This window comes from Heptranchias perlo, chromosome 24 (assembly GCF_035084215.1).
Source record: "Heptranchias perlo isolate sHepPer1 chromosome 24, sHepPer1.hap1, whole genome shotgun sequence".
Taxonomy (NCBI): domain Eukaryota; kingdom Metazoa; phylum Chordata; class Chondrichthyes; order Hexanchiformes; family Hexanchidae; genus Heptranchias; species Heptranchias perlo.
In genome coordinates, this window is record NC_090348.1 from 39,488,229 (window position 1) to 40,023,540 (window position 535,312).

The following is a 535,312-nucleotide window of genomic DNA, read 5'->3' on the forward strand; positions in this document are numbered from 1 at the left end:
AAAATGGATTAGTAACCTTAAAAGCGAATATCTCCACATCAGAATCCACGGGAGGAATTGGGCTTCTATTCTGAGCATCAGGCTTTTAGTGCCTTTTATCTTTTTAGAAACATTAGCAAATGCCACATAAAATTCAGACTTTCCGATCTTAAGCTGGACAGGTGCAATCTGAGAAAGAGCAGTACAGCCAAATACTGGGCATAACAAAGTGTGCTGACAGTCTAAAAGGGAAGGGGGAAGAGAGTGGAAAGGTGGGCCTTCTCAGAATAGATTTCGAGAATACTGACTGAGGTTTCTAGCTGGGAGAATGATATTTCATGAACTAAAGTACAGTAACTTGAAGATTACTAGTTGTTTAAAGAAACCTTTTATTCTTCATCAGGGAATTGCCTGAAAAAAAAATATGGAAGACATTTGAAATGTGATATGAGGCTTTTACTAGTCAGCAGATAATGGGCCTGACAGAGTTAACGCAGATAAAGGTATAATTAAATGCAGATAAAACCCATCACTACTGAAAGTGTTTGTAAAGACTGTAGTGTTTATTTTGCCAAAGGATAACGACAATCTAAATTTTAGATGACTGTGCTGCTATTTTAAAACCCTGTTCCAAGATAAGTTTGAAGTGCTCGGACTGATATATTGCCAGGCACAAGGGGAGCTCTGTGTTATCTTGCTTTGTTGTGGTATGCGATAGTTACTGTAATGTCTCCCCTACTACTTGAAGTGATTGTGTTAGAGGCCCTGAGTGTGTTGGGATTAGCCCCGTTTACATTGCAGGGCAGATTTCAACTCGTGACCACAATGCAACTGCTAACCCAAAAGGCCGCAGACCAGTGATTGGTCAGGTCTGTACAGGCCGGCAGTGGATAAACCACATTCTTGGCATATCCGGGGGAAAAAAAATAACAAGAGAGAACTTGGAAAAAGAACTTATATTTTAAAACCCATCCATCATGAAATGCCATTCTTCCATGTCCCTCAGAAATATCCCAAAGCAATTCAATGGAATGTAATGGTTTGTTCAGTTATTGTTATGTGGGTGTGTACTCAACCCATCAATGACAAGAAAGTACTGACCCATTGCAGACAACTACATTTGCTGCTGATTGCACCTTGCCTTGGAAGGATCTTTGCAAGGCATCCCCCTACGGTGGTTCTTCATTCTTCAAGTGGCAGCAGCACTGTTAGATTCGGGTAGATACAGAGAAATTATTTCCTCTGGAGGGGGAATTAAGAACAAGGGGACTTAATCTTAAAATTGGAGCTAGGCCGTTCAGGAGCGAAATCAGGAAGCCCTTTTTCACACAAGGGGGCAGTAGAAATTTGGAACTCTCTTTCTCAAAAGGCTGTGGATGCTGGGAAAATTGGAGCTTTCAAGACTGAGATCGATTGATTTTTGTTGGGTGAGGGTATCAAGGGAGATGGAACAAAGGTGGGGAAATTAGAGTTGAGGTGCAGATCAGCCATGATCTTATTGAATGGCAGAGCAAGCTCAAGGGGCTGAATGGCCTACTCCTGTTCCTAATGTTACTATGTTACATTGCTGCCGAAACTAGGACTGCTTTGTTAGAACAGCTCTGTGATATAAAAGGGACATCCATAACAGAATGCCATTACTGCCTGGAGGGGGTGGGGTTTCACTATGTGTTGCAAAATCAGAAGTGACTTAAGAAATGTGGTTACTTTCGGTGTCTCTGGGACCGGTTCCTATCTGAACCTTAGGGGTTCAAACTCTTTCACTGTCTACTCTGGTCTGCAACTGATGAGCTGTGTTTTGACATGCAGCAACAGTAAGTAACATTTACATTCATTTATAAAGATAATTTTGTTCCAATGGGAGCAGGGTGCAGTAGAACAATTCAGCTTACACTAGATATGTGGGTTTTAATCAGTCTTTAAATGTAAACGTTCTGAGACACATCTGTCACACTTCAGATATCAGACTTCGTCATGCATGCAAATTTCTGTGTTACACTTAAAAAAAATAAAAGTAGAGAAACAAAGAAAGAAAGATAGTCATTTCCTTCGCATCCCTGATTTTCATTGCTCCACCATTGGCGGCAGTGCCTTCAGCTGCCCAGGCCCTAAGCTCTGGAATTCTCTCCCTAAACCTCACTGCCTCTCTCTATTTCTCTGTCTCCTCCATTTAAGACACTCCTTAAAGCTTATCTCTTTGATCAAGCTTTTGGTTACCTGCCCTAATATTACCTTGTGTGGCTCGGTGTCAAATTTTGTTTAATAACGCTCCTGTGAAGCGCCTTAGCACGTTTTACTACATTAAAGGTTCCGTATAAATGTTGTTGCTGTTGCTATTTACAGACAAATTTCCCCACTATAACCTCAACGGAAGATTAGCAGAAACGTCAAAGAGACAGCGTAAACGGCTATTTACAACATTTCTCTGGGGTTTCCACGGAAATTCCAGACGGTAGCCTCTATTTGACTTTAGGACATGCCTAAGAGGGGCTACCCTCCTATTGGTCTTAGGATATGCTTATATACAGCATTAAGGCCTTAAAGGGACAGGCCAGGTTCACACAGCTCCCCCCTGGAAGCAGAATTTTGCATTACAGGCACAATGCTTCTATCCTTATAAAACAATATGTCCTCTTACTTTCCAAGAGCAATACCAGTCAGTTCTTAAAAACAATGCTTTTACTGTGGTGGGTTTTTTTCATTTCCTTGCAATGGTTTTAGTTATTGCAGGAATGTGAACCAAAAGGTACAAGCACTGGTTTTGAAACCACAAAAGAGACCGGTGGGAAACAACAGATGCAATTCTAACTGAAACGCACCACAAGATCGTAAGACAGTTACAGATGAGGAAGGTTCCAATTCATCCAGACTCTACAGTACCCCCATCACGGCAGGCAACTGTTTCTTAAACTATTCCAGAGTTTTCGCCTCCACTACCCTTAGCTGGAAGTCCCCTCGATGTGTTCAGCTCTCTTTGTATGAAGAAGAATTTCCTGACACCAACTTTGTGCCTTTTACTAGTTTGGACCTGTCCCCTTGCTCCCTTGCCCCACTCTCATTAAAGTAGTGTTTCAGATCTACCTTTAACCCCATGATCTTCTAGCTACTACATTATGCACCTCTAAAATCATTGTCGGTCACCACCTTTCAAAGCAAAAAATGTTTCCAGTCTTCATCACAACTCAGTCGTCTGATGCTTGCAGTCAATATCTTGAGCCTGAATGTCTTCCTTGTGTCCAGTGACCAGAACTGGACACAATACCCATGGTACAATCCGACCAGAGGGCTTTTCAGTTGCTTGATCTGCTCTGATTAATTTGGCTTTCTGTTTGCTTCATTAATTTTGTCAACAGTTACAAAATATCACCAACCACAGAGATGAAATATTAGATACAGATGTCTTCCGGCAGATCAGTGCTGAAGATTAAATTGCTGCTCGTTTACAAATTGAAATCATATAATTCAGTCTTTCTTTTATTTTTCCTCCTCCAAATTTTTGTCCTTCTCCTCCTGAAGGCAGTTGCTGGGGAAGCACTCCCATGAATGCCTGCAGTCCACTGGTACCTCACTCCAGTGATTATTCTTCATGTTTAGAGCCTGAGCACTTGGGTGCTGGCAGATTGTCCAACCAGATATTCTCCCGGGTTCAGCGTCACCTCAGGAATCAGACCTTGCGTCCCCTGCAATCCAGAGTTCACCTTTTACTGCCCATTATCTACTGGAATGATAGTGTGACCCAGGGATTGTAAGATTGAACATTTACCGTGTCCATTGGCTGTTGTGAGATCGCCTTGTGTTCTGTCTTTATGGAAGACGGACTGTAAAAAAAATGAGGGAAGGTACGATTGCATATGAACAAACTGGTTTGAGAATGCCGATAGGGTTAGATGAAGTAGGGAGGGAGGAGGCTCGTGTGGAACATAAATGCTGACATGGACCTGTTGGGCCGAATGATTTCTGTGCTGTACATTCAATGTCATTTTACATAAAATACATGAATGAATAAAATATGGTTTTCACAATGTGTTGCGTGAACTACTTATGTTCCGCATAACAAAAATGTAACTCTACTGACATTCTAGGCGACAGCCCTCTTTCAAGCTAGGTATTCCCAAGCTAACTCCCCGCATGTAAACCTTATCTCAGGGGTCAGTGGATAGTGATCAGGAGTGGGAACGCTGCCTAATTTTTGCCTTTTCTCCTCTCCTCTCCTGAAGTCTTGTTCGGGTATAGTTCAGTGTGTGCCTTCGTTGCCCTGCCCAAGCAGCCATTCTTCTAGTGTGAGCCCAGGCAGTGAACAGCGGGAAGATACTCATCTGTAGAGGGTATTACGGGATAGCAATCGGGAGCTGGAACCCCGGCTGATTCTTTACCTTCCTGTAGCCTAAGGGCGCACATGAGACCATGTTGGGTGCACATGAGATCATGTAGGGTGCACATGAGATCATGTAGGGTGCACATGAGATCATGTAGGGTGCACATGAGATCATGTAGGGTGCACATGAGATCATGTAGGGTGCACATGAGAGCATGTAGGGTGCACATGAGATCATGTAGGGTGCATGAGATCAGCTCAGTCTGTATGACACAGTAATATACACAATGAGCCATCAGTGGCAGAGTACTGGCTTCCAATTTCCTTCCCTTTTCTCTTCCTCTCTGACTCCTGAAGGCCCTGTCTCTTGCTGGGATACAGTTCCACCAGCACTCACATCTCGCTCAAGAGTCTCAAGTCATGCATCCCTGAACCTAGACAGCGAATGTCAGCATGCTATTCGGTGATATCCGCACCACATCACATGTATTTGATCGACATCCACATGCACGTTTTCCAGTGAAAGTTACTAAGGAGCAATCAGGAGAGGCTACCCCGGCTGATTTTCCCACTTTAGCCCGAGAACGGTGAAACCAATTGTAGCTATCAAACGGCAAGATGTTTATACCCATAGCAAGAATAATTTATAATGGCTGTGGTTCCGGTTTCTCTACCGTTTTTGTTTTAAGTTCTGTTCCTCTATTCTCTGCTGACCTCACGCTCAGTACCAGTGCAGGGCTGCAAGCATTGAAATCACTTAGCTGCAACTGGTGCTTAAATTAAAAGAGCAAATAAGATTTGTTCCTAAAAAAAAGTGCAATTAAGTTAATACTCTCGCCTCTGAGTCAAAAGGTTGTCAGTTCAGGCTCCACTCCAGAGACTTGAGCACATAATCTAAGCTGACACTCTAATACAGTACTGAGGGAGTGCTGCACTGTCAGAGGTGCCGTCTTTCAGATGACCACGGTCCCATGTGCCTGCTCTAGTGCTTCAAGTGGATGTTGAAGATTTCAGAGCAATGTTGAAGTGAACATTATTCCTCCCTCAACCAAGATCACCAAAATCAGGTTAACTGATTATTCACTTGACTGGTGCTGTGTGGGATCTTGCTATGTGCATAAAATAGGTGCCACATTTGCCCACAAAACGATCAATGCAATCCAAAGTAATTCATTACTTCACTGTATGTGAAACTTTTTAAGATAATTAGGTGCTCTGTAAATACGAACAATGATGGACGGGAAAAGACCCATTGGTCCATCCAGCCTGTCCCACACAATTGTACACTCTCCACCCTACCCAAAACCATGTGATCTCCTGAGAGAGGCAAAAAGCCAGATAAAAACCCAGGCCAACTTGGAGGAAAAGAATCTGGGCAATTCCTCTCCGACCTCCCCCCCCCCCCCCCCCACCGCCCCCAGGCGATCGAAACTAGTCCAGGAGATCACTCTGGCCCTGAACATTCTGTGTAGTACCTGCCTTTCTCAAGAGGTGATTTCCGCCCCAGCCAGAAACAGGTCCAGCTCTCGCTTGAAGGAATTGAAATGCAAATCTCTGGGGGAGAAATAGGTTCAGGCCTGCTTTCGGACCTGAGATGGGTGACGCGGCAGAAACCGTAGGCCCAAGGTTCGTCCCAAGTTTGGCCTTGGGCCTCATCTGAATAATTCCGGCAAGCAGCGGCTGCCAATCGGGCCGTTTACTCATGAAACCATCGAGTGTATCTCCTCCCAGTTCTTTATGTCCGTTACCCAACCTCGAGCCCGGATTCCGTTTTCAAATCAGCCACCTGTGATTACCATCCCTTTGCCGGTCGGTTGCCGAGTAACGCTAACACCAAGTTAGGCAATCATATCCATCGGTAAAATGGAAACTCCTGGGGATGTTTGGGAGAAAAAAGAACAAACCAAAGAGAAGGCAGAGAGTTAGCTCTCGTCATCAGATGCAAAATCAGAGAAAAGAAAAACGATTTAGACACCAAGCAATTTAGAACTATTTCTCGCTCTTCGGATTTCCTCAACCTGAACATGTTCCACATCATTACTAACACTTGTCATCAGTACCTCCATGTAATACATCAATGCAGCCGAGATAATGTACTATTTATTATTCTGCACAGTGTGCTTTATATCCTATTCATTTCTTCCTTCTGTAAGATCTAATCAAACCTTAAAATATATGTAAAGAATTAACCCTCCCACAACCAAGGAGGGGTTCCTATGTTTAAATCTGCAGAAGATCGGGATCGTTTGAGGGATGCTGGCGACCTTTAGTGCTGTTTTCACCCCTCTCTCCTACAAAAGATGGTTTGCTTCCCTTCCCCTGCGCCGCCATATATTTTGTCTTTTCTTGAGTGCTCCCCAAGGCCCTTGTGCTGATTCGAATGCCATCGGAGGGGCAGACTAGCACAAGAGCACCTTATTAAGTTGTTCTCAGAACTCCAAATTCATTACTCGAGAACTTGAACCTGCCCCAGAAAGTGCTGCATGATGGAGAAACCTAATTTACGACAAAAAAAACCTATGAATATTTTTATCTTGTTGTCTGCAGTTTTGGAATGTGTCATAGTTTTCTCGGGGGTTATCTGTGTTATTCTCTCGTTTGTCTTAAGAGACACATTTTTCATTTTCTCGCTCCACCTATTTCTTTCCTCCCTCCTCCTCTCCCAACATCCAAGTCAAGATTGGTGATTGAAGGCCGTGGTACCTGATCTCAACTGGGCCAATGGGTGTGGGGTGCGACAATTGGCCTATGAACTCTGCTCTGCGGCGGGGGGTGGGGGGAGATGGGAGGGTGGAAATCAGCTGGGGTCCCTGATTCTGGTTGCTATCCAGTGATTTTTGCTGGAAGGTGTGCGTCAGGTGAGATCAGGATGCCCAGCATTCACCATTAAAGCTCATCCGTAGAACCGTATCCCAGCAGGAATTAGCACTTCAGCTTATTGCAAATGTATGCTCCCTTTACACTACAGGTATTGCAAAGAGAGAAAAAAAAGGATGAATTCCCTATCAGCAATGAATGATAGGAAACCCTCGCAGTCAACCCGAATTCCTTGGCTTGTGAAGCAGACATGCTATTTAACATTCAGCGGTATTTTCTTAATCCTAATTTTTCTCCTCACTGGTTTTAGGAGTCACTTATCCACTAAGAATATCCCTTAATCTGAGATGGGCTGAATTACGAATGTTTCCATGAGCACTGTCAATATTTGTGCTCGGGTGGAGTATAAAAACCAGCACAGACCTTTTGGGCCAAATGGCCTGTTTCTGTGCTGTAAGTTCTATGTATGTTGCTTATTGCAAATATATGCTCCCGACAGGTATTGCAAAGAGAGAGAACTTGCATTTATATAGCACCTTTTCACATCCATCTGAAGTGTCCCAAAGCACTTCAGATACAATGAATTATTTTGAAGCGCGCTCATTGTCAGTAAACGTGGCAGCCATTTTGCACGCAACCATGACCCACAAGCGGCAGTAAAGTAAATAACGAGTTACTCTTGTCTTTAAGGACCGAGCACTCTTGCCCCTGAAGGCAGTGAAACTCTCCTTGAGTGGAGGCAGAACTGATAGGAAAAAGTCACTGGCAACAGCACTTGCCATCAGATTGGCCATCTAAGATCCAGCGACGGATCCATATAAGCTATCTCTGTGGGCATCAGGGAGGTTCCCCGGCAGCATGACAAAATCAGAGGCGCGATTTGCACGAGCGACGCGTGCACAGTATAAACAGGGAAATTCTGCACCAATGGGAGTTGACTTAAATGCTTGTAGAACTACTTCTGATTCCAATGGAGCAGTTGTTTAACATGAAAGGGTCGTAAGATGTCTTCCATCAAGCTATCCCCTCCCCCCCTTCCCCTCCCGCTTCAGTGGTGGAGTTTCCTGCCATACACTAGAGGCCTGGCTGAGAACTGAGAAAACTCAGAGCAGCTGCATTTGAATGACAGGCAGTTCTGGGGCTTGAACTCGCAACCATCTGTTCAGGAAGTAAGTACTATAACAGCGTCCAGCCCTTACAGGACTACGCTGTACTGACACTTCAGAAGATCTACCCCTTTGCGGATAGCAGGCCTTGTTACCTTAGCACTCTGTGGAGTTCAGATCCTTGGAGATGACGCCAACAACCTACCTTTATGTAGCCCTGCCATTTTATACTGGAGTCTGCCGTTTGAAAGAAGAAAGACTTGCATTTATATAATGCCATTCATGATCTCAGGATGTCCGAAAGCACTTTACAGCCAATGAAGTACTTTATTTTTGAAGTGGAGTCACTCTTGTAATGTAGGAAATGCAGCAGTCAATTTGCACACAGCCAGGTCCCACAAACAGCAATGTGATAATGACACAATCATCTGTTTTAGTGATGTTGATTGAGGGATACGTATTGGCCAGGACGCCGGGGAGAACTCCCTTGCTCTTTTTCGGATAGTGCCATCGGACCTCTTGCGACGACCTGAGAGGTCAGATGGGGCCCCGGTTTAACACCTCGTCCGAGAGACGGCATCTCCGACAGTGCAGCACTGCCTCAGAACCGCACTGGGAGCATCGGCCTAGATTTTGCGCTCGAGTCTCTCGGGTGGGGACCTGAACGCACAAACGTTCTGACTGAGAAGCGACCGTGTTACCGACTGAGCCACGGCTGACACAACTTGCAATAGGCTCATTAGGGGACGATTGCATACGTGGGCACTGTGCTAGTGTGTGGGTGGGAAACTCGCATCACTTTTCACTGCATGCTGTTACATGTAACCAATGCAGCTGGTGACACAGCACAAGAAGCAGGTAATCCACGAGCCACTTGTGATGCCCATCAGAGCTCTCCAGAGACCACAGTGTTTACATTTGAATACATCATCTGGTTGGAGAACTTTGTGTCTGTGGTTGACATGTGTAGGCCTCGTTTCTATTTGCATTGTAGGAGGCTGGCATCTGTGACCCTGCTTCCTTATCCTAGCCGTCTGCCGTCGTGATAAGGGAGCTGGATTTAAAAGAAAGAGCTTGCATTTATAGAGCACTTTTCACCACCTCAGCATATCCCAAAGCGCTTTACAGCCAATGAAGTATTCTTTTGAAGTGTCGTCATGGTTGTAATGTAGGAATTGTAATTTTGGTGCTTAAATGGTGAGGGCGGGGGGGTTCGTGAGGTGTAGTGGTTATGGCACTGGACTAGTAATCCAAAGGCCTGGACAAGTGATACAGAGATTGTGAGTTCAAATCCCACCATGGCATTTGAGAATTTTGAATTCAGTTTCAAAAAATCTGGAAATATAAAGTTGCATTCGGTAAAAGTGAAGCTGTCGGATTGTTGTAAAAATCCAACTAGTTCACTAATGTTCTTTAGGGAAGGAAACCTGCCGTCCTTACCCTGTCTGGCCTATAAGTGACTCTAGTCCCAAACCAACAGTGGTTAACTCTGATACCACTCAGTTGTATCAAACCGTTACAAGTGGTTCAAGAAGGCGGCCCACCACCACCTTCTCAGGGCAACTAGGAATGGGCAATAAATGCCGGCCTTGCCAGCGACGCCCTCAACCCCGAGAATGAAGAAGAAGAAGTGCTGGGGAGCCACTTCTCAAATGGCAGCCACTCAGAATCCGAATTAAAGTAAACTCAATACGAAAGCAGCTACAGTTTGTGCAGGGCATTGCACACGTATAGAAACAGTGTGCACCAGTTTAGCTCAGTTTCTGGCTGGTTCCTTTGGGCAATGGCTCCATTTTCTTCTGGTTGGCTTGCGAGCTCTGTTATCTTACAAATCATAGCTTCCACGTTCCCCAATGTTAGGGAAAAGAGCTCGTTCATTTCGCTCCAATTTCCTCTTCTCCTGTTCCAAAGATGCTGAGGTTTGGTTTCATGACCATTGTTTGGACCTCCATCCCTTTGCCCGAATGGTTGCTCTTCAATCTTGAATCTATACAGTGAGCGTTGACAGGCTATTTGACTACGGAAGGAATCACAAGCAAATGAGATCCAATTCTCACCCGATGTCTGTCTGCACTATCGGGCACATTCTAACAACTCTTGTCGCGTTCACTGGGTGTCTCAAGAGATTACGAGAGCAGGGGAAAACACTCACAAATCTCACAGCCCGATGGGCAGAGAAAAGACAGAGAAAGAGAGAGAGGGACAGAGGCAGAGAAAAGTGAGAGGAAGGAAGAATACATTAGTGTCACTCGGGCCTCCCTTACGTCCTGTGTGCCAGCTGCAGCTTGCTCTTTTACTAGCCATCTATATGCAAGTGGACGCCTCGGATATGCAGCTCACGGCTGAAAATCCCACACCTGGGGATTGTGCACGGTTGACATCTTTGACAACCAACCTTGGCTCAGACATTGTCAGGTCAGACTGGAAACTCTGCGATGTGATCTGTCATCCATTTCTGTCTGACTACTCCCTCTGTGAAGTGCTACAGGATTGTTTCTTCGATGTTAAAGACCCTATATTAATGTACGCTGTTGTCGCTCAGCATCACACGCACAATTTATTCCAAAATGTAGAATCCTTTCATCTAATTACCGCCCTGTTGGAAATTATTGAGTGTGTCCATATTGCAATAATGCTGCTTCTCCTCAAAGAATGGGGTTATGGATTTCTTTAGTTATTTTCTTGCTGTTTGATAGGCTTTACCAACTCCTGATCACAACCTGACTCCAAGGAACAGCTCATCTACGAGCACAGAATTTTAAGTTTAGTGCTGTTCTGATGGCCTCGGCCGAGTTTGGAGCCAGGCCCGCCCGTGGTTGAGTAATTGAAGAAATCATTCAGTGAATGAAACTAGGTGATCTCGTCTGCCTGACCTCTGGCCCACAGACATTGAATTTGGGCCGTCTCATAACTTATTCAGCAATCTCCTCGTACTAACCTGGGCTTTTTTTTCCTACAAATGAATTCAGTGCAGATTGATTCCACTGGTTACAGTTTTCCACTTTATATAGAACGAGTTGTTTGGCCAGCTGCCTGCTTTTCCAGGTTTAACTAGCCTTTGCCAGTAATAAAGTTTTCTGGCTTGGAGTTTCGTCCCAGCAGCAAACGAGAAAGCTATTATTAACGGCTGGAATACTTTTTTCAATTACTCCCTTCTTAAAAGACTGGTGGGGGGGGGGCGGGGGGCGGTGGTACGTGGGATGAGGTGCTAGGAGTCAGTGTGATAGGATAAGAGGAGGAGGGGGTGGGGGGCTTTATCGGCCACTAACATTGGAAGCCTAGGTTAAGGGGTCACTCAGTGAAAGATAATTGGAGAGGGGAGTGGGGAGAGGACAATGACTTGCTTGGTCTTATCTGTAATGCACTCAGGCTGCTTTTGGATGTGAGGGGGGAGTAACGAGTTCCAGTCCGTGCAAGGTTTTTGCAGATCTCCTCTGCCATGTGCACTGAGGCCTGTGCCTGACCTGGGTGGACCTGCCGAGCTACCTGTGACTGACCAGTTTGCCCAAAACCAGCTGCTTCACCCCAAGCTGGTGAGTAGGAAATCTGCAGGAAGGGACGAAACGACTTTAATTCCCGCAGGCTTGAAGCTTTCATGAAGAACCCGGGATCTGTCGCTGCCTTTGCTCCCAGCGCAAGTCAAAATACCACAGGCATGAGCTATTGTGCAGGTGTCTTGGATTCTGTCGACAGGTAAGAATTTCTAAGGAGCAAATTTACGGCCTTGCTCTCACCCGCTAGTTCCTAGGGCGGGGGGTGAGTATGTGTATGTGTGTGTGAGAGGGGAGCCGGGGGGAGCTTGCATATTTCGTTGCACACAGGTTAGTATATTTTACTGGCCTGCAGCTGTTTGTTGGCAGAGTCTGCAAGGCTTCAGACACGGATCTACATTTAAAATCACCAGAAAACAAGGAGGGCAGCATTAATAAAGAGAGAATTAAAGGCAGGCTTCAAAGTGCCAGGTGAATAGGGATAAATTTGATCTCTTGCAGCAGATTACCAGGGTTTCAAAAGAAGGGGGAACGGAAAGGCACGAGAAAAGCAATAATGTGGCAGGATTGATTTAGGGGCGGAGGGATGGATATGACAAGTGCTTATCAGCTGCCGGAGTAGGATGAGCGTTGCTGGGAAAGGCTTGGGGCTCTTGGCAGTAGCAGAAGGGAGTTACTGCTCTCTCTCTCTCTCTCTCTCACTCTGCTTTTGTTGTTTCGCCTGCCTTGTTTACAATGGTTTCCGTAATCTCTGAGCTGGATTCACTCGAGAGCTGGAAAGTTCTGAGGTAGGCTCGGAGTTTGTCTTTCACACCCGATGATTATTATTATGATGTTTCTTTAGTGTACCCCGTGTAAAAACTAGTTTCAATTCAGGCATGAACTGCGGTTGAGGTCTCTTTTTTTCTTTCTCTCTCCGTGTAGCGAGAGGTTTCTGTATTGATGTAATAAGATCCCCTACAGACCTCGTAAAACCCATGAGGTTGGCTGACATTCAGACAAGCTCGAGGGAATGCTTTTCACATTTAAAAAAAAATGCTCCGGGTTATTTTGAGAGCCTGATTTTAAAACCAACAAAAAAAAAAGTTTGATTGGGATAAGAAGGGGATTGCAAGTGGACAGGGTAGGTTTTCTGTAACTTTGACTCCGTTTGTTTTGGATCTGGATGCATTTTCTGTTTGCGAGGCGGGAGGGAGACAGGGCCGTTCTTTCTCCATGATAAATGAGGATATTCAGTAGGTTGTTTCTTTCCCCTTGCTCTGAGGCTTTCTCTGTAGGCTCTGCAGCTGTACCAAGTGCAGGCCAGAATTAACGGGGGAGGCAGATGTAAGGGGAGGGGGGTTGTACTTTGCAACAAAGAGCAGGCTTCTGCCTGAATTAAATTTATGGCCTTTTTTTTTGTTGTATGTTGAGTGCTTGTGTTTCTTTACCACAGTAGGCTTTTTCTGGTGCTGTAAGTAGGTAATTCATGAATGCGCTGGTACGGTTTTAAGAGTCTTTATATTGAAAAAAAGCAACAGTAATTCTGTACAGGCTCCCACCGTGGGAATATGCACTTTTGGCACAGCTGTCAACTGCAGACAAATCCTAGGTGTGAGCTTTTAAGGCACAAGAGGCAGGAGGAGATCGAGGCTCCCAGCAGATATAGGAGAGAGGCTTTTGCCCGATTAATTTATTTCCCCCCCCCCTCCACGCCCGATTTCCTCTCCTCCCCTCCTCGCTCACTGGGGTACGGCTCCACGTTTGCCCTTTGATACCTTGCCCAAGCAGCCATTAATTTTGGGGGACCCTGGCCAATTTTTGCCTTGCCAACGCAACAGCCAGTCACCACCCGATGAGGAGCCATAAACAGCCGGTGAGATAAACGATCAGATAAACTGTTTTTAATGGTGCTGGTTGAGGGAGAACACTACTATTCTTCGAACGGTGCCACAGGAAACTTTTTTCACCCAGCTGAGCATGCAGTTTAGTTTAACATCTTATCCAAAAGATAGCGCCTCCGACAATGCAGCACTCCCTCAGTGCTGCACTGGTGAATCAACCCAGATTATGAACTCGAGACCTGAAGTGGGATTGAACTATCTGAGGTGAGAGTGTTGCCACAATTCTAATGAACCTTTCCCTAAGGAATTCTAATAGTTTACCAGCACGGCCCATTGCGATGTAATTCACATTACAAATGTATGTTTTTGCCTTGCATAAAGAAAGTAGAAATAATATAGTGCTCTACAGGACGTCCCTAAGCACTTTTCAGCCAATTAAATACTTTTGAAGAGTAGTCACTGTTGTGATGTAGGAAACGCGGCAGCCAATTTATGCACATCAAGGTCCCACAAACAGCAACATAATAACTACCGGATAATCTGTTATTTAGTGATGTTGATTGAGGGATAAATATTGGCCAGAACACCGGGAAGAACTTCTCTGCTCTTTGAATCGTGTCATGGGATTTTTTACATCCACCTGAGAGGGCAGATGGGGCCTTAGTTTAACGTCTTATCCGAAAGATGACACCTCCGACAGTGCAGCACTCCCTCAGCACTGCACTGAAGTGTCCGCCTATTGTTTCAATGACAACATTGGGAAAATTCCAATGACAAAAATCACACTGGGGCCCTCTAGTCTTGTCGCTTCCCAAAGTTCAGACAATGCTACTTTAATTGTTGTGGGAATTTGAATCTAAAACAATTAATGCTGGCTGTTTCTTTATCCCCCTTGGATTTTCTCCTCTCCTGAAGTCATTGCCCTAGGTTTTCCAATTGTAACACCGACAGTAGCCAATTTGCCTTAATGGGTTACTGTTGGCGTTACCATCAGTTAAACCTAGGCTATTGATTCTTATCGGGGTGAATTCACCAATCCAGTGCTCCCTGCAGCGAGCCAAGCTCGAAGAGAGCAAGGGTCGGAGAATCTGCTGCCACTCCAGAGGGCAGCATTGGTTAATTTGCCCAGTGGTTTCACAGCTGCCCTCTGGAACCTTACCCATTTTCCACGTACGAGGTTAGACAGCGAGGGTTGGCAAGCTGTTCAACCGGGGCCGCAGTGCGTCGGGGCCCAGCGTCCGTACTCATTCCTTTTTTCCAGCGGGGCGTCACTGGAGAGTGATCAATAAGCAGGTACTTTGGCCCATTTTTGTCCCTCCCCTTGCCCAGAAGTGATGAGGTCAGTTGCAGCATCCAACTGCTGCCGCCTGACTCAGATCAGCTAACTCAGCACGGTTCTGCATCACACCAGTTGCTGCATTTGCCTCCTGAGCCTATAGTGGAGTATCAGAGTCGCTTTCAACACGGGAGACATAAAAAAACGTCAGGATGCTCTAAGGGTCTTGACTGAGCGACTTCCAATATTAAACAGCCATTTTGTTTCATGCTCGAATATATTTCTCCATTCTGATTAAGATGGCTCCTTTACATTGAACCGCAGAGGAACGGAGAGAACCACTTCACGATCAGCAACATTTACATTTTGCCTGCCACTCATTCTTTTTAGCCCACCTTACAGCCCTCAGAGAAGGTCCAGTCCCCAGAAATGGAGTCGCAAATTGCAAATTTCAAGCGAATGTGCAAAAGTAGTTGTTTGTGAGGAGTTTAACTCCGTTCCTTAGCCGCTGACTCCACCCCTCTGACATGAGCTTCCGACCGCATATCCGCTCCATCACCAAGATTGCCTACTTCCACCTCTGTAACATCGTCCATCTCCACCCCTGCCTCAGCTCATCTGTTGAAACCCTCATCCATGCCTGTGTTACCTCTAGACTTGACTATTCCAATGTTCTCCTGGCCAGCCTCCCACTTTCCACCCTCCATAAACATGAGCTGATCCAAAACTCTGCTGCCCATATCCTAACTCGCAACAAGTCCCGTCCACCCATCACCTTTGTGCTCGCTGACCTACATTGGCTCCCGGTTCAGGAACGCCTTGATTTTAAAATTCTCATCCTTGTTTTCCAATCCCTCCATGGCCTCGCCCCTCCTTATCTCTGTAACTTCCTCCAGCTCTATAACCCTCTGAGATCTCTGCATTCCTCCAATTCTTGCCTCTTGCCCATCCCCGATTTTAATCGCTCCACCATTGGTGGCCACACCTTCAGCTGCCTAGGCCCTAAGCTCTGAAATTCCCTCCCTAAACCTTTCTGCCTCTCTAACTCTCCTTTTTTAAGACGTTCCTTAAAACCTACCTCTTTGACCAAGCTTTTGGTCACCTGACCTAATATCACCTTATGGGGCTCGGTGCCAAATTTTGTTTGCAAATCACTCCTGTGAAGCGCCTTGGGACATCTTACTACTTTAAAGGCGCTATATAAATGCAATCTGTTGTTGTTGTCGTCGTCCCTGGTACCGCTGGTACCATGGAATGTGTCCTACAATGTAAACAGGGCAAGTTCCACAACACAGGTATCGCCATCACTTAATAGAAACATTTCCCTTTCCCCTCTCCACTTTTCTCCGTCAATATCCTTCCCTCTTCCCCTGGAATTATTGGCTCTATAGTGGGGTATAGTTCCACAGGTCACCCCCCTCTCCCTGGTATCTCATTCACATACCCTTTATTTACCTGTGAGTGTCAGCAGCAGATCATCGGACACCCACATTTTCTGGTGGAAGTCACCGAATAGCAATCATGAGCAGGAAGGAACCCTGGCTGATTTTCCCCCTCCCGAGCCCAGTGGCACAGAGGCAAATTGTCGCTCCCCTACCAGAGAATCAGACCTGGGACGTCCTTCTTCGTATGGCTCACTGGATGTACTGACTGAATCATTCGGGCAGCCCTCAGGAACTATTGTACTTAAAAGGGGCACAAAGCTCCCGACTAGCCCAGAGTTCTGCTGAGAATCGTCCACATTTTCACAGAATTCTCCAAAGACTGCGAAAAATTGTGCCGATGCCTCCTCTCCCACCTCCCCCTCATTTTAAAAAAAAACACATTGCGGCCTGCAGTATTTTTGTGGCGCCCTCGTCCCACAAATATTCTCCCCAAGATTATCTCTGGGCCATTTCCCAAGCATCCTCCAGTGGTTCCTTTTAAGGAGCAGTGGTCAGGCACGCTCCACCCATTTTGACCTGAAAATTGCAATCTGGGTAGACCCCGGTTTGCGTATTTAAGCAACCGTATGTCCAAAACAGGCAGGCATATCGTTCGCCCATTTACAGACCCGCCTGAAAATTGCTTCAGGTGGGCCTTGGGTGTCACTGGGGGAGCCAAGGTGCTGCCCCTCCCCCCCGCACCCCACCCCCACCCTTCCGATTTCCAATTGTGAACCACCCGTTTTTTTTTCAGGTGAGGCACAAATAAAAAGGGGAACCGGGTGACACAGTGGGTTAGACAGCAACCTTTCACCTTTGGGTTCATAACCTGGGTCCTGAGAGTGGGGGTCAGAGGTATGGAAAGTCCATGCTTCTTTCTATTGACCCCCCCCCCCCAAATCTCGCCGCCAATGGAGATTGCTTCACTGAAATCACTTCCATTAATCTAAATGCAGATTCACAAACCCGCATTTTGGTGGGTTTTAAGACGACAGTGGGTCCCCGGGCAATGGGCCGTATATAGCATGGAGTGCAACCAATGGAAGTTGACCTGTGTGTCTCCTGTCTGCTGCACTCCTGTAACTTAAGAAGCACCTTCGAAGTGCCTTTTGTGCCATGCATGCATCAACGGAAACGTCTTGTTCCCAACAACTAAAACCTCAGTCTTCTGTACGGGCCTTTGTAATGTTTATTATTAAAATGAAAATTAATTATATTAGCATAACAAATGTTAAGTGTGAATGGCAGCAAGGTTTCAGCCCTCGGAGGCTTTTTTAAAAAACCACAATATTAAACCTTTCTCACCCGATTTCTTAGTCACTGATTGAAATCCCTTGGAGGGAATCACATTACAGGCAGCCGCTGATTTGAATGGAAGTTGAAATTTAAATTATGTAAATCAAACATATTAACAACCCGAATGTATTCAAAAAAAAAACTGTAATGTGATATCTTAGTTTATGCAGAAGAATATTTTATTCTTCATGGCAATATCATGAATTTCAATTAACGTGCACATGGGTTTGGGAGATTTCTTTTTTAATTAATATAATTTATTTATGATGATGGCCATTTTGTTTGTGGACCCAAGTCTGCCAGTTAGAAGCCCCTTCATCAGCTGTTGTTACTCCACTTGCTAGGTGTTAGTGTTGAAGCTGTGTTCCCCTTTCAGTTGTTTCCCCTTGTTATTCTTCCTCTTTCTAGTCACAGGCTTCCTGCAGCCAACAGGCCCAGTGGAGCTGCCCTTGAATGCCCAATGACATTGTGGGTAAATGCACTGTGTGGTGTCTACTGAGCCACACAGGCTAGGAAGATCACACACTCGAGCTCTGGTGTTTGCTGATCCCAGCAGTGGGACACAACAATTAGACTCAGTGCCATTGGATGACACCTGCTGGAAAGTCCATGGGCTAGATTTTGACTGTCCGGCGGCCCACTAGTGCCGATGGAAGGCCCAGACCGTTTTGAGGGCTAGGCCTGATCGCCATACACCCAGCGGGCTACAGGCAGAAAACGAGTGCCCCAAAGCAGCCCGTCACCTTGAGGCTGGCACTATATCGGACAGCCCAGAGGTCCTCTAAATTCAAGGGACCACAAGTCAAATTTATGCAACCTGTCTTCATAATTTAACCCTTTAAGCCCTGCTATCATTCTGGTGAATCTATATACTGGAACCTTTCCAAGGCCAATATAGCTTTCCTGAGGTTCGGTGTCCAAAGCTGAATACAGGTCTCGAGCTGAGGTCTGACCAAGGCTCTGTACGACTGAAGCATCACCTCCTCACTTTTGAATTCCAATCCCCTTGAGATAAAGGCCAACTTTCCATTATCCTTTTTGATTACTTTTTGTACCTGTGCACTAGCTTTTATTGACTTGTGGACATGGACACCCAAATTTCTTTGCTCCTCCACAGCTCCTAGCCTCTCACCATTTTTTGTTAAAAAATTCCAATTTGTCTTTCTCAAATACAAAGTTTGATGACCTCACACTTCCCCCACATTGAGCTCCATCTAAGAACATAAGAACATAAGAAAAAGGAATAGGAGTAGGCCATTCGGCCCCTCGAGCCTGCTCCGCCATTCAATATGATCATGGCTGATCATCTACCTCAACTCTACTTTTCCGCCCTATCCTCATATCCCTTGATTCCTTTAGTGTCCAAAAAAAACCTGCCATAGTTTTGCCCAATAGTTTTACAACAAACATTCCTCGTGACCAGTATAGCGACTGTAAACCTTTATTGTTCGAAGCAGGATGTTCCTGGAATTGAGCCTGTCTCAGAGGTCCCAAAACAGTGATGATGCTCTTTAAGTTAACTTTAGCTCGCAGCTTCCTTATTTCATAAACATGTCCCCTTCTGTATTGTGTTTTGTTTTCAACTGAGTCTTGGCTCAGTGGTAGTACTCTCACCTCTGACGTAGAAGGTTGTGGCTTCAACAGAATTCAGCACAAAATCTTGGCTGACACTCCAGTGCAGTACTGAGGGAGTGCTGCATTGCGGAGGTACCGTCTTTTGAATGGGACATTAAACTGAGGCCCTGTCTGCCCCCTCAGGTGGACGTAAAAGATACCTTGACTTATTTGAAGAGCAGGAGAGTTCTCCCAGTGTACTGGCCATCATTTATCCCTCAAAGAACATCATTACAAAAACAAATTATCTGGGCATTTATCTCATTACTGTTTGTGGGACCTTGCTGTGCGCAAATTGGCTGCTGCATTTCCCTACATTACAACAGTTACTACACTTCAAGAGTACTTGATTGGCTGTAAAGTGCTTTGGGACATCCTAAGGTCATGAATGCTGCTAGATAAATGCAAGTTTCCTTTCCTTTATTAGCCGAGGCATAGAATATAAGAGCAGGGAGGTTATGCTGGAACTGTGTAAAACACTAGTTAGGCCACAGCTTGAGTACTGTGTATAGTTCTGGTCACTACATTACAGGAAGGATGTAATTGCACTAGAGAGGGTTCAGAGGAGATTTGCGAGGATGTTGCCAGGACTGGAGAATTTTAGCTATGAGAAAAGATTGGATAGGCTGGGGTTGTTCGCTTTGGAACAGAGGAGGCTGAGGGGTGATTTAATTGTGGTGTACAAAATTATGAGGGGCCTAGATAGGGTGGATAGGAAGGACCTATTTCCCTTAGCAGAGAGGTCAATAACCAGGGGGCATAGATTTAAAGTGATTGATAGCAGGATTAGAGGGTAACTGAGGAAAAATTTTTTCACCCGGAGTGTGGTGGGGGTCTGGAACTCACTGCCTGAAAGGGTGGTAGAGGCAGAAACCCTCAACTCATTTAAAAAGTACCTGGATGTGCACCTGAAGTGCTGTAACCTAAAGGGCTACAGACCAAGTGCTGGAAAGTGGGATTAGGTTGGGTGGCTCATTTTCGCCCGGCGCGGACATGATGGGCCGAATGGCCTGCTTCTTTTAAATTTTCTATGATTCTAATTCTTTCTTTAAACTGGGAATAGAGCACTTAACGGAAAGCAATTTTAGTTTAAACCTCCAAGCCTCAATTTTCACTCGGGGCGCATTTGGGTGGGAGGGCAACCCCCCCACGGACTCCTCGGCATGAGGCCAGGGCCATTTTAACTACCGGGCCTGATTTAACTATTTCAGCGCCTGTCTCTCACCCGGAACCGACGGGAATGACGCCATGGTCGGTGGACGGGAGTGGGAAATGGGGCAGGGTCCAGAGACTGCCGGGGGCCGTAGGAAATGATCCCCGGCAAGGTTAGTAACGCTGGAGCGGGTCCCAGGCCCTGTAATAGGTCAATTACCCTTCATAATTACTTCTTTGGCTGGAATATCAAACAGCTCTTTAGTTTTGAAAGACAAAGTTCATTTGGTTCCATCTTAAAATTATAAATGTTCTAGTAACAGCTTATCATAATCATGCTGTAACTTTCAAGTAGGGAATTCAAAATGATTACACATCTAAATCAATCACCAGAAACTTGGCCAAACTACTGTAAGGTTTGAAACTCTAGCTTTTAACTCTCAATTCTTTCAAATCCGTTGTCAGAAGAACTTAACAATATTACATTCAGACATACAACTGAGCATGCTACATACAAATATATGGACAACTATATGATGCAAGTCCAAAACTCAAACAAACCAACGTGAGCATTGCACTAACTTGTCTACAGCGTTGCAAATATAATTTACAAGTCATTATCAATCAATAGGACGGGCCACTTTGGCCTTTTGATCAACAGACACTGTCTGTTCTTTAAATAAAGCTAAAACAAGCAACGGAAAAAATTTGTGCCGGTAATTTACATTGTCATTTCAAGTCAAAATGAAAGGCTTATCCTTAAATTATTGCCATCCTGTAAGGGCGGTGAATGATTTTGGGAGCTGCGCAGAACAGCCTCAGCTGTTACCAGTAGCAACCACATTATGGCGCCAGGCCACGGTACTGCAGTGTTTGCGATGGTACTTGTCCTTGGAGCATATCTGTCTTAATGAAACAATGCAAGGCAACAATAAAAAGAGATTTGTTTCATTAAGAAGAATTGCTTTAGCAGCCGCAAAGTACAAGGAGCATCACAAGCAATCAGTGCAAGAAAGAGGCACGGATGAAGGAGATATCTGGAACAGGTCTGAGAAGCGGATAGCCATCAACATCTCAGCATGTAGACACCATTCCATTATGGAAAGGAATGATCTCATCTGTAGCACAGTTTAAGTGTTTTATAATGACATTTCAAATCGTCCTACTCATACTCTTGGACTGTAGGCCAAGAGCACTGGAACCACGGTCGGTTTCTGCAAATGTAAATTTATTTTGTGTTTGCTTCTCATTGAAGTAAAACATCCTGAGAATTTCAGCAGCAACTCCTGTTGCCAACAGAAAACCTCCTCCATTCTGCTGCTCCCCTGCCTCCTCCCCACACACCCCTCTTCCCATCTGTGCTGCTATTGTCATGCCTTCGTAGCTCCAGATTCTTGAGCTCAAACAACACTTAAGAAGCTCGACACCATCCAGGACAAAGCAGCCCGCTTGATTGGCACCCCATCCACCACCCTAAACATTCACTCCCTTCACCACCGACGCATTGTGGCTGCAGTGTGTACCATCCACAGGATGCACTGCAGCAACTTGCCAAGGCTTCTTCGACAGCACCTCGCAATCCCACGACCTCTACCACCTAGAAGGACAAGAGCAGCAGGCACATGGGAACAACACCACCTGCACATTCCCCTCCAAGTCACACACCATCCCGACTTGGAAATATATCGCCGTTCCTTCATCGTCGCTGGGTCAAAATCCTGGAACTCCCTTCCTAACAGCACTGTGGGAGAACCTTCACCACACGGACTGCAGCGGTTCAAGAAGGCGGCTCACCAACACCTTCTCAAGGGCAATTAGGGATGGGCAATAAATGCCGGCCTCGCCAGCGACGCCCACATCCCATGAACGAATATAAAAAAAAGCTCTTGTTCTCATTATTCGCTTTATTCTCGCCGTATATGCTCCACGGATGAGATGTCAATGATCAGGACCCTGGACTGGCTCAATGGCTCAATGGGTGAATGCACCGACCAGTGTGGTGGTGAGCCACGTAGAACAGAAAAAGTCCTCTGTTGGGTGCTTGGGCTAGGCTGAGTTAGCTCATCTGAGCTGGGGTGGTGAGGAGGGCACTGTGGGGTAGAAATCCGTCTTGGCCGACCGTGCTAAACGGGCAGTTTTACGTCGGCCGCCTGATATTCAGTCCGACCGAAGGCAACGGAACTGAATGTTGAGCAGGGAGTGCAACGGGCGGCCGATACCATACCACCCATTTTGCGTTACTGCCCCAGACAAATTTCTACCCCTTTAACCAGCTTGAGTGTCCCTAGGCTCGGTGTTGGAGGGAGTTGGGGGGGTGGGGGGGTGGCTGGAGAATCATCCAGTAAACCCTGCTGGAAAATGCATTAGAGCCACAGAGCAGAATATTCTTACCATGCAACTCTGATTGCAACGTATAGTTGTCCGTATATTTGTATGTAGCGTGCTTGCCATAGATGACATTTCCATGGTACCAACAGCATGAGACCTATCTTGTTCCATGGAGTATTTGATCATCTTTGTCCACATTTATCCACATAACCTTGTTAAAAAATACATATTTTTGAACCATAGCTTCAGAAAGTAGATTTTCACCCCCCTCCCCCCCCCCTCAACTCTCTGTATTTCCTCTCACCCCACCCCTGTTAGGGTGAAGGAGTCCACCAAAAAGTCATCGTCAATTCCACTGATTGGTTGACCTGAGAGGAAGCATCCTTGAAAGGTTCAACAATGGACCCCCAAACCCTTCTCCCACTACAGTTGCCACCTGCCCAGTTTTGTAAATGTAATCAGAGCGCCAGGAATACTATAAACAAATGTCCAATTTTATTCTATCTATTTCCTAATGATATGAAGACACTATTAATTATTACAGTCACTAAGGTTTTTCATCATCAGCAAGCCACCATGAGAACTTAGGTCATGATCCCATCTCCAACCTGGGGAAGAGATGGCAACTCCTCCGCCACTGCTCACGAAACCTGGGGTTGCTTTAAGACAGTACATTGTAGTTACATAAGATCCAGCAGAGGGAGCTAGCTGGGGAGGTGATGCTATCATTCATTCATTGAGCAGGAAGTTAGAACATGTGCTGCTGAATGGAATGAAGATGGCGATCTTGTAAGAGGAGTGGTTTCTCTTCAGTTCTGCTCTGATCCCAGTTCCGCACATGCAGCAACTGCCCAGGTGAGACCAAAGGGACTTGGGCTGAGAACGTGTGCAAATCAGGAGTGTGGTTGAACTCTGGGCCTGCAGTCATCATTCTGTTTGTTTTAATTACCAGGCTACTGGCGAGTTCACCTCCGATAAGGTTCTCTGCAGTGCCATTAGGAAGCACCAGGGAGATGATACGGATTTGTGCAAGTGGTTGGCTTTAGGGGACAAATCAACATTAAGAAGTTAATGGAAAAGTTGATGCCATTGACAAAATAGGAAGGACACAATCATCCAGCTGCTAGACAATAATTGATTCTTACTCCTTTACCTCACTCTTTTATTAAGCACTTGAACATGTACTTTGCCCTTATGCAGCATTTCCCTTTTTTCACCAGGCTGTCAGTCATCTCCCCCTAATTCATCTCCTGCTACTGCCTTGGTGCCCGTTTCTCCTCCTGAGAAGCTCCTTGGGATGTTTATTATGTTAATGACAGCGTACAAATGCAAGTTGTTACCGACGGAGCAGGTGCAAGGCCGGACGATTGTCAATACTCTGTACAGCTTTCAGAGCATCTGCAGGAATTATCTGCAAATGTTTTAATTGAGGATGTAATCAGTGCAGCTCTGATTTTTAAAAAAAAAGAATTGTAAACAAACCGATTCCCGGTAGAGCCACATGAAAGGTACTACATTAAATACTTGTAATTACAGTAAAAACCACAGGAATGTGAAGTAGAAAATGGGACTGGAAAATTAGGTGTTTAAAAATTGGAAACCACAGAACCATAGAAGTTTACAACACTGAAGGAGGCCATTCGTCCTATTGCGTCTGTGTTGGAGCAATCGAAAACTAATCCCACTGCCCTGCTGTCCAACTGTAACCCTTATCTTCCTCTGCTTCAAATCTTTCTCCACTCATCCCTTAAATGGTCGCTGCCTTAACTATTCTCTGTGGCAAAGCATTTTGTGTTCGAACAATTCTCTGCAGCAAGAAATTTCTCCTAACCAATCTCATTCTCTAACAAAAACTTTAAATAGATGATCTCCTTATCATTGACTTTCCAACCAAAGGAAATAGATTTTCCCTATTCATCTCATCTAAATCCTTCATAATTTTAATCCTTCTATTAAATTTCCACCTCTCTGCCTCAGTGGAAATAGTCACAATATCTCAAGTCTCACCTGTAGGAAATTTTGGGTCTTTCCCAGAGATTCGTGGACCTGGACAATAGTTGAGACAAAGAAAGCCAACCTGATGCGGTAGTTTTGTTAATCAAAGTGATTATTTATTTAATGATTTATAAAGAGTACATAAGCAAGCATGAAGCAAAGTGAGCAAGTAGCACATACAACCTTTATAAAGCATCAAGGCAGCCGTCTAGGTCTAGACAAAGAGTGTCGATCGCTACGGTAACAGGTGCATCGTGGAGGGTTGATATGTCTGGGTTCCTTGTCTCATCAAAATTTTCCTCTTTGTTCCAGTTCAGTCGTAAAGTATTGAAGTTTTGTATCTTCTTGTCAAGGTTTGTCTTCTCATCAAAGTTTAGAAACAAAGTTCTTTTGTCAAAGTTCGGAAGCAAAGGTTTTTTGTCATGGTTTAAAAGTACAGTCTGTTTGTCGCAGTTCAGAAGTAAAGTTTTATTTTGTCAAAGTTTAGAAGCAAACTATTGTTGGAGGAGCTAATTGCAGAAGTTGTGCAACTGTTGCTCCAGTAATATTGACTGTTTGAGCTTCCACGCTGTCCTATTTTGACATGGTTTTTTTAGCTGACAGGGTGTGCTTCGAGTTACAGGAAGGCCCAGTTTGGCCACTCACCCATCGTAGCATTAATGATGGATGGTTGGTTCTACCAGTCAAGAACCGTGTGAACCCCCTGTATCTGCTTCTTTTGTTTGAGAACAAGGTTGTTGTTGAGCACCAAAGAACCAACGTCGTTAGAACCTTCTCGAAGCTTCTGCCTTTCCTGCTTATCAGTTGTTATTGAAAACCGCAGCTTGTTGATGATTTTGTACTCTGCTGCTTTTGCAGCTTTAAACTGATGTTCAAGTGTCCAGTTTAAACCGTCTGCACTTTGCTGTCTTTGCAGTTGTGAACTTATACTGTCCAAATGTAATGTCAAGGGATGAGTTAACCCTTGCTTTCAAATGTACTGTCCAAGTGAATGTCCAAACCCTTAAAGGGACTAGTTAACCCTTTACGTTGAATCGTCCAGCAGTTCAAAAGAGTAAAATGGGGTCTGACCCAATGTCCAAAAACTGTACACATCACACCACACAACTATAGTTGTTCATCCCTGGTATCATTCTAGTGAATCTACACTGTATGATCGCGATGGCGTTAATGTTCTTTCTACAGCAGAATACCCAAAATCTCACAGTGCTCTGACTGTGGCCCAACCATTGCCTTCTACAGATTTAACATAACCTGTTCCTATGCTTAGAGCCAGATTAAGAATTCTTTGGGACCTGGGCACCAACAACATTCGGGACCCCTCTCACAGTTCCCCACTCCAATCCGTTAATACACAAGTGTAGTAAAATGCATGAAGAAATAGGCCCATAGAACATTTACACACTGCATTAATAATAAAGCAAATCAGATCACATTGTACTAAGTTTGTACCTCTGCATTTCGCCTCTTTTTGTCCAATATATACTTGCATGGGTGGTCCCGCAGGCACCTGGACGCAAGGGAGGGGGGGGCCCCCAGGCACCTGGACGCGAGGGTTGGGAGGGAACCCGCAGGTACCTGGACAAGGGGCCCCTGCGCATACCTGGACACGGGGACCCGCAAGTCCATGCGTTTATCCGCCGCTGCTCACGATCTGTGCCCCTGTTTATCAAATCCAAAATGCTATTGCCTTTCTGCTTTATCTACCGCCACTTGAAGTCAATGGAAATAAAAATGAGGCGAGATGTAAAACGGGCTGCCAACTCGCAATCCCCCGTTTTACACAATCCCACAATGTCAAGACCCACCCCAGTGTCTTTCCAATGAAATGTATGCTCCCATTCCTTATTTTTCCCCCAATTTGCATTACCTCACACTTTCCATTCAGTTACATCTGCTGTCTACCAGCATTTTGCCAGCACATCGACAGCCTCCTCCAGTTGTTTACATTCCTCCTCTCTGTTCATCGAACCCCCTACTTTTGTATCATCAGAAAATCCGACATCGTGCTTCTTACACCCTTTGCTGCCTAAATCATATCTTATAAAAGTCCTTACAGTTTTTGTTTTATATTATCTACAAGTCTTTTTTTTCATCTTTTGTACCTCCTTTTTCTACATTCCTCATCGTTTTCTTAAATGTTTTTAGCCTTAAAACAGATAGCACTCATGAGAGGTGCAATGCCAGACTGGAAGGGGAGATGTTGAATGAAGTCCACCCCTGTGTTCTCCAATTTACATAAAATATCTGGATAGCGAAACCAGTTGTATACTGGTAAAATTTGTTGAAGACCATAAAATAAAGAGAGATGCATAGACAGAGGGTGAAGCAAGAGGATTTGCAGAAGGATTTTGGTCAATTATGCAACTGGGTAGACAAATGAGACATGAAATTTTAACATCGATGAATTTAAAGTAATGAACATAGGTTGAAAAAAATGTGGGACGTGGACAATAAATGGAATAAAATTAACATAGAGGACCCGAGAGTAATAATAGACTCATGACTTTCAATGTCTAGATAATGTGCCAAAGCAATTAACAAACTATTACAGTGCAAGGAATTTATAGCCAGAACAGTAGAATATAAGTTTACAGAAGCTATTGCTTAGGCTTTACGATGTATCGGGCAGATCACACTAAGATACTGTGTTCGGTTTTAGTAGCCATTCCACAGAAAAAGATTGCCATGCTTGGGAGATGATTAAAGGATTTGATAGAGTCGGGAGAAACAATTTCATCTGATGGGGGAGTCCAGAACAAGGGGGCATAACCTTAAAATTAGAGCTAGATCATTCAGGAGTGATGTCAGGAAGCACTTCTTCACACAAATGGTGGTGGAAATCTGGAACTCTCTCCCCTTAAAAGCTGTTGAGGCTGGGGGTCAATTGAAAATGTCATAGCTGAGATTGATAGATTTTTGTTAGGCAAGGGTATTAAAGGTTGCAGAATCAAGATAGGTGGATACAGATCAGCCAATATCTAATTGAATGGCGGAACAGGTTCGAGGGGCTGAATGGCCTACTCCTGTTCCTGTATTCCTATGAAAGCCCATAGACTGATCCCAAGTGCAAAGATGATGACCTAAGAGGAAAGATTAAAGAAGCTTTGCAGTCCAGAAAGAAAGTGACTAAATGGGACCTGATTGTATATACTTCAATCTATTAAATGGTATAGGTAAGGTAAACCCAGACTATTAATTCAAAGTAAGGCAGGAAAGTTGGTCCAGGAACAACAAAAGAAATAAGTGAAAAATTAATTTAGAACAGATACCAGATTTTAAAAAAAATTTAAATTGTATTGGAATGAGTCAAAACAGCTGCAAATTCTTTGGACTGTCATGCTTGTCAATTTTAGATCCATTCCATAACCTTCCAAAACTAATTAACCAGCAATGAGCTCATTAAGAAATGATTACTGTACTTCAATAAAAGGTAATGGGGTAAAATAATATGAGAAGAGATAGCTGTGCAGAGTAATGAAGGGTTTAACTGCAGGATCACAGAAAGCGCAGCAAAGGGGACATTAACTTAACTGAGAAATGGGTATGATAGCGGAGGAGTTATGGTCCTCGACTAACCATCCAGAGGTTGTGAGTTTCAATCCCAAGATGTTAAACTGTGAAATTTAATTTAATAAAGTGGGTAATTTGCGGGCTAGCACCAGGAAAAATGGCCATGAAAGCCCAGTATAATAGTGAAAATCCAATTGGTTCACTAAAGTGCTTCAGGGAAGGAAGAAAGAAAGAACGTGCATTTATATAGCGCCTTTCACAACCTCAGCACTTCACAGCCAATGAAGTACTTTTGAAGTGTTGTCATTGTTGTAATGTAGGAAACACTGCAGCCAATCTGTGCACAGCAAGGTCCCTCAAACAGCAGTGTGATAATGACCAGATAATCTGTTTTAGTGACATTGTTTGAGGGATAAATATTGGCCAGGACACTCAGGAGAACTCCCCTGCTCTTCTTTGAGTCATGCCATGGAATCTCTTACGTCCCACCTGAGAGGGCAGACAGGGCCTCTGTTTAACATCTCATCCGAATGACAGCAGCTCCCACCCCCTCAATACTGCACTGAATTGTCAGCCTGGATTATGTGCTCAAGTCCTTGGAGTGGGACTTGAACCCACAACCTTCTGATTCAGAGGTAAGAGTGGTACCAACTGAGCCATGGCTGACACCAGGCGGAAGGGACCCTGCTATCATTGCTGGTCTGGCCTAAAGTGATCCTAGTCCATTCTACACTGTTGATTCTTCACACCCTCTGTGGGCAAGACACTAAGTTGTATCAACAGTTGCTCAGGGCAACTAGAGATGGGCAATAAATGCATCCCTGCCTGTGTCACTCACATTGCAAGGACAAAAATATATTTATTTAAACTTACCGGGGGTGAAATTGGTATACAGCTGTAGCATGAAACAAGCTCACGGCAAATGGGCCAACCATTTTAGTGCTCCTGGGTCTCAAATGTTACAGTAATAAGGAGAAGGCAGGTTCCTACTCACCAAGAACCTGCTTACTGATGCTCAGTTTGGGTTCTGCCAGGTCCACTCGGCTCCAGACCTCATTACAGCCTAGGCCTAAATATGGTCAAAAGAGCTGAATTCCAGAGGTGGGGTGAGAGTAATTGCCCTTGACATCAAGGCAGCATTTGACCAAGTGTGGCATCAAGGAGCCCTAGTAAAATTGAAATCAATGGGAATCAGGGGGAAAACTCTCCAGTGGCTGGAGTCATACCTAGCACAAAGGAAGATGGTAGTGGTTGTTGGAGGCCAATCCTTCCAGCTCCAGGACATCGCTGCAGGGCAGTGTCCTAGGCCCAACCATCTTCAGCTGCTTCATCAATGACTTTCCCTCCATCATATGGTCAGAAGTGGGGATGTTCGCTGATGATTGCACAATGTACAGTTCAATTCACAACCCCTCAGATAACAAAGCAGTCCGTGCCCACATGCAGCAAGACCTGGACAATATCCAGGCTTGGGCTGATAAGTGGCAAGTAACATTAGTGCCAGATAAGTGCCAGGCAATGACCATCTCCAACAAGAGAGTCTAACCACCTCCTCTTGACATTCAACGGCATTACCATCGCCAAATTCCCCACCATCAACAACCTGAGCGTTACCATTGACGAGAAACTGAACTGGACCAGCCACATAAATAATGTGACGACAAGAGCAGGTCAGAGGCTGGGTATTCTGCGGCAAATGACTCACCTCCTGACTCCCCAAAGCCTTCCCACCATCAACAAGGCACAAATCAAGAGTGTGATGGAATACTCTCCACTTGCCTGGATGAGTGCAGCTCCAACAACACTCAAGAAGCTCGACACCATCCAGGACAAAGCAGCCTGCTTGATTGGCACTTCATCCACCACCTTAAACATTCACTCCCTTCACCACCGGCGCACCGTGGCTGCAGTGTGTACCATCTACAAGATGCACTGCGGCAACTCACCAAGGCTTCTTCGAAAGTGCTCCCAAACCCGTGTCCTCTACCACCCAGAAGGACAAGGGCAACAGGCGCATGGGAACAACACCACCTGCACATTCCCCTCCAAGTCACACACCATCCTGACTTGGAAATATATCGCCGTTCCTTCATCGTCGCTGGGTCAAAATCCTGGAACTCCCTACGTAACAGCACTGTGGGAGAACCTTCACCACACGAACTGCAGCAGTTCAAGAAGGCGGCTCACCACCACCTTCTCAAGGGCAATTAGGGATGTGCAATAAATGCTGGCCTCGCCAGTGATGCCCACATCCCATGAATGAATTAAAAAAATATATATTCATTTGACTTGAAGCTGTGCTCCAGATCCAGTGTGATTGCATAGTCTTGTGGATGAAGGTTTAATCAAGTTACAATGTACAGAGTGTCAGCTTGGCTCCGTTGGTCAAACTTTCACCATGAATCCAAAGGCTGTGGGCTCAAGCCCTACTCCAGTGCTGGACTGGAAGACTGCTGCCTCGTCACAGGTGACTTGCTTCAGATGAGATGTTCAACCAAAGTCCTGTCCGAATGGCCTGACCAGTGCCATCAAAAACATGGTCAAACTGGTTGCTCATCTCATTGCTGTTGGGATTCTGCTGGTTGCAAAACCTCTGTTGTGTTTGCCTACATAACAAGTCTTTCGAGGTAAAAGAAACAGTTGGGACTGTGAATGAAACTAGCTTCTAAAGTTGTTAGATTAATGTATAAAAGAAAATGATGATTGATCAGCGTAAATAATTTACCATTGTATCTGCTGGGACATACAGTAGGTCAAGCATTATGCTCATAAATCATTGATTTGACTTCATTGTGTTACAAGAACTGATAGAATTAGGAATTGATATGCAGAGGTTACATACTCTTTGTGGAGGCAAATGTTTCCAGGTGATGTGATACATAGCTGTCTCATCTTAAAGGTTCCATTCCCCTACTGCAGCATCAGTGTGGCTTTTTCAACGTCCATTAATTTAGTCTTGCCTAAAGGATGTCCAGCAACTGTTCCTTCATTTCCCAATTGTAAATAGGAGTGCTGCAACATTATCTACTTTGGCCCAAGGCACCCCATGAATTTTTTTTTTTAACTCGGCCACATTTTTCAGCCCTGTCCTCCTCTTGACGTTCTTGACTCCTTACTGGGAATATAGCTTTCTAGGTACTGGGTAGCCTCTGGTACCTCATGCGAGTGGCCATTATTCACTTATGAACCTAGATAGTGAGTTTTAATATCGACTGAAGCGTAGGGGAGCATGAAATCCAGCCCAATTCAATCCTCAGCCGACATCCATGTGGGCACATTATCAGCTGGAGTCACTGGTGAGAGGGGGGGGAAGACGCTCGCTCGGAGGGTTTAAATCTTGGTGCCTGTGAAGCTTATTTTCAAGATACTGACGACACCATTTCTGAAGTACACTTGTCGTTAAGATTCCAGTAAAATGGCATGTGAAAATTTTCATACTTTGTCCACTTGAACAATGAGAAACACCCAGCATTACATGTATAGGATTTGTCCCTCCAAACCCGGGCTATGTCTGGAAAGAGCACGTTGAGGTGTGCAGCACGGGAGTGGTGGTGGGAGCAATTTCAGCGAATTAAGAGTATCACAGAGTAAACATGTTGGGTTAGACCAACAAGAGTTAGGAGCATCATTATAGGTTGGAATTCCAGTGATTGGCATGGCCTTGCCCATTCCTGGGACTAAATTTTGTATTTTCACTCACCCTTGGCACAATCTACTCATGTTACGTGAATAATGAGCTGATTGCTACGTAAGCATGCCACTCCCCCTGCCACCAGGGGTCCGGGATGGAAAGCACAGACTGCTAGTAACACAGTTTGAAATAAATAAAATGCGTTCTCCCTTTGTGACCCGTGGCCCCAGGACAGAGGCAGCTGAATGCCGGAAACCTCTTGGAGCTTGTTTGAAATGTAAATTTTTTTTTTTTGTTGTGTTAATGCAGGTACAAAGAAAACAGTACATATTGACAGGCTGGGTATCTTTCAAATGAATTAGTGCGATGAAAATTTAATGCCAAGTCAGCCCCTCAGGTACAAGCCAGTGCTGATGCCACGTAGGAAAGATGGAACAAAGTGTAGAAATCCATCTTGGCAAAGAAAGAAAACCATGCAGATCATTCTTGTGCTCTGTAACCTCAGTGTTTCTGAACTGTGTGTGCAGGGTATTGGTTGATTTCCCCATCTGCTATGTTCTCCTAAACCATGTTTTCAGGTGAACAGGAAAACAGACAATTCACAAGGTAGATTTGGAAGAAGAAGGACTTTCAGACATTGTTTGATGCTGACTGCTGTTCGCTGTTTCTTCAGTCAGACCAATGTCTTGGCCTCAACCACTCTTCGTGGTGACCCATTCCAGCCGTCGGGTCGCGCCAGCGCGCCCCGTTCCAGCCGATGATCGTCCACTTGCGCACAAAGTGGGAAGCGAGTGTCCATCAGCAGGAAAATCACTTCCTCCAGAGTCATGCCCTTGCCTGTGGTGAAGGAAGATGTTAATTGCTTCCCTTCTTGTCCAGGGATAGCTGACACTTCAATACAATAACTGAAGGAGTGTTGCATTATTGGAGGTGCCATCCTTTGAGTAAGATGTTAAACCAAACCTCTGTCTGCTGTTCAGTCTGATGTAAAAGAGCCCATTCCACTATTTGAAGAAGACCAGCGAGTTCACCTGGTATCCTGGCCAACGTTCACCCCTCAACCAACAAAACCGGAACAGTTTACCTGGTCACTTACTTCATATGCTGTTTGCGGGAGCTTGCTGCACGCAAGTTGGTTGCTGCATTTGCCTACAAGACAACAGCGACTACAAATCAAAATTCATTGGCTGGAATGCGCTTTGGGATGTCCTGAGGACGTGAATGGTGCTATATAAATGCAAATGTTTTCTTTCTTATTGGTGGGGCTTGGGTGGGATGGAAGGGACCAGAAAGAAGCTGAAAACATTGAGCTTCTGTTTCCCCCCCCCACCTCCTCCCCAACCCAATGGGGTAAATTTTGACTTTGTGCGATATTGTAAAACGGATGATAACAACTCCACAGCTCGATATACATCGCTCTCATTTTTGACTTCATTGGAAATAAAAATCGGGAGAGGTGTTAAAAAAGGCTGCCGATTCGCTATCGTCCATTTTACACTATCGCACAAAGTCAAGACCTACCCCAATGACTTGTTGTGAGTTTTTTCAACTAATTGGGGAATCGTACAGAACAGAGGTCCTAGGTTCGGTGTTAGTTCTAGTCGATCTTACCTAAGGCCGCAGTTGGGAGTGCTGCAATTGTCCTCGAGTGACCTTTGGTTAGATGGAGGAAAATCATACAAGATTTCCACTTCTGATATCTGTCTAGGGACCTTTACTGGAAATACATACATCTGGATGTCAGCTGAGGAGGAGATCAGGCTCAGTTGTAAGAACACTCCTCATCAAGTTTCCAATTCAGCCAAATCCCAGCAAGTGGTCAATGGTTTCAGGAGAGAAAATTAGTGGAGAAAATTGGCAGGGAAAAAAGATTTTCTTTTTGAAAGCTTACTCTATCCCGTGGGTTTATTGCAGTATATAATTGAAAAATGAGGAAGGAGTGAGTCATACAGAACTTCTTTACACACAAAGGGTGATGGATTGGTGAAGTAAATTACCAGGAAAATCCACTGAAGTAAACAAGAGCCACTTGCATTTTTAAAGCACCTTTATCTCAAGGAAAACAGAGCCAGAAGGGAGAGATTAGGAGGGGTGAACAAAAGCTTAATCAAAGAGATGGGAGTCTTAGGTTTTAATGGTGAAGAGACTGCAGAGAGGCTTAAGTCAGGCGTTCCAAACAGTGGGCCTGAGGTGGCTGAAAACTCTGCCATCAGCAGGGTTGCCAACCCTCCAGGATTGCCCTAGAGTCTCCAGAAATTGAAGATTAATCTCCTGGACACTCCTGTGAGAAAATCTAGGAGAAAAATCGTAGATGCATTCAAAAATTATGTGTTTTATTTCATCTATTAGTTATAAAAATATTGGAGATGGTGGTGGGGGGGGGGGGTGGGAAATGGCTGTTTGGGCAGGGCAGTTGGAGGTGAGAGGTCATGTGTTGAAACCTCCAGGTATGCATCCAACCAAAATTGGCAACCACTGGTGGGCTGGAAGGATAAGGAACGCACAGAAGGCTGGTGCCACAGGAACAGAGCGTTCGGGAGGGGATATTAGGTCGGAGGGCAGTATAAGTGGATTATAAGTATGTTTCTAGGGAGCGAGGGATTGAGGGATATGGTGGGAAGGCTGGTTGGTGGGGTTGAGATCTATCAGAAAGGAATGGTTTGTTGGGCCTAAAGGTCTTTTTCAGTTCCTAAAAATTCTTATGTTCTAATGTTACCTTTATTTATTGAGTTATTAATGAATAAAGAAGATGGTGAATGAGAGGTAGACTTGAATGATTAATTCATGTGAGGGATATCTTTGAAGTATTTATTTTTGTTTCTTTTCTATATCGAGCTGAATATAATTACAATAATTTCCAGTTCTCGCTTAACTGCAGCTGATTTAACATTTACAGGACACATGTGGCAATGTATTGATTATACAGCAAACGGTAAAATAACATTGCGAAACATAAATATAGGCTAGTGCCTGTCCTAATGCATCTCGTCCAAGCATTCATTAGTGGGTGAGAGAATTTTAGAAAGGACTGTTGGAATGGGATCAGCCAGTTTTCCAGCTGTGCAGTGATTTAATGAGTAAATGCAGCCCTATAGTTAATCATTGAGCCATACAGGCAAGGAACCTCCTGCATTTGATTTCAAGTTGCCTACAGAATAACCGTGACTACAACAACAACAACTTGCATTTATATAGCGCCTTTAACGTAGTAAAACACCCCACAGGAGCGTTATCAGACAAAATTTGACACCAAGCCACATAAGATATTAGCACAGGTGACCCAAAAGCTTGGTAAAGAGAGAGGTTTTAAGGAGCGTCTTAAAGGAGGAGAGAGGTTGAGAGGCGGAGAAGGTTAGGGAGGGAATTCCAGAGCCTGGGGCCTAGGCAGCTGAAAGCATAGCCGCCAATGGTGCAGTGATGAAAAATAGAGTAATTAATGCTCGTGGATCACTTTGGGATGGCCTGGGAAAGTGAAAGGTGCTCTATAAATGCAAGTTCTTTATTTCTTCCTTCCTCTGACCTCACTTTCATCAACCGCCCCGACAGCTATCTCAAGTTGAGTGAGGTTTGCAACCTTGGCATCCTGCTCAAACCTGAGCACAGATTCCTCCCTTGCGTCCTTTCTGTTCCCCAAACCGCTTTATTCCACCTCTCTAACATTGCCCACCTATGCCCCATCACTCCCTTTCTCTATTGAAATCCTCATCCATGCCTTTATCATCTCAGAGCTTGACTTCTCTAATGTCCTTCCAGCTGGCCTCCCCGGTTCAACCCTGCGCAAGCTTCAGCTCATCTCCACACCCAAAACAACATCCATTTCACCAGCCCCCCACCCCTCTTCCATCACCCCAACCTTCTACCAATCCCTCCTCCCTCTCGAGTTCCACTAACTTCCTGTGCCCTAGCATGTCAATTTCAAAGTTCTCATCCTTGTTTTCAAATCCCTCTATGGCCTCACCCGCCCTACCTTAATGTTTTCCTCCCTCTCCTCTAACACCCAATCCCCTAATTCTCCTCACCCCTTGCTTCCTCAGCTCTATCATTGGTAGCTGCTCATTCATTTACCACATACCTGCCCTCTGGAGCATTTTACCCAGTTCCCTTTGCCTGCTCACCTTCCATTCCCGCTTTCAAAACCTTCCGCTTTGACTGTGCCTTCAGTTGCCCATGGTAGTCTCTTTATTCATTCCCCTTTGTCTATGTTCAGTGTCCACTGTATCCTTTTCCTTGTAACTGCTAAAGGCTCTGAGACGTGTTTCTGTCCGTGAGGATCACTCTCTGCGTCTCTCTCTTTCCCCATCTCTCTCTCTCCCCTTGTGTCTGTCTCTTCCACTGTCTGCTTCTAGCTGTTTGTCTGTCTCTCTCATATATATCTACATCTTCTTGTTAGTTCATGCATAGTTCTTTGTTCTCAGCCAACACAGTAGTTGGGGGTAAAAAATTCAGGCAAGAATTGTGCACCTGATCGTTAGCCAGTGACCCCAGGACAGGAGCAGGCTGAAGTGCAGTGCACTCTGTGGTTGACAGCCTGCTGACAGTCAATGTCTGGGCTTATACCTGAAGAACAGCCACAGGGGTTGAGTACTGATTTTATATGATGTGACAGCACAGAAACAGGTCATATGGCCTATCAAATTTATGCTGGTGTTTTTCTCCATATAAGGCACCTTATCTAATCTACTCTCCTGCTCACTCCCCATGCTCGTTAATATTCCTCTTTTTTTGAAGCAGCTGATTCCCTGTTAAATAAATTTACCACTCTGCCTCAACAACAGTTCATAACACTGAATACCACATTCTAACCATCCTCTGTGTAAAGGAATTTTTTTCTAACCTCCCCTTTAATTCCTTTTGCCATTGCCTTAAATGTGTGTCTTCTTATTACCATTTCACTAACCAGAGAAAACAATCCATCACTATGTACCTTATCACAGCACATCATAATCTTAAAGACCTCTATGAGAGCCTTTAACAGTAATGAGGGGAGAAATATGGCGATGGAGTAGAGAAACCATGGGGAGTAGAAGAGCACGTTCAAAAGGAGTCCGTTTTACAAGCATGTCCTGCAGAAACTGATCAGTTCCATTATCTTAATAGGTCTCAATTGTCAACTCTTTCATTGGTTTAAAAAAAAAGATTATTTTCATTCTCTACCCAATTATGAATCGCATTAAAAGCCACTGCCACGTACGCTATAAAATATCATCATTGCTGACTATGACAAGAAACTCTACGAAATGGCCGCTGCCTCACTCTCGAGGTGGGAAGCTGGGCAAATGAACAGTGCCACTGCAATCCCTTGTTGGGTGTTCATGATCTTTGGTGCTCCTTCCAGTAATGTAGCCTTCACTGACATCACGTCACAAATTTGGGCCTATCTGTCTTTTAGCTCCATTGATGAGCATTCCCACTGACATACAACCGGGTAAGTGGCACTGTAGAATTAATCTGCTTTTATACTCTTTTAATCTGGATTCTGGGAGCCTAGCATTCATGGGTCTTTCAGTTGCTGGATTCAGAACAATCAGAAAGCAACAGACTAGTTGTATCTAACAGCCTTTACCTGTTCTTAACAATCCTTACGTTCTAGGATTGAACCCGAAAAAAGTGGGTCAATATTTCTTCACTAGGTAACATGCATTTTAAGCTGGAATGATTCTGATAGCGTAGAGGGTAAAGAGCCCCTGGTGTTGTTCTAAGCCATATAGACCAGTGGGTTCCATTCCCAGTTGGTGCTGGGCTGAATGTTCAGTTACGGCAGCAGTTGGCACATCACAGTTAGCCTCACTGCCTTTCAGAGGGAAAGGAACCAGCCTGAATTCTCGTTTCTGATCGCTATCCAATGACCTTGCAGAAAAGTGTGCATGTCAAAGTCCAGTGAGATCAAGCACGGTTGTGGGATGCTCGCCACGGTTAAATAGCTTACACGCACTTACTGTCATTGTTGGATAATCCTTATCCTTTTAATAACAGATTAAGAATATAGATATGTTTTTACAGTCATCACAAAGGAAGAATGAATGAGATAACTGAGAGCTATTGCAAGCGTGTGGAGCCCTACCCTAGTAAGGCCCAAAAGAGATGGGGAATAAATTGGGGATAAGGGACTTATAAACACAATACAATCCACTTTCATTATAAATCGGGTTGAGCAGCTTGCATCTCAAAATAGAAACTGTAATAAATTGCTTAATCAATGCAGTAAGGAATTATAATTACCTGATCAATGAGGTAGGCAGCAGATAAATAATGTGTTAACACTGGTTTAGGAAACAAGGCAAATTAGTTGGCCACCAGTTTGGAAATTATCTATTTAATGATTAGGTGCAGATTAAAGGTTTGTGGTGGCACTACTTGGCAAAGCTACAGGCTTCCATGTGCTTTGAGGTTAAGGATAATAAGGTATTGTGAGACAGGGAAGATGAATTGCAGCGAAGCTTCTGTCTTGTAGTGCAGTGGGGGAGAGATTTATTGCCTGTCCCATTGTTCCTGTTGGCACATTTCAGGAAGGTTCAGTGTAACATCCTGATTCCTGTGGTGATGGGAAGCATTAATTTTTTTATGAAACTACAATATGGAATATATTTTATCGTATTAAATGTGTATTACAATATATCCGTTGTCAATACTCATTCACAATACCTGAACTTTACTAATAATTGTGGCTGGTGGTAATAGTCCTTTCTAGTATCAGAGGCAGTAGTAGAGGCGGGTACAATTTTGTCTTTTAAAAAGCATTTGGACAGTTACATGGGTAAGATGGGTATAGAGGGATATGGGCCAAGTGCAGGCAATTGGGACTAGCTTAGTGGTATAAACTGGGCGACATGGACATGTTGGGCCGAAGGGCCTGTTTCCATGTTGTAACTTCTATGATTCTATGATTCTATAATAATAAAACTTGTTTATAGTACATAGCTGTTAATATTAATTTATGGTATGTGATGGGTAGTGACATACCTTTACAGTGCTTGTTGACTTTCATTTGTGGTGTATGAATAGTACGAATATTTATTTGCAGTAATCGGCCAGTATCCATGTTTACATACAAGGGCCGATTTTAATTCCTGGCAGGAATGGACGGGAGTCTTCGTTGGAGGCCAGCCCTCATTTGAATGCTGCCGGTCAGCTGCTCGATGAGATGTTGCCGGCAGCAAGGCAAGTGCAGGAGCGGAGGTGTTGCGAGGGTCTCGTGACTGGGGGACGGGGGGCTGGGTGAGGAAAACCTAGGGCAGCGGAGACCCGGACTTTCCTTGTGGGGTCCTGCTCCTCCTGGCCCCTCACAGGAAAGTTTCTTTCAACTTACCTTAGAGGGTCTCACTGTTTTCCCGACAGCTTCACCTGGAGGGTGAGGAGAGGTGGGGGGGGCCGCCGCTCAGGAGCGTGTTAAACTATCACCGAGGTCTCATGTACGTCATGGAACCGCGATTTCCATTTATTAATGAAGCACCTGTCAGAGTCTGTGGGGGGGGGTGCCTCATCTGCTGCTAAAACCAGCTGCATTAAAATTATGCATCATCAGGAATGGAGCCGTTCCATTTTAACTGCTTCCCCGTTGTAGAATGCATGTACAAGCACAGGAATAATACTTGTTCACATGATGTCGCTCGTGCCCTCAACTACAGCACATGGATAGTGTAATTCTCATTTCTAGGATATAAGTACTGCCAGTGTTTACTCCATGTGGCTAATGTTGTTTATATTATAGGGTTAGTTGCAAATTCTTGTTTACATTATTTATAGATAGTAACGATATTTATCATATCTGTTTCTAAGTACTCCACATTGTGTATTTCTTTACTAGAGTGCAGTGACTTGTTACGTAGACAGACTGATGGAGCTGAATAACCAGTTAATCTGTTTCTGGTGATGCTGATTGAGGAAGGAACGTTGGCCAAGACACTGGGAAAGCTCCTAAACTGCTTTGAATGGGGTGATGGGATTTTCGGTGACTTCTGTTCAATGTCTAATCTGAAGTTGTCAAACTAGTTCATGAACTTAAGCCCTGCTTGGGATTTGAACCCATAATCTTCTGACCTGGAGGTAGAGTGCTACCAACTGAGCCAAGCTGACGTTGTGTGTATTAATGGCCACTTACAATGTATGGGGAGGATTAAGGGAGCCTGTATTGAAAAACTATATGAACAGCCAGTGTGAATTCTAGTCAAAGAATGGAATCAAAGGAGGAAGTAACACTATTGCTGGTACCATCAGTAACTAATACTAACCCATAGAATATCCTTCCCATGTTTTTTTTAAGTTTGAGTTTAAAACGTGAGTCCTGCTTGCTCTCAGGAGCATTGAAGGTGGTGTACATGGTCTCTGATTATGGTTTGTTTTTTTCCATCCAGTGTCTGCCAAGTATGAGCAGAAATTAAAACTACCTCTGTTGATAGATACTTTTGTTTGGTAATTAGCTGCACATTTTGCTTTCCCTTCAACTTCTGTCTTAAATTTTTTGAGGCGATAACAAAGAGGGTTGATGAGGGTAGCATGTTTGATGTAGTCTACATGGATTTTAGCGAGGCTTTTGGCAAGGTCCCACATGGTAGACTGGTCAGAAACATAAAAGCCCATGGGATCCAAGGGAGAGTGGCAAGTTGGATCCAAAATTGGCTCAGTGACACAAAGGTTGTTTCCAGTGGGGTTCCGCAGGGCTCAGTACTTGGTCCCTTGCTTTTTGTGCTATATATCAATGATTTCGACTTAATCATGTCTCCTACATTTAAGAGATTTGCAGATGATACAAAAATTGGCTGTGTGGTTGTTAGTGAGGAAGAAAGCTGTAGACTGCAGGAAGATATCAATGGACTGGTCAGGTGGGCAGAAAAGTGGCAAATGGAATTCAATCCAGAGAAGTGTGAGGTAATGCATTTGGGGAGGGCAAACAAGGCAAGGGAGTACACAATAAATGGGAGGATACTGAGAAGTGTAGAGGAACAGAGGGACCTTGGAGTGCATGTCAACAGATCCCTGAAGGTAGCAGGACAGGTAGATAAAGTGGTTGAGAAGGCATACGGGATACTTTCCTTTATTAGCCGAGGCATAGAATACAAGAGCAGGGAAGTTATGCTAGAACTGTATAAAACACTAGTTAGGCCACAGCTGGAGTACTGCGTACAGTTCTGGTCACCGCATTACAGGAAAGATGTGATTGCACTTGAGAGGGTGCAGAGGAGATTTACGAGGATGTTGCCAGGACTGGAGAATTTTAGCTATGAAAAAAAACTAGATAGGCTGGGGTTGTTTACTTTGGAACAGAGGAGGCTGAAGGAAGATTTAATTAAGGTGTATAAAATTATGAGGGGCCTAGATAGAGTGGGTAGGAAGGACCTATTTCCCTTAGCAGAGAGGTCAATAACCAGGGAGCATAGATTTAAAGTAATTGGTAGAAGGATTAGAGGGGAGCTGAGAATTTTTTTTCACCCAGAGTGTAGTGGTGGGGGCCTGGAACTCACTGCCTGAAAGGATGGTAGAGGCATTTATAAAGTACTTGGATATGCACTTAAAGTGCTACGGGCCAAGAGCTGGGAAAGTGGGGTTCGGCTGCTTAGCTCTTTTTCGGCCGGCACAGACACAATGGGCCGAATGGCCTCCTTTTGTGCCATAAATTTCTATGATTCTATAATTAAACTTGGCCAAGAGTATTTGAGTCAAATGTCCACAGCTTTCCTTCCCAATAGTGGTTTTTTTTATTATTAAAATAGAAAATTTCTGCCACATACCTCAATAACAGTTCCAATACCTCAAAGTAATTCATTGTCTGTGAAACACTTTAAGATGTAACAGGGCGCTATGTGAATACAAGTCTTTTCATTCAAATCAGTCCCAATAAGAGCGCCACAGGAAGTTTTAAAGGGACAGTGTCTCCATGAAAAATTGTCTGACAAACTGCTTTATTTTTTTTGTTTGCGGAGAGAGAGAAGAGCCAAGTGCCCTTTTACGTCGTAGCAACGTTACTACAACAACAACTTGCATTTTCATAGCACCTTTAGCGTAGTAAAGCATCCCAAGGTGCTTTATTATGCCTCATTACGTGCAAGTTACGAGGTGATATGTTATGCGCTTTCCATTATGGTATCGGAGGGCGATGCCCTTTTAAATCCCTGCTGCAGATCTTCTCTCTGGGCCTAGACGTGACATCTTGCAAATTGTTTCCTCAGCCCCGTCTGATAAAACAACCAGGGAAGAGAGTTCATGCAAGAACGCAGAACCGCCTCCCTCGCGCTAAAATTTGACCCCCTTTCTCTTCAGAAGAACCCTGTGAGATAAAGTCAACAAAACGAATTGGAGCCATTTTCTGTGCTGTTTTTTCTTTTAAACTCGAGACTAAAAAGAGGTTTAGTCCCTTGAAAGTAACAGTGCTGTGGCATCGCGACGTGACAAAATGTAGTTTTTAAGACAAGTTTATAGAATGTTGTGGCCTCCAGAATTACATAGCAGGGTTTCAGAAATGTAAAATAAATCAGGACCAGCTGTTGGAAAATAACATTACATTACACCCGCTGGGCCAGGAACCGTACCACTTGAACTGTTCAGTTTAACCCGAAATCTCTTGCCAAAATCCACAGGGACTGTTTCAGGCCCATCGCACATCAGAGTAAATCATGAGAAAAGCCCAGAGAAGGTACTTGATTCTTGGCCACTTGACACAGTTGGAAGGAAGCTAGATAGATATCTGTCGATAGATATCTGTCGAGAAGGGAGATCCGAGAGTTCGCTGGAACTTTCCAGTTGTGTGTTTGCCAGTCTGCAATTCCACCTCCCCACCACCCCCCCCTTTCTTGTTAATGAACAGGAAAATCACGATTTGATGACCTCCGAAGTGAGAAACCCCCCCATCTATTAATAGCACTGCGTGATTTTTTTCAGAGAAGTTGGGAATGGAACTTAGTGTTTCTTAAGTTATACAGCGCAGTACTGAGGGAGTGCCCAACTGTCGGAGGTGCAGTCCTTCGGATGAGATATTAAATCGAGGCCCCCCCCCACATCTGCCCCCTCAGGTGGACGTAAAAGTTCCCATAACACTATTTTGAAAAAGAGCAGGGGAGTTCTCCCCGATGTCCTGGCAAATATTTATCCCTTAACCACCAGCACTAAAAAAACAGAATATCTGATCGTTATCACATTGCTGTCAGTGGAACCTTGCTGTGCGCAAATTGGCTGCCGCGTTTCCTACTTTACAAAAGCGACTACACTTCAAAAGTACTTCATTGGCTGTAAAGCGCTTTGGGACATCCTGAGGTTGTGAAAGTTGCTATATAAATACAAGTAGTTTTTTAAATAGAAATTTACGTTAGCAATCATAGCATGTAAATGCTTAACTTGTTTGCGTGACATTTCTCTCTCCCCCTTTTAGAATAAAGGACAAAGGAATGTCATAGGATAGCATTAAACTGTCACACGATAACATCGCAAATGGTTATTTCTACACTTGGGAATAGGTGATCAACAGGTGTATGTGGGTATGGTTTGGGAGTCCATGAGCTTCCTCATACATGGACCTCTGATGGAGTGGGCTGGGTGGGCCAAGTTCCGTTTGCTTGCTCTGGACTTTTTATTTTATGTTTTTAACTACATACTGCCTTGTATTTGTGGTGTTGCGGGGTGGGGGTGGGGGGTGTTGGGGAGTTGGGGAGGCAAAGTGGCTTTGCTGCCAGATAGCTAGCTGGGTTGATCTTAGTCCTGGTCATAAAAGATATTGGCGGGGAAACCCAATTGATTCACTCGGTAAATATACCACACTGCGTGATACCAAACGGCACAGACCGGGGAAATCCCAGGTTTAGTTCATGGTGAGTGCTGAGTTTGGTAATCTCTGCTGGGACAGCATTTTGGAGGCACTATAGTTTGCCTCACGGTCCATGAGCTTGCGCTGGGAAAAATCTGCTCCTGATCACTATCCATTAAACCCTGCAGGAAAGTGTGTTTTTTGTGGCCAAAACTGACCTTGCTTCTGATGCCCCCTCCCCCTCATTATTGAATAGCTTGCTGTCACCCACTTAAGCTTGGAGAATAGTCACTTGAGTGAGGTTCCAGAGGGCTGATGATGCCTATGTACGAGTACCACAGTATGAGTCAATGCCTCTTGACGGGAGAAAATTGGAGACAGTTGCAGAACTATTGGGGGGGGGGGAAAAAAAAGCTTAAAATGTCCATGTGATCCAGCACAGGGATGTTGGCAACCGAGCAGCACCAAAATACCAGCCCTTAGTGCTAAGCGGGGGGAAAGTGCTGACAGTTGAGCCAATGTATGGAGTTGCTGGTGCTGTTTAACTGCTGTACTTCAAGGTCGAAGGATTCGAATGACTGGTGGCCCAGATGGCATTGAGCTTCTATACTGACGTGATTACCCACAGCTTGATAGGACTTGGATTGTCCCCACAAGTAGCCAGTTCCTGCCTGAAGCTAGGACCTTGAGGAAGTGAGGCGTGGCAGGAGAGGTCCACAGACGGCAAAAAAGGACATCCTTGACTGCAAGACATTGATCTCGGAGAACTGTAATTACCCAACTTGTAAACCGCGTTGTGATTGAGAAGTATTGACCCCGTATTTGGGGCAGAGGCAGAATTAAAATACTCCCAACCAAACATGAGATTTAATGTGTATCCCATTTCAACAGAGAATTTAGCTGACAAAAACATTGCTGTGTGGAGGCTTTATAGCAGTGGCACTTACTAACATTTTTCAAAGCCCATCGCCCCAAGTAATGCCTTCCTTCACAGTCATTCACAATAATAATTCAGTAGCTTGCACCACAGAGTGGTAGAACATGGGTTTGGACAGAAGAGAGGCAACTATAGTGTGGCATTTGTTACTCTGTTCAGTTAGGAACAAACTAGAAAAGACCTAAGAGTGTCAAAATGTGATGTGCATTAATCAACCATTTTAGTAAACTGCATGCAGCTGTCAATCAGACAACGTTTCCAGGACAGAGGAAAACTCTTGAACTTTGCTACGGTTACAAAGTTACAAAACATGTACAGGACTATTAGTATTAGCACGGTGGGTGCTATAGTTTTAATAGAGCCCTTTCACTTACTGTCGGATGCTGGGATCGTCCTGCCTCCTATTAACATCCTTCTGATCGAGGATGTTGCCAGGACTGGAGAATTTTAGCTATGAGAAAAGATTGGATAGGTTGGGGTTGTTTTCTTTGGAACAAAGGAGGCTGAGGTGAGATTTAATTGAGGTATATAAAATTATGACGGGGCTAGATAGAGTGGATAGGGAGGACCTATTTCCATTAGCAGAGGGGTCAGTGAGCAGGGGACATAGATTTTAAGTAATTGGTAGAAGGATTAGAGGGGAGCTGAGGAGAATTCTTTTCACCCAGAGGATGGTGGGGGTCTGGAACTCACTGCCTGATAGGGTGGGAGAGGCAGAAACCCTCAACTCATTTAAAAAGTACTTGGATGTGCACTTGAAGTGCTGTAACCTACAGGGCTACGGACCAAGTGCTGGAAAGTGGGATTAAGCTGAATAGCTCTTTTTTGGCCAGCACGGACATGATGGGCCAAATGGCCTCCTTCTGTGCCGTAACTTTCTATGATTCTATGGTCTTTTCTTGTGGGACAGCACTTAAATCTCAGCTCCGTCAGCATCCCACAGCTAGGCAGACCATAAACTGAGGGCCTGGGGCACGTGGATCAGCAGGTCTGTCCAGGGCCACTTGTTATCCTGCTTTCTGCTGTGTTATGAGTTCCACTGCATTACAGGAATAATCATCAAGACCAAGTTTGAGTTAATGCTTCAAGGACCATGGGAAACACACAGAGACGACATCAGAATTTTCCATCTTCAGCAGTTTGATTATAAGTAGAAACTTGTTCTGCGGGCCATATGCTTTGTACTGATCGAGCTTTTGAAATATTTAGCTCTGCCTTTTTGGATTGCAGTAAATCTAAACAATTATTCCTCGTCTTCATTTATCAGAGTAGGTCTCCTCACTTTCCAACAGATGCTGGCATATTTTGTACATCCATCTGGTTGCCATTTCTTCTCCTGCCTTTGATATTTCTCAGGCGATTCAATCACCTTTCTTCAAACCCTTGTTGTGAATGAGAAAGAAAGAAATTGCATTTATAGAGCACCTTTCACATCTTAAGGACATCTCAAAGCTCTCTTCACAGCCAATAAATGAAGTGTCGTCACTGTGGTCTTGTAGGTGAACACTGCAGCCAATTTGTACATATCATGGCCCTACAAACAGCAATGAGATACATGGTCAGGTAATGGTAGTGCTGGTTGAGGGATAAATGTTATCCAGGACACCTCCCTGTGCTTCTTCAAAAAATGCCATAGAAGTTTTTATATCAAGTTGAACAGGTTAAGCAGGACCTCAGTTTAATATCTCAGCTTAAAGATAGCTTCTCTGGCAATGCGGTGCAGCACTGAAATGTCAACCTGGATCTGTATGTTTAAGGACTGCAGTGGGCCTCACCACCTGACCTTTTAACTCAGAGGCAAGTGCGCTACCACTGAGCCACAGCTGACACGCTTTTCACTCAATTATCTATTACGTAAAAGTGGACAATTTCATCATAATTGGTCTTTACAAGTTTTCCACAGTCCTTAAGAAGCCCTTTCTTTGCTCACAACTCTCCATATATCAGGATTAATCAGTGACCAGAAATCTAAGACTAGCAAAAGTAATAAAAGGCCATTACTGCTTTTCTCAACAGTTAATTCACATCTACCTTTTGTTGATCCCATCAAACCCAGAGGAAAATTTCCTCCCAAGTTCTTAGTCAGATTATACATCATAGCCGTATACATACATATCCTCACCTTTTCCAGCAGGGTGTCACTTGATAGCAGTCAGGACCGGGAACCCTGGCTGAATTTTTTTTCCTCCTGACAATTGTCGTGTCCCTAGCACTGCCTCCGCTGAGACCAGTTAGCTCAGCACTGACTGAGATCAAACCTTCAAATCTAGTCTGTATGGTTTTGCTACTCACAGGATAAACATACTGAATCATTGGGGGAGCTGGTTTTAAGTTAATACTTAAGAAAGATATTGATAGAACCAATTAACTAAGATAATTGTGGACTATTTTGAAAAAGAGCGGAGGAGTTCTCCCTGGTGGACTGGCCAACATTTATCCCTCAACCAACTTCGCTAAAACAGATTATCTGGTCGTTATCACAGCGCTAATTGTGGCACCTTGTACAATTTGGCTGCCACGTTTCCTATATTAGAACAGTGACTAAGGAACCGAGGCAGGTAATTGGAGTTAAGATACAGATCCGCCATGATCCAATTGAATGGCAGAACAGGCTCGAGGGACTGAATGGCCTCCTCTTGTTCCTATGTGCCAACATAAGCCAACAGCCTCTGAATTACCCTGCTCCATTCACACCACTGTGTAGTCAGGGGAAAGCAAAGTTTTCCGCATGCCTGCTTGAACCCAGAAGCAGTGCTCTGCTAAGTGGCACCTGAATGCCAGTGACATTTTTAATGTTGATAAAGAACAGCCTGCCCTGTCGGCTCCTGACTAACATCGATCCTTTTCATTTTTATCCTCGCTTAATCATTGGAATTCATAGCTTCCATTACTGCTGCTTCACTGAATTTCACCATGCATCTTTACATGGTGTTTACATGGGTGTCGTACTAACCAGGATTTAGAATGTCAGCTGACAGGAAGAGTGGGTGCTACTGGGTTAGAACATTTTATCTCTTTTTTTTTTGCTCTCTGTCTCACCCTTTGAGTCAGAAGGTCGTGGGTTCAATCCCCCCTTCGGCACTTGAGCACAAAATCTAGGCTAACATTTCACTGTAGTACTGAGGGAGTGCCGCCCTGCTGGAGGCGGCGTCCTTCAGATGAGATAACAAAACAAGGCCTCACCCACAGTGTCCAGGTGGTCTTTAAAGATTCCAGAGCACAAATTTTTTTTTTAAAAGGAGCTGCCAGTTTCCTCTGTACTCTGATGACCATTCTTCCCTCAATCATCTCATTGCTGTTTGTGCAACCTTTCTGTGCACCTAATAGCTGCCTAGTGAGCAACAGTGGTACACTTCAAAAGGAATTAATTGCATGTCAAGCACTTTGAAATGTCCTGAGAGATGTAATAAGGTCCCATATAAATGCAAGTTCATTCTTTCTTTTTTAAAGATTGAGTAAAAGCCTGCAAACTACTCTTCATATTAGAGAGTGGAACATAGGAACAGGAGTAGGCCATTCAGCCCTTGGGCCTGCTGTGCCTTAAATGAATGCTCAAACGTATATAGATGACATTTTGCTATTTTAATGGAGATGTTAACCTATTTAAAATAAATGTGTCAATGCCTGTGTTAAAATAGCACATGAAGAAAAAGTCATACAAACTTGTTGATGTACGTCCGTTAATATCGTCAGCAGGAATTTCTAGGCTAAAGGGGTTGAAATCGTGCTGTGTGGTTTGAGTAGTTGGTGTGTTAACACATTCGGACCAAATTCCTTTATCCACTGTTTTAACGTGCGTTAACCATTTAGTTTAATCATTGAACAAGCAAACACAGGAGCTTCATACAAACACATTAGTGTGTTTGTTGCCAATTTGCACATTGCGGTTTCAACCCCAAATCTCGATCCTGCAGGTCGCCTGGGAACCTGTTAAAGAAGATGAAAAGGGATGTCTCACACCCAATAGCAAACCCATTCATTCATTGCAGCAATACTGCGCATTTTGAGTTGTCACGTTGAAATCGCTTCACAGCAACGCAAATTGAACAGTACAGATGTCCCATCGGAACTGGAGGCCCTTATCGTAATCTGGCACCCGCGGTTGAACTGAAAGGATCGTTGAAACTCGAGGCTAATGAAAGTGTTTCCATTGATGTAAATTCTGCTCCCTCCCACTGTCGTGCTCGATGTATCCCCTCAGCCAGGTCTGTACTGAAACACCATCAAGCCCTCCTCATTGCAAAAACAAAATAAAGTTTTAAATAATCGACAGCAGCAGGAAAACAAAAAGAGCTTTGAGTTAATCATAACTCTTTATGGCTTTAATTTGTAAAAGGGGTGTTGATAATGAGCCTCCCTCTAAAGGACTAACAAATAGACTTTAAAATGCTGCAGTATGCAGATGTTTAAGCTGCTTTTATATTGACTCTTGTGGGATGTTAGGACTGCCAGCCCTAGCGATTCCAGTAGGTTTACTTTGTGGTTGCCTCCGCTTGTGTGAGCCCTGCACATTGAACTGCTGCAGCTGAAGAACTTCACTAAACCCAGTGCAAAAGCAGTTTTACAGCGTTGGTGTAACAGATGTGTTCCACGCAGCAAATATGGGCTCTGGAAACCTGCTTATTTACATCAAATGCCACTGTAACATTGCAAGTGTTATTGGGTGAATTTATAATAGGTCAGGCCTGATCCAAAGAAATAGCTGAATTATTGTGATTCAGCACTCGACAGACAGCTTGCACTTTTTAAATAGGTCAATGAACAGGGAATGGTGGGTTCATAACATGCTCCTGACTTCGAAAACAATAAAAGCATCCCGTCTGAAGGCTAAATGCTTTACTAATACTCTCTGAATGGCTTAAGTGTTCAAAAATTGCTCTTCGTTTGATGTATTGCGACCACAAATGGAAGGGTCATTAATAGTGGCATCTGTAGAAAAAAGACTAAATTTACAACTGCAGCCACCACTAGAGACAGAACCCACTTCAAACTACCTTTTGAACCAGTCTAGGATAAATAGACAAAGCAGTTCAATAAGATGTAATGCTGCACTTTTACTGTGAACCTGTTTATCTTTGGTCTGATTGGCTAAAATGCAGTCACATGATACGAAATGGCATCTGCTTTGCTTTTTAATGGGGGAGGCAATGGAACAAGAATAATTACCCTCAGAGAGATGTCATGTGAGATTAACCTTTGACCTTTAAACTTCGAGAAGTCTCTTGCCCTGTACTTACAGAGTTAATAATATGCTTGTGACACTACCACACTGGCTGGAACAAATAACTGGTGCCATCCCAGCCAGCGTGAGAGTAAATAACTGGTGCCATCCCAGCCAGCGTGGCACTGAGCCACACGGGTAAGGAAGGTCCCAGGCTTGATCCCCGATGCACGCAGAGTCCGTTTATCGCAAGCAGGGCGACAATTGGGCCTTTGGTGCCCCAAGAATTGAGGGGGGAAAAAAAAAGAGGGCAAGGGTTTCTGCTCACAACTGAGCTAACCGTGACCAATGATGCACGAGATCAGCTTGTACATTTTAAAATGCCGCAGAATTAAAATAATCTTAATCGGCCTGATCCTTGAATCTGAACAACATTCTGAACCAACTTTTCTGACTCCTGCCGTTTTATGTTTTATGTCCATGTTTTAGTTTTCCTAAGAGCAATTATGGTTCCTCACTAGTATGGCTGCTATTAGCACAAACACTTAAAACTTAAGTCAATAATTGGATTCAGTATCCATGAAAATGTGGGTCCATGATTCTGCTGTGGGAATAAAAGAACCAAATAAATTGAGCAGAGACCATCATTCTTCACCGATCCAAACTACACAAGCGCCAAATTTATAAACACTCTATGGGGGGGAATCTACAAAAGGCCCAGCCAAGTTAGAAAGCCTGCTAACAGTGTGACAAGTAGAAACTGAGACTGTGCTGGATCTGTCTCCTGCGACGTGAGCTGCTATCTGTGCCAGTCGTTATTGAGGCCCAATGAAAGGGTTAAAATTTCAGCAGGAAAACAGCTTCGAGTACAGCCCACTGAGCCATTCGTGTCGGCTGTGACCAGATTTCAATCACGCTTGTAAATAAAAAAAAAAATACTTTCAATGTTGCCGAGAGCATTTCTTTAGAACTGCAAAGCTTCGCAACATTCTTTTAGAAAGCAGTGTTGCCTGCCAGCTGGTTAGAGTCAAAGGAGGAGACCGTATAGTAGGGGCAACATTGTCGGTAATCCCTGGACAAGTGCCAGCTAATTTGATATTTTTAAAAAATCAATTAATTGTATTAATAATCGTGCTCATATTTTGGAAGAGCAGACACTGGGGTGACCTAAGGCATTGCGGGGGAGTGGGGTCTCTCAGGACTTTTGTTCCATAACACAGAATGGAATCAGTCAGTTCAGCGGGTACTAGGAGGACTATTAGAGCAGCTGTGATTGCTGGGTATCATCTTGCCCCATGTCACTCCACGGCACTCCCCGAGGCACCCTTTAACTAGAGATAATTGATCCAACTAATTGATTTGAAAAACAAAACAAATTAGCTGGCAATTAACTGAGGTAAGTACTTGCTCTACCTCACACTTAACCCCTGACTTTATTGGTGAGTTTGTTTTAGACCGTCGACACTCGCCGCCTGGGCTCGTGCACGAAGAAGATTGGCCACTCGCCAGTACAGGCACGATGGGCCGAATGGCCGCCCTCTGTGCTGTATGATTCTACGACTTGGGCGGGACCCCTAGAGAGCTGCTGCTCTCTATGGAACTCTACCCCAGCATGAGTCACTGCCTCTGAGAGAAGGAGGGGAGAAAAGTGGGGCTTTAATTTGGATTATTTTTACCTGGAGATAACTTGTGGGTTGATATTACCATTTATTATTATTATTATTATTATTATTATTATTCAAAACAAGTATTTGAACCACATCCCTTTGTCCAACTGTTTTAATAGTTTGGAATATGGGCGACACATATTGCTGATCCCTCGTTGCCTTGAGAAAGGATAATGGTTGTTTTTACCAACTGAGTGTCTCACTTTGTTACGTCAGAGGGCATTAAGAGCCAACCACATTGCATGGGGTTGCGTTCATGTAAAGGCCAGAAGGACATTAGTGAACCAGTTGGGTTTTTATGACAGTCTGGAAGCTTTCATGGTCATTTCTTCTCCGGCGCTCGCTCACCATTTACCAATTTATTGAATTCAATTTGCCATGGTGGGATTTGAACTCTCAACCTCTAAGATTGCTAGTCCAGAACTGTACTATAACCATTACACCTTACTACCATACCTCAAATTAGCAGACAATTGAATTTGATACAAATACGTTCAATGTTCTTGGAACGACACAGCATAGCACCATTTCCAGCCTCAGCATTCTTTAATGAGAGAAACATGGAATTTGTTAATCCGTGAGCAATTCCATTTTAACAAATGGGAGTTGGATTGAGGCCAGTTGTAGAACAGGCCCAACCTGTGTTTGTCATTAGAAACAGGCTATTTCGCACCTGCAAGTGGCATAATGTAACTGCTTTAGAAGCTCTCGTCAGCATACGAACATACGATACGAATTAAGAGCAGGAATAGGCCATTCGGCCCCTCGAGCCTGCTCTGCCATTTGATAAGGTCATGGCTGATCTGATTGTGACCTCAACCCTACTTTCCCGTCTCCCTACTATAACCTCTGACTCCCTTGTTAATCAGGAATCTATCTATCCAACTCAGTCTTAAAAAATATTCAATGACCCTGCCTCCACTGTTCTCTGGGGAAGGGAGTTCCACAGACTCATGACCCTCTGAGAGAAAAGATTTGTCCTCATCCGTCTTACATGGGAGACCCCTTATTTTTAAACTGTGGCCCCTAGTTCTAGTCTCTCCCACAAGGGGAAACTCCCTCTCAGCATCTACCCCTTCTAGTCCTCTCAGGATCTTATGTTTCAATAAGATCACCTCTCATTCTTCTAAACTCCAGTGTATACAGGCCCAACTTGTCCAACCTTTCCTCATAAGATAACCCCCTCATCCCAGGAATCAGTCGAGTGAACCTTCCCTCAATCAATAAAAGTTTAATTGTGTCTTTTAGTTTTTCACTTGTTTTTGTTGGAGACATTAGTGTAGCAGCGTATTTTGTAAATCAAGCCGTGAATTGACTGTGCCCACAGGTGGCCATTTGCCAGTCCATAAATTGGAGAAAAAAATCAGCTCCTGACTGTGCAACAATGCTCGTTTCCATAGTGAAGTATAATCAGACATTCTAGCAGTTTAAAAAAAAAGAGAGCAAGAGACTGCAAACATTTTATCTTATTAAATACTGCTTGCATGCATTGTCAAACCCGTTTGTGTGAACCCAGAGGCTATCGTCAGTAAGTAGTGTGTAATATTGGCAGATAGGCAACATCACACTGCGAGTCCTGATACATTGAATGTAGCTACATGGTACCATGATGTGGTGGCAAATTTGCTCATGACTCGTTTTATTGTTTTGCCCCTTCAGCGGAATCCTGATCCACACTTTCGGCATGAAGGGATTTCTGGCTGCTCTAATGGCTAGAGTTGAGAACTCTGGTTGGGTGTATTCCTGGAGGTTTAATCACATGACCTCCCGCTTCGAACCGCCCCGCTCCCACTCTCCCGCCATTGGTCCTTCCTCCAAGCACGCTGCCTTCCCATGGCCAATTGGAACTGGAGCAGACACTTTGTTAGCCAATTGGATTAATCGTGACTGTTAGCGAACAGCCTTTCTCTCCCCATCTCCAATATTTTTATAACTAATAAATGAAAGTGTTCAAAAGAGAAGGAAAATAGCACAATTTTATTTAGTTTTTAATGATTTTTCTCCTGGGTTTGCTCCCAGCAGTGCCCTGGAGATTAATCTTCAATTTCTGGCGACTCCAGGACAATCCTAGAGAGTTGGCAACCCCAATTTTGCAGAGTCAGGATAATTAACATATTTTAGTCAGGCTTCTGGTGGGACTCCTGGCTGCATTGGGGTACCCACTGTTTGAAGGTGTGGGGAACCGAAGGTGTCTGTGGCTGTCCCCAGGTACTTGCTATCACAAGGTAGCACGGCTGGGCTGCCCCCAAAATGTGTTATTTTTTATTCTAATTTTGATTTGATTTTATTTTACTTCAATTTTCACCAGCTCGGTGGTCGCACTTTTACCTCTGACTCAGAATGTCCTGGATTCAAGCTCCACTCCAGAGACTTGAGTACCTAATTAAATACTCAATGTGATTGATCCTTAATGCCCACAGGGCATGTAGCGATGGGCAATAAAGACTGACTTGCCAGTGTTGCCCACAAGAACATATATTTTTTTTAAAATTAGCCTTCTCTCCATCTCAGACACTGATCAGCCTGCTGCGTATTTCCAGCATCTTCTACTTTTCAGGAGTTCTTGTCATTTTTTTTAATGATTTGTTTTGATTCAACTGATTTTTAAAAAAGAATTTCATTTTTTGGGTGATTCACTCACAAAAACAGTACCACCTGTATTGGTAACAATCTGCCCCGTTACTCCCCCACAGCTGCCCAGTGGAAGTATGAGTGGACATGATTGCTGTTAGGGCTTATTACTGATTCTCCCTTGCACTTGCCAGCACTTTGATAGGGCCGCTTGATAACTGACTGTAGTCCTGAAGTGCTAGACAAAAAACAAAAACAAATGTATTAATTTTTAAAATAGCAATAAAACCCACTCTAGCATGCCCCGCCAGTGTGCTGGATGATATAAGTGTCACCAATTCAGAGTGAAAGCAGCTGACATCATCAGTCATGACCTACAGCAATAATGCTGTTTCTGCCCTTGTTTTGCTTTTCAAAAATGAATCGTAATAGGTCCTCAGATTTCATCTATGCAGCCTTTTTTTTAAATCAAATCTCTCCCCTCCTTTCCTGAAAGCCACGATTCCCTTATTGGGCTAACGTTCCATGTATCCCACGCAAGTGGCCGTTATTAATGGTTGGTACTTTGAGGCTTTCCAACTGAGGAGGATCTCACAGCCAAGGCTTGTTGCTGTTCTCGCGCATAATTCCAGCAGGGGCTACTGGATTACATTCGAGAGCAGGAAACCTGACTGAATTTTCCCTTCCCTAACCCAGGGGGTGCAGCTGCCAAATACTTTTTCTTAAAGGCGATATCCCTTTAAAGATGTTAGACGAATCATAGAATCTTACAGCACAGAAGGAGGCCATTCAGCCCTTCGTGCCTGTGGTGGCTCTTTGAAAGAGCTATCCAATTAGTCCCACTCCCCTTGGATCTTATCAACATCTCTCTCTCTCTTTTTCTAGGGAGCTGCTGAGCTAATGCACTTAGCTGGACTTGCTGCAGATGTTCACAGCTGTGTTGGTTCACTGACATAAAGTGAACTATGAATAGAGTTTTCACAGCAGTGACTCATATATCCCATAAATGGTAAAGTCTCAAGTGGGTTATGAGGGTCTTGCTGGCAAACAAATAAACAGAGCGACCATTGATAACTGGCCCCTGTTTGATATATGTGAAGTTTTGTTATTAAAGGGACACTGTCAGTACATTCAAGGGGTCTTCAGGCAGACCAGAGGACACATTTTACTCTATGTATAAAGTTAAAAGAAATGTTTTTAAACTAAACCACCCGGGTTGAAATCACACTGTGATATTAGTGCCCACGGCATGAATGTGTTTGTTTTTCCTCTATTTTACTGAAGACATTATCCTGCTTATCTTAAATAAAAGACAGAGTCATACAGTCATGTTGGCACATCCCTTCCTGATATCACACAGTGCAAATTCAGCCCCCCCCACCCCTCCCAAATATAACCTCAGGCACAGGTACGACCATTGTAGGGGTAAGATAATGGGACATATCTTACCCCCCACCCAAGCTTTTAGGTTGATGTCCTCATTCCTTCCCCCTCCCACACCCTGGCCCCATCTCCCTCCTCTTTATAGGCTTGAAGTGAAAGTGAATGCCTTACAATTAATGTTTTTTTAACCTCTCCCAGGAGATTGAGGGGGTGGGGTTGGGAGGGAGGGCTGGCGGGCTGTAGTGTCTGGTCATGATGGTCCATCATGGTGTGGGGCAGGGTTGATGGACCAGCTGGTCTTTTCCTGCCCATCTACTTTATATGTCCCTATGTCAGTCCTGTGTAAGCGCAGGCATTAATCACTTATTTTAAATGGGTTCGTACCTCCATTAGAATAGTGCAGAGAGGAATGCCTTATGAACACATTAACCTGAATTCCTTCTTATTGCCAGCAGTCGTTTGTAACTTTATAAGTGGTTATGCTTCTGCCCCCAGGTTCCTGGGAAACCCTTCTCCTTAAAAACTGCCCTCTGAGTCTGACATGTTGGATACGTTTGAATCACAACAGCTGCTACAGCTGAGAATTTCTGAATTTTCTAAGTTAAATTTTAAATTGAAATATATAATAAACGTAGCTTCAGGGATTGGGTGGTGAGGTCGATTAGCTCACTGCCATTTCACAGCTGGGGTTTTGTCCCTGACTGATGGAAGGAAATTGTATGCTCTCTGTCAGCTGAAAGGATTCTATCAGGTAAGATAGAGCAGGCTGGGGCTCTTTTCTCTAGAAAAGAGAAGGCTGAGGAGTGACCTGATAGAGGTCTTTAAGTTTATGAAAGGGCTTGAAAGGGTAGACATAATGTTTCCCCTTATAGGGGGGACTAGAACTAAGAGCCATAAATATAAGATAGTCACTAATAAATCCAGTAGGGAATTCAGGAGAAACTTCTTTACCCAGAGAGTGGTTAGAATGTGGAACTTGCTACCACATGGAGTAGTTGAGGCGACGACCATAGGTGCATTTAAGGGGAAGCTAGATAAACATGTGAGGGAGAAAGGAATGGAAGGATATGCTGATAGGGTTGGATGAAGAAGGGTGGGAGGAGGCTCATGTGGCGCGTAAATACCGGCATAGACCAGTTGGGCCGAATGGCCTGTTTCTGTGCTGTACATTCTATGTAAATAAGATTGACTCCTGAAAATTAACCCTCTGTTGAGGTTGTCTCCTCCCCTCCCTCGCCACAGTGGTCATTATTTATGTATGAGCCTTGACAGAAAGTCTCGGTCGGTTATCTGGCTATGCAGGGCATTCACAGCCTGAATATGATCCTTCCTACAAATGGTGTCCATGCGCAGGGGTCCCTGGGTAGCAATCAGGATTGGGAAACTGGCTGCTTTCCCCCCTTTCTAGCCCGGGTTACTGAGGCTATTTGTACCCTTGCTACTACCCAGGTCGGGATCAGTACAGATCAGGAGTCAAAACTAGGGCCTTCACTGTCTGTACGTGAACACCTACAGACGCTGAAAGACGCCCTAGTAAGAACGGGATATGACGCTCGACTCATCGGTCGACAGTTCCGACGGGCCACAGCAAAAAATCGCATAGACCTCCTCAGGAGACTAACACGGGACGCAACCAACAGAGTACCCTTTGTCGTCCAGTACTTCCCCGGAGCGGAGAAACTACGCCATGTTCTCCGCAGCCTTCAACATGTCATCAATGAGGACAAACACCTCGCTATGGCCATCCCCACACCTCCACTACTCGCCTTTAAACAGCCACCCAACCTCAAACAGACCATCGTTCGCAGCAAACTACCTAGCTTTCAAGAGAACAGCGTCCACGACGCCACACAACCCTGCCACGGTAACCTCTGCAAGACATGCCAGATCATCGACACAGATACCACCATCACACGAGATGACACCACCCACCAGGTGCATGGTTCATACTCCTGTGACTCAGCCAACGTTGTCTACCTCATACGTTGCAGGAAAGGATGCCCCAGAGCATGGTACATTGGCGAGACCATGCAGACGCTGCGACAACGGATGAACGGACACCGCGCAACAATCGCCAAACAGGAGGGTTCCCTCCCAGTCGGGGAACACTTCAGCAGTCATGGACATTCATCCACCGACCTTCGGGTAAGCGTACTCCAAGGCGGCCTTCGAGACACACGACAACGCAAAATCGTCGAGCAGAAATTGATAGCCAAGTTCCGCACCCATGAGGACGGCCTCAACCGGGATCTTGGGTTCATGTCACGCTACACGTTACCCCACCAGCGAACAAATGTTATCTGTTTTTAATATAATGGGTCATTTGCTGGCTCTCTCTGCCTTCCGGATGTTTCTGCCTCTCTCTGTGTTTTTTTTTCTCTGTTTTTTTTCCCTGTTTGTTTTTTTATTGAATGTGTATTCGGAGGTTCTGCAGGTAACACCTCTCTGTCTGAACACGGTGATTGCCTTGGCAACGGGCAGTTGCAGGGGCAGTCTGTAAACACCATTTATTATTGTTCAATATGTATAAATGCGTAGGCTTCAAGGAGATCTTGAAACATTTGCCTGAGGAAGGAGAAAATCTCCGAAAGCTTGTGAATTTAAAATAAAATTGCTGGACTATAACTTGGTGTTGTAAAATTGTTTACAAATCTCTCCACAGATGCTGCCTGAGCTGCTGAGTGTTCCCAGCATTTTCTGTTCCTAGTTCAGATTTCCAGTATTTTGCTTTTATTATATGATGCAAAACTCACCCAGGCGATGGAGATTATTAATATATGTCAATTGCCTATACTTACAATCTGAAATACAAATCCAAGAAAGCCAGATCTTTTTTGATTCGACATTGTTGAAGTTGTTTGCATTTGTGGATTCCCTTTGTCTCTCGGCTGTCACTGAAAGATGAAATTCAAAGTGAAACAGCTTTGACTGTCTGGGAAATTGTTGCATTCTTCCCAATGTCTGATGACTGTCAAGAAAGAATAGGTTTTTTAAAAAGGGGAATAGAATGTAGATTAATGGACGTATATAGATGGAATATTGAGCGTCGTTCAGGAACCTTTATTACAGGAAGGATGTAGCTGAGCTGGAAAAGGTGCAGAGAAGAGTTACTAGAATGATGAGGAGACTAGAGGGAAATAAGGTGCTCAGAAGGTTTCACCTCACCTGAAACTTTTCATCATGGACTCAGGATCCAAAGTTACTGAAGGGAACTGATAAGATTTACAGCTTTTAATGTTTTGGAATAGAAAGTTAAGTGAAGTAATCTAATCTATTCAATCTGCTGCCTTACTCTTGTCAAATTTTTCTTCTTAATAAACATGAATTATTTGCTGTTAGTCTGTTTAAAGTCTGTTCGTGTGGTGTTTTCAGTCAGTCGGAGGGATCAGGAGTGTACGGTGGTATCCCACAGTATTTCCAGTACATATCCCCATGGTAAAAGGGCTCATTGTTCATCTGGAGGCTACCCTGAATGCTTTTACATACGAGGTCAGGTTTTCATTCATCAGAAGCGCATACTTGCCTATGGAAGTTGACCTTTGCATTGAGCATGTGTACAAAGTATCTGGAGATAATCTGACTCATGACGACCCATATTATACCTGAGCTGAAACTGCTTGATGCTCCCCCGGATGTGAAATTCAGGACAATGTTCCATTCTTGAAGTAAAGGGAATGTGAGCTCAGCGTCGAGCAATCTCACGTCATTTGAAGAGTCATCGACCTCCAGAAGTTAATGTTGCAATGGGTTCATGGCTGTAAATGCACAAGAGCACAGAAGAGACATTTGAGACCTTCAAATATAGAATAAAATAGCCAGGTACGGCTATATTGGTTGGAATGTGGAACTCGCTACCACAAGGAGTAGTTGAGGCGGCTGGCATAGTTGCATTTAAGCGGAAGCTAGATAAACTCATGAGGGAGAAAGGAATAGAAGGATGTGCTGATGGGGTTAGATAAAGTAGGGAGGGAGGAGGCTCGTGTGGAGCATAAACACTGACATGGACCAGTTGGGCTGAATGGCCTGTTTTTGTGCTGTACATTTTATGTAATTCTATGTAATATATTCTTGTTTTTTTGTTAGTGGACGGCAAGATATTGGAGCATTGCTCAGAAAAAATTCTTATAGTCAACCCTCTCTCATTTGAAATAATACTTCAATGTATCATCACACTCTTGATGTATATGGGGAACTGATTGATACGAAGAGGCACACGATAAGTTTCAAAGAGCCAACAGCATGTTGACTGTTTTGCAATTCCATTCACTGTCGGTCACATGTTACTGCAGACGAGTAATCCGTGTTGAAGTCATTTAGATTGGAATCCCCACTTTAAGAGGTAAATCCTTTCATGTTTCCCCCCTTTTGATCTGTCGGATTCTTTCTTCTTTGATATCGCAAGTGGCTGCTGCCACTGAAACAGCAGCATGTCTTTGTCAGATTTCTCTTTCCTTTGTATCACGGTAAAGAGTCACGTAGGTAAACTGGTAGTCATGAACCAGGCACTGAGAGTATCAAGACTATGCAGTGTCCTTTGGAAGGGCTGATATTCTTGTAGTCTGCCGGAGCTTTCAAATTCTCAGAGGTCTTCCTGTTAAGATGATAAAGCCGTTATCCTTATCATTGGGTGCTCACTTACTTTCTCAAAGGAGGGAGCTCAGAGGCTTCAAAAGCTCCATCCTGCCGCAAGCAGAAAAAGAAAGGAGGAATCTTTCCTTCAAAGCAACAAAACACAGTGTGCAGCGTTAGTTTTACATAGGAAATAGAGATTGAAGGTGGTAGTAGATATTATACAAGTTATCTGGCCAGTGATGTTGCTACTGGGTGAAATACTCTACAAATACCAGATTATCCTGAATTCCCTGCATGTCCTGTTGTGCTTCATTCATGTTGTAATCCTTTCTATGCCAACCTGGCCAAAACTAGATAATATGCCAATTCCCACAGAAAATAATAATGGATCCTGGAATTATTTTGGAGTAAACAGCAATAAATACAAGTTTTTATTTAATCAGTTCCCCACGCCCCCCCCTCACCATTGTTATAATATTAGAATTGTAAACAATTTTACAACACCAAGTTATAGTCCAGCAATTTTATTTTAAATTCACAAGCTTTCGGAGATTTTCTCCTTCCTCAGGCAAACGTTTGCCTGAGGAAGGAGAAAATCTCCGAAAGCTTGTGAATTTAAAATAAAATTGCTGGACTATAACTTGGTGTTGTAAAATTGTTTACAATTGTCAACCCCAGTCCATCACCGGCATCTCCACATCATAATATTAGAAAGCATAGAACGAGAAGTCCTTTTGGCCCATCGAGTTCATTTGTTCCACAAGTCTTGTCCGGATCCATTTGAATGTGGACTCTGTCCAACCCATCCCACTTCCGAATGAAAATTTCTGTAGAGTATTCCACTTGTATGGCAGATTTGTCACATAGGTCCATTCAGGGGGCCCCACGTGTTTGCTGATCAGCTCGCCTTCTCAGGCTTTTGCCTTCGCCGCAAAAGACCTTCTCCAATTGTCCATCGCCAATAAAGTCCAACACTGGTGAAGGCACGGAGAGCTGACACGCTTGCGGTGCACAAATTGGCTGCTGCCTTTCCCTACTTTACAACAGTGACTGCACTTTAATAAATACTTCATTGGCCGAAAAGCACTTTGGGGCATCCTGAGGGCGTGGAAGATGATATATAAATGACAATTCTTTCTTTTCAGCCGAGATTGTGAACTCAAGTCCCTCAACCCTCTGAATTTTTGATTCTCGGGTAAGAGTGCTACCACTGAGCCAAGCACAGAAAAGGTAGTTGAGTTATTTGGAATCCAATGCAACACCACCTACATAGGTGAGTGCCCCAAACTGCAAGCTGCTGTTTCCGAAAGCCTATCCGTTAGCAGTAGTTCAGTGATAGCTGTTGGCATGATGCCTTGCATTCAATTTTGGGACAATACCAGGGAAGACAATGGAAATGTTAACATATTCATCCTTTACCGCTTGCAACTGCCAAAGCTCACGAAACAAAGAGTCGAGAAAGAGAAAAAATCTGCTACCCTTGCAATCAATTTGTTTCACTCCAGCACGCAGTTGGCTAAATGGGAAAAGGGTCTGAAACATTGAAATCAGATTGCTGTGTACTGTACTCCAGCATCACCATACAAACAAAATCAGCATGTTGGCTACCAAAATAAAATATTTATGTATATACTGCAAGAGCACAGGAGCTGAACTAAAACCTGAGGGATTTGCAGTCCCAGAAAGCAGGATTTTATTTATCTGTCCTGTTGCTCTTTTGCCTTATTGTGATCTTTGGTTGTGCATTTTCTGAAAGTGTTCATTAGTGAATGGGCACCCACCCACGCACCGTTTATAATGAAATACAGCTTTTTGAGTTAGATTGTTGTTTTAAATATGATTTTGAGTTTCAGCTCAAATAGAAGAGTGGCTGCAAATCTGTGGAGATTGTGGCCACTGCAAACATTATAGGGATTTTGGTTTTGTTTAACTTGGACCAAACACATGGACCATAATGGTCTTTTCTGGTCCTATGTTCCTATGTAACTAAAGCTGCTGTACTGCACTTGTGTAGCATTGAATACTGACAGGCTCAAGCCTATGATTCCTGCCATGCGTTGGGTTCCTGATCTTGTTCCAGCTGTTTACTTTATGTGCCAAGTCAAGTGAGGTGTTTCCTGACAGGTAAAAGTTTCTCTGGTTGCTATGCAGAGCAAAGTTGTCAATGCATGACGATTTACTCTGATTGCCAGAAGTTTGCATTAGAAATAGTGAACACAGGAAATCTTGTCGTGTTCACAATGCTGCTTCACACATAGTGACCAGAGGAAATCTTCATCGAGGGAGGGAGGGAGGGAGAGAGAGTCAACCTGCACCATTCCTTGCAGCTGGTTGAGAGCAGCAATGGGCGAGGGGCCAGTGGAAATGAAACCATCTCCTCTCTTGTTAGGTGAGGGGACATAACATGAGGAGAGGGAGGGGGTAAATACAGAAGAACATTTCATTTTTACTTATCTGACCTCAAGCACCAAAGTAGAATACAAAAGTGAGCTAATACTACCAGTTTGGTTGGTTGGTTTAATTGGAAGAGCATGTCAGATTTCATGTAAAATGGCAGACTACTATATTTTAGAGCAAATTCCAAGGTCAAAAGTTTCCCTTGAACTATTGATTTCAAAGATGCAGCATTACCCTGTTTGTGTTTCAGAAGAGATTCTTGTGTAAACACATGACCAATTAAAGGAGTGTTAGGAATAGCAGTCAAAATAAGGTCACCATTCACGTCAACACAATCAAATAGAGTATGAATGGGAAAAGGCCACTCAGCTCATCTTACTCACCCTGTCACTTCAGTGCATGGTCAGGGAAAAGATAGCCTTCATTAAAAAAAAACATGGACAAAGCCATGGAGGAGCCGGGAACTGAGCGGGTGGGTAGATTATTGCGTGTGAATCCCGGAATCTGCGATCGCAACTCAATTGAAGGCAATTGATTTTACTTCCAGGATTCCCGCGCAATAGCTGGCCAAATTGACAGGCCGGCTGCCTGTCGGGAGAGAAAGCAGCCAGGGAGCGGATGCCAAGTAAATCTGAGATCGCGGGGGGAGTCTCGGGGTGAATGTTGGTTTATTGGGATTTTTTTGATATTTCTGGTCGTTACTTTTTCCAGAATTCAAGATCGCAACTTGGTATTTGAACTCATGACTAGTGGATTGCTAGTCCAGGACCGCGACCCCTATTTTACCATACTCGTAGAAAAATCGAGAGGGTGGCAGAAAGTGTAATAAAATGAGGTTCTGGACAGCTACTGAATAACTCTGCTTGTAGTGAGTTCTCAATCTGTGTTTTTGCAGCAAACTATGTAACTCATTTGGTTGATGCTAATTCATGCACAGCCTCGAACAAAAAAACCTGCTGTTTAACTGTGCATTTGATCTAGATTTGGAGGAAAAAGAGTTGCCTGATCTCTAGGTTTCAGTTGGGGAAATATTACAAGGAAATAAAATGAAAATTTAGTGCCATGCAATTTGATGTAGATTTCTGACCAAAAAAAAATGCTAGGTGTCCATGAAGTTTATATTGGATTCAGAATTCTGCTTTGCTCAGATAAGCAAACAGTGTTGAAAAAGACACTACAGTGGAACTTCTGTTATCTGCACTCCAATTAGCTGCCAGCCCAATTATTGACCAGAATTCTCATGGACAAACATGAAATGTTAGATTATTGTGCAGCCTGCTCATATTTATTTAGTTATTTGCACTCCGTGTCCGTTTTTGGTTAAATAAAAAATACATCATTTTTCCTTTGTATTGTCTGCAGCCTTCCCCATCACTGAGGTATTGCTATTCAAGATAAAAATTTGTAGTGATTCAATTATCCATGCCGGCTTGCATTGAGGCTGCACAAGGAGCTGGCTCCAGATTCAGGCCATGAATAAGGAACATGTACAAGGGTGAGCAGGAGAGAAGCGATTTGATGATCACTGCACTATAAGTATCATTCATATTTTGAACTTCCTAACAGCACCAGCATTAACATTAGCATTAAATGATGAAAAGCATAACAGATGTCCCCGGCAGTTATTTTCTGCTGCATATGGGAAATGTGGTGGATTCAATCAAAGGACCTGTCAACCACTGCTGAGGGAAGACTCAACTGAGGAAAAAAGAAGGACCTTTAGGAACTCTGATGTGGAAAGTAGATTTATTAGAGCAGATGTGACAAGAGAAGAACAAAATTAGAGAAAGTATTTACTGGAAGTCGGTTAGGGAAAAATACAATCCAAAGCTTGTAATAAATGTCTATGGAAAGCCTATTGCCAATGATGGAGAGAGAAAGAAAGAGATGGAACACACAAAGGCAAAGAATGGATGAGAATTGGGAACATTTTTGGATTGCTATAATTTATATTAGCAAAAGAGCCAAGTTGTTATAAAATTTTATGATTCCTTCCAGTAACTTGACTGCAAAATGTTCCAATATTTCAGATTTTGTCATCATTCTCAAAAAAATATATAAACTTGTGCACATACTCAAGATTGAATCAGGATGTTAACAATTTATTGTTTTCAGTTTATTTAATTTAATTGAGCGATGGCTGGAAGAGTGACTAGAAGACCCAACACAAACCACTTTCAGCCAAACGTTTGCCTGAGAGAACTGAGACCAGCTGCAGTCCCAGAGCTTTTCTTGAGATGTGTCAATCACAGGTTTAAAGGGCCAGATCAACTCCTGCATGAATCTCACCTCCGTCTCACTGGCGAGATTGAGAAGCCATGGGAAACCCGTGCAGGTACGGTAAAATTAGTTTCAGGTTCATAATCCACAACCAATTACCTACCGTAAGTATTTCAAGTGGGTAAATTGCCCCTTTAACGATCCGCCCACCAGCATGAATAGGGGACGTGACTTCTGGGTTTTGGCTGCGCACGTGCATCCAAACGCACCAGGGTTAAACCCGGAAGTGAGTGCGTTGGAGCCGGGTTGCGGTCCCGCTGATAAATTCTACAATTTTGACTACCCACCCACCCCCAGCCCACCTGTTCCTGGGGGTTAAAATGACCCCCCCCTGGACTCTAACCAACCCTGCTCCTAAACTTAAGGAAAGATCTTACAAACTTTCTTGCCGCCCCCCCCCCCCCCCCCAAGGGTAAATCAAACAAAACTCTACAGCAACTTTACATCGTACGTTATTCTTTTTTGACTTGTTGTGTTCCTTGCCGTGACGTTTGCAAGTTCCGAGCAGCTCAGGAACCATCTAGTTCCACACAACATTCAATCATCTCTGTCTGCACCCATCCTTCTGACTCTGATTCCTGATCTTTATCGGATGTCTATCCAGCTTTTTTTTTAAAAGATACTGATTATCTTCCCCTTTACAACGTCCCATCCTCTGACTTCTTTTGGCTGCCAGGTTTGTATATTTCCTTATTGATTAGCTGCAACTGACTCTGTTCTTGAACAGCTCCAAAATTCAGTCTGCACAAGAGTTACTTGGGTTGGTTTGCAGACCTTCCGATTCACCTGCATTTTGCAGAAAGCAGCCCATTTCTGAGTGATCTCACACACATATACCACCATCCGTCACTGACTTGGTTCTGAATTTTGTGGACAGATAGACACCCAAGTGGCGGCAACCACAATAACTTTAATTTATATAACGCCTTTAAAGTAGGAAAACGTCCCGAGGCATTTCACAGAAGCGTTATCAGAAAAAATTTGACACAGAGCCAAATAAGGAGATATTCGGACAGGTGACCAAAAGCTTGCTCTAAGAGGTAGGTTTTAAGGAGAGAGAGGCGGAGAGGTTTAGGGAGGGAATTCCAGAGATTAGGGCCTCGGCAGCTGAAGGCATGGCCGCCAATGGTAGAGCGATTAAAATCGGGCGCATAAGCGGCCAGAATTGGAGGAGCGCAGAGATCTCGGAGGGTTGTAGGGCTGGAGGAGGTTACAGAGATAGGGAACGTTACTGCTGCGTAAGTGCCAGGTAACGATCATATCCAACAAGAAAAGGCCCAACCACCTCCCCTTGACCTCTAACACCCAAATTTCCAATTTGCACTGCCAGTGAGTGAGGCTCCCCACCAGCAGCATTGACTCATTCCATTACAACCTTGATGCTAAGTAAGGGTCAAGGTAGCTCAAACTGATGCATCATAGAAATTACACCACTGTAGGAGGTCATTTGGCCCATCACGCCTATGGTGGTGCTGGTTCTTCAACTGGACCGATTAACTCTAATCCTATTTCCCTGCCCTTTTCTTGATATCTTTTTATATTTTTCCATTTCAAACCCTTATCAGAAATCCCTTTTAGTCATAGGAGCACCTTTTAATGATTATGTGTTCCCAATGCAGGAGCACTCATCGGGATTTTAGGAACGAAAGTCAGTCTTCAGATTCACGGCTCGCACAATTTTATTTTGATAAAAATAAAATACTGAATGGAAAATCATGTGGCTGTGGATCAGGTGCACTGACCTCCACATCCAAATCCCTGACATGTGCTCCCATCACACCAATCTCTGCACCAGAACACTTCATTGTGAAATTTACTTCAAAGTCTCTACTCCAATATCCACGTAGTACAACATTCAATGTTCTATGTGAAGGGATTTCAGTTAACTTCCCTTTGGTGGCAATCCTGAGACTATAACGCTTTATTACTGATTCACTAACCAATGGAAACCATCTTTCACTATTTTCCCTCTCAAGCCTTTTCAGAATTTTGTAAACCACGATTAGATTCAATCTTAATCTTCTCTCTCTTGTAAAAAGACCCACTTTTTCAAACGACTCTTGATTTTTTTGCTGCCCCTACAGTAACCAGAGGTCTATTTGTGGTGTTGGTTACCATTTACATGAACAAATTCTTTCTGACATCAACAATAACTTGCATTTATATAACACCTCTAGCATGGCAAAAGATCCCAAAGTGCTTCACAGGAGCGTAATCAGTCAAAAATTGACACTGAGCCACATAAGGAGACATAGGAACATAGGAACAGGAGTCGGCCATTCAGCCCCTCGTGCCTGCTCCGCTATTTGATAAGATCATGGCTGATCTGTGATCTAACTCCAGATACCTGCCTTTGGCCCATATCCCTTAATACCTTTGGTTGCCAAAAAGCTATCCATCTCAGATTTAAATTTAGCAATTGAGCTAGTATCAATTGCCGTTTGCAGAAGAGAGTTCCAAACTTCTTTGTGTGTAGAAATGTTTTCTAATCTCGCTCCTGAAAGGTCTGGCTCTAATTTTTAGACTGTGCCCCCTACTCCTAAAATCCAGGACAGGTAATCAAAAGCTTGATGAAGGAGGTGGGGGATGCACAAGAGACCAGAATTGGAGGAAGGTAGGGCTGGAGGAGGTTATAGAGATAGGGAGAGGAGGGGCCATGGAGGGATTTTAACAGGAGGATGAGAAGTTTCCCTCTTAGTAGCCTTCTTTCAAAGCTACGAGCCCCACTCCTTCCAATCTTAACTGAGGTCAATTCTCTGACATAAGGGATAACCTTGCGGCTCTTCTCTGCCATGTCTTGAATCTTTCGCTGTCATCTTGATGACGAAATCTGGACACAATATTCTCGATGCTGTCTGATCACCGCACTGTATGGATTCAGTTTGACATGCTCTGATTTGTACTCTACTTGTTTAGCCATATAATTCAGCACTCTGCTCACTTTGTTGAATGCTGCTCCACAGTGACTTGACATGTTAAGTGCCGAGTCTATAGCTGCTTATCTGTACAGTGAACCATGGAATCCATTTAGTGGGAACTGGATTGTGTAGGACCTTGCAGGACTCTGTTTTGGGATTCTGAAATGTTTGCCCCCTTCTCCAATATTTGTCACATCTGTTTGAGTGGAGTGGCCTTTCCAAGTAAAAGATTTCCTTCTGAAAGAGTTTGTATCAGTATCGAGTGTTCTGGCACTTGGAATGGGGACAATTGAAACACTGGTTCATTCGAAAGAGTTTGCTTGCTGGACAGCATTGTATTGATATTCTTCAGCCCGTTGGCCGTCTACAGTGGTTCTGAGCTGTGAGTTTAATTGCAGTTTTCCCAGACTGGTAATTGTAAAATGCCAGTATTGATTGGCTCGTTTCCATTGCAATATTGAGTTGTGGCCAGTTCTGCCCTCAGTTTTCTCGTGTCACCATCACAGCCTGGTGCTTTATCCATCCCAGCAGCCGAGTCTCACTAATGAGCTAAGTGTACTGACATGGCGTAGTGCCTTGTGTGAACATTTGTCCTGAAAAATGGGCATTGTTTGGGGGTGGTGGTCCTGATCCCATAATGCACCGAGTTTTCATTGGGTCTAAAGGTGATGCATCTGAACTAGAAGGATGAATCGAGTTTCCCCCCCCCCCGATGGCTTTCTGGGTGAATGCACTAGCTGGCGTGGGTCCAGAGCTGTTCAGAGGAGAAAGCTCCCCACAGAAAAGCCTGCCGAGTTAGCAAATCTCAGTCAGAATGGTGATGTGTGTGTGTGTGCTACAATTTGCCGCAGCACTCCTGGTCTTGGAGGTGGGGGGAGGGGTGGAAGGGGGGGAAACACCCACTCTTCCATACAGCCCTGCAAATGTCGATGACCGATAACATCAGGAATGGGTTTGGCTTTAATGCCTCTCGTGGTCGAAGAGCTTGCTGCTGCCACTTGCTGTCGAGGCTGACATATAACTTTTTTGGGGGAGGTCTTCTAATGTCCGTGCAACTGTACCCCAAACCAAAATAGTTTCATCAGGAGAAGAAGGAGGAAAAATAGAGGGGAAGAAGTGTTCAAATCCCATCTCTAATTAATATTCACTTTGTACTTTTACAACTCTGAACAGAGAACTGTGGGTTGCATTATAAAATCCACTCTTGCAGCAAAAAAACTATTATAATAGCAATAATTTATCCTAATTATGCGCAAGTATAATTACATGCAATTATAGAGCCTATCTGTAATGTTTAACAGGACAGCACAAAGTCTCACATTCTGCTTATTTGTCTGCTGAGGTGTTAGGTGACTGTTCCTTACAGACCTACGTAAACATTATTTTAATGACATTTCCAATTGACAGAACAGTTGTGTTTTCAAATGCCCTTTTTTTAAAGCTGCATTTAGTCGAGTAGAATTAAAAGCTGTACAACAGAAATCGGGGTAGGAAAATGATAATTAGAATGGCCAAAATGGGTCTGAAGGCTGTGGGTTCAAGTGCCCCACCAGGTACTAGAGTACATAATCTAGGTACTGTACTGAGGGAGTGCAGCATTGTCAGAGGAGCCATCAGTCCACTGAGACATGAAACCAAGGACCTGCCTGCCTGTTCCAGTGGTGCAAGTGGGCATTGAAGATTGCATGACACAATTCGAAGAAGAGCAAGGAGCTCTCCCAGTGTCCTGGCCGATATTTCTCCCTCAACCAACACCACTAAAAAAAAAGACTAACTGGTCACTCATCTTTTGGCTGTTTATGGGATCTTGCTGTACACACTGGCTGCAACATTTGCCTACATTACAACAATCACTGTGCTTCAGAGTAATTCACTGTATGTGAAGCATTTTTGATTTTTCTGAGAGGAGCTACTTTAATGCAAGCCTTTGTTTCATGAAGATGATCACAGATGGTGGAGAAGGCTGGATGGATTGACAGGCCTTTTCTCCACATACGCTCTTATTTTCTCTCCTTTCTCTCTCTTCCCACTTCATACACCATACTTGTCTGGGAGAATAGTAGGATTGTCAACCCTCCATGATTGTCCTAGAGTCTCCTCCTGGACCCTGCTGCGAGCAAACCCAGGAGAAAAAAGAATCATGGGGGGCATTAAAAAAGATTGTGTATTTTTGTCATTTTACTTCGAACACTTTTGTTTATTTGTTATTAAAATATTGGAGATGGAATAAAGGCTGTTTGACTGGGCAGAGCAGTCGGAAGCGGGAGGTCATGTGGTGAAACCTCCAGGAATACGTCCAACCAGAGTTGACGAGCCTAGCAAGTAGGCAGAGTGGCGTCTGGCACTGCTGCTCCACAACCACAACCTGGTGCACTAAAGCACCCACGGGTGACTTTACCTCACTCCCTATGGTGCAGGAGCTCTCGTCTGCTTGGTATCTCCACAACTGGCTGGCCTGGCTCAGACTGGAAAGTAATTGTGTGGGAAACCGAGAGCATGAACCTTTCATCCAAGCAATCAATGGTCCAGCTGCGATGCCATCTCTTCATTCATCAATCCCTTGTTACCGTGGAAATGCAAAGTTTTATTGAATTCAAATTTCAGCGATACGTTCTTTATTGTAGAGACCCCTGGGGTCACAGTGATCTGCTGTCTGTGTTGTGCTGAGGAATCCCATTAATGTGGCTGCTAATGTTCATGCATCATAAATGAAACCTTCATGGACTTGTGGTTAAAAAAAATCAATAACAGTGATTGGTAACTACAAACACTGGCTGCACGGATCTGGGGCTAATTACAGGATGTGAGCAAATGCTGTGAGCAAAAATTAGTGTGTGTGTGTGGAGATATATATATAAATATATATATATATATCCACACATACAAATATCCATACTAGCCAATCTTCTTTGGCATTATACTCGCAGAGTCAAAGCCTGATATTTAGTATTTAAGTCAAGGAGGCTTAGAAGTTGGGGATAATTAGACCCAGTCAGGGAGGAAGGGAAAGGAGGCAGGTGGGGGGAGAGCAGTGAAGGGAGGAAAGGGGGCAAGGGAGAGAGGAGAGGAGAGGAGAGGAGAGGAGGGGAGAGATAAAGGTGGGCAGAAGGAGAGGAGGTGGTTAAAGATAGGAAAGGGCTGCCTTGACATAGATTTTTCCATTCAAACATGTCCTTAAACATTTAAAGTATGAAATTAGTGGTTTGATTCAGTGCCCTGTCAGTATGGTCAGGCTTGAGGTCTGGTTGATGTACACAAACCTGACAGCCATTTGCCTTGATGAGTTTTGTCAGTTCTCAGATAGTCAGCAGCATCAGACATTTCGCCCAGGGGCAAAACTTGACATCCATCTGTTTAGCCCCACATTTGATGCATTTCCCCCAGTAGCTACTGAAGTCAAAGGAAGTAGATGACTCAATTCTTTCCAGCTTCTGGTAGGATTTCTGGATATAGGGAGATAATGTAGGAGAATATTTTTTTTTTGAAAAAAGCAAATAGCCTAGAAATAAACCAAAAACAATGCAGATTGTCAATTATTTTCCTTCAGAACTCTGTGTTTTGTTTAGTCTTCAAAAAATATAGTTTGATGAATCATAGCCAGAGTCATAAATGAAAAGCTATTTCCATTTAGACAATGGTCGGATCTCTTGGATGTTTTGAACTTCCATGCGTAATGCCATTGACTGCTGTTGCTCACTGACAATAACGCTCTCATAGTTCCCATTAGTAACATTTTGAGGTTTCGAGTGTGGGCACAATAGGAGTGATGGATGGCCATGTCTGGATGGTGTCACTGAGGATGTATTATCCCTGGGATTTGTCACCTTTCCTAATGCGCCCTGGGATCTGTACAGGTTTTGTTGCTCAGCTATGATGATTCGTCTCCCCATGAATGCAGCGGGGTAAATTAAGTTTAATATGCCATTCCCGAGCAGTAGTTCCCTCGGTGAGGGTTGCTTTGGTTTGCTTTTTTTTTTGAAGCCTGGATAACTGCGTTTTGATGAGGGGGATTTTTTTTTTGTTTTCCTAATGGAAGTTCTAGGTACTTATGAATCCATGGTATTGAGCTGTGACAGGCTCTATGTATGTGTGATCTGTGCTCCATTGCCTCCTCTAAATACTTGAGAAAAGCTTTGTACCACTGAGGGTTTTTTCACTTCTATGCAAGCGAAAGAACATTGAGGTTAGAGAGAGGAAATAATTACAGTATTGAAGTGATGAATTGAAATTTTAGCATTGAATGTCTTGTGGCTTCATTGGTCTGTACATATGTAATGTAATAACATTGAACAGGATGATTTAATGCATTTAACCTGTTATGATCTAATGTATGTAAAGCCATTATTGATATTCTTTCATCAGCAAGTGTCTCCCTTCACCCTATTGATACCCTGCCTATGCGTAGTTCTACCTATACACATGACTGTTACTGTGAATAGGTGACCATTGTGGCCAGGCAGTCAACATCAGGGAAATGTTAGGAGTGAGATTTATGATCGCGACCCAGTGCGAACACATTTAAATAAACATCATACAGTCATTTTTAAGAGTGAAATATGTTAAAATAGGTGAGGTTTTTAAAACAAAATGAGTGGCATTTAATCTGACGCTTTGCCAAGAATCAGCTGGATATGTATTACTAGCATACGATGATTAAAGTATATATATATTTATATTTATTTATTTAAACACCCGGCTGCATGTATTAAATTATCTCTGGGTAAAGATGTTCTCACAGCTGCTTACAGAGGTTGCAGATGTAAATGATAACCATGGTTCCCTGGTGTTTGCTTGAGTGCCTTAGAGTTGGGGAGGAGTTTCCTGAAATTGGCTACAGGTTTTTTCACCTCTTGTAGAAGTTAGCGAATGAGGAGATGGTCTTGTCTGTTGATTTTTTTTTTGTGATGTGGAGATGCCGGTGATGGACTGGGGTGGATAAATGTAAGGAGTCTTACAACACCAGATTATAGTCCAACATCTTTATTTGAAATCACAAGCTTTCGGAGCTTTCCTCCTTCGTCAGGTGACGAAGGAGCAAAGCTCCGAAAGCTTGTGATTTCAAATAAAGCTGTTGGACTATAACCTGGTGTTGTACGATTTTTTTTGTCACCCTCTTCCTATTTCCATATGTAGCGATGGTTAGACTCAAAAGGGGCACTGTCATCCAGTGAGCAGCAGATTAATTAATAGTGGATAGAACAGGATCAAAGTGGAATCAGTCAACCACATATCAAGTCTGCTGCCAAAAAGAACCATTGCTTACTGAAAAAATGTCTAAAAATAAGCCATGAAAAGATAAGAACCAAGCTAAAGAAAGAAAGACTTGCATGTATATAGCACCTATCACGACCGGAAGATGTCCCAAAGCATTCTCAACTGGAGTGTCCATTGGGCGGGCAGTGGGCAGAGCAAGCGGGCTGCCCACTGTTGATGGCTCCAGTGAGAGGCCCGAACCACCTTCACGGTCGAGTCGCATCTAAATATTTTGTGAGCTGCTCGTGTTCGCTGCTGAGGAGTGGTGGGAGGGCGGGGGAATCCGTCAGCTCTTCTGAGGAGCTAAGGCGACAATTTGGGGTTGAGGGTGGTGGGGGCAGGGGCGCTACTGAGTGACCATCAGCAGGCCTGAAGATATTTGTGGGGCCAGGGGAGTATTCATGCACTTCCTGACTCCACAAAAATCTTTGTTTATATAAAAAAAAAAATTGGGGTCTGAGTTACAAGCCTCCAGGGGGCCCTTTAAGGACCGCTGGTTAGACCGTTCAGTGCCTGGCACCAATGGGCGGAGCTTACGCAGCACACTCTTCACCCATTGGTGTTTGAAAATTGCAACAGGTTCCTACATCTGGCAGAGAACCCCAATTTAAATATCTTAGTAAGCCTGGCTGCCCATTTCGAAGCGCGTTTGAAAATGGAGTCGGGCGGCTAATGGGCAGGATCTTTCTCGTTTCAATTTTGAACTGCGTGAACGGGCTGAGGCGCAGTTGAAAATCGCCACCCATATCTCTTTAAAGTATTAACCAGTCCCATGACTAATTTTAAACTGGCCTTGTGCCAAATGAAAATGTAGCACTTCCAGAAGGTAGACTGTCTCATGCAGCTGGGCTCATACAACTTATTCTAACATTTGGGGGGAGACATGATCCAGGTTATTGAAGTGCCCTGTGGAATGGATAAAGTAGATCCAAGCAGGTTATTTCATTTGGACTGTGAGCATAGAGAGGACGTGAGTATAGAATTAACAAGCCTCAAGCAAGACTCCGGATTAAATTTCTTCACAGAGTCGTGGATACGTGGAACAGACAATAAATAACAAGGAATAGACTCCCAGCTAAAGCAGTAAACAAAGGAACATGGGAATTGTCAGACGTAAAAGGCCAAGGTCCATCTAGTTCGGCGTCTACCATCCTGGTAGTCACATGATACAGTGATAATGGAGTTGTTGACTAATCATAGCAATCAATCCTTATCAATTAGTCTACAACAGACCCGGACATGAAGCGAAGAAAATCCCTAGTGGTGGAGAGCTTTGGGAACCATAGGTCCAAAGTCACCTGTTCCTCCCAAGCATGCTGCACCAATCACATGTCATGCCTCAAAATACTCATATCCCAAAATGTTATTTTATGAAACAATATCTTTTTTAAAACTGAACGAGCTGAATATTTGATTAGGAACAGGACTGAGAGAAATAACGAGTATAGAGAGATGATTGAATAATGTTTGGAAAATGGTGGTTTTTCATCTGGTGACACCATGAAATTGTCATGCTGAGGAAGGAACTTGCTGAAGGCGTTTAAGACAGGATATCAGGTTGGACAGATGTTTGATTGACCGATCTTTGGGGGGGCGGGTGGGAGTTCAATGGGTAGTGGTTTCACTCTAATAGTTCAAAGATGCTTTGCGGGAGGATATTGCTTCTCCGCCAACAGCCCCTCCCCCCCCCTCGGCTGCAATTATTTTTCCTCTCCTGAGCTGCCTCCGCCAATTTGTATTTTTCAGAACCAATAGGCAATCTCTTGTTATAAATTGGAGAGCCAGGTGGTGAAGGATAGAATACAAGAGCTTGGTCTTCAGTTGCTTCCAAGCCTTTCTGCACAAAGATCAACACACCCCACACCCTAGATCAGCTCTCTTATAAATGGATACAGGAGAGTCCCCAGTTGATATGCACCACCTGAATACAATTAACACTAATTGATATAAATCACATGGATACAATTAACACCTCTGACAGTGGCCTAACTACAAATGGCAAAACACACAAAGTTGGCTGGGTGTCTTGGTCAGTCAAGGCATATCCTCGGGCTTCCTGGATTGGCTCCGAGGTTCCATCTCTAGAGCCATATAGAAGAGGAAGGTCACAGGCTTGACCTCCCTGGATTACCCGGAGTTAGGTACCGCAGCCAGAATAGTGACAGGGGTGCCACAAAAGGTGAAAGTTTCTGTTCCTGACAGTAGCCTCCACCGGAAGTGCACATGTCTGAACATCAGGCGAGGACAAGGTGGGTCTCAGTTGTGATGTCCTCCGCAGGCTACTCTGTCCAGGCTCACACACGATTAATAGCCACTCGGGTGAGGTACCAGGGAGCGATCGCCACTTATGGAACTGCGGCCCTGTGAATGAGGCAACGTCTTCAGGAGAGGACGAAGAAAATCATGAAAAAAAACAAACCAACAGAACCAACTAGGGCAGTCAGAAACTTCAATACATTTCTCTTTTTGACATACTTTATGAGAAAATAAAACATAACTAAAGGGAGACACGAAGCTTAACACTCAGCCGTCCGTACAGTGCCTTTACTACAATGTCACATTCAGTCCCATTCATCACATTCCCACTGCAGCAAAATGGGTAGGAAGAATATATTCAGACTGCTGCATCCTTGGAGGAAAGGGACGATAAGGGACATTTCCAGTGAGTACTTGGTGAATGAGAATACAGGAACTTTCATATTGAGTTCACTCATAAAAGGACTCCCAAGGTACCACTTCAGCCCTTATTTCTGAGTTCCTCCAGTATCAATATGTTTGAGAGCTGGAAATGCAGTAAAATTAGTTTTGGCTCCACAGTGAAAGCACGAAAAGGCCAGAACATTACAGTGAAGTTCTGGCGGCAACTCGCAAAATTCTGGAGCTCTGCAGTTCCAGCGTAGTTAATAAACCGAGTGCTCTGATTTCTGTTCAATTTACTGTGATTGGCGCAGGGACTGTTTTCCACTGAGCTCTTTTATTACTGTGTTGAATCAAAAAGATGGCATCTTGCCTTTCTCATGACTCGCACATTTCGGGTGCTTCTGAGATCATGACAGAGGCGTGGTTCATAATCATGATAGTTTGCTGTGGCCCTCCCTGCAGTTCAGTGGGGAAAATGTGTGCACAGCTGAGCAGGACAAAGCTTCCCCTTCGATTACTTGTTCAGCTACTTTTTTAGAAGCGAAGCTGATTTTAACCATTTGCCTGTTTTCAGACCCCTCTATGTCAAGTTGATCAACACCTTCAAAAAAAAAAGAACTAGATGAAGGGGATTGGGGTTTGTTTGTGGCAATTTTTTTTTGTCTCTCTTCTCCACTAATTTCCCCTCACCCCTTGAAGGTGTTGCCTCTTGCTGAAGCGAGAATCTACAAGCTTTGGCCGCTCTCTGGTGTCTTCTTCAAATGGCCATTGTTTGTTTGTGAACCTTGAGTGCCAGAAAGCTATTTGGCTACTTGGGCTGTTACAGCCAAACCTGATTCTCCCCTTCTCAATGTGTCCAGTATGCACACACACAACTCCGACAGCTCACTCCCATGCTAGGCCTTACGAGGTTCCACAGAATGCTGGAAAGAAACTTGCGACTCTGCGTCGTTGGGAGCGTTCCAAAAAATTCCGTGACTTTTTTTTTCTTCAGCCCATCCTGGGCCTTTGGTGTCGCTCTGATTTCTGCCAGCTCATCGGGCTGAGTCGCCCGCGTCAACTATGTAAATCACCTCATCCCAGCAATTCGGGACTGAGTCAAACCCATTCCAAGCAGCAATTGGAAATCCCGCCTCGCTGCACTTCTGTCCCCGTGTTAGGGGCCGTGGAATCTCCAATCCCGTATCTTTAAGTCTTTTCGTGTTGTGTTTTCTTGCACTATTACACAATTCATTGTCAGGAGCCGAACTCCTTTCATTTATTATCCTAACTGATGGTTTTTAATGTGTCGAGTTCAGTCAGAAGAACTGCAATTAAAAATTGAACAGAAAAGAATGCAATAGAATTTAACTGGCTGCTTCAGGTCTCAAAGGTGTTTATTTTCCCTTTTTTCTGCTGAAAATGACTTTTATGAACACCGCGTGTAAATTGTGTCCTCAGTGGTTACTGGGGTTGATATGTCTTCTCTGAATTGCCATGCTCAAAATGGTTACTAGGTGACATCCCAGTCAAAAAGAGACAAATAAACATCTGGGTGGTCTTGGCAGACTCATTTCAATTACTGATAAGTGCTGTTTATTTAATATTTAATATCCAGCCTCAGGTATATTCCTTTAAATAAAATATTAAATGGACTGTTACACAGCAGTCATCAAGGTCAGTTCAACAGAACATTTGGTGTAGATATGCCGTGTTTTTCAATAAGAGGATAAAGTGCTGTTCGTTAAAACCCAGTGAACATTGTGCTACATTAGCAACAGCGAGTCTGTAGTGAGATAGGAGGTCTGTGCTAGTGTTACTGTCTATTAGTGTTAGTGTGAGTCAGGACGACTGTTATTGTTACTGTGAGACGGTGCAAGTGTTAGTGTTACTGTGAGACAAGACAACTGTTAGTGCACGTGCGAGTGTTACTGAGGGACAGTGCGAGTGTTACTGAGGGACAGTGCGAGTGTTACTGAGGGACAGTGCGAGTGTTACTGAGGGACAGTGCGAGTGTTACTGAGGGACAGTGCGAGTGTTACTGAGGGACAGTGCGAGTGTTAGTGTTACTGTGGGACAGGGCGAGTGTTACTGAGGGACAGTGCGAGTGTTAGTGTTACTGTGGGAAAGGGCGAGTGTTAGTGTCACTGTGAGACAGGGTGAGTGTTAGTGTCTCTGTGAGGCAGGGCGAGTGTCAGTGTTACTGTGGGACAGTGCGAGTGTCAGTGCCACTGTGAGGCAGGGCGAGTGTCAGTGTTACTGTGAGGCAGGGCGAGTGTCAGTGTTACTGTGAGGCAGGGCGAGTGTCAGTGTTACTGTGAGGCAGGGCGAGTGTCAGTGTTACTGTGAGGCAGGGCGAGTGTCAGTGTTACTGTGGGACAGTGCGAGTGTCAGTGCCACTGTGAGGCAGGGCGAGTGTCAGTGCCACTGTGAGGCAGGGCGAGTGTCAGTGCCACTGTGAGGCAGGGCGAGTGTCAGTGCCACTGTGAGGCAGGGCGAGTGTCAGTGCCACTGTGAGGCAGGGCGAGTGTCAGTGCCACTGTGAGGCAGGGCGAGTGTCAGTGCCACTGTGAGGCAGGGCGAGTGTCAGTGCCACTGTGAGGCAGGGCGAGTGTCAGTGCCACTGTGAGGCAGGGCGAGTGTCAGTGCCACTGTGAGGCAGGGCGAGTGTCAGTGCCACTGTGAGGCAGGGCGAGTGTCAGTGCCACTGTGAGGCAGGGCGAGTGTCAGTGCCACTGTGAGGCAGGGCGAGTGTCAGTGCCACTGTGAGGCAGGGCGAGTGTCAGTGCCACTGTGAGGCAGGGCGAGTGTCAGTGCCACTGTGAGGCAGGGCGAGTGTCAGTGCCACTGTGAGGCAGGGCGAGTGTCAGTGCCACTGTGAGGCAGGGCGAGTGTCAGTGCCACTGTGAGGCAGGGCGAGTGTCAGTGCCACTGTGAGGCAGGGCGAGTGTCAGTGCCACTGTGAGGCAGGGCGAGTGTCAGTGCCACTGTGAGGCAGGGCGAGTGTCAGTGCCACTGTGAGGCAGGGCGAGTGTCAGTGCCACTGTGAGGCAGGGCGAGTGTCAGTGCCACTGTGAGGCAGGGCGAGCGTCAGTGCCACTGTGAGGCAGTGCGAGCGTCAGTGTCACTGTGAGGCAGTGTGAGCGTCAGTGTCACTGTGAGGCAGTGTGAGTGTTAGTGTCACTGTGAGGCAGTGTGAGTGTTAGGGTCACTCTGAGGCAGGGCGAGCGTTAGCGTCACTGTGAGACAGGGCGAGCGTTAGCGTCACTGTGAGCCAGTGCGAGCGTTAGTGTCACTGTGAGACAGTGCGAGTATTAGTGCGAGCATTAGTGTCACTGTGAGACAGGACGAGCGTTAGTGTCACTGTGAGACAGGGCGAGCGTTGGTGTCACTGTGAGACAGGGCGAATGTTTGTGTCACTGTGAGACATTGCGAGTGTTTGTGTCACTGTGAGACAGTGCGAGTATTAGTGCGAGCATTAGTGTCACTGTGAGACAGAGTGAGTGTTGGTGTCACTGTGAGACAGTGCGAGTGTTTGTGTCACTGTGAGACAGTGCGAGTATTAGTGCGAGCATTAGTGTCACTGTGAGACAGGACGAGCGTTAGTGTCACTGTGAGACAGGGCGAGCGTTGGTGTCACTGTGAGACAGTGCGAATGTTTGTGTCACTGTGAGACATTGCGAGTGTTCGTGCGAGCATTAGTGTCACTGTGAGACAGGGTGAGTGTTGGTGTCACTGTGAGACAGGACGAGTGTTGGTGTCACTGTGAGACAGGGTGAGTGTTGGTGTCACTGTGAGACAGGGTGAGTGTTGGTGTCACTGTGAGGCAATGTGAGTGTTAGTGTCACTGTGAGGCAGTGTGAGTGTTAGTGTCACTGTGAGGCAGTGTGAGTGTTAGTGTCACTGTGAGACAGGGCGAGCGTTAGCGTCACTGTGAGACAGGGCGAGCGTTAGTGTCACTGAGACAGGGCGAGTGTTAGTGTCACTGTGAGGCAGTGCGAGTGTTAGTGTCACTGTGAGGCAGTGCGAATGTTAGTGTCACTGTGAGACAGGGCGAGCGGTAGTGTCACTGTGAGGCAGTGCGAATGTTAGTGTCACTGTGAGACAGGGCGAGTGTTAGTGTCACTGTGAGGCAGTGCGAATGTTAGTGTCACCGTGAGACAGGGCGAGCGTTAGTGTCACTGTGAGACAGGGCGAGCGTTAGTGTCACTGTGAGACAGGGCGAGTGTCAGTGTCACTGAGACAGGGCGAGCGTTAGTGTCACTGTGAGACAGTGCGAGCGTTAGTGTCACTGTGAGAGGGCGAGCGTTAGTGTCACTGTGAGACAGGGCGAGCGTTAGTGTCACTGAGACAGGGCGAGCGTTAGTGTCACTGTGAGACAGTGCGAATGTTTGTGTCACTGTGAGACAGTGCGAGTGTTAGTGCGAGCATTAGTGTCACTGTGAGACAGGACGAGCGTTAGTGTCACTGTGAGACAGGGTGAGTGTTGGTGTCACTGTGAGACAGGGCGAGTGTTAGTGTCACTGTGAGACAGGACGAGTGTTAGTGTCACTGTGAGACAGGGTGAGTGTTGGTGTCACTGTGAGACAGGGCGAGTGTTAGTGTCACTGTGAGACAGGACGAGTGTTAGTGTCACTGTGAGACAGTGCGAGTGTTGGTGTCACTGTGAGACAGGGTGAGTGTTGGTGTCACTGTGAGACAGGGTGAGTGTTGGTGTCACTGTGAGACAGGGTGAGTGTTGGTGTCACTGTGAGACAGGGCGAGTGTTGGTGTCACTGTGAGACAGGGCGAGTGTTGGTGTCACTGTGAGACAGGGTGAGTGTTGGTGTCACTGTGAGACAGGGTGAGTGTTGGTGTCACTGTGAGACAGGGTGAGTGTTAGTGTCACTGTGAGACAGGGCGAGTGTTAGTGTCACTGTGAGACAGGACGAGTGTTAGTGTCACTGTGAGACAGGGCGAGTGTTGGTGTCACTGTGAGACAGGGTGAGTGTTGGTGTCACTGTGAGACAGGGTGAGTGTTGGTGTCACTGTGAGACAGGGCGAGTGTTGGTGTCACTGTGAGACAGGGTGAGTGTTGGTGTCACTGTGAGACAGGGCGAGTGTTAGTGTCACTGTGAGACAGGACGAGTGTTAGTGTCACTGTGAGACAGGGTGAGTGTTGGTGTCACTGTGAGACAGGGCGAGTGTTAGTGTCACTGTGAGACAGGACGAGTGTTAGTGTCACTGTGAGACAGTGCGAGTGTCAGTGTCACTGTGAGACAGGACGAGTGTTAGTGTCACTGTGAGACAGGACGAGTGTTAGTGTCACTGTGAGACAGGACGAGTGTTAGTGTCACTGTGAGACAGGACGAGTGTTAGTGTCACTGTGAGACAGTGCGAATGTTTGTGTCACTGTGAGACAGTGCGAATGTTTGTGTCACTGTGAGACAGTGCGAGTGTTAGTGCGAGCATTAGTGTCACTGTGAGACAGGACGAGCGTTAGTGTCACTGTGAGACAGGGCGAGTGTTGGTGTCACTGTGAGACAGGACGAGTGTTAGTGTCACTGTGAGACAGGACGAGTGTTAGTGTCACTGTGAGACAGTGCGAATGTTTGTGTCACTGTGAGACAGTGCGAGTGTTAGTGCGAGCATTAGTGTCACTGTGAGACAGGACGAGCGTTAGTGTCACTGTGAGACAGGGCGAGTGTTGGTGTCACTGTGAGACAGGGTGAGTGTTGGTGTCACTGTGAGACAGGGCGAATGTTTGTGTCACTGTGAGACAGTGCGAGTGTTAGTGCGAGCGTTAATGTCACTGTGAGACAGTGCGAGCGTGAGTGTCACTGAGACAGGGCGAGCGTCGGTGTCACTGTGAGACAGGGCGAGTGTCGGTGTCACTGTGAGGCAGTGCGAGTGTTAGTGTCACTGTGAGGCAGTGTGAGAGTTAGTGTCACTGTGAGACAGGACGAGTGTTAGTGTCACTGTGAGACAGGACGGGTGTTAGTGTCACTGTGAGACAGTGCGAATGTTTGTGTCACTGTGAGACAGTGCGAGTGTTAGTGCGAGCATTAGTGTCACTGTGAGACAGGACGAGCGTTAGTGTCACTGTGAGACAGGGCGAGTGTTGGTGTCACTGTGAGACAGGGTGAGTGTTGGTGTCACTGTGAGACAGGGCGAATGTTTGTGTCACTGTGAGACAGTGCGAGTGTTAGTGCGAGCGTTAATGTCACTGTGAGACAGTGCGAGCGTGAGTGTCACTGAGACAGGGCGAGCGTCGGTGTCACTGTGAGACAGGGCGAGTGTCGGTGTCACTGTGAGGCAGTGCGAGTGTTAGTGTCACTGTGAGGCAGTGTGAGAGTTAGTGTCACTGTGAGACAGGACGAGTGTTAGTGTCACTGTGAGACAGGGCGAGTGTTGGTGTCACTGTGAGACAGGGCGAGTGTTAGTGTCACTGTGAGGCAGGCCGAGTGTTAGTGTCACTGTGAGGCAGTGTGTGAGTTAGTGTCACTGTGAGACAGGACGAGTGTTAGTGTCACTGTGAGACAGGGTGAGTGTTAGTGTCACTGTGAGACAGGACGAGTGTTAGTGTCACTGTGAGACAGGACGAGTGTTAGTGTCACTGTGAGACAGGGCGAGTGTTGGTGTCACTGTGAGACAGGGTGAGTGTTGGTGTCACTGTGAGACAGGGCGAGTGTTAGTGTCACTGTGAGACAGGACGAGTGTTAGTGTCACTGTGAGACAGGGTGAGTGTTGGTGTCACTGTGAGACAGGGTGAGTGTTGGTGTCACTGTGAGACAGGGCGAGTGTTCGTGTCACTGTGAGACAGGACGAGTGTTAGTGTCACTGTGAGACAGTGCGAGTGTCAGTGTCACTGTGAGACAGGACGAGTGTTAGTGTCACTGTGAGACAGGACGAGTGTTAGTGTCACTGTGAGACAGTGCGAGTGTCAGTGTCACTGTGAGACAGTGCGAGTGTCAGTGTCACTGTGAGACAGGACGAGTGTTAGTGTCACTGTGAGACAGGACGAGTGTTAGTGTCACTGTGAGACAGGACGAGTGTTAGTGTCACTGTGAGACAGGACGAGTGTTAGTGTCACTGTGAGACAGTGCGAATGTTTGTGTCACTGTGAGACAGTGCGAGTGTTTGTGTCACTGTGAGGCAGTGCGAGCGTTAGTGTCACTGTGAGGCAGTGTGAGAGTTAGTGTCACTGTGAGGCAGGGCGAGTGTTAGTGTCACTGTGAGGCAGTGCGAGCGTCAGTGTCACTGTGAGACAGTGCGAGCGTCAGTGTCACTGTGAGGCAGGGCGAGTGTTAGTGTCACTGTGAGGCAGGGCGAGTGTCAGTGTCACTGTGAGGCAGTGTGAGAGTTAGTGTCACTGTGAGGCAGGGCGAGCATCAGTGTCACTGTGAGGCAGTGTGAGAGTTAGTGTCACTGTGAGGCAGTGCGAGCGTCAGTGTCACTGTGAGGCAGGGCGAGTGTTAGTGTCACTGTGAGGCAGTGTGAGAGTTAGTGTCACTGTGAGGCAGTGCGAGCGTCAGTGTCACTGTGAGGCAGTGTGAGAGTTAGTGTCACTGTGAGGCAGGGCGAGCGTCAGTGTCACTGTGAGGCAGGGCGAGGGTCAGTGTCACTGTGAGGCAGGGCGAGGGTCAGTGTCACTGTGAGGCAGGGCGAGCGTCAGTGTCACTGTGAGACAGTGCGAGCGTCAGTGTCACTGTGAGGCAGGGCGAGTGTTAGTGTCACTGTGAGGCAGGGCGAGCGTCAGTGTCACTGTGAGACAGGGCGAGCGTCAGTGTCACTGTGAGGCAGTGTGAGAGTTAGTGTCACTGTGAGACAGGGCGAGGGTCAGTGTCACTGTGAGGCAGGGCGAGCGTCAGTGTCACTGTGAGACAGGGCGAGAGTTAGTGTCACTGTGAGACAGGGCGAGGGTCAGTGTCACTGTGAGGCAGGGCGAGCGTCAGTGTCACTGTGAGACAGGGCGAGCGTCAGTGTCACTGTGAGACAGTGCGAGCGTTAGTGTCACTGTGAGGCAGGGCGAGCGTCAGTGTCACTGTGAGACAGGACGACAGTGCGAGCGTGAGTGTCACTGAGACAGGGCGAGCGTCGGTGTCACTGTGAGACAGGGCGAGTGTCGGTGTCACTGTGAGGCAGTGCGAGTGTTAGTGTCACTGTGAGGCAGTGTGAGAGTTAGTGTCACTGTGAGACAGGACGAGTGTTAGTGTCACTGTGAGACAGGGCGAGTGTTGGTGTCACTGTGAGACAGGCCGAGTGTTAGTGTCACTGTGAGGCAGTGTGAGAGTTAGTGTCACTGTGAGACAGGACGAGTGTTAGTGTCACTGTGAGACAGGGCGAGTGTTGGTGTCACTGTGAGACAGGGTGAGTGTTGGTGTCACTGTGAGACAGGGCGAGTGTTAGTGTCACTGTGAGACAGGACGAGTGTTAGTGTCACTGTGAGACAGGGTGAGTGTTGGTGTCACTGTGAGACAGGGCGAGTGTTAGTGTCACTGTGAGACAGGACGAGTGTTAGTGTCACTGTGAGACAGTGCGAGTGTCAGTGTCACTGTGAGACAGGACGAGTGTTAGTGTCACTGTGAGACAGGACGAGTGTTAGTGTCACTGTGAGACAGGACGAGTGTTAGTGTCACTGTGAGGCAGTGCGAGCGTTAGTGTCACTGTGAGGCAGTGTGAGAGTTAGTGTCACTGTGAGGCAGGGCGAGTGTTAGTGTCACTGTGAGGCAGTGCGAGCGTTAGTGTCACTGTGAGGCAGTGTGAGAGTTAGTGTCACTGTGAGGCAGGGCGAGCGTCAGTGTCACTGTGAGGCAGTGCGAGCGTTAGTGTCACTGTGAGGCAGTGTGAGAGTTCGTGTCACTGTGAGGCAGGGCGAGTGTTAGTGTCACTGTGAGGCAGTGCGAGCGTCAGTGTCACTGTGAGACAGTGCGAGCGTCAGTGTCACTGTGAGGCAGGGCGAGTGTTAGTGTCACTGTGAGGCAGGGCGAGTGTCAGTGTCACTGTGAGGCAGTGTGAGAGTTAGTGTCACTGTGAGGCAGTGCGAGCGTCAGTGTCACTGTGAGGCAGGGCGAGTGTTAGTGTCACTGTGAGGCAGTGTGAGAGTTAGTGTCACTGTGAGGCAGTGCGAGCGTCAGTGTCACTGTGAGGCAGTGTGAGAGTTAGTGTCACTGTGAGGCAGGGCGAGCGTCAGTGTCACTGTGAGGCAGTGCGAGTGTTAGTGTCACTGTGAGGCAGTGTGAGAGTTAGTGTCACTGTGAGACAGGGCGAGCGTCAGTGTCACTGTGAGGCAGGGCGAGCGTCAGTGTCACTGTGAGACAGTGCGAGCGTCAGTGTCACTGTGAGGCAGGGCGAGTGTTAGTGTCACTGTGAGGCAGGGCGAGCGTCAGTGTCACTGTGAGACAGGGCGAGCGTCAGTGTCACTGTGAGGCAGGGCGAGCGTCAGTGTCACTGTGAGGCAGTGCGAGCGTCAGTGTCACTGTGAGGCAGTGTGAGAGTTAGTGTCACTGTGAGACAGGGCGAGGGTCAGTGTCACTGTGAGGCAGGGCGAGCGTCAGTGTCACTGTGAGACAGGGCGAGCGTCAGTGTCACTGTGAGACAGGGCGAGCGTCAGTGTCACTGTGAGGCAGTGCGAGCGTTCGTGTCACTGTGAGGCAGGGCGAGCGTCAGTGTCACTGTGAGGCAGGGCGAGCGTCAGTGTCACTGTGAGACAGGGCGAGCGTCAGTGTCACTGTGAGGCAGTGCGAGCGTTCGTGTCACTGTGAGGCAGGGCGAGCGTCAGTGTCACTGTGAGACAGGACGACAGGGCGAGCGTTAGTGTCACTGTGAGGCAGGGCGAGTGTTAGTGTCACTGTGAGGCAGTGCGAGCGTCAGTGTCACTGTGAGGCAGGGCGAGCGTCAGTGTCACTGTGAGGCAGGGCGAGCGTCAGTGTCACTGTGAGACAGGGCGAGCGTCAGTGTCACTGTGAGGCAGTGCGAGCGTTCGTGTCACTGTGAGACAGGACGACAGGGCGAGCGTTAGTGTCACTGTGAGGCAGGGCGAGTGTTAGTGTCACTGTGAGACAGGACGACAGGGCGAGCGTTAGTGTCACTGTGAGGCAGGGCGAGCGTCAGTGTCATTGTGAGACAGGACGACAGGGCGAGCGTTAGTGTCACTGTGAGGCAGGGCGAGTGTTAGTGTCACTGTGAGACAGGACGACAGGGCGAGCGTTAGTGTCACTGTGAGGCAGGGCGAGCGTCAGTGTCACTGTGAGACAGGACGACAGGGCGAGCGTTAGTGTCACTGTGAGGCAGGGCGAGTGTCAGTGTCACTGTGAGGCAGGGCGAGTGTTAGTGTCACTGTGAGACAGGACGACAGGGCGAGCGTTAGTGTCACTGTGAGGCAGGGCGAGCGTCAGTGTCACTGTGAGACAGGACGACAGGGCGAGTGCTAGTGTTACTGTGAGGCAGGGCGAGCGTCAGTGTCACTGTGAGGCAGGGCGAGTGTTAGTGTCACTGTGAGGCAGGGCGAGTGTCAGTGTCACTGTGAGGCAGGGCGAGCGTCAGTGTTACTGTGAGGCAGGGCGAGCATCAGTGTCACTGTGAGGCAGGGCGAGTGTTAGTGTCACTGTGAGGCAGGGCGAGCGTCAGTGTCACTGTGAGGCAGGGCGAGTGTTAGTGTCACTGTGAGGCAGGGCGAGGGTCAGTGTCACTGTGAGGCAGGGCGAGCGTTAGTGTTACTGTGAGGCAGGGCGAGTGTTAGTGTCACTGTGAGGCAGGGCGAGGGTCAGTGTCACTGTGAGGCAGGGCGAGCGTTAGTGTTACTGTGAGGCAGGGCGAGTGTTAGTGTCACTGTGAGGCAGGGCGAGGGTCAGTGTCACTGTGAGGCAGGGCGAGCGTTAGTGTTACTGTGAGGCAGGGCGAGCGTTAGTGTCACTGTGAGGCAGGGCGAGTGTCAGTGTCACTGTGAGGCAGGGCGAGCGTCAGTGTTACTGTGAGACAGGACGACAGGGCGAGTGCTAGTGTCACTGTGAGGCAGGACGACAGGGCGAGTGCTAGTGTTACTGTGAGGCAGGACCGATTCCCGCTGGAGCACCGATTCCCGCTGGAAGTACCGCTTGCAGAACCAATTGCAGAATCATTCTCATTATTCCAGTTCAGTGAAGAAAAATAGAATTTCAACAATAAATTTCATTCACCATCTGATCTGAGGAAATAGCTTCTCGGCAGTAAGTACTCATTAAAGTCAAAAAGCAACTGTGGTATTTATAGCTGCGTGCTAGGATTATCAAGCTTGTCACCAATGTGATGACACTGGTCGGAAAGGAAGGGTCTTCCGCTCAGAATTTAGGAAAGTGACAGCTCTGCCATGTCTGTTATCCCAACAGCAGTAACATTACATTCGGCTGAAAGAATTCATCCAGGTCATCGCACTTTCTGCTGAACAGGAACTCCTGTACACTGCTGTCTAACAACTTCATAAAAAATTTAAGAACCTTGGCAAAGAGGCACAATTATTCATTTGGGTTGGCTGTTATCCCTTTCTTGCACTCACCACCTGTTCTATGCTGGGTCAGCTGATCTGCATCAGGCAGTAAGAGCACTATAGTTGGCCTCAGAGTTCCTGAGCTGAATAGAGCAAAAAAATCAATCAACCATTGCTGATTGCTATCCAATGTCTCCTGCATGGGAGCACCTGGAATTAGGCTAGGTTTACAGTACTTAACGTCTAGGCTCACACGAGAAGACTGGCTGCCTGATCAAGGTTTTGGAGGGCAACCAACTCCCGTGAAACATTACGCATCATTGGTTGTGCTGTATATTGTGCTCCGCTTTGGGCATCCTGCTTTAGGAAAGATGTCAAGGCCATGGAGAGGATGCAGAAGAGATTCAGTACGACGATACCAGGATGGAAGACTTTAGTAGTGAGGAAAGACTTGAAAAGCCAGGGCTCTTTTCATTAGAACAAAGAAGGTTAAGAACAGATCTGATGGGTGCCTGACGGGAGTAGCGCACTGAGGGAAAGGAAGTGCACTCACTTTTCCTTCCCAGGGCCATTTGCAAAGCCCACGGGGAACTAAAGTTTCAAGCCAGTCTCCTGGCTGGGCCTTGTGCCTCGGAGGCCGACAGCTAAATTTCAGGTGCCGAATACACCAAATCATCATTTGGGTGGGGGTTGGGGGGAATACTTAAAATTAAAATACAACACTCGCCCTATTGTCTTCAGTCCTATGCCCAGGATCACCACAGACTTTCTAGTCAGCGGGGATCCAGGGAACAGGCCATCACATCGGGTTTCAGTGGCCCCCTTTCACTTGGGTGCCCAGCGAACGTAGCCATAAGTGAATGAAGCAGGAGGCTGGTCAAAGGCCCTCCTGCATCATTTTCATACCAACACCAGGCCTCTACCTTCCACCGATGTGGGCCCAGTTACCTCCCGTGAGGAAGCCCCGAAATCCCAGCAGTGACCTGATGCTACGAGTGTCCGACTCTCCAGGTGCAGGGAAGAAGAAAATCTACCCTACTCGCACGCACAAAAAATGAGGTCGAAATCCACCCAGCATTCTGTTCCGTTGAAGTTTTTTTTTCGAGATGTTTCAGATGGCATAGTGCTGTGCCAGGAAGTGGTAAGGGTGCAGGTTTGTGCCTGCTGTTTCCTCAGGCCCTTCGTGTGAAGGGATGAAAGTAAAAATCAGAAGGGAGGTCAACCGTGACCCCCTTCATGTTGTTTCCTGGAGACCAGAGGTCGAGGAGCAGCTCCCGTGCCTGTCGTCTCAACGTGCACGTGGCATATGGTGCGAAGGGAGATCATACTTTATACTAATTAGTTCACAGTGCCTCGGGGTCACATTGTATAAATCATGCAGTGGTGTTCTCAACCATCCAACTTGTCCCGTTCTCTATAATCTTTATTTTCCAGTTTGCCAAAAGGTTAAATAAAATCTTTCGCCTTTTATTCAGTTTCAAGCAGTGACTCACAAGGTCCGGAAGAGTTGACCTGTAAGAAGCTAAGTAAGATATAAGAACGAATTGACTACCTGAGATCCCAGTCACCACAATATATAAGAAATGGTGACACTGCAGCCCTGTTTGATCATTATTTTACAGTAAGAGAATCCTTCAAGGCCTCTCCTTCAGGTGTTGAGCTTCTTGCTTCATAGAAAGTACGGTAGCTGGAGTCAGCGTTAGTCATAAATAAAATACAGATGGAACAAAGGATACACAAGCATTCCAACCCTCATATCACTGCTTCGGGGCGTAGCAGTCAAAACTTACCGCAGATTAATGGTCGACTCTATGACCCTAATGGATATCTGTTTTTGCACTCTGGGGAATCCCTTGCAGCTCCAAGACTTGGTAAACGCAATTCTTGAAATTAGGGTCATGCAGTGAACCACACTCGTAATCCTGAAGCGTTATGTTCATCAGTGTCTCAAGGTAAGATCCCAGTAAAAAATCTCTCATGGGGCCAGAATAGCATCAACCAAAAAAATACCACTGGGGTTGCTGATTTAGGACATTAATTGGGTGTGACGCTGGTTCAGGCACAGTTCAATTTGTTGCGTGTGTTTTTCAGATCATTATAGTTGGATACTGAATGTGAAGCATAAATAGTACGACAACTGTATCTCGAGGGGAGGAGATGTCGAGTGTCACAAGGGCACATCGATGTCTGAGGGATTAGAAACATTTCTCCATCTACAGCAGACACCAAGGGCCATATTTTCCGCTTCTTGCTAATTTTAATGGTAAAGTAAATGAGTAAACAGTAACAAGATATTAGTAGTAACAGCCAGTGGCCTCTTCCTCCCTGTTTAATGTTGCTCTGAGGGTTGTTCATATCAAAAATGGATTTATGCAAATTAACAAAGTGAGGGAAAAAAAGCAGATGTTTACTCATTAGGCCCTTGTTAAACAGGCCAATAATGAAATACTTGTGTAGAATTATGTGTGGGGGGATTGTGATAATTGAAAAGGGGTTAATAAGGCAGGATCATGCAGTTACATTGCAGTACCACTTATCCATGTTCTAGGCTTTTTTAAAATTTAGAAACTTAGATGATGGAACAAGAAAGAAAAAAGAACTTGCATTTATACAGTGCTTATCATGACCTCAGGACGTCCCAAAACGCTTTACAGCCAATTAAGTACTTTTGAAGTGTAGTCACTGCTGTAACGTGGGCAAAGCAGCAGCCAATTTGCACACAGCAAGGTCCCACAAACAGAAATGAGATAATGGCCAGATCATCTGTTTTAGTGGTGTTGGCTGAGGGATAAGTATTGGCCAGGGCCCGTGGTGCAGGACACCATCCAGGTTGAAAAGAGTTAAGGAGAAGACCAGACAAATCAGGAAGTTGTGATTAGGTAAATTTTACAAGTGTGAAGATTGCAGGAGGAGAAAAGGATTGAAGGACATAAGGAGTTCCACAGTTTTGAGGTCCTGGGAAAGATTAAGTTAGAGTAGGTGATTTTGCAATGAGTCTGCTTTTCAACATAATAGAGATGTCTGCAAGAAGAAAAGCATGTAGGATAGGTCTTCACAATTTAGAAGGAACAAGAGAGGAAAATACAGAGGCCCATTGACCAAGCAGTGTGAATAAAATTGAAACAGACAAGAATGCAACAGAGAGAGATATTGAAGGTTAGAGATGAGAGCGAGAGATCATCTGTCAGGTGACTAGCTTTGCCTAGAACCCTGTCCAGGATTGTAAGAAATGCCTCCTCAGACATAGAAGTAGTAACCAAACCTTAGACAGACTTAGGCAAGGCTCGCACACAAAACAATGTCAGGCAGACTTGGGCAAGGTTACACACACACACACACACACAAGAATGAGGAGAGGTATAAAATGAATATATAGGAGCAGAACAAAATCCAAGGATGAGAAAAGACCACTCGACCCACTGAAGCTCATCCCTACCGCATTCTAACTCTCCCAACCTAGCATCCGCCTGTGTTTAAAATACCCCTAAACTCTGCCTTTAGCAGCTTATTCTAGACGAATTCCATCCAGTCTCTGTTCTAAACTTATTTTTCACTAGTTTATACTTATCACCTCTGGTCCTATTATCCTATAGTTCACTAACAGATCTCCCATGGCACTGCTCGTAGTGAGTCAGAGGATATGCAGCTTTCTAACAAAAGAGATGTTATCAACAAAGCATGACAGGGAAATGGGAAGTAGCTCTGACACTTACAGGAAATGCACACTATACTCAAGACGTTTAATATATTACAGATGGAAATACTTCAACTGTTGCTGTGAAAGCATCCTTAATTTACATCTTTTTAATTACTTCAATATTAATATGTAAATCTTACTTCATAAGAATATAAGGTTAGAAATGACTGTGCAATATTATCTTATCTGTGCCTAAGAGGGTTAACACCATGGTTAAAATAGCAGAGGACTGTAACGTGGATGTGTTAAATGTTCAAGCAATAATATTGTGCAGGGTCATTTCCAGACGATAGTTGAATTCTAAATACCTCTCCCTCTAGTTGTTAATTGTATGATTTATATTAATTAATGTTAATTGTATTCAGGTGGTGGGTATCAATTGGGGACTCGCTTGTATCCTTTTTAAAGGAGTGCTTATCTGGGGTGTGGGGTGTGTGTAAAGGGGAATCTCTGTGAATAAAGGCTTGGAAGCAACTAAAGACCGGGCTCTAGTATTCGATCCTTCACCACCTGGCCATCCAATTTTAACACTAGACTGGCTCCGAACACGGCCATGGATGAGGCCTTCAGTGGGACTCCGACTCTAATCTCAGTCTGCAACACCATCCATGTTCCCGTCTTCCCCTCCCCCTCCGAGGAGCCCACTGTGCATAGTGGATGAACCCCCTATGAAATGGATCGGGGTTGGGGCAGATTCGGAGGAGCAGATGGAACTTTGCCCCCGAAGAGGAGCATCCCGTCCGTAACCTTTTTAGGAACATTAGGAACAGGATTAGGCCATTCAGGCCCATCAGCCTGCTTCGCCATTCAGTTAGATCATGGCTGATCTTCACCTCAACTCTGTTTTCCCACGTTTGCTTCATATCCCTTGATACCCTCACCCAACAAAAATCTATCTATCTCAGTCTTGAAAGCTCGAGGAAAATATGACTCCATAAGTATTGAATTTTGCCCATCTCCAGTGAAAGGAAAACAATTCAAAATTATTCTCTCTGCCCTATCCAAAAACTGACTCCCTTTCTATTTATTAACTTTTTTCAGCACATTCTTAGCCCTCTTCACACCACTCTCTAAGCAGAGTAACTGAGTAACTGAGGTACTGTGTTCCCAGGCCTCTCTCTTATCTCTCTTAGTTCTGAAGATGCCTTGCCTGCTGATTTTTCTCCTCTCTCCTGGTGGGCATTCAATTTACAACCACTCTATGCTTTCTCTTCCCTGTTGGTATTAGTCACCCTGTTGGGGAAATTGTTAACCTCAAACCCAGGTCCTACCATTCTGTGTGAATTTGGTCCCTTTGATGGCTCTCGCCTCAGAAGTTGTGGGTTCGAGCCCCACTCCAGGACTTGAGCAGGTGATTTAGGCTGACACTTCGGTGCTGTATTATCAAAGGTACCATCCTGTGGATGAAATGTTTAACTAGGACCCTGTGCATGTTTCGATTAGCTAATCTCACAAAGGACAACAGAGAGGTGGCCTCAGTGTCCTTGAGTAAAATTGAAGAGATCCAGCCAAGATTTCAGCTCCTACTTAATATCCAATGACTCCCTAGGAAAGTGTATATGAGTGGGCATTGGGTGAGAACAGGGTCAGGTTCATCTGTGATGTCCCTTCACAAATAGCCTCCCAATCCTGACTGTCTAGACTCTCACCAGTAGAATAACCAGTTGGGTGAGTTACCGGACAATGATTGTTGCTTGTTGAACTGAACCCCAGTGTGAGCCAACAGCTTCATGAGAGGTTTCAAAAAAATGAAAGGTTTTTTTTTACTTAAAATGTGTTTATTGTAAGCAGCTAAAGCCTGAAGATTGGATTCCGTTGCCAAGATATCAGGCTTGCTTAACAAGATTATATTAAGACATTTGTAACAAAGTGGAGAACAGGTGTGAGATGCATGCCTCAACAGGATGATCCATGTTAAAAGGTCAGAGCAAGAACAGATGATAATTACAGCACACAGGCGGTGGGAGCTGAGACTGTGTATCATGCTCCACTGCAGGTCACCCCATCACTGGTAAAAACACTGCTGTGCATTAACTTTCATTGTTCCAAAATGTATGGATAAGCACTCCAGATGGTTTCAAAGGCATCGCTCAGTGTGGTACTAAGACATTGGTGGAGCAGGCTCAATGGGCCACATAGACTATTCCTTTTCCTGTAGCACATAGCCAGGGAAGTTGACGGTTCGATTGCCACTGAGCTAGTTCATCAAGGCTGTGCCCTACAAAGGGCCACAGCATCGCTGGGTTAGGAAGGGAGAGAGCCGGGGAGGATTCCCAGTCCCGAATCAGTTTCTCCTGGCTGAAAAGTGTTTGTTTGCATTCGGACATTGGGTAAGAATGGGAATCAGGCTCAGCAGATGGTGATCAAATAGCCTGCCAACCCTCATTGACCTGGAGTCACACATTGAGAATGGCAACCTGGGCAAGGTGGTGGTGGCAGCTGGCAACAATGGAACTGTGCCAGAGTGAGAGTCTCAGCATCATCAGCAGAGAGAATTGAAAAGTATCTATGAGAAGTTCTTTTGTAAGTTCATGTCTTGTTTCTCTTTTACAGGCAGAACAGCCCAGAGATAACTGGATCATTACAAAGGTAAGGACCTTGGCTTCTCTTCAGTGAAAAAAGTTTACTGTTTCTCAAGCTGAAGTACCATTCCTCTTTAGCTTGAACTGAGCATAAGAAACAAGGTCACTTTCCCGTTTGAGGCATTGCTCCGATTCTGCATTTTATCGAACGAGTGGAATTTGGGTAGATGCTTGAGGCGGGATGGGAATGCGTTTTTTTGTAGAACCAGCGAATCAGTTGATTTTTCCAGCTTGGAAGTCTTGTACACCCCTTCTGATTTCCTCAGTGATGCTCCTGAAGTTCACAAGATAAATACGGATGAGGAAAGCTATTCACTCTATTTTAGTTCATCCATGTAGAAAACTTAGTCAAAACCTGTCACATCCAACTGGCTCTTAAATGACTTCTGATTTTTTTTTCCTCTCTGCTGCCCTAGTTTGTTGCATGTGTTAATCACATTGTTGGAACAAGAACTTACTGACATCAGTCGTAAATTTGCCTTTTCTCAGTTTGAACCTATGCTTCTTGTCCTTTTGTCTTGATTTACTTTGAAGTAACGCTCTTGTTGGAACAACAACTTGCATTTATATAGCGCCTTTTAACAAAGGAAAATGTCCAAAGACGCTTCATCAGACAAGAATTGACACTAAGCAATAGGAGGAGATATTTGGATAGGTGACTGAAAGCTTGATCAAAAAGGTAGGTTTTACAGAGAATGTTACGGGAGAACAGAGAGGTGGAGAGGTTTAGGGAGGGAATTCCAGAGCTTAGGGCCTAGGCAGCTGAAGGCACGGCCGCCAATTGTGAGGCGAAGGGAGTGGGGGACGCACAAGAGGCTAGAGTTAGAGGAACGCAGAGTTCTTGGAGGGTTGTAGAGCTGGAGGAGGTTACAAAGATAGGGAGGGGTGAGGCCATGGAGGGATTTAAACACAAGAATGAGAATTTTAAATTTTAGGCGCTGGGGACCGGGAGCCAATGTAGGTCAGCGAGCACAGGGGTGATTGGTAAGCAGGACTTGATGCGAGACAGAATGTGGGTGACAATTGAGCATTATGACATACTGCAAAGAGTTTAATATTCGCAGATTGTTCGCTGATCTGATTAAATGCAGGTTTTTCCAGTTACAAATTGTGGAGTTATTACATTTTATCAAATAATATAGAAGGCTGACCTGTGTCCTGTAATCAGCATATTATCAATGTTTACCTCATACAATGAAACACTAAAAAAAAGGCAGTGTCTGTGTGACCTTTGCACTTTGCAAGAAAACTTCATCCTCAACAGATGTTATCATTGCAATGTCACCAAATTGAATAGCACCTCCCAGAAGCCCAAACTTGACATTATTTTTATAAACCTATGATTGTGTTTATGAAAAGATTTGACAATAAGGACGTGTTTATGTGAAAAAATGTTTTTTTTCCCCCCATACTTCCCTTCCCCTTTAATTCGGGTCGCATTCAAGTATGTTTGCGTCAAATGGGAAATGTTTATGCCACTGTTTTTTATTTCACTGATTGATTACGTGTATTGCTGGCAAGACCGACATTTATTGCCCAACCCTAGTTGCTCTTGAGAAGGTGATGGTGAGCCGCCTTCTTGAACCGTTGCAGTCTGTGTGGTGAAGGTTCTCCCACAGTGTTGTTAGATGAGGAGTTCCAGGATTTTGACCCAGCGACGATGAAGGAACGGTGATATATGTTCAAGTATGATTTGGAGGGGAACTTGGAGGTGGTGATATTCCCACGCATCTGCTGCCGTTGTCCTTCCAGGTGGTGGAGGTTATGGGTTTGGGAGTGATTGTTGAAGGGCAGAACTCAGATTCCCCCCACCTCTCTGCTGCTTGAAAACAAACCCGTAAACCAGCATCTCCCACTGCTTCAAGGAGGGAGTCCTGCCCACTGTGGTTTGAGATTTCTCTGGGTGGTTGACACGAGACCGACAATAACTTGCATTTAAATGGAGTAACTTTGCTAAATTTAGCTGCTTCGAGTGCAGAGTGCAATGCAATGGAAATGGGTATCAGGTAGTTGGGCTCATCTGATTCAGGATGAAATTAAAGGATGGAAAATCCTACAGACCCTAAATTGGGTGTGCTGGTCGCACAAAGCTCAGTGCCAGGAACGCTAAATCATAAAATGAACCCCGCATGAGTATGTGAAGCATCCCAAGGAGCCTTGCATGAAGAACGGTTCTTGATCTCACACACTACTGTTGAGCTTCCAGTCGAACCTAAACCCAAGGAGCAGGATTCCTTCCCTTTAACAACGAGAGTTGTAGATCTTGGGCTTGATTTGGAGCAGCAGCAGGAAGGAAAGTGAATAGGGACGAGGAGCACAGAGGTGGCAGGATTCCTGGGGCAGGGCATTTTATATTAAAGAGGGTCATTAATGGTTGGGAGTATTGCACACTTGTCATTAACAGGACCCCATCAGTGCGAAAGCAGCTTTGGAGAGCTACAGCCCCGCAAAGGATTATCTGATCTGACTGACTGAAGTACTCTGGGTGTGAGAATAAGTGGAGCAAACAATCCTATTGTTTACATCTATTTAAAGAATGATGGGAGCATTCCTCCATGCGTCAGGTGTAGCAAAATCATTAGCAAGTTCCTCATAAATATATTTCAGAGGAAATCCCGCTCCATGGGTTGACATTTGACTGGAAGTCTTGACAGCAGCTTGTGAGACCACTGTCTTCCTTTGAAGCCCCTCGTGGCACTTTGTTACATGAAGGCATCATGAGGTACATTTTATGATTTAGGCTTCCGATTTCGCTACAACTATCAGTCAGAAAAAATCTTTCCCCCAATCGCGGGCTTGCTGCCGAGAAGGTTTGTGATGTGGAGATGCCGGTGATGGACTGGGGTGGACAAATGTAAAGAGTGTTACAACACCAGGTTATAGTCCAACAGCTTTATTTGAAGTCACAAGCTTTCAGAGGCTTCCTCCTTCGTCAGGTGAGTGACTAGGAGGTTTGTAACTAGGGAGCAGAGTCTGGTGGCATTGGCCGAGTGCTGGAAAACCCGCGCAGGCATAGGAACAGGAGGAGGCCATTCATCCCCTCGAGCCTGTTCCGCCATTCAGTTAGATCATGACTGATCTGTATCTTAACTCCATCTACCTGCCCTTGATACCCTTAACCTCATAAGAGTCTATCGTGCCACACCAACCAGTGGCTGTACAATAGGAGTGGGTGTGACCACATGGGAGACAATGCAAATCCCAGGTCTGGATCCATAGCTTCTGTTTTACTGATCAACATACATAGAATTGAGATAAAAAGAAAGACTGTGAATGCTGGAAATCTGAAATGAGAACAGGAAATGTTGGAATTGTACCATAGGTCAGTCACTATCTGTAAGCAAAAAAGATAGGTTGATATCTCAGGTGGGATCGTTTATCCTAACAGATTTATAATTACCTTCTTGTGCTCAAGCTTCTTTACGTGTTTGGTTTTTGTTTGTCCACCTCCCCATTTTTAGCTATCCCCCTTCACTGTTTTCTGAATTTTCCTCCTCCAACCCATTCTGAAGTGTTTCTGGGTTAAAAGGAAGGTGCAGAGGGGGTGGTGGGACACCATGTAGGATTTTTGGTCTGGATTGCTATTCAAAGCCCACCGCTGGAACGTGCGCTGGTGTGGACAGTTGTGCCGCCGATGACAATAACCCCGCCGACATTCCGCGCTCCCTACGTGACAACGCGCCCGATGGGATCATGGTTCTCAGGGCGGCCAAGGGACCAGAGGGCTGCCAGAACCAGGGGGACCTCTACCTCAACATCTGTCAGTACCTTCAGGTGAGAAGGAGCCAATATTGGGGATGGGGTAAAGTTGCGAGATGTAGAATTAGCATCAGCCAACGATGTTGTCACTGTGTAAAGGACTAATTCAGTAAACTCTGCTTGGGGCGGGGTGAGGGGTGGGGGGGTGCAAACATCTCTCTTCCATATGGCATTTGCTCATTCTGCCCAATTTGTCAGTCGTAAGCAAGGCTAACAGGGATCCTTATCTTTTTTGTTTAAACTTGATTAGCAGAGCTGTGAATAATTCAAGACTGATTAACAGTCGATGGATTTTAATCTGCAATTTTTGTTTGTTTTGCGCTAACATGACTTGGGCAGATGTTGCAGGGCTCGTTGCTGACGGCTATTCAAAACCCTTGTGTTGGAATGGAGCCATTTTTTGAAGCGATTGAGTGACGGTTATGTGACGATGGTTATCTTCAGGCCCTGGGCAAAGCTTTCGGGTTTAATGACATCGTCGGAAGCCCGAGTCACAGAACGTCCAAAATGTCAAACGCTCTCACGTAAAGTCAAGCAAGATTACCAAGGACTTTCAATCAGCAGTTTCCCACTGCACATCTCCCATGAGTCAGAGAATAAAGATAACAGCAAGTCGTAGCATGTTTGTTTATATAAGTGCTCCTCATCTATGGGTTTAATTAACATAAATAAATAAATGGACTCCTGTACTGTGCTGGGAAAATATACCAATCTATTTATGGACTTCTGAACTCTTCTCCTTGGCAATTTTTTTTAATTTGAAATTTAAATGGGAAGCTAGGTGAAGGGTCAACACTGGAAACCGAAGATGTTTTTACATCACGGGTGAAGCTGCCAGCAGTCCTGGTGAACGACAACAGCAACTCGCATTTATATAGCACCTTTAACTAGTAAACGCTCCTGTGAAGCGCCTTGGAACGTTTATCAGACAAAAATTTATACCGAGTCAAAGAAGGACAGGTGACCAAAAGCTTAATCAAAGAGGTAGGTTTTAAGGAGTGTCTTAAAGGAGAGAGAGGTGGAGAGATTTAGGGAGGGAATTCCAGAGCTTAGGACGTAGGCAGCTGAAGGCATGGCCGCCAGTGGTGGAGCGATTAAAATCGGGGATGCCCAAGAGGCAAGAATTGGAGGAGCCCAGAGATCTAGGAGGGTTGTAGGGCCGGAGGAGGTTACAGAGATAGGGAGGGGCGAGGCAGTGGAGGGATTTGAAAACAAGGATGAGAATTTCAAAATGACATCAGGAGATGGACCTCTCCTGCCGCCTGACTACTGTTCATTGTTGATGGGATTGGCTTTCTTTGCAAAGCAGTTGTGGCCTGTCTCAGCCGTGTTTATTCATTAAATTATGAAGCAGCAAAGTAGGGAAAGAAACAAAGAGAGATCAGCACACTGATGTGAAGTGAAAGCTGGCAAATTTACTCTGTCTAAAATGTCAGCCAAAGGGTAGCTTGCCTCAGGCTACAGGGTGAGTGATATTTTCCAGCCCTGTTTCTAACATGCATCTCATGAAAAAGAAAAGATAGGCTTGCATTTTGATAGCGCCTTTCATGACCTCAGGATGTCCCAAAACACTTTACAGCCAATGGAGCACTTTTCTTGAAGTGTAGTCACTCCCTCAGTACTGCACTTAAATGTCGGCCTGGATTATGTGCTCAAATCTCTCGAGTGAGAACATAAGAAATAGGAGCAGGAGTAGGCCATGCAGCCCCTCCAGCCTGCTCCGCCATTCAATGAGATCATGGCTGATCTTCTACCTCAACTCCGGCCCCATCCCCGTATCCCTTGATTCCCTTAGAGCTAGGCCATTTAGGAAGGAAATCAGGAAGCACTTTTTCACTTAAAGGGTTGTGGAAACCTATGGATACTGGGGGACAATTGGAGCTTTCAAGGCTCAGATCGATAGATTTTTGTTAGGTAAGGCTACCAAACAGGCCAAACTGGCACTCAGCTGGAAAGGGAGACCAACCAGAAGAGCAGTGCCCCAATTGCATCATGAAGATGACGATGATGCATTTTGATGTCGTTCACATCATTTCACAGCAAACAAATGCGGAAACATTTGTCAAATATTTTTTCCTGAAGACGAGGCCGCTTTTGTTGTCAACGTGATTGAGTTGAAGGGTAGTTGCTGTCGTGAGGCAGCCCGATATATCTCCAGAGGAAACTGTTGCGGTGAAGGATTTACAGAAGGGATTTTCTGTTGAACCCTACACCTGTCAATCTGAAGTATGTCGTCATCTCCACAGTTTACTGCTTTGCATTGAGTTGCTGGTGACAGCCCCATTTCCCAAATATGGACAAAAGCCACTAAATTTAAACATAAGCCAGGGCTAGTTTTTATTAAGGACACTAATACTGAGCAGTGACTAACTCAAGGGTCCCTCCCAGATCTAACAAAATGAAAATCCAGGTGCTTATTTTAATACTTTTTTTTTGCTTATTTTTAATCTCTCCTCCTTCATCTCCTCATTCTCACCATCTCTGACTTTCTTCCTCCCCTCTCTAGGCTCCCCCACCCCCTCCCCTGTCTACCAGCTCCAGCAATATCCCAGAGCTGCCAGGCTGTCGGTCCAGGCCCACAGATATTTGGGCTGCATTACGAGTGCCAGGGGCGCACAGCTCAGCGTCCGACTCAGTCACAGGGACCATCCACTCGGAGTTATCCAGGAGCACGCACAGAGTGAGCACGCTGCCCTCTCCTTGTGTGGTGCCCAGGCTCCGACCGTAACGAGCAGCACCCGTTCAGGCGAGATATAATCAAATCGAGGACTTGGAGCCGTGTGCTCCATTCTGTGTTGTGAATAAGTCCTAGTCGTTTTACTTATTAAAAATATTAATCACTGGTGTTTCGACCTCATGCAGAATTTATAGTAGAGCGTTCCGGAAAGCAAGTGGCTTCACTGACTGCTACACGAACACGAATCGTGGGGTTTGATTTTTATTGGCTGTGTCTTCCTCTTTGGGAATTTGAGCTCCTTTTTATCCTTTGGGCATGATTTCCTTGGTATAATCTTAGATTCAAGTCTTGCATTTCCTTCTCAATTAGGCAGCAATTAATACTTGTAGCTACCCACCCGACGGAAGGGATATTGCCACCTACCAAAGCAGCAGCTTAAAAATACAGTGGATGCCCCCCTATTGACATTCTAATTATCTGCCTTCCTTGTTATCCAGCAGAATTCAGAGAATCACGCAGGACGGTTCTTTCTAAGCTACGCTGTAAACAACCACAACGTGTAACACAACTAAGCCTAATTTCAGGATGGTTATTCCACCAACTGCCTGTATACCAAATTCTGGATCATAATCCCAATTGAGCAAAACCTGCAGTGTGGCAGGGGGTCTATCTGCTGTGCTGTGAGTAGTTCCAAATAAAATGTGATGTGATGGGGGTCTCTTTTTTTATGGCTGTAAATTTCCTCGCACTGCTCCCGCTTCACCGTCAGGCGAGTGGCGGAAATCCCATCCAGGCACACAGCCAGGGTTTCCGCCTCGCTCCTGGCGAACTTATGGAGGCAGCAGCTCTGAGGAAACCCCCACCCTATGTCTTTCTTTCACTAGTTTTCTCTTCAACTCTCCCGAAGGCGCCAACTCATCCCGTGGAACGGTTCCACTGGAATCGGCAGCCCTCCAGCGCCGCTCCCAAGGGGTCGTTCTTAACGTGCGAGGTTGGACGGTCTGAGGGTTGCCAACCCTCTAGGATTGCCCTGGAGTCTCCAGGGGTTGAAGATCAAACTCCTGCAAGCAACCCTGGGAGAAAAATCACAGAGGCGTTTTAAAAAAAAAGTAGTGTTTTTATTCATTTTCTTTGAACACTTTTGTTTGTTAGTGATAAATATATTGGAGATGGGGGGAGAAATAGGCTGTTTGATTGACAGTCAAGAATCATCCAATCAGGTCACAAAATGTCTTCTCTGTTGGCGTGGGAAGGCGGTGCTCCGCGATGACAGATGTGTCCGGGCGACCAGTGGGGGGCGGGAGGTCATGTGATGAAACCTCCAACCAGAGTTGCCGACCCCGGACGGTGGGTTGTTCGACCACCAAAGTTAATTCCGTTCCTATCCTCTCTCAATGTCCATTTGAACACGCCTTCCAGCAGGGCAGTCGCTGAGTAATGATCTGTAGTGAGAACGGCAGATCTATGGAGACAGGCTAATTGCAGCACTCCTACAGCAGACCAACTGCGATCAGCTAACTCAGCGCAAAACGGCGATCAACGTTTGGGACTATTGCGGACTGTATGACTCAGCTCTGCAGCAGACAGCAAATTTATCAACTGTCATTGAGGGAGCCCTTAAAATCTACCTTTACAATTGTCTCCACCAAATTCCACACTATATTATTTTGCAGATGGTCTTATGCTGCAAGTTATAGAGAAATAAAAAGGCCATTGAGAGTTGAGATATGTTCCAGATTCCCATTGCACTGCCATTAAAACAAGAGATCTTCAATTTTATTGAGATTTTATATCACTGAGTAAATATTTGGAAGAGTTGAACATTTTTTTCCCCCTCAAGTGAAGACCCGTTAAGCGCCGAAGATTTTTTTGGTACAGTGTGAGCGCTAATAAACGGACTAACATTTAATTAACAGACGTGGGGTGGGGGGGATAAGAATTCCTCTGGTCAGTACATGTAGCAACATCATTTCTCTTATTCAGAAAGATGTTCTCTGTTCTTTTAGAATGGGTTTACTATTTTGCTAGAACATCAAACAGAGGGAATCTTCACAATCGCAATCACCAATATCGTTACACATAGAGGCTGCAGGAGTTCTTACCCTAATATATATCGGTGCCTCTGGGAAAATTGGATAAGCCTGCCAATTATATCCGCGCGAGCGCGCACACGCACCCCTACCTGAAATTCTGCTCCTTCTTGAGGTGGACGGCTGGTATAGGGGCAGCGCAGGGACCAGAAGTGGAAGTAGAACCCCAGCCTCTGCTCAGCCGTGGCCCAGTTGGTAGCACTCTCGCCTCTGAGAAGGTTGCGGGTTCAAGTCCCACTCCAGGGACTTGAGCACCAAATCCAGGCTGACACTCCCAATGCAGCACTGAGGGAGTGCTGCACTGTCGCAGGTGCAGTCCTTCTGCCGTCCTTTGCTGGGTTTCCACCCCATGGAGGCAACGATGGAAAATTCGGATGAACAGGGATCAGCGATTGTAACCAAATTACTTTGAAAAGAAAGTTTACCTGCCCCCCCCCCCGCTTTCTGCCTCCAAAATAAATAAAATGAACACAAAGAGATTGCCTGGTCACTTCACTATTAACAGCATCAAACTCAACACCTAACAGGCCATGCTGCCGGGAGCACACCCGGGGGCTGTGATTCCACCCCCCCCATGCTGCTTGCGTGAAGTCCCAGAGGGTGGTTGGCATCCACAGAGCTGTACCTCTGAATGGTTTTAGTACCCACGGCAGATTCTGCCCCAATTTCAAAATGGCATCTCCGATTCACTGTACTGAGTTATAAAACTGTGTTTTGTTCCTGTAATTGCAGTGGCCATTATAGATTTGCAGTTAGTAATTGTTTCTCGTGGTTATTTTTAAATAAAAGCACCATTTACGTTAGACACACAGAAATGACAGGCCCGGTACTAACCATCTACTGATTGCAAATCTTGATTGTCTTCATTCAGCGAGTCAGCTAATTATGGCTATTTATGGTCATTAGATCCATGCATACAAATAACCCATAATTAGCTGACCTGCCACCATTAAACCCAACAAATAGTAGTCATTATCTTTCAAGATTCCTGATTATCTCCATTCAGAAAATTAAATATGTGACTGTGTTGAAAATATTGCCTTTGTAGGTTAAAGGGAATGCATTTCCATACTGTTTAGACCAGAAATCCAGGTGATGGTTCGAAATTCATTTCTAGAAGGTTCTAGTTCAGCAAGAAGTAACGTGCCAATATTTCAACTGTAGCGCTTTCCAACATCTTCCAATTTTCTCTCCCCTCCTTCTGAGATAGCTGACTCGTGATGAAATACGCTCCCACAGCAGCCAGCGCCCTCCAGGATCACTCACAAGTGGTCGTTCGTCATATATGAACCTAGAGAGCATCACAGCTGGGCCTGACCATGTCCCTACCCTTGCTTGGTGTCAGCCGTGGCTGAGTGGTAGCACTCTTGCCTCTGAGTCGGAAGGTTGTGGGTTCAAGTCCCACTCTGGAGACTTGAGCATTAAATCCAGGCTGACACTCCGAGGGAGTGCTGCACTGTCGGAGGTGCCGTCTTTCAGATGAGACATTAAACAGAGGTTCCGTCTGCCCCCTCAGGTGGACGTAAAGGTCCCGTAGCACGATGCAAAGAAGAACAGGGGAGTTCTCCCCGGTGTCCTGGCCAATATTTATCTCTCATCTAAAACCACTAAAACAGATTATCTGGTCATTATCTCATTGCTGTTTGTGGGACCTTGCCGTGCACAAATTGGCTGCTGCGTTTCCTACATTACAACAGTGACTACACTTCATTGGCTGTAAAGCACTTTGGGATGTCCTGAGGTCGTGAAAGGCGCTATATAAATGCAAGTTCTTTCTTTCTTTACCCAACATCTTTACACATGTCCTTTCCAGGAGCATCCCCTGGATGGTGGGCAATTTTCACCTTGACCACCGTCTCCAACCAGCCCAGATGCAATGAGACAATTTTTTTAGCGCCCCTAACAACACAGAATGAGAAACAAAGATCCCTGGCCTTTATGTCTCAGCTGCACAACTTTTGCATCATTTCAACCAGCTAAGCCATCGAGGAGCCTGATGGCTGATGTATCTAACAGAGATGGGACAACATCTGCCCTCTGTTATAGTCTTTGCCTTTCAAACCCAGCATTGGCAATCCTGGGCAAATGTTTGATTTAACTTTTTCCCCACTTCTGCAAGTTATTTTTCCTCATGGTTCCTTTTGTTATCTGTCCTCCATTCTCCCTGCTTCACCCCCCCCCCCCCCCGGCTGACAAACTACTGATGATTTCCGAACTGTGCAGAGAGGAAGGTGAACTGATGACCTGTTCCCAGGCCCTTAGCAATTTGGCACTTCATCCTACCACAAAGAAGTGCTATTGAGAAGCACGGAATGACTCGCCCTCCTCCCATCGTCTCTCTCAACCTGTGGCTTTGTTGAGGGCAGACTCTCATCACTGTGCCCAAAAGAACCATGTTACTGCTCTGACAGCCAGCATTACTATAGCAACAGCCTAGCACTCCAGTGATAACATTCCATTAATCAGCTGTGTATTATGTGTTCAAACGACGTAATGAAGACAGTAAACCCCACAAAATAAAAACTCTTCCTGGAACAATGGTCGCGCTGTTTGGAACACAATTGCCGTTAATGGAATGAATTCTACAAATTTCTTCCACAAGACAAATTGGGGCAAATTTTCACCTTCACCGCCTGAGATCGATGGGATGAGAACGGGGTGAGTTCTACGACGGGTGGAGCGAACCGCATTGCCAGATTACCGCCAGGCGGTCAAGGTGAAATTTCTCCCCTTCTTCTCTTCCCCATTCATCTTTGTGAGCCACTTAACTGCATCCCATGGATCCTTGCGGGGCATCTCGACAGTTGCATTTTGTCAGGTTGTGCTCCCGGCGTTGGGCCTTTCTCGTCAGGTGCACGTGTTGGAGAATTGGGCCTGGAGGTCAGTAGGTCCAAATCACCGAAAAAAAAATCAGGAGCACCATTATCGTCCGCTCCCGCCATCAAAGTTCGGTGCCGGGAACATGGCTTTAGAGGGATGGTTCCATTGATTGGCAGTTATCTCAATCAGATTGCGGCGTTCTGATTTAGGATTCAGCCCCCAACGAGGCAACTAATCGCTCGGAAAAACCTTTTTCAAACCTCCAGGTCCACGAAATTCGAACAGGAAGGGACCAGCGAGAGAGAAATATGAACTCAAATAAAACTGAGTTGTCTTGTCTTTCATGAGCTTGAAGGCTACCACATACAGGCCACAGGACATGGTTTGGACACCTGTATACCTTACAAAACAATAAGTACGAAGCAATCTGATCTCTTGGTTGAGATGCATTTAACGACACAATCTAATTCCAGACATTGCTTTATAAACTCGTAACTCAAGTTTCCATTTTGTCTCTGTTTCTATCGTCAAGCCTCCAGTGCCTGTTAGGAAATGAAGATGGCACCAGCTCCTCTATGTATCAAAAACCAGTAACGGTTGTAATTGGGAAGGTTTTTTAGAGCACACAGCAAAATCAATCAGTACTCTTTTAAAAAAAAAAATCATGTGCTAGTTTATGAGTGATTATCTCAAATCTACTATTAAAACATAGGGCACGCACTCTGCAGTCAGAGATAATGGGTGTTCTAACCCTCTAATTATCTTAAACTTTCATACAAATTAGACATAGGCCATTAGTTTCGACGCTGTTAAATCTGAATGCACCGGCAATCTCACAATTTTCACTGACTGAGGAGCTGGAGTTTACTGCCATCCACTCTCTGCGTTCCACCCCTCAGTCGTCAAAACCCTGTTCAAACCTTCCTCCTTCCCACCAGCACCCCCCCCATCCCCACCCCGGGCGTCTGAGGGCCTCCTTCAGTTTCTGCATGCTGTGTGTATTATCTTTGCTTTCCTATTGCCATTTAGACCTCAGTTGTTGAGAAGCACTCCTGCATTATTAATACAGCAACAGTTTTACCAACGTACGAGCCTTGCTGAAAAATTCATTTTTCAAGCACGACTTGCACTCACCATAAAAATAATTACAGTCGATGGTTTCTATTTGCTATTCCTAGTTCATAATTCCCCTGTGGTACCAAAACTGAGGGAATAAAAGTTGGTTTCGCAGGCAAGTAATATCACCTTGCTCTTATCTCCCAGTCAAACGCTGCATTAAAAAACAAGAAATGCATTTTTTGCCGCACTGTTGACCCAATGACATTGCAAACTCATGCATATCCTGTTTCCAGGAATCTGTCGGTATGGATTTTATTGTGTTTCTTTTTCCGATCTTCTCCATTTTGATTTCTCATGAAGATGCTGATTTAGGAACATCAGGAACAGGAGTAGGCCATTCAGCCCCTTGAACCTGCTCCGCCATTAAATTAGGTCATGGCTGATCTTTACGTCAACTCCATTTCCGTCGGCTTACGGCTCCACGGTCACCGACCACCTCATAACCTCACCCCAAATGGCCATTCTTCATTTGAGGAAAGTGAGGGTCGAATTTCCGCCTGTAATATTAGCGCAATCCGGGTGGAATCGGCCAAACCAGCACAAAAGATGGGAGGAATTTTAATTGTAGGTGAGTTACGCCCAACACCACTTACGTTCGTGTTCTCCGCGATCTTTTACATTGGTTCAAGATTCAGTTCACCCGGGTCAGGCCCCGCCCACAAAACTGGCCACGCCCCCCCCCAGGTCGAAATTGCGAGATTGCATTGGTTCGGGAAGGCTCTTTAAATTGCGTTCATTTTCTTAGGCGCACAGGCACTAGTAGACACATTTTAAAAGGTCATATCAAAAAATATTTAATTTACTAAGAAACTGACTCCATTATTTAAATGAAGAGAGACTGCAAAACTCTGAGGTACAGAGGGATCTGGGTGTCCTCGTACATGAATCACAAAAAATTAGTATGCAGGTACAGCAAGTGATTAGGAAGGCAAATGGAATGTCGTCATTTATTGCAAGGGGAATGGAATATAAAAGTAGAGATGTTTTGCTACAGTTGTACAGGGCATTGGTGAGACCACACCTAGAATACCGTGTGCAGTTTTGGTCTCCTTATTTCAGAAAGGAAATAATTGCTTTCGAGGCGATTCAGAGAAGGTTCACTCGACTGATTCCTGGGATGAGGGGTTATCTTATGAGGAAAGGTTGGACAAGTTGGGGCTGTATACACTGGAGTTTAGAAGAATGAGAGGTGAACTTATTGAAATATATAAGATCCTGAGGGGACTTGAAGGGGTTAATGCTGAGAGGATGTTTCCCCTTTTGGAGAGACTAGAACTAGGGGCCACAGTTTAAAAATAAGGGGTCTCCCATTTAAGACAGAGATAAGGAGAATTTTTTTTCTCTGAGGGCCGTGAGTCTGTGGAACTCCCTTCCCCAGAGAGCGGTGGAGGCAGGGTCACTGAATATTTTTAAGGCTGAGTGAGATAGATTCCTGATTAACAAGGGAGTCAGAGGTTATAGTAGGTAGATGGGAAAGTAGGGTTGAGGTCACAATCAGATCAGCCATGATCTTATCAAATGGCAGAGCAGGCTCGAGGGGCCGAATGGCCTACTCCTGCTCTTAATTTGTATGTTCATAGTGTACACCAATAAAACTATTAAATGGTTCAGTATAATTTTTTTAAGTAATTTTGGGTGATTTTAAATCAGGTTACTCACAGGTGACAGACTAGGCACTTATTAAAAATGCTTATTTTTGCTGATGGAACGATTTTCAGCTGTATTAATAAAACTGCACCAGGTTACCACTGTTATACTTTTTAATGGAAAGAAAAAAAAATAAACAATTGCGTTCTATTACACTGCCCGATTGCGTTGGTTCATGGAAGATTTTATGTTTGTGATTATGCAAATGAATTTTAACGGAAACTTGAACTGTAACCTAACCAACGCAATTTCGAATGTATTTTGGGGCACAATTTCCCGATTGTGCCCAAAGTGGGAAGTCTACCCCAGTGTGTACAGGCCAGCGGTGTCACAATTGCAGTACGATTCGGCTGGGTTCTCAGCTCGCCTACAAATGGCACAAAATGGCTGCTTCTGTGACTGCGTCCTGGGGACAGTGAAGAGCAGGGACTGGGAATTCAGCCATCTTGAAGGCAGCGCCGTGATTGAAACGGAGTGTTAAGTGGAGAAGTGTCTCAGAGCCTTGTACTAGTCCTGAAAAGAAAGATCCTTGGATGGTGTTTGAAAGAGTAGCTTGGAGGGTCCAAAGGGTTCACAAGTTGGCTAATTATCAAAGGAGCAAGCGGGCACTGGGTGTCAAGATGGAACAACTTCATACTCTGTTGAAGGTGAATGCTGTCCTGCTATTTACCCATAAAAGCTTTCTGACAGGCAGATGGCGGGGGGCGGGGGGGTTCACGAGTATGTCTGCATAACCCGAGGCACAGACGCTGAAACATAATAACAGGAATGACAAGGGAACTAAGCCGAGAGCTCAATACATCAGGTGCTGAAATGCTGTCCTGACCAGTGGATGCATGCCCAATGGGATTAGATGGTGACTGCTGGACTCGTTTCACGGGTAGAACTGACAGCTCCAGCTATGGAGTCAAGAGGGCAAGCACTGAACTTAAAAGTTGAATTTTCTGGATCCATCTGGGTCTTTTTGTGTACAACGATCGCGTTTAAAACAAACTCATCAAAATAATTCCTGTCTCCTTCCATCATTAACCCTCTGAGCCGCTTTTTCACTGCAGTCATAATTCTAACAAGATTCCAGTTCTGTTTCCCCGAAAGTTCTCCCCTTCCTCTCCTGAAGTCACTGGCCCGCTCTTGGGCTATGGTTCCACACATCCCGACTACTCCTCGGGACCCCTCCCGAGTGGCCGTTTGCAATGCCTGAGTTTAGATAACAGAGCCAGTTCTCTTGAGCTCGTGCTGTTGGAGGACGGGCCTCGCCCACTGACTACCCGTATCGAGAAATTGCAGGCGGCTGCCCACAGTTTTCCGTCCTTCGAAATCAATAGGCACAAAGCCGTGAGCATCATGCCTCTGATTTCCTGACAGTCGCAGCCGGTAGGGTGACTTCCCTGTTGGCAGTGCCTGCTCTACTCGGAAAATGGATCCCAATCAACATCAGTAAGCTCCTGAATGGACCAACGCCTGACTCTCTCCTCACCCAACGTCCGAACGCGCCTTCATTCTGGAAGGATGTCCCTAGGTAATAATCAGGAGCAGGAAGATTTACTGATTTGCTTTCTGCTCCCTACTAGTCTATGGGTTAGTTCTACGTATCGTGCCTGACCTCAGCTTTGGTGAACACCGTTAAACTGAAAAAAATTGTTTTGGTCGCTATGTGTTTGTGAAGAGTTGTTACGATCTGGAAGACACCACCTGAAAGGGCGGTGGAAGCAGATTCAATAGTAACTTTCAAAAGGGAATTGGGTATATACTTGAAAAGGAGAAATTTACAGGGGGAAAGAGCAGGAGAGTGGGACTAATTGGATAGCTCTTTCAAAGAGCCAGCACAGACAGGGTGGGCTGAATGGCCTCCTTCTGTGCTGTACGATTCTACGAATGAAAGTTTCCCTCGATCTTTCAGCGATAAGTGCACTGTGTGATGTTTGTGCTGAGCTAGACAGGCCTGCATGGCCCCATTCTGTGCTGAGCTAGACAGGCCTGCATGGCCCCATTCTGTGCTGAGTTAGACAGGCCTGCATGGCCCCATTCTGTGCTGAGCTAGACAGGCCTGCGTGGCCCCATTCTGTGCTGAGCTAGACAGGCCTGCGTGGCCCCATTCTGTGCTGAGCTAGACAGGCCTGCGTGGCCCCATTCTGTGCTGAGCTAGACAGGCCTGCGTGGCCCCATTCTGTGCTGAGCTAGACAGGCCTGCATGGCCCCATTCTGTGCTGAGCTAGACAGGCCTGCGTGGCCCCATTCTGTGCTGAGCTAGACAGGCCTGCGTGGCCCCATTCTGTGCTGAGCTAGACAGGCCTGCGTGGCCCCATTCTGTGCTGAGTTAGACAGGCCTGCGTGGCCCCATTCTGTGCTGAGCTAGACAGGCCTGCGTGGCCCCATTCTGTGCTGAGCTAGACAGGCCTGCATGGCCCCATTCTGTGCTGAGCTAGACAGGCCTGCATGGTCCCCATTCTGTGCTGAGCTAGACAGGCCTGCGTGGCCCCATTCTGTGCTGAGCTAGACAGGCCTGCGTGGCCCCATTCTGTGCTGAGCTAGACAGGCCTGCGTGGCCCCATTCTGTGCTGAGTTAGACAGGCCTGCGTGGCCCCATTCTGTGCTGAGCTAGACAGGCCTGCGTGGCCCCATTCTGTGCTGAGCTAGACAGGCCTGCATGGCCCCATTCTGTGCTGAGCTAGACAGGCCTGCGTGGCCCCATTCTGTGCTGAGCTAGACAGGCCTGCATGGCCCCATTCTGTGCTGAGCTAGACAGGCCTGCATGGTCCCCAAGGTTCAATCCCCATTCTGTGCTGAGTTAGCTGGCCTGAGCTGTGGTGGAGATGAGAGTGCTGCAGTGGCCCAGCCCTAAGGAAGGGAAAAAATTATCTAGGGTTCCCATTTCTGATTTACTATCCAGTGACTACTGCTAGAAAAGACCAATTGTGTGAATATGTAATGGTGGCGGGATCAGGGCCATGGGGAAGTGGGACTAATTGGAATAGCTCTTTCAAAGAGCCGGCACAGACATGATGGGCCGAATGGTGGCCTCCTGTGCTCTATGATTCTATGATCAATTCTCCGATTTCTTCCGGTTGGTATTTCTAGCGAGAGCATAAACGTTTTTTATACCATAGCACCCAGAGTAATTCTTCCTGCCATACTCCACAGCATTAAACATCTTTGAGCATGGATTTGACAGCACTTTATGTGACAGGAACAGACGGTGTTTTTAAATTGAGATTGAAAGGCCAGTGATGCCATAGATGCACATCGCTAATTCTGTATACGGGAGTGCATCTCACGATTAACGAGGTCAGCAAGCACCAGAGAAGGACCGTGCTGGTATCCACCATTTACGCTCTTTCTAAATTCTGCAAACAATTTCCCCCCCCAGCCACTTATCTTTAAGTAGCTGCCTTTAAAACCTAGTTGCAGTCCTTTAATGGCTCCGAGTGAAAGGTCAATAGCAACTGAGAGCTTGTCACGAATAAGTCATTATTGCAGAATTTTGGTGATCACATTTGCCGCAGTGTGGAATATTTACCTTCTGAAGCTTTGGTTAATGGCAGGTGGGGCAGAAGGGGACTGCCAAGGCATTGAGATCAGTCAAAGGATGGACGGGAGGGAAGAGCAATGCAGCAAGTATTAAATGGAAGGGACCTGTCAAAAAGAGACAGGCTCGTCAGGCCTAATGGCCCTTTGCTGTTCTTAAACATTCCTGTGTTTATGTGCGATTGCATTTGCTGAAGGACCCGCAGTGGTAACCTATTTGCCAAGAAATGTTAGATTTCAATGAGCATTTCTATAAAGTATGGATAAAAAGCTTTGCAATCTTTGCAAATCAATGCAAACCTTCGTACCATGTTCTTTTTCATCATTTATTCAGCAGTTCCTCCACATGGCAACGAGAATCAATCTGCTTCAACTAGGATTGGGCTCTTCACAGAAAAAAAAAGACTTGCATTTCTATAGCGCCTTTCACGACCTCAGGACGTCCCTGCTTTACAGACAATGAAGTACTTTCGAAGTGTAGTCACTGTTGTAATGTAGGAAATGCAACAGCCAATCTGCGCACAGCAAGCTCCCACAAACAGCAATGTGATAATGACCAGATAGTCTGTTTTTAGTGATGTTGGTTGAGGGATTAAATATTGTCCAGGACACTGGGGAGAGCTCCCTTGCTCTTCGAAATAGTGCCATGGGATCTTTTACATCCACCTGAGAGGGCAGACGGGGCCTCGGTTTAACATCTCATCCAAAGGACGGCTCCTCTCAAAGTGCAGGGCTCCCCCAGTACTGCACTGGAGCGTCAGCTTAGATTTTGTGTTCAAATTGGAGTGGGACTTTGAACTCACAACCTCCGACTCAGAGGTGAGAGTGCTGCCTCTGAGCCACGGCTGACGCACATAGTGCTGCGTGACAGTATGGAGAGTTGTTTGATTTTGGGCTGGGCCCCAGAGCGTAAGTGAATGCTCGATTAGTGATGGTGTGGAGAAACAGCGGTCGGGAAAGAAAGAAAGTGCCTTATCGTGTCAACAACATCCATTTCCATAGCACTTTTAACGTAGGAAAACCACCCAAGGTACTTCACAGAAGGGTAATCAGACAAAAAGAAGTGGTTAGAATGTGGAATTTGCTACCACATGATGTAGTTGAGGCGAATGGCGTAGATACCTTTTAAGGGGTAGCTAGATAAGTACATGAAGGCTATGTTGATAGGGTTAGATGAATTCGGGTGGGAAGAGGCTCGTGTGGAGCATAAATACCCACATAGACCAGTGAGGCTGTTTCTGTGCTGTGAATTCAATGCCAAAGCTCTTCACATGGAATGAATTGTTTTTTGAGATGTACTGTTATGTAGGAGAAATGTAGGGTGTTCCAACATTCTGTGCAGTGTAGCTGTAGAACATTGATTTGAGTCTCTGACTTCACAGCCGTTATGATGTGAGGAGACTCTTCCTCTCACAATCTCACACCCTTGCTAGTATCGTGTTACACTGCAGCATTGGCAGAGGCCTGGGAGCTGCTCATGACCAGGCCTTTTCAGTTCAATGTAGTTTTTGGCCTGAGGAGATTAAAGAGAGGAAATGGAAAGAAAAATAAATATCTTGCTCAATATTAAAAAAAAAACTTGGGTTACTGCACTAGCATCTGGTGGGTTACTGAGCCTTATAGGACAGGAAAACCATCCAGGACAAAGCAGCCCGCTTGATTGGCACCCCATCCACCACCCTAAACATTCACTCCCTTCACCACCGGCGCACAGTGGCTGCAGTGTGTACCGTCCACAGGATGCACTGCAGCAACTCGCCAAGGCTTCTTCGACAGCACCTCCCAAACCCGCGACCTCTACCACCTAGAAGGACAAGGGCAGCAAGTACATGGGAACAACACCAACCGCACGTTCCCCTCCAAGTCACACACCATCCCGACTTGGAAATATATCGCCGTTCCTTCATCGTCGCTGGGTCAAAATCCTGGAACTCCCTTCCTAACAGCACTGTGGGAGAACCTTCACCACACGGACTGCAGCGGTTCAAGAAGGCGGCTCACCACCACCTTCTCAAGGGCAATTAGGGATGGGCAATAAATGCCAGCCTCGCCAGCGACGCCCACATCCCATGAACAAATAAAAAAAAAGGTTCCATTTTTGTCCTTTACGAAGGTAGCTGATCTCAACTGGGGTTTAATTGAGGATGTTACTATTGGTTTCATCACCCTGGGCTAAGGGAGGGGAAATATCAGCCAGTGTTCCTGTTCCTGATCACTGTCCAGTGATTCTTACTGGAAAGTGGTCATGCACGAATATGTGGGCAGGATGAGATGCCAGTATGGCTACCTGCGCTATGTGCCTGCCCAGTTGTATAACCTGATCTAAATCCTTTTGCATCCTTTGTCTCTGCAGCTCTCACTATTTTACTTTCATTGGCAACTTCGACCACCTCACTGTCGCTTTCAGTCTCTGAGTCAATGATGTAGTCCAAGCACTGACCCGTGTGGGGCCCCACTCATTAGCTACGATATGGTTGTGTCTGTGTTGCAGTCTGAGGGTGTTGTAATCTGTGAGGCCGCGTGTCAAAATTCATCCTGAGGGCATGGTTTTAGATGCACCTCGAGCAACATTTCAGGAATTCAGGAATGGAGGTCAAAGTTAATGGATAGAAAATTCTGTAGTGCAGCTGAATTCCCGATATGCATTCCAGGTGTGCAAAGCTCCACGGCAGCTGCAGAAATCTGTTAAATCTGCCCTGAAGTGCTCGTCGGATAATATCAGCAATTGACATTTCTAGCTCATAATTCTTCAATTTCTAATCGTGTACACATGCCCCTCAACTATATACCAGAAGATTCTATGGCAAGGTAAAGAAAAGAAAGAGAGAGAAAGACTTGCATTTATATAGCGCCTTTAACATAGTAAAACATCTCAAGATGCTTCACAGGAACTTTATCAAATAAAATTTGACACCGAGCCACGTAAGGAGATATTAGGACAGGTGACCAAAAGCTTGGTCAAAGAAGTAGGTTTTAAGGACCGTCTTAAAGGAGGAGAGAGAGACGGAGAGGTTTAGGGAGGGAATTCCAGAGCTTATGGCCCAGGCAGCTGAAGGCACGAACGCCAACGGTGGAGCGATTAAAATCGGGCATGCGCAAGAGGCAAGAATTGGAGGAGCGCAGAGATCTCGAAGGGTTGTAGGGCTGGAGGAGGTTACAGAGATAGGGAGGGGCGAGGCCATGGAGCGATTTGAAAACAAGAAAAAGAATTTTAAAATCAAGGCATTCCCAGACCGGAGGTGGGTTGAGGGGCGGGCGACCAATCCACTCTCAGGAGGTGGGTGGGTCAGTAAAATCTTTTAAGGAGGCTGAATGCCTCCATTTTAATGGCTTTTTAATTTTTACTCCTGGGGTCCGGGATCCCTGGGCCTTCTGACTCACTCCACGTAAGAGGAGGCGAGAAGGCCCGGATCAAGAGATAAGTGCCTTGATTGCACTGCTTGTGGGCCAGGAGGAGCAGGAGACCCAACAAGCTCAAATGCTGTGATCCGACATACAGGATCGACTGACCTCCCGTCCCCCCGACTCCGACCGTGATATCCGACCCTCCCCCGATGTCTGACTCCCCCCTCCCCGGGCACCGATGGCCGACCCACCAAGTTGGATGGGTGTCACGTAAGGAAATCCTCCCCCCAGCGCTCTCCATGGCATAAAAATCCATGCCCAGGAGTCAAACTTGGGACCTACATGTCAGCCTTGTCTCAGTGGTAGCACTTCTTGCCTCTCAGTCAGAGGGTTGTGGGTTCAAGTCCCACTTGGCACGTGATCTAGGCTGACACTTCAGTGTAGTACCGAGGGAGTGCTGCACTACCGGGGGTGACAGCTTTACGATGAGAGCGAGGTTTTGTCTATCCTCCCAGGTGGATATAAGAGATCCCACGGCACTGTTCAAAGAAGAACAGGGACGCTCTCCTGGTGTCCTGGCCAACATTTAGCCCTCAACCAACACCTGAAACGGATTATCTGGCCATTTATCTCAGTGTTGTTGTGGGACCATGCTGTGTGCATATTGGCTACCGCATTTTCCAACATTATGACAGTGCCTATACTTCAAAGTACGTCATTGGCTGTGAAGTGCTTTGGGACGTCCTGAGGTCATGAAAGGCGCTATATAAATGCAAATTCTTTCCTTTTTCCTTCCTTTGGCCTGTGCAGCTCAGTACAACACAAGGCCATCTGTGAAGCTTGCAGAGAGGCAGAGACTGAGCGAGTTTGAATAGCAGTGATTTCCTCCTCTCCTCCATCTAATCATCATCAGTTGCTGCTTTTTGATGTCCTTTTGAGCATACAGAAAATCAGAGGATGGAGTACTTGCTGCAATGACCCATCTTCCCTGTCTAATACTGGGTTCCAAACTGTGGGGACAATCAATTAAATGGTGATATTGTATTTATCAGATATAGTAAATTGAAGGATCCTTTGTTGGCTGAGATGTTAAGTACTAGTGTGGAACTGAGCCATACTGACCTGGATGGTTTACACTAAGTTTAGTACTCTCAGAGGTGGCAATGTTAAACTGGCCTCAGCATCCCTGGGTTACAAGACAGAGCAAAACATCCAGGGTCTCTGCTCCTGATTGCTATCCAGTGACTTCCACTGGAAAGTGTGCATGTGTAGATTTTGGGTGAGATGGGATCAGACCCCAAGATCAAACACCCTGCAGACACTCACTGTCTAGGCATGAAAAATCTTGACTTGAGCAAAGTACCAGAGGATGGTTTGCATCGACGGGACGGTACTCTGGAAAGGAGTCAGCACCTTCAGGAGAGATGGGGAGAAAATTAGAGGGGAAAAGCAGGAAAAACAAAAAAATCTGGAATAACACTTAGGAGATTGTATCCTGCCATCAAGTGGTTGATTCTCGCTCTCATCGTGTTAAAGATAAACGTCAGAAAGGGGAGCACAATGAGTTTCTTCAATACAATGAAAACTGAATCACAGTGACATGTGTAGGAGTCTGAAGTTCAGTAAAAGCTCCATTAAAGAGGTCTATGGCAAATACAGCAGACCCTGGGAGGTTTAGCTTGTACTATTGTGTGTGAGGTCACAGTGACTTTAAGCCGTACAAAGTGATTCATTCACAGCAGTTTGCAATTAAATAGGATGTAAGAATTTCAATTTCAATTTTGGTACTTGGAACATAGATAACTTTTGAGGTATTTTAATTATTCAATTACTAAAACCCTTTGTGCCTCTGCTGAAGTGGCAAATCAAGATCTAGTATACGTATGACAGACAATCGATTATAAATCAAAATCACTTCTTCTAACCCTGTGTAACTCTTTGATGGCACCACGTTTGGAGAATTTGCACCAGTATTAGATGCCCTACCCCTGAAAGGCGATTGATGCATTGGGAAAGGGGTTTACAGATCTTTCCAGGACTTAAGACCAAGTTTGGAGGGCAGGGTCATAGAATGCATTTTGTTTTCATTGAAGAAAAAGAATGGAGAAGGGGACATTATCCAGGTCAATAAAACTTTGTAAGCAGGTTATTTAACATCAGCTGTGAACCCGTAATCCAGGAGTAAAAGATACAAAATTGTTAGGCTTAAACAAAACTAATGTTTCCAATAATTGTTTCTCCCTACCTCACAAAAATATTCTTAAGCATTTTAAAGACATGGATTATGTCCCCTCACAAATATTTGTTTCATGAATGGATTAAAAAAAAGCTCAGTTATGTGACTATTTTCATAAATCATAGTTGGAGAGCCCATGACATTGCAAACTGACCTTCTGTTAGGAGTGGCCTTATAAGAATGAAAGAACTTGCATTTATATAGCGCCATCCACAACCTCAGGACATCCCAAAGCGCGTTACAGCCCTTGAAGAACTTTTTTGAAGTGTAGTCACTGTTGTAATGTAGGAATTGGGCTATACAGCTTTCTCTTAAGGATGCCACCTGTTTCAAGTGACTATCAAGTATTTGAAGGCTGTTTCTGGAAATTTTTGAAAGGTAAAACTGAGCACCAAAATCTGATTTTTGGGATAAAGTTCATTTTTCTGCATAGTTCTGTAGCTGACGTGGAGGCGTGGTTATTAAGGTGTGCAATGAATTTTCATCGGCAACAAAGGAAACATCAGCAGTCAAGGCATAATCCCAGCCACTGCTACTCTCCCATCTCGTCCCTGTTTGGTTTTGAGCCTGTCGCACCTTTTCTTCTTTCATACTTAGCAATCAAAGTGGAAAGTTCCCTGGTCAGACCGCACCTTGAGCACTGTCTCCAGTTCTGGTCACCAAGGCACAAGGGAGACAGTCAAGCCCTGGAGGCAGTGTAGAGGAGGAGGTAGCTCCCTAGTGTTAGAGCTTTGAGTTATGGAGGAAGACTGGAGAAAGTTGAGCTTTTCAGCCAGGAAAGAAGGGATCTGAGAGGTGATTTTATAGAGGCGTGTGAGATAGGTAAAGGTGTAGAGAAAGGTTGCATAGACTAGGCTTGTATTCCCTCGAGTATAGAAGATTAAGAGGTGACATAGTTAAGGTGTTTAAGATAATTAAAGGAGTTGATAGGGTAGATAGAGAGAAACTATTTCCCCTGGTGGGGAGTCCAGAACAAGGGGATATAACCTTAAAATTAGAGCTAGGCCGTTCAGGGGTGATGTCAGGAAGCACTTCTTCACACAAAGGGTAGTGGAAATCTGGAACTCTCTTCCCCCAAAAAGCTGTTGAGGCTGGGGATCAATTGAAAATTTAAAATCTGAGATTGATGGAATTTTGTTAGGCAAGGGTATTAAGGGTTCTGGAACCAAGGTGGGTAAATGGAGTTAAGATACAGATCAGCCATGACCTAATTGGATGGTGCTACAGGCTCGAGGAGCTAAATGGCCGACTCTGAAATCCAGAATATTACTGTAATATAAATTACGAGAGTAGGACAAATGGGCACAGCTTGAAACTAGTAAAAGGTAAGTTTATTCTGACATCAGGAAGTTCTTCAAATAAAGAGTGATCAACACATGAAACAAAGCTGTGGAGGCAGAAACCATGCAATCATTTAAGAAATAATTGGATGCATAAAATGGAGGGTGGGTTGGTTGGGGTGGGTGGGGGGGGAGTTGTAGGATCTCTCTGGTTGGATGAATTAAGATAAGCCGAATCTTAATTCGGTGAACCTGTAAAAGTATAGATTGAGTTCCCCCAATGGTTTCGTGCGAAAATGCATCCTGAGTGTTTTGTTGCATCATTGGAGACCAGGAAAGTCCCAGGGTCATTTCCAGTCTCCTCGCAGACCTTGTGGTAATGGTCCTGCAGTTGGCTTCGATGCCGCAAGGCTATGGAGTGAAGAAAAGGAAAAAAACTGCAGGGCTATTGGGGAAAGAGCAGGGGAGTGGGACTAATTGGATAGCTCTTTCAAAGAGCCGGCACAGGTAGGACGGGCCGAATGGCCTCCTTCTGTCCTGTCGGATTCTATGATTCTAGGATCAGGCCTAGTTGCGATGCCCTCCTGTGTCAAATAGCCTCCTAACTTTCAATGTGGCGCCATACTCATGATGAATGGGTGAAGTATGAGCAAGCTACCTGCACCCCATACACCAGAATGAAACAGCATTTCCAGGATTGCGGGGGAATTAGGATCGTCAATTTAAGCAGAAAAGGTATTTAACATAATCTCTGCAACCAAAAAAAAAACCCAAGTTAGTTCCACCTACCATCTGTGGAAAAGGAATGTAAAACTAAACTTCAACAGCTCAGCCAAAGAATGCCATTGCAGTTCAAATTAAGGGCAGCAGCTGGAGCCTTTCTGACATTGTGAGTCTCCCAGAGACCACCTTAGAAAGGGCACATTTTGGAATATTTGCCTTAAGGGAGGGGGGGGCGGGAGAATATATTATCTTTTTCCACTCTTTAAGGGTGCGTACGTTACAGTGAAAATATTTCCTCCAACCTCACCCCCACCCCCTCAAAGTGATGATCCCTCTCTTCACTTTCTCTGTATTTACGTTGTGATTTTCTTTATTTTTAAAATTCCGTTTAAACACACTCTTCCCCTCAGGAAACTATTATTAATATTCCGCAGGAGCGCTGAGTTCTCGGGGCAAGATCCTCCTCTAGATTCTATGAGATGCAGTAAAAATTACTTAGGATTTATTAGTTTGTCTTTTGGGACTAACCTGAGATGTTTATCAAAAGCCGAAAATCTTCAGGATGTTTTTTTTTGGGGCGGGGAGAGGACAGTCTTAGAGCGAGAACGAGAAACATGTAAGTCTTTTTATGCATGGAGGCCCTAAACATTCCTTTTTTCCCATTCCCTTTCTAATTTTCATTGGAATTTGACTCTCTGACCAAACATTTAGGCATCTGACCCTGAAAGACAATTTAAAAAAAAACACCTTAGAGAAAAAAATCTCGGTGAGGTGGGGTGGGGGAGGGGGGAGAATTTCTGCGAGGTTTCTCCCACCGTAAGTGGCTGCTTACGCTGTTTTTCCAGGGTTTCTGCCAAGCTTGCACTGGCCGATCGGGAGCGTCCCCATGGAATTTCCAGGCGTGTGTTTTTAAACACAATACGCGAGCGAGAGAGAGAATCTCAGTGCTGCTGGACCAGAACTTGTGTGGTCTCAAGAGTTCGGTCATTTGGAAAAGATCCTCCTTGTTCGACAGCTTTTGGGGAGCTTCCTGGCTTTTAACCCCAGTTCTTAAAGCACTGACCGCGTCATCAGAGCTGCAGGCATCCCAGTCCAACCATGGATCCCCTTCATCGAACATCACTGAATGTCATTGGCAGCCATTATTATATTGAATGTGTTACATGTATAATCACACACACATATTTTAAAAATTTGCTATGTATGTCACACACTCCTTATTTGGATATCACCATCCTGTCATGCCTGTAGGTGGCATCTCAACAGGATTTTCCCATTATAACACTACCTGTCACAGTCACACCTGCAACTGCATATTATACCACTAGATGGAGCTTCAGGTGCTCCAGAAGCTGAAGATCCCCATAGCTATACCTGCAGCATCACTAATGCACTCTGTGCTGACTTTCCAAGACTAAAAAGGTTGATTTTTGAGCAGGTTTTTGAAGAAGATGAGAGAGGTATCAAGGCAGAGGGATATGGGAAAAACGTTCCAAAATGTGCGGAAGATGAAGTGGAGAGGGGAAGCAAAGGAGGACAGAGTTGAAAAATCAGAGGTCGCGCGCAGGAATTTAAGGCTGAAGGAGGTGGAAGAGGAGATTGATTAAGTTGGGCAAGAGGCCCGCTTGCTCCATTGGGAACAGAAGTTGCAAAGGGAAATACTTTTGTTGGGTGCTCCTGGGCCTTCTGTCTTCTATTGATTTTCTGGGTCCTTACAGATACGAGCCACCCACCCCGAGTGTGAAAATGACCCCATCCCTGCAATTTGGGCTGGGATCTGGGCCTCTCTGCTCAGACAGACTTGGCTGCTGCTCCGCCACTCTTCCACTGGCGGAATGGCCCTATCAGAATTTGAAATGACACCTTGGCTCAGCTGGTAGCACACTCACCCCTGGGTCAGGAGGTTGTAGGTTCGAGCTGCACATAATCTGGGCTGACACTCTATATAATTCAGAGGGAGTCCTACATTCCCGCAGCCACCATCTTACAGTTGAGACGTTAAACCGCGGTCCAGTCTGCCTGTTCAGGTGGACATAAAAGATCCCTTGACACGACTTGAAGCAGAGAAGAGAGTTCTCCCAATGCCCTGGCCAACATTTCTCTCTCAACCAACACCACCAAAAACTCATTTACTGTTCATTCACCTCACTTGCTATTTGCGAGGTCCTCTCTGCTGTATTTGCCACGTAGCAACAATGGCTGCAACTCAAAAGTAATTCATTGAATGTGAAGTCCTTTGGTACACCCAGAGGATGTGATAAGATGCTATGCAAATGCAAAATCTTTTATTATGTAGCGATCAGAATTGAACTCAGTATTGACAGCTGCCTCGTTGGCCATCTGAGCAGTGATGACATTTATTAGCTTTATGCTGTTGTTATTCATAGTTCTGTAAAATATTCTTCTTTGCATTTCCAGTCATCTTAACATGGGCAACCCTGAATTTCCCTCCTGCACCTTCCTACATTATCTCCTGCATTAGGCACCGCATACTTTTGTCGATGTGAATTAAAACTGCTTTGTGCATTGTTGCATCAGGGTCATCTTTAGAGTTGATGCCAGAAGCTGTTTGCATTCTCTGGGAAAATTCTTTTTAATAAAACTAGAATACCATTGTTCATAGCAGAAGGTAATTGGATTGAAGTCCCAGCTGTTCACAGCCTCTATCAATGGCCTTGGACAATGAGAGCCTGGACAGAGTATGACAGTTAGAATTGATTTCTTTAGGTAAGAGGTGTTTGTGGTTTTGCTGATGATTACTGAAGATTGACATTACAGGCCCTGACCGCTGTTAAGACGCTATTCATCAGTGACCAGAATGAATAAATATTATAGAAAGTGACATTAGGTTTTGTGCAGAACCAGATTAACTCAGAATGCTCAGAGAAGGTACATCTAATTTTGAGTGACTGGAAAATAAAAGAAATAACTTTTGCAATCATTTTTAATCAATTTCATATTAAAATATGAAAATGTGGGAAATACTCAGCAAGTCAGGCAGCATCTGTGGAGAAAGAAACAGAGTTAGCATTTCCGGTCAGTGACCTTTCGTAGGGTCATTGACCTGTAACGTTAACTCTGTTCCTTTCTTCACGGACGCTGCCCGACTTGGTGAGTATTTCCCGCATTTTCTGGTTTTATTTCAGATTTCCAGCATCCGCAGTATTTTGCTTTTCATACTAAAGTATATCTGATTGGTTCAAACTGTTGTCTGGTGGTGACTTTGAACCAAACCGCTGGAACACTATTGGACTGATATATGTGTATATATATATATATATATATATATATATAATGTATACGAAGGAGGATTCAAGCCAACAGTGTGATTAAGAGCTTTTGTTTGTCATCAACTACACCATTGTTACTAAGTTTATGTTGGGGGCTACAATGCTCCAGGATCGTTCACAAGAAATGCTTCAACATCCTGCACTGGTGGGACCTGGGTCTCTGATCGCGGTTTGCCCACCTGTTCAAATGTGCAATCCTGAGCAGATCCCGAGTAGAAGCCAGTAGATTCCCACAGGAAAGGGATTGAATTGATGCCTTTGCTGGAACTATCAGTTGTGTTGTTTTAATGAAGCTCTTTTGCCTGCACTTGCAGTAAGCAGTGGAAACCCTACTGAGTTTGTCCCTCCCTGGCCCAAAGATACTGTTAATTGTATGGGGCCCCTAGTGCTACCCTGGTTGAGATCAGCTCACTTAAGACAGACCAGGGATCAAACCTGCTCCTTAAGGGGTCATAGTCTCAAGATAAGAGGTCGGCCATTTCAGACCAAGATGAGGATAAATTTCTTGACTCAGAGGGTTGTGAATCTTTGGAATTCTCTACCTCAGAGGGCTGTGGATGCTCAGTCGTTGAGTATATTCAAGATTATGATCAATAGATTTTTAGACACTAAGGGAACAAGGGATTATGGGGACAGGGCAGGAAAGTGGAGTTAAGATAGAAGATCAGCCATGATCTTATTGAATGGCGGAGCAGGCTCAAGGGGCTGAATGGCCTACTCCTGCTCTCATTTCTTATGTTCTTAACTATCTGAATGGATTTCCCTACATTACAACAGTGACTAAAATTCAAAATACTTCTTTGGCTGTGAAGCGCTTAGGGGAGTTCTGAGGTCCTGAAAGGTGCTATATAAATGCAAGTTCTTTCAATCTTAGCTTACTAAGCAATGTATGTGCCCACTGGTCCATCTGAGCTCTAGGGCAATGTTCAAGATGCAGATAATTGGAGGAGATCTTTCTCTGTTATTGTTCATGCTTTTAGGTCCAGCTTTGTTTCCTTGGGTCTTGTATAGGATTAATGTATTAAAGGTCGATGATTAGTTTGCCAGTCATTGCCTTATTTTGATCCAAGCTCGTGTATTTCCTCATATATTGCTTTAAAATGCTACCCATATTTTGGGATTCAGGAGTTGCTTATTTTTCAAAAATGATATAGCTCTATATATATTATATATTATAGTTATTTATAGCTATGCCTTTTACAAGACTTCAAAAATGCCCTCTGTGACTGCTTTCTGTCAGAGATTGCTTTTAGTGATGGACATAATACATGTCTCCATATGAAACCATTACAATATTAAATTGCAACAGGAGTTTACCCACAGCTGTGAAAACTTTGGATTTTCCCGGTAGCCTTTTGAACTGTAGCGAATCAAATTATAGATCCTTTGAAGCACAATGGATGGGTTAATTTGTGTTTTTAAATGTATATGGTTGTTTAGGACCAAGCTATTTGTATTGCCTGCTAGAAAATGCAAAGCCCATCTGGGTGATGGAAATAGTTAATGTGGATCACTGGGCTGCCAATCGCCTCTACTTACAATCAATTGCAGTTGTAATTGTTCCAAGAGTAAATCAAGACAAACATGCCACCTCTGTTCAGTGGCTGCCATTTGTTTGGAAATAACCAGGCGGATATCTATAATGGCAGTTCCACCAGGCAGTCTTGTGACTTGCACAGTTTTTCTTTGTATTGAATGCAGGCAAATACCTTCAGTCAGGTATACTAGAGGCTGCCCTTATTACCTTTATTGACATTTGTCATGATTGACAGTTTGGTAACCAGAAACTACCTAATAACTGGATAAATATAACAAGCTTTCCCCAGTTCTTTAGCTCAGTTTGCACCTGTGCAGGTAGCTGTGGTAAGGCAGAGCTCCATGAGTGCAATGGATGCTCTTATATAAAAATCTTTTAATTTGGTTTGAGAAGAAGCAATGACAATAATTAAGGACAGCTTGTAACTTTTTTTGATCTGCTGATGTTTGCTTGCTTCTGTATAATTGTACTTTCTAATAAGCACAAATTAGTAGCTGTTAGCCTGAGGTGCACAATCTGTCAGTGAACTCTTTTCCACAGGCTCTGAGGGATATGGAATACACACTCTAGGTTATATTATTTGCATCTATACCCCAATAGTTAAGGGTTCCTTATTTGCTCTGTGGCAATACTATCCCAGATATTTTGCCTGTAAGATCAAGCTTCTGTTCATAATGCTGATCTGCCGATGAAAGCTGACTTTTAGGTTGATTACAAGTAGAAAATATTGCGTAGTAGGGAAAATTGTAAAAATAACAGCTAAAAGCTCCAGCTTCCCTATCAATAAACTTCAATATCCACCTAAATTTAATTTTATGCCATAATTTTTTTGTTCAGATTCGCAGATGGAACCCCGTTCCTATGACAGTCTAGGGGTGGAGATGATTTCTGGCTCAGTATAGTCACAGTGATTATTTGTATTGTTGTATGATTGCAAGGTCAATTCAGATAGAGAAGACCCTTTGGCCCATTTGAGTTCATCCATCTACAATACCCTTGTCTTCCCACTACAGCTTTTCAACATTCACAGGAATAGTCATAGGAACAGAAGGAGGCCATTCAGCCCCTTGAGCCTGTTCCGCCAATCAGTTAGATCATGGCTGATCTGTATCTTAATCCCATTTACCCACCTTGGTTCCATGTCCCTTAATACCCTTGCCTAACAAAAATCTATCAAATCTAGTCAGAGAGGACCTGGGTTCAACGTCTGAAGAAGGGCAGTCTCTCAGCACCACACTAGAGTGTTAGCCTATATATATGTGCTCAAATCCACAATCTTTTGATGAAGGTGAGAGTGCTAACAACCAAGATGCTCTTTTTTGTCCCACTTTCCTCCCAACGGAAGACATTTTCCACTGAAATTTTTTTTTGTGTTGTCACTTTGGACAATATGGTGGATAATGGCAGGGTGGATTTTCAAAAATAAACCTGTCTCCACCATCTTAACATCCAAAATTTCTGATGATCTTGTCAAAAAGTTGATTTGAAAAGCTGGGGACGGGCTATTGGGATGAATGTACGAATAATACAGTGTGAGGCTGAGCAACATTAAACTAATTGCAGCACTCACCAGGGAACCCAAGAGGCAACAGAAAGATAAGCCTCAGTTCAGAAGGTAGTTGTGCGGTATTCTTGTCCTTTGAATTCTCACTGTAATAAGACGTAAAATTCAAAGAATTGACTGCTGTGATTTATTGCGTACCAGATTTTAAAGGCTGCACCAGTGTTCGCAGCACAGCTATGATTATGATTAATGTGATTTAATGACTCGCATTCTTTACAGAATAAAACAAAATTGTGGTACTGAACATCTTCTGACAGCCACTTTCAGTCGGATCTATTATGCAGGACTTGTGTAAAGTACACACAGATAAAGTCGGATCTTATCTGAGTTTTTTTTGGCCTCACATTAGATTTGCTTTATGTCCCTCTCCGCACCATTTTCAACTGACAGAGCTGTTTCGTGCTCACCGTTACTGTTGTTGATTCGGTAGCCCTGTAAGAAAGCAGCTCCTCTCTGCACCCTAACTTGTCCCCTCCGACCCCACCCCCTCCCATACCCTCCGTGGCCTGGCTGAGATCAGAAACTCATCATAGGGGCAGGAATAGACCATTCAGCCCATTGAGCCTGTTCTGCCATTTTTGTGAGCCAAAGGAACTCTCTTTCAACCCAATTCCCTGCATTTTCTCCATTTGATCGGGGTTTGGTGGGGAGGAGATAAATCAAGTATAAACCCACAAGCTGCCACTCAGCACATTGCAAGTTCTGTGGCACTAGACCACGTGAGAGCTGTCTATAACGCAGAAATCTTTTGTGGCCAACTAAATGGTTGTTTTAATGCATCAAACTGTTGCTGAGAGGAATGCATCATCACTGAAGATAGAATCCTGCTACATTAACCATAATATCACTAGGCATTGACGTGATGATACAGATTCACATGCCTCTATCACTGTAACTCTTCTTGCTCCCGCCACTGCTGCCCCACTAATTTTTTTTTCAAGAGTTATTTCCACCTTCTTAGAAAAAAGGCAACATTTTCCCAAGACCTGAGTGGGAGCCTGACAATCTGAACAGTGCCCACTGCCCAAGCTTTCCATTTGTCTCATTTGCTGTCTGCGGGACCTTGCTTTGTGCAAAATGGCTGCTGCATTTGCCCACCTAGCAACACTCACTGCACTTCAAAGCAATTCACTGCAAGCTTTGAGTCGTTTCCGAGAGATGTGTCAAGGCGCTATAAACAGCATGTCTTTCTCTTTTTGTTAAAGCAGTCACTAGCAGGTAGGTCTACCTCCATTCCAAGAGCAACTAGCCTCGAATTCGAAGCATGCGTGGGTGAAGAATCATGCTGTGACCGCTGCGTTCAGCTTCTGGTAGTGGGCTAAGTGAATAATCTAAATTGGGGTGGAAACTGTACAACTCACCTTGGTTTCAAGGACAGATAGGTGTGACACACAACCTCCTGCAGCTAAGGCCTCCGTCTCGGGCGTGAGCAATGTGTGGTGAGACCCAACCGACAATTCCTTCTTCTCTGTGCCGAGGTATTTGGCCTGAGCTAAGTGCTTCCCCAGAAAGCAGGAGCCGGCAATATGGAATTTTTTTTTAAAAATTCATTCATGGGATGTGGGCATCGCTGGCAAGGCCAGCATTTATTGCCCATCACTTGAGAAAGTCATGGTGAGCCACCTTCTTGAACCGCTACAGTCTGTTTGGTGAAGGTTCTTGTTCTTCTAGGTGGTAGAGGTTGCAGGTTTGGGAGGTGCTGCCTAAGAAGCCTTGGCGAGTTGCTGCAGTGCATCCTGTGGATGGCACAAACTGCAGCCACGGTGCACCGGTGGTGAAGGGAGTGAATGTTCAGGGTGGTGGATGGGGTGCAAATCAAGCGGGCTGCTTTGTCCTGGATGGTGTCGAGCTTCTTGAGTGTTGTTGGAGCTGCACTCATGCAGGCAAGTGGAGAGTATTCCATCACACTCCTGACTTATGCCTTGTAGATGGTGGAAAGGCTTTGGGGAGTCAGGAAATGAGTCACTCGCCACAGAATACCCAGCCTCTGACCTGCTCTTCTAGCCACAGTATTTATGTGGCTGGTCCAGTTAAGTTTCTGGTCAATGGTGACTCCCAGGATGTTGATGGTGGGGGATTCGGCAAAGGTAATGCTGTTGAATGTTATGGGGAGGTGGTTAGACTCTCTCTTGTTGGAGATGGTCATTGCCTGGCACTTGTCTGGCGTGAATGTTACTTGCCACTTATCAGCTCAAACCTGGATGTTGTCCAGGTCTTGCTGCATGCGGGCACGGACTCTTTCATTATCTGAGGGGTTGCGAGTGGAACTGAACACAGGTGAAACATGGGTGAATCCAAGCCACAATGCCATAGTATATCAGCGAGCAGCAAAGCTGCAAGTGTCATTTTCCCAATTCGAACTGGTTCCCTGCCCTCCGATATGCTGCACCGTGGGAATCAAGGACTGTTACAGAATAGGAATCTTGAGTAAAATTGGATTCATTGCGGTGATTCCCAGTGCATCTCCCCCGCCCCCCCCCCCCCCGCCTTTCAGAGTGCATGTATAGAGCATAGGTTTTCAAACTGGGGTTCTTGGGTCATAGGAGAATATCCCAAGGGGTCCCCAAGAGCATCAGTTTTCTAGCCAACAGTCAAAGTTTTTCACTGTCGGGTGACTTACGATAGCCTTATGTCTGTTGCTGTACACTTCGGAAAAAATGTCTTTTGCAATAATAGCACCATTTTCCTTTCAGTAGTTGCCACAGCCTTTTGGAAATTTATACCATCAAGAATGTGACAATATTGGCAGGTGATCCCCACCAAAAACTCTGCAGGTATAGAGTACAAGGCCACCAGCTCTTCCACAAGCTTCAGCCTGAATAACTACCGACCCTTAATTTCCACCACAGCATGTATGGTGGGAACCATCTCCTCAAGAATTGTATTGGACAAAGTAAGGTTTTGTTTAAATTTGGAGACCTAGGTGAAGCCCATAGTGCAGGTTCAAAAGGGTAGGACAGAAAACTAAGTAAACCAATAAGTACAGGTTAGATGATACCCAGACAGGGCAAAGAGATTGGTGGGGAGGGGGAGAAAGGGAGACAGTTTTTTTTTAAAAAAAGGTCAAAAAACCACCTCAGGGGAGGTTCCTCATATGATTTAGCAGTTTTTATGAAAGACTTTATTAGAGCTTTCTATCATGGGAGCAGCCAACCAAATCTGGCAATGTGCTATTTTCTTTGAAAATTTTCCACACCATTCCCCTAATGGATCAGTGAGTTCAGGCAGTGAGTAGTTGAGTTCTCGGGTCTCATGTTCGATCACCAGCCTGTGCTGAGTTAGCTGATCCCATTTGGAGCCATGCTAGGTGTCACATTTTGCCTCAGCACCCTCCGAAATAGTGAGGGGAAAATCTACCAGGATTCCCACTTTGATTGTTATCGGTCACCCCACTAAAAATAGATTTGGGGTGAGAACACTCACCTTTAAAGGTCAGGAATCTTACAACACCAGGTTATAGTCCAACAGTTTTATTTGAAAATCACAAGCTTTCGGAGGCTATCTCCTTCGTCAGGTGAGTGTGGGATTCCTTGAAGGTTACCGCATATATATTCAGAGAACAATGCCTGGTGATTCCAGATAATCTTTCCAACTGCCCATTGTCAAGGCAATCAGACAGAGACACATTACATACAGGACTACTGAATATACAAACGGTCTGAACCCAAAGACAGAGAGAGAGAGAGAGAGAAACATCCGAAAGGAAGAGAAAGAGAGAGAATGACCAGTTGTATTAAAAACAGATAACTCTTTTTTCGCTGGTGGGGTTACGTGTAGCGTGACATGAACCCAAGATCCCGGTTGAGGCCAGTCCTCATGGGTGCGGAACTTGGCTATCAATTTCTGCTCGACGATTTTGCGTTGTCGTGTGTCTCGAAGGCCACCTTGGAGAACGCTTACCCGAAGATCGGTGGCTGAATGTCCTTGACTGCTAAAGTGTTCCCCGACTGGGAGGGAACCCTCCTGTCTGGCAATTGTTGCGCGGCGTCTGTTCATCTGTTGTCGCAGTGTCTGCATGGTCTCGCCAGTGTACCGTGATCCTTTCCTGCAACGTATCAGGTAGACAACGTTGGCCGAGTCACAGGAGTATGTACCTGGTGGGTGGTGTCCTCTCGTGTGATGGTGGTATCCGTGTCGATGATCTGGCATGTCTTGCAGAGGTTGCCGTGGCAGGGTTGTGTGATGTCGTGGACGCTGTTCTCCTGAAAGCTAGGTAATTTGCTGCGAACGATGGTCTGTTTGAGGTTGGGTGGCTGTTTGAAGGCGAGTAGTGGAGGCGTGGGGATGGCCTTAGCGAGGTGTTCGTCGTCATCGATGACATGTTGAAGGCTGCGGAGAACATGGCGTAGTTTCTCTGTTCCGGGGAAGTACTGGACGACGAAGGGTACTCTGTTGGTTGAGTCCCGTGTTTGTCTTCTGAGGAGGTCTATGCGATTTTTCGCTGTGGCCCGTCGGAACTGTCGATCGACGAGTCGAGCATCATATCCCGTTCTTACGAGGGCGTCTTTCAGCGTCTGTAGGTGTCCATCGCGTTCCTCCTCGTCTGAGCAGATCCTGTGTATTCGCAGGGCCTGTCCATAGGGGATGGCCTCTTTGACGTGGTTAGGGTGGAAGCTGGAAAAGTGGAGTATCGTGAGGTTGTCCGTGGGCTTGCGGTAGAGTGAGGTGCTGAGGTGCCCGTCTTTGATGGAGATTCGTGTGTCCAAGAAAGAAACCGATTCTGAGGAGTAGTCCATGATGAGTTTGATGGTGGGATGGAACTTGTTGATGTTATCGTGTAGTCTCTTCAGTGATTCTTCGCCGTGGGTCCATAGGAAGAAAATGTCATCGATGTATCTGGTGTATAGCGTTGGTTGGAGGTCCTGTGCAGTGAAGAAGTCGTGCTCGAACAACAGTGAGTTGTGGCCATTTCTGCAACGTACAAAGACTGGAACTTAACAGCTAGGTGTTAAGCGATAACTAGGTGGTAAATTGTAGGTAACCAATACCTGGCAAACAATACCTTGCATTCTGAATTAGAGGGATGTCAACTGACGCCAATCTTCTAATTCCCATTGATCTGCAGATCCATAACACCTATGCTTTTTACACTTTGCACACTTTTAACTCCAGACCAACTGTGCAAGAACAAGTGGAGTCCAGCAAGGCAGTTACTTGAAAGAAAAGTGGGGAAAATTAGCAAGGGGAAATACAAAGGTTTTCCACACATAACTACATCAATAAATCTTCATTGACCGAACAACGGTGGTAAGATGATTATAACCAGACTTCCTGTTCACCATAGGAAGTGCTTTCAACAGAGACTTCCTGTACTGTGCTTCAGATGGTACTTAAACGAGGAGAGTACAACAGCTAGTGCCTGTATTTCTGGAGTCTGGCTGAGCTGAGTGCTTGGCTCTGTCAGCTACAGCTTCCCATGGCTGGGTCAGCAACAGTGACTCACCACAACAATAACTGGCCTTTCAGATCACCCACAGTTTTAATTTACATTGAATTGTCCTTTCGAAAGGAATTTGAAATGTGCTTCACTAACGTCACAGGCCCAAAGTTTAGAGAATATTTAGAAACATTTTGCGGCTCTGTTAATTGGAGCCTCTAGTTATTCAGTTTTGACCACTGCAAATTCGCAAATCATGAATTAGTTTACACCTCATTAAGGCTTTGCATTTTAAGCTAAGGAAGGCACTTTTCCTTTTTGCTTCCTGTGGTAATTGTTCACACGTGGATTTTAATTCTCATTGCTATTTAATCCTGACCCTTGTTTTTTTAAAATTATTTTCTTGCTCCACTTTTAGAATCTGTTAGATGTACATGTGATGGAGGGACACGACCCAGAACTTTAATGCTCCATTTAAACTACTGCATTGCCGTTGGAAGTAGCCCTCATTCCAATAACACCACTGCAATGACACTGTCATTTCCTGACCTCCGTCAGAAGGTGGTGTTTAATATTCCTGAAGTACCAATAAACGTTTCGGAATAAGAGTTTCTCTGTACAGAAATTGTTAATGTGTTTATAGAGAAGAGGTTTACTGAATCACTTAACCGAGAGCAGAGCAATCCTCTCTCCCCTCCTTCTGTTTCCCACGGTATTAAACGCAGTGCCAGTGCAAATCCCACAGTTAAAATGAGGTTGTATGCGGGTTTTTTTTAGTCAGATCTGACCTATTTTACCGTCTAAAATAGTGTGTATTTTTTAAATGAGTCAATTTATAGTCCTGTTTGCCCGTGTCCGCATGCTTCTCTCTTGTGACATTTTGTGGATTAAAGGTTCTATATTTACACGTAGGGGATAATTTTCACATTCATCGGCGTAATCTGGCAGGACAGATCGCTCACCCATTGTGGAAATGGAAATCATGCAGCTTCTATAATGGGTGATGCCAATTTATTTCCCAGGGTGAAAATGACCTTCATAGACAGAGGTAATCCACGGGACATGATGTTCAGCAGGGGTCAGGTTGGAGGTGAGTTTGGAGGGGCGGTGGAGGGGCAGAGAGGGTGGTCAGCAGGCTGAATTATCAGGATGCAGGCTGGGATAAATGTTCTGGGATCTGGAAGTCTTTCTGCAGAACTTTGCCTCAGGAGATGAAATGGGTTGGGTAGAGTCTGTGATAAATTAGATTGTGCCTGGGCTGTGGAAGGAGCAGGCTTGATGGGCTGAATGACCTTTTCTTGTCCAAGGCTTTCTTGTATCTTTGTAAATATACAACTTTTGTCAACGCCTCTCTCATGAGTGATGCCTGAGGAAGGAGGAAGCCTCCGAAATCTTGTGAATTTAAAATAAAATTGCTGGACTATAACTTGGTGTTGTAAAATTGTTTACAAATCTCTCATGAGGAGGAGAGAGGATTATCGTATCCATTGTTCACATTTTGAGCATTTTAATGCTTTTTGCCCAGACAAAACTAATTGAAATCAGTTTTCATTGGAATGACATTGAACATTTATTAAAATTAATTCTTGGGATGTGGGCGTCGCTGGTAAGGCTGGCGTTTATTGCCCATCCCTAGTTGCCCTTGAGAAGGTGGTGGTGGGCCTTCTTATTGAATCACTGCATTGTAACAGTTTTGATACAACTCAGAGTGGCAGTTAAGTCAACCACGTTGGTGTGAGACTGGAGTCACATAGAGGCCAGACCGGATAAGGACAGCTGATTTCCTTCCCTAAAGGACATTGGTGAACCAGATGGGATTTCACATCAATCCGACAGCTTCACAGTCACTTTTACTGGTACCAGATTTTTAAAACTGAACTCAAATTCTCAAACTGCCACAGTGGGATTTGAACTAACATTCACTGGATTAATAGCCCAGTAACATAACCACTACGCTAATTCACCCCATATACGTTTATCTTTTTAATCATGGATTGAATTGTTCTCCTGGAACTGAGCTACACTCCCACAGAAACACTCAATCAGACAAACAGATGTCAGTGCTGATGTGTCTTAGCTAAAGCTGCCATTTCATTCTAATTGTCAAATGTTTCTGGATTTGCACTCTTTGTCTCTCTACGTATGTACATATTTCCTGTTAAAAGGTGCCAGTATTTGGCAGCAGTTTTTCTTCCACAGTTGCACATGATCCTTTGACTGCTCAGCTGGGAGATGCGTTGCCTGGGTCCTGGGTTGTAGCTGCACTTTTCTGAGGGGGACGGTCCCAGTTTACATCACCATTCCGTGTTGTGCCACTCCTAACCACCGCCCAGTGACTCCTGCTGGAAAGTCCGCGTGTGCGGCGATAATGGCTGAGTGCAGGATTGGGCTCGGCTATGATGCCATCACGGTGGAACAGCCTGCCGACCACACGCGCGAAGGATGGCCCTTTGGGTAAGTTGCTGGGAGCGTGGTCAGCACCTTCGGAACTGAGCCCAGCACAAGCTAGCACCTTGAGGAGGATAGGGGGAATGAGGGGAAATTGGAGAAGAGAAAATTACACCAAACAAAAATGGCACCTTTTATGTCAGAGGATTCGACAGCAGTTTTGCGCACACATATATTTCCGGTTCGACATCGTTCATTAGGTGTCAGCCTTGGCTCAGCTGGTAGCACCATTGCCTCTGAGTTAGAAGGTTCTGGGTTCAAGTCCAACTCTGGTGACTTGAGCCCATAATCTAGGCTGATACTTTCAGTTCAGAACTGAGGAAGTGCTGCACTGTTGGAAGTGCCATCTTTCCGATGAGATGTTAAACCAAGGCCCCGTCTGCCCTCTCAGGTGGATGTAAAAGATCCCACGACCACTATTTCGAAAAAGATCAGGGGAGTTCTCCCTGGTGTTTTGGAAATATTTATCCCTCAGCCAACATCCCTAAAAAAAAGAGATTATGTGGTTGTTATCTCATTGCTGTTTGTGAGACCTTGCTGTGCTCAATTTGGCTGCCGTGTTTCCTACATTACAACAGTGAGTACACTTCAAAAAGTACTTAATTGGTTGTGATGCGCTTTGGGACGTCCTGAGGTCTTGGAAGGCACTTTAGAAATGCAAGTTCTTTCTTACATGCAATGTACTTTTATTATTTTAAACTCGGCAAATATGAACAGTGTTGAGATATTGGCCTGTAGCGGGACCTGGAACAGATTCCTGGACCAGCTTTTGTTTGTAGTGCAGCCAATCGAATGTAATGTATTCCTGGAGGGAGACGAAAACTTCACATTGCTATTGAAGCCCGTGGTCGCCATGACGCAATTATTAAATCTTCCGATGATGCCACTGCACACTGATTAAAAGCACATGTGAGGGAATTCATGGGAGCACGTGGCTGCTGACAATAGAATCTATCAAGCGACAGGTAACTGGGCGCTCGTTCCATCTGCATTGCTTCAAACTCTTCCACAAGACAGCCTCTCAGACTCTCGAGTGGGCTGCGTGCTGTGTTTTCTGGCCCTCCTCCAGCTATAATCAATTGTATGTCATTAGGACCAACAGAAAATCTTTAGTAATTGGCCCGTGTACACATTGTGTTGTCACTTTGTATTGTTCTGTACAGTGTGACAAAAAACAAGCATCTGGTGAGACTGGGAATGAAAGGCAAGCTCGAAAGGAGGGAAAGAAAAGTCAAATCAATTTAATTAAAACCACGTTTTAAGTGAAAGATATGACTTGTGTTTTTTTTGCTTAATGTTATTCCCTTAACCCTTCCCCTGTCCAATTTGTAAGTTCTGGTCTATCGCTTGTAACTGTACATCAAACTCAGAATAAAAGAGTGCTTTTGATTAAACTTGATTTCCTAAGCATTCCCCCCACCCAAATTTTCTCCCTTTTTTCCCATTTCGAAGATTTTAGCCACCATCTGCCACCTCACACAAATGGTCATTTCTTATGCTTAAGCCTCACTGATGGGGCTATTCGACTGTGAAGGGTATCACAGTCAAGCTTGATTTTGACCTTATTCGAATTCTCCCGTGTACATTTCCACCAGTCAGCGATCATGGCATGATAGAATATTACAGTACGGGAGGCCATTCTTCCCATTAAGCCTGTGCTGGCTTTCTGAAAGAGCTATCCACTTAGTCCCAATTCCCTGCCCTTTCTCCATACCCTTTCAAATGTTTCTTTTACAGATACACATCCACTTCTCTTTTAAAAGCTAATATCGATTCTTGGGCATTCCTCATCCGAACAACCCTCTATGTTTTAAAAAAAATTCTTCTATGCCCTCTGTTTGTTTTTTTGGTGATCTTAAATTTATGCCCTCTAGTTACTGACTCACCATCCAGCAGAAAGCTTTTCTCTACATACCTTATCAAAACCTCTCTTAATTTTAAACACCTGTATCAGATTTCCTTTTAGCCTGAGGGCAATGGGTGGCTATAGAGCTATAGGTGGCTACAGATCATTTATTGTTCCTTCCAGTTAATGTACTCTGTAATGCAGGCCAAACCATGCCCCCCCCCCACCTTCATTTCTGGTTAGTGGGCCTTATATTACTTATCGCACAACAGTGTCTGTGTTTAAAATACATAAAACTGAAGTACCCCTCTTAATGGCTCAGTTAGTTTATTTACGCAACTCTCTCCAACTCAAAAGTTCACGTGTACTCCTGACAGAGGAAGAAATCCTCACAGGTTCAAGAAGGCAGGCTAGGGTGGAGGGAAAATGATGTTCTATTAACAAATAGTTTATTCTGAAAAGATTCGTGGTGGGACGCAGCAGCTGGTGGGGGGAAATGATGTTTTACTAACGAATGATTTATTCTGAAAAGATTCATGGCGGGACGCAGCAGGTTGAGGAGAGGTTGCCTGGTTTCGAAATGGGGCCTAGTCTGTCGTTGCCATGCGGTTGCCTATGCAGAGAGCCCTGGGTTTAATCGAACGTGAAGCATTCCTTTGACAGGTCGAATGGATTAATCCCCTGTAAGTACCTCAGCTCTCCTATGTCAGAAGACTGACGGTCGTTCTTTTTTTAAAAAGATAACAGTTCATCTCAAGTCAACTTGACCAAATAAATAATTGTTTTGCTGTTTGCTGGAATGTTGGTCCCTGAGATTGAGTTTGGAAGGAATTTGTCATTCACACAAATAATAAAATAGTGGAGGAGACGTGTTAATCTGACATGCTTTAAAGGCTTTTCTTCTGGCCGTTTGTAATGTTCTTACCTTGCTTCTCTCCTGAGAGTGATGACTCGGGCTGGGGTGTAGTTCCACAAGACAGGGTTGTACTGCAGTACCTCACTTAAACTGCCATTCTTCATTTGTGAGCCCGGACAGACGGTGGGTGTCAGTAGGCGATTGGATGGTCACAGCCAAGCCTTATGCTGTCTTCAGCCACATCGACACACTTCCCAAAACGGGGTCACCGGGTAGTGATCAGGAGCTGGTTCCTTAAAATTTGTTCCCCCTCCTCAGCCCAAATGCAGCTCCCAAAATGGTGCCTGAAACCCTTTTATAACTACTGTGATATTTGGTCCAAATCATGAACACCTTTCGATTTTTACGCAGCAAAAGTTATTAGTGGAAAAAGAATCAACATAGATTCCCCCCCTCCGCCCCCACCAAGTCCATGTTAGCAGAACAGTGAGCAAAACAGTGTCTAGCCTCCTTCCAAAAGAAGAGGAATAAGTCCCTGTGATCGCTGCAGACTGAATAACCATGTAAACAATGCCTATCCTAGTCTTTTTCTTTATCATATCGACTGATAATTGCCCATGTGCTCCATCTCCCATTAAAAGGCTTCCTTTTACATGCACCTTATCTGAAATATTTCAAAGTGCTTCATGTACTTAAAACCTACCTCTTGACCGAGTTATTGTCCACCTGTCCTTAAATCTCCTAATGTGGCTTGGTGTCAAATTTTGTTTGGTAACGCTCCTGTGAAGTGCCTTGGGATGTTTTAATACGTTACAGGCGCTATATAAATGCAAGTTGTTGTTGTTGAATTTCTTTAAAGGTCAGTGACCGCTGTTATGTAGGAAAACACAGCACACAGCAAGGTTCCACAAACAGCAATGAATGACCGGCCAGTTGATTTGTTTTTGCTTAAGGGAGAAATGTTGACCAGGACACCTCCCTGCCCTTCTTCAACTATTGTCGTTGGTTCATTAACATCCACCTGAACCATTGGAACAGGCAGAGAGGGCATTAGTTTAACATCTCTTTGGAAGGATTGAACCTCTGACAATGTAGCACTCCCTCAGTACTGCACTGAAGTGTCAGCCTAGATGATGTGCTCCAGTCCAAGAATGGGGCTTGAACCCACAACATTGTGACTCAGATGTGAGAGTGGCACCAACAGAGCCAAGCTGTCACTTTGCATTGCTGCAGTTATCCTGTGCATAAAGGGAAAGTACTATTGATTTTTTTTTTCTAGTTCTTTATGAAAGTTTAATAATTGAAAGACTGAATCGCATCTCAAAGTCAAACAAAAATGAAAAACTAATGCTACAAGCAGCAATTAAAGTGCAATAATGGTGTTTTTTTCTCCCAGGAGCTATTTTTCAAATGGAAAATTATGAGGTAATGTCTAAGTGTTTGAGAGTTTACTAATCCACTATCTGGTAGGGGTTGAGGCCTTGAGTTTCCAACCCCTCAGAAGCCTGTTTCCTTTCTTCTCATTTGACTTCTAAAGAAAATAAGAAAATGTCAAGGATGAGAAAAAGCCACATGATTCACTGAAGCTCGTCATTTCAGTGCTCCAGCTAGCGCCAACTACATTTTTAATTCCCCTAATGTATTTGGATCAATTACACTGCCTGGTAGATTATTCCAGACTTTTATTACGCTTTGAGTGAAGAATATAGGAATATTCAGCCCCTCAAACCTGTTCCGCCATTCAATTAGATCACGGCTGATCTGTACCTCAACTCCATTTGCCTGACTTTGCTCCATATCCCTTGATACGCTCACAAAAATGGATCGATCCCCGTCTTAAAAGCTCCAATGGCTGCTACGTTTACCTGCATAGCATCCACGGCTTTCAGGGGGAGAGAGTTCCACATCACCAGTAGCCTTTGTGTGAAAAAGTACTTCCTGATTTCGCTCCTAAATGTCCTAGCTCTAATTTTAAGATTATGCCCTCTTGATTTGGATTCCCCCACCAGAGGAAAGAGTTTCTCTGAATGTACTTTATCAAATACCTTTATCATTTTAAACACCTCGATTAGATCACCTCTCAACCTTCTAAAGTCAAGGGAATAAAAACCAAAGTAATCCAACTTGTTTTCATAATTTAACCCTTTAAGCCCAAGTATCATTCTGGTGAATCTGCGCTGTATCCCCTCCAAGGCCAATATATCTTTCATGAGGTTCGGTGCCCAAAACTGAACGCAGTACTCCAGACAGGGTTTGACCAAGGCTCAGTACAACCAAAGCATCACTTGCTCATGTTTATATTCCAACCCCCGGTTGATTGAAGTTAGTGGAAAACAAAGCAGATCGTCGATTTGCTTTCGCTTGCCTTGCCCAAGACAAATTTATGCCCCATAGTGTCCTCTTCATTTACTAGAGAAAATTAGGGGAGTGACACATATACGTGTACAATAGTGACACTAAGAGCTTCTCTTACTCAAATTTTTTTTAAACCTCCATTAACACCTTTTTCTAGATTAATTTGTCCATTATTGTGATTATGCCATCGGACAGTTTTTGGGCATGACGTTATATCCGTGGGAAAATGGGGATCTCTTTGTGTGGCTAAATACAGGAGAGTCCCATCACAAGTCGTCCATTTATAATATGTTAACAATGATTAGTGTATTCCTCTTCGCATCTCTCAGACTCTGCCACGAGCAATTGATTTGCCAGCTGTATTTGTGTTTGGTACCATTTGACCCTTGGGCCTCCCCATATAATTAATGAACTCTTCGTCGCCCATTGCCAGAAGCAGATTGAAGAAAAAGCATCGTGTTCACTGTCTATCTCCTTCAGGGATCTGCACTGACTGACAAGCACTGCATTCACGTTTCATCACATGACCCTTCCTATCAGGGCCTGGTAATCACTACTAGCAGGGCTGGGTTTTGAACATTTTCTCAGTCATTCAAAAAAAATTAAGTTCTCACTTCCCAAAGTACTGGACTTTCGTCAGTCCAGATTTCCCTGAGCAGACGGCCTCCTTTTCATTTAATCACATTGTAGCATAGATTTCTTCTGCCAGCTATTATAAAGAAAATAAACGTTTTATTGCCTTCAGTAAAATAGCAAGGGCATTTCATACTAAGAGCCACCATGTTCAGTGCTAATAGCAGAGGGCACGATTTCAACCAGCTAGTGTTTATTGTCTCGTGCGTTCACACTAAAAGAGAACCTACCTATGATGAACCTACCTAAGTAACCTTTAGTCACTCATCCTGCTGGCTCATTGGATAGATGCATTTCCCATCGTGATACTAAGCCATGCGGAGTAGCAAGGTCAAAGTACGGATACTGAGGGTACTACAATGGCTGATTTTTTCCTTCCGTGGCTACGGAGAGAAAAAAGGATCAGCCAGGACTCCCACTGAGCAGTGACCCCTGCAGGAAAGTCGGTGTGTCTGGTTGGCTTGTAGGGACAGGTGAAGAAACAGGCTTGATCATAATGTTCCCCACATTAAGTCTGCGGAGGCTGTAGAATGGGCACTTGGTGAGTACCAGAGGGATGCCTGCAGGTTTGCCATCAGTCATTGATTCAGGAGAGAGGAAAGTTGAGGGAAAGTCTTGTGACAACAATTTCTCTGTTGTGATTACACACTTTATAATGTTGCTTCGGTGAATAAATATTTTCTTCTCTCGGGCTCCCTGTTCCAGTGTGTACTGCTCGTCAGCCAGGAGAGTAGGCAGGTGACCTGCTTCCAGACCCCTACCAAGGCTGCTATACAATCAACCATTCTAGAAGGTGGACAAGAACAGCCTGGCATGACAGTCTTCCAACTATTCCCGTCACCCTGTGGGAAAACTATTCACATGGCCTTTTCCTGATAGTACAGCGTCTCTCTCTCTCTCATACACACACACACACTCTCTTTTTCTCTCTCTTGCTTTCTCTTTCTTGCTCTGTCCCTCTTGCTCGCTTTCTCTCTAATCTTCTCTCTCTCTGTCTCTCTTGCTCTCTTTCTCTCTAATCCTCTCCCTCTTGCTCTCTCTATCTCTCTTTCTCTCGTACTCTCTTTATCTTGCTTCATATACTTTCTTCACTAAACATTAGTGACCAATGCACTCCTGAGTTTATAGTCTCTGCAATAGTGGGTTGTATCAGCCTTTGATGTCACACATGCCTATTCCATCACATCATCTATCCAGGGTCATTTTTGCCTGCCTCTTGATCTATAACCATCAACGCTTCCAGACAGCAACAACCCCAAGAACTTTCCGTGTGACTCTCTCGCTGTGCTTGAGGAACTCCTCCCAATGGCACAGCTCACATAGCAAATATTAAATGTCATGTGTCAAAGCATCCCACTCGCCTGATTTAGGAGTTGCTATCCAAGAATGAGTAACCTTTACGATCTGGTAGAGTTGCAGGAATGTTTCTAATGCCAGTTAATGTTTTGTTTGTTTTATTTTTCAAATAACATTACTTTTATCTGCCTGTTTTCTTCCCTCCTCTCCATGAAAGTGTTAACTCCTCAATGGGGTCTGTCTCCATGGTGCTGGCTACTCTTCAGCACCTCACTAAATGCCCCTTCTTCACCTGTGAGGTTAGAAATTGAGTGCCAGAAGGCTTATTCACCCAAGTAAGGCACTCCAGCCAAGTCCAATCCTGTCCTCTCCCAATGCTCGTCCATGTGTAAGTTCCACAAGAATCCTAATCGGGAACGCTGGCTGATTCTCTCCTCGCAGCCCAGGGACACTGAAACCAATCATAATAATCCCACTGCCACTTTGACATATCAGTTAACTCAGCAACAGACCAAAAATCGAACCGGGGACCTTCCTGGTCTGTACAGCTCAGCTGCAACCAGAACCAGTGAAAGTTACTTTTTTAACATACAAAATGTGTAATTTAATTTTTATGCATTTGCAATGATGAAAGGATGGGACAGGGTGGATAGAAACAAACTGTTTCCAGTAGTTGAGGGGTCAAGAATGAGGAGCCATAGATACAAGATTAAATGTAAGAGATTTAGAACAGAGGGTTGTGAGGCTGTAGAATTCACTTCCAGAGTTAGTGATTGAGGCAGAAACGATGTCAACATTCAAGATTAGATTGGCTAGGTGGTTATGGGAACAGGGTAGGTAAATGTTATATTTGCTCGTGTGGAGGGTAAATGCCGACATGGACTGGTTGGGCCAAATAGTCTGTTTCCATGTTGTAATTTCTATGTATTCCAGTTATTCTTCCACGAACAAATACAGCTCCTTATGTTAAGCCTTAGTCTGAGCAACAATATCTGGCTTGACACCATCTGCAATTATCATCTTTTGTCGCAAGGGTATTCTTTTCCTTTGCTTGCCCCCACAAAAGTGTGCAGTGAAAATGATTGATCGTCATTCATGTATAAAAGTGTACGTGGGGCTAATGCAAAGCCCCTCGAGCCTGCTGCGTGGAAATGATGAGTTTAACACCCTTAACCAGGAAGGTCCCTGCAGAAGGGACATTGTAAACTCTAATGTAATGGTGGCGTGTGATCTCACTCAAATACAGACAAAAAAAACATTCAAGAGCGCACACATGATTACTTAAGTGACTAATTATAACGGCCGTGGTCACAGCAAGCTGGTGGCCATTCCCGTTTTGAATTGGGCCAGCTCTGTTCTTCCTTGTTCAACCGGCAATGCTGCTGAGGGGGGAGGGGACCATGAACCCGTCTCACGACTTACCCGGCACGCTTTGCTCAGTTGTTGAACAGTCAGTTGTTGAACGAGAATGGAATGTTGCTGTGGGGCAGGGGGAGGAGGAGGAGGAGGTAGGAGAACAGCAGTAAAGTGTTCTTTTATTAACATGGCTTCAGCAACAATTCCACAAATGTAAGATTTTATCAAAGCCACTTGTGTGCACAGAAAGGGCTTGATGCAGCCCCTCAGCGCTGGTTAAAGCTGGTGTGTGTGTGTATATACATATATAATTGTATTGAATGGCTTTTGATTTTAGCTGTTGGGAATGAATTGATGGTTAAAGTCTACAGTGTGGCAATCTAGAAACTATTAAATGTTGGTGTCCAGAGAGACTTGGGTGTCCTCGTACAAGAAACATTAAAAAGTTAGTATGCAGGTACAACGAGCAATTAGGAAGTCAAATGGCATGTTGGCCTTTATTGCAAGGGGGTTGGAGTACAAGAGTAAGGAAGTCTTACTACGGTTGTACAGGGCATTGGTGAGACCTCACCTGGAGTACCACGTACAGTTTTGGTCTCCTTATCTAAGGAAGGATATACTTGCCTTAGAGGCGGTGCAACGAAGGTTCACTAGATTAATTCCTGGGATGAGAGGGTTGTCCTATGAGGAGTGGTTGAGTAGAATGGGCCTATACTCTCTGGAGTTTAGAAGAATGAGAGGTGATCTCTTTGAAACATATAAGATTATGAGGGGGCTTGACAGGGTAGATGCTGAGAGATTGTTTCCCCTGGCTAGAAAGTCTAGAACTAGGGGGCATAGTCGCAGGATATGGTGTCGGCCATGCAAGACCGAGATGAGGAGGAATTTCTTCACGGAGAGGGTTGTGAATCTTCGGAATTCTCGATCCCAGGGGGCTGTGGGTGCTGAGTCATTGAATATATTCAAGGCTGAGATAGTAGATTTTGGACTCTAATCAAGAGATCGGGCAGGAAAATGGAGTTGAGATAGATCAGCCATGATCTGATTGAATGGCGGAGCAGGCTCGAGGGGCCTATTGCTGCTCCTAGTTCTTATGTTCTTATGATCTCTTTGTAGGCGCTTGTGGTGTTTCAGTTATGCAGAGCACAGAAGTCTCCCTTTCATTGTCCATCCTCTCATCAATGAACCTTTCACCTCTCTGAAGTTACACTGCTCAATAAAGCGCTGTATTCGTGACAGGGCAGCTTTATGTTATGGGTTGCAGCTTTATGCTCCAGGCTAAGCTTAAAGTCTTCTTCTGTAGAATATAATGCAGTACTGTAAAGCAGACAGATCAGAGAGGTGCATAGGCCCATGAAGGGTCGGAGAGACCCATACTTCAGTTTATAACTGCTTCCCGGTTTCCCTTGGCTACACTTGTCAATTTTTTGAGGCTCTGACATCTTGTATTTGTTGGAAGCTGTATAACTCCAAATCAATAGTCTCAATACTAATGACTAACAAGTGAACAATCCGCCAAACAAACTTAAATTTTTTTCTCTATTTTTCTCCTCTCCTCTCCTCCTCCTCTCTTCCCCTCTCCTCTCCTCCCTGCCCCTCCTCCCCTCCCCTCTCCTGAAAGTGTTGACTCTTACTGGGGCGGGGCGGGCTACGTTTCCCCAGGGCCGACAGCCCTTCAGTATCTTGTCCAAGTGCCAATTCTTCAAGTGTCAACCGAGACGTCGAACGCCAGCAGACTGTTCGGCACTGGAGGGCGACACAACCGTGCCTGATCCTGCAGTGTATCAATCCACTCCACGTTTTATATCTGACAATCTGACCATCACAGGTCAGAAGTGACTGCTGGGAGCCAGTTGGGGGCTAGCTGTGCTGATGAGGGTTGTTTGAGTGGTTTTCAGCCAGGCATTTTGAACTGTTCTAAACTACGTATGTTCTGAATTTTCAGTAGACTATGCCCTCCCAGGTACTGGTTAAACGAAGCTCCCGGTATATACTAAGCCATACAGCCTACAAAGATTCTAGGTTCAAACCCCAGTCCTCAATTGGAATGCTACAGTTGGCCTCAGCACCCCTAGGAGAAGGAGGGGGGAGAAACAGTCAGCGACTGCTTGGAAAAGTGCATGTGGGTGAACTTCAGGAGAGATCAGGAGCAAGCTTCATGGTTGAATTCCCTCCATGGTTGAGTATTATTGCAATGCTCATTGTCTGGCCTCAGGTTTTGTCCAGTACTAGATGAGCAAAAATTTCCTCCAACTAAATATCGGGAAAACTGAAGCCATTGTCTTCGGTCCCCACCACAAACTCCGTTCCCTAGTCACCGACTCCATCCCTCTTCCTGGGCACTGTCTGAGGCAACCTCGGCGTCCTATTTGACCGAGATGAGCTTCAGACCACATATCTGCTCAATCACCAAGACCGCCTAGTTCCACCTCCATAATATCGCCCGTCTCCGCCCCTAACTCAGCTCATCTGCTGCTGATACCCTCATCCATGCCATTGTTACCTCTAGACTGGACTATTCCAATGTTCTCCTGGCCGGCCTCCCATCTTCCACCCTCCATAAACTTGAGCTCATCCAAAACTCTGCTGCCCGTATCCTAACTCGCACCAAGTCCCCTTCTCCCGTCACCCCTGTGCTCGCTGACCTCCAATGGCTCCCGGTCCGTGAGCCTCTATTTTAAAATTCTCGTCCTTATTTTTAAATCCTTCCGCGGCCTGTTGTTGTTGTTGAATGGTCACTAGAGTGAGGTACCAGGGGGCTGGTGGCACCCGTGAAATCTTTGGGTCGGGGGTTCTCGACTTCCGCCCAAAATGGGCACAGATGTCAGTGGAACGGAAGCCTGCCCACAGCTGGCATCGAGAGGCTCACCCCATTTTCAGGTTTAGGCTTCACCTGAACGTAGCTGGTGAGCTCACTGGTTGTGGAAGCAGGTTGGAGCCCTTTCCCCTATGGAGTGGGGGGGGTGACGGGGGGAGCATGGGCTGGGAGAGGGCCGCAGAATTTTAGTGGATCCAGAGGAACGTTCCTAGCCCGACAAAAAATAAAAGAAAAAACGTTTTCCTTTTGTGGGGGCGGCCACCAGCACACCGAGCAAAGGAAAGAACCTTTCTCAAGAACCTTTCACGACCTCTGGACTTCCCAAAGCGCTTTACGGCCAATTAAATACTTTTAAAGTGTAATCGCTGTTGTAATGTTGGAAATGCGGCAGCCAATTTTGCGCACAGCACACAACAGCAATGTGACAATGACAAGATACTCTGTTTTAGGTGTTGGTTGAGGGATAAATATTGGCCAGGACACCAGGCAGAACTCCCCTACTCTTCTTCGAATAGCGCCATGGGATCTTTTACGTCCACCTGAGAGGCCAGACGGGGACCTCGATTTAACATCTCATCCGAAAATCAGCCCCTCCGACAGAGCAGCATTGGAAATGTCAGCCTGGATTATGTGCCCAAGTCAATGGGTTTACATTGGGTGGTGGTAGGACAGGCTCAGCTGTGATGTGTTCCATGATCAAATCGCCTACTAACACACACTGTCTCGAACTGTACATGAAAAGCTGCCTTTTGGATGAGGTACTGGAGAGGGCTCCTGGTGCCCACGGTAACGCACCCCAGCACGAACATAAGAAATAGGAGCAGGAGTAGGCCATACGGTCCCTCGAGCCTGCTCCGCCATTCAATAATATCATGGCTGATCTTTGACCTCAACTCCACTTTCCCCCCCGATCCCCATATCTCTTGATTTCCCCAGAGTCCAAGAATCTATCGATTTCAGTCTTGAATATACCCAACGACTGAGCATCCTCAGCCCTCTGGGGTAGAGAATTCCAAAGATTCACAACTTTCTGAGTGAAGAAATTCCTCCTCATCTCAGTCTTAAATGGCCGATCCCTTTTCCTGAGACTATGCCCCTGGTTCGAGACTCTCCAGCCAGGGGAAACAACTAGCCAAACTTTCTGGAAAAGGAGAGGGAGAATCATGGACCCAGTTTTTCATATCTGTGATTAGGGAGCTGGATCAAGTAGTGTAAACACCTGGAGCCAGTCTCCCAGAATCTGGATTAAAACCTACACCAATATAAAAAGAGCACAGAAGCAGGAAATAAAGTATTCAGGTCACAAAACCTACAGTCTCCGTACCATTTGTTAATATTTTACTACAAATTACAACTTCTGAGAGATATTACAATTGGGTCAGAATAAAGTAGAACTACCTTGCCAGACATTTGCTGCAGGTGCTTTTTCCCGATGCTTCAATAGACAGCACTCGTATATAAATAACTACACATGCTTCGAAAGTACTTCATTGGCCGTGATTCACTTTGGGACTTCCCGAGGTGGTGAAAGACGCTGTATAAATGCAAGTACTTCTTTCTTCTTTACAAGGAGGGTTGCAAAGGTTACACAGCAAAGGCCACAAATTCTGGTTAGATGCTGACTTTTGTCTTTTTTAAGTTTAAACACAATTGGCAGAATACCTCCCTTGTTTGTAATGCATGAGAGGAGAATTCCACCCAGCGTGATCTAAATTGACAGTTTATTACATTTACCTGACAAAAGTTGTCCTGTGAGGTTTGCTGGAGTTTGTTCCACTATGCAGGCTATCATTATCGATTATGCTCGCTAACACAAGATTTTAGTGTTGTTCCTGTCTCTCCTGAAGGCACGATATAGTCCTACGGGGTTCCAGCTACCCTCCGATACCTGGCCCAAATGGCTAATCTTCATGTGCGAACCTAGACGATGAGTGACAGCAGGCTATTCCACCACAGAAGCCGTCATAGCTGAGGCTGATCCTGACCTCCCTCGGTGTCAGCCATGGCTCGGTGGGTAGCACTCTCGCCTCTGAATCAGAAGGTTGTGGGTTCAAGTCCCACTCCAGAGAATTGAGCACAAAGTCTGGGCTGACACTCCAGTGCAGTTCTGAGAGAGTGCTGCACTATCAGAGGTGCCATCTTTCGGATGAGACGTTAAACTGAGGCCCCATCTGCCCTCTCAGGTGGACGTAAAAGCTCCCAGAGTGCGATTTTGAAGAAGAGCAGGGGAGTTCTCCCCGATGTCTTGGCCAATATTTATCTCTCGAATCACTAAAACAGATTGCCTGGTCCTTATCACGTTGATGTTTGTGGGATCTTGCTGTGCGCAAATTGGCTGCCGCGTTTCCCACATTACAACGCTTCATTGGCAGTGGGACATCCTGAAGGGCGTTATATAAATGCAAACCTTTCTTTCTTTCCTGTGACACACATGCACATGCGTTGACTGGCAAGAGTCACTGGATAGTGATCAGGATTGGGGGCTCCAAACTCCAGCCTCCCCCCCACTTTTCTTTATCCCAGGGGCATTGAGATCCACTGCGGTGCTCTTTTTGCCCCTGCCTCTGAGTTCAGCAAATCCAACATAGACTTTATAGCTTAGCTCTACACTAGGTAATGCCTTTCTTCGTAAGGCCTTCGGGGAGGTAACTTCATTCACAATTTTTAATATACCAGAAGTTCCCTGTTATCTCCAGTGATGTTGTAGCCGTTAGTCACAAGTAATGATGCAATCTAGTGATGTTCAGAGCACAAATTTCGAGAACTTATTGATGGGTGTTCGACTTAAACCTTTTCCCTGGCTTAAAATGTAATTATTAGAGATGACTCCGGTGATCTTCGAATGAGATTAACACAGGGCTGCTTGCTTGTGATTGAAAAAAAGGACCCCGTGTAATGACTGTTGACAATGTGCTGTGTTTGTTTGACTGCGCCAGTACAATATTGAAAAGATCATCTCTATCACAGCAGTGTGTGATTTTTCATTATCTGTTTAGATTAGAGATGAGCAGTAGGTTACCAAAGCTACTGTCCCTGCAAAGATTAACACAGCACTATCTGTCTGGCACGTGCTGTATTTAGATTGAAGAAATGCTGTACTTCAAGAAGCAGTTAGAATCATAGAATGATACGGCACACAAGGAAGCCATTCGGCCCATCGTTGCTGTGCCGGCTCTTTGAAAGAGCTATCCAATTAGTCCCCTTCCCCTGCCCTTCCCCTGCCCTTTCCCCATGGGCCTTGCAAATATTTTCCCCTTCAAATATTTATCCAATTCCATGAAAGTTATAATTGAATTTGTTCCCACCGCCCTTTCAGGTGGTGCTTTCCAGATCATAACAACTCGCTGCATAAAATTTTATTTCCTCATCTCACCTCTGGTTCTACGGTGCTTTGCGAGGCAAACAGTCTCGATAAGGTGATAGATTTGACCTGTGCTGAGTGAGCTGACCTCAGCTGAGGTGGCAGGAAGTGTGCTATAGTTGTCCCCGGGGCCCATGAGTTAGGAAGGGGAAAAACCCCACCCAGGGTTCTTGTTCCCAATCACGATCCAGCAATCCCAATCCCAGGAAAAATGTGTTTGTGTGTGTGTGTGTGTTAAAAAGAAAAAGAAAGAACTTGCATTTATATAGCACCTTTCACGACCTCAGGACATCCCAAAGCGCTTTACAGACAATTAAATACTTTTTGAAGTGTGGTCACTGTTGTTAATGTAGGAAACGTGGCAGCCAATTTGACAAACAGCCAGGTCTCTCGAACAGCAATGTGATAATGACAAGATAATCTGTTTTTTAAAAAAAATTGATGTTGGTTGAGGGATAAATATTGGCCAAGACATCGGGGAGAACTCCCCTGCTCGTCTTCAAAATATTGCCTTGGTATCTTTTACGTCCACCTGAGAGGGCAGATGGTGCCTCGGTTTAACATCTCATCTGAAAGACAACACCTCCAATAGTGCAGCACTCCCTCAGTACTGCACTGGGGTGTCAGCCCAGATTTTGTGCTCAAGTGTCTGGAATGGGGCTTGAACCCACGACCTTCTGACTCAGAGATGAGCGTGTTGGATGAATACAGGATTGGGCTCGGCCATAATTCCTCCTCATTCCTCTACCAACCGCTCGCTGCCTCCCACACGGAGAACAGCCACCTGGACCTGTGCGAGCTCGTGGGACCGTACCCTGGTAGTAGTCAGTGTCTTCAGGAGCGGAGGGAAGAAAAGGAAGAGAACCTGGAGGGAAAAAGAAGGGAAAATCATCGTCCTTTAATGCAGTCAGGCAGGCGACACTTCTGATTCCTACAGAAGGCCGCCTCAAGCAGGAGATAAATAATTTAACTTCAACAGTGTAAATAGTGGTCGTATTTTTCTACTTCACTTCTTGTTGAGTTATCTCATGCAATATGATTTTCTTTTCACTCCAAACAATGCAATGTGATTAAATGTTTCCTGGACGCAGACAAAGCCATATATGGAAAATGCTGTTGACTCTGCAATAGAAATAGTACTTATTTTACTTGGCCTACCTGTTCTTTAAGTTAAAACCGCCATCAATCAAATGTTATTGCATACAGGGGTTTGTTTTTTTTTTGCCCAAAAGGCCTATGTATTTTTCCCCCCAAACACTCCAATAGCTGTTGCAAAACTGCCCGTCAAATGCCACAGATTAGCTTACTCATCCAGGGACAGTCTGGTTTCAGGTCTGCCAACGAGTATTCATAAAAACACATTAAATGACTCTGGTTGATTGTATTCATGGAGGTATCATCACACGACCTCCCGCTGCCAACTGCCCTGCCCCCACACTCCCGCCATTGGTCGGCCAACATGTCAATCCTCTCGGCTTCCCGCGACCAATTGGAAAGCAAATAGACTCTTCGTTACCCGATTGGATGATTCTGGACTGTCAGTCAAACAGCCTCTTTTTTCATCTCCAATATCTTTATAACCAATAAACAAAAGTGGTCAAAGAAAATGAAAAAAGCACTTTTTTTGAAGCCCCTATGATTTTTCTTCTGGGTTTTGCTCGCAGCAGTGTCTTGGAGATCAATCTTTAATTCCTGGAGATTCCAGGCCAATCTTGGAGGGTTGACAACTATATGCAGCTTTAAATCCAGGAGCCACCTATGCTTCTCCCCTCTGCACCATATCGCTATCCTGTTGCAGGTGTGACAATCAAATCTTTCTTGCTGTTATCTTACACAGTTAATACCATAGTGTTGGACACAGACCCCCTTGCTTCCATCACTCTACCCCAATATCCTCCTGACCTCAGTACTCACTGTCTCAGGCTATGAAAACTTTATTAACCGTTGGTCTACAGTTAGTCCCAAATCCTCCTTCTGCTACACCTCCTTCGAGCCTCTGTCATTCTTCTTTTAATCAAATGTTATTCATACGTGTTTGTATTTGCATTTATCCACATTAAATGTTTTATTTGACAGAACTGCTGAGCCTCTCCGGGTCCCTTTGTGTAACATCCGCCTTTATTATCTGCCTCTGGATTAGGTTTTAATTAAAAATGAGTTCACTTTGGAGGGAGAATTACTTTCAATCTGAAGTACCCCTCCCTTAATGCAGCTTATTGAAGAAATGAAGAGGCCTGGGAGGGGGTGCTGGGAAGATTTACCAGAATGATCCCAGGGATGAAGGACTTCAGTTATGTGGAGAGCTTGGAGAAGCTGGGATTGTTCTCCTTCGAGCAGTGAAGGTTAAGGGGAGATTTAATAAAGGTGTTCAAAATGATGAGGGGTTTTGGTAGAGTAAATAAGGAGAAACTATTTCCACTGGCGGGTGGGTCGGTAACCAGAGGACACAGATTTAAGACAAATGGCAAAAGAACCCGAGGGGAGATGATGAGAATTTTTTTTACCCAGCGATTTGTCATGATCTGGAATGCACTGCCCGAAAGGGTGGTGGAAGCAGATCCAATAACAACTTTCCAAAGGGAATTGGATATATACTGGAAATGGAAAAAATTGCAAGGCTATGAGGAAAGAGCAGGGGAGTGGGACTAATTGGATAGCTCTTTCAAAGAACCAGCACAGGCATGATGGGACGAATGGCCTCCTTCTGTGCTGTGCGATTCTATAAATGAAAGTTTCCCTCGATCTTTCAGCGATAAGTGCACTGTGTGATGTTTGTGCTGAGCTAGACAGGCCTGCATGGCCCCATTCTGTGCTGAGCTAGACAGGCCTGCATGGCCCCATTCTGTGCTGAGCTAGACAGGCCTGCATGGCCCCATTCTGTGCTGAGCTAGACAGGCCTGCATGGCCCCATTCTGTGCTGAGCTAGACAGGCCTGCATGGCCCCATTCTGTGCTGAGCTAGACAGGCCTGCATGGCCCCATTCTGTGCTGAGCTAGACAGGCCTGCATGGCCCCATTCTGTGCTGAGCTAGACAGGCCTGCATGGCCCCATTCTGTGCTGAGTTAGACAGGCCTGCGTGGCCCCATTCTGTGCTGAGCTAGACAGGCCTGCTTGGCCCCATTCTGTGCTGAGTTAGACAGGCCTGCGTGGCCCCATTCTGTGCTGAGCTAGACAGGCCTGCGTGGCCCCATTCTGTGCTGAGCTAGACAGGCCTGCATGGTCCCCAAGGTTCAATCCCCATTCTGTGCCGAGTTAGCTGGCCTGAGTTGTGGTGGAGATGGGAGTGCTGCAGTTCATCTCAGTGGCCCAGGGCCAAGGAGGGTAAAAAAAAATATCTCTGGTCCCATTTCTGATTTATTATCCAGTGACTACTGCTAGAAAGACCAGTTATATGGATATGCGGTGGTGCAAAGATCAGGCTACTTTGTCATGCTCCCCACAGTCAAATAGCCTGTCTGACACTCACTGTCTGGAGTGACCACTTTGGTGGGATACAAGAGGTAGAGCCGGTGGATCCATACACCATCAGGAATCATTGTTTGAGGAAGAGAGAGAGGAAATTGAGAGGGATGGGGAGAAGATCTGATCTGGGTTACGACCAGTTTCTCCTTAATGACAAATCCTCCTTCTGTCTCTGCTGTCATGTTTTCCACTATTAGAAGTATTTGTTAGTGCTTTTATACCATAAGAACATAAAAAAATAAGAGCAGGAGTAGGCCATACGCCCCCTCAAGCCTGCTCTGCCATTCAATCAGATCATGGCTGATCTTCGACCTCAACTCCACTTTCCCACCCGATCCCCATATCCCTTGATTCCCCGAGAGCCCAAAACTCTATCCATCTCAGCCTTGAATATATTCAATGACTCAGCATCCACAGCCTTCTGGAGTAGAGAATTCCAAAGATTCACAACCCTCTGAGTGAAGAAATTCCTCCTTATCTCAGTCTTGAATGGCCGACCCCTTATCCTGTGACTATGCCGTACAGATATGGTTACCTTGTGATCGGATTGTCGTAAAAACCTAACTGGTTCACTAATGTCCTTCAAGGAAGGAAACCTACCGTCCTTACCCGATCTGGCCTGTACGTGACTCCAGCCCCACTCCAACGTGGTTGACTCTTGATGCCCTCTGAAGTGACGTAGCAAACCCACTCAGTTGTATCGAGCCGCGGGAAAGAACTCTACAGCAGTTCAAGAAGGCAGCCCACCACCGCCTTCTCTGGACAACCAGGGATGGGCAATAAATGGCGACTTTGCCAGCGATGCCCACATCCCGAGAATAATTTTTTTTAAAGTGAGATTCTTGCTGATATGCTGTACTTTGCTGTGTCTTTCTTGAAAAGTGAAAGGATATTCTTCCTTGTAATGGAATGATTGATGCCCTTGACATTAAGTGAAATTATATTAATTGTCATTCATGCGGTTTGAAAGCCTTGCAGTGATAGTGACTTACCATAATAGCCTGAAAGGCAAAAAGGCAGTAATTCTGTGAGGGACCAGAATCCATTGGATTTAAGCATTCAACATAACAATGTGGAACATCATTATCCACAACGATAATAACATTATAATGAAATCAGGAACATTCTTACACTGTTGAAAGTCCCCTAGTCACAGAATCAATGTATTGCTCTCTGGCTCAGTTTCTGTACAGGCAAGTGCGGACTCTGCTTACCCACTTAAGAACATGCCATTTGATCTTGGTCGTGTTCTGGTAGCCCTGTTGTGGAACATTCCCAATTGCTGCTTGAAATGGTGGCCAGCCAGAAGCAATTTTTTTCTGCAAGATTTAAGATGTGAATTTGTGACATGGTGACAGCACTTTAAATAAATTGAACTTGAGTGATGCTGGCTTGGGGGTGGGACGGTTTGTGTTCTTTCTGATTGGCTGCAGTTCATGTCACTCACGGCAAGTCCCTCTCAGCACGGCCATGTATTTTAGATTTATTTCCTCTGGTCACTGTGCCATTTCAAACCTTGCACAGTTCAGTCTGGGTACGCACTCCTGCTCAATATTCTGCTGTCGGGATCCCAGCTGATTCTCTGTCACTCCTCATGGTGTTTTAGTGACCTGGTCCACTCCACCCCATTATCCAGGCTCCTTTAGTAGCCACTCTTTCTCGGCTCTTTCTGCAAGCCAGCCAGCTCTTCGGTCCTCCCAGTCAATGGCCCCAGCCAGTTCCCATTGACTAACATGGCACTGGTCCTGCTTTCTTCCTGTCCTACAATCTCTTCGCACACTGTGGAATATGAGAGAGATAGAGTGTAAGAAAAAAAGGTGTGAACATGAAGAGAAACAGAAGGGGAGTGAGAATAAACCAGAATTGGAGGGGAGTGGAGAGAGGGAAAGAGAAACAGAAGAGGAGACAATGAAACAGAAGGGAAAAATAACAGCAAGAAAGAAGCAAGAAAAAGAGGAGAAAGTTAAACCAAGGAAGTAGGAGACGCAGACTGAAAGGAAGAAGTTAGAGACAGAGATATACCGAAGTGAAGCAGGAAAGCAAAATAGAAACAAGTGAAGAGAAAGAGACCTTTTTTTGGACTTACCACTATCCTGGGTCAGAAGTTGTGCATTCCAGCCTGAATTCAGGAATTGCATACATTTCGGTACAGTAATGAGAGAATGGTGCATTGTCAGAGATGCTATCTTTCGAATGAGCCATTTAATTGTGGTTCTGTCTTGGATTCGGAGAAGAGCAGGGAGTTCTCCTAGTGTGCTGGCCAACATTCCTCTCTCAAGCAACACCACCAAAAACGGATCAATTGTGCATTTGCTGTTAATGGGATCTTGCTGTGATCAAATTGACTGCCACATTTGCTACATAATAACAGTAACTGCACTTCAAAGCAATACATTGCTTGCGATGCCCTTTGGCATGTCCTGAGGACTTGATAAGGTGCTATACAAATGCAAGTTTTCTCGTTAATCAGAAGGGCATGAAAAGCTGAAAGTATTTTGGGGGGAGCTTGACCAGTTGTGAAATATTTTGGGATGTACCAAACTAGATTGGTTTTGGTTTATATTTATGATCTAGAATGACATGTTAATGAGCGAGCCAAAAACAAACATTAACATAAATATTTTAAAGATGACATATCATTTTACTCCAAAGCTTCAGGTTTTTGCTCCAACAAAATTACTGTGTTAGTCTGTGACAAGACTGTCTATTTGTCAGACTCAGAATGATCTGGTCCCTCTAATTCTGGAGGTGAAATTTATTTATGTCAGTAGTACAAAACAGGCTAATAGCGAATCGGCAGCCCATTTTATACCCTGTCTGATTTCCTTTTCCATTGACTTCAGTAGAAATTGGGCATCGTACAAATGGGCTGTCGATTTGCTATCAGCCATTTTGCGCTATTAGCATGGACCAAGTTCACCCCCTCTGTGTCATTAGTGCCTTTTCATGGCAAGAGATCGACATCCATGACCTCTCCTTTCTCTCCCTTTCCCTTTCTCCTTTTCTGTAAGAATGAGAGGAATAGAAAGAGTACTTTATTTGGCACCTTTTATCACATCAAAATGTTACAAAGCACCTTGCACAGTGAGTTGCTTTTGAAGTGCAGTGCGGGCAATCGCAGCGGCCATTCTGTGCCACTAACAGCCCAAAAAGAGCCATGAGACAAATGACTGGTTAATTTTTTTGTTGATGGTTTTAGTTTTGAGGGAGGAATGTTGGCCAAGAAACCAGCAGAAGTTCCTGCTCTTTCATTGTGCTACGGGACCTGAGAAAGTACAGTACAAGAAAAGGACACTTGGCCTGTTTCCTCCAATAAATGATATACAGTTTGCACTTGGCAGACTCTACCCAAACTTGCCCTGTGCAGTTTCTCCCTGACCCTTGAGGTAATCATCACTTGTTCTTTGTTCCCTTGCCCTTTCCTTTCCGCCATACCCTTCTTTTGTCTCTTAAAAGTCTTTCAGTACTGATGTGTAAAGATGCTTCTCAACTGAAAGCAAGATAGCTGCAGAGCAGAATGCGATGACTGTACCTTGAATTGAACAATTGCCGAATGCATTTACAGTGCTAAGCCTTTGTTTTCTTTCATTGTTATCCTGTGGTATTCATCCAAGTTCTAAAGACCTTGAAGTAGTCAAATTAACAGCTAGTTACTGTACACAGAAAGGATAAGGAAATGTTCTTTTTTTTGAAGCAAGTCTTACAAACATATCTATCAGGAGAAGCAGCCAATACTGCACAAAAACAAATTTAAATACTGTTTACAAGCAACAACTTCGACCAGATTACCTGTTTCATGAAATCAGTCGAAAATTACTTTTCAAAGCAATTTTTTTAAAACTCCCTCCCATTCAAAACTTTCTGCCGCTCACTTCCCATTATTGCATATTTTAGCAAAATAAAATTGTCCTCTGCCCCAAGTTGTGATTGGATGGGTTGGATATGGGAGTCATGCTCATCTGTTGTTTCTCTGAGCTGCCCGGATAGAAAGATGACAAGCTAAAGGCACGGAGTTAACTGAGGCCAAGTCTGAAGAAAAAAGTCAGGCTGACTGATCAGAAAATCTAGGTAAAGCTGAGCACAGGGATAGATGGTATTGTGGAGTTCTGCTTGATTACCTTTGGAGGGGAAGGGAGTAGGAAAGGGTTTTTTTTGTGTCCCTTGGGAGATTAAATAATTGGTGTGAGGTCTCTGATGTATATGGTCTGTAGAAGGAGTGGGCATGACCTTTTCTGGTTCCATGTTTTCTGATGTTTTTATGTCAACAACCTCTTTGTCTTCACTATCTTCAATTATTCTGACTGCTTGTCTAGTCTTTCTGGTCTTTTTTTGAATGATCTCCCTTCTCTCCCGCACCCAATCTGCTTTCCCCAAACTCCTTATCCTGATCCAATAACTGGTAATGAGTAGATTGAAGATTTCTGGTTATGGTAATGGCATTATTCTTTGAGGCAGTGCCACATTGAATATTTTTCTTTAGATCATGAATTTTAACATTTGTTTGGGTGATACAGCTCTGTTAGACTCGGTGAAGCATGGAGCCAAGAAAGGTCAGATATCTTTATACTGAGCTGCACCCTGCCAGCACTGCCCAGCTATTTCCTTCTGTGTTCATTCAATAAATTCCACTCACTCTTGCTTTTCTCGTCCTTCCCGGGATGCTGAATATGTGAAGGTTGTTTTGTTGACCTCTGTTGTCACGACAATAAAAGCAGTGTTCTGTCCTTACTAATCAGGTAGCTCACCTTTGTGATTCCAAGTCTGAGGGAGACACGTCCATCTAATAGATAATGTGTTTGGCAGCCTCCAATCTTTGGATTGTCTGATCCACTGAAGTTTTTTTTTGCTTTCCTCATCAATTTTCTTCCTCTCCCTATCTCTCCTGAAGGTGTACAGTTCCACATGGAACTAAGCACCTGGTGTTACCTTGCCCAGGTGGCTGGTGTGATCCAGTGAGTATCTGCAGGCTGTTTACCCACAAAGGGCCCAATCTCGTCCTTATCACCGTCCATGTGTACACCTCCATCAGGAATCACTGGAAAGCGATCAGGAGCAGGAACCCTAGCTAGTTTGCCCCTCTCTAACTCAGGGATGCTGTAGCAAACTGTAGCATTCCTTTAGCCCTGGCTAAAAGCTAATTCCTTACAGACTGAGGACAAAACCTGGGCCCTTCCTGATCTACATGGCCCAGTTGCTTATTGAATAAACTCACTGAGATACCAAATCTCCAATTGAGTTATGAACACTTCAGGTTTTTACATTTTAATTCCATTATTCTGGGGTTTTTTTGCGCTCTTTTCCCTTTTAAATTTCTCCTTTCCTTTCTTTGTTTATTTTCCTATGTAAAACCTTTTAGTTTATCATTTTGTCCAAATCTGTTCTACAGCACAGCAGCTGGTTAGTTAATGAATTGCAATGGTGATTTTGAAACTTTTATTCTATTGAAATTTCCAGAGTCACCACCAGTATCAGTGTAGAGCAGATTAAACCCCAAACTAGGCAACAGGCAGCATCTAACTACTTTCAAAGCGGCCGCATTGTATTGTAAACATATCTAGTGGAACATAAATTAACATCACTAGCCCAGTAACTGCCATCCTGTCATGATTTCTGTTTTGTTTGTGTTTCTGAATATTTTCAAAACTCTTTGAAAAGCTCCCACCTTGATTGAGGGTGTTGTGTGGCTATTAAGCCAAACGGAGCAGAATGTGTAAGGTTCAGTACTTGATCATCGCTGAGTTAGTTGATCTCAGGGGTGTTACAATTGCTCGCCACGCTCCCGTGAAAAGAAATCATCTGGGTTTTCTGCTCCCGGTGTCCTGGCCAATATTCAGCCCTCAACCAACATCACCAAAACAGATTATCTGGTCATTATCACATTGCTATTTGTGGGAGCTTGCTGTGCGCAAATTGACTGCCACGTTTCCTACATGCCAAAAATGACTTCACTTCAAGGGTACTTCATTGGCTGTAAAGCACTTTGAGATGGCCTGAGGTTGTGACGGGCACTATATAAATGCAAGTCTTTCTTTTTCTTCCTGATTACTATTCAGTGCCCCTTACTGCATAGGGCATGCACCTGAACGTCAGTTGAGAAAAGGATTCTTATGTTAAGAAAGAACTTGCATTCATATAGCGTCTTTTGTGTCCTCAGAACATCCCAAAGTGCTTTACACCCAATGAATAACTTTTTTTATCAAAGTGTTTTGTAGGCAAATGTGGTGGCCAATTTGCACACAGCAAGATCCCACAAACAGCAATAGGATAAATGACCAGATAATCATCTGATTTTGGTGGTTTTTCTCTTCTTTGAAGGGGTTCTCTTGCATCCTCGGTTTAATGTCGCATCTGAAAGATGGGTCTTTTAGATGACTCGCTGTGGTCCTCTGTGTTGAATAGCCTGCCAACACTTAACGGTGTAGGTTCACGCATAAGGTGTTGGTTGGCCAGGAAGAGCCTTAGGAGAAAACTGGAGTTAAAAAAAAGCTCCAAAATTGTTCAAGAACTTTAGTCATCAAAACAATTGTCATGTGGTACAGGATTTGTGATAAACATGTCCAAGTTAAGTTTCTGGCTCCCACTGGCTTAAGCCAGGAACAAAAGATCGACTGCAATGGCATCTCAACATTCTGTATGTCATTCAGAGAGTACTTACAGGTGAGGGACGTCTAGGGTTTATAGAACATAGAAGTTCAATTTGCTAGGAGCAAAAGAAACATGAAGACTTCCTCCTGGAATTCCAGAGATGAATCTTCTTCTGCCTTCGGAACTCTTTTTCAGACTCCATTGCTGCTTGAAATTCCATTCTTTGTATACGAAAGGTGACTGTTGCCTGCTGGACTAAGGTTATTACAGCACGTCTTGGGGGATGGAAAAACAGTGGGTTTACCCATTACCACCCTAATTCAAATCCACCCAGTCTGTGTGCTGCCAGAAACCACCAGAGCCATGAGTAATGGCCGTCTATCTCGCAGGTGTGGATCCCCAGTCTGCGTTTTGCAACAACTCAATTAAAAATAAAAGTGGTAAGAAACTGAGATCTTTGCCCATGAACATATACTGTTAGGTAGCTTCGGAGAATAAATAAAGCAGAAAAAAAATAAAATAATTCAACTGGCCAGTTTTTTTTTCTCTACTGAGTGTGAAACATGCAAGAACTAACTCCGAACTCTGCATGAAGCTAACTAGCACATCTCCTATCTGGCATTGCAGTATTTTCACAAATATGCCGGGGGCACTGGGAACCAACTATATATATTACTAGAACTGAAAAGGCAGATTGACTCATACAATATTAAATAAGCATCTATTATCAAGATGATAGATGGTATGATATATTGAAGGTTAACAGTCAAAAAAAGTACCCTCTTATTTGGTTGTTAATCTATGACATAATTACTGTTTATTTGATATATTGTTTATCCCTGTGTTATTTTAGTCCTTTTTCTTCAATGACAACAAAAAAAAGAACTAGAGGAAAAATATCTGAGGTAGGTATCGATCATTATATGACCTTGATGGTTGCTAGGAGCACAGAGACTCTGAGCATTCCACCTGGAGTACCAGCTTCACACTGCTTCTCACCAGATGGCAAGATAGATATCGATGGAGGAGGCAATTCGGACAGTCCTACCTCATCCATCCAGAAAGAACCTACAGTGCCCCCATCACAGTGTCCAGCTGTTCCTACTCCTGCCTCTGGAGCTCTCTCCAGACACCAGCATTGCCTGCAACATTACCCTTTATACAGAGAAGTTGTCGGTAATTATTCTTATTTTTGGGTTCCATGTTGAAATAATGGCACACCGACCTGCATTGCACATACGTGGTGGCATGTACAATTGTCTATTCCAGACCGAGTCTCAGAAAGGTGCATATAGCATAGATTTAAGTTTGAGCAGCGAGTTTCTATCTCTGGTGTTGAGGGAGCAGTGCAGCAGTTGGAGGGCAAATGTATTTGTAATGATCACGGTCTGGTGGGGGGTTGGGGGTTGGGGGTGGGGGTCCTTTCCCATGTGATACAGTGCCTCGCATGTGGTCAGTTGAGGCATTGCAGAAATCTGCTCTAGTGTTTCAGGCATCACCTGAGGGAGTTATGGCTTGGATGTGATTTCTGCAACCATGATTGTACTGGGAATGCATGTAGCTGCTGGTCTAACCAGGCCACAACAATTTTGTTACTCTTTTATCTTCTCTATTCAGCCCTATCTTAATGATATTAAGGCCTTTGAGAGGGTGCAGAGGAGATTTACTAAATTGATACTGAGGATGTGGGACTTCAGTTATGTGGAGAGACTGGGGAAGCTGGGGGAGATTTAATAGAGGTGTTCAAAATCATGAAGGGTTTTCATAGAGTAGATAGGGAGAAACTGTTTCCAGTGGCAAGAGGGTCAGTAACCAGAGGACATAGATTTAAGATAATTGGCAAAAGAACCAGGAGGGAGATGAGGAGAACATTTTTTACACAGTGAATTGTTATGATCTGGAATGTACTGCCTGAAAGGGTTGTGGAAGCAGATTTAATAGTAACTTTCAAAAAGGAATGGGGGGAAAAACTAAAAAGGAAGTGGGACTAATTGGATAGCTCTTTTAAAGAGCTGGCACAGGCGCGGTGGACTGAATGGCCTTCTTCTGCGCTGTAATATTCTACGATTCTTTGATTCTATCAGATCTACAATTACAGGCATGCACTAGTGTCTGGTTAGATTAGTAGTTTTGGTCATTGGCTCTGATCCACCGAGACTAGCAATAGCTCATTTCCTTTTATAAAGCAGGCCAAGCATTTGACAGCTGTTTTGGAGCCATGCAGGGTCAAAAGATTCTTGATTTTCACTCGAAGACAGTTCCCCTCTTGAGCATGCAGGAGCGTATCACTTCCTCAATGAACTGCTCGACAATTTCAAGTCAATTTTGCACCTTGATCTCTCAATCTTAGGGCAATTGGGAAGCTAGACTGTCAATCAGGAAAAAAGGAATTACCTGTTTTTTCATGGGTGTTTAAGTCTTATAGAATGGACAAGGCAGCACAGTGTTCTGTAACCAATTTACAGTGTTCCTGCCTGAAAGGGCCTGGGTACTGGTCCCCCCACCCCCACACCCCCAGTGGCATTAATGCTATTTGATGTACAAACATAACACAAAATAGATTGTGTTTGCACAGTTAACAAAATAAAAGTCATATTTTCCATGGGCCCCTTCATTTGTCTTGCTGTGCAAAGTGAGCTAGCCTCTGCAGAAACTACATGAGTACTCACACCTGTCATTTTACAGTTTACACAAGGAGATGATTGAATGCAGGTTCCTGCTTCAGGCAACAAAGACCCAATACTCCCGAAGATTTTCTTCTCTGTCTGTTACCAAGGCTCCTTTTCATGTTTTGGATGTTGCAGACCCTCCACGACCCTGTCGCAGCGGGAGAAATAGTGCAGGTGTAATTGGCAATCCTACTGTTGTGTCAAGAGGGAAACTGAGGCCCTTGTAGCCAGTAATGATTCTGTATAGTCAGGGATTAATGGACTGATTATATCAAGTGAGCAGAAACACAATCAACACAAAGAAAAAGGGTGGGGCTGCCAAATCTAGAGCCCCCTGGATGTCAAGGAGCATAGAGGGTAGGATAAGGCAGAAAAGGAAAGTTTATGTCAGACACCGAGAACTCAATACTACAGAAAGCCTAGAGGAGTATAAAAAGTGCAGGGGTGAAATTAAAAAGGAAATTAGGAAAGCAAAGAGAGGGCATGAAAAAATATTGGCAAGTAAAATCAAGGAAAACCCAAAGATGTTTTATAAATAATTATTCTCTTGCTCTCTCAATCTAAGGAAAGAGCAGGGCCCATTAGTGACCAAAAAGGTAACCGATGTGTGGAGGCGGAAGACATTGATATGGTTCTTAATGAATACTTTGCGTCCGTCTTCACAAAAAAGAGGGATGATGCAGACATTGTAGTTAAGGAGGAGGAGTGTGAAATATTGGATGGGATAAACATGGTGAAAGAGGAAGTATTAAGGGGATTAACATCTTTGAAAGTAGATAAATCACCAGGGCCTGATGAAATGTATCCCAGGCTGTTAAAAGAAGCGAGGAAGGAAATAACGGAGGCTCTGACCATCATTTTCCAATCCTCATTGGATATAGGCGTGGTGCTGGAGGATTGGAGGATTGCTAATGTTGTATCATTGTTTTAAAAGGGAGCGAGGGATTGACCGAGTAATTATAGGCCAGTCAGTCTAATCTCAGTGGTGGGCAAATAATTGGAATCAATTCTGAGGGACAGGATAAACCGCCACTTAGAAAGGCATGGATTAATCAAGGACAGTCAGCATTGATTTGTTAAGGGAAGGTCGTGTCTGACTAACTTGATGGAATTTTTTGAGGAGGTATCAAGGAGGGACGATGAGGGTAGTGCATTTGATGTAATCTACGTGGATTTTAGCAAGGCTTTTGACAAGGTCCCACATGACAGACTGGTCAAAAAAGTACTAGCCCATGGGATCCAAGGGAGAGTGGCAAGTTGGATCCAAATTTGGCCCAGTGGCAGGAAGCAAAGGGTAATGGTCGACGGATGTTTTTGTGACTGGAAGGCTGTTTCCAGTGGGGTTCCACAGGGCTCAGTACTGGATCCCTTGCTTTTTGTGATATATATAAATGATTTGGACTTAAAAGTAGGGGGCATGATTAATAAGTTTGCAGATGATACAAAAATTGGCCGTGTGGTTGATAGTGAGGAGGAAAGCTGTCTGCTGCAGGAAAATATCAATGGACTGGTCAGGTGGGCAGAAAAGTGGCAAATGGAATTCAATCTGGCAAAGTATGAGGTAATGCATTTGGGGAGGGCAAACAAGGCAAGCGAGTACACAATAAATGGGAGGATACTGAGAGGTGTAGAGGAAGTGAGGGGCCTTGGAGTGCATGTCAGCAGATCCCTGAAGGTAGCAGGACAGGTAGATAAGGTGGTTAAGAAAGCATTTGGAATACTTTCCTTTAATAGCCGAGGCATAGAATATAAGAGCAGGCAGGTCATGCTGGAATTGTATAAAACACTGGTTAGGCCACAGCTTGAGTACTGCGTACAGTTCTGGTCACCACATTACAGGAAGGATGTAATTGCGCTAGAGAGGATTCAGAGGAGATTTACGAGGCTGTTGCCAGGACTGGTGAATTTTAGCTATGAGGAAAGATTGGATAGGCTGGGGTTGTTCTCTTTGGAACAGAGAGGCTGGGGAGTGATTTAATTGAAGTGTACAAAATTGTGAGGGGCCTAGATAGAGTGGATAGGAAGAACCTATTTCCCTTAGCAGGGAGGTCAATAACCAGGGGGCATAGATTTAAAGTGATTGGTAGAAGGATTAGAGGGGAACTGAGGAAAATATTTTTCACCCGGAGGGTGGTGGGGGTCTGGAACTCACTGCCTGAAAGGGTGGTAGAGGCAGAAACTCTCAACTCATTTAAAAAGTACCTGGATGTGCACTTGAAGTGCCGTAACCTACAAGGCTACAGACCAAGTGCTGGAAAGTGGGATTAGGCTGGTTGGCTCATTTTCGGCCGGCACGGAAACGATGGGCCAAATGGCCTCCTTCTGTGCTGTAAATTTTCTATGATTCTATGATTCTATTCTTTGCCACAGTATTAAGGTAGATCCCAATTTTTCCCCTTGTTTTTCCTTTAATTTTCTCCTCTTTTTCTGCTGAAGACCCTGACTCTTACAAGAGTAAGGGTCTTTGGGCATTGGCTACATACAAACCACTACCTTGCCTAAGGTGCTGTTCTTCTGACTGATTCAATATACAGCTCTCCCTCCCTCCCTCCCTCCCTCCCTCCCTCCCTCCCTCCCTCCATTCCAGAATCAGAGGCTTCAGCCATTTTTCTCCTAGACTCTGAACTTTTCATCCCAAAGGGTTCCATTTTGATACCACTCCCCTCACTTTCAAAAACTTCCTTAAAACTCGGGTACAATTCGCACGTGGGGAATTTTGCTTTCTTAAAGGTGCTGTATCGATATTGTTCGCTGAGCCTAGACAATGAGCATCGGCAGGCTCTTTGACTGGGGAGGACATCAAAGATGAGCCAGACTCTGTCCTCGCCCAACATCCATAAACACATGCTTGACAGCAGGGGTCACTGGATAGTGATAAGGAGCAGGAACAACGATTGATTTTGTTCCTGTCTCTAACGCAGAGGTTCTGGGCCAATTGTGTCACCGCCAACTGCGATCATCTAACCATCAAGGATGAGGGAACCTCTTGTACTTTGAAACCTGGCATAGTACAACTCAGTACCCCACCAGGTGGTACATTTATCCACTACGTTTTCATGGGGAACACCACCTCAATATAGTGGAGATTGTTAGAACCACATGCATTTCTTCTCCCAGAGACCTCTTGATATGTCTTTGTCATTTCCAGTCATCTGACACTAAAATGTAACAGTTTAAGGGCACAACCAACTCCAAACCAGTGTAAAAGCTTTTTAGTCGCTGTTTCAGGTCTAGGACCCTTCCTCAATTGGAAGGGTCTTAAACCTGAAACGTCAGCTGACGGACATCTGTTTCTCCACAGGTGCTATCTGATCCGCTGAGTATTTCCAGCTTTTTCTATTTTTGTTTTCAAATTTCCAGTACGCCATGTGTGGGATCATCAATGCTTCATTCGAGTAGGATCAGAACTTGAGTTTGCCTTGTTGCTGATTAATTGAAATGTTTAGCAACATTCTTTCAGGCAAGTTGAAAATTGAAGTTCTGTTCTATAAACCAGAGTTTTTGTGTTTGTTTTCCCTTTTAGAAGTGTCTGGACAGCCCACTGCTAAGATGACTATCCAGTCTGAAACCCAGTCTCCAGACTTACTCACACACCTTAAAATGCCATTTTCTATCATCCAATCTCAACACTGCCTTCAACTGTTGGTCAACCACAACTTTTCCTATCCCATCTTAGTTGACAAAAACCTAAGGCCAAGTGGTACATAAACTATCTGAACTCCTGTAGCCTTGCAACAGATAACTTAAACCAACTGTTAATATTTACCGACCACACCTACAGTTGCAGTAACATCACATGACAGGAAGGGGAGGTTTCACAAGAGTATGTTGCTGGAACAAGGTTGTAATTCCATTAGGAAGACTGGATGAATGCCTTTACTAAAAAGTAATGGATATCTTTCACTGAGTTTTTTTCTGCCAATTTTCTGTCCTGAAGGTGTTGTCTCCGTGTGGGTATTCTTGACTTTGGGTGATGGTGTAAAATGAGTGATATTGGATCACCCGCCCATTACACACCTCTCCTGATTTTCATTTCCATTGAAGTCAGTGGAAATGAAAATCAAGTGAGGCATAGACTGGGTGGCTGAGTCGATATCGCCCGTTTTACACGATTGCCCAAAGTCAAATTACCTCCCTTACTAGGCTGTAGTTCCAGGGTCTCTGGTACATTGCCAACATATAGGCCCCGACGGCGAGGGTGGGATTTTCCATTATGGCAGAATCCCACCACGACACTGGCAATGTGAGACTTCCATCCGCCTCAAAGCACCAGCCCCGGCACCAGCCCATTCCCTGGGCCCCAGCCCATTCCCCAGACCCTGCTCATTCCATGGCCCATTCCCATTCCCCAACCCATTCCGATTCCCCAACCCATTCCCCAGCCGTGGCTCTGGCTCCAGCCTATTCCCTGGCCCTGACCCATTCCCATTGCTATTCCCATTCCTATTCCCGTTCCCCGGCCCCAGCCCATTCCCCGGCCGCAGGTTCAGCCCATTCCCCAGGCTCAGCCTAATGTTAACAACTTCACTGGCTTCCCACTTGCATTGGGGAACCCATCTCGAGGGAAACCACGGCTGAAATTGAGTGTCAGGAGCCTGTTCACCTGTTGGGAGGCATCATATCCTCGACTGCCCTCACCTGACAGCCACACTTCCAGCAGGGATCCCAATCAGGAACAGAAACCCAGGCTGGTTTTACACTTTCTAATTCTGGGGTACTGAAGCCAGTTGTAGTGCCCCCTACTGGTGCCCTGGTTTAGATTATATAACTCAGCACAAACCAGGATCAAAACTAGTACCTTCATTGGATTAACTTGCTAAGCCATTCAGGGAGCTGTTTTAGCTGACGTATAAAACTCCTCTATATATTACATATCTCCAAGCTCCCCTCCATAGCTCATTTGGTGTCGTGACCTGTGTAGCACTGAACTACACAGACAAAGAAGTCCTCAAGTTCAATCACTGGTCTGTCCTGAGTTATCTTAGCTGGTAGGAACAGTGCTATTGGCCTGGGTTAAGGGGGGAAACATGATCGAGCTCCTGTTCCTGACCATTATTCGTTGATCCCAGCTGGAGAGTACACACGTGTGGTCTCTGATTGAGGACAAGTCTGGGCTTGGCTGTGATGCTCTCCATGATCAAATAGCATGCTGACGCATGAAAAATGCCCACTTGGGTGAGTTTCCAGAGAACTAATCGCACCCATAGAACGGTGTCCCAGCAAGGAATCAAGGCCTTTTGAAGAGGAGGGGAAGAAACTGGAGTGAAGAGATGCAATGAGTTGTTAGTGAAGAGCAATCCATTTCTTCACTTCATGCAGTGCTGTGTTAATTTGACATATTGACCAGTCCCTTAACAGTGATCAGTGAGTGCACCCGTGTGCAATGCTTTAAGCGTCACCATGGCGATAACTGGAGAGCTGGCATGCCCTTTCTTTGTGCACCCATTGGTCGTCGACCTTTTCCTACATTAAAGGCAATCGAGGCTAGATTGAGTGTTATAAGAATGAGCAAATCCATCTAAGCTAGTTCACTGAACAGGAAAAACCTGCTAAAATACAAACCTACTGTGTGTATTAGCGAGGTCAGCTGGCCCAGGGTTGTACTTTAAGTGCAACGATGTTCAATGTAATGGTAGAAAATGACAAAATGCATTAACCTGTACTTTAAGAACACTGATTTTCATCAGCGGTTTAAAGTTTTGTTGCTTTATCTTTTCTGAACCACTGCTACAGATTTTGTGTTGAGCAAAAAGATAGGAAGTCAAAATCCCAACCTGGGATATTCCATTGTCTGCTTTTATCTATCTAACTGTCTTTTCTATCTTGCTAACTGTCTTTCGATTCATCACGTTCTTTTTCTTTCTTCCTTCCTTCCCCTTCATTTCTCTTTTTCCACTTTCTCTCTTCCCTCCCTCCCCCTTTCCACTCCCAGATATTCTCAGTTTTGTAGAGACTGGAACACAACTGTTTGGCCATCTCTGTAATTCACAAATGCTCCTTCTTGGCTATGGGTTTGCAGATTAGAAAACGACCATCCCCTACCTCATCCCAATCTGCTGCAGCCTATGCCAGCTTCCCCCAATGATGTCATTGGCAGTTTGTGTTGAAGGAACCGTAATTCCTTCTCATCCCCAAAACAACAGAATTAGCAAAAATACCCTCAGGACTCGGTGGGTAAATACAGTGTGTGACTCTCTCTCTCTCTCTTCTCCTTAAAACCTATCTCTTGGACCAAGCTTTTGGTCACCTGTTCTAATATCTCCTTCCATGGCTTAGTGCCAAATTTTGTCTGATTACATTCCTGAGAAGTACCTTGGGATGTTTTACTACGTTAAAGGCTCTGTATAAATGTAAGTTGCTGTTATTGTTGTTGATGATATGGTATTGGGCTTTACACAGCAGAGAGGTCCCAGGTTCAATCCCTGTGTGGGGCCATTGGTTGAGCTCAGAATGAGGTTCTGGTGGGATGACCTCCACACCATCGAATAGCTTAAGGATAATCGTTATCTAGATTCACAGCTGAACACAGCCAGAGATCTGTCGGTGTCTGTGGAATTGTACCCCAGCCTCTCAACCCGTCGCTGACTTGAGGAGAGGCGGGAGAAAGACATTGGAGACAAAAAAGAACTAGAACAAAGCAAATAAAGGGATAGGTGAAACCATCATTCTGTGCAACTGTTTGATACTAAAAGCGGATGCTGAGGGGAAGTGGGGGGGTGGAGACCTCCCACTCTGTCACCGAGCCCTCTTCAAATTAACAGTACAACAGAAATCAATAAGGTGTAATGTTCTGTATTTAAGAAGCGTCACCTTGTTCTAACCCAGGCGTTCTGAAGTAAGTCAGCCTATTATTTAAATACTTCATGCAGATAAAAATTATGCAAAAAAAAGAGTGAGGGGTCACTAAGGTCCCATTAACTTGATAACATCACACAAACTAATCTCTAATCGTCAAGAGTATTTTATTGTGTAACTATGGCAACCGCTCTTGCTTTCATTATTATGCCTCACTCACATTATTTTTAGACAGGGAGCACTTCTCTTTCTTCCTCTTGCTTTGATTGGACACGTTAGTTCTGAATGATAAATACTTCAAAGGAATTATTTTATAAGCCTCATCACCTTCTTTGCTTCAGTTTATTTTTTTTTTAAATGACATTAACTTTGTAAGAAAATAGAGATTAAACAAATTAGGGTGCGATGCAAGCTTTCTTCAGAACTATGACCTGTAACTATGGTATAAATAATTGGATATAGCGCAGAGAGGCCATTCTTCGAACTAATTGTTTTTCTCCCTCTCCTTTTCCTCAAAGTTTGGCTCATGCTGGGGTGCGTTACCGTGGGCACCAGGAGCCCTCTCCAGTACCTCACTCATAAGGCACAGTTCGAGACAGTGTGTGTTAGTAGGCGATTTGATCATTGAGCACATCAGCGCTGAGCCTGTCCTACCACTACCCAATGTAAACCCATTGACTTGAGCACATAATTCAGGCTGACACTTACAGTGCAGTACTGAGGGAGTTAAACCAAGGCCCCATCTCCCCTCTCAGGTGGATGCAAAAGATCGCATGGCACTATTTCGAAGAGCAGGTGAGTTCTCCCCGGTGTCCTGGCCAATGTTTATCCCTCACCCAACATTACTAAAAGACAGATAAACTGGTCATTATTGCACTGCTGTTTGTGGGACCTTGTAAATTGGCTGCCACATTTCTTACATTACAACAGTGACTGCACTTCATAGAATCATAGAAAATTTACAGCACAGAAGGAGGCCATTCGGCCCATTGTGTCCACACTGGCCGAAAGTGAACCACCCAACCTAATCCCACTTTCCAGCACTTGGTCCGTAGCCTTGTAGGTTACGGCACTTCAAATGCATATCCAAGTACTTTTTAAATGTGATGAGGGTTTCTGCCTCTACCACCCTTTCAGACAGTGAGTTCCAGACCCCCAACACTCACTGGGTGAAAAAGATTTTCCTCAGCTCCCCTCTAATCCTCCTACCAATCAATTTAAATCTATGCCCCCTGGTTATTGACCCCTCTGCTAAGGGCAATAGGTCCTTCCTATCCAATCTATCTAAGCCCCTCATAATTTTATACGACTCAATTAAATCTCCCCTCAGCCTCTGGTCCAAAGAAAACAACTCCAGCCTATCCAATCTTTCCTCATAGCTAAAATTCCTTAGTCCTGGCAACGTCCTCGTAAATCTCCTCTGTACCCTCTCTAGTGCAATCACATCTTCCCTGTAATGTGGTGACCAGAACTGAACGCAGTACTCAAGCTGTGGCCTAACTAGTGTTTTATAGTTCCAGCATAACCTCCCTGCTCTTATATTCTATGCCTTGGCTAATAACTCCCTATGCCTTCTTAACCACAAAGGATGGTAGAAGTTTGGAACTCTCTTCCGCAAACGGCAATTGATACTAGCTCAATTGCTAAATTTAAATCTGAGATAGATAGCTTTTTGGCAACCAAAGGTATTAAGGGATATGGGCCAATGGCAGGTATATGGAGCTAGATCACAGATCAGCCATGATCTTATCAAATGGCGGAGCAGGCACGAGGGTCTGAATGGCCTACTCCTGTTCCTATGTTCCTCCTTATCTACCTGTCCTGCTACCTTCAGGGATCTGTGGACATGCGCTCCAAGGTCCCTCACTTCCTCTACAACTCTCAGTATCCTCCCATTTATTTTGTATTCCCTTGCCTTGTTTGCCCTCCCCAAATGCATTACCTCACACTTCTCTGGATTGAATTCCATTTGCCATTTTTCTGCCCACCTGACCAGTCCATTGATATCTTCCTGCAGCCAACAGCTTTCCTCCTCACTATCAACCACATGACCAATTTTTGTATCATCTGCAAACTTCTTCAACATGCCCCCTACATTTAAGTCCAAGTCATAAATATATACCACAAAAAGCAAGGGACCTAGTACTGAGCCCTGCGGAACCCCACTGGAAACAGCCTTCCAGTCACAAAAACACCCGTCGACCATTACACTTTGCTTCTGCCATTGGGCCAAATTTGAATCCAACTTTCCACTTTCCCTTGGATCCCATGGGCTTGTACTTTTTTGACCAGTCTGCCATGTGAAGCCTTGTGAAAAGCCTTGCTAAAATCCACGTAGACTACATCAAATGCACTACCCTCATCAACCCTCCTTGTTACCTCCTCAAAAAATTCAATCAAGTTAGTCAGACACGACCTTCCCTTAACAAATCAATGCTGACTGTCCTTGATTAATCTATGCCTTTCTAAGTGGCGGTTTATCCTGTCCCTCAGAATTGATTCCAATTATTTGCCCACCTCCGAGGTTGGACTGACTGGCCTGTAATTACTCGGTGTATCACTTTCTCCCTTTTTAAACAATGGTACAATGTTAGCAGTCCTCCAATCCTCCAGCACCACGCCTATATCCAGGGAGGATTGGAAAATGATGGTCAGAACCTCCGCTATTTCCTTCCTTGCTTCTTTTAACAGCCTGGGATACATTTCATCCAGGCCTGGCGATTTATCCACTTTCAAAGATGCTAATCCCCTTAATACTTCCTCTCTCGTTATGTTTATCCCATCCAATATTTCGCACTCCTCCTCCTTAACTACAATGTCTGCATCATCCCTCTTTTTTGTGAAGACAGATGCAAAGTATTCATTAAGAACCATATCAATGTCTTCCGCCTCCACACATAGGTTACCTTTTTGGTCTCTAATGGGCCCTGCTCTTTCCTTAGTTATTCTCTTGCTCTTAATGTATTTATAAAACATGAAGTACTTCATTGGCTGTAAAGTGCTTTGAAAGGTCCTGAGGTTGTGAAAGGCGCTATATAAATGCAGGTCTTTCTTCCTTTCAAACACACACACACTTTCAAACAGGAGTCACTGGATAGAGATCAGAAGCAGGCACCCTGGCTGATTATTTTCCCCGCCCTCGCCCAGGGATACTGAGGCCAATTGCACCTGACTTCCACCCCATCTAAGATCAGTTAATGCCTATTGGCTCAGTACTCCAGTAGGCAGTGCTTTTGTCCACTGAGTCACCAAGGCTTTTTTTGGGTGTGGGGGGTGTTAATTTGTCATTTCTTTTTACTAATGCTGTACTTTCTTGAGTATTGGAGTGCAACGATGAGGAGCAATGGGTTATGGGTTCATACCTACAGTTACCCCAGCCCTCTAACATCCTGGTCTCAGCCTGATCGCGTTCGGAGCAAGCTCAAGAGTGAATGCTAAGCACTTTTCCTCAGGGAGGGAGGGCAAGTCAAAACGAGAGAGCCACATGAATTACTTGCCTCCAGTTTCATGGACAAAAGCCTGTGGACAACTTGCCATCCTGCTCTTTCAGTGAGGCAAGAAATGGGAGAAGAGAACTTTCAAAGAAGCAGAACAGCCTTCATGCCATTTTTTCCAGGGTTTTCCATGGCTCTTCCACAGAAGTTACGGCAAACGAGCAGGAGAATCCCTGCGGAAATTCACCCCCCGCCAGGGTTACCCACCATCCAGGATTGCCCTGGAGTCTCCAGGAATTGAAGATTAATCTCCTGGACGCTGCTGAAAGCAACCCTGGAGAAAAATCATAGAGGCATTAAAATAAAATTGCGGGTTATTTTTATTTTCTTTGAACACTTTTTTTTATTAGTTATTGGTGATCGGGAAAATAAGTTTGTTTCACTGACGGTCAAGAATCATCCAATTGGGTAATGAGGAGTGCATTAACTTTCCAGCTGGCGTGGGAAGGGCTTTTGGAGCTGGGATAGGTGTGTTGGGTGACCAATGGCGTGATTGCAGAGGCGGGGTGTTTGGAGGTGGGAGGTCAGTGGTGAAACCTCCAGGAATACATCCAACCAGAGTTGGCATCTCTATTCTTCCCCCGCAACCCCCCCCCCCCCCCACTCCCCTAGTGTTGTCTCACCAATTGTTATGGCAGCTGTGTCTTCCAAAGTGTTACTCTTCCTAAAGGTCTGGAGATCGCAATTCCTGAGACGAGCCTGTTTGCTTTCCTAGTGCTGTATGGGTGCAATGCTGCTGATTTTGAAGTGCGAGGCATTTAACCCTGGGGTTTTTTTTTTGGTACATCGTATTGGTGAGCACCAACTCTTTCCTGCCAGCACAAGATAAATAAATAATGAAGATGTTTTGTTGATGTGGGAATTGCTGGCATTTTGAGGTGGTTTCGTGATGATTCAGTCATTCGATTCCGTGAATCATCGGCTGCTGTTCTTGGTCTCTTTTTGTTTTTTATTGCCGGAGAGAACTGCGTTAATTGCTGGGAAGCATCATTTTAAACCTATCCTTTTGTCGTTTAATGTTCTGTGTGGGCACCGTTTATTATAGATCACAGCACAGCTGTTTCCGACACTTTCAGATGGTGAAATGGGCCTTCAAATATGCTTTGTCTAAAGTATGGAGTTGACATTAGGTTCAAATCTGTATCATCTGTACTGCACTTTGTTTAGACTCAAAGAATTGTTTTATTTTTAATCACCACATGCCCCTTCCCCCACCCCCACCCTGTCCCTCCTCCCCCACCCCGCCCCCCCTCCCCCACCCCGTCCCCCCTCCCCCACCCCGTCCCCCCTCCCCCACCCCGTCCCCCCTCTATCATTAATCACCAACAATTATGACTTTTCTCCAGTTTTCCCTGTGCTATAGAGAATTATACCGGAGTTTAGAGGGTTAAATTATGAGGCCAGGTTGCATAAACTTGGCTTGTATTCCTTTGAGTTTCGGACAATGAGGGGTGATCTGATTGAGGTGTTTAAAATGTTAAAAGGATTTGATAGGGTAGATACAGAGAAACTATTTCTTCCGGTGGGGGAATCAAGAACAAGGGGATATAATCTTAAAATTAGAGCGACGCCATTCAAGAGCGAAATCAGGAATTACTTTTTCATCCATAGGGTGGTAGAAATTTGGAACTCTTGCACCCTAAAGGCTGTGGATGCTGGGGGATAATTGGAGTTTTCTGAGAGCGATTGATTTTTTGTTCGGTAAAGGTATCGAGGGATATGGAGCAAAGGCGGGTAAATGGAGTTGAGGTGCAGATCAGCCAAGATATAATCGAATGCCGTAGCAGGCACGAGGGGCTGAATGGCCCACTCCTGTTCCTTACCTTCCTATGTTCACTCGCGATGAGCCACATTCCCATTGCCCTCTGGTACAGCCTCCGAGGGGCCATTTTTCACAAGTCAGCCCTGACGTTGATGTTTGTCAGCTATTCAGTGGTTGAGCATGGCCCAGTCTTTACCCAACGGTGGGCAGAATTACTGTACTGGACGAGTGACCTTCAGTGTGCTGAACAACCATTTCTCACGGGTGACTTTATGTTCTTATGTCCACAAACATGCACTTTCCAATAAAGGGTCATTGGATATTGATGGGAGCAGGAACACTGGCTGATTTCTCTCTCTCTCGCTCTCTCTCTTCCCCTCCTCTAGCCCAGGGACACTGAGGTTGTTGTAGAGCCTCTACCACTGCCATAGTTGAAACCAATTAATTATTTACGTGTTAACAAATTGAGATTTCAGTTTGTTTAAAAAAAAACTTCAAAAATGTTGTTGTATTGATGAACTGCGAGCTTATTTCCCATGGTTAGACAGTGGATATGCTGTTTTATAAGGACAAGAGTGTTATGTCATGTATTATTCTGCTGCTAAGGTGGTGTTGTGTTTAAAGTGCAGCAAGACCTGGACAACATCCAGGCTTGTGCTGATAAATGGCAAGTAACATTTGCTCCAGACAAGTGCCAGGCAATGACCATCTCCAACAAGAGAGAGTCTAACCACCTCCCCTTGACATTCAACGGCCACATAAATACTGTGGCTACAAGAGCAGGTCAGAGGCTGGGTATTCTGCAGCGAGTGACTCACCTCCTGACTCCCCAAAGCCTTTCCACCATCTACAAGGCACAAGTCAGGAGTGTGATGGAATACTCTCCACTTGCCTGGATGAGTGCAGCTCCAACAACACTCGAGAAGCTCGACACCATCCAGGACAAAGCAGCCCGCTTGATTGGCACCCCATCCACCACCCTAAACATTCGCTCCCTTCACCACCGGCGCACAGTGTGTACCATCCACAGTTCCAGTGTGTACCATCCACAGGATGCACTGCAGCAACTCGCCAAGGATTCTTCGACAGCACCTCCCAAACCCACGACCCCTACCACCTAGAAGGACAAGAGTAGCAGGCACATGGGAACAACACCACCTGCACGTTCCCCTCCAAGTCACACACCATCCCAACTTGGAAATATATCGCCGTTCCTTCATCGTCGCTGGGTCAAAATCCTGGAACTCCCTTCCTAACAGCACTGTGGGAGAACCTTCACCACACGGACTGCAGCGGTTCAAGAAGGCGTCTCACCACCACCTTCTCAAGGGCAATTAGGGATGGGCAATAAATTCTGGCCTTGCCAGCGATGCCCACAACCCATGAACAAATTTTTAAAAATTGTTTGTCAGAGCTTGTGAGGTGCTAATAGTCATTCCACATGTTCTACCTTGAATGAGATAGTCCGGCAGCTCTCTGTTCTTTCCTCTTTGAGGCTCTTAGGATACAATTTCTCATCTTAAGTATGACAGGTCATTATTGTGCAGCAGACCCATTCAACGGCTATAGCACAATTAAGCCTCTTTACTGCCAACAATGAGTAAATATTTATCTTAAAAAGAAGTAAATAAGCAAAGTCAAAACAAAATCATGCACGATTACAGGGATGAACAAGGCTCATACAGCCTACGAGGAAGGGGAATGTGGTCGATGAAAAATATTACAGTAGCAATTACTTTCTGGAGCTAGGATTAGAGGGTGCAAATCTGCTGCATTCTACATCTAAATCTGTGCGTGCTTGAAGATGTCAGTGGAGGCCAAGCAGAATTGTGTTTCATTTAACAGGTATAATCAGCTTGGCTCAGTTGGTAACGGTTTTACCTAAGTCATAAGTTTTCAGAGGCCCCACTCCAGGATTTGAACACCTAATCCAGGCCGACAGTTCAGTGCAGTACTGAAAGAGTGCTGCACTGTCGGAGGTGCCGTCTTTTAGGATGAGAAGTCAGCGACTAATGCGGGTTTTTTTTTCAAAAGCTGAAGAGGCAAAACGTGCTGGATTATGTCATCAAAGTCATGTGCCATGAAAAGATGTTAGAAAGACAAAAGGTGAGTAAAAGAGCATGAAAATAGAACAGAGCAGAGTGGAATAAAAACAGGCTGGAAAATGGGGGAGACAGCTGAGTCTTAGTTCTGACCAGGGGGAGGGCGTAGAGTGCCCAGGAGGAAAATAAGATACTGGGATTGAATTAGCAGGGAGCGGTGCTCGAAGGGATTTTCCGGCCATTAATTTTTAAGGGATGGAAAATTACAGGCCACGCGGCGGTGATTTGCTCACATGCACTCCTGGTGACTTCTTCTCTCGGAATTATCCCTACTGTCCTTCAACTTTCCTACATTACAACGGTGACTCCACTTCATAAAGTGCTCCCTTGACTGTAAAGCGCTTTGGGACATCCTGAGGTTGTGAAAGGTGCTATAGAAATGCAAGTTCTTTCTTTTGAAACCTGCATTGAGATTGGTTAGAACAGTGATGGAGGCCAACAAGGGAAAGGTCAGAGCAGGAAACCGTTCTGGTGCAGCTCCCATTGACGGTGAATGTGTGCAACACAAAGGATGCTTCTGTTGACGAGATGAAGCCCTTTACTGCTGTCACATCAATAACATATGAAATGTAAGATTAGCTTCATTAAAATTAATGGACTACCAGCTCGATGGTAATAAAGGGGATGTTAACCAACTGAGGCCATGTTTTGTGGATTATGTTCCTACTGTGTTCAGGCAGCCTGAGCAACAGCTCAGTCCAATTCAAAGCTAATGGGCCCGATGTTAGCAGGGCTGCGGGTTCTCGGCGGGTGGGCTATCACGCGCCCGGTGAAATTAGTGGGTTGCCCGCGCGATCGTAGCAGGCAAACCACTAATTGGATCCACTTACCTGCTCCTCCGGGTTCCCCGCTGCTGGTCTGCGCGTCGGGCGGGCTGCGCATGCGCAGTAAGGTCTGTCAGCTGGAGGCGCTCTATTTAAAGGGGCAGTCCTCCACTGACAGATGCTGCAACCAATAGCAAAGATGACTGCATGGAGCAGCCCAGGGGGAAGGCTGCTCCCAGTTTAATGATGCCTCACCCCAGGTATCAATACATGGGGTGAGGAGGAGGGGGAGGACAGAGATCTTCCACCCGGCGGGCAGGAGGAAGCGGCCTGCCTCTGCCACCAGGAAGGCCTGACTCGAGGTGGCAGAGGGGGTCACCTGCGCCACCAACATATCGCCCACCTGCACACAGTGCAGGAGGCACTCCAATGACCTCAGTAGGTCCGCCACAGTGAGAACACGTAGTCTTTCCCCTACACTCCGTCTGCACAGCACTGCCCCCACCCCACATCTCCTTCAGCACCGCCAACACTACTCCGTCACATCACCCCTCATACACACTCAAACCCCATCTTACCTGCACCTACTCACCTCGCCAGTACTCACCCCGCCACTACCACGCAACCCAATCCTCATACAATCTCATGGCTCTATCCCATACTCACCCTCTCGTGCATCTCTCTCACGGCCAGCCTCACTCAACCTGCCACAACCTGTGCTGCAGCCACAGGGCATGCATCACGTATGTGCAGTAGGCAGCGTAAGGCAAACGTGTCGTGAGCATGAAGGGGATGCACAAGGCTGTTTGAGGGTTTGTCATGGGTGTTACATATATTGAATTTCAGAACAACTCACATCACACATTATATTGGCACCACTACTGCCATGTCTTCGCGAATCCTGTCTGGTTTGTGCAATAATGCCCGCTCCTGGGTATCACTATGAGGACCCACCACTGATGCCACCCATTGTGTCACTGCAGAGTGGGTGTAGGTGTATTTGCAGGGCTCTTCTGCACAGACGACTGAGAGACATCGGCGATGTCCCCGGTTGTACCCTGGAAGGATGCGGAGGAGAAGTTGTTGAGGGCAGTGGTGACTTTGACAGCGACAGGTAAGAAGATTTTGCTCGGGCCAGCCAGGAGCAGCTCGGCATGAAGGAGGCTGCAGATGTCCACGACTACATGTCGAGTGACTCTGAGCCTCCGTGTGCACTGCTGCTCAGAGGTCCAGGAAGCTGAGCCTCGGTCTGTGGACCCTGTGGCAAGGGTAGTGCCCTCTGCGACGCATCTCTCTCTGCGGTAGCCCTCCCTCCTGCTGTACAGGTGGATGTGTCACAGCACTCTGTTGTGGAGCTCCACGTGTCAGAGGTGGACGGCGTGGATGGCGAGGCTGGTGATGCTGTTCGCCCTCCGAGGAGGTCATGACTGCAGCTACGGCGGCCCCCATCCGCAAGATGTACATCTGAGGGGGTCCGCAAGGTAGGTACATGTCTCCGGACCCCGGGGTAAGTGTGCAGGTTGGTGACTTTGACTGTCAGGAGGAGGGTGGTGGAGGCCAAACTTTGTCCCCAGTGACAGAGCGGCCTCCTGCAATGGGTGAGGGTCTCCCCCCACCTCACCTGTCAAATGGACCTTTGCAGCTGCCACAGGCTGACGGCTGCAACACGTCCATTCGAGCTGGGAGTGTTTCCCCCAGTGTGGGAAACAGTCCCATTTTGTTCTAAAATCCCACATAGTCCCTTAATCAGGTCAGTTAATGACCTGAAATACCTAAATAAACATTGTCAAGTGGCATCCCGCTGGCTTTAATTGCCTGCGGGATTCCCACCAGCGGGGGCTGCGCGCACACGCCGGCGCGTCAGCGGGGAACCCGGAAGTGCGCGGGTTCGGGGCGGGCTCCGGTACCGCGCCGGGATTCTCCGATTTTCGGAGCCCCCCCGCGGGAAACGCACACGATAGCGGGCGGTAAAATAGAGCCCAACGTTCCTGAGACTGCCTTGATCTGAATTCCCCCATTAGCCACCAAAGGATGTGGAGCAAAATAAAATGCCTGCTTTCTTTCCCACCCTTGCTCCAATTGTCTCCCATTCACTCCTCTGCTGAAGTTGTTGATGTACAGTGGAATGTGAATGTGGGCAATTTGACTGCGGAGAGCATCCCAGCTAAAAGTGTCGGTCATGGCTCAGTGGGTAGCACTCTCGCCTCTGGGTCAGAAGGTTGTGGGTTCAAGTCCCACTCCACAGACTTGAGCACATAATCTAGGCTGGCACTCCCAGTGCAGTGCTGAGGGAGTGCTGCACTGTCAGAAGTGCCGTCTTTCAGATGAGACGTTAATCTGAGGCCTCATCTCAGGTGGGCGTAAAAGATCCCATGGTGCTTTTCGAAGCAGAGCAGGGGAGTTCTCCCCCCATGTCCTGACTAACATTGATCCCTCAACCAACACCACCATCTGACACCTGTAATCAGATGTCCATGGATTGACTTTCCCACAAGGATCTCTGGATAGCAATTGAGAACAGGAACCGTGGCTGATTTCCCCCCCCTCCCCACCCTGCCCCCTCCTTAGCCTGTGAGGCCAACTGTAATGCACCCCATCTGAGTTCACCCACCCCATCATGGTCTTTATAACTCAGTGTCGCATATGATGTGACAACCCCAAATACCACCACCCACTGCATTAAACATATCAAAATAAAATGTTTTAAAAGAAAATATATTCACCAGAATTAGGTTAACAGATTATTTCATCTATATATCTAGATTGCAGGTTAAGCAAAATTAAATAAAATCAGAGGAAAAGTTTAAAAGAACTGTCAGTACAGTTTAGTTTAGTAACATTAATCTCCAGTCCATTCCTCCCCTCCCCCGCCCTCACCAAATTGGACCATAAATCTTGTCTAATGTTCAGTTTTAATTTAGAAAAACAGGATTCCTTTGAGCACCGAGGAACCCGATTTACAAAGGCGAGCTGGGTTTTTTTTCCTTCTCTCCGACATATTGTAGAGAATTGCTGAGAAATGTAGTTTAATGGGCCCCTGCGGAATATCCCAGTTTAAAAATAGATACTCGCAACTCGAGAAGGGCTGAAAGGTTATGCATTCCAGGAGTCGATGGCTTTGTAGTTTGTGTTATCAGAGGCAAGTATTTAATGCGATTCTACTCTGGCACAACAGTTTATGAATGAAATGCAGCTACAGCAAGCAATTAGGAAGGCAAATGATATGTTAGCCTTTATTGCAAGGGGGTTTGGAGTATAAGAGTAAGGAGGTCTTGCTGCAATTATATAAGGCTCTGGTGAGACCTCACCTGGAGTATTGTGCACAGTTTTGGTCTCCTTACCTAAGGAAGGGATATACTCGCCTTAGAGGCGGTGCAACGAAGGTTCACAAGATTGATTCCTGGGATGAGAGGGTTGTCTATGAGAGGAGAGACTGACTAGAATGGGCCTGTATTCTCTGGAGTTTAGAAGAATGAGAGGTGATCTCATTGAAACATATAGGATTCTGAGAGGACTTGGCAGGGTAGATGCTGAGAGGCTGTTTCCCCTAGCTGTAGAGTCGAGAACTAGGGGGTCATAGTCTCAAGATAAGGGATTGGCCATTTCGGACTAAGATATGTCTATAAAATAATGAGGGGCATAGATAAGGTAGATAGTCAAAATCTTTTCCCAAAGTAGGGGAGTCTATAACGAGGGGACATAGATTTAAGGTGAGAGGGGAGAGATACAAAAGGGTCCAGAGGGGCAATTTTTTCACTCAAAGGATGGTGAGTGTCTGGAACGAGCTGCCAGAGGCAGTAGTAGAGGCGGGTACAATTTTGTCTTTTAAAAAGCATTTGGACAGTTACATGGGTAAGATGGGTATAGAGGGATATGGGCCAAGTGCAGGCAATTGGGACTAGCTTAGTGGTATAAACTGGGCGACATGGACATGTTGGGCCGAAGGGCCTGTTTCCATGTTGTAACTTCTATGATTCTATGATTCTATGATAAGGAAAACTTTCTTCACTTAGCAGGTTGTGAATCTTTGGAATTCTCTACCCTAGAGGGTTGTGCATGCTCAGTCGTTGAGTATATTCAAGACTGAGATCAATGGATGTTTGGACACTAAAGGAATCAAGGGATATGGGGTTAGGGCGGGCAAGTGGAATTGAGGTCGGAGATCAGCCATGATCTGATTGAATGGCGGAGCAGGCTCGAGGGGCCGTATGGCCTACTCCTGCTCCTATTTCTTATGTTCTTATATCCCTATTTTCTCCCCGCCCTCTGCTAATGGCATTGGCTCTCGCTGAGGTAGAATTCCTCTGGTGCCACTCTCCAGTACCTTACTGAAGTGGCAATTCTGAAACAAAAACAGAAAAAGCTGGAAGTGCACAGATAATCGGCCAGCATCTGTGGAGAGAACAGATTGTCTGTATTTCAGGTGCCACGAGTACGGGCACTGAGTGTAGGTGAACGTGATGGACCATCACAGCCGAGCCTGTTTGGAACAAGGGGAAGCGGGAGGAAAAACATACACACACACACACACACACAAAAACACATACACACACAAAAACACATACATACACACACAAAAACACATACAAATACACACAAAAACACATACAAATACACACAAAAACACATACAAATACACACAAAAACACATACAAATACACACAAAAACACATACAAATACACACAAAAACACATACACACACATACAAATACACACACATACAAATACACACACACATACAAATACACACACACATACAAATACACACACACATACAAATACACACACATACAAATACACACACACATACAAATACACACACATACAAATACACACACACAAAAACACATACACACACATACAAATATACACACATACACATACAAATATACACACATACACATACAAATACACACACATACAAATACAAATACACACATACAAATACAAAAACACTCACACAAACAACTCTCAAAAACACACACTCACAAACAACACACACAATAGCACACATACACACAAACAACGCACAAAACACACAAACAACGCACAAAACACACAAACAACGCACAAAACACACAAACAACGCACAAAACACACATATAAACACGAGAACAGCGATATACACACACTCATACACATACAAAAACTCACATACTCACAAGAACACACACTCACAAACAACACACACATACATGCACGAAAACACATACTCAGACAAAAACACACATACACACACTCACACAAAAACACACACTCAGATAAATACACACGCACTCAAACACATACACACACAAAAAACACACATACTCTCATGTACACATAAATATACTCACACACATACACATTCACACACACACACCAGTAATGTGCTTAAATGGAAAACAGGAGATGATTAAATGGCTGAAGTGATATTAACAGGAGACAATAGGAGGCATAATGAGAGAATTTAAAGACATTTATGAGACACAGAGAACGTGTGAATAGTTGAGCCAGCAGTGAGTCAGGTAGCAATGGAAGCACAAAAAAAACTGGCAAAGTGGAGCAGACTTCACTGGTTCAGGAGCCTGGGAGGAATAAAAAGCAGGTGATCACCGAAGGTGCAGACTGCCCTGCCAGCGTAGAGTGCCAACGGAGGGCCCTAATAATTGAGAATTTGCTGTTGTGGGAGACCTTGCTGTGCACAAATTGGCTGCTGTGTTTGCCTACATTAACAACACTTCAAAAGAAAGTAATTAATTGGTTGTGAAGCACTTTGGGATGTCCTGAGGACATGATCAGGTGTTTTGTACATATATATATATATATATATCGATATGCAAGTTCTTTCTTTCTAACCTACAGAGTGGGAAAGTTCCCGGTTCGATCCCAGGGGTCCGTGCTGAGTTAGTTGATCTGAGCTGGCCTGATAATGAGAGGTGTTATAGTTGGCTCAGTTTGACTGAGCTAGGGAGGAGATAAAATCAGGCCAGGTTCCTGCTGCTAATTACTGGCCGCTGCTGGAAAATGCACAGTGTGCGATGAGGACAGGATCGACGGGGAGGAGCTGTAGGAATTCCATTTGAGGTCAAGAGAAGGGAAGGTCAAGAATGCCAGAAGGACTAAGGACGATGCCATCAGCAGTGAGAGGTGTTAGCTTTAGGTCAGAGTTGTAAGAATATAAATAAATGTGTCTTTGAAGAATTGAAAGCTTTGTACTTCGCACCCGTCGTCATTATTTATTTCAACTCTGTTTCCTTTCTCTTCTGACCAATGCTGGGATAAAGTTCCACAGGGTGCCCACCAGTGCCTCAACCAAGTGGTTATTCATCGTGTGTGACCCTGTGTTAACAAGCTATTCGACTATAGGCTGCATCACATTCAGCCAGATCCAATATCTACACCTGCACTTTCCAACAGCGATCATAAGAAATAGGAGCAGGAGTAGGCCATACGGCTCTTCGAGCCTACTCCGCCATTCAATAAGATCATGGCTGATCTTCTACCTCAACTCCACTTCCCCACCCTATCCCCATATCCCTTGATTCCCTTAGTGTCCAAAAATCTATCAATCTCAGTCTTGAATATACTCAACGACTGAGCATCCACAGCCCTCTCGGGTAGAGAATTCCAAAGATTCACAACCCTCTGAGTGAAGAAATTTTTCCTCATCTCAGTCCTAAATGGCCAACCCCTTATCTTGAGACTATGACCCCTAGTTCTGGACTCTCCAGTCAGGGGAAACAGCCTCTCAGCATCGACCCTGTCAAGCCCCCTAAGAATTTTATATGTTTCAATAAGATCACCTCTCATTCTTCTAAACTCCAGAGAGTATAAGCCCATTGTACTCAATCTCTCCTCAAAGGACAACCCAGGAATGAATCTAGTGAACCTTCGTTGCACCGCCTCTAAGGCAAGTATATCCTTCCTTAGATAAGGAGACCAAAACTGTATGCAGTACTCCAGGTGTGGACTAACCAAAGCCCGATATTATTGCAGCAAAACTTCCTTACTCTTATACTCCAACCCCTTTGCAATAAAGGTTAACATACTATTTGCCTTCCTAATTGCTTGCTGTCCCTGCATGTTAACTTTCTGTGATTCGCGTACAAGGACACCCAAATCCCTCTGAATACCAACATTTCTTAGTCTCTCACCTTTTAAAAAATATTCTGTTTTTCTATTCTTCCTACCAAAGTGGATAATTTCACCTTTTCCCACATTATGCTCCATCTGCCACCTTCTCACCCACTCATGTAACCTATCTATACCCCTTTGCCTCCTCCTCAGCTTACTTTTCCACCCACTTGGATACATCACACTCGGTCCCCTCATCTAAGTCATTGATATATATTGTAAACAGTTGAGGCCCTAGATTGCACCGGATTGCAATGAGATGTGGGAGCCCTGGTTGTTATTTTTCTCCCCTCCATAACCTAAGTGGCACTGTGGCCAACTGTAGCATCTCTACTAATGCTCTCAACCCTCAACCCCCCCATCCCTTCCCGGCTAAGATCAGGTAGTTCAGCACAGACTGCATTCAAAACCTGGGGCCTTTACATGGAATTAAATAGAAATTACAACAGAAAAAATGGCCATTTGACCGAACCAGTCCATATGAGCAGTAATCCTAATCCCACGTGCCTGCCCTGTTTCTGTATTCCTTTATTCCCTTTTCCTCCAATCACCTATCTATCGTATTCTTAAAACTTGATGTGGTCTCTGCTTTAATCACTAACTTTGATTCCACGGTCTCACATCCCTCTGTGTAAAAAAAAAAGTGTAAAAAAGTTTCTCCTGCTCTCTGTCCAAAATTTATTACATTTAATCTTATATCTACATTCCCTCTTTCTCGGCACTTCAAACACTGTTTCTACCTACTCTGTCCCATAATTTTTAAGCGCCTCTATCAACTCACCCCTTAATCTCCTCTGTTCTAATGAAAGCAGCACAATTTTCCAAGTCCGTCTTTGTATTTGTATTTTGTCATACAGGCAGCACCCTCATGAATCTGCACTGTACTCTCTCTATTGCCTCAATTTGCTTGGTGTAGTATGGAGCCCAAAACTGCACAGTTCGCCAACTGTGGTCTTGCTATGGTTTCTGTCCTATAAGACTCAGTGTCACACTAGTCAGCGAATAAGAACATAAGAACATAAGAAATAGGAGCAGGAGTAGGCCAATCGGCCCCTCGAGCCTGCTCCGCCATTCAATAAGATCGTGGCTGATCTGATCCTAACCTCAAATCTAAATTCATGTCCAATTTCCTGCCCGCTCCCCGTAACCCCTAATTCCCTTTACTTCTATATCCATATAGCCACCACCTAGATAACAAGAATATATGCTTATCAATGAGTGTACATACTGTCTCTGATTAGGATAAAGAAAGAAAGACTTGCATTTCTATAGTGCCTTTCATGACTTCGAGGTGCCCCAAAGTGCTTTACAAAGCAATTAAGTACTTTTGAAGTGTAGTCACTGCTATTATGTGGGAAACATGGCAACCAATTTGTGCACAAACAGCAATGTGATAATGACCAGATAATCTGTTTTTAGGTGTTAAAAATTGGTCAGGACACCAGGGTGATCTCCTCTGCTCTTCTTTGAAATAGTGCCATGGGATCTTTTGCCACTTTTGAGAGGGCAGACAGGGCCTTAGTTTAATGGCTCATCTGAGATTACAGCACCTGCGTCAGTGCAGCACTCCCTCAGTACTACATTGGGAGTGCAGCCTTGATTATGTGTTCAAGTCTCTGAAGTGGGATTTGAACCTATGACCTTCTGACTCAGAGGCAAAAATGCTACCACTGAGCCATGGCTGACTCACAATTTCATTTAGCTATTAGATTCCACTAGCAAGAGCTCTGGCTCCTTGTCTGATACAATTACTTAGCATTCAACTTGCAGGACATTGTTTACAAGGTTTTTTTTTCGCTGTTGTTTAACTCAATAACGTTTCAGTTAAAATAAAGTCTAGAAAATCTCCTCTTAACCAGGTCAGCTTTCAATTGATTTCATGGCCTTTTCATGTTCTTGCAAGGGTCAGGATGAAATGTTTAATTCATTTGAAGTATTCTAAACAGTGAGAAAAATCAAGTCGGAAGTATTGAGTGAGAGTAACAAAGTTATTTGATTTTTTTTTGTACACCTGGTAGATTCTGAATGCAACTCTTGGTTTGATGCTTACGTGTCGAAAACTGGAACAGTAACCAGTGGGGTTTTTCTTTTTGTCCTGTCACCTAATAGTACTTATAATTACCAGAAACTGGCACTGGCTGGACAACGGCTGAATGCAAACAAGGCCCTCGAGGCTGCACGCTGCATTAATGTAAGATATGCTCAGACAACATAACTTGTCAGGGAGGATTATTTCTGCTCAGTGATTCTGCGAAGGCCCCCTTTTCTCCTCTGCGGCATTGATGAGAGAGTGGCCATTAAGAGTGGGGATACTGTGCCATTGATGTTTCGCGCGCTTGTGGGCTGCCTTTTGTCGAGAATATCTGTGCACAAAGCATGCGCTGTCCCAAATCTGCTGTTACTGTGAGAAACGATGAGCTGCCTTTGAGGTACTGTAGCGTGCATGTGTGTGTACAATGTTGAGTTTTACCCGGTTTAAATGCCGTGCTACGGTGGTCTGTGTGCTTTTTGTGTCTGGCTCGTGTCTGGGAAGAGTAGGGCGAAAGAATTGTTGTGCATTTTGCAGACCTTTTTTTTTTGAAGTGGAAATTGCTGAGTATCGTGCAGACCGAGAGAGTATCTGTCGGCTAGACTGGGCTTTTTGAGTTTTTCCCCACGCAGTCACATTCTGTTGTAAACCGTCGAATCCCTGCCTGCACTGGGCTGTGAGTCAGGGGCAGTGGATAGCATCAGAAAAGTGGAGGAGATGTTGGGGAACTGGCGGAGCTGGGTTTGAAAAATGCGGCCCTTTTGTTTTACGCACCGACAGGCAGTGGAGAGCCCGAATGCATCTTTCTCTCTGCTGACGGAACAGCAGAACAATGGAGCTGTCGGAACACTTTTCAGTGCACAGCGCTGTCTTTTCTACCTCCTTTCTGACTGTTTCCCACTCCCGTTCTCCCCCATACCTCCTATTTTTTAATTACCTTTTGTAAAAAGAAATTCATTTAGTGTTGGATAAAGGGATTCCATATAATGCCAGTTTCTGTCCCAACATTGCTGCTTTTCCCTGCTTGACAACGTATTAATATTGCTGAAGTGTTTCGGAGAATGGAGTGTGCTTGTGGCATTAGGTGGGAGATTTATTTGCGGTTTCCCCATTAAGCACAGAATGTCAAGTTAAAGAATCAATTTAGGTTGACAATAATTCCCCTATCAATCTGCTCTATTGCTTGTTACCAGATGGCTGCCGTTATCATTTCAGCCAGCGCGGTGGTGTCAAGTTTGGCTGCTGTTTAGCTCTGTGGTATCTTTCTTTCTTTCTCTCTCTTTTTATTTTTGCCTGGCTTCTAACAAATATATTTTAGCAGCGATAAAACCCAAAAGACGAATCTGTTTTTACGTTGCCTATCTGAACACGGTTCGCTTTCAACAGACAGCATCAAATGTTTTGTTTTCTAGCACTTTATTTTTCGGGTACATTATTCAAAACCCCCCCGATTCTAACCTCCTCCCCCCACCCCCGCAAAACAACCTCTCCCCTCAAATGATTTTCACTGTCATGCTGCACGGCCTGGGGCTGCAAGACGTCCCTCCCGCTCCGTGCCGTTCTTTCCTCAAACAGCAGGAGGCGATGTTCGGGGAGGCGGAGGATGGGGTGGGGTGGAAAGGAATGGCAGAGGTGACTCGGACAGCTTCAGCTTTCCTGCCTCCCCGCCGAGATTAATAAATAACCTCGCTTCTGCCCAGTGCTCCATCTGCCAGCCCGGCTGAGTTCACCCAACTGAGGCGAGTCGCCGTCGTGAGTGACAGGCAGCCCTGGGATGAGGACTCATCGTCTGCTGGCTGGTAGTCGAGCGTTTTTTTTTTTTACTTTTCTCTTAAAACATTCAGTCGTGAATATTATCATCATATTCACAAAGCCTTCCTAGAGAGCAAGGATTGGATTGTTAAGATAAGTCGTATCTTTCTCGTGGCGCTTCATAAATCCCTCGCACTGACTAACGTTGCAATTTTTGTCACATAAAATTGAATACAATTGTTTTGCATTTTAATTTTAGAATAAATGTGCCATGAATCTCTAAAATAATGAAATATTAATTGATTATTGACTATTTCCTCCCCTGCCCCCCCCCACACCATTGTATCAGCAACTTGGAGTAGATTTTCAACTTGCCGCCCAGGTATAAACCTGTCCTTATAGAATCTGCCCGATTTTAATTTGCATTTTTTAAAATTCACTCTCGGTATGTGAGCATCGCTGGCAATCAAGACTGACATCTATAGCCCAGCCCTATAATAGGCCACTTCAGAGGGCATTTAAGAATCAACCACATTGGTGTGGTTCTGGAGTCACACATGGGCCAGACCGGGTAAGGACAGCAGGTTTCCTTCCCTAAAGGTTAAGAGTGAACCAGTTGGGTTTTTACTGATACCGGTTTTTTTATTTGCTTATTTTTTTTAATCAATGGACTTCAAATTTTCAAATTGCTGTGGTGGGATTTGAACTCACGTCCTCTTTGTTATTCGTCCAGTGATGTAACCACTAGGTGACCCTACCCCACGTCAAATCAATGGAAATGAAAATCAAGCGGTTGAAAGTTGAGAATCTTACCCCCTTGTCTCTTCAGCCACCATCCGCAGGTGAAGGGGTTTCAGGTAAACTCTTCCCCGGTCACCGTGCCACTAGGAGAACACAAGAGCAGCAAGGGGCTGACTGCAATAAATTACACTTTCCACATAATTCCTTTATTTCATCTTCCTCCGCACCCCCCCTCCCCCACCTTGCCTCCCTTCCTCCCCACTCTCCTGAAAGAGCTGACAATGGTGATTTCACAGTCCCTGGCAGCGCTAAGTGTGTTAACTCGCTCAAGTGCCCATTCTTCATGTGAGCCTAGACAGTGAGTGTAACCAGGCTCTTCGACCGTGGGAGGTGTCATGACCTAGTCCGATCCATTTCTTACACACGTGCGTTTTCCAGCAGAGGTCACCGGGTAGCAATAAGGAGCAGGAAGACTGATTGATTTTTCTTCCCCTTTCCCCAGCCCCCAGGGGCACTGAATCCCCTCCACCTCCCTCTCCCCCTTCCCCCATCAGCTGCTGTCCCAGCTGAGATCAGCTAACTCAGCCCAAACAGGGACCAGGTTAAACAAAATTTTAAAAGCTGAAAGGAATCACAGTCCCCACCACTTACAGTGTCCGTGCTTATCACAGGCAGCCGCCTATATCGGGCAAATGGTGCTAACCGTTTGCCATTACCATCGGCGACAATTACAAAGGCGCCTCTTATAACATATTAAATGCGCCGAATATTTCTGGTAGTGACTGTACTTCAAAGTATTCCTTTTTGGAAAGAATCGGTGCAGTCAAGAAACATCCATTTCTAAAGGAGACGGCTTGCTCCGAAGTATATTTTTAAATATATATATAAAAAAATACCCTGTAACTTTGTCACAAGGCACGAGTGAAGTAGAAGGGAAGCATTGTTATTAGACATGAAAGAATCCCTCAGTTTTAAATCACATGGTTTTCTTCAGACTCTGCTGTAAAATTAATTTTTGTGCCTGAATATCTGTTTGTGGTTTGTTCACAGTCCCTGTGTTGTGTTGTGCCGCAGCCTCATGTTCCCACTTGACCGTGTTGCCTCAGTCCCCAATAAAATTAAGAAAAGCTGCATTGTGCTACCGTAATACTTAATATACCGCATATTAAGAAAAATATGCAACGTCAGGATGGTGAGAGAATAGGGTGAGTATTCTGAGCACTTCATTAGGCCGTAATAGAGTTCGACTTGCAATCATTATCAGATTGTTGAATGTGGGAATGTGCTGCAGTCCTACAGAGGATAAGGTACAGACCCGCCTGGTGTATGACCATTAATATTTATATCTAGAACTTTAGAGGAGAGCGTGGTGCAAATTGCTGAGGAAGTCATTCGCGAGCGAGCCGGCACTAATTACTTTAATCAGGAAGGTTAATTAGGAGCTGAAGCGCCCTGGAGGTTCAGTGCTTTTGGGAGAAGGTGCCTCTTGGCCGTAGGAGTTGACAGCAACCATCTTTACTTGGTGGCCTCTTGATTGATGGATGAGGGAGAAGTGTCAGCGAGCCATGGGGTTGTAAATAAATGGAGACCACTTCCAGTACTGCAGAATTCCTAGTTCTGACACCGTTTGATACAATAGAAGCTGTGGTGTAACTGTCATTCTTTAAGTTGCCACACTTAAGAATGCAGGACCCCTTCGTTTCTTCCCGGTTTATTGTCACTAGTTATCCCCAAACCCTGAATGTTTTTTAAAAAAATGTCTGAAGTGTTTAAAGTTTATCGTGCCCCGTTGTTCGTATTTTCATTCATATGCAAATTCATCATGACATCTGCCCTCGCCCAGCAAGTCATTGCAAATCCAAGAATGATTATGGGAGCGCAAAGCATGATATCTCAGATATAGGAATCCCATCTCCACTGAAGACATTTGCTCTCCAAAATCCCTCAACTGAGGGGATATTAGGTTGTTTGAAACAAAGTGCTTTGGGTATCTCTTGGCTAACATGGTTCAGTGACTACACGCTGGAGCAATGTGAATATTGAATAAGAGGTAGCCGTGGAGAGGGAGAATCACAAACTTAATGGAACCCGTTTTTCTGCATTCAGCACATTCTTTGAGAATTAAATACAATGTACTTTCAGGAGACGGAGACTTTTACCTTTCTGAATAGAACTGTGGCAGTTTTGTATTTTCTTATTCTGTTCGTAATAAGCTGCCAGCTCAGACCAGATGACACGACTGATACACATTTGAATCAAAAACTGCAACAATAGAGCATAATATCCCCGTGAAAAAAATGTCATTGAAGAATATTTTTTTATGGTAATCTTATTTCAGAGAATGTGATAAGCGCAAAATCCCAAACTATAGCAGGATCCTGGAAGCTTTAAAAAGAAAAATTATATGAGAAACCATTCTAGACACACCACTCTAAGCACACAATAACATGTTCTGTTATTCATAAGCAAGTTTTCTATGTTGTTAACTGTTAATAGAAAGAAAGAACTTGCATTTATATAGCGCCTTTCACGATCTCAGGACATCCCAAAGCGCTTTACAGCCAATGAAGTACTTTTGAATTGTAGTCACTGTTGTAATGTGGGGAATGCAACAGCCAATGTGTGCACAGCAAGATCCCACAAACAGCAATGAGATAATGACCAGATTTTTTTTTTGATGGATCCCTTTTCCTTAGGGATAAATACTGGCCAGGACACCAGGGAGAACTCCCCTTGCTCTTCAATGAAATAGTGCCACGGAATCATTTACATCCACCTGAGAGGGCAGACGGGGCCTTGGTTCAAAGCCTCATCTGAAAGACGGCACCTCTGACAGTGCAGCACTCCCTCAGTACTGCATTGGAGTGTCAGCATAGCTTTTGGTGACGGATTTGAACTCACAACCTACTAACTCAGAGGCGGGAGTGCTACCCATTGAGCCAAGGCTAACACTGCTAATGTGGTGGAATCATTTGTATCTATGTCGTCCTGTGGCTGTGAGGAGTATTCCACTACAGCTACATTCCATTACAGCAGTATTTCTATGTTTCAATGCGAGGACTGATTCCCCGATCAGGCGTTGCGAACGAGCATCGGCAGTCACTGGTTGAGAATTGCGGGCTGTCAGAGCTTGGTTTCCTGCCCGGTGATTTAAATAGATGGAGAACCAAAATCTGCGGGCTGGTGTGATTTCCCAAGCAGCACTCCCTGTGACCGACGACCCTCGGGTGAGGAGTCGGCACTCTGGTGTCTGTATTCACGACATTCCTCTTTCACAGGTTATGGCCTGTGTTAGAAATCAGACATGGGACTGTCATACAAAGGTGTTAAACTAATATCACCAACAGTCATTTCTGGGCTTATGTATCGAGCTGGTGTATTCACAGTTAGCTGCTCATTTACTGCCTTTGCTTCTGTCTATAGCAATGAGAAACAGCTCCCCAATGGCCTATTAGGTAACTGGAACACAAAGGTCTCAGATTCGATCCCATTGTCTGTGCTGACATGGTTGGTTTCAGCTGGGCCTGGATACGTGCTCAGTACCCCTGGCCAGCAGGAGAAAATCAGGCAGGGTTCCTGCTCCTGATCACTGTTCAGTGACCTGAAGGGGTGGTTTCTGTGGATATTGGGTGAGAACAGGATTGGGCTCAGCTGTGATTCCCCCCACAGTTGAATAACCGGTTGACCCTTGCTATCTAAGCTCGCCCACTTGAGTGAGGTATGAGAAGGGTGGCCAGCACCTGTAAAACCTTGTACCACAGCAGGAGTCAGTGGCTTTGGGAAAGGGCGGGCAAGAATGGATTGTGCGTGCCCACCATTTTGTGTCCGTGCGATCGCTCGGCGCCGGTTTAGGAAGCTTGTTGGGGGAGTTTCCGCAGGGGCTTCTCCCGATCGGCCGCAGTAACTTCGGCAGAAGACCATCGGAAACCCTGGGATACGCATGGAAAAGATCGGCAACCAATCGGGAGAAACCTCTGGTGAAATTCCCAGAGCATCTCTTCCAGAACTTTTCCTGGTGTCACAGCTGAGAAAAGGCCCACTGGGGGAAATGAACTGCGGTGTCAGAGGCCTGAGGATCGATTGGCTGCAGGTGCCTGCGGTTTTCAGCCAACAAGGCTGGGAAGGGGTGGGGGTGGCGGGGGGGATGTGTGAGCTGCAGAATGTGGGGGTGGTGCTGAGGGCAGCTGCTCCCATTCATTCAGCTCATTGAAGAAATTTCACTTGCGGAGATGGGAGGCTCAGGACCAGCTGGACTCGTCGTTCGTCCAAAGATGAAGTCTCTCCGCCTTTCTGTGCCAGAAAAAAAGTGCTCTTTTCCTTTTAGCGCACGGTGTGATATTCCATGTGACCTGCTTTTATATCTGCGCTTGAGCCCTGGTAGGGGAGGGAGGAGTGCTGGTTCCCACTCATATGGAAGGCCGGCAGTCAGAGATGGACCCACTGGCCACTTGCGGCACCTGAATGCGTCTTTTCCGGTCAAGAGACACACGAGGGGCAATTTTAACCTAACCCGCCCGTCGGGAAACTGACTGGATCGGGTGGACAAATGTAAGGAATCTTACAACACCAGGTTATAGTCCAACAGTTTTATTTGAAAATCACAAGCTTTCGGAGATTATCTCCTTCGTCAGGTGAGTGAGTGAATGAGAGGTTCTCAAATCGCATATCTTATATTAGGCTGGGAATCAAAGGTGTCGTTGGTGTTCAGACAGGTTAGCCACGGAAAACAGTATGTCCCAGTATACTGAATACACAAGGGTCAAATTACACAGACAAGGAGAGAAAGAGACCCAAAAGGCAGAGAGAGAACATCTCCACATCATGGCTGGGATCGGGTGGAACACTGGTTTTACACCTCGCCCGATTTTACTCTCCATCGAAGTCAGTGAAGAGTAATATTGGGCGGGATGTAAAACCAGCATTTCAGCTGATCCCGTGGATTTCCCGCCCAACGAGTTAAATTAAAATTACCCCTCCCCACTGTGTTGGGGCTCTTGAGTTTACTTTCAGACCTGCAGAAGTTGAAATATCTCCCCTCAAGTTTCACCAGTTTTTGGGGGGGGGGGAGTATTTTACATTGAAAACATTCTTCCCACCCAGAGTAATATTTCGAGAGCCAACACGAAGCTCATTAGAAAGTTTTGGGCTCTCGAAATTCCACACTGAACGTCTCCCGTCGTAACTCTGGTGAGAGACCCCAGCAGAACCCTCTGGGAAAAGGCGTAAACGACTGAAACCAGCCGCTTCCCAGAGCCTTCCGCCAGTCTGCTGCTGGAGTTACGGCGGGAGACTGGTCGAATCCCAGCAGGATTTCAGGGCCTTGGTGTAGGAGGTGCGCATATTTATTTTATGTTTTCCATGCAACCTGCGTTACTTCTAGGGTTTTTGCACCTAGTTTTCCTCCCTTGTTCTCCTTCTCCTGAAAGCAGTGGCTCGCATTGAAGTACCACACACATGCACATCTTGTGTGAGTCCAGCCCCTGAGTGTCAGCAGGCTATTTGACCATGGGGTGCAGCGACAGCTGAGCCCATCCCTTCGCTCACCCGATATCCACACACCTAGAAATGTCCCAGCAGGAGTCACTGGAAGACAACCAGGAGGAGGATCTCTGGTCGCATTCCCATAACTGAGGTAAAACAATGACATTTATTACTTGGACCACACTCTCTCTCTTCCATCCCCTCTCCCTTTAGGGTTGCTTGAGGTTGTTATCAACCTGTGGAAAGCAGGACATTTACTGAAGTACTTCCTGGTGAGCCTGCTCCTGGGCCTGACAAAATCTGGGACGCACACGCCCAGGATGCGAACGGTCGCCAGGGAGGGTCTCTTTGACTGCTTGTCCATATTTAGATCTTCAGTTCATGCCCACGAGACCCTGGAACGAGGCCAATTGTAGTAATTCCAGCCGAGACCAGCAAACTCAGTACAGATCAAGGATGGGACATGCAAACTGCCTGCTCTTTATGACACAGCAACCCATTACATGGAGCACCGCACTTTGGACTAATCGGAGAGCAACTTACAGGGTTTTTACTGAAATGGCATCATTAAAAGAGGAAGTGCCTTCGACATTACAAAGTCTTGTTGCTCGGTTCGCCAACACTGGGCCCAATTTTCAAATGAAACTCCGGGTGCGTTGGGGGCAGGGGCAGCAAAAATCGGTAAAATCTGGAGCAGGCAGGATGATATTTAAAGAAGCAAATGTACCTTGAGGTACTTAAGGTACTTTATTTCTTACATATTAGGTAGTTGCAACGATTTTCAACTTACCTGGCAGCTTTCCCACGGCTTCCGATTCACAAATTACATTTCACAAAGTTAAAAAAATAAATAAACCTACCTTTCAAACGATCTCACCTGCACCCCCCCCGCTCCAATGTCTGAAGTCTCACCCCCCGATGTCTCTTCTCCGATGTCTCCCCCCACCCCCCGCGATGTCTGTGTCTCCCCCCCCCCCCCTCCGATCTTTGTCCCCCCCTCCGATCTTTGTCCCCCCCTCCGATCTTTGGTCCCCCCCCTCCGATCTTTGGTCCCCCCCCTCCGATCTTTGTCCCCCCCCTCCGATCTTTGTCCCCCCCCCTCCGATCTTTGTCCCCCCCCTCCGATCTTTGTCCCCACCTCCGATCTTTGTCCCCCCCCCTCCGATCTTTGTCCCCCCCCTCCGATCTTTGTCCCCCCCCTCCGATCTTTGTCCCCCCCCTCCGATCTTTGTCCCCCCCCTCCGATCTTTGTCCCCCCGTCCCGATCTTTGTTCCCCCCCCCCCCGATCTTTGTTCCCCCCCCCTCCGATCTTTGTCCCCTGCCCCCGATCTTTGTTCCCCCCCGATCTTTGTGTCTCCCCCCACTCTCTGTTCCAGCGCTGGATGACGTCTCTCTCTCCCTCTCTCCCTCTCTCTCTCTCTCTCTCTCTTTCCCCCGGCAGCCAGCCTGTCAACCAGGGCTGTAAATGCCAAATGCTTTATTTGGACCTGGTTACTACAGGTGAAAGGAATCTGGTCATAATCAGTTCTGTAGTCTATTGGTGGAGTTAACATGTGCAGCACTCACGTGATGATATCGTATGAGTAAAGCCCGATGCCACCAGAACAGCATCAAAAACCTAAAAGAAGGCACCACTAATAACGTGACAGACAACCTGTCCAAACTAAAATTCAGTAACCAGGAAGTTTCTCAAATAGCGATAGTAAAACTTGGATGGACCGAACATTCAACCATCAATCTCCAGTAGTTCCCACCAGTTGTGGGACGCTTCTAGTCAACTGGCAGACACTGCGTGGTCTCATTCCATAGTCATTCAGGCATGAACTATAGATTTAGCAATCAGAGAGACCCTCTCTGGACTTATATGGATGCCCAGATACCAGCAAGCAAACTCACCAGGCGGTGCTTTGACAAGTGTCCTTTCTTTGTGCAGGTCGATATGTGGTAAAAGAAAGAACTTCCATTTATATAGCATCTTTCACAACCTCAGCACGTCCCAAAGCGCCTTACAGCTAATGTAGTACTTTTGAAGTGTGGTCACTGTTATAATGTAGAAAACGCAGCAGCCAATTTGCTCACAGCAAGATCCCACAAACAGCAATGAAATAAATCTGTTCTGGTGATGCTAGTTGAGGGACAAATATCAGCCAGGACACCAAGGAGAGAACTCCTGTTCTTCTTCGAATAATACTGTGGGATCTTTTACATCCACCTGAGAGGGCAGATGAGGCCCTCTCTCTTTAACGTCTCATCTGAAAGACGGCACCTCTGACAGTGCAGCAGCCCCTCAGTACCGCACTGAAGTGTCAGCCTGGATTATGTGCTCTAGTCTCTGGAGTGGGACTTGAACCCACAGTCTTCTGCCCCGAGCTATGGCTAGAACAACTTTAAACATCCATTTGGGGGGCGGGGGGGGGGGGGGGTGGGGGGAGTGTAGACAACTAATAAATTAATGTCAGTGTTTTATATTGGTTTGAATACGTATAAACAGTCCCGTAACACAATATCTGACGTGTCAATTAGACAACCAATTGGAACTGGATTGGAGAAGTCAGTCATTCTGCAAGATGGAGTTTGTAAACCAGTCGGAGGTGCTAAATGCAAAACTGTTTTAAAACCTGTAATGAAGTGGTTCCTCATGCAGGTGCCCTGCACATGCTCCAGGATTTTAATTAGACGTTTGAATGGAGCGTCCTTCACTTTTCTCACAACGACACTCAGCTCCAAGTGCGTAGATGTTAATATAAAGCTAATAACTCTGGGGAGAAAAAAACAAAGTAATTCCTTTTCCATTGAATCTTGGATTACAAATAAGCTTAACACAAGAACCCAGTAACTTGGAGGCCTTGTTAGTTTCTAGATCTCGAGCTGAGTTTATTAAAAGCAAGAGGGATTCAGTCTCATTCTTATGGCCTTATCTGTGCCAGAGAACCAGCGCATAATTAGACTTTATTACCACATAATTTTGACTTTATTGCTGTACTTTGGTTGCTGTCAGAAATATGTGTGTTCTCCATTGATTTTTTTTTAATTGTTATTTTGCGATGTCTAAATTTTCTTACATAACAACAATAACTGCAGTTCAAAAGTAATTTATTGATTTAAAGCATTTTGGGACGTCCTGAGGATGTGATAAATTACTATGTGAACACTGATTATTCCTTCCCCTTCATTTTGTTTCAATTCAGAAGTTCAATTTCAAAAAATCCAACTGATGCACAAGTGAGACTGTGGTGTGTGCCTTTTACTCTCCCCTCCTTCAATACTGACATTTTAATGATATGTAAACTGTACTGTATGTGAAAGTTGTGCTGTGCAACTTATTTGTGTGAGCCCTAAAATGGTTCAGATTGTGATCTTGTCACCCATTGGGATTACATTTTTCAAGCTATGTAACAAAACCGTAACCGTGTTGCGAGAGTACTTACACGGACTTCTACGTTTCTTAAAAAAAATTGCCATGGATGTCAAATCATGTGATGATTATAGATGGAATCGAGTTTAATTTCTGTCTCTTATTTTTAGAAGGGTTTTTTGAATGGGTTGGCACTGTATTAACACAATTGGATACATTTCTGATAAGGGAATGAATTGAGGGGTTCAGTGGGAAGGCAGATGGGTGGGATTGATTGGTGAAGAAGGGTCAGGCTTGTTGGGCCCAATCGTTTTTTAAGCTAAAAAAATTCTTATGTTAAACCAGCAGCAGTTTGTGGTCATTTCCTTACCCAGTCCTGGCCATGTGCCTAAGTGGTTGAGTGGAGAGTGATATATGCTTGCCCTGGGAAGCAGGTTAATAATGAAGCCTGCGTTCATTGCAGTGATAAAGGATGTCGTTCTTTCTGATGGAATCTACAGGCTCCACCTGCTGAGGAAATCTAATGACCTTGCAGACTGTTACAGGTGCCCAGAGCGTAGGTCCCTCGAGCGTGTCAGTAACATTCTTCCCTCTTCCAGCTGGAGTGTCAAACACTGCTATCACTCAGGCCCTGTAACTGGAGCAGAGACGAGCAAGTGTTTGGACTGAAATTTGCTACCAGAGTGTAACATATATTGGTCATGTTATTTTCCATTAGTGCATAGATTATTGAACCTTAGTGGTCCTGTTGGCATCGCTAGAGCAAGCTTGCAGTAGTTGACACAATCTCTGTATGCCTTAGATGTTCAAAATTGGGTTCTCTGGGAGCTAGTGGGTGTGCGAGGGGATCATCGAATTTCTGTATTTGTTGGATTACTAATAAGTTAGTTTCATTACTGCATACTAATAAAACAAACATGTCCTGCCATGATAACACAGTTTTCTCTTGGGTAGCTGGCAATACTTCTCAGCAGTTAGGGCAGGGGGTCCCCTGGAGTGTGTGAGTATTTGCAGCAAGTCCTGGACACACGAACTTGAAAACCACATGCTCTGTAGTCAAACTGGACCTCATGTGCAACTTTGCCTGCTGGGAATGTCCATTCTAACTTGAAGAACGCACGGGTGAAACTATATGTCACTGCCCCTCCTATCACATGACACTCTGGAACTCTGTCCCTAAAGCCCTCTGCCTCTTCCCACCTTCAGAAGCCTTTGCTCACTTCTCCTTCTACTGGTGCTTGGTATTCTGTTGAGTAACTTAGGACGAGAAAAGGCCATCAGGCCTGTATGTGCTCGACCTATTTTTTTTTGCTGGCATCCATTTTTCACCTCCGTGAAGCACCTTGGGACTGTGCTCAAGGCACTATATGTTTGTCGTTTATTGTGCTGTACAGTTACGATGTAGCCCACTCTGCCTGTTTCGAGTCTTGCAGATACAGTCTAAACATATATTATTGACTAGCAATCAATCAGAACAATAGAAAGCATTCTTGCCCTTAAAAATCTTCAGCATTCAAAGTAAAGGAAATCTTTACAAAAAAAATTACCACAGTTCCATTCAGTCATTGCTCTTTCTGCTATTCAAAAAAAAAGTCTTGTGAAAATCTTTGCTATTTCCTGCTTGAGCATAAATAAAGAACTGTTTTACATCGAAGATCACATACGTCAATCAAGTCAGAATTTTTTTAAAGACGCCCCCCGCCCCCGCCTCTCTTTTAAGGTATTATCTCCCATTCCTCCCCCCACCCCTGGTTGGGTTCAGATATCGATCTCAGTCAACAGGTTGAGTAAGTGTCTCCTCCAGACACCGTCCCCAGTCGAGAGAGATTCACAAACAAAGAGGGTATTTCGGTTGTGGTTCCAAAGGGCAGCTGAGGCAAGTCGGCACCTTTTAGGAGAGGAGGGCTAGAGAACGGGGCAAAGCAATCAGCTGGCAAAGACATTTTATGAATGGTGATTGTGACAATAATGCAGATCGAAGGTGGAGAGTTCTGTTACTTGTTTTTTAAGACTAATGTTACTGTGGCCTCCCTGCTTGGATATACTTAGCAGTTTAAAGCTTCGCCGTTCTGTTTTGCAAGCCTCGGCTGAATTTAAGAGCTGTCATCAATCTGACGTACAATAAATCTTTGTGCTGTCCAACCTTGTCAGGAAGCTCCTTGTACAGCCAAATCCACCGACAGAGTTTGCAGATCTGATATAGCTCATTTCTGTGAGAGAATCCTCTGACGTCTCAGTGACCAAGTGCAGTACATGATGTGGTAGTAAGCCATTATGACCAAAAAGGCCCCAGATTTGGCTTCCTTTTTTGTTCAGAATTAGCTGATCTCAGCTGGGGCAGCATCAGGAGCACAAATATTCCCCTCAGTATCCCAGAGTTAGGGTTCCTGTACCTGGCCATTGCATTTTCCTGCTGCTAATAAATAGCACCCAGACCTTGCAGAAAGATAAAAAAGAAAGAACCTGCATTTCTATAGCGCCTTTTCACCACCTCAAGATGTCGCAAAGCGCTGTGCAGCCAATGAAGTACTTTTGAAGTGTAGTCACTGTTGTAATGTAGGAAACGTTACAGGCAATACAAGTTGTACAGAGGAGAGGAACAAGGTTGATGTGCTGTGTGAGAGGGATGAGCTGTGAGGGATAGTTGGGTTAGCTAGGACCCTTCAATCTTGAAAAGAGACATAGCAGGGAGCACCATATTGAAGTGTGTATTTAATGGGATAAAGAAAGCAAATCCTGAACAATAATTTAAAGCTACTTTTATACCATGCAAGGTTACCAATTCCCAACACACGAGTCTCGTGCAGCTGTCTGTAACCGGGAGGTATTCCTGCCGGCATCTGCTAAGGCCAGGAGGCGGGAAGACCGGTTTTCTCTTTGAACCAGTTCTTCCGGTGGCCAACCTTAGCGAATCCGGCAGGTTTACCTTCGCGTCGCAGCGGCTCCGCGAGGCCCAAGCATCGGGAGTTGGCAGCGCCAGCGCGGACCTGGAGTAGAATGAAAGCAGCTTAAGTTACACCAGGGAAGCAGGAACAAGAGGGCGCGGGTCCAGGGTCGTGAAAGACAAGCTCAGGACAAGCGGCAGAAGTATTCCTTCACACAGTCAGTGATCAACGATTGGAGTGGGTTGTCAGGAAGGATATTTGAAGCCAAAACACTCAACCGCAACAACTTGCATTTATATAGCACCTTTAACATAGTAAAACGTCCCAAGCTGCTTCACAGGGTCGAAATCAGACAAAATGTGACTCATTTAAGTTAACAGTGCTGTGACGGGCAAGTAACATTTGAAAGATATTGGCAGTAAGGGCAGGGGAGAGAGGAAGAGAGCATTGCAACTTTCCTAATAGCTGCAAGAAAGGGAAAAGGAAGTCAGCCTGAGATCCCACTTCTGATTGCTTGTTACCTCTGCTGTAAAGTGTACGATTTGACATCAGATTTGAGAGCAAGTTGAGACTCAGCTATTATGGCCCCCATGTCCACAGTCAAAAAAAATGGCCGGTAATCGGGCTGAAAATCGGACATCCCACATAACAATGGCAGAGTGGGATGTCCCCTGTGCTGGGCAATTAATTCACCTGATCCTGTCCGAATATCCAGGGCCAGGCAATTAAAATAAAGTGGGTGGGTGCTCATGTTGGTATTGGCATGGCTGAGTGCTGGTGAACGAGGGGGGGGTGGTGGGTGGGGTGGAGGAAATTGCGGCATTCAAAGCCTCTGTGCCCCAATGCAACCTGGTCTGGTCGAAGAACTCCTGCAGGGAGAAGACTTGGGCCCTTTCTTAGAGGGCCTCTTTCCTCAGGACCAACCGACTGGTTCACGACCAGCTGACATTAGAACCCCGGCCATTCCAAAGTTGGTGGGCTCCATTTCAGCCATCTGGCACAATGACGTACATCTTCATGCAGATGTTCAACACGCTGGGAGCACTAGAGGCGGGAATGGTGGGAATTCCAGCAGGTGATGTCATCCTACCAGACCTCCCTCTTTTCTTGTTGACATCAGATTTAAAGGGGGAGCCCAGCACCCCTCCCACCCCTGACTCAGCTCCCTTCTAACCCCCTGACTCCGCTTCCTCCCCCAAATAGGGTGGCGACCTGACATAACTGGGTCCTGTTCCAAAATCACCCGCATTCTCCGGTTGTGTCCCAAATCTGCCTTAAACATGGCCGGTTACCAGGGCCTCACTGTGTGGGCTCGCACATGAAGAATGACCCATTTGAAACCCAGAAACTATACTTTCAAACACAACCGTGAGGGGAGGCGGCAGTCAGTGTCGCTGCCTTCTCCGTGGTGCAGTAAGAGTTAACCCAAAATGGCTGCCACCCAGTGAACACAGTCACCTGAGCAGAATTGAGTTGCGTTTCAAGGGGCGGTAGGAGCTGTTGGTGCTGTGACCCATTTCTACTTGAGCTATAGAATCATTGACTGCCCCTGGTCGTGATGAATTGCCGAGCCTAGGAGAAGAGGGTTTTGAATTCTGATGGGAGCAAAGACTGTAATTTGTCTACAGGCTAGTCCCTTTGCTGACAGGGAGAGAGAAGTCTATTTGTGAGACTAAGCAGCGTCTACTACAGTCATATTGACCCTTTAAATCAGCGCCATACAGCAGGGCCCAGTGCTTTGTTCTTCTCATTACTGTGTTGCCTGTGGATCCTGTGGTCGCTCTCAGATTGAACGTGCATTCTCCTATACACTGTAACACTTATTTCCCTTGCTGAGCACCCAGAATTTAGAGCATGACTCTGCTTGGCTTACCCAAGTGCCAAACGAGACATGAGGACTGGAGAGCTGCTTGGGCTGGAGGGAGTTGTGGTAATCTGTGGAGAGGGGGCGACTTGGAGAGGTGAGGATGGATGAACATTTTGAAGTCTTTGTTTGATAACCTTTGGGGATCAGGGAATATTAGTAAAAAAAGAAATAAAGAACTTGCATTTCTATAGCGCCTTTCACTACTTCAGAGCGTCCCAAAGCTCTTTACAGCCAATGAAGTACTCTTGAAGTGTGTTCACTGTTGTAATGTAAGAAACGTGGCAGCCAATTTGCACACAGCACGGTCCCACAAACAGCAATGTGATAATGACCAGATAATCTGTCTTGGTGATGTTGGTTGAGGGATTAAATATTGGCCAGGACAACGGGGAGAACTCCTCTGCTCTTCGAAATAGTGCCATGGGATCTTTTTTGTCCATTTATGCAAAGCTTTCCCTAAGAAGGTTCCGTCCGTAATAGTACATTGTCTGTAGAAGTTGTGGGCTTGATGGGCTGAATGGCCGTTCCCCACTCCATGCGTTCTTATCTTCTAAACCTACCATCATTTTCTTCAGCCTTTTGTAGCTCTTGTTTAAATATCTGGCAATTAATCGTGCATTGTCCTCTAGATTTCTCTTTTGTTTGACCTTGACTGTTGATTATTTAGCGAGGGAGTCTTTAGGCAGCAGAGGGGAAGTCACAGTTTATGTTGCAATGTTCATTTTCTTTCCAGTTGACCGCATAGGATGTTTCTCAGCTATTTGTTATTACTCTATTCTTAGCACACTGTGCTCCTTTACCTAGGACACCTTCTAAACATTCTATATAAATGATGTAATCCTTTGCCCAAACATGACAACAGTTTAATATGTGAATCGTACCATTGGGGCAGCTTTTAACTGAGTATATAGGGACACCAAATACCCATCGTGGAGGGAGATTTCCTCTGTTGTAGTGAGATTGTACACATGTTCATTTTACTTGTGTTAACAATTTTGTTATAGGTACCAAACAGAGGAGATCGCGGCCCTATTATTCTCTATCAGGTGGAGCAGCATTTATTTTTATTCGGTGATCCATTTACTGATGCTCTTTTTGAAGCACAGCTGCACTAAAGCTGGTTGATCCTAAAGCACTGAAACTGACCTGAAATAGACCTGCGGTGGAAGTGGGGCACCACTGCTGGAAGCAGCAGCAGCAAAGCCAGGTGTCAGGGCTTCACTGGGAGTGTACACTTTAAAGGATTAATGGGCGCAAACTCTCATTCCCAACACACGCACTCACACAGACATTTACTCACTCACTTACACTCGTACTCCCTCTCACACTCACTCCAACCACTCTCTCTCACACACACACACACACACACAAATATAACACCAAGAGACCAGCATTTTGTCAGATTGACATGAAACCATTTATTTTGATGGTGTTATTAATCTTTCTAATTTTGTACATTCTTATAAACCGTTAAATTAATTAATAATTGTATCTTTAGCCTTAGGCAATAAAACGAGAGCTAACTAACTGCGTGGGTGAATTTCTGCGGGGGTTCTCCCACTTGTTTGCCGTAGTTTTGGCCGAGGATGCTGTTTTTAGGGTTTCTGCGGCTCCTCAGCCAAGCCCACAGTAGACCAGCGGGAGAACTCCCCGCGGAAATTCACTCCTCTTACCTTTTTGGCGGGTTACTTTTATCTCTCTCATTTCCTTGGTCAACGTACTGAGCCGTTGCCAGCCTCGTGCTCACCCAACGACCGCACACATGCAGCTTCCAGTAAGAGGTGGCTGGATAGTGATCAGGAGCTGGATCTCTGCCTCATTGTACCCTCCCTAACCCAGGCAGGATGAGGCCAATTATTATTACCACGGTCGGCCGAGATCAACGCACAACAGGGACTGAAGGTATGGACATCCGAAAACAAAGGACAGGAAAAGACAGGTGCTTCATCGAGTCTGTCCTATAGTGTCACGGTGTGACTTCTACACACCTCCATCCAGAAAGAAAGTCTTGCATTTATATAGCACCTTCCACATGCTCAGAACGTCCCAAAGCGTTTTACAGCCAATTTGAAGTGTAGTCACTGTTGTAATGTAGGAAATGCAGAAGCCAATTTGCACACAGCAAGCTCCCACAAACAGCAGTGAAGTAAATGACCAGATAATCTGTTTTTTAGTGATGTTGGTTGAGGGATAAATATTGGCCAGGACACCGGAGAGAATTCCCCTGCTCTTCTTTGAAATAGCGCCATGGGATCTTTTATGTCCACCTAAGAGGGCAGACGGGGTCTCGGTTTAATGGCCCATCCGAAAGACAGCACCTCCGACAGTGCAGCACTCCCTCAGTACTGCACTGGAGTATCAGCCTAGATTTTGTGCTCAAGTCTCTGGAGTGGGACTTGAACCCATGACCTACTGACTCAGAGGTGAGAGTGCTGATCCACAGCGCCAAAACTCATACCATGAAATACATAAACAGAGACAAAACCTTACACCAATATAGGAGATGGAACCTTCGTAATCGGTGTGGCTCAGTTCCACACTGGACAACGGATTTAGTACTGGGAGACTTAGCTTAAGCGCTGATGAAGTCATCCTGAACCCTGAGAACATATTACATTCCTGGAGCACGCACAAACATTGGCACTTCCAACACTGCTCCAGCTGAGGTCAACGAACTCAGCACAGGCCAGGGATTGAACCAAACGATTTGCGGTTTTGTGCAGCTCTGGAGAAACACACTGAGCAATCGTGTGGAATTCTTGAGGTAGTGATGGAATTACTGGCTTCTTTACGGTGGTTATAAGTTGCCAGAGCTTCACTCTGATCTGAACCTGTCAATGAAATGAGTGACTTGTAATCACTCCCAGGTGTCCCTTGTTTCCCATCTGCCACATTGGGACGCTCTGAGACGTGAGGGGTAATTTTGCGAAGCTCTGCTCACGGCACGGAGTCTCTCTAGACGGGAGCACAGATCGGAGAATCAATTGTCTGGTCCTCACTCCCGGCTAGAGAGACTCCATGCCAACAACAGAGCTTCGCAAAATAATCTGTAAAGAGTAAGCAAACAATGATTAAAAATGGCATTTTCATTTGAAGTTCAGTTAAGTGCAGAATTCACGGTGCAATTTTAATATCACTGCTATTGTGGTAACATCCTGAGTACTTGTGGCCTTCCTGCTCCATTTAATGCAGATGGACGGGTGGTTTGGACAAGACAACTTTCACATACTGCCAATATTGTGGTGCCTAATGTTTAAATCTAAACCTGTTTCATTCAGTGTTTAAGATCTTACTTGCTGAATCATTCCTTTAATTAAATTCAGGATTATTTTTACACCAGGCTGTGCAATGTCAGATTTTCTTAAGCTGTTTTTATATCGGCACTGCTTTAATTCGGATGTCGGGAGATGGGTGTCCCTTGGGCTGTACTCCCAGCATTTACATGTCCAAATCTTTTATCCTAGCGACAGGCTCGGACTGGTTTTCCTGGGTCTATTCATTGACTGTAAGGTGCTTTGGGACATCTGAGGTCGTAAAAAGTGCTCTAGAAATGCAAATTCTTTCTTTTTTTTAATGATTCTGCTACTGGGCTAAGTGAACCAGACTCAGTAAACATCAGAAACTGTCCAGAATCCAAACTAAAACAATTGAAACATAAAAGCAGCTTCAAAGTCCATTTTCAAGTTCCCAGGAAGGCCATTCAGTAAAGTGCACAGAGTGTCTATTGTCGCTACTGTGTCAACCAATGAGTTGGAGGCAGGGCGGTACTTACAGCAAACAAAGTCTATTTACTCAGCAAACAGAGTCTGTTTAAACACCGCACTGCAGCAAACAGTCTACGGAGTCTATTTAAAAAGAGTGTCTATGAACTAGAGGAAATAGGACTCACGACTGAAACCACAGCAACGTCTCCTGATAAAAGCAGGGTGATTTCTCCAGCCAAATGCAGTGAGTGGAGGATAGTTACATACAAATTATGTGCGTAAAATCAATCCCAGTCACTTACAGCAGTGATTGATGAGGGAATTACCCAACCATCTCCATTCTGGCCGGGAATAACGGTATCACTGTGTGCAGCCTGAAATACACTACCTAGTGCAGTACTGAACTGTACAGTCCAGGACGACCCCAGTCTGTAGTCTATGCTGAGATAGGTGATTTCAGCCAGGGCAATGATAGGCATCGTGAAAATGATCTCAGTGTCTCCAGGCTGTGGAAAGGAAACATCCAGCAAGGTTCCTGTTTCTGATTGCTGTTCAATGACTCCTGCTTTTGTGAGCACTGCATAACGACAGGACTGGGATGTCACCCTTCTGATAGTCCCCCAGATATATCAGGAGGACGTGTGATGAGTGGACACTTGGGTGAGCAACTTGAGGATTGGCAGTGCCAGTGGAACTTTGGCCCAGGGTCTTCAGGGGAAAAATTGGAAGGATGCAAGTAATTTTTTTTTTTGGTTACACAGGAGCATGTGTGACTGGCCTTTGACTGAAAGAGTTGGGTCATTGAGTCACTGGTTGTACTGTGGTTGGCATTGTGTTTTACATTTGCCCCTTGAATTTCTTAGGTACCAATTCAATGGTAATTCAGACGGACAAGCTTGAAGGACAAAGTGATGGGCTCAATGGCCTTTTCTTGTCTGACGTTCTGTAACAGAGGATTCCAAAGCCGGACTTTGGAAGAGTTTGTAGGTCCCTTTTTGCACCGGACAGTAGTCAGGCAGTTAGATTAAGCAAAGCAAATACAAGGTAATGTACAGAACCTCAGGATAATATATTGGACTGTCAGTAAGTGGAATGGTGAGTCTATGGGATTTTAGAGTTAATCGTTCTAGTACCAGCCTATAAGAGTGTGTTACGAGGCAGTAACACTATGAGATTAAGTGACCTTGATCAATAGCTTGAGCTTTACTTTCACAGGATGTTACTGCCTCGTTATTCTTCATATATATTTATGGAAAAAGCAATTTTTTACTCATTTTTCACAGAACAGAAATAAGAGGTCACTATTCTATAATGTGAGTAGCTGGCGTGAATGTGCCACATTATTCAAACTGAGCTGATATTTCGCCAGGAGACTTGTAGCTCTGCAATACTTGCCCAGATTTCCTACTGCTTGTGGTCCACTGGAGCTCCGTTTACTTTACTGAGCGACACATTTTTAATGGGCGGGGCTAGCGCCAGCAGAAGTGCTTCATTTACATATTAGGGATGGCGGCGTCTGACACACCATTGCCTGGGACATCCAAAATAAATTACACTAATGTGAAATCGATGTCCAGGGTTGCTCGGCAGTGGTAAATACCACACATGTCATGGGGAGGACAAAGTAATGTTTTATTTTAGCCATTTATTAACTGCTCTTCTTCAATTTTGCTCCTTACTGGTCTTAAACTTTCATGGTCCTTTGCACCAGTTCTGAATTTTTATTTGTCCCTAGCATCATTACTGGTATCAATGGGTTTTCCAATGGGAATATCCCTACATGACCTGTTTGGAAGAAGAGAAGCAACAATGGCGGGATGCCAGGTAGACCAGGCTGCGCAAGAGATGTTCTGTGCTCAGCAACCAGCACCGCCCCCCCACCCCCTCCCAGTAACTGCACACAATGGGGGACATAGCTCACTTTGGTAGGCAACTGGTACAGGTGGAGGTTCCTCTTCTCAAAGGAAGCGAGGACAGCAGACCTGGTGGCACTGCTAAGTTATGTGACTACTTAACTAACCACAATGTTGGATGCTTCATCAGGCGCACCCGCCCCCCCCATCATATATGTAAAGCTTTCAGTGCGTGAAAGGAGACCTATCAGGATGATCAGCAGCTGTCTACCATGGTTGGCTGCACCTGGCAATAACCATGGGGGACTGTCTTCTCAGGGTCTGGATTGGTCCAGACACTGATGCAGAGCTGTGCCATCTGCTGTGAGGACATCTCCAGATATCGTGCAGCGTAGGACAGTCACATCTGATGACAGGATCAGTCAAGTGTGGCCTGAGGCTAGTCTCCATCTCCTTGTCGCAGTGTGAAACAATGGGGATTGGTGCCACAGAGGGCCGTAGTCCTCCCGATTATCTCAGGCAGTATCCCCATACCTACAGCAGCCATTAAACAGGGGGTCGATTGCTGAGCTGCTCCATCACTTGTCTGCAAACTCATGTCTGCACCTTGGGTTTCCTTTCCCCTCATCTTTGCCTGTCCCTTCTTACTCTCCTGTCTTAGCAAAGGCTGACATCTTTTGAGGCTCTCCAAAGGCTTTCAGAATTTTTGTCACCCTATTGTGACACTCCCTTTTTAATTTTTCAAATCAGTATAAGTGGCATGTGCTCCCATTCCTGGTGTGCTCTCTGGACCTGTGCAAATCTACATCTGAAGTTACACCAATGAGGTGACCCTGGAAAATTCGGTGCAAACAGCACACTTCCATTTAATTGTCTAAAATACAACAATGGCCTTTCCTGTCTAAACTATGCAAACAGTACTTAATTTACTGTGAAGCACTATAGGATGTCTGAGGTTCTATATAAATGCAAGTTCTTTCTTTCTTCAGTTGCCAAGTCATACTAGTGAGACCTATTTCTCAAAATGTTACAGTGAAGTAGCATATAGCACATATATAAAGGAACAATTAAGCATTATATTTGAAATCATAAAGAGCAGTAGACATAAAAGTCCGACTAAATGATAAATCAAGTAAACTGCAAGTTGTTGGCATGACTACACAGTTAAAATCACTCTTATAGCCACAGAGAAAATGATCCAAAAAGACATTTTAATTGGACAAGCATTTAACTTTAAAATATTGCAGACTGTTATATTTATTAATTGTTTATGGAGCAGAATTATATAAAGAGACTTGGAAATAGACTGCACATATCAGAACACAGCCAGGAATCTGTTTCTATCAGGAGCGCACATTTGGCATACATGTGGATCTAAGCGTACTTGCAGTCAGTCAAGAGAGGGAGTCGCTGAGTGACAATGGTTTGGATCAGGCTTGTGTTTGTGTCTGGTTTCGCTGAGGGTTATCAGGCAGTGATGGAAGCTTTCATACCAGGGTTTTGTTTTGGTGTCTAGACCAAGGCCACACAATGTGACCATGTCCAGCAGGCTGAGCGAGAGAGGCTGTGATAAAGTCTAGCTGACTTTTCTTCATTGCAATAACGGGCCGGATCTCGGTGGAGTGGGGCATCTCTCGGTGTGCCCCGTTAGTTAGACTTTTTACTGCACCCTTCAGCTTGAAAATTTTTTGGACTGTAACTTGCTGGATGTGCGAGCTAACAGCGTGGTGAGGGCAAAGGGGCATCTGGGACCTCAATGAACGGCAGGACCAACAGGGTATCTCCTTAACCAAGGAGATTTAAGGATTGAGAAAGAAACCGAGGAACAACGGAAAAGGAAATAGGGTGGATTAGAGTCAATCAAGTACATAAAGAACAATAAAGAGAGGGAAAGAAAGATTGGATTAAGAGAGAGAGAGGAAAAAAAGAGACAGAAAGGAGAAGTAAGAAAAAAAATGTAAAAATTTAAAATGTGACATTTTTAAACACTCTAACAATAGATTACAGGTAGGAATGAGGTTGGACACTTTAAATTGTTCCCATTCTGGGTCAGAGAGGTTGATTGGCATTGAGTTAACAATGATCATGTTGTTAAAAAGGTGCTTACGCTCTTAATTACCAGATTTAACTTTCTGCGGCGAGTTTAATGGGCAATTAATGTGCAAATCCAGCAAGTTCTTAAAAATAACGGGGAGGCAAAGGCCAAGGTGCCGTTTGTGCAAATCAAACGACGGAGCGGCGTAAATGGACCAGCAAGTTCTGGAGATTCCCAACTCACGGCTTATCTCTTAATCCCCTGAATTTCCCGGCCGATTTGTACGTTAATAACGGTGTGCATCATTAACACGCCATTATTTTCCAGCAAGGCCCGGCCCAACATTTATTAACAAGCTCCTTAAACATGCTGCAATGTTCAGCCCAATAATGGAAACAAATTTTCAGGAATAGTTTTTGGGGTTGTCTAACATGTTTCATCATGTAGCCTCACCTAACCTACCTCTTGATTTATTTTACCCTCTCTTTTTTCCTCCTCCATTCTGTGCTGAGGTATGGTTCAATGGGCATCCAGCACTCTCCAGTACTTTGCCCAAGTGGCAATTCCTCATGCCTGAACCCAGACAGGGACTGTCAGCAGGCTATTTGACCATGGAGGCTATCACAGCCCATCCCAAACCGACTGCAGCCCAAACACAAACCTTCCAGCAGGAGTCACTGGATAGCTCTAAGGAGTGGCAGCCCGAGCTAAACCTTTCCTCCCCCTTCCCTATGCCAGAGAATACTGAGGCTAATTATAGCATCTGGATCATTACCCTGGCTCAGATTAGCTTACTCGGTACAGACTGGCAGTCAAACTTAGGACGTAACTCAGATACTCACTGATGCAACCTGCAGAAACAAAAGTACATGTTTATGGGCATTACTAAGGATAGGATCGGACTTGGCGATGATGCTCCTAACTATCAAATTGCCTGTTGACATCACTTTCTAGTGTCACACATCTAAGGGGTCAAATGGACCATGCCAGTAGCGCACGGTGAATCAACAAACCGCTTCGCACCGTCTCCAATTTTCTTTTCCATCAACTTCAATAGAAAAGGAAATCGGGCACAGTATAAGACAGGCTGTCGATTCGCTATGAGTCCCTTTCACACTACTGGCACGGACTCATTTCACCCCAAAGAGCAGTCACCCAGTGGACTCCCAGGGCTTGTGGAGCTCTGCACCGGTATGAGTCATCACCTTCAGTAGAGGTTAGAGGATTAGAAAAAAATCCTTTAGACTATTCTTGTCATATTAACGACACTAGCCCTACTCTCATTAATTACACTAGCCCTACTCTCATTAACTACACTAGCCCTACTCTCATGAATTACACTAGCCCTTCTCTCATTAACGACACTAGCCCTACTCTCATTAATTACACTAGCCCTACTCTCATTAACTACACTCGCCCTACTCTCATTAATTACACGAGCCCTGCTCTCATTAACTACACTAACCCTTCTCTCATTAACTGCACTAGCCCTGCTCTCATTAATTACACTTGCCTTTCTCTCATTAACTACATTAGCCCTGTTCTCATTAACTACACTTGCCTTGTTCTCATTAACTACACTTGGCCTTCTCTCATTAACTACATTAGCTCTGTTCTCATTAACTACAATTGCCCTTCTCTTGTTAACTAAACTAGCCCTTCTCTTGTTAACTATACTAGCCCTGCTCCCATTAACTGGTGATAAACTTCATTAATTATTAATTATTATTTTGATTTTCTGGATCTAATCCATCATATTTTGTTGCTGTGTTACATAGTGAAGATATAGGATATAAGAAGTTGACATCAAGGCAGAGACATTAAACCAGTCCCTGATGCTACATTGCAACAGACCTAATGAGTCCTTTCTTCTGATCAGGATCCTTGATCCCTGCTCCTTGCTGGCAGCAGTACCCTGGCTTGATGTCCTGGACCATTTGGTTTCCATCCACAGCTCACTTTGATCCTTATGATAAAAGGGAGGAACTGTCTTCAGCCTCTGTAGAGGAATACTGGATTCAATGACTACAGAGACTTTGCAACATTATTAAGTGAAGCAATGATGAATTGAGTTCCTTTTGAGAAACTTCCTTTGAAGTGGCGATGGAGCAAATGGTCTTCCCTTGAAAAGGAGCCAAGTCAGAACCAGATCCAAACCAAAGATGGCTACATATCTTCTCCTCTGATTTTCAGCAGAGTCATAGCTTGGCTTAGTGACATCTTCCCATTAAACTGCTGAAAACAAGGGTGAACCGAGCAAGACTTTGGTTCCATTCTGCTCTCCTACCTAAGTTCCAACAAATCAAACACTGATTCCAGCACTTGTGCTCCATTTGGCAAATCACGGTTCGGTTTGAATAATTTACATTTGTATACGTGCTCTTCACGTAAAAGGAACAGAGGGATAGGAAGATAGGAACGTAGGAAGATAGGAACAGGAGTAGGCCATTCAGCCCCTCGTACCTGCTCCACCATTTGATAAGATCATGGCTGATCTGTGATCTAACTCCATATACCTGCCTTTGGCCCATATCCCTTTATACCTTTGGTTGCCAAAAAGCTATCTATCTCACATTTAAATTTAGCAATTGAGCTAGTATCAATTGCCGTTTGCGGAAGAGAGTTCCAAACTTCTACCACCCTTTGTGTGTAGAAATGTTTTCTAATCTCGCTCCTGAAAGGTCTGGCTCTAATTTTTAGACTGTGCCCCCTACTCCTAGAATCCCCAACCAGCAGAAATAGTTTCTCTCTATCCACCCTATCCGTTCCCCTTAATATCTTATAAACTTCGATCAGATCACCCCTTAACCTTCGAAACTCAAGAGAATACAACCCCAATTTGTGTAATCTCTCCTCGTAACTTAACCCTTGAAGTCCGGGTATCATTCTAGTAAACAAATTAGTAGATTTTCAATTATTCTCCCATGCATAAAACTGGCGACGTGGACTGGCCGCTCATTGTAGAAACTGCCTAATTTTCATTTCCACAGTGGAATACCGCAACACTGGTTTTATAACCAGTTGAAAGTATACTCCAGAGTGTTTAATAGGTCAGAAAAAGGTGACCACTGAGCAAAAAAAAAAGGGAAGGAAAATTTAGAGGAGGTGGAAGGTTCTTAGGAGGTGCTTCAAGACACAGAGTGTGGTAGCAAGGCCAAGTGGCTTATGGAGAGAATTTTAGAAGGCCGGGGTTGTTGTGACCGAAAGAAGGGACTCCAGTGGTGCACTAGAGGGGGGCATGGAACAAGCGGTAATCTAGGCAGAGGAGCAGAGGCAGCTGGCAGTGACAAACAGCTGAAAAAAATCACTGAGATGGAACGGAGGGAGGCCGTGGCAGGATTTGAAAACAGAGTCAAGGATCTTGAAGTAAAAGTTTGAATCAAACTATCGCAGACATAATATTATTTAGCAAAATAAAGAAATTAGCTAACTGAGCACATACCAGGAATCGAACTTGAGTCCTTCCTTGCTTCTGGAACTTTTATCCACTGACTCATTGAAGGCACCCTGACTTTATTGTTTCATCGGCACTCGTGAACCGGACAGGCTATTATCAGGACTGTCCAATCAAATTTGAATCTTACCTGTCTCGCCCATCTATTTATTTATTTTCCTATATTTTTATGCTTCTTGGATTTTGCAAACTCGTGTTAGGTTCAGATGGCAGAAGGTGTTTGTCCCATTTGATCTTATCCCTCCAGAATATCAACTCTACTCTCTTCCTATCACAACATCTAGTTGATTCTTAAAGGAGTCTAATATCTTGGCCTTAACTAACCTTTCTGGCAGTCTGTTCCAACTGTTAATCACCCTCCGTGTAAAAGAAATACTGCACAATGCCTGACCTATATTTGCCCTTTACAATCTGGAGTATGTGTCCTCTTGTCCTGCTGCTCTGGCATATTTAAAAGTACTGATTCATGTTTACTTTCTCTATCCTATTGAATAGCTCTGAAAGGCTTTCTCCGTATATGGCTGAAGAGTCCTATCTAATCAGGTCATTCTTCATAGCTCTTCCCTGAGACGCTGAAGATGAGCCGTGTTGGTCTCTACTGTACTCTCTCTAGGGCTTGGGTGCTTCTCTTAACTTGCAGCGACCAGAACTGTGTGCACTGCTCCGTGTGCGGTCTGGCCAGGGCACTGTACGGCTTCAACATGACCTCTGGGAATTTGAACTCCACTTAATCCAGCATCTTATTTATTTTGACAATTGCCCTCTCACCCACCTGTGCTTGATTCTCTGGTCCTGATGTCCTGTTGTTCTTAATCTTTGTTGTCCACTTTCTGCGCCCCTCCACCACAAATTATGTGACCTCAGTAACTAGTGCTTGGAGAAGAAAAAATAAATGCTTTAATTTATATAGCACCGTACCACATCATTGAAACATCTGGAGCATACTTGATGGGCCAGCTGATCCTTTTCTGCCCATCATTTTTGTATGTTCATATGTATCTCAAAGGACTTCAGCCAATGAATTGCTTTTTAGTGCAGTGACAGTTACATCAGCAAACACAGTCTGCACCAGCAACCTCCCACAAATAGCAATAAGATAAATGGCCAATTCATCTGTTTTTGGTGATGTTGGTTGAGGGACAAATGTTGGCCTGGACAACTCCCTACTGTTCAAATGATGTCGTAGAATCTTTAGCATCTACTAAAGCAGGTAGACAGGACCTCAGTTTAATGTCTCACCTGAAGGATGAATAACAAAGGAAAAGTAATCTAACAGTTTTATATATAAAAATAAAGGACGTTTAGGAGGTAAATTATTAAGCTCCAGACGGTCACTGATTTTTGGGGGCTTCTTTAGGGACATGTGAGGCCCAAACCAGCCCAGAACCACATGTACCAGCAGCTGTCCATCATTCAGTATATAACCAGTTTGCTTCCTCTGCACTGTAACTACATCCAAGTGCTCTCAAGTTTCTTTCAAATAAATCTTGTGCAATTCCAATTTTATAATCTCACATTCTCCAGGTGTGTTTGGTTAAGCAGTGCCTTGGAGAAAATAACTGAATGTTGGGTAGGACTGTATGGAAAAGATTCATTTATAGAGAAATAGAAACTTGAGAACTTGCTTTAAAGTGTAACTCAGTTTATTCACTGGAGAGGTCTCCTGTTACATTCAATGGTATGATGTAAGCCAATCACTGAAGAGATGGGACTGTGCGATCTGAACAAATGATTCATGTGCGTCAAGAGTTTTATGTGGGTTGGACCATTAACAGGAAATTAATTTATAGTAATTTGCTTGCTCTAGGCCAGGAGTGTCCAAGCATGTGGGACTCTTACAGGCGTACAATGGAGCCTTGTTGGCCATATATAACGTTTAAATTAGCATTCCTATTAATTTGAGGATCTTGGTGTTCTAATTCAGGATTGATCCACCAATAAGGCAACAGCACTAAGAACATCCCTTTCTAAATGTTCAGGCCCATAAGACTTAAACAGGACAAGGCCTTTGAGAATTATCAGTGCAAATAGAACTGGACTTAGGAACTGAGGGGACAATATCAAAATTTGCTGATGGCATTAAAATGGGGGTATGGAAAATTATGAAAGACTGCAGGAGGACTTAGGATGAGCAGATAGTTGGCAGAAGCACTTCAGTGTAGAAAATATGAAGTAATACATTTTGGAAGTACATACAGGGAAAATAAATATTCCTTGTGGTTCAATGGAGTAAAGGAGGAGAGGGACCTTGGTGTGCACAGACACAGGTCATTGAAGTTGACGGAGCGAGTAGATGAGGCCATAAAAAAAGGCGAATGAATCCTTGCTTTTCTGTCTGGAGACATGGAATACAAAACCAATGAGGTAATGTTGAATTTGTACAAAACCTTAGTTAAGGCATAGCTGAATTACTGTCTTCATTTTTCTGCACCCTAATAGGCAGAAGGGTATAAAAGCAATGGAAAAATATACAGCACAGATTTACTAAGATGTTATCAGGGTTGACGAGTAACAGTTCTAAAGAGAGATTTGAGAAGTTAGGGCTTTTTCCCCCAGAGTTGATGTTAAAGGGTAACCTTACAGAAGTTGTCAAGGTTATGATGGGTGCTGATGAGGTCAATAGTGATAGATTGTTTGCACTGGTTGAGAAAAAATTAACAATTTGAGATAGCCACTAAAATAATTAAAGGGGAGGTTAGAAAAAAATTAAGGGTAGTGAAAATCTAGAACTCTCTCCCCCAAAAAGGTGTTGAGGCTGGGGGTCAATTGAAAATTTAAAAACTGAGATTGATAGATTTTTGTTAGGCAAGAGTATTAAGGGTTACGGAACTAAGACGGTAGATGGAGTTAAGATACAGATCAGCCATTATCTAATTGAATGGCGGAACAAGCTCGAGGGGCTGAATGGCCTACTTCTGTTCCTATGTTCCTACACAGAGAGGATCATTAAAATGTGAAATTCTCTCCACAAACCATTTCATAAATTTTAAAAGGAAATTAGAAAGTTGCTTGAAAGGATGAATAATAATGGGTATGGGGAATAATCAGAAGAGTGGGATTAGATTAGGTGATTCATGTGGAAAGAAAATATTGGTACAGACTTGATGGGCCAAATGGCCTGTTTCTGTACTGTAACATTATATGTTTCGATGATCTCAGTTACCTAGGCTTCAAGCGATAGATTGCCAGGGCCCATGAGCCATAGTTTGGACACACTTGCTCTTGACTTCAAGCTATCACATTAAAAGTCAGGTTTCATAAATTAAAAGCCCAGTGAGGAAGTGTTTTTTTTAATCACAGGAGATTGTTGTTTTTTTTTATTGCACACATGGGGGTAGATTTTCATTTTGCCATCGGGGCATAAAACTGGAGACTCAGTTGAAGTCAAAGGAAATTAAAATCAGGCGGTTTCGTTAATGGGCAACTGATCCACAATGCCAGTTCTATGCTTGGTAACAACAGGCTTAAAACTTCACCCCATCCTCTCCAAGTTTCCTTGGTAAATGTGTGTTTTATGTTGCAGTAGCCTTGAGATATCAGAAAGATATCCGATTATAACTAGTAAACAAAAGTGTTGACAGAAAATCTTTTCAAGACTCAACTATGATTTTTCTCCTGTGTTGCTCGTAGCAGTGTCCTGGAGATTGATCTACAATCCCTGGAGACTGCAGGGCAATCCTGGAAGGTTGGCAACTCCAGCTACAATTGGTATATGTACAGCCTACAAATTTATGAGTTGAAATCCCACAGTGCAATGTTAGTAATGAACACAGTAACACATTCACCTGAACTTCCTACGTTATTCTGTCTGCTTTAAATGGGTTAATGGCCTTGTTAAAAGTAGTGAACACAGGGATTTTGCTCAATTTCAATCCATTGATGCTCATTCATTGTAACTTCGGAGAAAGAGCTGGGGAAACCTGGAATGATGAAGTAAACTGCGCTTCATTTTTCCGGGGATTCTGAGGCTCTTCCATCAACAGTATGGAGGACGAGCAGGAAGACACCCGCAGGAATTCGCCCACCTGATCTCTACACCCTGCCAATCACAACACGACAACCATGTGTATCGGCGGCATCGTAAAAAGCTCTGCTGCTGGCTCACTGGGTGACTGCACTATCTGGTGTGGTACTGAACTGAATAGGTTAGGTTCTTTCTCTTATCTCTGCTCATTTAGCTGATCTCAACCATGGTGTCACAAAGGGCACTTCAGTTGACCTCAGTAGCCCAGACTACAGTAAGAATTTACCCAGTTGCTGTCCAGTGACACCTGCTGGAAAGTGCAGTCGCACAGGGTTGGCCTTGGCTGTGAGGCATTCCACCTTTGCATAACCTGACCGCACTCACTATACAGATTCATATATGAAAAGTGTCCAATTAGGCGAGGGACAGGAGTGATGGCAGCCCCTGGAGACCCTCACACCCGTGTGAATCAGTACCTGCAAGGGAGGAAGGGACAAAACTGGGGCAAAGTGCAACTGTCGTGTTTGGTTTATTGAGAGTCAGGTGACTTCCAGAATCCGTTGCCCTCTGTGGTCACCATGACAGCTTCCATTTGTTCCTCAGGACAAACTTACTAAAAGTGTGATATCCAATAAGCTGACTTTGGAAATGCAGATAGAGGTGGAGAATAAACTTTGAAACGCTAAACTGTAGGAGGTCAATTTTTTTTTGGAAAAGTTGCACGTTCATGAATCTCTCACACCCTCTGCTCCTGTCATTCATTCAGCAGACGAGATCTATTTATAATCTGTGTACACTCTCGGAATCTGAAATTTATTAATTACATATGTAACCTGTAGTGCATTACCCTTTTATAAAACTGTGCTAATGATGCATGTGGTAAGCTCATTAATATTGTGCATTAAACATCATTTAGGTTGTTAACCAACCATTTGAAAGTGTTGCTGAGCCTCACTAAATCATATGAGAATACAATTAATAAATGATCACATAGTGACCATGAATCGACCCAAAATCAAGAATGTGCCATCACATCAGTTTGTATGAACTTTCAGGATTAAATAATGGAGATGTGAAGAAGGAGGAATATTCTGAGGTTTTGTTTGATCATTTCTGGATATTAGGGACTATCTCTACACAACTTTCCCTACAAAATTTTACTGAAATATTTCCTGATTTCTAGAGGTGATCAAGTAAATCGGCTGAATAATCATCAGTCCATAATAGAATAGACTATTGGTCTATTGTGTCACTCCATGATAGGATAGACTGTACATGGCCTACCCTGCCACTCCACAATAGAATAGACTGTACATGGCCTACCCTGCCACTCCACAATAGAATAGACTGTACATGGCCTACCCTGCCACTCCACAATAGAATAGACTTTGTATGGTCTACCCTGTCACTCCATGATAGAATAGACTGTACATGGTCTACTCCACAACACAGTAGACTGTCCGTGACCTGCCCTATCATTCTACGATAGTGTCCATGATCTGCCCTCTCATTCTATGATAGTGTCCATGATCTGTCCTCTCATTCTACGATAGACTGTCCATGATCTGCCCTGTCATTCTACAATAGACTGTCCATGATCTGCCCTGTCATTCTACGATAGTGTCCATGATCTGCCCTGTCATTCTATGATAGTGTCCATGATCTGCCCTGTCATTCTACGATAGTGTCCATGATCTGCCCTGTCATTCTACGATAGTGTCCATGATCTGCCCTGTCATTGTACGATAGTGTCCATGATCTGCCCTGTCATTCTACGATAGTGTCCATGATCTGCCCTGTCATTCTACGATAGTGTCCATGATCTGCCCTGTCATTCTACGATAGTGTCCATGATCTGCCCTGTCATTGTACGATAGTGTCCATGATCTGCCCTGTCATTCTATGATAGTGTCCATGATCTGCCCTGTCATTGTACGATAGTGTCCATGATCTGCCCTGTCATTCTACAATAGTGTCCATGATCTGCCCTGTCATTGTACGATAGTGTCCATGATCTGCCCTGTCATTCTACGATAGTGTCCATGATCTGCCCTGTCATTCTACGATAGTGTCCATGATCTGCCCTCTCATTCTACGATAGTGTCCATGATCTGCCCTCTCATTCTACGATAGTGTCCATGATCTGCCCTCTCATTCCACAGTAGACTGTACATGTTCTGCCCAGACATTCTACGATAGAGGAGACTGTAAACAATCTACTGTGATACTGCATGGTAAAGCAGACTGTACGTCAGTCACATTATGATACAGTGGACCATATATGGCTTGTGGAAGGAGCAGGTTTTGAACAATATAATCTGTTGTTTTTCACAGTAAATGCTATCACTTAGCCATAATTACAAGTCACTGAAATGCCTCCATGCTTGGATGGAAATTAAACCAGGCCATTTTGTTTATAATAAACTCTGCCCTAGATGCATTGACACAGCAAGCACTTAGCACTGGGAATAACAAACTAAATCTAGATGAAATACCCACACAGGAACTGATAAATGCATCTTATTTTACCATTTATTGTCCAGCTCCTGTTGATTTCCCCTCCCAGTGGATCTTCCACTCGTGATGTCATCCACAAGAGTTCCCTCGAGTTATCTGTTCAACACGTGACATCATTAAGTGAAGCATTTAATTTCACAGTGGGGGGATACCATAACGTTGACAGTACAATGTGATATGTGGACCTTAGAACTTATTGAAGTCTCAGTTTTAAGGAGAGAGAGAGAGGCCCGGATTTTCCAAAGATTTACTGCCCGTTTTTGGGAAGTTAGGTGGGGATGGAAACTGTGCCGAGGAGCCGTTCTGCCGGCTGCCCGGCCTCTGCCGCCATTTCCACAATTTCCTGCTGAAAGTGACGGCAGACATTTAGTACATAGAATTAACTAGAAACTACAACACGGAAACAAGGCCACTCGGCCCAACCAGCTCGTGTTGGAGTTTATCCTCCACATGAGCAGTAGTCCTCATCCCATGTGCTCACCCTGTTCCCAAATCTCTTTAATTCCCCTTTCTTTCAGCCAGTGTCTAACCTATTCTTAAATGTTGACATGATCTTTGCTTCAAATAATAACTCCAATAGCATAGTCCACAGCCTCACAACCTTCTGTGTAAAAAAAAAAGGTTTCTCTTGCTCTTTGTCCGAAATCTCTTACGTTTAATCTTATATATATATGACCCCTTATTCTAGACCCCTCAACCACTGGGAACAATCTGTTTTATCTATTCTACCTATCCCATCCTTTCATAGTTTTAAACACCTCTATAAATCACTCCTTCCTCTGTTCTAACAAATGCAGCCCAATATTTCAAGTCTTTGATTTATAAAGGGTGGTAGAAGCAGATTTAATAGTAACTTTCAAAAGGGAATAGATATATACTTGAAAAGGAAAAGAAATTGCATGGCTATGGGAAAAGAGCAAGGGAGTGGGACTAATTGGATAGCCCTTTCAAAGAGCCGGTACAGGCATGATGGGCCAAATGGCCTCCTTCTGTGCTATGATATTCTATGACTCTATGATTCTATTTGTGCTTCCCCATACCAGGCAGCATCTTAGTGACTCTGCACTGGACCTTTTCTATTTCCTTAACATCCTTCCTATAGTGTGGAGCCCAAACTGTGGTCTTGTACAGATTCGCCATTGCCTTGTGGCTTTTATATCCTGTACCTCTTGCCATAAAACCTGGCATTCCTTCAGCATTTTTTATGGCCTTATCCACTTGAGGTGCTGCTTTTAATGTCGTGAACCTGAACCCCTCAAATACATCTGCCCATCGGACATATTTCCCATCATTAACGTCGTAGTAACTGTGGGCATGAGGGACACACAATGGTCGATCACACTGGGCAACGTGGGAGATTCAAAAGCAATTGAGAAAAGTAAAACCTTCTTTCTTCAGCCGACACTGCACTGCAGCACTTGACGCAGTGATGTCACACCCTCCCTTCACCCCCACCCGAGATGGGCAATCCGGTAACATTGGATAGTCCCCTGGCAGTCTGCCACAAGCATTTAAGTGAGTTTGAGTTCACAAGACCCATTGGGGGGGGTGGGGTCAGGGTGCAGGGAGGTGGGTAAATACAGAAGCCGCAGCAAGGCGGAAAATTGAGGCCAGAGTTTCACCATCAGGACCCTTTTCGAAACATGTTCAACAATAACATCAACAACTTGCTTTTATATAGGGCCTTTAATGTAGTAAAACGTCAGACAAAAATTGACACCAAGCCAAAGAAGGAGGCATTAGGACAGGTAAGTTTTAAAGGAGGAGAGAGAGGTGGACAGCCGGAGAGATTTAGGGAGGGAATTCCAGAGCTTAGGGCCTAAATGGCTGAAGGCACGGCTGCCAATGGGGCAAAGGAAAAGGGAGATGCACAAAAGGCCAGAGTTGGAGGAGCGCAGAGAACTCGGAGGGTTGCAGGGCTAGAAGAGGTTACAGAGATAGAGAGAGGCGTGGCCATGGAGAGATTTTAAACACAAGGATAAAAATTTTTAATTTGAGGCGTTGGTAGACCGGGAGCCAATGTAGGTCAGCGAGCATAGGGCTGTCCCTTACTTTTGTACTATCCTTTTCACTTACATTTTTGAGTATTTCTGTTTAAACTGCAGCCACAGATGAAATCATCAAAGAGAGGGGGAAATACAAGCTTGGTAGCGTCACTGAACCTGGCAGCACGAAGGAGCTGATTAAAAGGCATTCTTACAATTGACCAGGTTATTGTTCCTGTTTGGGGGCAGCAACCTCCGTGCCGCGATTGCTCCCTTTTACAGTCAGCGTTGAAAGCCAGTCTCTGAAGGTATGTCGGTTGCCCCTCTGTGTATTACAGAGGCCCAGTGCACAGACGTACATGGACCAGCTCCACACATTTACTCTCCCCAAACAAGTGGCCAGCAGCAGAGTCATAGGCCAGGAATTCCCTCGGAGCTGCTCCCACTCCGCCACCGTTTGGCAGGGTTACCGGCACATTTTTGGCAAAGTTACAGTGGTGGAGCGGGAGCAGCTTCAAGGAAATTCACAGCCATAGTCTAACATCTATAATGTCCTTGATCATCAGGTCTTTACGTTTTGGAATGTCACCAGCAGAGAGCGGCAGCAGCACTCCTGCCATTGATTGCACTCCTATATAGCTACGCACGGTGTAAAAATTCCTTACGCAGAACTGCGCCTGAATCATCCTTAAATTTATGACCGTATCACAACTGCTATTTCTGCCTCGGTATCTCTTTCAAGCTGACATCCCCGATGTCATTGTCACTCGTTTAAGCTATGCAACGTTCGAAGAAATGGACGGTGAACGGAAGGAAAGAAAAGGGAGTCTGCATTAAATCTTAGCAATATTGCTGCACAAAAGGAGGCCATTCTGCCCATCGTGCCTTTGCCAACTGGCTGAAAGAGTTATCTACTTAGGGGCTGTATAAAAGGGTAATCCACTTCTGATGTGACTGCTCCTGGTTTGTGCGGAGGGTGCACGTTGCAAAGTTGTGTACTGTCAACCCGTGGCTTTCTATTGATGGGCAGGAAATCATGGGCTAGGAGCAGACAGCCAAAAGAAAGAAGAAAGAAAGAACTTGCATTTATATAGCACCTTTCACAACCTCAGGGAGTTCCAAAGCACTTTACAGCCAATGAAGTACTTTTGAAATGGCATCACTGTTGTAATATAGGAAACGCGGCAGTCAATTTGCGCACAGCAAGGTCCCACAAATAGCAATGTGATATTTCAAAGAAGAGCAGGGGAGTTCTTCCTGGTGTCCTGACCAATATTTATCCCTCAAACAGCATCACACAAAAACAGGTTATCCGGTCATTTACTTCATTGCTGTTTGTGGGACCTTGCTGTGCACAAACTGACTGCCGCGTTTCCTACATTACAACAGTAACTACACTTCAAAAATACTTTGTGGGCTGTAAAGCACTTTGGGGCATCCTGAGCTTGTGAAAGGTGCTATAGAAATGCATGTTCTTTTTTTCACTCTAATTTGTTCAAATATTTATATTTTACGAAAGGGTGGGGGAAATCAGAAAGAAGTCCTCATATAGCCTTTTATTTTTCGACGTCTGGAAGTAATGAGGGCTGATTGTGGCCAAGGCAGGTTGGAATGATTGTTACTTTACTGTATATTTTTTTCCGTTGTGGTTCTTAAGATACAAGTCTACCAGTAAATGAGTTGGGATAAACGTCAATTGTGCATCGCTGCCTCTGAAATCCTGTGAGGACCTCTGGCAGGGTGCTGGTCTCTGTAGCAAGTCATTAAAAGTCACAACGGGAACACCAACTTTTAGGTCACTTGCCGTTATTCATTTTGATCCTGGATAAGAAAAGAATCTTCTGCTAATTGGAGTTGGTGCTGAATATTTTTTAAATTACTACATAGGCACTCAGTACCTTAGCCGTTCGGCAAGGCAACCTTGTGCCTTAAAACCATGAACTGAACCACAAACCAGCTGCTAAAAATTATGGGCTGTACAGCAGGGCCAGGTGCAACACTGTAAAGTCTCCCCCCGCCACCACAGAAAGCTTTGTTTTGTCTTTTAAAAAGCCATTTTTAACTTTGTAGCTAATGGGGTCAAAATCATCGGAATCCCAGGCTTTCTCTGGCTTGAAACCTGTTGTGCTCCCGTGGATAGAATTTTTGTGGGGGTTCCCTGATTTCCCAGTGTGACTTTGGCAGAAACCTCGAAAATACGAGGTAAGAACGAAAGAAAGAACTCGCATTTCTATAGCACCTTTCACAACCTCAGGAGGTCCAAAGTGCTTTACAGCCAATTCAGTACTTTTGAAGTGTAGTCACTGTTGTAATGTAGGGAAATGCAGCAATCGATTTGCACACAGCAAGATCCCACAAACAGCAATGTGATAACGACCAGATAATCTGTTTTAGTGGTGTTGGTTGAGGGATAAATATTGGCCAGAACACCGGGGAGAACTTCCCTGCTCTTCTTCGAATAGTGCCATGGAATCTTTTACGTCCACCTGAGAGGGCAGACTTGGTTTAAATGTCTCATCCGAAAGACAGGACCTCTGATAATGCAGCAGTCCCTCAGTACTGCACTGTGAGTGGCAGCCTGGATTTTGTGCTCAAGTCTCTGGAGTGGGACGAACCCACAACCTTCTGAGTCAGAGGCGAGAGTGCTACCCACTGAGCAACGGCTGACACTTTAGCGGCCATTTACCCCGGGGCATCCGCCAAACCTCCACCAAAGTAACAGTGGAAGATTGGAAGAACTCTGCACAAATTCCAGGCACAGATCTCTTATTTTTTTTTATGTGCTCTTTCAATGAGCTGTGCAATGGACACCATGTGTAAAAATGATAATGATAGAACCAAGGAGACTGGGGATTGGAGATGAAGAAAGTACAAGTATGGGATCTTGATCTGAACAGCTCTTAGCCGGGGCTTTAGGAACACAGGATCTGGAGTAGGCCTTTCAGCCCCTCAAGCCTGTTCTGCCTTTCAGTTAGATCATGGCTGATCTGTACCTCAACTCCATGTACTTACCTTTGCTCCTTATCCTTTGAAACCCTTACCTAATAAAAGTCTATCAGTCTTAGTCTTGAAAATATCAATTGTACCAGCATCCACAGCCTTTTGGGGGAAGAGAGTTTCAAATTTCTACTACCCTTTGTGTGAAAAAGTGCTTGCTCATTCACTCCTGAATGGCCTGACTCTAATTTTAAGATTATACCATCTTGATTGAGGCCTCTATAATTGGCCTCAGTGTTATTGGGCTGGGGAGAAAAAGTGGCACCAGTGTACTGGCTCCTAACTGGAATTCAGTGACCTCTGCTGACATGTGTGGACGGGATCAGGCTTGGAATCATGCATGAAGACTACCCCCTTGAACAAATTGCAGAGGGGGGGGGGACCAGTGCCCTTGGAACCGTACCCTAGTGTGAGTCACTACCTTCCAGAGAAGGAGGGAAAAGGGAGAAAATTGGGCGGTGAAAAAACACAGAAATAAGCGTTCTTCAATAAACCTGGTATTAAATGTTGTTTGGAACCGTATTAAAATAGATTAAACTGGAGGAAGTGCATAGTTGAGATTGCTTGTTTCTGCTCCATCCTTGGCCTGTGATGTTCATAATGACCTGCAGAGGCCGTTGGTGGGGGTCGAGCAAGTGTAGCATATGCTGCCCCGTTTAGATGCAACAAATTATTGTGAAACGAAGCACATGGGTACAGAGTGTAAATCTGCTGCGGGGAAGGAAATGCATTGCACATTCGGGCGAATGTTGAAATCAATGGAAGGCCCCCAGAGTAAAATCTCAAGGATCTGTGTAGGTTGAAAGGAGTTTCTTTTTTAAGTTTTGCCAAATAATCACAGAAAATTGGAACACAGCCCTTGTCCTGGCCCAACACTTCCATTTACGCCGGCATTTGTCATAAGCAGCCCTCAATGAATCAAACTATAGCGTGGTGGTTTCAACTTGAGAGCTACACATGCAAACCACAAACTCTTTGCTGGTTTTGGAACACAATTTGGTTCCAATCATCTGTTTGCTGGGATGGGATCCAAATTTCTGAGGCTCTCAGGAGCTTGGTAACCAAATAAATGTACCGCCCTTTAGCCCGTTCCACACTAATCAGGGCCGCGGTAGATGATGAACAAATGGTTTTGTGCCGAGCTGATGGCGCAGGCCCAGCAAAGAATCTCGGGTCTGTGACGTTAATTGAAGTCCCATTGACAGAACTGTTTGGTGCTGAGGTTTGCACGGATTTAGTAGATTTGGAACTGCATGGCCTGATTTAATATTGGCAATCTTTCACCCTCCTACCACAGTGGGTTGGCATTATTTGTATGTAGCAGATGCTGCGAGCATACACGCCAAGCTGTCAACGCTATCTGACGGGAGATATAAATCATTCCCACCTTAGATTGGGTCATTATGCAGGCAAGGTCCGAAATTTTGGAAGCTTCGAATGAATTCTTGGATCGCTGACTGGAAAAGTGTGTGTTTTCAGTAGGCTTCTCTTTTTAAAGGCACAGTCCGTCTCGCCTGTCCAAAATAAAAAGTTTGGTCGACCTGGACCCACCTCCCACACCACCCACCCCCCCCCCCAAATGTCCAGCTGCCATGGTGAACTGAGCCACGGCGTTGTGAAGTGGGCAATGCAGCTTCCCGTCAATTCCTTCAAGTCTAAAAGGCCTCGGTCAGACGACACTTAAAGCCGCTGCTTCTTTAAGAGTTCTGCGCCATTTAGCGAGCAAGGCTATTTTTCTCAACAGGACTAAATTGGGTTTTTTTTTCACACTCTCATAAAACTTGTTACTTGGAATTTAACAAGAGGAAGCAAATCAAAGGAATAAAGCAGGCATTTAGTGCAGATAAAGAGCTAGTCAGTAAGGTAAAGAAAAGCCACGGCAGGCCACAAAAGAATCAGCTGCAAGGAAGAAAGCAAATAAAGGCTGAAGATGGAAGGATAAACAGACCCAGTGTTGATCAGAAATTGGCACGCTGCTTTTGGTTTTCATCTGTCCAAAACTAGAAGGTAACTTGGGCCAGAGTAGCTGGTGAGTGGGATTTTCCAGCCCTGGGAAGGAGGGTCGGACAAGGGTGGACATTAAAATGGCATCAGTCGACTACAATGACAAGACATTGCTTTCCACTCATTGTAATGGAAAATGGAAGAGGATCTTTGTGAGGAGTTTTTATTTCCTCTGATGACTTTAAGGCGATGCAGTAAACATGTTGGTGACTTATAATGGGACACGCGAATTTAATTCAATTGGTAATGGTTTGGCTTTCACTTTCTTCTGACGTGGACGGGAAGTGTAACTTCTACATTGCAAGAACTGGTGGTTTGATGACGTCAGCAGCACTACTCTGCAGCTGTGTCCCGAGAGACGGAAGGCTGTGTAACAGTTTCAGAGGGCTGCGTACCTTCCCGCCGAGGCCTAGCACAAACTCGAGCATATTCCTAACCCACTTGGTAGTATCAGACGAAGAGCAAGCCAGCGGTCTAAAGTCACACGTGAGTTTCAGGTAAGTGTCTCTTGCGCTGTATCTGCCATTGTGTCGGCAATAAAGCTGCTGAAGGGCTGCCGACCACTCGTCTCTAGTGAGTGCAGATACCATTCGTTGGTGGTTTTTTAAAGATCAGCGCGGTTTTTATTCTGGGCTCTTGTTGTTTTAGAGTTTATCACCCTTTTTTCTTGCTTTTGAAATGTGCTTCCCCTGTTCTTAGTTACCTTTAGCTTCTGCACTACCTGCCCATCGTGGGCTGCGAAGCCAGGAAGGAAGCAGGCCAATTTCGAAGCCTATCCATCCTGTCTGTACCACAACTCGGGCTTGTGCAAGATTGATATGAGTTGACTTCCCTTTAGTTTAGTGCTGCCAGTTGCAACTATTTGTTGGCCATTATGTCCTGACTTCAAAAAAAATGATGGTTCTTCTCAGCGGGTAAATCGCCACGTGGTGTGGTGATGGGCTGTGCAGGCCTGGAAGGTTCCGGAGTCGGATTTCTTGGCCAATGCCGAGTCAGCTTATCTCAATTTGCCGTGGTGCTACAGTTGACCTCGAGTTCCCACGATTTAAAGTAAAAGGGGCAGGTCAGTCAGACCGCTGTCCAGTGACCCCTGTGGGAAAGTGCACGTGTGAGAATGTCGCGTGAGAGGAGGGAATTGGTCTGTGGTCGAATAGCACCACCCTCTTTCGAATCACGCATGAGAAGGAGCTGCTTGGGCGAGATTCTGAAGGTCTGCTAGCTCCGTGAGCACTTGTAAGAGTCCCCACGATCAGGAAAGGAGCTGGCGAAATCACGATTTACAGAAATCGAGGTGATGTCGATTAGTTTGCGTGAAAAGGAAAAAAAATGTGGCAAAATCTGTCCTCGTCCTTTAGCCCAAAAAAAAATAGAAAATTCAGTTGAGAAATTCTGTAAGAGCCCTGTGGGATGTTTGGGGTGTTGGTTAAACAAATGGTGTAGAATCGTAGAAGGCAAACCATAAGTGAAGAACACTTGTGTACAGCTTAAGTGACTATCTGAATTGTTGACGATACAGTACTTTGGAAGTTTGGACAGATCCTACCCTTCCCCCCTTTTTAAAAAAAAATGTGCAAAATATGCTTTGTGAAAGAAAGAAAGAAAATAGATTAGAAAGTTACCGACACTCATTACGGTAGATTACTGGTTTACATTGTTCCATCGGGTGTAATTCAAGCCACCTGAGGAATCAAACCTCTGTTGAGAGTCAAAACAAATGTTGGAGAGTTCAGTCTGAGTACTTGTTGTTCTAAGAGGCTGCAGTAGGACAGGTGTTGGAGCACTACTAATCCCCCCCCTCTCCCCTTTCCAGAAGTCACAGGACCCTCTGTCACACAGATCTACGTTTCCTTGTCTTTTGATTGTTCAGCGACTGCCTGAATCTAAGCGAGGCACCATGGTGGGGGGGTTGGGGCAGGTGAGCAATGGACTCTTGTCTTTCCCACTTCAATTGGATCTTCTGCCAGACTGGACTGGACTGGGGTGGGGGTGGGTTGGGGTTGTGGTTGTGGAGAAACCTGCAGCCGACGCCATTCAGTTCTCCTGACTGGAGGAGATGGCAAAATCACTTCAAATAAGCAAATCCCATCATGGGTGCGGCAGCATGGCATGGAGTGTTAACTGGTCCATGCCGGTGTTTATGCTCCACACGAGCCTCCTCCCACCCTGCTTCATCTAACCTTATCAGCATATCCTTCTATTCCTATCTCCCTCATGTACTTATCTAGCTGCCCCTTAAATACATCTATGTTAGGGGCTCGCGCTCAGATTCATGGAGTGCGAAGGTCACGGACATGAACCCACACTCTGGTCAGTTCCTGCTCTAAGCTGGAGAGGTGCTAGGTGGAGACTGCATCACCTCCCGACAGGAAGAGGGAAAACTCGCGAGTGCCATGTACTTCACGGTACGTAATAGCTTCCGATGGGGGTCATTGACGGAGGCCTGGAAATCAGGCTGTTGGGCTGCCCTGTCAGCAACAAGTCCAGCAAGATCTGAGGTTTAAAAAAAAAGATACGGGGATAAATTATACCTCGAAAACCAAACAAGTAAATAGATGTTTTAACTGATCTGGGAGGAGGTGGGATTGACCGTTAGAAAGACAAACAGAAGGTCCCAGTTAATTCTAGGCCTGTGCCAAGTTAGCTGATGGCAGCGGGGACTTTGCAATCAGTTTCGCTGCCCCTTTGTTATAGAGAGCGAAAATAACAGCTAGAGTTCTCGATCCGGATCACTATCCAGTGACCCTCCCTTGAAAGGGAGCATTTTTGGCCAAACGAGGGCAGGATTGGGCTTGTCTGTGATGCCCTCCATGGTCAAACAGCACTGGCTAGGATGGCCATTTGGGCAAGGTACTGGAGGGCTGGTGGCATCCATGGAGCTGTATCCCTACAAGAGTCAGGATCTTCAGCAGAGGAGGGGGAGAAACTTGGAAAATACGCAAGTTAAAAGCAGAGTATATGTGTATGGTTCTGCGAATATATTCACCATCAGAGATTTAATTACACATAGGTAGATCATCAAAGAAGTAAGGCAGTGATGGCGCACTGCAGCATCCATATATGTTGGCATCAATGCAGATGGTCTCTTAATTGAAATTTCCAGTTATTTCTTTCTGTTTATTGAACTGACCCCTTGCTCCTGACTTTAAATGATGGTGAGGGGGAAAGTATTTAAATTTGTGGTGTGGTGCAGCTGTTAACTATAACAGTATCCTGTGCGGCTTAGAGTGTAGTCTGTGACCTACTTACATGCCGCTTTACCCCTGATATCGTGATTAAAAGCTGCTTTGAAACCAGTTTTCCCTCCAGGGATTTTGGTCTGTAAGAATTTTACAAACTGCACAGGAGGCTTCTGTAAATGGTGAGAGACACACACGTGTGCACAGACACATGCACACACACACACACACACACATATGCATACACACATACATAGGCAAATAGGCAAACATACATAACACATTCACAGAGGAAAATGGACACACACACATATATGCACACAGACACACAGACACACACACACAGACACACAAGCAAATGGCCAGACACATACACATAAGCATATACACACACATGCACATATACATACATACACAGATACATGGACAGACACATACACACACACACACACACACACAGCCACATTATAGATATCTCGATGGGAATGTAAGTGTTAATGGAATCAACCTCTTAAGGTGGAAATAATTACAATTATAAACTGTATTAGAAAAACAGATTAGATTTCTAGTGGTTTTTCCATATTCCACATTAACATGGTATGGAATTTGCATAAGTTTAATAAGGTTTTCTTTTACAATTTTTTCATTGCCTTTTCCACTTGTCTTGGATTGAACTTCCTGGACAGCTTTGATAGCTTTCAATAACGTTTTAGTTATTGGCTCCAAAGAATGTTCTGGTAAAGTTGTTTAAGACTCCTTAATAAAACAGAAATGGAGAAACAGAGTTTTTATTTCAGTTTATATGAGTATTTTCAGATTAATTGGTCGTTTGGTTCATTTCTGTTTGTGGGAACTTGCTGTGCACAAAATGGCTGCCACACTTCCCTACACAGCACTGTGTTGTTTTATGTGAAGCGTATTGAGATATGATAAGTAAATGTAAATCTATCTGCCTTTTTACCTATCAGAGCCAGTAGTCTTCTACCTAAAATGGCGTAGGTTTGTGAATGTTACTCTTTCGAGCAGTCAGATGCCTTTTTTTGCTAAGCCCCGTTCACGACTATAATTTGCAACAACCAGTGTGAGTGAGATTGCTGGGTACAGACTCGGACGACGAAAGCCTTGAACTCCAGAAAACACACTCAGGAGTTTCCTTGCAGCGGCTGTTGCCGTGTCTGCTGTGATATTTCCATGCAACCTCTTCTCCGACATCTTCAGTGGAGCTCTGCCTGTAGTACTGCAGAGGGAGCTCAGTGCATTAGTGAGATTCTGTGAATATCCAGCCCCACTTATTACAAAATACAATAATGAATGATTCTCTAGAACATTCCATCATTTGCAGTATTCTTCATAGATCCGTAAAATGTTATGGCACAGACGCAGGCCTTTCGGCCCATCAAGTCTGTGCCAGAATTTTTCTCTTTAATCCTATTCTCCAGCTCATTGTTCATACCCCTTTAATATTCCTCTTGTTCAAGCGACTATCTAATTCCCTTTTAAAAGTATTCACAGACTCTGCTTCGTCGGTGGTTTGTGGCAGGGAATTCCACATTCTACCCATCCTCGGTGTAAAGGGATTTTTTTTTTCTAACCTCCCCTTTAATTCTGATTATCTTGAATCTGTGCCTCCTCGTTACCATCCTCCTGACTGCTGCAAACAATCTGTCACCGTTTACCTTGTGATAACCCTTGAAGACCTCATTCGGGCCACCCCTTAATCTTCTCGTCTCTGGTGAAAAAAGCCTTAACTTCTCATCTCTGTTCACAACGACAACCCCATATCTCTTGTAACATCTCTGTGAATTTTGTTGGATTAAAATTGAATCTGCGATCTTGTTGGAATAAGACACGCGCCGCCAGCAAAAAAAAAACGTAGGATATGAGGGGCGAAATTCGTCTCCACGCTGATGCAAAATCGGTGTTAGCGAATCGGCCGCCCATTCTTTACATGCGTCCAATTTTCTTCTTAATCGACTTCAATGGAAAAGAAAATTGGGCACTGTGTAAAAGAGGCTGCTGATTCACTACCGCAAAAGATGAATATCGCCCCTGGGTGTTTGTATATTGCGCGAGTACTGACAGGGTTGCCAAAGCTCGGGTTCGACGCAGCCAGTTGCAAGATAAAGGTAAAATTGCTGGAACTCACTGAGACTGGTTGGCCAGAAGACCCAGAGGGGGGGAAAAAAAACCCTGGTTCTTCTTGGCAACTGGTCTTACTTCGCGTGCCCTGACAGACTTACCTTTGGCGCTCAGCCTGATGTGCGAGACCTACGCTTTGGGAAACCAGTGACGTTAGCGATATAATGACGCATTTATATAGCGCCTTTAATGTAGTAAAACGTCCTAAGGCGCTTTAACTGGTCGTTCGTCTTGAGGTCGTTTGAGGGACCTGGCTGCGTGCAAAACAAAAGGTCGCTGCATTTGCCGACATAATAGCGGTCACTGCACTTCAAAATAACTCATCGTAAGTGGGACTTTCCTGAGAGACCTGATAAAGTGCTATGTAAATGCAAGGATCCTTGTCTTGTTACATTTCCATTATCTGGCCCAGTAGTTGCCACCACGGTGCTCTAAGTGTTAATAAGTGTTCTGCACTGGCTGCCTAGGAAAACATGTCAAATGTATTCATTCAAAGGTTTTTCCAGCCGCCAAGTCGGTTTCTGCATTTTAGCTTTTAATCTTGGCTCCGGTTTTGAACAGAGTTGCACCTCCCACTTTCAGCACCTGGTCCTGTGTAGACAGTTGCCTCTGTGGCAGCTCCCTGTCTCTCTCCCCTTCCGTGGAGATTGGAGGAAAGGAAAAAAAAGAGAGAGAGAGAGAGAGCGAGAAATGTGACAACTGCAGCTCACGTCGCCCCCGGGAGGCCTCCCACACCTGCTCCTGTCTGTCTGTGGGCAACAGTTGTTGAATTCAGGCGAGCGTAGAGCGATTTATTTGCCACAGCGGCCGGCGTGAGAGGAGGAAGAGGAAGAGGAGGAGGAGGAGGGGGGGAAAAAAAAGAGAAGATGACTTCGTTCCAACTGGACTTTCTGCCTGAGCGAATGGTTGACAGTTGTGGGCTGGTTTCGGACAGAATGTAAGTAAGGCACTTAATGCGGCGTGAGAGAGGGGGAAAGATCGATAATGTGTAGTAACAGCACTTGTACAGCGCCTTACAAGGGCTGAGTGTTACATAGAAAGAAAGAAAGAGAGAGAGAGGGGGGGGGGAGGAACTTGGGGAGTCTGACTGAAATTATGAAGGAGCATTGGAGAACGGAATGAACAGGCAGGGGATTTAGAGATTAAGCTGCAGGTATGGATTTTTTTTTTTACTGAGCAGTGTCTTTTGTTAAAGGACATAACTGTCTTATGTGCGCTAAAGTGGGTGCGTGTGTGTGAATGCAAGATGGAGAACATATATAATGTTTTGTGCTATTTGTTGCTAAAGAGGCAACGCAGCTTTTAAGGAGGGGAGGGGGGGGGGGGGAGAAAGAGCTGCCTTGCATTGTATTTAAGTGTTGTCCGAGGCCTTCTGACTGCCTCATTTAGAAGATGCCACTTGTCGGTATTGTTTTGCAACATGGAGTGAGGCTGCTTTAAAGCTATTCTCCCTTTTCCCGCTGTGTTAGTGAATTTTCAGCTTGCCGCTGAATATTTGGCAATGAACTGGGTGGAGATTGTGGAAAGTAGGAGGGGGTTGGGAAGGAGCTTGTTAGTAGGGAGAGAGACATTGAAGGAGGGGGGGGGGGGGGGGAAAGGAAACATAAACACAAAAGTGTCCTGGAGTTTGAGCCCCCTGTAATGGTGCGGACACTGCATTCCTCAGTAACCCACCTCACTGCCACAGGGAGCAGTGGTCATTTTAATAACAAGGGATGAGCCTCCTGTAAAGACGGTGACGGCCATTTGATTTAACCTGCTGAGCGTTTCCAGCATTTTCTCTTTTCATTTGATTAACCTATTGGGTTAAGAGATTAGGTCATTTGCTTGGAGGGCGGCGTTGTGCATTTAATACTTTACAGCTGCTCTGTGCAGATCCTTAAAGTTATCCTCCTAAAAGCAGTTCCTTTTTTCCCCCCCCCTCCTTCCTGCCCTGCAACACTCCGGAGCCATTTACATTATGGTCTGTTTTAAGCTTGGCCTGACTCTATTCTTATGACACGTACAGACACGTGGATAACCTGATCTGCCCTCCCTCCCCCTCAGTGACATCTTTGCTGATCAGATGAACGTTTCTGGGGAGGGAGGTGAGATTTACCATCGCGGGGGGCGGGGGGGGGGAAAAAACAACCGAATGCAGCATTTGCTCGTCGTGCTATTCAGCCATGTGAGGGAGGCAGAGCTGGATGTGAAGCTACTCAATGAGAGGAGGGGGGAGGGAGGGAGAGTGATGAGGAGGAAGGGCAGTGAGAGGCTTCCAGTCGGCTTGATTTTTAAAAAAAAATTGGGTTCAAAAATAATTACTGCCACTGTCCCAAACTACCAAAAAAAAAATCACGACAGCCTGTTTCTCAGAGGCAGCTTCCACACATCAGATCGTTTTTTAATTCTTTTGAAACCACAAGAGTTCTTTGCTTGCAAGCAAGAAATTTGTGAAAGGCAAATTTAAACGCCCATTTAAAGAGGTGCGTAAGGGAGCAGCTGCGCTCAAAAAAGTGTGAGGAGACGATAAGGCCAGCAATGTCTTTTTTTCTCTCTATTATATATTTTTTTGCATGCACAGTGTTGGGGATACGATCAGCCCCCTCTGTAACGGAATGTAAATGTGTTTTGAGTCGGGCAGCACACGTTACCTCGGCACTTATTTTTACCTCCGTTTCTCAGAAATAAAGCTCGCGGTCGGCACTGAGCACTCAGTTTCGAAACATGCTTTGTGTTTTTTTTTGCGGGCTGTGGGTTTTTCGTTGAACAAATTGTCTGTTAACCCTTCCCTACACTGTAGGGGACTCCACTTGGTCATTAAAACGGAAAGCCTGAGGCACAAGGTTGAGATGAAAGTTTAAGTTTGGTTGTTTGTAATATCTAGGGGAAGAAAAAAAATACATGTATAGTTTTCCAGTTAATTTACAAAGTTGGCTGCTTCAACTGTCCTCAGCTTCCCTGGACATAAAAGTTGCCAATCCTCCAGGATTGTCCTGGAGTCTCCAGGAATTAAACATTAATCTCCGGGACACTGCTGGGAGCAAACCCAGGAGAAAAATTATAGGGGCATTAAAAGCCGTTCTTTAAAAATTTTCTTGGACACTTTTTGTTTATTATAAAAATATTGGAGATGGTTTAACAAAGGCTGTTTGACTGACAGTCAAGAATTGAATAATGAAGTCTGTTCGCTTTCCAATTGGCACAAGAATATGGTGCACTGTGAGGATGGATGTGTGGGGTGACCAGTGGAGGGGGCATGAGCCAGGGTGGTTGGAGGGGGGAGGTCATGGGATGAAACCTGCAGGAGTACGTCTAACCAAAGTTGGCGACCCTACCTGGACAAAGTGGGGTGGGAGACTTGGTCATGGTTCCAGCTTCTGTTTGCCATCCAGAGACTTCCCCAGGTGAGTGCGGATGGCAGACGAGAACAGGGTGGGGCCTTGGCTGTGACGAAGTTCGGTTGCCTGCCAGCATTCACCGTCAAGGCTTGCATCAAGAATAGTCTCACGGGTGACATACTAGAAGGGTAGCTGGCTATTCTCCAGCGTGATTTAGCACCTTCAGAAGAAGAGGAGGGAGAACATGGAGCGGGGGGTGGAAATCCAGTGCTGCTTAAACTACTATAAAATAGAATTTGAAAATTATAAGTAGCCACAAAAACAGTTCTTTGTTTTCTGGTTTTGACAAATGTTTATTGAGGTTACTTTAAACAAAAGATCTAACCAAGCTCCCTGTTAAGGTAATTAGGAAAGATATTAGTAGAACAGAAAGGGAGAATTGTATCATTTGACATTTTAAATTCTGGAGGCCAAATATAATAGACAGGGATTGTGGAACATTCTGTATATAGGAGGCCATGTTCCAAACCACACCATCTAATATTGCCCCAATGGGACCTGTTGGAAACTGAAGGAATGTCATCAGATATTATCCACTTACATTTCCAATCTTTGATTTTTTTTGTTCAGTTGCTGAACCAGTGACTTCCCTCACACAATGAGTACCATTTAATCGGCCATAGGGGAAGGAGAGGAGAAGAAGGCAAACAAATCAACTGGTGTGTTATCCTGTGTGTCCTTCGTACACCCTTCCAGTGACTTAATATGGATGCTCTCTGCCTTTCCCAGTCATTGTGTGTGAGTTTCAGGGAGACAGTCAACCAGGAGAGGGTCCTTAGCATTAGGGGTGGGGGTGAAAATACATTTTTTTGTCTTTCAAAAGACGAGAGACTTCATTCCTTTTTTTTAAAGAAAAGATTGCTTTCACCCTGACATCTTAATAGCAGGTTGTGCTGGTGATGTGATTGTATATCTGTACAAGATCGTGGGGGTAAAATTCAACTTCGGAGGCGCAAAATGGGGGGTAGCGGATCGGCCCCTCTTTATACACCCTGACTGAAATTCCTTTCCATTGAAGTCATTGTATAACAGACGGTCCATCTGCTACCGCTCGTTTGGTGTAGTTGAATTTTACTGCCCAACCCCCCCCCCCCCAGCTTCTCTTACTCATTGGAAGAATTTTTTAATTAGCCTTTTGTGGAATTGCTGTAAGAAGTGCTTCATTTACAGCACAGGGGGGTCTTTTGTGTTTCCTGTTTTATTCTCTCTCACTCCTGCTGTCGCCATGCCAGCTACTTGTTGTTTAATCAAAAGCCAAATACTGCGGATGCTGCGAATCTAAAATAAAAACAGACAATGCTGGAAATACTCAGCAGGTCAGGCAGCATCTGTGGAGAGAGAGAGAAACAGAGAGAGAAACGTTTCATCAGAGCTTGGTGTTTATTTGTGTGGCTGCTAATTGGAAGTGAAAAATGCAGTAGATAAGGGGATCGTGGGGTTTATCAGAGCAAATTGCACCCCTGACCCTCAATTTTTTTTTTATTTGGAGACAAATCCAGTGATGCAGTGGGTTAGACACTGGTTTTCACCTCTACAACCTGGGTACAAATCCAACCCAGGCTGATGGGGTGAAAGTGCTCCCTATCTACTGGCCAGTGAGGATACAATGTGAAACAAGTTTGGCCAGTCACAAGCTAGTGCCAGCACAAAACAGCCTCTAATTTGCCACTATGTGACACTAAATTGCTAGCCTTATTCAGAGAGGCCACAAACAGGGTGGTAGTTAAAGGAAATGTCACACTGATGTAGGAAAGGGAGCTGTTCTGAGGTTGGGGACTGAAGAGCATTGCGGAAGAGTAGGAGGCTCTCAACTTTCATCTAATGGTGCCACAATTGACCTGGGAGCACTTGATGTCTAGAATGGACAATGTTCCATTCGCCAGTGCTAACGTTATTGACCTTAATGTTCACCAAAAGAGGTTTAAAAACTGAGTATTTACATGATGCTGTGTTTTGTTTAACAGTAAGTACATTTCAGTTGTCCTTTATCAAATGCATTTTAGATTATGGCTTTTAGCAACCTGGGCAGACTAATACAGAATGTTATAAAAGAGAGCCCTGAGAGGAATGGACACTTCCCTCCCCCGTTGCTACTTTCGAAGCCATTATTGGTCTATTTTTCGGTCTACTTTCGAATTCCTTATTGAGGTGAATTCTCGCAGGAGCTGTCACCAATCCATTTGCAAGCGCAGCTTTTCGCGTCGGCACTCAATGCGGAGAAAGGTAATAATGGATAACTTTAAGTGGAATTCATGCATGGATTGGCATAACTCGGCAGCGCTTTTTAGAATGAATATTAGCTCGCTGAAATGACTTCTTGCCTGGCAAGATGCGGGCTGAGTACCTCAAGCAAATGTGATTGTCGGGGAATTTTTTATGCCCCGTGCACACATCATGTGCTGGTCACTGGTGCAGACATTAACTCTAATTACACCTTCAAGTGGCTGCAGATTTCATTAGCTGCTGTTGAAAACAAAAGTATTTTTGAAGAGGATATTTGAACACGCAGACTAAAGATTGAAAAGTGTGATTGAGCTCTCTGCTCGCTAGAGATGATCCTTTGACCCTAAGGGTTAGTTAGTGAAGGCTGAATGTTTGAGTGTGAATTTCTCGTCGTTCCTCACTGAATATGTTGTCTAACTCTTAATAGTCTTACAATGATAATGATATTTAATACCATTATTACTCAGTCTCGATAAAAGGCATTGAATGCCAAAAGAAGACTGTGTCAAGCACACCCAGCTCCAGGCCAAGCTAGAAACTGACTACTCCTGATGCCCTCTTTGTAACACAGGGTTGCCTGTGGTCAGAAGCATCAAATAGCCTGCCAATACAATGGACACTTGGTGGGGCTACCGAAGGGGACCGATTATCCAGGGGACTCTACCCCGGCACACGTCAACACTTTCCGAAAAGGAGGCAAGAAAATTGGAAGGGGTGTGGGGATAGAAAAGAAATGAAGGAACAAAGAGAGTTACTTTGAATGAATGTTGCAGGTTAATGTTGCTGCACTGTCTTCCTAAGTACTGGGTGCTTGTAATTATATAAAGCAGTCTTCATGTAGGAGGTAATGTGCTCATGTTTTGACTTCATAGAGGCTGCTGTTACACAGCAGAATCGAGCCGGCTGTAATGAATTACATCGAGGGAAAATGGTTGTTTGGAATTAAACTCCATTAAATGTAAGCACCAGCCATTACATGCTAACAATTCGCAAAGTGGTCATGCCCATCGCCTTTTTTGAAAACATTATGTTTTGCTTAATTAGTTGATGAGAAATTTTACAGTCAGCAAGTGCCAGGCTTGCTATTTAAGTGTAGATGAATTTGATACAGTTTCCTTTAACCTTCTCACTGATGTGCCTTGCAAATGGTTTAAGCCTGTCTAAAGGAGTGGGCTTAATTACGATAATTTTTCAAGAGTACACTGAGTACATGTTTTACTCCCTCCTTAATAAAAGCTTATGGTCTGACAATTGGACCTCTGCAATTCTAATTTTAATATACAGTATGTGTGTGTATATATATATATATATATATATATATATTATGTATGTAAACCATTAACCCTCCCCCATTGCTCTTTTTGCACTCTTGTAAAAATGCTGATAATTATGAATCAGCCCAAAGGAACCATTGACTTTATATTTATACTGGCGCTGCAGATAAATGAGCAGCATGTTAATGAGAATGGGAACTCATTCACCCCCCATGCAATCTGCAGTGTTTACCTAATGGAAGTTTTAATGGGAATAATTGGATAAGGCGAATAAAGTGCTCGTCTGGGGGAATGCAGCTTCCATTAAGTGACTTCTGCGGAACGGCTTGATTGTAACGTTAGACTGCGGGCAGATTCTCTGGAATCTGCGGGTACATTGTCCCAACTACCGGGAAACGGGGAGGTGGGACTTGCAACTTGCTGCCTGGGCGTAAAACCGGTATTGCGGCCCGCCCAGCCGTTCTAGAAAGTGCCCGATTCCACTGAAATCAATAGAAATGTAGATCGGGATGGTTTCTAAAGCAGGTGGTCGATCTGCCCGGGTGGCAAGTTGAAGATCGACTCCACTTTGTTCCCATTCACCAGCTGTACTGTAGGGCTTATTGTTTGAGTCGCCTCATTTATCTGTTTGTCCTACAGAAGAGGTCCATGTTCATGACCTCATTGTCAGTGGTTACTGTTATGATCTTGTGCATAACCAGTACCAACGGCATCTACCCCCTTGACTGTAATTGCAGTCTGCAACAGGTTCTTTGTTGCACAGTCTGTCCTCCCCTTCAATCTTCATCCCCTGCCCATCTCCTAAAGGGTACGGTTTAAAGAGAGCTAGCAGGCCTCCACTACCTTGCCCAAGAGTCACCCTTCCAGTGAGGCTAGACAATGAATCTTGGCTTGCCATTTGAACGTAGGAGGTGATGTGTATCCAAGCACAATGCTGTCCTCACCTCGCATCTACATCTATAGGCACACACACTTTGCATCAGTGTTCACTGGGTCATAATCAGGAGCTGAAACACACCCTGATTTTTCCCCCCTCCCTATTCAAGTGCACTAAGGCCTATTCACTGCCTTTTATTTAACTAATGTCCCCCATTTTTTTTGCAAGTTCTTTGCTCCTGTTTTTTTTGGTATAGTGTGCCATTCTCTGAATGAGAATTCAGGGCCAATGGCATATTCTCAGGTCTTTGATAATGCCAGTGTTGAACCAACCCACTAAAAAGTGAGCAAGAGGGCTTGTTCCCCTTTCTAAAGACACTTTCTTGTAAGCTAAGCTAACTGACCCACAGTGTGGGGAATTTCTTTTGTCAGCCAAATGTATGACACACACACACAACCCTATCGCCATGCTTAAAAGTTTCCAAATCAAGCTGCTGAGAAATCTATACCCACCTGTCGGGTTTCTGTTTCCTCAATAAGGAGTTTTCTGGGTCACGTCCCATTTACGCTATTGTGGAATACTTAGGCACAGGTTGGCAGAGCCAAGGCTTAGGAACCCTGCAGGCACTTCTAGATTTAACCACCTAAAGCCACACAGCCTTATCAATACACAGAAATGGAAGCTTCCCTATCTAGGACCACCATATCCATTGAGGCATTCTGAAGCCAAGTGAAGAGAGTTTCACCCCCCCCCCCCCCCCCCCCCAAAAAAAACCCACCTAGTCACTGGTCTACCCCACCATGTTCCATTTGTGAGACAGGTTGGCTGGTCAATCATTAACAGCATGCAGGCATATTGTAAACATGTTTGGTTCAGGTACTGGATTACTAAGGTCACCGTGGAGAGTTGACTCAGTTCCAAACTTCCAACCTCAGGCTGGTCATCTTGGAACCATATTGACCCCAAAGGGAATTGAAGGGGAGACCGCACATCCCACCTACTCCATGATACATAAAGTCAGCGTGCCAATGTGCTGTGGCACTGGGTCAGATTTGCATCATTCTACAGCTTTTCCAAAAAGGTATCCTTTCCAAAAAGGAATTAGGGGTTATGGGGAGCGGGCAGGAAATTGGACATGAAGCTGAGTTCGGAACGGTCAAAGCCCTGTGGGTGGCGGAGCGGGCCCAGGGGCTGAGTGGCCGGGTCCTGCTCCTACTTGTGTTCTTTAGATTTGAGGTTAGGATCAGATCAGCCATGATCTCATTGAATGGCGGAGCAGGCTTGAGGGGCCGATTGGCCGACTCCTGCTCCTATTTCTTACGTTCTTATCCCAAAAAAGATGACTTTTTCTGCTCTGCTGGTTGGTCTGAGCCTTGTGTGAATCTTTTGTGTTAATGTGGGTTCTCGGGGCTGGGGGGTGGGGGGCTATTGATGAGCATTGGGAAAGGCCTCATTGTTTGGCTGTTCAATTATTAATGGCCAGTTTAGCAAGCATCAAATTGACAAGTCAATAGGCTTAATGTGTCTGGGTTGAACAATTCCACAAGTGCCTAGTAGCGGATGTAAAAGTAACCTGGGCTCTCTGCCTCCATTCATTATTACTGTGGCATTATCCAGTCTGTAAGTTGTTCATCGGTGGTTATAAACTCCTAAATGCTTTTATACCATGTGAGAGCCGCATTGATGGTTCCCAATGATTGCCTCTAATCTGAAAGTAAACCTGCTGGGATTGACTACGGTTGACTACCGTTGAGGCCTGGTGAAAAAACTTTGTGGCCAATCCCATCAGGTTTACCTTCAAGTCACGGCCAGCTGCAGGACACCATGCATTGGGAACTGGCAATGCTAACATGCTCTCGTACAGCATAAAGCCACCTTATAAATAACCGAATGGGGCTGGGATGCTGTATGCCAGTTCAATTTAATAATAGTTCACGCACCTTAATGATATGTTCGTCTTCACAGGGAGATATGGCTACAACATTTTAGCTGCAATTCTTCAGCAGTAGCACAAAATAAGCATCGGGTATGGTAGTGCAGTGGTTATGTTTCTGGGCTAGTAATCCACAGGCCTGAACCAATGATCATCCAGAGAACAAGAGTTCAAATCCCATCATGACAGTTTGAGAGTTTTAATTCAGTTTTTAAAAAAAGTCTAGAAATTAAAAGCTGGTACCAGTAAAAAGTGACCATGAAGCTGTTGATCATTATTAAAACATAACTGGTTCCCTAATAACCTTCAGGGAAGGAAACCTGCTGTCCTTAGCCATTGTGGCCTATATGTGACTCCAGTCCCACACCAACATGGTTGACTCTTAACTGCCCTCTGAAGTGGCCTAACAAGCCATTCAGTTCAGACAGCTAGAGATGGGCAATAAATGCCTGCCTTGCCATCAATGCCCACATCCTGAGAATTTTTTTTGAAAAAAGTTGTGGAATTACCCTTCTGTTTGACGTTTAAACAAAAACTTTAGCTGCATGCTCTGCTCAGTGGAGCCATGCAGCTTCACTTGTACAGTTGTGGTGTCACCTTTTGATGTACCACTGGCACATCTAAAAAGCGTGGATTTCAAATGGTGTCTTGCTACATGTTTTTTAAAAGGTGTCCTGCCTTCAAAGTGTATTTGGCAAAGTCTTTTTGGAGGGATGAGAAAAAGCAGCTGAGATGCTATTCTTACCTAATGCAATGATGAATTTCAACCTGATTTATTTTATCTTAGTTTGTAAATAATGGTGCCCATTATTGCCATTTTCTCCCTCCTTTCCTGAAGGTACCAACTTTTGCTGGAGTACAGTTTTGAGTGTCAGCAGCTATCCAGTACCTTGCCCAAGTAGTACTTGTTCAGGTGTGTCTATTCAACTATAAAGGGCATCACACTCAACCCAATTCTGTCCTCACCCAATTTGTGTGTGTGTCTCGCTCTCGCTCTCACACACACACCCCCCCTTCCAGCAGCAGTCCCTGCACATCTGTTAAGAGCAGGAATTCTGGCTGATTTTTCCTCTTCCTCTGCCCCAACCCAGCCCAGCTGAGATCAGCAAACTTAGCACAGATCTTGGATCGAACCTGAGACCTCCCTGGTCTGTGCGGCTCAGTGACGGTGCCTTCACCTTAACAAATCATTTGGCATTAATCTGTAAAAACATTAGCAGATTGATCTGTTCCTGACCAAGGGCAACGTGGCCAATCAAAATGGTTTCTGTGCTCATATCATTTGGGAGTATCACCAGTAAACCTAATGCTTTATCGCGTATGAGGCAGCCTGGAACAGAATGACCCTCAAGGTATGCTTATCAGAGTGTGATATACACTTTGGAGCAGATATTTGCAACAATTTGAGAGTTTGCTGAGGCCCAAAGAAATGAGGAGAATCTGAATCACACTCTTTGCAACAATTGTTTAAAATTGTGTCACAGTGAGTAGAATTCTGTTTCATAAATTGCTGAGTGTTGCCAGTCCTTGTGTTCCCTGAAATCTGTTACCTTATACAAGAGAAGATCCTGGGTTTAAAAAAAAATCGGTTTTCTGGGAACTCAGCGGATTTAAATCGGTGATGCTGCTGGCGGTGTGAGATTTATGGTGGAAACACACGGCTCTCACCAACGTGAGAGCAGCTCACGAACGGGAAATGCTTTCAAACTAAAGTCCTCTCCCCTTCGTGTACGTCCCAGAGTCCACTTTCTGAACGGGTTCCTACCTGAGTAGAATTGTCTGTGTGGCGGGGGACAGTGGGGGGGCTTCTCTGTATTGTGCAACAGGGCGGAATTACGTTTAAGGGAATGCAATCTGGGTTCCCCTCAGTCTGACCACCTGTAGTGATCACCAGTTAACGAGTCAAACCGGAAGAGAGAAGCTGGCAAGGTCAAAGTACAGCTAAAAAGTAAAACTGATTTGTAGCATCAGAGGTGATTGGTGACAGCCGTGATGTCTTATTCTGTATACAAACGTGGCAAGGCACTTGTTACCGTGCTGATAATGGCTGTTCAAGTATTGGCATCACCTTGAGCCACACATCTGGAAGGTCTGTGCTGAGTTAGCGGATGGAGGTGGGGTCGCTGATTTTGGTGTCCCAGGGTAGGGCGGAGATACTCGGCCACGATTTCCACTCTTGTTTATTTGCCTCTCGGAAAGCTCACTTGTCAGCATCAGGTAAGGACAGGTAGAGTTGTGCTTCTGATGTTCCCGCGTGGATAAATAGCTCATGCCAACATCAGATGAGAGCAGGTAGAGGTTTTCTTTTGATGTTGCCCATGGTTAAGTAGCTTGCGTGAACGTCAGGTGAGGACAGGATGCTTCAATAGCCCACTGGTATTCAGGTACGTCCATGAAGAATGGCCATTTGATTGGCTTCACGGCAGGTTACTGCCGTCACCAGGGCAACTGCACTCCAATATGAGACACCACCCTTCGGGGAGGAGGGGAGAAAATTAGAGGAGGAAAAGAAAATAAAGCATCTTGGCTTTGTTGCAAGAGTGATGGAATTTTGTTGTCATCTGGGCTCCATTTGGGTCTGTTTATGCTGGGCGACAGTGATGTAAGCTGTGAACCTGGGCCAAGTATGTGGAGTGGGTTAGTAATTTCTGCAATGTGCTGAAAGATCCTTTTATTTCTTTTTCCCCTTGTTATGTCCCCAAAAATACCCCAAGATGAAACTTCTTATGTGAAGTCTGTCAGGCTTCTAGCAGATTGCCTTCATTTAGCTGCCACAGAGAGTGTAGAGCTGATTTTAGTTTCACAGTGTCCCAGACTGCAAAGAAAATACATGTAGATATATTTTAAATACAACATGTCTCATTTTATTTTAATGGCGGACCAAATTTTTTAAACTAGATTTTGGCATTGTTGAAGGAGCCTGGGGCCAGTGTACACTGTACCGTTGATACTGGGCTATCGTGAGACGTTTACAACACCAGAAGAAAAATTGACCTTTGTTTTGGAAGGTTGTTTTGCTGTTGTGGCATAGACTAAAGGGACACTCAACTAGAAATTGGGGTGCTTTTCTGGGTCCACAACGGGCACCACGAATTTTGTAGCACGACCAATCTGGGGCCTTAGTTATGTCCGTGTGATCAGGAGCATGTGCCGAGCTTGGCACTCATTCTGCACTCTAACACAGGCTTAAACCAATTTCAACCTGAAAAATTGGCCGTGTAAAATGGGCTGCCGATGCGCTATTGCCCGTTTTGCGCTATTGCCCGTTTTGCACTACTGCCTGAGACTAATTTCATTCCCGCTGTCTCCTTAAAATAATGCAGTAATGATCAACTTCATTTCCAGTCATCTCTGGGACATGGCTGTACAGCTATATGTTAAAATACGATCCGAGTCATGAGACAGGGTTTCTAGTGTGAAAGTGGAGGCACTGGATGTTATTAGGATTCAAATACTTGGAACAATCTGGGCTGCTGTCTGTGCTATTTTAATGAGGCCTGTAAAGACTCGTAGTGCAGTGGATCTGTCTGCCTATAACAGTTGTATTACCACCGCTGTTTCAGTGACATTTATGGTGCAGAGTCGTAGTGGGAGTCATGTGGTCATCGACTGGCCCTCCAGCACTGTGAATCGATCCGCTCCAAAGCTACTGGAAAACACAGCAGATACTCACCAGCAACTTCTGTGTTGCATGTCCTAAAGTGTCTTTTTATTTGTTTTTTTTTGACTGGGTTGGGGAGAGGCTCTGAATTCTAAGATCCCGTTGAACAGAAAATGAAGCTTGTTCAATTGGTCAGCTTTGAGCTTCCTTCATTGTTCCCCAGTTTTGCCTCTGGGATAATGGTCCACATATCCCAGCAGTCCTCCCTTACCTAGCCCCAGGCTATTCGGCCACAGGAGGGAGGAAGGGTGGCAAGCGGCTGAACTAGCTCGCACGTGCATTTTGCAGCAGGGGTCAGGCGTTCAAGAGCAGGAGCATTGGCTGATTTTTCCTTCCTGCTCCGTATCCTCACCCGGGGAACTGAGGCCGATTGCCAGACCTCTACTGCTTTCATAGCGGAGACTTGCTCGTTCAACCAGGGATTGAAACTGAACCCTTCTTGGTTTGTGTGCCTCAGTTCCACACTGAGCAGCACATCACCAGCTGAGCCATCCAGGAGGTCTCCTGTTGTGTTTTCTAATGAGCTCTTTGCCTTCCCGTGTCAGCATTAAACCTGCTGGACCATTCACTTCCAGCCTTATTACCCTTGTGTGTCGTACAATCAGCACAACAATTGTTATCATAAAAGTAATAATCTGTATAGTACTCATTATGATCATAAAAGCCAATCTCTCGTCGTGTCAGCTATAGGTTCTCTGCCTTGTTCATTTGAAGCAGAACTCAGAGGGGAAAATAATAATAAGTTGAACCAATGGAGAGGTTCCTTATTGTTTAACTCAACAGCATCTGGTAATTTCTGTGAAATTGTGTTAGCCACATTTATATAGTCCCTGTATGAAGACCAAACATCTCAAAGTTCACCCACAGTGAATACATTTTAGAAAAAAATGTACCGACTGTTGTTTGGGTAAACGCAGTAGCCATTTTGTGCACAGCGACATCCCACAAACTGCAGTGAGGTGAGTTGTTTCTGGTGTTGGTTGAAGGAGGAGTGTCGGCCAGGACATTAAACAACTCCCTGCTTTTCAAATAACACCATGGGATCCTTTTATATCCACCTGAAGCACCGGGGACAGGCAGGCAGGGCTTCGGTTTAAAAGCTTACCTGAAGCGGGAAGGAACTGGGTGGGGAAGGGGAAAATGGTTGAACCTGCGGAAGGTACATTATTACCTGGAAATAAAAAGGCAACTTGCAAATACTGGGCACCTGAATGGCCCGCTGTTTTTTCAGCATTTTCTGTTCACTCAGCACCCGAGAGGTATATTATCTGATCAGTTATCTCATTGCTGTTTGTGGGACCTTGCTGTGCGCAAATTGATGCCACGTTTCCTACGTTACAACAGTGACCACATTTCAAAAGCACTTAATTGGCTGTAAAGGACTTTGTGATGTCCTGAGGTTGTGAAAGGTGCTATAGGAATGCAAGCTCGTTCGTTCTTTATTCAATAGCTTCTGATAATTCCTGTGAAATGATACTTAATATAAATGAATACCCATCAGTCCAGGTCCTGTATCCATCCTTTGTGTAGGCTGGTAGCTGCGTGTGCCAGTTACATGCCCCTTGTGACAGTCACGCTATGTCTATTAAATCTATCCCTTCCTTCCTACACGCACAATCCGCTCAGGACTGATGATCCTCTGCCACCTGAGGGTTTCTTTTTTATTGAACCAATCTCCTCCCATTCCTGTCTCGAGTACCACCCTGTGCCAATCTGTACGACAAACAGACACCGAGACATTGTAACGTAGTCACAAAAGCAGAGTCGATACCTCTTCTGACCACCTGTCCTCTTGCTGTATAATTAGGGTGTATTTATTTCAGCCACAAAGGGCAGCCAATTCTCTTTAGATCAGCGCTCATTTTAATGAACCATTTCCCTGAAGTAATTATTTGGCCTTATTTCAAAGTGCAGTAATATAAGACGCTATTTAAAAGGTGGTTTTATGATGTTATCAACAGGCAGGTTTCTCCACCTCCACTCCCGGTCCAATTTAGTTGAGTGGGAGGGGGACGGCAATGATGAGTAAAGACTTGTTTTGGGGGTGGGGGGGTGGGTTTTCAGGGAATTGGCCAACACTTTCTCACTGAGGAATTGCTGTTCTAGTTTAACCAGGACTGTTCCACTTGTTCCTAAAAGAGATGTCGTCCCTGTATCAGAAATAAAATGCCTTGAAGGTTCACCTGATGAAAAATGTCTTATCCATAACAAGGACAAGTTACGTTACTGTGTTCTCTGTTGGCAATTTTCTCCCCTCCTGCAGGAGGTGATGCATACTGGCATCCTCCATTACCTCGTCAAGTGGCCATTCTTCAACTGTAAGCTTAGATAGTGAGCACGGGAAGGCTATGGGGTGAAGCATCACATTCCAGACAGGAGTGGAATAAAGCAATGGAGTTTCCACAGAGGGAGACTGCAGAGAAAAGGGAATGGAGGAGGATGAAATAGCTTGTGTCAAATACCAGTGAGAGGGCATGGAGGTGGAAGGCGATGACAAGTTCAAGAAGCTGTGAGAGGAAAGGAAGGTTAGAGATAGGGTGTGAGTTGGAGAGGACAATGGGGTCGAATGTGGGCTTTTGGAAGAGGACGGTACTAAGGGCAGTTTTGAAACATGGGGGATGGAGTGTGAAGGAAAGGGAGCCGTTGATGATGTCATCAAGCATTGGGCCATGACGAGGTAGTTATGGAGTAAGGAGTTGGGGAGGGGGTGGGGTTTGTGGGTACAGGAAATGGATCTCATGGTAGCCATAAGCTTGATGAAGGGAGATGCAGGAGATCTTGCAGAGCGTCTAAAGGCTGGGGTGTGGCTGAAAGATCTGCAGATAATCTCAAACTTTGAAATAAAAAATTTCACAAGCTTCTAATATTTTACATTGGTGGTGAATTGGGGGGAGACTCGGAGATGGTTTGTCATTGAAAGATAGAGTCAAGGATTGTCCTTGGCAAGAAGAGTAGGGAGTTCTCCTGGTGTTCTGACCAAAATTACGCCATCTATTAATAAACAGATTAACTAGTTCATCTCGTCGTTGTTTGTAGGAATTTGCTGTGTGCAAAATGATGGGTGAGCAAATGCAGCACAAGGGTTATTCATTGTATTTGAAATGCTTTGAGACTTGATAAGGTGATACTTAAATGCCAGTTTTTCATTCTTCCTCCTTTAAGGAGAGTGAAGTTGAGGTTTATAGGGTGACACTTGTATTCACTGACAATGCAGTAGAGAAATTGTCCAATGCAGCTCTCCTTTTGAAGTACATTTTTTTCCCCCTGTTGTACATCCAATGCCAGAATGTGGTGTAGCCAGAGGCAGCTGTACCAAATACAGATATCTCTCAATTTAGACCCTGAGAGTTGTTGGAAGCATAGTAAGACTTGGAGAAATTGCACTGGTCAGGTTAAGTGGCCAAGTTATAGATTTCCCATGGCTTAACGCATGCTCTGCAAACCCTTGTTAAGTAGTCTTGGTTACTTTCTGCATACAGGTGACAACACTGACGAGTTCCACAGTAAAATGATGTGGTGAAGCTGACTTTTGTGATTGATCCAGACTGTTGAGGCACAGCTGCAGAAGGTCTTGTGGTTCTTGGCACAATCTGACTTAAGCACTAAGAACTCCCGTGGTGCTGATCTCGTCACAGCCTTGTCGAGGACTGACAGTCTGGTTGCAACCCTCTAATGCTGTGGAGAGTGGATTTTCATTGTCATCCAGTCTGAATGGCTTTGGACTGTACCGAGTCCAGGAGCAGGAAATGTATTTTCTTGCTACCTGCCAAACAAGACCACAAAATTCTACCACAGGCTTTGTAAAATGTTGATATCACTGACATTGGCAAGTAGGGTCAACTTTCTTACTACAACTTGCTGTTTATCTACATGCCCACAATAATGATGGAAGTTTCTTCACCAACTGGAATTGGCAAGTTTAAGTCCTGGCATTTCACATTCTCAACCTCAGTTGAATGTTTAAGCAAAAGACTGGGATTTATATAGCAGCTCATCACATCTCTCGGGATATCCCAGAGCACTCGCATCCAAAGCATTATATTTTGAAGTGTAGCCACTGTTACGTGGGTAACTGTGACAACTGATTTGTGCACAGCACATTCCACAAACAGCAAATGAGATGAATACCTAATTAAAGCAAAATACTATGGATGTTGGAAATCTGGAATAGAAATAAAAACTGCTGGAAACACTCAGCAGGTCAGGCAGCATCTGTGGAGGGAGAGAGAGAGAGAGAGAGAGCGTTAACATTTCAGGTCGATGAACTTTCAATAGAACCGGAAGGTATTAGAGATGAGCAGTTTTTAAACAAAAACAGAGCCAGGGAACAGGAGGCAAGCAAAGAACAAAAGTCTCTGACCGGGTGGAGGGCAGGAGTGATTAAATGATAAGAGTGCAAGGCCAACGGAGATGATAATAAGACAAGTATTGAAACAAAAAATGGGTCTAGAGGTGGTGTAAATAGTTACAGCAGAATAGCAACTGTTTGTTTAGTGGTGGTTGAGGGAGAATTGTTGGCTAGCAAGGCAACAGGAAATCTTCCTGCTTTTGTCTGAATAATGTTTCAACATCTACCTGAACTACCCAAGCAGGCAGATGGGGCCTCGGTGTAATGTTTAAACTGACAGACAGTTCTTGAGACAATGCAGCACTCCATCAGTACTGCATTGAAGTGTTAGCCTGGATCATGGGGATCATTTTGCTCACCTAACAGGGAGCCTCACCCAGCGTGGAATCTTGCCCAGCAAATTTGAGTGTGTACTGTGCATGGTGCTCTGACCATTAATACCAGCACCATTGTAGAGGGCAGAAAGGTTATTTCCTCCCAGTCTTTGCCAGGGTCACTCGATAATCTACTGCTGAAGATATGCAGGAGTGATCTTGGATGTTCAACCTCCATCCTTGGCCAAGAATAGTACCTTGCCAATTGTCCTAGTGTGCTGTGGTGTCAGCCTCTGTGCCACTATACAATTATTAGAGGTTAGTTTTATGCATTTACAGTGTTATCATTGGCAGACTGTAGAATTGGCAGTACTGTATAAACAGCTGGAATAAGTAGAGCTGAGAGACATTAATACAGCAGTAACATCACCAATACAGGGTGAGTCTGTTATTTGTTTAAGACATTCTGTACCGATTAGTTGTCAATTCAAGTCAAACACAGCAGTTCACTCTTTTTTCCAGTATTCTCACCATCCCCATCCCTTCTGAAGGTGTTGGAACTCTATTGCAGTGAGTGAATCATGGGGAGCATTTGCCCTCTACTGCCTCACCTAAGTGGCCATTATTCATGTATGCGCCTTAATAGTGAATGCTGACAAGCTATTTGGACTAACCCGATCGTACTACACCTAATGTGCGCCCACACGCCCTTCCAGCAGAGGTCACTGGATAGTGATCGGGAGCCAGAACCCAGTTTACTTTTCCCATCTGTAGCACAGATGATCAACTCCAGTGTTCCCACTGTTGCCCTAATCAACTAATCCAACATATTCAGGATTGAACCTGGAATCATACAGATCAGTAAAGTCCTGAGATGCCAATTTCCTTAAGAATCTTTCGGGTGGGGGAATAGAGAAAGGAAGATAAGACCATGCTCAAATGATTTATAAGAATAAGACAGAAGAGGTAGATTGGTGAGAGGGAGAGAGTATAGTAAAGTTCAGACAAACAGCTCTGGATACTGGGACGTCCTTTGGGTGACGATGTTTTTGCAAATTCCAAATCTCACTGTGAAATTTTGTTTTATGAACAAATAGTAATATAAACTCTGCTTAACAGGTTATGGCCCCTGTACTGCTACAGCCATTAAAACCAATATCAATTGTCTCATTCTAATGAAACAGTCATTTACAACCGCTAATGACTTCAAGAAAGTATAGTGATAATTTAAAAGAAAGTACTGTGTAGGATATGATTTGATAACACAATTGCTTAAGTGCATTCTTTTGAAATGTATCCCAGCCAAGCCGGGAGCAAAGTAATTCTTACTGTTGAGTACATGAACATTTTTAAGTTCATCAAGTTGCACTGTTAGCTCAAAATGGTCTTTTAGAGGAACACAGGAACAGGAGTAGGCCATGCCTACCAGAGGTTTCATTGAGTCTAAAAGGATAAAATTACATTGAAACAGCACACAGCGATTAACAACCTCTTCCATGAATCCCTCTCATCTTCACTACAGCCTTGCCATCATATTCTAGTGTAGCTGGATTTGACCAAGCTGGACCTGTCTGGTGCAGTTTGTAGTGAGGCCTGCTGTAAATCAGCTGGCATTGCAGACATGTTACGAAGTGACTGACCCCCACCCAAAATCCCGGGCTGTAACTATATGTGGACAAGACCGCACTTGGCCATCCACCCTCCCCTTCCCCCCCGCCCCCCCCCCCCCCCCCCCCCCTCCCAAAGGTCAAGTAACCTGTCAACACCCACTGTCAAGGTTCCTATATGAGCAGTAACCAAACCATTTTGGGCAAGTTACAGGAGGGTGACTGGGGTTCATGAAACTCTACCCAGACAAGCAGAAGTCCACAACCTTCAGTAGAGGAGTCGACTGGAAGATTTGTGGGCAGTGAGTAACTGAGCCGTTCAGACCAGGACTATTGCTCCCTGAACTGAATTCTCTGCTTGTGGGAAGTATTATAATTGGCTTTAAGGTACCTAGGCTAAGAAGGGAAAAATTTGCCAGGGCTCCTCCTCGGGATTGCTATTCAGTAATTCCTACTTGGACAGCATGTGTCTGGGAGCCAAGAGAGGACTGGATCAGACAAACACCCAGCCAACACTCACTATCTCGCTGCACACATGTAGGATAGCTCACCACCTGTGGAGCCAAAACCCAACAAGAGTCAATGGGGATCCTCTCTGTCTGTCTCACTCACACATATCCTGGCTCCATTCACTACAGAGAACTTGAAATCTGTAACCAAATTGCTGAGAAAATTCACAGTTTCCAGTGACTTGACCTTGGCAACACTGATTTACATCTGATGGTATCTTCTGAATAGTGTAATAAAAATGTCACATTGTACACCGTTCTTTAAGTCACAGTTCTTTGAAATGTAAACTCAACTTCATTATCGTGACATAACTATTTGTTCAGCATAAAGAATTATTTCTGTCTCTTGTAGCTATCGCTCACTGTTGGCATTGCTCTTGTCATTTAAAGTCCATCCCTCACATCAGTTGTAAAGCCAGGGCAGAAAAATAAATGTGATTCTTTACTCAGTGGGTATTAGAATGTGTTTTTTAATTGGCCTTCCATTAATTCAGTGAGCATTTCTGCTGTTAAATTAGGATTCCACTGACTGGCAGCAGACCTGTTGGCCCAGGCATCTCCAAGTCAGCCACTGGTCTAAGGAAACAAGATCTAACATCATAAACACCGGGAGTGGAGATTGAGCTTCTGGAATCCAACTTAAGAGACCAAAGTAAAAGGCTGTTTCGGGTACCACAAATAGGGAATTCAGGAGAAACTTCTTTACCCAAAGAGTGGTTAGAATGTGGAACGCGCTACCACAAGGAATAGTTGAGGTGAATAGCATAGACGTGTTTAAGGGGAAGCTAGATAAACGCATGAGGAAGAAAGGAATAGAAGAGTACGCTGATGGGGTTAGATGAAGAGGGGTGGGAGGTGGCTAGTGTGGAGCATAATCACCGGCAGAGACCAGTTGGATCAAATGGCCTGTTTCTGTGCTGTAGACACTATGTAATTCTATCTAAGGTAAAACAAATAAAGTAGTGTTGGACACGTTTTAGCACCAGCATTGTGGCTGAATTTTATCCCTCACTAGCCCTGGGGCACTGAGGCCAATTGTAGCAGCCAGCTATCTCATCACTGAACATGGGACCATCCGGGTTCTGTGTGGTTCAGCTGTGCACTGCATAAGCTCACCCAGCCATCGGGGGAGCTTTGCTTTTTAGTTCTATTAGGGTAGAAATCTTTTCTTTTTTTAAAAAAAAAAGTATATACATACATTTGATTTTGTAAATCAGTAAATAAGAGATGACATACAGTGATGTCATAGATGTCATTACAGGTTGCCATGGGAATATTCCTTTTGCAGCGCATTATGTTGTGTAGTGTTTGTGTATGAAGTATAGATAGCTATTACCATTGAAATCGTCAGTACGTTCTAGTATGCCCACATAAGGATGGAAAATCATGCATCACGAGTGCTCCTAAATCATCTGCTTTCTAAATATGTTTTAATGAGAAACCTGGGTGAAGGGCCACAGTCTACAGTACAGAACATCGTCGAGGTTGAAATGGATGGAGGGCAGACAAGATAAATCAGAAAGTAATGGTTAGGTGCCACCAAGCTTGGGATTTTAAAAGCTTGAGGGTTGTAGGACGAAGGGAAGTCTCATATAAGCCCCCGTTATATGCCATAATTATGGTAATGCCAATTGGCAGATAATTGAGAGTTCCTAAATAATGTTTTTTTATATATATATTGTTTCATGCAAGGCCTTGTATTGTGAAATTTCTGGCAGTGAACTGAATTGCAGATAATCAATGTTCCATTGCCTTATCATTCAATTTAACCTTTTTTATTAACCAGAGATTACAGGCAAACAGTTTTCACTTCAACTAGATACCGTACAAGAATTTAGATCCAGAAATTTTAAAACAATTAAATGGCCTGACCCTATCACATTTAGAAGGAATAGCCTTTGTGCCTATTCTATGTAAATAGAAAATGCTTTCCATCAGTATGTGGGGGGGGGGGGCAAAGGAATCTGACTTGTTGCTGCATAATTAATAAGTCGGCAAAGTGTGAGATTTCAATCAATCACACATCTAGTGACCTTTGTGTTCAGTTGGATGTGGGCTGCGCTAAGCTGTTTGTAACATTCAAAGAATTGTTTACAGTATCAAAGGCATCCTGAAGCCGATCCAGTTCGCCTTTCCTCAGGCCTTATTCTGCATGTGAATAAAATGGAACTTCTGTCGCACACAGTATTTTAAACATGATACACTTACATAGTTTGACTCTCATCTCTGAGCAATTTGCACGATTTGTCCAATGATTTTTGGAGAATGGCATGATTTTTTGGGAAGCTTGCACATTTTCACTTAAAAAAAAAACTTCATATGTTTTTCTTTTAATTTGTTATTCACATTTGTGTAATTTCTTGAATCTAAAATTCAGCATTTTTATTCCAAATATCATCCATAGTCAGACACATAAACAGGGGAGTGTGTGTGTGTTGGGGGGGGGGTCGGGGGGAGCGTGTGTGTGTGTTGGGGGGGGGGGGGGGGGTCGGGGGGAGCGTGTGTGTGTGTTGAGGGGGGGGGGTCGGGGGGGAGTGTGTGTGTGTGTTGGGGGGGGGGGGGGTTCGGGGGAGTGTGTGTGTGTGTGTGTTGGGGGGGGGGGGGTCGGGGGGGAGCGTGTGTGTGTGTTGGGGGGGGGGGGTGGGGGGGGGTGGTCGGGTGGGAGCTGTGTGTGTGTTGAGGGGGGGGGTCGGGGGAATGTGTGTGTGTGTTGGGGGGGGGTCGGGGGGAGTGTGTGTGTGTGTGTGGGGGGGGGGGGTCGGGGGGAGCGTTGTGTGTGTGTTGGGGGGGGGGGGGGTGGGTGGCGAGTGTGTGTGTTGTGTGTTGGGGGGGGGGGGGTCGGGGGGAGTGTGTGTGTGTGTGTTGGGGGGGGGGGGTCGGGGGGAGTGTGTGTGTGTGTGTGTGTGTGTGTTGGGGGGGGTGGGGTGGGGAGTGAGAGAGAGATTGCTGTTCAAGTTCTGGCCACTTTGGTCCTGATTCTCTCTCCAATTCATGGAACCCGCATTTCCTTCTCCCTGTAAAATTAAATAGAGCTTCTTCAGTTGAACCAAACAAGCCAAGTTCACCGAATGGATTGCCAAATTTTTGCGTGAATGGCAAAGGTACGATCAGAAGCACAGCCAAAATAATACTGAAGTGAAGTTTCATGCTTCTTAAGTGTGGGTAATGCACTGAATCATGTTTTAAAAGCCCAGCTGGATGAAGAAACAACTGTCTATCGCGAGTGCCCAGTCTCAGTCCCAACAACTAATTGGTTTACACTCATAACTTGTAGAAGGAGATAAAAGCCAGTGTGAGTCAGTTCTTCAGGCCGGTGATGCCGGCGGTTTTCACTGCACAAAGTTCCAGGATATTTATTGTCTGCTCCGTGGCCTCGCTAAAACTATACACAAGTACATGGAGTGTCAGTGGTCAGATGGAAGCTACCAACTAGGTTTGGTTCTGATTAAGCGGCAGTGCCCAATAGAATTTGCTAACTGTTTTCTCTCTCTTTGGGAATCGCTTGAGACCGTTCCCCTGGTGGCTCGGATGACCCAACATAGATGGGGTGTACAAGGGCTTGTTATGTTGCTGTACCAACAAGCGTATCTCCGATTCTGCCCCCTGGGATAAGGGAGCCAGATTTAGAGGTGTAAACTACAGGAGCCAGCTCACGGACACTGTCTAAACGAGCGTGAAAGCTGCCGACCAGCTAGGAACCAGGTTCAACCCCAGGGTTGTGCTCGGCTGAGATGGTGAGGCAGCAGTTGCAGCGCCAATACTGGCCTCTGTACACCATGGCCAGGAGGAGAAAAATCAGCCGCGACTCCTTTCCCTGATAACCTGTGACATTGGCTGGAAAGCGGCGAGTGTGCACATCAACTAGCGATGGCATCAGACTCCAAACGTGCTGCTCTCCCGTGACAGAAAAGCCTTTATTTCCATTCATTCTTGGGATGTGGGCGTCGCTGGCAAGGCTGGTGTTTATTGCCCATCCCTAATTGCCCTTGAGAAGGTGGTGGTGAGCCGCCGCCTTGAACCGCTGCATTCTGTGTGGTGAAGGTACTCCCACAGTGCTGTTGGGTCGGGAGTTCCAGGATTTTGACCCAGTGACGATGAACGAACGGCGATATATTTCCACGTCAGGATGTTGTGCGACTTGGAGTTGGTAGTGTTCCCATGCACCTGCTGCCCTTGTCCTTCTAGGTGAGAGGTGCTGCCCATGAAGCCTTGGGGAGTTGCTGGCACTCATTGTCTCGGCTCACGCATCAATAATGACCACTTGGGTGAGGTGCAGGAGGGCAGTAAATGCCTATGGAACTGTACCTCAGAAGAGGAGAGGAGGGGAGAAAATTGCATGGGAGAGAGTCTGAATCCTAAATCATTGCTGCAGCATGCTTCTGGAAGCAGTGACCAAAACACACTCACTATTTTGTTTACAATACAGTTGTAACCTTCCAGGGTCACAAATCATCCTCCTTATTAGGGAAAAAAAGAGAGACCATTATCCAGGATTCAGAATATCTAGAGCATGAAAGCCAAAGGGGAAAAACAATACTCATTATGAGAAGTGTCTGACCCAGATACTATGTCATTCAAGAGCTGATGTGGCCCAAAGATAGGATGAAAGTATCATTTCATTGACTGCACTGAACATTTGACGATGTTAATGGACCTATAGAAGCTGATCTTAGGTTGCTGAAATTTCAAGTCACATTTTATTTGAGAATTTCCTGAAAATCCAACTGCTTCTCTACAATTGCTGTAGGATTTTTATAGATTATATTGAATAGGGTATCGGTGTTCAGAATGAAAATTCCCATCCTAAGACACACAGTGGTCCTTTACTGTATTTTTTTTCTAATACTGGGTACAGTTAAGGAGAGGAAAAATCAGCCAGGGTTCTTGCTCCTGATCACTACCCAGAGGCCCCTGATGGAAGAGCGTGTGTTGATGACTGTCACAATTTTCAGGTTTTTCCATAGATACTCTGTCCGGTTCAGTGTCACCAGTCACATCCTCTACAAGCCAGAGTGCACCTTTTATTCCTCAATATGTAGTTAAATGATAGCATGAACCAGCGATTATAACTGAGACACCTCACTCTGAACACTGGCTACTGAAATATTGCATGTGCCACCACAAGCTTTGTCCTCTCCCTCAGGAAGGTGGACTGAAAATTACTCTATTGAGATGAGATACAACTTCAAATCAATAAAACTGGTTTATTCTACATAAAATACATGAATGAATAGAATACAGTTTTCATGTGAGAGGTCAATTTCCAAAATGCTGTTCAGGTATGGAAAATAATAAAGATGCAACTTATTAACTCTATAAAATGTAGGCTCACTCATCTAGCTCAAGCAATTCAAAGCTAACTGGTTCAGATCTTTTTATGCAGGCAACTTCCTGTAGTTTGCTATGACACATCTCACTTGCAGTAACCAGAGAAAGATACTTCTGTGTCACCTGCTTTAAGACTGAGAAGGAGGGAGTCCGTCCACCAAGCTGTCAGGCACAGTTACAGCCTTGAGGTAATGCCCTACCCTTTGTTGTATGAAAAGGTAGATATTTGGGAGCTTCCTAAACTAAGCCCCTGGCTGTGTGAATGGAATGGAACAATGCCTGGCCCCCTCAAGTATCACAGAGTGCTGCCCTCAAAATAGCCTGAAATGTTGGAGATTATACACAAGAATTACCCTTTTGAATAGCTAATTAATGCTTCAAATTGCCATACTAACCAGCCTGGTTTCAGGCTGCTGGCTTATTGTTGGGATAAAATGCTGAATTTAATGTTACAGAAATGTTTTAAGTCAGAAAATCCAGCTCAAGCAACACGGAGAAATTCCAGATCACTACAATATCCCAAATAAAAGGGCATGTGCGTGGATCTAAAAGGTCATGTGTGTGGATTTGGGGTGAGAGCAGAGTGAGGCTGGTTGTAATGCCAAGGCTCACATATGAAGAATGGTCACTGGGTGAGGCGCTCAAGGGCAGCGGAACCGAACTCCGCTTTGGGAGAAAGGACTTGAAAATTGGGGAGTGAAACAAACAGGAAAAACAAGCTCATCTCATCTTTGAAAACATATTTTTCTAATTTCCTTCATGCTTTTTTCTTTCTCTTTTTAATCTGTGGAGAATTGGTTTGACCTGTGTAAAATTACTTTAATGTAGGGCACATAATGGGCTGTAATTTGCAGTGTAATTTGGCTGTTAAAAAAAATCACCTGGACATCTTAATCAAAGGTACTTCCCAGTGTTTCTGCAGACACTGTCGCAAAGTACCCAATTTTTAAAGACTGCTTTTGAAAGGATTTTGCAAATAATAATTTTTTTTTTAATGCAACGCATTAGCCTTTGCGGCTTTTGTCCCGCTTGCACTCCTTTTAACAATTTGATTGAGGGTTCCACAAAAGAATAAATAAAGGAGCTACATCAACTTCAGAAGTTACATTTATACACTTGATTTAAGCAGCCTTTCTGCGTTAATAATTGCCGTGGGAGATGAAATTGTATTAAAAGGAGATAAATACTTATTCAGAGGTTTGAGCAAAGTGGATGTGCCAGAGCAGAAAGTGGTTACTTACAGTCCATCAGAACCAGTATCTGCGATCACTAGAACACTGCGGTGGTGAAAGTGGTCTACGCCAGTAGCACGAAACAGGTTCATAGCAAATCGACAGCCCGTTTTATACCGCGCCTGATTTTCTTTTCCAATGAACTTCCTGCTCTTTTTTGGAATAGTGAATGGGATTTTTGACGTCTGTCGGAGCAGGCCAGTAAGACCTTAGTTTAGCGTCTCATCCAAAGGATGGTACTTCCTAAAGTGTCGGGAACTGTCCCACCAACTAGGAGGCATCGCAGCCAAGCCCGAGCCTGTCCTTACCTGGTGGTATTAACATGCGCTGTCCGGTAGGAGTTACTTGATAGGGATCAGGAGCTGGAGCTGTTTTTTCCTCCCTAACCCAGGGGGCCAATTGTTGTACCCTCTCTGTTGCTCGGGCCGTGATCAACGAACGCAGCATAGATCGGGGATCAAATCTATAAGGCTCAGTATCACATTGGGTAGTGCGTTTACCTGTGGCGCTATCGGTGGAGCCAACACTTACATATTAACTACAACAGGAGCAACAGCTTGCATTTATATAGCGCCTTTAGTGTAGTAAAACGTCCCAAGGCGCTTCACAGGAGCGATTATCAAACAAAATTTGACACCGAGCCGCATGAGATATTGGGCCAGGTGATCAAAAGCTTGGTCAAAGAGGTAGGTTTTTAAGGAGGGTCTTAAAGGAGGAGAGGTGGAGGTTTGGGAGGGAGTTCCACATTCGGAGATGGAATCCGAGCCTGTTTCAAATGCCTTGACTGATGACTTCTCTGAAAGTTACTCAAATCTCTGATCACGGCCAGGGTGGGATGATATCAGTGGGTGACATTAAATGCCCCCCTCCCTCCTGTCCTTTTGAAATAGTGATTTGATTATTCATTTCTACTTCAGCCAATCAAACAGCTGCGATTCGTTGCTGCACAGTTTAAAACTTATATAAGGTGCTTTAGTAATAATACTTAACCAACGAAAGGAGACATATGTTGAAAATAGGCTTTCATCTGCTGTTTAAGTACCCGTTTCACTTGGTACGTTACTGTGTAGTTATGTAGATGTAACTCACATATTTGTTTGAATAAAATCCCTGCTGGATCAGCAGTGGCAAGGTTTAAGGTTTATCTGCCTCTGTAAAGTAAGATAATGTCAACAGTATTCTTCAGTGTGCTTCTGTAGTCGAGCCTTCGCTTGATAGCTTTGAATGAAATCCATCCTGTCTGTACATAAACCTTTCCAACGCTCTCTGACTCATTCCTGCTGCCCTGATGATGATGATGATGATGATGATCTGCTTAGGAGGAAGGGAGGGAGGGTGGTGTATCAAAGCCACATGTCCCTCAGTGGAGCAGAGCCAGAGGATAGGCCATTGTTTGAGAGGAAGGTGAAGTCTCTCATAACTGTGAACTGGTCTGATTCACATGCCGTTTACTTGCAGATGCATCTTCATCCGGGACTTCCTCGACAACTGGGAACAGCCGAGCTAAACCATGTACTGCCTCCAATTACTTCACCTCACCTGTAGGACTAGTATGCTGCCACCCTAGCATTTTTAAAAAAAATAGTCATGTTGCACCTACGTTCCCCACCCGCCTGCCCGCCCCCCCCGCCAAAACCAAACACACAATTTTCTTACTTCGCCAGCAGGCACTGGCTCATATCAGGTCGCCTGTTCATCACCCATTCTTCTTGTACGACCCTAGACTACGAAAGTTGGCAGGTTATTTGATGTCGATGTCATCTGGGCGTATAATGGGCAGCCAATCTAATATCACCTGATGGGTGATATTGGATTGGCTGCCCATTTTACACCCCATCGGCGAAAGTTAAAATAACCCCTGTGGTTCTGTGCAATGCTTTATTCTTGATGTACCACGTTGAGGGGTCTGTTTCATGTCAGCTGCTGTTCAGCCAGGGCCTTAAAGACTAATTCAGCAATTGTTCAGATTCTTCAGTGGGTGCGTTGAGTAATTTGATTACGCTGCATCATTCAGGCCTCATTTTGATAAGGAATAAAAATCAGTCTGATTCACAGTGCCTTGAATAAGTGTGACTCTGAGCCCACTGTTATCTTTCTCTCCCCTCCTTTAACTCGCTCCTTAAAATCTATCTCTTCGACCAAGCTTTTGGTCACCTGCCCTAATATCTCCTTATGTGGATCAGTGTCAAAATTTTGTTTGTTAATACTCCCGTGAAACATCTTTAGACGTCTTACTCCGTTAAAGGTGCTATATAAATGCAAGTTGTTGTTTGCTTTGGGCCCTGCAGAAAGTTAGGATCTGAATGACGTGCTGGTATTAAACAAAAAAGGCCTTATTGCATCTCGTAAAGTTTTACTCTTGTGTAAATATTTCCTGTGTTAAGAATTTAAAGGCTCATTTAAGAGCCAGTACATTTTTGAAACTGTTTTGCAATTTTAAAATAGCCCAATTGTACAGCAATATAAGGAAATAATAAAAATCCAATTAAAGCAGATTCTACTGAGTTTTAGCAGCAGGCACATGAATATTTAATTTCAGAGATGACTGATTTCCCCCTACCTCCCCTGGCCCCAAGAAAGTCAATCTAGTTAACGCTAAACAAAAGAGCTTGTGAGCCATGTGTTTTGGAATTGTTTTTAAGTACATTGGGACATTTTTTTTGTTTCACTCCCAGTTTCCCCCTGCTTCTCCCAGTGGCTCTTTCAACATGTCCCTGCCATAACTTGGAGCTCACCAGAAGAGCTGGAATCCAGCCTAGGACTCTGATGTAGTGGATCCTGGCCTTGTGCGGGGAATCCCCGCCCGGTCCAGGAACGTGGGCGCTCGGAACTTCCACCTGTCCCTTACAAAAAAAGTCAGCGGAGCGCGTTTGTGGGGAGGACCGGGGATCAAGGGACTTCCAACATTGGAGAACTCAAGTCCCCAGCCTCCGAGAGACCAGGCCAGGATCATGGCCCGGACCCTCGAAGAGGACCTGGAATCAAAATCTTTTACATGCAGCTCCCTGGCAAAGAGAGGATTGCGGATGTGTCTGGGGAGGAGTCTGGCTCCGCCCTCCCCACCAACATCCACTCTTCGGCTGCACTTTCCGGCCCCCTCGACGGGCAGGTTTCCCTGGATACTCTTTCTCCCCCGCTACTGGCACGGGTGACCTTTGACCGGGTCAGCATCGGAGGTCCCGGGCAGGCGCGGCTCAACGCTCAGGCCGGGGTGCAGCCCCTTAGGTGGTCGGAGCCCAGGGCTGTTGCCGGGATACAATTCCAAGCGCACCCGCAGCCCTCTGCTGCTTTGCCCAAGTTTCCATTCTTCATGTGTGGAGCCAGATGGGCAGCTCTCCTGTGATCAATGGGGAGCCTGATCCTCTCCTTTCAGCACTTCCCAGCAGGGGTCACTGGGTTGGGTTCAGGAGCAGAAGCCCTAGGGGGAGAGGTGTGTGTGGCTGGGGCGGGAGGCGGGATTTTAACTCTCCGCCCGACAGAAAGCGTGCAGTTGAAAATGCGATACTTTCCGGCCGGGCAGCGGGCAGGTGGGTTGACGTGGGAGGCCCAGCCGTTAAAATCGGTGGGATGGGATTGTCGGCCTCTCTCCCAGCTTTCTGACCTGAAGTTAAAGTCCCCACTCCTGTGTTTTATTTCCCCCTAACTGGTTCAGGGGTGCTGCAGCTGCCTTAACTCCGAGCTGAGCATATTGGGAAGAAGCTCTACTTCACTTTTCAAATAAAAACAGCAACGTGCATTTATAAAGCATCTTTAACATAGTAAAACGTCCCAAGGCGCTACACAGGAGCGATTTATCGGACAAAATTTGACACCGAGCCGCATAAGCCATATTAGGACAGGTGACCAAAAGCTTGGTCAAAGAGGTAGGTTTTAAGGAGCGTCTTAAAGGAGAAGAGAGAGGTTTAGGGAGGGAATTCCAGAGCTTGGGACTTAGGCAGCTGAAGGCACGGCCTCCAGTGGTGGAGCAACGAAAATCGGGAATGCACAAGAGGCAAGAATTGGAGAGACGCAGAGATCTCAGAAGGTTTTATGGCTAGAGGAGGTTACAGAGATAGTGAGGGACGAAGCCATGGAAGGATTTGAAGGCAAGGATGAGAATTTTAAATCTGAGACGTTGCTGGACCTACATGTTTTGTTTGGTGTAAGTTGCTGCTAGTTTACCTTTTTAATCGCTGAAGTTGAATTTTCTACATGGCCACTGTGCACCACTGCTGCCCTGCCTTTTGTGCCTGAGGAGCCAGAAACTAATTGAGTCTGGTGTGAGAATGTTCAGTCGTGCCCTCTGAATCGTTATTCTTACTTTGCGAACAAAAGGAGTAGAGGCCAGAGTGACCCTGATTCTATTCCCGCTCTTCAGGGCTGCTGTGAAAACACAGTAACTGGATGAGGCTTGTCACGGGCTAGAAATAAATAACACGGGCATGAAGTCATAAGCCACTGGGGGATGTTTTACTAACTGCCAAAAGAATCATTCATCTCCGTTTAATCAGGTAAGATTAGTTGTTTTCAATGCAGCCTTCTTTGAGATTTGTGTTATGCCACAAAAAGTCAGTGTTAATTGCTTAATAGTGGCTGTTGAAGCATAGAATTTCCTCTCACCGTTCCAGTGAAGTGAGGAGGGTAAAGACAGATTTATCATTTGATAGATTTCTAATACGTACAGTCTTTCCTGTAGTGCGTATCGTTTCTTGTTTCTGCAGTATTTTTTTTTGCTCATATGTGGCAAATTTGGAGACCAGCAGTACTGCCTGCCCAAAGGTTTTCATAGCCGCAGCTGCTCTGATGTGTTTCAATGCAGTGAAGCTTCTTGTGGACAGTCATGGGGAGAGCCCATGAGGCTGGCAATGTCAAAATCGCGCTCTCCGCCGGCACGCCTGGGCCGCGCGCTCCGCCGGCACGCCTGGGCCGCGCGCTCCGCCGGCACGCCTGGGCCGACCAAAATGGCTGTCATCACGTCAAACATCACATCTGCAATTGAGGGCTGGCTCTGAGCGCAGGGCTGTCATGAAATTTAGAATATAAAATCAGGGAAGTTATGAACACAGCGAGCAACGATTTCCTCTGTTCGCTATTTGTAGCGCAATCATAAACGTGAACAGGACTTCCCTTCAAATAGCAAACAGAAGAAATTCTCATCCCTCTCTCCATCCTGTGATTAAAGCTGAGCTTCACGTCTCAGTGTTGACAAATTCAAGTCCAACCAACAGTTAACTCTCCCAATTAGGTGAGAGAAGATGCAACGGATGGCGACAGAGGCAATAAAGCCCCATTTCTTTACAATGCATCTTCTAATACTTAAGTGAATTATCATGTTACAGCTGAGAAATCATCCAGCGTAACTTTAAAATGGAGTTGAATATACAAGTGTCTAAACTTGGGCTGTCACTGTGCCTAATGTAAACAGCTAAATCAATAAAACATAGTTTTAGAAGTCTTCCAGACTGGTCACAACTTTAAGTATTACATATGTGTATATACATATATGTGTGTATATATATATATAAAATATGTGTGTATGTATTATATGTATATGTTATGGCTGTCCGAGCCATGATAATAAATAACAGGCATCTTAATGCTGAGGAAGCAAGTGGACTGGATAGCCCTGTTGCCTTTGAAAGGGGCGGCTGGGCCTCGTAAGCTCAATATCTTTGCTCAGCAAATAAAACTAGATTGAGTTTAAGGATTTTAAAGCGTTGGGCCAGCAGGGCCACAAACACTAAAGTGACACCTTAAATAATGGCTTGTGAAAACTTATACCCCAGAGAGCCACCAGGAGTGATAACACCCAGGTGCCAATCGTCACGATGGGCACCAGCCCCCTGCTTGGGAAGAGGTGTCGCTGGTCATCACTGACAGCAAAGGAAAATGGCGGCAGCACTTTTATGAGCTCTGCCCTCTTGGGTCCTGACCACGGGCTGAGTTGTCAGCCTGCTGATAAAGGGCAGCCCTCTGCTTCTGCTGTTTGGTGGCACCTGTGGACCATTCCCCGACAAGAGGCCATACCTACCACCCCACCCGCATGTAGCCCTTCAGTTCTGGAGAGCCGGCAAGCTCCACCTCCCAGTGGCAGCAGCCCCAACTGTTCTTCAGGCAACACACTGTAGGTGAGCCAGCTCGATGGGCTGAATGGCCTACTCCTGTTCGTGTCAGCTGTGGCTCAGTTGGTAGCACTCTTGCCTCTGAGTCAGAAGGTTGTGGGTTCAAATCCCACTCCAGAGACTTGAACACATAGGACAGGGCAGTGTCCTAGGCCCAACCATCTTCAGCTGCTTCATCAATGACCTTCCCTCTATCATAAGGTTAGAAATGGGGATGTTCGCTGATGATTGCACAGTGTTCAGTTCCATTCGCAACTCCTCAGATAGTGAAGCAGTCCGAGCCCGCATGCAGCAAGGCCTGGACAACATCCAGGCTTGGGCTCATAAGTGGCAAGTAACGTTCGCGCCAGACAAGTGCCAGGCAATGACCATCTCCAACAAGAGAGAGTCTAACCACCTCCCCTTGACATTCATTGGCATCACCATCGCCAAATCCCCCACCATCAACATCCTGGGGGTCACCAATGACCAGAAACTTAACTGGACCAGCCATATAAATACTGTGGCTACAGGAGCAGGTCAGAGGCTGGGTATTCTGCAGCGAGTGACTCACCTCCTGACTCCCCAAAGCTTTCCACCATCTACAAGGCACAAGTCAGGAGTGTGATGGAATACTCTCCGTTTGCCTGGATGAGTGCAGCTCCAACAACTCTCAAGAAGCTTGACACTATCCAGGACAAAGCAGCCCACTTGATTGGTACCCCATCCACCACCCTAAACATTCACTCCCTTCACCACCGCATCGTGGCTGCAGTGTGTACCATCCACAAGATGCACTGCAGTAACTCGCCAAGGTTTCTTCGACAACACCTCCCAAACCCGCGACCTCTACCACCTAGAAGGACAAGGGCAGCTGGCAGATAAGAACAACACCACCTGCACGTTCCCCCACAAGTCACATGCCTTCCCGACTTGGAAATATATCGCCGTTCCTTCATTGTCACTGGGTCAAAATCCTGGAACTCCCTTCCTAACAGCACTGTGGGAGAACCTTCACCACACGGACTGCAGCGGTTCAAGAAGGCGGCTCACCTCCATCTTTTCCAGGGCAATAAATGCTGGCCTAGCCAGCAACGTCCACATCCCATGAATGAATTTTAAAAAATCCAGGATGCCACTCACAGTGAGGGAGTGCTGCACTGACTGAGGTGCTGTCTTTCAGATGAGACGTTAAACCGAGGCCCCGTATGCGCTTTCAGGTGGACGTAAAAGATCCCATGGCACTATTCGAAGAAGAGCAAGGGCATTCCCCCTGATATCCTGGCCAATATTTACCCCTCAACCAACATCAGTAAAACAGATTATCTGGTAGTTAACACATTGCTGTTTGTGAGAGCTTGCTGTGTGCAAATTGGCTGCTGCGTTTCCTACATTACAAAAGTGATTACGCTTCAAAAGTACTTCATTGGTTGTAAAGCGCTTTGGGACGTCCTGTGGTCGTGAAAAGACGCTATATAAATGCAAGCCTTTTTCTTTCTACGGCTGTCAGATGAGGTTATGAATTATACTCTGATTTGATGGCCTGGTAACTCTCGAGCTTTAACCTAACCTGCCCGGCGGGAATGGGGACGTGTTCAGGGGGGGGTCGGAGGCTTGTTTTACTCCCCGCCTGAAGTCATTGGAGAATCAAATCAGGGCGAGGTGTAAAACGGACGTCCGACTGGTTCCCGGGATAGGTGAAAATGGGGGGCTTCAGTGTCTCGATCTCACGTGAAGGATGCCGATTTAGTGTGAAGTACAGGAGAGGGGTCCTGTAGAGCTCTTCCCCAACATCGGTCAGGAACAGGAGGAGAGGAAAGGCAGATGTTAACAAAAAAAGTACCACGTGAAGGGATTCAAATATAAAATGTGCACTGCAAGTTTAAAAAAAATAAAAATTGGGAAGCAAATCATGTGCAAATGCCATACATAAAGCAGAACACAGGAATATTCTGGAAGGCTGGCCAAGAAATCAAATACAATGTCCTCCAAGAAAGAAGTGGTTCAGCTTTAGTTTCTGGAGGCTTCACACTGACCTCTGGCTGGAGGAAATGAGCTGTGCAGTGATGCTTTTACGACATGTATAGAGGGCAAATATTCAGCCAGTGTTATTCCAGCAGTAAAACAGGCTCATAACAGATGTAGCATGTGTTTCACACACTCCATCATTGGAGCACGTTAGTCGACAGAGCATGTGATTTAAAGAACATTCTACTAATGGTGCCTCGCCTCGCGAGCACGACTCCTCATTCATAACAGGGATCAGTGTAAATGGGACGGAGAGAGTGATAGATTGCCGCACTTCCCTGAGAGGCCCTCTATACTGATCTAATCCTGGGAGCTTATGCTGTTCAATCCGCTCCCTCGCTTGACCAATGCAGATTTGTAGACCTCGTTTTTATCAGGAACTTATCCCAGGCATTATCTGCAGAAACGGCGGGTTGCAGCTCTCAGAATCTGACCAGTTTAAAAGCAGCTTATAGTCCGGGCCGTGTTCCTTTCGCAGGAATAGTGACGGTTTGAGTCCACACCCCGCTCCAGCCTGACATTCAGGGAAGAAATATTTGTATGTTCCTTTTCATATTTTTCGCTTTATTTTTTGACCTCTTCACTGCCCCACCCATTGCCCTCCTGAGGTTCCGAACTCCTTCCTGGGGTACAATTCCATTGGGTTTCCATCTGACTTCTGGTACCTCACCCGAGTGAGCCTTTGCGTTGAGTGTCGGGAAGTTATTTGACCATGGGCAGCATCGTCACCGAGCCCAATCCTGCCCTCGTTCCCCATCCACACAAGTGCTGGTCCAGTGGGGTTCAATCCTTGCTGACTTTCCCCTCTCTAACTCTGGGGTGTTGAGCCCAACGATGTGGCCTTTACTCCTCCCTATCTTTTCTAATCTCCTCCAGCCCTACAACCTCCCCCCACCCCCTTCCCAGAACTCGTCGCTCCTCCCACTCTCTGGCTTCTTGTGCACCCTCCTCCGTTCACCCCAGCCGTAGCCCCAACCCTTGAATTCCTTTCCGAAACCCCTCCACCTCCCTCTCGTCCTTTGACCCTCCTTAAAACCCACCTCTTTGACCAAGCCTTGGGCGCGTGGCGGGCTCTCTTGCGTGCAGTGCTCCCCGCCTGCGTTCCTCTCTGCACTGCACCCGGGCCATCCAATCAATACACGCAGACGCTGGTGCAGGAAAGTCTGGTCCATTTGTTTCTTCTAGTGGTTACATGTCTCAGTTGTAGATACAAGTACTTTCGTTAAACAAACATCCATGTGAGGAATTGCAGCTAATTGTAGTGAGTGATGATGGCAAGAAATTAAGTGGGATTTGCTGTAAATTGAGAAGTGGAAATAAATAGTAGCGTTAGCTAATTTTCGCCTCCTGGCTGCCAGAATCTTTGATGCTGGAGGTGTCGATGCTCCAATTACACAATGTGCTAGAGGTGCTAATGGCTACCCACTTAACATATTGTGTCACCCTACAAATTCCACATGCAGCCAGCTGGGTCCAGCAGTGTGCTCTGGAGACTGAACTCCCAATACAAGGTTCGTTCTCAAGTACGGGTTGCCGTTTCTGGATCGTAAGTTGTCTGTTTTGGATTCTCATCTTGCTCTTAGAGATTGCTTTAGCCCTAATTTATATTGCAGAGCTAGCTCAACGCGCCTGGGTTCTCGTTGCGCTGAATTTGTTGAAGAAACCTGCAGGGTTTGGTTCGGCATCTGCAAAGCAACAGTGCACACTGGTGATAAGGGTACAGTGTGTCACGTTGCTGTTCGTGGGGAGATCTGACAGCATAAAAGGGCAACGCTGCCATTTTGTCTCCAGAGCTGAGGAACAAAACCGACTCTCAAGATGGTGTCCCCTCCCTCCTGAGGCATCTACCAGGCATCACTCGAAGCCCCTTCATGTGTGCCATTGATTTCAGGCATGTGGTACTCCCGTAATTATGAGGGAAGAGGAGATATTGGGACTTTTTTTTAACCAAAGGAGAGAAGGCTAAGAGGAGATTTAATAGAGGTTTAAAACTGATGAAGGGTTTTAATAGAGTGACTTGGGAAAGACCATTTCCTTTGATTGGAAGGTGAGTAACGAGGGGTCATCAATTTAAAATAGTCACAAAAAATTTGAGAGGTTAGGAGAAATATCTTTGTGCAGGGGATTGTTGGAACATGGAACGTTGGCTGTGGTTGAGGCTGAGACCGTTGAATCTTTTAAGAGAAAACTGGATATGTTTGAAGCAGAAGATGCAAGACTATGGGGAGAGAGTATGGCAATGGGATTAGTTTTGGATTGCTCTAGCAAAGAGACGATGGGCCGAACGACCACTTCCTGCGCTGTAAGCTTTATGGTCTTACAGCGCTCTTTAATATAAAGGATGCTACAGCATTGAGACCCAGATTTTCATGGATCTCGCGAGCTACCATCAGTCTCCGCTTACAGCTAAGCAGACAGAGCTGGATCCTTTTATATCGGTGGACAGCGTAAAGAGGCAGGGACGTGTACAAACAGCGTTTTAATCTCTAACTGGTTTTAGCTTTTCCCGCTGTGTTTGCCTTTAAAGAGCGCCAATAGGAAAGATGGAAGGAGTATAAGATAGATGTTTTGTTTCTCCAATTTATGAATCAAGTGTCGCCTTTATAATTTACACCCTACTTGAAGGCCTCTCATAGCTGTGGAATTGCCTTGTTTACGTTGTGAGGAAGATGGCAAGGAACATGCACGGCCGTTTGATAAGTCAGATTGTGACTTTTATTTGTAATAGCTGAATCTTCCCTGTTTGGGGAAGGCCCAAACAGGACTGCAAGTGGAAAGCTGCATCGTGGGCCTGCATTGGCAGGACGGGTCAAGCACTCGGCCAAACCTGTAACCAGAAGGAAAGCTGGCAGGTGGCGGCCAAGCATCCTCTCATTAACTTTACTGTCCTGCCGATGAAATCAGGCCCTCTGCAGGCAACTGCAGCATTAGATTTACTGGTGGGTTCAATGCTCTATCCAGGTACATGGTAAATTAACTGGATCATTGGACTGTTCTCAAACAAAGTCTGAATTCATAGTAAAGTGAGTCAGCTGGCAACTTCTCGAGTCAAACTCTCAAACTTCACATAATTGAAGCTGATTTTTTTTTCTTGAAACTGCAGGGAACTAGTTCTCTATGTAAGGGTCAAAGCCTCTTAAAGGGTGGCATCCAGCTGATGAGATTTGTGACTTGACTTGATCAAGAAAAATTACCTCACAGAAAAAGAAAATGGAAGAGTTGTCTAGTGGGATCTCTATCTCAGTAGCATTGAATGTCTGTTTGACTTTGAGTTTCCAAAAAAGTGCTGGAAGTTCAGTCTATTACTCACTTGATGGTGTCTGTTGGTCTCCACTCTGATCCTCCATTCTTACTCTTTGTGAATTGTCAGATGCATTACCTAATGTCAGAAATGCTTTTAAAAAACACTTATCTTTAGTCCATGAGGCATGGTCGTGAGACACCGATGCATTTTCTTTGTTGAAGAACAGTAAACGGCATTTTAGAAAATCCTGCTCCACCCCCCCCCCCCCCCCATGAGTAAATGCATCACCCAATGCGGTACCGAGCCTATACATCAGCAAGGTCCCAGGTTTGATCTCTGGTCTTTTGGTTAGCGGTTGGGGTGGCGGTGCAGATACTAAAATTGACCTGGATGTCCCTTGGCTTAGGATCCTGTTTGCTATCCAGTATGCGGAAGCTGAGTGAGGGTAAGAGGATCAGAATTGGCTGTAATGGCCTCCAGTCGCATTGCCCATCAACGCTCATTGTCTAGGCGCACATAGAGTGTGCAGCCATTTGGCGCAACTGGTCCATGCCGGCGTTTATCCTCCACAAGAGCCTCCCCCCACCCCTCTTCATCTAACCCTATCAGCATAACCTTCTATTCCTTTCTCCTTCATATGTTTATCTAGCTCCCCCTTAAATGCATCAGTGCTGTTCGCCTCAATTACTCCTTGCGGCAATGAGTTCCACATTCTAACCACTCTCTGGGTAAAGAATAGTCACTTGGGTGAGGTACGGAAGGACAGCGAATACCTGTGGAATTGTACTGTAACAATAGCAACAGCAACTTTCGTTTAGATAGCTCCTATAACACAGAGAAATGCTGCCCAGAGGTGCAATCAGACAAAAATGAACACTGAGGCCAAGAGGGAGATAAATAAGAAGGATGAGCATAAACCTGGTCATAAGGGGGTTTTAGGGACGGTCTTAAAGGAGGAGAGGGAGGTGGAGAAGCGGAAGGGTTTCGGGAGGGAATTCCAGAGCTTTAAGGCCTAGGGCTGCCAATGGTGGGGTGAAGGGTTGGAGGGGAGCAGAAGAGGCTAGAATCAGAGGAATCGAAAGTTCCAGCGGGGCGAGGATTGTAGGGCTGAAGGAGATTAAATTCTTCCGGAAAAGGTAGAAAATTGCAAACGTTTGTCCGCATCCTATGAATTGACAGATGCTCAGCACCAACGCCCTCAGCTTTCTACCATTGCAGCAGGCTCATCAGTACTGATGGTTTGGTTGTTTTTTTTCCCCTCCTCCTTCAATCTGAAGCACCAAGTGCATCATCAAAATTAAAATCCATGGAGAAAATGATGGGCTGGAGCATATGGTTAAATACTTCAGAAGTCATTTAACGGAAACCTAGCTGTTTCTTCAGCCTCACTGGCCGTTCATTTAAAGAGCAAACCTGCTGCAAGATGTCAAAGCTGGTGACCATCCCGCCCCCACCCCCTCCCTAAAACAAAACCATACCAGACATAGCCCTCCTTTATGTAGGAGGGACTGATGGTGTAGAGTTTCACTTCACAATCAAGCATGTGGATGAAGATTCCGACAACTGTTATTCAGGAAAAGAAAATAAATCTGTGAGCTTTGTGTCATTGAAGGGCCCCATTTAGAAATAATGAGAGAGAGAGCCGGGGTGGAGGGATGCGGGATGCACAATAGTCACGCTAAATGTAAATCTGGCTGTTAAACATACAATTGCTTTTTAGAAAAAGTGGAATAAAACACTATACAAACCTTGCATAGTGGCTATAAGGCAATGATTAGGTTAAGATAGAATATAAATGTCAGCATTTCATTGGAGTTCAGACTTAGTAAATCCTCGAACATGGGCACAGGCCTCCTTTTGTATATTACTTGGGTTTTATACTTGAACAGCACAATATCTGCTGCTGCTCCAGGCTCTGCCGCATTTTTTGTTTTGTGAGTTTTTAAAAATTTATTAAGAATGTGTTGAGTGGGCACAATATGATGACCTCATGGCCTTGGCAGGCATGTTGTTAACAAATCTGACAAGGTCACTGGAAAATAATACATCTTTAAAAGCCAAGAAACTGAGTTGAAATGGTCCATGAGGAAATTTGAAGTACAACAAGGAACTGGATCCCCTTGCCCTCGCTGTGGAATTCTAATTCAGGAAGCCTTCGCTGTTGTTCATCTGTAGTGTCAGCTTGGCTCAGTTGGTAGCACTCTCGCTTCTGAGTCAGAAGGTTGTGGGTTCAAGCCTCACTCCAGACTTGAGCATATAATCCGGGCTGACACCCCAGTGCTGCACTGTTGGAGGTACCGTCTTGCAGCTGAGATGTTAAACCAAGGCTCTGTATGCCCTCTCAGGTGGGCGTAGAAGATCCCATGGCACTATTTCAAAGTGCCATGGTCTCCTAGCCAATATGTATTTCCCAACAACATCACTTTTTTTAACATCACATTGCTGTTCATGGGACCTTGCTGTGCCCAAATTGGCTGACGCATTTCCTACATTACAACAGTGACTACGCTTCAAGATTTCTTAATTGGCTATGAAGCGCTTTGGGACATCCTGAGAGAGTGAAAGGCGCTATGTAAATGCAAGTTCTTTCCTTTCTTTACAAACGACTCTGTGATTCTTCGTTGGGCTTCTTGATGGGACAGTGCAATGGAAGAAACCTATTTCTGTTCTCCAACTGTCATCCTATCAACTAATCAGCATTGATGACAGCCCTGGAGCGATCTGCAAGTCAATCCAGTGTGTGCCCCCGACAGAAGGAGAGAATTGTGAGGCTACAGGGATGACACAGGAGATTTTCATGTTAACAGAACGTATTAAAGGAAAAGTTATGGAATTCTCCAGCAAATATAGTAAATAACTGTTGCAATAAAATCTTGTTTAGGAATTTAAAAAATGAAGATGATCAGTTAAAGCTCTCAAACCTTTCTGGGGGAGAAAAGTCACCATTCTGCCATATATAATTTCTTTTTATTATCTTTGAATCTGTAAAGAGTTGATGGTTTAATGTTGACAGGATATTTGAGGATCCTGATGTCAATTGTAACACCCCCATCACCTCTCCTCAGCTGTGAGGTAAAGCAGCACAAATTGGGGGTAAGAGTGGGGTTGTGGGGTGGGGGGGGTGGGAAGAGCCCTGCTCTGTGATGGCTCAGGACCATCCAGCCAATGCTTTTAACCATTGGACAACTGGCGTAAAGGCAGAAGGACCTTCCCAGGTTACTTTTTAACTTCTTAATAACTCTTTCAGTGTGACAGAACACTCCCTCTGATCTCCGTGTCCTTAAGCAAGTACTTAAGGATAACTGGTGATAAAACACACTGAGATCCAAGTTCATGCCAGTAAATGTGTTTACTCATGGTATGGAAAGAATGCTTCACGGGGAGATGAAGAAACAATGTTTATCTTTTCACTTTAAGGATGACCTTCTAGCTCACTGCTCACTTCTAAGCTGTTGTGTCATCAAACTTCACAGGACAAAAATAGTATTTCATATTTCTCTGCAAAGGATCCTCTTTATAGGTCACAGGTCTATAGAGAGTGACCTTTCTTTATGTGAAGAGAAAAATAATAAAATAAATTGAAAACTGGGATAGAATATATAACAGGACAGTTGGACCATTGTTACTTCTCCCTCAATTTTTGCCCCTTTTCTGGAGCGAAAGCTCAAGCTTGGGCACACTTTCTAACAGGAGTCACTGGATGACAATCGGAAAAGGGAGCTCTGGGCTGATTTTCTTTTGCCCCTTCTTAGCCCAGACCCAGAGCCAATTGTACCATATCAAGTTGTGCCTCAGCTAAGATCCAGGGAATCTGCTGGTATGTATCGCTCTGTATCCCTCCATGGCATCACCCGTCCCTATCTCTGTAACCACCTGCAACCTTCCGAGAACTCTGTGCTCCTCCAACTCATGGCTCTTGTGCATCCCCCACTTCTTTGTCCCTACCATTGGTGGCCATGCCTTCAGCCATCCAGGCCCTATGCTCTGGAATTGCCTCCCTAAACCTCTCCACCTCTCCTCCTTTAAGACACTCCTTTAAAAACTTACCTCTTTGACCAAGCTTTCGGTCATCCATCCTAATACTTCCTTATGTGGCTCGGTGTCAAATTTTGTCTGATTACCCTCCTCTGAAGTGCCTTGGGACGTTATACTATGTTAAAGGTGCTATATAAATGCAAGTCGTCATTGTATGACACCTGGCACTTGCGTTTACACATTAAGCCGTGAAAAGAGCTAGCTGGCTGTGTCATTACAAGGCGTATATAAGACTTAGGGCCTCGCTAACAATTTGCATTCATCAGGCAGTGACTATAAATTTTCTCATGTGGCATGGATGCACATAAATGGGTTTGATTTTATGGACTAAATTCCACTTCTGTAAATCTGTTCAATGAGGGGTCAAGCACCAGGTAGTAGGATTTTAAATTTAATTTCAAGTTATGTTTGTTGTGTTTTCAAATATTCAAACGCATGTCAAGATGGTCACGTCTGTGCTCGTTTTTTCAACAGGTAAAATGCCATGTTCAGCATTTTCTCAGTACTGAGCCACATTAAAGCTTTATTCCAGTAGTACACTGCATTCCCAACAGGATTCACTCCAAGCTGTACTCAGCACTACACCACCCACTGAAGGCCTTGTGCCAGAAATGAATACAAGAAGCGTCTGAGGGTCACGCCCATCGACCCTCAGGATTGTCCTGGAGTCTCCAGGAATTAAATTTCACCTCCTGGATGCTGCTGTGAGCAAAGCCCGGGAGAAAAATCATCAGAGCGTTCAAAAAAAAAAAGTGCTTTTTTTCCCCATTTTCTTTGAACACTTCTGTTTATTAGTTATAAAAATATTGTAGATGGGGAACAAAGGCTGCTTGACCATGTGGGGCGGTTAAAGGCGGGAGGTCATGTGATGAAATCTCTAGGAATACTTCCAATCAGAGTTGGCAACCCTACCATTGGATGATTTAGGATACCATGAGAAAGATGCATTTTCAGGTTCAATCCTGGGATTTTTACTTGGAAGGCCAGGCTCGTAAAATATGGTTCTAAAAGCTTGACCTGCAGTATATCGCCAAGTCACTGGACGTCCAAGTAATTCAGTGGATGCTGGAGAGGGAACAGGGGTGGGAAGACTGGCTGAATTGTCTCCCCTTACTAGCCGAGGGATATTTAGACCGATTGTAATGACCCAAACACTAACCCAGAGGCGATTTTTTTTTTTAAAAAGAGACGGTCTCTGGAAATTGTTTTTTCAGAACACGTAGAGTGCAAAGCAGGACTGTGGCTCGGACTTAACAACTATGATAAGCAGCCTCTGCTGATAAAGTTAATGTGCCCAGAGATAATTGACTCCTGTAGTAGGGAGGTAAAGCTCCCAGGAAAATGAAGCCTATCAGCACTTCATCCACCTCAAAAAAAAGAGAAAATTCAGAAGCTATCATCTCCCCAGAACGGCACTCAACCAATTCTAGTTATAAATGATAACAGCAAATGCCTGAGAGCAGGCTGTCCACCCGGGAATATCAGCTAACGTGGGGAAACCAAAGGACAAGTAAGGGGAGAAAATAAACCCTACACATAATTAACCATCTCAACTGCTGAACAACCTCACAAGAAATTAATTCAAAATTTCCGCAGCAGTCACCCAGCTTGGCCAAAAAGCTCTCGTCAATCTGCTCCATGGCAATCTTTCCAGGTCTGAACTTTGCTCCAATTGCTTTCATGTTGGCCCTTGTTTTAGTTTGGAATCCGGGGGCACCAAATGTTCACGAGGCTGCTCCTGCAGTTTTGCAGTACTATAATCTGGCTCCCTTATAACGACAACAGCAACTTGCATTTATGTAGCGCCTTTAACATAATCGAACGTCCCAAGGTGCTTCACAGGAGCATCACCAAACCAGATTTGACACCGAGCCACATGAGATATCAGGACCGCTGACCAAACGCTTGGTCATCCCGGTCGTGAACCCAAAAGCCCGTGAAAAACTATGTCTCGAGCTTGTCACCGTGGATAAGGGAGCCACGTTTTTCAGTGTAACTGCTTAAGAATGCAGGCCTCCAAATGAAAACAAGCCCAAATATAAAATCGCCATAAGTGCGTTAAGAGTGGTTATCTCAAGCTATATTCACATTCGCACCTCTTGAGTGTAGTCACATTAGTGACTGATCAGTACAGAAATAATGTGACATGTCTCTGTAGGTTTAATATCCCTGGAATCTGGTCATTCCCCTCATCTCTTTCCACCCCCCCCCCAGCAATGAATGCTGTAATTTTTAAGAACAAGTCAAGTGGATTTTTTTTGTGTTCCATTCCAGTTTACTCAGTTGAAAAAGAAATTCCTTACTTTTTTTTTTAAAAAATGCTCTCAATTGTGCTTCCATTATAAACTAAACAATATTGTGAGATTATTTCTCATCCTGACAAGATCTGCCCATATCTTCTGATCTTCTCATGATTGTTGTTTACTGCACAGTGGAACAGAAGTAATAAAGTAGTGTAATGGAAGGTCTGCTGTAGTACTACCATCTCGTTAAAATTTGTTTATAAGCTCCTTCTGGAAATCCTCAAGGTTTTGAATATTTTTGTGAAGTGTCCAATTACCCTGGTGTTTTTGGGAACTGTAATGGTTTCTGTGTGCTGGATCCTTTCAAAAGTAGCCTTTATCCTTGTCATTTTTCAAGTAATAGCCTAGAAATTACGAGAATTAAACAGATTATCTCCTCCCTAAAAATAGGAGGAATGTTTGCCAACAGTGAATCTGAGGCCCACAGGTTTGCCAAGATGTTTTATGGTTTGGAACATTGTGATCTGTCTTGGTGGCAACGGTTTGCCGATCAGTTTGCACAGCGCTGGCAGTCAACGTTCACCTCACTGACTTCAAAGGTTGATGTTTTTGGGAACGGGTGACCCAGTGGCATGCTTTCCATTTGATGGGTTAAAAGGTCTCCTCTCTCCTGCGTGAAGAGATTTTGGGCACTTAGCAATCCAGTTCCCTGTCTCCTACATACTGAGAGGCGGCATGCTACTCAACCGTGAGGGTCATCGTAGCCAAGGCCGATCTTGCCCTTGCCTGCAATCCATACATGTGCACTTTCTAGCAAAAGAGTGATTTAGGAATTAGAAGCCTGGCTGATAATTTGCCCTTCCTAGACGAAGGGTGCAGAGCCGAAGTGTCCCCACCATTGATATCAGTTAACTCAGTACAGGCCAGCGACTGAACCTGGGGCCTATCTGATCTGTATAGCTCAGCACCACAGCAAGAACCATAATAAGACCATAAGAGATAGGAGCAGGAGTAGGCCATTCGGCCCCTCGAGCCTGCTCCGCCATTTAACGAGATCATGGCTGATCTGATTTTTACCTCAACTCCACTTTCCCGCCCTTTACCCATATCCTTTGACTCCCTTGCTGATCAAAAATTTGTCTAACTCAGCCTAGAATGTATTCAATGACTCAGCCTCCACAGCTTTTTGGGGTAAAGAATTCCAAAGATTCACAGCCCTCTGGGAGAAGAAATTCCTCCTCATTTCCACCTTATCAGCTTTATCAACTGAGCTATTGTGGTGGGTGGGGGGGGCAGCTGGTAACAAACAGATAAAGAAAAAGAGCAAACATAATGAAAACACATTAAATGGGGGGGGTGGGGAGAGAGGGGGGTTTGGCAATGAGGAACCAGCCATTGAGACCTGCCGAGGTTATTCTGGTTTTAATATATTATGACTGTGCCTTGAAGTGCGATTTTATCCTGACATAAGTACTTGTGGTTTCATTCATTGTGATTCCGTGCCTCCAGAGATGGATTGTTCATGTGTTCTCTGCAATTTAATTATCTCGGCAGAATAAAAATGCCCAAGTAGAGTCCAGCAGCCAACGTGGGTGACAGCATGTCGCCCCTCCTCTCTGCGGTACACTTTTTGTGGCAATTAAATCATTTTTTTGTCAATTTTGTAAACGTCGAACTTGCACAACAGGTAAACAGGTACCCGTGGGGAAATAGCGATGGCGAGAGGGGAAGGGAAGAGAAGGCTTCCTTACGTTTTGTGACTATACCAGCGCTTGTCAGTGTGCACAGCTTTGATTCTCTGATGCTAACGTTCATTATTATCCCAATGCTGATTCCTTTGTTTACTTTTTTTTGTTCTTTGTAGCATGACGTAAAAAATTTGCAGGGCTATGGGGAAAGAGCAGGCAAGGAGGACTAATTGGATCGCTCTTTCAAAGAGCCAGCATACGCACGATGGGCAGAATGGTCCCTTTCTGTGCTGTATGATTCAATGATAACCTGCGGTGTAAGAATTGGAAAATTGAAAAAAAGTTGGTTTTTTTTTAGAAGAAAGGTGTTGAGAAAACAAATTTCTTTGCAATAGAGTCTTCAGGAAATGGCAGACTCTATGTACTGCACAGGACTAAAGAACAAACTTGTATTGGTAGAGCACCTTTCATGACCTCAGGATGTCCCAAAGCACTTTACAGCCAATTAAATACTTTTTGAAGTGTGATCACTGTTGTAATGTAGGAAACGCAGCAGCCAATTTGAGCACAGCAAGATCCCACAAACGGCAATAAAATAATGACCAGATTATTCATTTTTGGTGTTGGTTGATGAATAAATATTGGTCCAGACGATGCTAGCTCAATCGTTAATTTTAAATCTGAGAATGATAAATTTTTGTTAGCCCCATATCCCTTAATACCTTTGGTTCAGGCGGGTCCATGGAGTTAGGTCGCAGATCAACTGTGATCTCATTGAATGGCAGAACAGGCTCGAGGGGCTAAATGGCTTACTTGTGTTCCTACGCCCATATTGATGATAAATTCCTGCATAGGCAGAACTTTCAGACCGTTATCACGGCGATCTCTTTGCAAATTATGCTGTGCAGTGTAAAGTAATGCAATCAGTATCCCCAAAAAAGCAGGAGTTTAGCAGCATCTACGAGTGAGGATTGCCTCACACCAATGGCTGTCTCTAAACTCTTTTACATCTCCACTTTGTAAAGACCTTTTATAATTTCTACACTGACAATCTCTCCGGCCTCCTCCCAAAGGTGTTGAATCAGGAGTATGGTTTCACCGGGCCCAGCCACCCTCCAGTACCTCACCCAACTCTGCATTCTTCATGAGAGCTTTGGCAGCGAGAGTCTTTGTACTATTTTGTTCTCAACCAATAAAAGAAAAAAAAAGACTTGCATTTATATAGCGCCGTTCGTGACCTCAGGCGTCCCAAAGTGCTTTATAGCCAATGAAGTATTTTTGAAGTAGTCACTGTTGTAATGTAGGAAGCGCAGCAGTCAATTTGCGCACAGCAAGGTCCCACAAAAACAGCAATAACGACCAGATAATCTGTTTTTAGTGATGTTGGTTGAGGGATAAGTGTTAGCCAGGACACTGGGGAAAACTCCCCTGCTCTTCGAAATATTGCCATGGGATCTTTTTCGTCCACCTGAAAGGACAGGTGGGACCTTGGTTTAACGTTTCATCGAAAAACGGCACCTCCCAACAGTGCAGCACTCCCTCAATGAAATGTCGGCCTAGAAAATCAAGATGTGGAGATGCCGGTGATGGACTGGGGTGGACAACTGTAAGGAATCTTACAACACCAGGTTATAGCCCAACAGTTTTATTTGAAAATCACAAGCTTTCGGAGTGTGATTGTGTGTGATTCCTTGAAGGTTACCGCATATATAGTCAGAGAACAATGCCTGGTGATTACAGATAACCTTTCCAACTGCCCATTGTCAAGGCATTCAGACAGAGAGACAGTACATACAGGACGACTGAATATACAAACGGTCCGAACCCAAAGACAGACAGACACAGAGAGAGAGAGAGAGAAATATCCGAAAGGAAGAGAAAGAGAGAGAATGACCAGTTCTATTAAAAACAGATAACTCTTTTTTCGCTGGTGGGGTTACGTGTAGTGTGACATGAACCCAAGATCCCGGTTGAGGCCGTCCTCATGGGTGCGGAACTTGGCTATCAATTTCTGCTCAACGATTTTGCTTTGTCGTGTGTCTCGAAGGCTGTCTTGGAGAACGCTTACTCAAAGATCGGTGGCTGAATGTCCTTGACTGCTGAAGTGTTCCCCGACTGGGAGGGAACCCTTCTGTCTGGTGATTGTTGCGCGGTGTCCGTTCATCCGTTGTCGCAGTGTCTGCATGGTCTCGCCGATGTACCATGCTCCGGGGCATCCTTTCCTGCAACGTATGAGGTAGACAACGTTGGCCGAGTCACAGGAGTATGAACCATGTACCTGGTGGGTGGTGTCCTCTCGTGTGATGGTGGTATCTGTGTCGATGATCTGGCATGTCTTGCAGAGGTTGCCGTGGCAGGGTTGTGTGGTGTCGTGGACGCTGTTCTCCTGAAAGCTGGGTAATTTGCTGCGAACGATGGCTGTGCACACTGACTCCGAGGTGAGAGTGCTACCGCTCAGCCAAGGCTGTCATGTTGAGGCTATGAAGTAGAGTAGATGCTAGAGCAACTCGTGGCTGAGTGGGGAGTGGTGAGCAAGCATCAGACACACCGAGACAGTAGATCACAGCAATGGGACTCCAGAGAGAATGAGGGGAAACATGAGACTCATGAAGAGATTCAAAAGCAGGATGAGCTGGTGCACCAGACATCAGTGCAGACTCTTGCAACTTCCCCCTCAGTACAGCACTGGAGTGTCAGTCTAGCATTTGTGCTCAAGTCTCTGGAATGGGACTTGACCCCAGAACCTTCTGAGCATCATCAGAGTTGACCACTAAATGTTCACATACATGCACTTTCCAGCAAAATTCAATGGGTAGCGACCAGGAGAGGGAAACCCTGGCTGAAACGTTCCTCTCCCTAACCCAGGCAAGAGAGGGTCCCTGCTCGGTCTCTGACCTCTGCTGAATTAACTGAAATCGGCTGAGGCAGTGGTTAAGATCCTGCAGTTGGCCTCGGTGCCCCCGTCTAGCACCAGGTAAAATCAGCCGGAGTTTCTGCTTCCCATCACCGCCCAAAGATTCCTGCTGGAAAGTGCGTGTATTTGGACATTGGAGAGGCCAAGATGGGGTTCGGCTGTGATGCCTTCCACAGTCAGACGGCCTGCTGACACTCGGGGTTGTGGGGGGGGGTAATTTTAAGCTAACCCGCCTGTCGGGATACTGACGGGATTGGGTGCAACACTGGTTTTAAACTCTGCTCGATTTTACACTGCACTGAAGTCAGTGGGGAGTAATATTGAGCAGGGTGTAAAACTGGTGGTCCAGCCCATCCCGTGGGTCTCTTTCCCCCCGCCCCCCACCCCGACGAGTTAGGTTAAAACGACCCCCCTCACTGTCTAGGCTCATACATGAAGAATGGCCATGTGAGCAAGGCCATGTGAGCAAGGCACTGTGAGGCTGCCAGTGCCCAAGGACCCAAACCCCAGCAAGAACCAACACCTCCAAGAGAGGAGAAAAAAGGTACAGGGGAAGAAAAGTACGGTTTCTCTGCACGTGAAAGGTATTTATCATCAAAACATACCTTTTGGCTTGTTGTAGAAAAACTGCTTTGAGCTACAGAGGCTTTAAATGGTTGACAACAAGATAAATGCTTGCATTTTCAGTCAATGAAGCATGCAGGCGTTCAGATAAGGGCAGTTTGTCAGTGAAATGTTGACTGACGTTGCCCTTTCTACTCAAATTCCAGCTGGCATTTAGTGGCAGTATTGATCTAGCTTGTCAATACTGACAAAATACCGTTCACACAACTTGACACTGTGAGGATCAGACAGTGTTTGTTACTCTCTAAAATAAAGTCATTGGCTCCGATATTTACGGGGGGGGATGGTTTAGCGGCCGGCGAACCCGGAAGTGCGGGTTTCCCGGAGGTCCTGCCGAATTTAACTTCAGGACCCGATTTAAATTTTTTGAGTCCGATTGCCAGCCGCAGCCAGACAGGCTGGGTGGCAGACTGTTCAACAAGGTGAAGGGTTCAAATATCAGAGGACAGAACCGAAAGCTGGGGCTCTCAAGTGGCCTGAGGCTGGGGAGCGGCGTCTGAAGATGGGTAAGCAGGAGATTTAGGACATGGGGTAACTCTCGGCTGGAGAGCAGGACTGGTGTGACCTGAGGCTATGAAGTGGAGTAGAGCCTGGAGCGGTGAGTGGTGGGCAAGCATCAGACACATCGAGACAGTAGATCACAGCAATGGGACTCCAGAGAGAGTGAGGGAAACGTGAGACTCAAGAAGAGATTCAAAAGCAGGATGAGCTGGTGCACCAGTCACGAGTGCAGACTCTTGCACTTCCTTCTGGCTATCTTGAACCAAACCATATCTCTGAACAAATTCCGGACATGATCCTTTGAGAGAGTCCAGGGTTTAGGCTTCAGTGCTGACTCGACCTAATGGGGCTTTGGTGTTGGTGTGTGTGTGTATATATATTTTTTATATATATATATAAAAGGAAGTTATGAGAAAGAAGAGAAGTCAGATGCAACTTTCCACCGAGAGTCACTTAAGGCCCCGCTCCCAAGTACTGGGCCGCTATACTTCTGATATTGTCTTCTGGAATAATTTATCAGGGGAGAACATTGAAGCAGACAGTATACATGGGTTTAAAGCCATTCAGATGTGTTTTTGGAGAGAGAAGGCAGGTAAGTGGGACCTGACGTGACAGTTTATTGGGCTCAGTGACCTTTTCCTGTTCCTAAAATTTCTTAATTGCAGCATCAGTATTTCAAGAATGTTATTGCTTTGGTTTTAATTGCTGCTATCTGTAGCTAGTTTTTGGGACACCCTTCATGTAGAAAGCTGTGGTGAGCTATGTCCTTTTGCTGTTCTTTCCCCAGGCAACAGGCAACCTGTAGCAGCAACTGTCAAAGCTGCGTCAGACCGTGAGGTAAAGTCGGAGCAATGCCTTATCTCTTCAGCTAGTCATTATCTCTAATTGGATCCAACAGCAGCCAAGATTATTTTTAGGCACCTGAAGGATTTGGAATCTCTCTATGCACAGAATATTAGGTGATGTCATTACTCCAGTCTGCCTGGAATGTCAGTCCTGATATTTGTAGTAATGGGAGGCAGGGGAGAGAATTTCAGAAAGCAAGCACATTGTCTCAATGTCTTTAGTGAGATGTGAGATCAAGTAGATGAGCATTGACTGTGTTGTGAGCTGAGCGAGTCATCGTGGAGGGGTGATTCCAGTAACTTGCCACCAGGCTTGGCACACATACACTAGATGGCACCCGGAGCCACACTGTTTCCAGTACCAACCATGCTGGATTGTATTTTTGGGTTTACTCTCTTTAGGGTCACTGAACAAGTTGTGTAAACAAAGTACTGTGTTTCTGCATCGACCCCTTCCGAGTAGACTCCCTGATAAAGGCATCGCCTAATGTGAAACTGAGCTTCACAGGCCAGGGAGGTCTCTGCTTTGATCGCCAGCATGCATTAAATTAGTTGATCCCAGCTGGGGATCAGACACATCGAGACAGTAGATCACAGCAATGGGACTCCGGAGAGAGTGAGGGAAACATGAGACTCATGAAGAGATTCAAAAGCAGGATGAGCTGGGATGCCTCAGCTTACTGGACTAGGGAGGTGAAAAGAATCAGCCCAGGTTCCCATTCCTGCTTGCTACCTAGAATCTCCATTTGGAAAATGCACGCTTGGACAGCAGATGAGAATTGGATCAGGCTCAGCTGTGATGCACCCCATGGTAAAATAACCTGTGGACACCCACTGAGAGTGCCCATTCTCCTGCTTTATAATCGCCGGCCTTGATGAGTGCCAAAACAATCATTGAGATAAATAAACTTCTTACTGTGCAAGCAAAACATTTCCATTTCCCACACTAGATACCCTTATGGCTTCTCTGAGCAAGTTTGTTCAACCTGTGCCAAGGAATGAACAGCTTTGCGCCTGGACTATTATCTTGAGGTGCTCAATGTTTTGCTTAGGGCCCTTACCAGATGTTTGAGGAAGGAACATGCATTTAAGGGGAGGCATAGATCCATTTAAGGGAAAGCTAGATAAATACATGAGGGATAAAGGAATAGAAAGATATGCTGATAGGATTAGATGAAGTAGGGAGGGAGGAGGCTCGTGTGGAGCATAAACACCGGCATAGACCAGTTGGGGCTGAATGGCCTGTTTCTGTGCTGTAAATTCTAAGTAATCCCGTCTGTCTTGACTAAACTTGAACTGAGCTTCCAAGGGTCGGGGGTGGGGGGGGCGGGCGGGGGCAGAGATGAAAGAGAGAATTCCATTTGGCATCAAAATGGTGGCCAAAAGAAAAAAGAAGACTTGCATTTATATAGCTCCTTTCATGACCTCAAAGCGCTTTACAAGCAATGAAGTACTTTTGAAGTGTAGTCACTGTTGTGATGTAGGAAACGCTGCAGCCAATTTGCTCACAGCAAGGTCCCACAAACAGCAATGAGGTAATGGTCAGATAGTCTGTTTTAGTGATGATTGAGGGATGAATATACTAAACCACATATTTCTGATTCAAATGCAACATTTTATCACGTGACTCGTAGCTGTCCCCTAAATAAGTGAAAATATACAGTAATCCTTTTAAAAACTGAACCTCATTACACAGTGATTAATTTTAAAAACTGATAATGTCTTTGAGGCTAGTGAATTTCTGATGCGCTGGAACCAGCAGATGACCCTCCCTCCACTGTAAACTGCAGAATTCCCACCAAACATTAAAATAACTTTCAGTAAAATGCATGAAAGCACTTTTAACTTTTATCCCCATTCAGCACCTTATCCCACATCAGTCGGCCCTTGGTTGAATTATTTACTCACTGACTAAACTACCGACTCAATAAACGGTGATTCAGGAAAATCATTTTCCCACCAGTTTACCTTAACAACTGGTTCAAGCTCTCACCTTAATTTAATTACAAAAATAAGCCTCAAGTACGTTTAAGCACAATTTTTCTCCATTTGTTTCAGTGATAAGAACATTTATCTTGACATTAAGCACAGGCATGGCCACTGGTGGGGAGGAGGGGGATTATCTCCTCCCCTTAGATTTTTTTCTGGCACCAGAACTGCTCTGATGTTTTACCTCCGATGTTGAGCCATTCGCATATTAACGTGCAGAAGATTTGTTTGAAATTTCTTGATCCACTATTTTGTTGGAGGTGCTGAGCCATTTAAAATAAATGGATGAGCACTTCCATTAAAATGCCAGACAAAAGGAATTTCATATGAATAGGTTAAGCACTCAAATGCTGAACGCAATTGCAAAGCAGGGAGCCTCAGTTCCGGTCGTCGTTTGTGCTGTTCCTTGCCCTCGTCTTGACTCAACTTTTCATCCTCTCCTTAAACCGTGTCGCGGAATAGTATTCATAATGGTCTCTCCCAGCCCTGATCTTGTAAGCAACAAACTCATGCATGCATAACACGACAGGACATGTCATGCCTCAGAGCCTTTTTAGAGCCAGCGGTCTATGCATTTTTTATAAACCTGAGTGTATTCATAGAATCGACTCTCTCGCAGACATTTCCCTTGAGTGCTTGTATTTTTCGAAGGCAGTAGTCCAGCACAAAGCAGACGTTGACCAACAGTGGAAGGCAGCAAGATAGAAAACTAGAAAAATTCTCCACTGCCAAAGAGCGTTGTCTCCTTCATTATAAATATCTGCAAGTACAGTATAGTTTGTACTGTCACATGTATTTTGTAATGTATCACAATGTGAAAAAGCATGTCATCCTTTTTTGTCTTATTCAATAGAGAAAACCGGACCCCCCACTGGCTCAGTTGGTAAGTGCGCCGTCTAAAACAAATGAACTGATCATTCATCTCATTGCTGTTTGTGGGATCTTGCTTTGCGCAAAATGGCTGCCACATTTGCCTACATAGTAATAGTCATTATACTTCAAATGTTTTTCATTGTAGCTGAAGCACTTTGAGATGTTCCAGAAAGCTGTGATTGGCTGCTATATAAAGACATATCTTTCCTTCCTTTGTGATGGCGCGTATTTGCCGTCGTGTGAGAAATATTGTAGGAATTTGCAGTCTGAGAGCAAAAAAACCTTTCGTGTTATAAAATCATAGAATTGGTCTACATCCATTTCACATCAACCTTCCATGGAATTGATATTCATCAGCGAGCGTTCGCCGACCCCCGCGTGCCCCCCGGGGCGCGTCCGCCGACCCCCGCGTGCCCCCCGGGGCGCGTCCGCCGACCCCCGCGTGCCCCCCGGGGCGCGTCCGCCGACCCCCGCCTGCCCCCCCGGGGCGCGTCCGCCGACCCCCGCCTGCCCCCCCGGGGCGCGTCCGCCGACCCCCGCCTGCCCCCCCGGGGCGCGTCCGCCGACCCCCGCCTGCCCCCCCGGGGCGCGTCCGCCGACCCCCGCCTGCCCCCCCGGGGCGCGTCCGCCGACCCCCGCCTGCCCCCCCGGGGCGCGTCCGCCGACCCCCGCCTGCCCCCCCCCCCGGGGCGCGTCCGCCGACCCCCGCCTGCCCCCCCCCCCCGGGGCGCGTCCGCCGACCCCCGCCTGCCCCCCCCCCCCCGGGGCGCGTCCGCCGACCCCCGCCTGCCCCCCCCCCCCCCCGGGGCGCGTCCGCCGACCCCCGCCTGCCCCCCCCCCCCCCCCCGGGGCGCGTCCGCCGACCCCCGCCTGCCCCCCCCCCCCCCCGGGGCGCGTCCGCCGACCCCCGCCTGCCCCCCCCCCCCGGGGCGCGTCCGCCGACCCCCGCCTGCCCCCCCCCCCCGGGGCGCGTCCGCCGACCCCCGCCTGCCCCCCCCCCCGGGGCGCGTCCGCCGACCCCCGCCTGCCCCCCCCCCCGGGGCGCGTCCGCCGACCCCCGCCTGCCCCCCCCCGGGGCGCGTCCGCCGACCCCCGCCTGCCCCCCCGGGGCGCGTCCGCCGACCCCCGCCTGCCCCCCCGGGGCGCGTCCGCCGACCCCCGCCTGCCCCCCCGGGGCGCGTCCGCCGACCCCCGCCTGCCCCAAGGCTGTTGTCGCCGATCCTAAGTACATTCAGGGAGTATTTGCTCTTCACTGTATATTCTCAGGTGTATTGCTTTGTGTGGAATTCATCCACTGGAACATTATGTTGCAGTTTTAACCTTCTATCTGTGGCGGACGACTGTTATATTTGAACTTTGCTTTTTGTTTGATTGTGTAGACACGCCGAGGGTGACCATGTGTAATTGGGCTGTAAACAAGTAAAATGTGTAACCTGGGGAAACAATATTGTCATAAAACATATTCACTGAACAGGAGTTAATGGGTAAAATGATTCTGTAGCGAAGGATGAGGACATTGGGAAAATGGACTTATATTTTCAATATCTGTTCACTTAAATGGAGTTGACAGTGCACAATTTAATTATAGCTCTGTTTGTCAGTTTATCTGTGGAGTTGGCCACAAAGTACACACAATGCATTTTCTCTCTGAGTGAAGGACACCTTTAATTTCTTTGTTATCTTCCTCCCTTTGTTTATCTCCCTGTGCCCATACAATGCCAACGTCTGTAGCAGAGAGGGTCAGTGGGCAACAGCATCCCTGCCACTCTGAGCTGGTTGCCTGGGAGAAGGAGGGAGGTTCACGGATGAGCCTGGGGCCTATTTTCTCTCCCTCAAGTGTGTGGAGGTGCTCAGCTACCACGGCAACGCAGCTCAGCTTGGCGGTGTGGAGGATTGTGGGCACGAGTCCACTTCCCGTTGGTCCGTGGTGCTGTGTCAATGCCCCGGTGACCCCATTGCACGCCACTGCGCCAAGAACACACTCAATTTTTATTATGCAGTAGTGCCAGAATGTTCCAGTAAAGCACTTGAGCTCCCAAATGATTTTTGAGAGCGAAAAAGAAACATGCACACATAATAGGTTTTTAACAAACGAAGAGACAGTGGTGAATTTCAGAGACACTGGCATTTTACAAGAGCTTTTACACTGAGCATATTGAGTGCAGATGTGGGTTCAGAAAGTACATCTGAAAAGGCACCTGATAATAGTCGTAGGGGACTTGGAAATAATGATCTTGGAAAGGAGGGGAACATTTACAAAGTGATCCAGCAACTGTCATCAGGCTAATTAGACGGAAAAGGGTGAGAATAAGCTGGCTCCCTTGTTAACGGCATGTCTCGGTGACTGGAGAGAGCTCAGAGCGGCGGGTTGGGAACGTTCTCGGGGCGGAACCTGCAGCCGAGACGTGTCTGAGCCGCCGAAGTCCCCCTGTGGATCTCGTGACAATAAATGTGATACGTGACCGGAAAACGCACAGACGCAATTAGTACCTTCCTCTTACTCTTATTCCATTGCCAGGCTAATATAGTGTTACAGCAAAGAATAAAAACTGTTGGTAAGGGATGGAGTAAAAATGGGTGAGAAGAGAAGGGATGCTGATAGTTCTGGTGAATGATTTTTCTTTTGCTTAAACCATCTGCTTCTTTCCTAATTTGCATGCAGACTAGACTCACACCAATCAGTACATTAATGCAATATAAATTCTCTGTCCCATCCCTAACCAACACGTGTGGAGTATTCCTTAAGGTAGAGCTTGATGCACTTATGATTCTCGATTCCTATTTCCATGATTTTTTTTTTTCTCCCTTACCCGCCATCCCCCTCTCCACCCCAATCTCTTTGAGGCACTAACTTGTGATGAGGTCTAGCTCCATGGGCATACAAGCACTTTGGTCCCTTGTCCAAGGGACCATTCTTTATGCGTGAGCCCAGATTGTCTCCTCAGGCTATTTTATAATGGGGTGCATCAGCCGAGCCTAATTCTATGCACACGCAAAAACTTTCCAATGTGGGTCATTGAAGAAAGAAGAAAGCACTTCAATTAATGTAGCGCTCTTGACAACCTCAGGGCATCCCAAAACACTTCTCAGCCAATGAAGTGTTTTTGGAGTGTAGTCAGTGTTGTAATGTAGGAAACGTGGCAGCCAATTTGAACACAGCAAGATCCCACAAACAGCGATGAAATAAGTGACCACTGTCTGGTGGTGTTGGCCGGGGGACCAGGAGACTGCCCCTGCTCTTCTTCGAATAGTGCCATGAGTTTTTTTTTTTACCTGTACTTCAGAGTGAAGACAGGGCCTCTGTTTAACGTCTTATCCGAAAGGCGGCACTCCCTGAGCAATGCACTGAGGTGTCAGCCTCGAGTGTATGCTCAAGTTTCTAAAGTGGGGTGTGAACCCGGAACCTTTTGACTCTGAGATGGGAGAGCTACTGCTGAGCCAAGGTTGACGCTTGGAAATCAACCCTGGAACAGGCACCCTGGTTGACTCTCCGTCTACTCTTCCGCCCCCCACCCCCCCCACCCCCACCCCGGCAACCGCCACCTCCCCAAACTGCTACCCTAACGGAGATCAGCTAACTGAGAACAGAACAAGGGGCACACTTTCCTTTCACCACTGGGATCTGAGCACAAATTCAGCTCCAGTGGATGGGTTGGCAATAGCCTTTTCCTTATATGGTCATTTGGGTCCCAAGTGAAATAAGTTGGAGGTAGTTTCTCGTCTTTCCTCGTGGGTGAGAGCCCAGGTACAAAAACACCAATGTTTTGGTATTAATCATTCAGAGAGGTCAGATGGATGGCTGTCAGACTGGGGAGGCCCAAAGAGAGGGGTGCTTGTCGTATTTGGGCATGTTGGGCATCGAAAAGGAAGCTTTATTCTGCAGCGTGCCTGCGCTATAGATATTATAGTAGGCGGTAGGGTTAGTACTCTTGAGAGCTGAAATTAAATGGGCCGAAGCCCCTGCTTCATCCAAACCTGTCCTGTGATCTGGTTGCACTGGATAAGCACAAACACATCACCAGAAAATATAAATGAAAACATTTTACTGGACGGCTTAGAAAGTGTCAAAGGCCATAACCCAATTGCAGAGTTTAAATGAGCTCAATGAACTGCTTTTAAGACTCCTGTTGCTGTCAGAACCCATCATTTGCAGTGCTGCCTCTCTATAACTTCCTCCTAGCTATTCATTTTTCCTCTTTGTAATGTAGCGCTGTATTTTCCTTTATTTAACATTCAATTTGTGCACCACATTTCAACTGTATATCAATGTATTCTTCCCGTGGGAGCTGTCGCAGTTGTTGGTGGGATCTTATTTTTTGTTTTTGTTCTGTCTTTCCTTTTGAGTTCCTCCCCATCCCCCACTCTTCATAACATGTACCACCAGGGCTCTGAATATTTGCATCAAGTGAAGGTTAAACCGTTGCAGATGGGCAGCTGTTGTAGTATCTGTCGTGGATCAAGTGTAGAAATTTACATGGTAAACTAGGCAGTTGCCTGCTACCTTCCTTCACACTAGGGCAGCCGTGCATCGCGATGATTTGAAGGTATCTTTGTTTCCACTTTATTCTGCTGCCGTCTGGAATTTGATGCTTTTAACAGATTGTCACGAGCCATGCGTTGAAGGGATTTTCTTCGACCCCTTCGCCAGGCCGTTGTGTTCAGTTTTCCTTTTAAGCTGCTGCTTATTTACTCTCAGTGGGCTGCTTTAAGACCGTCCCGTGACATGCACCGTCCCTGGTCTGGAGGAGCAGACAGACAGAGCGCACTCCTAGGCCTCTGCCTGAGCAGCCCTCTGGTTGCTAGGAGATATAGGAGAGTAGCCCTGGGTGACTGTTCGTCTGATTGTCTCTCCCACTCCGTGACCGTGTGTTGCCTGGACTTTATAACAGTCGTCTTACCACAGTGCTCAAGCTTTCCTTCTTTCCAATATTTCTTGCTCCACCCCCCCCCCCCCACCCCACTTCCTGTCCTGAAGACAGCAACTCATACTGGTGAACGGTTCCATGGGAACGTCGCCCGAAGTGGTACATTTTAATGCTAGACGGTGAGTATCAGCGAGGCATTCAACCGTGGGGGTCATCGTAACCAACCCGATTCTGCCTTCTCCCTGATCTCTGCAGCCTGTGATGTACCGGTGGGTTGATTTTTATTTTCTGAAGGAAAGAGCTGTAGTTTGCCAAGCAGCGCACATGCGAGTTAATGATGAGGCCAACTTAACGTGTAAAATAAATCAGATAGTCCAGCCCTAGAGGCACAATATTCTTTATTACACAACTGTTACTATCACCATCATGCCAAAAAAAGAAGAATGATTGCCATATAACTTCAAAATGGTACATTTTCTGACGGCTGTAGTTTATGTCAGTAATAATATTTAGCTTTTTGTGGCTTGCATGGTGATGAGGCTTCAGAATCCTCCAGCGTTGGGAGGTGATGCTGTCCTTGTCACAAGATGGACACACGGCAGGAACTGTGGATCTGATTTTCACATGTATAACTGTTACATTTACTGGTGAGCATAATGAAGTGTCGCAGACTGAAAACGCCACACACTGAAGAGTAATCAGTCTCACCAAAATCAGCAAAGCACAGTGATGGTGGAATAGGTCCGTGTATCAGAGATGTTCTCATTTAGACTGAATTATTTTCTCCTCAAGTTTAAGTTACCCTAATGCCAACGAAGGAATGTCGGAGAGCAATCTGAGTTGACTCCTGAACAATCTTACACTCTCAGCTGAACTGGAGTTTGTATGCCACAATATCCTGCACTCCAACTTGAATAGGGAGGCTGCGTGCCCCAGAATATGCAATGCTCCCAGCTGAATGGGGATGCTGTGTACCCCAGAATACCCAAAGCTCCCAGCTGAATGAGGAGGCTGTGTACCCCAGAATATCCCACACCCTCCGCTGAATGGGAAAGCTGTGTACCCCAGAATATCCCACACCCTCCGCTGAATGGGGATGCTGTGTACCCCAGAATATCCCACACTCTCCGCTGAATGGGGAAGCTGTGTACCCCACAATATCCCACACTCTCCACTGAATGGGGATGCTGTGTACCCCAGAATATCCCACACTCTCCGCTGAATGGGGAAGCTGTGTACCCCACAATATCCCACACTCTCCACTGAATGGGGATGCTGTGTACCCCAGAATATCCCACACTCTCCGCTGAATGGGGAAGCTGTGTACCCCAGAATATCCCACACTCTCCACTGAATGGGGATGCTGTGTACCCCAGAATATCCCACACTCTCCGCTGAATGGGGAAGCTGTGTACCCCACAATATCCCACACTCTCCACTGAATGGGGATGCTGTGTACCCCACAATATCCCACACTCTCCGCTGAATGGGGATGCTGTGTACCCCACAATATCCCACACTCTCCACTGAATGGGGAAGCTGTGTACCCCAGAATATCCCACACTCTCCACTGAATGGGGATGCTGTGTACCCCAGAATATCCCACACTCTCCGCTGAATGGGGAAGCTGTGTACCCCAGAATATCCCACACTCTCCACTGAATGGGGATGCTGTGTACCCCAGAATATCCCACACTCTCCGCTGAATGGGGAAGCTGTGTACCCCACAATATCCCACACTCTCCACTGAATGGGGATGCTCTGTACCCCAGAATATCCCACACTCTCCGCTGAATGGGGAAGCTGTGTACCCCACAATATCCCACACCCTCCGCTGAAGAGCATTAGGACAAGTCCACCGGTGAGGAAGAAAATGGGCAGGAGTTATATAAACATTTTAGTTCAGCTGGATTCTCGCTGAGGGGATTCAAACAGGATCAAAATCAGAAGTAAGATCAGCAATCGAAACCACCTCATCAAATATACAATTAAAGAGCGTTTTCAAATCATTCCATCTAATTTACAGATACACTCCTGAGTTTCTTTTCTTTTTCTTCTTTTCCCCCCTCTGGCATTTCAGACGTGCTAATTTATCTCTGTACGTGCCATTAGCGAGCCTGCTCATGGCACAAGCTGTTCCCAGTGTGATAGCGCGTGAATGCAGAGAGACACACTGAAAAGGCCAGCAATTATCCCAGTTACGGCCCACAGTCACAGAGCAAGGCTGAAAGTGTAGGCTGTGGAAAGAAAATGGAGGCAGTTAATTACTGTAACTTTCTGAAGGCTTTTTGTAGTGAGGAGCACGCTGACATGTCTCTCCCCTGTTGCATGATAATTACAGAAATGCGTATGTGTTAGAGATCGATAGTGCTTTCAACTGGAACTTGCTTTACACAAGATCTTTTTCTTAGCCGACCTAATAATCATTTTGTACTTTTTCTAGAATTAGATTGGTAACTTTTTTTTTAAATCCTTGCCCTGCAGTTTTCTCCTTTCCTCCTGCGAAGGTGCATCTTCCTTTCCAGATAACAGTTCCACAACTAACCCCAAGCCCATGGCACCTTGTCTGAATAGCTACTCTTCAGTGTGCACCAAGTCCCGTTCATCCATCACCTCTGAGCTCGCTGACCTACATTGGCTCCCGGTACATCAGCGCCTCGCTTTTAAAATTACCGTCCTCGTGGCCTTGCCCCTCACTACCTCTGTAACCTCCTCTAGTCCTACAACCCTCTGAGAACTCAACGTTCCTCCATCTCTGGCCTCTTATCCATCCCCAATTTTCATCACCCCACCATCGGCGGCCGTGCCTTCAGCCGTCTAGGCTCTAAGCTCTGGAATCACTTCCCCAAACCTCTCCACCCCTCCTCCTTTCAGATGTTTAAAACCTACCTCTTTGACCAAGCTTTTGGTCACCTGTCCTAATGTCTCCTCCTTTAGCTTGGTGTCAATTTTTGTCTGATTATGCTCTTGTGAAGTGTCTAAGGATGTTTTATTCCTGTAAAGGTGCTATATAAATGCAAGTTGTTGTTGTGTGAGCTAAGATGGTGTCGGTAGACTATTTCACCATGGGGGCATTGGAACCCAGACTGATTCGGTCCTCATCTGACATCCATGCACGCAAACCTCCGAGCAGCGGTCAGTGAATAATGCTTAGGAGCAGGAACCCTGGCTGATTTTTCTTCTCCTCAGTACAGGAAAGCTGAGGCGAATTGTGGCACGTCTTTGCTGCCACCCCGGCTGAGATCAGTGATTTCCTGGGCTGTTTATCTCCGTATTACACCGGGCAGTGCCCTTACCAACGGCGTCATCAAGGAGCTAACTTGAACTCACCTTATGCTTTCCTTGGTCTCTACCTAATCATCATTGTTTAATTTTTCAAAAATCAGACTGGTACAAATTTTATATATTTCTTTTGGTCTTTCTCATGTTTCAAGGTATCTTGCCACACGCCATTAAATCTCTCCCACCCCACCACCGGTTTATTCCAACGGCATTTCATTACCAAAATGTCAACCTATTTCCAAACTTCCACCTATGCTGTTCTTGAATTGTCCTACAGAGCAGCACAGCTTCACTCCTCTTGAGTAGTGTACTGCCACCCCAAGATAACTCGGGTACAATTAGGAATCCACCATGTCAAAAGCTAGTTCATATTACTAGGTTGTCCTACAAGACCCCACTAGATTAGGTAAATTGCTAGGGTAAAATCCTGGTGGGGGGAAAAAAAGATATAGCACCTTTCAAAACATCTTAAATGTGGGTCACAGCCAATTAAGTACTTTTCAGGTGTAGTCACGGATGTAATGTAGAGAAACGCGTCAGCCAATTTGCAAGGTCACAAAAAATCGCAATGAGATAAATGACCAGATAATCAATTCTGGTGATGTTGGTTGAGACAGATGTTGGCCAGGACGCCTTGCTGGATCTTTTACATCAGCTGAGAGGGCAGATGGGGCCTCGGTTTAATGTCTTATCAAATAAACAGTAACTCCAACAGTGCAACACTCCCTCAGTACTACATGAAGTTTCACCATAAGTTGAGTACTTAAGTCCTGGGATGGGGCAAAGTTCTATCACTAAGGCAAGACTAACACCTTAAAAAAAAATAGTTCATCCTATTAAAATTAGAAACCATTTTTTTTCAGGCACAGAGCTAAACCCAAGCACTATTCGAGTTTTTTTTAAATTGAGCAACTTAGGTGAAGGGTTAAGTCCCAGGGTGCAGGACACTGCCAAAATCAGCAGAGAAAAATCAAACCCAATAAGTCGAATTCCATTTTGATTACATGGAATTACGGGATTTTTATCATTAAATTGAGTCTCATTCCACAATTTTGTCCATTTTAATGTGGAAACTTCAAACCAGTGGCCTTGGCGATGATGTCTTTACTTCATTTACTTTAATACAGTGAATTGGTGCCTGATATTTTTGGTTTCGGCTGGTTTATGGAACGAAAGGAGAGTTAATGTAGAAGTGCGCCTGAGCACACTTTGCCTGTTAAACACCGTGAACAATGAATGTCGTTCTGTTAAACTTAATACACTTTCATGGGCGATTAATTTTTGTTTGATGTAGAGCAGATTACAAGATAACTTATTATTAAAATTAATGGTACAGAATAAGGTGGCTCCTGTTCTATTATACTTTACGATGGTGTTCTTAAAAAAAGAGACATGCCTCCCTCGATGGTTCAATGTGGTGCAAAGCAGGAAAAGCTAAACTGTCATCCCGGGGTTTGTGCTGAGGCGGCTGATCCCGGTAGTCGGTGTGCTAGGTGTCAGGTGTGGCTCAGTTGGGAGCACTCTCACCTCCTGAATCAAAGTCGTGGGTTCAAGTCCCACTCCAGAGATTTGAGCACAAAATCTAGGCTGACAGTCCAGTGCAGTACTACGCGGTCAGAGGTGCTGTCTTTCGGACGAGATATTGGACTGAGGCCCCGTCTGCCCTCTCAGGTGGACGTAAAAGACCGCATAGCAATATTTCGAAGAGGAAAGGGGGTGTCCTGGCTAATATTTAACCCTCAATCAACAGCACTAAAAAGCAGATTATCCGCTCATTATCTCATGGCTATTTGTGGGACCTTGCTGTGCGCAAATTGGCTGCCACGTTTTATTATACATTACCACAGTGACTACATTTCAAAAGTACTGTAAAGCACTTTGGGACAACCTGAGGTCATGAGAGGCTGTAAATAAGTGCAAATTTTTCTCTTTATTTGGTTGGCCTCAGTGTACCTGGGTTGGGGGTGGTGGTGAGTCAAGCAAGGTTCCTGATCCTGATTCCCATTCAGTGTTGGAAGTGCATTAGCGTGGATATCGGAGTAGATCAGGCTCGTCTGTGATACCCTGTGTGGTCGAACGGCTTGTGCGAGGGAGCAGGGGGCTGCCAGTCGCTGGGGAATTGTACCTCAGGATGAGTCTGCACCTTCAGCAGAGAAGGGGAGATTTTCTGTTGAAGGAACTTCTAGCAACAGCCTCATATATAAAAACACACAAGTGCAGTTTCATTGTCGGCATGAGATCCCCAGGGCATCTTCCAAAGTGGCAGCAGTAATTTAATGGCATGTTTAAAGGAAAAAAAGACTTGCATTTATATAGCGCTTTTCATAACCTCAGGATGTCCCAACTAATGAAGTAGTCCGAGCCCGCATGCAGCAAGACCTGGACAACAGCCAGGCTTGGGCTGGTAAATGACAAGTAACATTCACGCCAGACAAGTGCCAGGCAATGACCATCTCCAACAAGAGAGAGTCTAACCACACCCTTCACTTTCAGTGGCATTACCATCACCCAATCCCCCACCATCAACGTCCTGGGGGTCACCATTGACCAGAAACTTTATTGGACCAGCCTCATATACTGTGGCTACAAGAGCAGGTCAGAGGCTGGGTATTCTGCAACGAGTGACTCCCCAAAGCCTTTCCATCATCCACAAGGCACAAGTCAGGAGTGTGATGGAATACTCTCCACTTGTCTGGATGCGTGCAGCCCCAGCAACACTCAAGAAGCTTGACACCATCCAGGACAAAGCAGCCCGCTTGATTGGTACCTTAAACATTCAATCCCTTCACCACTAGCGCACCGTGTCTGCAGTGTACCATCCACAGGATGCACTGCAGCAACTCGCCAAGGCTTCTTCGCCAGCACCTCCCAAACCCGTGACCTCTACCACCTAGAAGGACAAGGGCAGCAGGAACAACACCACCTGCACGTTCCCCTCCAAGTCACACACCATCCCGACTTGGAAATATATTGCCGTTCCTTCGTCGTCACTGGGTCAAAATCCCAGAACTTCCCACCTAACAGCACTGTGGGAGAACCTTCACCACATGGACTGCAGCGGTTCAAGAAGGCGGCTCACCACCACCTTCTCGAGGGCAATTAGAGATGGGCAATAAATGCTGGCCTTGCCAGCGATGCCCACATCCCATGAACAAATAAAAAAAAAACACGCAATACAGCCAATGAAGTACTTTTTGAAGAGTCGTCACCGTTGCAATGTAGGAAACGCAGCAGCCAATTTGCACACAGCTAGCTCCCACAAATAGCAATGTGACAATGACCAGATAATCTGTGAGGGATAAATATTGGCCAGGACACCGGGGAGCACTGCCCTGCTTTTCTTCGAATAGTGCCATGGGATCTTTGATGTCCACCTGAGAGAGCAGACGAGGCCTCGGTTTAACTGCTCTTCTGAAAGACGGCGCCTCCAACGGTGCAGCGCTCCCTCCGTACTGCACTGGGAGTGTCAACCTGGATTATTGGATCAAGTCTCTGGAGTGGGACTTGAACCTACAACTTTCTGACTCAGAGGCAAAAGTGCTACCAACTGAGCCATGGCTGACACTCAGACCATGATGCAAGTTACATGCATGTTCTTCATGCCAGACTTTAGTACTTGAAAGCAGTTCTTGCTGACCATTCAGTCATTGCTGTTCCTGCAGAAGTTCAGGGAAAGCTGCTGAACGGACAAAAAGCTTAGTAGTTTGGTAGCCTCAAGCTGTAGAAGTATTGGTCGGGCCGCTGCAGTTTAAACATTAGAAGTCCAGCTGGCGAGCTGTTTTTACCATACGGAGAACCTTATCATGACAGGAAGTTTCCACATGGGAACAACATCCCAAAGAGCATCATTTATCTTCTGGAGACTGGAGGGGGCTATCACTGTCCATACTGGGAACGAATACAGACAACAGTAAAATCACTCATTAGCACAAATGAACAACTTAAATAGGAAAATAATAGGCTTCATGTTCACCGTGAAGTCTAAGAATAGCTTTTCTTTTCTTTGTATATAGTTTTTAAAATCGTTTTTTAAAAAAAGTTTTCATTCAATTCAGTAAAAATTACTTGCTTTTGTGGTATATTGCAGCTTACATGATATCGACACCGAGGTTCTTACATACAATTTGATGGCACAGTGCGTTCAGGGTTAAGGGAGTTAGGGTCTTTGCTTGGTGGAAAGAAAAAGATCTTGTATTTCTATAGCACCGTTCATGACCTCAGGATGCCCCAAAGGGCTTTACAGCCAATTAAGTACTTTTGGAATGTATGTCACTGTTGTAGGAAACGCGGCAGCTAATTTGCGCACAGCAAGGTCCCACAAACAGCATTGTGGTAATGACCAGATGACCTGTTTTAGTGATGATGGTTGAGGGATAAATATTGGCCAGGGCACTGGGGAGAATTGGTAGAGTGGTCAGGGGCGTTTTTAACACTGAAGGCAGGCATGGTTAAGGCAGCAAATAGGTCCTGGGATGCTGGGGTCGCCAGTGAGGGACTGTGGCCTCCTGAGTCGTCCAATGATCCTGGGGTGCCTTTGGTGGGCAAAGGGAGCTGAGCTTGTTTTCTTTGAAAAAGAGGACACTTTACCATGACTTGATTGCAGTTTTCAAGGATATAAATCAAACAGACAGAGCTGATTAAGGTTATAAGTAGAATAGACAGAATTGTCCACTATGGAGAAGGAGTCACATAGCAAGGAGCATCAGTTACAAATTCAGAAGTAAGAATGACTTTTGGATAAGTTATCAGGGGAAAATCCCTTGAATTAGACAGTATAAATGGGCTCGAGACACAATTGGAAGCATTTCTGAAGTGAAGGGATTGAGGGACATGTCTAGAAGGTTGATGGATAGGTTTGAGATTCATCACAAAGGGATGGACTTGCCGGGCATAATGGCTGCCTTATGTTCCAAAAAAAAATAATTATAACGTGCAGGAAAGAAGCCCCATTTCACTTTGAAAGCTGTGACGGGAAATTTAGGACTGAGAAAGGCAAATGATCTGTCTCACGTCACTCTTAATATTGTAGCATCGGGCTCTCGGTGCACGCATTTCATCTTTCAGCCCTGCGTTTGGTTGTTGGGTTTAATGAATATCTCCACATTGAAAGCAGATGACATTACCAGGATTGGCGTCATCAGGAATATCAGCTCATTAGCAATACAACACCAGTAATCATAAGTCGTAGTTTGACGTTAATGATCCCTCGAGGGGGGGGAAGGGAGGTGAGGGGGGAGGAGAGCCTCCAATGTTTTGATCTAAATATAAGTGGCCCCTGTAATCAGGTAGCTAACGACACAATAAAAGAATGGGGTTTCTCTTGATGTTCTCAGTTAGGTAGAAATCAGATTGCTGCTGTTTTTAAATGAAATTAACCCCTGACCTTTTAAACCAGAGAGACGTCTTGCTTGCCAAGGCAGCTACGGCTGCCTCTCCGTAAACGCATTATGGTGCCCACTTCACTGTGAACAATAGCTGGTAGCTACCAATTATTTACACAGTGACAATTATCAAAACCATATTACTGTGAAGCAATATCCCATGAAGTCAATTTTTAAAAAAAATAATATGGTTTGTAATATAAATGTGATGAATTATACCAGGCTTTAAGGCATCAAAGTCCTTGGAACTAAACTGTAATTTCGTATAATATGTCTAGTTTGGTGAGGCAAATTTATTTTCCAATGGAATATAAATTATCATGCTGCAGCTGAAAGTTGCTTTTATGTGGAGAGAGAACATTCTAGGTGAAGTTGTACTTTTCTTCAAATGGGATTGACATTGAGATCTGCAGTGAAAGTGAATGGTAAAATGGAGGTCCCATTCTGACATTACCCTCAGCCCCCCACCCACCCATCTATCCTGCCCCAGGCATGGGCTGGGATTGGTCCTACATAACTTCATGGTCCAGGCTTCGCTCAATTGGTAGCACCCATGCCTCTGAGTCAATACATTCTAGAAGTTGAGTGTATAATCTAGGCTCGTGCCCTAGTGCAGTACTGAGGTTGAGGGTGTGCTGCATTGCAGTCCTTCAGATGAGACCTTATGCAAAAACCTGCCTGCCTTTTCTGGTGGTTTAGATGGAGGGTAAAGATCTGCGGCATGATTTGAAGAGCAAGGCGTTCACCTAGGGTCTTGTCCACCATTCCTCTCTCAACCAACACTATTACAAAGAAAAACCTGGCTTAACTGGTCATTCATTTCATTGCTGTTTGTGGGATCTTGCTGTGCAGAAAATGGCTACTGTGTTTGCCTTGTTAGCAACAATGACTACACTTCAAAGTAAAGCATTTTGAGACATTTCTGAAAGATTTGATAAAGTGGCATATACACACACGTCTTTGTCCCAATGTTTTTGGTAACGTCATTTGTGCTGTCGTGGCAGAATTTTCAGCCAATTTGCAATGAGATTTCTAACCGTAAGCCGAGCTGAGTTATTTTTCTGACCCTCGCTTTGAGCATTGATAATGAATAATAAAACTCCTCCTTCCTCTTGACACCACTACACAGCAAAAGACTCACCAGACTCATGTAACAGGCCTGATGCGGGTCCCTCTCGCTTTCTGCTGTGAAAGGAAAGGTTTTGCTGCATCTGCCTCATTGACAGTTCATGCACTTGGAGGCATTAAATTGAGTGAGAGAACCAGTGAGTTTTAATTGCCAGGGAGCTGATCCCTGTCAAATCATCCTGACCCTGAAGGATCCATTCATATTGTGTCCATAGCTCGTGCCCAGTCACTGTTTGAAGCGCAGCATTATGGGCTGTACATGGTCTTGAGATCCTTGGTGTGGACGTTGGGTGCAGCAGCTGGATAGATAGTCCATTGATCGGGACTGACATCCCTCACCTTGATAAACACAAAATTAAATAGAAAAATAAAAGTATGTGTGAACAGCCAAGTTGTGTTGGTTATGTTTGTTCTTTGTGTGTGTGTGTCTGTGTATTCGAGAGGGAGAGTCACTGTGTCCCCATGACTCTTTCTCTGCCCCCTCCATTTCTCTATCATGTGCTCTTGCTATCTCCAGAGGCAAAATACCACAATCTCCACAGGGAACATTGACCCCTTTCACTTGCAGTGGAAGCAGCACAGACACTAATAGTCCAAGATGATAAGTCTTCCCCAAATATATAAGGAAGTGAGCTCATCCATTAAAATCTTTTCTTTGTTATGTTACCATCCCCATGTCCAAAATTCCAAAATTTTTACACCCAGATTTCCTTTTTTTTTAAACCATTACTTGGCAAAGGATTCTGACTAGAATATTGCTGGTAATATTTTCACACTAAGGCAATGTTGTGTTTTTCCAAACTGCCATGGTAACCCAAAACACGATATAGATATCTTCTTTCATGTCAAGAGTACTTTCCTAAATTGTTGCCATATGATGCAAACTCTTGAGCGCGCGGGATGTTTTAAGATGTGTTTTTAATTTTAAATTAGTAGAGCCTAAACTTTCCATTTCTAATCTATTGCTGCTTTTCATTAGCAGAAATTCAAGAAAGAATTGTGGTCCAGAGCTGTTCTGAGAGATTTCTCATTTGTAGCATTAATGAACAAGATCTAAACAAGATGTCGTCTCCCCTCCTAACCAATGTTCCTCATAAAGACAAACCTTTTAATTTAGAAAGAAATAGGCAATATAGCTGTTAATTAGTGTCATTTTCGCTCACCAGGTTAGCACCCATACCTCAAGATAGTGGGTTCAATGCCATTCCAGGACCTGGGCACATAATCTAGACTGACACTTGATCGAGGGAGTGCTGCATTGTTGGCATTGCTGCCCTAGAAATTAATTTCTAGACACAAAAGGCATCAAGGGGTATGGGGAGAGAGCGGGAATATGGTATTGAGAGCGAGGATCAGCCGTGATCACATTGAATGGCGGAGCAGGCTCGAAGGGCCGAATGGCCTACTCCTGCTCCTATTTTCTATGTTTCTATTGGGGCCTCGCCCATTTTACGGGCGTCTAAGAGTCCAAGATGGCAGGGGTCGGTGCCTGCCATATTGGCAAAGGCTCCTGTATAGACGACCAGTCCCGTGCCTGAAACGGGCGTTAGGCCCTTTGCATATACAAGCTGACGGCCTAACACCTGCTTCAGGACCCCTTTACAAAATTTGTTTGTGACCGATCGCAGTATGCAGCGTGCAAGCTTCAGTCAGTATTTTCAGGGGCTGGGCAGCCAAACCAACGGTCCTTAAAGAGACTGCTGGAGACTGCCTCCCCTGACAGGTAAGTTTTTAATTTATTTACTTCCTTTGTTGAGGAGCCGGAAGGAGCAGGAATGCCTATTGAATTCGCGGCTGTTGCCGGTCACCATTCCTTCCCCCCCCCCCCTCCCCCACCCCAGTCGATCTTCGTTATTCCTGGGACCACGAGCTGCCTCCCGGGTTACGATTGGCGCCTGTAGCTCGCCAGTAATAAACGAAGGAGGCTGGCGGACCGATTTTGCGTGGCGCTGCCACCGACCGGCCTTGTAGCGCACGCTGCATGCGCCTAACATCAGGATCACGCCCCGATTTGGGCACAGTCCAATTTCTAGGCCGCAGTCTGTCAAAGATCCCATTGCACTATTCCAAGAAGAACAGGGAGTTCTGGTATTTTGGAAAACATTCATCTTTCAATCAAAAACAGATTAACTGGTGACTTATCTCCTTTGCAGTGTCCGGGATCTTGGTTGCTATGCTGCCCATATAACAACAATGATTGCACTTTCGAAGTTAACTATGAAGCACTTTGGGATGTCCTGAGGATGTAATAAGGTGCTATATAAATGCAAGTTCCTTTTTTAGCCAACCACAGCCTGGCATGCACAAGAACGAATTAGATAAGAATCCCTTTGCAGAATAGTTTGATGATAATCGGCCAACAGTGTAGTAATGTAGCATACATTGTTAGGAGCTCAGTGGTTCACTGTGAATTTCTGAGCTTGGTTGTTGAGGTGGGGAGAGAGGGTACAGGCTATGGAACCCATGGTGCATCCCTTCAGGGAAGGATGAAAATTGTCAGGCACATCCTTTCAATCTAGTTTTTCTTTTCCTCACCAATTTTCTCCCTGGTCTCCCCTTTCCTGAGGATGTTGACTTCTTGCTGGGTTACAGAGCCGCAGGCAGCAGTTGCCCATGCAGTATGTTGCCCTAGTGAGCGGCAGCACTGAGGGGGCGATTTTAACCCTACCCACCTGGCAGAATCCTAAAAAAAAAAATCTAGTTCCAATTGCCTACGTAATGGGTCTTTGACTCAGAATTAAAAAGATATTAACATACAGGGCATCACCTGGCCCTAAATTCCCCTTCTGATATAGCCCCAATCATATGTTGCTGTGCAGTTGAGTGCTAGACTAATTTAGATTTCAAACAGTAAATCTATTGATCCTACAACTAGCTTGAGCCAAACAGAGATTGATGTTGACTGATTTGGGAATTATTTGAAGGTCGTCTGAATTGAATGTTGTGGTAGATCATCGAAAAAGCTATTTTGTGGCTTAAACAAATATGTCTGGGGATAAAAAGGAACCAACAAACAAAAATAAAACCTCTACAATAGTTTGTCAAATACGTATTCTGTTTATCCCTGCCTGGCTGTGTGTGAAAATCTGATAATTATTGTTTAGTGTTTTTGTTGCAACTGCGTTTTAATTGACATGTTAGGATTTGTATTGTTTAGAAAGGCCAAATTTTGACATTCTTTGCATCACTGACACTGATGCACTTTCAGTGGGAGGGGTATGTTAATGAATAAGCTCATTATTCGGAGTGTTGAGCTGCTCGTCAATGAAGGTTCATTAACAGTGCTTCCTGACCTGACGTTTATCTTATTATTTTTTTTTCCCTTCAGAATTGACTGTCATGTTTCCTTGGAAACTGTAATCACACAAGTGGGATAATAGCAAGTGGTTTCCCGAAATCATAGGGCTTTAAACGGGTGCATTTATCCTGGTCATAGTTAATTAATTGGTTTAACTTTTGCATCATGCCATCAGCAGTGCCCACACAGTACTCCCGCCGTTTCCCAGTATCCTACAGTGTTATGGGAATCAATTCCACACCTCATCAAGCCTTTTGTAGGACCAGATATCTGTCAGTGCAATACACAGGTCGTCTTCACCTGGAGCCTCCATTGGCTCACAGTTGATGGCATATTATGAGGAGAAATAGGCATAGTGGTCCCCATGGCTGGCTGGGCACCTGTCGACGGCTGGCTGGGCACCTGTCGACGGCTGGCTGGGCACCTGTGCAGTGCTGCTCCCTCAGATCCCAAAGGAAAAGCACAAGTGAGGACAAGAATCGTGAAGGTCGGTTTGAGGCTGTCATGCTACCCACTAGCATATTACGAGAACAATTCAATGTGACCGATTTTATCACCAGGAAAGAAATTATAAGTTCCTTGATAAGTTGGATGTTTTTTAATATTGTAGTTGAAGTAGGTTGAGTAGTTTGTTTACTAAAAGGTGGACGTTAAGAAGGAAGTAACTTCAATGTGTTTAAAGTGGCCAGAACTGTTGGCATCAGCAAACTGAGCATTTGCTTAATTGGATGGAATTTCTGGTTAAGTCCTTTATATACACTGAGGTTCTGTTAATACTTCATTTTCATAATGATCTGGAACCTCGGGTTGGGTGTGTACAGCAGGCTTTAGTTCAGATCAATATAACTACCCTTTATTTAATCTGCAGCTGCTGATTAGGTTCCATAGAACAGCCTCTCCGTTGGTCAAGGTCTTTAAGGCAGTCCTTTAGTTAGTTCAAACCTATAGGACCACAAACTGGTCGGTCCAGATTACTCGGATAGCTCGTTGGTCAGCCCAAGTCTGCAGGACAACTCTTTCGATCGGTTGAGGTCAGTAGGGCAATGCAGGTCAGTACCCTTGACCACTCCAAGTCCATAGGATGGTATTTGATCAGTGCACGTCTATTGGACTGCCCCTGGTCTGTCTGACTGAAGATAGCACTACCCCTGGTGGACCAGTTTTAAGTATAGAAGATTGAGGGGTGATCTGATCGAGTTGTTTAAAAAGTTAAAAGGATTTGATAGGGTAGATACGGAGAAACTATTTCCTCTGGAGGGGGAATCAAGAACAAGGGGACACAATAAGATTAGAGCTAGGCCATTCAGGAGGGAAATATAGATGGTCAACAGGAAGGAACTCCCCAAGTTTCCACGAATATAACCAGGGGAGTGCTGTGCTTTGGGAGAGCGAGTCTGTCACCCTCCCAGCACCAGAGTAACCATATTGAGAGCCAGACTTTCTGAATCGTCGAATGGATGCACCCTGTTTGGTGGCATTTTCCAGCCTCAGTATCCCATTTTCCAGTGTACACACAGTAATTGTAACTCAGAGCCAATATTCCACTTTAAAAACTGATGCAGTCAGGAGGCGAAAAAAGAATCAGCCCTTAACCAGCCGCTAAAAGTTATTTTTTAAAAACCAACATGGGATGTAGTCAAGTCCACGGCAGGATTCCAGTGCCTGGTTACTTGGTTTTCTTTGAAAACACTTCAAAATTTTTCTTAACAGTAAAAACTGTGAGCATGCAAAGCAGAATAATAAAGAGAAATTCACAACATGTCAACAATTCACAAATGGTCACAGCTGCAATTACAGAACATCCCCAAGCACCAACCACACAGGAAGGAAAGTATTCCCAAATAGGCTGGGCTGGGCTGGGACAACATATCTCAAGCTGCTCCTGGCACCAGAACAGGAAAGTCGACCAATACGGACCAGAACTGCCCCTTGAGCGTCTTTACTACACGGTGAACAATCAAGCACAGGTCATCAAGGAGGACATTTCGAAGAATACCTCGAGGGTCTACATTCAATGAGACCGAGAGGCCTGTATTTTTTTTTCCCCCACTCTCCATTCATACACAGCCACTGAAGCTGGTTTATCTCAAGGTATCCAGGCCAAGACATTGACTCTGGTCTTAAAAATATTGTTTTTAGTTTTTTTATTCTTCCAGCCCGCACTTCACTCTGAGCCTGAAATCCCCCTGGCGGTAGATTCAACAGCTAAAAACACTCAATTCAAATATTCGAATCGCCTGTTTACCATGACGACCAACTGGCAGTAAGTTTGCAGACTCCACCACCTCCGCCTTAGTGATTCATTTGATAAAAAAAATAAATGATTGGTTAGGATTATGACAGAAGTTTTGCTCCACATCGGAATCTAATTATAGAGCAGTAAGCATATCTGAGCAGTATGAAAGTCGGTGAGTCCTTGTGTTGCTAGCACTGGCATTTCCATTGGTTTTGACAAAAGGATTTAAGATGCCGTGGTGCATCGCTTCCCTCTCCTCTCATTCTGCAGGTTGATCTTAATCCCACTCCTCGAGGTCACCAGATGGATACTGATGAGGAACAGCGTTCAGACCTGCTGCCTGACCCGCTGAGTATTTCTAGCATTTCCTGTTTTTATATCATTCAGACCAGTCTTGGCTCAACCAGCCTGAAAGATGTCTCCCATCCGTTCCTTAAATGGTTCCAGGGGTTTTGCCTCCACTATCCTACTCCTGAAATCCATTCCATGTGTTAATCACTTCATGTGACGAGTCCTGAATTTCCCTTTATCCTACTGTCGAGATTTATTTTGAAATAGTGTTCCAGATTTTCCTTTTTTCACCATGATCTACCTTTGAGGTGTCACCTCCCCTCAAGCCCAAGTTTCTCCAGTCTTTCCTCTTTTGTTCAGTCCTCCGACACGAAGGCCTGATTTTCTTCTGGGGCGGATCCGTTCACTGTCCTGATCCCGATGTGATAATTCCCCATCGATTGAGCATCTGCAGGTTTTCATTGTACATAGGCTCACTCATGAAGGATGGCAGCTTGGGGGGTGAGATCCCAAGAGTGGTCAGCACCCATTACACATAGCAAGAAAATAAATAAATTCAGCACAACATTCCTAAAATGTTACAAGATTTATGTGACACCCCAATAATCTAAAATCCGTAGTTACCTTGTAGTTTGGTATGAACCTTCCATTTCCCGTGGATGTTGTACTGTTAGGATTTTAGAACACTTGTGTTTTGATGAATCGTTTACCAGCATGAATTGCGCACATGAAGGAAGGTGATCTTGTTTTTGTAATCAGGTAGCTGATAGATTAGCATAGACGTCCAACCACACCTGGTCACCTCAGGTGTTTTTCCTGAAGGCTTTAGCAAACCAACAGAACAGAGGCGGTTGCTTCTCACATCATGTGTTGCGGATAGGGGGATACCTTGTGCAGGCTACGCAATGCTCGCACGTGCTAAAGAGTGAAGCGCTCAGCTCCAACTCAGGGCCTTAGACTCCACTGGGTTGTGAGACTGGAGTGAGTCCAGACTGCATTAATCTGAAGTTAATTTGATTCTGAATGGCTCCATCTGTCTGTGTTAAAGGAGGCTCAAGACTTTGTGATGAAGTGCAATTGACTCATGATGCAAATTCCCCGAGCCAGATGGAGTATGAGCAGTGAAAGAAGCAACTGGGGGAAGAAAAACAAAAAAAAAAAGAGATGTTGATGCCAGGGGTTAGGAAAAGGACTTATTAATATTGTGAAGCATCTTTAGGTGGATGTGCACCCACTTTTGGACCTCACTCAGTATTTAGCACCTTCTTTTCTGATATGCTGGAAACAATGGAGACAAATTTTGTTTCAGTGGTTTTCTATGGGTCACTTTGTATTTGTATTTCTTCAGCAAGATTGAAAAATAAGCAGCCAAGCAGCGAGTTAACTGACTGACACTGGTGGTGAAGTACTGCCTTAGTCAGATGTGTTGTGGAACACTCCAGAACAGTCCTGTCGTAGGCCTGGAAAACATCACTCGGCAATTAGCCAGAGATAGTTACTTCAGAAGAAAAAGCTAAACTTTCCAGCTTGTGAGTAGAGCAGCATCACTCTGTTTATTCATCCATTGCTTCTTTCTCTGCTTTGCTCCTGCATCTAATGGCCTGTTGCATCTCTTCCTCGCCCCACCAACTGGGCAGATTCATCACCATACAAGGGTATTATTCTGTTGTGGGGCTGATTTCCTCTTTTTAACATTGAGGTACTTTTTTGGCAAACAATTTTGTTGAAGAAATCACCAATCAAGTGATGAGTTGCTTTGAACGTGTTATTGCCCTCTATCTTGTATCACCGTTTTAAGATTTAAAGTATCCAAGGCTTGATAGTAAACAGCAGCATTGGTAATAAATGGAAGAGCGCTGGCTGGAACCATAGAGCTGTCAAGGCAACTAGCCAGGCTTGAATAGTTGAGTGTTGATAGATATCATTGTTTTGCTTGAATATGTCTGGGGTGGGAGAGGGGTTGAGGAAGCTAGCAGAAATGTGGCAGAATTTCTCTCTGGAGATTATATAATATAGAGTCTGTGGTGCAGCAGATTGTTCACGGTCTGTGGAAGAAACGCTCTTGTTGGCGGAAGGGCCCTTCTCATTCTGTGCTTGCTTAATGCTTCAACTTTTCACATGTCTGTCTGCTGTGGCCGAGTTGCTGTATTGGTCAGATAAGGAGTCAACTTTCACAATGCTGTTTTCTGGTAAGTTGCTGCAAGCTTTAAATCCTCGTCAGTTTGAGACTTACCAATGCCTCTTAACCACTCATCACAGCTGCCCTCTTCTGGCTCAGTTAGTAAATGTACCACCCAGTGTGTCACTGAACCATTTAATATCTGACCTCTGCTGTTGATCTCAGCCTGGGCAGCAGTGGAAGAGCTACGATTAGCCTCAGTGCCCCAAGAGTTTGGGGGGGGGGGGGGTGGATGGTGTTGGTGAAAAGATACATTTGCTGCTTCTTAATTGCTCTGCAGTGACTCCTGTTTGTGGACATCAGGTGAGGGCAGAATGGAGCTCAGATGCAGTCAAATATTTAGCCGAGACTCACTGGGGTAGAAATTCGTCTTGGGGCAGCAGCGCGGATCGGCCACCTATTATACGCCTGGCCTGATATAATTCTATTGACCGCTATGGAATTGACTATATATTGACTTGGCTGAATTGGCTTATAACGGGCAGCTGATACAATAGTGCCTGTTCAGCCCCACTGCCCCAAGGCGGATTTCAACCCCACTGTCCGAGTCTTGTTTATAAATTGGACCGCCAGGTGGTGAAGGATAGACTAGTAGAGCCTAGTCTTCAGTTGGTTCCAAGCCTTTTTTTTCCCCCACAGAGCTCCACATTACACCCACACCCCATCCTAGTTCAGCTCTCTTATAAATGGACACGAGAGAGTTATCAATTGATATGCACCACCTGAATACAATTCGCACTAATTGTTATAAATCACATGGATATACTTAACAAGTCTCTCAGTGGAAGATTGATCATTTGGGGCGAGGTACTGCAGGGGGCCCAGTGCTCACTGAACAGTATCCCAGCAAAAGTCAGCACCTTCAGCAGAGGAGGAGAACACGTTTAGGTGGGGGGTGGTTTCAAATAGAGCTTTCCACTTTACTGAAACTCTGCCCCAAGCTGCTTTTATACCACACGACTGCAACCAGTTGCCCACACATGGGTCTCACTGCAATTCGATAACCTCAGGGGTCAGGGTGACCCATTATTATTTAACCGGTCACCTTTGATTTGCAGTTGGTTTGCGTCAGACCCATATGTCAAGCATTTTATAAATGCGGATCCAGTTAGTTCCCTTTCGAATCTAAACGTATTTTTTTTGAGCTGTGACACTCACTTTAGTTCGGACCTTTTTAAATATCGCCGTTATGTCTTGCATAATTAACGTGCTGGCAGGTTCGGGCGATTTGCTCCCAAATAGTAAAGCTGCAAATGTGTGAGTCAACTCTGCAGCAGAGCTTGTTACCAAGTCAATGCGTTTTATTGAGGTAAAAGCCCACCTGAAAGCCTTGTTAAAATGTTACCCAGGTGACAAATTAGCTGTGCCGATGGATTGATGTTAAGGATTATTGCAGACCTTTAATGCGGCAAGAATTAATTTAATGGGCTTTTAACTGCAGTGTGTGGTGTGAAAGGGTTGTACTCTGCAGTGGTTTTCAGGAGTACTTTCCACCATTAAGATCCATTTCTACCTCACTCCAGCTGCTATTTCCAGCACAACTGCCAATTGCAGCGTCTTACAATTTTTTTTTGTCTCCTGAAAGCACTAACTCTTGCATTCATCCACGCCTTTGTCACACCCCCTTGCCGAGCTCCAACAGGCCGTCGCATCCTACCCTGTACTAAGTCTTTCTCAGCCCAGCCCTTGCACATTGATTTCACAACTGTCAGCCTCGTTTACAAATACTTCATGGCCTCATCCCATCCAACCTCTACAACCTCCTTCGGTTCTTTGTCTCAGCTCGCGCACTTTGCTTTTCAGAGTCTAGACAATTGTGTGCTCGCCCCACCCCACCTTAATATCCATGATACAAGATAAAATTAATAAGCATTTAGGAATTCGTGGGTTAATCAAGGACAGAGAGCATGGATATGTTAAAGGCAAGTCATTGTTTGACATTTAATCGTTTTTATTTGAAGGGGTGACTGATTGGATAGATAAAGGGAAAGCAGTACCGTATATGGACTTTCTAAATGCGTTCAATAAGTGTGTCACAAAAGGCTTAGTAGAAAAATTCAGGCATATAGTATGAGAGGGAATGTAGCACTATGGATAGAAAGCTGGTTGACACAGAGTTAGAGTAAATGTGTCTTACTCGGATTAGAAAAAGTTGTAAATGGCTTATGACAGGGCTCAGTGCTGAGTCCACTTTCATTCTCAGTACTTATGGGTGACTTGGACTTGAGCAAAGGGAGTGCAATCTTGAAATTTGCTGATAACACAAAAGTTAGGGGGTTGGTAAATAATGAGGAGGACTGTAGAAGACTTAAGGAAGACACGAGTTAGTGGGGTGGGCAGACAAGTGGCGAATGCAATTTAATACGATTCAAGTGTGAGGTAATACATTTTGGGAGGGAAAACAAGGAATGAGAGTATACATTCCACGGATAGACACTGAACGGTTTGGTTACAAAGGGGCAGAAATTCAACTCATGGCCATCTGTTTTGCACCTGAGTTTGCTGACTTCAATTAGAATGGGAACAGGAGGCCCTTACAACAACATCCTTGGTTAGATAGAAGAAAAATCACCTTGTGTGCCAGCTGATCTGTATGCTAGGAAAAGAGGAGAGAAATTGCAAAAAAGAACTTAAGTACTTTAAGCAAAAAGTATAGTTTTTTTTTAATATTGAAGAAACTCCTGAAAGGTGACAGAGGTGCTGCTCAGGGTGTGACTGTTTCAATATTGCTGATTTGTGCTCATGTAGACATTAATTTAGAACCTGCCCGCTAGTCTAACTCACGGGGAAAGCTCTGATCTCAATTGTCGCTTCGTATTGGAACAAATAATTATTTTGTAGAACTACTCACTGCATTGTGGGAGAGTGTCACTTAAACCACTATTGAGAAGGTTAAATTCAGTGTATTATAATTTAGCAGCAGAAAATAAAGTACCCGTACCTTTTTTTTAAACCTTCCCCTCCTCCCAACCTTCACCTGCAAAAAAAAAAATATGCAGGTAAGAAGTGGCCATTTGTGATATTGGCAGAGGGTCACTTGGCGTAATTTGACATTGCTAGCTCAACAAGAGCTATCCGCTTATTTTAAATGGGGAAACGCCTCCATTAAAATAGAAGACAAACAGCCACACGGACGTGTTTAGTGTCTGTGTGCTGATATCATCAACAGTCATATTTTTTTATTTGTTTGCGGGCATTGCTGGCAAGGCCACATTTATTGCCCATAGAAGGTGATACTGGTGGCAGGTCTGCTTCTTGAGTTACTTAGTGCTTAGGTCGGACACTTTTGCGGACATTAAAAGGGTTATTTTAACCTAACCTTCCCGTCAGGAAATGGACGGGATTGGATTGACCGCCCGATTTTACACCCCAGTCGGTAGAAAGTAAAATCAGACGGCTGATCCAATCCCGTCAGTTTCAGTTAAAATGGCTCCCTGAGTCAACTATGCAGGGTGGGGCCAGAGTCAGCGGTGGACCAGAGCAAGTAGGGGTGGTAGGTTCCTCTCCCTCAAAGGCATTAGTGAGCCAGTTGGGATTTTACAACCATCCAGTATCATGCAAGCTCATTTTCTCTGGTGATAATCCACAAATTTCCTAACTTGCCAAAGGGGGAAATTTGAACTCATAGTTACTGGGCTGTTTGTCTAGGACCTTAACCACTATACTACCATACCATTCTGAGCAGGTATCATTAGTCTGTGATGTGATGCAGTATGATTAACTGCAGATGTTAGCTCGATTAGACTGCTTCGATACTTGATTGACACAATCGGGAACTAAAGGATATTAAAATGAATGTTAAATAAAAGTAAGTGTTTGAACAAGTAGGGTGCAGAAATACAATGTTGATGTATGTGCAGCAGATCAGTGATAGAAATTATTAACAGCTCCTCATACAGACCCAGAGGTTTTTTCTGATTCATTGTTGCTGGCCAAGATTTATTTTTATTCATTTTGTTTTATGGTTCTTCTTTATATTTTCCCTGTGAAATTCAAATTGAGTGTGAACATTATAACAGTCTATCGTTAAAAATCGGGGATTATTCACTTTCAAGACCTGCTTAAACACAGGGGAAAAATTCCTTTCTCCAGCAAGTGCATCAAAGAGCACATCGAGAGCCTCAACTCATGCAGTGAGCGTCGCACCAAGGGGAAACTTGAGTGATTTTTGTTTTGTACATTGTGAGCCTCCTTCTTTCTTCCAGGATTTTTTTTTCCCAGAGTAAAAGGCAAATGTTCCCAAAAAAACCTCCTTGTGTTCTCTGTACCCATCCTAGGATGGGTAGGGCAGTTTTAAGGAACATTCCTATTGGAAAATTCTGGCTGACGCCTGGGTAGAGAGGTGGAAGGATGAATGCACTCGGCTTTTAGTAGGCCGGCTGAAATTATTTATTTAAAGATTTGTAACATTATTATTCCCAATTCTCCCCCCTCCCAATAGTTCAAATATTTGCCAGCCTTGGCATCTTCCCAATTCCAGGCCATGGCCTTCTCCATTGGTTGCAAAAAGAGTCGCACCAACATCCTTTCCCTCTCCCTCTCCCCAAGACACAGCACTTTGCTGCCAGCAGTAGCCCAGTGAGAGGCAGGGAAGCTCAGATTCTGTGTGTGGACATCAGCTGAGACGTCCTGTCCCGCAGTGCTGCTGACACGAAGATCCAACGACCAGTGCAATTGCTGTAAGGTGAGTGCTACTGCCAGCACAGGAGGGCAGAACCAAGTCAAGTGGTGGTTTCCCCAGGCTGGTAGAGAGACCAAAGCACTAAAGGTGGCAAATGCAAATACTGTCACTGCCGACTTGCATTTCATCCTGACCCTCTGTCACTGTTTCCAATTTACTGATCTTTTTTTTAATATTCGTGGTGGGGGATTCGGCGATGGTAATACCGTTGAATGTCAAGGGGAGGTGGTTAGACTCTCTCTTGTTGGAGATGGTCATTGCCTGGCACTTATCTGGCACGAATGTTACTTGCCACTTATGAGCCCAAGCCTGGATGTTGTCCAGGTCTTGCTGCATGCAGGCTCGGACTGCTTCATAATTTGAGGGGTTGCGAATGGAACTGAACACTGTGCAGTCATCAGCGAACATCCCCATTTCTGACCTCATGATGGAGGGAAGGTCATTGATGAAGCAGCTGAAGATGGTTGGGCCTAGGACACTGCCCTGAGGAACTGAGCCACCACTGGGAAAGATTTGTGGCCAGAAATCAAGTGGCCAGAAAATTATGATTTGTAACTATCAAACAACACATATATAGTTATGTTGTTGGAATCCACCCTACAATGTATTGGGGACAGAATCCATATCATATTATAGAGCCACTTCAAATAGTAGAACCTTATCCCAGGTAATTGGGACCAGGGCCCCCTTTGGTCGGGTTGAAATTTAGTAGCCCCAGAGAAGCACAGTGGAATGCTCACTGTGCCAAACTCCAGCCCTCCAAAACTCTGGATTAACCCTCTGGGCCGCCTGCAAGGAGAGAAGTCACCGATGTTTCTGGATTTCAGCACAGCCAGCCATCGGTGCAGTCACTTGGGATGATGTCCTTCAAACTTTTTTTTTTCTTCTCAGTGGTTCTGTCTCCCTTTCTGCCTCTTCACTTCAAATCTTAGAATTGCCCCTAATGTCCGCTCCCCCCCCCCCCCCAACTCTTCATACATGGGTGCGCCTCTGTATTGAGTTCCTATTGGATAGGGAATCCTGGAATGTAGTGGGGATATCTGAAGGTGGCATTGGGAAGGTGGTGGCTGTGAACAGGAGCCTTGCCCTCCGCTAATACAGCTGGTGGGGGCCTTGTTGTACCTTTATTTAAACTTCAGCTCATTTGAATACAGTGCATGGGGAGAGACTTGCCTGAGATGCCAGCAAGTGAACAGCTGACAGACGTGCCTGGAATTGTAAACGACTGGTGGCATTTTTGCACAGCTGTCACCTCAATACAATGCAAGACGGTGTTAGGTGTAATCAAATTAATAATGGTGCAATTAAATCCAAATGAATATCTGCTGAAGGCTTTTAAGAAGTGTGTTTTATTGCAGAGGCAGATGATTAAATGTACACAAGCACAATAGTTCTACAGAAATGGTAAAACAGGATATAAAAAACTGCAGGTTAGCCAAGCTGACGATGGATCGAGCTGTTAAACTGACAAGTGGGGATATTCCACAAATCTTCATGTAATGTGATAGTTGTGGATGGGCCCAGGGTTGTGAGTGATGGTCCTGTAGTTAAGTGATTACCAGGGAAAATTGGCACCAGTTGCGTTTGGCTGCACTCTTTCGGTGCTTGTGATCTTATGCCACTCACTAGATTCCTATAATATTCACAGTATACTGTGGCACCTTGTCCTTGACTGCGTTAACATGCCATCTGATTACTGGTGGCGGTCTGGGAGGTTAAACAAGCTGGAACATAACCGTAGGAATTGTTTTACCAACCAGGTGTCGAATGATGACGTGATGTTTTTAAATGAAGGAGACTGATTTCCCAGGCTCTTCCCAGACAATGTTAGTTGCTATCGCTGCCCCTTTTTTCTTGGGTGAAAGTCACAATTCAGGACTTTCAAACAATCTGGTGTGTTTCCATCCCGCATTACATGTCACAGACCAATTGCCTTCCTTGACAAAAACCTGATGTTTTGTGGAACCAAGGAAGACGAGAAATCTTTCCCCTCATATATGAGCCTCAAATCATTTGTAACAAATTGTGCAGTATCTTGTGTTTGTTTTTGACTTTATATCTTCCAGCAGAGTAGGGGTTAAGAGTTGAAAGAAGGTTAAGATTCCTTGCATTCTGCTAGAACCGTCCCCTTTGTGCTTGGCAGCAGTAATTATCGTCACTTGATTCATCTCCTCGTTTCTCTCACATGTCCATCAGACAGTGTTGCCTTGTGCATATTGCCCTCCGGACATTTAGCACTTCAGTTTTCCATAAATTATTTCCTTTGAAGGCAGAGTCAGTTTCACATTCTCTTCTCATTGCAAGCAAACCTAGTTTCACACTCTTCCCTTGGAGAATAAAAAGAAGAGAAAGAACTTGCATTTATATAGAGCCTTTCACAACCTCAGGACATCCCAAAGCAGTTTACAACCGACGAAGTACTTTTGAAGCGCAGTCACTGTGGCAATATAGGAAACGTGGCAGCCAATTTATGCACAACAAGGCCCCACAAGCAGCAACGAGATAATCAGATAATCTGTTTTAGTGATGTTAGTTGAGGGTTAAATATTGTCCAGGACACCGAAGAGAACTCCCCTGCTCTTCTTCGAAATAGTGCCATGGGATCTTTTACATCCACCCGAGAGGAAAGGCGGGGCCTTGGTTTAACGTCTCACTTGAAAGATGGATATAATAAATATATATAATAAATAATTACAGGGTTTTCAGATGAGATAGAGAGGGGAATAAAAATGAAGGGGAGGTTGGCAGTATTGGTTAAAGAAACAATTACAGCCGTGAGGATCATCAAATGAGGCCATATGGGTTGAGCTGAAGAATAAAAAAGGGGCAGTCACACTGCTGGGAGTGTACTTTCGACCCCAAGATAGTTAGAGGGAGATGGAAGAGCCAATATGTAGGCAAATTTCTGAGAAGTGCAAAAACAATAGGGCAGTAATAGGGGATTTTAACTACCTAATATTAACTGGGATAGCATCAGTGTAAAAGGTAAAGAGGGTGCAGAATTCTTAAAATACATTCAGGAGAACTTTTTAGCCAATACGTAGCAAGCCCAAGAGAAGGGGCAGTTCTGGACTTAGTTTTAAGGACTGAAACTGAGCAGGTGGAAGGAGTATCAGTGGGAGAGCATTTTGGTGGTAGTAATCATAATTCAGTTAGATTTAGCGTAGTTATGGAAAAGGACAAAGATAGAACAGGAGTAAAAGTTCTCAATTGGGGAAAGGCCAATTTTACTAAGCTGAGATGAGATTTAGCAAAAGCAGACTTGAAACAGCTACTTGAAGGCAAATCAGTGCCAGAGCAGTGGGAGGCATTCAAAGAGGGAGGTAGTGTGGGTTCAGAACAAATATGTTCCCACAAAGAAAAAGGGTGGGACTGCCAAATCAAGAGCCCCCTGGATGTCAAGGAGCATACAGGGTAGGATGGGGCAAAAAAGGGAAGCTTATGTCAGATACTGAGAGGTCAATACTACAGAAAGCCTAGAGGAGTATAGAAAGTGTGCAGGGGTGAAATTAAAAAGGAAATTAGGAAAGCAAAGAGAGGGCATGAAAAAATATTGGCAAGTGAAATTAAGGAAAACCCAAAATAGTTTTATAAATACAAAAAGAGCAAGAGGGTAACTTAGGGCCTATTAGAGACCAAAATGGTAAACTGTGGGGGCGGAAGACGTGGGTATGGTTCTTAATGAATACTTTGCATCTGTCTTCACAAAAGAGGGGGAGGAGGAGTGTGAAATATTGGATGGGATAAACATAGTGAGGGGGGAAATATTAAGGGGTTTAGCATCTTTGAAAGTAGATAAATCACCAGGGCCGGATGAAATGTATCCTAGGCTGTTAAGAGAAACAAGGGAGGAAATAACGGAGGCTCTGACCATCATTTTCCAATCCTCTCTGGCAACAGGCGTGGTACTGGAGGACTGCTAACGTCGTACCGTTGTTTAAAAAGGGACTGAGGGATAGACCGAGTAATTACAGGCCAGTCAGCCTAACCTCAGTGGTGGGCAAATTATTGGAAACAATTCTGAGGGTCAGAATTAATCATCATTTCGAAAGGCACGGATTAATCAAGGACAACCAGCATGGATTTGTTAAGGGAAGATCGTATCTGACCAACTTGATTGAATTTTTTGAGGAGGTAACAAGGAGGGTCGATGAGGGTAGCATGTATGATGTAGTCTACATGGATTTTAGCAAGGCTTTTGACAAGGTCTCACATGGCAGACTGGTCAGAAAAGTAAAAGCCCATGGGGTCCAAGGGAAAGTAGCAAGTTGGATCCAAAATTGACTCACTGGCAGGAAGCAAAGGGTAATGGCCAACGGGTGTTTTGTGACTGGAAGGCTGTTTCCAGTGGGGTCCCTTGCTTTTTGTGGTATATATTAATGATTTAGTCTTAAATGTTGGGGGCATGATTAAGAAGTTTGCAGATGATACAAAAACTGGCCGTGTGATTGATGGTGAGGAGGTAAGCTGTAGATTGCAGGAAGATATCAATGGACTGGTCAGGTGGGCAGAAAAGTGGCAAATGGAATTCAATCCAGAGAAGTGTGAGGTAATGCATTTGGGGAGGGCAAACAAGGTAAGGGAGTGTACAATAAATGGGAGGATGCTGAGAAGTGTAGAGGAACAGAGGGACCTTGGAGTGCATGTCCACAGATCCCTGAAGGTAGCAGGACAGGTAGATAAGGTGGTTAAGAAGTCATACAGGATACTTTCCTTTATTAGCCGAGGCACAGAATATAAATGCAGGGAGGTTATGCTAGAACTGTATAAAACACTAGTTAGGCCGCAGCTAGAGTACCATGTACAGTTCTGGTCACCAGATGACAGGAAAGGTGTGAATGCACTAGAGAGGATACAGAGGAGATGTGCGAGGATGTTGCCAGGATTGGAGAATTTTAGCTATGAGGAAAGTTTGGATCGGCTGGGGTTGTTTTCTTTGGAACAGAGGAGGCTGAGGGGAGATGTAATTGAGGTGTAAAAAATCATGAGGGGCCTAGACAGCGTGGATACGGAGGAGCTGTTTCCCATAGCAGAGGGCAATAACCAGGGGGCATAGATTGAAAGTAATTGGTAGAAGGATTAGAGGGCAGTTGAGAATTTTTTTCACCCAAAATGTGGTGGGGGCCTGGAACTCACTGCCTGAAAGGGTGGTAGAGGCTCATCGCATGTAAGAAGTACTTGGATATGCACTTGAAGTGCTGTAACCTACAAGGCTACGGACTAAGAGCTGGAAGGTGGGATTAGGCTGGATAGCTCTTTCTTGGCCGGCGCAGACACAATGGGCCGAATGGCCTCTTTCGGTGCCATAAATTTCCACAAAGTAGTGAGAAGACTTGCAGGCTGATTAACAGTCTGACAAGCCGCGACATGAATGCTGTTTCCATGGCCGAAACTATCTTTATACCAAACGATAGAGTGGTTAGTCCTCTATGGTGGTGGGAATATTTTACGGGTGCCTACAGTCCTTACAATCCACTGACCGGATACGAGTATCCCACTGAACATCAACCCAAATTCAGAGCCGGCCGTCTGGCCCTGCGGCTCGAACCCTGCACCTTGTAACACCAAGGTGGGAATGTTAACACGAAGCCAAAGAGTCTCTTCAACAAGCCTAATAAGTACATGTTGTTATACAATGCTATTTTTGAGTTACTCGACGATGCTATTGGGTAGCGACACCTCCTGTTGTGGCACAAAACCGTACAGAACAAAAGGTTCCTGATTCCAACCCCGGGCTGTGCTGGGCTAGCTGATCTCAGCCAGGGCGGTACGTTGAGGTGCTGTAATTAGTTCCAGCACCCTGGCCTAAGGAAAGGGAAAAGAATTAGGCAGAGTTTCCCGTTCCTGATAACTATCCGGTGGTTCCGGACATCGGAAAGGACAGGATCTGACTCTGCTGTGACGCCCATCATGGGTGAATAGTCTGTCGCTGTTTAGGCTTTCACGTGCAGAAGGGCCGTTTGGTCGCGAGATCCCGCACCCATAGCCGAGCACCAGTTAGCACCTTCAGGAGTAGAGAGGGCAGAATAAAATTCTACACTCTAATGACAATTACCGTACTCCCAACCCGAGTGTAATAATTAGTTTTTTTCACCATCTGTCATGTAAAGATGGAATTCAGAGGACCACATGTTGCTGGTCAAAATGAAGAACCACAGTATCCTATCCCTGCCCCCTCTAACAAGGTCGCCTTGTTGAATTTACTATCAACAGCCAGTAATGTTTGGTTGTTCAGTTTGTGAAATTGTCAAGAATGTTGGTTTCACAAGGGATATTTGTAGTTTCAAAGATTTGTCCTAACTGGTTCAGGAAGTGCAAGCAGCATTGTTTTTGTCAACCTAACAAGGACGAGACTGTACGTCAGACGTATACAACAGGCCCATTTCAGTAGGCTTGAAACATCTGAAAATGTAGCATTTTGTGGTTTATTTTTTTGATTGGAAGTCTGCAAAATGTATTTCAATATCTCAGTAAGATTCGTGGCGCTAGTTATGGCATTCACATTTCTTGGTGATAATTGGTAATATAAGGCCAGCCTGACGGTGCAGCATGTTCCGCGGGACCTCAATGCACGGTGCGACAAAGTGGAAGGATGTGGGTTTGTGCGCTCAGCTGCCCACCCCATTGAGCTGCAGGGTTCAACTGCTTCACCGGGGAGAGACAAATGGAGCTAGTTTTCCCCCTTCACCGCTTGGGTGGTAAACTGGTGGAGCGGAGCGGAGTGGATCGTCCGCCCATTAAAGCACCCGCCCGATCTTCGTTCCCATTGATCCACTCCATCAGTTCACCACCCAGGCGGTGAAGGTGAAAATCTCCCCCCCGCCACCCCATCACCGTATGAGTGGAGGAGTCCAAAACTAGGGGTCATGCATATAAATCCAATAGTGAATTCAGGAGAAACTTCTTTACCCAGAGACTGGTTAGAATGTGGAACTCACCACCACAAGGAATAGTTGAGGCAACTAGCATAGATGCATTTAAGGGAAAGCTAGATAAGTAGACGAGGGAGAAAGGAATAGAAGGATATGTTGACAGGGTCAGATGAAGAGGGGTGGGAGAGGGCGCATGTGGAGCATAAACGCCGGCGTAGACCTGTTGGGTCGAATGGCCTGTTCTGTGCTCTAAATACCATGTAAAACGAGGGAAAATCAGAAGCAGAATTATTGCGCTCCGGAGCCTCATTGAGTAAATGGGCCATAAAGCAAGAGACCGAGCTGTGCAGACAAGGTAGGTCCCAGGTTCAATCTCTGTCCCGTGCTGAGTTCCTTGATCTCAGCTGCAGCAGTGCTGCATTTGGCTCCAGTTTTCTGGCCTAAGAAGATGGAAGAATCAGCCTGCTTTCTCCCCTCCTGATAGATTGCTATCTGGAGACCTTCCTGCGGGAAAGTTTGCACGTGTGAACTTCGGGTGCAGACAGGACCGGGTCCAGCTGTACTATCTCATCCCTGGTGTTGAACAAACTGCATATATACACCATCTGTATATACATACATGAAAAATGGCCAGTTGGATAAGTTTCTGGAAGGCAGGCATGAATCAAGAGAGAGGGAAAGAAAGTTAGAGGGAATCTATTTTTAGATTGAAAGCAGAGCCATACCAGGGTCACAATTCACCTCTTCATGGCTGGTCTTTAGAACAGTAAAGGAAGAATAGAGATTCAGCCAACAAGGCCTTGTGCTTGGACAGGGTACAAGACACAGGAAGATCCAGGTGAGGAACGGAAGAAGATAACTTGCAAAAGAAAGAGCTATGTTGAACCCTCTTCAAAAAGAGAGGGAAGAGAAATTTCAGTTGCTGTTGGTCCTTAAATAGTACCAGTCATTGTACGTACCATTTTATAGACGTAAGGCTAGACAGTGGAACTTTTGCTGATCATATCCACATGTAAATGAGCTCTGAAAATAATTATTTGCATTTTCATTTGATTGAGTCATTTGATTAGTGTTTAGAGTACTTCCTGTCATGAACTTCCTTTCTTTCTTTGGCATGAATCAAGCTTTGCCTTATTCTTAACTCCGGCGACAGTGACCCTCTCTTTACAGCTGATGAAAACACAGTTATTAATTGGTCTTTTGTATTGTGCTTTTCCCCATTAAACGACATAATATAAGTAATAATTGCCTTTACGTGACCTTTTATCGCATCAAAGTGTCTTGGTGCGTCACATGGTGAATGTGAAACCACCACAGTTAGCGTATTTGTTTGTCCTATCGCCCACAAGCAGCCAATCTGCTCCACTTTCTCACCATGATCTCCAGTCGCCCTCTGCTGCTTTGCACAAGCGCCCAGTGTCCCATATGTGAGCCTGGACAGTCAACGTTTGGCAGGCAGTCAATCTTGCCGTCCTGGAGAGTCACCGTATATATTTAAGAGATGGTGTCACTGTGCTGGGGAGTTACTGCACTGTATTTAAAGGAATGGTTATTCACTGCATTGGGGAGTCACAAGGTTATGGACAAAGAAGGTCCTTCAGCCCAAATGATTTCATCCTACCAGCGTACCAACCACCTTCCCATCTGTTTCTTAATATGTCCGAGCCTCAATTTGACTTCCACATGCCCGCACACTGTCCAGCAGGGGTCACTGGATCGATATTAGGACCAGGAATCCCTGTCCTGAGATGGGATTTGGTCAGAAAAGCAATACTTTGTGATTATTTTCATGAAGCGATGAGCGGGTTGCCATCTTGATACATGTCTAACCTGACATTTTTCTTTTTTTTTGTTAACAGTAACGGTTCAAATAGCAAGATGAATGGTGCAATAGATCACTCGGACCAGCCAGACCCAGATGCCATTAAGATGTTTGTTGGCCAGATCCCACGATCCTGGTCGGAAAAAGAACTAAAGGAACTGTTTGAGCCGTACGGAGCAGTCTACCAGATCAACGTCCTTCGAGACCGCAGCCAGAACCCTCCACAGAGCAAAGGTACAGAGTTTGTTTTCTAAGTTGTACAGTTTCACTCCCTACTGGGAGAAGCACTGTAGAGATGCACACAGCAGGGCTGTTTTTCTCCCTAATTACTTGAATGTTGAGATCCTGGAAGTTCTGCAGATCCGTGTAGTGTGACTTGCAGGGCATGGAATGGGTTAAGTTGTGAGATCGGTGTGTTTGGTGTGAAATGCATCATTCACTAAGCATCTGACAAGAAAATGCAGCTCCACCACATGGGATTTGTGGAAAGTTTAGATTCTCCTACTCTTGGGAATATGTGAAACAGTACTGGTTATGTTAAAGTGATGGTGTCACTGAAATGGAGAGTCACCCCATTATATTAAAGGGGCGGTGTCACTGTATTGGGGAGTCAATACTTTATATTAAAGGGATGCTGATACTGTACTGGGGAGTCAGGCAGCGCCTTTCTTGACCACAGGATGTCCCAAAGTGCTTTACAGCTCATGAAGTACCTTTTGAAGTGCAGTCACTGTTGTACTGTAGGGAATGCAGCAGCCAATTTGCACACAAGGCCCCTCAAATAGAAATTAAGTAAATGACCAAGTCAACTATTTCAGATGTTGGATGAGGAATAAATTTTGGCCAAATCTCCCTTGTCATTCTTTGAATAGTGCCGTGGGGTCTTTTATGCCCACCTGAGAGGGTAGGCGTGGCCTCAGTTTAATGTCTCATCGGAAAGACAGCACCTCCAACAGTGCAGCACTCCCTCAGTACTGCACTGGCATGCCAGCTTAGATTAGCACAAGACTCTGGAGTGGGGATTGAACCCACAACCTTCTGACTCGGAGGTGAGAGAGATACCACTGAGCCACAGCTGACACCTGTAGGCTCATCAAAATAGAAACCAGTACTGTATACATTAAAGCAAAGAATGAAATCTTAATTTGTTTTGTTATTCCCCCCCCACCCCCTAAAACCGATCTTTATTTTAACCCTTTACACCCATTTTATTTTCAATGTCTCTGAGGCAAATCCGTTTGGCTTGGAAACATTTCCAACCCATCAGCATTGATCCACCTTACTGACGTCGCCCAAAAGCATTATAGGGAAGGAACTTCCAATTCCAACCCTCCCTCCCCAAAGCAATTTACTTCCCTGGGAAACCTAGCCAACATGAGCTTGCATACAACAGACCAATGGGAAGTCCATCTCCGAGTTGAGGGTGCTGACAATCGTAACACCAGAGTTATCCAGTCATCCTTGTTTTGCTTCATTTAAGCCCCTTTCAGAGCAAGTTTAATGCTGAAATGTCAAGAAGGTGTTCCATTAGTCAGAGTTTAAAATAAAAGTGGAATTTCTGGCTTTCCTCCAAGAGCAAGATTCCAGTTACTTGCCATCATAGCAGGTGACCCAGTTTATAATTAACACAAGATCAATAACCGAAGTACTCGAGATGTCATTTTGCAATATCGTTGGCGGACAGCATGAAGCCTGAGCTGGTCCCCATCCTACCCGCGGGTGCAATGGATCAGTGCAGTGGATAGCAAGAGCCCAGACAGCCTCCACATCTGGCAGTCGGACTGTAGCTTTCAGGAATGTTCACCTGGACGGTACCTGCTCGTACCTTATAATGTGCACCCTCCACCCATCACACACCTTACGTTAACCCCTTTGGGTATTGTATTCCTCTATTACTGGGCATGTTATTGCAGGATAACTTCATTGGATTGGAGTAAAGAAAGAATTTGCATTTATATAGCACCTTATCGCATCCTTAGGATGTTCCAAAGCGCTTTGCAACTAAGTTACTTTTTTAAAAAAGGAAGTCACTACTGTTATGCAGGCAAATGCAGCAGCTAACTTGCGGATAACAATGTCGCACAAGCAGCAAAGGGATGAATTATTAGATCATGTGTTTTTTAGTGGCATTAGTTGAGGGATGAATGTTGGCCAGGCCTCTTCCCCTGCTTCTCTTCAGAGTGGACCATGGGATCTTTTATGTCCACTTAGACAGGGCCTCCGTTTAACGCCACATTGGAAAGACATTATCTCCAACAATGCGGCGCTCCCTGAATACTGTACTGAAGTGGAAGCCTAGGTTACGTGCTGGAATCCATACTGCAGCTTGCACCCGCACCAGAACCTTCTGGACTTAAACGTGAGAGTGCTGTCAACTTATCTAAACTGACACTGCATTGATTGGATGACTGTGTTCGGTGTAGCTCTTTAAACTAACACTTACAAACTTGAGTGATCAGCCAATAGCCAGATTGTGCCATTTTGCCGGACGGTGTTGAAGCTCTCAATTTAGTACGAAATGAGGCATCGCTGCTGCCTCTGGAGGTACTGGAACTCATCTGAAGAGCTAGCTCTTCCCTGATGCCTTCAGAGGCCGCCATTCTGCTGGCAGCAAGCGGCCTGTGCATAAACACCAGAAATGCAGATTTCTTCCTCACTTGCCTGTACCCAGAGAATGGTTAGAATGTGGAACATGAATGAGTTGAGGCGAATAGCATAGATGCATTAAAGGGGACGCTAGATAAACACGTGGGAGAAAGGATTAGAAGGATGTGCTGATAGGGTTAAATGAAGATGGGTGGGAGAAGGTTCGTGTGGAGCATAAACGCTGGCATGGACCAGTTGGGCTGAATGGCCTGTTTCTGTGCTATGTAATTCTGTGAGGATTGGGGTGAGTAATTATACAAATGTAACTGAAAGGTTAGATAAGTGGGAGAGAAAGTTTTTTTTAATAAAGGATCTATGAAGCACCCTAGGACACAGGAACATGAATCTGAGAGATAGTGCTGGCGTGACATCAGGTGATCCAAGACCTAGCACCTATACATTTGAACTAGTAAGAAAACTACAACTAAACCAGGTAATAAATTGTTAAAGACCAGGAAGGATCTCCAGAGGGTAAGTGCCTATCAGGAGTGGTGCTTACCCTAGAGATACCTTTCCCTTTAATGCATATCTAAGGATTACATTGTACTTATTATATTTTACATCCAGCCAGTCTGTAATTTTGTAATAAAAAATCTGTCTTTGTACTTTGCATTGAAGTAAATCGACTGAATTAGATTACATTTCCATCTCATTACACTTGTTCAATCAAGAAAATTTCACATGACAGCCTAAATATAGGTTTCGTGATAGTGGAAAATTGACAATCGTCCTTTTGTTTTTTTAACTGCAAGTGTCGCAAGCAGGCAGCTGACAGACTGTCCCGTGGTGTGGTAACTCGTGTCTGAACCTGCTGTTTTCCCTACTCATGGGTTCTCATTCTCGGCCAAGTGGGGAGGGGTATATAGACCAAGATTTTTATTATATAAGTAGACAAAGGATATACTACATAATATGATATATTGTACATGGTACATTGTATTTTGTACATGTGGTATACAATAAAATATATTCTGTAGCGTATTTAATACATTGTGTGATGTACAGTGTATACTGTATAACTTTGCACAATGTATTTAACGTATGATGGGATGTGTAGTGTATATTATAACATATTGCTATGATAACTGACTTTCATCACCCCATCATTGGTCTTTAACAATTTATTACCTGGTTTAGTTGTAGTTTTCTTACTAGTTCAAATGAATAAGTGCTAGGTCTTGGCTCACCTGATGTAGTGCCAGCACTACCTCTCAGACACATGTTCCAGATCTCTGTGCCCCTCCAATTCTGGCCTCTTGTGCATGCCCGATTTTCTTCGCTCCACCATTGGCGGCCGTGCCTTCAGCTGCCAAGGTCTTAAGCGCTGGAATTCCCTCCCTAAACCTATTTTTTTTTTCTCTCGCGCTCTCTCTCTCTCGCTCTGTGTCTCTGTCTCTGTCTCTTTCCCCCCCCCCCCCACCTTTGAGACCCTCCTTAAAACCTACCTCTTCAACCAAACTTTTGGTCACCTGTCCTAATACATCATCATAACGCTCCTGTGAAGTGCCTTGGGACGTTTTACTACATTAAAGGTGCTATATAAATGCAAGTTGTTTTTGTTATTATATATGCTCACATCATTTATTCTGCTGCTGGAATAAAACCAGGTCATGTGATGTCATGTACTTTCAGGCCTCATCATTTTTATGACCCTTTCAGCTACAAGACACACAAAGCCCTCAGCATCCCAGCCCATAACAGTAAAATAAAATGCGCAGCAGTGAGTGTAAGGCAATCTCACAGAGCCGATTCTCATAAGCTGCTAAAGCTTCACTCTCGTGGGATCACATTGCTCCATTGAATTACTATTTTGTATCCTATTTCAGGACCCTCCATAACTCCATAAATAGGCAGTAATGCTTATTTCAGTTATTTTTTTATATCAGCTGCTAGAGGCACCACCTGGTGTAACACAAAGCCGCTCAAATGAGAAGATGCCATGTTTGGTTGCGAGCCTGTGCTGAAGTTAGCTGAGCGGCAGGTGAGGCACACCTGGGCTAGGGGCGGGGGAAAAAAATCATCCGGGGTTCCCGCTCCTGATTGCGAGCCGGTGATTCCTGCCGGAGAGCAACACTTGTGTGTGGGAATCAAGTGAAAAAGGGATAGGGCTTAAATTTGAAGTACTCCATGTAGAATTGCCCGCTGACACTCTCTCTACAATGACAACTTGCGTTTATATACTGCCTTTAACATAGTAAGACGTCCCAAGGCACTGCACAGGAACGATTATCAAATGACATGTGACACCGAGCCACTTGGAGATATTGGGACAGGTGACCAAAAGCTTGGTTGAGCAGTTAGGTTTTAAGGAGCGCCTTAAAGGAGGAGAGAGAGAGGTAGAGTAACGTAAGGGTAGGAAGGGAATTCCAGAGCTGAGGGCCTAGGCAGCTGAAGGCACGGCCGCCAATGGTGGAGCAAAGAAAATCGGGGATGCACAAGAGGCCAGAATTGGAGGAGCGCAGAGATCTCGGAGGGTTGTAGAGCTGGAGGAGGTTACAGAGATAGACTCCATATGAATGATAAGCACCTGGAGGGTGCCAGGCACCGATGGAACCATACATCAGCTTGAGTCAGAACTCTGAGGACAGGAAGGAAGAAAACTGGAGAAGACAAATACATGTTTTCCATAGATTTCTTGCCTTTTTTTTTTAAATAAAGAAAATTTAATTAATGACAGCAGGTGTGCAATCAAATATGTTCTGAAACCTTAATTACAGCCCAAGTCTACAGGGAGTCATCGTTTCTAGTTTAATACAAAGAAACAAACAATATGACATCTGTCTAAACGAAAGAAAATCATACTCAAATCTGTGCATTCCATGTGTTCAACAGCCTGAGGACTCTCTTTGAGTACCTCCAGTTAACTCCTGATGAAAGTTATTCAAATAGCTGGAAAGGCTGAGTAAGTTATTTTTCACTGTGCCCTGACGAAGCTGTGCTGTGCTGTGGGCTGCGATCCAGCCCCTTCGTATGGTTTGATTTGTATTCACCAGGTAGATGCAGCAGATCTGTTACAGCAAGCCCGACTTATCATAGTATCATAGGTACAGCAGAGGACGAGGCCATTCAACCCATCGTGCATGTGCCGGCTCATTGAAAGAGCTATCCAATTAGTCCCATTCCCCTGCTCTTTCCCCATAGCCCTGTAAATTTTTCCCTTCCCTCCAAGTATTTATATAGTTCCCTTTTGAAAGTTACTATTGAATCTGGTTCCACCGCCCTTTCAGGCATTGCATTCCAGATCATTACAACTTGCTGCGTTAAAAGATGTTTCCTCGTGCTGCCTCTGGTCTAATTGCCGATCACCTTAAATCTGTGTCCTCTGGTTACCGACCCTTCTGCCACTGGAAACAGTACTTGTGCCGTTCTGCACAGTACTGAATCAGGTTCAGGAGCACTGGAAGCCAAATAGCACTGGTAGGGCAGACTTCACTGAAGCCTTACTAGAGTGCCGCAGTGTGACTGACAGTCAGTCCCTGATCGGGACTGCGATCAGGACAGATTTTCCTTTCACCCGCAGGTCCGTGCGCACAAAAGAAAGCCTATGGCCTAGTGGGTGTCACTGGATAGCCGTCAGTCGCAGGGAACCTAGCTGATCTGTTTTTTAAAAAAAATTGCCGTGCTCCCTAACCCAGAGGTGCTCCTACTGCCTCACTGAATGCAATTAACTGTCTCATCACAGACCAGTAATCAAACCCAGCCTCTTCCTGCATGGTCCAATTCTGCAATGAGCCGTCCAATTGAAACATCGGGGAGCTTCCTGATTTAAATTGGGAGTCATGTGACATGGTGTTGGCAGAGGTGCCTAGAGCTGATGTGAAAGTCTGTATCACCAGCACCACTGTATTTATTACATAGCCTGAGATACGTCACTTCAGCAGTGTCCTCCGATTTCCTTTCAAAATGTTGAATCTTCCTTCGAAGGTTCTTTTTGTGTCCCAAAGGGGTCTCTGTTTCACCATCATAAAGAATGATTTTTAAAGCTTTTAAGGGAAACATGTGTATACCATGGATTTCAGGATGGCAGCGCCTCATTTTGTCTAAGTCAAGAGTTCATTGTTTCCAAGAGATTTTCCACAACAGTAGATATTGAGATGTGTTCGTTCTGGGTAGCTGGAACTGAATGTACTGCCTTGTGATGTGGCTTGATATTGTATTGCCCTGTTTGAACCTGTAGATTCTAACATTGTAGCCTACATATCTGACAATGCTGCCTAGCTCTGATCACATCATAGCTCTGATCAGCAGTGGTCTCCCTCCACGCTTTCATTATTGGGTTTAACATGTTGCTGGTGGTTCATATCCTGTAGTCTTCATAACTGCAGATTGAAGATGCAATCGGCATCACTAAAAACATTATGCTTAGCTCTGCCAACGGTGTTTGACCATGGGGTACTAGAATGAGCCACACAGATCAGGTAGAGGACAGGCTCCATCCTTGGTCTGTCCTGTGTTTATTGATCTCAGTCTGGCCGGTTACAATTGGCCTCATTGTCTGGGGAAGTAAGAAGAAAAATTAGCCATTGTTCCTGTTTCTGGTCATTGTCCAGTGATCTGGTAGAGTGTGTATGTATCAATGTCAAGTGAGAGCAGGATCAGGCTTGTCCGTGATGCCCTGATGAATTAATAGCTTGATGACACTCATACAAGATGACAAAGGACCAGTGAAATCCTGCTGCTTGTGGAACTGTATCCCAACATAAATCAGTACCTTTTAGGAGAGGTGGAAGAAAACTGGAAAAGAAAGAGGTATACTAGGCTTAAATTTATTGCAGTATTTAGTTAGATGATGGAGCTGAAGTCTGAACACTGTTACCAGGAAATCACCAGACTGAGGCAAAAATACCTTTTTAAAATAGTCTTGTTGGACAGCGCTGAGGTACCAACACTAACGGCCATAGAATAATAGGATGCAAACTCACGGCCATGATTCCAAATTTGGCTTAGGCCAAGTTGGAAGGGATAAACACAGAACAAAGGATACATTATCACAAAGAGAAGGGAACAATCAAGAGGAGGAGTCAATGTGAAACCCTTTCACACATCTCCTTTGCTTGATTATAGAGCACCATGGGCAGAGCTCTCTAAAGCCTGGACACTACACTGAGGAGAGGAACTGATAAGTAAAAGGATAGGGAACGTAAAATAAAATGTACTCTTAAGCCTCCCCATGTTGTTAAAGCAACATCTAGGCTCAGCTCAATGAACCTTGTTAATATGTTGATTGGTAAATTGACTTGCTGTAAGGTTGCCAACTGGAGTCTCCAGGAATTGAAGATTAATCTGCTGCGAGCAACCAAGGAGAAAAATCATAGGGGCATTAAAAAAAAATGGTGTGATTTTTTTCATTTTTTAACAGTTGTTTATTAGTTATAAAAAAAAATAGTGGCGATGGGAAGGAAAAAAGGCTGTTTGAGTAGGTGGGACGGTTGGAGGCAGGAGGTCATGTGATGAAACCTCCAGGAACACGTCCAAGCGGAGTTGGCAACCCTAACTTGGTGCCATACCCAGCATGAGTTGTCGGGGTGGAAAGGTGGAAGTTGGGGGGGAGGAGTCGGAGTCGGGGGAACTGAGTAAATAGATTCATAGAGACGAGTGACCCAGTTGGCCATTGGAGTAGACGTTAATGCGTGTTAAAAGCTTGCATTGCTCAAGCAAGCGCAGTGAATTAAAACAGCTCCATGAGAGAATTCTCAAGGAATCCATGGGCTGCTGCGTTCTATAAATGAATTTGAAAATGATTCAATCTGCTTAATAGTTACAATAAACTTTACAGCAGGTTTCTGCACTGGAATAACAGACCTCCAGTACTTTGACCTCGATTCAGGCCTGTGTCCTCTGGTCATTCAAAGAACACCAGAACATCCATTCAAACTTCAGTAATAATTGCGGTTGTGACTAAATCCTGTTTTTTCTAAAGCAGCCACAGAAACTTGTGGGGATGAAGATGGAAAATGTCTGTGCGGGACAGTACTCTGTTGTTATTCATTCGTGAAAGGATTTAAAGCTGCTTTATTATTACTGTCAGTTCCTGGCACTATGAGAACCACAAAAAAGGAAAAATATGTACGTGGGAGAAGCACAAGGTTACATCTGAAAGGGTTGCAGTTTCCAATGATAAGCTGAATACATATGCTAAAATGTGTCTTTTAATCAAGATCCACAGCAAGGTCACCCGATTGGAACATGGAGAGCAGTCACTCAAGTCCTTTAGTCCTTTCGTATAAGATAATTTTCTTTTTAGAAAAGGAACTTGCCACAGAAATAAAGTTGGTTCAGTCCGAACACACAAATTAAAATGGAATAATCAAGCTTGAAGCTGAATGGGTTGTCACAGAATTGTAAAATTACTCATCAGGCATTTTGCCAAATCAAATACCTCTGGAGTCCTCTCCGAATTTAAAGCTTATAGATATCATTTTAGAACAGAAATCCCGTCTCCAGACTCCCCAGAGACTAATGACAAAAGTATTCAGCTGACCTATGTTGTGATCCATAATTCCCCAATCTTCAGATGACTCTGCACTTTGTTCTGTTCTCCTCCACATCTGGGACAGGATCCAGATTCCAGCATTAAGCACACACACAGTAGCACTGGGAGGTCTGAGCTGGCGATACAAGTGATTGAAAGTAGGCAGTCTTTGAAATCATTAAGAATAATTGAGATTTCTTTTTAATTTTTAGTTTCAGTTGACCAAATTGCAACCTCCCTCTCCCCTTTGCCCATTGAATTTGGGAGAGTCAAGAACAAGGGGACGCAACCTTAAAATTAGAGCTAGACCGTTAAGGGATGATGTCAGGAAGCACTTCTTTACACAAAGGGTAGTGGAAATCTGGAACTCTCTTTCACCCCCCCCCCCCCCCCCCACCCTCCAAAAAAGCACTTGAGGCTGGGGGCCAATTGAAAATGTCAAAACTAAGATTACTAGATTTTTGTTAGGTTGGATATTAAGGGATATAGAACTAAGGTGGGTAAATGGAGTTAAGATACAGATCAGCCATGATCTAACTGAATGGCGGAACAGGCTCGAGGCCTGCTCCTTTTCCTATGTTCCTAATTTGCACCCAGATGTGAAACAGCCACGCTATAGCACAAACAAACACCTTGCTCACTACAGAAGATCCTTCAGCAGGTGAAGTTCTCATTTTGTTTGAGAAACAGCCCAAACTGGGGAATTTCAATAACTGAGCAGTTGCGCATGGTTGAACATAACATAAGAAATAGGAGCAGGAGTAGGCCATAAGGCCCCTCGAGCCTGCTCCGTCATTCAATAGATCATGGCTGATCTTCAACCTCAACAGCACTTTCCCACCCGATCCTCATATCCCTTGATTCCCTGAGGCAGCCCTTGCTAATATGTTGATCAGTACATACACTGTACAGGGAATTTCACTTTCTGGCAAACCAAAATGGGGGTGGGATGTTGAAGAAAAAAATGCAAGGTGGGTGAAACATTCATAGCCGTGGCTCAGATGGTAGCACCGTCGCCTCTGAGTCAGAAGGTTGTAGGTTCAAGTCCCACTCCAGAGACTTGAGCACAAAATCTAGACTGACACTCCAGTATTATACTGAAGGGAGTGCTCCACAGCCAGTGGTGCTATCTTTTGGATGAGACGTTAAACCTCTGCCCCATCTGCCCTCTCAAGTGGCTGTAAAAGATCCCGTGGCACTATTTGAAGATGATCAGGGGAGTTCTATGGCCAATGTATATCCCTCAACTAACATCACCAAAATAAACTATCTGGTCATTATCACATTGCTGCTTGTGGGATCTTGCTGTGCGCAAATTGGCTGCCGCGTTTCCCACATCACAACAGTGACTACACTTCAAAAGTACTTAATTTGCTGTAAAGTGCTTCGGGATGTCCTGAGATTGTGAAAGGCACTATATAAATGCAAAACTTTTACCATGCCTGCGAATGAACATTCACCAGTGACCTATCCAGACTTACTGTATGTTACAAATATTGGCTGGAATTTTCCAATCAGGACTAATGATGTTTAATTGTCTCCAAGCTTACAAAACCAAATTTCGGAAGGAATTAAACAAGTTAAAATTTAAGGAAGATTTGGATAGATATTTGAGTGATTGAGGGGTAGTAGTTTTTGGAACCAGCTAGATAGACTGCAGAATCTTTTCTGGTCCTGTACTTTTCTGTGATACGTTCAATGAAATTCTCAATCTATCTTTCGAATATAATAGAAATGATACATCTAGCATGTGTTTTCATCACCCCTCTTGTGTCACACAACTTATGTCATAGTGGTACATGGACAAATTTATTCTAAGCAAACAAAATTTCATACAGCGAATTGACTAATATCGCACCCCACCACAACGCCACCTTGAAGAGGAGAGTACCCCTTTAAGTTTGGGAGCAAATCTACTGACCCCCACAACCCTCCTCTGAAGTACTACCAAACCTACCTCTAAGCTCCTATTCTTAGAAATTAAAGCAGGTTAACAAGACCATAAAAAATGCAAACAAAGCATTAGGGTTCATTTCTAGACTAATAGAATTGAAAAGCAGAGAAGTTATGTTAAACTTGTATTGAACCTTGTTTAGACCACACTTGGAGTACTGTGCACAGTTCTGGTCTCCATATTATAAAAAGCATTTAAAGTCACTGGAGAAAGTGCAAAAAAGATTTACAAGGATGATCCCAGAACTGAGAGGTTATAACCTCTCAGGAAAGGTTGAACAGTCTGGAGCTTTTCTCTAGAAAAGGGGTGACCTAATAGAGGTATTTAAAATTATGAAGGGGTTTGATAGGGTAGACGTAGAGAAAATGTTTCTGCTTGTGGGGGAATCCAAAACTATGGGTCATAAATATAAGATGGTCACTAATAAGTCCAATAAGGAATTCAGGATAAACTTCTTTATCCAGAGAGTGGTGAGAATGTGGAACCTTTTATCACAAGGAGTAGTTGAGGAGAATAACATATATTTAAGGGGAAGCTAGATAAACACATGAGGGAGAAAAGAATAGAAGGATATGCTGGTAGAGTAGAGTAGAGTAGAGTAGGAGGAGGCTCGTCTGGAGCACAAATACTGGCTTAGACCAGTTGGGCCGAATGGCCTGTTTTTGTGCTGTAAATTCTATGTAATTCTGGTCTTATGCAGATCAATGGTTTTCAGACTTCCCTGTGTGGGTGACGCCCTGCAAGTATTGGCACACTGCTGGGGACCCCTGCAAGTATTGGCACACTGCTGGGGACCCCTGCAAGTATTGGCACACTGCTGGGGACCCCTGCAAGTATTGGCACACTGCTGGGGACCCCTGCAAGTATTGGCACACTGCTGGGGACCCCTGCAAGTATTGGCACGCTGCTGGGGACCCCTGCAAGTATTGGCACGCTGCTGGGGACCCCTGCAAATATTGGCACGCTGCTAGGGACCCCTGCAAATATTGGCACGCTGCTGGGGAAGGATAGTGGGGGGACACTAGTCAGTCAAAGTCTCGATTTGACCGACAACACAGCACAACCATGACGACATCATCCAAAGCCCCTTTGCCATTTGCGTCAGACTCAAAACGACAATGCGATTGTGATCGGGAATCTAAAAGTTAATTGTGTAAAATATTTTCAGTCAGTTCATGTTGGCCAACTCCTGACATACAAAATTGGCTGACCTCAAAGTGATTGGGAAACCCCACTGCCTCCTGCAAACATTGGCATTCACTGGGGGTCCTGGGGAAAGATAATGTCAGCTAACCAAGGAAAAACAATGCTACCATTGCAGCAACAGAAACGATATGCTAATAAGTACAGAAATACAGAAACCAATCTAGACTATGGAATTCTTAAGAGACTGAAATCTGATGACCTCACACACCCTATAGTGTCTGGGAACACCAGTCTGAAAACCTAAGCATAGATGCAGGCTTAAAGTGGAAGGAAAGGAAATAGCAAACAATAAACATAAAAGAAAGAAAGGTGGGGGCGGGGGGGGGGAGGAGAGAATACCATCAGGTCAATTCCACGATCCCATGCTCCTAGCGGGAGAGGGAAGATTGCTCACAAGTAGCCTATCACAGGCACATGGCTCGTCATTTGCCAACCAATAATTTTAATAGAGGCAAAATCACAGCCTGTGTGCCTGCAAGTCCCCATGATCAAGGGGCCCTACTGGGAGGGCGGGATTGTAGAATCAGCCCTCGTATGTCTCCGTAGGCCTCTAATGTGATGGCTTCACTGTCAAAGTGAGTCGTATATCTTGTCCTGAATGGAGGCCGGGGGATTTAGCTATTTTGCACCAGCCCAGTATTATCTCTGCTACACAAAAACAAACAATGTAATTGAAGATTAAATGTTTTCATTTCTTTCCTGTTCCAAGTCTGGACAGTTGCCAACTGCTGGTCAATTGGTCCAATGTGTTTTGTGACAGACAAATAAAACAACATTTCAAATGTTCTGGATGGCATGCCCATGTGGTGCTGTGCCTGTTTTTGAGTGCTTACACACAGGCCAAAAGTATTGCCAGCTGAGACCACAAGGAGCTTGCATATTTGCTGGAGGATGTAAGGCATTTTCATACATTAAAGATCTGGTCAGTAGAATAGAATCAGACAGCCGGATTTGTGAGATCGGAGAAATGAGTACTTCAAGTCAAACTCTGACAGTGGAATGGGTTCAAACTCGAGAGAGGCAAGTTTAGAACTGATATCTAGAAGTTCAACTTCACATAAATTAAGGTCAACGTGTCGAATGGGGATCCATTTAGAGTAGCAGAGGTCGAAACCCTGCAATCATTTCATAAACAGTTGGACACTCTGATGGGGGAACTGTTCATTCTGGATGAATGGGCAGAACTTTCCATATCTATCTTACAACAAGTGACCGTAGGCTGCTGATAGTTGTGGTGCTGCACAAACAGCAACTGAGCTGATGGGTCTTGGGGTTTCTGTGTTTTCTGACCATTGCGTTCAACATTTTAATTTTTGTTCTTATTTCTGAAACAAAATAATTACAGTTTCAGGGATACAATAATGATACATCCTGCTTGTAAAGAAGTGTTCAAAAGGCAAACACTTGTATTATGTTGAATATCAGTCGCTTGAGTCATAAGAACATTTCTTCAATTCCAAAGCTCAAGTTATATTTGAGCGGTTCCAATGTAGGAATTGTTTGGGAATAACAAATTGGAACTTTTGTTGTAAAATCCTTTTGTATAAACCTAGGTAAAGGGTCAAGGCTCAAATGTTAAACCACACTGCCAAGATTTTAAAAAAATCAAGAGTGAAGATGAGATTTATCAGGATGCAGTGGGTAAGTGACACTAAGCTTGGGTTTTAAAAGTTGAGACTAAAGGAGCTGAGGCGATCTAGCATTTTGAAGTCTTCGGAAATTTGTCAAGAGACTGTGATGAGGCTTAATTTTAACACGTTGAAAATGCAGGGAGGAGGAGGTGCAGGGATGATTGCATTTGCACCTTTGAAGGAACAAGAGAGGAAAGTTCAGTGAAGCAAAGGCCACAGTAGTTATCAACACAATAGAGAAAGGTTACACCACAGAGAGGTTGCAGGCTAGAGGTGAGAGAAGAATCGCTGACCTGGTGATCGAGGTAGAACCTCTGGGGGGGGGGGGGGGGGGGAATCTTCCAATCTTCTGCGGCATTTCTCCAGGGTTTCCGCCGATCTCCCACCTAAGTCACGGCAGGCGATCGGGAGAACTGCTGCAGAGATTCCAGGAGACAGTCTTATAGTATCCCATCCAGGCTAGACGAGGCCCCGCAAGATATGTGAGCAGTATTGGGCAAACTGGGCTTTGCGGTGGGATTTTAAGTATTATCTCTGTAACCTCCTCCAGCCCTACAACCCTCCGAGATCTCTGCTTTCCTCCAATTCTTGCCTCTTGCGTATCCCTGATTTTAATCGCTCCACCATTGGCGGCCATGCCTTCAGCTGCCTAGGCCCCAAGCTCTGGAATTCCCTGCCAAAACCTCTCCAACTCTATACCTCTCTCTCCTTTAAGATGCTCCTTAAAACCCACCTCTTTGACCAAGCTTTTGTTCACCTCTCTCTTAATACCTTCTTATGTGGCTTGGTGTCAAATTTTGTTTGATAATCGTTCCTGTGAAGCACCTTGAGATGTTTTACGACTGGCACACCAACCTAAAAATGGAAGCTGCATATACTCCTACTCAGTGAACAGCTGTGAGCACCTCCATGGTTCATTGGATGGTCTGTACTCTGTCAGCCTTAAATTCCGTCATTATCAGGGACAATTACACACACAGGTTTTCAGCAAAACCTTGCACCAAGAATGAAAACTATGCTGAGCTAGCTGATCTCAGCCCGGCTGGCACTTTGGGTGTTAGAGTTGGCCTCAGTGCCCTTTTGTTTGGGGAAGAGAAATAAGCTAGGGTGTTTCCTCCCCCCCCAATGATAGCTATCCACGACCCCTGTTGGAATTGAACTTGTGTGGACATCAAGTGAGGCTTCAGGATCAGGCTTGGCAGTGGGCCCCTCCCCACATTGTGAACAAACTCCGTGCGACACTCACAGTTAAAGTTCAATCATGAAAAGTAACCACTTTGGGAAGATAATGGAATATCGTCCTCTTGCCCAGAGCGACATGCCCCAGCAAGGTGGTGAACAAAATTTAGCTTTGCGGTGGGTGGGGAGGGAGAAAATCGGCAGGAGTGAAATCTAAAACTGTGTTTACTGGAATTTTTTTCTTTGTTACGTTGTGGCTGCCCTTTGGCATTCTATCAATGCTTATGTTTCCCATTTTGTTACTCACAATAAATAGCAACACTGTTTTGACACATTTCTTTGCAATGAAAAATAAATATCTTTCAGACTTTTTGAGTCAATCTCACGCCATCTGCTTGAACGTGAAGAATTGGGAGTGAAAAGCATTTTACAATTTGAATAGTTGGATACTTGAAATTTGCAAATCTTTTTTTTAACAAATGGTTGTTGTAGGTTCACTGCAGCAAGTAAACACTATTCATATTTCTCATTCATGTTACATATTATGTGAATTGGTTTCGACACACTGTACAAAACATTTATCTCTCACATCCTAAGCACACATTGCCTCCAAACAGCCACTAGAGACCAAGGGTATTGTCCTTCTGCCAAGAAATGTGGAGAAAAAAAACCTAAGCTCATTATTAACCCAAAATTGGTAACATAATAGCATTTTGAATGTCTTCATTCTGAAATTCAGCCAGTCTCTCTCTTAAAAAGCTCTTGGTGAAGTACAGTGAAATTGAGTCCCTCATTTAGTAATCTCCTAGCCCTTGACGTAGGATGAAGCAGTGTCTAGAAATCAGTCATTTCGAATGGCTTTATCTTGTGTAGCTTTGGCTCGTCAAGATAATAAACACTCCCAAGAGTAAATTACAATGGTCTGTTCAATGTAGATTGGCCTTTGATTCATTGCGTTTTAACAGTAATACTTTTTTTTTTCTTAAGGCCACGTCCAAGGCAGGTCTGACAAGCAGAGGGACCTTTTGGCACAGCCAGCGTTCTCCAGCCCAATTAAGGCTCGAGTGTAAAGAAGGTGTCTGCTGCTGTAAATCATAACAGTGGTGCACTAATCCATTAGTTCCTCTTTAACAAAGAGGTCGCAGCAGCTGGGGGTGTTTGGGAGACGAGAGATATATTTGATGCAGCATTCGCAGCAATTGTCTCTGGCAACAGCACCTGAACAGATGCTTCTTGCGCTGCAGTGAAATTGGCCTTTTATTTGGCTGTCCACATGCTGATTTAAGTGCTGCAGTATTGCTAACGGATTTGAGGTATCACCTAGGAGTTTGGAGGAGGCCATTTTTTATGTCTCTATCCTGAGAAAGACTTAGAAACACCAGGTAATTTGCATTTATAAAATGTCTTTTTTTTAAGCCCCCTTTTAGATTTTCCACCCTCTTCTCCTGAAGGTGTAACTGAGACTAAGGTCCACTTCTGCAGGTGTAGAACGCTCTCAAAGACTTTCCCCACATTCTCCATGTGCGAGCCCAGCGAGTAGGCAATTTACAGCCGAGCTCAAAGCTATTTTCACCCAAAGTTCACCTTCCAGCAGGATTCACCTGATAGAGACCTGGGGGTCAATTTTGACTTTTGGTCCGACGGGCAGAGTGCATTGGTTTGGCCACACGTTCCGGTGAAAGAGGGGCCCCCCCCTCGCACCCCCTCCCCCACCGGTGATTTTGAGGCCATAGCCTCATTTAAATTTGGCAGGCGGGTTTCGGGGCACCAAACAGGCCTCACGACCTGGCTGAGACGGTTGCCAGCAAGATAGGGTGCAGAGGATTGGGGTCGCGATTGCACAGGGTGGGGGTCCCAGGGCGGCAGCATCCAAGATGATTTTTGTGGGCCCCAGAGGAGCACTCTTTTTAAAAAAAAAAAAAAAATTCTGTCATTTGACACGTACCTTTGGCTGGCCTCTTCGATTCCATTGGACTGGAGTGACCTTTATTAAACCTTTTTTCTCTCCCCATTCTCTCCTGGTGCTGGGGTGCGTTTCCACGGATGTCAAACTCGCCCTCTGGGGCCTTTCCCAAGTTTGTGCTCACACAGTATCGGCAGGCTATTCAGTCATGGGGAGCAGCACCACCAGTCAGGCTAAATCCTGTTTTCCAAACCCCACCACCATGCAATCCCTAGCAGGAGGCACAGGATAATGATCAGGAGTTGCAGATTTTTCCCTCCCAGCTTGGAATCAATGAGGCCAATTAACGCATACCAGCTGACATCAGCTAAGCAGTGACATTTCTGTATATTGTAGAAAATAATATTTATAAGATCTATTTTTTATTTACTTCTGAGGGCATTAAAAACAGGAACATATGTGGTGTTTAGTGTTTGATTTCCCACAGGAGAGGTTAATTGTGAATGACTGGTTCTCCCTTGTCACATTTTCATAGAAGTTTACCAACCTTCTGGGTTTCAGTTATCAAAAGCAAAAATACTGTGGATGCTGGAAATCTGAAATAAAAACAGAAAATGCTGGAAAAGCTCAGCGAGTCAGGCAGCATCTGTGGAGAGGGAAACAGAGTTAACGTTTCAGGTCAAAGACCTTTCAGGCTTTGTTATGACTGGATAAAAATCAATTAATCTTTGGTTCAGCTTGGTGTGATTGGATTTTGGGCCAATTATTTGCATGTTCTGTAGAGGGGAAAAAAAGACCTTTCTGTTAAAATTGCTTTGTTAGTTGGTATTGTGTTTGGGGCTAAATCTACTCTTTAGCTGCACTACTGGTCAGTCTGAGTAAATGTAAGGAATCTTACAACACCAGGTTATAGTCCAACAGTTTTATAACCTGGTGTTGTAAGATTCCTTACATTTGTCCATCACCGGCATTTCCACATCATAGTCAGTCTGAGAGCTGCTGCAATACTGCTGCAGTTCTCCAACTGGCTCCGCGGATACAGTGCAAGCCTCCCCAAAACCAAACTGATATGTGCTGACTTGATTTTTCCAGTTTAATCAGTGTCTGTTATAATTAGGGAATTGTCAAGGATGGTCAAAGGACAAGTGTTCAGAATCTCCAAAAATGCCTTTAAAATGCATTTGGATAACTGCTTATCAGTGAGTTGAACAGCTTCCATAGGATATTAAGTTTATAAACTAAGCAACTAAATTGCACATTGCTGGCTACACATTCGGATTAAGAACTCATGAGTAACACACGCATCATTTCACTGCATGGAGAGCGAAATTATTCCAGACTAAGGTTGCTAACTCTGGTTGGACGTATTCCTGGTGCTTTCATCAGATGACCTGCATCAAACAGCTTTTTTCTCCATCTCCAATATTTGTATAACTAATAAAGTGTTCAAAGGAAATGGGAAAAAAACACACACAATGACCCTATGATTTTTCCCCTGGGCTGGTCACAGCAGTGTCCAGAAGATTAATCTTTAATTCCTAGAGACTCTTGGACAATCCTGGAATGTTGGCCATTCTATTCCAGGCACAGTGACATTGTGGTAAATTTACCTACATTTCCTGCAACTACTATCAACTTAAGTGAAGGCATGTCTGGACAAATCCATATTCCCGTCCACTATAACAAACCAGCATTACTTTTAATACATTTAGTTGAGGTAAGCATTGTTGTCCAATTTACCAAATTCACAAGCCTTGGCTACTGAAATTGAAATACACTGTATGTGGGCAAACAGAGAGGACTTTGTTTTGAAACAAGATCAATAGTGCAGGACAGAAACAAGATGAAGCAAGGATTAGAGGTTAACCCTTGTTTAAAAGTCTGCGAATTGTCCCGACTGAGGGAGGGAAAGGAATATCACATGTCCACGGTCCTGGGAATGAAGGAAGAGTAGGAATTCTAAACTTGTGAAGTTCAGAAATCCTTTTATAAGGGAATTTGATAGTAGTTTGAGAAAGGAATATTAAAGGCCATGAAGGAATGAGCACGGGAGTGGGTTCATATCGATGCAAACAGACCTGATGGGTTAACTGGCCTGTTTTGTGTGCTGTGACATTCTATGATCCTAGGAGATGGTGCGACAGGTTCTGACTTGAACACCGGGGAGGGTCCAGAAAGAGGAAGAATGAGCAGGATTTGCAGCTAAGGAGGCTGGAGTGTGTTGCAAGGCATTAATACTGTGAGCAGTAGTGACAACATCATAAACCATGAGATGAAAACTTGAGAGGTTTAGAAACATCACCTAAAGTCGGAGGAGCTTTGGTTTAACACCCACCCCCGGCCGCCATGCTCAAATTGCATGATTTGAACTGAGGTGTTATTGTACACAGAATGTGAATTGGAGTGGTGTTGGGGTTAAAGGTGATGGAATTCTGAAAGAGAAATAGAAAATGCTGACAATACCCGGCAAGCCCATCAACACGTGAAAGGAGAAAAGATGGGTTAAGGTTTTGGGTGTAGGCCCTTCATCAGGACCTTCAACCAGGGGCAGCGTTTGCCTTGCGGTTTGGGGCCCCCTACATTTTACAAGACAATGATACTACCTACTTAATGTGGTGTCAGATCTACTGGGTCCCGTGTAAACCTGCTGGATTTCCTGGGGTTAGCTGCCAGGATGAGTAATGGGACAGGGTCTTCCCAGCAACCAGCCTTAGCGAATCCAGCAAGTTTACTCTGGGATAAGAACCATCCTTCAGGAGCTGGTGGCGTTGGTACTCCAATAAGCCCAGTGTTAAAAGCAGCTTATGTTGCAGAACCACTTCTTCAAGACATCTTGAGCCTGCCAGTGATGGGAAATCCACCCCATTTGTACTGCAGGGCACATTCCACAGCACCACAAGAGATACGCAAGATTGTGTGGGACTTTATGTTCTGATTGCTGGGGAAGGGCCAGCAGATACTGGACTGTATTCAAGCTGCATGGGTGGGCTGAGCACTCAACTTATGCATTGTGTTGTCAAGACGGCGACCTCCAGCCCCCAGAGGCAACATTTACACTGCTGTCCCACGGTGCTGCCGTATCTGAACGCTGCAGTGAAAAAAGGTTGGCCTCGGCAGGCAAAATGCCACCTCGTTTAGCTTCCAGCCATGCTGCCAAAGTCCAGCGGCGGAGCCGTAACCACAAAGCATTTTTAAAAAATGCATGAATGGGGCATGGCTAGATGCAGGTTGTTCCATGCAAATCAGTGAATCGCAGTTGTAAATGAATCAGAGAAAGAAAAAGAGTAATAAATAATGTATGGAACTGGCACAAAGTTCAATGAGCTGTTGAATGTGTGCGAGATTGACATACAGTACTTAACATTTTCCATGTTCAAAATTTATCTTAATGCATTTCAAGACATTAGGACAGGGGCATGAATTTTTCAGATGCTTTAATGGAAGCACGTGTTTTTATATTATAAAGAACAAATGGTACAGCCTCGTATTTTTGTCTCTTTTTTGTCGCAGTGTGGTCAGAATGTACGTGATAATAGGTGTGAAAGTGTCACTGTGGACACGCCACTTGCATCAGGGCCTTCTGCTTTCCCCGAAGGGCTTAAAATGGTGCAGATTGGGCCAAAATAGGTCAAACAGCCTCTTTTTTTTTCCTGGCACACAACGTTTTTGTTGAAAGTTTTTATTCACAAGAGAAGAAGAATGAAGTCGTCCACTCGTCTCATGGAATTCCAGAAAGGCAACTGCAGTTTGATATCAGACGCTGAAAAATGTGCAGCCAAATATAGAGATTGCATTTAGCTCAGATAAGGTGCTAGCACACCACAGTTTGTGGCCTACTTCAGAGGCCCAACAGGCAGTGTTCACAGATTACGGTCAGACTTATCTTTCGGATAGGAAAAAGAATAGACCATTCAGCAACCCCCCCCCCCCCCACCTCCGAGCCTGTTCCGCCATTCAATTAGATCACAACTGATCTGTATCTTAACTCCATGTACCCACCTTGGTTCCATTACCTTTAATGCCCTTACCTAACAAAAAATCTGTCAATCTCAGTTTTGAAATTTTCTGTTGACCCCCAGCCTCCACAGCTTTTTGGGGGGGAGAGAGTTCCAGATTTCCACTGCCCTTTGTGTGAAGAAGTGCCTCCCTGACATCACCCCTGAACGACCTACCTCTAATTTTAAGGTTATGCTCCCTTGTTCTTGGCTCCCCCCCCAGGGGAAATAGTTTCTCTCTCTTTACCCTATCAACTCCTTTAATCGTCTTAAACACTTCAATTAGATCACCTCTTAATCTTCCATACTCAAGGGAATACAAGCCTGGTCTATACAACCTGTCCTCATAATTTAACCCTTCATGATTGTGTCTCTTTTTCGCCCATATTTTCCTGCGTTTTTTTTAATCACGTGTGCACAAAAGAGCGGAATGTCACCAAGGAAAGTAGGGGAAGAATGTGATTGACTTTCAGATATTTTGCTGACTAGTAAGATATTACAGCAGTTACATGAGGTGGGGGTATCTCATTAACCCACAAGTGCTGCTTCCACAGAAGGCCTCATTTGCTGATGGCTGGTTAAATTCCCTCACGGAGGACACATATATCCTGCCTGTGCTGTGTCATATGCACTGCAATGTCCCAGTTTTTGAAATTACTACGGCCTGTAAATGGGCTATTAATAGTAAAGATCTCTTGCTCTCTGTTTTATTTCCCCATAGAGCACTGTCATTCCTTACCTCCCTTGCAGTATCTGTAAACAGGTCATTTTCTTTGTAATGTACAAGAATTCTATAGATATGACCCACCATTTCCCACGAAGATACACACACAGGGCAGATCTCCCTCCCTCTTCTCCTCCCCCCCCCCCCCCCCCCCCCCCCACGCCCCCAGTTTTCTCTCCCGAAAGCGAGGGTATATTTCCATAGGCGCTGGCAACTTTTTTTAAAAATTCATTCTTGGAATATGGACTTCACTGGCAAGGCCAGCATTTATTGTCCATCTGTAGTTGCCCTTAAGAAAGTGGTGGTGAGCCGCCTTCTTGAACCGCTGCAGTCCGTGTGGTGAAGGTTCTACCACAGTGCTGTTGGGTAGGGAGTTCCAGGATTTTGACTCAGTGATGATAAAGGAACCGCGATATATTTCCAAGTTAGAACGGTGTGTGACGTGGAGGGTACTTCACCCAAATAGCCTTACCAGACATTGGCACTGGCAAGTCATTTGACCATGAGAAGGCGGATACATGGAGCCAATTTTGAAGTTGTCTCCGGTGCACAAAAGAATCCCTGTGCTATCTGGAATCCCAGTCGGGGACGCAGAAACACATGCGCACAAGGGAGGTAATTTTGACTCTGTGCGATAGTGTGAAAGGGATGATAGCGAATTGGCAGCCCGTTTTACATCTCTTCCCCCATTTTTATTTCCTCTGGCTTCAACGGAAATAAAAAATGGGGAGAGATGTAAAACAGGATGCTGATTCGTTATCGCCTGTTTTCCACTATCTCCCAAGGTATCTACACTCCATTTACAGTGCAAGGCTCCAATATCCAGCTGCTTTTGTATCTGCTACCACCTTGTTTTCCCTTCAGTTTTCTCCCTCCTCCTGGTGATACCGATGGTACAGCTCCTTCTCCCATCTCAACGAAGTGTCCATTCTTCATGTGTGGGCCTAAACTGTGAGTGTTAGCAAGTCATGCCACAATGAGGGGTCCACCCAGCCGAGCCTGATCCTGTCCTCACCTGCCATCCACCCAAGCTCATTTTCCACCAAGAGCAACCTAGAGCAGGAATGCAGATGGTTTATTTTTTGTCCCTCTCTATCTCAGCAGGAGCTGAGCCCAATGGTAGCAGCTCTACTGTCACCTCAGTTGAGACCATCAAGTCCAACAGAGATCGTGGACTGAAGCTAGCACCTTCTTGATACATGTAGCTCAGTTCAACGTTGCCTAGTAAATTTACCAACTGACCTATCTGAAGAGCCCTTCTATTTTACATTTTTATTAACAAAATGGGATGGAGCTGAAATGGGAATTTGTTGAACACAATGCTTATTTCATTGGTAAGGCAGATCTGGATTGTTCACATGATACTGTCACTGAAAGTTATTCGATCTACTAAAGTTGTAGAATCAAACTCTCACCTCTAGCCTCCAATGTCTCTCTCTCTCCCTTCCTAACACTGTCGTCCTCCCTTGTTTCTCCTATCCCCCACATACGCTGTCCTCTGTACTCTTCCACTTCCCTGGATCCTCACTGTGTTGCATCATTGTACCTTTTTACTGTCAATAACTCATTCTTTCCCAGGAGCGTCTTATCTTCCTCTGTCTTCCTTTCCTTTTGCAGGCTACATGCTTTTAAAGCCCAAGCTTGCCAGGGGCTTGGCAAGTTTATCCAGTGAATAGCTAAGCTGCAGAGATTAGGAAGGTCCCGGATTTGATTCCCAATCTCTGCTGGTTTAGGCAGTTTCAGCTAGGATAGTGGAATGGTGCTACAATTGTTTCTTGGTGCCTCTCAGCCCAATTGCCAGTGTTCCCACTCATAATGACTATCCAGTGATGCCAGGGTGGAAGTGCACATATGTGGAGATCGAGTGAGGACAACATCATGATTGGCGGCAATGCCTTCCAAGGTAAAATAGCCTGCAAACACTCAGTCAAGACTCATGTAAAAATGACGGCAGTGTAGGCAAAGTACTGTAGGGTGACCAGCGCCTGCAGAACCTAGGCTTGTATTCCCTGAGATTGATGGACTTTTATTAGTTAAGGGTATCAAGGGATAAGGAGTAAAAGGCAAGTAAATGGAGTTGAGGTACAAATCAGGCATGATCTCATTGAATGGCGGAACAGGCTTGAGAGGCTGAATGGCCCCCTCCTGTTCATGTGTTCCTATGATGTGGAGATGCCGGTGATGGACTGGGGTTGACAATTGTAAACAATTTTACAACACCAAGTTATAGTCCAACAATTTTATTTTAAAATCCACAAGCTTTCGGAGGCTTCCTCCTTCCTCAGGTGAATGTGGAAACACATTCACCCGAGGAAGGAGGAAGCCTCCGAAAGCTTGTGGATTTTAAAATAAAATTGTTGGACTATGACTTGGTGTTGTAAAATTGTTTACAATTGTGTTCCTATGAACCATACCCAGCAAGGAGTCTTCAGGCGAGGGAGGGGGAAAATTGTTGGCAAAAATTGGTGAGAAAAATAAAGTAAAAGTCAAATTTGGCCATGAGCCCACTCTTTTCAGCCTCGATAATATCCCGCTCTCTGGGCCTCGACCCTTCACCTTGGTTTCTCAATTTAAAAAAAATTCCTTGTATGTATTTGTGGCAGTGAAGGAGTTAAGTCTAAAGTCTCCACGCCTGTGTACAATGGCTATAACCAACAATTGTCTAGCCGTTGTTAGAATTTGCTGCTTTCACAACTCTGCAAATGCTTGGATGACACAGTAATTCAGTTACAATGATTTACGACTCCATATTAAGTTATATATTATAAAGGACTGGTAGCACTCAATATTTATGGCTTTCTGTAAGTTTTAAAGAATCTTTTAACAGCGCTGCAGTGGAGCACGTGAATTCAGGGGGAGGGTGGGGTTAAGTTTCTTGCAATTGAATGAACATGTGCGGAGTTTAAACGCTCTGGGGAGAATTACTGTAATATAAGGAGGTTAGGAACCAATTGATTTTTATACTTAGATGGCTTTCAAATTCGCCATAGCGAGGTAATAAGCTATAAAGTTACAGATGGCACATCAATAATGGGCTGCCGTGCACTTTTATGAGTCTTTGCATGGTGCTAACACTAAAGCCAGTTAACACACAGCAGCTGTTCCAGTGTTGTTCAATGAGTTTTTAAAAATTATTTATTGTTCTGCAGGTTAAGATAAGTTATTAGAGACAATGTTATTTGAAATGGTTATGCTTTTCACTGACAAAAAATTTGCCTGATGCTCAAAAGAGCCTGAGTCTGTTTCTCGGCATTGATTGACAACACTGTAAGGCGTTAATGCTTTTTGTGTCTGGTGACAGCTTAAGGCATTCTTTTCTTACCAGTCAAAGTGGAAGTGTTACACATGTAGACGTGGAACATTCTAGAGAGTAACGATAATAGCCGACATGAAAGTGTTGACATCTTCAGCAAAATTGGAAAAAAAAGCATCTTGAATTTATATAACACGCCTCATGTAGATGAATATCTCAGAGCACTTTAAGGGGGAGAGATTGACACTGAGTGAGTTTAGAAAAGGAGACTGGAGGTGTGGTTGAAGAGATAAATTTTTATGTGGTTTTTGACATTTGTTTTGTAGCTCTACAAAATGTTTTGCTCTGTTCTTCTCATCTGGTATTCCGCATATTTTCTTCTTGATCCTTTTGTTTTACATTTCCATTTTGTTCCCCACTTTACCCTCTCGCCCCCTTCCTCCCCCCCCCCCCCCCCCCCCCCCCCCCGCCCAAGCACGTGCCATTCCTCAGGCGAGAAACCGGCTTCCAAAGCTGTGTCAATGCCAATCTTGAGTTAGTCGTTCAAAGCTACACCCCAGAGACCCTATGATTTGCCCATCCTGTAGTGAAATGCCAGGCCATTGCTTGGCATCTGCCCTGTTTGGCACTTGGCTTATCATGGCTGTAAACTACCGATGCACAACACATAACATCAGAAAACTGTGCCACTGCACCGTATGCATAGCTTCTCCCTTCTTAAAAAAATAAACAAAGAACTTCAGAGGTAGTTTTCCGACTCCGCGCTCTTGGCAAGGAGCCCGGCCCACTGCCAGTGCGTATCAGAAATTCGGCCACGCGCTACCCACGATGTTTCCTATCGTTTATACTAACGTTCAGAAGATCGTGCACAGTGTGCGCCCAATTTTTGATGTGCATTACTGGCAAACGAGGCTCCTCTAATCTGCACCCAGGTCTAAGAAATCCCTGATCCCTCCAATTCTGGCCTCTTGCGCATCCCTGATTTTCATTGGTGGCCGTGCCTTCAGCTGCCTAGGCCCTAAGCTCTGGAATTCCCTCCCTAAACCCCTCCACCTCTCTCTCCTCCTTTAAGGTGCTCCTTTAAAACCTACCTTTTTGACCAAGCTTTTTGGTCACTTGTCCGAATATCTTCAGTGGCTCAGTTTTAAATTTTGATTGATGATGCTCCTGTGAAGTGCCTTGGGAGGTTTTACTATGTTAAAGGTGTTGTATAAATACAAGTTGTTCTTGTTGTTGTTGTAGCTAAAATACAAAGCAAGTCAAAATTGTTGCTGCCTGGTAGCAAGGGACATGTTTTTGGAGCATTGTTGACTTTCACAGTGGGAAGTTTTGGTCTCCTTATCTAAGGAAGGATATACTTTCCTTAGAGGCAGTCCAACGAAGGTTCACTAGATTGATTCCTGGGATGTGAGGGTTGTCCTTTGGTGAGAGATTGAGTAAAATGGGCCTATATTCTCTGGAGTTTAGAAGAATGAGAGGTGATCTCATTGAAACGTATAAGATTCTGAGGGGGCTTGACAGGGTAGATGCCGAGAGGTTGTTTTTCCTGGCTGGAGCATCTAGAACTAGGGGGCATAGTCTCAGGAGAAGGGGTCAGCCATTTAAGACTGGGGAAGAATTTTTTCACTGAGGGTTGTGAATCTTTGGAATCCTCTACCACAAAGGGCTGTGGATGCTCAGTCATTGAGTATGTTCGAGGTTGAGATAGATGGATGTTTGGACTCGAGGGAAATCAAGGGATATGGGGATCGGGTAGAATAGTGAAGTTGAGGTAGAAGATAAGCCTACTCCTGCTCCTATTTCTTTATGTTCTTATGAACCATTTTGAGATGGCGCATGACAGGTGTTGGTATTGGCAGCTAGTGACAGTAGTGAGATCTTGATTTGAATCAGTGAGCAACTGTCCCAACAATCCATTGAAACTTAAACCCAACCCGCCAACTTTAAGCCAGTTAATTGCAATGAGGAACTGATTGGAATGAAGCCCCAGGGCTTTTCCGACGCATCCTTAATAGCTTTCGCAATGTGATGCAGAAACCCAAAACAGCCATCTCCACTTTCACCAAAGTGACATTAAAGCCTCCTCACAACCTGTGAGTTGGGTTATCAGTGGTGAGATTAAAGAAATAATGCCAGATGTTGGGGCATTTTATCCCTTTTCACCCCGCCACCCCCACCCTTTGGATTTATGTGTACTAGGAACAGGATTAGTGCTGCCAGAAATTCTAGTTCGGAAAGAATTGAAGAGTATTACAGCCCCGCAGCATGAACCCAATAGTGCTGGAACGGAGCCAATTTGACAATCGATATTCTGAGAACAGTTACATCCTCTACTTAGAAAAATGTGAACAACAAAAAAACAAGAGCGAGCTCTATTCAGTGAGAAAGAACAAGGCCAATTCTACGCATGTTCCTGCATTCAGGCCAACGTGCCTTGATCTGTCAGTCCCTGGATTTCCAAAGCAGCCTTTGAGAAGAATTTATAGTGTATGATTATAAGAAATCTGGTGGCTTTTTTGAGCCCAAATCAGCTCCGAACAAGGCCGTGGGCTCCAAGGAAAAGCACGCAGAAAAATCTGAAGTGTTTTTCATTCGGCCACTGTATATTAATGAATAATAATGACAGTAGTTACATGCTTTTCCTTGCTGTGCTTGGTATCGTGCTGGGTTAAGTCGTTGCTGTTGTATTTTGTATTTTGTTCTTCACCTGTAGTACACCCTCGTGATCTAAAGTAACCATGGGTTTCTTTGTGCTTTTGTCAGCACCATTAATTGCCAATTAGTGAGGTGCAGGAACACAGTAAAAGCCTCCAGAAATGCCTACCGCCTGCTTGTAATGGATATAATAACATCACACTTATATTGCAGAAGGTCCACAATGTTTTCCTGTTTCCAGCGCTCTGACATTCACCCCATTCAGATTGTAGGGTAGAAGTCAAGAGCGTTGGTGGTCACACGGCAACAGATGCACATGTGCAAGGCTGCGGAGGTATCCGTGCTCTGAAGTCACAATTGCAACTTTTAATTTCAGGTAGCAGATCTTCCCTCGTGGTTGGCGGGGGGGGGGGCGGTGGGAGCCAGTAATGGAGAAACTGCCTTGTGATGATCGGCCTCGGTGGAGAGAACAGAGTGTCAGTGATTTGGGTTTGTACTCTTCGTAGAATCTTACAGCACAGAAGGAGGCCATCCGGCCCATCGTGTTTTGTGCCAGCTCTTTTTTTAAAAAATTAATCCCACTGCTTTTTCCCCATAACCCTGCAAATATTTCCTTTTCAAGTATTTTTCCAACTCCCTATTGAAAATCACAGTTGAATCTGCCTCCACCACCCTTTCGGTAGTGCATTCCAGATCATAACACCTAGCTGCTTTTAAAAAAAAATTACACTCATCTCACCTCTGGTTCTTTTGCCTATTGCCTTCAATCTGTGTCCTCTGGTTACAGAACCTGCTGCCACTGGAAAAAGTTTCTCCTTATTTACGCTATCAAAACCCTTCATGATTTTGAACACCTCTGTTTAAACCTTCTCTGCTCCAAGGAGAACGACTCCAGTCTCTCCACGTAACTGAAGTTCCACATCCCTTCAACGCTGACCGATCTGTGTGTTTCCAGATTTTTTTTCCTGTCTTTCTTTCGGATTTCCAGCATTTGCAGCACTTTACATTTTTTTTTAACAATCCATGTTGCAGTGTAGGTCAACAACAGTAATCCCACCGCCCCACCATGGTGGTCATACTTCCGTGTGTGAGCCCCGAGTATGTGTCTGGCCAACCACTTTACCGTGGTGATTGGGGTTATGTCACAGCTGATGTTCATCTTGTCCTCGGCCGACGACCACACATTCACACTTCCCAGCAGGGGCCCTTGACCAGCAAGGCTGGCTGACTTTCTCCTTCCTTAGCCCTGGGAGACTGCAGTGTTCCTGCCATTATCCCAATTAAGTGCATTTCTGTAGCGCCTTTCACGACCTTAGGATGTCCCAAAGCGCTTCACAGCTAACAAAGTACTTTTGAAGTGTAGCCGCTGATGTAATGTAGGAAACGCGGCAAGCTCCCACAAAGAGAAATGTGATAACGACCAGATAATCTGTTTTAGTGATGTTGGTTGAGGGATAAATATTGGCCGGGACACCGACTCTTCTTCACAACAGTGCCATGAGATCTTTTATGTCCACCTGTGAGGGCAGACAAGGCCTAAGTTTAATGTCTCATCCGAAGGACGGCACCTCCAACAGTGCAGCACTCCCTCAGTACAGCACTGGTGTGTCTGCCTAGATTTTGTTGTCCAGTCTCTGGAGTGGGATTTGAACCCTCAACCTTCTGACTTGGAGGCACAAATACTACCACTGAGCCACGGCTGGCACCAACTGACTCAACAAATTGTAAGGTTTACCTTAACCTAATTAAGATAATGATGTTGAGATGCCGGTGATGGACTGGGGTTGACAATTGTAAACAATTTTACAACACCAAGTTATAGTCCAACAAATTTATTTTAAATTCCACAAGCTTTCGGAGGCTTCCTCCTTCCTCAGGTGAACGGTGTGGAAATGAAACCCCCGAATCCTTCGCATTTGAAAATCACAGAACAATGCCTGGTGATTACTGCCCGTTGCCAAGGCAATCACAGTGAGCAGACAGAAAGGTGTCACCTAAAAGGCCACCGAATATACAAACCCCCCAAAAAAAGAGAGAGAGAGAGAGAGAGAGAAGGAAGACAGTCAATGACCCGTTATATTAAAAACAGATAACATTTGTTCGCTGGTGGGGTTACGTGTAGTGTGACATGAACCCAAGATCCCTGTTGAGGCCGTCCTCATGGGTGCGGAACTTGGCTATCAATTTCTGCTCGACGATTTTGCGTTGTCGTGTGTCTCGAAGGCCGCCTTGGAGTATGCTTACCCGAAGGTCGGTGGCTGAATGTCCATGACTGCTGAAGTGTTCCCCGACAGGGAGAGAACCCTCCTGTTTGGCGATTGTTGCGCGGTGTCCGTTCATCCGTTGTCGCAGCGTCTGCATGGTCTCGCCAATGTACCATGCTCTGGGGCATCCTTTCCTGCAACGTATGAGGTAGACAACGTTGGCCGAGTCACAGGAGTATGAACCGTGCACCTGGTGGGTGGTGTCCTCTCGTGTGATGGTGATATCTGTGTCGATGATCTGGCATGTCTTGCAGAGGTTACCGTGGCAGGGTTGTGTGGTGTCGTGGACGCTGTTCTCCTGAAAGCTGGGTAATTAAGATTAAAATAACAGGCAAGAAATTGTTTCTTTTCATTGTTTTTAGTATCTGAATAAATTGCCCAAAATACACATTGTTGATTATTCTTTTAAGTCTGTATGTGAAAGGTTTATCAAACAAAATATGATTAAAGCTGAAGTTAAATAAATTAGAAGCTCATTGATGGAAATCAAATATTGAAACAAAATGCGCTGTACAGAATCAGGCTTCTTTACATTATAAATCGTGACTGCCTGTCAGCACTGCAATCTCGATCACAATCAACCTCAAATGCACAGCAGGGATAGGAGGGAAGTCATCCCTCGCAGCGACAAATTTACCAGCTGAAGTTGTGATAATGATTGAAATTCCTGTCATATTCACTCTCCCTCCCTCCCAAGCTTCCCAGAAAAATAGAACCTTGCCCATGGCTTTGTGATACAATATAATCAATGCATTTTTTTTTAGAAGTGTACTTTTCATGAATTACTGAGGTGTTCGTGCTTATACACCTGGGAAAAAGAGTCTGAAAATATTTCTTAGAAATGGTCAACAGCATTTACGTTGCAATGTTTTTTTAATGGCATCAATCTTAAAAACATTTTTTTATAATACTCGTTAGAAGTAGTTTTGATATCCTCGTCGTTATTCAGGCCGACTGACTCTACGAATTTGCTTGGTCTTATGCAGATAAGAGGCGTTTACACGTTCCAGGAGCGCGGCCGACTGTAAATGTGTAGGCTGCACTCCTAAATATAATTCAACAAGACACCACCAAAAACAGAGGTGACTGGCCATTCACCTCATTGCTGTTTGCGCTGTGGGCAAAATAACCTCTGGGTTTGGCTGCATCACAGCCGTGACTGTAGTTGAGAGTAACTCATTGTACGTGAAGCACTACGAAACATTTCTGAGTGACGCGGTGAGGCGCTCGATAAATGCAAACCTTTCTTAACATCGGGAGCTGTGGGCAACCGACATCAGTGAAGAAACATGGTCCGTTAATCTGCCATCAGGTTAAGGCCACCTGTTCCAGCAGAGTAAATGTGGGCAGCTAGTCCTCCTGCATTTGCCCTTGCGAATGATCAGTTTGTGATAATACCAAAAGGCATTTACGCACCTGCTTTGTTGATCTGTTAATCATGGTGGGATTCAACAGCAGATTCTCCACTTGTTATTTTGGCCTCCTTTCTTTACAAAAAGACGACAATATTATCAAAATGTCAAACCAGAAAAAGATTTCTCTGGGTCGTCCAGTGAAGACGATGGGTGTGGAACCTCTGTTCCAGAAGTCCACTAAAGAAGCACTTGGAGAAGGGCGAAGTGCTAAAATCAAAGAAATTAAATACCATACAGAACAATGGAAAAATAAGATTTAAAACCTGAAACTGCATATCTGCAGGGACGACAGCTCAGCACCAAGTGTTAAAGGATTAGACTGGCACTTAGAGGTCACTCTCCCCAAACAGGGACAAAAATCTCAAACATAAATGTGCCTAATGATGACCGGGCATTGTGCAGAGAGTAATAGCAAACAAGCAAGTGTTACGTAGATAATAACTAGCAAGGCAGGATCTTACATAGTAATAGCTAGGACTTTAAAATTATGAAGGGGTTTGATAGCATAGACGTAGAGAACATGTTTCCACTTATGGGATATACCAAAACTAGGGCGCCATAGATATAAGATAGTCACTAATAAATCCAATCGGGAATTCAGGAGAAACTTCTTTACCCAGAGAGTGATAAGAATGTAGAACTCGCTACCACTGGGAGTACTTGAAGCAAATAGCAGAGATGCAATTAAGGGGAAGCTAGATAAGCACATGAGGGAGAAAGGAATGGAAGGATATGCTGATAGGGTTCGATGATGAGGTGAGGGAGGAGACTCAGTTGGAGCATAAACAGACATAGACCAGTTGGCCTGTTTCTGTGCTGTACATTCTGTGTAATTCTATACAAACGTGTACCCTACTTACATCGAATTACATCGAAACTACAGCACAGAAACAGGCCATTCAGCCCAACTGGTCCATGCCGGTGTTTATGCTGCACCCGAGCCTCCTCCCCCCCCCCCCCCCCTACTTCATCTAACCCTATCAGCATACCCTTCTATTCCTTTCTCCCTCATGTGTTTATCTAGCTTCCCCTGAAATGTATCTATGCTATACACAGGTTAAGTGAGTGGACAAGAAGGTGGCAGATGGAGTATAAAGTGGGGAAATGTGAGGTTATTCACTATGGTAGGAAGAATAGAAATACAGAATATTTTTTAAATGGTGAGAAACTATTAAATGTTGGTGTTCAGAGAGACGTTGGTGTTCAGAGAGACTTGGGTGTCCACGTACAAGAAACATAAGTTGGTATGCAGGCACAGCAAGCAATTAGGAAGGCAAATAGCGTGTTGGCCTTTACTCTTGTACTCCAACTCCCTTGCAATAAAGAAGTCTTACTACAGTTGTACAGGGCATTGGTGAGACCTCACTTGGAGTACTGCATACAGTTTTGGTCTCCTTATCTAAGGAAGGATATACTTGCCTTAGAGGCGGTGCAACAAAGGTTCACTAGATTTTAATTCCTGGGATGAGGGGGTTTCTATGAAGAGACGTTGAATAGAATGGGCCCATACTCTGGAGTTTAGAAGAATGAGAGTTGATCTCATTGAAACATATAAGATGATGAGGGGTCTTGTCAGGGTAGATGCTGAGAGGTTGTTTCTCCTGGCTAGAGAGTCTAGAACTACTGGCATCATCGCAGAATATGGGTCAACCATTCAAGACCAAGATGAGGAGGAATTTCGTTGCGCAGAGGGATGTGAATCTTCGGAATTCCCAGAGGGCTGTGGATGCTGAGTCATAAAATATATTCAAGGCTGAGATGGATAGAGTTTTGGACTCTAGGAGAATCAAGGGATATGGGGATCAGGCGAGAAAGTGGAGTTGAGATCGAAGATCAGCCATGATCTGATTGAATGGTAGAGTAGACACGAGAGGCCATATGGCCTACTCCTGCTCTTATTTCTTATGTTCATATGTTCTTATTTGCCTCAATGTCTCCTTGTGGTAGGGTGTTCCGCATTCTTACCACTCTTTGGGTAAAGAGGTTTCTCCTGAATTCCGTATTGGATTTAATAGCAACTATTTTATATTTATGACCTCTAGTTTTGGACTGCCTCACAAGTGAAAACATTTTCTCTAGAGAAAAGAGCTCCAGCCTGTTCAGCCTTTCCTGATAAGTATATCCCCTCAGTTCTGATATCATTTTTGTAAATCTTTTTTGAGCCCTCTCCTATATCTCTATATCCTTTCTATAGTATGGACACCAGAAATGTTCACAGTGCTCCAAGTGTGGTCTAACCAAGGTTCTATACAAGTTTAACATAACTTCTCTACTTTTCAATTCTATCCCTCTAGAAATGAACTCCAGTGCTTAGTTTGCTTTTTTTTAATGGCCTTATTAACCTTATTTGTGTACCCCTAGATCCCTTTGCTCCTCTATCCCATTCATACTCTTATTATCCAAGCAGTATGTGGCATCCTTATTCTTCCTACCAAAATGCACCACCTCACACTTATCTATGTTGAAATTCTTTTGCCAATTACACGCCCATTCTGCAAGTTTATTAATATCCTCTTGCATTTTGATGCATTCCTCCTTTGTATTAACTACACCCCCCAATTTGGTGGCATCTACAAATTTTGAAATTTTACTTCCGATTCCCAAATCGTTAATGTAAATTGTGAACAACAGTGGTCCCAGCACCGGTCCCCATGGAACACCACTTCCCGCCTTTTGCCAGTCTGAGTACGTACCCATAACCCCTACTCTCTTACCTGTTTTGTAGCCAACTTGCTATCCATTCTGCTATGTGTCCCATGACTCCACATGCTCTGTCCTTAGCCATGAGTCTACAATGTGGTACATTACCAAAGGCCTTTTGAAAATTCAAATATATTACTTCTACTGCATTACCCTTGTCTACTTTTTCTGTTATTTCAAAGAATTCAGTAAGGTTGGTCAGGTGTGATTTTTCCCTTCCGAAATCCGTGTTGACTATTCTTTCTTATATTTTCGTTTTCTAGATGTTTTTCTATTACATCTTTGAGTAAAGATTCCATTATCTTTCCTACCACTGACGTTAAGCAAATTGGCCTGTAGTTCCTTGGACTTGTTCTATCTCCCCTTTTAAATCTGTGAATAACATTAGCTGTCCGCCAGTCCTCTGCCACTTTCCCTTTTCTAATAGGAATTAGAGAGTAATAGCAAGCAAGGGGGTGTCTTATACAGAGTAATAGCTGGCAAGAGAGTACCTTACATAGAGAGGAATAGTTCGCAAAAGTCTGTTCTACATAGATCGTAATAACTGGCAAGAGAGTGTTTTACATAGATAGTTGTATTTAGCAGGGGAATGTCTTACATAGATCGTAATTAGTAGCAAGGAACTGTTGCACAAGGAGTATTTGCTACAAGAAATGTGTTACATGGATGTAAGAGCTAGCAAGGTAATGTTAACAGACAGTAATTAGCACAAGTATATAGTAGATAAAGAACACAGCAAGGCAATATTACTTAGTGAGGCTGTTGACAATCACTGTCCAGCCTCACATATGAAGAATGGTCACTTGAGCAAGGTACCAGAGGGTGTATAGTGCCTGTGGAACAGCACCCTGACAGGAGTCAACACCTTCATGAGAGAAGGGGAGAAATTTGATCAAACACAAAAATATCACCGAGGTTCTCCGAGGCAGTACGCAAATTGCAATTGTAAAATTATCCATTTTCCCCAAAAATCTTGGAGCATTTTAAGCTGGTGGCTGAAAGGGAGCAGGAGAACATCAACGTGTTTAACTCTAATTCTTTGGGGACACGATTTTCCCACTGATACATGGATTCCTGCGGAAATCAGAGTTCCTTAACAGCAAGCACTTTACTTTCTGAAGGTCCTCATTTTCCTTCCAAAAGCTGTCCTGACAATGAGCCCACCCTTTAGAACATAAGAAACATAAGAAATAGGAGCAGGAGTAGGCCATACGGCCCCTCGAGCCTGCCCTGCCATTTAGTAAGATCATGGCTGATCTTCGACCTCAACTCCACTTTTCCCACCCATTCCCCATATCCCTTGATTCCCCAGGTAAACACGACTATCAATAATCTTCAGTAACTGTCGGAACATTGAGAGGTTTCCTCCCAAGCATTTTTAAAATTTCCCTTCCCCACTCTATAATTCTCTACCCTCTCCTGAACGTGCTCAGATCTGGAAGCCTGTGGATTCAAGCTTCACGTGAGTACATAATCTAGGCTGATACTCAAGGGCAGTACTGCGGGAGTCCTCCAAAGATGGAGTTGTCATCTTTCAGCTGATGCAATGAACCGAGCTCCTGTCTGCCTGTTCCGATGGTGCAGCTGGACATTATGGACCCCATAAAGAAAGAACTTGCATTTATATAGCGCCTTTCATGACCTCAGGACGTCCCAAGGTGCTTTACAGCCAATGAAGTACTTTTGAAGTGTAGTCGCTGTTATAATGTAGGAAGAGTGGCACTATTTGAAGAGCAGGAAGTTTAGCAGGTGTCTTCACCAACATTTCCCCCCCCCAATCACCACCAAAAACAGATTAACTGGCCATTTCTCGTATTCTCTTTTGTGTAAGTGTCAGTATTGAGTGTCATCGGGCTTTTCTATCATGGGGGGGAAACACAGCCTATCTCCTTTCTTGTATCTTCACTTGACTTCTTGTGCGTTTTGCATTGGGGATTAACTGGATGGCAATCAGGCATGGAGACCTTGGATGATTTTTTTTCTCTGCCTCGCTCAGCAGCTCTGAAGCCAAATCGGAGGAGCTACTAACTCAGTAAAGACCAGGGATCAAATCCAGGACTTTTCTGATCTCCATTCCACACCAAATAACCCACCCTGAGACATCAAGGAAGCTCATTATTAGGATCTGAAGACCGTTGCAGCTCACTTTTTTTTTAAAAAAGAGGTACCTGACCTGTTGTCATGACGCAAGCTCCTTTAGCATGGATAATAAATTAATCCACATCACAGGCATCTCCATGATGATTTCCAGTCAATCTCGCTTCATCATGAACCAAAAAGTGGATCACATAGCTGGACAGTGCCAATGTTCTTCCCCCACCCCCAATAAACCATCACTTTCTATGGTGCATAACAACCTTTAGCCCAACCTCGAACTGACAAAACTCATCCCTACAGCAGTAGGTGGATTCAGTTAACTAGACAATCCCAAGACTTGAACCTACGGCCATAAGGTAGGGATGTAAGTGCTTTCACTTGACTATCACTCAGGAATCAACAATCTCCTCCACTGTAAAATGTTAACTGGGAACTGACAGCCACTCTGGAGGTAAATGTAGCAAGTGTTTCACTCCTACGCTAAGTGCTATTGCTGAGATCAAATGTACATTAGAAAGTTGCTTTTTACTGAATAGTACATAGTGAACTGACACTTATGAGAAACATCATTTTCTTTCCATTACTTCTACAGGAATGTAGAGTTTCTAATGCTTAATGTACAATGGGGCACATAAAGATTCAATTATATTAACTTCAGCATTAAGTAGATCTGTATAATACTACAGAAGCCACGGTAGCTTTAGACGTTTCCATTGTAAATGGTGACAATTTTAGTTTTACTCTCCCAACAGGATATCATCAGCAATCTCTAATATCACTGTATTAGTGTGGAGGATACTCTAAATTGTGTGGGCACATGAAACCTTTTTCTTCCTGTTTTCACCCTTGTTTTCTGAAGTTGTTGACTAATGCTGCAGGATTGTTCCCCAGACATCATTACCTCACCCAAATGGCCACTCTTCATGTTTAAACCTAAATGGGCTATTCAACCACAGAAGGTAAGGCAGCCAAGCTCAAAATCCATGCTTAGTCAATGTCCAGAGGCACGCACTCTATATCAAACAGTTGTGGGAAACCTGCCTGACATTTTTGCTTCCCCAGCCCAGGATCATTGAGGACAGTTGTAGCAATAGTGACAACTTCCATTTATATAGTACCTTTTTAATATAGGAAAAAAAAACATAGCATCCCAACCACTGCTGTAGATGCAGTCAGCTAACTCAGCACAAACCAGGGAACAAACCTGATCTGTATGGCTCCATTGTATTCACTGCATTAACCAGCGAGTACACGAACCTTCAGGGGAGCAAGGCCTTTTAGCATTGATTGAAACTGCCACCATTGATATGGTGCATTGAAGCAGCAATGTGCAGTGCCATGCAGTGATAGGATGTGAGTTTGATACTTTGCTCCACTGAGTTCCTGATTTCAGCCACGGAGCAGTGGGAAGTGACAAGTGGAGGCCAGAAGCGTCGCCATGGGGAATAGGGGGAAAGAAAGAGTTAATGCTTTGCTGCACGTGTCGATTCAGCCGTGCTGCAGTATAAGCACAATATGGAACACCTCACAGTCCCACCATTATTATCAATTATTGGGAAAGCTGTCAAATCTGCGCCTTTCAGGAATCTAAACCTCGATTCCTTTTCCATTAATTACAAGGCTTAGTCTTAACACTTGACTCAATGTCAGGCTGCTCACTGATTGGTTTCCTTATCAGTTTTTATCGCATAGGAGGTGCCAGTTGAAGCAGCAGAAACTTTCCACCAAAGCCATTCTTATCACGGACATAGGAAAATGAGATCGGGTTTCTTGTTTGTCTTGTGCTTATTAACACGATGCCTAACTTTCGGCTCTTGAATTGTCCAATAAACCAATTCAATAAAAATTAATTAAGCCACTGTTTGGCCATCTGTGGGAAGGCGGCACCACACTGTCCATCATTTAACCCCTTCACTCACCTCCGATGAATGACAGGACAGGCGCATGTGTTACTAACCTTAACCTTGTTTCACTAGTTCTGTGCCGGCAGAAATACAATTGTCAAAGTAATTATTACTAAGAGTCCAGTACTTGCTCTCAGGATTAGCTGGGTTCAGTGTGACATAGCTTACATCTGTTCACAGAATCTTTCACACGCTCTTTCAATTTATAGAGCGACTAACAAACGTCAGTGAAAGACTTCCTTTTTAAACCTTTTGGACTAGGTGGATATAAAGACACATGACTCCATTGAATCACTGGCAGTTTAGCTACCGTACCAGAACAATTCACTATGCCCTTCTCTAAAAAATTCTTCTAACTTCTACCTCTGTTCAAAACGTTTTCTCAAACTTACTTCTCAATCTGATCGGTTTCTAATAACATTCTCCTCCTGTTCTTGTTTTCCTCAGTCAATTGGAAAAACCTGAACAAAAACCTTCCTTTGAGGTATTTCTTCTTTTCTGAATTAAGGCATTGGCCCAGATTTTCCTCGGGGCGCACCATTATCTAAGTCGTAGGGACCCCTGAATGGTGCAAAAGGAAGAGGAAATTATGGAGTAAATGACGTACGCCATTAATTATGCCACTCCATTATTTTCCTGGGACTTTTGCGCTGCTCCACTGTTACCCAAGCCGGAATTGGTGAGAAGTTAATTATCACAGTTCTGCAACCCCCCCCCCCAATAAAATCAATGGCAATCCCTATTTTCCTGGACTTAAGCCAATTTTCACGCCGCTGCCACTTAAGACTTTGAAATAATGGTGCTGGAGTCCTGGCAGCAGCATGATTTATTGCTCCAGGATCGGTATGGATAACTGAGAGGCAAAATCAATTGTATTCCACAGTATTATTTATCCTTTACTCAGAAGTTTATTGCCTTAATTTTGTGATGGTGACTATCCTGGGAATATTTCATCTGCCTCAAATCACAAAGGAACCAAGGTAGTTTTTATTCACTTGTTTATTTAGTCAAGTCCATTATCTTTCTGTTGTGGGCACAAGTATTTTAGCAGGACGTCAGCGTTTAGTACAAAGCTCAACTGTAGATTAGTGTTTTTATTTAAGAAGTTAAACTTCTATTCACTCGAACCCTCCGGGGCTCTGGGTGGTGAATGTGCCTTCTCTTCAGCTCTTAGATCGGCGCTGAGTGCCTGATTCTCTGCTATGCTCGTGACAGTGTATTCTAGTTAGAAAACCAGCAAAATTTGGAACAAAGTTAGCAACAATGAGGATTAATGCACTCGACGGCAAGATTTACGATGTAGGTCACCAATTTTGCTGTTGCAGGAAAATCTGGTCTGATACCCTGGCCCAATCAACCAACCTCCACGAAATTTAGGATTCTAATTAAAACTGTGCGAACATTTCCTGTACATCGTTAAAAGTTATAAAGGCACATATTATTCTTCATGTTGGCCTACATACTCAGATATTTTCCTATCATTATTAAGAGTATCAATGGAGGATCCAATGTCTAAGGGATCCTTTACCTAAGAGTATCAAAAGAGAATTGGATATATGCTTGAAGAGGAAGAATTTGCAGGACTATAGGGAAAGAGCAGGGAGTGGGACTAATTGGATAAATCTTTCAATGAGCCGGCACAGGCATGATGGGCCAAATGGCCACCTCCTATGCTGTACGATTCGCTGCAGGATCAGCAGGTCATTGCTAAATTTTCAATTAAAACCATTGTCCAACTAACTCATCTCTGTAGGTGTTTCACATCTGCAGTTAATTAAAATTAACACGCTGCATGTTATTGTCGATGGAACTATCCCACTTTCCAACATTCCTGACAATGGGAAACAAAACTCTCTTTGTCTAATTTGTACCACAGCAATCACCACTACATGTAGGGTCCAAATCCAGTTCAAGAATCAGCTTGCCGTTTGTACAGAAATTCATGTACAAAATCTCTGGTGTTAGTATTTGTCATGGTTTCTCCCATGGACAACACTCGTGCACCCTGCACACCAGAAACATGGCAGTACTAAATTGAGCACAGCACTTCATCAGTACAAAGTTTTTCCAGTTTTCCCGTTATCGCTAAGTTACTGTAAGTTTGTGAAACAATAAAAGAACAAATAAGTAATGAAAAGAACAACAAATGAAAGTAATTTTTAAAAAAAACAATACATTTAAAAGAGCCGTGTTGCTGCTGATGTGTCACCTTGGTTCAGCCTGTAGCACTCTCATCTCCAAGTCAGAAGGTTGTGTATTCAAGGCTTACACCAGACTGACTCCAATACAATCTAGACTGAGGCTCAAGGGCATTACTGAGGGAGTGCTGCATTGTCCGAGAAATGCCGACCTTCAGATCAGATGTTAAACCCAAGTTTCCCGTCTGACTGTTCTGATGGTCCAGATGGATATTAAACATCCAATAGCACTACTCAGAGAAGAGCGGGCAGCTCTACTGGTCCCTTGCCAACGTCTCTCCTTCAACAAATGGTCATATGTCTCGTTGCTGTTTTTGGGGCCACTGCTGGCACAGAACAGCTGCTGCATTTGCCGCCATTACAATAATCAGTGCACTTCAAAAAGTAATTGGTTGTATGCTGTACTTTGAGACAAATCTGCATGGTAAGCCACTAAATAAATGCAAGTATTTGGTAAGCTCCTGCTGTACTGAATGGATCCTGGCCTGGTTTACTTTGTTAAGGCGAAATCGATTAAAATAGTATCTTTGAAAGTGTCTCACGCTGTGAGGGGTGTAGATTGTAGCCCCAATTGTAATCAGTGCTTGCAGAGGTCTGAAATAGTCGTTCTGATTGCTAGTATAAATGGAACTCTGTGCTGATGGAACCCAGAGGGTAAGATATGCAGAGCTGAGTGTCTACAGCAACTTTTAGCTTTTCTTGCCGCCAGGACTTGCTTTTAGTGAGGCCTGAGAGGGCTTCTTGCTAAACTGCACCCTACCACCCATTGGCATATCGCTTTTGAACAAGGGCACCAGAGGGCAGCTCTGCCTCATGAACCTGTAACCTATGATCAGCCAGCACCTGCAGGAGAAGAGGGGAGAAAATGAAAACTAAGCACAATCTGCGGCAGCAATCAGCACGGCTGTCATTCCAAGCTGATTTTCCAGAGATCCCAGGTCCCCTGCTGGAGGCAACTACAGGACAAGAATCTTTACACAGATGAACCATTTGTAGCTTGCTTAAATCATTTAAGTTTTCATTTGTCATTGTTGATTTAGTGGAAGAGTTTTTCAGTGAAGAGTAATTAAAGTATTTCCAACATTACGTCTGAAAATTGTGAACTTTTTCTGTAATTTATAATGCTCATTGGGGACATAGCAGTGAATATAAAATATCAGCAAGGAAGGGATATCAATTCAACGTCCATTGATTTTTCTGGGTTACATATTTCGTGAAAGGAAGTTTTCTTTAAACTCTTTTTTTTATTTGATGGAACTTGCTTCAAATGCTGTAGGTAGAATTTGCCATGACAACCATGCGAATGTCACTGATTGTAAAGCGACCAGAGCATTTGAACCTGTCTGGCTTTCAACCAGACTGTCCAATCCTGAAATTTCTAAAAGGTATCAGAAGTTCTTTTTAAAATAGAAGTCTTGGTTGCGAGTTCAAGTCCCACTCCAGAGACTTGAGTACTAAACCCAGGCTGACACTCCAGAGCAGAACTGAGGGAGTGCTGCACTGTTGGAGGTGCCGTCTTTCAGATGAGATGTTAAACCGAGGCCCCGTCTGCCTTCTCGGTGGACGTAAAAGATCCCACGGCAATATTCGAAGAACAACAGGGGAGTTCTCTCCGGTGACCTGGCCAATATTTATCCCTCAACCAACATCACAAAATCAGATTGCCTGGTCATTATCTTATTGCTGTTTGTCAGACCTTGCTGTGTGCAAATTGGTTGCCACATTTCATGAGAGCATAAGAAATAGGAGCAGGAGTAGACCATATGGCCCCTCGAGCCTGCTCCGCCATTCAGTCAGATCATGGCTGATCTTCAACCTCAACTCCACTTTCATGCCTGATCCCCATATCCTTTCATTCGCCTTGAGTCCAAAAATTTATCCACTTCAGCCTTGAATATACTCAACAACTCAGCATCCACAGCCCTCTGGGGTAGAGAATTCCAAAGATTCACAACCCTCTGAATGAAGAAATGCCTCCTCATCTCGGTCTTAAATGGATGACCCCTTATCCTAAGATGATGCCACCTAGTTCTGGACTCTCCAGCCAGGGGAAACAACCTCTCGGCCTCTATCCTGGCAAGCCCCCTCAGAATCTTATTATGTTTCAATAAGATCACCTCTCATTCTTCAAAACTCCAGAGAGTTTCCCTCCATTACAACAGTAACTACACTTCAAAAAGTACTTCATTGTCTGTTAAGCGCTTTGGGACATCCTGGGGTTGTGAAAGGCGCTATATAAATGCAAGTCCTTTTTCTTTTTCTTATTTCTTCCTACTTATTTCTGTGTCTTGTTATGTGAGGCAGCGGGGATCTCGCTGAATTTATTTTTTTGGACCTCGAGCCATGATCCCATCCCAACCGTGTGTGTGAGCCTAGACAGCATGTCTCAGCAGACTGTCTCACCGTGGAGTCCCCGACCCAGTCCTTTCTTCACCCGGTGTCTATGTGCGTGCACTTTCCAACAGGGGGTCACTGAATCCCAATCGGGAGACCAAGACACGGGCTGAGGTTCTATTCTCCCACCCCTCTCCACCTCGTCAGAGACGCTGAGCCCCACTGTAGCTCCCCACCGCTGCCGAAGTTTAAATCGGCTAATTCAGCACAGGCTAGGAACCCCGATGCTAAGACACTCCTGCTATGTGGAGAGTCTTAGCATCAAGCAGTGCAGCTATCAACTCAGGCATCTGGAGGACTACACCTGATAGTTCATCAGGAGCTGAAAGCCCGACAGTTGTGTTGCAAATAGGCAGTGCACAGTGAGACATTGAGTTCTATTTAATATAATAATATCAGTAACAAAGCTTTAGCAGAGTAGAATGCACAGGAGAATACATCCCCCCCCCCCCTTCAACATGTTTCCTCCTTACCAGCTGCTGTAACCCCTTATGTAAATAGTCTCTGTCTTAAAAAACATACTAATTGGAATATCATGTAATAATTCGGCTGTGATTTTGCTGGTGAAAATGTTGTCAGCATCCTTAACAGCTGTGGTTAGTGGCGGTCGCTCAGTATCCAGATGGCATTCATTGCTGCTGAGCAGCAAGTCGGCGATTAAAACGGCATCACATCGAATGCAAGACTGGATAGAGACTTAAAGTAGTAATAAAAATCATGTCGCATGCTTTCATCTGATTCCATTATTTTTGCTTGGCAGCATCTATTTTCTCCCTAGTTCAATCTCCTTGGACAAGCGCTGGGCCTGCCTGAGCCACTCTGTAATCAATGCAAGGTTGCCTACTATTGGGACTTACTATACTCGGAGATACAAGGAAACACCATCGTTTCCATGTATTATATTACACCGCTTGCTTCATACATTATTGCCTCAAAACAAACTTCATTCTATTTGTCAATAGAGACCACATGCTGCATCATTCCAGTGATGTGGTACAGTACAGGCAAACCAACAGCTACCTACTTTAATATGTAGAGCCCCCTCCCCCCCACCAAAAGGAGGGAAAAATTATTGAGAACTGGCAATGTTGTTGAAAAGGGATCAAAAGCTTTCGTATTTGTGGAAGAATGTCGATTTATTGGGAAATCTTTTGATAAATCCTAGGATATAAGGACACTAGAGGTTCAGGATTGTAGAGATGAAGTGCCAACAGCTCACCTACTGTCTGTGTGTTTTTCCATTAAATCGAGATCCTATTGATTGTGCAATGTTTCACATGACCAGTGAGGCTGCACTCGTGGGAAAAGAGTTAAGTGTTTTATGAAAAAAACACATCAATTAGAATATAATGCCCAGAAACACAGCAGCAATTTTGTCTGGTCTTATTATTATTGTTCTTTGTTTTTTAATTTGTTCCGCCAAAATCCTGATTCTCAAATGGCCCAGCATATTATTACAAAACATTCTTGAGTATTGGAGACCTCCCGTTACGTTTGTCAAATCTGTTATCAAATGTCTGTGGCCTATTCCCAACTCCTCATTAGAAGAGGTGATATCCTGTTGTATGTGTTTACATTTTCCTGTTTGTTCTGAATATATTATAGTCTGTGCTGAGTTAGTTTAAGCTTCGTCACGTTGGTGGTAGGAATGCTACAATTGGCCTCATTACATAGAATTATATAGGATGTACAGCACAGAAACAGGCCATTCGGCCCAACTGGTCCATGCCGGTGTTTATGCTGCACATGAGCCTACTTCATCTCACCCTATCAGCATATTTCTATTTCTTTCTCCCTCGTGTTTATCCAGCCTCCCCTTAAATGCATCTATGCCATTCACCTCAACTACTCCTTGTGTTAGCGAGTTCCACGTTCTAACAACTCTGGATAAAGAAGTTTCTCCTGAATCCTCTATTGGATTTATTAGTGACTATCCTATATTTATGGCCCCTAGTTCTGGTCTCCCTCGCAAGTGGAAACATTTTCTCTACGTCTACCCAATCAAACCCTTTCATGATCTTAGACCTCCATCAGGTCACCCCTCAGCCTTCTCTTTCTTGGAGAAAAGAGCCCCAGCCTTCTCAATCTTACCTGATAGGTATAACCTCTCAGTTCTGGTATCTGGGCTAAGAAAGACAAAGATCAGCCAGCTGTTAGAAAGTGTGCACGTGCATGTATGGGCATCCATTGAGGACAGGAACGAGCTCAGCTTATGACAGCTCCCCGTCTCACATGCCCTACTCACACTCACTCGCCGAACTAAAATACGAGGAATTGTCCACTCAGCTATGGTGCCTCGGCAATGAACGGCCAGGGAACCATAATCCAACCATGGAGTTGGCGCCATCAGGAGATATGGAGACGAGAAAACTGGATATTAAAAGAAAACCCATTTAATATCAGAAATCTGAAAAATAAAATCATAGAAAAGATTAGGAATGCGCAATAGGTCCACGAGAACAGCATGATAACATGCTGTGTCTTTCCAGCATCGTCTGTTTTTATATTATGTCATTTTTTTTTAATGCTCTGTTTTGAGGATTGTAATATTTTCATTTGCAAACATGCTTTGGAGAATAAAATGTAGAATGGTTATTGCTTGAGAACATGGATATGCTTGTTGCAGCATGTGCCTAGAATATTAGAGCTGCCGGATATTAAATCCACCTAATCACACTTAGTCTTTAATCATTTAAATAAGACATAATGGAAGAATCATCTAAAACTAATTGCTCCCAACACACACTGGCTTTTTTTCAAATAGAGTCTGCATTTTGAAGGAGATGGGGAAGTTGTGGAGGGGGGGCGGTCAGGAGGAGTTAAATGATTTAAATTACATTGCACAGAATGATGTCTGCTAGCCTAATGAGTTTTGTGTATTATTGTCTTTTTTTAATTTAATTTTAATTTCCTATCTTCTAAATTCTTCCATTATTGTTTTGTTTTGCAGGATGTTGTTTTGTTACATTTTACACAAGAAAAGCTGCACTTGAGGCACAGAACGCTCTGCACAATATAAAAACTTTACCTGCGGTGAGTACCTCTGATCTTATTTCAAACAGTGACAGAAGGTCAAGGCTTGTCTTCTTGGGCCTGTCCTCCTTGGAGAAGAAGAGGCCTCAAGGTGCCCTGATTGAATTTCTCACTGTTATGAAGGGGACTGACAAAAAGTTGATCCAGACAAATTGCTCGCCTTGGCAACCAATTGCAAATGCCGAGGGACGGAAGTTAAAAATGAAGAACTTAGGAGTAGGACGAGAAGCCCAATGGAATTTTTTTCACCCAAAGAGTAATAGGCACGTGGAATAAGTCACAGTGAAGTATAAATTGGGTGAAAAGCAAATTGGAAGCATTTCTGTAGAAAAAAAGGGATTGAGGGATACATGGGGTGAAACTTCCTGTCAGTAATTTTACCAAAAAAGTTACGCGTGCATATCAGGAAATCCTGCTTTGTACTGAAAACTACATTTTTGGTAAATGTAGGAAAGAAAGAAATTCAGTTCGATGGTGAAAAAATGGCAGGTAGGGATGGTCGATCAAAAAGATGTGGGTTTGTGGGATACAATGGCCTTTTCCTGTCTCTAACATTCTATTACCGTTAGCATAATTTCCCTCAATCTAGTCTTAAAACCATGATCGTGTTATTCACATTGACGTGGGGTCAGCATGGAATCGGTGCTGAGAACTGATCTAATCTGGGGCCCTACTCCTCCCGCTCTTTAGCAAGCTAAGTGAAAATGAAAAGTGATTTTTAAAAAATCAACTAAATTTGATCCAGAGAGAAAACCTTTCAATCCTCAAAAAAAAAACCAGTCACATTGCCTCTATTCTGTAATTGTTTCAAAAGCTAAAATTAGAATGCCTTAATTTAATTATATCAGTACCCTGGCAAAAATGTTCACTGGAAACAAGTTAAATGAACATTGTTTAGTGGGCACCAGTGAACCTACGATAATTGCCACAGGAGTAGATTACAATTCTGTGCAAACATATTTTGCAGAATTTGATTTTTTTTATTGGGATGCCTTTTGAGGCTGAAATCTCTGCTTTGATTACCACTGTCTAAATGGACGTGTGCGTGAGGTACATTGCAATACGTAGATGTGTTCAAGAAAGACATTAAAGAACTGCACCCAATTTTTGTTTGGAACGGGTAAATGGATCTGCCATGGCATTGCTCCAAGGTGTCCAGGATCTGGAGCGTGGCTGAGAAGTTTAGCTGCTAACCGCATGGGCCTCTTTAAGGCCTCAGCTCAGTTACTCCTGGTGGGAATCCAGCTAATTGCAGCTGCTTGCAAATTACTGAGGTCAATTAGCGGTCAGTAAATTACTCATAAATTTCAGGCTCCAGGTCAGAAGAGCCCAGGATAAAATGCCTGGCTTCCTTTTTTTTAAGATGGTTTTGCATATGTAACAAAGTGCGATGTCTGGAGTGTGATGGATATGTGCCAGAGATAAAAGATTTGTATTTGATTTGATGTATATAATGTATGTATGTTGTGTGTATAGAGAGAGGGAAAAATTGTATTATTTCCAGTAATGAACTGTGAACTACAACCTGATAATTTGCAATGATTGCATTAATGATCAGGGCTTGGTGTGTTTAGTAGCTTTTCCCTGCTCCTAAAAAAAATCCTCTATTATCGTCTATTAACACCTCATGTGACCATTAACTAGGAAGTGCACTTGTTTGTTTCCACATTGAGGATTGCCACTGGTCCAAAAGGAGATGAAAATGTATTAAGGCCACCCACTCTGAACTCTATGGAGTATGTGACAATAAACAGGCCAATCCAGGGGAGTGATTTCAGGGCTGTAGTCAGAATTGTACCTTGGATTTCAGTCAAACAAAATGACATAAATCACTGTTTGACATACACAGACCGTGCTTCATTTTCCTTTTTTTTTTATTATATGTTATGTTGTTTTTCCTTATTTTACTTGTTTCTATCTCTCTTTCTCTTGTTAAAACTACAGTTTTGAGAGTTGGGTTGTGTGCCAATGGTGTCAGATCTTGTCTGAACAGCGGAACAGGCTCGAGGGGCTGAATGGCCAACTCCTGTTCCTATGTTGCTCAGCTAGGGCGAAACTACTCTGTAACTTTGCTAACTAATGTAACTAATCACTGCAAGAAGATCTTGCATTTATACTGTGCTTTATCACATCCTCAGGATGTCCCAAAGCCTTTTATAACCAATGGATTACTTTTTGAAGTGCAGTCACCATTGTCATGCAGTGAGATGCAGCAGCCAATCTGCAAGGTCCCACAAATAGCAAATGAACGAATGACCGGATAATCTGTTTTGGTAGTGTTGGTTGAGCGAGGAATGTTGCCGAGGACACCAGAAGAACTCCCATTCTCTATGGGATCTTTTGCATTCACCGTCAGCAAGTGGAGAGGGCCTCAGCTTAACATCTTGTCCAAAAGACTGCACCTCCAACAAAGCATCAAAAAGAGAAAGATTGGCATTTATATAGTTCCTTTCACAGCCTCAGAACACCCCAAAGTGCTTTACAGCCAATTAAGTACTTTTGAAGTATAGTCACTGTTGTAATGTAGGAAATGCAGCAGCCAATTTGCGCACAGCCAGGTCCCACAAACAGCAATGTCATAATGACCAGGTAATCTGTTTTAGTGATGTTGATTTAGGAATAAATGTTGGTAGGTCTCATTTATGCTCCTTCGGAAAAGTGAGAAAGGGAGAGCTCACCTGTCCTCCTTCGAAATAGTGCCATGGGATGTTTTATGTCCACCTGAGAGGGCAGACAGGGTCTCGGTTTAACATCTCATCCGTAAGGCGCCTCCGACAGTACAGCACCCCCCTCAGTACTGTATTGGAGTGCCAGCCCAGTTATGTCCTCAAGTCTCAGGAGTGTGACTTGAAGCCCCCAACCTTCTGATTCAGAGGTGAGACTGCTACCCACTGACCGGCTAACACATTAGTCCTTTAATACTGTACTGATGTGTCAGCTCGGATCATGTGCTCAAGTCTTTAGTGGTGCTCGAACCTTGAGTTTTCTAATATAGATTATAAAGCTGTTTCACTTCTCCAAAGGAGCACAAATAAGCCCTGCCTCCATTAGTATGAAACCGACTCTATCTCAACCTGTCAAGGGATGGGGAGACAAGTAATAGTCTAGTCTAGACAAGTAATAGTCCAAGCAGACGGGACACTATGTTGCCAGAGATGCCCTCTTGGAGATGAGATGTTCAACTGAAGCTGCCTATTCAGATGGGCGTTAAAGGTCCGATGGCACTATTGGAGGAAGAGCAGGGAGTTCTCCCGGTGTCCTAGCCAACAGCCCTGCCTCAGCTACATCACCAAAAACAGAATAGCCTGTGGGATCTTGCAGTGTGCAAAATTGGCTGTTGCATTTTCAGTAACAGTCACTACACTTTGAAGTAATTCATTGCATGTGAAGTGCTTTGAGATGTTTCTCCGAGATGCAATAAGCTGCTAAATAGATGCAAGTCCTTCCTTTTTCTTTTCTGCAGAAACATATTGAACCAGGCGCGGTGTCGACTATATCATGTTTAATGAGGCTAACCAGAGGAAATAGGGAGAAACTGTTTCTTCTGGTAAGTGGGTCAGTTACCAGAGGTCATAGATTTAAAATAATTGGCAAAAGAACTAGAGGGAAAACGAGGAGAAATGTTTTCACACAGAGGGTTGTTAAAATCTGGAACGCACTACCTGAAAGGGTGGTGGGAGCAGATTCCGTAGGCACTTCCAAAAGGCAATTCGACATGTACTTGAAGAGGACTAATTTGCAGGGGTATGGGGAAAAAGCTGGGGTGTGGGACTAAATTGGATAGCTCTTTCAAAGAGCTGGCACAAGCACGACGGGCCTAATGGCCTCTGTGTGCTGTAAGATTCTATGGTAACCACAACAATAGTAATCTTGTTAGATTTCAAATGAAGATGATCAGTCCATCAAGCTTTACTCGTGACTAAAAATGATACTCGAACTTCTGAATGAGAACAATGTCTAATAATCAGCGATGATGCTCCGATCTCTATTTTGACCCCCTTTTCTCTCTGCTACACCCATTAGGCAGGGCGGGCCAATCAGCCAGCACCCCAGGCATCCGCCAGCATCACTCTGTAACAACCTCTTAGGGGGTATGCAGCACATACCTGGAGTGACTTGCCCATCGGTTTCATCCTCCTTCCCAGTGGGTTAGCGCCCACTGAATGACATCCCTCCCTGTGAGCAGGCTGCAACTGAAGGGTTGACCCGTATCCAACTGCTGTATGGCACGGTGCGTCTTTGTTGGAGATTAATGCAGACCTGGCAATACTGAACATGAAATTCTGAGCTAATCCATCGGCACATCGTGTTTATATACACGCGCCACAAACTTGTTTTGTTTCTTTTCAGCTTTAACACACCAGTCTGGAGATTAGTGCCGGTGATATGTACCAGGATTCTTGTAAACGTTTTATTCTGTTTACATTGAATGAAGTTTTTTTTTTGTCAATTGAGAGCTGCCTAAAGAAATCACCGAGCTGACAGATTGATGCCAGGCACGACTTTCCTCCCAGTTTTAATGGAGTTAGTTCTCAGTCACTGGGATTCGGGTTGAGACTGAATCAAACTTATTCTATTTGAATGAGGGTGTGTTAAAAGATCAATTGGGTTAAACAATTGCAGTTGATCAGAATCTGGCAGTTATATTGAGTGGATTCTTCACATCAGTTTTCACAGAAGACTGTAGACAAATTCAACTAATAGTAAATAGAGCTAAGTAATGTGTATGGAAAATGAAAGAGATCTGGGAATCCTGATTGACAATAAATTGAAGCTATCATAACAATACTCGGTGGCAGTGAGAAAAGCAATTCAGATGTTGGGCTGTATTAAAAGGTCAGTGTTGAGCTGAAATAGTGAGGTAATCCTGCCACTTTATAAATCAATGGTGTGACTGCATTTAGAATACTGTGTACGGTCCTGGTTGTCGCAGTACAAAAAGGGATACAAGAAGAGGGCAACCAGAATGATTGAGGGATTGGATTAGGAGGAGCGATTACGTAAATTAGGCACGTTCTCGCTGGAAAAGAGAAGGTTGAAAGGTGGTCAGACTGCCATTTTTAGGATTCTAAAGGAAGTAGATAGTGTACACCATGACAAACTATTTCATCTTATCCAGAACCGTAGAACACGGCCTGCGCTTGAAGGAAGGTAAATTCAAAACTAATGTGCGGAAACATTATTTCAGTGAGTGAGTGGTAAATCTATGAAAGGAAAGGGTGGGAACAACTAGTGTTGATTCATTCAAATGCAAATTAGATAGGCTTCTTCCCAAAAAAAAATAGTATTTTGGGATACAGTATACGAGCAATTTGAAACATGACGTGGTAAGTGCAGCATGCTGAGAGGAACAGGTGGCTTTGGATCTACGGTCCCCAAAGCTCTCCACCACTAGGGGTCTTGCTTGTCTCATGTCTGGGTCTGTTGTAGACTAATTGATAGAGATTGATTGCCATAATTAGTCAACAGCACCATTATCATTGTATCGTGCAACTACCAGGATGGTAGAAGGCAAACTAAATGGACCTTGGTCTTTTTGCATCAAGCAATGTTGCTATGATTCATAGCTCTTATAGAGGCTAGTAAATAATGTTTTCTGCAGAAACTAGAAGGATTAAATATCCACAATGCTCAAAGACCAGATGGGATACATCCAAAAGTCCTTAAGGAATGAAAGGAGGAGATTAATATGCTTTGGATAATATTTTTCAGAGCTCCATAAATATTGGAGAAGTGCCTGTACACTGGAGAATACCATATGTAAATGCAATCCTATATTCAAAAAGGGAGAAGGACACAAACCTAGTAATACAGGCCAGTTAGTCTAATACCCAAAATGGGTACAATGTTCACGGCTATACAATGCTAGATATGAGTATTAAAGAAGACAGCTATCAAAGAAGTAATAGATAAACCTACTGGCATTCATTGATGTGGTAACTAAGTTAGTGAACCAGAGTAATCCAGCATATGTAGTTTATTTGGATTTTCAAAAGGTGTTTTAACAGTTCATCATGAGACTAGAAAGGCTCCTGGAAGTTGATTTCTGTCTGGAAAAATACCTCTTAGATGACGTGGCTGAGATCAGGATGTGGGCACATCACTAAGTCCATAGTGCAATGCTGTGCCTTCAAGGCAATAGATTGGAGCTGCCTGACTCATTTCACACAAGACTTCAGAGACTTGATCAGAGTGAGGAGATTTCCATCCTTATTAGTCTTGAAAGGAGGTGACTGAGGGCAGTCCTTATAGAAGTGCACAAGAAATAGATAGCATTGATAAGGTTAATCTTCAAGGTATACCAGGATACTATAACGGGGGTCATAGGCTAAAATTGGTGAATGGTTACATATCAAGAAGAACACCTTCATGCAAAGAGTGAACGGGGGTTAAATTGGTTAACCCCTGAATCCGGGCGCGGGCATCGCGGTGCGCGATTAACCCGCGCCCGGTCATTCCGGTGCAGGCAGCACGTAAGATTCGTGCTGCCTTCTCATTTACCCGATTGTAGCGCAGCAGCCAGGCCTAGCTGTGATGTTCTCACCAGCAGAGGGGCCCAGATATTGCGTGAGTTGCTCATATCTCTTAAAGGCAGCCTGCACCTCCTTATGTGCAAAATATAAGAAACGGGTCCACACGGAGTCTGAATGGAGATCAGACATCGCACATGTAAAACACAGATGCAGGCCTCGTTCCTATGTTTACAAACTGATGAGTCATGTTAAAACATTGAATAAAGGTTGCGCACTACTAAATCCCACATCCTCCAATCTGCGTGCCAGACCTCACCAATCCGCCGATCTGAGTTTGTACCAAGCCTGCGAGAGAGCGTGTACCAAGGTTCTCTGATGATGCACTAGAGGCCTTGGTGCAAGAGGTGGACAGAAGAAGGGACATTCTATATCTGTCCTATACGGAGGCAAGAAGCCCTCCAGACATATGCTGAAGAAGCAGTGGGAGGCAGTAGGGGATAGCAGCACGAACATGGATGCAGTGCAGGAAGAAATTCAATGCTTTGGCACAAGTGGTCAAGGTGAGTGAGGTCAACTGTCAAGTGGCATCTCCTACCAACTGCACCACTAGCCGCATCCGCAGCTCCACGCACTACACCCCACATCACCCACGTACCAACAAACTCTTTCAATTAGTACTCAACTCTTCCAATCAGATGCTTCCTCTCACCCTCACACATTACCACTGTTGCAAGTCGCACACCCACAACTCACAGGTCACACACACTGGCAGCTATTCAACCATGACAGGTACGTCACCCAGACATCCTACAGGACACTCACCGACACACTTCTCACTTTCTTGCAGGAGAAGGTGGCGCATAGCAGGAGGTAGCAAATGGCAGTGGCATTTAGGCCCTTGAGCCTGTTCCACCATTCAATGAGATCATGGTTGATCTGTGTCCTAACTCCATATACCCGCCTAAGCCCCATATCCCTTAATACACTTGGTTAAAAGAAATCTATCGATCTCAGATTTAAAATTCACAATTGAGCTAGCATCAACTGTCATTTGCAGAAGAACGTTCCAAACTTCTACCACCCTTTGGCTGTAGAAGCGTTTCCTAACTTCACTCTTGCAAGTCCTGGCTCTAAATGTTAGGCTATGTCCCCAGTCCTAGTATTCAAGTCTAGGAGACCTCCAAAAACAAATACAAATGCATCAGCAGCCAGAAGCAATAATCCAGCAACTAACCTGTAAATCCTGCATGGCCCCTTTAAATAGCGTTGACTGGGGGGTCCTCCAGGCCATCTAAGACATGCTCAGCTGGACGTGGTTTAAAACAATGTGTTGGCTGGAGCATTGAGTGCCAAAATGGTAACTATCCCTTTAAATCAGCGATGCACACTGATCTAACGCATATTCTCCCTTCTTTACATACTGTTCGTTATCTGCGCTCGCGCGAACCCCTTTACCAAGATGGCGTCCGGCGCACGTCACGCTAGAAGCGTGCGCGCACATTCCGAACGTCATTTTGGGACCTCAGGTGGCTGCGTAGTGCCTGAAAAACGGGTGCTACACAGCCAAATTACTAGCCCTCAACGCTTTGAATGGCTTGGACAGGGTAGAGGCTGCAAAAACCTCTGACTCATTCAAGATACAGTTGGATGACATGATGGGGAGGACTGTAGGAGCTTCTCTATTCTGAAAAGATAAGCTAAGATGGACTATCTGGAGCTTATGATCCCATCATGCTGGGCTGGATTCAGACCTGGTCTTGTCGGTGAAAGGATAGTTTACTAAACCACTGTGCCATTGAAATCCTTTTTTTAAAAAAAATACTTGAGAAGATTTCTTTGGTTTACTATTTGTAGCAAAGTCATAAATGTGTGTGTTTGTGAGTTAGCTGCAAATAGCAAACTAAAGTCTTCTCCTTGGTGTATATTTTAAAAATACCAAGGGGACAAAAAACAAGTCATAAACACTGTTACTGAATTGAAGCAAAGCTTCCTCTGGGGACCTTGGCTTCAGGAGGAACTAAACGTAAGCAGTGAGCAGCGTTTGCGTTCTACCTCCCATGGGCCTGTACTACAAGTATCCAGATGTCAATTTGGAGAGAAATTGCCGTGGGAACTGATGGCATTAAAATCGTCGAGGAGCAGCCTTGCCGACGCACACAGTTTTACTCGCACACCCTGCAATTTGCAGGTCATTCTAATGCTCGCACCTCAGGTGGGAAATATAAACGTATAGGAAGGTCCACACTTAAGTTTCCTGTGTGAAGCGCAAGAGGGAAAAAAATTCATCAAATCATGAGACTTGCAAGTAAATCAGGAATGTTGGCAGTGCTGGAGAAGCAAGAATTAGACAAAGTAACAAAGAAGCAAAGGTTTATCAGAGGAGATCCGAACGTTGCAAAACTTACTTTAATCCAAGTCCTATTTGGCCCGATGAGACATTGGGCCATTCCAAACTCCTTCCCTCCTCTCCTGATGGTGCTCACTCTATGTGGGGTATTGGTTCCATGGGTGTCCACGGCCCTGCACTAACCTCGCACAAGTGGCCATTTTTTCCACACGTGAGTTTTTTTGGGGGGTTCAGTAAAAATGCTTGGCAGAACAACTTCTCGTAAATATTCTGCTTCTTTATGGAGTGGGGGAGACCAAAACCGGGTGCCGTAAATATAAGATAGCCACTAATAAATTCAGGAGAAACGTCTTTACCCAGAGAGTAGTTAGAACGGGGAACTCGCTATCACAAGGAGTGGTTGAGGTGACTAGCATAGATGCATTTAAGGAGAAGCTAGATAAACACGTGAGGGAAACAGGAATAAAAGGATACGCTGATAGGGTTAAATGACAAGGGGTGGGAGGAGGCTTGTGCGGAGCATAAACAACGGCATGGACCAGTTGGGCCGACTGGCCTGTTTCTATGCTGTACATTCTATGTAAATTCATTTTCCTGCGTGGAGTCCATTGTTTTCTGATTACTGCTATAATTGATCCAAATCAGGCGAAACCACAGCTTCCTGCCAAAAATGGGTCTCATTTTCTAGACTTAATTTTAATTTGAAAATGTAACATTTTGAGCATTGATCCAGGTGATTGTTTAAACACAAGAAATGCAATTTTATGCAACAGATTCAAAGATATTTGTTTGACGCTGCTGCACGCTCTTAGCTTGCAATCGCAATTAGATATTCAATATGGATTTCCGAACAACTGGCAATTTAATGGGCCTATCTTTATTTTTTTTGAGGAAATAATTGTGCGTCTCGCTGCAGAGCTGCTGCATTAACAAAAAAAAAATGGAAAGTAGTGCACATTGTTCCCTCTGTTGTAAAACATTATCTTAATTGGGTGCTTGACTGAAAGCCTTTATGTAGCGAGACAAGTGCAAATGCACAGGCTTGGAATACAAGCACCATGGTTAATGGTTCTGTGTCGTAAAGCTCACTTCTGATAAAGTAAAATACAGGGTACAGAATTTAGATGGGATTTTAATTAGCCGACAGCAGGGGGCATTTGGCCGATCTGAAAGCACTGACAATGGCTACAGATTGCTTACTAGTGAGACCACTGGGTAAATCCACCCAATGTCACAAGGTAGATGCAGAGAAGACCCATTCCTCCCCATCACAGCACCCAACTATTTTTTTCACTAATTTCAGGGCTTTTCCCTCCGTAATCCTACTTGAAGTCCACTCCACGTGCTCATAAAATCATAGAATCACACCGCGCAGAAGGAGACCATTCGGCCCATTGTGCCTGTGCCGGCTCTTTGAAAGAGCTATCCAATTAGTCCCACTCGCCTGCTTTTTCCCCGTAGACCTGCAAAGTTTTCCCCTTCAAGTATTTATCCGATTCCCTTTTGAAAGTTACAGTTGAATCTGTTTCCACCACCCTTTCAGGCAGTGCATTCCAGATCATAACAACTCACTTCGCAAACATTTTTTTTTCTTGTCCCCCCCCCCCCCCCGCCCATGTTCTTGTGACAATTACCTTAAATCTGTGTCCTCTTGATTACCGACCCTCCCATCAGTGGAAACAGTTTCTCCCTGTTTACTCGATCAAAATCTTTCATAATTTTGAACGCCTCTATTAAATCTTCCCTTAACCTCTTCTCTGCTCTCAGGAGAACAGTCCCAGCTTCTCTAGTCTCTCCACATAACTGAAGTCCCTCATCCCTGGTATTATTCTGGTAAACCTCCTCTGCACCCTCTCCAAGATTGTTGATCAGTCTGTGTGAAGAACTTTCTGACTTTAGTCCTGAATTTGCCTATTGTTATTCTGAACCGGTTCCCCCTTGTCCCGCTGTCCTGGTTTAATTTGAACTGACATTCCAACATAAGAAGCAGGTAAAAATGTCATTTTTTTAAATGAATCTCAGCGTGCATCATAATTTTAGCCATGTTACCCTTGACTATTACAGTGCACTACACTTTGTAGCCCAGTTGAAACAGGAATTGAAGTTCTGCCTATTTTAAATGGGTTGACAACTTTTTGTCAACATGGCAAATAAAGGAATTTCATCTGAACACAGTAATCAATTCATCGCCAATATGGTGCAGCTGAATTTAGAATAATGGGATAGGCAGGAGTGAGCTCCAGTTACAGTCCAATCAAAGGGTCCAACTACCTTTATACAGAAAATAATGGATAGCCAGGAATGATTCCAAGCCACACGCTGTCATCTGAATCTTGGGATTTACACTCATTTTTAATATAGAATGCTTGGTGTCTTTTTGTGCTCATCGACCTGTGGGTTAGCAGTGCTCAGGAGTGCAGTGATTTTCCACTTCTTGCATCCATTGTTGGCATAAAACGTCCCCCAGGTCAGGTACAACCCAGATAGCTAAAGAGTAAAGCCCCCTCTACTCTGTCCCAACTCAGAAGAACAGCACCTACAAGATGGCACCAACACCTGCAGATAAAGCAAAATGTCTACAACCATAATGGTAAGAACAGAAGGAAGCATGCAAACGGATAAAGTCATCTGGCCGAGCCCAGCCCTGTGTTCACCCAACATCCACATGCGTTTTTGCAGCAGAGACATGGGGCAACAGTCAGAAGGGGGGACACTGAGTTCAATTGTAGAATTCCGACTGCTGCCCTTAGGTGAGGTCAGATTAGACTGGGGATTGAATCTGGCACCTCACGCGGTCTTTTTAAAGCAAGCAAACGGCAGCTAAAATGCACTGCCTCTTTTACATGCTATTATTACGGGCTTCGTAGCTTTTGCTGCATGATTTGGACTAAATCAGTGCGCGTAGAACTGGACTGAGCAGTGGATCAATTAATCGCTGCTGTCCTAATCTCATTGCTGGGGCATTATCGATCTCCATTGATGTGATTACACAGCTGAACAAATCTTTATTGTTTCTTCCGTCCTTGTTTGCTTTTAAGGTGATGTGACAGTGGGTTATGTTCGTTTCGGTATATCTTATGGGATTGTCATTGGGATCTCAACTAAGAGTAGAGAAAGGACATGCAACTTTAATGGTAAGATATTGAGTGGAGTTGAGGAGCAGAGGGACCTTCGTGTGCAGGTTTACTGTTGTTAACGGTGGCATCACAACTACATAAGGCAATAAAAAAAGACAAAATAGAATCCTTGGTTTTGTATACAGAGGCATTGAATACAAGAACAAGGAGGTAATGCTAAACATCTGCAAGAACTTAAACTGCGGTTGGCATATCGGATGCAGTTTGGGGCACCCCATTCTAGGAAGGATATAAAAGCAGTAGGAAAATGCAGTGTATATTCAGTAGGATGTTAACAGAGATGAGGCACACAATAATGGAGAGACTTGAAAAGTTAGGACCATTTTCACTAATGCCATTAAGGGCTGACCTGAACGAGGTCTTTAAGTTCATCAAGGGGGTATGATAAGGTAATAGTGATAAATTGTTTCCACTGGTTGGTGAGATGATAGCGAGGGCACAAGTTTAAGATAATCACTGAAGGAATTAAAGGGGAGGTTAGAGAAAACAATCTTTACACAGAGGGTGGGCAGTATGTGGAGTTCTGTAGCACAAAGGGTATGAGGATTGAGCAGGAGAATGGGAATAGACTGGGTGGCTCATGTGATGAAAAACACTGGCAGAGATTTGATGGGCCGATTGGCCTGTTTCCATGCTGTAACATTCTGTGATTTCACTGACACATTATGTTGAGTGACACCATCCAATATGGAAAGTAGTTATTTCGTGAACGAATGCGGGTGAGTTCTGTCTTCATTTTCATGAATCCGATACCACTGTGATAGCAGGAGTATAACTCCAGCGTTGAACCGTATTGGGCTTTGTTTAATTGGAGCTCAATTATTGTGTGCCTCATCTCTGTTAACATCCTACTGAATTTGCCCAGTACAAAACCTGAAAGGGTGCTGGGCATTGAGTGGACCTATCTACACATGCATGGAGCTGTGGCCTATCTTGCTCGTGAATGCATTGAACAATATTTTAAGTGGGGGCATCCACAAATGGACTCTTACCCGGCCAGTTTTCAAAATGACACTGTCTGGTTCAAACCGAATAGGTGGCCAAACTTGTGCCATATTGGTGCTAAGATGTCAGGCCCAAGGAGCTAACTGAGTCTTGGTGACAACTGTGCCTTACCCCAAAAACACAGTCCAAGAAAAACACAATCAACAATTCATTACACAGAGAATAAAGCAAGGTTTTTATTGTATTAATTTCCACCCCCCAAACTATGATTTGCTCGTGAAAATGCAATAGGTGTGCTGTTTCTTGTAGGTTCTGCAATATATAATTCTGGAACAGTTGAGTTGTTTTTGCAGAAGCTGAGTTGAATCCAGAACCTTGGAGAGTGTTCAAATAGTTTTCTGTGTTCCTTTAAATTGTATATAATTGAACAGAAATGCCCCGTGGGTACATAATGCATGCTTGAGGTTTTTGTTTCTAAATTATGTATTGAAACAAGTTAAACATTATAGCTAATCATGTGGAGTTGATTAAATCTTTGAGGTCACAAGATTTTCCAACCAAGTGTTTTGTGGTACGAATTTTTTTTTTGTTTTTTTTCCTCCCTGGTTTTCTATTCTCCTCTCCCGCACACTTATTCGTGCCAGGACACAACTACGCAGGTGTTGGCTCCCCTCTGGTACCCCGCTCAAGTGACTGTTCCTCACAGGAGCCTTAATGATGAGTGTCAGCAGGTTAATCCATCGTGAAGTGGTGCAAACAGCCTTGCCCGGTCCTGTCCTCAACTGAGTCGCAAGCATTTTCCAGTAGGGGTCACTGGCTGACAATCGGCAGTGGGAAAACTGGCTGATTTTCTTTTCCCCTCTAATCGGCTGAGATCAGTTAACACAGCACGGGTTGGGCATTGAACTGTGGGCTTGCTTGGTTTTCATGACTTAATACTTCAGCAGGACAAGCACAGTCGCACTGAGTCATTGAGATTAATATTTCTGTGTGAGCTCCCGCAACGAGTAGCCGAGCCATACAGACCAGGAAAGCGCCATGTTCAATCCTTGGTCTTTGCCAAGTTAGCTGATCCTAGCCAATAGGAGAGGAAGGGCATCAATAAATGGCTTCAGCGCCCCTGGGGTGGGGAGTAGCAAATCAGCCAGAGTTTGTGATGCTGATTGCAATCCAGTGATGCCCTCCTGGAAAACACAAGCACGTGGGCATTGTGGGGGTAAAATTAGACTTCGGTGGGGGCGCAAATCGGGCGGAAGCGGATTGGCCGCCCGTTATACACTGACTTCATTGGAAAGGAAAGGCGGGCGGGTTTCTAACAGGCGGGAGATCTGCTGCTGCCCATTTTGCGTCCCCGCCGATGATTAATTTTACCCTACCGTGTGTGAGGACAGGATTGAGCCTTACTGTGAAGCCGCCTGCTGTCGAATAGCCTGTCAGCACTCACCATCAAGGCCACTTGGATGAGGTACTGGACAGTGATCAGCACCTCTGCACCCCAGTGAGGAGTCAATGCCATGAAGAAAGTAGGGAGGAAAATTGGTGAGAACCACATTTAAAAAAACAATGTTAAAATTCAAACAAGAAGTGTGGATATATATTAAGCCTTTTAAGATAATACTAATCAACAGAATTAAGGCTGGTAGTTACAAAATGGCATATTTTCATTCCTCTTTATAAAATGATGTCAGTTTCCTGAGTGTTAAGTGACAGAGAAAAATGCTTCAACTTACTCACATGGCCACAAGTCCTGTAACAAGCTGTCTGTGCTCTCTTCATCTCCTGATGGGCAGAGGTGAGTCATTCACCCCACATGTAGGTGGTCAATGTTAGCATTTGTGACAGGGGTTGGTAAGAGAGGGGTGGCTTTATTTCTTGGGATTCTTTTTATGTATTTATTGAATAAAAATATACAAGTGCATGAAAGGAAGTGACACCAGTTGAGGAACTTAGTGATGGTAAATCTGAAGGATTTGTAGGCACGCCTGAAAAATTGGAAATATTAATACCCTAATAGATTCGATGACATAGAGTGGTCACTTTAATTGGGAGAAAAACTGGCTCCGTATTATTAATTGATTATTATATTCTGGAGTTCTACTAGTCCAGATAGCACATTAAGGGCTTCCTGAGTGTAATCACCTGTGGTGGAAAGTAGGGTCCATGCGGATAGTTTTTCGTGTGGTACTCCAGCACTTCGTGCTTGCCCACATCCTTAACTCTTTCAACTCTGATTCCCTTTGTATCCCACCCTCCCCTGCTCAGGGGCAGAGCCTAGGTCTACCTTTGCCTTGCACATCTCTTTCTAAACCCTTCCACCTTGCTACTTCTAACCCAACCGTGAAAAACCAGCTGAAAGCCAACCGCCTTTGGTTAACTCCCCTAATTTGCCCAGTGTCTCTGTGAAGTGCCTTGTGGCATTTTAATACATTAAAGGTGCTATACAGTGTTGTTCTTTGTCGCTGCTGCTCCCTCGGCACTGCACTGGGTGTCAGGCGAGATTAAGTGCTCCAGCCCAGGAACATGAGCTTGAATTGAAGACCTTCTGAGTCAGTGGTGAGAGTGCTGCCCAGTGAACCAAGCTGACTATTTTATTATAGTAATGCAATCATTTACCAAGCATTAATGCATACTGCCTCGGCCACTTAGACCTTTCAGTGTAAAGACTCCACACTATTTCCCAGCCATATTTAACTGAAACCTAATCGATGTGGAATCAAGTCCTCTCAGTGATGTCCGCTGAGTACTTGAAAGCTTTGATATGCTACGTGTACTGTATGTACAGTGCAGACTGACAATGCTAACTGCTGTCGCTCCCCTTTACCGTATGTTCAAGTAGCCCTTTTAAGCCATGGCTCAGTGGGTAGCACTCTTGCCTCAGAGTCAGAAGGTCGTGGGTTCAAGTCCCACTCCAAGGACTTGATTACAAAATCTCGGCTGACGTTTCCAGTGCAATACTTTCGGAGGTTCTGTCTTTCGCTTGAGACTTTAAACCAAGGCCCTGTCTGCCCTCTCTGGTGGATGTAAAAGATCCCATGGCACTATTTCGAAGAAGAGCGAGGGAGTTTTCCCCAGCGTCCTGGGTAATATTTATCCCTCAACCAACATCACTAAAACAGATTATCTGGTCATTATCACATTGCTGTTTGTGGGACCTTGCTGTGAGCAAATTGGCTGCCGCGTTTCCTACATTACAACAGTGACTACACTTTAAAAAGTTCTCCATTGGCTGTAGAGCACTTTGGGACGTCCTGAGATTGTAACAGGTGCTATATAAATGCAAGTCTTTCTTCTTAAAGCCAACAACACCCACATGTGCAAATGAAACTGAATGTTACCTGTGTATTTTGAATTTTGTTTCCCGGTTTAATTTCCCTCTCCCGGCTGTCTGAAGTAACTGGCTCACTGTAGGCACAGATCTCTGTACCCCATCAGGTTTCTGGTACATCGCCCATGTGGTCATTCTTCGTGTGTTAGCCTACACATTGAGGCTATTTGACCTTGGAAGGCATCCTGTCTTCCACTGATGAAACACAGATGCACATTTCCAACAGAGGCAGTCAGACACTGATCAAGAGTAGGAAGCCTGCCTAATTTTCCCCTCCCTGGTCCAGGGACACTGTGAATTGTGGGATCCCCACTGCCTCCTCAACTGAAGTCGATGAGTTCAGTACAGAATGAATCAGGAATCATTCTGGCTGGACGGTGTCATTCCAGTGGCACATGTTTACAATTTCCTATATATATATATATGGCATAAGAATTTAGAATGGAAATATAAAAATAAGGGTAAACTTTAAAATGGGAACTGAATTACATTTGTGTGCCCTGATTCAATTCTCCCCTGGCATCTAAACCCCTTCATCTAAAGACTATACTTGATCTTAACTCTGTATGCAATGCCACGGGAAATCAACGAGTAAATTGTCCATGTTAGTAATCAACAGCATTGACTTGGCTGGCTTCTTTTGTGCAGAGCCGAGAAGCTAGAAGCCAAGTTTCCAGCACACAGATTCAGAAGCCGCTCTGAAAGGCAGAATCTTTCTTAACGGAACCTGGTTTTTAACCTAAGAACCGCGGTACAAAGAAGAAATCCATAAGGATACAAATACCCCATTTTTGTCTCAACGATAGGCTGTGTGGTTTGTCTGGTTCAGCCCCAGACCATGTAATGCACAATGTGTTATTCTGCTGCTCAATTGGAGCTGTATTTAAGCTCGTCTATGCCTTTAAGGGCACAAAGCTTAATTGCTGTAAATAAGCATATCCTGCGTCTTTTTAGAGGCGAACTGTGTAAATCTAGTGGTGCTGAAGTTTTGGCTCTTGTTAACTTGCGTCTGTGCCCTCTCAATTTAGAGAATCTTACAACACCAGGTTATAGTCCAACAATTTTATTTGAAAATCACAAGCTTTCGGAGGCTTTCTCCTTCGTCAGGTGAATGTGGAAATCCTTGAACGTTTCGCATTTATATTCAGAGAACAATACCTGGTGATTACAGATAATCTTTCCAACTGCCCGTTGTCAAGGCAATCAAAGTGTTCAGACAGAGAAGTGTTACCTACACATTCACCTGACGAAGGAGAAAGCCTCCGAAAGCTTGTGATTTTCAAATAAAATTGTTGGACTATAACCTGTATTGTAAGATTCTTTACATTTGTCAACCCCAGTCCATCACCGGCATCTCCACATCATGGCTCTCAATTTAGGCGAGAGGGGCGTGTCCTTACTGTTGGGTAAACAGATGCTCTACCTGTGTGGATTTCTCAGTCGCTTGGTTTAGAGACTGTTTAGCATGATAGGTTTCTGTATGTGTCAGGCTCCTTGGTAACCCAAAAAATAATTGGTTTCCTTCGTTCTGTCTGTCCCCCTCCCTATTTATGTCTGGGTGTCTGTTTCATTGCCTCTCTTCACATAGTCTCTCTTTCCCTCTCCGTGTCCATTTGTTTTTTTCCTTTTGTTTGTCTGTCTCTCTTAGTTTCTCTCGTTCAGCTCTCAATTTCTTATTCTCCATCTGCTGTCTGACTCTGTCTCTCTTCTGTCGCTTTATTTTTCTCTTTCTGTATCCTTTGCTTTTCTCTGTTACTTTGTGTGTCTCTCTCTCTCTCATCATTCTGTCTCCCTCTTTCTCCCGCTCTGTTTCAGTTGGCAGGATTCTCACCTTGTTCTGCCAATAGCCAAAATAAACAGAAGATCTCACCAGTGACTGCAGGTTTCAGGCACTCATTTACTCATGTCAGAGACTAGTAGCATTAAAAAAAAACATTTGAGACTTGGCTACAATGTGAGTTAAGCAGGCTTCTACCTCGTAGCTGGAGAGATGAGAACTCTTTCACTGATAATTCCTGCCTCTTAGGATCGAAATTTAATTTGCTTAAAATACGAAGTAAAACGACTTAATGAGGATGCAGTGCACTTTTCAACGAGAGAGCTAGGAAGATTTATTTAATCATTTGAAATCCAGTCCACGAAGGCGGCCACCAAAGAGAAAGGAGCTGAAAACAAGGAATCGAGCTTAGTGTTTGCAGTTCAAATTAACACAACATGGCTCTGGCTAAATGAAGCACTATCTTGGTAACACAGTGTGAGTCAGGTGTATATTAGCTTAGAATTCAAGGAGTTTTGAATAATGCCAGTGCTAATCAAACAGCAGGATTCCATCCTATGTTGCTTACAAAGGAATTGCGTTAATCATCTGGATGTGATAGATTGATCGTGTCTGACCAGTGTATATGTTACCCACCGATGAAAAATTTGTTGCTAAAACTGTTTTTAATTGCTTGTGGGAATGTGTTCTTTATCGCTCGCAGCTGCACAGCCTTGTCTGGAGTATTGCAGACGGCCTGCTTGAAACAGAGACTGTTTTCATTGGCGGGGATGGGAAATATCTAGAAGATTCTACACTCTTTCCTTGCAGCAACACCATCCACAAGTGATACCACTGCAGCAGAATGGCTTTTTTTTTGGGGCGAATTTTGTGCTTACCAAGATGAGGGGTGTTAGGGCTGGAGAATGGAACACCTTCCAATTTAGGACACCTGGGTTTTCCGATCGGCATTATGTTAATGTGGGAGATAACCCATTACCCACCGAGTATCAAAATAACACTGATCTAGGCTCTAGACTCAGCATCGTGCACACCTAGGGTGGTTATGAATAACCGCCCAAAACCTATTGGTTTTCCAGCTGAAGGAGCTGTCCATGACCGAGTGTTGCCGAATGGCACACTCCAAGGTCCAGGAGCACATGCTGCAGGACACTGAAGCGAGGTGCGGCCTATGCAGAGGCTGTTTGGGGAAAAGCCACCTCATCTTGTATTGTACAGAATGTATTAGAAGATATGTACTGCATTTTGAACTGTAAAAATGCAATCATAGTGTGTACGATCCGCATTGTATTGGTTCGAACTCTATTGCTTGAAATTGTGTCTTTTTACATTGAACTGTTTGTATTTTAAAATGTTATGAAATGAAGTACATTTTGAAATATATAAAAAAAATAACCGGGTCAGATGTAGAGTGCAGTGAACCTACCCTGCCCCAGCAGTGTGCCTCAATCCCAATCCCAACCCAACCTCAGAAGAATACTTCATATGTCAGGGGCCTAATGCCTGTTTTTGGCGGTTGCCAGGGGCGCTTGAAACATCGCCCGACCTAATATCACGTCGGATGTCTTTCAAACGTCCTTTGGACGTGGAATGTTGGCCCGCAATGCAGGTAATGTACTTCACGTGTATATTTAAACATCTGCCATCATTCAGTAACAAAGCAAGTAAAGCACACATGATGTTCAAAAAACACTCGCACTCTGCTTACCATTTTACCAACAAACACACAAAAAGATTAAAGTACACATGCATATGCCGTACCACTTTGAGTATTGAGATCACACGCCCGACGAGGGTGTCCATTACTTTTTTTTTACTAATCAGAAATGCAATTAGTCACATCTGGATTTCCAATTCACCACATGTGGCTAACGTATTGGACAACACTGGACTAGATGATGATTGTTGACAGGTTATTCAGTTGTGTGGGCATGTGGATGAGGTGCATCTGGGCTGTGGAGATGTGCGTCCACATGCGTCAGCACCTTCGGGAAAGGAGGAGCAAAAGCTGTGGCGGCAGGGGGCAGAAAGGTGAATTAGCCCAGATTTGGTGGCATGAAACCGAGTTTCATGTAGACTCCTGAGCTAAATGTCTTACAGGCTCCCTGGCTCACATGTGAAAGAAGTAATATTTGGTACGGAGTTGAATTCAGTACCACTTAATCCTGATTTCCATCAGTCACAGCTGCACAGGGGCGAGTGGCAGCTCACACAAGGCTCCCAGATACCAATGAATTTCTGTTTACACAGAGAAAACCACCAATCCTGTCTTGGTGGTCGTGAGCACTCCAGTTTAGGATCAATGGGCTGCGCCAAGTGTTTGTTTTCAGCATACTTGTTCTTATAATTCATGCTCACTACAAGGGGCAGTTTCCCATGCCTCCTACAAACCAAAGCATGACCTAAAATGTGAATGTGGGACAGTGTGTCTTAGGGTTAATAGTCTGCCGTTGAACTGCTGAGGTACAGACCAGACGTAGTCCAGGATGTTTGCTGTATATTCCAGACCTCCCTGATAGGTGTAAAAACACTGCGCCGATATACCTTATGTTTCAGGCTACGCTGCAGAATGTATTTATTGTAAGACATAAATTTATACATGGGTGAAATAAAACAGGAACACTGTATTTAACTTATACCAATACTTTAAACTGTTTTCTGAAACCAAATAACAAAGTGTTCTGAAATTCTTAGAAAACTTTTCCAGAGTCCTTTAACTGAATTTTGGATGTGCCACGATTGCTTCAGTTCCATCTCACCCCTATGCCGTAGAGTTATATAATTGAAACAATTAAACTAAAGATATGGCAAAAAAAAGCCATATTTATTCCAGATTGAGAAGCTTCTGAACACACAGCTGTCAATCAAGCCAAATCAAAGCAGAGTTTTCATAATAGGAAATCCCAAATTCTTTCTTAACGGATTGCTAATCAATAATTATTGATATCATCCCGGGGAAAAGGGCAGAGAAAAAATTAATTCCCCCCCGCCATCTGGGGAGATGTTTAACACACCAGATTCAAGACCGAGCTAATTGGAATTTAACACCTGACATGCCATCCCTTTGTGTGGCATGTGTTGGCATTCACTCCACAGACAATTTCTGTGCCATTAATGCATAGTGCCTCGAAAATAGATTTGTGTATTGGCTCCACCCTCCCTGCTCAAGACAAAGTACAAGGATGTAAAAATCCTAGCATCCTGGCCCAGCTAAAATTTGAGTTAAAAGATATATAGAAACATTTTAAAACATGACGCAGGGCAAAGCCGTAGTCAGACCTGTGAATAGTAACAGGCAATGAAACAGAAAGAACCTATTCATTATTTAGCAAATTAGCAGCACTTTTGTAATGCCTTGGGAATGTTTTTGCTACGTTAAAGGTATCAGCCTTGGCTCAGTGGTAGCACTCTCATCTTGAGTCAGAAGGTTCAAGTTCCACTCTAAAGATTTGAGCACTAAAGCTAAGCTGACATTCCAGTACAATGCTCAGGGAGTGCTACACTATCAGAAGTGCCGTTTTTCAGATGAGATGTTAAACCAACGTCTGCCAGATGTCCGCCCCCTCAAGTGGACGCAAAAGATCCCATGGCACTATTCGAAGAACAGCAGGGCAATCCTCCCCGGTGTCCTGGTCAATATTTATCCCTCAAGCAAACAGATTATCTGGTCATTATCGCATTGCTGTTTGTGGGAGCTTGCTGTGCGCAAATTGGCTGCCGCATTTCCTACTTCACAACAGTGACTACACTTCAAAAGTACTTCATTGGCTGTAAAGCGCTATGGGACGTCCTGAAGTTGCGAAAGGCACGATATAAATGCAAGTTCTTTACATAAGTGGAAAGTTATTGTTATTGTTCCTAGACTCTTTTTAGTTTGTTAATTTTGGGCAGTGCACAGAGAGATGTTTAAAGCTATTCAGGAATGTATTGACGGACAGCTATTTGGTAGTCCTGGCTGGCATGGCGTTGTGGGGGGTATTATGAGAGTGTCCCCTGCAGCTCCACTAACCCCCATTAAAGCCACATCAGAATATAATGTAAAAATATTCTGCTAATTCAGTGTAGATGTGGAATCTGGCAATCTACAGAGAGGCCTCAAATCCAGTCAGGTGACGAGCCATTGCGACATGAATAAGTTCACGATGTCAATCATTTGACCTCACTTCCTACCTCTGTCAGAAAACCACCCCATTCTGCCTGCTGTAAGGCCGCACTTCAAATTATAATTTAAATTTTTTTTCCCCCAAGTCTTTGTTGCGCTGCACTTTCTTTGATGTATTTACTTAGAAGTTGGAAATCTTGCCGAAATTCATTATCATAAATAATACTTGTACTTATGTAACACCTTATCACGTTTCTCAGAAACATCTCAAAAGTGCTTCAAATGCAGTGAAGTGCTTTGAATTGTTCCTTCGACTGTTGTCATGTGAGCAAACATGATAGCCAATTTGCCGTAGCAACATCCCAAAAACAGCAACGAGATGAATGACGTGACTCAGTGGGTAGCACTCTTGCCTCTGAATCAGAAGGCTATGGATTCAAGTCCCACTCCAGAGACTTGAGCACAAAATCTAGGCTGACACTCCAGTGCAGTACGAAGGGAGAATGCCGTCTTTCTGATGAGACGTTAAACCGAGGTCCCATCTGCCCTCTCAGGTGGACATAAAAAATCCCACAGCACTATTCGAAGAAGAGCGAAGGCGTTCTCCCGGTGTCCTGGCCAATATTTATCCCTCAACCATCAGGACCAAAAACAGATTATCCAGTCATTTATTTCAATGCTGTTTGTGGGAGCTTGCTGTACGCAAATTGGCTGCCGTGTTTCCTACATTACAGCAGTGACTACATTTCAAAAATACTTCATTGGCTGTAAAGCGCTTTGGGATTGAGCTTGTGAAAGGCGTTGTATAAATGCAAGTCTTCGTTCCAATATGTCATGATGTGGAGATGCCGGTGATGGACTGGGGTTGACAATTGTAAACAATTTTACAACACCAAGTTATAGTCCAGCAATTTTATTTTAAATTTACAAGCTTTCGGAGGCTTCCTCCTTCGTCAGATGTTTTCACATCGTTCACCTGACGAAGGAGGAAGCCTCCGAAAGCTTGTGAATTTAAAATAAAATTGCTGGACTATAACTTGGTGTTGGAAAATTGTTTACAATTTCCAATATGTCGTTATTGGCATTGGTTGAGGGAAGAATGTTAGTCAGGACACTGAGAGAACGCCCTGCTCTTCTTTGAATAGCTCTACGGGGCCTTTAACATCTCAAAGAATGTTCAACGATTACACAAAACAAGGTCTTGGTTATAAGATTATGGTGTCTTTGAAAGCGTAGTATTTGTTGCTTTGGTTCATGTTAGTACAGATAAATTAACTCCCCAAAGATGTCTTTTGTGACGCAGGCCCATAAAATGTGTTGAAATACTACACCAGAGAACAGTTGGTTATGGATTTTTGCCTCCTCACGTATTGGGACAGAATTTGCTGCCAAAATAACGGCGAGTTTAATGCGCACGCCATTATTAATGCGCAAATCGGCCAGCATCTCGTGATGAGGAAGAGATATCCCATGAATTGTGAATCGCCACAAGATGCTGGACGATTTGTGCCGCTCTGCCGTTAGCCTCGCGAAAACGGCAGCTCGCCCTCAACCTCCACGTGAGTTTTAAGAAATTGCTGCCTTTGCGCATTAATTGCCAATTAAACTCGACACAGAAAGTTAGGGCTGGCACTTAATAGCGTAAGTACCTTTTTTAATGACGAGATTTATGTTCCTGTGATGCCACTCAACCTCTCTGGCCCAGAAAGGGAACAATTGAAACTGTGGCGTCTCATTCCTACAGGTAGTAAATTGTGAGAGGATTTCAAAATGTTTAATATTTATATTTTTTCTTGCATTTCCTTTGTCTCTTTTTTTCTCTCTCAATCCACTCTTTCTGTCCCTCTCTTTATTGCTCTTTCTGCACCTGATTTGACTGTAATTCACCCTATTTCCTTCTCCGTCGTTCCTCTGTTTCTTCCTCAATCCTTAAATCTCATGGGTTAAGGAGCTAGACAGTTGGACACGTCGTTCACCAAGGTCCCAGATTTCCCGTTGCCCTCATTGCGCTGTTATCAGCTTGCACTTCCAGCGCAAAAAAAAATTTTGAGCTGAAGGGTGAGGGGACAAAGTCTAATTGGGCACACCGTGAGATGCCCCACTCCAGCAAATTCTGGGCCATAGTATTCCTCACCTCTACCAACATGCCCTGGGGAAAGTTGGGTCATAGCCTTGAAATTGATTTGTTTGGATGCAAGTCCTTCATCCTCTGTTTTATTGAGCTGTTTTAAATAGTGGAGAAAACAATTGCATTTGAACGGGTTAATCATTTGGACGATAATATTTGCACAGCATGTTTTCTAGGTCTATATTTTTTAAATGGGGCTGACTTTAAATGGTTAAAATAATTAAACCCAGTAGGCACTGTAATCAATTTTATTGGTTTATCAGGAAGTGGGGAATTGGGCAGATATTGGCCTTAATGCCAAAATGAAGAAAGCCTCATAATTTAGTACAGGAAGTGAAAGTGGAACAGTGCTCATCAGTGAACCCTCTACAATCTAAACCCCATAATTGGCATTCTTCATATAAAATGAAATAGATTTTCTGCAGCAAGGCTTGTCTGGGTGAATTCCTCAGGGCTTCCAAAGAAGAGCAAAGTGAGAAATGTGGCTGCTAATTTTAGCCAGCAGTAAATATTGTCAAGACAAGAGTTATCTTATTGAATCTTTACTCAGCAAATGCTATTGCAGTGTCATTAGCCCAGTTGTTAGTAGAATCAATTTAATTAACTGTGTAATTACAAAAATGAGCCACAGCTACTATTGTGGATCCTCTTTAAAAATTTAGCTTGGTTCTTTCAACAAAAAAGTAGATTTATAGGTTTAAAGCCTATTTATTAGGCCTTATTAAATATTAAATATTAATTGAACATTTCCACACAGCCCTTTTATTGTCAGCTGTGCCTTTAACAGCTTTGCAAACCTTCATTAATGCCTACAGTCTCTTCTCTTGGGCCGATGCTTGTTTGAACTTTGAGATATGCTGAGTTAATAGTCTAATTAAAATGAGGCAAAGCGTTTTTTTTCTCTCTCTATTTGAATTCAAGATTTATTTGGACCTCAATCAGCCTTGTTAAAAGATGAACATGGTCTTATGTAGACAGTGCAACTCTATGAAGATTTATATGTAGTTTTTTTTTAATGGAGATGAAAAGTACTTTGCATCCTAGCAGACACTGAAATGTAGCATGTAGTATATAGGGAAAGACTCATGTGGTGCTTCAAACTAAGATAAAGTCGTCCAAAGAAACAACTTTGCTTTGTTGGCTTTACTTTATGGTGATTCTAAGACAAGTACGTGACCAGCCTGTGCTCTGTGTGTGTGGATGCTGACTGAGAACAGGATCAGACTCGGCTGTGATGCCCCCTACAGTTGAATTGCCCTCCCCGACTCTCTGCTTAGGTTTGCGTGTGGAAAAAATGGCTGCTTGGGCGAGGAACTGGGGGGAGGGGGTGGCTGGTGACATGTAACTGTACCTCGGCACAATCCATCACTAACAGGAGAGAAGAGAAAGTATGAGGTGGGGGTTGGGGGGCAGGGGCGGGGAACATAGGTGTAGCCAAGAAGCTTAGGAAACCACAGAGGAATCCATGTAAGGTGTCAAACTGCATTCAGATGTGAGAACTGCCTGATTTTTATTTACCACGTGGAGTGAAGACATTTAGGGGGTCTGTTTGCCTCTGTCCGCTGCATAACAACAGTCACTGCACTTCAAAGTCATGCATTGCACGTGAAGCATTTTGAGATGTTGCGGAGAGGTGTGATAAGGCGCTATATAAATACAAGGCTTCCTATTTGCTAAATCTTTAAACTCAAAATGATCCACCAGAATATTCAAATGAGATGGCAGCCTATAGTTTCCAGTATTGTACCAGTTTATATTTATCTTCAGTAGAGATTCCTGCCAGGTGAGTATTGATGTTTCTTCAGGCACTAATGCTGTCTGTTTGTAATACAGTGCTGTCTCCAGAGGCACTAATGCTGTCTGTCTGTAATACAGTGCTGTCTCCAGAGGCGCTGGTGCTGTCTGTAATACAGTGCAGTCTCCAGAGGCGCTGGTGCTGTCTGTTTGTAATACAGTGCTGTCTCCAGAGGCGCTGGTGCTGTCTGTTTGTAATACAGTGCTGTCTCCAGAGGCGCTGGTGCTGTCTGTTTGTAATACAGTGCTGTCTCCAGAGGCGCTGGTGCTGTCTGTTTGTAATACAGTGCTGTCTCCAGAGGCGCTGGTGCTGTCTGTTTGTAATACAGTGCTGTCTCCAGAGGCGCTGGCATTGTCTGTTTGTAATACAGTGCTGTCTCCATAAATGTACACTAAGGTAAAGCATTTTCTATTGTCGTTGATTTTAAAATCTTTTTTAAAAGTAGGCACTGAATTGAATGGTGTCTATATTATTTTTCTAATACCATCGAAACATTCTGGACCGTCTCCTCCTGAAACAGCACTAAATAATTCAGCAGGTTCTATCAATATCGGCGGTGTTGTTCTCCACTATTATAATAATGGCATAATACATTTTTATAGTTATTTATTTTTGAGTTTTTTTCAAATAGTAATTATTGTGCCACCGAGTGTTAGGATGAAGGTTTGTGGCCTCACACTGAACCAGAGCAGAAAGGTGTCAGGCAGGAACCTGGTACCTCCCTGTAGGAAGGGAAAGAGTTTACTCCAGGCTGCTCTCGAGCCTCTCCAAATCTATTCTCTCAGCCGGGGAAGGTGCTCGACATATGCAGATAACCAGATGGGGGGAATGGCAAAATGGATGATTTTTTTTTTAAATGCTGGATTTTTTTTCACTGTGTAAAATTGGAAAGAGATATATAAATGGAAACTAACTAGCAGTGACTGTTATTAATCCTCTGTGATTTCATGGGTCTGAGAGAAATGGCTTGCTAACGGTTGCTTTGTATTGATTTATTGCGGACCATCAGACATCTCACAAGAGCCCCAGAGACCAATGTCAATAGCTGGCCTGTCTACAGTAATTGTGAACTCTCCTGCAACTAATGAATGAAAAGTGTAATTTACATACCAGTTCTATAGCGGTTACACTTGATTAACACTATGATTTGAATCAAGGTTTGAAAGCTTACACAGATAATCACATCAATCAACACGCAGTTATAGTGCCGGCCTCTAACGCAGCACTTAGAGTAGAACCACTTCTTGCAGGGCTTCTGCAATGGGGGTTGCCAACTCTGGTTGAATGTTTCATAGGAACAGGAGTAGGTCATTCAGCCCTTTTGAGCCTGTTCTGCCATTCAGTTAAATCATGGCTGATCTGCACCTCAACTCCATTTACCCGTCTTTGATCCATTATCCCCTGATACTCTTACCTAACAAAAAATCGATCAAGTCTTGAAAATTTTCGTTGACCCAGCATCCACGGCCTTTTTTGGAGAGAGAGTTCCATATTTCCAATATCCTTTGTGTGAAAATGTGCCTCCTGATTTCACTCCCGATTAGCCGAGGTCTAATTTTAAGATTGCGCCCCTTGCTTTGGATTCCCCCACCAGAGGAAATCTGTATCTACCCTAACAAATCCTTTTGTCTTTTTAAACACCTCAATTAGATCACCCTCAACCTTCTAAACTCAAGGGAATAAAAGCCAAGTTTATGCAACCTGACCTCATAATTTAACCTGTTAAGCCCTGATGATATTCTGGTGAATGCACTGTACCCCTTGAACAGCCAATATTTCTTTCCTGAGGTGCAGATTCCAGAACTGAACACAGTACTCCAGATGGGGCCTGCCCAAGGCTCTGTACAACTGAACCATAATTTCCTCCCCTTTGTATTTCAGCCCCCTTGAGATAAAGGCCAACATTCTATCCGCAGTTCCTAGTTTCTCACCATTAGGAAAATATTCCGATTTTTCATTCTCAGATCCAAAGTGGATGACCCACAGTTCCTCCATCAGCTGCAGTTTTGCCCACTCACTCAATCTATCAATGACCCTTTGTAACTTCCTGCTCCCATCTGCACAACTTACTGTGCCTCCTAACTTAGTGTCATCTGCAACCTTGGATATACAACTCTCTATTCCTTCATCCAGTTGATACAAAAGCTGGGGAACGCCACTTGGCACACCCCGCCAATCAGTGTACGTTCCCTTTATCCCTTCTTTCTGCCTCGTACCTCCCAACCAGTTTCCTAACCCATGTCGCAAGGTTGCCTCTAATTCCATGCGTTTTCACTTTTGCTGCTAATCTCTTGTGAGGGACCTAATCAAATGCCTTCTGGAATTCCATACAGATAACATCCATAGACACTCCCGTCTACTATGCCAGTGACCTCCTCCAAAAACTCAACTGGATTAGTCAGACTTCACTTACCCTTCACTATTTTGTGCGGACTCTCTCTGATCAGCTCATACTTGTCCAAATGTTCAGTCACTCTGTCCCTGATGACAGATTTCAGTAACTTCCCCACAACTGATGTTAAACTGACAGGCCTTTGGTTACCTAGTTTCTTTCTCCCTCCCTCCCTAAATAATGGAGTAACATTTGCAATTTTCCAATCCAAAGGCACATAATGCACAATACGTAACCCAGACCAGTTTCAATTCACAGAAGACTTTCCACAATCCCCTCAGAACTTGTGTTCCATAGAGCTTTTACTGCTCTATAAATGTCAGTCCCTCTTATATGCAAATACCTATTGAGCTTATTTTAAGAAATTAATTGGCCCAGTTCTTTTGATGGGAGTCTACTGCATGTATAAATGGATTTAACTCTATTAATGTAGTAGAATTAAACATTCTTGGAGCTCAGGTCATGTTCTATAACTATCCAGATTTATAAAACCCTATTTTCCTCAAAAATATTAATACACTGGTGAAATCCCTGAGTTGTATCACAGCTGGATTGCCAGTGTAAGGGATAGATTTTGACTTTGTGCTATAACGTAAAACGGGTGATCATGAATTGGCAGCCTGATTTACAAGAAAGTCATAATAAGAATAAAACTGGACAGACCACCCGGCATCAGACCACTAGGCACTGGACACGACAAAGGCAAACCAAGCCCAGTCGACCCTGCAAAGTCCTCCTCACTAACATCTGGGGACTTGTGCCAAAATTGGGAGAGCTGTCCCATGGACTGGTCAAGCAACAGCCTGACATAGCCATACTCACAGAATCATACCTTTCAGCCAACATCCCAGACTCTTCCATCACCATCACTGGGTACGTCCTGTCACACGGGTGATATACAGTCAGGAGGGAGTGGCCCTGGGAGTCCTTAACATTGACTCCAGACCCCATGAAATCTCATGGCATCAGGTCAAACATGGGCAAGGAAACCTCCTGCTGATTACCACCTACCGTTCTCCCTCAGCTGATGAATCAGTCCTCCTCCATGTTGAACACCACTTGGAGGAAGCACTGAGGGTAGCAAGGGCACAGAATGTACTCTGGGTGGGGACTTCAATGTCCATCACCAAGATGGACACGGTAGCATTTCTATTGGCCGAGTCCTGAAGGACATAGCTGCCAGACTGGGCCTGCGGCAGGTGGTGAGCGAACCAACACGAGGGAGAAACCTACTTGACCTCGTCCTCATCAATCTATTTGTCGCAGACGCATCTGTCCATGACAGTATTGGTAGGAGTGACTACCGCACAGTCCTTGTGGAGATGAAGTCCCGTCTTCGCACTGAGGCCATCATCCAACATGTTGTGTGGCACTATCACCGTGCTAAATGGGATAGATTCAGAACAGATCTAGCAGCTCAAAACTGGGCATCCATGAGGCGCTGTGGGCCATCAGCAGCAGCAGAATTGTATTCCAGCACAATCTGTAACCTCGTGGCCCGGCATATTCCTCACTCTACCATTACCAACAATCCAGGGGATCAACCCTGGTTCAATGAGGAGTGTAGAAGAGCATGCCAGGAGCAGCACCAGACGAACCTGGTGAAGCTACAACTCAGGACTACATGCATGCTAAACAGCAGAAGTAACATGCTATGGACAGAGCTAAGCGATTCCACAACCAACGGATCAGATTAAAGCTCTGCAGTCCTGCCACATCCAGTCATGAATGGTGGTGGACAATTAAACAACTAACGGGGGGTGGAGGCTCTGCAAACATCCCCATCCTCAATGATGGCGGAGTCCAGCACGTGAGTGCAAAAGACAAGGCTTAAGCGTTTGCAACCATCTTCAGCCAGAAGTGCCGATTGGATGATCCATCTCGGCCTCCTCCCAACATCCCCACCATCACAGAAGCCAGTCTTCAGCCAATTCAATTCACTCCACGTGATATCAAGAAACGGCTGAGTGCACTGGATACAGCAAAGGCTATGGGCCCCAACAACACCCCAGCTGTGGTGCTGAAGACATGTGCTCCAGAACTAGCCATGCCTCTAGCCAAACTGTTCCAGTACAGCTACAACACTGGCATCTACCCGACAATGTGGAAAATTGCCCAGATATGTCCTGTCCACAAAAAGCAAGCCAAATCCAATCCGGCCAATTACCGCCCCCTCAGTCTACTCTCGATCATCAGCAAAGTGATGGAAGGTGTCGCCGACAGTGCTATCAGACGGCACTTACCAATAACCTGCTCACCGATGCTCAGTTTGGGTTCTGCCAGGACCACTCGGCCCCAGACCTCATTACAGCCTTGGTCCAAAAATGGACAAAAGAGCTGAATTCCAAAGGTGAGGTGAGAGTGACTGCCCATGACATCAAGGCAGCATTTGACCGAGTGTGGCACCAAGGAGCCCTACTAAAATTGAAGTCAATGGGAATCGGGGAAAACTCTCCAGTGGCTGGAGTCATACCTGGCACAAAGGAAGATGGTAGTGGTTGTTGGAGGCCAATCATCTCAGCCCCAGGACATTGCTGCAGGAGTTCCTCAGGGCAGTATCCTAGGCCCAACCATCTTCAGCTGCTTCATCAATGACCTTCCCTCCATCATAAGGTCAGAAATGGAGATGTTCGCTGATGATTGCACAGTGTTCAGTTCCATTCGCAACCCCTCAGATAATGAAGCAGTCCGAGCCCGCATGCAGCAAGACCAGGACAACATCCAGGCTTGGGCTGATAAGTGGCAAGTAACATTCGCGCCAGACAAGTGCCAAGCAATGACCATCTCCAACAAGAGAGAGTCGAACCACCTCCCCTTGACATTCAACGGCATTACCATCGCCGAATCCCCCACCATCAACATCCTGGGGGTCACCATTGACCAGAAACATTACTGGACCAGCCATATAAATACTGTGGCTACAAGAGCAGGTCAGAGGCTGGGTATTCTGTGGCGAGTGACTCACCTCCTGACTCCCCAAAGCCTTTCCACCATCTACAAGGCACAATCTCAGGAGTGTGAAGGAATACTCATCACTTGCTTGGATGAGGGCAGCTCCAACGACACTCAAGAAGCTCGACTCCATCCAGGATAAAGCAGCCCGCTTGATTGGCACCTCATCCACCACCCTAAACATTCACTCCCTTCACCACCGGCGCACTGTGGCTGCAGTGTGTACCATCCACAGGATGCACTGCAGCAACTCGCCGAGGCTTCTTCAACAGCACCTCCCAAACCCTCGACCTCTACCACCTAAAAGGACAAGGGCAGCGGGCACATGGGAACAACACCACCTGCACGTTCCCCTCCAAGTCACACACCATCCCGACTTGGAAATATATCGCCGTTCCTTCGTCGTCGCTGGGTTAAAATCCTGGCACTCCCTTCCTAACAGCACAGTGGGAGAACCGTCACCACACGGACTGCAGCGGTTCAAGAAGGCGGCTCACCACCACCTTCTCAAGGGCAATTAGGGATGGGCAATAAATGCTGGCCTTGCCAGCGACGCCCACATCCCATGAACGAATAAAAAAAATCTTTCCCGGCTTTTATTTCCGTTGATCTCGATAGAAATAAAAATGGGGAGATAGGTAAAACGGGCTGCCGATTCGCTATTTCACTATCGGACAGTCAAAATCTACCCCTACATGTTTAAGGTAAAATATGTCGTTTGAGTGGGAATACACTTGGGGTTGAATTTCTGCAAGAAATCTCCCGATCGATCGCCCGCCATAACTTTGGTGGGAGATCCACGGAAACCCCAGAGAAACGGCGTAAATGATGGACGCTTGGCAGAAAATTCCCCCCACCCCACAGGGCAGAAATGGGTGTTGGAGTCATAGGTCCAATAAGACCAATCCGGAGAAGGAAGGTTGACTTTCATTGAACTTATAAGCAGCAATATTTTTAAGATCACATTCAAAAACGGAGTTACTGGAAGCTAAATTCATTGGATTCTATATCATAAACTGTAAATTGTAAAATGCTTTGCACAGTACTCGACTTGACCTGTCCGTCAACAAACTAACAGTGACTTAACACTCAGATTTAAATGGTAATTTGATTTGGTAAAGTCAGTAAATCAATTAAACCAGTTTAGCCTTAGCGACTCCGACGCTGGCAAAGCTTCGACTGAATTGTAAATAGAGAAAAGTTCTCTTTTAAACTAGAACAGAATATTTTTTTTAAAAAGAAGTCAAACTCTTCGGGGACTTTAGAGCTCTAATAGGATTTGACAGAAAAAAACGACTTCTGTCCTCTAACACTATTAAGGTTATAAATCGCTCAGCCAAAATCTTCCCCAGTGGTTTGGTTGATAAAGGACGCTGTCCAGTGTGGGATAACCTGATTAGAACAAGAAAGTCCAAGATTCAACTCCCGATGTGTGTGCTGGCTTAGCAGATCTCAGTGGGCAGAAGTTGGAGCCTCCATTTGGCCTCAGCACCCCGGGCTCGGGAAGCCAAATATCCACCAATGTTCCCGCTCCTGATTTCAATCCAGTGATCCCCTCTCCCCCCCCTCTCCCCCCCCCTCTCCCCCCCCTGCCCCCTCTCCCCCCCCCCCCTGCCCCCTCTCCCCCCCCCCCTGCCCCCTCTTCCCCCCCCCCTGCCCCCTCTTCCCCCCCCCCCTGCCCCCTCTCCCCCCACCTGCCCCCTCTCCCCCCACCTGCCCCCTCTCCCCCCCCCCCCCCCCCCGCCTCCCGGCTGATCAACAACTCAAGTTTGTCAAGTGCACCAACGAGACATATTCTGCAAATTGACTGATCAGCATCACGCACAACATGGGGCATCTTGATTCTGAGTCCGCCATGACTGCAATTCATGTGGAATTGTTTGACTGGCTAGTAGGATTCCCATGACTCCCTACAAAATGGGTTTCAAACTGAGTTTATTTGTTTAGACTGATGATCTCACCTGCATGCCGCGAAGCCTGTGTTTCTCCAGTCTTTCCTCGTAATTCAGTTCTTTGACTGTAGGGATCAGTCTCACGGCTCTTTGCAACTGTCCCAATGGCCTGAATGTCCCGACTCACTAACCTTTGGCTAGTGAAAGAAAGAAAGATTTGCATTTATATACCGCCTTTCATGACCTCAGGACGTCCCAAAGTGCTTTACAGCCAATGAAGTACTTTTATAGTGTAGGCACTGTTGTAATGTAGGAAATGCAGCAGGCAGTTTTGCACACAGCAAGGTCCCACAAAAGTGATAATGACCAGATAATCTGTTTTAATGATGTTAGTAACTAGGAGCAGGAACCCTGGTTGATTTTTCCCCCCCCCCCCCCCCTGCCCTTAGAGTGGGGACATTAAGGTCATCCTGAGCACAGACCAGGGACAGAACCTGAGACAGTCCCAAGCTTTATGGCTCAGTATCACACCAGACACTTCATTTATCCACTGAGCCTATTTGAACAAATGAAAACTGACAGACCTTTAAACATATGCAGAGTGTGCCATGCTCCTTCCTTACAATATCAGTTTGTCTAGTCACATACTGCTCAAGTGCCCAGAGACATCTGCACAAAACAAAACACAATGCAGAACAATCTAGTTCTGGCACAAGTATTCCAACTAAATTAGGTTAACCCAGGTAGAATTCTACCTGGGAATTTATAACAGTCTTGCAGATTAAATCATAATTTCCATCACATTATACTAAGTGCCTGTCAGATAGCATTTGGCAGCTCCCTCTGTAACCCCACGATTGAACCACTGAGTAAGAACCACCCTCTCTGATACACTAGCACTGAAATAGCCAACAGTCTTGTACTGTCTATCTGTAAGCCTTGTAAAAAGTGCAAGGAAATGCTGCTGGTGTCTAAGGGTGCGGCCTCTGAAAAGAACAGATCGGACGTCGGTTATGCATATTAGCTGAGGGACATGAATTTCTTAGACTGGGGGGGAGGTGTCGATTCACTCCTTGGGAGTTCATTTTAACTTTTATCAAAGTCAATGGAGAAGTAAATCGGGCGAGATGTAAAATAGGCGGCCGATTCGCTGTCACTCGTATTTCGCCTGGCAATAAAAGTTAAAATTATCCCCTTTATCTTTATTGGGGGGGGGGGAAATAACTTTGGGTCTCCCCCCACCATGGTAAATTCACCAAATAATGTGGTAAAGTGTGATACAAAGCAGGAAGGTCTGGGTTAGCTGGTCTCAGGCTGGGAGTGGGGGAGGTTGACTCCATCTTGACTCCAGGTCAACAAGGGTTCCAGCAACGTGAGCCCGGCTGACATCGGGTAAGAACACAGGGTCAGACTCACCCCGGCATTCGAATAGCCCAGCATGCCTACTCTCACCATCCAGTTCACATGTAAACAAAGACCCCTTGAAAAAGATAATTGAGGGATACCAGCACCTGCGGAACATGACTCTGGGTGAGTCACCACCTGCAAGTGAGGAGGGGAGAAAGGAAAATTCACCAGCATGACCACCCTCACGTTTGTAAGTCCCACCAGCTCTTAGCCATACAAAATGTGCACATGTTACCAAAGAGTATCTTAAAATAAATCACACGCATCTTTTTCAACGTAGGGAATACTTATTCTTTTATTGGACCACAGTCTTAGTTTTACCTTCATGCTGCCAGTGTCTATGAGGAGAGGTATCAGGAAAAAAATAACATACTCAGTACGTGTTAACTGATTATTACTTCACTGTAACGTGAGTCACTTCTACTGATGACTTCAATAAAGGACAGCTTGTCCGTAAATCTTCCTTATCTTCATATTGATTATTTGTGTTTTCTCTTCGGTAGGATTTGCAGACTGACAAGTATTGTATCCCTGTTATGTTCTGTATATTTATTCTACTTGGTCAATCTGTCTTGTTAGAAAATGCCTGAAGATTCATGAATTTTTTTTAACCCCCTTCTGAAAGACCCATGCTGGTCCCTCATACCATGCCCAAGTAGCCATTCTCAGTGTAAGCCCAGACAGGTGTTTGCCAAGATGTTTGTTACTCTGGCAATACCATTTGGATCAACTGTTTGAATTTTGTGGGCCTGGGGCTTACTCCTCATTCCTGGACAAATTCCAAATCCACTGATAAGTGAGAAGCACTGAGAGCAGACCCACCAGCATCATCAAATTCCAACAGTCAAACCCAGCGTCCTTACCTGAGTAATAAACGTCCAGCTATCGCCTGTAGGAGGGGGAGTCACTGACTGGGCTGGGAGGCCTTCACAAAATACAGAGTTTAGGTCGGGTCGAGTTCAGTAGCAGGAAGTTCACCATAACTCCAGAGCTACAGAATTTCCACTTTACGAATAGGTCCAGTTTACGACATTTTTCCGGAGTTTCTGCGGCTCCTCCTTCAAAGTTACAGCTGATGAGTGGGGAAAATCCCCATGGAATTCCCCCCACCCCGCCCCCTGTATTTTGGGTGAGAAGTCGGTGGTGTCCTAACTAGATGTGAAGGATTATTTCCAATTGTCTATCATTTGTCTTGTCCAGTGGTCTTTGGGATTTCAGATGGTCAAGCCAGATGCTGGAGATGTCACATAGCTGTGAAGTGGCTTCGGCTCCAGATTGACGAAAAGTGCGCACTTTAATCTGGCTGTGAAGTCACTCAAACCCCAGCATGAGATGAGCTCCAAGAGGCAGCCTCACAGTTGAAAAGATAAGTCTGCTGACACTACAATGTGAGCAGTGCTCAGGTTGCCAGTGAGTAAGGCTCTCACGTTACCTGTCCAGAACACTGGGAGGAGACCGTACAGCCCAGTTGTGCAGGCGAGGCGTATCCAACAGAAGGTTCCAGTCTCAAGCCACAGCTGTAGTGTAATCTGTGTAACACGTAACTGCATGTTCAAGCCTCGAAAAAAAGGAATGTCACTCCTGCAGTGAAAAGCAACACAAGAATAATGTGCGGCTGTGTTAATAATTGTTGTGAATTCAATTGAGGAGAAACAACACATTGCGGTTTCGTTTCTCAGTGAAAACATCCCACTGTGGCTACTTCATTGGTTAATAACATTTTTTTTTTGCTCGACGTGTATTTGAATTACATTGGAGTAGAGGGATGCAGATATATATCTGGGTAAGATAACGAGAGCCAGATGATGGGTTCAATTAAAAGGAGCTTAGAAATACAATGGTTTCCATTGTGTCGGGGATAAAAAGGAAGTGACTTTCTATGACGTTAATCCATGAATCAAGAATACAGCAGAATGGGTGAGACAGGCTCAATAATCTAGTCTCATTCCTCACTTCATTGTGCTTTCTTAATGTTTCGGTTCGAATAATTTTTTTTAAAAAATGGCTCCCGGCTCTCTGAGTTTACGCAGTGAGCTGCTGAGCCACACAGAGCAGGAAGATCCAGGTTTACTCACCAGCCTGTGGTGAGTTAGCTGATTTCGCAGTAAAGGCATCAAAATCGGCCCCACCGCTCCTGGGTTGGTTGAGGGAGAAATCACCAGGGGCCCCCACTCCTGATCAATATCCAGCGACACCTGAAAAATGCAGTGTTTGGATGGTGGGTGAGGCATGGCTGAGATGCCTCCAAGTCAAGTAGCTTGCTGATGGTCACACATAAGTAAGGTGTCTCTGGTACTTTGATGGAATGCAGTGATTCTTCTCAATTGGCTGGAGTCCATGTCAATCATGTCAAGCTCTTGCCCTCAACAGAAGGAGTCCCATTGCTGCTCCCTCTCCCTACCCCTCCCCCCCCCACCGCATCCCAGCATTGTTACCTCCATCCATCCTCCTGAATCCCGATGCTCTGTGTTTTTCTGCTTTCCCGAGTTCCGATGCTCTACTGATCTCTGCCCCTATTCCCCAGGTCCCCGGTGCTGGTGTCTCTCCCAGCCCGCTCAGGTCCCAGTGCCCTGCCTGCCCCCACCTGCCTCAGTCTCGATGCCCTGCCTGCCCCCACCTGCCTCAGTCTCGATGCCCTGCCTGCCCCCACCTGCCTCAGTCTCGATGCCCTGCCTGCCCCCACCTGCCTCAGTCTCGATGCCCTGCCTGCCCCCACCTGCCTCAGTCTCGATGCCCTGCCTATCCCAGTACTTTTATTCTTCCTGTCTTCTGAGTCCCAATGCTGCTGTCTTCCCTCACAAGCTGCTCATATCCCTTCCCTCTACCAACCTCGCACCATCTAGAGTCCCAATACAGATACCTCTGCCTGACCACTTCCTGTATCCCAGCTCTGCTATTCCTCACCCGCCTGCCTAAGCCCTGATGAGACTGGCTTTCCCCATTTGCCAAGGCGAGCAGGAGAGAAGTAAAACATGGAAGAATAAGAAAGGGAAAGAGGAAAATGGAATGTAAAAATGAGAAAAAAAGGAGCAGGGAGGAGAAAAACACAAGTAGAAGAGAAGACTATTCACTTTATTTATTAACGACTTAGGTGACGGGATAGAGAGCCACATATCCAAATTTGCCGATGACTCAATGATGGGCAGCATTATAAGCAGTGAAGAAGAAGCACAAAATTTTAGAGATATATTATAGACCAGGACCAGGGGACATAGCCTAAAAAGTAGAGCCAGGACTTTCAGGAGTGAAGTTAGGAAACACTTCTACACGCAAAGGATGGTGGAAGTTTGGAACTCTCTCCCACAAATGACAGATGATGCTAGCTCAACTGCTAATTTTAAATCTGAAATTGATAGATTTTTGTAAACCAAAGGTATTCAGGGATATGGGGCTAAGGCAGAAATATGGAGTTAGGTCACAGATCAGCCATGATCTCATTGAATGGCGGAACAAGCTCAAGGGGCTAAATGGCCTACTCCTGTTCCTATGTACCGAAGACACCAACAGAAGTAAAGGACAGAAAGGTAGAGAGCAAAACAGAAGTTAAAGAGAGAGAAATAGTGAAAGGAGGAGACTTTATTCCTTCGCTCTTAGAAGTTCTGTATTCATTTTTAGATACTTTCACTGAACCATCATTTGTGATTGAGTTGATAATATATATCTCAAACCTTTCTTAATTTCTAATCCGTTCCCTGTCAATAAAAGTGGGGAATGAGTTTCATTGTGTATTTTAGTTTCCTATTCAGCTCACGCTCCCATTAGAGATTCACTTGTCAGGTGCTAAATGTTTTATGGGCATCAGCTTCATTAAAATGGACCGTCACAAATTCTTGTCTCAAGAGGTCACCACTGGATGCTGTTAATGAGATGCACAAGGGTGACTCTGTATAACTCTTAAAGGCTACAGACAAGATGATTTATTGAATCAAATGTAGGTTATTGACTGACCTGTGGTGAGCAATATAATTGCACCATGATTTTTTTTAAATGCAGAGAGCTCAGTAAAATGGAGAAACATGAAAGGTTTTCCTTCATGGTTCCAATTCTTAGACTTGGCCATGATTGACAATCCACAAAATTTAACATAACTAAATATTGCTGTTTATCCCAAGTCCCATTTTTCAAGAAAATGCTTTTTTTGTGTGTGTTTTTACTGAATAAAATTAAAGTTTTAGGAAAAAATACTACTTCAAGGGCATGTCATTCTGAGAATGAACAAAAAACCATTGTACTTTACAGTGATCAATCTGAAGAAACTTCCCCTCAAGAAAATATATCACTCATGCAGAACTCCACTGCCCAAATGCTAGCCTGTATCATCTGAGACCTCCTGTCCTTTACCTACCTCCATTGGCCCTACATCCCCAATGCATCAATTTCAAAATGCTAAACCCTCTGGCCTCACTGCATCCTACCCCTGCAACTCCCTCCAGTCCCAAAGCCCCTCCTCTCTTCCAACCATGCATCTCCCCTTCCACCACTGTTGCAAAGCCTTCAGCCGTGATATCACTACACTCTTCTTCCCCTTAACTCCTCTGCCCTTGTTTCATCAGCCCCCACCTTCAAATGTTTCCTGAAAACAGACCCCCTTTGACCATACTTTCAACTACCTTCCCTAAGTCTTTCAACTCTTGCTTCCCTTGGAGTATCAGGACGTCCTGCTATGTTAAAGGAGCTATATATTGTTGTGCAAGGCATTGTTGTAAATCCCAGGACAAAATTGAGTGGCGTTGACGAAGTTTCTGATGCTACTCAGCGAAGCCATACAAGTATAGACTTAACGCCAACGTCCAAATTAAAGGGGCCAATTTAAAACGTGGATGGGGGTGATCTCTCTTTGCAGCCCCTCCCAATAATTTTCTCAATGTCTCTCTCCTCAATAAGAAGTGATGTGACCCTATGTCAGAGGCATTTGTGAGTTTGTACATTCAGATGTTGTATAATGAAGCCACATGCAGAATACTGTTAAATCTTTTCTCTTGTTTTGTATTATACATTCCTCCCTCTAATTCTCTTCTCTCCTGAAGATACCTGCTCTTGCTAAGGTAAGCTGTCACGAGATGGAGCGTTCACACATGACTAAGACAGTAGGAAAGTTAAGTTATAGAGTTACATGATCCCTGCAACTTTACTGCCTTTTTGAAAAACATAAGAAAACATAAGAAATTGGAGCAGGAGTAGGCCAATCGGCCCCTCGAGCCTGTTCCGCCATTCAATAAGATCATGGCTGATCTGATCCCAACCACAAATCTAAAGAACACAAGAAGTAGGAGCAGGACCCGGCCACACAGCCCCTGGGCCCTCTCCGCCACCCACAGGGCATTGACCGATCCGAACTCAGCTTCATGTCCAATTTCCTGCCCGCTCCCCATAACCCCTAATTCCCTTTACTTCTAGGAAACTGTCTATTTCTGTTTTAAATTTATCTAATGATGTAGCTTCCACAGCTTCCTGGGGCAGCAAATTCCACAGACCTACCACCCTCTGAGTGAAGAAGTTTCTCCTCATCTCAGTTTTGAAAGAGCAGCCCCTTATTCTAAGATTATGCCCCCTAGTTCTAGTTTCACCCATCTTTGGGAACATCCTTACTGCATCCACCCGATCAAGCCCCTTCACAATCTTATATGTTTCAATAAGATCGCCTCTCATTCTTCTGAACTCCAATGAGTAGAGTCCCAATCTACTCAACCTCTCCTCATATGTCCGCCCCCTCATCCCCGGGATTAGCCGAGTGAACCTTCTTTGTACTGCCTCGAGAGCAAGTATGTCTTTTCTTAAGTATGGAGACCAAAACTGTATGCAGTATTCCAGGTGCGGTCTCACCAATACCCTATATAACTGCAGCAATACCTCCCTGTTTTTATATTCTATCCCCCTAGCAATAAAAGCCAACATTCCGTTGGCTTTCTTGATCACCTGCTGCACCTGCATACCAACTTTTTGATCTTCTTGCACTAGGACCCCCAGATCCCTTTGTACTGCAGTACTTTCCAGTCTCTCGCCATTAAGAAAATAACTTGCTCTCTGATTTTTCCTGCCAAAGTGCATAACCTCACATTTTCCAATATTATATTGCATCTGCCAAATCTCCGCCCACTCACCCAGCCTGTCTATATCCCCCTGCAGGTTTTTTATGTCCTCCTCACTCTCTACTTTCCCTCCCATCTTTGTATCATCTGCAAATTTTGATATGTTGCACTCGGTCCCCTCCTCCAAATCGTTAATATAGATTGTAAAGAGTTGGGTACCCAGCACCGACCCCTGTGGAACACCACTGGTTACTGGTTGCCAGTCCAAAAATGAACCATTTATCCCAACTCTCTGCTTCCTGTTCGATAACCAATCCTCCACCCATGCCAGAATGTTACCCCCAATCCCATGATTTTTTATCTTAAGTAATAATCTTTTATGTGGCACCTTGTCGAATGCCTTCTGGAAGTCTAAATACACTATGTCCACTGGTTCCCCTTTATCCACCCTGTACGTTATATCCTCAAAGAACTCAAGCAAATTTGTCAGACATGACTTCCCCTTCATAAAGCCATGCTGACTTTGTCCTATTAAATTATGTTCCGTTACTGTCTCCTTAATAATAGACTCCAAAATTTTACCCACCACAGATGTTAAGCTAACTGGCCTATAATTTCCAGCCTTCTGCCTACTACCCTTTTTAAATAACGGTGTTACATTAGCAGTTTTCCAATCTGCCGGGACCTCTCCTGAGTCCAGGGAATTTTGGAAAACTATCACCAAAGCATCCACAATCCCTACTGCCACTTCCCTCAAGACCCTAGGATGGAAGCCATCAGGTCCAGGGGATTTATCCGCTTTGAGTCCCATTATTTTACTGAGTACCATCTCCTGAGTGATTTTAATCGTATTTAGCTCCTCCCCCCGTAGAGTCCCCTGTTTGTCCAGTGTTGGGATATTCTTAGTGTCCTCTACTGTAAAGACTGAAACAAAATATTTGTTCAGCATTTTTGCCATCTCCATGTTTCCCACCATTAATTTCCCGGTCTCATCCTCTAAGGGACCTACGTTTGCCTTAGCCACCCTTTTTCTTTTTATATAACTATAGAAACTCTTGCTATCTGTTTTTATATTTTTTGCTAATTTCTTTTCATAATCTAACTTCCCTTTCTTAATCAATCCTTTCGTTACTTTTTGCTGTCTTTTGAAGAATTCCCAATCTTCTATCCTCCCACTAAGTTTGGCTACCTTATATGTCCTTGTTTTTAGTCGGATACTATCCTTGATTTCTTTACTTAGCCACGGATGGCTGTCATTTCTTTTACACCCTTTTTTCCTCAGTGGAATATATTTATTTTGAAAGTTGTAAAATAACTCCCTAAATGAACACCACTGCTCATGTACCGTCTTACCCTTTAATCTATTTTCCCAGTCCACTTTAATCAATTCCGCTCTCATACCATCATAGTCTCCTTTATTCAAGCTCAGTACGCTTGTTTGAGAATCAACCTTCTCACCCTCTAATTGGATATGGAATTCAACCATGTTGTGGTCGCTCGTTCCAAGGGGATCCTTAACTAGGACATTATTAATTAATCCTGGCTCATTACACAGGACCAGGTCCAAGGTTGCCTGCCCCCTTGTAGGATCAGTTACATACTGCTCAAGAAATCCATCCCTGATGCACTCAATGAACTCGTCCTCAAGGCTGCTCTGCCCAATTTGATTTGTCCAGTTAATATGATAATTAAAATCCCCCATAATTATAGCTGTTCCCTTATTACATGCCCCGACTATTTCCTGATTAATACTTCTTCCAGCAGAGTTGCAACTATTAGGAGGCCTATATACTACGCCCACTAATGTTTTTTTCCCCTTATTATTCCTTATCTCCACCCAAACTGTTTCATTATCTTGATGCTTTGTCCCAATATCATTTATCTGTATTACAGTGATTCCTTCCTTTATTAACATAGCCACCCCACCTCCCCTTCCTTCCTGCCTGTCCTTCCTGATTGTTAAATACCCTGGCATATTTAATTCCCAGTCGTTGTCACCCTGCAGCCATGTTTCTGTAATGGCCACAAGATCATACCCATACGTAGTTATTTGTGCCGTTAACTCGTCCATTTTGTTACGAATGCTACGTGCATTCAGATAAAGAACTTTCAAATCTGTTTTGTGACGCTTAGTTCCTGCTTTTTCCTTTTTTAACACTTTACCTATTACTCCATACCTTCTGTCCCTTCCTGTTACGCTTTCCTCTCTCTCCCTGCTCAGGTTCCCAACCCCCTGCCACTTTAGTTTAAACCCTCCCCAACAGCACTAGCAAACACTCCTCCTAGGACAGCGGTCCCGGCCCTGCCCAGGTGCAGACCGTCCGGTTTGTACTGGTCCCACCTCCCCCAGAACCGTTTCCAGTGTCCCAGGAATTTGAATCCCTCCCCCTTGCACCATTCCTCTAGCCACGTATTCATTTGAAATATCCTCCTATTTCTACTCTGACTAGCACGTGGCACTGGCAGCAATCCTGAGATTACTACCTTTGAGGTCCTATTTTTTAATTTACCACCTAACTCCCTATATTCTGCTTTTAGGACCTCATCCCCTTTTTTACCTATATCGTTGGTGCCTATGTGCACCACGACAGCTGCCTGTTCGCCCTCCCCCTCCAAAATGTTCTGTAGCCGCTCCGAGACGTCCTTGATCCTTGCACCAGGGAGGCAACACACCATCCTGGAGTCTCGGTTGCGGCCGCAGAAACGCCTGTCTATTCCCCTTACAATTGAGTCCCCTATCACTATAGCTCTTTCACTCTTTTTCCTCCCAGAGCTACCCGTGGTGCCAGGAAGTTGGCTGCTGCTGCCTTCCCCTGATAAGTCATCCCCCACAACAGCATCCAAAGTGGCATATCTGTTTGAGAGGGGGATGGCCACAGGGGACCCCTGCACTACCTGCCTGCACCTCTTACTCTTCCTGGTGGTCACCCATTCACTTCCTGCCTGTATACCCTTTACCTGCGGTGTGACCAACTCGCTAAACGTGCTATCCACGAGTTTCTCTGCATCGCGGATGCTCCACAGTGAGTCCACCCGCAGCTCCAGCTCCGAGATACGATCGGTCAGTAGCTGCAGGTGGACACACTTCCCGCACACATGGTCGGCAGGGACACTGGTAGTGTCCATGACTTCCCACATCTTGCAGGAGGAGCATATCACGGGTGCGAGGTCTGCTGCCATGACTTGCCTTAGCTGAGTTACCCCTTTTAAATTACGTTGAAATTAGAAAATGTTAACTATACTAGGGACCTAGGTTCACTAAAAATAAAACACTATCTGCTATAAAACCTGCAGATCTTCCCTTTCTTATTACTTTACTTGCAGTAAAATGGTAGAAATAATCACCTGAACCTACTCACCAATCAGCTGCCTCCCCTGTGCCGCGTCACTTTCTGACTGGTGACGTCACCCTGAACTCTGCCGCTGGTCTCAGAGTCTCGCTCTCAGAGTAAGCTCTGGTCTCGATCTTTGCCGCCGCTCACCGACTGAACTCTCGCTCTCTCCGCGCTGTTTTTATCCCCGCTCTGGTCTCGCTCTCTCCTGCCGCTCACCGACTGAACTCTCGCTCTCTCCGCGCTGTTTATATCTCCGCTCTGGTCTCGCTCTCTCCGCGCTGTTTTTATCCCCGCTCTGGTCTCGCTCTCTCCCGCCGCTCACCGACTGAACTCTCGCTCTCTCCGCGCTGTTTTTATCCCCGCTCTGGTCTCGCTCTCTCCCGCCGCTCACCGACTGAACTCTCGCTCTCTCCGCGCTGTTTTTATCCCCGCTCTGGTCTCGCTCTCTCCCGCCGCTCACCGACTGGACTCTCGCTCTCTCCGCGCTGTTTTTATCCCCGCTCTGGTCTCGATCTTTGCCGCCGCTCAGAAATTACTGTTGATGATATTAGCCGACAAACATTCAATGCATTTGTACGAAATTCCTCTATTTTAACAGAAACCTTGATCCGATTAAATTATGACAATTAAAATCATCCATGAAATCACATTGAAAATAACTTGTAAAACATTATTGTGGTGTCATCACTGTAGAATAACACTGTCAAGTGATTCACAGGAGGGTACAATAAAAACAGTTTAAAAACAGAATTATAAGGGAATTAGATTGGTGTTACTTGTGACCCTTAGTGACCCCAGATTAAGTGTTTCAATCATCACCACTTTCCATCATGAAGTAAGTCACTGAGCACAATCTGTTGCCAGGGAAACCTCACATTGGGATACTACAGCGTGCCGGGACCTTTCTTACCAACGTTACATGGCCTTTTCTGTCGCAGTTGTGTCTTATCTTTTTTATCCGCATGAAGACAGCGTTTTCTTTGCAAGACCGAGGGAGAGGCAAACGATGATCCTGGGAGAGATGAGCTGCAATTAGGGAAAGTGTTCTCAATGCTTGTGTTAAAGTTGAAATGGTTTGGAACTCTGGGCAATGCATGGCTGATCACCATCAAATATTAACGTCCTGTTAATAGTGCTTTACTTTCTACTTTTGACTCCTCTGTGGGCTGCCTGCCATTAACTTTATTCACTTGTGACAAAGTGACTCGTGTCTCCCGTCTGTGCTGTAATATTGATTTTCTGTTGTTTTTTAAACCATAATTTATAGAGGTTGAGAGTTCAAACAGTTTCCTGCTCAAATTTATTGCCCAATATTTGCTTCAGTGAAGGAAATGGGTACGGGGTGCAGAATAGTTATAGGTCAGTACTGAATCTAGTAGAAGTGCTATGTTTTGCAAAAAAAAGCAGCACTCAAGTGTTTTATATTCTTTGTAAGTGTAACCTTGTTGTGACCTGGACCCACCTTGAGAGCAACACAGTTCATTGGATTAACAATAGAGATGAAAAGGGAAGTAAATTCAAATGCTGGAAATCTGAAATCAAAACAGAAAATGCTCAAGTCTGTACAAGAGAAAGTGGGGTTAGATTTTCAACTTGCCGCCCACGTGTAAAACTGGAGTTGCACCTTGACCGCCTGTTATAGAAACGGCCCAATTTTCATTCCCATTAAAGGTGGTGCAGAGACAGAGAGGTTTAGGGAGGAAGTTCCAAAGAGCAGCACAGAGGCAGCCGAAGACTTTGCGGCCAATGGTTGGGTGAAGGGAAGGGGAACATACAGAAGGATGGAGTCAGAGGAACGAGAGGGTCTATAGGGTTGAAAGAAATTACAAAGATAGAGTGGGGCAAGGCCATAGACAGAGGAATAGGCGAGGACAAGAATTTTGAATTGAATGTGTCGGGGTCAGGAAGTTGAAGTCGATGAACATAAAAATACGGAGAGTTGTAAAACGGGCTGCTGATTCGCTATCACCCGTTTTTATACCATTGCACAAAGTAAAGTATCATCTAGAGCCTATGAATGGGACAAGCCAAGGAACAAAGCTGGTGCCTGGGAGTAACTCTATACCAACCCTTACAGATAAATGAGGATATGTGCAGATAAGCACCTAATTATGATGACGGGGAGTTGGATTTTTAAAAGATCCATTCATTTTTATTTGAACCATTGGCGTTTCACGGCACTGTGATTTTAAAAAATGGAAGGAGAATTGATGCTGTTTGCAGCAGTGCTCAGCTGGGAATATTCAAAGCCATTTTGTGTTTGTGTGGAGCACTTATTTTCCTTTCTGTATTTCAGGGAATAATTCAAGTTCCTTCTTTCATTTCAGATGCATCATCCTATTCAGATGAAACCTGCTGATAGTGAAAAATCAAATGGTAAGCAAAGCATTTGCACTGACTAATGGAGCGTTGGGATTTCTTATATGTTGAGTTTTGTTCTCCTGCCCCTCCAAGACGTTTTCCCTCTTCTCCTGAAGGCACTGACTGTGGGTGGGTACACTTCCACGGGTTTTGGCAGCCCATTGGGACTTCACCAAAGTAACCAATGAATGACTGTGGACTTTCGACTGTGGAGGGCATCACAGCCAAACCTAGTCCTGATACGTGCATCAGGGGTCACTGGTTAGTGATCAGGAATGGAACACTTGCTAATGTTTTCCCCTTTAACTTAGCCCAGAGATGCCGAGGCTAACTCTAGTACTCCCCACCCAATACTTCAGAAGTAGGATAGAGACTTAGCACAAGAGTAGAACATAAATAAAAAGTGACCCCCTATGTGTCCTGAACAGCGGGATGGGTTGGGAAGAACTGGCTGAACCTTCCTCATTCTCCTTTCAGGGAATAAAAGTTTAAAATAGCTAGCTCTTTCAAAGAGCCGGCACAGGCACGTTGGGCCGAATGGCCTTCTCTTGTGCTGTACCCACTATGATACATTGAGGATGGCCCATGAAGCAGGCAGTATAACTGGGCTCAAGAAACAATTAAATTAGTTTGTGGAGAGAGTAGGTATTGAAGGATATGGTAGAGGTGATTTATGGAAAAGGGATGGTTTTCTTGGGTCGAATGGCCATGCCCTGTTCCTAAAAATGCTTTTGTGCTTATTTCCTCATCTTTTGAAGTCTTCTCTTGATGTTGAAATGCAGGTGAAAACATCACATGTTATTTTACAGCACTTGATCTCATTATAGTGCTCATTAATTAACCAAGATGTGGCACATTTCATAAGATGGATGCAATGTTTCTTTCTGCCCAAGATGGCACCCAGCCCCAGCCCGACCACTGAGTGCATGGGTGCATAATGATATACCTGGCTCCCCATCCGGGCCTCTAGCACTTTGAAGGTATCTGACAAGGTATTTTGGTCCGACACAGAACAAGCTTGGTCAACCCTGGCCACGTGCACCCAGAGCACAAAACTGACCCCAATGTGGTCTCATTGGGCAAGCTCACTCAGAAATATATACAAATCTTCGATCACCCTAATTTCACACCTAACAGTTCCTTGTACGTTTGTTCAAATTTTCATGCCCCAGGATGTAGCATGAAATTTGCCTTCAAATAGGTTTCCATCACTAGACTGAGACCTGCGATGTGCTTGTGGGACCATGTTATAATGAAGAAGGGCAGTAGAGTCTTTGGGGGGAAAAAAAAAATTGGATATGGCCTGTTATTGGGCGGGGGTAGCGCGATCTGCTCTTACCCTGCACCCAACCAGTTCTTTACCCAAACACACGGAACAGCCATGGGGACCAAATTCGCACCCCAATACGCCAACATTTTCATGCACAAGTTCGAGCAGGACTTCTTCACTGCACAGGACCTCCAACCAACGCTATACACCAGATACATCAACGACATTTTCTTCCTATGGACCCATGGCGAAGAATCACTGAAGAGACTACACGATAACATTAACAAGTTCCATCCCACCATCTAGCTCACCATGGACTACTCCTCAGAATCGGTTTCTTTCTTGGACACACGAATCTCCATCAAAGACAGCTACAGGTGAGGTGCCTGAAGATTGGAGGGTAGCAAATGTTGTGCCTTTGTTTAAGAAGGGCGACAGGGAAAAGCCTGGGAACTACAGACCGGTGAGCCTGACATCTGTAGTGGGTAAGTTGTTAGAGGGTATTCTGAGGGACAGGATCTACAGGCATTTGGAGAGGCAGGGACTGATTAGGAACAGTCAGCATGGTTTTGTGAGAGGAAAATCATCTCACGAATTTGATTGAGTTTTTTGAAGAGGTAACCAAGAAGATAGATGAGGGCTGTGCAGTAGACGTGGTCTACATGGACTTTAGCAAAGCCTTTGACAAGGTACCGCATGGTAGGTTGTTACATAAGGTTAAATCTCACGGGATCCAAGGTGAGGTAGCCAATTGGATACAAAATTGGCTTCACGACAGAAGACAGAGGGTGGTTGTGGAGGGTTGTTTTTCAAACTGGAGGCCTGTGTCCAGCGGTGTGCCTCAGGGATCAGTGCTGGGTCCGCTGTTGTTTGTTATTTATATTAATGATTTGGATGAGAATTTAGGAGGCATGGTTAGTAAGTTTGCAGATGACACCAAGATTGGTGGCATTGTGGACAGTGAAGAAGGTTATCTAGGATTGCAACGGGATCTTGATCAATTGGGCCAGTGGGCCGATGAATGGCAGATGGAGTTTAATTTAGATAAATGTGAGGTGATGCATTTTGGTTGATCGAATCGGGCCAGGACCTACTCCGTTAATGGTAGGGCGTTGGGGAGAGTTATAGAACAAAGAGATCTAGGAGTACAGGTTCATAGCTCCTTGAAAGTGGAGTCACAGGTGGATAGGGTGGTGAAGAAGGCATTCAGCATGCTTGGTTTCATTGGTCAGAACATTGAATACAGGAGTTGGGATGTCTTGTTGAAGTTGTACAAGACATTAGTAAGGCCACACTTGGAATACTGTGTACAGTTCTGGTCACCCTATTATAGAAAGGATATTATTAAACTAGAAAGAGTGCAGAAAAGATTTACTAGGATGCTACCGGGACTTGATGGTTTGACTTATAGGGAGAGGTTAGATAGACTGGGACTTTTTTCCCTGGAGAGTAGGAGGTTTAGGGGTGATCTTATAGAAGTCTATAAAATAATGAGGGGCATAGATAAGGTAGATAGTCAAAATCTTTCCCAAAGGTAGGGGAGTCTATAACGAGGGGACATCGATTTAAGGTGAGAGGGGAGAGATACAAAAGGGTCCAGAGGGGCAATTTTTTCACTCAAAGGGTGGTGAGTGTCTGGAACGAGCTGCCAGAGGCAGTAGTAGAGGCGGGTACAATTTTGTCTTTTAAAAAGCATTTGGACAGTTACATGGGTAAGATGGGTATAGAGGGATATGGGCCAAGTGCAGGCAAATTGGGACTAGCTTAGTGGTATAAACTGGGCGACATGGACATGTTGGGCCGAAGGGCCTGTTTCCATGTTGTAACTTCTATGAAAGACGGGCACCTCAGCACCTCTCTACCGCAAGCCCATGGACAACCTCACGATGCTCCACTTTTCCAGCTCCCACCCTAACCACGTCAAAGAGGCCATCCCCTATGGACAGGCCCTGCGAATACACAGGATCTTCTCAGACGAGGAGGAACGCGATGGACACCTACAGACGCTGAAAGACGCCCTCGTAAGAACGGGATATGACACTCGACTCATCGATCGACAGTTTCGACGGGCCACAGCGAAAAATCGCATAGACCTCCTCAGAAGACTAACACGGGACGCAACCAACAGAGTACCCTTTGTCGTCCAGTACTTCCCCGGAGCGGAGAAACTACGCCATGTTCTCTGCAGCCTTCAACATGTCATCGATGACGACGCACACCTCGCTATGGCCATCCCCACACCTCCACTACTCGCCTTTAAACAGCCACCCAACCTCAAACAGACCATCGTTTGCAGCAAATTACCCAGCTTTCAGGAGAACAGCGTCCACGACACCACACAACCCTGCCACGGCAACCTCTGCAAGACATGCCAGATCATCGACACAGACACCACCATCACACGAGAGGACACCACCCACCAGGTACATGGTTCATACTCCTGTGACTCGGCCAACGTTGTCTACCTCATACGTTGCAGGAAAGGATGCCCCGGAGCATGGTAATTGGCGAGACCATGCAGACACTGCGACAACGGATGAACGGACACCGCGCAACAATCGTCAGACAGGAGGGTTCCCTCCCAGTCGGGGAACACTTCAGCAGTCAGGGACATTCTCTAAGGCGGCCTTCGAGACACACGACAACGCAAAATCGTCGAACAGAAATTGATAGCCAAGTTCCGCACCCATGAGGACGGCCTCAACCGGGATCTTGGGTTCATGTCACGCTACACGTAACCCCACCAGCGAAAAAAAGTTATCTGTTTTTAACACAACGGGTCATTCTCTGTCTTTCTCTTCCTTTCGGATGTTTCTCTCTCTCTATCTCTGTCTGTCTTTTTTATTCTGGCCGTTTGTGTATTCGGTGGTCCTGTAGGTAACAACACTCTGTCTGAACACTTTGATTGCCTTGACAACAGGCAGTTGGAAAGATTATCTGTAATCACCAGGTATTGTTCTCTGACTATAAATGCGGCAACCTTCCATGGAATCCTACACTCGCTTACCTGACGAAGGAGAAAGCCTCCGAAAGCTAGTGATTTTCAAATAAAACAGTTGGACTATAACCTGGTGTTGTAAGATTCCTTACATTTACATACTGAGTTATGTTAAATCATTGAATAAAGGTTGCACACTACTAAATCCCACATCATCCAATCTGCATGCCAGACCTCACCAATCTGCCGATCTGAGTTTGTACCAGGCCTGCGAGAGTGTGTGCACCAAGGTTCTCTGCTGATGCACTACAGGCCTTGGAGTAAGAGGTGGACAGAAGGAGGAACATCCTATATCCGCAGGGGGAGGGGTGGGGGAAGATGTCCTCCAGACATATACCCAAAAGGCAGCGGGGGACGAAGTCAATGCCAGGCGCACAGGATCATAAAATGGATGCAGTGCAGGAAGAAATTCAATGCTTTGACATGAGTGGTCATGGTGAGTGAGGTCAACTGTCAAGTGGCGTCTCCTACCAACTGCACCACTAGCCGCATCCACTGCTCCACGCACTACACCCCCCCATCACCCACGTACCAACAAACTCTTTCCATCAGTACTCAACTCTTCTAATCAGATGCTTCCTCTCACCCTGACATATGACCACTGTTACAAGTCGCCCACCCACAACTCTCAGGCCACACACACTGGCAGCTGTTCAACCATGACAGGCACATCACCCAGACACACATCCCGCTTTCTTGCAGGAGAAGGTGGCGCATATCAGGAGGCAGCAAATGGCAGTGACATTTAGCCTCTCGAGCCTGTTCCACCATTCAATGAGATCACGGTGGTCTTGTGACCTAACTCCACAGCCGTAGCCCCATATCCTTTAATGCCCTTGGTTCACAGAAATCTATCAATCTCAGATTTAGAATTCACAATTGAACTGGCATAAACTGCTGTTTGCAGAAGAGCGTTCCAAACTTCTCCCACCCTTTGCGTGAAGAAGCATTTCCTAACTTCCTGTATGTCCTTGCTCTCAGTGTTAGGCTATGTCCCCTAGTCCTAGTATTCGAGTATAGGAGACCTCCAAAAACAGTTGCAATTGCCGCAGCAGCCAGAAGCAATAATCCAGCCACTAACCTGTAAATTCTGCAGGGTCCCTTTAAATAGCGCTGGTGGGAAGTCCTCCAGGCACTCCAAGACACGTTCAGATGGTCGAGGTTAAGACTGTGCGTTGAGTTGAGTGTTAAGTCCCAAAATGGTGTCTATCACTTTAAATCAGTGTTGCACACTGATTATATCCATTTTCTCTTTACTTTACATGCTTCCGACGTTCGGTATTTGCGTAAGCGCTAACTCCTATACCAATATAACGTCTGGCGCACGTCACGCTGGAAACGTGCGTGCGCAGCCAAGACGCCATCTTGGATGTTGGAGAGGCCGTGTAGCGCCGAAACAACGGGCGCCACACAGCTCAATTTAGCGCCTTTGAGTCTAATTGATTCCTCTGGAGTGTAATTGCGTTGCCTTGACTCAGCGCCCTTTGCACGGGACTGATGAATCTTTCTTCTTCACGTTTGGCTACTGGTTTCAAAAGTCCTCCGTCACTGAGACCCAAAATCACAAGTGGAGCAGTGCGAGAGCAAACGCCTTGATTTCTGTGTTTCAAGGTTGCTCTCGTTCATCTCAAATCTGTTTCAGAATGGACATTGTGGTCTTTGAAACAATTAATTTTGAAATGTTTGTGAAATAATTTCGCAGTTTCTAAAACAAATGACACGCAAAAAAAAGCCCGTTTTCGAGTAATAGTAATTATAGATTAAGTCATCATAAAAATTCATAATGAGTATGCTTATGAATTTTCAGACTGTAATTAGGTGCCATATGCTGACATTAACAAACAGGAAGCTGGTTAATTAAATGAGACACTTTGGAGGCTGTTTCTGCAATGACTGATTACTCGCTGGAGTCGCACCAATCTTTGCATCAAAGGGGCATTATTAGGGTTTAGGGGAAGGGAACAGCATAGAAGAGGTGACTGCCTCTTCGATCATTCCATCACTTGCATGCAACTTCATGTGTCCATAAAGAGAGGACAAAAACTTTGCCAACAACTTTTTTGCGGGCATAGCTCATCCCTGTGACTCACTTGGCGAGTGCACTGCCCAGTGTGGAACTGAGCCATATAGAGCAGGGGGACTACGAGTTCAATCCCCACTCTGTGCTGACTTAGCTGATCTAACCAAAGTGGCTTTATCGGACATTGCATTTATCAGCACCCCTGGAATAAGGAGGAGAAAAATCAGCCAGGGATCCTGCTTCTCATTTGGTGATGCCAAGCTTGGATTTTAAAACCCTGAAGATTCTCAGGGAAAGGGAAGACTGAAAGAGGTACAGGGAAATACTGAATGAAAATAAGGGACAGTATGACGAGCGTTGATTCAACATAGTGAGAATGAGTGACAGAACATCAGTTCCCCACTCAACTTTTTTTTTGCACTGAAGGGCTATCGAATTGAATGGCGGAACCAGCTCCGGTTTCTATGTTCCTCATTACTGGTGCCTGGAATGAGTCCTAGTTACAGATTGCACAACAGAAAGTATTCACACTGAGAATCTGCAGAACAGTTCAGCACTCAGGGGGTTAATAAGCTCATCCTTCACCACCTCCCCGAACTCCAATACCAATTTGTAACAGTTTGTCACTTTTTCCCCCCTCGTTCAGAGATCTAAGAGTTGTTTTATGGTAGACCTGTAGAATATTCACGTCAAGCTTTTATTTTAAATTATTGATGAGTGTTTTATTCTAACATGGCTAGTTCATGCTCACAACAAGCTCAGGTAATAGGGCCATTTCAATCTGTCCTGGTGAAAAGAACTGGAGTGGACAGTGCCTCAATATATATTATAAACATATAGAACAATAAAAACCTGATCATTAATTACAGCATTTATTATACCCATCGGAGAACATCATTTTTAACTAAACCCAGGATACAAAAGCAGCAAACATCCATTGCTTTTGGATAAGTTTCAATTTTTTTTTTGTTAAATTTCACAAAAACACAAAGTTCTTGGTGTTAACAAAAAATGCTGATGAGATGACGGCTCCATTTGGTCTATAAATAGGTACGTGAGTTTGAGGCTGACAATAGTTGCCTCATTTTGGTTCCATCGTTGACTGCACTGAACCACTCCCTGACTAGCACCCATGCTGCTTTTATACAAATAGATGTTATTGTCCACATAGGGTTAAACCACTGTCATTTGAACACTGAGGTGGTGCCAATTTAGATTGTGCTGTTTGAAACTGTGACACAGATCCATGGCAAACTAGGCTTGATCCTAACTTTCTAGGGAAGGCCAATGACTGTTCGCTGTTTATTAAAACTCTAGGGAACTTCCTTTAATGTCGTGTAGCAACAACATTGTAGAAGTCAAGTGCACAGATTCTGCTGCTCAGATTTCCATCAGAAAATTTCTCTCTCATTCTCACAACATATGCCTTTAAGGTGTCTAATTTACAGTAAATTTGATTTCCATTTTATTGAGTGCTTGAGGTTGTTAAGTGCAACAATCCAGACGCACTTTATTAAACACTTAAGCTTTTTGGAACATGTTGTGGTGTAAATCGTCCCTGTGTGCTTGTAGTAAATATATTAATTCATAAATTCTTTCTTTTATTGTAAAGCTGATTCAGGCAGTCGGACGGAAGGACATTATTCCCATCCCTTCTAATTGCCTTTTGTTGGAGTTAGGGCTGGTGCCAAGGACTGACCCGTGGGGGTATAATGGCAACACTTATTTTTCAGGATTCAATTTGTTATTCAGACTAACACTCAGCCGTTAGCTTATATAGAGTGGGTGGTGGGGGGGCAGTCTTCTTGCTTCAGGGGCTGTGACTGATAGCAAAGTCACCTCGTACTGTCTCACCTCATGGCCTATTGTGTCAATAAAATGTCGTTGTCCGAGAAAGGTGATCAAACGTTACCGCTAATGGCCTCCCGCCTTTTCTTTTTTTTTTTCCCCTGCCCCTTCCAGCTGTGGAAGACCGAAAGTTGTTCATAGGGATGGTTTCGAAAAAGTGCAATGAGAACGACATCAGGGTGATGTTCTCGACGTTTGGGCAGATAGAAGAATGCAGAATTCTACGGGGACCCGACGGGTTGAGTCGAGGCAAGTGTACAATCCATCCTGCCTGTTTCTTCCCAGTGCTAATTGGAACTACATGTCACAGTCATTGAAGTGGAACGCTGCATCTTCCACTCAAAATATAGCATATCAATATGTCTCCTTCAGCGTGCTGTTAACTCTCTAAGCTCCTCCAGCGAGGTATTTTCAACCCGTTATGCGAGTACTTTGATTGCTGGATTCTGTCTTGTGCCATTCTCTTCGGCCAGTATTTCATTAAATTGCCTCTTGTCATGGCAGCTTCAGAATGAAGCAGGGTCGTTTCAAAAGCTAACTTTAAAAAAAAAATCCTAATTTTTTTTCTTACTCCTGTTACCAAATGGTTTTAGCCCTCTTAAAGTTTCCCAACTGTGATGAGGTTAATAACCTTCAATCTTGTTATCAGTAGTTATTCAATTTAAATTTTCAAATGTTTCAAAGCCTTCTCTTTAGGTAATACATAGGGGCCCACTTTGACCATTGGCAATTATGAGAGATATAAAAGTGCATAAATTTTAAGTTGAGGAAATAATTTTGAAAATATTTCTATTAATTTAAGGAAAGCAGTGTGTAGAAGAGAGAAAAATCTGAGTTTGCAGGGGGTGGGTGGTCGGGCGGGGAGGTTGGGCCTGTGATATTATTGATGATTAATGTTAAATTAATGGATTCTGGGGTCAACCAGTAAACTGAGAAATCGGCGTACAAGAGCATATATCTCAGCAAACCCATATCTCGTGTCAGTACAGAATTTTAAAAAAAAACAGCCTCTGAGAGAGGAAAGGAGTATTTTAGTCCATCACAACTGCTGCAGGGTCCCAGCCCCTGAAATATCATCGCCTGTCTCCTCTCTTTCAGATGCTGACTGACCCCGCTGTGTGTATAAGCAGCGTTTTCTGTATTTTGTTTCCCGATATCTCCATCTCATTAACTCTAGCACTGAAAGAGTCTGTCTCCACTCCTAATTGTAGGCTTCTGAGGAGCTGGCGGTAGGAGTGAAATAAAGGGATAAAATTAAATGAATAATAATAACACAGCAGGGAGACAATTGATTGGGGCTTAGAATAAGCATTGTTTAAACATAGGTGCTGTGTCGTGACCAGAATTACCTCCAGAGAAGGCTGAAGCGATTTGATCACTAATTTATCCATGATTAAAAGTGACAGACCAGTTACTTCTCCGGGTAAATGGAGCTTAGCAAGTTAAACCTGTGCATTACTGAGCAACCACACCCTACTAAACCAAAACCCATTCCATAAGGACTCCGTCATTTTCCCATAACTTTTACTGGGTTTAACGGTGCAATGTTATCTTTTTTTTTTGTTTCCAAGAAATCCCTCTCTCAAAAGATGGAGGTAGTTTTTAACACTCGAGTAAAAGATAGACTTCTTCCGATCTAGATGACAGAGGTAATAGATGTGTTAGAGAATGTGCTCTTTGACAGCAAGGAAAGTGGTTTGCCTCCGATCGTGTCAGACAAGGAAATTACTTTCAGAAACCTTACTGCCGGCACAGATAGTATTTATCGGGTCAGAGAAAATGCAGGAACTAATGCAAGATTGCAAAATAAAAAAAAAACATATAAGTGAAGACTGCTCTTTCCCATTAGCCTTCTCTTGCCAGCCTGAAGATAACCAACACTGAATATTTAACAAGGCAGACTCGACATTAGCCCCGTGTATACTTCCATTCACGGCAAGGCCGCTGTATCAGTTGTCTATGACAACACAGAGAGCTCAAGGAAATGATTAAAAACGACAATTGTAACTTTATTGTCAATTCCTCACAGGTACTGTGAAACTTATCGAAAACACAAAAAAAAGAAAGAGTTCTATAGTTTTTTATTTTACAAAAACTGAGGTATTGGATGAGCAATGGAAGGTGGATTAATTTTCAGCAAAATTTGAACCTGATAGGGAGAAAAAAAAACATGGGATTTAAGCCTGGCAATAACTTTTACAAGCAGCCTGGAGAGCATCGACTAGAAGCCTTTAAGGAGGCCTCTGCCTACTCCTCCCTGTCCGAAACTGTGCTGTGAGAAACAGGGGATTTATGTTAACAGTTTTGTCAGTCTGTCCTCCCATGCATGAACTTTGGCTTGTCATTTCTCAAAAAAATGGAAGTAGTTTTTAACGCTCAAGCAAAGTCAAACTAAATACAGATTTTCATTGCTTTTCCCTGTTCAAATGGATATAACTCTTTCAATTTTAACAATGATCTGTGGATCTGCCCATGGGGGTACACCTGTGCAGATGTGAGCAACACCTTCTCGCCCCTTTAAAGCTTCGCCATGCAAACAAAATTCCTCTCTCAATTCTTCCTTCTCCTGGCACCCCCCCCCCCCCCCCCCAAAAAAAAAGGATGGCACTGCCCAGGATTTTCTGTGCGTCCTGAGCAGCAGGTCTGTCAACACGAGCCAACTGCCCCGGAGGCTTGAGAGCATTTCATTTGGGTGGTCACCAAATTTCATAATTGGTTCTCTGCAGCTCGGCCCAGGACTGCTTCAGAAAAGAAGCCTGCTGGGAACTGTCCATCTGTCTCCAAGTCTACATAGACACTGACTGTCTCATCTCTATCATTTAAGTCCTCTATCCCTCTCCCTCTTCTCTTTCCCTCTTCTCTCTCTCTCTCTCTCTCTCCCTCTTTTCTCTCTCTCTCTCTCTCTCTCTCTCTCTCCCTGACTCCCCAAAGCTCCTAGAAGGCAAGTGTGCCTACAGTCATCAGAGATGAAGGTGGGATATTTTCACCACACAGTCTTTAGTTATGTTTTTTAAAGCATCGTGGCCTTGAAATTATGCAATACCGTATTAGTAGACAAACGCTTGACAGATTCATATGAAATTTCTTTTTGTCTGTCTCTTTGACAGTGGGGAAAGTGATTTGCCTCTGATCATGTCAGACAAGGAAATTGTCTGTCTCTTTAACAGAGATGATAACCCATTTAAAGTATGGGGCAAAAGAATTTTTTTGTCTCCGAATTGCTTAAATTTAATACCCCCACCCCACCACTCATTAGCCATGGAGTGTTAAACAGCTTCCAATTCCAGACACAATGAATCATGTTCTCATGAGATGAGACAAATTGGGTTGTCGGGAATTTCATTCCCTCCCGCCCCCCCCCCCCCCCCCCCCCCCATGGTGGGACAACCCAGCATGGACGACAAGCTCCTGATGAATGAGTGACCGCAGAGATGTGAAACTTCTGTCTGATGTGCCTCACTCTACCAAGCCAGCAAAGTAACGATCAGGACAAAATAAATGACTGTTGGCAAATCTGAAATAAAAACAGGAAATGCACAGCGGGTCAATTAGCATCTGAAAGAGGAAAAGTAGGCCATTTTTTTCCAGTGGCGAGCCTTTGTTAGAACAATGGAGGGTCCTACCTGAGATGTTAACCTGTCTTTTCTCTTTCAGCTGCTGACTGACCTGCTGTCATCCAGTAAAGAGGCTCTCCGGCCTAGATATATAGATTAAGAAAAACTCAAACCCACACTGGATATTGTAATCTTCCCCTTACACATTCCCACGCAAGTCTGGTTCGTTATAATCAGCCAAAGTAAAATCACCACGCAGTAATATTACAAAGGATTTAACTTCTCTCTTTGATAGTTAGGGTAGATTGGATAGAATAAATGATATTTACCCAATTTAGAGAGATGAAACAAAAGGGAAACTTAAAACAATTTATATGAAATCAAACAATAAAATAAATCTGCCACAGGGTGTCTTCTAAATGGGTCACTGATTGAGAAGATGATTTATAACCATGTTATCATATATACGGTACACATTTGAAAATACTATTATAGTGTGAAAAGGCTGCATTGTACAATTAAATGGACTCACTAGTTTCCCCAAATCTGCCTCTGAATTCCTCTTTGGTATCAAAGGAAATTTCAGAGCCTCTTGTAATCCCAAGGGACTTGCCATTCCCCCTGTTATTTGAATCCTCTAATGAGATAGAGTCAGATATATTTTTTTGAAAGAGAACATAAGTTCTGCTCGGCTCTGTTACCAGCCCGGTCAATGGTCAAAACTCAGCAGTCACTCTTCTCACACCCCTGATAGAACACACCGTCAAAAAACATGACTGCGCACATACTGCCGGCATGTTAAAATGAACGGAAGCAGGAGATGATTTTAATAACGTGACGTATATTGAATTATTAATTTAATTCAAAGAAGGGAAAAAAAAACTTTTTTAGTTCTGCCCGTTAAACAAAATAAACAACTAGCCTATTCCTCCTCACCTTAACCCCTCCCTGCCCGCTCCAAACAAAAGTGTGGTTTGAGAATCTCAATGGAAGGACAACTGTGTGTGTTTAAACAACGGCAGACAGCACAGACAGCTAACCTTATAACTGGGCCCATGTGCACTAAAGCTGTGCAGCACAGTGAGTTTTATGTGGTCTTTTCAGTGCGGCAGCTGTGTATGTAAAATGGTGTGTTGACCTACTTTCCTTTTTCTCGTGAGCGCATTAACCAAGATGCTTTAGGGACCAGCAGCGAGGGGGGAGGGAGGTGGGGGGATGAGAAGGCATGGCTTGCTCTGACTGCTCTTGGCTTTAAAAAAAAAATTGTCAGTGAAAATGAAAATGTTAAAAAGCTGTTGTATTTTCATGTACTACTGAGAACAGTGTCGTCTTGTGGCCGTTCTCGTAGAGTTGTGTTGGTTTAACAAGCGTCCAATCCTCTTGTCTTGTTGTTTTTTTTTGTCTCTCCTGCTCCCCTGTCCCCCTTGTCCCCACAGGCTGTGCATTTGTCACGTTTTCCACAAGGGCAATGGCACAGAATGCAATCAAAGCCATGCACCAGTCTCAGACCATGGAGGTACTGTATCGTCTGCCCTTTACTTGTTTCTTTGTGAATATTGTGGAATGTGGGAAAGCTGCAGTATATATCAGAGTAAAATATCATCTCAGTCACAGCTGTGTGGTATTTTCCCAGTTTTGATGTGTGGATCTATCCATGATATATTTGTAAATATATATGTATTTGAAAATGAAATATTATTGCAATGGGGTCATTTTCTGCATTTAAATAGTTTCTTCCTAATTTCCTCAAAGCGTCCTGTAAATTCTCACCAGGTACCAAAGCTGATCGCGGGTCTTTTTTTAAAAAAACCTGGGGTTCGGCATTCTCCTACAGAGGTGAACTTTTTTTTGAAGAACAAATACTTTTGTCCCTTTTAAAAAAAAAAGAAAGGCTGCTGGAAGAGCTGAGTGGATAAATGCACACCCCAGTGTGGAGCTGACACTTACCGAGCAGAAAAGTCTCAAGATTTTCTCATGGAAAAATTTGCAGGGCTATGGAGAAAGAGCAAGGGATGGGGTCGGGGGGGGGGGGTCTAATTGGATATCTCTTTCAAAGAGCCAGCACAGGCAAGAAGGGCCGAATGACCACCTTCTGTGCTGTAAGATTCTCTGATTTGATCCCTGGTCTATGGTGAGCTAACTGATCTCAGTCAGTAGCAGACCTGGGTTAGGGTTGACCCCTGATCGATATCCTTGACCCCTGCTAGAAAATACAGCTGTGTGTGGATGTTGGCTGAGCTCAGGATCGACCTTTACTATCTCCCCCGCCTTCGGCCCTCGCTGTCAAAGCCACTTGGGCACCTGAGGGTGGCCAGCAGCCCGGCAACCACACCCCAGCATGACAGCGCCTTCAGTGGGGTGCAATATGAGCATTGGACAAATAGTATAGAAGCTGTGTTAAAAGTCCATTTACATTTTTTAAAAATTAAATTGCTGTTTGTTTGCTGGAAAGGATGGGGATGTCGGGTGAGGACATGAACAGCCTTGGCCTCCGCAGTCAAATAACCTGCTGGTACTTGCCATTGTTGCTCGCATAAGTAGAATGGCAGTTTGGGCCGCCAGTGCCCGTTGTCACCAATACAGGTCAGCACCTCAGGAAGGGACAGGAAGAAACTTGAGGGAAATTGGAAGTGAATTGCCAGTGCAGAACCCAAACATAATTGAATTTGTTTGCCGTTTCGAAAACCAAACATATTGCCCACAAAATATAACGGGGCTCACAATATACTGCAGCTTTAAACAGGGTGGAATGTGTTGGGAGAAGGTAACTTCCTGGAAATTACAGCTTTATAACAATCTGCATATGTCTTCAAACACTGTTTAACCACAGGTCTTTGAGAAGTTAGCGCGTAAAAATGATCACCAACAACTTGTTACACTCATTAAAAAAATAACATTAACCTCCCTAATTGCTCAGTGGTGGCTGTGGTACTTAACTTAATCGCAAAGCAGATGTTAAAGTCAGCGATGTCCTGCTAAGAGACCAAAGGTTAAACGTGTTTTAATTTGTTTTTGCTGTGTATTTTTTTGACCAAACCGCCTTAAACAGGGAATTGGCATCAAAAGCTAATTTAATTTCTTTCTCATTCATGTGTTTTACGGTTGTTTAATCTTTGTAGTGGTTGTGTTTTTCTGTCCTTGTTCTTCTCCCTCCCCTTTCTCCTTCCCTTCTTCCTGTATATTGCAATATTAACTATAAAGACTTCTTTCCACCCCCCTCCCCCCCCCCCCCCCCAAAATGGTTGTTGAGGCATCTGTTTCAAGCTGCTGAGGACATCACACTGAGCTATCAGATTTCCCGTGTACTGGGTTAATCACCGTAGCAACTAGGGTTACCAACTCTAGTTGGACGTATTCCGGGAGGTTTGATCACATAACCTCCTGCCTCCAATTCCCACCCCCGCCCAATCAGACGGCCTTTTTTTTCCCCCATCTTCAGCATTTTTATAACTAACAAATGAAAGAGTTCATCGAAAATTGAAAAAAACATACAATTTTTTAATGCACCAATGATTTTCCTGCTCGCACCAGTGTTAAGGAGATGAATCCTTAATTCCTAGAGACTCCAGGACAATCCTGGAGGGTTGGCCGGCCTAGAAGCAGCCATCTTTATTTACATTAAAAGGTTGCAAACAAAAAGAACCCACTTATCCTATCGATGCTCGTCCCAGCCTAGCATTTAGCAGTGTTGTGAATGTCCCTACACTCAGGCCCCTGATTTTTTAAGAGAGGTGGAGAGGGGAGGAGGAGGAGGGGACGGTGCTTCTCCGGGCCCACAAGGAAACCTTAGGAAAAATTGACCTGACTCGACCTTCTGGCCCACGATCCCCCTTTCCGACACGTCTGGACTGTTGGAGAAGCCATCACTGCTCCCCTCGCTCAGGCCTCCGACTAAAGTAGCAGATCGGGTCCCGATGACGGGGGGAAGTCCTGCTCAAAAGAGCGGATTGATACTTGGACCCGTCGGGAAGGCAGTGGGTTCGGAGTGGGTAACTCTCTCCCCTCATTTTAACCGCCGCCTCCCAGTTTCCGCCAGGCGAGGGGAGTTAAAATCGGGGCCTGAAGCTCTACACACGTGCCTGATAGATTAATCCTCACGTTTATCATCCTCTGTGTGCACACATTTCTTCTGGTATCTGATCAAAGTTTGTTTTTTCACTAGTGTACACACTATTATCCTGCTTCATTCTAAAATAATCCATTCAGCATTTACCTTACCTAAGCCATTTCATAATTTATTAGCTGCACTGAGGTTCACCATTGTGTCCCTGCTCTGTGCTGATGTGGCAGTACAGGTGCTATAATTGGTGTCAGTCTCCCTGCATTATGCGGGGCAGAAATCCTAATTGCTACGCAGTGACCTCCAGCTGAAGACAGTGTGTCGGGTGAGGACAATATTGGGTACTACTATGATTCCCCCCCCCTCCCATGGTTGAATTGCCCTGCTGCTTTCACTGTCTGGGCCCATACATACAGAATAAGCACTTGGTTTGAGATTATTGCAGAGTGTACCCACGGAACTGAACCCTAGCCTGAGTCAGCACAGACAGGAGAGGAAGGGAGAAAAATTATAAAATAGCAGAAGTTTTTATTTTATGCAAACCGCTTGAGCACGCAGTGGCACTGAATGATGCGATGTGAGGCCGCGTCTACGATTCCTCACGCAGTGATTCCAGACTTGCTGCAGTTCAGAGGCACTGAGTGGAGCACAGGAGTCGTCACAACAGAGAAGGGGGAAAAATTAGCGACCTTGTGTCACACTTCACCCAGCGACAACGTGGTACTGAGAGAGGCCTAGCGTTGAAAGCTTGTCTCTCACACGCTTCCCAGCAACAAGAAGCCTAGGAAGGGGGGGCTCCCAGCAACGAAAGATCTGAGATCAGGGATTCTCCTCACCTGCTTCGCAGCAACCAAAGCCCTGGGATCAGGGGCCTCCCTCACATGCCATCCAAGAGCAAAGATACAAGGCCAGACGCCTGTCCCACATACATCTTGGCAGCCAGCTACAAGATGGCATTAACGAAGGCTTGGCACGCGGCTACTACCCACCTCCACCCTCCTGCATTTTTTTTATTCGTTCATGGGATGTGGGCGTCGCTGGCGAGGCCGGCATTTATTGCCCATCCCTTATTGCCCTTGAGAAGGTGGTGGTGAGCCGCCTTCTTGAACCGCTGCAGTCAGTGTGGTGAAGGTTCTCCCACAGTGCTGTTAGGAAGGGAGTGCCAGGATTTTGACCCAGCGACGATGAAGGAACAGCGATATATTTCCAAGTCGGGATGGTGTGTGACTTGGAGGGGAACGTGCAGGTGGTGTTGTTCCCATGTGCCTGCTGCCTTGTCCTTCTAGATGGTAGAGGTCGCGGGTTTGCGAGGTACTGTCGAAGAAGCCTTGGCGAGTTGCTGCAGTGCATCCTGTGGATGGTACACACTGCAGCCACTGTGCGCCGGTGGTGAAGGGAATGAATGTTTAGGGTGGTGGATGGGGTGCCAATCAAGCGGGCTGCTTCGTCCTGGATGGGAGAAGCATGTGGCACAGGGAAATTTCAAAAGGGAGAGTAGACAAATAAATAAAATAACCAAAACTCAAAAAAAAAAGTCACACATCTTGAAGTCGTCCAGTTTGACATGGTCACCATTAAAATAGCAGATGAAGGAGTTCCAGTTAAACCCGTTAACTCATTTGTTATGCTAATAATGCACAATGTGAGATCAACTTGACACTATTAAATACATAAAATAAAAAATTGTTCTTACATTAATTTTGGAAGGGGCTTAATAAGCCCCCTGAATAATTTGCCCTCTTTAAAAGTGCAATTAAAAGAACCAGGAGTGAATGTTCTTCATTGCGATACCAGCAATGCTAAAAGATGCCTCCACAATCTGCAGCCTGTGTTACTGTGCTGATTTGCATAGTCTTTCATTAATATATTGTGTGTGTGTGTTTGTGTGTTTTATTTTCCTTTGGAGAAGATGTCAATTATTTGTGTCCCAAAATATAACAGAAATTGAAATCCTGTCAGTCCTCTCCCCACAGCCGTGTTTCTTAATAAGAGAAATGAAGTAACCACTTCTGTGAAGTGTCTGCCACTGAAAATGTTTGTTAACAAAATTCTCTCGTCAAAAATGTAATGTTATACCCGTCGATCTGGAAATGCTTTCTGTACTGTAAAGAGCAAAAGACCAAAAACTGTGGGGAGAGAAATAGCTGCAATGGTGGAATATTTGGGCTTGAACTAGAGGGACCTCAGTTTGAATTTCATTCTCCTGCGATATTTAACTGAGCCGTACAGGTCAGAAGGCACCCCAGGTCAATCTGTGGTCTGTGCCAAGTTAGTTGATCTCAGCCCCCGGGCTAGGGATGGGATGAGGAAAAATCGCCCATAGTTCCCATTCTTGATCCATCCGATGATGCTTTCTGGAACGTGCAAATGTCAGATAAGGAAGGTCAGGTTAAGATGTGCTACCTCACAAGGTTGAATAGACAACAGGCTCTCACTGCCTAGTCCCATACACAAAGGAAGGTCACTTGGAGTAAGGTACTGAAAGGCTGCAAGAACACATGGAATCAGTGCCTTGAGAGAAGGGGAGAACATTGAGGGGGTTGGAGGAAAAGCAATGGGGAATATGTGTTCCAGTCCCTGCAGTTGTTTTTGGTGGGGGAGGAGGAAAATTGCTCCCATGTGCACGAGCAAAGTTCCTGGCAGGTTGGGAATGGAAGTGCCTGTAGAGGATAAACTGCCTGCGGGTGGGGTGTGTGGGAGAGCATGTTATCCGCATAATAACAGTTTCTCAATTTTATGTTCGCTGATTTTCATCTATTCGTTAGTTTATTAAAAAAAAGTCATAGATTTGTATGGGTAACAACAGAAAAATGTACAATATCGGATCACACCGATCTTCATTCCTGGGGAATATATATAAACTGAACGGTCCCAACTCTCACACGTAACAGGTAAGAGAGACCACGGTTGTCCACTCGAGTGCTAAGTCAGGATGACGTTGCCCTGAAGGAGCCTGGTTCATGGATTAACACTGGGAGCCGAGGGCAGTGTCTCAATCCCAGCACAGAAGCGCTGGACCCTGGGGGAGACCCTGGCCCAGGAGGAAAACCCAAAGAGAGGCAGAGGAACGGCTGTGGGGGCGGGAGTGCTTGGTGGATTTTTGCTAATTAGCCAGAAGGCCCGCGTAGAACTGACTGCATGATGGTGACAGGTTGCAAGGCGGGCAAGAAGTAATAAAAACATGGTGTGGAGTATAGAAGGCTTGGAATAACTGGGAAAATCCCAAAAAGTTAAAAAAAAAGTGAGGGTAGAAATTGTCCAGGTGGTGAAGGCCTCTGCCCTAGGGTAGCTTCCAATTGGTAAGAGTGCTGGCAGCACATAGGTCAGGTCTGCCATTTCGGGATCAGGCAATTGGGCCAATGTGCTTTCAGATCTGCACAGACCTTCTCCCGATATCGGGGAAGGTCATCAACTGGACTGGCAAAGTCATAAACACGTTGAAGAAATTGCGTATCTAAATTCCAAAATATATCTAAATCTCGACCTATATATCTTGTGTGAGCATGTATCTGTTACACCAGACGTCACACTTTGTTACAAACCCAAAACGATCTTGAAAAAGGAGAAAGCAAGTCGTCGATCTGGAGCCTGAAATTTACAAACAGCCCCCTTTGATTGGCCTCAGCAGCTTGTAAGTTAGCAGAGTTTGGACTATTAACAAGAGTGCTCCAGAACTCGGGCTACTCGTGAGCAACGCCACGGGAGGTCTGCTCACACGAGGATGCAATAGGAAATCAAGAGGAAGAGAAATGAAGCATCATTGGGAAAGGCCTGTAAAAGGACAAAGGAAATGTAATGAAAGGATTGAGAGCGGACAAGCAGAGCGATCCCCTATATCTGGGGAGTGACGCTCAACTAAACATGCGCCATCTCCCTGCACCACTTGCCCATCATTTTTCTTCCTGTCGCTGCTCCTAATCAAGGCCCATGATTCTCAATGATGAGGGGATCTGGCTCCGTGCCCGCAGTTTTAACTGGAAACCCGGCAGCAGCTCACAAGACCTACGAAGATGGAAGAAGAGTTGCCACGGTTCAGACTGCGTCTGCCTGGAAGAGCTGAACATGTGGGGACAAAAATTCGGCCGAAGCCTGGGAACGAGTCCCGTTCCCTGGTCAGCAGGAGGAATACCTTAGTGTACCACAGGAACCTCCGAGGAAGAAAGCAGTTAGAGAATGGACATCACTAGATGGGAAGAGGAGGATTGAGGAAGGTCCAATTTCAGCGACCATCATTGATTGCTTGTGTAAACACCAAGGCCCTGATCACTAACGATGTTTTTGGCGCATCTGGGGCACTGGCATTCAGACAGCCAAAGACACAAATTGAGCAGGACCCATTTATGCTAGGTCTCCGCCCCATTAATCCTGAGCTGGGGAGGATCTCCTCAGCTAAAGTAGGCCAGCGTTTCGTCCATGTGCCCCCTTTCCAGGTGATGCAAAGAATAGAGGTGGGACTGGCAGGTCGATGTGACCCACCGGAATTCCCACCAGTCCCACCTCTGGTGGCCCCCAGTATTTTGTACAGCTCCAAGAAACATGCATATGGTACTCAGAACCAGGTCTCGCAAGGCTCAGTACTAGGCCCCTTGCTTTTTGTGATATATATATTAATGATTTGGACTTGAATGTGGGGGGGCTTGATCAAGAAGTTTGCAGATGATACAAAAATTGTCCACGTGGTCGATAATGAGGAGGAAAGCTGTAGACTGCAGGAAGATATCGATGGACTGGTCAGGTGGGCAGAAAAGTGGTAAATGGAGTTCAGTCCAGAGAAGTGTGAGGTAATGCATTTGGGGAGGGCAAACATGGCAAGTGAGTACACAATGAATGGGAGGATACTGAGAGGTGTAGAGGAAGTGAGGGACCTTGGAGTGCATGTCCACAGATCCCTGAAGGTAGCAAGACAGGTAGATAAGGTGGTTAAAAAGGCATATGGGATACTTTCCTTTATTAGCCGAGCCATAGAATATAAGAGCAGGGAGGTTATGCTAGAACTGTATAAAACACTAGTTAGGCCACAGCTTGAGTACAGCGTACAGTTCTGGTCACAACATTACAGGAAAGATGTGATTGCAGTAGAGAGGGTACAGAGAAGATTTGAGGATGTTGCGAGGACTGGAGAATTCTAGCTATGAGAAAAGATTGGACAGGCTGGGGTTGTTTTCTTTGGAACAGCGGAGACTGAGGGGAGATTTAATTGAGGTAAATAAAATTATGACGGGACTAGATAGAGTGGATAGGGAGGACCTATTTCCCTTAGCAGAGGGGTCAGTGACCAGGGGGCATAGATTTCAAGTAATTGGTAGAAGGATTAGAGGGGAGCTGAGGAGAAATTTTTTCACCCGGAGTGTGGTGGGGGTCTGGAACTCACTGCCTGAATAGGTGGTAGAGGCAGAAATCTTCAACTCATTTAAAAAGTACTCGGATGTGCACTTGAAGTGCCGTAATCTACAGGGCCACGGACCAAGAGCTGGAAAGTGGGATTAAGCTGGACAGCTCTTTTTCGGCCGGCACGGACACTATGGGCCGAATGGCCTCCTTCTGTGCCGTAACTTTCTATGATTCTAGAACCCGTGGATGTGGGGCCCACCAAAGTGGGAAAGGCCCCGGTTTGCTTACGTCAGCTGGTCGTAAAGCCCATCGAAGCTGCGAACTGCCACTTTCTACCGAACCTGCCGCCACTTGTTTCGGCAGCTGGCCGATGCCGCTATTTCCAGCTCTCCCCACCCCCCCCCCCCCCCCCCAACCCATCACCACCCCAGTGGGCGCCCCAGCCGCATCAATACTGACCCAGGGGCCCATCCGCTCCATGTAAGTAGCCAGACCCCAGGAACTCTGGTGGGTTCAGGCTCTTAAACTGTGCCGCGTGCCCAAAGTCCCACTTCGCCATTGTTCTGGCAGCAAAGTTGGATCACAGGTTTTTGGGGTCCAAGCGTTTAACTTCCTCTGGGTACTATCTTTGTGCAATAGTTAACACCTTGGTGGCAAATTGCTGCCAGTGATATTTCAATGCAACCCATTAACCCATTTGTTTTTTTAAAAATAGTACACAGAGGGAATTAAACCCCAATGCTGCAACTAACTCAAATCACCGCTGATCATTTGAGCTTGACTTGTGTATAATGAAGCAGGATATTTTGTTAAACTTGGGATTTGTTGATCGCTGGTCTCTTTTATTAAGCATGTTCTGAAGGTCAGTTTAATTTGCTGCTGTTCCTGAAAACAACACAGCTATGTTTATGAAGATGCATTAGTTCCCATTTTCCCCTGTTTGTATTTAATATATTTGCAAACATTTTAATGCATTTTATGCAAATTGTTCTCGACCACTTTTTAAGATGAAACCCTTTTTGCTTTAAGAAGACTTCCGTCTTTAATGCAGCCTCTTAGAGCTTCACTTTGTATTTAATTAGCTGCTCAAAACGTTTGGAACAGCCAGCCCGCACACTTCAGAGGTAATGTCACATTGTAACTTCACTCATTAACACAGTGGCCTCCTCTACTGTCAGTTCAGGGACATCTCATATGAGAAAGTTTCTCACTGGATCCAACAATAAGCAAATAAAAACATTTATGTAAAGGAAGTTTTGAAAATGGTCTGTTTGGAAAATATGAACGTCAGCACCATCTGTTTCCATGGTGATAATTATGGTCTAGATACTACAGGCTTCTTGTTTTTTTTTAGTTTAAATGGCTTCTTGATGTTTTTTTTGTTGCCCTCGTTTAAAAAAAATACGAAACCTGTTCTATGTAATTTTTTAAAAAATCATCCGTGTGAAAGAAGCGCTGAGTTTATTGGCATGCCTTTAAGGAATTAACTCATGGGTAGACGTTTGTCTGGGCCCATCTGCCGGCGCCTGTCGCTCCTTTGCAGGCTGCTCGCCCGTTGCGAACGACTAATGTCGGGCAGTTGCTGACCAAGCGAGGTAAATACCGGGCGGGTGAGTGGGGGTTGGAGCGGGCAGTGTTGTGGGGGGGAGGCCTCTCCTGCTCCACGGGAAGGATTTTTTAAAATTTAAATTACTTTTTGTTGGCTGCCGTGGGGGCCAGCTGCACTCTTCGGATATACAAGCCCCTATAGACGTCCAGTTATTTTTGGCAGGGAGTTTTGGCTGCTGGGTCGTTACGATTAACCTCAGCGTGTGAGCTTATGATTATCCTTTGATCCCATCCGTGCATGTATATCGGGTTGAGGACAAGTTTGGGATAACCCCCCACAGTCGAATAGCATGTCAGTGCTCACTGGGACTGTACACGGAACAATGGCCACTTGAGCTTCAGTAAAGGAGGGTCTTGGGGGAGTGGTAACTCAGCACAGTTCAACACTTTCAGGATAGGACGCTATATAAAGGTAGGATTAGTTAAAATAAATAACATTGTAATCTATGGGTCATGGATTTTTTTTAATGATTAGTGATTAATAGATTTGCCAGGATTGAGAGTCTGCTCTTTCACACAGCGAGAGGAAAAGAGATTCAATGAAGGCTTCTTCCATTGGTGAGATAGGTTGAATGTGCGACTCACCTGCAAGCCTTTTGATCCCGTCTTTATTTTGGAGAGGGGGATTGGGTGGATTTTGTGATTGACAGGATCAGCTCCGTTTAAAGGTGGAGCTGCAAAGATTGTGCGCAGGGCAGCTTTAAAAACAAAAGGCAAATGTGCAGACTTTTAAACTAAAAAGCAAGGAGCCTGCTTTTAACCATTCTGAGATTCGATTGACATCCTTCGTCTCTCTTGAACGTTAGAGGGTATGTATTAGAATTCTTACTCATTATGTTTCTAATCTGATCTGAGAGGCGCAAAGATCTTGTTAATAAGTTTTTTTCGTGCAACAGGGGAACAAAATTTAAACCTTTCCGTGCTGGGTAATTTTTAGTCGACTTTCTATGTTGAAAAGGTTTAAAAGATGGATCGGGGTTCAGAGTTGGGGGGTGGGGTGGGGGGGGTGGCAGAATGGGCCAGGGTTCCTGCTCCTGATCGCTATCCATCGACTCCTGCTAGAAAGTGCTGATGCGTGATCGTCAGGTGATGGGACTCGGAGGTGATGCCCTATATAGTCGAAAAGCCTAGTGACACTCACGCCTCGCCTCACGCATGAAAAAATGGAAAAACTTGGGGCAAGGTACCGAACGTTAGCTGGCGGCTGTGGAACTGTGTACCCCTTCAGGAGAGGAGTGGTGGGGAAAAAGTTGGAGGTGGGGGAGGGGGTAAATGTCTTTTTAAAAAAAAAAATAAAACAGCGGATGGGAATGTGTGCAATACGTTCAGACTTGACCTTCTAACCTCAATCCTAATCGTGTGACTCTGTCTGCGACAGGGCTGCTCGTCGCCAATAGTGGTCAAGTTTGCCGACACTCAGAAGGACAAGGAGCAGAGGCGCCTGCAGCAGCAGCTGGCCCAGCAGATGCAACAGCTGAACACCGCGACCTGGGGAAACCTCACCGGCCTGGGTGCCCTGGGACCACAGTACCTGGCTGTAAGTGGTCATTGGGGATCCAAGAACAGTGGCGAAATTGGAACAAAAGAAGTTTTCGTACCCCAAAACATGCATACAGTCAGTCTTTTTTTTTTATTTCTTTCTTTCTTGATGCAGCATAACATGGGCAATGTGATTGGATGTCAGTGATTTTATTTCCTTCGTGTGTCTCGGGGAGGGGGCGGAGGAGAATAATTCCCTCTGTACAGTTGGGAAAACGTTGAATATTATCAGCGAGCCTCAAATTTTTTTGCTTTGTGGTTTACGTTGTGCGCTCTCAACTTTCCAAGCACCACAGTTTTCCAGTCTTCTCCCTCCCTTCGCTGTTTGGCTCCTATCCTCCAGCTTGTGTTCCCAGTAATCCATGTTATTCTGGACCCCAGCAGCAGCTCCGAGACACAGTCGAAGCCTCGTACATAAAGTGTTAGGAAGTTCTCAACAACGCTTCCCCCTTCAAAAGAAAAAAAAACTGAAAGAACTTGCATTTATATTCACGACTTCAGGAAGTCCTAAAATGCTTCACAACCAACAAAGTACTTTTTTGGAAGTGTATTCACTTTTGTAATGTAGGAACCGTGGCAGCCAATTTGTGCACAGCAAGGTCCCAAAACAGCAATGTGATAATGACCAGATATAATGATACTGCTTGAGGGATAAATATTGGCCAGGACACTGGGGAGAACTCCTCTGCTCTTCTAAACAGTGCCATGGGATCTCTTGCGTCCACTTGAGATTGCAGACGGGGCCTCGGTTTAACATTTCACTTGGAAGACGGCACCTCCGACAGTGCAGCACTCCCTCAGTGGGGTGTCAGCCTAGATTTTGTGCTCAAGTCTCTAGAGTGGGAATTGAACCCATGACTCCAAGACAAGAGTGCTACCCGCTGGGCCACAGCTAACACATGCAAATTAAAATTTATCCCAAAACAGATGAACCAGTCACTGCTGTTTCTGGGGTCTTGCTGTGCGGAAATTGGCTGCTGCTTGACTATGCGACGCTGCTTTAAAAGTAATCCATTGGCTGCGAAAAGCTTTGGTAAGGTGGGCTGAGATTTCTTTCAGCCTTAGGCCGAGCTGACGCTCCAGTTGGGCAGCCGCGTTGTCAGTGCTCACCGCGTTGAGCCAGCCAGCCAGCTTGCACAAGAGATAATGCCAGCGTTGCTTCCTGGATCAGAGCCGTTTGGCATTGCATTGGCCCTAGGGGTGGAGAGGCTGTTATTGTCAACTGAACGTTAGCCTAGTTAGTCAGAGTTTGACCTTTCATCGCATGGAGTCAGTAGTTGAGAAAAGGCTCTTCTCGCTTTGTTTCAGCTCACGGTGAGAAACCGTAGCCTCACAGCCCCTGTCGGTGATATTAGCAGATAGACACTTAACGCAGTCAAGCGACACTCCCCGTCTGGTCTTTAACCCGTTAATTTTCCGCTAATATCAGCAGCAGTAATTTTTAAGTTTAGGTATTGTCCGGTAGTTGACCATTCAGTCACTCGTGCAGAAATGGCTTTTCCCAGGTCTGAAACAATCCCAGACCTGAATCAAACCACCACGTAAATTCAATACTTTATATATGTTAAAGAAAAAATACCCTGCAGTACTTTCAAGGCAGTAATCTAATCTCAGGGCTGAAGTGATGATTAGACACTGCTCGAAGTTTACAATCAGATGCCCTCAGGAGCTCAGATGAGACTTTAATCCTAGTATTCACACCCAGGCATTTACATAGAATGCACAGTAAAGAAACAGGCCATTCAGCCCAACTGCTCCATGCCAGTGTTTGTGCTCCACATGAGTCTCCTCCCACCCATCTTCATCTAACTCTATCAGTATATCCTTCTATTCCTTTCTCCCTCATGTATTTATCTAGCTTCCCCTTAAATACATCTATGCTATTTGCCTCAACCACTCCTTGTGGTAGCGAGTTCCACATTCTAACCACTCTCTGGGTAAAGAAGTTTCTCCTGAATTCCCTATTGGATTTATTAGTGACTGTCTTATATTTATGGCCCCTAGTTTTGGTCTCCCCCACAAGAGGAAACATCTTCTCTGTCTACCCTATCAAACCCTTTCGTAATCTTAAAGACCTCGATCAGGTCACCCCTCTGCCTTCTCTTTAGAGAAAAGAGCTCGCGTTCTTGTTATTCTCCCCTGAATTGGTCATCGTTAAGAAGCACTCTGTCCTCTTGACTTACGTACAGTGTGATCGCTGAGGTTGCCAGTCCTCGTGCTACACTGGAATCTGGTGTGTCCCATCGGCCGCTGGTGTTAATCTATATATCAAATTTGTACGTAAGTGAATTGGACTGTAACAGACAATTTTTCCCCTAATGCTGTCATTTATGTTTACTCTTGTGTGGAAGCAACAGTTACAGTGTTTAAAACCTGAATTCCGCGTTATCAATGTTTGAGAAGGCCGAAGGAAGGTTTTTGTTTCTCTTGGCATGGAGCAGCCAATGAATGCACCTCAAAGGAAATTGATACAGAACCTGCAGCACGATACCAGTCAAGAACAATTCGGGGGAAAAAAACATCCCCATAGCCTCACAGATGGCTCAGTGGGTCAATATACCAGCCTGCTGCTGAACAGGAGAGCTAAAGAAGGTTCCTTCCTCCCATCTTGGTTTGTGCAGAGTTAGCTGAACCTAAAGGAAGTGCTTATGAGGGTAAAAAGAGAAAGATGATTTCCTCTGGCTGGTGAACCAGTAACAACTGAGTTTGTACCAGAACCATAAAGGGAGAGGATAGAAGAATATTTTCACGCAGTGGGTTATTAGGATACGGAATCCATTACCATTCAAGACAACTCAACCACAATGTTTATAGAACTTTACAGCATAGAAGGAGGCCACCAGACCCATCGTACCTGTACCAGCTCTTTGAAAGAACTATTTAATTAGTCCCACCCACCTGCTCTTTCCCCATAGCCCTAATTAAGAGGGAATTAAATAACCACTTGAAGAAAAATATTAAAGAAAAGAGCAGGGAAATAGAGTAAATAGATTCTGGTGCACAAGCATCATAGGCCGGCATGGCCTTCTGTGCTCAGGTGTTTAGGATACTCTTGTTGACCGGAAGTCACCGGTTACAGTTTTGGCTTAGTCCACAGGGCAGAAGAGTCAATTCTCTCTCAATTCTCAATTCGCTTTATTAACGTTATTAGATCATGTACATACCGCTTATACGTCTGGTTAGATATAGGCATGCAGTTTACAGCAGGTTATACAGTTTTATACTCAAACTAGGATTTAAACGCACACCCACTAGGTTTCCCTGACTAACACTCCCTGAGTGGTCACAGAATAGAAAGGATATTCTATTACCCGGAAAGGAGAGATAACGCTGGCCAGGCGATTCGTTCTCTCTCTCTCGATGTCGTCTCTACGTCCCTGACGTAGTCTCTATGTCCCTGACGTAGGGTCCCTACTTCCGCGGTGGTTAGTCTCCAGAGTTTTCCTCACAAACACACTGGCCCCAAGCCTGCAATTCTTCAGTTTTAACTTCAAGCCTGTCTTTTCGAATGATCCTGTCTTCTCCGGTTGGCTTAAAGTTGCTGGAGTGGTCAGTGTCATCCCCTGATTGGCTCTGTTCCAAGGGGCTTGGTAGCATCACCTCATCAGTCCTTATTTAGGAAAGGAGTAGTGTCTAATCAGAGCTCCTTTGTCCCTCTAAGAAGCAGAACGAATTGAAACCGGTTCTGGCCAGTTCAGACCAGTGACTGAACTCCAGGTCACTTCAGTTCAAAAGTCAGTCTCTTCGTTAGCAATTCGAATTAAACTCAATAGTTTTCTGCAGCCCCCGGCCAACACTCTGATCTCAGCCTGGGCAGCAGTTGGGGTACCAAAAATGGCCCCTGAGCAAAGGAAGGAGAAAAAAAATATCAGCCAGAGTTCCCGCTCCTGTCTGCGATCCTATGACTTCTGTTGGAAAGTGTACATGTGTAGACACAACGATAATGCTGGGCTGTGATTCCCTCCACCCGTGGCAGAACGGTCTGTCAACACGCACCATCCGGGCTCGTGCATGAGAACGGCCACATGGGCGTAGTAACATAAGACGGTCAGCGGCTGTGGATCTGGACCCCAGAAAAAGCCAGCGCTTTCCGAGACAACAGGGAAAAGGAGTGAAAATTGGGAGAAAAAAATAATTAGCGTAAATAATTAAAACAACGAGAAGACAACAAGAACAACTTGCGTTTATGTTGCGCCTTTAATGTAGTAAAATGTCCCAGGGCGCTTCACAGGAGCGATTATCAGACAAAATTTGACACCACACCTTCTCTGCCTGTTAGTAATACTAGCAGAACTTTGAAGTACAACAGGGAATGTGTCGGTTCTCGCACCAAGTTTTGAAAATAAAATGTGTTCAGTGTTTCACAACTGTACAGAGAGTATACGGTGGGAGGGGGGGTGGGAATTGCTCCTGGAGAGGAGAGAGACCGAACCACAGTGTTAACTTGTTGTATGTATTGGAAGCCACTGTGTTTTATTAAGGGCACGTCATGGAAGGGAGTGGGGGTGGGGGGGGGGAAGGGAGTGGGGGTGGGGGAAGAGCAGTGGTCAAACAACGTCACACTAATGAAAATGTGTTTAAAATAACAAAAGACACCTGAACCTGTTTCTTCAAATGATGTTCTGTGTGTCCAGCTGATCACCACATTTAAATTCTGCTGCCACTGTTTAAACATTTATTCAAAATGCGAAGATTTTTCACTTTCACCTGATCCAGGGACAAGAAGCCTTTTGTTAACTGGGTTAGCCGTGTCTGTAACTCTTTCACAGTTGTAAACAATTTTACAACACCAAGTTATAGTCCAGCAATTTTATTTTAAATTCACAAGCTTTCGGAGGCTTCCTCCTTCGTCAGGTAAATGTTCAGGAGCTCCTTGAAGTCTACGCATTTATACATCACAGAACAATACATGGTGTTTACAGACTGCCCCTGCAACTGCCCGTTGCCTTGTCAACCCCAGTCCATCACCGGCATCTCCACATCTTTCACAGTTCAGGTAGACACGCTGGTATATTTTCCTCTGTCTGCTGATGTGAATGAACAATCACAGCGTGTACCGGTAATGCTGTATTTGCGCTCACGTTAAGCAACTGGATGAAAATATACCCGGCTGCGAGTTTGCACTATTAGCGATGCTGATTTTAAACTTGCCCCCCTGGCAGGTGTGGTGCACACAGATGTTGGACTGGATGCAGCATAATGTAATGACATGTAATTCGAGAAAGTCTAACTGTTGTGCTCTGGTGTTGTCGGCGACATCAGGTATATCCTGGGTCTTTTTCAAAAAAAAAACAAAAAATGGATCCTTTACCTCCTCGGGTTGGACGCCAGTGTCCCCACACCTACTCTGTCTTCCTGGGTAGGCGTGGTGTCATGGTCATTCTCGGTTAGGTTCCTCAGGCAAGTTTGAGCAGCAACTGAAGGGACCCTTCTCCCTTCCCCCTCACCCCTCTGTTTTATCTCCCTCTTTCCCCGATCCTTCCCTCGCTCCTCTCTCGTCAACCCACAGATGGGACCGCGAGCTCGACTCGCGTAAAACAAGAATCAGGCTCGAGGGGCCGACTGGCCTCCTCCTGCTCCTATTTCTTATGTTCTTTAACAGCCTTGATAGCAGGTGTCAGATCTGAAGCTGAAGCCTGGGCTGCTTCTGACATAATCATTCCAGTGACAATCCCATCTGCTCCGTAGAAATCTGTGGCGAAATAAGCCTCCCCTCCCGGCCGACCGCAACATCTGCTGCCTCGCAGTATTCCCCAATGTCATGGCAACACGCTGGAAATGTCCTGACACTACCAGCCCCCCACAGCTTAGTCCCAATAACAAAATGGAGTCACTCCACATGACGACATTTTGCTTCACTTCATGTCAAGTTGTTCATTGTGCTACGTTTACACAGCTGCAAGACTCACTGTGGGATTTAAAGGAGGACTCAGTGTCAAGCCCATTTTTCCGAGATGGAAATCACTTCGAACAAAGCTCAGGCTTTCCACCACAGCATTTATTCTTGAGCTGCCTCATTGCAGACAAGTGTGTTTGTGTGCGTGTGTACACGTATGTCTGTTTGTGCATGTATATGTATGTGTATGTATGCCTGTCTGTGTGAGTGTTTGTGTGGGTATATGTATATCTGTGTGTGTATGCCTGAGTGCATGGGCCCGATTTTAGCACCCGCTACCGGGTGCGTTCTCGGCTGGGGGGGGCCCCGAAAATCCCGAAATCCAGGTGCGGGACCGGATCGCGCCTCGATCCCGCCCACTTCCGGGTTCCCCGATGACGCGCCGGCGTGCGCGCGCAGCCCCCGCTGGTGGGAATCCCGCAGGCAATCAAAGCCAGCGGGATGCCACTTGAGAGTATTTACTTTGCTTGTTCAGGTCATTAACTGACCTGATTAAGGGACTGTGTGTGATTTTGGATAAACATTGGAATGTTTCACACAGTGGGGGAAACACTCCCAGTTGAAATGGACGTGTTGCAGCTGTCAGCCTGTGGCAGCTGCAAAGGTCCATTTGACAGGTGGCGGGGGGAGACCCTCACCCATTGCAGGAGGCCGCTCTGTCACTTGGGACAAAGTTTGGCCTCCACCACCCTCCTCCTGATGGTCGAAGTCACCAACCTGCACACTTACCCCGGGGTCCGGAGACATGTACCTACCTTGCGGACCCCCTCAGATGTACATCTTGCGGATGGGGTCCGCCGTAGCTGCAGTCATGACCTCCTCGGAGGGCGAACAGCATCACCAGCCTCGCCATCCACGCCGTCCACCTCTGACACGTGGAGCTCCACAACAGAGTGCTGTGACACATCCACCTGTACAGCAGGAGGGAGGGCTACCGCAGAGAGAGATGCGTCACAGAGGGCACTACCCTCGCCACAGGGTCCACAGACCGAGCCTCAGCCTCCTGGACCTCTCTGAGCAGCAGTGCACACGGAGGCTCAGAGTCACTCGACATGTAGCCGTGGACATCTGCAGCCTCTTTCATGCCAAGCTGCTCCTGGCTGGCCCGTGCACCATCTTCCTACCTGTCGCTGTCAAAGTCACCACTGCCCTCCCGAACTTCTGCTCCACAGCCTTCCAGGCTGCAACCGGGGACATCCCCGATGTCTCTCAGTCGTCTGCGCAGAAGAGCCCTGCAAATACACCTACACCCACTCTGCAGTGACACACTGGGTGGCATCAGTGGTGGGTCCTCATAGGGATACCCAGGAGCGGGCATTATTGCAGAAACCGGACGGGATTCGCGAAGACATGGTAGTAGTGGTGCCAATATAATGTGTGATGTGAGTTGTTCTTTAATTCAATAGAAGTAAGAACCATGACAAACCCTCAAACACCCTTGTGCATCCCCTTCATGCTCACGACACGTTTGCCTTACGCTGCCTACTGCACATATGTGATGCATGCCCTGTGGCTGCAGCACAGGTGGTGGCAGGTTGAGTGAGGCTGGCCGTGAGAGAGATGCACGAGAGGGTGAGTATGGGATAGAGCCATGAGATTGTATGAGGATTGGGTTGCGTGGTAGTGGCGGGGTGAGTACTCGCGAGGTGAGTAGGTGCAGGTAAGATGAGGATGAGGTTTGAGTGGGTATGAGGGGTGATGTGACAGAGTAGTGTTGGCAGTGCCGAAGGAGATGTGGGGTGGGGGCAGTGTTGTGGCAGACGGAGTGTAGGGGAAAGACTACGTGTTCTCACTGTGGCTGACCTACTGAGGTCATTGGAGCGCCTCCTGCACTGTATGCAGGTGGGCGATATGTTGGTGGCGCTGCTAACCCCCTCTGCCACCTCGAGCCAGGCCGCCTTGGTGGCAGAGGCAGGCCGCTTCCTCCCACCCGCCGGGTGGAAGATCTCTGTCCTCCCCCTCCTCCTCACCCCATCTAATGATACCTGGGGTGAGGCATCATTAAACTGGGAGTAGCCTTCCCCCTGGGCTGCTCCATGCTGTAATTTTTGCTGTTTGTGGCAGCATCTGTCAGTGGAGGACTGCCCCTTTAAATAGAGCGCCTCCAGCTGACAGATCTTACTGCGCATGCGCAGCCCGCCCGACGCGCAGATCAGCAGCGGGGAACCCGGAGGAGCAGGTAAGTGGATCCAATTAGTGTGTTGCCTGCTACGATCGCGCGGGCAACCCACTAATTTCACCGGGCGCGTTTTCAACGCGCCCGCTGGCCCACCCGACGAGAACCCGCACCCCTGGTAAAATCGGGCCCTATGTGTCTATGTGTAAATGTATATCTGTGCGTGTGTATGTGTCTATATGTATGTCTGTATATGCATGTGTGTATATGTTTGTGTTATATTTTCCCTATCTCAATACATAAAAAGTGTCTGTAAATATGTACATACGATACATGTAAGTACTCACTACACTCATGTTTTTAAAATGCATTTCTCTATGCAACCTCTGCCCCGTACCCAAAATGAGAAAATTCCTCTTCTGAACTCGTTCTTTGTAGTCCAAGGTTGAATGAAAAGGGAATAACTTCATTAAGATATAAAATAACACTACATTCAGCCGCTCAGTCTTAACCTAACCCGCCCACGTAAACTGACAGGATCCAATCAGCCACCCGTTTTACACCCCACCTGATTTTACTTTCCATTTGGTTCCTGAAGTGAAGTGAGAAGTGACCCTCTCTATTGCAGAACTGTCTTGTCACGAGAACTCAACCAAAATTGGCGTCTTGTTTTGTGCAGGGAGAAAAGAACATCGCAGGTGCTCGTCCCCATATCCCACTGCTCTGTGGGCCAGCGCACCATCATATACAACAAACTGCCTCTTCTGAATCCCTTATTGTTTTCCTGACACAACAGCTGCTATCACAGGGTTGAAAGCACTCTTGACCCTGGATCTGTGTTATCTCCAAGTTAACTGTAGTGAAAAACACTCCGCATTCATCAAAAAATGGGAGCAGGGTGATATAGGTTTAACACACGATGTACAAATCGGCTTTGATTGACAGAGTCTGGTTGAATGTACCCTACTTGACTATGGAGGGTTATAATTAGTCACGGTATGTTGGTTTAAATGGATGGTTTTTGAGGTGTTAAACTGATTAATTGTTTTTAGCACAACAACGTTCTTGAGCCTTTATCTACCTGGCCTTGATAAGGATTAGACATTAATATGGATTTATGCTCAACGCCAGTGGGAATGCTCAGTATATCAGTGAGAGGCTGGAGAATGAGCTGCTGAACAGAATTTTAAAAAATCAGGAGCTTAAATTTTCATATTACAATGGGATTATTTTATTTATTCACAGCTCTTGCAGCAAGCGACCTCGACAAGCAACCTGGGCGCTTTCAGTGGCATTCAACAGATGGCGGGTGAGTAGAACCAATTGCACTTTCCTTTTGTTCTGTAGGAAGTGGCATCCAACTAATTGCACACTTTCTTGTGTCACTGTTGTGTTGTGTTGAATCATTCCCATTAGACGCAGTTTCACAGGACACGAGCCGGCTGCTATTGTAGGATCTGCCCCACTTTAGTTGTGGTGCCAAATGTGAATTTGGCCAAAACAAAATGTCAGCTCACTGTGCATCCACTGGTTAAAAACCGTACCAGTTACAACAACAATTTGCATTTATGCAGCGTCTTTAACGTAGTAAAACATCCCAAGACGCTTCATGAGCGATTATCAAACAAAATTTGACGTCGAACCACATGAGCTATTAGGACATGTGACCAAAAGCTTGGTCAAAGAGGTAGGTTTACGGAGTTCTATTAGAGGAGGAGACAGAGGCAGATAGGTTAAGGGAGGGAATTCCAGAGCTTAGGGCCTAGGTCGCTGAAGGCACGGCCGCCGATGGTGGAGCGAAGAAAATTGGGGATGCGCAAGAGGCCAGAATTGGAGCACAGCTCTCGGAGGGTCGTGGGGCTGGAGAGAGGTTACAGAGATAGGGAGGGGCAAGGTCAAGGAGGGATTTGAAAACAAGAATGAGAATTTTAAAATTGAGACGTTGCCGGACTGGAAACCAATGTAGGTCAGCGAGCACTGGGGTGATGGGTGAACCTTTGCAATGGGGAAAAAATGACACCTCGAGTTGGGGCTGTAATATAAAGGCAACATTCGAGTTCTGGAGAGCTAGATCCAAATCCAGCTCAGTAGGCTTGTCACCTTTATCCAAGACCAGAACCAGCCAAGTCATAGGCGTGGGATGGTGTAAGGGGCTTGAGTTCTGAAGTTTGCTTTGTTACTGTCGATGATTCATTGAATACCTCAATAACATTCACCTCCACATCACCTCCACATCATAAGACACAAAAGCAAAGTGCAAAAAATGGACTAGAAAGAAGTAGACTTATGGTGCCCACTTTATATTTTATAAATTCCAGAGCAACTAAAAAAAGTGGACTATCTGGTCCAAAATCAAGGCAGGTGGTGACCCTAAGTTCAGGGATGGTGAGTGAACTCACTTTCTGTGATGTTTATGATTACTCTCCTGCGTCACAGAGAAATCAGCTTAAAACTGAATTGATATGGTAAGTATGGGCATGCTGGAGTCATTTAAGGGATTTGATAAGTACCCGAGGGAAGTAGACGCTGGGGCAGGTCACGGAAGTAAGATTTAGTTACATTTACCTTCTCGGTTGGTAACTCCTAGAGCTCGCACGATTGCCTTGTGAAGTTGGGGAGGAATTTCCTGGAGTTTTTCCTGGATCAACCGTAGGTTCTTGCTCTGTTCTGCTTCGTCCCTCACTAGTTAGCATTACTCGTGGTTGGGGGGAGGACACCATCCATGGATAGGGTGAGGACTGATCAACCTGATGATCTCTTTAGACCCTTCATTTTTATATATGGATGGAGCGATGAAAAGTTATTATCCCAGGACCGAGGAGTTCTCTTCTCCCCAGAAGTAAGGATCCCTTTCTCGGGATGAAATACCTGTGAGTGCAGGTTGCCAAAAGTAAATGGTTTCCATTAGGGAACATTGGACAGATTGCTTGCGGCTCTATCCATTTAAATACTTTTTATAGTTTCACAGCTGGGGTAAAGACTGATACTCCCAACACCTTGCCCATTTTTTTGTGATCACAGATAAATTTTCCCCAAAGGGATGGCATTACCTACACCATTAAACGCTGCATGCAAATTCATTAGATGTTGTTGCCATGGCTTTCTGCTTTTGATTACATCACCATTTAGTACAGCTCGAACCTCAGAATTATATCTGCTTTTCCCAGTGGGGTTTCATGGAGGACCAAATGTTTATTGATGGGCAAAGGAGCAGGGGTGGGGGAGGGGGGGAGATTTTAACTATCGGGCTGCCGACTGGCCGACCGGATCCCCATGGTGCCGGCGGGAGGCCTGGTCCATTTTGAGGACCAAGCCTCATTACCGTGCCTCTCGACGTATTTGTTGCTCCTTCACTGCTTCACACTGAAGAGGTTATTAGAGCAGTTATCGATGAACCAGTGTAGCTGGACAGGTGCACGACTAAAGCCTCGGACTTTTCAGACGCAGTGCTATGTATTGATGAGTGCTGTGATGCCACTTCATGGTGCTCAGCGGGTACGTCCACTCGTCAGTACCATTTCCAAATTAGCAGGCACATCCGAACACATTACTGAATCTGACTCCAATTTAAACCGTAGAATTACAAGCATGAAAACAAAAGTCTGACAAACATGGCGTGACCCACACAGACATTAAAGCATTGGAGCAGTTTTCCCCACGTAAATTAAAGCTATTGAGGAAACGTAATTGCCTTAAATCTGCCTTAACCAAGTCCATTAGATAACATTCTACCTGAGAGTATTTATGAATTAAAAGAGCATCTTCCACAGTGTGAGGAGAATTGGAATGGATTTAATGGCTTTTTCGAAAGATCTTTGGTGCCTCCTCACTGTTTTCATGGGGGGATAGTGGGTTATTTCAAAGTTTTAATATTATTGCTGCCCCTCTGTCACTATCGAGTAACCCACTATTTAGGAATATAGGAACAGGAGGAGGCCATTCAGCCCTGCGAGCCTGATTCGCCATTCAGTTAGATCGTGGCTGATCTGTATCTTAACTCCATTTACCTGCCTTGGTTCCGTAACCCTTAAAACCCTTACCTGACAAAAGTTGATCAATCTCAGTTTTGACATTTTCTATTGACCCCCCCCCCCAGCCTCAATAGTTTTTTTGGGGGAGTGAACGCCAGATTTCCACTACCCTTTGTGTGAAGAAGCGCTTCCTGACATCACCTCTGAACGGCCTAGCTCTAATTTTAAGGTTATTCCCCCTTGTTCTGGACACCCCTCACCAGAGGAAATAGTTTCTCTTTATCTACCCTATCAAATCCTTTAATCATCTTAAGCATCTCAATTGGATCACCCCTTAATTTTCTATACTCAAGGGACTACAAGCCTAGTCTATGCACCCTGTCCTCATAATCGTACTGGTGGATCAGCGCTGCACCCCCTCCAAGGCCAGTATATCCTTCCAAGGCGCGGTGCCCAGAACTGAACCCAGTAAGCTAATGTGTGAAAAGTGGTCACTACAGCAAGGTACCAGAAGACTGCTTGGGCCATGAAATTTCCACCAAACACGAGGTGAGAGAAGAGAAAAGGAAGGAGATTTTTAAAAAAATCTTGAAGCATAGTTTACAGCAGGATTTGTTTAATAAAATTATCATTGGATGGGTTCAGTGGGTAAACGCATCAGCTGATGTTCTGTTGAGGCCTATCAGGTGACCTTATCCAGGTCAGTCGTGGGGGCAAGACAGTTAACGTTAACGTTTATCATTCCCATGCAAAGGAGGAGAAAATCACTTCTGACTGTAGTCATAGAATATTACAGCACAGAAGGAGGCCATTCGGCCCATCGTACCTGTGCCTGCTCTTTGAAAGACCTATCCAATTATTCGCACTCCCCTGCTCTTATCTCCATAGCCCTGCAAAATATTTCCTTTCTAGTATTTATCCAATTCCCTTTTGAAAATTACTATTGAATCTGCTTCTATCACCCTTTCGGGCAGTGCATTCCAGATCATTACAACTCCCTGCTTAAAAAAAAATTCCCCTTTGGTTCTTTTGCCAATTACCTTAAATCTGTGTCCTCTGGTTACTGACCCTCCTGCCAGTGGAATCAGTTTCTCCTTATTTACTCTTATCAAAACCCTTCATAATTTTAAACACCTCCATTAAACCTCCCCTTAACCTTCTCTGCTATAAGGAGAACAATCCCAGCTTCTCCAGTCTCTCCACATTACTGAAGTCCCTCATCCCTGGCAATTCCCTGCAGGAATGTGCATGTGTGTAGATATCGGAGATGTAGATAGGATCAGATGCCTGTCCCAAACCCGCCGTCTAGGCTCCGACCTGAAGGAACCTCCGAGGCATCAGGTGACGTACTTGACGGAGTCCAGTGTCCGTGAAACCATACCACAGCTTGAGATAGCACCTTTGGGGAAGAGGGAAGAAAATAGTGGGGAGTGAGGTTCTAAAATGCACAATGGGTCAGGGGACTGTAAGCTTCTGAATGAAACAGTGTGTGGATTTTAATAAGACAGGTGACTGGGGAGAAAAAAAAAATCTCGCTTTTGGGAAGTTGGTTGGATGTCTGATTGTGAATCGAGCATTCTCGTCCTGGCACAACAGAGGCCCGAGCCACAATCACGAATCTCCGCTCGTGGACACTGTAATGGGCCTCGTGAGAATCATCCATAATCATCCGTCTGCCACTTCTCAACCGGTCGTGATTGGCAGCCACTTCTAACATCTGACATCTGTTCCCACTTATTGATATGCAGATTTATGGTAATCACCGTGCGCAGTAAGACGAGAAATTATCTAAGGTGAACATTAAATTAAATTTACATGGCCTTATCATTGTAAATAAAATCAAAAGTTTCAGGCAAGAACATTCGGCTTTGTGGGATTTTCATGCTGAGCTTAGAGGCGAGATGGAGCAGATTTTATATTTGGCAAAAATTAACCCTGTGCTTAATATTAATATTGATATCAGTGACGTTCAAATAAAATTCCCTCCGGTTTTGCCATCCTCTCTTGAAGGTGCTGATTCATACTGGTTATCAGCAGCTCACCTGTGTGGCCATTCCCCAAGTGTGAGTGTTGGTAGGCTATTAGACCATGGGTGAACGATCTGGTTCATACACGCACCATGCAGTAGGGGCAGTGGTTAATGGGAACTCTGACTGATTAAAGGAACAAGATAAATGCAAGTTGTTATGCTAATGATCGATCCATGGTTCCTTGAAACCTTGTTCCTACAACATGTTGGGCCTCTGACACCTGACTTCTTCGACAAAAGATGAAGACTGTTCAGTCATTCTAAATTATAGCAGATTGGAACACAAAATGTTGGGCAAGTATTTTTATAAGGAGGCAATAACTATTTACTATTATTTACAATATTCATAACATATGAACATACGAATTATACAAATTAAAAGCAGGAGTAGGCCATTCGGCCCCTCGAGCCTGCTCTGCCATTTGATAAGATCATGGCTGATCTGATTGTGACCTCAACCCTACTTTCCCGTCTACTTACTATAACCCTTGACTCCCTTGTTAATCAGGAATTTATATAATTCAGCCTTAAAAATATTCAGTGACCCTAGTAATAATGTCAAATTGTACATGAAGAATGAAAGTATATTTCCAAATTAGAAGTTAATATAATTTTGGATTATGTATTCATAAGAGATGATATGCTGGTGGGACGGAGAGATACTTCTGTCTGCAGGGGTGGCAGTCCAGGGTAGACTATGAAGAATTTTTAGGAACAAGAAATGGCCATTAAGCCCAATAATCCCTAAGCCCTAAGCTCTGCAATTCCCTTACAATGCTTCTCCACCTCTCTCCTTTAAGACGCTCCTTAGAACCTACCTCTTTGACCAAGCTTTTGGTCACCTGTCCTAATATCTCCTTATGTAGCTCGGTGTCAAATTTTATTTGATAATCGCTCCTGTGACCGCCTTGGGAGGTTTTACTATGTTAAAGGCGCTATATAAATGCAAGTTGCTAATGGTCCTTGTTCGTGTTTTCTTATATTCTAATGCCTGCACCACATTATACAGAAAACGTCAGTGCTCGTGTCCATTCTTATTGTTGATAACTATCTGGTGCCAGCAGAATTAGGCAGATACCAGTTCCCTGAACTTGGTACCACATCACTATAGTACACAGCAGTCAAGGAATCAACCCAATTTATTGAAGGCTGGATGCAGGCATGACAGAACAGGGAAATGGAGGCTCCCCCATTCCTTATCAGCCAACAATTAATACGAGGACACTGGAAGCGAAAGAAAATAAAGGTAGCAACACTGGCATTTATAAAGTGCCTTATCACATCGTCAAAACATTTCAAAGCATTTCACAAGCAGCAAATTACTTTTTGGAGTGCAGTGGCTGTTGTCAGTAGGCAAGTGTGGCAGCTGATCTGTACCAACGACATCCCATAAACAGAGTAATTGTTTAATTTTGATTGAGGGAGGAATGTTGGCCAGGGCACCAGTCGAACGTCTTCAAATAGTGCCATGGGATTTTTAACACCCACCTGAACCACTGGAACAGGCGCACGATGCCTCAGCTTAATGTCTTACAATATTATCCATTTAAAGATAAAATTCACTAAGTGAATAAATCAGCCGCAGAAAGAAAATGACATTCATTTCATGAGCAACTGCATGTTTGTTAGAACAAGGAGAAGACAGTCACTGGTTGCTGCAATATTTGTCTACGGCCAGTCAGGTTTAAGGACGTAATCAATTGCTAGCAGAGTCTGCCAAGGACTACATTTGCACTCCTGAGTGAGAGCTAGTTACACCCGCCAGGAACGCCTGAGAAATGGTCCAACCCAATTTCAGATTGAACGTTTTCTTGGGGCGCAGGGCGTTGGTCCCCAAAATTGGGCCGTGTTGCATCTGTTTTATGCCCTTGAAACGAGCGCAACAAGGTGCAGTTTCTACCCTATAGTCTGGTGTTCCTACTTATTGCACAATGAGGTCAGCCATGCCTTTGGGAAGGAGCATTGAAAGAAAGATTTGCATTTATATAGCACTTTTCACAACCTCAGGACACCCCAAAGCACTTTACAGTCAATGACGTACTTTTGAAGCGTAGTCACTGTTGCATAGTTTCTACTTTTAACTCTAGTACAGACAAGTTATCTCCCCTCCTCTCCTGAACATGCTGATTAATGCTGGTGTACTGTTCACAAGTCCTGCCAACTGTCCTGCAGTATCTCACTCAACTTGGACAGTGATGGAGTAATCCTGTTGCTGCCACAGGTTAATAAAGAGTCAATATCACACTAATAGAGATTAGGATTACCCTTAGTAAGAGTGAAAACCCCTCCGTTATTACTGCAGGCTATGGAGAACTTCCACTCTCCATAAGCAGTGTGGGTAAACTCGGTCTCCATTAGTACTAAATTGATTCTCACAATCTGTAGTCATAGGGGGAGAGAGAGAAAAGGTAAACAAGGAAGAGAGAGAAAAATGAGGGAGAGAAAAAAAGGGAAATTAGCCGAGTACTTCACATGTGGGTAGCAATGCCCACCGAAAAAGTGATGCGATGAATTTTATTACTGTACGTATCACTGTGCAGAAATAGGTCTTGTAGGACGACAGGACTTGGAAAAAGAGCAGGGGGAGTCCAGAATATATTAATAAAAAAAAGAGTGTGCTAGAAATAAACAGTAGGCCAATCAGCATCGGAAAGAGAAAAACAAGTTAGCAGTTCAAATGGGACCCTTCATCAGAAGATCTGTGGACCCCAGTGCGGCCTGGAGCCCAGTGCTGTTTTTAAGACATTGGTGTTTGTGTACAGCTTCAAAGTTGTGATGTAGGTCACGTTTTTTTCTTAAAACTGATCCACGTCCCAGTGGTGTGTTTGTGAGTCTATAGTTTCCCTAATAAAACACCAACAGGATAAAGGAAAAATTCTGCCCAGTGGCCTGTTAGTGGCTCATTTTTCTTTCCGCCTTTACATTGGCCAGTGTTCAGAACTATATATTAGAGATAAAAATAAACCTTCAGATGCTGAAAACCTGGAATGAAAACAGAAAATGCTGAAAACACACAGGAGATCCGTCAGCATCTGAAAAAAACAAGTTAATCTTTTGATTATAGATGTACGTCAGAGTTCTGATGCTATACCCAAAATGGTAACTCTTTTCTTTCAGGTGCTGACCGTCCTGCTCTTGTGTTTCTATCATTTTTGTGTTTTCAATACAGATTTCCAGCACTTTTTTCAATTCAGAGCCACATCATTCAGATCCTAATGTTTGCATTTCTCCTCAAATGTCGCTCACTCAGTATATCACTTGTTAAAAGGCGACTGCTCTCAGCACTGGAAACTGATTTATGGCTGAGAAAAGCTTAGGATAATATTGTTCTGTTATCCCAGCAAAAGGCGGTCCAACAACTGCAAAAATGGACAGAGTGTTTTCCATTAGTAATTGGATCCCACTAACATGGCCTGGGGGTTGTCTATGTTCCCCTTAGGAATGAACGCTTTGCAGTTACAAAACCTAGCAACTCTGGCGGCAGCTGCGGCAGCAGCTCAGAACACAGCAACCACGAACGCCAACCCGCTCACCGGGAACACAGGCGGCCTTGGAGCGCTGACAAGTCCAGGTAACCTGACCGTCACTCTCTCACTTTTTAAAAAAAAAACAAGTGTGTATATATGTGTGTGTGTGTATATATATATATATATATATATAATACACACACATGTAGTTGATCTCCTGTGACGTTGCTCGTTGATGTAAGTAAGTTCATTATTGTGTTATACATGGAAATGACAAGAGATTGAACATGGCAGGCAGTGCTGGGATTCAGAAAGAGTTTTGTAAAAGATATGCTCAGAGACAAAGCAAGTAATTTTGACTTCGGACGATAGTGTAAAAACAGGCGAGATCGGATCGGCTGTCTCCCGATTTTCATTTCCACAGTGGTTAATCCAATATCGCCAAACTCAAAATTACCCCCTTTTGTGGACACATTCAAAGTGTGACACCAGACTTCTGTTATTGTATATAATGTAATTCTTATCTCAGTTTGAGTCATTATATTATGGGCAACTCACTTTTTTTTTAAAAACTCAGTAATGCAGGCACGTGAACCTGGGTAGTTCAGTTGATTCAAGTTGCGGTAAATTCACTGAAATGTTTACTGGACCCAGGCCGCAATCTAATAATGGTTTATGTTAGAGTGACTTAATTTAGGTGGACAAGTATCCACTGGGCAAAATGTCAACTCTCAAAAACTCTAGCAGCACGCACCTGTTTCCTGATGATACAGGATTGTAACACCACTGCCAGCCCCCTTTTTTTTTTTGGCATAAATATTTTCCCATGTTTTCTGCTATTTCTGTTGGATCTGGGCCAGAGCTAAAGATCAAAGCCAAAAGTTTCAGCTCCAGAGTACGAGCTCAGATAGCATGTATTGTGGCTCTGGATTGTTACGTTGCTGGGACAACAGATGAGGAAAGCAGTCTTTGAGCAGAAGCAGGGGTTCAACTTGCCATAATCCAGGCTGAGGCCCACCCAAATCCAAGCCCCTGTTTTCACCCAGTCAAGGTGCTTTGTCCATCCACAAGCTCAACAGTAACTAGCCTTCGTTCCCTAAACCAATTTCTTTCCATAAGAGACACGATAATAATCCAAACTTCACTCTGAGGCCTAGTGAAGGAAGGTCCCCGAGAGATTAAAAGTGATGGACAAGAGTGGGATTTCTGAATGAGGTGTTATCACACTTATCTAATTTATCACACTTTTATATGTCCACATTTTCTTCGTTTTAACTCTATGCTTCCAATATGGCAGGGAAGTTCTTCCATGGGAATATTTGAGGGATCTTTTAAATATACTTTTTTGGGTTCCAACACTGAATGACTGTAATAGGCTGTGTTTCTCATTGTTAGGGAAGGGATGAATTAAATGAAATTTGCAAACTTTTCACCACATTTTATTGCAACATTTAAACCAGATTGGTGAGTGTGTGTTTCCACATGTGCTTTCGTGGAGTGTGAAAGGTCCATAGCTCACTGGAGCTGCACATGAATTCCGATGTCTTCTGCACGAGTGAAAATGAGTCAGCAACACATCACAATTGGTAGACTGTTTATTTCAGGAGTGATTCACTTCTGTGCTCTAAATCAGGTATCAAAAATGATGCTGCCATGAGCTGTGAGAGTGGCTATTTTTAGGCTGGGCCCAGGAAAGAGTGTTCCTGAAATGGAATGGTGGAGCTGTCATCATAGAATCAAACTGCAGGAAAAATAATGAATTTGCTCAGAATTGTTTTAATGATTTTATTTAAATTATAATTTTTTTTTTATTATTTAATGAATATCTGGCCAAGATTAGCAAATGTTCTGCAAAGTGATAATTGCCTGTACTGAATTACTATTTTAAATCTCACTGCGTAAGTGATCAGATCACTGGCCTGTGGCATAATTTGGTGCTTCTCTGGGCGTGATTTGATAAATTACTGTTCCATGTTTCACGCGTGTGAAATAACAACCAAGGCACGGGCCAGTTGCAGATTTCATTTAACCCAAGGCAAATCATTTGAATTTTCCAATGCAGAACACGGAAGGGGCTTATTTAGTGACCTCAGTAACCAGAAGAGCTAGACTGGTAGAAAGTCTTTTTTCCAAAATGCCATTTGGTGCTTTTTTTTAAAAAAGTTCCAAACCGTCACAGGTGGACTTGACATTAGTGCTAACACTTGTCGAGTCTGGCTGCTCTGTAGCATCATTTCTCATTGCAGCCAATCCTTGGCATTGATGGTGCGGAGTGGTTTTCCGCTCTGTACCAATCCCAGCAGTGAGCGTGTCACTTTCTGCATCACCGGACAGAAGGGTCAGAAGAAAGTTAATCATAAGAACATAAGAAATAGGAGCAGGAGTAGGCCAATCGGCCCCTCGAGCCTGCTCCGCCATTCAATAAGATCATGGCTGATCTGATCCTAACCTCAAATCTAAATTCATGTCCAATTTCCTGCCCGCTCCCCATAACCCCAAATTCCCTTTACTTCTAGGAAACTGTCTATTTCTGTTTTAAATTTATTTAATGATGTAGCTTCCACAGCTTCCTGGGGCAGCAAATTCCACAGACCTACTACCCTCTGAGTGAAGAAGTTTCTCCTCATCTCAGTTTTGAAAGAGCAGCCCCTTATTCTAAGATTATGCCCCTTAGTTCTAGTTTCACCCATCCTTGGGAACATCCTTACCGCATCCACCCGATCAAGCCCCTTCATAATCTTATATGTTTCAATAAGATCGCCTCTCATTCTTCTGAACTCCAATGAGTAGAGTCCCAATCTACTCAACCTCTCCTCATATGTCCGCCCCCTCATCCCCGGGATTAACCGAGTGAACCTTCTTTGTACTGCCTCGAGAGCAAGTATGTCTTTTCTTAAGTATGGAGACCAAAACTATATGCAGTATTCCAGGTGCGGTCTCACCAATACCTTATATAACTGCAGCAATACCTCCCTGTTTTTATATTCTATCCCCCGAGCAATAAACGCCAACATTCCGTTGGCCTTCTTGATCACCTGCTGCACCTGCATACTAACTTTTTGATTTTCTTGCACTAGGACCCCCAGATCCCTTTGTACTGCAGTCATAATCATCATAGAAACTTCAGTACACTAGCAGGCCATTTGGCCCACGATGCCTGTGCTGGCCCTAGTTCCACATCAGAGCTATCAACTCAATCCCATTTCCCAGCTCTTTCCCTCTACTTTTATCAAACCATAAGATCTTGTAATTCCAACTTAACTTCTGTGTTGCTAGCTTTTCCACCTCTTGCTCGTCTTTTGGAATCTTCATTATCAGCACATGAACTTGTGAATGATAAAAGTCCTGAAGTTAAGCATGTCAATCCAGAAGAGCAACACATGTACAAAGTCCTCCTGGGTTTTCAATCACTTGAGGCGAGCAGTGCAGGGAAATCGGGCTTTTTTTTTGCACCCAGGGCATTGAGGCCAATTTATGCCCCCTGCCACCACTCGATTTGGGAACAGTTAGCTTATCATCAAACCTGGGACCATCCTGTTCTGTATAGTTCAGCTCTACACTGAGTGGTCACTGAACCGTCAGGGAGCCAATGGGTTGTTAATACTTGTTAAAGAAGAGTCATAATCCACCAGCTATTTTATCACAACATTACAGGTTTTACAATGAAAACTAAGCTCTCTCCAGGACATAGGAGCTTCCAGTGCAGACCCAGCACTGGAGTCTTGTGTGGATTCAGTCCTGTACTATCAGTTCTCAAGTCTGCTTAAACCGAAGAGACCTACACTGTAGGCTGGTGATAATACTTTTGTGTTTATCAGTGTTGTGATCCCAAGCTAATCTAAAGAAGCCAATTGTTGATAAGTCGGTGTAAAACTCGGTCTGTTTTTAAGAAGATCATTTCACGATAAAAGATTTGAATGAAGCTTTAACAAAGGATACAGGGAATGTACTGTGCATTTAAAGTGGGCTAACTATGGGCCCAATTTTACATTAGCCTCTGTGCTTGCTACAACACAAGTTGTTGAATTCAAGAAGCTAATCTTGGATTTGATGTTCATTCATGCCCTATATGAATATTTTAATTATGTAAGAGGTAACTCCCAGCATGTTTCTCCTGCCATTTCCCAGTGTGGCTTCAGTGAAATTTGTCCATCTCGTCCCATCCCTCCGTGCTTTTAAGCCCTGGTCTGCTATCGATTTCAGGGAAACTCCTGTCTCTCAAGGTCACCCAATTTTATTTTCAGTTCATACACTGCAGCTCTGCAATAGACCCTACCATCACAGTAATACAGCTACTCAAACCATCAACAATAGCTTATTACTGTAATATTCACTCTAAAAACACAACTTTACATTAAGTTTAAATAACAGTAAGCATATTACCTGCACTCATCTATGTTGTTCCTGGAGGTGTCGGCTTGCTCTACTCTGTAGCACTCCTGCAATTGAGTCACTCTACGACTTGAGCATATAATCTAGGTTGACACTCCCGTGCAGTACTGAGAGAGTGCTATATTGTCGGAGGTGCCGTCCTACAGATGAATCATTAAACTGGGGCACCTGATGATTAATGATTTATCAGCGCTATTCGAAGGAAGAGAGCTGCCTTGGTGTCCTGGCCAACATTCCTCCCTTAGCCAACACTACCAAAAAAACATTAACTGGCCGTTCATCTCGTTGCTGTTTTGTGGGGTCTTGCTATTTGCACATTGGCTGCCATGTTTGCATACATAACAACAAACACTGCACTTCAAAGCAACTCCTTGTGTGTGAAGTGCTTTGGGATGTTTCTGAGAGATGTGATAAGGCGCTATAAAAATGTCGGTCTTTTTAATGTTGCCTGCATTTAAAAATCTTTATTTACCAGCACAAGTTGCCATCATTGTTTGCTCTTTTGCTGCCCAGCACCCATTTTGGAGGTGAGACAAGCATTTTGTTTAAAAACAGTTCTCATTTGATTATAGAATCTTACAGCACAGGAGGAGGTAATTCGGCCCATCTTGCCAGTGCCGGCCCTTCGAGAGAGAGCTAGCCAATTAGTTCCACTCCCCCGCTCTTTCCCCATTGCACTGCAAATTTTTCCTTTTCGTGCATTTATCCAGTTCCCTTTTTGAAAGTGACTATTGAATCTGCTTCCACCAGCCTTTCAGGCAGGGCACTCCGGATCATAGTTGCCTGGACACTGGCACCAAGTACTGTTTCTCTTGCCATTGAAACGGAAGAAGACTTGAAAATCAAGAGGGTTCTGTCAAAGGAACTGCCTACAGGAGAACAGAGCTGTCGGTGGCTTTGAAATGAGCGTCCGCAGACACAGTCTTGTTTGGTAGTGTGGTGCTACGCTGAAGAACTCCCTTTTCTCTTAAATTATAGAATATCATTTAAAATAATCCCAGTGATACTCGGCAGACTGATAACCTGCCAATTAATCTCTCTTTCCCCCCACCACCCCCACGGAGGCTGTGCTCGGTAAGAAAGCCTCGCCCAGTGTCAGCATCAAAAATTAATGCTTACAAATGACAGTATTTCATACAGCGGCATTGAGACAGCTTAGTGTCACTTTGGCAGATATTGCAGTGCTGCGGAGTCTGCACCCAGAGCCAGATAAGACCGAACGGTTTCTCAGTCGTTTTTTTTTAAACTGGAGAATTTTACGCTTGCTTCAAAGGTTTTGTCAGCCATGAAGCAATAATAATCTGTCAGCCAGTGTGACCCTCGGTGGCCCTGTGAATGGTTTTAGACGCATCAGTGGCAAACCCACAGTCTGGAGCAGGCTTCCGAGCTCGTGCAGCCTGCGTTCTGGATGCTAATAGGTAAATTATCCAGGATCGATCAAAATTAACCAGGGATCCTTAAAAATCATTTTTAAAAAATCATGATTAACATTTGATACTCTTGATGTCTTTTATTTCCGCATTTCTTCCCCTTCATCCACCCCTGCTCCAATCACACCCTCATTTACTCCCTTCCTAAAAGCAGTGACTCGCAATGGGGAGCAGTTTCTTGGGGTACCCCCTGTCCTCTGGTACCTCACCCAACTGAGCTCGGACTGTAAGTGTCAGCAGACTCTTTGACCATGGGAGGCGTCCCGGTTGAGCCTGATCCTGCTCTGAGCCGGTGTTCGCACATGGATACTTTCCAAGTAGGAAAGTTATCAGGTGCAGGCACTCGGGCTGATTTTTTTTTTTCTTTCTTTCCCTAGTCCAGGGACACTGAGATCAATTAGTTCAATACAGACCAGGAGCAGATCGCCCGGCCGGTTACAGAGCCCGCCCGGTTATTATTTCCAATGATTTCAATGCATCCACATGCTGCAAGTGTCTCACTTACTTCCTTAACACTTTCGCTCATCACATTGTTCATAAACACCCTTACTCTCTGACTCACCATGAACAATGCCATAGGAAATCTACATATATATATATATTTTTTTATTTATATATATATATTTTCCACATCACGTGATTTTAAACGAGATCATTATGTGGAACAAAATAATATGCAGAATCTGATTAATTGCATTAATCCTCTGCTCCCAAAGGGTTTAGTTAAAATGAAGAGGGTATTACAAATTTGAGAAGTTTTGATTGAAAGTTGCCCGTTGTTCTTTCCTAAGAAATTGGATATTGTCTCCTGGGCCATTCCCTTTACGGCAGAATAATACACTAAAAAACCTTAACGTAGTTCACTGACAATTTCATATTTTATTTTATGAGTTCAATCTGTATATCATGCCCACCGCCCCACATCTGTTTTCCCTTCCTATTTAGATTCCAACATGATGCACGCAATTCCCCATCTGAGAGGAGGTCGGTAGATGGTCCCTTGTTCGGCCTCTGCCAAAGCCAGCCCAGAATCAGCAGCTCGGGTGGCTCAGTCTCCTATTAGCGTTCCCTCCTTCATCAGGCTGTTTCTCATACGCTCCCCCTCCCCTAGAAAAGCTCACAAGTGTCAGGAACCTATCGTCTGAAGCTGGTGGGTGGCTTCCTACTCAATGTGACAGTGGGCTGATGGACGAACATCCTGCTCTACTTCGGGGCTGAGGTATAAAAAGATGTTGGGCATTAGCTAATGTTGACACTTTTTCTCAACGCTTCAAAAATGAAAGCACAAAGCAGGTAGGGATGGAGGCTCTTGGAGACATGGGAACAGGAGTAGGCCATTCAGCCCCTCGAGCCTGTTCCACCATTCAGTGAGATCATAGCTGATCTGTGATCTAACTCCATATAACCGCCTTAGCCCCGTATCCCTTAGATTTTTGTTAACCAAAGATATTATCAATCTCAGATTTAATATTAACAATTGAGCTAGCATCAACTGCTGTTTGTGGAAGAGAGTTCCAAACTTCCACCACCCTCTGTGTGTAGAAGTGTTTTCTAACATCACTCCTGAAAGTCCTGGCTCTAATTTTTAGGCTATGAACCCTAATCCTAGACTCCCCAACCAGCGAAAATAGTTTCTATCTACCCTCTCAGTTCCCCTTAATATCTTGAAAACTTCGATCAAATCACCGGTTAATCTTCTAAATTCCAGGGAATACTTTGTGTAATCTTTCCTCATAATTTAACCCTTGGAGTCCAGGTATCATTCTACTAAATCTACGCTGCACTCCCTCCAAGGTCATTATATCCTTCCTAAGGTGTGGTGCCCAGAACTGAACACAGGTGTGATCTAATCAGGGCTTAGAGATAATAACAACACTGCTTCATTTTGTTAGGGGAGATGGGGAAGGGACTTAGTATTCCTTAAAATAGGAGATCGACAGGGAGTGGTGTGAACGAATTCTATGACAGACCGGTCAAACTGTGATTGGCACAGGTGTGATAAGCTGAGCTCCAGACTTTCTTATAATAATCTTAATTGCAATGATTTGAATGTTGAAAGGATGAGGAAGAAGTTCATAGGAAAAGAGACAATACAATAAATCATTTATAATGCAATGAACTTTTCAAGGTCAGGCATCGCACAACTTTGAGTGTTTAGGGGGAAGTGGGAAACCTGTGAAAATCTGAAATAAAAACAAAGTGCTAGAAATACAATTCCCAGGAGATCTGTCAGCATGTGAAAGAGAAAGACGGGTCAGAATGATAGGTTGATATTTAATGCACAGGTAGTATGAAGCCCATTAGTTACAGTATTAATTTGACCTGCGGTGTTCATTCTGGAACATAAACCTAGACAATATTTAGTGGGAATCTCTCTCTGGGGGCCTTTTTTAAAAAAAAAACGCATGGCATGGAAGTACAGACCCTGAGTCTGATCTGACGACTCCTGAATTAGGCTCATTGTCCATGAGGACAGTGCCCTTCAGCACAACATCCTTTCATTGTCCCGCTGTCAATAGATTTCAGCATGCTGCACAGCTAACGACTCTGGCTCAGTTCAGTACTATTGATCAGTAAGAGGTCTGCTGTCATCATATAAGAACAGAAGGCAGTGCTCAGTATGCTGGATGTGACACCGGTTCACCTCAATCAGATTAGCTGTCTGAAAGTGTGATATGTCACCCTGTTTCACCTCTTCCGAACACTCTGAAGTTTTGTTAATAGCATCTTCCTATCTCTGTATTCTCCTCCAGCCCTACAACCCTCTGGGATCTCTGCATTTCTCCAATTCTGGCCCCTTTTGGATCCTCAATTTCCTTCGCCCCTCCGTTGGCGGCCGTGCCTTCAGCTGCCTACGCCCTAAGCTCTGGAATTCCCTCCCTAAACCTCTCCACCTCTCTCCTTTAAGACACTCCTTAAAACCTAGCTCTTTGACCAAGTTTTTGGTCACCTGCCCAATATCTCCTTATGTGGCTCGGTGCCAAATTTTGTTTGATAATCGCTCCTGTGAAGCGCCTTGGGATCTTTTACTATGTTAAAGGCGCTATATAAATGCAAGTTGTTGATGTTGTTGTGGGGATGTATGTTGCTTTGACAGTTGAGAACATTGAACAGGTTAACATGCCAACAGGTCTGAAGATTTGATTGATGGAGCTTTTCTTTGTTTTTAAAACAATCAGAAGCTAGAGCCTTGCCTGATTTATCCCCTATTAACTAAGGGATTGAGGCTTGAGGCCAGTTGCAGGGCCGCTATTGCTGGCCTGACTGAGATCAGCTAACTGATTGAATGTGGCACTTTCCTGGCTCAGTCACGCATCAATGGTCCAGGTGAAATTGCGCCAGTGGTCCAGGTGAAATTGTGCCATGTGGTGCTGAGCCATACAGATCAAGAAGCCCACAGGTTAGACCCACAGACTTGTACTGAATTAACTGATCTCAGGGGCATTTAGCTCAGTGCCCAGGGTCTACAGACTGGGAAATTAAGGGAGAAGGAAAGAGCTTGCATTTATTTTGAGTATTATCACATCTCTGGTGCCTTAAAGTGCAGTCCCTATTGCTATGTAGGCAAATATGGCAGCCATTTTGCACACAAAAAGTTCCTACAAAATGGGGTTACCTGTTTTTGGTGGAGGAAGGAATGTTGGCCAGGACAATGGGAGAACACCCCACTCTTCTTCAAAAAGTGCCATGGGATTTTTAACATCCACCAGGCCCGGATTTAACAACTCATCCAAAGGACAGCAGCTATAACAATGTGGCACTTACTCAGTCCTGTACTGAAGTGTCACCTAGATTATGTGCTCAAGCCTAAGGTGGGGCTCAAACCCACAGTTGTCTGATTCAGATGCGAGAGTGCTACCGACTAAGCCAAGCTGCCAGTATAATCAAGACAGGGTTCCCACTCCCGCTCCTGATAACTGTACTGCGACCCCTTTTTGAGAGGGTGCATGCATGGTCGTTGAGTGAGGGCGGACACTTGACAAACCCGCCAACGAGCGTACTGTGGCAAACAGCTCCGTGTTTTTTAGGTCAGTAATGAGTGTAATGGGCTCCATTTCACTGTCTCAAACTCTCCTGCACGCAGTTGGCAGTGCTGCGCCATCAGAAAGAGGATTTGTGCCTTGTATAGAACCTTGATTAGACCACGCTTGGAGTACTGTGCACAGTTCTGGTCTCCATATTATAAAAAGGAAATAGAGGCACTGGAGAAGGTGCAAAAAAAGATTTACAAGGATGATAACAGAACTAAGAGGGTATAACTATCTGGAAAGGCTGAACAGGCTGGGGCTCTTGTCTCTAGAAAAGAGAAGACTAAGAGGTGACCTGATAGAGGTCTTTAAGATTATGAAAGGATTTGATAGGGTAGACGCAGAGATGATGTTTCCACTTGCAGGGGAGACCAGAACTGGGGTCGTAAATATAAGACAGTCACTAATAAATCCAATAGGGAATTCAAGAGAAACTTCTTTACCCATAGAGTGTTAGAATGAGGAGCTCGCTACCACAAGGAGTAGTTGAGGCATATAGCATAGATGCATTTAAGGGGAAGCTGGATAAACACATGAGGGAGAAAGGAATAGAAGGATATGCTGATAGGGTTAGAAGAAGAGGGGTGGGAGGAGACTCATATGGAGCATAAACACCTGCATAGACCAATTGGGCCAAATAGCCTGTTTCTGTACTGTGCGTTCTATGTAAAACAACCCTTCCCGTCCATACCAGCAATGGCAGAAATGCCAAAGGAGGGCAGTGAGGGCAGCACAGGGCTGTTTATCGCTGTAGCAGACAGACGCATATTGTATGGCGTACAGGAAGGCAGCACGTCAGACACCAAGCGTACGGTTTTTGTTGTCCAGGGGGTGTTCTTGTTCCAAAATGGGGACAGTTAAACAAGCACTTGAGTAACATAAGCAGCAGAAGGCTTATCAAGGAACTTACTGTGGAACAGTGTGGCTGGAAAGCACCAGACTCATCCCCTGAGGCTGCTCAGCAATAGTGACTTGTGAAAACCGCACTGATAATAGTGCAGGCAATCCGACAAACAAGATATTCTATTATTTTTTTTAAATTACAAATGAATAGAGAAGGTAGCAGTGATCTGCGCATGTGTGTGAATGTTTTTATGTTTGTTCCCGCAGTGCAATGGAGCAACAGCAACCAGCAGGGGTCTATGCCTCGTATGTATTTTTAAATTACTTTTTGATTTTTGTGACTATGTATCTATGTATAATCCATTGTATATTAAAGTCCTACGTCTCCACACACTGTCAATCAGCTTCTTCCCATTATAAATTCCAATGTCAACATTTATAATGGGAGCTGCCAATGTAAACTTGTCACACCGTCACTGGCGGGACAGGGTAATTACAGAGATATAAAGGCCATTTCCGTTATAAGTGCGGACATTGGAATTTATAATTGAAATAATGATAGGACGTACAATTTTAAAATGAGAGCTTAGTTACGTTTTGCACATCTGTTCCTATCATCCCTCACGCTCGAACCCACTTCACCTGAAGACTACACAGTGTGCAATGCTACGGGAGATTGACTAGAAATATATTTACAAGCTTACTGTGCACACTTCTTGCCTCAATTTTTGCCATTATAAATTCCTGAGCCCACATTTGCAAGTGTAAACTTGTCACAGTGTAATTGCCCCCTTCTGCCAGTAGAGGTGATGCAGCACCACCACTGCCAAAAAGGTGTAATGACAACACAAGAAGTTTACATCTCCTGTTTCCATTATAAATGTGGACATAAGAAATTATACGAACATATAAAAAGGACAGAATTACAATTGCATGCCCTGGTCCAATTGACCCCTGCCCTCTAACCCCATTTCACCTGAAAGCTACAGTTGCTCTTGACTCCCTGTGTGCGATGCCACGGGAGATTGATTGATATATTTTTATTTTAATCCCTGGTATAAATTTCAATACTATAGGATAGTATTGTGAGGCAAGTTGAGGGGAGGGGGTGGGCTCTCCCATGGCGGGATGGCTTATCGAAGGGGTATTGGTCTGGCTTTGTTAACCGACTGATTGCGCATCCCTGATTTTCATCACTCCACCATTGGTGGCCGTGCCTTCAGCTCGGCCCTAAGCTCTGGAATTCCTTCCCTAAACCCCTCTACCTCTCTCTCCTCCTTTTAAGACACTCCTTAAAATCTACCTCTTTGACCAAGCTTTTGGTCACCTGTCCTAATATCTCCATATGTGGCTCAGTGTCAAATTTTGTTTGGTTACACACCTACGAAGCGCCTTGGGACCTATTACTATGTTAAAGGCGCCATATAAATCCAAATTGTTGTTGTGGTGAAGGTGCAGACTCCATTAAAGCTTTGTTATTTTTTAGGGAGAAACCTTAACTCGGGGAGGGGGAAGAGAGATTTCCCCTGTTTGCTGTTGATCATTTGATATCGTAAACAACAGCACAACAGAGGGAGTTCCCCCGCCTCCGTCTTAGGATAAAAGTTGTCTTGTTCGTTTTGAGAATTGTAAAGCTGGCATCTGAAAATGGAACTTGTGCGCACACTCACCGACGTCCCTGCGCCCGGTCATGTTACAGACTGGTCAGCCTGCGACCAGTTCGGGGAGGGGAGGAGTTCTGATTATTTATTTATTTACTTTCCTCTCTAAATGCAGTCGTAATGTTTTCTTTTCTTTCCTTTCTCATGTGCGTCTTCCACGCTTCCAGTAGCGGGAACAACAAATTCCGGCGCTGCCATGAATCCCTTGACCTCCCTGGGAACGCTCCAGGGGCTGGCCGGAGCCACTGTTGGGTTAAATAATATTAACGCACTGGCAGGTACAGAACGACATTGGGTGGGGGTCATTGGGGTGGGCCGGGAGGGGGGTGGTGGGCGAGGGATACGAGGAGAAGGACAGTCTGTGGTTTTATGTGGTGCACACCTCCATCTACTGGTCAGGGAGAGCCATTTCAGAAACTCACCGTGACGTTTTTTTTCATGCATTCTCATTTTTAAAGGGGCAGCAGAATCGTGTTTGGTGCAATGAGGCTTCTTTTTTTTTAAAGCTAAAGGCCTGTAAAGTGGTGTCTTATTGTCATACGTTGCACAGATGACATTTACCTGTTTGTCACCGGGAAACTACTGCCAGTTCACGCGCAAAACACAAATTCCTAAACTTTTAGTCAAAACTTTCAGGGAAAGGTGCCCAGTGAAGACTCGGCACTTCCCCATGGCGGGGGGGGGGTGGGTGGGGTGGTGGGGGGAGAGAGAGAGGTTTCATTCCAGCCCAATCTCCTGAGCATCCTTTGGCAGCAAATTAAAGAGCAGTCAGCATTGGCAGAGGCCTAGGTAACAGGCTGTTTTGATCAGGACAAGCTGCATCCTGCATGGTGGGGGAAAAAGAACTACAAGATAGAATGGAAAATAGCTATCTGTTGGCTTTCATTACACGATTGTCAGATGGCCAGATCCTCTCTAATCCCGTATTGGGAATTACTGGCCTACTTGGCCCTTGCACCGGTTTTCCTTAGTGTAGAACATCCACTTAATGTGAAACCATTCCAATTTAAGAAATTCCAGTTTATTTGGAGGGGATGATTTGGACCTGGATCGACTCCAGCAGTTCTGCAAAATAAATTCAAATTGTCAGTTGATGCATCCCAGATCTCCAAACTGGACGGAAAGTTATCTTAATGGAAAATGGCTGACAGCACACTTTTTTAATATACTGTTGCTTTGAATTTACGCATCAGTTAGACAAATGAGTTTCAGTACAAATAATTTGTTACTGTCTAAGCTCGGTCCCTGTTTTAAATTGTGCTTACGGTGAATGTGGGTGGATATAACAATGAAATAACTATGGAATGCAGTTGGTGACAAACACATCGTGAACATCATCCATCCCACAGCCACTCAAGTCCATGAGAATCCCCCCCAACTCAGTTGCATGTTGCCTGCATGTTGCATGACAAAGAGTTAAACGGCAAAAGCCTTATTTTGGAATGTGAGAGGACGGCCCTTTTTGTAAGGAACTATTGAATGAGTGCAATTTTTTCTCTTTATTGTTGGTTTGATGTAAAGTTGCTCAAATGCTCTCAGGTATGGCGGCGCTCAATGGTGGACTCGGAGCGACTGGCTTGACGAACGGATCGGCTGGGACTATGGACGCCCTGACCCAGGCCTACTCAGGAATCCAGCAGTACGCAGCAGCTGCACTGCCCACACTGTACAGTCAGAGCCTGCTGCAGCAGCAAAGTGCTGCAGGCAGCCAGAAAGAGGGTGAGTGCTCGTCCGTCCCCCATTCCCCCCGACTTTATCTCCTAGTCGGTTGGGACTCAGACTTGCAGGGTTTGCATTTTCTGATAATAAACGTCCATGGAAACCAAGTGATTCCAAGACATTGAAGGGATCAGGTGACCTCGTTAATTAGATGGGAATTGGATAAATACTTGAAGGTGGGGAAAATTTGCAGAGCCCTGGGGAAAGGGCAGGCGGAGTGGGACTAATTGGATAGCTCTTTCAAAGAGCTGGCACAGGCACGATGGGCCGAATGGCTCCTTCCCTGCTGTATCATTCTATGATTCTATAAACTACTGGCCTGTAGCTCCATAACGTCACAGATACAATTTAAACCCAGTGACATCCATTATATGATTACAGATAAGGCAGTGTAAGTTGTCCAATCAGCCAATGGGATTTTCGTGGCACAGAAGCCAATGGTTAACACACTTTGTTGATCTTTGACAATCTCAACCTCTTTGGTGACGTATCGCTATTCATTATTCATTATTTATTTGGTGTCAAATTGGTAATGAAATCTGCTGCTGTTGTTGGTATTAAACCGCCATTAAATTGGTAGCAAAGGACATTGGTGTTAATATGATGATAGAACATATTGGGGGTGGAATTCAATGTTGGGGATGCAAAACAGGCTGTAGCGGATTGACTGCCCGTTATACATCCCCCCCCTGATTTCCCTTTTCATTGACTTCCATGGAAAAGAAAAGCAGGCGGAGTGTATAACGGGCGACTGATCCGCGACCCCCTCTCTTGCACCCCTGAAGTTTAATTTCACCCCCCCCCCCCCCATTGTGTGAAACTGGTCGTGAAACTTCGCAGTGTTAAACCTGGAATGAAATCTATCGATGTGAAATTGGCAACTGAAACTTTTGGTGTTGAATTGGCGATGAATGATATTAACAAATAAATTGCTGATAGCTGTTAATGGCCGTCACTTGGTAATGAAAGGTATTGGTGTTAAATTAATGAATATGTTCACACAAGCTATATTTGCTGGCCTTTAATATTGCAATGCTGGATGAATCACCAAGCACGCTCGCCGCTTGTAGAAGCAGTTGATGGAATCGCTGATCTGCCGATGGTAATACCTCAGTCACCTCCATTGTTCAGCTGTTCTATCAGCTCCTTTTATGAATGGTAACGTTGCCTGTTAGTTCCCCTGATGATACGTTAAGGTTCAGATTACCAGCTCTACTGTGTTGGAATTGAGCACTGCGCAGGATTAGCTCAATTCCCCTACATAGCTAAATAACTTTTTCTCACAAATATAAACCATTTTACAGTATATGCTGTTTATGGGTACAAATTGGTAACAAGCACAGCTTGCAATGGGATGTGTTGCTGCCAGTATTGACTTATTGTTCTTGAATGCTATTGACGTTAAATCAGCATTGAAAGATATTGGTAATGAGCATTAAATTGGTAATAAAATGGGAACAGAAGTTATTGCTGCTAAATTGCTAATGAACAATATTAATGAGTACAATTGGTGATTAATTGTAAACAATGCAAGTGTTAAATTGTCAATTAAAGTTACCGGTATTACTGAAGGGTATTGGCTTTAAATTAATAATGAATGTTATTGATGTTAAATTGGTAGTGAACATTTTTGGTAGTAAATTGGTACATAAAGTATGAGTATATATTGGTGTCAAATTACTAGTGAGCACATATGTTAGTGTCAATGGTAGATATTAGTATTCAATGGTTGTTGTGCTCCTCATGTACAGAACGATGGCTCAGAGCACTTTGCAGAGCAGAGCACAACAATAGGCAGCAAGCTGGAGGAAAAGGAAGCATGGATTGGGGGTAAAAGCACTGTATCAGAGAAGAGTTTGTTGAAAACAGGAAGCGGGGTAGTAAGGTGGAGGGATTTGAGGAGGGAGTTCCAGACATTGGGGTCACAGAAACTCTTAACAGTGACTATCAATTCGGGCGTGGGGCGGGGGGGGTGCGGAGAACAGCGAGCATTAAACCGGACGTGCTAAAGATGCCTGGGGCTTGGGGGGCTTACTTCTAGAGTGAGGCAATGGAACGATTTGAACGCAAAGGGTCTTGACATCAGTTTACTGGGAACGGAACACAAAGTGGAGTTTGGCAAGGTGTTAGGAGAGTAGGACTTTGTGAGGACGTGGGATATAGCATTCTGAATGAGTGTTTGCTTGTGCGGGTTGGAGAAGGGGCATCTGGCCATAACAGCATTGGAGAAATTAAGCCCCAAGGTGATAAAGACATGAATCAGAGTTTCTGCAGCAGATGGGAAATCATGCAGCCGTGGGGAGGACATGTGAAAGCTGATTTTATGGATGAGCGCTCCCGCTGGGAACACTTAGTGAGAAATCTTGGGGCATGCTCGCCACAATTATCCATTGATGAAAACTGATGGAGGGAAAATCATGGGGAGCAAATCCAAGATATGCACTCCTGGTAGATGAGGCTCGCTGCTGGAGTACACATTTGTATAGTCAGCTCTGTAGTGTCTACTTGTGACAAGTATGAGTGAAACCAAGAGAGGACAGTGCCACAGAGGTGAACTGGAGAGGAGAGACATTAGAAGAGGATGGCGTGATCGATGGCATCAAAGGCAGCGGAGTGGTGGAGGAGGATGAGATGAGACGAGACAGTGAGCCACAATCGGTCATACAACACGTCATTTGTGGATTTGACCAACACACTCAGTTATGGGTTGGGTGGTAATTGGATTGTAGGGTCTTGAGCAGGCAGAGGTGAGACGGTAGTTGCAAGGCAATGATGCATTCCAGAGAGAAAGGGATGGTTGGAGATAGGTCAATAATTGGAAAGAATGGAGCAGTTGTGAATGGGATTTTTTGAGGCGGGGTGGTTAGGAGGTGGGACGAGAGGAGATCGAGGGCTTCATGGACCAAATAAGTTTAACAAGGGGTAGGGAGAAGATGGGAGAGGAACTAAAGAGTTTGAGAAGATGAGTTGAGGGTTCATCTTAGAGAGGGTATGGAGAATGCTGAGAATCAAGGGAGGTGGGGAGGAGTTGGAGAAGGCAGAGGCAGCTGAGCAGCTTGATTTTTGGATATGAAAAAGCTCCTTGCACTTGATGTCTGAAAGTCAGTGGAGATGGATTTTTTCTGGAGATAAGGGGTTCAGAATTGTTACTCGATTGGTGACGGTCACCTTGTCTCTTTGACTGGAAGCATCCATCACATACTGCAGATAAAGCTCTCTGTGACAATAGGGAAAATCGCTGAAGGCATAGACCTTGTAAGATATTTTGAAGTCCATGATGTTGGGACTGTTCCCTGTGCAATGTCGTCTTCCCACACCATGCATAATAGAACCTCCCCTGGGCTTATGTGTAGGTTCTTTTGCAATTGGAGCCAGAACACGGGTACGGTAGCATAGTGGTTATGTTACTGGGCTAGTAATCCAGAGGCCTGGACTAAAATCCAGAGTCATGAGTTCAAATCCCGCCACGGCAGCTGGCGAATTTAAATTCAATTAATTAATTAAATTCAATTAATTAAATAAAAATCTGGAATTAAAATACTAGTATCAGTAATGATGGCCATGAAACTACCGGATTGTCGTAAAAACCCATCTGGTTCACTAATGTCCTTTAGGGAAGGAAGCCTGCCGCCCTTACCCGGTCTGGCCTATATGTGACTCCAGACCCACAGCAATGTGGTTGATTCTTAATTGCCCTCTGAAATGGCCTAGCAAGCCACTCAGTTGTAAAATCTCGCAACGAAAAGTCAGAAAAAGAATAAAACCGGACGGACCACCCGGCATCGGACCACTAGGCACCGGACACGACAACGGCAAAACACCAAACCCAGTCGACCCTGCAAGGTCCTCCTTACTAACATCTGGGGACTTGTGCCAAAATTGGGAGAGCTGTCCCACAGACTAGTCAAGCAACAGCCTGACATAGCCATACTCACAGAATCATATCTTTCAGCCAACGTCCCAGACTCTTCCATCACCATCCCTGGGTATGTCCTGTCCCACCGGCAGGACAGACCCACCAGAGGTGGCGGTACAGTGATATACAGTCAGGAGGGAGTGGCCCTGGGAGTCCTCAACATTGACTCTGGACCCCATGAAATCTCATGGCATCAGGTCAAACATGGGCAAGGAAACCTCCTGCTGATTACCACCTACCGTCCTCCCTCAGCTGATGAATCAGTCCTCCTCCATGTTGAACACCACTTGGAGGAAGCACTGAGGGTAGCAAGGGCACAAAATGTACTCTGGGTGGGGGACTTCAATGTCCATCACCAAGAGTGGCTCGGTAGCACCACTACTGACCGAGCTGGCCGAGTCCTGAAGGACATAGCTGCTAGACTGGGCCTGCGGCAGGTGGTGAGCGAACCAACACGAGGGAAAAAACGACTTGACCTCGTCCTCACCAATCTCCCTGTCGCAAATGCATCTGTCCATGACAGTATTGGTAGGAGTGACCACCGCACCGTCCTCGTGGAGATGAAATCCCGTCTTCGCACTGAGGACACCATCCAACGTGTTGTGTGGCACTACCACCGTGCTAAATGGGATAGATTCAGAACAGATCTAGCAGCTCAAAACTGGGCATCCATGAGGCGCTGTGGGCCATCAGCAGCAGCAGAATTGTATTCCAGCACAATCTGTAACCTCATGGCCCGGCATATTCCTCACTCTACCATTACCAACAAGCCAGGGGATCAACCCTGGTTCAATGAGGAGTGCAGAAGAGCATGCCAGGAGCAGCACCAGGCGTACCTAAAAATGAGGTGCCAACCTGGTGAAGCTACAACTCAGGACTACACGCATGCTAAACAGCGGAAGCAACATGCTATAGACAGAGCTAAGCGATTCCACAACCAACGGATCAGATCAAAGCTCTGCAGTCCTGCCACATCCAGTCGTGAATGGTGGTGGACAATTAAACAACTAACGGGAGGAGGAGGCTCTGCAAACATCCCCATTCTCAATGATGGCGGAGTCCAGCACGTGAGTGCAAAAGACAAGGCTGAAGCGTTTGCAACCATCTTCAGCCAGAAGTGCCGAGTGGATAATCCATCTCAGCCTCCTCCCGATATCCCCACCATCACAGAAGCCAGTCTTCGGCCAATTCGATTCACTCCATGTGATATCAAGAAACGGCTGAGTGCACTGGATACAGCAAAGGCTATGGGCCCTGACAACATTCCAGCTGTAGTGCTGAAGACTTGTGCTCCAGAACTAGCTGCGCCTCTAGCCAAGCTGTTCCAGTACAGCTACAACACTGGCATCCACCCGACAATGTGGAAAATTGCCCAGGTATGTCCTGTCCACAAAAAGCAGGACAAATCCAATCCGGCCAATTACCGCCCCATCAGTCTACTCTCAATCATCAGCAAAGTGATGGAAGGTGTCGTCGACAGTGCTATCAAGCGGCATTTACTCACCAATAACCTGCTCACCGATGCTCAGTTTGGGTTCCGCCAGGACCACTCGGCTCCAGACCTCATTACAGCCTTGGTCCAAACATGGACAAAAGAGCTGAATTCCAGAGGTGAGGTGAGAGTGACTGCCCTTGACATCAAGGCAGCATTTGACCGAGTGTGGCACCAAGGAGCCCTAGTAAAATTGAAGTCAATGGGAATCAGGGGGAAAACTCTCCAGTGGCTGGAGTCATACCTAGCACAAAGGAAGATGGTAGTGGTTGTTGGAGGCCAATCATCTCAGCCCCAGGGCATTGCTGCAGGAGTTCCTCAGGGCAGTGTCCTAGGCCCAACCATCTTCAGCTGCTTCATCAATGACCTTCCCTCCATCATAAGGTCAGAAATGGGGATGTTCGCTGATGACTGCACAGTGTTCAGTTCCATTCGCAACCCCTCAGATAATGAAGCAGTCCGAGCCTGCATGCAGCAAGACCTGGACAACATCCAGGCTTGGGCTGATAAGTGGCAAGTAACATTCGCGCCAGATAAGTGCCAGGCAATGACCATCTCCAACAAGAGAGAGTCTAACCACCTCCCCTTGACATTCAACGGCATTACCATCGCCGAATCCCCCACCATCAACATCCTGGGGGTCACCATTGACCAGAAACTTAACTGGACCAGCCATATAAATACTGTGGCTACGAGAGCAGGTCAGAGGCTGGGTATTCTGCGGCGAGTGACTCACCTCCTGACTCCCCAAAGCCTTTCCACCATCTACAAGGCACAAGTCAGGAGTGTGATGGAATACTCTCCACTTGCCTGGATGAGTGCAGCTCCAACAACACTCAAGAAGCTCGACACCATCCAAGATAAAGCAGCCCGCTTGATTGGCACCCCATCCACCACCCTAAACATCCACTCCCTTCACCACCGGCGCACTGTGGCTGCAGTGTGCACCATCCACAGGATGCACTGCAGCAACTCGCCAAGGCTTCTTCGACAGCACCTCCCAAACCCGCGACCTCCACCACCTAGAAGGACAAGAGCAGCAGGCACATGGGAACAACACCACCTGCACGTTCCCCTCCAAGTCACACACCATCCCGACTTGGAAATATATCGCCGTTCCTTCATCGTCGCTGGGTCAAAATCCTGGAACTCCCTTCCTAACAGCACTGTGGGAGAACCTTCACCACACGGACTGCAGCGGTTCAAGAAGGCGGCTCACCACCACCTTCTCGAGGGCAATTAGGGATGGGCAATAAATGCCGGCCTCGCCAGCGACGCCCACATCCCGTGAACGAATAAAAAAAAAGAAAAGTGACAAGAAGAATGAGCTATTTACAGTGCCCGCCCTCAGAGAGGGACTGGATGGTTGGTGTGTTGAAACTTGGCACACACAGGATGTTTCCTTTTTGAAGAATGAAGTAAACCCAACAAGATACACAATCAATGTTGTGTTCCTCATTGCATTATCTTCCACGTACTACAGGGAACTGACTACATAGTCGCCAAGAGGATAGAGTCTCTCAACTTACACAAACAAATAACTGCCAAATAACTTTACTAAAGTGCGAGTCATCCTTAACATAAATATCTTTGCAATAAATTTCAGTGAGGATCCCTGTCTCAAAGGTGCCAACAATAACAAATCTTCCCAAACTTCCCTGGACTCATTCCCACACCAGATCTGGTAGCCAGCACCATGGGGTGCAGACAGAGAATCCCAGGCAGATGAAGATTCATTTCATCCTTTGACGAAAGATTTCAAATGGTTGTAGTGATCGTTTTGTACACTTTATGCAGTGCTGGGATCTGAGTATTTTAGAAGAAAATGAATATAAGGGCTTTCCAACAGGAAACAGCAGGGCATATCCACCATCTTACAAGTAAAATAATTAATGCACCAGCTAAAGAAAGCAGCTGCTTTTTGGTGAATTTGGTGCTTCTCAGTGTGTGGGAAATGAAGCACCTTCTGCTTTGAGCATCCCATCCTAGCATTAAGTACCCAAGCCAGATTTAGCACCGTTTGATGCAGGCAAAAATAGACCAGGAGTAAAAGTTCTCAATTGGGGAAAGGCCAATTTTACTAAGCTGAGATGTGATTTAGCAAAAGTGGACTGGAAAGAGCTACTTGAAGGTAAATCAGTGTCACAGCAGTGAGAGACATTCAAGGAGGAGATTGTGAGGGTTCAGAACAAATATGTTCCCACAAAGAAAAAGGACTCCTAAATCTAGAGCTCCCTGGACGTCGAGGAGCATACAGGGTAGGATATGGCAAAAAAGGGAAGCTTATGTCAGATACCGAGAGTTCAATACTACAGAAAGCCTAGAGGAGTATAGAAAGTGCAGGGGTGAAATTGAAAAGGAAATTAGGAAAGCAAAGAAAGGGCATGAGAAAATATTGGCTAGTAAAATCAAGGAAAACCCAAAGATGTTTTATAAATGCATAAAGAGCAAGAGGATAACTAAGGAAAGAGTAGGGCCTATTAAATACCAAAAAGGTAACCCGAGTGTGGAGGCAGAAGATGTGGGTATGGTTCTTAACAAATACTTTGCGTCTGTCTTCACAAAAGAGGGGATGATGCAGAATTTGTAGTTAAGGAGGAGTGTGAAATATTGGATGGGATAAACATAGTGAGAGAGGAAATGTTAAGGGGGTTAGCATACTTGAAAATAGATAAATCGCCAGGCCCGGATGAAATGTATCCCGGCTATTAAGAGAAACAAGGGAGGAAATAACGGAGGTTCTGACCATCATTTTCCAATCCTCCATGGCTACAGGTGTGGTGCCGGAGGACTGCTAACGTTGTACTGTTGTTTAAAAAGGGAGAAAGGGATAGACCGAGTAATTACAGGCCAGTCAGCCTAACCTCGGTGGTGGGCAAATTATTGGAAAAAATTCCGAGGGACAGAATTAATCACCATTTAGAAAGGCACTGATTAATCAAGGACAACCAGCATGGATTTGTTACGGGACGGCCGTGTCTAACTAACATGATTGAATTTTTTGAGGCGGTAACAAGGAGGGTCGATGAGGGTAACACGTTTGATGTAGTCTACATGGATTTTAGAAGGCTTTTGACAAGGTCCCACATGGCAGACTGGTCAGAAAAGTACAAGCCCATGGGATCCAAGGGAAAGTGACAAGTTGGATCCAGAATTGGCTCAGTGGCAGGAAGCAAAGGGTAATGGTCGACGGGTGTTTTTGTGACTGGTAGACTGTTCCAGTGGGGTTCAGCAGGGCTCAGTACTAGGTCCCTTGCTTTTTGTGATATATATCAATTATTTAGACTTAAATGTAGGGGACATGATTAAGAAGCTTGCAGATGATACAAAATTTGGCCGTGTGGTTGATAGTGAGGAGGAAAGCGGTAGAATGCAGGAAGATATCAATGGACTGGTCAGGTGGGCAGAAAAGTGGCAAATGGAATTCAATCCAGAGAAGTGTGAGGTAATGCATTTGGGGAGGGCAAACAAGACAAGGGAATACACAATAAATGGAAGAATACTGTGAGGAGTAGAGGAACAGAGGGACCTTGGAGCGCATGTCCACAGATCCCTGAAGGTAGCAGGACAGGTAGATAAGGTGGTTAAAAAGGCATACAGGATACTTTCCTTTATTAGCCGAGGCATAGAATATAAGAGCAGGGAGGTTATGCTAGAACTGTATAAAACACTAGTTAGACCACAGCTAGAATTCTGTGTACAGTTCTGGTCACCACATTACAGGAAAGATGTGATTGCACTAGAGAGGGTGCAGAGGAGATTCACGAGGATGTTTCCTGGAATGTAGAATTTTAACTATGAAGAAAGATTGGATAGGCTGAGGTTGTTTTCTTTGGAACAAAGGAGGCTATGGGGAGGTTTTAATTGAGGTGTATAGGGTTACATTCCCATGTCTCCCTTTTGTTAACCCGGCTAACTACCACAGAACATGGAGGAAGTTGGAATAAAGAAGAATAATCTACTGGAGTTAAATTGGTGGAGAGTGCTTGTAATGAGTGATAACGATAGTGATATTGAATCAGTAATGACATAATTCGATGAAAGCATTTGGCTAACTTAGGAAAAGATATTGGTAATGAAAGTTATTGGGGTTAAATCGGTAATGGTCACTTTTGGTGTTTGATAATGATGATGAGCATTATACGATGTCCATTTAGCTGGGTTCTGTCTTTTTTTTAATGTCTCCTATTTTCTTATATTTTTGTTGCCACTTTAAAACCAAACAAGTCTCATTACCCCTTTAATAAACTTTTAATGTAATACAGCGCACACTTTATTGACCCCGAGCGTCCTAGAAATAAATGGGTTGTGTGTGCTTGTTAAATGCAGAGGCGCTTTAATCAGTGTGTAGGAGATGTTATTGCCTTGTATACTTGTGCCAGCCAAATTTATCACCTAATTAAAAACAATAATTCACTTGCATGAATTATTAGCCGACAGTCTAATGCTCCTGCCATATCTTGGAACGTTTGTGTTTAATGTAAAATGAATCCCCCATGGCCTGTGGAGACTATAGCTCATTAACAGTGTCTTACTGACATGGTTTTACTCATGTGTATCAGTGCTGCTTGTGAGAATAGGTCCTGTCAGAACTGTCACTTGTATGATACCTGGCCTGTCATAATGGGTTCTGTAGTAGAACATTTAGCACAGTTGTTTATTTTCTACAGCAAATTCTCTTCCTTGTAGGGGGTGGGGTTGGAATCTTGGAAATTCTGGTGTAGCAGACTTCTTCAAGATAGTCTCTTGTCAGAGAGGTCAAGATCAAGCAGGTTAATGCACAAGATGTCCGCTACCAGTTTCCTGCTGCCTGCTTGCAGAACACTGATCCTATCACTGCCTTATAGCATTCAGTCTTACAGATGAGAAATGGCCAAACTTTCTCATCTGAGATGGCCAGTCATACGAAGGCAGAGCTAGGACCTGAGCCTTACAGATTCCTATCAGAGAGCTATGGTAGCTGTTGATTGCATTATCAGAACCTTGTTTTAACATATCTTTAAAGACGTTGACCGAAATAAAAATGTTCGCAGCTTCAGAAACAAAGCACAGATGTTAATCTAAATATACGTAGAACTTTGTTTTGTGTGTGTGTGTGTGTGTGTGTGAGACTTAAGTTTTGTTCAATCTCATCCTCAGGGCCAGAAGGTGCAAATCTGTTTATATACCATCTTCCCCAAGAGTTTGGAGATCAGGACATCCTACAGATGTTTATGCCGTTTGGAAATGTTGTGTCTGCTAAAGTCTTCATTGATAAACAGACCAATCTTAGCAAGTGCTTTGGTACGTATGTGTGAATGGGTTTCATGTAAAAGGTCTGACTTGGTGCCTGATGTTATCATTGATAGTGCACGCACAGATTGTGTTAGCCCAAAAATGTGTCCAACGATTGGAAAAAGAGCTAAATTGGCTCTCCTAATGGTTCAGTTGGTAAATGCAATAGGCGGTGTTAAACACACCCAGAGGCCCCAGGTTTTATTTCCTGTTGTGTTCTGAGTTAGTCTCAGCTAGACAATGATAAACTGCTGCCATTGGCCTCAGTGCCCCACTGTCAGAGAGGGTAAAATCACCTCCTGCTCCCCATCGTGAGCCAGTGGGCCCCTGTGGATGGCGGGTGACACTCGGACTGGGATCGGTTGTTACGCTGCCCACGTTCGGGTAGCCTGCCGACTCATTATCCAAGCTCATTATCCATGTAGAACTTGGGCAAGGTTACAGAAGCAGCTGGCACCAACGAGGGGCCTGTGCTTTTAGGAGGAGAAAAAAATGGAAACAAAAAAAAACGTTTCATCATCTGAGATTTAGAAAGTGTCACACACTGCACCAAAATACGTTTTCCTTTTAATTTTAGTACTGACCTGTATCTCGTTAAGTGTACAATTGATTTCAATGGAGAGTAAAATTGGGCGGGGTGTAAACCCAGTTTCCCGAAGGCGGGTTAGGTTAAAATTGCCTTCTCTGTGGCTCAGTGGGTAGCACTCTCTCCTCTGAGTCAGAAGGTCATGGCTTTAAGCCCCACTCCAGAGACTTGAGCACAAAACCTAGGCTGGCAATTCAGTGCAATATTGAGGGAGTGCTGCACTATCAGAGGTGCCATCTTTCAGATGAGACGTTGAACTGAGGCCCCGTCTGCCCTCAGGTGGCTGTAAAAGATCCCATGGCACTATTCGAAGAAGAGCAGGGGAGCTCTCCAGGTGTCCCAGCCAACATTTATGCCTGAACCAACATAACTGATCATTATTTCAATGATACTTGTGGGACCTTGCTGTGCACAAACTGGCTGCCGCATTTCCTACATTACAACAATGACTACGCTTCAAAAGTACTTCATTGGCCGTTATGCACTTTGGGACGTCCTGAGGCAATAGAAGGTGCTATATAAATGCAAGTCTGTCTGTCTTCACTGTGTCCAAATCAGGCCTTCTTAGATAAATGCAGCATAAAATGCCCAGAGTTACGGTGTAGTGACATGACATGACAATGACACACGAAGCAGATGCAGGTCCGTAACTCAACTAGTTTTCTAACGGCTGGTTAAGTTCTGGCCTAATTCCTAACCCTAAAAAAAAGTAGCACAGTGAAAAATGAGTGCTCTCTGAAACCCGGATCATGCGATTAGGAATGTGTGATTAAGGAAGTGCTGCGGGTGGTTATGCTGATGACAAGTTAAACCCTGACCTAAATCATCAGCCGGAAATTAAGATTTCTGGATTTTGGCCTATATGACAACAGTCAAGGCGCCGTCAATGTAATGAACTGTACGTGAAGTTTTTGGCCACATTCCTGAGATGAGATATGCCGCTTTATAAATGTAAGTCTTTCTTTCATTAGACTATTATTCAATCCCATGTCCTCTCCATCACCACGACAACCTACTTCCACCTTTGTAACATCGCCCATCTCCGCCCCTGCCTCAGCTCATCTGCTGCTGAAACCCTTATCCATGCTTTTGTTACCTCTAGACTTGACTCTTCCAATGCCCTCCCACTTTCCACCCTCCATAATCTTGCCCTGCTGCTATCCAAAACTCTGCTGCCCTTATCCTAAGTCCCGTTCATCCATCACCCTTGGGCTCGCTGACCTACATCGGCTCCCAGTCCGGCAACGCCTCAATTTTAAAATTCTCATCCTTGCTTTCAAATCCATCCGTGGCCTCGCCCCTCCCTATCTCTGTAACCTCCTCCAGCCCTACAACCCTCTGATCTCGGCGCTCCTCCAATTCTGGCCTCTTGCGCATCCCCGATTTTCATCGCTCCGCCATTGGCGGCCATGCCTTCAGATGACAAGAATTCCCTCCCTAAACCTCCCCACATCTCTACCTCTCCTCCTTTAGGACGCTCCTTAAAACCTACCTCTTTGACCAAGCTTTTGGTCACCTGACCTAGTATCTCCTCATGTGGCTCGGTGTCAAATTTTGTCTGATAATCGCTCCTGTGAAGCATCTCGGGGCGTTTTACTATGTTAAAGGCGCTATATAAATGCAAGTTGTTGTGAGATTGTTCCATGTTTTTCCTTTTCTATTCCCCCCCCCCACTACCCCGGCAGGTTTTGTAAGCTACGACAATCCAGTCTCTGCGCAGGCTGCTATCCAGGCCATGAATGGCTTTCAGATTGGAATGAAACGCTTGAAGGTTCAGCTGAAGCGATCCAAGAACGACAGCAAACCGTACTGAGTCTAGTGTGGGAGGTTAATGCTGTTACTTTAGCTTTGTTAGGGTAAGTCCCATGAACCAGCCCGTCTCAGTACGTTGGCTGAGGAGGATCATTGCCAACATTCATCAAGAGACAGTTTTTAACATTACACTTCCATTCTCCCCCCACCACCCGTTTTCCTCCCATTCCCGTTACGTTTAGTATCTTAAATCTTATTGTATTACAGTATTTAATTTTTTTGCTTTGTTCCGTAAAAAAAAACTAATTTTGCAAAAAAAAAGATGTCTTAAAAAGGATTTTTAAAAATAACCGAAATGTGCAATTTAACTCAGCAGCCACTGGTGCCAAACGGGCCCATGTGATTATGGGGCACCAGGTGCTTTATTAGCTTAATGGACCCAGTTAACGTAGATTAGAAAGGGCACCAGCAGTTTACGGGTTAATGACGCGGTGGCCTAGTCTGAAAGTGATGCCAAGTGAAGCACTAACATTTTCTTTTTTTAATTTTGTTTCTCACTCTTTTTCTCTCTCTCTCTCTCTCTCTCTCTCTCTCTTTCTCACTCCAATGAGAATTTATCTATTAGGACGTGATCACGAGTTAGATAATAAGCTTTTGCGATCAGATCACATCGGTCTTTTTTTTGTAAACAAAAGCCTTTGAGATCTGTTTCCACCGCCATATGGGGCTCTTTTTTTTTGGGAGGGGGCAAGGGGTAAAATAAAAGAGAAGGTTAAATGGTAACATTTACTGAAGGTTAAATCAAAAATAAAAAAGGAAAGCCACAGGCCTGTACATTTTATTTGTAAAAAAAGCAGCTCTATTTTTATACAAATTTTTACTGCCTCAGAAAGATGGAAGTTATTTATTAATTACCTATAGTTAATTTATTGGATACCTGAGAGAACTCATCCTCTATAATAGTTAGAGCCTGCCTCGTGAAGTAGTCTTAAGATGTGCTAAGTGGGGACTAGTTTATCCTTGCAGTTAAACACACACAAAACACAACTTGTAACAATCATGCTTCTCCTATTGTTTTTTCGTACCCTTCACTTGTGTGGTATCTCATTACTCGTAGCTTCCATTATCTAGTCAAATTCAAGTTTGTTGTTTTATCTTGTGACTTTTTTTTTTCCTCGTTTATATATTTGTTTAATTAAAAAATCTGTATTTCTGTCCCAAAACCAATCCATCTCTTTTATCTCTTTTAAAGTACGGATGGATTCTTTTGGGTGTTTTTTTTTAATCTGTTGCCGTTGCTTTTTTTTTCCCCACAGTGTTATTAAAAAAAAAATGCAAATTTATGTGAATGGCTCGTAGATTCTAATGACTGAGATTTGCATTGTTTCTGCAACCATGAGAATGATTTTGTTCCTGCTGCGTAGACTCTGTGTAACTTTTGACTCTTCCTTGTTTTTTTTCCCCTAGACATCTTCATGCTCGTTAGTTCATCGTTTGCCTAGCATGTCCCTGTGGCGTCAAAAAAAAATTTCAAAAAAAAAAGCTCATCGTCCCGTCATTGTTTCTGATGTCTTTCTGACCTCACATCACACTTGGTCCTCCTTCTTGACCCCTCTGACCTAGTTTGACTTTTCGAGATTTTTTGCATGTGACCTCATGTAGCTCTGAATTCTAAAGCGATCAATGTGAAAAAAAAAAGCGTAGCTGCATTCGTGTTAAGACTGAAAAAGAAAAAATTATTTTAAGAAAGTAAAGCAAGAAAAACAAAAATATATATGAGGGGAGAAGAAAAAAAAACCTGTGGCGAAAATGTTTCTTTTTTTTCATGAAACAAACTTGAAAGTATTATACAGGGATTGGCGTTCTGTCTGGTCACTTGGAATAGCGATAGCAATATGTGGCCAGAGTGCAGAATGTTGGTTTCTCAATGAAGCAGACTACTTCTGAACAGTTGAAGAAACTGGTCAGATATTATCAAGAGCTCTGTAATAGTTTTTACATTTTTCAGGCAGTGTAAAGTTTTGATAAAGGCCATTTAAGTGGCTCACTTTCTCATCGATATATATAGAAAAGAAAAAAACCACTTTTTTTGTAGACTAGTTTAAGATAATAATTAAAAAAAAAAGAGATGACCCATGTTTGGGGAAAGACTACCTATTTGTGTCACCTTTTGCTGAACTGATTCACACCTAGACAATCTGTGGTAAATGCACATTAAATGACCTATATTTTATACTGTTTAAGTGTATCGGAGAAGAAAATACAAAGCAGTAAGTGTAAACTTCGTCACGTTGGTTACTATGTGGGTTAAGTTTTGGTGTCATCGCGATTTTTAAGGTTATATAATTAAGTGTTTCGAAAGTTTTTTTTGGTTCACTCGGCAAAAGAATTTTTTTTGGCGGCCAAAAAAAATCTTACTCGTCAGATCGGTGGTGAAAAGGAAAAAAAAAATTATACAATTCCAGGACAAAAAAATCTTGTGCTTTGCGTGTGAAGCGTTTGATGTCCGATTTTGTTTCTTTTTTTTTCATTGTGAGATTAACAGTTTGACGTACTCTTTGTTCAGCAAAATGTGAGATGGCTTCTTTTTTTCTTTTGGAAAAGAAGAAAACAGCAATTTAAATCAGTGGAATTAGTGCCAAATTCCAAAAAAAAATAAAGGTACTTCCTGCCTAGCGCTTAATTGTGTTATTTGTGAGAAGTAATTTGATAACATGGGTATTTTGTTACTTAAGTGTTTTGTAATAATTCTCTCATGTTTGAAAAAAATTAAAGGAAAAAAATAGATTAAAACGGGAGAGAAAAAAAAGTTTGTTAAATTGCTAAAGCTGTGGTCTTGTTGCCTGAGATTGTTAATTGTTTGTTATTTCTCTTTGTAAAAGTGCCCATGTTTCTCGACCTCGCCGTTCATAAGAGACGCTGTGAAAGCAAACCTCACAAAGCTTTTTTTCTTAGTTGTGAAATTTAAATTTTTTTTAAAAAAAAACACACAAAAAAAACAACAACACCCCAAGGCAGGAACGTTTAGAACTGGTTTTAAAAAATTAATTAATTAATAAATAAGCAGCCTTAGCTGCCTCGTATGACTTTCTAACCATTGCAAAAACATTTGTCATTCCTCTGTGCATGCACTCGGTATGTAATAAAGCGTTAACTGTTAACGGGCCAATATTTCTCTGCAATGAGGGCTGGGAGCAGATTGAATCAGTGCGACTTCCATCGCCTTGGGGATTGATTTCTGGCCTCCTCTGTTCTGAATTCATTTCCCCCCACCGCCCACCCATCCCCACCCCCAAACACATTGTTTCTGTTTTTTAAAAATCTTAAGTAAAAAAAAAAGGAGAAAAAAAAACTGTAGCTTCATTGCGTTTTTTGGAAAATGTCACACAAGACAAGTGTTCGTGCTCCTGTGATGTGAGATCTGGTGTTTGTAGACTTATTATTATCATTTAGGATTAAGATTTAAAGAAAAAAAAAGTATATAGTTTTAAGTATTTGTTTGAGAAAAGCCAAAGTTAATGCAAAATGAGTGGGGGAACTGCAAGCCCATGTGAGTGCTGTAATTCTTTTTGGTGCATTTGACTCTGTATGTGATGGAAGTTTTTTTTGAGAAAAAAAAAGTCAACACAACACACACACTCAAAAAAAAAAAAAAAAAAATTTTAAAAAATGTGGGCTTTCGTATTTCTACAACTTGATTGTAATTATGCATTTTGTACCAGTGGAAATTTTTTATACTGGAAATTAAAAAATGGATATTTCTGCGCCTTACCTGTGTGTGGGCCCAGTCATGACTGATTTTGAGTTTGATTTCTGGTTGGTGCAGAGAAAAGTGGCGATAATTTCGTTTTAAGAATTTACAACAAAAAAAAACAAGAGAACTTTGGCTTGCTTTCCTCTTTTCTTTGCATATGCTTAAATGTCAAGAATTTTTGTCAAAAAAAATGGGTAAGTTTCACTTCAATTATGTATTGTGCAGTTACATAAGGTATTAGGACTAGCAGTATTCAACCACCTACAGTGGGATAACTGTATTAGTTTAAAAAAAAATTAGGGGTTTGCTTTTTGCTGTTGAAATCCAAGTTTTTTCCTGATTCTCTGTCTTCATTGTGAACATAACTGTGGAACAGTCGGACTTATTTTTGTAACGTATGTTATTGTGTGATGCAGTTTTTGCTTCTGTCTCAAATATTAAACCATTTTTCCTAATACTCGTCTCTCTTTGTGTGCTGTTGGTGGCGTTCACTGTTGTTTGACCGTTCTGCAAACCTCACTGTTCCACGTCCTTTTTTGTTTATTCTCTTTGTTGTGTAGACGAGACACTGCCAATCTTACTAGCTACTTCTGTTCCTCATTCCTGTTTTAGTTCAGTATTTAACTGTTTTTGTTTTTGTTTTCTCTTTTTTTTGGACAAATACAGCTATTTATACTGTTTTCCGATGCCTTTTTTTTGTGTCCCAGCCAACACAAAACCTAACGTGCGATTGAAATGCACACGCGTCAGTATTAGACTCAAAAATGAACTAATAAATAAACAAGATGTAGGCTCTTAAAATGTTATGCTATGAATGTTGCTGTATTAATGGTTATTAGTCTGGTGCGTTGAGAGGTTAAGTCAAAACACAGCCTAAAGGATAAAAATGAGCCTTTTATACAGAGACCACTTTGGATTAGACTTGTCATCAAGAGCTGAGAACAGGCTCTCCCCTGCCCCTGTGGCTGAATTGATAAATGCACTGACCAGTGGTCGTACTGAGCCATTCAGGCCAGTACAGTCCTAGTCGCGTTTCTGCTCTGTGCTAAGTTCGCTGATCTGTCAGGGAAGCCTCAGCAATGGTATTGACCTCAACAGCCCTGGGCTAGGGAATTGCGGGGGGGGGGAGGGGGGAAAATGTTAGGCCCCTGATCCCTATACGTGACCTCTGTTGGAAGTGCATGTGTTTACATGTCGGGTTGGAATGTGATTGGATTGACTGCAGCATCACTTCCTTCTCACCCCCATCCCACCACTACCTGCCCCAGATTCAACAGCCCCTAGTCAATTAGGCTGCAGTGTGAAGAATGACTATGTGGCCGAGGTACCCTGGGGTACCCATTGCCCATAGCAACAGGAGTAGGCCATTTAGCCCCTCAAGCCTCTTCTGCCACTCAATGAGATAATGGCTGATCTGCGAGCTAACTCCATATTACCCGCCTTAGCCCCATATCCCTTAATACCTTTGGTTAACAAAAATCTCAGATTTAAAATTAACAATTGAGCTAGCTCTGACATTTGCGGAAGAGAGTTCCAAACTTCTACCACCCTTTGCGTGTCGAGGTGTATCCTAACTTCACTCCTGAAAGTCCTGGCTCTAATTTTTAGGCTCTGTCCCCCAGTCCTAGACTCCCCAACCAGCAAAAATAGTTTCTCTCTATCTACCCTATCAGTTCCCCTTAATATTTTAAAAGCTTTGATCAAATCACCCTTTAATCTAAATTCCAGGGAATACAACCCTATTTTTTGTAATCTCTCCTTGTAACTTAACCCTTGGAGTCCAGGTATCATTCTAGTAAATCTACGCTGCACTCCCTCCAAGGCCAATATATCCTTCCTAAGTTGTGGTGTCCAGAATTGAACATAATACTCCAGGTGTGGTCTAACCAGGGCTTTGAATAGCTGCTGCATAACTTCTACCCCCTTGTATTCTAGTCCTCTAGATATAAAGGCCAGCATTCCATTTGCCTTTTTAATTATTTTCCGTACCTGCCCATGACATTTTAATGATCTTTGCACATGGGCCCCTAAGTCTCTTTGGACCCCCACTGTTCTGAGCCTTTCACCATTTAGAAAGTACTTTGATCCATCCTTTTTTGGTCCAAAGTGGAAGACCTCACACTTGCCTATATTGGAATCTATTTGCCATAGTTTTGCCCATTCACTTAATCTATTAATATCTCGCTGTAATTTTATGCTTCCATTTACACAATGCTGCCTATCTTTGTGCAAACTATCATTGGTAAACATGGATATGTGGCTCTCTATCCCGTCATCTAAGTCATTAATAAATGCAGTGAATAGTTGAGGTCCCAACACAGATCCCTGTTGTACACCACTAGTCACATCCTGCCAATTTGAGTACCTGCCCATTATCCCTACTCTCTGTCTCCTGCCACTCAGCCAATTTCCTCACCAGGTCAATAATTTGCCTTCAATTCCATGAGCTTCAACTTTAGCTAACAGTCTCTTATGAGGGACTTTATCGAATGCCTTCTGAAAGTCCGTATAAGCAACATCCATAGACATTCCCCCGTCCACTACTTTAGTCACCTCTTCAAAAAATTCAATCAGGTTCGTCAGGCATGACCTACCCTTTACAAATCCATGCTGGTTCTCTCTGATCAGCTGAAAATTTTCAAGGTGTTCAGTCACTCTATCTTTAATTATAGACTCTAGTAATTTTCCGACAACAGATGTTGGGCTAACTGGTCTATAATTCCCTGGTTTCCCTCTCTCACCTTCCTTAAATAGTGGAGTGTTGTGCAATTTTCCAATCTAAAGGAACGGTTCCTGAATAGAGAGAACTTTAGAAGATTAATCCACGATGGACTAATCCAGTAAAGGTCAACAGCTTCAGGAGATGGGGAGGAGATAGGAAACTCAGCCTTTCTAAATGAAATTTTCCCAATGGATGCAAGGACTATTATACGTATATAATGGGCAGGAAAAGACCAGCTGGTCCATCAACCCTGCCCCACACCATGATGGCTGGACCAGTGTGACTAGACACTTCCTACCCCCCTCCCTCCCCAGCCATGTAATCTCCTGGGAGAGGCAAAAACCCCAGTGTCAATAAGGGAAACAGTACTCTGGAAGATTCCGCTCCGACCCGCTCAGGGCTACCTGTGATTTTGGTTCACTCCACTCCATAGCTCACTAGCCATGTTACAGAGAAGACCATTTATATCATTGGCTGTGAAAGGATGTTATGACAAGGGGTTGCTGCACTAATCTTCTTCGTGCTTTTTTTTTAACCAAAGAGCACTTCAGTTTTCCCCACTCTGTGATGGACTCGATGGCCTGGGAAGGTGCGGGTGGGGGGCCCGGGCTCCCCCTTTTTCGGGTGTCGTTTCTGGTGCTGCTGTGTTGTCAACCAAACGTTTCAGTTTTTTCTTTCCTCTCTAGAGTGGGAGACTCTGCTTCCGAGAGGCGGTTGGCCCAACCCGAGAACTGATGTAACTCACCGCACACGCAGTGACCGAGCTCGGCGTGAGTCATGCTGAGACATGAACCTGGTGCTGCAGTGGGGCCAAAGCAAGTATCTTAACCTGTGCTAAAATCGTCACGCTATTAGTTGCAGTTGCCATTCACAAAGACTTCCGTCCGGTACCATAAGGACGTCAGGGTCGTACCTTAGTGGGGACTTTATTGTCGGTGATTAAAGTCAGTGGCTGCCAAATATTTTTATGCTTGGAACCGCAATTGCAACTGGAACTCTTCGACAGCAGGCATCCAGTGAGACTCGAGAGCCCGATTGTGAGTTCAATGGGGTAGATTTTCAACTTGCCGCTCGGCGTAAGACTGGCATTGCCGATCGGCCGTCCTTCATGGGCCCCGCAAACCAGTAGGGAAGGGGGAAGGGAGGGCATCGGCTCAGTGAACCAGTGGGGGAGGAGGGGAAGGGAGGAGCACTGGCTCAGTGAACCAGTGGGGGAGGGGGAGAAGGGAGGAGCACCGGCTCCGTGAACCAGTGGAGGAGGGGGGAAGGGAGGCGCACTGGCTCTGTGAACCAGTGGGGAAGGGAGGCGCACTGGCTCTGTGAACCAGTGGGGAAGGGAGGCGCACTGGCTCTGTGAACCAGTGGGGAAGGGAGGCGCACTGGCTCTGTGAACCAGTGGGGAAGGGAGGCGCACTGGCTCTGTGAACCAGTGGGGAAGGGAGGCGCACTGGCTCTGTGAACCAGTGGGGAAGGGAGGCGCACTGGCTCTGTGAACCAGTGGGGAAGGGAGGCGCACTGGCTCTGTGAACCAGTGGGGAAGGGAGGCGCACTGGCTCTGTGAACCAGTGGGGAAGGGAGGCGCACTGGCTCTGTGAACCAGTGGGGAAGGGAGGCGCACTGGCTCTGTGAACCAGTGGGGAAGGGAGGCGCACTGGCTCTGTGAACCAGTGGGGAAGGGAGGCGCACTGGCTCTGTGAACCAGTGGGGAAGGGAGGCGCACTGGCTCTGTGAACCAGTGGGGAAGGGAGGCGCACTGGCTCTGTGAACCAGTGGGGAAGGGAGGCGCACTGGCTCTGTGAACCAGTGGGGAAGGGAGGCGCACTGGCTCTGTGAACCAGTGGGGAAGGGAGGAGCACGGGCTCTGTGAACCAGTGGGGAAGGGAGGAGCACGGGCTCCGTGAACCAGTGGGGGAGGGGGGGAAGGGAGGAGCACGGGCTCCGTGAACCAGTGGGGGAGGGGGGGAAGGGAGGAGCACTGGCTCCGTGAACCAGTGGGGGAGGGGGGGAAGGGAGGAGCACGGGCTCCGTGAACTAATGGAGGAGGGGAAAGCACTGGCTCAGTTAACCGGTGGGGGGAGGAGCACTTGCTCCAAGAATCGGTGATGGTGGGGCAGAGGTGGGGGTGGGGAAGTGTGCCAGCGAGAACTGGGAAAGGGGAAAATATGGCTGCATTTACTGGGATGGGAAGGGGATTAACAAACGACTTTAAAGCGATTTAACAAACAGACTAAGCCAAAGCAACCTCAATAGCCCACAACTTCTTCAGAAGCAATGGCAAAAAAATCCCTGCAATTTTTGCCGACAATTTTCCAGTGGTCCTGAATGTGAGGGAGGGCAGGTTAATCTGAATCATAGCAAGCGAGAGGAGACCTGATAGAATATATAAGATAGTTAACAGTATAGAGAGGTAAATCAGAAGCACTACTTCAAATTAAACTCAGTCATTGAGTATATTCAAGACTGAGATCGATAGATTTTTGGAGACTGAGGGAATCGATGGATATGGTGATAGGGCGGGAAAGTGGAGTTGAGATAGAAGATCAGCCGTGATCTCATTGAATGGCGGAGCAGGCTCGAGGGGCCGAATGGCCTACTCCTGCTCCTATTTCTTATGTTCTTAAACTGTGACAATAGAGCAAGGAGGGCACAGGTTCATATGTAACTTTAAGACCAATGTCAGGAAATACTTGACACACAGAGTGATAAATGTCTGAAATGAATTCCTGGGTAGAGTCACAATCCCTGGAATGAATTAACAAACAGCTGGAAGCTTTGAGTGTTTGTGTGTGTGTGCGTGTGTGTGGAGGGAAACTTGCGGATCTTTCTGGAACTAAGTGACCTCCCTCATCCACATTTTGTGAAATGTTAGTGCGCTGATGGTGAGCCAAGTGGACACTTTATCCTTTCTGTGCTATTAAACGGGACTGTCAGTCATACGTTGGATACATCCATCGCAACACGTCGCTAACTGCCGATCAGCCGGTCACATTCTCGACTCTTATGTCTGTAATTTCCTCCTTGGACGTAATCTGGAAGTTAGACCTGAAAATGCCCCCCAATCCATTCCGCCAATGTCAAGTTCTGTTCAGATTTCCTGTGAATCTCATTAGAATACGTCGGAACGTAAAATGGGCGGAAATTAGCGTAAACAATTGGGGCCTGAGGAAAGTGGTAAACTCAACACCTCATTTAACCATGTTTAAGAACCTGGAATTGAGGAAGATTTTCAATTTTTAATATGACTTATACTTGGGCCATTAAAAAAAACCATTCAGCAAAACGTAAAATGCACAGCGGCTCTCATTGAGGTTAAATTAAAAATTTTAAACCCAGCAGAAAAATTAGTTCTGTTTCCTGCTGCGCCTGAAAATCTGGTCGCAATTTGAGGAGCGTCTCCGCACCAGCGCAGTTGCAGGAGACTCGCTTTTATATGCGGGGGGGGGGGGGGGGGCAGTTTTGTGGGCAAGAGATACGTTCGAGCGAAGGGATCTCGAGACGAACGTAAACGATCGAGGAGATTTGGCCGTAAATAAGTTACGCGCGTAACTCACTGAGGCCCAAAGTTCCACAATCTCTTTGATTCGTCGCCAGATTGCACGTGTTTCTGGGTGCAAATACTCAGGAAATTCAAGCCCTTAATCTCAGAAAAGCGGTCATAAAGCCAGCCCATAAACATCCAACTCATGCAGCTGGGCCCTTTTAAGAGTGTTAATTATTTGCCAGAAGAAAAAAAAGTTGATCTTAACCACGAATGTATCCTAAGTGACAAAAAGAGGGGGGAACCTACAAAAGCTATAAGTCTTTCGACAGGGTGTAACGGCAACAGTAAGGGGTGAGATTTGTACTGAGCGGCAGCATCTTTTTCCATTACTGCCTGATGAATTTCACCCCCTGTGTGCCTTCAGAATGAGATTTCTGGCTGTTTAATTCTGACTCCCAGAGATCGGCAGTCAACGAGTCGGCCCCTGGCATTTGCAGTAGTAAATCTGGCTCCCTAACCCCAGCGGCAGAATCGTAGACTCACAATAAACTAGGGGGTGACTCCCCGAGGGGAGTCTGCTGCTGGGATAAGGGAGCCGGGTTGAACAGTGTGAACACGGTGGGGCAGCCAGTTCACGAGTGCTGGTCTCCCAGAATCTAAGCTGAAGGAGCACCGTTGTAAAAGTGGTATATTTAAAATACAGTAGCTCCTCACTCAATTCCCCTGGGATTGATGAAAAATGGTCGATTTAGCAGTTAGAAAGACTTTATGGTAGCTGATACAAAATTCCCATGATAAGCATTATGTGCAATAATAAGAATTATAGTGGGTCCTCATATTATGGTATGCCCTGCTTCTATAACTGTTAAACTCCACAGTCTGAAAGAGAGGTTTAAGGGGGAAACTTCAATGAGACGGATAAAGAAATAACTTGCATTTATATAGCGCCTTTCACCATCTCAGGATGTCCCAAAGCGCTTTACAGCCAATGAAGTACTTTTTGAAGTGCAGTCAGTGTTGTAATGTAGGGAGTGAAGTATTAAATAGTATAGATACAGTGAACTCAGAATATGACTTCAAGGTCGGTCAGGGCCAGGAAGACAACATGACAAAGTTAAATTGGTGAAAATTAAATTTAAAACAGATCGAATCAAAAGCTTCTGCAGCTGAATAGCCAGCGCCCACAGTGCTGAATATTAGCAAGGTTGAAAAGAGTAGGAGAGATGAGGAGTAAAAGCTTGTAGATTGTTGCTGAGAGTCATCTCTAGTCATTCTCTCAAACACCTCCTAGCACCCAATTTCAAAATATCATTGTGAGGGCCCAGGAGCACCTTCCTGCCCCTTTTGGTTGCCAATGATTGTGTGGCGCAGGGAGAGTCGAGAAAGGGAATGGGAAGAAAATACCTTAAAATAAAGAATGAGTATCTCTCTTTCATTGACAAAAATAGACAAGTGCTAAAAAGTCAAACTTGTAGTTGTACAGCACCTTTCATGACCTCAGGATGTCCCAAATACGCTTTACAATCAATGAAGTGTAGTCACTGTTGTAATGTAGGAAAGACTCAAATTGATTACACACAATTTCAGCCATGAGTTGTTAGGGGTGATTTTCCAAATGTGACTCCCGTGTAGATCCTCACTCAATGGGAGAGCATATTGGGGAAATCGTGGGCACAAGCCAGCAGCATTTTTCATCCAGTGGGGAGCATGCATTTGGAAAATTGCCGAATTGTGTTTGGGTGTATGCAGGGAGTTCGACCTTAAATGATCGGAGACCAAAATATTGACGTTAACCGAGGTGCGGTGGGGTAGAATTGACAGTACGCGGCAGAAGCTGTATCTTGTAGCTAAATCACTGTCTGTCGCACAGCAAGCTCATGACCTGGAATTGTATGAAAGATGCACGGAAATGGACTGTCTTTTCACATTCCTGGTAAGGCTCCTCAAAACATCTCCATTTCTGTTCTCTAGTACCTGCGGGAGATGGGAAAGAAGGAAACCTTATTTTTGAAACCGTTGCTTTAATGGAATAATAATAATAATAAAAAAAACGAGGAGCTGTATTAAAGGATTGTTTTGACTTGAGAATTTGTCGGTCCAGTGGACTCCACCACCATTTTGCCTCGAGGGCCTGGGTTTGAATCCGACCGAGACTGATGGGATAAAAGTCTCTGTTTCTCTGCGCTGTTTGTAAGGACTCTCTGTAAAAGGAGTTGGGAGAGTCTGAACCCAGTTCTTAGTGGATATGACTCCAAAGCTCAATAAGTCCCATAATTCTGCACCATTTGACGATCTCACTCAATCAGCCCATATGAATGGCTGATTAGGGAAATGGAAATGTTACACTGGAGCGGGGGGGGGGTTCGAGCTTTTGCCCTTGAAGGTTGTATAGGCGTGTACCACAGAGCCTTGGGGCAAATGTAACTTTTAAATCTACTTCTCCATTAATTTGCATATGTCCCGAGTTGTGCATACTAACAGATCTTGGCATTCTAATTTAGGATTTAATCCACCAATGACACCAAAGTATTAAGAACAGCCCTTTGCGAACCTCCAGGCACACAAAATTCAAACAGGACAAACTAGGAAATAAAAAATGTGAGTGCAGATACGGGCTGCTGTACTGCTGTTGGGGCTGAGGGGAAAGACTTTTGCTCTGGATCTAACCTACATCACACCTGAACTGGGAGTGACTACAATCATGGAATGATACAGCACAGGAGGAGGCCATTTGGCCCATCATGCCCGTGCCGGCTCTTCGAAAAAGCTATCCAATTAGTTCCACTCCCCCGCTCTTTCCCCATAGTCCTGCATATTTTTCCCCCCTTCAAGTATTCCCTTTTGAAAGTTACTGTTGAATCTCCTTCTGCCACCTTTTCAGGCGGTGCATTCCAGATCGTAACGTAATTTTAAAAAATTTAACATCAATATTGAATTCCCCAGCACGTGACATTCTTTACCTGGAGTAATGCAAAGAGAAAGTTTAACAAAAGATTGTTTTAATTCATTTTCTGATTAACCTGACATAAAGCTAAATGAATCTGCAAGTTCTGTTTTTTCTCCTCTGACAATTATTTATAAATATGTATCCGATCAAGATGAGCCTGAGGAAGCACAGATTTCCAGTAGGAGTTTAATGTCATGTAATGCACAATCCATTATCAGGACCATTGTGAGACAATAAATAATGTTATTCTATCAAAGTCACAGTGTAAATATTACAGGAAATAAGTGAGACACACTAAGTGCAGACTAAGCACAAGATATATTGCAGCGTTTCCCAAACTGTGGGGCGAGCCTTTCCAAAGGGGGGCGCGCCCCACAGTTTGGGAAACGTTGCTTTACAGTAAAGACCTGTAGGGTGGGAGCCTGAACCATTAGGAGAACAGTATGTTTTATTTTTATACTTGTGAATTATTGAACTTTTGTTATGTTTTGTAAGTTATCAACGAATATCTAATATTTATGTTTATAGGGGGTCACGAGAGTGCTCGCCTTCACTACTGTGGGGCGGGAGCCAAAATAGTTTGGGAAACGCTGATATGCTGTATTATAAAAAGATACATTGAGCTAGGCTTTGATGGTCTCGGGCTGTTGTGGACTAATTGATAGAGATTGATTGCTATGATTAGTCAACAACTCCATTATCGTTGCATCACGTGACTAACAGGATGGTAGAAGGTGAATTCGATGGACCTTGGTCTTTTTTCGTTCTAGCAATTCCTATGCTTCTTTGGCTGTGAAACAAACTGTTAAGCAATCTAATGAATTTGCTGAGAATAAAGGAAAAATTCACAGGGCTGTTGGGGAAAGAGCAGGGCAGTGGGACTAATTGGATAGCTCTTTCAAAGAGCCAGCACAGGCGTGATGTGTCGTAAGATTCTATGAATTACTTTTGAAGAGTGGCCACTAAATAGAGAACGGATTGTTGAGACCAACAAATGCCTCGATGATTATAAGGAACTTGATGATTCAAGTCTCTTTCCCTTTAGAACCCTGCCATTACTGTTTGTAGGATGAGCCCTTGAGCTTCACCCCAGCAGCTGAGTGTTCATTCGAACATGGTGGAGGGGAGTGTGACTGTGTTAACCTTTTATTGTATAAAAGCCTTGATTAGAGGGTAACTTCAACTTCACTTAGATCTAATCAGTTTGAATTTCAGCTTTGCTTGTTATCTTTGATCTTGGTTTTACTAACCTGTGTGTAACGGGCCACGACCCTACGTTAGCAGTTACTGGCTCCTTGCTTGTACGCCCTGATCCTGTCAGTTCATGCTGACGTTCCTAGCTGCAGCCCCTTATCTTAGAGAGCGTTCTGTTCATTGTGGTTGGGTGAGATGAAGAACATACGAACAATGACAAGAAAAGACTCACTGGTCCACACGACTGCGATGCCTTGTGCATCACAATATATACACTCCCCATCCCGCCCGGAATCCACGTAATCTCCTGGGAGAGGCGAAACACCAGATTAAAAACCCAGGACAATGAGGGGGAAAAACATCTGGAAAATTCCTCTCTGGCCTTGATTAATGTTGTACGGTACCCACCCTTTGTACAAGGTGATCTCTGCCCCAGCTAGACGTGAGGAAGGAGACTGGAGAAGCTGTCAACTGCTTTTGGTGCCAGAGTGACGTTGTGGAGAAATAGGTAAAACTTTGCAACTGTTGGTCGTCACAGCCTCTACGGTGTCTTGTAGACAACACAACCTGAGAAAGTAATAGTGATGTTGTAGGACTAGTGTTGCCAAAAGTGGATGTTCCTGGCTTCAGCTGGTGTTGGAATAGTGGTCCTACAATTGTACTCGGTGCTTTTGGGCTAGGAGAAGGAAACAACAGCCAGGATCCCACTCCGGATCATTATTTAATTGTGAGCCCAGCTGGAAAGTGTGCTTATGTGATTTTGGGCAAGGACGAGATTGAAGTGAATTGTGCTGGCTTCCACAGTTGAATAGCCTGGTAACCACTCACGGTCTCAAAGATTAGCTATGTGGCCATGGTAAGAGGGGCTGCCAGTGACCGTGGAACCATATCCCCTGTACGAGTAACCGCTTCAAGGAGAGAAAAGCTGATCGCCAATAACCATTGTGCAATGCCTTGTAGATCTGTGTTATACAGATTTCCAGTTATTAATATTAATGTAAATTAGAAGTTCAAGTTCAGCATTTTGGCTAAAGATCTAAATATAAGTGTGGATATAGGAAGATGGAGCACTAGAAATGGGAATGATGATTAAAATTCAGTCAAGTTGATTTTTTTTTAATACAATATATTTCACTGATTGGAAAGTCTGCAGGCTGTGAACTCAGATCAAATGCAGCTAGCTGAGGACCACGAGAGAAATTGGCTGCCCAATGTAATTGCCATGGAATTATTTCAAAATAATTCCCTTTTCCCTGTTATTGGACCTTCTAGAGCGGGGTGGGGTGTGTGCTGAAGTAGCCCGGTGGAGTTTGAGTGTAAAACTCGAAGGCTGTGCTCACTTCTGACACACAAGGCTGGTTTGCACAGTCAGCCATTTCATAAGCCAGTGTAAGGGGGTCTTCAGAAAGGCCCTTACACTGGCTTATGTTTAGAAATATAGCAAAATAAAGAGGAAAGCTAATCTTTCTTAACTTTTTTTTAAATTGGAGGCAATTTTAGAAGACAAAATCTAATGGACTGTTCGTGCCTACAGTGCAAGATTGTTGCAAGAACATGAGAAAATCCAGGACAAAAAAAAGGTCATTGGGCCTATCAATCCTGCCCCATCCAGAGTCCATGTATGATTACTCTATCAGCAGCATCTGTGGAGAGAGAGAAACCTTCGACCTGAAATGTTAACTCTGTTTCTCTCTCTCCACAGATACAGCTTGACCTGCTGAGTGTTTCCAGCATGTGTTCTGTTTTTATTTCAGATTTCTAGAACCTGCAGTATTTTGCTTTTGTAATTAATTCTATCATGGACTCTCTCCACAGAATCCACGGATCCCCTGCTTTAGGGAACACATTTCCTCCAGCCCCCACCCCCTTCCCAGTTTTGTTTTTTATTCCTTTGTTCATTCCTATTATCTCTGTTTACACGTAAAATGCTTCACTTGTCAATTAATTACATTTTAGGAGATCCTAAAGGTGCTATATAAATGCAAGTTCTTTCTGGGGGGGCGGGGAGGAGGGATGGGGAATCTGCAGTTTGGATCACGTGGGACTGTAGCATCACCTCCAGGTGGCCTCACTTCAGGCGATGAGGTCCTGCATCCAACAGTTTTAAAACAGTAACAAGGTGTAGACTCAGGTGTACAGTTGTCACATTTTAAGATAACATGACCGTTCGATAAAACTGCTCTCCTCTTTAGAACAATCCACAAGTTTTACTCAGTACTGGATAGATGTTTGTGATCTGCTTTCCCCATCGCCACTTGTGAGTGTTTGTATGGCTGACGCCAACGGCTTGAACATTGATGCCTGTTTGCACCTGAGCTTTGGTTCAGTGGTAGTTTAGCAGAGACTGTGCCACATTTCATACCATTTTACAGCACATGCGCTTCAACGTAATGCACAAAACACTTTTGGGTCCCAAGGACGGCGCTGGAATGACAATAGAGTGCAGTGCGGACCTGTTCCAACCAAATATGTATTTTCTGGAAAGCAATTAGGTTGCACACCGCAGCAGTGAAATCTAATCCTGGCCTGTTTTGTAAAAGCTTTCACTTCATTGGCAGCAAAACACGGAACCAGCTTTGAAGATGGGAATGTAAAGGTACAAGTGATCTTTGAACATAATTATTTGTAGTGTGGGCGGACAAGACGTACCACAATTAAACGGAGACACTTTAAAGAAGATTTAATACAATTGGAATGAGTTGGATGTGCTTTGTGTTTCTGTAGAGCCCCTATAATAATTGAATTTGACACTAATTAGCCAGACAGTTTAGTGTAAATGACCCTTCCTTCACTTCACAATTGAAATTTTTAGCTGACCTCGGCTGTGATTAATAATAACATCTGATAATCCCTGCAGGGAAATCCTTCACAAAGTGCAGTGCCCAGCAATCCACAGTGGTGCAATCTATTGGGCTGTTCGAGGGAAATGTTGAGCACCTCAAGGTTAGAAGGAAAGTCGGCCTCAAACCACTCCCATGGTGACCTGTTCAGGGTGTATGGTCAGGTTCTCTGCCATAGATGGTGTGTAGTCCAGTGATACCAGAGTTTTTTTATTTGTTCATGGGATGAGGCGTCGCTGGCAAGGCCAGCATTTATTGCCCATCCCTAATTGCCCTTGAGAAGGCGGTGGTGAGCTGCCTTCTTGAACCGCTGCAGTCCGTGTGGTGAAGGTTCTCTCACAGTGCTGTTAGGAAGGGAGTTCCAGGATTTTGACCCAGCGACGATGAAGGAACGGCGATATATTTCCAAGTCGGGATGGTGTGTAACTTGGAGGGGGAACGTGCAGGTGATGTTGTTCCCATATGCCTGCTGCCCTTGTCCTTCTAGGTGGTAGAGGTCGCGGGTTTGGGAGGTGCTGTAGAAGAAGCCTTGGCGAGTTGCTGCAGTGCATCCTGTGGATGGTACACATTACAGCCATGTTTCACCGGTGGTGAAGGGAGTGAATATTTAGGGTGGTGGATGGGGTGCCAATCAAGCGGGCTGCTTTGTCCTGGATGGTGTTGAGCTTCTGGAGAGTTGTTGGAGCTGCACTTATCCAGGCAAGTGGAGAGTATTCCATCACACTCCTGACTTTTGCCTTGTAGATGGAGGAAGGCTTTGGGGAGTCAGGAGGTGAGTCACTCGCCGCAGAATACCCAGCCTCTGACCTGCCCTTGTAGCCACAGTATTTATGTGGCTGGTCCATTTAGGTTTCTGGTCAATGGTGACCCCCAGGATGTTGATGGTGGGGGATTCGGTGATGGTAATGCCGTTGAATGTCAAGGGGAGGTGGTTAGACTCTCTCTTGTTGGAGATGGTCATTGCCTGGTACTTGTCTGGTGTTATTGTTACGTGCCACTTATCTGTCCAGGTCTTGCTGCATGCGGCCACGGACTGCTTCATTATCTGAGGGGTTACCAGTGGAACTGAACACTGTGCAATCGTCAGCAAACTTCCCCATTTCTGACCTTATGATGGAAGGAAGGTCATTGATGAAGCAGCTGAAGATGGTTGGGCCTTGGACACTGCCCTGAGGAACTCCTGCAGCAATGTCCTGGGGCTGAGATGATTGGCCTCCAACAACCACTACCATCTTCCTTTGTGTTAGGTATGACTCCAGCCACTGGAGAGTTTTCCCCCTGATTCCCATTGACCTCAATTTTACTAGGGCTCCTTAGTGCCACACTCGGTCAAATGCTGCCTTGATGTCAAGGGCAGTCACTGGAGTTCAGCTCTTTTGTCCATGTTTGGACCAAGGCTGTAATGAGGTTTGGAGCTGAGTGGTCTTGGAGGAACGTAAACTGAGCATCGGTGAGCAGGTGAATGGTGAGTAAGTGCCATTTGATAGCACTGTCGATGACACCTTCCATCACTTTGCTGATAATTGAGAATAGACTGATGGGGCGGTAATTGGCCGGATTGGATTTGTCCATTTTGTGGACAGGATATACCTGGGCAATTTTCCACATTGACTGGTAGATACCAGTGTTTTAGCTGTGCTGGAACAGTTTGGCTAGAGGCACGGCTAGTTCTGGAGCACAAGTCTTCAGCACTACAGCCGGGATGTTGTCAGGGCCCATAGCCTTTGTTGTATCCAGTGCACTCAGCCATTTCTTGATGATATGTGGAGTGAATCGAATTGGCTGAAGACTGGCTTCTGTGATGGTGGGGATATTAGGTGGAGGCCGAGATGGATCATCCAGTCGGCACTTCTGGCTGAAGATGGTTGCAAAAGCTTCAGCCTTGTCTTTTGCACTCACGTGTTGGGCTCTGCCATTATTGTGGATGGGGATGTTTACAGAGCCTCCTCCTCCCGTTAGTTGTTTAATTATCCACCACCATTCACGACTGGATGTGGCAGAACTGCAGAGCTTTGATCTGATCCGTTGGTTGTGGAATAGCTTAGCTCTGTCTCTCGCATGTTACTTCTGCTGTTCAGCATGCATGTAGTCCTGTGTTGTAGCTTCACCAGGTTGGCACCTCATCTTTAGGTACACCTTGTGCTGCTCCTGGCATGCTGTTCTACACTCATTGGACCAGGGTTGATCCCCTGGCTTGTTGGTAATGGTAGAGTGAGGAACATGCCGGGCCATGAAGTTACAGATTGTGCTGGAATACAATTCTGCTGCTGCTGATGGCCCACAGCGCCTCATGGATGCCCAGTTTTGAGCTGCTAGATCTGTTCTGAATCTATTCCACTTAGCACGGTGGTAGTGCCACACAACACGTTGGATGGTGTCCTCAGTGTGAAGATGGGACTTCATCTCCACAAGGACTGTGTGGTGGTCACTCCTACCAATACTGTCATGGACAGATGCATCTGCGACAGGTAGATTGATGAGGACGAGGTCAAGTAGGTTTTTCCCTCGTGTTGGTTCGCTCACCACCTGCCACAGGCCCAGTCTGGCAGCTATATCCTTCAGGACTCGGCCAGCTCGGTCAGTAGTGGTGCTACCGAGCCACTCTTGGTGATGGACATTGAAGTCCCCCACCCAGAGTAGGCGGATTACCATGAAATTGTGGGGGGGGGCTCGGCCTGAAGACCAGAAACAACAGGCGCGTTCAGAATAAAACCAGAAGGTGCTGGAAAGACTCAGTGGGTCAGGCAGCACCTGCAGAGAGAGAAATAGTGTTAACATTTCAGGTCGATGACTTCATCAGAACTAGAAAATGTTAGAGATGAACAGCTTTTAAGCAAATACAGGGCCAGGAGACGGGGAAAGAACAAAAGGGGAAGGTCTGTGATAAGGTGGAGGGCAGGAGTGATTAAATGACAAAAGTGATGATGGTGCAAGGCAAAAAGAGGTGATAATAAGATAAGTACAGAATCTAAAAATGGGTCCAGAGCTTGTGTAAATAGTTACGGCAGAATAGCAGAGGGGAATGCATGGACAATCTGGCGGGTTTGCAGCATCCACGGTATTTTGCTTTTGTTGAGGCATTCGAAATGTCCAGTTATCTTCACTAGAAACCTAGTTGACCAAGGCCCATCGTGCAGGACATTAAAAAGAGTAAAACAAAACGGGATGAAATAAGTAGTGATTCGAGTGCACCAAGCGTGGGTTTTAGAAGCTGGCACAGGAAAGGAATCTCACGTTTTAAGAATGAAAACTAGCCAGCCGGTGGTTTCACACGACTGCAAATTCTCATTGAACATTGTTTTAATCTGAATTTTTTACACTGACATAAAGATCAGTGTCCTGCGATCTGATAGTACTCCAACTGTCAAGTGTATTATTGAAGAAGTTTCTGCCAGTGCAAGGCTGGCATAGTTATGACTTAATGAAGCTAAATACTATAACTGAAAATCACCAAAACTTTGATCTTCAGAGCGTGCCCGGTTTGAGGAAATACAAATTTGAAGAAAAACTTGAAAAATTGGGTCTTTTTCTCATTAGAACGCCACAGATTATGGGGTGATATGCTAAGAAATGTTTAAAATTATGAAAGGATGGGGCAGGCTAGATAGAAGCAGACTGTTTGCAGTAATTGAGGGGCCGAAAACAAGGTGCCATAGATACAAAGTTAAATGTAAAAGATTTAGAACAGAGGGCAGGAGAAACTTCTTTAGAGTTCTGAGGTGCTGGAACTCACTTTCAGGGTCAATGGGTGATGTAGAAACTATAAACATTCAAGATTAGATTGGATAAGTCAATGAAGGAAATGGGGATGTAGGAATTTGGGAACAGGGAGGGTAAACCTGATTATCCTTCGCAAATATTTCTAAACGTCGGTTAAGGACAGGTTGGGCCAAATGGCTTGTGTCCAGTGTTGTGTTAAATTATGGTTAAATTGGTTAACGGACAGGAATCAGAGAGTAGGAATAAATGGGCCTTTTTCGGGGTGGCAGGCAGTGACTAGTGGGGTACCGCAGGGATCAGTGCTTGGGCCCCAGCTATTCATAATATATATCAATGATTTGGATGAGGGAACCAAATGTAATATTTCAAAGTTTGCTGACGACACAAAACTAGGTGGGATCGTGAGTTGTGAGGAGGATGCAAAGAGGCTTCAAGGTGATTTAGACAAGTTCATTGAGTGGGCAAATACATGGCAGATGCAGTATAATGTGAAGTTATCCACTTCGGAAGGAAAAACAGAGTATTATTTAAATGGTGATAGATTGGGAAATGTTGATGTACAAAGGGACCTGGGTCTCCTTGTACACCAGTCACTGAAAGCAAACAGTTAAGAAGGCAAATGGTATTTGGCCTTCATTGCAAGAGGATTTGAGTATAGGAACAAGGATGTCTTACTGCAGTTATACAGGGCCTTGGTGAGACCACACCTGGAGTATTGTGTGCAGTTTTGGTCTCCTTTCCCTCAGAAAGGATATACTTGCCATAGAGGGAGTGCAGCGAAGGTTCACCAGACTGATTCCTGGGATGGCAGGACTGTTGTATGAGGAGAGATTGGGTCAACTCGGCCGGTATTCACTCAAGTTTAGAAGAATGAGAGGGGATCTCATTGAAACATATAAAATTTTGACAGGGCTAGATAGACTGGAAGCAGGGAGGATGTTTCCCCGGGTGGGGTCACAGTCTCAGGATACGGGGTAGGACATTTAGGACTGAGATGAGGAGGAATTTCTTCACTGAGGGTGGTGAACCTGTGGAATTCTCTACCACGAAGGCTGCGGAAGCCAAGTCACTGAATATATTTAAGAAGGAGACAGATAGATTTCTAGACACAGAAGGCATCAAGGGGTATGGGGAGAGAGCGGGAATATGGTATTGAGATAGAGGATCAGCCATGATCATGTTGAATGTCGGAGCAGGCTCGAAGGGCCAAATGGCCTACTCCTGATCCTATTTTCTATGTTTCTATATCCGTGTTGTAACTTCTCTGTAAAATCAGAATTTTTTTCATTTAAAAAAAATGTACTTTAGTTAAAGTAAAATAATATGATCTGGCTGCCGTTTTGAAATCAGGTCCCCAAAGACCCTTCTTGTCCTATCATGCAGCATTACATCCTCTAAAACAACAAACAGAAATCATTATTTATAGTGTTCTTAGCGCTGGAAAAAAGCTGAGGATAAATATTCAAGAGAGACCATTAGTTCAATGAGTCTTACACAAAGAATTCAAGTATACACAAACCCACAAAAAGGTGTAGGTGGGCTTTTGATGCTGTTATAAAAGCCGCTGTAGGTTTGTTTTTTTTCCCCTTTGGGGGAAGGTGGGGCTGGGGCGAAGAGAATGATTGTTGCATAAAAAGAATTTGATCTAATGAAATATATAATGTGTGCTTGAGATGGAAGTATACAGGTTTGATCCCTACTCTGTGTTGAATTGGTTGATCGCAGCTGAGGGGCTATAATTGGCATCGGCGATCCTGGGATAAGGAGGGAAAGATCCAGTCAGTCTTTCCACTCCTGTACTGGAAAGGACGGGTGCATGGATATTGGATGCTCAGTTGTGATGGTTCCCCCCTCCGTGGTATAACAATGTGCCCACATTCTGCCTGACTCACGCAAAGAATGGAGACTTGTTCGAGGTCTCCCTCAGAGCAAGCTCGGTCTCATCAGGAGCGGAGGAGAGAACATTGTGGGAAAAGAATCAGTTCATTGGCTTGCATCTCCACGCGTGTGACGAGAACTCTCTTTTCCAAGCTGTTTCTAGATTTAATTTGCAATGCTATAAAAATGTCAGGCAGCACAAAATTTCACATAAATCCACTTCGGAATTGTTCCTAAATAAATTAATTGTAATAACTAATTTTCGCTATCTTTTGGCCCGTAATTCAAACACTGGGACTGCTAAACTATTTCTTCTGGCCAAACCGCACTATTAGCTACCGCACAGAAATCCTTTTTGCAACCAACAGGCAAAGTCTGTTTACAGAAGGAGACTCCAGAGGCTTGGAGACTGAAGCTTTACTGTCTCAAGGCTGAGTCTGTCGGCTCTGCATTGGTCCATTCGCTTCCATTATTATGAGATCGCAGTTTTCGGGCTGTTCACTAACTGTCCCTTTGGAACGTCTTGTCAGAAATAATGGCTGCTGAAACCAGGCAGCCCAGCCACCACACACCATAACTACTTGTGAGGGGAGCTCACTGGTTGCCATCACTGGATGATAGTTACTTTCCATTTTCCCATGGTGCATGGATTACCAACAGAGAAGCCATTAAAAGGATGTTTCGCCCCAATAATTGAAACAAGCTTTTAAGTGCATAATATCCACAGCACTTAGCCCCCAGAATAACCATCTCCTGTCTGGTCATAACTGCATTGCTGTTTGTGGGACCTTGTGTGCAAATTGGCTGCTGCGTTTCCCCACATTACAACAGTGACTACATTTCAAAAAGTACTTAATTAGTTGTAAAACGCTTTGCGATGTCCTGAGGTCGTAAAAGGCGCTCTATGAATGCAAGATCTTTCTTTACAAGGCAGTTCTTGTGGGTGGACAATCCAAGCATGCAATGGAGCTGTAATGTCGTATGCAACAGCGGTATACATGTGATCGGGGAGCGCATTATGCCCAGAGACCCCCTACCTGCGACGGGCCCCTTCCCCAGGGGCGGCGAGCCCTGTCCCAATAGGAAGCCCCCCCCCACCCCCGGTCCCATTGGAACGAGGCGCCACCCCCCCGCGCCAATCCCTCCGAGGCCCAACGCCAAAGAGCAGCAGCCCAGCTTTCTCCATTGGCAGTTGGTTTTACTGGATTGGGGGAATGGGGAGGGAATGTGCACGGGATGTCCAGGGCTCCGAGAATTGATAAATAGGCTCAGGCCCTGATCACACACATGGCAAGGTCCTCATGTGAATGGTTCAGCTGTGGAGAGGCACTTCCTGTTATTGGTTCAGCCAACAGACTGAGACTGTGGGGCCCTAATCACAGAGCGGGGAGGTGTGCAGCGCAGAGAAAGTTAAGGAGTGAACATAATAAAATACATTAAAGTGAGTTAAACTGGATAGATGTCGGTTCCTGTAATTTTCAGAAACAAGCCCAGGCAACACATCAGCACAGAGGATGAAAACATGGAGAAGAAAAGAAAGAATAAACGCCAAAGTATAAACAGTTGAACCATGCTGCCCAGAAAGGGGTTTGCTTCGATCCCTGCTCTGTGCTAACTTAGCTAATGTCAACTGGGGTGTTGCAGTAGAGGTTTGATAATTGGCCTTTGCAGGCCTGGGTTAAGGAGGGGGACATTGCCCACGGTTCCTACTCCTGATGGCTATCGAGTGACTCCTGCTAGAAGTGAAGGTCAGGCTCAGTTGTGATGCCTCCTGGAACTGAATAGCCTGCTGACATGTTTCAGCTCACTCACGAAGAAAGGCCACTTGGATGAGCTGCTACGAGGTGCCTGACATCTGTGGCACCAAACCTCAGCAAGGAGCCTTCAAGAGGGGAGAAATTTGGGAGAGAAAAAATAAATGATAAAATAAAAAAAAACATATAAAGATAATCTTTTTTGGGAGTGGAATCTTGGTTCTGCAATGACAAACTTCTATTTAAAAATATATTTAAAGAAAAGAATCACCCCCCCCCCCAACCAGGAAAGATGTTACGTTTTTGGGGTTTTACACTAGCTATACAACTTGAGTTCAGAGTTAGTACCACTCCTGTAAGCAGACCTTAATTCTTTATGAACTATGGGGTGTCTTCAACTGCACAATATCTTGGTGAATATAGAACGATCCCTGGGATTGAACACAGAACTCCTTCGCCATTGTATTTAGGTCACATGACACCATGGACCCTCCTCATCTTTGGTAGGTGGATGAGTTTACACTATCAGACTGTAAACCGACAGACATTAAACAAATAAATAAACAGTACTCTATAAAAGCTGTATATTTAAAGTAATTTACAAACTTTACTTTCAAAATATCGAAACAGTAAACACTTCTCCCGCTCTACCTGGTAATATATAATTGATCCTCACTCATTTCTCATGAGGCAAAATGCTACCATGGAGTTAGATTTAGTTCAGTCTATCTGCTGGGTTCCAACTGACTCAATAAAATCATTAAAACAAATATAAGCCCAGTCAGAGGCTCCTGGCCTCTCAAATGGACGACAAAGAATCATTGGCCCCACCAAGCTGTCAATCAAGGCACCATCCCAGGAGAGCCCCGGGATAATGATCTCATAGAATACTTTGTCCCAATCCTCTCTCTTTTTGATCTGTGATGGCTGGTAATTTAACGTGATGTTCAATTAGCTATCAAGGACACAGCAAGTTGTTGTGATCTGCAGTGCACTGCCTGAAAGGGTGCTGGAAGCAAATTCAATAGTAACTTTCAAAAGGGCATTGGATACATACTTGAAAAGGAAAAATTTGCAGGGCTATGGAGGAAAAGAGGAGAGGGAGGACTAATTGGATAGCTCTTTCAAAGAGTCAGCTCAGGCGCGATGGGCCGAATTGCATCCTCCTGTGCTGTGAGATTCAATGACACTTCAATAGATTGACACCAACGGCCCTGCATTCAATTGATATTAGAATATTAAACTCTCTTTTGTTTGACAGGAGACAAGCCTTAAATGCATGTTACTGCCTTTGCCTTAACAGACCATAATGTGTACTCCTGCAGCATGCAAAACCAGCAAGCAGAAAACATGGGTGCCATGACCTGTGAGAAAGAATCTGAAAATGATGTTAGCAAAGACAAAAATGCTTCATTCTCATTACCTCAGTCTCATCCTGACAGGAGACACCAAGGCCACATACTCACTGCCCACGCTGACTAACTCAGCACAGAGCAAATCTGGGATTGTGTATAATTGAGCAACATATTCAGTGATGCATTTACTCTTGGACCAATAGGGAAGCAAAAAGTCTTTCGTTGAATTAGCTACATTCGATAGTTGTCTTCACTGTTGAGGCAGCTCCTTTGAGAAATAGGGCTGCTATGGTGACATTAAAATGGCCACCCTCTCAGGGTAACCCCAATTAGTCATGGAATTTTTGACACATTTATGTCAAACTTCATATCCCAAAGTTGTCACATCCATGAAATTCAAAATGACAGCCAACTCCATACTGGTTTTTAGTGTCACCACAGGAACCAGAACCATCTGGCAGACTTGATTAAAGGGGAAAAAAAACAAAAAAACGTGTTTGCCACCATCAAACCTGTTTACTTTTAAATGATGCAGTTTAGTATTTGGAGCAATCTTTCTTGACTTTGCATAAAAATGTAAAAAACTGCACATAAATTACTGTATCAAATTATTGAAGGTTCCCAAGGCTTTCTACCACTGGGGTTTGCCCCCCACCCCATGCTTCTGTTGTAGACTGATTAATAAGGATTGATTGCTATGGTTACCTAACATCTCTAGTGTTGTATCAAGCAACTTACCAGGATGGGTGAAGGCGAACTAGATGGACCTTGGTCTTTTCTCATCCAGCAACTCCTATGTACATACGAACAATAACGAATAGGAAAAGACTGTCTGGTCCATCCAGCCTGTCCCACACAATCTATGATACCTTGTGCAACACAATACATACACTCCCCACCCCACCCGAAACCATGTGATCTCCTGGGAGGGGCGAAAAACCAAATTAAAAACCCATGCCAATTTGGGAATAAAATCTGGGAAATTTCTCTCCGACCCCCCTCAGGAGATCGGAACTAGTTCAGGAGATCACTCGGGCCCTGATAATTCTATGCAGGACCTACCTTTTGTAAGAGGCGATTCCCCCCCCAGCCAAAAAAAACAAGTCCTGCCCTCAATTGAAGGAATTCAGCAAATCGGTGTCCACCGCGGGAACTGGGAGCCTGTTCCAGGAGAAAGGAAGGAAGTATTTTTCTCCCCTCAATAAATGAAGTGAGGTACTGAAAAACAAATATTACTCCCTTCGTCAGTGCAGAAGCTAATGTTATTGAAAACGGAACTAATTTCCAACCATCTAATTCTCTCCAAAACAGCGGTGATTTTAGTCTTCACATGGAATGATACTTGAGCAAGGATTTTAAAATCTGACAATAAAGAAGTCAGTTTTCAACATTTTGTTTGGCTTTTACTTCTCTTCCCCATGACAAGCGATCTCCCTGTGATTCTAACTGTATCACATGTGGCCTGTCAGTGCCACAAGTACACCAGGCCTCAGGAACTGTTCCAGTGAATGGATGTATCGTTAGTGGGGATGTATCGTTAGTGGCTGTAATTGAGGGTGGGGGTGGGGGGGGAAATGATGCAGCGAATTGTTGTGATCTGGAATGAACTGCCTGAAAGGGCGGTGGAAGCAAACTCAAAAGTAACTTTCAAAAGGGAATTGGACTTGAAGGGAAAATATTTACAGGGCTATGGAGAAAGAGTGGGGGGGAATGGCACTAATTGGATAGCTCTTTCAAAGAGCTGGCACAGGCAGGATGGGCCAAATGGCCTCCTTCTGTGCTGTATCATTCTATGAATTCATTCCCTTGATTACATTGCAGCTCAAAATAATATGAGCAAGGTACAAACACAGCTAAATGACATACCGCTTCTGATTAAACATGAGCAACATCACGGTACATTTACGAGTAAAAAAGAAAAAATACACAAGTGCTAGAAATGCTGGAAAAGAACACAAATACATTAGCAGGACAGTTCGCATCTGTAAAAGAAAAGATAGGTTACAATTTCAGAACGAATGCCTGAAATATTAACCTAACTTTCCCCTTTCAGATGCTGTTGTGCATTACTGGCACCTTCCATTTTTTTAACATTAAATGGCATTTATGTCATTTATTAAATGCATTGTAGATGCACATTGCTGAATAGTTCACTCTAGATGTGACTTTTATCCTCTCTCCACCCCATTTTATGTTATTTATGTCACGTACTGTTCCCAATTCAACATGGTGGACGACCTGTTGCCAAGCGTTTGTCAAAAGCACGACTGAACCAGGTACTGAAGAGAGTTTTCCTTGTGATCTTGGCCAACATTCCTCCTTCAACAAAAAAAAACGCAAACAAAAACCCAGATCAACTGGTCATTCATCTGATTGGCGTTTGTGGGACCTTGGTGTACAATGACTGCCACATTTACCTACATATCAATATCATTGCCGTCTAAGAGAAATTCATTGTGTGAATACTTGGAGGCTTTTCAACACAATAAGATGCCACATAAATGCATACATCATTATTAACGTAAGATGGAATGAGAATGGGCTCCCAAATCAGGAACTAACCATTGATGAAATCACAAAACTAACTCACTGGATTCCCTGTTCCGTATCCTTGGTATTTTTAATCTATCAGTGAAGGGGAACTTTCAAGACCCGTTCAGGCTTCTTTTGCACACGCTGTAGCACCTTAGTGGACTTAATTCTTTGACTGAATTCAATATTCAGACACACTTTAGCTGTGTCTCCGATGGCAGTGGAAGTAGAAACACAAGAGTGTGTGCCACATAATCTAGCAGGCGAGTTGCTGAAGGCAATAACAGCAGCAGACATCAAAGAGAGGGACCACTGGTTACAGCAACATGAAACAAGCCAGGGTAAAATGTGATGTTGCATTATTGTGGGTCAAGGGCAAAACAGCTAATCTATATTTCACACCCACCGTGCTTAAGAACTCCATGGAGATTCAAACAGGATATGTGTGGTCCCGCAAGGACCTATTAAAATAACCGCCAAAATGATAATCAAACAGTCACCTCTTTCAGCATTTTAACAGCACGCGCAGTATCTGACAGGTGACGGCAGAAATCTAAAGAAATTAACCCCTAAAAAGGGCATTGTCCAGGACCTTTTCCGTTTCTCTTTCAAAGTGCAATTTAATTTTATTAGGACGCTCTTTTCAGTGGCAAGCCATTGGTTTTAAATCAGTGTATAGAGATATCAGAATGATTCAGCGTTAAGAACCTGACAAGCACAGATGTATAGTGAAGAATAAGCCCCAAAGGAGATGAGAGTCTTTAGTTATGAGAAGAGATGAGAGAAAATGGGGCTCTTTTCATTAGGATAAAGAAGATCTAATTGAGTGCACAAAATTCTGAGGTTTTGTCAAAATAAATTGTGAAAAATTATTTCCACTGATCAGTTAGTCAGTAACTAGAGGGCACAAGTTTCAGATCATCACTTAAAGAGCAAAGGGAGCGGTTAGGAGAATTTTTTTTTAAACCTATTGTGTTGCTAGGACACTGGATGCCTTGCCAGAAACTGTGGTGGAAGCAGAATGCATTATAGCTTTTAATGGATATTTATAAATATTTCAAAAAGAAAAATTTAAAAGCGTAGGGGTAAGGGCAGGGGAATGGAACTAAGTGGATAACTCAGTGAGTTAGCACAGGCGCAATGGGCCAAATGGCGGTGCATCTGTGCTATAAAATTCTATGGCCTAGAATTTCAGCCTCACAGCGCCTGTATTTTTTGGGCCCCGAACAGCACACTAAGCTCCCAATATGGCGGGCAGGAAGTACACACGCATCATCCATCCAGAAGTGCGCCGTCCGCCATATTGGATTAGGTAGTTGCGCCGACGACAGGAGCGCACAACGGCAGCATTTAAAGGCCAGAATAATTTACTTAAATTAGGGTCAACGTGGCGCTAACCGGCAGGAAGGGTCTGTGGAAATGAGGCCTGAGACCTAATATCAGGGGCGTCTCGGGTCTCACCATTCAGGCCCAGGAGCTGTACCCTGTGCCCGCTCCCCATCCCCATGTGCCCAAAAATGGGAGTGCCCGAATTTCTAGGCCTATGATTCCAATAAATACTGCACTTGGAAGCTGTTCATTATTTGTCCCCCTCCTCTTAAATTGTCTCCTGCTTTATGCTGGAGTGCAGTTCCACGGGCACTCACAGCCTTCCCGATTGGCCACTATTCATGTTTCAGCCTAAACTGTTGGCTTACATGAGCTTGAGAGATAGAATAGAAAAGCATGATGGTTAAACCCAATTCTATCCTCATCCAATGTCTGTATCTCTGCATTTTCCAGCAGGGTAGAGATACCGTTATTAGGATCAGGCTGCCTTGGCTGATTTTCTTCTCCCTACCCCATGGGTACTGAGGCTAACTGTAACATCCTCACTGCTGCTCCAGGCTACAATCAGTTAATTCAGCACAGGCCAGAAATCAATCCTGCATCTTTCTGCTTTGTGCAACAAAAAGACAATTAATTCTGTAACATCAAATGTGAATACATATTTATTTGGAATATGTTTAAATCAATATCATGTTAAGTGCTATTGTGCAGGTCAAAACAGAGATTGCGATGAAACACATTGTTAAAGACCAACCCTCTAAAGAAAAGTAAAATGGGTTTCAAAGATGATTCCTTCAGTCTCTGCTTAAAGATGTGCACAGTGTAATGGGTCTCTTAAGTGAACTGCTGGAATTTTCACATGGAAAGCTCCGTACCTAAGGGATCACTTTGTGCCTGTCGACCTACTTTTCTGATCTACATTGTTATCAACATGCTTTCCTTTCATATAATAACCGTTCCTTTGACCTGGAAAGCTTTGAACAAGGACACGGCACACTTCTCTGCCATTAAAAACATTTTTTTGTGGAACACACTACAAGAGTCACCCAAAAATATACACGGTCTCAACACCAGGTTTGATAGATCAATGATCTCAATAACTCTAAGATCTCTCCTTGATGTGGTACTCCTCCTCTCAATGAATAAGAAGACTGGCTGAGGTTGACTGGTGCTGTACTTGAATGGGAGATTTCACAGAAAATAATAACAACTGTAGTGGATATCAATCGTACAATGAGATCGGCTGCAGGTGACGTGAAACACAAGCAGCTTCATTCACTGGAACAGAATTAGTACTTTTAAAATTAAACGTAGCACCGAGCCAACATAATAACACCTCACACAAAGTGCGTCAGGTGATACCAGCTTGCTGCAGTCCCTGATCTATATTGCACACCAACTCATAATTCATACTGCACTCTTTGAAATGCTATCATTATATTAGGTGCACCACAGATAGTAAGTATGTGGTTCTGTAGTATAATGTCAAATATTATCAATGTAAATACAGGGGCATGGTTGTAATCAACTAATCGCACCCCCTATATAAGCCTACGCAATGACAAGGTGCTGGACAGATCCTACGGAGATAGTCTCATTAGAACTTCTGTGAGAGCTTCCCAACGGCGGGGTAGCTAAATACAACAGCCTATGTGGTACTGAGCCATGAGACGATGCAAGGGTCAATCTCTGGTTTGTGCTGGGAGAGCAATAGTGGTGCTATGATTGGCCTCAGCACCCTAGCGTTAGGAAAAGCAAAACAAAATCAGCCAGTGTTCTCACTCCTGATCACTATCCAGTGAGCTTCCTGGAAAGTGCATGTGTGGCCATCGCGGGAGGCCAAGTGTTTGGGTGTGATGCCCTCCACAGTCGAATAAGTTGTCCGACATTCATCATTTAGGTTCACACATGAAGAATGGTCACTCGGGCAAGATAGCAGAGAGCTAATAAATCCAATAAGGAATTCAGGAGAAACTTCTTTACCCAGAGAGTGTTTAGAATGTGAAACTCACTACCACAAGGAGAGGTGACTAGCATAGATGCATTTAAAGGGAAGCTAGATAAACACACGAGGGAGAAAGGAATAGAAGGATATGCTGAAAAGGTTTGAAGAAGAGGAGTGGGAGGAGGCTCGTGTGGAGCCTAAACACCGGCATAGACCATTTGGGCTGAACGGCCTGTTTTTGTGCTGTACATTCTATGTGGAGCTACCAGCATAAGCCAACATCTTAAGGAAAGGAGGGGAAAAATTTCCAGGTCGCATATTTATATTTGAAAGGAGTTACAAAGTAGTGCCCTCCAGTGATAAGACCCAATGCTGAGAGCACCTTTACAAGGGGGTGGGGCAGTGGAGCCCCAATGACCAGTATCGTAGCAACAATGCAATGTAGGTTTAATCTGCTATACAACTGTAGAAAAATAAATGCAGAAGACGACTGCACTCTCTATGGTGCTAGCTCCCTAGCAGACTTATCCCAATCCCATTTCTCCGCTCTTCCTTATCCTTTAATATTTTTCTTCAAGTGTTTATCTAACTCCCTGTTAAATATGATTGCTTTAACACATATGGCTATTGAAACTGCATCAATCAATATCCTAGTAACTCTACACATGAAAAAAAATTCCTGCCGCGCTCCCCCTTTTTGCTTTTAATCCTGAGTTGATACAAAAGTCCTTAACTACGTCGCTGGGGGGGGGGGCGGGGGGAAGTGTCTGCCGTTAGTTAGACTTGCCCCTGCACCCTTCAGCTCAAGACATTTTTGCCCACCAAGTTGCTGAAAGTGCGAGCTGATAACGGGGCAGCGAGAGAAACAGGGCATCTGGGACCTGAGTGAACAGGGCAGCCAACAGGGTATCTCCTTAACCAATGAGATTTAAGGATTGGGAAACAAACAGCGCAAGGACTGAGAAGGAAGTGTGAGTTAGCGAGGGTGAATTCAATGTCAAAATCTGGCCCAATGTTTCCACTGCAGGGAAAGAGGAAAAACTGAAGGGAGAGTTAACACTAGACACGTTGTTTAATGGCAGGAGGATAGGAAGGGGCACGCAAATAGATACAGTTCACCTCAGCATAGACTCAGCAGCAGAAATTTGGAACATCGCTTATTTGGCGCCAATTTGCCTAGAAGGGAGGAAGCAGCAGCTAGGGTTATGCAGTGACGTCTGTCTTTGAGTTCCAGAGATACCTGTCCTGCTCTGGTCTGGTCAGGTGGGTGGAGGTGAACACATTCCAAAGTGGTCGCCACGGCCTGAGTGTTTGTGTAGGGATGTTGCAAATACTCGATGTCTGATATTTCCTTTCTCTATTCTGCCCTTCTTCCAATAAAATTAGCACCCAATGTATTGCCCTTTGACATCACCAACATGAATCTGGTAAACTAAAAGCATCACTGTGGTCCTGTGTACATGAACATTTCAGGACCCCTCCATGTGGAAACAAGGATCCAACTGAGTGACTCCCCCTCCCCGCTGAATATTTGCAACTTTCTGTCAAAATAAAGCTTGTTTTCATAAGCAAGAAAACGGTCCAAATCTCTACAAATGGGATCTTACAGCCATTTCCTCAACATACATCAACTGGGACCAGCTGGCAGAGAAACTACATAACTTATTAAAAGATCATTTTAAATAAAGGATTGGGGCATTGTAATTCATTGTTCTTTTTATTCAGTTTATGCGAAAATGTGAGGCTTGCTTTTTGACTGTTGGAGTTTACTTTGTGCACTTTTGAGTTTCATATAAATCATTTTGACCAGTTATGAATTACTTTTCTCAATCACTCAGTTTTACTGTTTCATTATGATCGTGTTGCAGCCCGCACTTCATAAATCATTGAAAATAGTTTCTACAAGATATTGTTCATATATCCCACTGGAGGTTCTTCTCTCCAGCCTGATGTTGTCTCCTCTTTCACCCCGCAATGTGCACCATGGCGACCCTATAAAATCAGAGACAGGGACTTCCAATAGGACAGTTAAAACTTGGATAATGTGCTACATGGCAGCTAATGGGAACAGTATCGATGGAAAGAATCATTTAAAAGAACAGTTGCTTGGGTGTTTATGTATTCTGCATATATTTTAATGGAAAGAACTGTTGGTTTAAAGGAACAATTTAGACTCTTGCTGTTGCTTTCTAAACATGACTTCAAGCCAGTTATCCAAATGATCCATAAGTAGGTTGGCAGATGTAAGTACATTGAAGGCATAAGGAATGATCAGAGCTTCAATTGTTTCTCAACCACTGTGGGACCTTTGTGCTAAATACTGATTAAGATTTGATTTTTTTCTGTAATTTAAGAAACTCCCATCTTCACCCAGTCCCCAAACTTGTGCCTGAGAAGTTTTACAACCATCATTCGTCTCCAATACTGCACCTAAGTGGCATTTCTTTATACATGAGCCTAGGCATTGAATATCAGTTGATTATAGTGTCAGCAATGGCTCAGTGGGTGGCACTCTCGTCTGTGAGTCAGAAGGTTGTGGGTTCAAGCCCCACTCCAGAGATTTCAGCCCATAATCAAGGCCGACACTACCAGTGCAGTACTGGGGGAGCGCTGCACTGTCGGGGGTGCAGTCTATTGGGTGAGACGTTAAACCGAGGTCCTCTCAAGTGGACATGAAAAATCCCAGGGCACTAATTTGAAGAAGAGCAGGGGAGTTGTTCCTGGTGTCCTTGCCAATATTTATCCCTAAACTAACATCACATAAACAGATGATCACATTGCTGTTTGTGGGACCTTGCTGTGCACAAATTGGCTGCTGTGTTTCCTACATTACAACAGTGACTACACTTCAAAAGCACTTCATTGGTCGTAAAGCACTTTGGGACATCCTGAGATCGTGAAAGGCGCTATAGAAATGGAAGCCTTTCTTTATTATTCTATCACTGGAGAGTCGCAATCAAGCCTGGTTCATGTTCTCAGTTAACATCTACATGCACACACTGGAGTCACTAGATACAATCTGGAATGGTTGATTTCACTTCCCAGACCACAGTGGGCAAGGACAATGTAATGTTGCTACTCCGAGCTGAGAACAGCTAACTTAGCACAAACAGGGACTGATTTGGTTCCTCGGGATCATATGTATCGCAGGATTGTTCAAACATTTTTTCCATATTCTTCACCTTCCCAATACCATATGACAAATATGGTTATAATGTAGGTTATAGTAGGTAGACGGGAAAGTAGGGTTGAGGTCACAGTCAGACCAGCCATGATCTTATCAAATGGCAGAGCAGGCTCGAGGGGCCAAATGGCCTACTCCTGCTCTTAATTCGTATGTTTGTATGGTACTAGTGACCTCTCGGGCTAGTTCTACAGCCTTATCATCTCAAAATAAAACTTGTGCTCGAGACTTCAGTTCACTGAGATACGCAATTCACATTACTACCAATTACCATGAGTACACATTTTTCAAATAGTATTTGCTTAATGGGAGAAACCGGAGAAGCTGACTGTCTTTGTGGATCGCAAGAGCTCCATTTCTCAACAGACTCTGCACATTGGAACTTGGTGAAACTTAGTCCCAACCATTTATTTAGTACCAGATAATTGATTGGATTATTTCACATGTACACTTATTTTTCAGTAATCACCTGTTGAATAGACCACTCGATAAACTTGCTGCGATTATTTTGCAATCAATCAGTGCGGATGTCAACGTGGAACTACATGAAGTGCACTGGCTGCCACAGTATTCACCACCTCTTCCAATGCCACATGGAAACCTTTACCAAACTCCTGATCCAAGTAAAAATAGAAAGTGGACTCGGTCGGGCGGGGGGGGAATTCCTCTCCTCAACCATGAACTTCATAGAAAATAAATATAAACAATAAAAACTGAAATATGATACAAGGCCCAGGGATTACAGACAGTACACTATATCATCTGAACCCCTCAAGGAGATTACTGCCATATTATATAGGTGATAGTACACTGCCTCATAATTTACCATCCAAAAGAAACCAATGTTTTGTTAGATCTGTGCTGTTATGTCATTAACCCAGTGTTCTGTGAGATCTCACAAGCTCCTTATATGTAATGTAGAGATTCTTATGATATTAGGCAGGACTGAAATCTGATCTGCCACAAGACTTCCTCTCCACCACCCCCCCCCCCCGACCCCGCTCCCAAAACTCTGATTGTGCAGCTAGTTACCTGTATTTCTCACCGTTGCCACAGAAACAGATTTACAAGTAGCTGAAACCAATTTTTAAATCATATTTACCCTACCTTTGTAAGGTCATTTAAAAATATAATACTGAAATCCCCCATTTGGCCACACGTTATTTATCATGAGCTCCAATCTCATTTCTACCATCTACTGCAAATATTTATTCAAATGGATTTTGCTCCTGAGCCAATAAAGGAGAGGTAATGTTTCTAGAAGCTTCACCTCGTCACACTTCAACGCCAGAGCTACATTGGGAGTGACATGAGCAGTAAACATGATGGCTTTCAAGCCCATTTAAGACAAATGGAGCTGTGTTTTGAGTGCCATATGTAAAAATAGGGCCTATTTAAAAATATTTGGCAGCTTTATGATACTTCCTGCCACCCAAAAGACAGAGAGCAGATAGCCATCTACCCCATTATCTCCACAGCTGGAGTGTGAGGCTCAATGGGTAGCAATCTCGCATCTAAGTCAGAACATTGTGGATTCAAGCCCCACTCCAGGACTTGTGCGCATAAAATAGGCTGACATTCCAACGCCATGCCAAAGGAGCGCTGCGTCGTTAGGGATACTGTCCTTCGAATGAGACGTAAAACTAAGGCACATTTGCCTGTTCCCCATGGTTTAGGTGGATGTTAACATTCCCATTGCACTATTGGAAGAAGAACAGAGAGTGTGCTCCTAACATTCTGGACAATATTCCTTCATCAACAAATACCGCCAAAAAACAGATCATTCATCTCTATGATGTTTGTGAGGTTCTAGTGTGCATAAAATACCTGCCATGTACAAAAACAGTCACTGCACTTCAACAACTACTTGCATTTATATAGAGCCTTCAACATAGAAAAATATCCCAAACTGCTTCGCAGAGGCGTAATAAAAAAAATGGACGCCAAGCTAAAGAAGAAGATACAAGGACGCCTGACCAAAAGCTTGATCAAAGAGGTCAGTTGTAAGGAAGATCTTAAAGGAGGAAAGGGTGGAGAAGAGGCAAAGGTGTTCAAGGTGAATTTCCAGTGACAAAGCTTCAGTCAATGTTGTTTAGCTGGAGGAAATTGCAGCTCAACCATCAAGGAGGCAGTGGAGGGGTCAAGAGAGGTGGAGGAGAGGTCGACCTGGGTGTCATCAGCGTACGTATAGAAGCTGACCCCCATCTCTGCGTATTTTGTCACCAAGGGTCAGCACGTAGATGAAAAAGGGGAGGGGCCAAGTATAGATCTGAGGAAGACTGCGGGGGTGACAGTGTGAGGACTGAAGCTGGTCATTGCTGAAGATTCTCCAGCTATGGACAAATTGGCCTAGAGTGGAATCAAGCGAGGGCATTCCCATCGAGCTGGACAATGGAAAAGAGGCTTTGGAGGAGGATGGTGTGGTCAACCATGTCAAAGGCTGCAGAGGTTTAGGAAGATCAGGAGGGGTAATGCACCCCGATTACAGTCACAGAGAATATTGTTTGTGGCTTTGGTTAGGGCCATTTTGGTGCTGTGGGAAGGGTGGAAACCTGATTGGAGAGATTCTAACATGGAGGTGTCAGAGAAATGGGCAGGGAATTGAGAAGTGACAACATGTTCAAGAACTTTAGAGAGGAAAGGGAGGTTAGAGATGGGGCAGTACTTTTCAAGAACAGAGGGGTCGAGGCTGGGTTTTTTGAGGGGGGGGGGGGAGGAGATGACAGCATTTCTGAAAGGGAGGGGACAGTGCCTGAGGAGAGGGAACCAAAGCAATATGTGAAATACTGAGACATTTTCGAGAGGCAATAGTAAGGTATTCTATAAATACATGGCTTGCTTTTAATGAATGCCACACTTTAGTAAGCCAGATGTGAATGCACAGCGAATGACACAAGTAATTAGTTAGATCGCTACATCAGTGAGACAGACTGTTCTGAACATCATCAGTTGAAATGACAGCAAAATAATTGAAATGAATGGAGAATAAAACCTGAAACAAGAAAGAAGACGATGACTATGGGATGGTAAATGTGGCTAAAACAAAAAGGTGGTATGTCTACAAGAAGGAAATAAGAAACAAATCAAAGAGTGCTGAATATGCATAAGGGATCTTAACTGTATTGGATCTAGTTCCAACACAAAGGCAGATAAAAGAAAACAACAAGATACACCAAGGAAAGATTAATGACATATTGTGAAGCCAAATTCCCGGCTGCATATTTGAAGTTGAGCGCTCTTGTAGCTTTCTTCCCAGTCCACGATAAACAATTCATTCACTATATTTTAATGGTGGATAATTGTCGGCTGTTACCACAGGCAAATGAATTGCTGATTGCAAGGATAACACGGTTATGCTTCCAATCTTTATTGTACCCCACAGAGAAAGTGGTCTTTTGTACTTTCTGCTATCTTTCAACATCAGAGTTTTATTTTAAGTGTATTTTCAACTTCTATATTTCTTACATCATCTGCCCACCTCCAACAAATGGTAACTGGTGAGCTGACATCCAGCCTGATCATCACCAGCTGATGCAGAGTAAACATGAGTAACATAGATTTTTAAAATTCATTCTCAGCATGTAGGCATCGCTGGCAAGCCTGGTATTTATTGCCCATCCTTATGATACAACTGAATGGCTTGCTAGGCCACTTCAGAGGGCAGTTAAGAGTCAATCACGTTAGTGTGGGACTGAAGACACATGTAGGCCAGACTGGGTAAGGACAGCAGGTTTCTTTCCTTAAAGGGCATTAGTGAACCAGTTGGGTTTTTACAACAATCTGATAGCTTTATGGTCTGATACCAGTATCATTTACTGATACCAGCTTCTCATTTCCAGATTTTTTAAAAAAACAAATTCAAATTCTCAAACTACCACAGTGGGATTAGAACTCACAGTTCTCTGGATTGTTAGACCGGTAACATAACCACTACACCACTGAACTCTCTCTTAAGATAAGCAGTGAATCCTAATTTCTCCACATCGCTCACAAGGCTAACCAATATTTGTAAAAGAATGTGAGGAAAGATCTGGGAAATAGGAATAGAGTAGATCGCCCCAGTTGAGCTAGCACCAGCACAGGAACATTGAAAATAGGAGCAAGAATAGGCCATTCGGCCCTTTGGGCCTGCTCCGCCATTCAAAATGATCATGGCTGATCGTCTAACTCAGTACCCTGTTCCTGCTTTTTCCCCCATATCCCTTGATCCCTTTAGCATTAAGAAATATATCTATCTCCTTCTTGAATACATCTAATGACTTGGCCTCCACTGCCTTCCGTGGTAGAGAATTCCACAGGTTCACCACCTTCTGGGTGAAGAAAATATGCACAGGTATAATGGTCCAAAAGGCCTCCTTCTGCTGTAATTTCTATGATTCTGTGACCTACCATCTCTCAGCTTTGATGCTCCATCCTTACATCTATTCACATTCTTGGCCTCACAATTCCCTACAAGCTCATGCATCTCTCACATTTCCTCTATGTTCATATCGATATAATTTCGTATCCATAGTCAAGTATGGATGTTCCCTCCAACCTGTGTACAGTTGATAACTGCTTGCATTTAAGTAGTTAAAATGCCTCATCAGGAAACAACATGTTTTTAAGCTCTGAAATCATTCCTGGTTTGTTTCCTCCTGATCTTAATAACAAATACTACCCTGCTCAACCTGCCTCCAAGAAGCTCAGTTTCCTTTTTCATCCAAACACTTGATTCTCCTTAACAACTCATTGCTCTAAAAAGCCCAAGTCTGTTCAACACCTGAACACTGCTCCCATATCACCTCTCTCACACACCTGGCCATAATACAGGAAAAACTTGTCCTCCGATAGATGATCCTTCTCTCACCTCCAGCCTCCAGCTTCTCTTCCGTTGCAAACTACCTTGCCTTCCTCTATTTTGTTGGTACTATTATGGTCAGCGCTTCTCTGAACTTTCCCCTCTTGTTCCTTCTACGCTTTCATACACATTTGATCGCGATAGATCCATGCATGTGAACAGAAGGAACCGGTCACTGCACCGCCCAAAGCTATGGTTACTTGTGTTTGCCAAACAACAAATTGTCACTCAGCCAAATAAATAATAATAGAAAAATAATGATAATACCACAAGATAAAATAACATTTTAAATAAGCCACATTAAGTAAACAATTGTTCCCATTCTATTATTATCTCAATAAGTACAGCGACAGGTCTGCAGTGATGCATCCAATCCCTCACCCACCCAATTAAGTTCTCCAGACTCCTACAACCTCTGAGAGATTCGGGTGTTTATACGTATGAAACTTCTTTTGTTCTACAGAAATTATGTAACTTTGTCAGCTCTGGTTGTTGCCAAATTCCATTTATGCCTACTGGCCAGTTGCAGCTACAGCCACAGCTACACGTGCTCACACCCTGGCCAGGGGCACGTAAGAAAAGTCAAGGTCGAGAAAAGGCCGCTCGGCCCACCTGCTCAGGACCCGCTCTCTCATTCAGACAAAAAAAAACTTTATTTCTGTACAATGGTACGTGTAATGCAAAAACGCTGTAAGTACTTGGAAATATTCCTAGTGTTTTTTGTCGATACTTCACGTCAAACAATTGTCACTCTGAGTAAATAAGTTCTTCCTAATATACATTTTAAATAGGCTTTTCGGTAATTTAATTTATATCTTCTGGGTCTACTCTCCTGGCTTACTTAGTGTAAAATGCTGCATACCTCAATGAGGTTCTCCCGGAGCCACCTTTTATCTACATTGCGACTGTTTGTACAGACCAGCAGTGGCAAAAACAATGGCACGACCCCCACACTGGGAAAAGGGTATCGTCAGTTCTTCTCTTTGCACCAATGAGTGCAGCTTTTTAAATCTCACCCTCCCCGATACGATACTGGGAAATCAGCTGTCCCACGGACAGAACCGAGCTGATGACCTGATACACGTGTCATCAGTTAGAGCCCTTTAACCTTGCCTGGGGAGGCATCCTCAGTTGGCACACTTGCCACTGGCGGCATAAGGAGACATTAAAAGGTTTACTATTTCAGTGCAGTACTGAGAGAGTTCTGTACTGTCGGAGGTGCCTTTACAGATGAGACGTTAAACCGGAGCCCCTTCTACCCTCTCAGGAGATCTTTACCAGATCCCAGGCTATTATTTCGAAGAAGAGCAGGTGAGTTCTCCCGATGTCCTGGCCAATATTTAACCCTTTAAAACTCATGATCTGGTCATTTATTTCATTATTGTTTGTGGGACCTTGCCTTGCGGAGATTGGGTGCCTCATTTCCTATATTACAATAGTGACTAGACTTCAAAACTACTTAATTGGCTGTAAAGCGCTTTGGGATGTCCTGAGGTCGTAAAAGGCACTAGAAAAACACATTCCCCAATTAACTACATTTCCAATGTGAGTAACTGTAATTTTGCTGTAACAGTGCCCTTGCTGGGTAAGGGTTTATACATGTCATTTAGAACAGATCTGTAAATCGTAAATCAGTTTTGTGCCTAAAATGAAATTGGAAAAAAGTTTCCAAAGCTTTTGAAAGTTTCCCCATTTTCAGATTATCTCAAAAGAGAAGCAACAGCACCATCTAGTAGCCACTAAGGGAAGTGACAGAACTTCTTGCATAGATTGTAACAGCTAATTTCCTACTTTCCTTAAGTCTTACTTTTTGGGAGTGAAAATAAAAGGAAAATCTCCTCGGAATCACAATGCAATGAGATTTCTGCCTCATATCTTGCTTTAATTCCCTTTCTTCTCTCAAACTATGCATCCAGAGTATTCTATATTGTGAAGTGGATTCTTGATTGTTGCACATACATCTGCATTTCTGGAACATTAATTACTGCAACCAGTAATGTCGGTATGTGATGGACAATGTCACCTAGAGGTACTCACCTAGGTTATAGGATTACTCCCGATGATCTAAAAGTTGCTCTCAGTGAGGGGGCGGGAATGGAGAACAATGCTAAGGACCACCGATTTGCCTTGGCATTGCCCTTTGTAACCTGAATAGGACTCTGAGTTATGCAAACACTTGGTGTTCCAGAGGACAGTTGTGGCTTCTATACTTAAGAAGAGGGAGACTAGTGAGCCTAAATACTACCGAGGAATCTTACTGATATCATGGTCCTTTACGTGGTTCCTTGAGTTTTCACAGCACACGTATCGGGTATTTTGGAGGATGCGGAACAATCAAAGGAACAAGTGGATTTTGCTGTCTTGAGGAATGAGTACTATACGTTGCAGTTTTATAGGAGATCACAGAATGTCCTAAAGTTCAGGGGTTCCATGCTGCTGGTGGAGTCACCTGAGGACCAAGTGTGCTCACTGCACCATCTTGAACAATGGTCTAGCCAGTGGGATATGGTGATGGGGGTACTCAAGTGGAAGTTTGGAACCAAGTCAATCCTGTGTGGCAGAATCGATAATCCAATACCCGAACTAGGCAGTACCCCAGTGCTCCAGGGCACTGTCGATAATTCATCAGCCAACCTGCCTCACTATTGGGTACAGGATGGATAGAACTGTCACTGGGGCCTGTGATTCTTCACACTCGGCTCCAGATGAACCTGCAACCCAATGCTCTAATGGGTAGGATTATTGGACAATTACTGGACAAGCAGCAGCAAGTAGCTCTGGTAAGTTGTACAGTTTCAGCTGGTTAAACTCCAGTACTATCCCCGTGTACACTTGAGAGTCCCTAAGTTTTGGCTCTACCACCTGCATGTAAGCTCTTTGTGCTTGGGTAAGTGGGATTCAGCCCTACGTGGAAAGTGTGTGAACTCCATATTGGGCAAACAGGAACCCTACCCTTCAGTGGCTTTATTTGGAGACACTTAAACATAGTGATGGGTTTGCACGTGTGTCAGACAACCTGGCAGATCAAAAACGGAATTGCTGCTTCTTGTCCTATCCATTACCCGGTAGACTTTTAACTTCTTAAAATGGCCACATAACAACTAAAGTCTATTACTTAGCATTCACAAATAATTAAGAGGATATGTGTGATGCAGTGGGTTACAACATTGATCCTTCATCCTCTGAACCTGGTTTATTCCAACCTAAATTGACTGGATGGAATTCTCCTCAATTTGATGGCTGCGAGGGTTCTAAATTAAATAAGTTAGGGCATCCTTAAAACAGTTCTTCTAGGTATAAGCCCACACTACAAACTGCACATAATTCCGCACCAACAGGAGGTGTCACTCAGAGAGAGTCCACTTTGATGGATGGCATGGGAAACATACACGTTATACTGAAACACAATGGAGTAAATTTTAACTCCACAAATGGGTGGGGGGTGGGGGGGGGGGGGCGGTAGGTAGGAAGGTAAAAATCGTAAAAAAGTAAAACCTGACCCCAACCCGCCTCCTTCCGGTTTTAACGGAGGCGGGACGAGGGGCGGGCAACCGACCCGCTGTCAGGGGGCGGGGCGGTCAGTGAAAGCTTTTAAGGAGGCTGCAGGCCTCCATTTTGACACTTTTTTATTTTTAGCTCCTGGGGGGCCAGGATTCCTGGGCCTTCTGCTTCACGCCACATACGAGGAGTTGAGAAGGCCCAGCACAGCAGGTAAGTGCCTTTATTGCACTGCTTGTGGGCCAGGAGGAGTGTTTCCTCCAGGCCCAACAAGGTTCCTGCCGCGATCCCACATATGATTGGCCGACACCCTCCCCATACCTGATCCCCCACGACCTCCGAACCCCCTTGACTGAGCCCGATGACCCCGCCAATGACTGTTGACTCCGCTGAGCCCGACCCCCCCCCCCCCCCGATGACCGAGGCCCCCTCCCCTGATGACCCCCGGCGACCGACTCCTCCTCCCCCCAGCCCCCCGCCCCGATCTAAGACTTACCTGCTGGCATCTGCTCCCTGGCTGCTCTCCTGTCCAACTGACAGCCAGCCTGTCAACCTGGAGTAAGTGGATTTCACAAACACCAGGGAAGCTCAATCCCACACTTAAAAACATGGCAGGTGACACACTAACTGCTCTCACCCTCCTCTGCAGTTCTGAAATAGCCTGTAAATAATATTCATCAGCATCATTCACAAATTTTAATTAAGATGCTCCCACTTGTCTTACTGGAGTGTGATCAACTTCTGAGTTTTTGAGTGTACACTCTTCAGTTGAGCATTTTAAAAGGATTGCTTCCCTACTTCATAATCAACACCACATATTCCCCTATACATGACTGTGGAGCATTGGTTAATTGATTTTTTTTTTAATGTACTTTTCTCCCACTGTAAACTATCCTTATAACTTTTCAATTCACCTGGACCCTGGCTCTGATGCTGAGAGGATGGGCTGACAGTCTGTTTTGGATCTTCACGAATGGTGTCCTTTGGCCAGTCACCTCAAAGTACAAGTTGCTGCCCAACCAGTGTTCCCTGGTTTCATTTTACCATCCCCATAGGGAAATGCAGCAGCATCTGTATGACGTTTTCCTGCTTACCGCGACGCAGATTGGGAGGTGAGCAATGAACGTCTAAATCTGCATCCTCCTATTCTGTGGCACTGAGCATGAATACTCCTATATTCAGCATCAGTTAGCCAATTTTGCAATACAAAAGATAGGTCTTGGAAGGAGGATGCTCCAGCATTCATGACTGCCCAGAATTTTAGGTTAAGGTTTTTTGAACAAGCATTCAACCAAACCCTTGAAGCTTTGTTTGCCATTTTGTAGCCAGGTGGGAAGGGAAAAACTGAAAGGCAGCCCAATTCAAAATTCTGGCTGGCATCGGACTTACCATGTCTTGAGGGGCACAGAGTAGTGTGTTTATCGAATAGGAGCTTCAAAAACTGACATTTTAGCTTCAGACCCAAGGGGCTCAATCTATTTTTTACGGCTTTATTGCAGTCCTTGTATTATCCCACTATTATGACTGAATTAACGGATTAGTTTATGTCAGCTTTACCTGGCAGCAATCAAGTCTTTGTCTTAACTTTACAAAGATGTCAATTCCCATTCAAAATTGGATGCGTTAACTCCATAATTCCTATTAAGGATCTCTGTGAATGTAGTCACTTTTTTTAAAAAAAAGGGGGAGAATACGGTAAAATCTATTTAGTTGAGTGGCATATTACAACAATGTGATTTAGGAAGAGCACATCCATTTTTATTTACTATTGCTGAAATACATTCCAGTTTCATGCATTTGCTCTCACTGCTGTGGAATGAGAAGCCACATGCTGACTGGCACCAATTATCCAACCCAGGTGTTTTCAATTAGAATTTTATTAAATAATTGACCTAAAATTAAACACCCCAGGGAAAATATTCTGATTGCTATATAAAAAAAAATCTAAAAATGGGAAATAGAACTCCGATGAACTGCATGCGTAGCAAAAGACTGAGAAGGAAACTGATGTTTTTTTGTGGATAACATAATTATCCATTACGCTGCGAATCACTGACAACCTCTTCACTCTCACAAATAAGCATGCAATCCTAATGAGACTAATTTTGCCCCCAAACATTAGTGTTTTATGTTCGAGAGAGATATACATTGATCCTTGGAACTAAGGATGTTATATAAAATGGGCCTACGGTTTGTAAATGTCTAAGCATATTTTATTTTATGGAGATGAGATTTTTTCAAATTTCACTGCCAACCTGAGGAGTGGGTAGCCATTATAATAAAACATCCATTGAAGTTTATTACAGACATCAAACAATGAATAAAATAAATGAGAAATGAAGAGTAAAAATATAATATAGATGATAGAAGATGCGATTGAGATAATCACGTTTATAGAATGAGAGTATATTGTTCTCATTACTCATGTGACAATACTTCCTGACATCTTTCCCCATTCAAGAGCTCTGTATTCAAGTGAAATACAAATTACTTGAAACTATAGCACAATTGATTGATTACACAATATATTGATTGATAAAAGTAGGATTCTTACATTGTCTGTCCTCCACATACCACAGGAACAAGCTATACGCCTGAGTTTTAACTGTTTCTTTTTCTAGATTCAAATTCATGTTTTTAAGACATGCATATGGGCCCCTGCCCTCTGCCAGTGTGTTATGCCTTTGTTTATGATACTGTACCATGGTGGTCCTACTTTGACTTGGATTTTGACCAATAATAGCAGAACTGTCTAGCCAATATCTAACTTACAGGATACCAAGAAATCCAAAGAGTATTGGGTTATAACTAGTGATTTTTTTTAAGGTCTTTTCTAGCCGCCTTATTTGAGATTTTTGGATTCTATATTTTAGATTCCTCTCATAGGTGAGACTCAATCCCTTATGATTTCTCACTAGCCTTGATCTCTGGATAAGCTTCCAGTAACATGCCCAGGATGACAGACAGAAAAATCTTTAAATTAACCTGTGCCTCCACAGAATTCTTCTTCCATCTTCGAGAAGTGGTAGAGTATAACATCAGACCTCATTTTAGGTTTAAATTATCAAATGGATTTATTGAACAAAAGACGAACAAGCGAAAAAACAACTAACAACACGTCTACAGCAGGTTATGTTATCGAGCTCCTCAAAATGAAAATAATAAAAGGTGACAATCACTGTACTAGATTCCAATTGCTTTGAAGTAACATTTTATTTACACATTGCTTGTTATATGCATCACCACTTTGGAAGCTGAATTAGCATGACTCAACTCTTACAAGTTCCAAGCAGATTCTCTCAAATCAATTCCACTCAGTTCAGGCATATACATATTCTTCCAATAGTTGTGCACTTGAATAACTGACAGATTTAAAAATAACAAGCTCAGTGCACACAACTGTGTTTGTTTGTTTGAAAATGGCTTGGCTCCTCCCCTGAAGCCTACAGTTTGAACACTAGTTCAAATATCTTCACAACATCTGTATTGATCTACGCTGGATCACAGAATTTAAAGCAGCTGGCATTTAAACTTATGTATTAAGATTAGATTTAAAGGGACAGCCACCAAGCCAAAACTACACAATATTTCATTTTTGAAACATTACTATTCCTATTTTGAACTCAAATATTTGTGGTTCCTCCAATCCATACAGTGACCTAAGCACAATACTTCAGCATTGCTGATCTTACATTTTTTGGCCTTGACTGTCAACCTTGCTTGGCTTAACTAGGTTAGTAAGTCAGTGATGTGGGTGAGATGTTACTCCCATATCCAACTAAGAATGGCCATTTCATCAATGTACTCCAGGCGTAATTCCCAATCCTGGTCAGAACTGAATCCACCAGTTGCTGGAACACGATGGATGCGTTCTTCAGTCCAAAAGGAATCCCTGTTGAGGCATTAGCCTCTCAAGTCATTTAGGTTACGATAATCTAATCAGAACTCTGTGATTTTGTCCTTCTTGGAGACCAACACTAGCAATGACCATGGTCTATGGGATGACCGTATGACTCCCAGACGGTATGACTCCCAGCTGTAGTTTGTTGCTGTCCACTAGCAGCAGAACCTACATACTTCGGCCTATCCGATACTCCTGGTATCTAGCATTGCGGTCACACTGGCTGTTTTGGTGGCCCTGCCTGAGTTCTAGGTTCTCTTCTGTACATTCAGCCAATCTAGTTAGATCATCCCTCAATGTCAGTACATACATAGAATTACAAAGAAATGACAATGCTGTAGGCATCAGTGGGCTTCTCTGATTAATGTTAACTGACCATACACTTGGCATGTGGTCATGTGAAGTAATTCAAAGAAAGAACTTATATTTATATAGTGCCTTTCATGTCCTCAGGACATTCCGAAGCACTTCCCAGCCAATGAATTCATTTATTGTCACAGTTGGCAAAAGAAGCAGCAGGCACTTTACGGACAGCAAAGTCTTACAAACAGCAAATTGATATATCACCAGTTAATCTGTTTTGGTAGTGGTAGTTGAAGGAGAAACACTGGCCAGGACACCAGGAGAACACTGCTGCTGCTCTTCGAATATTGCCATACGGTCTTGTAGACAGTTTAATGTCTCGTCCAAAAGATGGCATTTCTGACAATGCAGCGGTTCCTTGGTGCTGTACTGAAGTGTCAGCCTAGATTCAAATGGCGAGAACCATATAGAGGTTCTAATGGTTTTATCCCAGTTCTTGGGAGTTCAGTTCTAGTATGTTATCTCACATTGAAACTTTACGAATGTTTTCAATATGGGCTGATTCAAACAAAGTTCACGAGAGATGTTGCCTTTGTTGAATTGCCACAGACTGCACCTGAAGGGAACCTTCCTTTCAGTCTGATAAATAAAGGTAAAGGTACAAAAAAGGGAGATAAAAATAAAGCAGCATGGTAGAACACAATTTTAAGAGGAAAAAGCCAGGAAGTTGAAAGAAACTTGTCCTTTTTTCAACCCACCAACTCAAATAAATGTCAATCCCTTTGTGACAAAAAATGAGGCATATTTGTCATGATTCATCATGTTATTGACTTGCTTCTATCGGGGATTAAAGTAAGCTTCACTCAAAGAAAATGGTCCAACTTGTTTTGATAAATAATAGCCTGAAAACAGATGTTATATCTAAACCAGGTAACTGAGGGAAGGGCTAAGCCATTCAATTCAAATAAAAGCATTCTGTGGGCTTTGTTTGAAGAAATGTTTGATTAGCAGCTCTATTTGAATCTAAGAGATACACATTTAATTTTCCTTTGCTTCAATCAGATTTTGAAAGTGCCTCTCAGTTGATCTTGTTCCAATTGAGTCATCTGTCATAAGAAATAGGTGCAGCAGTAGGCCATATGGCCCCTCAAGCCTGCTCTGCCATTCAATAAGATCATGGCTAATCTTTGACCTCAATTCCACTTTCCCACCCGAACCCAAAACCCTTGATTCCCTTAGAGTCCAAAAATATATCAATCTCAGTCTTGAATATACTCAACGACTGAGCATCCACAGTCCTCTAGGGTAGAGAATTCCAAAGATTCACAACCCTCTGAGGGAAGAAACTTCCCCTCATCTCAGTCCTAAATGGCTGACCCCTTATCCTGAGACTATGCCTCCTTGTTCTAGACTCTCCAGTCAGGGGAAACAGCCTCTCAGCATCTACCCTATCAAGCCCTCTCAGAATCTTATATATTTCAATGAGATCACCTCTCATTCTTCTAAACTCCAGACAGTATACACCTATTATACTCAATCAGGACAACCCTCTCATCCCAGGAATCAATCTAGTGAACCTTCGTTGCACCACCTCTAAGGCAACTTCCTTAGGTAAGGAGACCAAAACTGTACACAGTACTCCAGGTGTGGTCTCACCAAAGCCCTGTACAATTACTTACTCTTGTACTCCAACCTCCTTGCAATAAAAGCCAACATACCATTTGTCTTCCTAATTGCTTGCTGTACCTGCATGTTAACCTTCTGTGTTTCGTGTACAAGGACACCCAAATCCCTCTGAAAGCCAACATTTAATAAATTTCTCACCATTTAAAAAATATTCTGCTTTTCTGTTCTTCCTACCAAAGTAAATAACCTCACATTTCCCCACATTATACTCCATCTGCCACCTTCTTGCTCACTCACTTAACCTGTCTATATTCCCTTGCAGCCCACCTAGCTTTGTATCATCAGCAAACGTGGATACGCCACACTCAGTCCCTTCATCTAAGTCATTAATACAGATTGTAAATAACTATGGCACCCCACTAGTTACAGCCTGGCAACTTAAAAATGACCCGTTTATTCCTACTCTGTTTTCTGTCCGTTAACCAATCCTCTATCCATGCTAATATATTACCCCCAACTCCACGAGTCCTTATCTTGTGTAACAACCTTTTGTGTGGCACCTTATTGAATGCCTTTTGAAAATCCAAATATACTACATCCACTGGTTTCCCTTTATCTACCCTGCTAGTTACATCCTCAAAGAACTCTAATAGTCAAACACGATTTTCCTTTCATAAAACCACGTTGACTCTGCCTAATCATATTAGCCATGATGTGGAGATGCTGGTGATGGACTGGGGTGGACAAATGTAAGGAATCTTACAACACCAGGTTATAGTCCAACAAATTTATTTTAAAATCACAAGCTTTCGGAGATTATCCCCTTCGTCAGATATTTGTTGGACTATAACCTGGTGTTGTAAGATTCCTTACAATAATCATATTAGGTTATAGTCCAACAAATTTATTTTAAAATCACAAGCTTTCGGAGATTATCCCCTTCATCTGACGAAGGGGATAATCTCCGAAAGCTTGTGATTTTAAAATAAATTTGTTGGACTATAACCTGGTGTTGTAAGATTCCTTACATTTGTCCACCCCAGTCCATCACCGGCATCTCCACATCATAATCATATTATGTTTTTCTAAGTGCCCTGTTACCACATCTTTAATAAGAGAGTCCAGCATTTTCCCAACTACTGATGTCAGGCTAACTGGCCTGTAGTTCCCAGTTTTCTCTCCCTCCTTTCTTGAATAGCGGTGTTACATTTGCTACCTTCCAATCCACTGGGACCATTCTAGAATCTAGGGAATTTTGGAAGATCGCAACCAATGCATCCACTATCTCTGCAGCCACAGGTCCAGGGGATTTGTCGGCTTTTAGTTCCATTAACTTCTCCAGTACTTTCTCTTTACGAATATTAATTACTTTAAGTTCCTCACTCTCATTAGCCCCTTGGTTCCCCACTATTTCTGGTATGTTTTTTGTGTCTTGTACTGTGAAGACAGATACAAAATATTTGTTTAACATCTCTGCCATTTCCTTATTCCCCATTATAATTTCTCCTGTCTCAGCCTCTAAGGGACCCACGTTTACTTTTGCTAATCTCTTCCTTTTTACATACTTGTAGAAACTCTTACAATCTGTTTTTATATTTCTTGCTAATTTTACTCTCATTCTCTTTTCTCCCTCTATCAATTTTTTGCCATCTTTTGCTGGTTTCTGAAATGTTCCCAATACTCAGGCTTACTACTCTTCTTAGCAACATTATAAGCCTCTTCATTTAATCTAATAATATCTTAAGCCATGGATGGATCACTTTTCCCGTGGAGTTTTTATTCCTCCATGGAATGTATATTCATTGAGAATTATGAAATATTTCTTTAAATGTTTGCCATTGCTTATCTACCATCATATCTTTTAATCTAATTTCCCAATCAACTTTAGCCAACTCGCCCCCATACCTTTGTAATTTGCTTTGTTTAAGTTTAAGGCTCAAGTTTCGGACTTAATACGTCACTCTTGAACTCAATATGAAATTCTATCATATTATGATCACTCTGCCCCAGAGGATCCCTTACTAGGAGATTACAAATTAACCCTGTCTCATTACACAAGATCTAAAATATCCTGTTCCCTGGTTGGTTCCATGACGTACTGTTCTGAGGAAACAGTCTCGAATACATTCCATGAACTCGTCCTCCAATCTATTTTTACCAATCTGATTTGCCCAGTCTAAGAAGATTAAAGTCCCCATGATTATTGTATTACCTTTGTTATGAGATCCTCTTATTTCTTGATTAATAGTCTGTCCAACAGTATAACTACTATTAGGGGGCCTATAAACTACTCCCACCAGTGTTTTCTGCCCCTTGTTATTCCTTACGTCCACCCGTATTGATTCTACATCCTGATCTTCCGAGGCAAGATCCTTTCTCACTACTGTCCTTATGTCATCCTTTATTATCAAGGGCACCAAACCACCACCACCACCCCCCCCCCCCAAATTGTTACGCTGCTCTATGGCCTTAACTTTTCTTTAGATTTATAAATTTACCCTTACCTGAATCCTCCCCCTCCCTGCCCCCCTTCCCTTTTAAGTTTAAAGCACTATCTACTGCCCTAATTATTCAATTCACCAGGACGCTGGTCCCAGCCCGGTTTAAGTGGAGCCCGGCCCAACAGAACAGCTCCCTCTTTTCCCAGTACTGGTGCCAGTGCCCCATGAATTGAAACCCCTGTCTCCCATACCACTCGGAGACACGCATTTAACTCTCTGATCCGTCTGACCCTATGCCAATTTGCTCGTGGCTCAGGTAGCAATCCAGAGATTACCACCTTTGAGATTCTGCTTATTAATTTGGACTTTAGCTCCTCAAACTCCCTTAGCAGAACCTCATCCCTAATTCTTGGTTCCTATGTGGACCATGACAACTGGATCCTCCTCCTCATGTTCCAAGTTCTTCTCCAGCCGCGAGGAGATATCCTTAACCCTGGCAGCACAGGCAACATAGCCGGTTGCAGCTGCAGAAAACAGTGTTTATTCCCCTGACTATACTATCCCTTACCATTACATTCCTTTTTACTCCCCCTATTTGAATGGCCTCCTGTTAGACGGTGCCATGGTCAAATTGCCCATCCTCCCTGCAGTCTTTGTTCTCTTCCAAGCATCTGTCTGAAGCTATCAGAAAAATGCACACAGGCCAGAGAGAAACTCTGTGGAAGACCACCATATAAAGGTTCACATGCAAGGACCTTGTGCCAAATCCAGTTCACATTAAAGTTTAACACAGCAGCCGTGACCGTTATCTTCAAGCATCTAAGGAAGACAAAGTTAAGCCTGTAACTATAGTAAATCTCTAATGAGTCAGTGCTATGGTTCACTTATCCATTTACTGTTTAATAAATCTGTTTGGCAGTTTACAGCCTAAACTAGGTTTTAATAGCATGTTTATTTAACTGCCTTCCAATGTTGTGAAAGAGCACACGTAGCATGTGGTATAACCAGTAAGCCAAAATATCATGTCAAAACTTTCCCAATCAATCCTTGGGTTCATTACAAATTGCCTGGATATTGGGCAGGTAAATAGACCCACCAATGTAATACAACTTTCTCTTCAGAAATACAATATCATCTGCCTCAATGGTAACTTACTGCACAACTGTATTCCTCCATTCCCATTTGGGCAAAAAGGTTCCACTTTACTTCCCTCCTTACTCTAGATTTCCTCATTTTTAATTTGGGGTCCTCTTTTTTTAAAACTTGCCAATTTTTTCTTCACCCCTCTTCCTGCAGACATTGCTAGCTGGCTGGGGTATGCCTCCTTGGCATTGGTTGCACTCCAGTACCTTTCCCAAGCATCCATTATTCATGCAAGAGCTGCAAGTATTGCCAGTTTATTTAACATTGGGGGCATCACAGCTGTCCTGTCCTCATGCAATGGCCATACACACATACTTCCAGCAGAGGTTGCCGGATATTGATCGCAAACAAGAACCCCAGAAAATTCCCCCTCCCTAATCAAAGGGTGCACTGGAGCGCCCCTTGCGCTGCCCAGCTGAGAGCAGAAATCAGAGTCCCAAGTTGCGATCTTTTCCAGGTTCAGTTATTCAGAGTGACTGGGGAAGCCTGTTCCCTAGTATTTTTTAACATAGAATTACGTGGAATATACAGCACAGAAACAGGCCATTAAGCCCAACAGGTCTATGCCGGTGTTTATGCTCCACACGAGCCTCCTCCCACCCCTCTTCATCTAACCCTATCAGCATAACCTTCTATTCCTTTAAACCTTTTGCGATAGTGAGCAATTTGCCGAGATCGATTTTGTCTATTCCTATCAAAATCTTGGAAACTTTAGTTAGATCATCTAAAAGTGGCCTTTTTTCCAAAGAAAGTGAGCCCCAATATCTTTGCCCTATCCTAACTCCAAATCACTTTTGGTTCTCGTCTATCTCAAGCAACAAAATTCTTCCTATTGTTTAGTTACCAGAATTGTGCAACGTAATGTGTAGGAGATCTGACCAATACTTAAAACAGTGACAGCACAGCCTCCATGTTCGTTCTTTATTCCTCTGCTAATGCAATCCATTATTTTACTATTTTTACTGCCATAAGCACTGTACTGATGCTTTCAGAGATTTATCCTCTAACATTTGGATCGCTTTTGTACAAGTTCAAACTAGTAAAAGGAAAATTTAAAACTGATATTATGAAGAACATAAAGAGTGATCAACACAGAGTGGACTACTGGATAAAGCAGTGGGGATAAAAACCTTGGAATAATTTAAGAGCCAATTGGATGCTGCAATGGCAAGACTTTAGGGTCATTCCAGATGGATGAACTGAAATGGACAAAATGGCCATCCTCATTTAAGTCTTAGTGGACTCGACATTTAATTTGTCCAACCAATTCAGAACAGCAATCAATAACGTCAACAGAATTCTTAATTACATGGCCAAAACAGCAGATTACAAGTCACAGAAAATTGTGATCAAACTGAAATGCTCTGGTCAGACCACACCAGATGTATTAAGATGGTGATTACTGAACTTTTGAACGGAGACTGATACAACACTGGTAGGTTTTAATATAAAGTAACCACCTGCTTAATGAGAGTATTTATTAGAGAGGTGCCATTGCATACTCACTATAAATTTCAGGAAGATTGTAATCAATGATATAGGTACAAGGGCAACAGTTAATCCTGCAAAAGGAAACATATGGGTAAAATATCATCTCCAAGAACTTAAGAAAAGGAACAGGCCATTTTTAACAATTCATTCTGGGGATATCGGCGTCGCTAGTAAGGCCAGCATTTATTGCCCATACCTAGTTACTCTTGAGAAGGTGGTGGTGAACCGTCTTCTTGAACCACTGCAGTCCATGTGGTAAAGGCACTCCCTCAGTGCTATTAGGTAAGGAGTATATATCCAAGTTTGCCGATGACATACTCTAGGTGAGGTTTGACCAAGGCTCTGTACAACTGAAGCATCACTTCTTCACTTTTGAATTCCAACACCCTTGAGATAAAGGCCAACATTCCATTAGCCTTTTGATTACTTTTTGTATCTGTACACATGGACACCGAAATCCCTTTGCTCCTCCACAATTAAGAAAATATTCTGATTTGTCTTTCTCAGATTCAAAATGAATGACCTCACATTTCCCCACACTGAACTCCATCTACCACAGTTTTGCCCGCTCACTTAGTCTGTCTATGACCCTTTGTAACTTCCTGCTCCCATCCACACAACTTACTGTTCCTCCAAACTTAGTGTCATCTGTAAACTTGGATATCCATCTCTCTATTCCTTCATGCAAGTCATTAATATTTAAGTTGAGGCCCTAGTACAGATCTATGGGGAACCACCCTTTACCCCATTCTCAGCCTCCTACCTCCCAACCAATTACTGACCTATGTCACAACGTTACCTCCAATTCCATATGCTCTCACTTTTGCTGATAATCACTTGTGCGGAACCTTATCAAATGCCTTCTGGAAGTCCATATAGACAACATCCATAGACATTCCCCTATCCACGATGGTAATGACCGCTCAAAAAAATCAACTAGATTAATCAATCTATTTCATAACTCCAAAAACCTCAATTAACTTATGCATGAAAGTAATTCCAGAAATGGAGAAGTCACGTGACTTGTTGAGATAAATTCTATTGTTATGTGGCAATCTGAAACATAATACTAAAACATTTGATCACATAACTTGTAATATTAAACAAGAGATGTCCAGCTACCTTGAAACACCTATTTTTTCCATGAAAAGCAAAAAAAAATCTGCTAGCATAAATGTCAAAGGAAAAAAAAACACTCCATTAATAGTAAA

General features: G+C 44.6%; 1 protein-coding gene across 10 annotated transcripts; it reads left to right on the top strand.

Annotated features, from left to right (window-relative positions):
* Window positions 1-11,887: 11,887 nt before the first annotated feature.
* On the top strand, window positions 11,888-484,432 carry celf2 (cugbp, Elav-like family member 2). 10 transcript variants are annotated; one of them, XM_068005125.1, is made up of 16 exons: window positions 11,888-11,910; window positions 92,943-92,978; window positions 319,441-319,637; window positions 364,944-365,026; window positions 411,390-411,438; window positions 419,674-419,808; window positions 424,550-424,629; window positions 435,491-435,727; window positions 444,909-444,972; window positions 453,103-453,234; window positions 464,091-464,129; window positions 465,652-465,762; window positions 467,024-467,203; window positions 477,751-477,894; window positions 480,157-480,327; window positions 481,691-484,432. In XM_068005125.1, exons 3-15 carry the CDS (start codon window positions 319,460-319,462, stop codon window positions 480,282-480,284), a joined length of 1,560 nt encoding a protein of 519 aa, XP_067861226.1. In that variant the 5' UTR covers window positions 11,888-11,910; window positions 92,943-92,978; window positions 319,441-319,459; the 3' UTR covers window positions 480,285-480,327; window positions 481,691-484,432. The 10 variants fall into 10 exon arrangements, with proteins under 10 accessions (XP_067861226.1, XP_067861228.1, XP_067861233.1 ...); XM_068005127.1 differs by lacking the exon at window positions 11,888-11,910 and adding an exon at window positions 12,357-12,496; XM_068005132.1 differs by lacking the exons at window positions 11,888-11,910; window positions 92,943-92,978 and adding an exon at window positions 134,846-134,937.
* Window positions 484,433-535,312: the final 50,880 nt, after the last annotated feature.

What these genes read in the sequence shown, in the direction of transcription:
- celf2 (XM_068005127.1), top strand. Translation starts at nt 12,444, where the DNA reads ATGGTTTCCGTAATCTCTGAGCTGGATTCACTCGAGAGCTGGAAAGTT. An exon ending in TACCCCAAAACATGCATACA is followed by an intron (nt 435,728 to 444,908) that starts GTCAGTCTTTTT and finishes ATTTATTCACAG; the next exon opens with CTCTTGCAGCAAGCGACCTC. An exon ending in TGGCATTCAACAGATGGCGG is followed by an intron (nt 444,973 to 453,102) that starts GTGAGTAGAACC and finishes TGTTCCCCTTAG; the next exon opens with GAATGAACGCTTTGCAGTTA.